At 38.5% G+C, this 576,716-nt stretch overlaps 20 protein-coding genes, 1 long non-coding RNA gene and 1 other non-coding gene across 39 annotated transcripts in view; 12 read left to right on the forward strand and 10 right to left on the reverse strand.

The window, feature by feature from the left end:
• LOC109034182 (lipase 3) overlaps window positions 1-35,966 on the reverse strand; it is a gene marked incomplete in the record, with an annotated part of 69,221 nt that extends 33,255 nt beyond the window's left edge. Inside the window, 3 exon segments of the mRNA XM_072304506.1 lie at window positions 11,916-12,027; window positions 14,388-14,580; window positions 35,517-35,966. Coding sequence (XP_072160607.1) covers window positions 11,916-12,027; window positions 14,388-14,580; window positions 35,517-35,699 — 488 coding nt within the window.
• A 20,414-nt stretch (window positions 35,967-56,380) lies between these two features.
• Window positions 56,381-61,030, forward strand: LOC109034190 (regucalcin-like). The gene is made up of 4 exons (XM_072304748.1): window positions 56,381-56,507; window positions 57,549-57,773; window positions 59,389-59,498; window positions 60,785-61,030. Exons 1-4 carry the CDS (start codon window positions 56,381-56,383, stop codon window positions 61,028-61,030), a joined length of 708 nt encoding a protein of 235 aa, XP_072160849.1.
• Window positions 61,031-69,395: 8,365 nt separating this feature from the next.
• On the forward strand, window positions 69,396-78,631 carry LOC109034181 (regucalcin). The gene is made up of 5 exons (XM_072304031.1): window positions 69,396-69,592; window positions 71,327-71,533; window positions 72,893-73,117; window positions 73,914-74,023; window positions 77,579-78,631. Exons 2-5 carry the CDS (start codon window positions 71,407-71,409, stop codon window positions 77,972-77,974), a joined length of 858 nt encoding a protein of 285 aa, XP_072160132.1. The 5' UTR covers window positions 69,396-69,592; window positions 71,327-71,406; the 3' UTR covers window positions 77,975-78,631.
• A 133-nt stretch (window positions 78,632-78,764) lies between these two features.
• LOC109034191 (uncharacterized) lies at window positions 78,765-84,612 on the reverse strand. The gene is made up of 3 exons (XM_072304437.1): window positions 83,839-84,612; window positions 80,550-80,632; window positions 78,765-78,994 (listed from the first exon to the last, which is right to left on the reverse strand). The coding sequence occupies exons 1-3, from the start codon at window positions 83,891-83,893 to the stop codon at window positions 78,803-78,805; spliced, it is 330 nt and encodes a 109-aa protein (XP_072160538.1). The 5' UTR covers window positions 83,894-84,612; the 3' UTR covers window positions 78,765-78,802.
• A 3,714-nt stretch (window positions 84,613-88,326) lies between these two features.
• Mlc-c (Myosin light chain cytoplasmic) lies at window positions 88,327-93,116 on the forward strand. Of its 2 annotated transcripts, XM_019047331.2 has the most exons (5): window positions 88,327-88,469; window positions 88,568-88,595; window positions 90,378-90,518; window positions 91,549-91,713; window positions 92,733-93,116. In XM_019047331.2, exons 1-5 carry the CDS (start codon window positions 88,467-88,469, stop codon window positions 92,837-92,839), a joined length of 444 nt encoding a protein of 147 aa, XP_018902876.1. In that variant the 5' UTR covers window positions 88,327-88,466; the 3' UTR covers window positions 92,840-93,116. The 2 variants fall into 2 exon arrangements, with proteins under 2 accessions (XP_018902876.1, XP_018902875.1); XM_019047330.2 differs by lacking the exons at window positions 88,327-88,469; window positions 88,568-88,595 and adding an exon at window positions 88,697-88,880.
• A 2,092-nt stretch (window positions 93,117-95,208) lies between these two features.
• LOC109034232 (Pumilio and CPL domain-containing protein penguin) lies at window positions 95,209-97,988 on the reverse strand. The gene has a single exon (XM_019047259.2). The coding sequence runs from the start codon at window positions 97,789-97,791 to the stop codon at window positions 95,986-95,988; it is 1,806 nt and encodes a 601-aa protein (XP_018902804.2). The 5' UTR covers window positions 97,792-97,988; the 3' UTR covers window positions 95,209-95,985.
• Window positions 97,989-98,191: 203 nt separating this feature from the next.
• Window positions 98,192-107,740, reverse strand: L2HGDH (L-2-hydroxyglutarate dehydrogenase). Its single transcript, XM_019047261.2, has 8 exons — window positions 107,590-107,740; window positions 106,873-107,049; window positions 104,177-104,418; window positions 103,475-103,669; window positions 102,346-102,507; window positions 100,281-100,390; window positions 99,672-99,851; window positions 98,192-98,720 (listed from the first exon to the last, which is right to left on the reverse strand). Exons 1-8 carry the CDS (start codon window positions 107,606-107,608, stop codon window positions 98,474-98,476), a joined length of 1,332 nt encoding a protein of 443 aa, XP_018902806.2. The 5' UTR covers window positions 107,609-107,740; the 3' UTR covers window positions 98,192-98,473.
• A 114-nt stretch (window positions 107,741-107,854) lies between these two features.
• Window positions 107,855-110,946, forward strand: Ak3 (Adenylate kinase 3). Its single transcript, XM_019047262.2, has one exon. The coding sequence runs from the start codon at window positions 108,304-108,306 to the stop codon at window positions 108,973-108,975; it is 672 nt and encodes a 223-aa protein (XP_018902807.1). The 5' UTR covers window positions 107,855-108,303; the 3' UTR covers window positions 108,976-110,946.
• Window positions 110,947-113,150: 2,204 nt separating this feature from the next.
• Usp12-46 (Ubiquitin-specific protease 12/46) lies at window positions 113,151-126,261 on the forward strand. Its single transcript, XM_019047313.2, has 9 exons — window positions 113,151-113,357; window positions 114,177-114,257; window positions 115,052-115,268; window positions 116,537-116,617; window positions 118,010-118,140; window positions 119,385-119,540; window positions 120,193-120,330; window positions 121,231-121,374; window positions 121,943-126,261. The coding sequence occupies exons 1-9, from the start codon at window positions 113,355-113,357 to the stop codon at window positions 122,090-122,092; spliced, it is 1,101 nt and encodes a 366-aa protein (XP_018902858.1). The 5' UTR covers window positions 113,151-113,354; the 3' UTR covers window positions 122,093-126,261.
• A 1,229-nt stretch (window positions 126,262-127,490) lies between these two features.
• LOC109034211 (bridge-like lipid transfer protein family member 3B) lies at window positions 127,491-163,898 on the forward strand. Of its 2 annotated transcripts, XM_072303988.1 has the most exons (21): window positions 127,491-127,734; window positions 128,835-129,036; window positions 129,874-130,065; window positions 131,229-131,454; window positions 132,323-132,489; window positions 133,515-133,668; window positions 135,040-135,296; window positions 139,098-139,281; window positions 140,076-140,108; window positions 142,439-142,531; window positions 143,294-143,481; window positions 143,962-144,202; window positions 144,824-144,935; window positions 145,526-145,793; window positions 146,438-146,689; window positions 147,513-147,826; window positions 148,853-149,057; window positions 149,564-149,698; window positions 152,510-152,770; window positions 154,303-154,643; window positions 155,270-163,898. In XM_072303988.1, the coding sequence occupies exons 1-21, from the start codon at window positions 127,691-127,693 to the stop codon at window positions 155,391-155,393; spliced, it is 3,993 nt and encodes a 1,330-aa protein (XP_072160089.1). In that variant the 5' UTR covers window positions 127,491-127,690; the 3' UTR covers window positions 155,394-163,898. The 2 variants fall into 2 exon arrangements, with proteins under 2 accessions (XP_072160089.1, XP_072160090.1); XM_072303989.1 differs by lacking the exon at window positions 140,076-140,108 and having other exon boundaries at window positions 127,492-127,734.
• A 671-nt stretch (window positions 163,899-164,569) lies between these two features.
• LOC109034212 (pyruvate kinase) lies at window positions 164,570-185,572 on the reverse strand. 4 transcript variants are annotated; one of them, XM_019047229.2, is made up of 10 exons: window positions 178,417-178,606; window positions 177,664-177,787; window positions 176,659-176,882; window positions 175,546-175,732; window positions 174,712-174,921; window positions 173,803-173,984; window positions 172,798-173,043; window positions 171,121-171,343; window positions 169,678-169,834; window positions 164,570-165,503 (listed from the first exon to the last, which is right to left on the reverse strand). In XM_019047229.2, the coding sequence occupies exons 1-10, from the start codon at window positions 178,576-178,578 to the stop codon at window positions 165,494-165,496; spliced, it is 1,725 nt and encodes a 574-aa protein (XP_018902774.2). In that variant the 5' UTR covers window positions 178,579-178,606; the 3' UTR covers window positions 164,570-165,493. The 4 variants fall into 4 exon arrangements, with proteins under 4 accessions (XP_018902774.2, XP_072160092.1, XP_072160093.1 ...); XM_072303991.1 differs by lacking the exons at window positions 164,570-165,503; window positions 178,417-178,606 and adding an exon at window positions 185,292-185,572 and having other exon boundaries at window positions 167,265-169,834; XM_072303992.1 differs by lacking the exons at window positions 164,570-165,503; window positions 178,417-178,606 and adding an exon at window positions 180,589-180,755 and having other exon boundaries at window positions 167,265-169,834.
• LOC140225367 (uncharacterized) lies at window positions 178,751-180,728 on the forward strand. Its single transcript, XR_011900484.1, has 2 exons — window positions 178,751-179,083; window positions 179,815-180,728. It is a non-coding gene; the product is annotated as an uncharacterized lncRNA (long non-coding RNA).
• Window positions 185,573-191,551: 5,979 nt separating the features above from the next.
• On the forward strand, window positions 191,552-191,624 carry TRNAV-AAC (transfer RNA valine (anticodon AAC)). The gene has a single exon. It is a non-coding gene; the product is annotated as a tRNA-Val (tRNA).
• A 1,325-nt stretch (window positions 191,625-192,949) lies between these two features.
• On the reverse strand, window positions 192,950-209,095 carry Rpn1 (regulatory particle non-ATPase 1). Its single transcript, XM_019047287.2, has 16 exons — window positions 208,874-209,095; window positions 207,624-207,680; window positions 206,856-207,148; window positions 206,042-206,260; window positions 205,204-205,362; window positions 203,490-203,634; window positions 203,064-203,283; window positions 202,406-202,512; window positions 201,543-201,669; window positions 200,434-200,688; window positions 199,843-200,012; window positions 198,940-199,179; window positions 198,113-198,297; window positions 197,012-197,217; window positions 194,228-194,346; window positions 192,950-193,690 (listed from the first exon to the last, which is right to left on the reverse strand). The coding sequence occupies exons 1-16, from the start codon at window positions 208,931-208,933 to the stop codon at window positions 193,508-193,510; spliced, it is 2,745 nt and encodes a 914-aa protein (XP_018902832.1). The 5' UTR covers window positions 208,934-209,095; the 3' UTR covers window positions 192,950-193,507.
• LOC109034240 (uncharacterized) lies at window positions 208,645-277,296 on the forward strand. 3 transcript variants are annotated; one of them, XM_072303995.1, is made up of 4 exons: window positions 208,645-208,655; window positions 257,817-257,875; window positions 258,439-258,571; window positions 276,308-277,296. In XM_072303995.1, exons 3-4 carry the CDS (start codon window positions 258,497-258,499, stop codon window positions 277,172-277,174), a joined length of 942 nt encoding a protein of 313 aa, XP_072160096.1. In that variant the 5' UTR covers window positions 208,645-208,655; window positions 257,817-257,875; window positions 258,439-258,496; the 3' UTR covers window positions 277,175-277,296. The 3 variants fall into 3 exon arrangements, with proteins under 3 accessions (XP_072160096.1, XP_072160097.1, XP_072160095.1); XM_072303996.1 differs by lacking the exons at window positions 208,645-208,655; window positions 257,817-257,875 and adding an exon at window positions 244,890-245,022; XM_072303994.1 differs by lacking the exon at window positions 208,645-208,655 and having other exon boundaries at window positions 257,738-257,875.
• On the reverse strand, window positions 210,564-225,104 carry ALiX (programmed cell death 6-interacting protein-like protein AliX). Its single transcript, XM_019047307.2, has 15 exons — window positions 224,791-225,104; window positions 223,760-223,878; window positions 222,460-222,587; window positions 221,352-221,505; window positions 220,587-220,885; window positions 219,682-219,823; window positions 218,731-218,854; window positions 217,987-218,164; window positions 217,316-217,477; window positions 216,808-216,954; window positions 213,998-214,213; window positions 213,222-213,377; window positions 212,719-212,857; window positions 211,735-211,938; window positions 210,564-210,940 (listed from the first exon to the last, which is right to left on the reverse strand). Exons 1-15 carry the CDS (start codon window positions 224,994-224,996, stop codon window positions 210,846-210,848), a joined length of 2,469 nt encoding a protein of 822 aa, XP_018902852.2. The 5' UTR covers window positions 224,997-225,104; the 3' UTR covers window positions 210,564-210,845.
• Window positions 277,297-277,303: 7 nt separating the features above from the next.
• LOC140225368 (uncharacterized) lies at window positions 277,304-286,605 on the forward strand. The gene is made up of 2 exons (XM_072303993.1): window positions 277,304-277,551; window positions 281,727-286,605. The coding sequence occupies exons 1-2, from the start codon at window positions 277,342-277,344 to the stop codon at window positions 285,519-285,521; spliced, it is 4,005 nt and encodes a 1,334-aa protein (XP_072160094.1). The 5' UTR covers window positions 277,304-277,341; the 3' UTR covers window positions 285,522-286,605.
• Window positions 286,606-304,130: 17,525 nt separating this feature from the next.
• On the forward strand, window positions 304,131-344,349 carry LOC109034242 (neuropeptide CCHamide 1). Its single transcript, XM_019047280.2, has 5 exons — window positions 304,131-304,261; window positions 317,228-317,263; window positions 329,244-329,487; window positions 335,603-335,741; window positions 344,083-344,349. The coding sequence occupies exons 1-5, from the start codon at window positions 304,198-304,200 to the stop codon at window positions 344,092-344,094; spliced, it is 495 nt and encodes a 164-aa protein (XP_018902825.2). The 5' UTR covers window positions 304,131-304,197; the 3' UTR covers window positions 344,095-344,349.
• Window positions 344,350-358,484: 14,135 nt separating this feature from the next.
• fusl (transmembrane protein fuseless) lies at window positions 358,485-422,437 on the forward strand. Of its 10 annotated transcripts, none has more exons than XM_019047298.2 (6): window positions 358,485-358,786; window positions 369,124-370,255; window positions 403,757-403,912; window positions 418,076-418,259; window positions 420,121-420,287; window positions 421,598-422,437. In XM_019047298.2, exons 2-6 carry the CDS (start codon window positions 369,425-369,427, stop codon window positions 421,742-421,744), a joined length of 1,485 nt encoding a protein of 494 aa, XP_018902843.2. In that variant the 5' UTR covers window positions 358,485-358,786; window positions 369,124-369,424; the 3' UTR covers window positions 421,745-422,437. The 10 variants fall into 10 exon arrangements, with proteins under 10 accessions (XP_018902843.2, XP_018902842.2, XP_072160761.1 ...); XM_019047297.2 differs by having other exon boundaries at window positions 358,485-358,779; XM_072304660.1 differs by having other exon boundaries at window positions 358,485-358,779; window positions 369,146-370,255.
• A 2,703-nt stretch (window positions 422,438-425,140) lies between these two features.
• LOC109034272 (acylphosphatase-2) lies at window positions 425,141-439,026 on the reverse strand. The gene is made up of 3 exons (XM_019047324.2): window positions 438,885-439,026; window positions 428,246-428,372; window positions 425,141-427,277 (listed from the first exon to the last, which is right to left on the reverse strand). The coding sequence occupies exons 1-3, from the start codon at window positions 438,949-438,951 to the stop codon at window positions 427,163-427,165; spliced, it is 309 nt and encodes a 102-aa protein (XP_018902869.1). The 5' UTR covers window positions 438,952-439,026; the 3' UTR covers window positions 425,141-427,162.
• Window positions 439,027-521,465: 82,439 nt separating this feature from the next.
• LOC109034192 (cathepsin L 2-like) lies at window positions 521,466-528,885 on the reverse strand. 2 transcript variants are annotated; one of them, XM_072304074.1, is made up of 6 exons: window positions 528,638-528,879; window positions 527,702-527,822; window positions 526,273-526,526; window positions 525,498-525,588; window positions 523,365-523,411; window positions 521,466-522,016 (listed from the first exon to the last, which is right to left on the reverse strand). In XM_072304074.1, the coding sequence occupies exons 2-6, from the start codon at window positions 527,778-527,780 to the stop codon at window positions 521,885-521,887; spliced, it is 603 nt and encodes a 200-aa protein (XP_072160175.1). In that variant the 5' UTR covers window positions 527,781-527,822; window positions 528,638-528,879; the 3' UTR covers window positions 521,466-521,884. The 2 variants fall into 2 exon arrangements, with proteins under 2 accessions (XP_072160175.1, XP_018902743.2); XM_019047198.2 differs by lacking the exon at window positions 527,702-527,822 and having other exon boundaries at window positions 528,638-528,885.
• A 1,663-nt stretch (window positions 528,886-530,548) lies between these two features.
• Window positions 530,549-539,299, reverse strand: LOC140225539 (uncharacterized). Its single transcript, XM_072304749.1, has 4 exons — window positions 539,132-539,299; window positions 536,931-537,175; window positions 535,284-535,479; window positions 530,549-530,877 (listed from the first exon to the last, which is right to left on the reverse strand). Exons 1-4 carry the CDS (start codon window positions 539,187-539,189, stop codon window positions 530,549-530,551), a joined length of 828 nt encoding a protein of 275 aa, XP_072160850.1. The 5' UTR covers window positions 539,190-539,299.
• Window positions 539,300-576,716: the final 37,417 nt, after the last annotated feature.

Genomic DNA, 576,716 nt, shown 5'->3' on the forward strand with positions numbered 1-576,716 from the left:
TATAGGACCACCTAACGGCAACCCACAAGAGACCCAATAGTTAGTCCATCATTAACCCCCTAATGGACCACTAGACAAGGTACAAATTCCAGCATTCTGATACATGCTTCTTAACCAAAATTTCACGTATAACACGATGCGCACAACAAAAATTACCAAAATCAACTTCTTACGAAGATATTCAATAATTCTTGATTCGTTAATTCAAACCACCCGCTCATGCGGCTTAAACTCAATGCTCTACTTCACATCGCGCGAAACGTTATCATGACAGTCTCTGCGATGTAAAAACCTGGCAACCTCGATCTTGAAGTTTTGGCTCAGCTATAACAAATTTCTTATAGTTTGAACAACACGTGGTGGGAAATGAACGTTGCTCGGTTGAGAAGCTTGCTGAAACCGTTGTAGTGCGCGATTTGACTTATGTAGAGCTTTGAGTTTCTTGTGAGCGGGTAGTTCAAATTCCTCGTAACCAGTGTGAAATAAAAACGTTAATATCTTCGTTAGGAGTTTGTTTCAGTAATTTTCGTTGCGCGAATCGTGTTCTACGTGACATTCTGGTTAAGAAACATGTATCAGAATGCTTAAATTCGTACCTTGTCTAGTGGTCCATTCTATCAGAACCACCCATTTCAGCGAATAGAATTACTCCATATTCCCTACGTCTTCTTTGTCTATAGCTCCGTCTATCAATTTCAAAGATCAGCCCTCTGCCTCATTCCTAAATGCGCCAATGCATTTCTCCACTGAGTTTGAGGAATACAGCTCTTCAGGCCGTAAACTAAGGATTAGCTGCCTGAGCTGTTTTCACCGGTTGAGCACCTCTTCCTCCTCGACAAGTGCGCTGCACTTTTCTCTGTGCGGGGGCGGAAGTGCCGGAAGTCGATGAACTGACCGCCGCAACGAGGAACGGCGCGCCGCCGGCCCTCTTTTCCGCTTCGGAGAATTTCCCTCGCAAATCGAGATTCGAGAGCCGATTCCGGGAAGTCCTCTTTCCCGTTACTTGGTCAGTGCTCGCCACACGGAAACGGTCATGTTCATCGCGAGAATTCACCCATTACACTTTAAGTTCAACGAGGAAAATTATCAGTTTGGCAACCATGCCCAAGTCCACGATGCCACGTTGTCTGGATAGTTTGTCAATTTGAACGAAGTTAAACAAAATAATTCCATTCGCAATGCTGCCGTGCAAAGGAAAAACGCATTGGAAAAGAAACACATTGGATCTAGAGTCCAGACTCTTGAAAATATTGACAAGAAAATGGACTCTTGATTCAATCAGATTTAAGCTTAAATCAAAAGGAAATCCGCTCAAATTAAGAGGCTTGGTTCTTGATTTAAGCTTAAATCTCGTTGAATCAAGAGTATATTTTCTTGTCGATGTTTTTAAGAGCCTGAACTCAAGATCCAATGTGTTTTTTTTCCCCGTGCGCCATATGAACCATCAGGCGTTGCCCTGTTTTCTTAAACAAAATACCAATTCACCGGCAACATTTTTTAATATTTCTCTTCAAAATTTGGAGATAATTCAATTCGCAAGCTACTCTAAAATGTCTGAAAATTTCACTGAAAAATATATGTAGCTTTTCTCAAAAATAGATGTTTTATCCTGGGAAATGGCAACTCTCGAATTTTCATACGGCGCGTTCTTTCTTATCACGGCAGAGTGAGAGTGTTTAATTTTTGTTAGGGATCAGAGGAAAATTCAGTGAAATTTTCAGTTAGAAATGCCCAAGAATGCCCTGATACAAATAAAATTTTTGAGGGAAAATTGGCAGCATTGAAATGTAGTTACGGTTTTTCAAGAGAGAAACTTAATTTGAATAAAACCTCTGAGTTTTCATGGAAGGACAACAAAAAGTCCCTGTTTTTACGGGATCTTCGACCTAGACCAGCAAAAAATTGTCAAGACTTGAGCAATCATTTTTAAGCAGGTTTTTCACCCTCTTCTAAAACAGGCGTTTCATAAATTTTCCAAAAATAGATCACCGAAAAAAAAAGTGAGGTCGATTTAACATTCTGAATGTAAAAAAAGTGTGCGAGAACTTATAAAATGCTGAGTTACCCACTACAGCAGTTACTTTAGCAATGCCAAGATGTAAAACTAACTGCTATGGCGAGTAATTCAGCATTTTTTAAGTTCTCGCACACTTTTTTTACATCCGAAATGTTAAATCAACTTCACTTTTTTGACGGTGTAGACGTCTTTTTCATATGTTTGTGCATCCGTTGTCTATATTTGAAAATGTGTTGAACCTGGAGGATATGTCAACAAGGCCAAGGCACACCCATTCAGACAGAATTACAGCCATCCCGTTGGGAGTCAAGGGAGCATAGCGAATGTTATGCTAATGCTAATCAGCTAGGGACTGACCATTATAAAATTAACATTGCGTATTTTTAATTGTACGGCCGGAGAATGGATGAATACCCATTGAGCTCAACTACCGCAAACCGTAATTCGGAAAATACTGCGTCCGGGAACAGATAGCATCCTAGACGTAAAGAGTTGACTGACATTATAACTGGTACCGCTGAATACCTAACTGTAGACGGATATTCATAGTAAATGTAATATTTCTGATTATTGTACTCGAAGTTTCATTTATGAAGTTTCGACTTGCAAGGATGCATGTCAGAAATACGTTAAGATTTTGCGGAAATCTTACAAAAAGACATTTTGTCAATTTTGATAAAATGCCATTCCGCGTCCGTAAGGCTTGCCCTCACTCAACATCTCTTGGATTCCAGTGGTGACCATCACTAAATTTTTAGTCATCGATAATTTCAATAATTTCTCTCTACCTCATATTTTCGTTAAAGCGTGTAAATATCATCTGTGGCCAGATCTGTGAAAAGGAACCTCATCTTATAGGATACATAACTTTTCGAGAGAGCTAAATTTAGGGGAAAATTCCGAAATTGGCAATTTCGAGCTCTATCTTCGAGCAAATCTTCGGGAAACGCTCTCTATAAACCTCTGAAACCAGCTACGGAAGGTTTAATGCTAGGCACTTTCTAACGCTTTCAGAAATATCGGGTCAAAATTCCAAGCCCCAAGCATTGATAAGGGTGTTGAAAACGTTTGAAATAAAGTGTTATTAATGGTTTTATCAGTGCCGTCAACAAAAAGGCTGGTTATAAGAACCAAGCGTTCGGTCCTCTATACTATCTCAACTACTCGATCTGATAAATGGAACTTTTGTTTCATGTAACCACATTTAGGGGGTCTGAGAGCTTATAGTAATGATTCTATCAAAGTTTGTTAACACCGCATATTACATCGCGAGAAAAATTCTCTGGAAAATTGGGCGGAAAATTTTCACAAGTTTTCTTGAAAATTCGTATTTTACCAAAATAAATTTGGCAACGCACGAAGGTTCATACGGCGTTCTTCCTTAGCACGGCAGGACTAAGCACACGCCATAATTCCTACCCGCACATAGTTCTGTTTGGTAGAAGTACATCCAATGACGAACAGATCCCCTGAAAAATCAAAAGAGAACTGCACAAATTTCCCCAAAATCTCATGATTTTTCGAAGGAAATTCGGCAACGCCTGATGGCTCATACGTTGTTCTTCCTTAGTACCGCAAGGCGCACAGTGGATCGAGTCAATCAAATAACTCGGACATGAAATTTTTGACTAAAACTGCAAATTTTAAGTTTATTTCGTCTTATTTTGAATTTTATATAGGGCGTTCCCAGAAGAAAATTTCACGAGAAAACCAAAAAAGCTACTTTTAGAACCTCAAAATTTTGTTAAGGCGGAGTTATGAGCCTTTAAAGTTTTAAAATTTTCGACCTCTCTTATTGTCTGGATCTACGAACTGTGCTGCGCGGCGGGACGGTGCAAGGAAGAAGAATGGAGGCGCGAGAACCCATAATTCGCATTGTGTTGACGTTTATGCTCTCATTACCGGGCGTGAGCCCATCTTCTCATCTTCCCGATCGCAACCGATCCCGTCCACCGCCAACGACAATTATCGATTTTTACGCTCGCCCAGTTTCACGCTCCCTTGCCAAATCTACCGATCTTGGTGCCCGATATGATTCCACAATCTTTGCCTCGTGTTCTCACGGAGGGTGGAAATGAAAGGGTCTCAGACAGTGCTCCAACTCCACGACCGTCAAACGTTCCAGGATTTCTTTTAGATTTTTTCAAAAGTTCCGAGAAAGTTCCGGAAAATGGAGAAGATCCAGTGCATTTCGGAAATTAATGTTCCGAGAAAAATCTCAAAAGTTCCGGAATGCAGAACTAGTTCCGGGAAATGGGAGCACTGGTCTCAGAGGTTCAAAATTCCCTTAGGTATTACGTAACGCACTTTTCCGATTTTTGAACCCCCTCCCAGTGCTCCAACTCCACGACCGTCAAACGTTCCAGGATTTCTTTTAGATTTTTTCAAAAGTTCCGAGAAAGTTCCGGAAAATGGAGAAGATCCAGTGCATTTCGGAAATTAATGTTCCGAGAAAAATCTCAAAAGTTCCGGAATGCAGAACTAGTTCCGGGAAATGGGAGCACTGGTCTCAGAGGTTCAAAATTCCCTTAGGTATTACGTAACGCACTTTTCCGATTTTTGAACCCCCTCCCAGTGCTCCAACTCCACGACCGTCAAACGTTCCAGGATTTCTTTTAGATTTTTTCAAAAGTTCCGAGAAAGTTCCGGAAAATGCAGAAGATCCAGTGCATTTCGGAAATTAATGTTCCGAGAAAAATCTCAAAAGTTCCGGAATGCAGAACTAGTTCCGGGAAATGGGAGCACTGGTCTCAGAGGTTCAAAATTCCCTTAGGTATTACGTAACGCACTTTTCCGATTTTTGAACCCCCTCCCAGTGCTCCAACTCCACGACCGTCAAACGTTCCAGGATTTCTTTTAGATTTTTTCAAAAGTTCCGAGAAAGTTCCGAAAAATGCAGAAGATCCAGTGCATTTCGGAAATTAATGTTCCGAGAAAAATCTCAAAAGTTCCGGAATGCAGAACTAGTTCCGGGAAATGGGAGCACTGGTCTCAGAGGTTCAAAATTCCCTTAGGTATTACGTAACGTATACTTTTCCGATTTTTGAACCCCCTCCCCCTGGAAGGAAATGAAAGAGTCTCAGACAGTGCTCCAACTCCACGACCGTCAAACGTTCCAGGATTCCTTTTAGATTTTTTTCAAAAGTTCCGAGAAAGTTCCGGAAAACGCAAAAGATCCAGAACATTTCGGAAATTTAAAAAGTTCCGGGATTCCTTAAAGATGTTTTCAAAAGTTCCGAGAAAGTTCCGGAAAATTCAGAAGATCCAGTACATTTCAGAAATGTAATAAGTTCCGAGAAAAATTCAGGAAAATCTCAAAGGTTCCGGAATTCAGAACTAGTTCCGGGAAAAAAACCCTTGTCTATATTTAGAAAGAAGTTTAAAGCCTCTAACAAGAAAAAAAAATGTTTCAAAAATCCATCCAGACGAATCGGAAAAAAGTGTATCGTAGCATTCGGAGCATCAGTAAATTTTACACGGTGAAGTCAGAGACTCGTAACTTCTCTCAAACGAAATTGCATTTTACAATAAATACCACGGAGGGTGAATCTAATTCACAAAATAATAAATGAATTGTACGAGTACTAGCGTCGCGACAAGGATATGTTTATGGGAGCCTGATTATTCTCACTCGATTCGGTTTTTTGGTCAAGATATGGCGGCGCAGTGAATCCACGATTACAATCGGCATCTCACGATTTCGATATCAACTGATCATCTGCCCTGGTCCAGATGGCGAGATGGTGATGATGAAACCTAACACCGACAAAGATAAACTTTATGGAAAGGGCAAGGAAATCGCCAGAGAGGGAGCGAAAATCAAATCTTGGCTCTCGCTGAGGCAACAAGAAGACCCTGACCTTATGGTATCTCTAAAATAAACAAATCTGACGGACTAGAAGTGATCAAATCTGTGAGAAGGGGCCTCATCTTCCAAAAATACAATTTGAGTTGTTGGTATTTCTGCATACAGAAACAATTCTGTAAAAGGCGCAAGTTTGACCCTAAAAGCTCAAGAGTAAATCACAAAATGTCAAAGCGCCTTCATATTTCAGAACGCAATACGAATAACCACCGAGCACGAATAGTTGCATCCAGCGTTTTGCTTTCTTATCCGATCGTTGAAGTCTCCGAACTCTTCGCAACCATTCTAACAGATTCATTTATGATACATAAAATTGGTATTATTCATTTTCATGTTAGGCTAGTAAGAGGCAATACAGCCGGTAAGTGCTATCTTCTGCATGCTTTTGTGGTTGCGTTTTGGACGTATACAATAAACAAATTTTCAGGTTGGAAATTGGCAGAGGAGGGCGACACTTTACTTGAAAGCACTGTTTTCATTGGCTCTCCAGACGAATAACGTCACGTACTGCTGTCTTGCCAAAAACTACGTCATTTTGTGCGCACGTATGTCTCTCCCATATGTCTCGTTTTCATGAAAATAATATGAATTTTGCTGTTTTTGATATTTTCAGTGATTTCATCTAAGAGAAATTAGACGAATTGAATCAGTGAGTTCGAAAACACACCAACTCGGAAAAATTTTTTTCAGGAAACACCTAAAACTGCGCAGCGGTCGAAGAAGTTAGTTTAAGAACAACCTTTTTGGTGCCAAAGGACAAGTACTTAGAGACTTTGTAAAGCACCAAGTTGAAATCGATACACCATGTTTGATGACAAAGAATTAAGCGTTTAAAAATTTCCGAGTTGGTGTGTTTTCGCTCTCATCGACTTTCAGATATTGATTTTTCATGATCTGCCCTGAAAGATTTATATTTTTCGACCTGAATAACGATTGAATATTTATATGCCTCGTTGGTACAATAGGTATACTGAACGTAAGATAGAAAACCGCAAAATCGGGTGGTCACCCGTTTCCCTTGAAATGGAAAAAAAATAGTATTTCCAATGAAATACCTCGATTCTGCCCTTTGCCCGTCACTGTTTCAAGCACTTCCGATTGCAATTTCGATTTTTTTTTTTTTTTTTGCGTGCAGATGCTTCTATTCATAAGTGTTACTAAACCGTAAAAAAGTGAACATCGAAAAAAACCCGATTTGGTGTGTTTTCGAACTCACTGATTCAATTTTGAAGGAAACTGGATTTCGAAAATTTGAAACTTACTGCTCTCCTCGCCAAGACAGCAGTATAGTGGACGGCGGATTCGGGGGCGAGGATCCGCAAGGCACAAAGCCTGAGATTTGTTCTGCTCGACGCCCGGGCAACAATTGCATAATGGGTTTTTATGTCTCTGGAAAATGGGATGGAGGAGAGGAGGACACGGAGACGAGACAGAAGTGCACTGTCATAAAGCGTGGCGACGCGAAGTTTGAGTCCGGTCGTCTCGTATCATATCGGAATCAGAGTGCGCTCCACGGCTGCCAACTTTTCGTCGTGAAACACCAGAAAAAATGTAATGGAAATGTTGCATGTGTGAGAGATTTGCGATTGGACCATTGATTCTTATGTAAAAATTCGCGAGAAACACGATGGTGCAACTGGTATTCTCTGAAATCATCTCCCAAGCTCAAAAAAAGCTCTCAAGTTGAGGCCAAAATGGAGGGGATATCCCACCCTACCCTGAGAGTCCACCTCTACATCAAAACGAACTCTCCATGCAAAGATAGGGAGCAAATACATTAGCAAGGTTGCCGTGTTTTCAGTTTTGGAGTCCCCAAATGAAGTGGCAACCCTGCTAATGTATTTGCTCCCTATCTATGTATGGAGAGTTTGTTTTGATGTAGAGGTGGACTTTCAGGGTAGGGTGGGATATCCCCTCCATTTTGGCCTCAACTTGAGAGCTTTTTTTGAGCTTGGGAGATGATTTCAGAAAAAACCAGTGGCAACATCGTGTTTCTCGCGAACTTTTACATAAGAATCAATGATCAAATTGCAAATCCCTCACACATGCAACATTTCCATTCTATATTTTATATTTTTTTCCAGTTTATTTAGCTTCTAATACTGTTTATTTAGTAACTTAGGAATCTACAGCCATCTATAAACATGAGTTTTAACATAGAGATTATTTTATTGTCAGTAGACACCAAGGGGATTTTGGCACAGCCTTGCTCCGGCTTTCAAATTTTCATGGATTAAGGTCGAGTAAAATCTGTTTCTGCAGATCCAGTCGTCAATTCCGTGAAAATTTGTCGCCACGACCGGGATTCGAACCCGGGACCTATTGGTCTAGTCACACTCGCTGACCGCTAGCCCAACCTGGCCCTTTTTTCATACTTCGAATTCCGGATTTTGCTGGAATATCGATGGCATAATGTACCGACCTACATTACAGATGCAATCCTCAAGATGCAAACTCCTCCTTTTTTCTCTGTAGTTCAAGCTTTTGAACTCAAGATCTAAAAACTCTGCTGCACCCACACTCTCCAAATGTTTCACGGTTTTCATGGACGGCCTCGGTCAGCGAATTTCCAGATGCGTGGCTGCACGGAGAAAAACTTTTCGTGCGTGGGACCCGAAGTTGAGGTTATATGGATCTCTGAAGTTTTTCGGATCACGTTTTTAAAAACTTGAAGTCCAGCTGCCGAAATTCTGGTCAGACATCTAAGTACTTCGATAATTCGATAAATACCGAAGGGTTCGGGTCACACATTTGAAGTACTCCAGTACATACCGAATTGCTTCAGATGTCTGACCCGAACTTCAGCTCCTCGACCTCAAGTTTTCGGGCGCTTGATTAGAAAACTTCAGAGATCCATATGACCTTAACTTCGGGTCTCATGCACGAAGTTTTTTTCTCCTTGTGCGTGGCTCGCTTTGCGATACATCGATTGATCTGCCATTGAAACCTATGGATAAGAATCCTTCTTTACCATAGCCTCAAATGGGGAATTATCGATTCACGCCTTGACACTGGCAGCGAATGGCACCGTCCTTCTGCTTTGAACTCCGAACCGAATATAAAATGACAACACAAATTCAATTTATATCCGTCCGTTACATGGCAACAATGAGGCACAAGCACGGATACGTCACGTAGGATATTACTACGGCGCAACGCAGCTCGGCGTGGCGCATCGAGTTTTGCTGCTGCGTCACAGCAGCTTGTCGATGCCCCAGGAAAAAGGAGTGACAGAGAAAGACAGTAGCCAGGAGGACCTGGTTGATGTAATGCACTCCTAGAAAAAGGACTCGCGGGTCAATCTCAGCGGCGTTGCCGTTTAAGGCATATTTCCAGTCCGATTTGATATCAGTCACGATGAGAAAGAGACGTAGCTAAGAGGGAAGGATCCGTCTATGAACGATTTTTATGGAACAACATGCAGGAAATAACCCGAGGGCAAGGTCGCATGATGGCACTACCTTCATATTGGGTAGACACTGCACTAGCTCTATCCTCATATAGTGCTTGTGACTTATCTGGGGTTTTGAAATAGTTTTGAAGAAAATTACAAAGTACTGTGAGAAATATTTAAAAAAAAAAAAAAAAAAAACTTGGAGGCTGTAGTTTTAAATTTTTTCAGTTTTAAGCTACAAGCGGATTCGGACACTTTCAAAATAGGACTGATCAGTCCTGTTTTTTGTTGGGGCTGATCACGCGATTTTTAGTGTAGTTGTGCCTTTAGGCTTATTTTTTAATTTTGTATTTATTTTAGCCTTTAATAATGGCTTGGGTCACCGAAACGTTCTGCGAATGTTTTGATGAATGTTTAGCCTTGTTTCCCCACTGTTTTTGTCGTGTTCTCGCTATTGTATTATTATAAATATAGAGGGCATACTTATATGTCTATAACATCCACACAATATTTTCTACATTTGAATGGAGACAAATATTCCTTGCCACTGCTCTAAGAGCACCAGTCTACCATCGAACGCATCAAGAAATCCAGACTTCTCGAAAAATGACAACTGTGACGAGTTCGGACCGACGGCTTGTCACGCATCAATTCGTGGCTCCGATTTCAAAAAGACCTGTTTATTTTGAGATGAGCCCTGCTGAGCACGTAGTTTCATGCTCTCGAGGGCTCACGTGAAAATCAGTTACGCTGTTTTTGTTCGTAGGATAAGACGAATTGAGACACTCCGGGGAAGAGGTGTTCCCGATGAACCCCCTGGGGTTCCCTCAGCTCTACGACTTGGGGAAAACCTCCAAATTAGCCGCGCTCTTTGGATGACTGATTTGAAAAAAATAAAAAATGAAAGAAAAACGAAGTAAAATACCGAAGGGAACTGTATACCGATCCCTCACCGTGCGGTGAATTGTAATTCCATGATGTATCAATGCATCATGTCCTCGCTGAGTCAACAGACAAATTATTTGCCACGTCTAAATTAGACCAATTTTCAGCGAAAAGAACCGATGCTGAGAAAAAAACGCCGTGTAAGCTCTTGAAAGTTGCCAGATCTCCTCTGATAAAGCATAAGTTTTCTTAAAAAACTGTTAACTTTTTTACCAGGAGGTATTCAAGAATTTATTCTCAATTGGCCGTATTAATGCTGGGAGGAAATATGCGTAAATGAATGTAATCCAAGGGAACTATGTATCGAGCTAATCCTATGCACAATTGCACATAATACCTTCGGCTTTAATTTATTTTCACATGTTCACTTGAAGCATGAATACGTCTCAATGAATGAAACATTCCCTAAAAATTTCAAGGAAAAATATTAAAAAACTAGGAAATATTTGATATAGATTCGATCGGAAACGATAAAAATATTAACTTTGGACGTATTTTAGAAATTATTTCAGGTGATATACGTTTAAACCATATGCACAGTTCTTCCGTTCCATTTGAAAACACCGTATGAACGTTGCATTGAAATAATGAATACTTTTCTATATGGTAAAATTAAATTTATTTCGAAAACTTGAGAAGTCACCTCTTGGAATGTTTTGGAAAATTTTCCTCGTCGTTCAATCTAGGATTTCTGAAAATTTCCAAGATGAATATACTGAGGAATACATTTTTTACTGGATGACTTTGGCAATATTTGAATGTTTTTATACTGTTACTTCTTACGAAGCACTGGAAAAAAAAACACTGGATATAGAGTCTAGACTCTTAAAAACATCGACAAGAAAAAATACTCTTGATTCAATCAGATCTAAGCTTAAATCAAGAACCAAGTCTCTTAATTTGAGCGGATTTCCTTTCGATAAAAGCTTAATCTGATTGTATCAAGAGTCTTTTTTCTTGTCAATGTTTTCAAGAGTCTGGACTCTAGATCCAATGTGTTTTTTTTCCAGTGAGGCAGGATAACCGACATAGCGCGATGCAAAAATCGAGGATTTTTCACACAAAAAAATTAAAGTTCAGAATTTATACATTTTATCAGTCAACCAGCAAGCAGTTATGAATAGTGCCACAAAAACACCTTAAATGCCTATTTCAGTTCCAGAGAAAGTCAACAAATGCCTCACTCAATATAATCCCGCTAATCCTATGGAATCCCCTAACAAAAGTAGAACGTGTTATTCTAACCAAGTCATCTGATGAGTGATGAATGCCTTGCGGTGCTGAGCGCCGAGAGAGGCAAAGTAAACAAAGGATTCTGGAAATTCGGCCTTGGATAAGACGAGAAACAAGAGCCCTTAAAATATTTCCGGGAAGAGCAATCGAGAGCCCGCAGATGGAAATAAGGGAATCCTTATTTCCGGCTTCCCTCGTAGTATAACAATAACTCCCAACAACGTAGCTCTAACAGTGTAGCCCTGCGGTGGTCTGATCTTCCTTACATTCGTAAATATTGGTAGCAAGATCTATTCATGTAGGTCAGTCCAGTACTCAAAAACTCCACGTAAGGTTCAGGTTATCATTCGCTGTGCGATTTTTTGATCATATAAAAATGTTACCTCTCAAAATGGAATCGAGATGGTTGTAAAACCCAAAAATAAATATTTCGGATATCACAATTAATTTTAGGAACTTACCTAAAATCCCAATATTCTTTTGGTTTGAGTTTTTTTACATGTTCCCGAGAGAGCATTGTCCCACGATAATTGACAAGCCACACATCAAATCCAGCGTCTGCGCAAATATATCCTGAAAAAAAAAAATGAAAATGAAAAATAAATATACGTATCGTTTGGAAAAATAGCAATTAATACAACCAGTGTGATAATATACATATGAACGAAGCTAGATTCCGTTACTTAAGGATACTTTTAAGATCAGAATATCTTGGCAGTATTTTAATGCCTTCATTACTCTGCAGAAAAAAAAATTCTTATCGTCATCACTAAACCTACTGTTAAGCTCTCCCGTAATACTTCAAAATCAAACGCGCAATTTGATCCGATGGATGAGTTGAAACGCCTGAGAGTATGCAACTTGCATGTGTGACACTTAAATTGCGGGCATACGTTTTGAAGGCGGAATAGGGCTTAATTCGTTCGACTAGCGTGTCCCGCGTCAGTACAAGAAGAAATCCAAGTTTTCCTCCGATGTGTCCATTCCAAATCAATTAAACACGTAAATATTCCTTTTTGTTGTGTTTAAATTATTTCCCCTAAGTATCTTACGTTGCACTCAAAGGGCTCACTGGTTAAGAGCTACAATTAGTGGAAATTACATGTACCGTAAATGAACGTGAAGTTTTTTTTATTGTTTATTTATTTATTTATTTTTTTTTTCAAATTATTGATTATTTTATCGAAGAAAGGAAATCTACACAGACTACTGGAGAACATTTGCGCAATCAAATCACTTACGGACCCTCGAGTCATACACCATCACTAGTCGTCAGGGGTGAGGCGTGAATGATCGATTATTGATATTTCCCCATCTGAGGCTATGGTAAAGAATCGATTATCAAGGTGCCCGTTGCGAACACCCTGTCTATCGATCTTTACCATGGGTTTAAATGACATATAAATCGAGATACTGCAAAGCACACCACGCCACTGCTGGTCGTATTGGATGTGCGGTTTACGGACAGGAGGTCTAGAAGAAAAAGGGCTACAAAAAAAAGGGCTACCTTCTTTGGTGTACAGTCAAAATGTCTACATGAAAATGCCTATTAAAATAGTGTCTATAGTAAAATATGTCTGCGGTATTAACATGTCTTCGGTTTGATTGCCTACTCCAAAAACGTCAAAGTGCGTATTTATGTCGTCTGATAAGAATCTCATTTGAAAGTGTATCCCCAAAGACAGGACGAGTCTGTGGATGTTGCAGAAACTGATGCTTAAAAATTGTGAGTCACACTTCGCGAATAATTCACCATATAAATATCAACATGTATATTTTATAAATATTTTATTTAATTTTTAATTTTATAAATATATTTTATATATTTTTAGTGGCCAACATAAATATTTTGACATTTTCTAAGTGGGCAAATAAACCGCAGACATTTTAATAGCGTAGACATATTTGACTGTAGACAAAATTTAAGTAGGCATTTTAATGTAGACGTTTTGACTGTAGACTAAAAAAGGTAGCCCTTTTTTGTAGCACTTTTTTCTGTAGACGTACTGTCTGCATACCGGAGGCTCATGATTCGTGAACCGGTTGTCTACAGGTGAAAAAGCGCCTTCAAAACAAAGAACTGCAATTTTCGCTACACTCCGATGCTATTTTTTGAAAATACTCAGCTGAGTAGACATCATATTGTAATAGAATTATTTCTTTTCTTCATTTTTTTGGGAGCACAGTGAATTGAAATCTGCACATTACTTGGACACTAATCATGTGAAAGAAAGCCTACCTAAGTTCATTCGCAAGTAGATAATGTACCAACTTTTTGTCCTTCTGTATAAATGGTTGTCTTTTTGTGTGTGAGTGTCGAATTAAATGTTAGCATTTTTTAAAGCAACTTGTCAGAATTTTTCATGGTGGAATAGATGGGAATGGAGGCTTCAGTGGCGGATCCAGAGTGAGTTGGAAGGGGGGGGGGGGATTCGCCGGTGTCGAAAGGGGGGGCCTCCTTTGGAACATTTTAAAAAAATAGCCCCTCCTAGATTGAATTTTAAGGATTTTTAGCATAAAATTTGTGCATTATTTGAAAGTTGAAAATTGACGAATAATACCTCCTTTGGAGTAATTTAATTTTAGTGTATGGACAATTTCTTTCTACGATACCGAGTGATCGTCGGCTTAGTAAACTTTGGTTATGTAGTGCTGTCTTGAGACATTTCAAAAAAAAAAATTAATAAATAAAATAGGTAACAAAATAAATTTTTAGGCGCTTTTTTTCTCCATATTTTTCTCCCTTTCCCTCTTTTTTCCTTCCTAGCCCCCCTTTTTTGGCCCGAGGGGGGAGGGGAGCATGCTACCATGACCCTTCCCCCTGAATCTGCCACTGTAAGGCTTAAGGCATGCTTATTCATTCGGAATTCTGTAATTTTAGAAATCTTTGGAGCATGTGTGAGCAACGTTAAAAAATATTAGATATTACTGACCTAATCCACTCCTAGGGCCTGCTATAAGGTACTGCATTGCATTGCCTACCATACCATGCAACAGAATCAACGGCATTCTATCACTGGTGGAGTTTTCTCTGTGAGGTATCCGATCCAGAGTAAGTATGTATCCATCTGGAGTGATAACTCTATGAGCTTCACCTGGGTAACCATGTTTTTTCATGTGCTGAGTCTGAAACCAAACGATATGTATTGAAGTTTTAATCCAACTGCTAATGAGAATCCTAACTCATCTACCCGTAGTAGTGGCTAGATGGTAGGGTATGGATTCGATCGGCATGAATCGAGTAACGCGAATCGATCGAAAAACCAAAACGTGAATCGAACGACAAACTCGTGAGTCGATCGAAAAAATCTGTGAGTCGATTGACAAACCCGTGAATCGATTGACAAAAGCCGTGATTCGATCGGCAAACCCGTGAGTCGATCGAATCACGTCGATCGGTTAGCGTTTCGGTTCTCGATCGATTCATGTCGATCGAGTTGACACCGGTTTTTTTAATAATTTGTCGATCGAACCGGTGTCGATCAATTCACGTTTTCATTTTTCGATCGATTCATGTCGATCGAATCCATACCCTCCGGCTAGAGCTAGTTTATATTTTCGCGTATTTACACTTTTAGCGGGTTTTCCTTCGTGATTAACAGTCTTTACATGTTTCGAGTTACTCAACACTCGACATGCCCAAAAAACCGTGCATCTCGATTCATCATTCTCCTTCACTTAAGGCTAATGGAATCAGCAGAGGGCGGCTTAAATGGACCAAATGTCAGACGTTAGCCATCGACGGATAAATGAATCAAAGAACGTAAAAAGATCAGCGGCAATAGTGAAAACATTAGACATCTTAGCATTGTTGTCCATCTGGAAGATTAATACGCATCTTTTCTAACTCATGTTACAAAGCTATCCATCTATTATCCATTAACTATGGAAGGCGACTCCCTAATCGAGGAAAATTTCATCCCTATGAAATTTCCCTCGATTTTTCCCCCTCCCTCCCTTCTTGAAGACACAATTCCGCTATTGTCTCTTCATTTTAATTGCGCACTAATTTTTCTGATTGAATAACATCGGCTGTCCTTCGATCTGTCATGCAGGTCTAGTGTCACAGTTTTCTGCCTTTCCTACATGTCGACGGTGCAAGTCCGCAACCACGTCATCGGCGGATCCAGCAAATTGGCAACATTGTTTTTCCCCATTTGAACCTATGGACATGTATCGATTCTTGGAGGGCCCAAGTGCTCCGACAAGAATCGATTATTCAACATAGGTTTAAATGGAGGAAATCCAATGTTGCCAAATCGCTGGATCCGCCTCTGAACCACGTACGTATCTCGTTTGCGGTGTTTGAAAATCTCCGCCCCTATTTCATTTTATTGAAAGAAGAACGATCTTGGTTATCTTTGGTTAAAATTTTCATAGAATTTTCCTCGCACGTAGAAGAAACGAGCAATAACTCCAGCGCACTGCCGCTGGAGAGCGGCTCTGGGCCGCTCATCCATAGTACGTACATTATAGACGCTCCCTGTTGTCTGGTGGTTTAATCCCGGGACACCCTGTATTTTGATCGCTGTGCCGCGCATTTGATCACAATATTAATTATAATAATAGTCAACAAACATCTTCAAACGGCGGTTTTTCGGCTGAAAGAATGCAGGCTCAGAAACTGGTTCTCATTATCTCTCTTCAATATCGTACAACCCATTACTTTTCATCTTTCGAAAATTGCATCTACCTTAAACAAAGAGAAACTCCTCGAAACCGACCGAATTGTTTTCCACTTTGCCATAAAATCTTCACCTCTAAATTGCGTCTTTGAGTTTCTTTCTATAATGGATTTTCCTCCTTTTCCACTATTGGAGGAAAATTTTGAGCATTTCTTCTTTTTCGGACTAATCATTTTCGGTGACGCAGCGAAAGAGGTGGAGTCAGTTTTAGTATAAGCAATTACTGCCTCTTTCACCTCGTTTGTCCAAGAGAAAAGGAGAACACTTCAGATCAAGGGCGAATTCCTTCGGGACTAGCAATAAAAATTAATCGAGAAATTTCGTTTAAAAATGTGCCGAATTTAGCAGAAGGTTCTCCCAGACAATAGAACTCGAAACAATTAATACTAATTATATCTCGATCTTCATCGTGAAATTAAAAGCTCTAGAATTCGTACTGCGAGGCTTGCATATCTTGAGGAATAATGTCGGCGCTTTATCTTGAGAGAAAACTAATTGAAATTAAATTGTTAAAAAACACGGTATTGCTACGGAAAACTTTGGGCTATCCAAAGAAATTGCGCCATATCCCTCTGCAACTATAAAAATTTGTTCAAGAAACTTACTTGTCTTTTCGTTATATATCTTGTTAATAATATGAAAAAATAAGGTGGGAATAAAAAAGAAGCCTAAAATACACACACGGAGACGTTTTACTAGCTCATCGGAAAGTGAAGTTCGCAGTATACCTAGGTATTTCATGATTTTTCTAGATGGGAAATTGTTTAAAAACTTTAAAAGTGAGGAAATCTGTCATCTTGTGCGTGACGTCATCTAGTGCACTGCTGGAAAAAAAAACACATTGAATCCATTGAGTCCAGACTCTTAAAAACGTCGACAAGAAAAAAATACTCTTGATTCAATCGGATTTTTGCTTAAATCAAGAACCAAGCCTCTTAATTTGAGCGGATTTCCTTTTGATTTAAGCTTAAATCTGATTAAGTCAAGAGTATTTTGTCTTGTCAATGTTTTCAAGAGTCTGGACTCAGATCCAATGTGTTTTTTTTTTTTTCCGGTGTGGCATTTTCCATTTAAACACATGTATTTTATAGCAGATTAGATTGTTTTGTCATATTTTCTCCCATAATTGTTCAATTTATGAGCCAAGGATATACATTTGCTCCAATTCTCTAAGCAATTCCATCATGAACATGAAATTTACAAAATTTCAGACACCTACATATTCTCGATTCTCCCTCGAGTCGCTCCACTGTAACTACAAGTGGCGTGGCGTGTTTTGCGATATATCGATTGGTCTGTCATTTGAATCTATAGGAGCGGATCGAAAAACAGGGTGTACGCAACGAACACCTTAATAATCGATTCTGAACCATACCTTCAAATGAGGAAATATCAATAATCGATCATTCAGGCTTCACCTCTGTATGAAATATGATCTCAAAATCCCTGCAGGGGCTATGCACAACGAAATCGTATGAATAAACCACTAGACAAGGTACGAATTTCAGCATGCTGATGCATGTTTCGTAACTAATATTTCACGTAGAACACGATGCGCACAACAAAAATTACCGCAATTAACTTCTTACGAAGATATTTAATGATTCTTGATGCGTGAATTCAAACCATCCGCTCATGAAAACTCAATGCTCTACGTGATTCACATATCGCGCGCTAAACGTTATCATGACAGTCTCTGCGATATAAAAATCTGGCAACCTCAATCTTGACGCTTTGGCTCAGGTATATGGCAAACTGCTAATAGTCTCAACAACAAATGGTGGGAAATGAACATTGCTCGATTGAGAAGCTTGCTGCTAGCTTGCTGAAGCTTGCTAGTGCGCGATTTGACTCACGTAGAGCTTCGAGTTTCTTGTGAGCGGGCAGTTCAAATTCCTCGTAACCAATGTGAAATAAAAACGTTAATATCTTCGTTAGGAGTTGGTTTCAGCAATTTTCGTTGTGTGAATCGTGTTCGACGTAAAATTTTGGTTAAGAAACATGTATCAGATCGCTTAAATTCGTACCTTCTCTAGTGGTCCATTGAATTAAAAGAGAAAGGATATAGGCTTGGAGACTTTAACGCAAAGGTAGGAAAGTAAGAGTAGGTTTCGATTCACGCAGTTACTGTCAGTGGTGTGGCATGCTTTGCAATGAATCGCTTGATCTGCCACTTACAACCATGGAAAAGTATCAATAGACAGGGTGTTCGCAACGAAAATTTTAGTAATCGATTCTTTACTATATAGCTTCAAATAAAGAATCGAGAATCGATCATTCGCAAGCCTCGCCACCAGTGACTACTGTGAGGCAGTTCACATTCCGCCTAAAACAAACAGCCAATACTTGCGGACAATCATCAACTGGACGTTTTTCTGCCAAACGGAACTATGTGCATTATGGCGTGAGCCCTCTTATGCGTGTATTCTTATAGGTCTCAGGGCTTATGTCTTAATGTACATAGTTCCGTTTGGCAGAAATACGTCCCACTGACAACTTTCAAACACGCGCGAGTGCAAGCCAAGTTATTTGCTCGTATCCGCCGATTTTTTGCTTGCTTTTTTTTGTTTGTCCCTCGGTTTACTCGTCCATAGATAATTGATGTAGTACAATCATCCTTGTTGAGAAGCGGTGTTGCTAATTTTACCGTAGAATTCGCCTATTTTACATTAGTGTCACGCAAAATCGATTGATGTTCCTAAAACTATTCAACAAATTGCTCAACTGCTTAACTTCGGTTATAATCAGTTGTGCCGAAGTCGTCACCTTCGGGTCAAAGTATCGCAAGCGCCATGCGACGTTGCAAAATTTCCGAAATTGTTCAAAGAAGCTGTCCGAAAATTTCACTGAATTTTCTTTGTGCTGCCGATAAAATTCGGTGAAATTTCCAAACAGTTTCAACCAACAATTTCTCTGTAAAAAAAATAAAATAGCGGCGGATATTTTCGAAAATCACATGGCGCTTGTAATACTTGGCCGAAAGGTAACGACGTGTCGGTGACGAAATCACCCATTTACACGGAATCCGATCGAAAAATTTTGAAATCAATAGGAAATCGATTTTTCAATCAATTTTCGAAAACGTCAAAATTCAACGTTTGTTTTGGGGGAGATTTTGAAAATATATTTCGTAAATTGATAATCTTATTACAGTCAACCAAAGCTTTTACGAACAGTCGCTTACTTCACATGGGTCTTCATCGGAAAATTGAAGATATCCTTGGAAAATTGATCGTGCCTTCTAATGTTAGGCTGTACCTAGTCTGAGGAGGAAGTTTCTGATTAATTTTTCGAGAACGAAAATCCGACAAATCTCGATCATTAAGTGTCGGACGTCTTTAAGAGGAAGCACTCTGGTAAAAATTGGCGATAAGAGCTGCGTTTCAAAATACCACAGGAATTCTTGTAGCCGGCTAAAGAAGGCTACAGAAAATCATACGGCCGGGCTATACGAAGCGATAAAAAATTATACAGCCGGGCTATAGTTCCTGTCGCCGGGCTTTACACTTTATCGCCTGGCTGTTGCTTTTTCGCCATCGATTATAAAAGGCTATAAGAAATTGTGTAGAAATTCGTGTGCTTTGGAAATCATTAAGTTTGATACGGAACCATCTTAGTACTAATTACAAAACACACGTTATATTTTCCTTTAATACATATTTTTTTTTTCATCAATTGAAACGAGAATAATCCATACAGGATGTGCAAACATTTCAAAATCATGAGTTGAATAACGCTGACTCCGCCAGATTAAATATTAGAGCCTAACACAAAGCGGAGCGGCGACGCACTGGCGCCTACAAACCTAATAGGGATACTTCACGCATTGCGCAACGTGTGAAGTATCCTTGTTAGGTTTGTAGGCGCCAATGCGCGTTTTGCGCTGGCTGCCCGCCTGCCGCACCACAGTTTGCCACGGTGCGGCGCTTGAGGCAACTATTTCACACCAGAGGTATTGCACAGTATCATATGGACCGCGTTAAACAGAAAGGAACCAAGCCACATCAGCTATTGCCAAATTTAATTTGTCAATTCAATTTCTTACATGGAAACGGTTGTGCGGATTTTCGTGCAAATTTCAGCGAATTTTCTCCACAGTACGAAGCAAATTCCTTAAAATTTTCAAAGGAATCCATAGAAACGTTCTCTTGTAAAAAATTAAATTGCCCAGTAAAATTTGGCAATAGCTGATGTGGCTTGGTTCCTTTCTGTTAAACGCGGTCCATATAAAACTGAAGGCGCTTTAATATATTAGGAATTGTTAGGAAAATGTTAAGAAATAAAATTGAGAACTAAATTATATGAAAAATTGGTAGGAAAATATTCATAAAACCAGGAAATTCGCGTTTTATGAAAGGAAATTTGGCAACGTCTGAAGGCTCATACGACGTTTTTCCTCAGCACAGCAGTGTAATAAAGAATCCTCACTTGTACGATACAGGAAACACCGTTGATGATAGAATATTGAATTCTCGTGGTAAACAATCAATTGGTGCGGTGTGAAAGATTAACATAGAGGAAGTACTATTGATCTTCTATTTTCAGACCGTCCATTTTCGATTTTTTTTCTTATTCATTTGAATTCTATTACGTTCAAGTGGATCTAAAGTACACGGAAAAAATGAAATTGCTGATTTAACAATTTTGAAAAAAGGGACACATGTTTAATGTGGATTTTACAATAAAAAATGCTAATTTAACCAGGCCCGTGGTTGAATTAGTTTTCCACTATTGTAATACGTACATTTGAAACATGCCTGCCACTTTTTTCAAAATTGTTAATTCAGCAATTTCATTTTTTCCGTGTACTTTAGATCCACTTGAACGTAATAGAATTCAAATGAATAAGAAAAAAAATAAACGAAAATGGACGGTCTGAAACTAGAAGATCAATAGTACTTCCTCTGTGTTAGCCTTTTAAACAATTTAATTATTTAATCAGCGATCAATTTTTCCCGTGTAACACAAATAGGGCTGCGTCTAGAAGCGTGCTCTGAACAAACAGAAAATCAAGCTTTAAAAACCAATCGCATCGGCAACTCTGATAATCGCTATCTTAATTAGTGCTCATGAAGTTTGACCATTTACGACCGGCAAATTTAGAGCTTTTGTGACTGCCTTGTATCAATTTAACGGCTGTAGGGAAAAAGGAAACGCGTGGTTTGTCTAGCGTTTTCTAGCCGACCGAGCAGGACCAAAGAGCTCTCGATCATAAATTTATAGCGGTCACTTAACAACTGAATCTAACTTTCAAGGTCACTCCGCAAGTTCAGGTTCATGATCACTTAATAAAACTGTAAAAAAAATTGCACGAGAAATTGAAACGTCTACGAAATTCAACCTCGCTAGCACTCACAGTCAACATCAGCGATGAGTTGTAACATCAAACCCAGATAAGACATAATATTTTTACAATATTGGACAAATATTGTTAGTATTGTCACAATATTTACACAATACTGACAATATTTTGATAATATTTTAATCAAAATTATTTTTTTAAAAAATATTTAAAGAATCTTTATTTAGTATTTTTAAAAGTAATATGTTTACCGAAAATATTATAAAAATATTTTCACAGTATTGGCACAGTATTAATGCCAAAAGAAAATATGGTGTACACTTTTAACATTGGCTCAATATTTAACCAATATTGGCCCAATGTTTGCAGAAATATCAAAACAATATTGTTTAAGTATTGGCTAAATATTTCTGTCTTATCTGGGAAGACCCGTGTGGTCACGATCCCTTATGATACAGACTGGTCCATTTATCAATGGCTAAAGTCGAAAATATAGAGGCATCTTCCATGAAATATTTCATATCTTTTGTGGAAGAAAACTACTCAAAACATCTCATTGAAATTCTCTGTGAGTATTTTTGAATGAAGAAGACAATTCGCAGGAAATTTCAAGTAAAACCTTAGTTAACCGATATTAAAGTTGAAAAAAAAAACTGCAATTTTCAAAGTCGCAATTGAAGATGCAATTTTAATTACAAGAGTCGTCGATGTGACGTCATCATTGAGATTCACCATTGAAACTAATTTCGAGTACCTACTGTTGCTCGCTCAGCAACATACCGAGCTTTGGAAGTTTTGGATACAAACTTAAATTAAGTACATCGAAATTTCTATCCCTGGGAATGGGTATGTTGATACTGCAGGCTGATTATTGTGGTCGATAGACAAAGCAATATACATACAAGACGAAGAAAATGGTGCGATCCTATTGGTGGAAGCGGGTGGTTGCAATGGACAAAGGAGGTAGGTAATAATATGTAAACTAACTAACGGCAACCCATGAGCGACCCTATAGTTAGTCCATTATTTTTTCCCTTAGTCGAAAAAATCACCCGTTTCAGCCAATAGGATCGCTATATACTCCTTATGTCTTCTTTGTCTATCGCTTTGTCTAACAATTTCAATAATCAGTCAGCTGCGGGCCGATTTTTGAAATTAATAGACAAAGCTATAGACAAAGAAGACAAAAGGGATATGGATGGATCCTATTGGTGGAAGCGGGTGGTTACAATGGGCATAGAACGTAGGTAATAGACTAACCAACGGCAACCCACGAGAAACCCGACAGTTAGTCTATCATTTTCTCCTTTGGTCTATAGGAACCGCACATTTCAACCATTAGGATAGCTCCATACTCCTTACATCCTTTTTGTCTATAGCTTTGTCTATCAATGTCAATAATCAGTCATTGTTGCGGTTTCGGCATAACCCATTAGTTCCGAGTTTCCGCAATTTCCTGTTGTCATATCCGCATCTCATCTAAGTGAGTTGAGGCTCTTGCGGAAGCTATTATTGTATTTCGGGGACATATCAATCGCAAGTTCAATTTGAAGTAATCCTGAGTAATAACCAACGAAATTATGTTAATTGAATGATAGCCCTTCATACAAGGACCACCTAAAATGCAGATTACAGAACGATCAGTGACTCCTCACATACACCACTCTTATCGCTCGTATAGGCTGAATCGACAAAGTTGCATATCATCAGATCGAAGAGACTAACATCAAATGTATGTTCTGTTCAGGAACGAGAGTATTTTTCTCCACAAAAAATCTCGACTACATAAAAAGACGCTTAATGCACTGAACTTGAAGTCTCGGGGAAAATGTAATGACTTCTAAAAGACAAATTACAGCAGTAACCAAATCTCATAAACAAATGAATAAACGGGAATATTTAAGGGACTTGGAGGATAAGGCGCACAGGTGCTGTTTTTGCTGTTTCGAGAAATACGTGTTTGAAGTATCAAAATTACATGGATCCTTGTGGCAGAAGGAAAGTTCAAACTTAATTTAAACCCCGCATCCCCTCTCAGCAGCCTTCATAATTTTGAACGACCCCTCATGTGCCTCGGTCCTATTTCCTCATGTCAACCTTTTCTCCCTAACTTTGAACTTTCACAAAAAATTCTATTTTCCCTTGGAAAGCTGAGACCCTCTCCCTCCCACCAATAGCTTACGTATTATACTTGAACAGTCCCTTGGATTTCACAGTCCTATTTTCTGTCCCCCCTCCCCCTTTCTTCCAAACCAGTGGCGAGGCGTGAATGATCGATTATCGATTTTTCCCCATTTGAAGTTATGGTAAAGTATCGATTATTAAGGTGTTGCGAACACCTTGTTTATCGATTCTTTTCCACGGGTTTAAACGGCAGATCAATCGATATATCGCAAAGCACGCCATGTCACCGTTCCAAAATTTCACGTTTCAAAAAAAATTCGAGTTCTTCTTGGAGAGCTTCCACCTCTCCCCCTTCCCCTCCCAGCAAGTTACGGAATTTTGAACGGCCTCTCATGTGTCTGGGCCCTGTTTCCTCATTTCCCTCTTTTCTTCCTAACTTTGAACTTTCACAATAAACCGGATTTTTCCTGCCCAATGTGACAACCCTGCCGGACACCGGATGCGTGCGGAGCGGCACGCGTCGCCTGGAATTCGTAGCGTGCGTCATGCAGACACCGGATAACCTGCAAAACCGGAGCTGGACCTGAGGAGCATCCCGTGGAACGTTGCCAAACCTCCTGCAACGGCATTAACGTTTCCAACTCGCTATCGGGGAAAGTCTCGGGAATCCCCAACGATCTGGCAACTCTGGCGCTGTTGTCCGAATTCCGTTTATTCTGTGCATAGTTCAGTTTCCGAGACGAGGGAACGGTCAGTAAAGAATCAAGTAAAAGCGTTACACGTCTATGTGCTTTTTTTTTGCATGTGGGGCGGTGCGACAGATAAAGTGATCAGGAATCGAGACATCTTTTCGTAGATTGTTCATATTACACTGGAAAAAAAACACAAGACAAAGTACTCTTGATTCAATCAGAATCTAGCTTAAATCAAGAACCAAGCCTCTTAATTTAAGCGGATTTTGTATTGATTCAAGCAAAAATCCGATTGAATCAAGAGTATTTTTTCTTGTCAATGTTTTCAAGAGTCTGGACTCTAGATCCAATGTGTTTTTTTTCAGTGTATACTAGAAAAAAAAGAGCGAAAAAAAAAACGAAAAAAACCTGCGAATATTTTTCTTTTGAAATTCTGCCTCAGTAAACGAAAACACAAAGAAAAGTGAAGTATTTAACGTTTTGACTAGGTAACTATAATAATTAAACTTTATTGCTAAGATGAACAATTTGAATTCTCAAAACTCTTAAAATAGAAGATGGTATTTGACTGAATCATTATGGAGGGAGAAGGATTCGCGATGGACTCTCCCGAAAAATCTTGTGTGAAAAACCCAGGTCGGATCAAATTTCAAGTAGGAATTTACCACTTTTAATGTGATTTTTTAAATTTGTATACCATTCATTTTAGAGGTGTAGAGCATCTGCTGAGAATAAAAGGGCTAGAACGTTTAACCAAATATATTTTATGGATATCAAACGAACAACTTGGGACCCTCTCTAAAAAAGATTAAAGAGCCACGAGTTTATATTTGTCTGCTCTGAAACCTATCGTAATAGATATGTAGGTGTGCTGTTATATCATTTATCCTTATTTCCCTTTTTTTATTCTTGGTCCCCGGCGAAAGCCTCCAAGTCACAGCTTTTATCCTAGAATCCGTTACTACCCTGTATCCTGGACCACTAATGGATAGATAAATAATTTTTTGATGGAGTGCAATGGATATCGATAAAACGACGTTTGACACATAACGACCCGTCGGGCATAACGCCCCGATTCGACCGGTCCCGGCTGAACTCCGATTTAACCAATGTATTTACGTACTTTTTATGACGACATCGCATATAGCGACATATCGTCCTTAAAGACGGACTTTCCTCAAAATTTGGGCTAGGCCATCGGCTACAACGACCGGAGCATTGCCCAGCGAGGCAATGCACTTGTAATGCTCTCTGTTTAAGACTATCGCTACATATGTAAATCGAGAGAAGAAAATTAGTTAGATTTTATATAACACGTTTTAAATGAGAAAAATCGATTCATTTTGCGCAAAGACTCCACCTTACTATCTAGTTATTTTCATTTTTTTATTTCTTATTTCCCGCCTTGTGACAGGTCTTCGACCGTCGTGCGTCGGCACAAACAACCAAGAAAGATGAGAACTGCTCAACTCCGACCGTTTGAATAATAGCGCCCAACACAGTGCGGTCGGCGTGTCACCTGTAACGCACATTATTGCCTACAAGACTGCGGTAATACTACACGCATTGCGCAAAACAGCCAGCCGGCTCGGTCGGCGTAGAGTGCACATTAGTTGGCGCCTACGAGACCGTGTGAATACTTTACGCATTGCACCAAACGGCCGGTCACACCAAGTTGCGCGCTTTATCGTTGAATATTCGTAACTTATCGATTTTAGACCTATCGCTCGCGATGCGTGCAATTTCTGACGAGTGCATACCGCATGTGACAAACAGTGCACACACCAATAAAATAAATAAATAAATAAAAAATGAAAATGTGATGTGAAAATAGTGGTGTTTCTTCTCCTGCAAATAAGGAAACCTCGTCTTTAGACAAACTAATTGCGGTGGACGCACGGGTCGTAAGTATGTTGGAGTTTGTTTTTTTTTTTTTAACTTAATGCTGAATTTTCAACGCACGTTGGAAAGAAAACTCCAACATACTCATCTTTAGACCCTAACGTTAGCACAGCTTTACTCTCTGCTATTCAGTGTGAGGAGAGTGCCTAAAAATCTAACTATCTGTAATAACAACTATCGGCTATAACGACGGAAAAGGCTGGTCCTTTCAAGGTCATTATTATTCGATTTCCACCGTACATAATTTTAGCAATCTTCGGCTAGACTAAAAAAAGATGGGCCTAGCCTTTGTACCCACTTATGAACTGACTTTTTCTGGATTTTGCCGCTTTTTTCGAGTACACTTACAAATCATTGGACGATTCATCGCCTACCTGACATAAGGGCATAACTACACCCTGCAATGAACCCTGTCTTCCCTACATTTCAATGCTTTTCCGGGCTCATCTCAATGTGTGGTTACGCCCTTATGTCAGCCAAGCGACGGATTGATGCCTTCGACTGAATGAATCATAAAAAAAGGTACGATCATTTCCGGTAACATATCTTTAACCGCGAAAACATGAATTCACGGAACAGTGAGTAGAGATTGAAACAATGGCGAAGCGTCAATGATCGATTATCGATATTTTCCCATTTGAAGCAATGGTAAAGAATCGATTATTCAGGTGTTCGTTGCGAACATCCTGTTTATCGATCCTTTGCCATAGGTTTAAATGGCAAATCAATCGATATATTGCAAAGCACGCCACGCCACTGGATTGAAAAAAGTCGTCGCCCTCCCGAGCTGGACGAAAGGACGAAAGGGCGTAGCTATACCTCGATATGAACCCTCTCGTCCATATAACTCAATGGTTTCCCGGGCTCTTCCCAAAATATAGTTAGGTCTTTTTGTCATCCAAGCACCTACCTCGTTCCGCCGTGCTGAGGAAGAACACCGTAACAGCACTCGAATGTCAAATTTTTCGGATAAAATGTATAATCTCACGGAAGGTTTAGATCATTCAGGAAAATTTTCAGAGATACTAGTTTGAAGTACAGATAAACTTCCGGGGGAAAAATTCAGGGAGAAAAATTCTGAAGTTTACCGGAAAATCGTATTCCCGGATAAGAAACTTGGCAACGTTTGGACGTACTTAAGTCGGTTTTCCTTAACGCGGGAGCGTCGTCGAGCGTGGGCGAGCTTGCGGTTCGGAGGAATTTCAAAAATGTTCCCGAGTTCCCCCGAGTCTGGGGCCGCGGTATACGTCAGAATTCCCACGAGCCGTTATTATAATGATCAAAATGAGCCTTGGCCGTCATCAGGGGAAAAGTATTCTCAGGACTCGTAGAGAAAAAGTTCGACAGTATTATTCAGTGTCAAACATCGACCGTCCTGCTCGGTCCATGTACACGGAGAAAAAAACTTCGTGCGTGGGGCCCGAAGTTTAGGTCATATGGATCTCCGAAGTTTTCGGATTGAGCATCCGAACACTTAAGGTCCAGCTGCTGAGGTTTGGATCACACATCTGAAACTTCAGTTCTTACATCTGAAGTACTTCGGTTCTCACATCCGAAAAACTTCGGTTCTCACAACTGAAGTACTTCAGATGTAAGAACTGAAGTTCCAGATATGTGATTCGAACCTCGACAGCTAGACCTTAGGTGTTCAGATGCTCAATCTGAAAGCTTCAGAGATCCATATGACCTAAACTTCGGGTCCCACGCACGAGGTTTTTTTCTCCGTGTAACTATATTTTGGCAGTATTTATCCATCAAGAGCCTCTGAAAATTTAAAATTTGACAAGAGACCTCTGAAAATTTAAAATTTGACAAAATACACACCTAAATTTGCAGTTTTACTAGAAAAATTAATGTCTGACCACTATCATTGACTCGAATCGTTGTGCGGCATGAAACGGTCCGGGAAACCGAGGAGCGGAAAATTCCGGGATTAAAAATAGGACTTGATTTGAACAAGCGTACTTTAATTATTCAATTTTTCGGGATTGTTCGTTGATTCTTGCACGAGGATTTCCACGGGGAAATATGGTGATTCACTTTCATTCGCGAAAAACAATCCGAAATTTTTCACCCGCCGTCCACATTCCAAAGGGAAAGACACAAACATGATTTTAGGGAATACCCTATCTGCGCCTCATGTTGAAATATTGTGCGTCTCGTACGCAAGTCATACAGGGTGATCCAAAGTCTCGCAAGACCTTAATAGCCCATAACTTCCACGGTATTGAAGGGAGCTTTTTGACAGTTTAAACCCATACATGTTGACTGAAAATGAACAAGTAGAAAGTTATGCCAAAATGAAATGCCTCAATTTCCCAAACTATACCTCTTTATAATGAAAACGGACCCTCAAACCTTGCTGCTAATCGACGGAGTTTTTGTTACTGAGCTGAGCTCTTTCCAGAAGCAAATTATTTTCATTCCTCAGGACCGCATAAGGCTTCGGTAGCTCAAAACGCTGATTAAGTTGTCAATATTAGCATTTTGTTTTGGCGTTTCAAAAAAGAATTCACATTCTTCTCCTCACTAAAGATTGATGACATTTCAATACTCAATAACTATCATGTTTTTTTTTATTGGAAATGATTCAGTGAAACATGAAGCATTTTCGTGATATCCGGAAAAGTCATTGCCAATTTGCGTAGTATGTAACAATTTATATTTTTTAAAATGTGTAAAGAAGCTATTTCTCTCCTTAGATGCTTCAGAGTATGATAGTAAAACAGCATATGGCGAAAAGAGCAGGTTCCAGGAAATCGCATTTAAAGTTTTCATTCATACTTGGGTAGAAAATGATGCCTTGGAGACTTTAACGCAAGGGTAGAAAAGAAAGAAAAAGTTTTGATTCACGCGCCTCATGGCTAGGTTGGCTAACAACTGGGCGTATTTATGCTAAAAGGAACTATGTGCATAGGGTTTGTATGCAACAAGGTTCTTTTCAAGGGGTTCTTCTCCCCTTCCATTCTTCTAAACAAGGTTCAAGGGGGTCGCCATTTGAAAAAAAGAGTCCACACCCCCCCCCCCTTTCCGTGAGTCGCCTCTGAAAATTTTAGGGGGTCTCAAAAGCAATTCACATTGATGCATAAACCAAAATTCTGGTGTCAAAATATGAATGTGGTAAAAATTTTGAGGGAGTACACCGGTTTTTTGGGACACCCTGTTTTATTAGAATGTATTAGACATATATACCCTTTATGAAAGTGCTTTCTAGAAGTTTCCAACAGAAAATAAGAATCACAGCGCAACTTTTCACGACTGCCAACGAAATGCGTCTTGAGGTCGAGATGGGCCGATCGCAAGGAGGAAAAGAGTCAATGGCGAGGCGTGAATGATCGATTATCGATATTTCCCCATTTGAAGCTATGGAAAAGTATCGATTTTTAAGGTGTCCGCTGCGATCACCCTAAATATCGATCCTTATCCATAGGTTTAAATGACGGATCAATCGATACATCGTAAAACACGCCACGCCACTGAGAGGAGTCTGCCGAATGGTTCAACGGACAAGGAACGAGAGAGAAACATCCGAGAAAACAGAACCAAAACTGAAAACTGGTTGGAACCTACTGATTCATTTGATCAGTTTTTTCCGTCTTTCTCCTTCGTAATCGCTGACTTAATCAGTTTGTTGACCGAGCCTTTACCTGTGCTCCACTCATGTGATCACGTGTGGGATCGGCCGATGAACTTAATTTTTTGTTTACAGTATTCTTTTTTTTATAAATGGGAGAAAAGACGTTCCAAAGTCGATGTGAAAATAATTTGACTGTATCTCATACAAATGATGTTGCATTAAAGCGGAGAAAAAGGATAGTAATTCATTTACCAATTCTGCCGTGCCGAGGAGGAACGCCGTATGAACCTTCAGGCATTACCAAATCTCCTTCGATAAAACTCAAATTTCTTAATCTTCTTTTCAGAATTTTAGATGCTTTTTTGCGCAATTTTACCTAAAATTCGCGAAAATTTCAAAGAAAAATATGTACAACTTTTCCCGAAAATAATAATTTTATCTGAGGAAATTTGGCAACTTTCGAATGTTCATACGGCGTTTTTCCTTAGCACGGTAGAATCGGACCTCATCTTGCAATAAGGAGTCACTAATTCTGGCTCATCCATGAAAGCACCTATCTTTACATGAAAATAAATGGTAAATACATTGTTCTTAAAATGAGCTGGGAATAGTAGTTCCTTGTTGCAAAATGTGGTCCATTTATTCAACGCTGAAAATCTGGAGCCCCTTTCAAGATGGTAGATGCCATAAACTTTTGAAAATCAACGACAGGAATTTCCTTGGAAAATATTCCGAACAGGAGAGCATCAAGAATATCAAGCCACAAATTAATTTCAAGTTGACAGTGGGTGCGATGCACATGGTGCCGCAGTAAACGAGGCGTGAATGATCGATTATTGATTTCTCCCCTTTAAAATTGTGTTAAAGAATCGATTTTTAAGGTGTTCGTTGCAAATACCGTGTTTATCGATCCTTTTCCATAGGTTTAAATGGCAGATAAATCGATAAATCGCAAAGTATGCCACGCCACATCCAGTAAGCGCGTGAATCGAAACCTACTCTTACTTTCCTACCTTTGCATTAAAGTCCCCAAGCCTATCCTTCTTGTAACCAATCGTACTTTCTCAGGTTCTTCAAATTTTACTGAACACACCAGAATAACTTATAAGTGACTGAAAGATGCTCTTTTAGAGTTCAGTATAAAGCAAAAAAAATTGTCGAAAACTTGTTTGTTGTTGTAGGATTGCCGAGGGAGACATTTTGCAATTCGGACCTACAATATCTGGCTCATCTGTAAAAACACTAATGTGCATAGGGAAACTAATGGTACCTACGTTGTTTCTAAACTGAGCCAGAAATTATAGTTCCGAATTGCGAAATGCAGTGCATTTAGTCTCTTAACCATGAACCCGCGAAACACAATTGCTCTATAAAAACACACTCTGGCTTTTCACAAACTTGTTTGCACCTCTCAAATCCGTCACATTTTAACGAATCCTCATAAAAACTTCAGACTTCATATAAAAAAAATCCGTGGTTTTGATTGAGCTGGCATATAGAATAGACAAACCGCCCTGTATCATAACTTTCTAAAATCATAATGGATTCGCTTGGTCGGACATAACCATAAAAACTACTAGGAAAACGCATAATTGTGAAGCCTTAAGCAAAATTCACTCAGACGATCTGTAATTTTTAAATGTTTCCTGTTAATTTATACCCAAATTTGAAGGTAGTGATGAGAGAAAAGGGCGTGGAGAGACGAAAAACTGGTCTCTGATACGAAAATAGCCTGCAAGAAAAGAGCTTACACAGAGTATGCCCGTTCATTCAAATGAGTCATCATCCAAGTCTACTTTTGCTCATATTCTACAATTTCATAAGCCCGACAAAGCTAGTTTCCGCGAAATGCGGCATATTTTTGTGCTTAAATTTTCACAAGAGTAAGAGCAATGAAGCAAAGTGTTTTAGGAGCTAATTATGCCTCCTACATAAAAAAAAAAATGTTATTCGGACCATTTTTGTGAATTTCAAAAGTTGAACCCATCCCATGCTGACTTTCAAAAGGACCTATTTTTTAGAACCTGATTACCTAATCAGTTGACACCATTTTTGCAGTGTCAAGAGAAGTTTTCAACTATAAACGTGTCCATATTTTCCTTATTTCACAACGGTAATAATGCCGTTAAACATATCGCAGTGCGTCAAAATTTCACAAAAAAATTCATATTGAAAAATTCCATCTTTCGTTGAATCTTATGCAGATTAACTAACCCCATTGGGAACTATATTCTTCATCAGTGCACTCCGAAGCTTATGATTGTGGTCTCTAGGAACCAATATAAGGAATTAATTTAGGGCTGGCAAAGCTCCATAACCACTTGGTCAAGTGCGCTTGTGGTAAAAACACTTGTACTTTGAGATCAAACTTGTGAAAGCACTTCATTGGGTCAGAAACAGGATTAAGGACACTTTCTAGTCGAGAGTCAAGGAGAAAGCAAGAACAAAAGAGGCAGAAAATGCGATTTTTAAAACATGTTTAAAAACACAAATGTATAGCATGTACTCCTGGGTGCAGAAACACTAGGATATTGAAATGAGACTTGTGAAAGCACTGTATTGGGTTAGAAACGGGATTGAGGGCACGGTTTCTGGTCGAAGTGAGGGTAAGAGCGAAAGTGAGCTTTTCAAATAAGAGAATTTAAAGAAGAAAAAACATATGAAAGGCACACATGTAGCATGTATTTCTTGGGGTAGAAACACCAGGATATTTAATTAAGACATATGATAGCACTTTTTAAGTTAGTGGCGGAGTTTCGAGAATTCTTTTTAGAAAAATATAAGAAGCACACGTAGCATGTACTCCTGAGGGAAGAAGCACTAGGATATTGAAACAAGCAGTTCCAACGCCCAAGCGTTGAAGGGCGCTTCTTTGTCAAAGCATATTACTACCAACTTATGTACCCGAAGACTGACGAAGCTGGAATTTAAAGTGGGATTCTTTTACCGCAAAACCCTTCAAAACTTCAGATCGACCGCGAAGTCCTGAAACTTTCCACAAGCATTTTGTGATGAATTTAGTCAGTGGTGAATGGAAACATAAAGGATTCACTGTAAATCAGACGACGGGAAAGAGCGGCGGAACCTCTAAAGCTGGTGCGTCAACGCGATCTAGCGGACAGCGGCGTCGCGACGCCGCGAGGTAGGGCGCGCAGGTCGCGGGGGAGCGGGGCCGCGTGAAGAGGAGTTCAGCAATGGGGAGGGGAAGCGCGGGTCGCGGGGAAGAGAGGGACCGGCCGGCCGGCGGTGACATCGGCGCTGGCTGGACCCATATTCACGGCGTGAACGCAGGCAGCGCTAATGTCTCCGCTAACTGGAGTTGGGGGTCCTTATTCATTCTCTTGGTCCATGACATAACCTTAAACCTTCCGCTCAATGCCGCAAACAGCTGACGTGTCGATGCTGCGCCAAGAAAATGAACCAATCACAAAGTAGCACAGTAATACGTCACTAAAATGAAGAGATCACGTGACTGTTCGTAATATTTTCAAATCGATCTGAAAGTACTGCCTCGGATATAAGTATTTAAAGCATAAGGAGGCCCTAAAATACTTTAACCAGGTAAAACGTCCGTGCGAGATTGTTATGCTTAAAAGCAAAACATTTCACGAAAACTTTTACGAATACCAGATGCAGAAAAAAATCCAATTTTTCCCGGGTGTACCAGAATGGCGTCATTACCCATAAGGCAAAAGGGCATGTAGTATAGTACATGTTACATCGGGGGAGTCGAACGGTTGGAAAGGGCGCATCTGGTACCCAGAAGCGCCCAATAAAGACTTGTGAAAGCACTTTATTGGGTTAGAAACGTGGTTGAGGGCACTATTTTTGGTCAAGGTGAGGGCAGGAGCGAAAGTGAGCTCTTCAAATGCGAGAATTTAAAAAGTATATGGAAGACACACACGTAGCATGTATTTCTAGGGGTAGGAGCACGAGGATATTGAAATAAGACATGTGAAAGCACTTAATTAGGTTAGTAACGGAGTTGGGAGAAATTTTTTGAAAAAAATATAAAACACACACACGGAGCATGTTGCTCTCAGGATAAAAGCACTAGGATATTGAAATGCGACTTTTGAAAGCACTTTATTGGGTTGGAGACGGAATTGAGGACACTCTTTGGTGGAGGTAAAGGCAGGGGCGGAAGTGACCTCTTCAATTGCAAGAATTTTAAAAATAATTATATGGAAGACACACACGTAGCATGTAATTATAGGGGTTGAAACACGAGGATATTGAAATAAGACATGTGGAAGCACTTTATTAGGTTAGGAACGGAGTTGGGAAAATTTTTTCGAAAAAGTATTAAAAACACACACGCAGCATGTACCTCTGAGGGTAAAGGCACTAGGATATTGAAATGCGGTGAAAGTACTCTATTGGATTAGAAACGGGATTGAGGGCACTACTTTTGGTCAAAGTGAGGGCAAGATCAAAAATGACCTGTTCAAAAGCGAGAATAAAAAAAAAAAACACACACGTAACATGTATTTCTAGGGGTAGGAACACCAAGATATTGAAATAAAACATGTGAAAGCACTTTATTAGGTTAGTAACGGAGTTGCGAGAATTTCATCGAAAAAAAATGAAAACACACACACGGAGCAATGTAGCTCTGAGGGTAGAAGTACGAGGATATTGAAATGGAAGTTGTGAAAGCACTTTCTTGGGTTAGGAACGGAATTGAGGGCACTATTTTTGGTCCAGGTGAGGGCTGGAGCGAAAGTGAGCTCTTCAAATGCGAGGATTAAAAAAAGAAAAACGCATGTAAGACTCACACACGTAGCATGTATTTCTAGGGGTAGAAGCACCAATATATTTAAATAAGACACGAGTAAGCACTTTATTAGGTTAGTAACGGAGTTGCGAGAATTTTTTTTAGAAAAAATATAAAAAAACACACACGTAGCATGTACTTGCGAGGGCAGAGGCACTTGGATATTGAAATGGGAATTGTGAAAGCACTTTATTGGGTTAGAAACGGGATTGAGGGCACTCTTTGGTAGATGTGATGGTAGGAACGAAGGTGAGCTCTTCATATGCGAGGAGCAATGTAAAAATGCAAAAAAGCAATGTTCTCAAAAAGTATGTAAGACACACACACATAGCATGTATTTCTAGGGGTAGGAACACCAAGATATTGAAATAAAACATGTGAAAGCACTTTATTAGGTTAGTAACGGAGTAGGGAGAAATTTTTTGAAAAAAATATAAAACACACACACGGAGCATGTAGCTCTGAGGGTAGGAGCACTAGGATATTGAAACGGGAGTTGTGAAAGCACTTTATTGGGTTGGGAAGGGGATTGAGGGCACTCATTGGTTGAGGTGAAGGTAGGAACGAAGGTGAGCTCTTCAATTGCAAGATTTTAAAAATAATTATATGGAGGGCACACACGTAGCATGTAATTCTAGGGGTTGAAACGCGAGGATATTGAAAAAAGACATGTGAAAGCACTTTATTAGGTTAGTAACGGAGTTGCGAGAATTTTTCGGAAAAAATGAAAAATACACACGGAGCATGTAGCTCTGAGGGTAAAGGCACCAGGATATTGAAATAAGACAAGTGAAAGCACTTTATTAGGTTAGTAACGGAGTAGGGAGAAATTTTTTTGAAAAAAATATAAAACACAAACACGGATCATGTAGCTCTGAGGGTAGAAGCACTAGGATATCGAAACGGGAGTTGTGAAAGCACTTTATTGGGTTGGGAAGGGGATTGAGGGCACTCTCTTTGGTCGGAGGCGGAAGAGGCAGAAAGTGAGTAAACTTGGACATACGCTCATGTCGTCTGGAGCCGGTAGCGGGGCCTTGGCCCGGGTCGGGTCCGGGGCGCGGAAGTCGAGTCCGAGGCCGGTTGCGGGGCCGCTGGGGCCGGAGACGGAGTTAGGGCCGGCGGCCGTGCAGATCCGGAGGAGCAGAGCGAGGAGGCCGAGGCAGCGTTGCCGGGGGGTGGGGGCCATGGCCGAAGAGCATCGGGATCGGGATGAGGGCACGCGGACGCGGACGCGGACGGAGGGTCCCGCCGGGCGGACGCTAGAGCGAGACCGGCGCGGGGGAGCGACAGCGTGGCATGAGTGCGACTGACAAACCAAAAGCCGGGAACAATCGAAAAGCCCCGGCCCCCGAGCCGCCGCCGAGCCGACCCGCCAGCCCGCCAGGCCGCCGAGAGCAGCGGGCAACGCGCGTCGAGCCAGCTACGCCCTCGGCGTCCCACCGCCGAGACGCTAATAACCCGCCCGGGCGCGAGCCACGTCGATGACGTCACCAAGCGCCGTCCACCTGGACCACTGCCCGGGGTGAGCATCCCGGAGTTACCTACTCCAGCGGGAAGATTATTGAAATTGGACGTATTTATGCTAAAAGGAGATATGTGGAAATGGAAAGATGGGGTGTGCTCGTTAGTTGGGTCATAAGAAACAATGTAAAAGTGGATATAGCTCCTTTTGAGAAAATTGAGAAGCGGGATTTGACATTAAATCAAAAGGAGCTAAACGCCAAAATATGCTAACTCATGAGCCGCGGGCATGGCAAGAGAGCGTTGTGGACAGGGCTCATGAGTTACAGCGCCCCGACGATGATCCCCGGCTCGTGCGTGGTCTCCTTCATTGCCGCTGACGTCACTGGCGCTTTATATTCCCCATTCATTCTTATGGCCCGACCACTAACGAGCACACCCCATCTTTCCACTTCCACATATCTCCTTTTCGCATAAATACGTCCAATTGATAGACAAAGCGATGGACATAGAAGACATAGGAAACATGGAAGCGGTCCGATTATTGAAACTGATAGACAAAGCTATGGACAAAGGAGACATAGGGAGTACGGAGCGATTCTATTGGTTAAAATGGGTGGTTCCTACAGTCTAAGAGGGTAAATGATGAACTAACTAAAGGGTCTCTCGTGGGTTGCCGTTAGTTAGTCTACTCCTTTCCTCCTTGGTCCATTGCAACCACCCACTTCCTTCAATAGGATCCCTCCAAATCCCTTTTGTCTTCTTTGTCTATAGCTTTGTCTATCAATTTCCATAATCGGCCCGCTGGTTGGAACGGGTGGTTGTTATAGACTAAGAGGGAATGTGATGGACTAGCTACAAGGTACCTCTTGGGTTGCCGTTGACTAAGCTATAATTACCTCATTTGGAAGTATTTCTGTCAAACGGAACTAAGCGCCAATTTGAGTTCCTTTTGAGGAATTAGAATCCCGGATAGCGCGTTCTGTCAAACGGAACTTAGCGCCATGGAAAATCATTGCGAGTATAAGAACGAATGAGCCCGACGCCCGGTTCCGCCGCCAATCCAAGCCCCCTCTACCTTCCTACCCCGATGGCGCTTAGTTCCGTTTGACAGACATACGTCCAATTGATAGACAAAGCGATTGACATAGAAGACATAGGAAGCATGGAGCGATCCTACTGGTTGGAACGGGTGGTTGTTATAGACCAAGGGGGAAAATGATGGACTAACAACAAGGTACCTCTTGGGTTGCCGTTGACTAAGCTATTAATTACCTCATTTGTCCATTACAATCACCCATTTCCACCAATAGGATCGCTTCGTTTACAGTTTGTCTTCTTTGTCTATCGCTTTGTCTATCAGTTTCAATAATTAGACGCAAAATTGAAACAGAGCAAATGACTTCAAAGTTACTAAATTGCCTCCTCTCCGGCAGCTCATTATGACTCACCGTATAACTCGACTCTCTACACTCCTAAATTGGCGTTAAAGTCTCCAAGCATATTTGCAATATAAAAATAATTTGTCCTCTTTTGTCTATTGCATCCTCCCGTTTCCAAAAACAGCAGGTTGTTATTGAAATTGATAGACAAAGCTATAGACAAACAAGACATAAGGAGTATAGAACGATCCGATTGGTTGAAATGGGTGGTTCTTAAAGACTAAGGGTGTAAATGATGTATACTCTCCCTATATAGGAACTCTAACATAAATATGTCCACTTTCCTGCAGAATTATAGTATCATTGCTATTTTAAGTAAGTGCCATTATAGGAAGAGTATGGACACTGAAAGATGCATTTTCAGCGGGCTGATTATTGAAATTTATAGACAAAGCTATAGACAAAGAAGACGTAAGGAGTATAGAGCCACCCTATTGGTTAAATGGGTGGTTCTTATAGACTAAGGGGGTGAATGATGGACTAACTATGGGACTATGGGGTGTCTCGTGGGTTGCCGTTAGTTAGTCTATTACGTGCGTCCTTTGTCCATTGCAACCACTCGCTTCCACCAATAGGATCCCTCCATATCCTTTTTGTCTTCTTTGTCTATTGCTTTGTCTATCATTTTAAATTAATCAGCCCACAGGAGAGGTTTCGAAAAATTGGAACAAAAGCTGTTTTGGCGAAAATTCAATCAATATAAGCGATTCCAAACACTTCCGAGCTTAGGGAGGAGGAGCTGGGAGAGGGGGTCTAAGGGCTTTCCCCCCAAAAAAATTCGAAATTTTAGAGTATCCAGTATAATGCTTGAGTCCATTTCGTCATGGACAATTACCGAATATGAACGTATTTCTGCCAAACGGAACTATAGACTTATAGAAAAGGTGGGGTGTGGTCTAAAAAGCTGGACAAGAAACAGTTGCAAAAAAGTGGGCGTGATTACCTTCGGAGAAATGGAAAAGCGGGATTTTACATTCCGGCAAACGGAACTATGTGCCAGCTGGTTGCGGCACTTATGAGCCGTGGACATGGCAAAAGAGCGTTGTGGGCAGGGCTCATGAGTTGATGACTCTGAGACAGAGCCGTGGCGGCTGTTTCGAGTTTCGAGTCGCCGCTGACGTCACTGGCGCTTTATGATTCCCATTCATCCTTACGGCCCTCGACTGACGGACACGCCCCTTCTTCTCCACATATCTTTGGTTCCTCTGAAAACGCACGAGCAAACTCGAAACATCGAAACAGAGAAATTGGAATTTTTCTTTAATGACTTGTTGGGGAAGAAAAATGCTGCGTTTTCCTTTCGATCTACTCTAAAAACAATACATTAATTATCCGGAAAATGTGCCGTGACTCTCTCTCTGTCTCTCTCACGTCATTGCGTAATATTCCTTTTTCATTTTCTGATATTTTCCCTGCTTCTTTCCTCTATCAAATTGAAAGAGGAAAAACGAAAATGGTCGCATTTTGGATGCGTGTTGTATCTCTCCGTCGCAGTCTTTAAAATAAAATAGGGAGTCCTTGAAATACCCCTGGAACAAAAAACACTGATACCGTCCAATGAGAGAACAGACTTGATTCTCGGACATTTTACGACTTCCAACTTGATAACTTTGCGAAGATGCTCGGAAAAATATTCTTCATCTCTGTTCGAACATTTAACTAAATATCGTGAAGGTCACCATCAATTGATGGCTTTACCATCATCTTCACCACCAGTGGGACCAAAACTGCCGTGCTAAGGAAAAACGCCGTATGAACATTTGAGAATTGCCAAATTCCCTTCGATCAAATGCAAATTTTTGGGGTAAGTTATAAATATTTTTCCTTGAAATTTTCAGGAACTTTAGCTGAAATTACGAACAAAATTATCTAAAAAGTTGGAAGCAAAATATTCATAAATTTACCAGGAGATACTTTTTTTATCCAAGGAAATTTGGCAACGCCTGAAGGTTCATACGGCGTTTTTCCTTAGTACGGCAGAAAAGTTTTCCCCGTAACTCAGCCACTAAGCGCGTATTCATTTACCACCGTAATGCTAATGAAAAAATATGATTTCATCACGTTTTTTTCATAATTCAATCAAAAGGAAACGGAACGCAGTACATCTGAAATCTCGGCGCACGGTAGATCGAGTTAATAGGAGTGGTTGCACAAAATTTGGAAACATTAAAAGCTCATAACTCCGTTTATACAAAACGTTGAGATTCTGAAAGTGGTACCATTGGTTTCCTTGACAAATTTTCTAATAAGAGCACCCCTTCAAATTTAAAATGTGACGGAATATACATCAAAATTTGCAGTTTTAGTCAAAAATTTCAAGTCCGCTCTCTCAGATTAACTCGATCTACTGTGCGGCGATTATACTGCCACGCTAAGGAAAAACTCCGCACTTATAAGTTTTCGGAGGTTGCAAAGTTTCGCTTGCTAAAATTATTAAATTATTATACTAATTATTAAATTATAAATTATTTTTTAGAAGAGTTATGATTCTTTTTCTCTGACATTTCCAGATCCTTCTTTTTAAATTAGGAGTTAAATTTTCTGAGACGATGGGTGAAAAGCAATCACAGGTTTCCCAGAAAATCCGTGTTTTATCAAACAAAACTTGGCAACGACCGAAGGCTCATACGGCGTTATTCCTTCGAACGGGCAGAATACCGGACAAGTGAGAAAAATATATAACGTAAAGTATATTATAATTATAGAAAACATAACCGCGGTTAGATTAAGTTTGATCATATTTAACATCATTCTACAGTAATCTAACATACTCTGATGGAAACTTTCGAGCTCTTAGAATGCGAAGAGCTCTGAATAAGATAGCAGACAATAATGTCGCTGGCCAAAATGTGAAACCACCCATCTATATTGTGATGTTTAAATTTCAGCAATTATTTTATTTTTTCCGAGAGAAGCAAAGCCAACTTGAATTTTTTACGGAATAATTCTGTAAACAGAGAAGAAAAATCAAAGAATATCTCAAGAAATTACAAATAGCTTTCGAAATAACAAATAAAGCACAAAAGAAATTTTATAACGTTACAAGCAAAGATACGTGGTTTTGCACATCGGTCGTCGACATTCTATCTGTGACTATAAATAAGCAATACTGGCACATTTTGAGATTAAGAAAGAAGTCTAACATTATTATTTGTATTTAAAGCCACAAGTGACTCTTTTTTATGAGAGAGATTTTTCTCACGAGATATATCTCTTTGAACTAGATATTTCCTGTCGCTCTTAATCCGTTTATGAAACAATAACGCGAGTTTGATTAAATTAAAGTACGAGGAAAATCGTTTGTTACTGACCGCTCGATTTTTTCTTCGATTCTTTCCGCACTAAAAAGCATTAAAGATTCATTACTTAGCGGATTCATTATCTTCCTCTCGCCTCACATGCAAATGAATGACATTGAAATTTTAGACCAGGCTGGAGATATGCTTTTTTGGTTTTTTTTTTTTTTTTTCAATTTCCTTTCCTAGGAGAAAATAATGTGAGCCATCTTTTTCTCTCAAACCATGTCGTTTCATCTACCGCTGAACGCCGGATCTCAGAAGGTCAATTTTATTCTTATTCTTCATAATCGAAATAGTTTTTCAAGTTTCCTGAGTAGCTTTTTACACGCATCGCGCATGCGACGAGGACTTTTTATTAATAGAGACTTACCTTACGACCTGACCTGTATAAACATATTTTTTTTGTGATTGAGAGGATAAAATTGACTGATTCTACTTGAAACTGCAAATGAGGGGCTCCGAGGACAAAACGCATAAGTGCAGTTTTTGCCATGTAGAGAACTACGTGTTTAAAGTTTCGAAATTACACGGATCTTTATGGCGGAAAGAAAGTGCAAACTGACTTTTCGATGCTTAAAAATTGTAATTTGGGAGCAAATTTTTCGCAAAATATGCATGAAGACTAGTTTTACTTAAAATCAATAATACTTTCATTTTTCAAAACTGCACTTATACGCTTTGTCCTCCAAGCCCCTCAAATGCTGATTTCCCATTTCTATGGGAAAACGCCGTATGAACATTCGAGAGTTGCCAGATTTCCCCGATGAAAACGTGTATTTTTGCGGAAGCTGGTGCATATTTTTCATTGATATTTTTATATATTTTAGATAAAATTGAGAAAAAGATTGCCTGATAAATTGGAAGAGAATTATTAACAAACTTTCCCGAAAATAGAGAATTTGCAGGTGTCCGAAATTTGATGAATTTCTTGTTTCTGTGGAAACTACCGGGCGAACTGAACACGAGGATACCCTTGGTTCATGAACTGAACAATTATTGAAGAAGATATGACAAAATGATCTAATCTGCTAAAATACATGTGTTTCAATGGGAAATGCCGCCAGATGACGTCACAAGGCGGTGCATTTTCTCACTTTTAAATCTATTTTTATACTATTTCCCATATCAGAAAAAAATTATAAAAAATACTGCGAAATCAGCTCTTGAAGCACTTTCAGATGAAGCGATAAAAAATTATTCTTCATTCGTGATTTACGAAGGTAAATTTGGCAACGCCTGAGTGTTCATACGGCGTTTTTCCTTAGCACAGCAGCACTCTGCCGTGCTAAGGAAGAACGCCGTATGAACATTCGAGAGTTGCCAAATTTCCCTTGATAAAACACGTCTTTCTGACAACATTCCTGCATATTTTTCCTGGAAATTTTCAGATATTATAGATTGAATTGCGTACAAAATTGTCTGAGAATTTTGGAAAATAATATTCGCAAATTTCCCAATAAATTCGGTTTTTATCGGAGGAAACTTGGCAACGCCTGAGTGTTCATACGACGTTCTTCCTTAGCGCAGCGGCCCTCGTCTCTGGTCCCGATGCGTGAAACCGAGCTCATTCCGTTTGATCTGTAACACTGGAGCGAGTGAGCGAGGGGGGAGGGGGGTGGCGGAGGGTTCGGCCGGAGGAGAAGTGAACTTGAAACTTGAAGTTGAAACCGGTGGTCTTCTCCATCCTTCACGTTGGCCGTCGTCTTCGGCGCGGCGTCCGTCCGGCGACCGGTGGCGGTGTCCGCGGTCGAGTCTCGAGAGCGACTAATAAGTGGCCAACTGGCCGAGTGGTCTAGTGGTCCAGTCTCCAGTTTCCGCCACCGCCAGCCTTGCCGCGTCGTCTCCGAAATCCCGTCCACCGGCCTCCGGCGCATTCGCTGGAAAGAAACTCCGGCCGAGGAAGCCGTACTTACGGGCTTTCTTCCGTGATAGCGAAGACAGCCGTAAGTGCAAAAATGTAGGTTTGAGAAAATGGCAGAGTGGAACATTTTATTAAAAGAAGCCTCCATTCTTTGTCAAATCGCAACCAATCATTTGATAGACTCTTAGAAATCATTTGGGCACTGAAAAAAAATTCTCGGCGTTTTTACCAAGGTCTGTTGGTACCTTTACCATCTCACTTTTTTTACCAATTATTGGTAATTTTACCCAGACAGACTAGAGCTTACCTAAAAACCGGTATTTTTACTGTTTTTTCCAGGTAAGAATACCACTTTTATTAGTAATCAATTCCCGGTAACTTTGCCATTTTATCTCGGTAATTCTACCACAGTCGATAAAAAATATTGGCGTTTTTACCAAGGTCCAGTAAATTTAACGAGAGAGTTCAATAATTTTACCGAGATTTCTCTGTAAAATTACCAATTCCATAAAATAATTGTGATTTTACCAAGAAAAATTCGGGATCAAATAGAACCCTGAATTCTTGGTAATTTTACCCTTTCCTTAGTAAATACACCGAGTTTTTTTTCAGTAAAGAAACTCCGGCCGAGAAAGCCGTACTTACGGGCTTTCTGCCGTGATAGCGAAGAGAGCCGTAAGTGCAAAAATGAAGTATTGAGAAAATGGGCCTAGAAGCTTCTGACATTTTATTAAAAGATGCCTCCGTTCCTTGTCAAATCGCAACCAATCATTCGATAGACTCTTAGAAATCATTTGAGGGATTAAAACTCGACCGATTTTATTTTAAAGTACACGAAAAAGGTAAAATTCAGTTTCATGTTAGGTTAGCATTTGGCAAGACAGCCGTGAGTGATATCTTCTGCGTGTTTTTGTGTTAGCGTGTTGGACACACAGCAAACACATTTTCAGGTTAAAAATCGGCAGATGAGGGCGGCATTCCTCTTGAACGCACGGTTTTCATTGGCTCTCATGCACCTATGGCTGTCTTGAAAAAAACTATGTCTTTTCAGTGCACTTGCGGCTTTTTCATACGTCTCGTTTTCATTAAATTAGGACGAATTTTGCTGTTTTAGCTGTCTCAGTAATTTCATCTAAAAGAGTTCAGACGAATTTGGAAGAAAACTCGATTTTGAAAATTTTGCACTAACGGCTCTCTTCGTTATCACGGCAGTACGCCGACCGAGCCGACCAGCCGTTTGGTGCAATGCGTGAAGTATTCACACGGTCTCGTAGGCGCTAGCTAATGTGCACTCTACGCCGACCGAGCCGACAAAAAGAAGCGCCTTCAAGAAGGCGTGGATACCACCAATCGTACACCTAGCATACATTTCGATATACTTTGCTGTATTTAGTGCAGAAGCATTGAATTGAAGGCGTTCTTAAGGCCGTTTAGAGGGACTTGAACCGCAAGTTTGGTCCGGGCCTAGCTTGGACGTCTCGTTAGCTTCGACCGGAAATGAGGGGCTAACGTACCAAAAGCCGACCAAACCTCTTAGAGCCGACCGGAAATGAAGGAGCAACGTACCGAAAGGTAGCTTTCAGATAAATGAAATTTATTTGAAAGCTTATTTATGAAACGGCTTATTTGGGCTTGAACGGCTTGAAGCTTATTTAAAAGGGCTTTATATGGAAAGCGCTTGGATGAGAAGTTGGGCGAATCAAGGGACGGTGATACCGAACAGCAGTATCAGTTCCTGAAGGATTGCATTCACTCGGCAGCAATGGAAGCTCTTGGTGTCGCTGATGATAGGAAAGTTAGCGAAAAACCTTACTGGTGGGACGAAGAAATTGAGAAGGAGATTCAGGAGAAACGGAAAAAATATCATCAGTTCCTTTCCTCTAAAAAAACAGAAGACAAAGAGGCGTATAAAAAAGCTCAGACGCAGGTACGAAGGCTCATAACCAAGAAAAAGAACGAATCTTGGGAGAGGAGCTGTAACAAAATAGACACGTACATAGGAGGAAGGAAAAGCACTGAGAGCTGGAAGTTGCTGAAAGGGCTGCGAAGGGACATGAAGCGTGACTTAATATCTCCGATATCCATTGATAAACTGGAGGGGTATTTTAAAAATTTACTGACAGAAAGGCGACCTGAATTTCAAGATGGAGGCGTAAGCTTGGAGTATACTAACGATAATCATAACTTGGAGATCCATATGGAGGACGTGGTAAAGGCCGTACGAGAGCTGAAGAACGATAAAGCTCCAGGTCCGGGAAATATCCCTGCTGAGTTGATCAAGTGTGGAACCTGCAAGCTGTTTCAACGGTTGAGATACCTGATGCAAGATTGCTTGGACGGTGGAAAGGTACCGACAGAATGGAAAGAGTCTTGGGTGTCACCTATATACAAGAAGAAGGGTAGAAAAGATGAGTGTGATAACTATAGAGGACTGTCGGTTGCAGGTACCCTGAGCAAAGTGTATGGAAAAATCTTGAAAGCAAAAATTGAAGAGGAGTGGAAAGAACATGAAGCGGAAGAGCAAGCAGGTTTCAGAGCCGGTCGGTCAACGATTGATCACTTATTTACCATCATCCACGTCATAGAGAAAAAGAAGGGAGTTGGCCAGGAATTACATCTAGTGTTTGTGGATCTCCAGAAAGCTTACGATAGTGTGCCATTGATGAAACTTTGGGAAGCCTTGAACAAAAGGGGTTTTAGTGGGGGACTAATTAGTGCTATTAAGGAATTTTATGGTGGGGCTTTCTCTAGGGTTAAATCGCATGGGGAGTTATCGTTGGGGTTTTTAATTACTAAAGGACTGAAACAAGGGTGTTGTTTGTCGCCAACCTTATTTAAAGTGTACCTGGAAGAAGTTTTAAAGGAATGGAAAAGATGCTGTTCGGGAATGGGCGTCCCGCTACGTGAAGATGGCACCCTTTATACTCTGTGCTTTGCTGATGATCAGGTGGTAATAGCTCAGGACGAAGAAGATGCGAATTACATGACGCGGAAGCTAGTGGAAGTATACCGAAAGTGGGGAATGGAAGTAAATGTGGTTAAGACGGAGAAGTTGGTTATCGGTGGTGATCAGCAAAGCATTGAACTGGAGGATGGCCGGAAGATCCTGGACTGTGAAGAGTATAAATATCTCGGAGTTTGGTTAACTAAGGACGGAAATTTGGATCGGGCCATTAAAGATCGGAATGTGCAAGGCAGGAAAGCTATCGCGATGCTAAATGGGGTTCTCTGGGACCAGAGTATCTCCAAGGAGACCAAAAGGAAAATTTACAACGTCATCGTGAAGAGTATCGTAACTTACGGGAGTGAGGTCTGGCAACTTAAGAAAAGAACTGAAGACATGCTTAGGGCAACCGAGATGGACTTTTGGCGAAGGTCTGCTGGGATATCGAGAAGAGAGCGTATCCGCAATGAAAGGGTACGCGAGATAATGGGTGTGGAAAAGGACATCGTGCACGATATCAGGTCCAAGCAGTTGGTCTGGTATGGACATGTGCGAAGGATGGCAGATGATCGGTTGCCCAAGCAGGTCTTCGATTGGGTTCCTCCCGGAAGGCGACGGCGTGGACGTCCTGTGAAAGGTTGGCGACAAGGGGTGGAGGAGGAGATCAGAAGGTGCCAATTGCCTGATGATCTCTGGGAGGATAGGGGGCAATGGCGATTGGGCGTCGCAGAGCGCGAGGCGGCGCTATAATCGCGACTTTATGTATGTATGTATTTATGAAACAATTGCACGTTGTTCACCTCACACCGGTCGGACGCGTTTCGGCCTCCTCGTAAGACCATCATCAGCGACACCGTGTCTCATCTTGATGTTTCGTAGTTTTCTTCAGTGCTTGGACGCAATTTTTTGTTCTCTTTGAATGTACGTGTTGCAGTTTTTCTTTGAATGTGCGTGTTGCATACCTAAGTGGTTAAAGGCGTTTTGGTTTGTTTCCTTAATAAACAAATCCACCTCTGTCTTGAATCCTACATATTACGTACCTTTGAGAGTAAAGTTATAATTTATTTTTCATTTGAGGGGCTAGAAGGACACTAGTAATCACTATGTTGCAACATAACGCATTATTTTTTAAACTTCATCGTGACTATATTAGCACTTGACTAGATGGAAATTTAAATTTTTTCCAAAACCGCAATTTTAAAAACCGATTTATAATCGGTTTTTGCTGTATCTCTCGCGTGCAATAGACCTATTAATCACTATGTTATGACATAACGCACTATTTTTCAAACTTCATCGTGAACATGAACACATGACTTGATGGAATTTGAAATTTTTTCCAAAACCAATTTATAATCGGTTTTTGCTGTATCTCTTGCGTGCAATAGACATAATAATCACTTTGTTTTGACATAGCCGTTTGCCGCATTAGGCGTTTTGAGCTCCTCTGCGTTCATCGCGATGCGTACTTTGTTAAACCTCCAAGGAGATATTATGTACTGATAAAAATGCCTTGATACAACTATTTGAGCCTGGTGGATGTCCGTGTTGCATACGTAGAAATTGAAGGCATTTTGAGCTTCTCCGCCTTCATTTCTATGCGTACTTGCTAAACCTCGAAGGAGATATTACATTCTGATTAAAACGCCTTGATACAACTATTCCAGCTTGGTGGATGTCCGTGTTGAATACGCAAAAATTGAAGGCGTTTTGAGCTCCTCTGCGTTCATTGCGATGCGTACTTGTTAAACCTAGAAGGCGATATTATGTTCTGATGAAAACGCCTTGATACAACTATTCGAGCATGGTGGATGTCCGTGTTGTATACACCAGAATTGAAGGCGTTTTTCACCTCCTCCAAGCTCGTTAAAATGCACTTGTGCTAAACCGCTCGGCTTATTTTTACACTAAGACGGTATGGCTTGGGCGTTTTTCATCACCTGGCATTTTTTGGCTTAGCCATTGATTTATTCTCTCAGAGCGGTAGAAGTTACAGCATTAACTGAAATGTATGGGTCAAAGTGTACAAGTAAAATTACACCTAGTTTTGGCTTAAAAAATCCAATATAAGTTCACACGCATCGGTTTAAACTAAAACAGAGGTATACCCTTTTGTTACAATAGTACTGGGTCCACACTTCAGTCTTCACATCCTTTAATGATTTCTTCTTCTTCTTCTATTTCATCTCCTTCTTCTCCTTCGTGTTTGGGTATTTTTTTGTAAGAAATTGAACTGAACAATCCTCTAGCCTAAAGTTCCAAATTTAATAAAGTGATTGAATTTTGAAGTATGGATATTTTTTTAAAGAGAAAATTGAATGATTTAAAAGTTTTTACAACAATATGATTAGCTGAAATAAAAAAACGTAAAGTTCACCATGAGATTTTTTTTTGTTTATTGTCGCTTGAGTATATAAAACAGATACATTTTTTTACCTACAATGGAAGTGACGATTGAAATTAAAGACAAGAATTATCGGGACTATAAGAAACAAAGATTAGCAAAGGTTGAGATGAAAAACAAGTACAGAAGGTTACTTAATTCACCTCTGGTTGAAAATGTGCGATATCGGAATCCGCCTTTTGGCATTCATCGGCAAAAATCAATGCGTCTATTACAGTTTTTTCATTGACTAGGACGGTTTTGATGTAATGTAAGACCACACTTTAATCCAGCTGTCTTTTGAATCTTGTAGACAAGCTTGGAAACTTGCGAAAGAGTCTTTCCGATGTGTTAACATCACCATTGTCACCATGAGATAAATGTGAAGTATGGGTACTATCTAAAAGCTCCATTAATTAAATCGGATTTAAAGTGGAAGATTTGACGCCAATTTCGGCATCACCGGGCGAGAACGTGGCTTGCCACCCCCGCATAAGATGATGCGGCGTAAGAGGTCACAATTCTGGGCCCGATGCTCCAATGCGGATGGATTGTCAACATCCATCAAACAGAGAGCTCTCAGAGCGGCCGCGGAGGTCAGAGGTCACCCGCGAACATAGGTTGTCACATCTCATGAGTTAAAGCTCATTTTCAATAATCTATCCTACAACGTCCGACACTTTCTTTGGATTTTAGACCTCTATGAGACACAAATAAAAAATAATCGTTGATTTCACAATGCTCATGAGGATTCTAGGTCCAACCTAATTTTCTATTTGTAAATATTCAAGGCGGATACATCTTGACATTGCTAAAGTAACTGCTATAGCGGTTAATTCAGCGTTTTGTGAATTGTCGTACACTTTTTTACATCTAGACTGTTAAATCAGCATCCTCCTCTCTCGGTGCAGTGCTTATTTAATTTGACCAAGGATTACGGGTTTCCCGGAATTAGTTCCGATTTCCAAAAGTTAAGATTTTTTCAAATTCCAGGAGAAAATTCCGAAATTTGAAGATTGTCAAATTTGATACAAATTCATAAAATTTGATCTAATAATCGGTCAAATTGATGGAAAACCCCAAAATTCCGAGTAAGTTCAGAAAATGGCTGAAAATTCCGAAGATTCCGAGTAAAGTTTGGAGAAATTGCAAAAGTTCCGAGAGGAACTAATTTCGGAAAATGGCGGAACTGAAATACTTGTGGTCTACACTTTCCGGTGTAGTTTTGAAAGAGGTTCTTTCAGTCTAATTTCGTCCAAAAGAGGAATTCTAGCCTTCAACGTGCAGCAGTTACTTTAGCAATATCATGTTGTAAAACTAATTGCTGAGGCGGTTAACTCAGCGTTTTGTGAGATGTCGCACATGTGCGTGTAAAAAAGTGCGCACTTTTTTACATCCAGAATGTTAAATCAGCATCTTTTTTTTTTCGGTGTCGTTTTGAAAGAGGTTCTTTGAGTTCAATTTTGTCCAAAAGAGGAATTCTCGCATTCGAGGCAGGCTATTTGTCAAAGGTGGATGGTCGGAGCTTACCGGGTGATTTAACATGATCTCGGCACAATTTGACAGGACTGGTCGAGCGGCAGGCGCAGGGCGCACCCAGGAAGATGAATATTCTAGCTTCAGCTCCAAGTTCGAACTCGAAATTGGTTTACAACATTTCGATCGTCTTATCCCGATTCCCGGACCGATACTCAACGGTACTTGAATGTGCCCCCGCATTCAGCCTCGTTGCCAAACCTCATCTCAAGACGCATTCAGAAATCCCGAGCGGTTTTGAAAATCAAGATGCGTCATATCGACTCAACTTGGACAGAATAATAAAAACACACTAAAATACAAGAAATAAATGGGTATACAAGGCTAAAGGAGACATAAAAAAACTAGGACGTTTCGGGCCAATTACATGCCCATTCTCAACTCGAACAGAAGCTAAAAAATGTAAAAATTAAAACAAGGAAATGAGCATGCAACTGACCGAGGTAGGAATCAGTGCAAACTCAACAACTCAACTCAGTTTGCACTGGTTCCTACCTCGGTCAGTTGCATGCTCATTTTCTCGTTTTAATTTGCGTAGAGGTGTAATCACAGTTAATTTTGCCTTAAAAATTAAGGCAAAAGTCTTTACACAAATTTGTTAGACCAGAGCAGTATATCTTTTTTTTAAAACTTAAATTGAACAATATTCTTGCGTAAATTTTCGACTGAAACATATTAATTGAAGCAAGAATATTTGTTGAAAACAAATTTTAATTTTTCAAAGATTTTACAAAAAATTGGCGGAAGTAAAAAATTAAATATGTTTTTCATGAGATAAATGAGAAAAAAGTCATTTATTTATAATGTATTCTGTATCTATGGACAATCTATCTTTACTTTTACTCATATTTTTCTCTAAGATATAATGCGCACCGTGTCAGGTATAAATCAATGGTGAAACTGCAAAAATGCGTATGTCTGTTGTGGTTTATCAAAATCCTCGCTTCAATTTTATTTTTTGGAAGGAGATTGAACTAACATATTGGCTTGAATTTTTCATGGAACATCCTGTTAAAAGAGAGGGAATTTTCAAAAAGAAAATAAAAACTAAATTTTTTAAAAAATGACTTGGAGTAGTTTTCTAAGTACGAGTAGAAAATAAAGTGTGGCAGGAAGTTGCATTGCCGGAAACGGAGATACGCATTTCTGCAGTTTCACCATCGATATATGCCTGACAAGGTGTGCATTATGTATCCTGAAAAAATGTGACGTAAAGAAAAATATGAGTAAAATAAGAAGATAGATTACTCATAGATACAGAGTATATTATAAATAAATGAAAAATTTCTCATTTATTTCATGTAAAACATTTGTATTTTTTTATTTTTAAATTCAGCTAATCATATGCTCGTAAAATTGTTGAAAAATTAAAATTTATTTTTAAAAAATATTCATATTTCAATTAATATCTTTCAGTCAAAAATTTACGCTGGAATATTGTTCAATTTAACTTTTAAAGAAAATATACTGCTCTGATTTTAATAAATTTGTGTAAAGACAAAGGTTTAGCAAGTGCGCATCGCAATGAACGCGGAGGCCAAAACGCCTTCAATTTTGGCGTATGCAACAAGGACATCCATTAAGCGCGAATAGTTGCATCCAGGCGTTGGCATCAGAGTGTAACATGTTCTTCAAGGTTTAATAAGTGCGCATCGCAATGAACGCGGAGGTTAAAACGCCTTCAATTTTGGCGTATGCAACAAGGATATCCATCAAGCTTGAATAGTTGCATCCAGGCGTTGGCATCAGAGCGTAACATGTCCATCAAGAGGAAAATTTACAACGCTATAGTTAAAAGTATATTAACGTACGAATGTGAAGTTTTGTAGCTGAAGAAACGGACACAGGACATGCCAAGAGCAACGGAGATGGATTTCTGGAGGAGGTCGGCAAAAATTTTTAAGAGAGATCGGGTCCGTAATGACAGAGTGCGTCAGATGATGGAAGTCGAAAATGATATCGTGTCCGACGTCATGACCAAACAGCTTGTCTTGTACGGTCATGTCAATAGGGCGACGGAAGAGTGGCTACCAAAAAAGATGCTTGATTGGGTTCCTCCTGGGAGGAGACGAAGGGGACGGATGCTTGATTGGGTTCCTCCTGGGAGGAGACGAAGGGGACGCCCGGTGAAAGAGTGACGACAGGGGGTTATGGATGAGATGAGGGAGTGCCAACTCCCTGATGACCTGTGGGAAGACCGAGTTTTGTGACGGTTAGGCGTCGCAGAGCGCCAGAGAGCGCTGTGAGAGCGACTCTTATGTATTTATGTTTTCCTGACCATAGAAGTGCGCTGTGTTTAAATGAAATCTAGACTTAATGTAATAACTGAAATGAGAGAATGATTAAAGTTAGTGCTTCCTCTTTTTAAAATCGTAACAAATGAATGAACGACCTTGTCTGTGTGCTCAATGGCATCTCTTATCGGAAAGTGAGCAAAAAATGAGAACAATAAGGGAAAACATGGAAATATATCGTATCCGCTACATAATGTTATCAAGTTGTTGTACACAGGCGACCAGTTTTTCTCACTCGAGGCTATTCAAATGTAAGGTGACAAATAAGTTTATTTACCTACTCCGCTCAACTGAGTTTTCTGATATATTCGTCTCATTGTCGTCATTGTCTATTTTAATCTAAGAACTTTAAGCCCAGCTTAATATGTGGATTATAGGCGCACAAAAACTGAGCTAGTTTTGATTCAGACGTCAAATTTTTCCGAGGGCTAGAATGGTCAGTGTTTTTCTCAGGACTATTGAAATTTCCAGCCGTACTCATCCTCCAGCGTCAAACTCTAAGGCCTGGATCATTCTTGCTTTTTTGTAAGTTTTCATGTTATGATTATTTTTATAAATAAAATAAAAATAATACAATAAAACTATTTTTATTCGAGGATTACTTTTAGTCCCCTCGTGAAAGTACTTGAATAGAACATAATATATTTTTTAAATAAATTACAATTTAGATGTACAAACTCGAAGGATTAACTGTAAATCAGTCAAGTTCACTGAATCGAAGTACACCTTTTTACTTACGTGAATCATGCCTTTTTTAGCATCGCTCTCTAAGCCGCAAAAGGTAGTTGTTCCCATATCTCCTCCCCTTACATCAGAATCTTAAGATTTTCGGAGGAAATTTTGGTAGTTTGACGGCGTTTTGAGGAACTCTTTAAAATTGACCCCCTCTAAATGCGATCTGCACTCTAAAAATTCACACATCAGGCTTCCACGTATGATTTTAAAACCCTTCTCAATGTACCTAGAGTCAGTTCATATGCTAAATGATTATAAATCTAATCTATAGATTTTTAAAGGAAATAAATACTAGTACGAAAGTAAAAGAATTTTTTGAAACATGTTAAGAATATGGGATAGTCACTTGAAAAGTATGAAAATATCAATCCACACCACTAAATCTCTAGTTGTCAGCCGACTGCGGCACATGTGGTCGGTGGGAAGTTGGCAACACTGTTTTCTTCCATTCAAATCCATTAAATATATCGAATTTCGGAGAGGCAAGCTGCCTCACCAAGAATCGATTGTTTTACATACATTTAAATGCAGGGAAAACGGTGTTGCCAACTTTTAAGAATCGCCACAGCATCGGAACTTACTCTTACTTTTCTACCTTTGCGTTAAAGTCTCCAAGGCTATTCTCTGTACCCATTGATGTGTCGATAGATAGACACAAGTTTGTATCATTGAGTGTTTTGATCGTATACTGATTGAGCGATCCCGTTCAATCAATTTTAGTAGAAATTGGTAGTAGAGGGTATATTTTGGTGGGAAACTCGAATTGTTGGTCAACTTTTCAAAATTCCAAAATCCTAGATGGCAGACGTGGCCCAAAATCAGAGACAACCCAAAATGCTATCTCGGCTCCGGTCCAATCGATTTTCGTGAAACTCTGTATCACGAGTATTTCTTGACGAGAAACGCGAATATCAAGTCAAAATTTCGAATTTGCCGAAATCGAAGATGGCGGAAGTGGCCTAAAGTGCTACATTGGCTTTTCCAAAAGTATCAATCCTTGCAATCAAAATATCTATTTATTTTCTGTTATTTTTAAAATCGATTTCCCCTCAGCTTATATACGTACCTTAACATGGGCACGTTTTTTAACACAAATTTGATGAATTTCGTTCATATGTCATTTAATTTTTTGTGAAAAATTTAAACAGCGAATTTGTAAGCCGTGTCGACCCAGGTCACAACTTGAGGAGATACATTAAAAATGATAATTTTTACCATTTTCAGAGGAGCGACTTGGCCTCTGTCTCTTCTGTCACTTTCTGTCGCGCAAGAGGGAAATGTAAACATCGAAGCTGTAACTTACCCGGTCTGTCACGCAGAGACCCCACATTACGACAGCTCCACCGATAACCTCATTTTCATAGATTTATGTGGAAAGAAATTTTGCATTCATAACCTCCTGAATGAAGAAACTCACTGCACATGTTGTCTAGGTACTTTTCATCAATGTCTCAATGTTACACTGGGAAAAAAACACCTTGGATATTGAGTCCAGACTCTTGAAAACATTGGCAAGAAAAAAGTACTCTTGATTCAATCAGATTTAAGCTTAAATCAAAAGGAAATCCACTTAAATTAATAGGCTTGGTTCTTGATTAAAGCAAAAATCCGATTGAATGAAGAGTATTTTTTCTTGTCAGTTGTTAAGAGTCTGGATTTCTTGTTAAGAGTCTGGATTCTAGATCCAATGTGTTTTTTTCCAGTGTTCTTTTTGAAATAAAGAAATATTTATGGGTGCCAGGCATGTTGCTGAAATACCGGTTCCTCTTCATGTTTCGCAAAATGTAAAAATTGTAACTTTCTTCTATTTTGTGTGTTTAAGTGTGGGTTGCATACTATAGTACCTGTAAAATGTGAAATAGTTCTCAGCCTCGAGTAATTTCAAAAAATATTTTACTAATATTTTCAATTTTTCATTTCTCTCTTACGTTTCATGCCAACCTGGCTAAATGTCAGACAGTGCATCAATAATCCGAAAGAACATTTTATCAAGTTACACTGGTAAAAAAACACATTGGATCTAGAGTCCAGACTCTTGAAAACATTGATAAGAAAAAGGACTCTTGATTCAATCAGATTTAAGCTTAAATCAAGAACCAATCCTCTTAATTTGAGCGGATTTTCCTTTGATTTATAAACTTAAATCTGATTGAATCAAGAGTCCTTTTTCTTATCAATGTTTTCAAGAGTCTGGACTCTAGATCCAATGTGTTTTTTTTTTTTCCCCAGTGTAACGTGACATGAAGGGTTTAAACTTAGGTAACTGTGGGTTTCAAGAAATCGGAGGACTTTTTCTCTCGAAATATTTTTAAATTTTTCGATTCAACTTGGAATAAATCGCACCACCTACTCTGCTGTGCAAAGAAAAAACGCAATATGAGCCTTCAAACGTTGCCATAATTATGTCCTACATTAAGAAAATAATTTACTAGACAAATTGTGAATATTCCTTTTTAATTCATTCAGACAAATTTATTCGTAATTTTATCTAAAATGTCAGAAATATTTCAAGAGAAAATACGCATATTTTTCCTTCAGAATATATGCTTTATCCTGGGTGATATGTTAACCTCGGATGTTTATACGACGTTCCTCCTCATCACGGCTTCACCGAAAGCATTGCCTCTGTGGACACTAAAGTAGCTTCCTCTTATCTACACTTCTTAAATCGACCTCCATGACCATTTACCAATAACATTGAGGCAATGATCTTGTGGGCCGCATTTAGCAGAAAGGAACCAAGCCACGTCAGCTATCATAAACTGGGCAATTTAATTTTTTACAAGAGGACGTTTGTGCAAATCTATTTGAAAATTTAATGAATTTGCTTCGTGCTATGTAGAAAATTCACTGAAATTTGCACGAAAATCCGCACAACCGTTTTCATGTAAAACATTAAATTTGGCAGTAGCTGATGTGGCTTGGTTCCTTTCTGCTTAACGCGGTCCATATAAGCAACGCTTATTTTCTCAGAATCAGTGTCAGGTCCGATATTTCCCATCCAAAATACAAGAAATGAGTACTTAGCCGCGGTAGGGCCGTACCTGACAAGGATGCATTGGGATGGTCGCAATAACTCCCGGCCAGACTTCGTTATCATCGGCCGCTTCGATTCGGATGCTGCCCCTGGAACCGAACTGAGCGACGGGAAAGTCGACTGCAAAGGACAATTATTCGTGAGTGAGTCCTTTTTGAAACCTATACTGGAGATGTTGCATGTGTGTGGAATTTGCGATTTGACTGTTGATTCTTACGTAAAAGTTCGCGAGAAACACGATGGTGCCACGGTTATCTCTGAAATCAACTCCCAAGCTCAAAAAAGCTCTCAAGTTGAGGCCAAAATGGAAGGGGATATCCCACCCCACCCTGAAAGTCCACGTCTACACCAAGACAAACTTTCCATGCAAAGATAGGGAGCAAATACATTAGCAGGATTGCCGTGTTTTCAGTTTTGGAGTCCCCAAATAAAGTGGCAACCCTGTCAATGTATTTGCTCCCTATCTTTGCATGGGGAGTTTGTTTTGATGTAGAGGTAGACTCTTAGGGTAGAGTGGGATATCCCCTTCATTTGGCCTCAACTTGAGAGCTTTTTTTGAGTTTGGAGTTGATTTCAGAGAAAACCAGTGGCACCATCGTTTTTCTCGTGAACGTTTACACTAGAATCATCAGTCAAATCGCAAATTCCTTACACATGCAACATCTTCATTCACTGAAATTTGCACAAAAATCCGCACAACCGTTTTCATGTAAAAAATTAAATTTGACAATAGCTGATGTGGCTTGGTTCCTTACTGCATAACGCGGTCCATATAAGCAACGCTTATTTTCTCAGAATCAGTATCAGGTCCGATATTTCCTATCCAAAATACAACAAATGAGTACTTAGCCGCGGTGGGGCCGTATCTCACGAGGATGTATTGGGATGGTCGCAATAACTCCCGGCCAGACTTCGTTATCATCGGCCGCTTCGATTCGGATGCTGCACCTGGAACCGAACTAAGCGACGGGAAAGTTGACTGCAAAGGACAATTATTCGTGAGTGAGTCCTTTTTGAAACGTATAATGCTCCTAATGAAAATAACATTCTGCTTCTAAAACATGAATACTGGGTAACTGTGTTTAAAAAGCAGTTCAAGTGAATCTACCTTGGTCGGTGGAAAGACAAGGTACGAATATGGACCACTGGACAAGGTACGAATTTCAGCATTCTGATACGTGTTGCTGAGCCAAAATTTCACGTAAAAAAACGATGCGCACAGCAAAAATGATCGGAATTCACTCCTTACGAAGATATTTAATGATTCCTGATGCGTGAATTCAAACCATCCGCTCATGAAAACTCATGCTCTACGTGATTCACATCGCGCGCTAAACGTTATCATGGCAGTCTCTGTGATATAAAAATCTGGCAAGCTCGATTTTGACGCTTTGGCTCAGCTATAGCAATGGCTCATAGTTTAAACAGCTTATGGTGGGAAATGAACATTGCTCGATAGAGAGGCTTGCTGAAACTGTTGTAGTGCGTGATTGGACTCACGTAGAGCTTTGAGTTTCTTGTGAGCGGGCAGTTCAAATTCCTCGTAACCAGTGTGATATAATAACGTTAATATCTTCGTTAGGAGTTGGTTTCAATAATTTTCGTTGCGCGAATCGTGTTCTACGTGAAATTCTGATCAGAAATCATGTATCAGAATGCTTAAATTCGTACCTTCTCTAGTGGTCCATTTTGATACATGTTTCTTACCCCGTCCACTGCCAAGTTTTCAGAGGACCTCAAAAATTTTTCTAAGTGCCAATTCTAACTAAGCTAATTTTTTTAAAAAAATTTAAGTCCTCTGCAATGAAAAACGGGCCAGTGGATAGCCCAATATATGAAATGTTCATTGTAATGGACAATAGCAGCCAATGAAATTGCCTTTGACTTCATGAATGACAGGGCCGTGCCAAAGAATCGAATCACCGTCATGAAGAGTGATCGCATCCATGTATCAGTATTGTATTTTATGCCTATTATCATTTTACTCAAATCAAGATAGTAACCAAAATTACCTTTGCTTTTGTTTTTTTATCGGTTTGCCAGACACTCGTGGGAAGTTAAAAGCCGGCGGCATACCGGTGATAAGAGACCAAGCTAGCTTGTTTCGCTACTCAAAACGAACCTGCTCTTTGGAGAAAATCCTGGACAAGGATAAATCATTTTACAATGGCCTTGCATGGAACACAGCCTATACTCGGTTCTTCATGGTGGAAACTGATGAAAAGAGAGTGTACAGTTTTGACTATGATGCTAACTTAGGAAGTATTAGTGAGTGAACTCTACTGTGACAAGTATGTTGAATGACCGGTTTTCCCAAAAGAAAAGTTTTTAATGAAATTTCACCTCCTCCTTTTGATTCATATTTTCAAATTGTCATCGGTGGATAATTGGTTTTTTACCCATCCTTAAAATTTTCGATATGAAGTAAACTTTATATACACTTTTTTTGTTTTGTTTTATTTTTTTATGAAAATATTACTTCATTTTAAAAACATATAAATTTTTAAAACGTGGCAAGTTCTTTCTAAGAGATGGCATCGATATTAATATCATTTAGCCGTTGTGGTGTTGAAAGCAACTGTACAAAAATTAATAAAAGAGGGGAAAAAACCAAGAAGCACGCGATCATTGGTATTTTTACATCGACCTTTTAGAGTCAAATGCGTCCAATTTTAAGCGTTTGGTTGCACGTGCACCACGCTGCAGCACAGTAAACGCACAAAATATAAAAGAAAAAATTAAAGTGCTTTGGAAGTCATTAAATTTCACACGGAGCCACCTTAATATTTACAACACGCACATTATATTTTCCTTTACATATTTCTTCCATCGATTTAAATGAGAATAATCCACGCAGAGTGTGCAAAAATTTCAAAATCACGAGTTGAAAAATGCTGACTCCGCGAGTTTAAATATTAAAGCCAAACACAGAGCGAAGCGGCCTACAAACCTAAGTGGATACTTCACGCATTGCGCAATGCTTGAAGTATCCACTTAGGTTTGTAGGCGCCAATGCACATTGCGCGTCGACCGCTCTCTCACCGCAGCGAGCCACGGCGCCATAAGCAACTATTTCACAACAGAGGTGTTGCACAGTATCATACGAAATTGAAGGCGCTCCAGCATGTTAAGGATGACAGGCATCCCTTAAGAGTACGGAGCTTTCCTCGCAAAATAAAGCAAGACATCCCGGCACAAAAAGAGAGCGGTAATCCAAAAACTCAGTAAGTGATAGCATCGTATTTAATGACGTTTAGCATAATTTTTTAATGTCATTAGAGGAGAAAGTGACTCAATTTAGGCAGAAACATTCTTGAGGATGCAGTCAAGAAGATTTGATTTTAAATCAAGAAGAAAGAAGTTGAATGAAAGCGGGTTTCTGTTTAATGTAAGGGACTTTTCTTTTTATGTAAGCATCTTTTCTTCTCTAAACAAGCATTATTTTCTTTATTGATTCATGAGAAAATTCTCTCGGAGGTAAATTCGAGCTTATTTCTGCTTGAATCAAGTCATTTTGTCCTCTAATGAAGTTCAAAGTCATTCTAAACGTTATTGAATACAGATACTAGGACTTACATGTATTCACATTTGGACTTATTAACTTTGGGTCTGGTAAGTGGACCAAAACTCCCCTGCCGAAAAAACGCGTGGACGTAAAATACTAGAAAAAACAGTTAAGTGGACAAAAAATCGTTGTCGAAATGTCCTACAACCCCTCGTGGGGACGAAAGTTTATGCTGGCATGAAATGTGGATGATCTCACTAATTTTGGGTAATCTCACTTAACAAAAAGACACAATTTGGAAATTTAACCTCATTATTTCTTATCAAAAGAATCCGGATTTCCATCCAAAATTCCTGACTGCTTGTTTTGCTTTTTCAGGCAACAGGGAAGTTTTGGTCGATTTCAAAGCAAGCAATAGTTGTCAACCGGATGGAATGACCATAGACTGTAGTAACAACTTATGGATAGCCTGTTTTTCGTTTGGTTCTGTAAGTAGAATTTATTTTTGATCGTTGGTGACACGATAGTTGTAAAAATCTATACCTGTGCGTCTCACAACTGAAAAATGTCTCTTGTTGATTTTGCTGAGCTTTAATCCATAATATGAATAGGACAAGTAACTGAAGACTTGTTGGTAGCATTTACGATACTAGGATCCAATTAACCGTACTTCATTTAAGACTTCCTAGGAGTTTGATTACCTTCAGACGCCAGTATCACTTTCTCAAAAATAGTATACGTCTATACTGAGGAATCTACTGTACTTTTTTTTAATGTTAGTTTACGTCTAAAAAACCTCTCTTAAATGGCAAACAAAAGAATGTTAGCGGTTACTATTTTGCTGAAGTGCGAAACCACGTACCTCAGTTTGCGACTTCGCAGACTTCCTGGCATACTTCATTTTTTCTTCAGAAAACTAATCAACATAATTTCTTGAGAACTACCGTGATTTCTCTGCTAGGAAAGCCCTGAAAATGTGTTCTCTTGAGATATTATTTTGACTTTAAGCGTCGTTTTTTGTCGACGAAAATTGGTTTTTTGTGTTGAATCTATATAGATTTAACTGAAAGTCAAATTTTTTGGGTTAGAAAAACGTTGGTTGGTTATCGTTTTTTTAACTTAACCTTAACGACAGCAAAACGACGCTTTTTTAACTATAAAATCTGCTAATGGTGAGTTGAATCTGCACGGATTTTCTTTGATAAAACTTTAATTTTCTGGAAAACTTATGAATATTTTCACTCCAATCTTTCCGATAATTTAGTTCTAAATTTAATCTAAATAGTCTGAAATGTTCAAGGCTAAATATTCATAACTTTCTTCTGAAATAAACAAACAAAACAAATCTCGAAGAATTCTCGGGAATTTGACAAATCTCGAATGTTCATACGGCGTTCTTTCTTAGCACGGCAGTAGTAACCACTACACTGGAAAAAAACCACATTGGATCTAGAGTCCGGATTCTTGAAAACATTGACAAGAAAATATACTCTTGATTCAATCAGATTTTTGCTTCAATCAAAAGGAATTCCGCTCAAATTAAGAGGCTTGGTTCTTGATTTAAGCTTAAATCCGATTGAATCAAGAGTATTTTTTCTTGTCGATGTTTTTAAGAGTGTGGACTCTAGATGTGTTTTTACTTTCTCGCTCCCCTAGGGTAGAGAGGAAGTATTGTCATCCTCCAAGAAGAAAAAAAAAAGTTGAAATATTTTTTCCAGTGTGACCACTAGCAATCTTTTCTTCGATTCATTCTGAAAGTTCACCTGGTTTGCAGGTAGTACAAGTGAGCACCGAGTCGGGCTCCATACTCCAGACCCTGCATATGCCAGTGACAGACATAACATCCGTCACATGGGGTGACAAGGACTTGACAACCCTCTTCGTCACGACATCCAAGTGCGGGCTCTCGGAGAAAGAGCGACGAGAACAGCCATTGGCTGGTTCGGTCTTCGCTGTCACAGGGCTGGATACAAAGGTGTTCCGGCGAACAGCGCCGATATCTGCACCGTCGGATGTCTAGGGGATGAATTATCATGCCCTGATTGCGGCGATAACGCAACTGAAATCCCCAATACCCCACCGGACGAGTTTGATACTGGAACTTGCCCCGCAAATGTTTTAACCTCCACGGAAAATTACTGCCGGGATTAAGGTCAATGTAGATGTTGCATGTGTGCGGAATTTGCGATTTGACTCTCGATTCTTATATTAAAGTTCGCGAGAAACACGATGGTGCCACTGGTTTTCTCTGAAATCAACTCCCAAGCTCAAAAAAAGCTCTCAAGTTGAGGCCAAAATGGAGGGGATATCCCACGCTATCCTAAGAGTCCACCTCTACATCAAGACAAACTCTCCGTGCAAAGATAGGGAGCAATTACATTAGCAGGGTTGCCGTGTTTTCAGTTGTGGAGTCCCCGAATAAAGTGGCAGCCCCGTCAATGTATTTGCTCCATATCTTTGCATAGAAAGTTGTCTTGATGTAGAGGTGGACTCTCAGGATAGCGTGGGATATCCCCTCCATTATGTCCTTAACTTGAGAGCTTTTTTTGAGCTTGGGAGTTAATTTCAGAGAAAACCAGTGGCACCATCGTGTTTCTTGCGAACTTTTACATAAGAATCAATGGTCAAATCGCAAATCCCTCACACATGCAACATCTTCATTAACGGTTAAGGTGATTCGATGGACACCATATTTTGTTTCAGAACGACATGCGATAAATCGCATCGATTGGTTCAATTTTTTCAGTTACTCGTCGCTTTTTTCGAATTTTGGGGTCGCAATTCCGTTGTCAGGAGACTAAAGAATTCATTTACCGAATTTGACAAACTAATTCAACGTCATGAAGGCGTGGTTTTTTTAGAGGAAAAATACGGCATTCGATGCTGATATCGAAACTGCACTCGAATGCGATAATTTTCCTTTGAAAAAACCACACCTTTACTACGTTGAATTTGTTTATCGAAATTGGTAAGTGAATTCTTTGGTCTCCTGAGAACAGAATTGCGATCTCAAAATTCGAGAAAAATTACGAGAAGCCCAAAAATGGAACCAATCGATGCGATACATCGCATGTCGTTCTGACAAGAAATATGGCGTCCATCGAATCACCTTAACATTGAGTCTTCTGCACGTAGAAAACTTCAAACTTCTCTACAGAGTGATTCAGAATTAAACGTCTGGACTGCAGGAGCGTGGTATATTGGTCAAAATAAGACTTTTAAGGTGTATAAGGTTGTTTTCAAAAGTGCCCCCAGCCGCAGCTACGGTCATCCCAAAATTTTGAAAAGAAAATAGTTTTTCCTGAATTTTGGCGACGGTTTTGAGCCAAATCTCATGAAAATGTGTACTTCCCTGTACTTTTATGCCCTAAATTCATTAATAATCTGAAAAAATCGAAATCTTAATTTAAAGAGAGAGTTCGGGGGTGTTTTGGCTCGTCTGGCAGTCTGGCCGTTAAACCCTGGATCATCCTGTATAGCAGTTTCAACTTGGTGCAAAATTTTGTGTGTTTCCGTCAAACTTGGTCTATATCAAATGCAAACTTTCAAAGTGTCACACAACCAAAATGATACAATGTAATTGTAAATTAATAGATATAGGCCGTCAATGAAGTTTACATAAAAAATTATGGACAGTTTATGCTTGCAATTTTTATTATTAAAAAGCCAAAAACTGTGCACACTCCTAGAATCAGGAATGATTACGGATGTGGCCTAGGGTGCGTCAAAAAAAATGAAAGTCTGAAATGTTCCGCTCCCCAGGCGGCAATCGATGACGTTTGGTAAAAAAACATGTTTGCCAAAATTTGGGCCAATTTCAACCATTTTAAATGGTGCCAAAGGTCAATTTTGTGATGAAATTATGATATTTTGGTTTAGACCTCGATTTCGTACAAAAAACTCGATTTTACGCTGAAATCGTGCGTTTACGAGAAAAATGCCAAAGAACTCGACTTGTAGAGGATGAAATTTTACACTAGGGGACGTCTTTGTAACCGATAAAAATCAAATTGAACTAGAAAAACTCAACTCGGTATTTATTTTTTTGGTCCTCAGAATTTCCGAGGTCTTACAAAGTAGAGGTTTAAAAGACTAATTTTTCACGAAAATAAGTCGAAAGAGGGTATAAATGAACTGTAGGCAAGTGTTGAGGATGCAAATGTCATCAGAACTTCCTCAGTTTCAAAAAAAGTTCCAACTATTTTGCACAATCCTCCAAAAAGTGTACGGCTCGAGAAGCAGGATCGTGCTATAATAGTAAGGGGAAAGTGCGGTTTGACCGGGAAAAATTGCGTAACAAACTTTCCCTATGTAATCGTCATCAGTAGGTCCCCCTGAACAACTTCCTAAAAGTTAAAAATGGCCCGACCCCGGAACACCCCTCAGAAAAGTTAAAATTGAAAATGGCGGCCGTAATAAGAGGGTCCGGGAAATCGGTATTTTAAAATGCTCATTCTGTCTCATCATGTTAGGTATCATTTCCTATGTAATTTTGGTCGTAAATTTCATAAAGGAATTCCACAAGGTCCTCCGGCCAAAGAAGGCGCTCCAAATCAAAGATGGCGGCCAAATGTGAAAGGCAGGAGGTTGCATTTTTTTAAATATTCACCGAAGGAACAAGGAAAGTGAAGTGTCTTTATTTTCATGTATTTATGGCCAAGAAACTTAAATTTGATGTTATAAACGTATTTAATAAAGGAAATTAAAGGAAACATACGACTACCGAGAGAAACGTAAGCTCAGAAGGGGCCTTGCGGAATTCATTTATGAAATCTACGACCAAAATTACATAGGAAATGATACCTAACATGATGAGACAGAATGAGCATTTTAAAATACCGATTTCCCGGACCCTCTTATTACGGCCGCCATTTTCAATTTTAACTTTTCTGAGGGGTGTTCCGGGGTCGGGCCATTTTTAACTTTTAGGAAGTTGTTCAGGGGGACCTACTGATGACGATTACATAGGGAAAGTTTGTTACGCAATTTTTCCCGGTCAAACCGCACTTTCCCCTTACTATTATAGCACGATCCTGCTTCTCGAGCCGTACACTTTTTGGAGGATTGTGCAAAATTAGTTGGAACTTTTTTTGAAACTGAGGAAGTTCTGATGACATTTGCATCCTCAACACTTGCCTACAGTTCATTTATACCCTCTTTCGACTTATTTTCGTGAAAAATTAGTCTTTTAAACCTCTACTTTGTAAGACCTCGGAAATTCTGAGGACCAAAAAAATAAATACCGAGTTGAGTTTTTCTAGTTCAATTTGATTTTTATCGGTTACAAAGACGTCCCCTAGTGTAAAATTTCATCCTCTACAAGTCGAGTTCTTTGGCATTTTTCTCGTAAACGCACGATTTCAGCGTAAAATCGAGTTTTTTGTACGAAATCGAGGTCTAAACCAAAATATCATAATTTCATCACAAAATTGACCTTTGGCACCATTTAAAATGGTTGAAATTGGCCCAAATTTTGGCAAACATGTTTTTTTACCAAACGTCATCGATTGCCGCCTGGGGAGCGGAACATTTCAGACTTTCATTTTTTTTGACGCACCCTAATGTGGCCTTGTAAAAAGTACCTGACAACAATTCTGCCGTGTTACGGAAAAACGCCGTATGAGCCTCCGAAAGTTGTCAAATGTCCTTTGACAAATCGCACATTTTCAGGACAGATTATGAATATTTATCTTACAATTTTACGGAGAATTCCGTTCTCAATTTGATCTAAAAAGTCTGAAAATTTCAAGGAAAAATAATTATAACTTTCCTCAAAAATAAATATTTTGTCGGGAGAAATTTGACAACAGCAGAATGCTCATACAGCGTTTTCCATAGCACGACAGAATTGGTAATGACACCTACCTACTGATCAGTCTTTCTTCGATTTAAAGTCCATGCAATTGGCTGTAGCTGTACTGCTCGAGAAAATTTATTTGGATCCTCATTCATTATCGTTTAAAAACGCCTTCAAATTCACATGATGCAATTTATCTCTCATGTAAACGATTGGGTTATAGGACTTTTGGTCCAATTTTTTTTTGTCCACAAATTTTTTCGTCCAATTTATTTTGTCCACGACTTTTTGTCCTTGAAATCTGGTCCAAGTTAAATTCGTCCTGGTAAATAGTTAGTCCTACGCATTTGTTCGTCCAGTGGTATTAGGTCACATTTCTGTGGTCCAGTAAGGTAAAAAGTTATGTCCAAAACTCACGTCCAATGAGGCCGTTTCAGCTACTTCCTTTCAGCTTTCAGCTACTTTCAGTCATCGTCTGAGTCTTCTTCGTCCGAGTCCGGTGGATCTGCGCGTGGCGTGTGAATCAATCTGCCGTTCATCCCTCCTGCAGATTTGGTGGAAACTTTCATTTTTCTCTATGAGGAAATAGACGACGCTTTAACCGAATTTGCGACGTACGTTGACCACACGTACGTGCGTGGCAAACCAGCTCGGGGAAGAAGACGTGCGGTACCTCCCCTGTTCCCTCCCGAAACATGGAACGTCTACAACTTAGTTTTGGCAGATCGTATTAGAACAAACAACGCAGTTGAGGGCTTTCACTCAAAATTCAACCAAATCGTCGGCACGCATCATGCTAACATTTGGAAGCTCATTGACGCTTTTAAAAAGGTTCAACAGGACACAGAGCGTACGTTAACACAGGCTCGGGGGGGGTCATCGCCGCTTTAAACCACCGGTGAGCAAGAAGTACACTACCAATCAGGCAATGATTGCCAACATCGTCCGAAATTACCAACATTACAAGGACACGAACTCACTTAAGAAGTACCTCCGAGCATGTGCGTACCACCTCAAGTTGCACACGCCACGCGCAGATCCACCGGACTCGGACGAAGAAGACTCAGACGATGACTGAAAGTAGCTGAAAGCTGAAAGGAAATAGCTGAAACGGCCTCATTGGACGTGAGTTTTGGACATAACTTTTTTACCTTACTGGACCACAGAAATGTGACCTAATACCACTGGACGAACAAATGCGTAGGACTAACTATTTACCAGGACGAATTTAACTTGGACCAGATTTCAAGGACAAAAAGTCGTGGACAAAATAAATTGGACGAAAAAATTTATGGACAAAAAAAATTGGACCAAAAGTCCTGTAACCAACGATTGTTGGTGTCGTCTGGATGAGGGGCATTTGTCTGTTTATGGGATGATGGAGTCCCGCACCGATGATCGTTTCAAATTTTCAATTGCTTTTTTAGTTACCTCAAAAATGTTTAAAAATCTGCGAATCCTGTTATTGTTATAAAAGGCTTACACTGCACTTGGTTATCTACCAATATAATACAAGAACAAAGATTTAATTAGATGGATTGGCAGGGATCAAAAACATAATAAAAAAATGAAACAAAAAAAAATTAAGAAATAAAATGGAAGAAATAAAAAGATTCTGAATCGGACAAGACTGGAGAAGTCAATCGGATTTTTTTTTATTATTTTTATTTTTTTTAAAAAAAAGACTTTTATGCCGATACATTATAAAGTTCAGCTTAGAGTGAAATATGTTGAAAATATTAAAAAAAAATTATGGTCGCGTTGCCAGAAAAGAAATGTAAAAAGTTTAAAAACTGCATCGTGTAACCGAACCTGGTTCGTAACTAAACTATCACTCCGACAAAACGACATTGTACATTGTGTTGCACCTGAATTTTTTGAGTGATAATAGCTAATGTTATAACAATTCAGTTTAGACCTTGGCTACTTGTTAGACAGAGCCTCTTATCAGAAAGTGGGTCAGATATGAAAATATTAAGTCAAAAACAGGGAAAACTTGAAAATAATTTGCATAGTGACATAATGTTCTCCGGATGTTTTACTGAAGCAACCAATTTCTCCTATTCTACATCAAGAGACGCTATTCTAATTGTAGGCAAAAAATAAGTTTGGTCACTTGATCCTTGCCACCAAGTCCTTCAATACATTCATCCTATTCTAAAAGTGACACTGTATTAATTTTTCAGTGCAATGAGCCCAGCCAAAGAGGCTGAACTTTAGTTATCAATTTGGACGTGGACGTTAATTTTTCAGAGGGGCTGGGTGATTGGCGTTTTCCGGGAAACTAATATATTTTGTGTCAGTGCCCTTCTCCCTGCGTCGAACTTAATGACTCTGATCATGCGTGCTATTCTGTGAGTTTTAGTAAAATGATATTTTTTCTAAGGAATCCTCTCCCGGGAGTACTGTAGTATCATACAGGGTGGGCCAGAAGTTCCAGGACGGTCGGCTAACTTTTGAACGGTTCGAGATAGAAAAATGAAACTTTGGGAATGTTCCTATCTCAAAGGGGACCATCTTATGGGGGAGTCAAAATTTTGGTCCCCCCTAAGGGAGGGGGCGGGGGGCCCCCAACTTTTTTTTTTCAAATGGCAACCCCTATCTTGCGATACCTCATTCGAAAGACCATAAAAAACTAAGAATTTTGGCGCAAACCGCAGATCAATATCTTAATTTTTGACCGAGTTATGATAGGTCAAAGGTCAAATTTGACCTATTTTCAAAAAATCACAACTCCGGTTCAAATTATCGTAAAGAAAAAAATAAAACGGGAAAATTTACTAAATTGTGTTCGCTTTTTTGTAAAAATTGCAGAAATCACTTCGAACTAATTTTAAGGGGGGGTTCGGACCCCCAAATACGTCAATTCAAAGGTCATTCAATTTTCTCGCGAAATAAGCCAATTTCCCCTAGATTTGCCTCCACATTATCTCAGTAAGGTCAAAATCAGTTCAACATTACGTTGGGCAAGTCCCCAAATTTCGGGAAAAGTTAAAATAACGCAATTTAAGGTAATTAAATTTGACCGTTTAAATTGCGTTTTTTTTAACTTTTCCTGAAATTTGGGGACTTGCCCAACGTAATGTTGAACTGATTTTGACCTTACTGAGATAATGTGGAGGCAAATCTAGGGGAAATTGGCTTATTTCGCGGGAAAATTGAATGACCTTTGAATTGACGTATTTGGGGGTCCGAACCCCCCCTTAAAATTAGTTCGAAGTGATTTCTGCAATTTTTACAAAAAAGCGAACACAATTTAGTAAATTTTCCCGTTTTATTTTTTTCTTTACGATAATTTGAACCGGAGTTGTGATTTTTTGAAAATAGGTCAAATTTGACCTTTGATCATATCATAACTCGGTCAAAAATTAAGATATTGATCTGCGGTTTGCGCCAAAATTCTTAGTTTTTTATGGTCTTTCGAATGAGGTATCGCAAGATAGGGGTTGCCATTTGAAAAAAAAAAGTTGGGGGCCCCCCGCCCCCTCCCTTAGGGGGGACCAAAATTTTGACTCCCCATAAGATGGTCCCCTTTGAGATAGGAACATTCCCAAAGTTTCATTTTTCTATCTCGAACCGTTCAAAAGTTAGCCGACCGTCCTGGAACTTCTGGCCCACCCTGTATAAATTTCAAAGGGAGAGTGTGATGCATTCACGCCTCTGCGAATGCCTGTAAACCCCTTTCCTATACTATCACGCTAAGGAGGAACACTGTATGAACCTTCAGACGTTGTCAAATTTCCTTTGCTACATCACGAATTTTCGGAAAAATTTGTAAACATTCCTCTTCCAATTTTTCGGGTAATTTTGTTTGCAATTTGACTGGAAGTTCTTGAAAATTTATCAGAAAAATATTCATATAACTTTCCTCAAAAATAAACATTTTATCGCAGGAAATTTGGCAACTCTCTAATGTTCATACGGCGTTTTTCTTTAGCACGGCAGTATACAGGGTGATCCAGGGATAAACGACCAGACCGCGGGAGCCAAAAAACCCCCCAAACCCCCTCTTCAAATTGAGATTTCAATTTTTTTCTTTTTTAGATCATGTGTGAATTCAGGGCATAAAAGTACAAGGGAGTACACATTTTCATGAGATTTGGTTTACAACCGTTGTAAAAATTTAGGAAAAACGATTAACTTTCCGAAAGTTTTATATCTTTTTTTGGAGGGGGGGGGGGGAGTCCGTAGCTTCGACTGGGGGCATTTTTGGAAAAATCTTGATACAACAAAAAAGCCTTAATGTAACCCATAGAACACGCTCCTGCAGTCTGGCCGTTTGACCCTGGATCACCCTGTATTTTTATTCGTGTTCGCTGAAGCTCGTCTTCGGTAATTTCATTTGGATATTTTTCAAAATTTTGTCCCTTTTGCAATCAGAATCCCCCCCCCCCCCCCGAAGGAAGTCCATAATCATAACCTCGCTCTTGGCTCTCAACTTTCGCTGAATTTGGCATGCTCGTTCTTCTTTCACTGAATTTTCACGTCAAAAATTCACCGCAAACCGATATTGTGAACCTTTTCAGCTCCCACCGAAACTTGCGAGAAGTTACATGATTATTTTTGCCATTTTCAGAGCCAGGGCTTGGCTACTACCCCTCCTGTCTCTATCAGTCGCATCAGAGGGGGATGTAAAAATCGAGGCTGTAACAGGGCAGGTCTGTCACGCGGAGTCTCCCCATTACGACAGCTACAGCCAAAACCTCATTTTCATCGACTTGTTTGGGAATAAATTTTGCATCTATAACCTCCCTAGTAAAGAGACCCACTGTACATGTTGCCTAGGTAATTTTTAGCAATTTTTAATCTTTATATTTGAAATTCAGCACGGAGAAAAAAACCGCGTGCGTGAGACCCAAAGTTTAGGTCATATGGATCTCTGAAGTTTTCAGATTGAGCATCTGAACACTTAAGGTTTAGCTGTCGAGGTCACCCATCTGAAACTTCAGTTCTTACATCGGAAATACTTCAGATGTGAGAACCAAAGTTTTTCGGATGTGAGAACCGACGTTCTTCGGATGTGAAAACCGAGGTACTTCAGACGTAAGAACTGAAGTTTCAGATGTGTGATCCAAACCTCAGCAGCTGGACCTTAAGTGTTCGAATGCTCAATCCGAAAACTTCAGAGATCCATATGACCTAAACTTCAGGTCCCACGCACGAAGTTTTTTTCTCCGTGATTAATATGTGTATTGAGGAATATTACGGTTTATTAAGTTTGTTACCGGATTGAAGGCGGTGCATAAGGAAAACCTGAAGCAAGAGTCATCACAACAAGGGTGCTACAACACTGTTAAAAATTGAGGAGTGACATTCTGTGGCAGAGTCTATATAGCGCCCAAAACCCCAGTGTGATATGAATGCGAAGTGAAATTAGCACCATAAAAGCGTAAGACTCTCCGCAAAAAGAGTAGTTTCCACCCCGTAATAGTGTAAGTTACGCCGTAAGGAGAATAGATTCCGCTCCGCATTGGCGGATCCAACGAATTGGCAACATTGTCATTCCTCCATTTAAACCTATGGTAATGTATCGATTCTTGGAGGGGCCAGGTGCGCCAACAAGAATCGATTATTTAGCATAGGTCTAAATGTAGAAAATCCGATGTTGCTAAATTGCTGGATCCGCCTCTGTCGCTCCGCATTCATGTCACTTGGGGTTATTGGGCGCTATTTACACTCCGGCACAGAATATCACCCCGAAATTTATAACAGTGAATGAGAGGAGAAAGAAAAATTAGGGAGAGGGAGAGAAAAATAAATGGAAGAAAAAGGAAAATAAGATTGAAATGAGAGAAAATCTAATGCCACGAAGTTTACGAGTTGCCTCTTGAGATGGCGAGGAGAAAAATTTGGGTGAGTAAAGACTTTGTAGACAACTCTGGAAATTGGAGGATTTCATCTTTGAGTCAGGTCAAAAAACGTGGAGGAAAATGGAGCCCACAGATTTCCGGAACGCCTTTCAGTGGTGAGCAGTCTCTAATTAAAAACCTCAATATCGACGGTGAATCTACCAGCCGACGCAGCTCGGTTTGCGACGTTGAAAACTTCCCGTCATATTTTATTTTTTAAATGGTAAACTACTCAAAGTCATCTCCTAAATAGTACCGAGATTTTCTTCCCTGTGCGAAGAAAACTCTGTGAAAACTTCAAGAAATGATATATGTTGAAATGTAGTTCCGTACTTTTGTCCGGGCGACATTGGCGGATCCAGCAAATTGGCAACATCTCCATTCTTCCTTACTGAAGCAACGAATTATTTTGTTTAAAATTAGGGTAAAAAATCAAAATTTCAATCTAAGTAAGAATATTTGACTGTCTGCTTAGGCATTTCACAAAATGCCTCATTAGACTACTTGTCTTCGACAGAGACATATTTTTTGGAATTCGAAGATTGTCAACAAAGTGAATAAAACGGGTTTTCTTGTTTTTCTCGCCTTCGCAATTTTGGTGCTTACGTTATTTGGGAAATAATCGGTTCAATTGAGATGCTAATCTTGTACGGTGCGCACTTGTTTCCAGAATTAGTGGCAGGTCCGATAGTGCCCATTAAAAATGCCACAAATCAGTACCTAGCCGCGTTAGGACCATACCTGACGAAGATGTATTGGGATGGTCGTAATAACACCCGGCCTGACTTCACCATCCTCGGCCGCTTCGACTCAAATGCTGCTCCGGGCACCGAAATAAGTGACGGAAAAGCCGACTGCAAGGGACAGATTTTTTTTGGTGAGTGGTTTTTAGAAGTATGACGCAATAATATACGCAATGATAAGAATATTCAGTCTTCAAAGCTCGTGAACTGTCCTTCTACGCATTTTTTTTCAAAACGAATCTCCAGGAGGGTATAGATTCGATCGACATGAATCAATCGAAAAACCAAAATGTGAACCGAACGATGTGAATGATGTGATTCGATCGACACTGATTCGATCGAGAACCGTGAATTGATCGACAAATCCTAACTCATCTACCCGTACTAGCGGCTAGATGGTATGGTATGGATTCGATCGACATGAATCGAGTGACGTGAATAGGTTGATATGAATCGATCGAAAAACCAAAACGTGAATCAATCGACAAACCCGTGAGTCTATCGAAAAAATCTGTGAGTCGATCGACAGACCCGTGAATCGATCGACAAACCTATGAGTCGATCGACAAACCCGTGAATCGAGCGAATTTTGTCGGTAGAATCGGTGTCGAGTCACGTCGATCGGTTTTCGTTTTTCCATCGGTTCACGTTTTCTTTCTTCGATCGACCCGTGTCGATCGAATTGATACCGGGTTTTTTTTTTTTTTTTTTTTTTTTTTTTTTTTTTTTTTAAATTAATTGTCGACTGAATCACGTTGATTGGTTCGCGTTTTTATTTTTCGATCGATTCATGTCTATCGAATCGACAGCGGTTTTTTTTTTAAATAATTTCGAATCTGCTTCAATCGATTCACGTCGATCGATTCACATTTTCACTTTTCAATCGATCTATGTCGATCGAATCCATACCCTCCGAATCTCCCGTGGTTGGTAGCAAGACGTTTTGATGGCTCCCTTACGATGAGGTCTTTGAGGTTCGTCAGAGTTTGCACCTGATATTGTAACCTTGAAATCACAAGAAAATAATCTTTGAAGGTCTTTGAATAATCTTGATACGTCTTTGGTTTATTTCTTTCTTGTTCTTTAATTTTGTCATCGTTTTTAAGGTGTAAACGGTGAACATGACGGCGACGTCGAACATCCCGCGAAGACAGACAGATCAGAGGTGGATCCAGCAATTTGGCAACACCGGATTTCCTCCATTCAAATCTATACTAAATAATCGATTCTTGTCGGAGCACCTGGCCCCTCCAAGGATCGATATATTTCCATAGGCCTAAATGGAGAAAATACACTGTTGTCAATTTGCTGGATCCGCCAATGGACAAGATTCACGAACACGCAAATGTATCAGGTAGCAATACTTCATGACTAAAAATTATTCTTTCGAACCTTTAAATAAATTACATTTTTTGATTCGTACTGGCAGGAAAACGATTTTATTCCGGAAAGGATTGAGCACTTTCATTTTGTATTCTTCATTGGTTTTTTAGATACTCGTGGGAAGCTGGGACCCGGTGGCGTAGCAGTGATACAGAACCAAGCTAGTTTGTTTCACTACTCAAAACAAACTTGTACTTTGGAGTTAAATCTGGACAAGGATAAATCATTTTACAATGGTCTGGCGTGGAACACCGACTATTCCCGGTTCTTCATAGTAGAGTCGGATGATAAAACAGTGTATGGTTTTGACTATGATGTTAACTCAGGGAATATTAGTGAGTACCAAAAGCATGCTGCTATCAGTTATTCTATCCATCAACAGCTCGAAAGTACTTGCAACACTTTTTTATGAGATCAACAATTTTGCCAGAATGACATTTGGATTACATTTTGCTTCTATTCTTTGCAAAACATTACCGCAATCATGCAAAAAAATTGATTTACAAAAGTTATTTTTGTCTTTAGTCCCTAGTTTATTGGGGGTGAAGGTAAAACTTGTTTAGAAGACCAGTTTACATTTGCAAGGTAAAAAAGGTTGCAAAATCTGAGCGACGTTGGAATGCTGTTGGTTCCTTTTTGCAAAAAGTAATCCACTTCATGGTTTATGCGTTACAATCTGGGTCATACCTACTTTTTGAGTGTGCAAAATAGGGCTTAAAAATGGGGAGGGGGGTAGCAGAGCGTCCAAGTGCAGAACAATTATTGGGATTGTTCTAAAAAATCAGAGATTACATTCAAAACTTGCAGGATCTAAAACAATTGGATTTCATTTCAATGTTATTTTCATTGTAAATTTCTTTAATAATTTTTTTGCAACAACAAATAGTCTCAGAAATCCCCATATCCCTCAGGAATCCCACTTTTAGGGTGTAATTGGGCTAAACTTAAATCTCTATAGCGCATTAGAGAGCTGACAATATTGAAATTTTGGAAATTTTTACAAATGTTCTCTATCTATTCTAAGAGATGGGTAAACTTACTCTCTGGACGGCCCTCATACAATACCCTCTAAATCGCTATTTCTATAAGAATGCCATCATTCTCAGTGGACGGGATGTATTATTTTTTCAGGCAATAGGAAAGTTTTGATCGACTTCAAAGCAACCAACAGTTGTGCACCGGATGGTATGACCATTGACTGTAGTGACAACCTGTGGATAGCCTGTTTTACATTTGGTTACGTAAGTGAAAATAATATGATCGACGTATAATAGGTTTGTTTTTCATCCTCTGCTGACTCCGCGAGTTTAAATCTGAGAGCCTAACACAGAGCGGAGTGGCATGCTGCCAGCGCGAAACGCGCACTGGCGTCTACAAACCTAAAGGGATACTTCACGCATTGCGCAATGCTTGAAGTATCCACTTAGGTTTGTAGGCGCTGGCCAACCGGCCACAGCGCCGCAGCATGCCACGGCGGCGCCTCAAGCAACTATTTCACAATAGAGGTGTTGCAGAGTATCATACGAGATTAAAGGCGCTCCAACATATGAAGAATGACAGGCATCTTTTAAGAGTTTAGAGCTTTCCTCGCCAAATAAATCAAGATGCTACGGCACAAAAAGAGAGTGGTAGTCCGGAAACTCCCTAAATCCTAGCATCCACATTTAATAATATTTAGCATAATTTTTGAAGTTCACTAGAAAGTAATCAATTAGCGACTCAATTTAGGCATAAACATTCTTGAGTATGCCGATTTTAGTGGTTTTTACGGATTTCAAACTATAATTGTGGAAACCTTTTTTAAAACATTCCCACATTTCCTCTGACTGGATGAGACCCAATGAAAAGTTGTGGAAAGATGATGCAAAATAAGGAAGGACCCAGGAAATTTTATTTAATTTCTTTTATCATCCCTCCACAACTCATGCTTTTTTCACGTCTCCTCCATGATTTTAGTGGTTTTTACGGATTTCAACCTGAAATTGTCGAATCCTTTCCAAATTTCCTCTAACATAGATGAAAGTCAATTGAAAGTTGTGGAAAGATAATGAAAAAATTTGGTAGGACCCAAAAATTGCCCTATGTTTCTCATCCTCACACAAATTTTGTCGTTTTTTTTTGCGTGTATTTTCCACACTTTTACAGATTTCAGCCTGAAACCTTTCCATACTTTTCTCACTGACTAAGAAACATCGATAGTTGATGGAAGAGGCTACTTTCATGTTGAAAGATGTCGTAGAAAATTATGACATTTTCAACATATTTTTACGATTTGCGCTTCCACATTTTGAGACCTTTCCACGTCTACAAGACTTCAAAAAATTTCAATTTGTCTCTCACGTACTTCATGCAACTTTCAAGTGATAATCTGTGAGATCTTTGAATGAATGCAACTGATAAGATGAAATTAGCTCAAGGCAGCATTGTAATGTTAGGAAAGATACAGCATTTCAAGAGCCATATCCGCTCTTAATACACCCGTGCAACGCAAGTTTTATTTGCTCTTGGATCATATCAATACAATACGCACTAAAATGCGTAAAACCCGTTATTTCAGGCATTAATTTTTTTTGGCAAGACATTTCCTGATAATTTGGGAAGTAGAATGCAAAGTTAGACAAATGTGCGGTTAATATTTTTCAGCTAGTTTTCTTTGGATTACATACACCAAATGTTTGGTCAAAAATGCGCAACCTTGTCAAAAACCAGCCGATGGCTGGTTTGAACCTGCATTGCATTGATGGCTATCCAAAGCGCTAGCCACCCACAAGTCACAACCTCTTAAGTAACATCGAGAGGAACAAGAGAATATTTTAGTTCAGCAGGACACTTATTCCATCCCCAGATGTCTCAGAGTATAACCTATGGCTCCTTTCGATTTAACCAAAGATGGTCGATCAACCGAGTCCCTTGGGTTAATCTGACCGTAAACAAGTAACTCCAAGTGATCAGAAACACAACAGTGGCGTGGCATTAATTGCGATGTATCGATTGTTATGCCATTAAACAGATGGTAAAGAATTGATTATTAAGGCGTTCGCTGCGAACACCCTGTTTATCGATCCTTCTCCATAGGTTTAAATGGCATAACGATCGATAAATTGCAATTCACTCCTCGCCACTGAAACACAAATATGTTTAACTGTGTGCATAAACGAAGATCCTTGCACTACTCTACCGTGCTAAGGAAGAACGTCTTATGAACACTCGAGAGTTGCCAAATTTCCGTTGATAAAACATGTATTTTTGACGATATTTAATGCATATTCTTCCTTTGAAATTCTCAGACGTTTTCGATTAAATTGCGAACAAAATTGTCTGAAAATTTGGGAAATTTTTTTTCACAATTTTCCCAGTGAATCCAGATTTATTGAGGGAAGCTTGGCAACACCTGAAGGCTCATACGGCGTTTTCCCTTAGCACGGAAATACTGCGCCACCGCGCCACACCGCGGACGTAGCGGTGCGGAGCCTGCACAGTCAAAACGCCTGCTTCTCTTTCGTGTGTATGCAATATGCACATCCGTAGAGCGCGAATAGTTGTATCCAGCATCCAGGCGTTATAATGAAACTCGTTTAGTATCCGTCGCATACAAGAATAACTGAGGTCGATTTGCTTGTTTCTATTTTATTTTAACTTAATTCCAACTTCGATTATGTAAGCTTTCACTAATTTTGATCGTGACACTATCAGTATTTCGAGAAATTTTTTGAGTATTTAAATGGACTGCATTCTGCAAAAAGGAACCAAGAACATTCCAATATTGCTAGGATTGTGCAACTTGCATTCTTTGCAATAAAATCACTGATGTCAAGCCAAAAAATTTTACAAAGGTAATTTCCATCTTGAATCTATAGTTTATTGGGAGTAAAGATAAAACTTATTTAGATGATCAGTTTACATTTGTAAGGTAAAAAAGTTGCACCATTTTAGCGACATTGGATGACTCTTGGTTCCTTTTTGCAAAACTCGATCCAAACATATTACACTTTTGCCCTCCTAATATTCAAAGTTGGACGGCATTTTTCAAAAAGGAACCAAGAGAATTCCGGTGTTGCTAGGATTGTGCAACTTACATTCCTCGCCAAAAATTACTGAAATCGCAAAAAATTAAATTCACAAAGGTAATCATCGTCTTGAATTCATAATTTATCGGGGGTAGAGATAAGACCTGTTTAGATGGTCACTTTTCATTTGCAACATGAAACAAGTTCCACAATCTTAACGACATTGTAATGCTCTTGGCTCCTTTTCGAAAATGCAATCCAGTTGTTTTCGCCGGATTCCCTAGTAGCAGAACAAATTTTTGTTTTTCTAAAAAAAAGTATAAAAAAATATATCTGTTATCTAAATGGTAGTTTTATATAAAAATGTGTAACGCTTATATAAACAAAGCAAAGTTTTGACCTGACCATAATATATGAAAAATGATAAAAGCTGGATACGGTAATTTTTTTTTTTAGACAATTTTTTTATTTTTTTATATAACGCATGCATGCGAAAGTGTTAAAAGTGAACATTTTTATGTAACTATTATATAAAAAAGGTTATAATTTGCTTGAGCTTTTTGCGAATTAGAGGACTTTTTAGTATGTTTGCGAAAAGCTCACGAAAATTATGACTTTTTTTTATAATTGTGACATAAAAATGTTCACTTTTAATACTTTCCTTTGCATGCATTATATTTTTAAAAAAATAAATTTCGTACATAATCTTTATCTTTTCCTTCTATGGTTCTGCTACTAGGGTTACTCCCTTCCATCGTTCTTTGACTAAAAAATTAACATTTTTCTCAGGTGCTACAAGTGGACACTAACAACGGCTCAATACTGCAGACCCTACACATTCCAGTTACGGACGTGACGTCAGTAGCATGGGGCGGTGATTACTTTTCGACCCTTTTCGTGACGACATCCAGGTACATGCTCTCAGAGGAGGAGCGGCGGAAGCAGCCATTGGCTGGTTCGGTCTTCGCCGTCACAGGGCTGAAATTCAAGGGGGTCCAATCGAACAGCGCCGAAATCTGCACCGTCGGATGTCGAGGGGACGGGTCTTGTCCGCCGTGCGACGGGAACCCTTTGGCAATCCCGAACGCCCCAGTGGAAAAGTTCGACACCGCGTCTTGTCCCGCAAACGGTGCAATCTACGGGGGGAATTACTGCCAAATTGGTTGGGCCCAAGTAGCAAAATGAAAATATTTTATGGAAAAAAAAATTAATGAAAAAAATTTAGAAAATAAAGAAAAAGTAGCTAGCATTATGGAAAGTAGACAGAAAATTTAAAGTGAGTGTCACTATTTACCCACGAAAATAGGTCTATTTCCTGTCTACAAAATGGATCTATTTTCCGTCTAGAAAACTGATAGGGCTATTTCCTTAGGGAAACATATTCAAAAACCTGATGGAAAATAGAGAAAAATTGAATATTTTCTTTATCTATTTCTTAGAAATTTAAAATTCAGAAAACAGATAGAAAAAACACAGGATGTATACGAAAAATCGTCTGTTTTCCTTGTATATACTGTCCGGAACATAGGCAGAAAATAGAAGTTTTTTAATCATTTTCTTACTTCTATTTGATGCATCTATTTTCTTTCCATTCTCTTTCTATTTTATTTTTCTGTCTAGAAAATAGACAATTTCTAAATAAGTGCTAGACAGAAAATAGAACCTCATGCTACTTTGGGAAACTGATAAGTTGAAAATATTACCAATCTTGTCGGCATATTGCCATGGAAATATTTTTCATTTGTAAATATTTTCCTTAAAAATAAAATAAAGAAGTAAAAAAAAAAACATCAATAGAAAAAATTTGGAAAACCTAACCTAATCTAACTTAACCTAGCCTAATCTAACTGGATTGAATCAATCTAGTTGTACAAGCGGGATCAAAGTTCCTGCGTCAAATGGTCCTCCGCAACCGGGCATACACAGCTAAGGCAATCCGAGGAATGCGCTAAAATTAAAATCACTGAGAACTTGATAGTTATTTACTTTTGTCCGTTTTTTATTTATCTTTTTTTAGTCCGGATATTGCTGAAAATCGTCTCTCGCCGATCGCTCATCCAGATCATTAAGATCATCACCATAAGTCACGTCTTCATCAATCATAGGCTTGGAGGGCCTGAAATAGGGTTTATGCTTTCTGTGGCTCCGCCGCCATTCCCTATATTCTGAGGGTCGACCGAATCTGATCCCATGGTTAAACCCACTCTGCAACATAAGAAAAGTTCAGCACTTAAGCACTTGTGCAAATTTCAATTTAAAGTTACAGATGTGGGGATACAAACATATCCTCGTGCGAACAGCGAATAACTTAAGCATCAAGAAAGAGTTTTATGAAACAGAAAATAGTCGTAAAAGTTATAATATTTGAACAGTTAATATTGTTAGTTGGTCAAATCGAACCAGAGTAAAACTATGACTGCGTTTTATATTATCGAATTTTCTCTCGTATTTTAATTTTTCCACCAAAAGTCAAGTACTACTAAGATGATCTTACCGAGTAACTTCAAAAATATTGGCATCTTAAATGGTAAAAAATGCAAACTCAAACCCTTTGCTGCCGGAACGAGCTGTGAACTCAATCTAAACTTTTTACGAGAGGTTTGTCATCTCAAGGTTTTGCTTGGGATACATTTGAGGGACATCTCTTTTTATTAAAGAAAAGGTCGGTTTTGATAGGCTTTTAGAAGCTTCGTAATATGCGGTCAGATCCGAGAGACACTCCTGAAAAAATAAAGCGCTGCAGCCCTGGTAAAAATTGGCGATAGGAGCTGCGTTTCAAAATACCATAGGAGTTCTTATAGCCGACCAAAGAAGGCGATAGAAAATCATATAGCTGGCTGTAGAAAGTGGAAAAAATTATACGGCTGGGCTACACGAAGCGATAAAAACTTATACAGCCGGGCTATGGTTCGCATCGCCGGGCTTTACACTTTGTCGCCTGGCTGTTGCTTTTTCGCCATCGGCCATAAAAGGCCATAAGAAATTGTGTAGAAATTCGTGTGCTTTGTAAACCCTTAAGTTTGTACGGAATCACCTTAATATTTACAAAACGCACATTATATTTTCCTTTACTACATATTTTTTTTTTCATCAAATAAAAATGAGAATAATCCGTAAAGAGTGTGCAAACATTTCAAAGTCATGAGTTGAAAAACGCTGACTCAACGAGATTAAATATTAGAGCCTAACACAAAGCGGAGCGGCGGCGCACTGGCGCCTTCAAACCTAACAGGGATACTTCACGCATTGCGCAATGCGTGAAGTATTCCTGTTAGGTTTGAAGGCGCCACAATGCGCGTTTCCCGCTGGCTGCCAGCCTGCCGCGCCGCGCCGCAGCGTACCATGGCGCTTGAAGCAACTATTTCACACTAGAGGTATTGCACAGTATCATACGAAATTGAAGGCGCTCCAACATATTAGGAATGGCAGGCATCCTTCAAAAGTACGGAGCTTTCCTCGCAAAATAAATCAAGATACTACGGCCCAAAAAGAGAGCGATAGTCCAAAAACTCACTAAGTCTTAGCATCCGTAATTAGTAACGTTTAGCATACACTTTATCGCCCGGCTGTTGCTTAGTCGTCATCGCGCGGCTATTAAAGGCTATAAGAAATTGTGTTGCCGGCTATAGAAGCTATTGGAAATCTTACAGCCGGCTGTAGGTCTATGGTATTTTGGAAGACAGCGATTCTACTGCCAATTTTTACCAGGGAGGTTTTATATTTCTATCATTTCTACTGGCTCACCAGTTCGAGGACTTACCCTTGCAACATCCCACCATGCATTGACAGGTTGTCTGATGAAGTCCAGCCATCGGTACTCAGCCGCCATCGTGGGTGTAAAGCCTGCGAAGTAAGGAACAGGTTATGCGGGGGCCGATTTTTGAAATTGATAGATAAAGCTATAGACAAAGCAGACAAAAGGTATATAGAGGGATCATATTGGTGGAAACGAGTGGCTGCAATGGACAAAGGAGGTAGGTAACGGCAACTCACGAGAGACCCTACAGTTAGTCCATAATTTTCTCCCTTAGTCTATAGGAGCCATGCATTTCAACCAATAGGAGAGCTCCACACTCCCCATGTCTTCTTTGTCTATCGCTTTGTCCATCAATTTCAATAACCAGCCCGCTGTTCAGGTACACTGGAAAAAAACACATTGTATCTAGAGTCCAGACTCTTAAAAACATCGACAAGAAAAAGTACTCTTGATTCAATCAGAATCTAGCTTAAATCAAGGACCAAGCCTCTTAATTTAAGCGGATTTTGTTTTGATTCAAGAAAAAATCCGATTGAATCAAGAGTATTTTTTCTTGTCGATGTTTTCAAGAGTCTGGACTCTAGATCAAATGTGGTTTTTTTTTCCAGTGTATGTCGTTGCCCCACTGACAGAAGGGCGCTCAGAGGGACGACAACGTATACAGGCTTTCCTCGATCAGCGCGGTTTAATCATGGAGTCTGAATCAGCAAGAACCGGGATCTAGCCCCGATCAGTATTTGAACAGTATTTTCACCACCGTGATAATCATATTTAGTAAATATGGTTTATTTACAATGGTCCATTAAAATGTTGATGGCTAAAAATGCATTTATTGTCCTTACCTGGTCTAAACGGGCGTATCTATTTCTGGCAAACGGAACTATGTACATTATGACGTGAGCTCTAATATGGATACATTTGTATGGGTCTCAGGGCTCAAGTTTTAATGCACAGAGTTCCGTTTGGCAAAAGTACGTCCAAAAAAGGTTAATTATTGATGATCCTAAAATGCGACTGATTTCATTCTCGCAATAATATGAGTGAATAAAAATTTGGTGGTAGTTAATTTTAATTTGTATGACAAAGTCGATTCAACCAAAGTTTCCCCACAATATCATGAAACTTTGACCCAAAGCTACAGACAGTTAATGTGTGTAATTTTCACGTATCTCAAGGCCGAAAATTCTCGACGCTTCTGATTGTACATATGATCAGGAATGAGTATGCATACGGCTCTTTAAGATTACGACAGTTAGTATAATGGTGCTGAACTAACCTATGGGTCGATTTCTCATTGATTTTAAGCCGAATGTATGCAGCGGTAGTGTGCTTTAGATATTGCTCAAAGACAGACATAATTTGGAGCCTTATCTCTTGTCTTTTAAAAACGCCTTCAGTTTCACACGCTGCAATATATCTTCCGTTTAGAGCAAATCTTCATGTCTCGTCGGTCAGGCACACTCGGCTACTATTGAGATAGAATCGCGCTGACACAAAATGAGGGGCTTGGAGGACAAGGCGCATAAGTGGAGTTTTTGCTTTATTTCGAAAAATACGTGTTAGAAGTTTCGAAATCACGCAGATTCGTATGGCGGAAAGAAAATTAAAGCTGACTTTCGGATGCTTAAAAATTGGAATTTGGAAGCTAATTTTTCACAGAATATGCATTAAAACTAGTTTTACTAGAAATCATTGATATCTCAATTTTTTTTAAAAAAAAAAAAAAAAAAAAACTGCACTTATGCGCCTTGCTCTTTACGCCCTTCAAATGTCTAATCGATTCACCATTGCCTTGGGTTATTGATTCATTTTTGCTTGTCGATTTAAGAAAAAAATGGATCATTTGACTCAATACATCGGCAACAATTGAATAGGTATATTAAAAAATCTGCGTATAGAGACTATGTGAAAGAAAAATCAACAAAAAATCCTTTTGACGTTCACATGGAGGAGGTAAATAACAGAGAGAAAATTTGGATTTCAACATTGAAAATAGGGAGATCTCTCTGAGTTTCTGAACGCGAGTGAAAGGGATTTTTTTTTTTATTTATTTATTTTTTTTAAAAATATTATTCATGACAAATAATTTAAGGAAACCGAAATGAAGCATATGACGGAAAGACAATAATATTTTCAACCTTTAAAGAAATCGCTTAATTATATTGAAAATGCATAAATTCTGCAACAATACTTTATAAAGCCCATTCCACAGTAAAATATATTGAAAAATTTAGATATATTAAGGCTTGATTCCTAGAAGAGAAATGTAAACAGTTTAAAAATTATTCAATTCATAGGTGGCTAATTTATCAAATCAAGAATCCAATTCAAATTTCAATCATCACAACTGCATTGAGATTTCTTCAATTTTTTTTCTTTATCCTTGATTTCAAAAGGGAAGGGGGTAGTAGGTAATTACTATCCAATTTGGACTGTATTTTGCAATTTGGAACTATAAAGTCTGGTTCTTCTGGAAAAACACTTATGTGCACAGGGAAACTAATGGCACATACGTTGTTTTTAAACCGGGCTAGAATTGGACCGAGTTTAACAGAAAGGAACCAAGCCACATTAGCGATTGCCAAGTTTAACTGGGCAATTAAATTTTTGACGAGAGAACGGTTGTTCGGATTGCTTTGAAAATTTTAAGGAATTTACTTCGCACCACGGAGAATTTTCACTGAAATTTGCACGAAAATCCACACAACCGTTTTCATGTAAAAAATTAAATTGCCCAATTAAATTTGGCAATAGCTGATGTGGCTTGGTTCCTTTCTGTTAAACGCGGTCCAATTTATAGTTCCAAATTGCAAAATGTGGTCCATTTTCTCGTCTTCATTCAGCACGTAAATCTCGTCTCAGGAGAGTCAAACATTGCTCACGAAACACGGAATCCACGAGTTACGTCGATCGTTTCTTGCCAATGCTGCCGTGGTAAGGAAAAACGCTGTATGAACTTTTAGACGTTGCCAGGTTTCCTCCGATAAAAACCGAAATTACTCGGAAAATTGTGAATATTATTGTGCAAAATTTTCAGACGATTTTGTACGCAATTTAATCAAAAAATGTCCGAAAATTTCAAGGAAAAATATGCACGAATGTTGTCAAAAATACATGTTTTATCAAGGGAAATTTGGCAACTCTCGAAAGTTCATACGGCGTTCTTCCTTAACACCACGGCAGAATGCGCCGTGCTTATTCAATGTTTTGCACGAACTCTAAAGTTGATAACAAGTCACCAAGACCCGCGGATAACTAGAGGAAACAATAAGAAAACAAAAAACCAACTTACTCAGCATAAAGATTGAAAGCACAAAGCACATCAGCATGGTCACGTTCTTTGACATTTTGCGAAATTCTCTTTTTTAAATCGATTACCCGGCAAATTTTCTCTTCATTGAAAATTTAAAAACAAAACGATGCACCACATATTCAAAGGAATTATTCCGCTTCAATACGTGCGCAACATTTCCTCTGCCAACCACGACGCTTTCATTTTCACTTCCTATCGGTTTAATTTATTTTTCCAGGCATTGTTTCAGAATTATCTATCTGTGGCACAAATATTTTATCTGTAGAATTACACGATTGAATATTCATACGTGGAAAAAGCAGCGAGAAGGGAAGTTGATAACATGCACGTACAATTTCCAATAGTTACGGTCAGCAGTTTAATAGTTTTCGTACATTCGAGGTGTTGTGAATAAATTTATATGTACATATACGCTCATAACAAGGTGGTAAAATCGTGCTGGATCCATACATTATTTTGAGGGGAAAGCAAGACCAAAAAATGCTCTCCAAAAAATAGAGTGGACCCAGCACTACTTTACCACTTTTTTACCTACATATCTTTCAGACCACATTTTCAGTTTTTCGATTTCGAAAAAAAGCTATTTAAAGTTCCAATCAACCATCCTCAGGACACAATAATCCCTTTTACGTTTTAAATTTTCCGGACGTTTTTAGAGAGATCTTCTTGGGAATCTCAAACTTTGAATCTTTGACCTCACTTGACAAAAATAACTCTATTAAACATGTTACCTCCGTGAATTGAAATCCCCATGCCCTTGCTGCCTTGCTGAGGTGCATAAACATGTGGACCCAGATAAGACATAATATTTTTACAATATTGGGCAAATATTTTAATCAACATTTTTTTTTAAAAAAATATTTAAAGAATCTTTATTTAGTATTTTTAACTATGATATGTTTACCCGAAATATTATAAAAATATTTTCACAGTATTGGCACAGTATTTCACAGTATTTTAAAGTATTGGCACAGTATTTATGCCAAACGGAAATATGGTGTACACTTTTAACATTGGCTCAATATTTAACCAATATTGGCCCTATGCTTGCATAAATATCAAAACAATATTTTTTAAATATTGGCTAAATATTTCTGTCTTATCTGGGGATGTTGCCAAATTTCCCCCAATAAAAAGTTTATTTTATCACATTTTTTATTGAAATTCTCAAAGAGTTTAGATTAAATTGCAAACTAAGTAAGTTGTCCGAGAGAGCGGAAGTAAAATACTTACTTCCAAGAAATTTGTATTTTATCGAAAGAAACTAGGCAACGCCTAAAGTCTCATACGGCGTTCTTCCTCAGTCCGACAGCGTAGGCTGTTACAAACGATAAACAACTCGGTATAGCAAAAATGGCAATACCAGAATCTCCGCAACATCCGAACAGTCTCAAGTTCAATAACTGTTGCCGAGATGTAAAACAATGAGTACATTTACCACAGAGTAGCCTTCATGTCGACAAAATATTCCACGAACGATCTTGCAATCTCTCGTTTGACGTTTCGAGAGCGCTCGAGTGTCCGTTTCGGAAGTCAAGGCGAGAATCAAGGCGGATCTCCTCTATCTGAAAACGACGACGAAGAGAGAACCTCGGAGCAAGACTGCCATAATCGGAGACGCAAATTCATAGTAATTGATGTGGAAAACTTCAGAATTGTTTTTTCGAACTGGCAAACGACAATTTGGACGTATTTATGCTGAAAGGAACTATATCTTACGCAAACTCTATGCACATAGTTCCTTTTAGCATAAATACGTCCATTTAGTGGTGCGGCAGAGAATGGAGATGTTGCATGTGTGAGGGATTTGCGATTGGACTACTGATTTTTATGTGGAAGTTCGCGAGAAACACGATGGTGCCTCTGGTTTTCTCTAAAATTAACTCCCAAGCTCGAAAAAAAGCTCTCAAAGTGAGGCCAAAATAGAGGGGATATCCCAATCCCACCCTACCCTGAGAGTCCACCTCTACATCAAGACGAACTCTCCATGCACAGATAGGGAACAAATCGACGGTGAAACTACCAAACTACGTTTCTCGGTTTGCGACGTCGCAGACTTCCTGCCATACTTTATTTTTTAAATGGAAAACTACTTAACGTCCAGTCTTGAAAATTTCTGTGATTTTTCCTCTTCGCGCGGAGAAAATTCTGTAAAAATTTCAAGGAATGATATTGATTTGGTCAACTTCAAAAAAATAAAATGTGAGCGTAAATTTTTAAACACCGCAAACGAGATACGTGGTTTGGTAGTTTCACCATCGAAATACATTAGCAGGGTTGCCGTGTTTTCAGTTTTGGAGTCCCCAAATAAAGTGGCAACCCTGCTAATGTATTTGCTCCCTATCTTTGCATGGAGAGTTTGTCTTGATGTAGAGGTGGACTCTCAGGGTAGCGTGGGATATCCCCTCCATTTTGGCCTCAACTTTGAGAGCTTTTTTGAGCTTGGGAGTTGATTTCAGAGAAAACCAGTGGCACCATCGTGTTTCTCGCCAACTTTTGGATGAGATTCAACAGTCAAATTGCAAATTCCTCACACATGCAACATCTCCATTACTGGAAGGAAGGCACTCGGACTCGAGTTAGAGCGCAGAGCCGGATCCAGCAATTTGGCAACACCGGATTCTCTCAATTTAAACCTATGTTAAATAATCGATTCTTGTCGGAGCACCTGGCCCCTCCAAGAATCGATATACATTTCCATAGGTTGAAATTGAGAAAAGCAATGTTGCCAATTTGCTGGATCCGCCAATGCGAGAGCGGTGATCCAGGGTTAGACGTTCAGACTGCAGGAGCGTGTTATATGGGTCAAACTAAGGCTTTTTGTTGTAAAAAGTTTTTCTTTCCAAAAATGCCCCCCAGTTGGAGCTACGACCTCCCAAAATTTCGGAAAGTAAATCGTTTTCCCTGAATTTTGGCAACGGTTTTGAACCAAATCTCATAAAAATTTGTACTCCCTTGTACTTTTATGCCCTGAATTCATAGATGATCGAAATAAAATCGAAATCTCAATTTAAAGAAGGAGTTTGGGGGTGTTTCGGCTCCTGCAGTCTGGCCGTTTAACCCTGGATTACCCTGTATAAGGGATTGGAAATTTCCTTGAGATATTTCATGAAATTTTGTGGCTGTGAAATTCATGAAAAATATTGAATATACATTCCAGGGGCTGAGGATGCTTCTCCATTCAAAGACACCAAAAATAACCATCATCTTTGTTTAAATTTCACACCGAAAAAAAAGTGAAATTGATTTAACATTCTGGATGTAAAAAAAGTGTGCGAGAACTCAAAAAATGCTGAATTACCCGCTTTGGCAGTTAGTTTTACACCTTGACATTGCTAAAGTAACTGCTGTAGCAGTTTATTCAGCATTTTGTAAGTTCTCGCACACTTTTTTTACATCCAGAATGTTAAATTAACTTAACTTTTTTCTCGATGCAGTTTCTACCTCCCGCCACCTAATGTAAATAAAACATGCTTAACAGAGAATTAAATGATACTTCCATAGAAAAATATTAATATTTCTATTCATTTTTTCAAGATTTTAAATTCTCGACGACAGCTAAAACGGAAATAACACGAAATTTTGTGCAAAATTGTGACCATTCTGCTCTCTTTAAAACAATGTATTGTGACAACTTGACAAGAGATTTGCAACGTGGAAAACCGCGATACGCGGTAAGTCAGTAGTTTTAGCATTATTTTGACCATTACAGCCTACTTCCGAGAAAACTCTCAGTAGCATGGCGTGCTTTGTGATAAATCGATTGATCTTCCATTTAAACCTATGGAATAGGATCGAAGAAAAGGGTTACCATAGCTAATAATGGCGAAATATCGATGATCGATCATTCATGCCACGCCGCTGAAAACTTTAAAGAGTCGTCTAATTTTCCCAGCTTTTTCGGTAAGTCGCTCACGAAAGTTATAGAATCATGAATCATTTGTCTTAGCAAAAATACCGACTGAAGTTGCATTATGGATCAATCGTTGATTTTCTTACTGAGGAGGGCTCTTATTTTAAATTTTTGATTTTAAAAAAATTAGTAATAGGTAACCTCTCAATAACTTCCGTATTATTTTGCTTTTAAATTGAAATTGAAATTGCTGTCACCGCATGCATCACTGCAAGTCGAAAAGAACTGAAATGTTAGACTGCTCTCTGAGGATGAAACATTTTGCCGCCCACTCCTCTCTCTCAATTTATTTCCCCATATATCAGTATGTTCTCTTTTCATTACAGAAAAAACCACCTCTAAATCACCAAATCAGTCTGCAGTCCATTTAGTCCTTAATCCCGTTCCAAATTAACAGTTAGTTTAACGAAACGCCACTACTCTTCGTGTAGAGGGAAATCGTCGCTCCCTCTAAAAAAGCCCGACGATTTATATTTCCCGCCACAAATAACGATAAGTGGATAGCCAATCAGCGACCAGCAGGTAAATCGAGCGGGAGCCAATGAACGGCCTTGGTCTTGCTCGAAGGCGTATAGGTTATGTTGACGTCTATTCGCGAGACAAAAAAGAAAAAACTTTATCCGTATTTGGAATTCGGTGATTCATCCTGATCAGTTTCTTCGCTCCAGTCTCTAACCGTCAAATCTCAAAGAAAATGGTAAGTTTCCTGCAAATTTCCAATTTCATCCGCATGTTTAGCTATCCCATTCGCCAAAATTTCAGTCCAACTGATCGCATCTTCCCTTTCTGTTACAGGTTTCCTACACAGAAGACCAGCTGGCTGGTAAGTTGGAGTTTTATTTGAGCCTTATAAGAGATTGAGGTCAGAGCTTTGTGTAATGACACACCCAATCAGCTAAACTTTTCCTTATAAGGACATGGATTGTAAGTTTACTTTTACAATTATGTTATCCCCTTTCAGACATTTAGTCCTCTCATATATGGTGAAGAATCTCCAGCCTCTAAAATTTTCGAGCCTCTTCATCTTCCTTTGTCCCAGTCTGTGATTACCTCTTCATCAAAATGTATGGATATGAAGCTGAGAAAAAAGTCATGACTTCTGTGGAAGGTCCGTGTTTTAGTTTGATTGATTTTTAATACTCTATAAGTTTTCATCTTGGTGCTCCAATTTTGCCGTGACTTCCTGCTACGATACCCAACGTCATTGTTTAATACCGCGGTGTTTGTTGTGTGCTTGTTTATTATTCTGGATTCTCTTTGTTTCTGTGCAATGCGGTTGTGCCAACTACAGTCTTACACCCCCCATTTTAAACTAGACGGTCTTAGTGAATGTATCACCAATACTGACAACGAAATTCTAAGAAATCGAGTGACAACTTTCTGTGCAGATCGTTTGTGACTGTTTCCCTGTTCTTTTGGATCAATCTCTTATTCATGTGTAAAACAAAATCGGCAATTCGTCTTGAATGGTCAATGTGGGTGGTATCTATTCCCTTTTTTCCCTGCTCCAAAAGGCGGGAAGCTCGTTTCAGTGTATATTTGTTGAACAAGTGAGAAATTTTTACCCGCCAATGCTCGTAAATATTCAGTGAAATACTTAGCTGTTCAAATTGTTCAGATTTTTCACGAGAGATATACTTTTAATTGGTCACAGAAATAATTACAAACCCTGTCTGCTGGTATGAATTGGCAACCCTAATCGTAGTTTAAATTTCTTATACCAGCTTACAGTACCTAATGTTTCTCAGGTTGCTAATTTAATACCTCTCTTTAGCGTCACTGAAATTTTTGTTCTGCTTATCATCACTCTTTGTTTTACTCGGAGCTCGATCCAAAGTTGAATGAGGTACTTTTATCACTAAATGTAAGAAATTATTCAGACTGATGTTTTTCCCTAATCGATTATTTAATTCTTAAGACTTAAAGATTAAGCGCAAGCAGCAGAAAATGAATCTGCACTTTCAATTAGATGAAGGTACCATGTCACAAAAAGGACAATTTTAAACTGTGAAAAGAATCAGAAGCGACTACAGGTTTCCACTCATTTGACACCTAATATCTTCTTAACTTAATTCTCAAGATTTTCAAATACTTTCATACAACTTTCTCTAACCAGATTTTGTCAGCTAAAACTAAATATTTCATCCAATAAATCTCCTTCAAAACAAATGGCTGGTTTCTGACACCGCCATGAAAAATTTTACTAGGATTATCGATGACCCATGGATTGGTTACAGATACAAACAGGGTTTCAATACGTAGGTAGTACCAATTTCATTCTGACATAGGTGAAGAAATCAGTGGCCTGACTGTTGAAATTTATGTCGGCACAACAAGAATTGAAAATCGATAGATTACATGGCGCAGATAGGACTACGTTTTGTTTTATGTTGCCGAACTAGCTAGTGACAGTTTCAACAATCTGGCTGCAGAAAATTTAAAATAGTTTGTTTCTTGATCCAAGGGTACCTTATTGTTAATCTTCGGTCGTTTATCTCGTAGTAGAGCTGAATTAGTTAGAATTTGCTGTCAAATTGGTAGAACCTGTCATAAAATTTGTTTGTGCGTTCCACTGACTCTTAAGCTTCTGTTTTATCTGTTCTAGAATTCCAAGAAGCCTTCCAGCTATTCGACAGTCGAGGTGACAACAAGATCCATGTCTCTCAGATAGGAGATGCTTTGAGAGCTCTTGGACAGAACCCCACCGAGAGTGACGTCAAAAAATTCACTCATCAACACAAACCAGGTAAACCCTCGCCCTTTCTGTTTAAACCTTTGTCTCCTCCTAAAATAGACAACGTATTTTTTTTTTAACTTGTCAGGTCCATTAAACAGTTGTGCAAGTTCTTATTCTTTCACAATCAAAGGTTTATGCAGACATTTAAGTCGTGTTTTTCCACTCACTCGAACTTGAAGTGCTCCATAAACAAATATCGTAGTTCCACACTTTGATACACATTCAGGGGCGTGTTTTGAGGGGGGCCCTGCGCTTTTGAGTGGAGCCGGAGAAAATGCTCAGCCGCTGCCATTTCCAAAGTAAGAAGTTGAGCAGGGAAAAAAAAAAACAAAACTTGCTCGGCCCTGCATAAATCAGAGATAACACCCCTGTGTGAATTCAAAATGCTTAGCTGATCAGATTCATGTGAAAAAAGTGTACTTTTTCGACTAGAGATACGCGAAACAGATGCGAGTAAAATAGATAGGTGGGGTTTATTACATATCCATATGCATTTTGGCCCTAGGGGTAATTATCAGTATAATAAAGAGGAGTACAATTTACAGACCTGCATCTGCTTGGTACATCTTTAGACGAAAAAGTACAATAATATGTGCAATATGCGACCCTTCAAAACTTAACCGAAAGAAGTAAATGGGAATGGTAAATAACCATGAAGTGGGAAAGCTATAAACTTTCTGCTCCCCTGGGTAACCTAGTAACAGATTGGTGGAAAACATGAGACCTGGAAAACAGGACTGATTTGAAAGTTTTTATTTTTTTCCTGTGAAAATGATTGGACGGTCTCTTTTAAATTTTTTTTTTTTTATGTTCCGCACTCATTGTATTAAAAATCTATCAAAGTTGCAAAGAAACTTTTTAATTAGTTTTTGCAAAGAAACTTAAACATCCCTAACCGAAGATTTTTACACTTTGCAACTGAGATACACATTTGCGGCATTTAACCATTGATGTGTTGATTGATTCTGATATTGTCATGAAGATAGTAGTAATATAATTTTTCTCACTGCACCATCAAATTAATTCCATATTTTTTCAGATGAGCGTATCAGCTTTGAAGTGTTCCTCCCAATTTACCAAGCTATTTCCAAAAACCGATCTGCAGACACAGCTGATGATTTCATTGAAGGTCTGAGACATTTTGACAAGGACGGTAATGGCTTCATCTTATCCGCAGAATTACGTCATCTCCTGACCACTCTTGGTAAGAACCCATGAAACATTAACATCCTTTTTAATCTAAGGAGGAATGATTTTTAAATCAAAAATGTGAAAAAATATCAAACCATTAAAAAAAAAGAGGCTAACGTTATTCTTAAATCAGGAAAAATGAGTTTCCTATCAAGTAGTTCTTAGAGAGTAGAAGAGAGTATATAGAGAGTAGTAGTTCTCATAGAGAGTAGTTTATCTTTTATGGCAGGGACCATATCTCCTCCCTGCCCCCTAACCTTGGCAGATCGATTGCCTGACTTGAAAGTATGAGTCAGATCTTTGAGAGATTTTTGTGAAAATCAGGGTGACAATGCAATCTAGATAATATATCTTTTTCCCTGAATTTTCTAAGTTTCCTAAGCTCAAGGTTCCCCTTCAGTTTCTAATCTACAAACAAAGGTTTGGGTCTTAGCCTTGAAAATTTGGGGGGAAAAGAGGGTATTACTTAAAATGGAAGGCAAATAACATTCTGCACCCCTGATGAAATCATTGCGCATAAAACTGTATTTTCTGCAGTGAATTTGTTAAAGACATTACATTTTATGAGCCGGAAGGAGAAAATTAATACCTGTCTCAGACATTTTTTAGTTATATTATGTCAGAAAAAAGTTAGGACTTTTCAAAACTTAAAACGCATTATCCTTTTTCAAGAGTCGAGCCATTTATTTTGCGTTGATTAAAAAATAAGAATTCCAGTTTTCGATTATACTTCTTTTACACTTAAAATGCTGGATTCCAAGTTTACAATGCTTTTCTGCAGAACTGCTTCTTCAAAACCGCTGATCTCAAACCGTCAAAAATTCTGTTTGGTTTCATATTTCTGAGCCTGTTTACCTGAAATATTTGTAAAACTCTCCTTAATCTGGTGGTATCAGTATCTTAAGTTTGAGTTTTCTCAGTACTAAGGTTCCTATCTAGTGAACAGTCACATTTTAATTTTTGACATCATCCATTTTCTGTAATTCTCATACTTAACAGAGAGTAAAACCTGGTTCTTTCTCTTGTGTACAGGTGAAAAATTAACCGATGAAGAAGTCGAACAGTTACTGCAAGGTCAAGAAGATTCCCAAGGAAACGTCAACTACGAAGAATTCGTACGCATGGTCATGTGCGGCTAAAAATACTATGACCTCACAGTATTATTTTCTTTCTCTTCATTTGATACTTCCACATATCATTCGTCCTTTCACTTCTTCCCTTCTTTTTTCCATTACTTATAATGCTCTTCCCTTTTCCTCCCCGTTTGTATTTGTAACTTATTTTATCTTGATTTTGGCACTTCTACGCAACAATATGAGTTTTAAGAAGGCTCCTAAATTATTTTAGTGTTTATTTATATTTAATTGTTGCATTTAGTATTATTATTTTTTATATATTAATAAATATTTAATTTTAGTCAAGAAGTTGCCTTTTCTCACAGAACATCCTCTCATCTCTTACATGAAATTCAATGTGAGCCTGACCCAAGGAAGTTTTTTCATGACTGGCTCCACCGTGCTAAGCAAGAACACCGTAAATTCATCAAGTTTTTCCCTCGGTTTTTTTGGAACTTACCACTTCATGATAAAAACTGTTTTACCCGTGCCCCTCAAATTTTCAGGATGAGTTCTTGACAGTATTTGCGGAAGAATTCTATAAAAACATTGTTCCAAGCCATAAAAGTTTTTCTGCTATGATACATTGTTTCCTTAAAATGTGAAACGGCGTTTACGGTGTTTTTGCATTGCACAGTAGAGCTATCCTGGGTGCTAAATTATTTTAAAGTCCTACCCATACGGTGAACCTGTACTAGCTCAACTAGCTGTCAAGCCAATGTCGCTTTATAATACTGATTTCTCTCTTAATTTTTGGCTGAAACCAGAACAGGTTTACACATAGTATGCATTGGCTAATTATTTGGACATTTTTTTACAGCTCCTGATTAAAGATTTAAGTTCTAAAGTTAAGACATTGGCAGCGAAAAACAAGACAATGAATTTTTCTTGCTTAGATACCTATTCTGGTTTTACCAATCATGGAGTTTCACATGAAATGTTTTGGAATAACCAGTTGTTATGTGCTTCTGGATTTAATGGCTCCGATTGTATTCTTATAATTCAAAGTGAAACTAGCCTTTTTTTCAAATTAATTTAATAATCTCCACATTCACTTTTTTCCTAAGGTAATTCGTCAAGCTCAAAAGAAGTGGTCAAACTGGCATGCGATACATCGCATCTTTTAGGTCAGAAATCTTGGTAGATTTTGAATTTTTAGCAAAACAAAGGACGATAGCCCCTGAAGCATGAGCATGAGCTTAAAGAATCATTCGAAACCCCAAAATCAGTGAAACTCAGAGGAATGAAAGCAGAATAGTGCTAAGAAAAAACCTCACATTCGGTTCAGCTATCGATTTCTGTATCGAATGCAAGGGTTTTTTCCTAACACTATCCTGCTTTAATTTCTCTGAATTTTGCCGATTTTTGGGTTTAGAATTATTCTTTAGACTTATGTGCAGGGTCCATTGTCCTTTTTTTTTTGCTAAAAATTCAAAATCTGCCGTGATTTCTGACTTAATCGATGTGATATATCGCATGCCAGTTCGACCTTGTCACTTGAGCTTGACAAATCACCTTAACATAGCTTTACCTTAGAAAAAATTAGATTCACCTTAGATCAAAAATACTCTAGTAGAATGGACAGAGTTTGACAGATGCGCGCCAAGTCACATTCTGGAAAAAGTGAGTTTGCAATACCATTTTGAATCAATCGTGTAAATTTTCTAGAAAATTCAAAGTCGAGAAAAAATATTTGTTCAACTTTGTTCTTGACGTTGAGTCTTACGGAGGAATAAAATTCAAGACCTCTGATAATTCTGTTCAAACTTGATGCGTTTCTGTAAAAACTGTCCGGTTAGACTTATATTTAAAAGCGCATCTAACCAATCATTTTGAAATCATTTATGCAGAGTTATTAGTGCCAAATGATGATGTAAAAAAAAATTGTTCGTCTCAAGGTCATTAGGAAGGAGAGAAGTCCTCTCACCTACAATTTTATGCACTTCGCATCAGAAATCTTAACCTTGCTCTGAACATGTAACATTAATAAAGCCATATGTTAAGAGAACGAAATTACTCAACAAGTCCTGGTCAAATTTTCTTATTCACTGGTTTATTTTATTTACTTGTGGCATAATTTTTTTTTTTTTTTTTTTTTTAAATCAGAAATGGAAAATGTCATAGTGAAAATATAATCGCCCGAAGTAAGGTCAACTATAGTGATTCCTCATTTTTGAGAAAAATGACATGGTTCTCATTTAGGGGGCAAGCATAGATTAATAACTTGAATACCTGATACTTAAATCAAAAATTTCAAAACATGATTTAATTTTCTGCTGCCAAAAACAGTTAATATTGTTGTAAAGTTGCCATAAGTAATGATTTATAGTTCTGAGAATTCCCAACATAGGTAGGTACATAACGATTTAAAAATATAGTAAAAAGAAAACGAATTGTAAGAATAAAACTTGTATTCGTTGATAGAAATGAACATCAACAGTAAATGATACAGAAAATAAAAACTTTGCAAATTTTTCTTGGAAAGTTTTACTCATAACTGCAAACTGCAATCTTATGAGCGTTCTGCAAAACCTATGCATGTCAAGTCACTGACTGTTATTAGTCATTTAAAATCAAGTTTACATGATTTTTGAAACATTATTGCGAGGGGAAGTGTCGGCATTAAACTTACAGCCATTCTAAACACTTTCAACAAATAATGTTTAATCCAAATCTAGAAAAGACTTTTTAACTACTCCATAGTTCAAATTATTCAATTCCAAATTTCATTTATTTTGGTGAAAAATTGATATTCCCCGACAATTTCAAGATGGAAACATTACCTAATTAAAAATGGGCTTTAGGTTCATAGTATAAAATAGGTAGGTAAATTTCTTTTAAAAATTATTAATACCGTCCATGATCAAGTTTCCGAAGGCTTCCATAAACTGCAAAACACTTCTATGCTTACTAAAAGTTTCCAAAAAACTACAATCTGTTCGCAAGCTAGACGGTGAATTTTTCATACTTTTGAGGTATGGATGATTTACGTTCACACTCATTTTCCTCACCAAAATTCAACGGGTAGTCTTCCAGTCATCTAAAGAGTCATGAAAGGCTTAGTTACTTCACATGAAAGAATTTGATTAATCATACTGGGCATTTCAAAAATAAAGAATAGAGACACTTCAGAAGAACAGGCTTGTTGATTACGCCTAAAATGAAAAATATTAAAGTTCTTTCAATTTCTTCTTCAGAATTTCTGCCCCTTTAGATTTATTTTTTGATATTTTGGTGGAAACGGAGGAATTTTTAAGTTTTTCAGAGAGCGATTTTATTGCTTCAGGAATCTTAGATTCTAAAATACATACAAAAAGGAAGCAACCCCTATTCGATTCAGTCCATCTCTTCAGTGTTTGTGCAGACAGACGATTTACTAAAACACTACAGAATGTATTGGAGCTAACGGTCACCTGTTTCGTGTCATGTTGAATAAGTTTCTTTAGCATGAGATGGACACCTAGATCTTCAACTACGGGGACTTCCTTCCCTGTCTCATCAGTCAATTTACTCTCTTCATTAACTAAGTAATCGGAGACCGCTTCGAATGCAGCCGTTACCTCAGGATGAGCACCGGACTTTAGAATCGCAAGCGTGACCATGGTGATAGAATGATTGGACACCCAGAACTGAACATCTTTTTGCACCAACTCCAACAACGGCTTACTGATACTCTGAAGAAGCTCCTTCTCTCGAACTTCCTTGTCTTTCTTGATATCAGCGATTTCGTCACCTTTCTCCATCATTTTCACTAGTTCCGGCGTAAAGTAGGCAGGATCACGATGAGCAACCAAATACAAAATAACTTTTCTTCCGTATTCGTTCACGACGATGTCAGCTACAGCTTCAATGAGTTCTTTGATGAGCACCTTCGACAGAAGCACTGTGTCGTCGACGTAATCAAATAATGCTAACAAGACCAAATGTCCAAATTCAGAGATGGCAACTTCTTTGACATTACCTTTCAGCTGTTTGACGATAGCTTTCTTCGTTTTTTTCGAGGCATGCCACAAGACCATCATCCAAACTTTGGCGCCGTCTTTCAGGTGGATTGTGTTCATGATAGGACTGCTTGAGATGCTTTCGAGAAGTTCTTCTTTGCTTTGCTTGCCTGCGGTTTCGAGGTATTCAAGCAGAACTTTTTGCACTAAGGAAGATTTGAGAACCTTTTCTTTCTTTAAGAACTTGTTCAGGTTTGCTTGAACTTTCCGCAGAATGGCATCTTTCATTTCAGGAATCACAGTAATGGCCTCAGAGAGCGTTTTCACTTTATTAAGTTGCGGTAGAGTACCGTACATTTCTGCTTTCATTTGAATCTTCTGCCTCGGGTTTGCCCAAGTTGTGTAGACTAACTCGATAATTGGCGAAGAGATCACATTACTCAGAAATTTGACTGTTGAGCCACTCAAGGCATCGATGAGGGACTCTTTCATTTTGTCATTACCATACTTCAACATCCGCTTCACGCAAGTACTGGAGTACTTGGAAGTTATCATTGGTTTGACATCTCCTATCAATTCATCAAATATTGCTTGACGAATTTCCTCGGAGCCGAGTTTGAGGAGCCACTGCACGATGCGAGCCATATCATGGGAAAATATAACACTTTTCATTTTGCCTGCCAACAGCTTGTGAAGCTCCTTAATTAAAGTAGAGCGCTCGTCTTTCGGACAGTCTGTTCTTCGCACTTTCTCCCAAATCTTTTTAGCACTCACAGATAATTCGTAATTAGAACTATCATGCGCTTTTCTAATTTTAAGAAGTTCTTTCTTATCTTTTTTAACAGAAGACCAATTGGGCTTACCATCTTCTGATTCGATTTCACCGCTGATAAAAGGCGTTCCATCTTTCTTAAATTTCTTCACTGGTTTCTTCTTGGCTGGTCCTTTTTTACTACCCTTATCACTGAACTTTCTCTTCTTTTTGACGAGGAACATCATCACTGACAAGGTCGGGTTTTTCATCATTGGATTCATCTTCGGATTTCACTTCCATTTCCTCAGGATCGTCCTTCTTCAACATGGCAAGAACTTAATACTCACAACCGACTGAAAAACCGAATTGACGAATTTTAACTTTAAAGAACTGTTTCAAGGACTTTAAACTAGCATGTAATTTAAATATTGTCATAAAAGTAACAAGACTTCATCGCCGCACGCGAAAAAACTGGCGAAATAGTACGACAACAACAATCTAACCTCAAAAACACGTGCTCCCAAAAAGCCGAATATCCAACAACAAGCAAACCCCAACATCGATGCCTCGCACATTTGGCGGTAGATTTGAATTTTCGGAGAGATGAACCGATAATATTTTAACGAAAAATTATTTTCTCAGGTCAGCGTAGCATTCCACACACATTTAGTGAACAAAACTAACAATTAAATGCCTCATTCTTGGAATTTCATCAGAATATTCTGACACATTTGCATCTCCTGTTTGCTTAATGAGAAATTCAATAGATGCCACACAGTGATGGAGTGTGGGTGGGAGGGGTACAGGGCACACTAATTTTTAAAATATTTCCGGTCATCTGTATCAAAATGCGACAAGCTGTGTACGGCTAGGATGAATAATATTAATCTTCCTCATAGTAAATATTGTTTCAACGAGTTTCTCCGCATTGAAATCCGCATGATCTCCAAGAATTTATTTCAGTCAAGTAGATTTCTTTGAAACTTTCTTCTCATTATTGGAAACTATGCGTTTGAGACGAAAGCGGGTTTCTAATTCTACTGCTAGATGCTCTGCAATTGCTAGAGATGAGGTAGCTGCAGGGGAAGGTGCGTTTCGACAGTGCATCACTCTCTCTGCAAGTACTCCAGTTTTGGCTGTGTCGAAGTAGAAGTCGTCTAAAAATTCTCCATTGATATCCAGAGCTTGAGCTCGAACACCTGTTGGCCCTCTGAAAATTAAACAAAAAAACATCATGTGAGGGACCTCGGTTGCATGGACCGACACATGGCATTCTCGTTCTTTGCGATAAATTGATTGATCTGCCATTTAAACCTATGGAAAGGGATCGATAAACAGGGTGTTCGCAACAAACCCCTTAATAATCAATATTTTACCATAGCTGCAAATAGGAAAATATCGATAATAATCGATCATTCATACTTCGCCACTGCTTGACTACCATGAAATTGTTCAAGCCATCCCACCTCGCAAGTAATTCTCAAAAAGCATGCAAAAAAATAACACTGCCGAAACGTTTCCGCTATTCAGTGCTATTAACCTATCCAATGGCATATCTGTGTCTTGTTCCAAAACTAGGAGCAATTGCAATACTGAGCTGGAGTAAACAGCATTGCTAGCCACTCAAACAGGGTTGGCTTTATTTTTTTGCCACCAAGGGCGACAATTTTCTATGCTCATCATTCAAACTTTTTTTCTTTTCTTGATTGAGCTTGTTTAATTCTGTGTGATTTTACTTGGCAGCATGTTTGATTGAAGAAAAAAAAGAGGCCATCACTTGCGAGGTTTGCCATTTGGCTTTCATAATTTGCCATCCGAAGCTCCATCCCCCAAAGCATCCCTCTAAATCTGTGTCTCAACTGATACCTTGTACATAATCATGCATGAGTGAGAGCTTGTATTTTTACCTGCTTTTTGGAGGGTTTCCAATTTTGTTCCCATTATATTTCAATCTACAGCAGATTCGTCCACAGCCCTAAAATTTTATTATCCATTTCAGTTATATCTATCTTTTGATTTTTTATATTATTTTTAAAGACATTGATAAGTACTTGCTTATGTCATGCCACACTAACGTCAGGACTTTAATTTGTTGATGATACACAAGTATGACATCTATATCCATCAGGAATAAATGAAAAATGTAGGGAGAGAAACAAACCTTGAAATATCTTTGGCGGTAATATCTGGAATAAATTTTTGGAGCTCTTTGACTTGCAACCCAATCACTATTGATTTAAGCATCTCCGAAGTCCCAAAGGCAAAATACTTGAATGCAAGCTTCTGGAAACTACGACTGAACAATGTTTCTTTTAATTCAGAAAATTTGATGTCCCACCATCTGTAAAAAAGGGAAAAATAATCAATTTATTGACAACTGTATCAGTCATGGATAGCAGCCAAACACAATCTTGCTAATGCGTAGCCAAAAAACAAGTCAATAAGCGTTTACCATATATCACCAGGTTTAAAAGTTGTTCTAATTGCATAGTGACCAGTGCTTTATCACCTGAGAGACAAAAAAAGAAGTATTTCAGGGAAAAATTGTTTTGTCTGCGAGAACTCAAAATCCAGCGATGAAAGAATTTATAAACATTTTATGACTCGACCCTTGAGAGGAGCTCTCATTTACTCACGTGTAACCCCTGTGAAAAGCAAGAACAGCATTGGGACCAAACCAAATTGACTGATCTATGCTCAAAATTCAGTGATGAAACAATGTATGAACATTTTTTAACTTGGCCTTTGAAAGCAGCTCTCATTTGCTCACCTGTAACCTTCCCTGCGGAAAGCGAGAACAGCATTAGGACCAACCCAAATTGACCCATCCATGCGTGGGGTGAAGTGTACTCCAAGAAATGGTAATCTAGGATCTGGTACCTGCGCATCAAAAATCAAGAAAATGTACTACAACATAGGAAAATACTAACACCTAAAAATTAGTGTAACATACAAAGATGCTACTTTGGATTAGTAATTAGTAATTCTCCACATGTTCAGCAACTCGCCATGCACATTCGAATATCTGAGACTCTGACTGTGTGAACGAAATATTGAGTGGGTCGGAACTGCACATTTGCATATTACACTGAGAAATCACTGCGCTCATGCACCGCAAGCTGAAATTGCAGAGGTGTTTGAATGTCATGGTCAAGTTCATAATCTTGAGTAAGAATGTCCTCATGAGTGAAGATGCTCGCGAATTCAATGATGCCGCATTTTTACGTTAATAAAAAAATTGTATTACTTTTAATTATTAGCGATTGTAAATAATAAAAAAAAAACTTATTGTACTCACATTCAATACATTAATTTTCTTAATTTTTCCAACGACCACTGCCTTCTCAATCTATGGATTTTGACTTCGCACTTTCTTAATTTTATGTACTCATGCCAATATACTTTCATAACAACGCCTTTTAATGATAGTTTAACGCAAACGTCTTTATGGATCAAACAAATTTTTTTTTTCTAGAGAAAAAAAAAAATGATTATACATTAGAATAAAATTGAAGAAAAAAAATTACCATAATTTATATTTTTTCAAAAATTTGACTTGGACACTACTTTATATTTTAATTGATGTGCATAAATGATTATTTTATAGAAAAAGGAAAACAAAGTATTTCATAACAAAATACTTCCTACACTTCCAATCGGAACACCTGCGGGAGATAAATTATATATCATCCTACACATAAGGATTAATTTTATAGCTTACATTTATTTAATAAAAACATTTATTTCCTAACAAGATGTTTGGGTGACACTATGGGTATTATCGAGGTGTATACTTTCTGTTTGCAAATGTATATTTTTGAACACTTTCAGAATATTGGTTATTATATTTAATATATCCATTATTATCGGAGATTTTAATGAATTTACAGAGGCAAAAAATTGAAAAAAAAAATGTATAGATTATGTCTAGTTAATTTAATATATAATCATATATAATCTAATTGTGTGTGTGTGCGCAATTGTTTTTTAAAAAGTTTGAATATTCGGAGGCCGGTTGTGGTACTATTACTTCTACATAGTTAAGTCCACTTGACGAAGTTTAAAACAGTAAAACCGGCTTCTCAATATAATGATAAAGTAGTAGTAGTTTTTCTACCACAAAAAACACTCAGTTGCAGTTATGTGTATTGCAATTGTTATCCTTCTCATATAGACAGTTAGAGTATGAGACATTCAAATGTGTATAGATGTTGAGCACAAGGAGAATTACTAACTAATGAATTTCAGATGTTGCAATGAGTATTGTAAGTTGTTCAGCAACTGTTCGCCTTCTCATCCAGGCAGTCAGAGTCTCAGATATTCGAATGTGTATGGCGAGTTGCTGAACATGTGGAGAATTACTAACAACTTGGATTCTTAGGGTTACGAGCAGCCTCACATACCTACTTATTTATTTGTCTGCTTGAATAAGTTAAAGTCAAATACAACAGAGATCGCATGGGTAAAATTATTGGAAATTTTCTAGATTTTCGGAATTTTCCGAGAAAAATTATGAAAACAAACCAAGTATCTAAAATACTACTTTTTTATACCAGAGAACTTTTGGCAATTTTTTATCTTATTCTTTTTGAACCTTAGTGGAAAAATTGGTTTACTTCTTTCAAAATCGTACATGGAACCTTTTTTGGGAAGATGTTAAGATAATTTTTGCTCTGAATTTCTACTACATTTTGCATGAACCTTTTTCATCCATATGAATTCTCAACAAGAGGTGAAGTTTTGAACATATGAGATGCAAGCAAGCTGCTCTGCCATGGTTACATGGAAAAGGGATACCATATTAGAGATACTATTTCACATTAGTATTGACTTACTGGATAAATATTACCGTTGACCAAATGCTGCTTCTTATAAGAGAGCTTCAGGTACTCTCCCCGAACAGGGACTATAACAGGATTTGGGGAACAACCAGTCATCATCGCAAGCTTATCAGCGTACAGACCGCCACAAGTGCAAACATACTTTGCATAAATATTCTGCAAACATGAGAAGATTTATTTAATTAACGCTCATTGCCACCTTAAAACAGAGAATCAACACTACAGAAAAATTATCGTAAATTCTTCAGAAACTAGATGTAAAGAATTTTGGAGTTGTGGTACGGAAAAAAATATGCGTACACTTGCTCACCTCCTAAATGCTCCTGAACATAGAGACAAAATCATAGTCGACATCATAGAGAAAATAGTCGCAATATCTAATGACTTGCTGCCACAATATAAGGGTCGGCTTTACCATGAGCTGCAGGCCCCCCTGGAGCAGATTTTAAAGAGACGGAAAATAACAGACAGGAGCAGAAGCTCTAAAAATGTTGACTAGTTTTTTCCTTCATTTTTTAAAATTTTAATCTTAGTACCCATGATTCTGGTATACCTAGTTTAACATCCAACAGCAACACTTATAGATTCCTAGCGGCAAAATGGTAAATTTGGCCCTGAAAAATATTACTAGACTCTGCAGAAAACAAAAACTAGAGCGACAATCAAGGGAGCCTACATTAAAAATTGGCCTCAATATGAATAAAGAACTTGCTGCAAGTGCAATCCATCAAAAAATTGTTTCACACCATAGCATAAAACTATTGATGGAATGTCTCAAAAATACAATATTCCCAAATATTGCACATTCATTATTCACACAACAAGAAGGTTTGTAAATCTGCTCCTCAACAAGATATTAAAAAAGACATATTTTGTATTTTTTTTCCATTTAACCACTGTTAATTGGTAACATTTATATTTTTCTTGTAAAGGAGTTGATTTCCAGAAAACCTGTTGTGTGATTCGTTTTCCGGGAAAAACTTTCAAAGAGGAAACATGTTGCATAGCAATGATTGATACCTTGTTTAGAAGCCTATAATTATGAAAAATCTGCCTGAAATTATCATTACCACTCTGTAAATTAGTGATTATGAGGGCAGAGTGTACTACTTGCCTTACTTACCGAATTAGTTCTGCCTACGATTCGTACTGGAAAATTGTATGACTTTTTTGGAGTGTCATTGTTTTCTATTATTCCGATAACATCAAAATAAGGGATTATTGTTCCACCTGCTGACTCAAAATCTCGGCTGTAAGATTCTGCGACCATACCCCAGTCTACAATTCCTGTCTCTGGGGAGTGGAGAGCTTTCAAACCCTGGAAGAAAAACATTCCAATAAAATAATTTTTACATGATTTATGATATCAGGACCTCATCACATTTTTTATTGGTTACCTCTATTTTCTTTTTTGCCCTAGGGCCCTCTGCGACTCTCAATCAGCATCGAAACTAATCTTCTCACAGATCATAGGCTTATGGCACCTTCTGATAAGTAACTTAAAAGTACGACCAGGGTGGCAAAATTTCATGAAAAATAACATCTTGAAATTTCACGGGAAATATTTCATCAAAGTTCAGAAATTTATGAAAGATACTGAAATATACCGGTTCCTTTTCATGTTTCGCAAAATTGAAAAATTGTGACTTTCTTCTAATTTTGTGTGTTTGAGTTCGGGTTGCATATTCTAGCCCCTGAAAAATATGAAATACTTCACAGCATCGTGAAATTTCATGAAATATTTCACTGAAATTTCCATGCTTTCATTTCTTTCTTACGTTTCATGCCACCCTGGGTGCAACTACTTATTAAATAGATACCTTACCTTACAATATGGCTCTACTTCCTTGATTTCATTTCCATGTAACATTCTCACACTTGTTAAACCATTCTGCAAGCTGTTACTGTGGAGTGTGTCTAATTTTTCGATTTGTTTCTCTTCTGTGGCCACGATCAGTTTACCACACTTCTTATACGGAATGCCCTTTTCATCAAAATACTTGTATGATTTCTTCATTCCACTCACACACAAGCGAGCTTTCAATGAGCCAGGCTTGTAATAGATACCTGTGGAGAAAAGAGTGAAAAAATAATTTTTAGTGAGCCATATTTTCATTGAGTTTTAGATGTGGATAGGTTCTGAATTTTGCGAAAGGTCCTTATAAATTCGAATGAGGGTGAATTTATCAAGCTTTTTAAAAAAAAAAGCCTTCCTTATATCATTTTATTTTTTTTTTGACAACCATGAACGAAGAGAGAGGACCAAGTTTTAGAGTTTGCTGAATAATCTACCTATCCTAAGGGGGATCATATGTTCAACTATCTGACTACTTACGAATAAAAACTGCTGCGAGAAGTCTAGGATCCATTCTGACTTTCTCAAAAATTGATATCCATGACTATCAGCCCAAGGGGCAACTCTTCGGTAATTTGTCAGTTTTGTTCTATTTCTTATTCAGGATGCTGATATGAAACTGGTCAACGTAATGTTTTGGAACTTCAATTACTAAATGAGGGGCTTGGAGGGCAAGGCGAGTATGCGCAGCTTTTGAAGAAATTGAGATATTCATGATTTCAAGTAAAACTAGTCTTGACGCATATTCCGTGAAAAATTTGCTCTCAAATTCCAATTTTCAAGCATTGAAAAGTCAGTTTAAACTTTCTCTCCGTCATAAGGATCCATGTAATTTCAAATCTTCGAACAGAAATTTCTCGAAATAGCAAAAACTGCACTTATGCATCTTGTCCTCCACACCCCTGAAATGAGTTTTTGATTTTACCGGGTATATTTTCAATTTTTAAAGTCTGATCGACTTAAGAGAGAGTGAAACAAGGTAAAAGTTTTCATTACCTAACTCATCAAATCGAAATCTTGGTAGTTTTGCTTGAATTTAAATAAGAGTAGGTATCTACTATTGCACCAAAAGAACTTTGTCAAAATGCATCAATCGGCTCCTGAAGACGTCTCAAGGAGACAAGATCTTCAATGTATCTTTTGGAAACCAGAGGAGCATTTCCAAGTATCCTAATACCTATCAAAAATTCTTTCTTCTTCTTATTTCTTCAGTACTTAAGGTGATTTGTCAAGCTCAAATGACGTGGTCGAAGTGGAGTGCGATATATTGCATCGAATAGGTCAAAAATCTCGGCAGATTTTGAATTTTTAGCAAAAAAAAGGACGATAGCCCCTGCGCATGAGCCTAAAGAATCATTCTAAACCCAAAAGTCAGCAAAATTCAGAGAAATGAAAGCAGAATAGTGTTTGGAAAAAAACCTCACATTCGATACAGAAATCGATGGCTGAATCGAATGCGATGTTTTTTTCCAAACACTAGGGTAGGTGGGGGTAAAAGTACGCATTTTTTCGTTTTTTCCGTATTTCCGTGACCGAATCGACTTTTAAGGCGGGAAAAGTGGCCAGGCATCTACTACAAGCCCTCGCGCACAAATTCCCTGCGTTGTCCGAATTTAGAAATAAAATCCATGGCCGTGACGAATTTTTTAAAAAAATTTGAAAATGCGTACTTTTGCCCCATTTCATGGGGTAAAAGTACGCAGGTGAAATTTTTTTTCAAGAAACGTCTCCGGGCTCAAAATCGCTGATAAATAACGGAAAACGACTGAAACTGGTCGCAAAGGGCTTTAATAGTGCCTAACCACTTTTACTATGAAAAAAAAAAATAATTCAGTTTCCAAAAGCTCCCAAAAAATTTTCGAAGTAAATTTTTTAAAATAGGAAAATAAAAAAGTTTAACTGCCCAAACTAAACAAAGGAACATAAAAATTTATTATGATACTTATTAAGTTGCCTACATCTTCTATTTTGAAGTTCCTATACCCCCCTCCCCCACTACGCCCCACTTTTGGGCGCGTACTTTTGCCCCATTCTGGCTGCGTACTCTTGCCCCATTTGTAAACATTGGACAACATAACCTAAAACTTCGAGCCCAAGGCCCGAGGTGTGAAAACAACCACGGCTTATTAAAGCCAACACTATAACACTTTGATATGGTGCTTGTCGATTTTTTCCATCAACTATTCTACTCACAACAGACAATTCAATTTCAAAAAAAATCGATCTTTTTTTCATGAAAAGTGAACTTTCCTCATAATTCCGTGGAAACAGGTCCGATCTGCACAAAACTTCGTCAACAAGTGAAACTCAACGTTGCCAACAACGAACACCCGGTGTCATCACAAATTCAAACAAAGCGAGCGAAAAAAGTGCGGTGCGTACTTTTGCCCCGTGCGTACTCTTACCCCCACCTACCCTATTCTGCTTTCATTTCTCGAAATTTTGTTGATTTTTGGGTTTTGAATGATTCTTTAGGCTCATTCACAGAGGCTATCGTCTTTTTTTTTTTCGCTAAAAATTCAAAATCGACTGAGATTTTTGACCTAATCGATGCGATATATCGCATGTCAGTTTGACCACGTCACTTGAGCTTGACGAATCACCAAACAAAAGAGGAAGAGAGAAGAGTGCATTAGCTAAGCAATTTAGGAAGAGGATCTACCTACCAGCATGAACAACACCGCTGTTGTGGCCTGTTTGATGGGTGCCAACAGAGTGTTCCTTCTCTAAAATGGCCATAGTCAATGAAGGAAAACGCAGTTTCATCTCCCTTGCGAGAGCTGTGCCAACAATGCCACCTCCTATGATGACAAGATCAAAATATTTCTGCATTTTTCCGGTTCCTAAAAGTACACATTAGGCAAAAACATATGGTAAGTAATGAGAAATGAAAATTCTGTGGATCAATCAGTAATTAAACTAGAAAGAAATGCCTGTGAAAGTCACGTTCGCTTTGAAAATATAATAATATTGATTACCTGGTTTTCCTTCTCAAAAATAAATGAGGATAAAAAATTTACAAAGCTCCAAATCAAAATTCAAGTTTTCTTCACTCTCACCATTGATGATTCATATAAAAAACCATTTAGATAAGAGCAAATGGACCTCTGATAATTAAGAACATTGTGCACTTCACTTCCGTTAAAGTACTCACCTGGGTGCGCACTAATGACCGCTATACTCTGAAGTTTTCTGCTGTTTGCATTTATAGAGGGACATTGGGAATGGTTTGTACCATCATTTGAGATTTTACATTTCTCTTATAGAAGGAAATAATTCAGAGCTGTGACAATTGCCTAAATCCTTACATGAAAGTTTCAAGAGTTCAATCGATCAAGAAGAAAACATGTGAAAATACAATGCGAATGTGAAAAAAATGCCACCTTTGACTGCTTGTTGCATCTGGCCGTTGCTACTCAAGTTGAACAGCTTGATTTTGTTGTCAACTACTTGAAACTGCGAAAAAAACTAGCATTCTTGGAGAGTCCTTCCTTTCCGAACTTCAATGATAACTGATAAGAGCAGGCTCCATGCGGTGATAAGAAAATATAAACACTGATGGTTGGACTCAATCAACGGTGAGTTTCGTAAGCCCCGAATTTCATCAATGTCAAGTTCAAAATAACACGCTCGTCTTATCATTATCAACGAGTGATACAGTGATAATGCCAGTTTCCACACACGCCTTGCCGATAATTCACAAGATTTGAACTATTATATTCGCTAATAACTATTGTAATTTATAGACAACTGCTTTATTAAGTTTTCTCAAGCAGCGTTGAGTTCTATACGCAATAATTGTTCGTGTTTAGGGTCGGTGAACGTTCCGTACCCGCAGCAGAACACGTTGGTGCAATTTGTGTTTCTTAATCTCTACATACACTGTTTACCGACTGTGAGGCAACGCGTATTTTCCGAGGCAACTGCACTTTTATTCTCTGGACTTCGCCCGACCTAAGTACACATCAATTTCTCAATCGTGTCCAAGTTTACTGTACAATAATCCTCAGTGACAAATCAAGTCTTCATCTCTCAAATTGGTCAGTGTAAGTTTTGATAAAGTATTCAGACTACTGTCAGGACTTCAAAATCCCACAATGATTCGACAGTTTCGCTCTTTAGTTCTTGGGGCGCCTGGTTCAGGTAAAGGCACAATTTCATCCCGAATTGTAAAGAGTTTCGATTTGACTCATATCTCAAGCGGTGACATCTTCAGGCACCATATCGCAAACAAAACCGAAGTGGGGAAACAAATTGAGTCAATCCTCAAATCTGGATCCCTCGTTCCAGACGATCTCACCCTCAAAGTAATCACACAGGAGCTGCAGAAACATTCTCAGAAGAACTGGCTTCTTGACGGTTTCCCGAGGACAAAAGTTCAAGCTATCGAACTCAACAAAACCACTCCAATTGATCTGGTGATAAATCTAGTCGTTCCATTTGATATCATCATCGATCGATTGAGCAAAAGATGGATTCATGCGCCGAGCGGGCGCGTCTACAATCTTGACTTCAACCCACCCAAGGAACCTGGTTTGGATGATGTAACAGGAGAAAAACTTACGCAACGGTCAGACGACACACCAGAGTCAGTACGGAAAAGGTTAGAAATCTACACTGATAAAACTAAACCTGTCAGTGACTATTATAGAGAATTAGGAGTTCTAATGGATTTTGAAGGCAATACCTCTGATGAAATTTGGCCTCATGTCCACGATGCTCTTAGTGGTAAATTGCCAAAAAAAGAAGCCTCAAGATCCACTGCCTAAGTATTTTTGCACTCAGTGTAATTTTCAAAGAAACCATTGTGAAAAATAGGGTATATCTAAAGAAAGTCACATTTTTTACTTTCTAACTTCTTTATTCAAGATATTCTGTGGATATCAGTCTAGTCCCTACAATGTCCCTGCACAAATTTACTACTTACTTATTTATTTTGAAATAGCTATTACCTAACATTTTTTATTATTGTTTTTTGTCACCGGCACAAAGGAACATGTCTTGTTCACGCTGTCTTAGTCTTTCTAAAAAAATTTTATTTTTTCATGCAAAAACTGTTGCATGAAATACTTCAGTAGTCTGAAAATTTCAGAGTCTTTTCTCTTGAAGATGAAGATAATCACAAGAAATTTCACAAATATTCATGCAACTGTTCTTCCATAAACAAATAAAAGTAAGTAAGAAATACCGCAACAGCGCAGTTGAGATACTTACGTATCTTCTATGGGAGACAACAAATTGCTAATGGTGATTTTTAGACTCATGCTACCCATTAATCTCATATAAAGTCTGTTAGAACTTTCAGTGACAAGTGAATCTTATTTTTTGAGGACACCCTAGCTGAACAAACTATACTAGGATTTTATGAAAAATAATCACCTCCCTGAAGAGGTAAGGTCGAATTTTTATCATTTCCTTATTAAAGTGAGATTTTAATTAGACGTAGATTAAATAAAAACAACTTTCTCTGCTTTTAGAGAAACATTTGAATTTTAGTCATCTTCAACCATATTGATCATCTATGATTTTTAATGAATTAGAAAATTACAAATTAAGTACTTAGGTTCTTATGTTAATTAAGTGGAATGAATCTCTTTCAATGTTCAGCTCATAGCCAACCTTTCTCATGTTAAGAAGTTGACTCAAATAACAGCAGTTATTTCATCCACATTATACCAAAAAATCTTATAGTGTAATCTTGAAGTCCGAATATGTCTTCAGTTTTATCTAATTGATATTCTGTTAAATATCTCTGCTATTGCAAAAAACCCACCAGCTCTGCAAGTTTGGGTCACATCCTGCAATTTTTTCCAGATCTGGATGTCATTGATATGCTGTAGACTGCTGAAACCATGAAAATTGTATGGCCTACTCGATTTTCAAGATTATTGACGACTTTCAGATATGTCAGTCATCAGTTTTTACAAAGCGATCTGAATAACTTTGGTACAAATTTGATGAGGGAGGAATAAGACCGTTGACTACTGAAAGATTCGAATCCAGTTTCAGCAAAAATTACAGTGTGAGACCCATGCTTAACAGTTACACTCACTCAATATTAAACCGGTTTTTCTCTCAGAAATTTTCTGAATTTGCCCTAAGCACACAAAAAGTAAAATCCTGTCAGCTCTGAAAAAGTGTACTTACTTAATGCAACTGTAAAACATTTTAGAAACCAAATTGGAAAATTTACCACAGAATTAAAATGATGTTTTTTTTTTTCCAAGTAACAAGATGCTCGATTAAATGAAAATAGGTGCCAACTTTTTTCAAAACTGAAACCTCAAATTTTTGTGCCTTGATTTTTCGCGAGTCCAGAGAAGTTCAAATGAATATTTATTTTGTGGTCGGAAATTTTAAATTGATCCACACCACATTATAGAATCATTTAAATTGATGTTAATGAAGTCTCATCCAATTTTTTTGTCGCTTTAGAAAAGGTGAAGAAGGATGATAGGTGGGATATTAACTCCTTTGAGTTTGGAATTAATTATGAACTTTTAAATATTTATTGTAATTGAAAAGAAATTGATCCGCTAAAGTTTTGTAATTTCTTAAGTTCTTTTTTCTCAAAGGATTATTTTTAAGTCATTCTTGTGTTACCAAATTTTTAATACTCTTGGGTGAAATCAATGCAGAATTTCCTTCTTCCTTCCATTTCAAAATTCAAACAAACCGTAGAATTATTACATCACCAAGTTGCAACAATAACGTTACCAATTTTTTAGAAAAATTTTGTCTTGCAAAAAAAATTACGATACAATTACTTTTACCCATGGTGATCAGCTTTAAAAGTGTTCGGTGCAAGGAGGGCACTTCTCGGTTGCAAAGTCTCAGAATCTCTGTCAATAATTTTTATCCTAGCAAGGAATCTAATGAATGAATCACCAAGAATTTTATCCATATAACATTGTAAAATTTCAAAGAATGTGTTTTAAAAGCATGAGTTCACTTTCCTTAGTATGAATGAAATATTAACAGAGATTTCGAAACACTGCAACCAACAAGTGTCCTTTTCACACACAGAGCCTCAATTTGATGTATTAAATAAAAAGGAACTGTGTACATTGTGACCTGAGCCCTACCATGCATGTATTAATTAATTTATTTATTCCAAAAACAATACAAAATACAATAATTGAACTAGCAAGACCCCCAGTGAGCGTTTTATGACTTTCCTTTAAGGTCTAGCCAATGGTGATAAGATGGTAGAGCCTGCGCTGCCAGATATACACTTAATCCATAAGAGAAAACTGTTTGAAAGAGGGAAATGTACACCTTACCAAGGTTGTCAAGTTTAAGATAATTTTTTAGTTCTATTATAGAAGTGACCTTTCCTAGTCCTCTCAACTACTGCATTAACATGATCTCTCTAAGAAAGGGAAGAATCTAGTAGAATGCCTAGATATTTGGCTTCCAATGAAAGTTTTATTTTGGGGCAGGAACATATACATTTGCCTTACAACTTTACATATCGACGGTGAAACTACCAAACCACGTATCTCGGTTTGCGACGTCGCAGACTTCCTGTCATGCTTTATTTTTTAAATGAAAAACTACTTGACGTCCAGTCTTGAAAATTTCTGTGATTTTTCCTCTTCGTGCGGAGAAAATTCTGTGAAAATTTCAAGGAATGATATTGATTTTGTCTACTTCAAAAAAATAAAATGCGAGCATAGATTTTTAAACACCGCAAACGAGATACATGGTTTGGTAGTTTCACCGTCGATATGCAGTTTTATCTCCACTTATGTATTTTTGTGGAGCTGAGGGCTCTTTTCAGAATGGATCTAGTACCTGTTCATTTAATACGTCCAATTCAGATCAGAAATTATTTTTTTCATATGAGCACCACCGTTGAATTTATAGGAATGAACTTGCAGTTACGGACGTACCTATATTTTTACTCATATACTTGTTTTCATGGAATTTTCTGTTAATTTTTATAGCAAACAATTTTTGAGAAACCTGTGAGTTCTATGTTTTGCTTATTTGTGATTCATCAAGTTAATGTATACCTCTGTTTTGATAATTAGTTAAATAAATTCATTTTCTTGGTTAAAAATTGGTTTTGTTTTTTCATACTCTGGTTCATGTAAAAACCAGTTTGCTTTTTCTTTCCTTCCCTCCATTTGATTAAATGCATAATGTGAAAACACACTTCGTGCAACTTGTAGCTCACTCGTTTAACATGACATACTTACAGCTTGTCTCATCTGCTCATATTTTTGAGAAGTCATTACCTACAATAGCACCTTTCAGTACCTACATATAATCTTGCAAAACTGAAACAGGGGCCAAGTACTCATTGTATAAATTGTGTTCATTTTCCAAAACCCAAGAGGAGTGGGACAGGAAGAAACTATCTTTTCTCTCTTTTTAAGCACTTTGAAAGCACATGGTGAAAATCTGTAAGCTTTATTTGATGGTGCAAACATTATCAAATTGTCCCACTCAAGTGGAAAGGACAGTGTTTTTCTTGAGTCGGAGACGTCCTTCCTTTTATAGTGAATTAATGATACCGAATTAAATTTTTTCTAAATTTCTCACAGTATTCTTATAGATTTCAAGCATATATACAGTCTAATAAAACACTGTACAGAAAAATTGAGTGCTTTTGTGGCATTAAGTTAACAGAATGCTTTTTACTTACTTAGCAAGTATTAATAGTTTCCTTATCTTCTGTAATATTTAATGCAAGTGATATCTTAAATCAACCCAAAAGGCTCATCAATTGTTATCCCTCAAACGTTTAAAAAGTACCAATGTCAACAAGGGTTGAATCGACAGAAAAAGTTGACAAGGAATCGAAACTTAACAGGTTGATGCTCGATCAAAAAAAGAGCGTCATTTTAAATTCAGGCATAACTCCCGCCAAAAATTTTAGTTTCCATCTAGGGTGATAGAGCGCGTTGACTTTCACTTCCTGGAGAAACGAAGAAGAAGAAGCAGCCAAAACAACCGACAACTTGAGAAGTGAAGTGAAACTGATTAGAGTCGGGCTATTTTCCAAAGCTGTTTGTATTAATTAATAATATTGTGTTGTGAAGTTTCAAAGTTTCTCTCTTTTTTTAATAACTGATGGCTCGCTTTTTCGTATCTATGATGTAACTTCGTCGGCGTCTTGCCCTCTAGCTCCTCCTCAAACATGGTAGGTTCCAGAATCAATGTACATTGCTCCAACGATCTACTTTTAAATTCTATTGGCCATTAATGATGATCATCCTTTCCCACATCTCTCCACCCTTAACTACCTTCTCAAAACTTCATCCCCATCTCGTTCTTGTGCGAGGAAGCTCCGAAAATTGTGAAAGTTTCAACCTAACCTCCAAAACCACCCTACGAGGCACTAATAACCAGTATCCTTTGCCTCTGGCTGAAAATCTATCGCAAAAGTTGTTTCCAACTGCCAGTCACTCTTCTCTAAGAATTATCGTTCCTCAGTTCATGTGATGGTTTTCTTATCTGAGCGAAAGCAGAAGGTCCACTCACTTTATGTCTAGAGGCGTTGCTACTCAAAGTAGATCAGGGTTGCTCAGTTTTTATCGGTGCAAATGGTGAACGCCTCTGAATAGTCAGATGTTACTGCGTTTGGCAGCTTTTTTTTCAGAGAGGGTGGAAATCAGGACATTGGAAGGGTATCTTACAGATATGTTGAGCTCTTATTTTTTAAGCGTCTGATGCCTGTAGCACCCAAGTACCAATTTTCTAGACTTGTTGTGGAGATTAGTCCAGGAATTGAATCTCCTCCTATCACTGAGGAGGGATATAGAAATTCGTAATCTTTGGATAACTATGTAGAATGTTCAAGTCAACCAGAGGCTACCTACGTGAAAGCAAAGTTTAAACAGTTATATTTTTCTAATTTAGTAGAGGTCTGTATGAATGGGTCATACTATGTTGATACTTATCATGCACCCTTAGTCGGTAAGGTGTCGATCCTTTACTAATATTTCCTCCTTTTTTTCAGGGAGCCAATGTTTCTCAGTTAGAAAGAGATATTGGTGCGGAGCAGTTTCCCCCCAACGAGCACTACTTTGGACTAATAAATGTAAGTTTTTTTTACCTCAGTTTTTTCAGAATTGCAGCTCTTTCAAGTGGAAAGTGAGGAAAGTCAAAAACAATCACAAGAAAATGAAAGAGTTTCATCCTGGGCTCTTCTAGATATCGGTTAAATCATTATGCAATGTATCATGTTGATACTGTTCCTGCGAACCAAGCTTGCACAAAAATTATAGAAAGTTTTTGGTATGATTTTTTTATTTTGGAGGGGGAGGGAGGATGGACGTCCGGCATAGAAATGGTAAAATGAGCGTTGATTACACCCTTCTTGAGTAGGTACTACCATTTCAAAAAATATTCCTCGCAACGTTTAACCAAAAAGAAAAAAAAAAAAAGTAGTCTCTTTTTGTGAAAGCACTTTTTGGACTCGCTCTAAATCGTGGAAAGCAAGGAACTGATTGACCCCTGAAATGTATTTCATTTAATGAGTCATAAAGATTAAAGAAACTTTGAGTCTTAAGCCAAATTAGTAGCGATATCCACCATGAACACATGCCTAAAACATAGTTTGCAACATGAGACTATTTCAAACGTATAAACTGTAAAATGGAACTTGGCTACTTATAAAAATAAATATTGCATCTATTTGGGTGATTTATTCCCTTATTCTCTTGGGCTATTTGGACGGAAGGTAAAGTTGAAAAATTGGTCTGTACCTCTTTCTTTAAGTTTGGAGTGGACAATTAGCACAGCCAAGTTCACAAATAAATTTATTTTCCTGCCTTCTCATGCCTTTTTACTTACAAAAACAACCTCTCATTAATGTGATATTATTGTTTTCAGTATGGCAACACCTGCTATAGCAACTCAGTACTTCAAGCACTGTACTTCTGCAAGCCGTTTCGCGAGAAAGTCCTCGAGTACAAATCAAAAAACAAGCGAACCAAAGAAACTTTATTATCTTGTTTGGCTGATTTGTTCCACAGTATTGCGACCCAGAAGAAGAAAGTTGGAACGATAGCACCAAAAAAATTCATCGCTCGGTTGAGGAAAGAAAAAGGTATGTTCAATGTCCATAGTTGTTTACTTTTAGTTCACATCGCTTTGATTTTCAAATTTAAAATGAAGAAAGAATTTAGGTGTTAACTTATTCTTCCTCCTCTGAGTGGATGGAGTTTGACTAGATACAGGGTTGCTGTCAGGGAGCACCGAGAAATGCCAGGGACTCTTAAAAAGCTAGGGAAAATTACAAGAGTGTTAGGGAACAATTGTTTAGTCACCTTTATTTGCTCTCTAGAGGGCTTTTTTTTTTATCGCGGATCAGGGTGATCAGTGGAACGCTCTGGATCGGAATCCTGAGCGATCCGGACCGATCCAAGTGTTCCAAGTGATAAAAAAATCCGAACTTGGAATTTGGTTCGATTTGTTATTGTTTTGATTCTTTGGGGACGGCAACTTCCTCGCATTAGGTTAGGATCACAGTGGATCAGAGCTCTGGAAGAGCGATCCAGCGTTCCTGATCCACCTGGAACGCTTGGATCACGCTGAGGAACGGAATAAAAAAATACCGTGTTCACCGCGATCCAATCACTGCGATCCGCATAAAAAAAGCCCTTAGAATGGGTTTGATTTTTCAAACAACAAATGCATGAAAATGATTTAAAATAATGTTTTTTTAACTGTCAGGCATATTTTTAAATGCCAGAGAGTTTTTCCGGAATGTGTCAGGAAGAAGTCTTAGAAACACCTTGTCTAAATTATTTTGCAATCCTACCCATAAGTGGGGTGTTCAAACGAATTCTTGCCGGAACACTATCGACATCGTCTCTTATTAAAACTGGCGGCAGTACCGACAGTGGCGATGATATCAACAACAGCCGGCCTTATCGGAGTTTTGAGAGCTCGCACTCAATGCATTGTTGCCCCGTGTGTCGGTTTATCAGATTGCCTGCGCAAAATAGATGTACAAATGGCAACATCTTATTTTGCCAGCTCCGAAAACTCTGATCGCTATCGGCAAGAGCGCTCTTATCGTAACTTTTTCTTAACGGAACTGTTTCGGTGCTTACCGACAACCGATAGAACAGCCCTACCCATAAGTTTGTTGCAGAGAAAACTAGTGGCTCTATAGTGTTCCCTGCAAAATTTCAATCAGAAAATGTTCCTGGCACATGTAATAGGTGCACTGTCCACTAATTATATGTATATACCAAATTAATTTTTCATTTGGCATGATCAAACAATGAACGGTGTGTTCATTGTGACAAAAAATTGTTACAGCCAAATTACAGTATTGACACAGTATTTTGGTCTTCTTTCTAATTTCAGAGGAGTTTGACAATTATCTACAACAAGATGCCCATGAGTTTCTCAACTTTCTCATCAACCATATTAATGAAGTCATTCTATGTGAGTATTTTCCCTTTTTTGCATCTTTCATACAAGTGTTTATCTACTTGCATTTATAGAGTTGATTCTTTTCTCAAAGCATGGTCAGTCAGTTTATTTTCTGTTCATTATGAGGAATTTTCTCAAATTATGAAGGATTTGCTTGAGAATAACCTCTCACACACTCTGATTTAATTGAGCTCTTTGTTTATCATTATGTGAAATAAATATTTGACTAATTTCCTAAATTCTTTAGAATTGAATGCTCCTCACTCTTGCTGGAGGTTACTGGTTATCCCATGATTTCCCCATTGGAATTAAAATCTATGGGGAAAGAGAAAAAAATCTCAAACATCCATGAAATTGAACTATTTGTTCGAATATCTGAAATAATGTGGTTTTCAGATGATCAAGAAATGTGAGCATTTGACCCATCAAGCCAGGATTTCCTACAAATGCTTATCGGCGCGGGTCGGTAGCGCCCAACGCCAATTGTCATAAGAGCCCATGTTAAAAGTTACTGGCATCAGGCATCTACATCGCCTGACGCAAGTAACTTTTAACATGGGCTCTTATGACAGTTGGCGTTGGGCGCTACTGACCCGCGCCGATAAGCATTTAGAGGAAATCCCGGCTTTCTTTATTTATTTTATTTATATACATTAGTATATATAAATGCCACATGGTTTGGCTCTCAATACTTGTCAAAAAAAAACCCCCTTAAATTTACACATTAACATACCTTACAACATACTTTACCTAGCATGCTTGAGTGTACGTGTGGTGGAGAAACCAGTTCTGAGAGATGTGCAAGTCTAATGTAGTATTAGTGATTTGGTTTAAGTTTCTTGCTCTTGCTATTTTTTGAACTTGAGTCTTGTCAAAATGTAAAAATATAAATTGATAAACATCTGCCATACATCTCGATTTGACGATACTGCTTTTACATGGTCTGCCTGCCTGAAAAAAAGAATGAATGTTCGTAGGCACATAAGAGAACAGTCAAAGAGTCCAGGGTTTTCAACTGTCTGGAAAACAAGGAAAGTCAGAGACTCCATGACAAAAATGTGAGAATTTTGCGACCAGTGTTCAGCAGCAACCAGCGTAATTAAAATGAAAAATATCCAAGTGGAAATTTTTCAATGGTCCAAAAAAGTTGGGGAATTCGAAACTTTTGGAGTCAGGAAAAGCTAAGGATCAGGAAATTTTTTATTCGGAAGCTACGAAGAACTCTGGAGTAAATTTCATTGAATTTTTATCACCGAGAGCCGTTCATCCTTTACTCTGTTGCCTTGCGCTTTTTTTCGTATTTCAAGAAAGCTTTTTGCATCTCTCAAGCTCATCATCTGTTTCCATTGTATGTTTAAAAATTGAATTGCAATCAATGTTGATGATCTCTCTGTTTTTTCTCAGCGGAACGGCCTCAAAATAATTCCAAATCAAAAATGAACGACTCATCAAGTTCGCAACAAGAACCAACGTGGGTCCACGAAATATTCCAAGGTGTCCTTACCAGTGAGACAAAGTGTCTGAATTGTGAAACCGTAAGTTGACTCTTTAATTTTCACTCAAAGGACTACGTGCAAAATGGGCTGCTTGGGGCTCGGGCGGATACCTTTGAGACTTACCCTATTCATTCACCAAACAATGCCCCATCTTTTCCCAAAGTTTCAAGCCCTCCAAAAATTTTGGGGAAGATGCGGCAGGGCCTAGTGGGACAAAATGGGTAAAACCTGGGACATGGGGTGTTCTCTTGTTTTGCATAATGATGTGTGGGAATGTGTTCCTAAGGATCCATATTATGTGAATTCAGTGTTGGTCTAATGATTTTGTCCAACGATTTTGCCCCCTGGACTCCTGAAGTTGACATTTTCTGTAATGGCCGATTTTGCTCTGTTTTCTAAGGTCAGTTCCCATACCTGCCTCTTTGAGTGGCAATAATTGACACGAATATGAATGCTTGAACCTTATTTTAGAGTGTATGAAGAACATATTTCACTATTAAAATGTTAAATTTACTAAATTCTATATGTTGTAAAATGTCTGATCAAAGATGATCCTTCCGTAAATAAGAAAATAAAAGTTTGAATAGACTTTTCAAAACGTCGCCGTCTAATCATGCATAAGGCGAGCTCCAGTGATCCCTCAGGATGAAGAATTTGTCGTTTTCACGAATATTTTGGTGATTTTTAACTTTAATTCCCTGCTGCTCTTCCCAAATTTTTGGGGAGCTTGAAACTTTGGGAAAAGATGGGGTATTGTTTGGTGAATGTAAAGTGTAAGTCTCAAAGGTATCCGCCCTGCGCCCCAAATAGCCGGTTCTGAACGTAGTCCTTGTAACAATATACTTTTTTTAAGCCGTATCTTCTCATTCAAGAGAGGATCTGTGAGAGTCAGACCAGCAATCATTGGAGAATTGTGTGAAGCACGGTTACTATTGGGGGAAAAATCACAAATTCCTCCATTTCAGTCATGAAAACAAAAATATGTACAAGACATCAATGCAACAGTGGTAGCTCTAAAATTCCACATCAGCCACAGAAAAAATACAAAGGTGATGACGAGGCAGCCACCTTTAGATTCGATCGTGATGTAAAAACTTACTTAGTCCTATCAGCCGACAAGAATTGAGTTATAACAAGTTGAAGACTTGGTGCATGATCTTATTTCTCTATGACTCTAATTAAAGACCTGCGGTTACCTACCGAAAGTAAATGCAGATTAGGTAAGACTAGATGTTCGGAAAAATGATTTGCTCTTTTAACTTGAATTTTTTTTCTAATTTCAGAAAAGCAGCAAGGATGAAGATTTCTTTGATCTTCAAGTAGATATAGATCAGAATACCAGTATAACTCATTGTCTAAAGTGTTTCAGCAACACAGAAACACTATGTAGTGATAACAAATTTAAGTGTGATAATTGTTGCAGCTACCAAGAAGCGCAGGTAAGAGAGTTTTCTTCTGTTTTTTTTCTTCTTATTTTTTTAACTCATACTGTGTTATCTCAAAATTAGTTGGAACTAAAAAAAAAGTCACTGTTGACTATTTAAAATTTTGCATAGGAAATAGGTCACACCAGATGGGACATTAATTCTTTCACAAGATGTTAACAAGTATGTACTCCTAATACAGTTTACTTTAAATTGAAGTTAGATGATATAAATAATTTTTTCAGTATTATTGCCATTTAACGTATGTTAATCGTAAACGCTGACATCTTGTTTAGATTTTTATTTTCAAACTTCTTCTTATGCGGTTCGTTTTTTTGTGAAATTTCAAACAGAAAACATATTATGTAGTGGTTTAATTGATCCCTTAGCCTTAGGCCCATTTTGGATTTCATTTGCGTCCATCTCGCTTCTTGTGGGTGTTCTTTTTTCCCCCTGAATTTCAAGCCATTTTGTGTCCCCTCTCTTCTGTAAGACCCCCATGGCATGAATATTGGTTAAATCGATTATAATAAGAAATATAGTGCCTTCAATGCCTGAGAGAGGTCGTAGCTTTAATTTTTTCTTCAGTAAACCCCATTTTTTGTCGAAATTTTTGAGTTTAGAAGTGTTCTGAATTTCCAGTTGTGTTTTTCTTTTTTATTTTCAGAAACGAATGAGGGTTAAAAAACAGCCTATGATCCTAGCGCTGCATCTAAAACGATTCAAGTATATGGAGCAATATAATAGACATATCAAAGTTTCACACAGAGTCGTCTTTCCTCTAGAACTTCGACTTTTCAACTGTGTAAGTTATTGTTCTCTAATAGCTTTTTGATAATTTGTCCAACCATCTATTTTTTTTCCCCTCTTTTTTCTTTGGCCTTTATATTGAATATAGTCGAACCCAAACTCTTACGAGTATAAAATAAGCTTGACATTCTTACGCGAAGATCATGCAATGAAATTGTATTCCATAAGTAGCCTCAAGTCTGGTTTTGCTACCATTAACGATAAATTAGATACAAACAAAGCGTTAACAAGAAATCCTGTGTCATGAGTTTTGCTTTGTAAGAGGAAAAAGCTTCAATAAGGCCAAGATTTTTTTCCCCCACAGACATCTACATATTGATGGCCTAAGTGCACATCGCGTATTTTCATTGCGGTGTTTCAAAATTTCCGCTCCTATTTTTTTTTTTTTTCGAATGAAAAAAAGACATTTTTATAGCTTGAAATTTATACAGAATATTCTATCTACAGAGAAGAAAAATCAAGGAAGTTTTCAGTGAATTTCGTTGTCTAGTTTTCTAAAGAAAAAAATAAAATATGACAGGAAGACTGCAATATCGCAAATGGAGATGCGTGGTTTCACACCTTGCCCACCAATATGTCCTAAGTTCACCTTTTCATTTTTGATAACTTTCTTATATTTACAACGTTAAGATATCAGTTTAAAGTTTTAAGTAGTATTAGTAAGTAGTAGTAGCACTAGTAATATTATCATCATAGTGTAAATTATACCTGGACTACCAAAGACTTCAAGCTTTCCAGCTTCACCACTAATTGAATGAGACACAATGCCAAAGCCTAGCAAAATATGAACATAAACTCTTCTTATGACCCTGAGGAATTTAATGCAAAGAAAAGCTTTTCACGAAAGCCTCTAAACTTTTCATAATTTCAACATTGCGGAATTTTTTTGTTTCAGTCGGATGATGCTGTTAATCCGGATAGAATGTACAATTTAGTAGCAGTTGTAATCCACTGTGGAAGTGGGCCAAACAGAGGTCACTATATTAGCATAGTTAAAAGTCACGATTTTTGGCTTTTATTTGATGATGAAGTTGTAGATGTAAGTATTCATTTTGTTTTGAAGATGATTCAAAATTTCCTTTCAAATTCCGAGTTAGCTCGGTTTTTAAAAAATCCCTGACCAAATGACCATAATGGATTGAAAACATTTAATAGCCGCAAAAAGGGGCCTTATAATTAAGAAGCCCAGTTTGTGTCAGCAGAAAAATTGCAATTTTTATTAAAGTATTATCAACTTGAGAGCAAAAAACAAAACAAAACAGTGTTCATCACCCCCAAAATTTTTGGGAAAAAGGGTATTTCAACCGCTGAGGTAGGTGAGCCAACAATTTTCTGCATCCATGAAAATCAGTTTATTACAAAGTAATAAAAGTATGTGTCATTTAAGCAGATTTTTTTTGCCTAATTTTCCCTCACGTTTCATTTTTTTAAACAGAGAATTAAACAACTTAAAGCCTTTAAACACTCTGTGAAATTACCCTAGATTGTGAAGAATATTCTCTCCTAGTTTCAAGTCTCAGAGTTGTTTAGTTTAAGCTAAATTTCTCCATTATAGCCCTTCCTTTAAGCTCTTGACTTTAACTAACTTTTCCTTATTTTTTCCGCAGAAAATCGACCAGTCAGCAATCGAAGATTTCTATGGTCTAACGTCAGACATCCAAAAATCATCAGAAACTGGTTATATTTTATTTTATCAATGCCGAGATGTAGCTGATAGTAAACTTTCCAATTCCGAACCCAAAGTAAACGGTAAATAACACCGAATTTCAGCTTTTTGTTTTTAATGAATTTCCATTGTAATTTTATGTATATTTGCCACGTATTACAAAAATCTCTACTGTAAAAATGCCTTGGCTGATCAGATAAGAGTGCATGATGCATTGCAATTGGTTGCAGTTGGTGCAATGAGTCAGTAAAGTCATTTGTTTTATTGCATCATTTGAAAGTATTAAGTGACCTGAGAGCACAGGTATTTTCTCATGACTTTTTTTATGACAGCGAGAGACATGTTAGAAAATTGTAAGAAACAACTTTTTGCTAATGGAACCTTCCTCAGCCTAACTGACTCATTGATCCATGCTTCCTAAAATTTGTCGAGAATAAATTATTAAGATCTCTCTTTACTTCTCTTTCTATCAAATTTCATTAGATTTATAAAATCTTTAAAACAAAATTACTCAATTAGTGAATTTATATGTATATTACATGTTTTTCCAATCTGGAACATTTGGACTGAACAATCGGAGAAAGAACCAACACGTCTAGCTTATTTATGAAAGCACTTAACAGCTCAGAGAAATCAACCGTTGGCATGTTGTTTCTCAAAAATAAGCCTAAAAATTTGGTTCCGTTTGGTGCAGAATGCCATCCATTCAACTAATGTTGATTAGGGACACGGAATTTTTCAAAATTCTCTTTTATCTTGCAAAGCAACAAAGTTCTGACCTGGAGGAGTAAACGTTTGATTGCTGTGAAACATGAGTAATCCAGCATTAAATTTTCTTCGAAGTTAGTATATGATCTTTGTCAGCCAATACAGCCGATTTTTTTTATGAAGTGTGAAAACAATCATTCGATGCTTAACGAGGCCCACCAAATTTTTTAGCAACTGAATAAAATCAAGAAATTTCAGTTTTGTAAAATTTTGAGAAGAGGCATGTCATTTATATTAATTACGTCTAGATTTAGATCAATAAATATTTTTGGAACGGAAGGCTTTATTGCTTCAAGTCATTCTGAAAGTAAGCTATGATGTTATGATGTTTGGCTTGCAGGTCCAAGTTTGTCAGCAAACCCTGATGAACCACAAGAGAGGGTACAAAATTAAGCACCAAAATTAACGTCAACGATTGAAAAATTTCGATTCAAGAAAGAATTAAAATTTCCAAATTCAAATCACAAATGAGGAAAAAATGGTTCCTGTCAACGTTAACACACACTTCCCACTTACAAAAGAATCAAAGTCTTCTCGAGTCGAATTGAGCACCAAATTAATTTCAGTATGTTTTACGATAGAAAAATTTTCCTGTGCACTCACTTTTTTTTTGACAAGGTAAAAGGTTCCTTGTATCAGAGGAGGAAAAAAAATATGTGTGAAATGAAGCTTTAGTTATTTGGTTAACGTTTCAGTTGATCTCAATACCTGAATGCGCCCTGCTTTGGCCTACGTTAAGTAAAATTTTTTCGAAAGGAAGAAATTTGAATTTACTATTTTTCACGTGAACTGGAATCGTTCATTACTCACTCTTGAATTGATTTTGGAAGTTTTTGATACTTTTAACTTATTCTGCATGAAATTTTGCTGAGGAAATATTTACGGTAGTGCTTAACTTCCAACCCTGACCTGTGGTCTGTTAAATTGGGTCATTTACTGTGCACCTCCCAGCAAGAAATGTATGTTTAAATGTAATTTGTATGTATGCAGCACTAATACTGGATTTTAATTTATTAGTTGTATCTAAAAGAATTTCGAAACTTTTAAAGTCATGTAATTATTCAAGTGTATAAAGTATCCCATAATCCAGTTCTAAGACTGTTAATTTATTTCTAATTTCATTGTTTTAAGTATTTTGTTTTTCTTTTTAATTATGATGTTTAATTATTTTTCCTAAAAGAAGTTAATTGTACTTGGATTCGAATGTTTTTATTGTTATGAATTTTCTTGTTGAAATTGTTTGATTTTAAAATCAACAAGCAGTTTTGATCTCCAATTAATAAAATTGGAATTCATTCATGCATGTATTACCATTTTAATAATGTTTTTAATATTTGCAAAAGGTTCAGAATCTGCAGTATTTAAAACTGTCCTGCCAAGAGGAAACTCTGTACGAGTCTTCAGATGTTGTAAATTTTCTTAGATAAAGTATGAATTTTCAAGGAAATCTGTGAATATTTTCCAGAGAATTTTATCAGAGCTAAATTATCTGAAAATCCTAGAAAATATCCGTAAATCTCCCAAAAAATAAACGTTGCATCGGAGGAAATTTGGTAACTTGCAAATGTTCATACGGCGCTCCTTAGCTTGGCGGTACAGACCTTAAGATTAGCATGAACAAGAAATGTTTTTGTGAATGTTTTTGCTTCTCAGTGTGCAGTTGGGTCCAGCAAGATGAGTTCAGTGGAAGTTAAAAACTGCAGTCAAACAGATTAAGAATGATAAGAAAAATGTATGTGGAACTATATTTTAAATGAATCTTTTGTTTTAATCTACACAATTTTTATGTCTAATCCATTTCTGCAAATGAACAACAAATATTGATGGTTTCAGTCGACAAATGGTAGTCTTCTCTGTGATGGTTAACAATCTCTGATATTGTTTTACTTTTTTTAAAAGAGAAGAACCAATATGTTCTTTGAATTTTCTGGGTATATCATTTTTGAATGAAGGAAGAGAGACGCGCAGAGTGTTCATCGATAGACTATTTATTTTTCTTTTTAAAAAAGGTGGAACTCTTTCAATGCCATTTTTAAAGATGTTAATTTTTTAGCTATCAATTGTTTTGTCTTGCATTAAACAGTGCAACTTTTTCACAAATCGTAATTTTATATTGATACTTTTACAGTGCAGAATGGAGAATTCATTTCAAAACTTTTGGCACTTTAAATCTAATTTTTAGTACCAATTTCCTCAAGCCCTTTTTTCTCATATTGCCTTGCACTGCTATAAGATTATGCAAAAACCTTTTAAAATCTTGTATCTGTGTTAGTAAATGATGTCCTTTTGAATAACTACTTTACTTTGCATGTACTACCTCATAAAGTGAAAGAAGGAAAATTTGTATTTTAAAATGTATTGTAGACGGACATATGATACTCGAACGGTTGAAGAAAAACCTTTATCAGCAACTGAATAAAATTTAGGCCAAAAGTTCGTTTTTAGTATCTTTCAGTATATATTAGCTTAGCGGTTACACAGTTTTTCATTGTTTGAACGCCTAGTTCAAATAGGAGTTTACAACTGAGTGAAAATTTTTTTCAGTCAAGATTTGAATCTTGATTAAAGTTGCACTTTTTAAAATTGATTCCATTATTTTTCCTCTTGGAAGTGAGTTATTGTAAAGTTTTGCTTAAAATTTTGGAAGAAGCAATAAAATTTTCTTCGGCATTTACTACCGTTGAAATTTCTTCAGTAGCTGTTCACATTCTGTTGGAGAACTGTTCTTTGGATCTAAAAGCCTTTAAGGTATGTTATTAATCAACAAATAATATTAAACATTGTAGAATTTTAAAACTCTGGATTAATATCTCTCCTTCATTGTCCAATGTTTAAATTTGATCTTCATTTTGTGACAGTTGGAAAATGATTTGACAGTGTCACATGCAGAAAATAACTCCAATGTGTGAACGCAGGTGTGCTCAAGAGCAGGTCAAGATATTCCTCTTTTTTACTTGCTGGAACGTATATCTATAGCCAAAGTGCATAACCATGTATCTCTATTGCGTTGTTTCAAAATTTCCACTCCTATTTTATTTTTTAAATAAAAATCAGCCAATTTTAGAGCTTGAAATTTGCATAGAATGAAAGAAAAATCAAGGAAGATTTCAAGAACAAACGAAGGTATGTGGTTTTGCACTTATGCCATTCATAATTCAATTTTTTGTGAAGAAAGGACCCTAAAATCAAGTGGTTCTACGAGACCTCGTTCAGCATACATACATAATATGTATTTTTTTTTTAAATATTATGTTCTGTTTCTCTTTCTATGTTATGCTTCAGTTTCCATCAATATATTTATGAATTGAACATGCTGCATTCTTGCAGCCAGTTTATCTTGTGCGATTTTCCTCTCAGTCATTCAACTGTCATCAGACTGATAGGAAAAATATCCTAGCTGAATGCTTTATTGATGATGTATTATTTTTATCTTAATTATTTATTGCTGTAGAAAATTGTTGATTTTAAAATAAAATAAAATTTGTTACTGTACTTCTCCTTTTTTATCTTTATTGAGAATGCATTCTCCGCACTACTTTTCTTGGCTAAGAAGTGTCTCAATGATGAATTTTTCCTGAAGTTCAGACCGTATAACTCCAAAAAATCCTCTAGTTTTAAATTAAAAAGACAAGTTAATGAAAATGTTTCATAGAACTTTTCATGATAGGAACTTTCAAGCATCTCTGTTTCAGAAACGTCTCTGTAGTGTGCAAATTTTGTATGTGGGCCTTGAGTGAAGGGGGAGGGACACTTTCAAAAATAATGTCTTTCATTCAACTTTTTTTGTAGGTAATACTTCATTGCAAATATTCTTACACAGTACTTGAGTGGTCCTATCAGCAGTGACCGCTGAAAAGCACTGTTTAAAAACTCTTAAGAAAATTGTTAAAAATAATTTTGCAGGAAATCCTTTCGGTAATTTTTCTAAGTGAGAAAAATAATTTAGGTCTCATAAAATTTATGCATTAAGGTCTTCAGAAAATAGTGACTAACATAAGTAGATCTTTCAAGAGTTTTGTACTCAACGCTTTTTTACTTAAATTTTAGAGCAATAAATCATCCCTAAAGAGGGTTTCCTGGAACAACTTTTCACAATAGTTCTTGAGTTTTTACCCCCATTTTTAGATTAGTTGCCACACCAAGGCACCCCAAGTGCACAACTGCACAATCTGAATTCTGAAATTCTGATCATTGCTTGATCACTTTTCACAGAGAGCATGCAGAGATGTGGGCGGGGTGGCAGAATTTCATGAAAAAATAAAATCTTGAAATTTCACTTGAAATATTTCATGAAATTTCAGAAATTTATGAAAGATATTGAAATATACCGGTTCCTTTTCATGTTTCGCAAAATGTAAAAATTGTGACTTTCTTCTAATTTAGTGTGTTCGAGTTCGGGTTGCATTCTCTAGCCCCTGAAAAACATGAAATATTTCACAGCATCGTGAAATTTCATGCAATATTTCACTGAAATTTCCATGCTTTCGTTTCTTTCTTACGTTTCATGCCACCCTGATGTGGCATAAAAATCTAATGTAGTCCATTTTTTTGTGCAACATGACAACACCGTGACATTCTTGAGGGAAAGCGGCAACGGGTGGGGAAAATTCAATTGGAAAATTGGGAAGTCATAAGTGGAATTTGTGGAAAGCAGGAAAAACTGTGCGAAGGGAGGGGTTGGAGGGGAACAGCTGAGCGAGTGATAAGTCAGGTGGTGGGAGAGCATGGGGTCATGGCATGGTGTTTGTGTATTATCACGAAATACGTGTTGCTGTTGTGTGTGTTATCCACATCCATGTTATGTTTTTCAACTGCAGTAGTGTTATCATTTCGAAGAATGTGCGCTGTTATTTGGTGTTCCCATCGATAATTTTCGGAGAGGAATTTTTCTATAGCATTTCGTCTTGCAGGAGATCGCAAAATGGCATCGATTATCAAAAATCAAATCCTGAAACATCTATCCAGGTGAGGCCAGGTCTAGGCTGGTGATAACCTCAAATAAGCCATTTGTTGATCACTACTTTTAAGGGTTTTTGGGGCACAAACTCCATGGAATCGTCATATCTTCGATTGTTTGATTCCAGATTTTAAGTTGTAATGTAAAGCCCTCGTTACTAAGCATATAAACTTTCCATGTTTAATTTTGTCATTTTGAGAAACAGCTCCAGTCTAAAACTTTCACAGTCCTGGTCATGGAGCGACTGCCACAAAACAGAATCTGTCTACCGCCCAATTACTCTGATTCTACCTAGAGAAGCTGTAGTCCGTATTTTTTCAGCAAAATCTCCAGCTCCTCATCTTTCTGTCGAGAGTAATTGTGCGAGAAATTCAGATAACTGATATGACCTGATAACAGCGGTGTCGACACAAACAGCCCACCTAACACCAAGCGAAAGTTACGTAACTTTTAGTCGAAAAAACTGAAATACTATGATACATATTGCTCAGCCCTTTTCTAAATAAATATATCTATTAATTTGTACTCAGTTTGGGAAGCATTCATCGCACTTATTCGTAGGTTCAGTGAACCTTAGCCAGTTTATTTTTTTCCACCCACGACCAAAAAAGGGTAGTCAAAACTTGATGCGCAGCCTAAACAGTGCTGTTTTGTTACATCATCACCTTCCAGGCAAAGTATCACAAGCGCCACGCGACGTTTAAAAATTTCCGCCGCCATTCTATTTTTTTACAGAGAAATTGTTCAACGAAGCTGTCCGAAAATTTCACTGAATTTTCTTTGTGCTGCCGATAAAATTTAGTGAAATTTCCAAACAGATTCAACCAACAATTTCTCAGTAAAGAAATAAAATGGTGGCGGAAACTTTTAAACGTCGCATGGCGCTTGTGATACTTTGCCTGGAAGGTGACGACATGTTGTCAACTGGTTTTGGCAGGGAAATGGAAGTCTGTTTACCATCGCATCTAATCATGTCATAGTTTAGATTTCTGTTAAAGCTATTGAAGCCGCAACAGGACAACGAATGCGATCACCACTTAAGGGATTATAAGGATGTACATTAGTAAACCAGAAATAATAACTTGCGCTCCCGTTTTTCCTTCCTCAGGTTCACCAAAAACTTGTCGGCCAACAATATTCACTTGGACACGTTTAAAGGCGAGGGTACGTTGAAATGTTTGGAGTTGGATGAGAATGTGTTGACAGAACTTCTAGAATTACCAGTTTGGATGAAGCTAACCAATGCGTGGTGTAATTCAGTAGCTTTCTCAGTTCAATGGACGAAACTCAAGAGTGTTCCCATTCATTTGGTAAGTCTCCTTCTCAGTTTTTGCCAATGTCAAGTTTCATTACTTATTCTCAAAGTAAAAGTGCATTACTGATGAGAAACCTGCATCCTTTTCGCAGTACGTCATTTAAAGTTTCTACTGATGTTAATTTTCTCCTCCCAGAAAAATTAACGTTGGAGAAAACTCAGAATTTTTAGAGAAAACTCTCAATCATAATGGGTAATAATAAGTCACTGTTCTAGGGTTCCCAGTCAGTAAACAGTTTGATTTTTTCTTCATGATGACTGCAAAATGTAACAGTAAATTTAAAATGTTGCAAATTGCAAAATCTACCTGTTTCTCTTTTCTAGTTTCACAATAAAAAAATTACGGTTCAATCATTCTTAATGCTGAGGAAGAATCGTCTCTTCTGGAATCGTCACTTTTGAGAATAATTATCAACATGGTTCAGGCAGATACTTGAGTGTGCTTTAATTATGCAGAATCTGACAAATCTTACTCCAATATGCTTGAAATTCCTTCTGGGATAAACAAAACCTTATTGGAAGATGTCATCAAAGTCTGTAAGCTGGCTGAATAATTGCATTCTAAAAGCTGAATGTAGATGGTGAAAAGAAAATTTTAAATCCATAAAAAACCAACAAAAGTGCGTAATTCGTGATTATACGCACTGAATAGTTTACATTTATCAGGAGCACCAGCAAAATTTTTGTTTTTGAGCCTGCATGAACCACCAGTTCTCTTTTTTTGAAGGATGTCTATTAGGTACTTCTAAATTAAAGGCTGTAGTGATTATCTTTTTAACTGTTGGCTATCAATTATTATTTTACTGAGCTCTCATTTTCCCTTATTTTTCAGACGCTCGATCAGGTTACAATAGAAATCGAAACCTGCGAAGAACTACGCTCAGCCTCTGTGCAAGGCCTCTCCAGTTACATGCAGGCCCCTGGCAAATATAGTTTCATTCACAAAGTCATCGATGGCATATCTATTGCTGTCAATACCACGGAAATTATTTTTCGTAGTCCCGCCTTTGTTGCTTCTGTCACTGTGAGTATATTTTACCGATTTCCATTGCTTTTGCTTTAGGTGGCCACAGTTTTTTAAAGACTTCTTTTTTTCGTTTCAAAATAACGAATGCAAGCGAATTTTTGACAGGGAATTCCTGACTTGGTGTCAGAAAATGGTTTCCATCTAATCGGAGATCTTTATAATGAGGTGCAATATTTTTTTAGATGCTGATTTTTGGGATGTGGGAAGAAGTTGTAGGCATGCAGACTCAAAGTCATTGCATCTTTTTATTTTGTGTGTAGTTTTCAAGGTAACTTTGTAAAGTGATAAAAGCCAAAGTGTATTGACACTTATTCTGCCCTGCGGGCCGATTATTGAAACTGATCGACAAAGCGATAGACAAAGAAGACATAGGGAGTGTAGAGCAATCCTATTGGTTAATATGATTGGTTCTTATAGACTAAGGAAGAAAATGATGGACTAACTGTCAGGTTTCTTGTCGGTTGCCGTTAGTTAGTCCATAACCTACCTCTATGTCCATTGCCACCACCCGCTTCCACCAATAGGATCCCTCCAAATCCCTTTTTTCGTCTTTGTCTATAGCTTTGTCTCTCAATTTCAATAATCGGCTCGCTGGACCGATAACAGCTTGTCATCCCTAAATGCCAAAGGCAAGTAATGGCCTTTGAAGACTTGAAAAAGGGAAAAATTTTTTATAATTTTCGAAATCTGCAGCTGTTTTTCTGAAATTTGCCTCCCTCCAACTTGTGGAATCAAAAAATATAGGGAACAAGTCAAAATTTATTTTGGTTGGGATCTCCATGATCAAGTCTGACCGGCAGTTTGATCAGTTTCTGGATTAGTTCTGAACCCTTTGACTCCTGAGTTAGATTTTCACACCCTGCTCCCCCCAACTTAGGTTAGGAATGGGAAACCATGCAAAAATAACTTCTTTTAGTTTCTTTTTTACCTTTATTTGCTTTTTTCACAACTATTCAGCTTGAAATTTTGTGTGCCTTAGCCTTTAGTATGTTGGAGTAAAGACCAGTCTCCAAAAGTTATTAGATTTTTGAAGTTTAAAGACGAGAATTCTTGTCCGCAGGGTCTCAGTGTGGTTTCACAGTCGAATCCCAACGACTACCCCTAAGAATACCTATAAAAATATTCGTGAAAACTATGGTGTTTGTCATTTTTATTTTCAGATGTTGAAAATTTTAGTTGAATCGAAGACACCAGAATGGAAAAAAGATGACCTGCAAAAAACAAGACTGAAAGATGTGGATAGAGGGCAAATACTAATATTCAAAGAGCTTCAATGGCAAAATGTCCGAATTGAAGCAAAATCCATCACAGAAAAAGACCTCCCTCCACTAAGACTGATCACTGACAAAGCCTCCTGTAGAATAACAATCAAGAAAAGATTGGCCGGTAAGTCTTGATCTCCATACTTCTTTTTAACAGATATCGCAGTGCGTGCCGTAGTGTAAAGCCACTTAATCGTCGAATGTTGGAATGGAATAAATGTCAAGATTAAGATGTTAAGTTGGTAAAGAAGAAAGAATCAAACGTAATTTAAGAAAGCACCGTAGATCTTTTCAGAAAAGTGCGCTATTTTGAGGTAAAGTTAGGAAATTCATAGTTTATAAGATATACTGTTAAAAATTGACCTCGTTTGGACAGCATTAAATAGGAAGGAACCAAGCCACATCAGCTATTGCAAAATTTAACTGGGCAATTTTATTTTTTACATGAAAATGGTTGTGCGGTTTTTTGTGCAAATTTCAGTGAATTTTCTGCATTGCACAAAGCAAAATCCTTAAAATTTTCAAAGAAATTCTCACAAATGTTCTCTCATAAAAAATTAAATTGTCCAGCTAAATCTGGCATTAGCAGATGCGGCTTGGGTCCTTTTTGATAAACGCGGTCCAATTGTCAAAGGAAAAAAAAAGAGGAAGAAAAGAATCAGATTTGACTTTGACCTAACAAGTGAAACTGCACGTTCGTTTCATAGTCATTTTTCAGCTTGAATGGGAAGAATTATTTTTTAAATAATTTTATGTATAGTGCTTAAGATTAAACAGCGGGAAGGATGAAAAAAGAAAGTATCCGTGTTTCTTTCCTGCGTAAGCTTTTCTCTCCTGTTTTGAAGTTTTTTAAAAAACTTCTCTTACTTGCTAGATGAATTTTAGTGCGAGTTTTGGTTTGTAAAAATATCGAAGTAGATCGACCAAATTTTCTGTAATCATCATACAGATTGCCTTTAAGTACGTTTTTAATCTGTCACTTTCTTTTTCAGATTGTTTTGTAGTGGGCTCTAGGCTAGTTTTAAATTTAGACACTGCTCTCTGGGTATTGACAGACTCTCAACTGAAAGCTGCGCTCCACTTTTTAGATTCTCTGTCAGGATTAATACAGAAATCATCTGAAGTGACAAGGAAAAAAACAGCCGCTCGTAAACTTGAAGTAAGCTTGTCAATATACAATTTTATGTCTCCTTATGCCATTTTTATCTTAAAATTCTCATAAGCATTATTTTGATGGCATCATCTGATATTTTCAAGCCTGTTCTAATTTTCACCCAGTAACCTTGATGTCCTTTTGTGCATTGCAAGAAAGATATAAACTTCACCCCAGAATTAAAGCCTTTTTTTTAGTTCAAAAATTACTTTCAAAGAAGGAAAGAACTTAAGAAAGTTACTTTTTCAGATATATTGTATGAAAAAAAAAAAGTTAGTACACGGAAAGTGTGACATAAAAAGGTGCAGGTTCAATTTCTTGGTAAATTAAAACCGCAGCCAAGAAAAAGCGGGGAAGATCAAACGTTGTGTGGCTTCACAACTCTCTATCTTAGTAAGGTAGAAACAATATGGGAAGTTGTATTAAATTGAATTTTTTAGCTTATTTGAAAACCTACTTTACAATTTTTTTTTTTTATAAAAATTTTATTTAAAAGTAATGTAACTACTACAAGAATATGTCTTGTGTCTACCTCCATGAATGAAATCAACTTAAATTAAAATAATTAAAATTAAAAATTAAATTTCAGATTATATGAGGGGCTTGGAGGACAAGGCGCTTAAGTGCAGTTTTTGAAAAAATTAAGATGTTGATGATATCAAGTGGAACTAGTCGTAATGCACATTCTGTGAAAAATTTGCTCCCAAATTCCAATTTTTGAGCATGAAAAAGTTAGTTTTTTCTCTCCGCCATAAGGTTTCATGTAATTTCGGAACTTCAAATGCGTATTTCTTGAAGTAGCAAAAACTGCACTCATGCTCCTTGTCCTCCAAGCCCCTCACATGTAATATGTATAATCATCCAAAAAATAGTATTTACAAAATTCTCTCTCTTTTTTTAAAAGAAAAATTCCAACCAACATTTCTTGACAATATTTTGTATATTGTCAAGTAATAACACGCAATGAAACCTTTGATACTCATATTCCTTAATTCTACCATTAATCTGTTTTTTACCATCTTTCAATCTAGGAGTTACCAGAATACCGGGCCCAACTTGCTCAACAGGCAAGAGTGGACACTACCTCTAACACCAAGTCGATGTATTTCGCCAGGCATGATGTGATCGAAACCTCCTACCATTTTCTGTCAAACAATATTGACTTCCATCTGAGTGACGATCCAGGTTTGCATTTATTTATTCTGTGCTCCAAATGTGCATTGCAAAGAACTTCGACATTTTCATCTCCAACAAGATTTTCATCTCCAACACTTTGGGAATTTCAAATTTTCAGCAATTGCGTTTCAGTCTCATCTCTATCTTTGCCTTCTTTTTTTAACAGAGCCAGAATTTCTGTTTTATAAAATTTTGCTTGAAATCTGGTACATTTGTGTGTTTCTTTTATCAAACATACTATGTTCATTCATTAGCAGGGTGTCTACAAGTCTGGAATTTCTGGAAAGTTCGGAAATAGCACTGACTTTTTAAGGACGGTCCGGAAGTACTGAAAAAGCGCGGAAATTCCGTTAGAGGGTCCGAAATGTTTCATTTTTGTTGAGAGAGAATTCAAATTGTTGAAATTTTTCGAATTTCATCAAATGGAGGTACTGAAAAAGTACTGAATTTTTCCGTTGAGGAGGTACTGAATTTCTCGGAAATGTACTGAAAAAGTACTGTAAAAGTACTAATTTTTAAGCCGCCTGTTTTAGTAGACACCCTGATTAGCTATGCATTAAGAAACTAAAAAAATGAGGGTTTGAATAGTAACATACCCCTCGTTAAACAAGTCAAAAGATTGCAACAGACGATCAGCTTTCTTCATTTCAGCTCTGAAATCCAAGATTGAAGATAGCAGAGCTTCTGTCTTATCCTAAAAATGTTTGAATTTATTTGGTGGACACTTGTAGATTAAAAACGGGTAATTTATTTGGTCGACACTCTAAGGAGTTAAAACGGGGAAAATCATTTTCTCACTGTCATTTTTAGCTCTGAATTCCAAAAGCAGTGCATAGTGTTAAAAAACAGTAATTTATTGTTCAAATTACTTGCATCATAACCGATATCGGCTGTTTTAATGGCAAAACTCTAAAAATATTTACGTAAGAAATCTCAATTTTTCAAAAAAATTTTAAAATATGATAATAGATCTCTACATATGGTATGAACTTGAGCATTTTGATATCGTCACCTGCCGGCCAAAGTATCACAAGCGCCATTCGGTCTTTTCAAAATTTCCGCCGCCATTTTATTTTTTTACAGAGATTTTGTTGGTTGAATCTGTCTGAAAATTTCACTGAATTTTATCGGTAACACAAAGAAAATTCAGTGAAATTTTCCGACAGCGTCTATGAACAATGTCTCTGTATAAAAGCAAAATGGCGGTGGAAATTTTGAAACGTCGCATGGCGCTTGTGATACTTTGGCTGAAAGGTGACGATATGTGTTACCCCTTCAAAATGTCATCTAGAACACAATTTAGCGACGAAAATTGCTGAGATTGACTACTAACCAAGATATCAATGTCTCTAATGAAATGATGGTAATCGCTTTTTTCAGATGGCCTTAGTCATCCAGATCTGAAAGGAGGAGGCTCGCTGCAAGTCAACCTCATTGGTTTCAAGGTGGATTTTTATCCGTACCATTTGGCTGTCGGTGACCGGAAACATTGGCCAAAATACAATGAAGGGGACTCGCCTCATACTCAGTGGCTCAACTCAGCTTTGACTGGTTTCAAATCCGCTTTGTTAGACATCATCGAATCGCCCAAAAATCATCATTCCCCGTTAGAGAGAACATCAAATAACATCCCGCCGGTTTGTAACTGTCTCTTTGCATGAACTTCGATCAAGCACTCCCTTTGCTGTTGAATAATTTTTTTTTTTTTTTTTTATGATTTTCTTCTGTACTTGAAGGTATTACGGCTGATGAGAGTTGTACAGCATTGATTTATTAATCTTATTGAGAAAAGCGTATCTCAAGATACAATTTGCCAAAAATTGAATGCTAGATCTTTTTTATTCATCATAATGTCAGTATTCAAGTCAAAAAGTCATTGTTTCTTGTTTTTTATCTTCAAAATAACTAAAACACACTAAGTATTGGCTCAGTTACACATGTGCAATATAAAAATTCAGTTTTTGATCATCTGAAAAATGAAAACTTCTTAAATGTAGTCTGTAGAACCTTGATTTTTTTGCCTCAATTGGACTATATTTTGCTATCAGGAACTACAATTTTTGGCTCACAAGGGGAACTTCCCAAGCTGCCGCCTCCGATCGGGCTGAAAAAATTCGTACGAACTCTTTGGATGAATTTATTTGACCCGTATTTTTTTGTTTTTTCCAATGCCCCCCAGAAACACCCCAAAAAAATTCCGGAAAGTTTTGCTTTGAGCACTTGAGTCTATATACGCAGTATAGCAGCATGCACGTCTCGTTAAGTGGTGGTTCTGCGGTAGCGCGCTCGCCCAGTGACCCGGCGGGCCCGGGTTCGATTCCCGGGTACCGCGCCAAATTTTTACGACCGAATTTTATATTCTCACACATTTTCACATCGATTCCCATTTGATACATTAGAACTTAAAACATCAATTAATATACAACCATCAACGATCAATAACTTCTTCAATTTGAAGTGTAGATTTTTTTTTTGTGAGGGGGGGAGGAGTCACGCGCGCGATATTCTCGCCAATCACTGTACTTTCACATTAGCAGACGACCCGCTCCGCCCCCTCACATCGACATATTTCTCCCGATCACCCGTATGCGTCATGATTTTTCCCATCATTATCCAGAAAATGATAATGAAAAATTGTAGCATTTTTAATCTGAATGTTCGAAGTAATTTTTCATTATCATTTTCTGGATAATGATGGGAAAAATCATGACGCATACGGGTGATCGGGAGAAATATGTCGATGTGAGGGGGCGGAGCGGGTCGTCTGCTAATGTGAAAGTACAGTGATTGGCGAGAATATCGTGCGCCCCTCGTGACCCCTCCCCCCCTCCCAAAAAAAAATCTACACTTCAAATTGAAGAAGTTATTGATCGTTGATGGTTGTAAATTAATTGATGTTTTAAGTTCTAATGTATCAAATGGGAATCGATGTGAAAATGTGTGAGAATATAAAATTCGGTCGTAAAAATTCGGTCGTAAAAATTTGGCGCGGCACCCGGGAATCGAACCCGGGCCCGCCGAGTCACTGGGCGAGCGCGCTACCGCAAAACCACCACTTAATGATAAGAGGTTGCTGCTATACTGCGTATATAGACTCAAGCGCTCAAAGCAAAACTTTCCGGAATTTTTTTGGGGTGTTTCTGGGGGGCATTGGAAAAAACAAAAAAATACGGGTCAAATAAATTCATCCAAAGAGTTCGTACGAATTTTTTCAGCCCGATCGGAGGCGGCAGCTTGGGAAGTTCCCCTTGTCAGTCTAGAAATAACGTTCGTACCTGTAGTTTCCCTCTGCATGTAGGTATTTTTACAGATGAGCCAGAAATTATAGCTCCTAATTACAAAGTGAAGTACAATTATCTAGTTTAATTTTCATAGAGTTTTTTGCAAAAATTTAGAGCTTAAAGCTGCGATTTCAGTCAATCCATTCTGATTTCCAAGCCATACTCTGAAAAATAAATACGCTGTACTATACATGTCTTCATAGGTTTGTCAAAAATATGTTGAATCGGATTATGTGGTGGAATACTTTTAAGTTTACTAATCCTTTGTTTCTTAATCGGGAACTAACGTGATTGACACTTACTTTTCTTTTTCGCCCGATGAATTTTTTCCTCGGTTGTCACTCTTACACAATGGCCATTTCGACTCCAGTAGGAGTCATCATCAGGTGCTTAAAACTAAGAACAAAAATAAAATAAAAACCGAAGCTAAAAAATTGTTGACGTTAGATTCACGTATTATCTCCGGCGACGCGTCGCGATACTAGTCAGTGGGATATCTCGCCGGTGATCAGCTGACTGTGTTGCGTCACGAAGGCTAATTAAAACCTTTAGGAGACATGTCACATGGAAACCCCAATACGCAGTCAAAAACTCAGGGGAACTGGCTGAAAAACTTGAGAACATAGAGATTCCCCTAAATGCTAAATTGATCTCACTTGATGTGGATAACTTATACACAAATGTAGATGTAGAGGAAACCAATATGAGGATGAAAACCATTCTGAAGGACCACTCATCCCTCTCAAAAGGTGAAATCATGGAATTCACAACGCTTTTAGAGTTCACCACTTTGAATAATTACTTCAAGTACAATGGGAAATCCTATAAGATGAATAAAGGGTTACCAATGGGAGGGCCTATATCCCCCATTATGGCCGACATTTTCATGGATAAATATGACCACAGAATATGTACATCCAATAAATGGGCCTCGAAAATTCTATGTTATTTCAGATATATGGATGATATTTTTGCAGTTTGGCTGGGCACAGATCGAGAACTGTCCATTTTTCATAATGAGATAAATGATTTACACCCCAACCTCAGATTCAAATTGGAAGTGGGTGGGAAAACTCTGAATTTCCTGGACCTTACCATACGAGTAGAAAACAGAAAGATAAAGTTTGGAATTTATAGGAAACAATGCTTCACAGATGCAATAATACCTAATAACTCGTACCACCCCTGGCCCCAGAAAATGGCAGGGTTCCATAGCATGCTTAACAGACTAACAACTATACCACTTGAAAAGGAGGAATATGAGAGGGAGCTAACAACTATCTTGAACATTGCCACTAACAACGGATATCAGAAACGTGACATTTTTCATCTACTACATCGCAAACAACAAGAGAAAAGAGACAGGATGATATATGGGAAAATAAAAACAAAAGGGACCGAAAAATGGATCTCAATACCATATATCGAGAAAATATCAGAGAGAGTGAAGGGAATAATAGAGAAGGACAAAAGCGTAAAAGTAACCTACGGCAACCAGAGAAATTTGGGCAGAATTTTGATCAATACAAAAGAGAAATGTGGAAAATTGGAAGCAAGCGGAGTGTACAAAATAGAATGTAACTGTGGGAAAATATATGTAGGCCAAACAGGAAGGAGTGTGGCAACAAGGCTGAAGGAACACGTTGACTGTGCCATACTAAAAAGGAGAGGTCAGTCATCGTTCGGGGATCATATAATCGACACTGACCATAAACTGGAAAATTGTTATGCGAAACTAGAAAAAGTATGTCAGAAAGGCCGGAAATTAAATGTATTAGAACAAATCGAAATAATGAAAACACCTAAGGAACAGCTACTTAATTCACAAATCGAGCAACAGGTGGCACCAGTGATCGTCCCCCCCGCCCTCCTTCGTGACGCAACACAGTCAGCTGATCACCGGCGAGATATCCCACTGACTAGTATCGCGACGCGTCGCCGGAGATAATACGTGAATCTAACGTCAACAATTTTTTAGCTTCGGTTTTTATTTTATTTTCGTTCTTAGTTTTAAGCACCTGATGATGACTCCTACTGGAGTCGAAATGGCCATTGTGTAAGAGTGACAACCGAGGAAAAAATTCATCGGGCGAAAAAGAAAAGTAAGTGTCAATCACTTTTAAGTTTTTTAAAGCCAATGTTGTCATTGTTTTACAGGGCCTCATAAGTGGTGACATCAACAAAGTTCCAACTTCAAGCAATAGTAAAATTAAGGCTTACCTCAAAGACCAGTTTGCCAAATTGATGACAACATGCATCATCCTTCGAATCGCAGATTTTAATGTTCACAAAGTTCCGTTCAAACGAAGATCCAATTCCGTTTCCCAGGCTTTCATTAAAGGTTGGTGAATCATAACTGATTTTACAGTGTCTAATCCAATCACTCCAATATAATTTTTGAGCCAATCAATACCTATTACATTAAATTATTTTTTACCATTACACTTTACACTTTTAACTAATAAAATTTTCCTCGGTGTAGATGTAATTCAAATCATAAGTTGAAGGTAAGTTTCTTGGTTAGGATTGTGCTATTTTAGAAGGTTGTTCCTTGACACTGTTCAATTTTAGTGCCTAAGAGAAATCGTAATTTTTTATCCTAATCGAGTATCAATCTTTGGAAAACTTATATCAGTAGCAATAGACCAGCCACATTTACGTACAAAAATTTGGGCCAATGTCTGTTGTTTTTGTTTTGGTAATGTTACACCATTTACTATATCAATGTAATTGTCGGCAGTATCTTAGAAGAAAATGATCCATCCATAATTTTCTCTCAGTTTTTGGGTGAAAAATAAGTATTGAATTCAAGATAATTCGTGGTCCATTTATTTTTTTATCACAAAAAACCAATTATATTTATTCCTGCACTGGGGTTCTCATAGATATTCTTATAGTAACTCCTTCTACCAAATTGTATTCATTACCTTCCTTGGTTTGATTGGACAAAAAAGGTAACTCTCATGGTAAGTCCCTCAGTTTTCCAAGGGTCCCACAAATTTACGTCTTTATTTTTATTTTTTTATCCCCCAAGTCAAGTTAGCATTTTCTTTTCTTGTGCCCCTCCAATCTAAATAATTTTTACAATTAGTTGGGTGCAATGTAAAATGATGATTTTCTTTCTCATTTTCTAAGGTCACCGTAGAAGGACTTCAAAAGGGATACCAGGTATTGCCCTTGAGCGTTGATTATGAAGTTTGCTAGAATAGTTTCCCTTTTATTGTTTCAAGCATGAACCCTCTACATTCTTGCTTTTAGATCCAGAGCAAAGCTGAATTTTAACATTTAGTTTTCATCACGAAGAAATTAGAAATGTATCCTTCTTTCAACGAATAAAAAGACATTTTATAGATTCAGTATCCACGAGTTCTAGGTTTTTCTTTCTCATTCTATCAACTTCTAAGGCTCATTTTTTTTACTCCTCCTCGGATTCTATCAGCGGTAGTTTGCTTTAAACAGCATTAGGTTGGTTGTATTCTCATGTTTCCTCTCCATGAGGGGCGATCTATTCATTACGTAAAACACAGGAAGAAGTGTTTCCATATATATCGCAGTCGCAGTTGTGATAAGTTAGCTGTGTCAGATGTGCGTCGGGGATAAAGATTAATGACGCATATTGAAAAAACAAGTGAGTGTTTCAAATCAAAGTGAAAGCTTTTTTCTTTTTTTTTCTTTTTTTCTTTTTTTTCTTTTTTTTCTTTTTTTCTTCTTTTTTTCTTTTTTTCTTTTTTTTCTTTTTTTCTTTTTTTCTTTTTTTTCTTTTTTTTCTTTTTTTTCTTTTTTTTCTTTTTTTTCTTTTTTCTCTTTTTTTTCTTTTTTTTCTTTTTTTTCTTCTCTTTTTCTTCTCTTTTTTTCTTTTTTTTTCTTTTTTTTCTTTTTTTTTCTTTTTTTCTTTTTTTTCTTTTTTTTCTTCTTTTTTTCTTCTCTTTTTCTTCTTTTTTTTCTTTTTTTTCTTTTTCTTTCTTTTTTTCTTTTTTTTCTTCTTTTTCTTCTTTTTTTTTCTGTTTTTTTTTCTTTTTTTCTTTTTTTTGGAGAAAATTTGAGGGTTCTCTGAATGAGCTATTACCAGCAGCTGCAGGATCGTTCTTCTTATTTTTGTGATTGTTATGAATTTTATGCATAGCAACATTCTGTTGAACCAAGCTCAGTTTTTTTAATAAGTGCCTTTAACCACGAAGAAAATTTGAATACACTCTCGAGTTTCTAGTTTGTTTCACTTTAATCCCTAAATTTATTTAAAACAAGTGAGTGTTTCAAATCGAAGCGAAAGCTTTCATCGTTGTCCAGCTGTGTCGAGACACATCCATGTGTGATTGCGCCTGCGAGGAGGAGGAAGTGGAAAATTTGAAACAGTATCTTACGTAATTTATAGACAGCTCTCGACATCTCTCGTATTTTGTTTTCTCATACATTTTTCTCTCTCATATAGCGTACGGATCATCCTCAGTGTCACTGGAATGTCTTTTTTCCCTTCTTAGTGTTAACTGGAGACATTATATTTGCATTTTTTAACATGTATTTCAGCTTCTTTTTTTTTCATTTTGCATTGATTTTGCTATCAAATATGGATCAATTATCTGTTGCTTGACAACAACTTTCATCTCTTTAAAAAAGTTACCTTGTTCTTCTGTGATTTCCCAAAAACACAAGGTATTTTAGGCTTTAATAAGGGGAATTATAACAAGAGGGATCGGATGTTTGAATGAAAGTTGCTCTTTACTGTATCTTGAATGAAACATAATACGCTCTAGGTATATAAATGTTTTATACTGCTATTTTTTATGAAATCCTCAGTGAAAGTTACTTACATATTGCTTTTTTTTTTTTTTTTTTTTTTTCTTCTTACAAATTTGAGCATTCTCTGAACGAGCTATTACCAGCAGCTGCAGAATCGTTCTTCTTATTTTTGTAATTGTTATGAATTTTATGCATAGCAACATTCTGTTGAACCAAGCTCAGTTTTTAATAAGTACCTTTAACCACAAAGAAAATCTGAATACACTCTCGAGTTTCTAGTTTGTTTCACTTTAATCCCTAAATTTATTCCTGAGTAGTGCATTTTCACTTTTTTACGCGTCCGAATAATTTCCCATGTAGAAAATTATTTCACCAAAGGAGGCTGTTTTGGAGGTAATGAACAATTTTATTTGCTTCAGTTATCCCAGAAATAGTTTAAAATATTTGTTCCCTTTCGAGTTTACAAGAAGCGTTGCACAATTATCCAAAAGTGGCATAGTAGAATATTGAAGGACATCTGTTCGAAAAAAGTGCAATTAGAATGGCAGGTATCTCTGCTAAAATTGTGCATGAATATCTGTTTAAATTAATTTGTCCCTCCGATTGAAATTTTTGCTGTCTTCCTGCACAGAATGTGTGTTAGATGCCTTAATTCCCTCAGGTTTATAGCATTTATTTTCTTCTGTGTGTTTGAGTTTTGAGTTTTTTCATTTCTGCTCTCACGATTACAATTATTGACACATTATTTCATTTCTTTTTAGGTGACAAAGAGTTTCACAAGTTCCCTGCTGAGATGGCGACTGTACATGTAGAATTCACGTACTTCTACTATCCTGGTGATATTGCATTTCCTTGTAAGTTTTATTTTACTTCCCTCTTTTATTGGTGTAGAGGGGGTTGAAGTATCTCCTTATATTTTTTTAACGGAGTCGTGACAAGCAATTTTAGTAGGGTTGTGGTATCGTTTTTCTCTTGTAAAATTTTGTCAAAAAACTAAATGGTTTATTTTTAAGTCCAAAAAATCAATTCTAAAGGAAGACTAAGCTTATCGAAATCCGACCAATCAAAAGTCAGCGGAGTTGATGTAGCAAGGCTATACTTGATGAGTTGATGCTCATTTCAGCCAATCAACAAACGCCGTCCCTCCCCACCTGGCTATGTCATCAGAGCCAGCCAAAAATATCATTACAAAAGGTTTCAACTTTTAGCGTATTACAAAACAGAGTTTCTTTGCCACATTGTGTAAAAAAAAATCGGGGAAAATTCCCAGACGCTTATACCACTTTGTACTTTTATAAGTGAATAAAAAAAAATGGTTGCCACCGATCCATTGTCAGTTGTATTTCTTTGGCTCTTAATCACAGAAAAAATCTTTCAGCAAGTGTACCTATTTATTTTCTCCTAGAATTTTGTATTCATAATCTATCAGAAATGCATTTTAAACAGCATTTCCTCAAAATCAGGAGAAACTAAATTGAACAGGCCAAAAAATATCAATCAGAATCGTGATCAATTAATTTAAATTCTTTAATTTTTATTTTTTTACACCACCTAATAATTTTAAACTGTCATTAAAACTCAGTACAGTAATACGTCGTTATCTTAACAATTTACAGTACCATCTCCAAAGTTTTATGTCCACGCCAACCCGATCTGCGTATATTTTGATGTACTAACAGTCATTTGGCTCAACACATTTTTCTTGAATCTGCATCAGTCCTTACTGACGACTGAAACCGCAAATCAAGAAAGCGCAGCTGCCTTAATATATTTTGATGTCATCGTTGAAGCCATCATGGCAAGGGTAAGTTGGATCTTTTCTTGGTTTAGTGTAAGGGTAAATTTAACGAAGTGATCTATTATACTTTCTATCTCTTTGTTAACAAATTTTTAAAACCGTTAAAGATTTTAGCAAGTATTTGAGTTGATTTCAGATGCTAGTGGAGTCATGTTACAAAAATTTCAGCAAAACAGGCCTTTTTGATAGAGGACTGCCTTTCTCTATTTGTGGGAGAGGGGCTCTTTAAATTTTTGAATCAACAGAATACAGCCATCAATAACAGCTCTTAATGACGTCATTTCAAGGTTCTATTTATGATGACATTCAGGTATATCTGGATGTAGAAAGTTTTCGCAATTTTTGACCATTTGATGATGTCATCAAATGTTTTTTTTTTTTTTTTGTTCTTTTAAGTAGGAAGAAAAGAACTTGATAAGTCTCATCATACTTTTCAAAAATTTGCATATCTTTAGTCAATCTTTTATCAATCTTTTTTGCTTTCAGATGGTGTTCGAAAGTTCGCAAGAAACGTCCGGCCAACGAGATCGACCCAAATCACTGCATTTCCATGTTAGTCGGCTTTCGCTGACTAACAACCGCTCGCCAGACTACGGCAGTGCTCGAGCTGATCTTGCCAAGTGTATTCACACGTACCAGTTAGGCTCTTTGTTCTATGGTGTAGATTTTCCGTCCTCGGCCACAGACTTTCACATAATAACTGAAAAGTTCTTGGACCATGTAGAATGTGAGTTTATTAAAATTTCTTTACCCTAATATTTCTTTAATCAGTCTTTTGAAAAGCAGTGCAACCTCTTAATGTACTGAAAATAAAATAATTTACACAAGCTCGTGCGCAGTTAGGGTTGAGCAATCTTGCGTTTTGCTAAAAACACAAGTAGATTATACTTTTAGGCGTGTTGATGGTTAAAATATGTAATTGTATAACTCCATTATGACTTTTCAAAACCTTCGATTATGTTTCTATTTTATTAAGTACACTAACCAGTACGAGTACATTTCCTTGACATTTTTGTGAATATTTTTAAATAAATAAATAATACTCGAAGCAAAATTTCAAGGCCATCCAAATGAAATCATCATCATCAAATTGTGACGAATGACAATTTGGTACAAATGAATGTAAGTATAGAACTTGAATCGTGACATCAGTGACTTCAGTAAGCCAGGGAGCATTGGGAATAAAATGAATAGTCCTTACAAATTCTTGACTTCTTTGTTTTTTTGTACAGAAGGTTCAAAAATCGTTGGAAACTTATTCTCAGCAAGGATGAATGAGAACAAGAATTTGTATTTTAAGTTAAAAACATCAGAATTTTCTTCAATTGCATTGTTTATTTTTTTTCAGGTAAAGACAATGTTAGAGAGCCACCCCAATTAGCTACCAAAAGTGATTCAATTGAGGATATCCTCCAAGTTTTAAAGCAAGATTTGTTGTGGACTGAAGCGAAAGATGTGTGGTAATTACCTTAATTATTTGTGAGGTCAATTGAATTTTATTCGATACAAAGGCTCTCAAACTTCAGTTTGGTAGCCTTGCAATTTCGATACATTGTCAAGACATTTCCGTTAAAAAGTAGTAATGATAAGGGTAACCAAATCAAAATATTAATCAAATATCAAAATTATCAAACATTTTTTCTGTCGCGGAATTCAGATTAAAGAAGCTGACATTTTTATATCCTGATATCGTCACCTTCCAGCCAAAGTATTACAAACGCCATGCAACGTTTCAGCATCTCTGCTGCTATTTTATTTTTTTACCAAGAAATTGTCAGTTGAATATGTTTGAAAATTTCACTGAATTTTACTGGCAGCACAAAAAAACTCAGTAAAATTTTCAGACATTCTCGTTGAACAATTTCTCTGGAAAAAAATAAAGACAGACAGTGACAGAAATTTTGAAACATCCTATAGTGCTTGTATTCTTTGGCCAGAAGGTGCAGATATGTTGACACATGGATGAATTAAATAGAGTACAAATTTTTGATTTCATAGATTTTGAGTCCATTAAACAGATTCCTGAACGAATGCAAAATATTTGTTTCAGGTGTGTGAGGTTAGACCCTGTTTGGGGCGACTTCTACGGTGTTCGAGCAATTGGAGTGAACAAACCTGTGCCTTTCCTAGATGCTGTACCGGTAACTTTATGGGTGCATACCAAATCTCTTCTTCCTCAAAATGGTCCGGTCAGCAGTAGTTCTGAAGACCGGATAGCTGATATTCATGCAATGGCGTGCGTATCTAGTTTGGTTAGCGTTCAAATTAACCACTATCAACTTTTGTTCCTCATGAGATTAGCCGAAGATTTTGGAGAGGTAAGATTTAATTTTGTCTTTAAGTGCACTTGAATATTTTGAAAGAGGTGAAACAGGGTTTTAATCTGTACTTTTCATATTTGTCACAAAAAATTTGGTTGGAAGTATAAATGCGGGTACTACATTCTTTAAGTTTATCAGATGCTTTTTCACACCCTCTTCACACTCACTTCAGATGCTGTTTGAAGGGGGTGGGGGGTTGTCTAATCAGTAATTTCTCTCTATTCTTAGTAATTATTTTCGCATTATTATGTCAATATCTATGAAGCTAACATTTTTAGTCAGCATGAGCACTTGATGAAATACTATTATATTGGGATGGAGATAATCTTGGCCTGAAAAAAGCACAAGTAAAGTAAAAAATCTTACCCTCAAAACTTTTAAAAAGGCAGCAGCAGTCTGTCTAATTTTAAATTTTTCCTTCCTAAATTTTACATTTTAACATCGCTGGAATATAGAATCATATCAAGTTTGCAAATTTTAACACTCTGCCAAGATACAGTGAAAACAAGTAAACAACGGTGTAAAGTGGGGAAAGTCTCACTGTACTCTTTTCTTTTCTTTTTTTTTTTTTTTTTTTTTTTTTTTTAAATTTAATTTTTTTGATTTAATTCATTATTTTCTACCCTTTCTATTATTTCCAGTTAACAACTTTTCTAGCTATAGATACTAAAAGAATCACCAATGAGGCAGGATCAATTATTATGGGTGCAATTCTGCCGCAACTGGAAGTAACGTTTGTTATGCAGTCGCAGCAACCTGGTAAAGAATCCACCTCTGGCGGTGATCTAGAATCGTCAGTTGTTCCAGACTCGTCAAGTCTTGTTGATGATGGAACAGCGGTCTCTAGTAGCACCGCTAATGTCCATTGGAACAGTTTTCATAACAATACTCAGGTATCAGTTTTTTTCACTGTATGTTTTTAGAGTTTTAACAAAGTGTGTACCTCCTCTAGTTTATCATGATCAGTTTCACAGGATGTTCGGAAACTTTAGGGATTGATTCTTTAGACGCACACATGTCCGAATGCAGATTCTGGAAATTATAATTTGATGCAGAAGAGTGAGAACTTGGACGTTGATTTTTAAGTTAATAGCAAGGTTAGTTGCTTCATTTTGTCCAATAGTAGATCATCGATCGAAAATATATCGAAAACTTTTTATTTTAGTGAGAGAAAAACTTGAAAAATTCCACTAATATTCTTTCCCTAACAGGCTGTTTTCAGAGAAAGACGTTGTTGCCTATTTCCTTTATTTTATTGCTTTGTTCAGCTACGTTAGCTGATCAAGTAGATGGAGTGTAAATGTGCTAAATTTGTGAAATGTCTCATGAATTAAAACAGGGTGTCTAGCATCAGGATTTTCCCAACATTCCCGATTGTATCAGGATTTGAGGTTAATCAGGATTTAATATAGATTTCATCAGGATTTGGGGAAAAATGGGTCGTAAAATCAGGATTTGAGAAAAGTCGGCTGTCCGATCGGTTTTTTTATGCTTTCGTATACCTTTATGCAGAGATTTTAATTTTTCTCCGCAAAAAATCAGGATTTGATCAGGATTTGGAAAAATTTTGAAAACAGGAAAAATCAGGATTTCCCAAAATGAAAAAAAAACTAGACACCCTGTAAAATAATACCTTTTACTTCCGTCGTAAAAATATACTCTACTTTGTCCCTTCATTTTAATCCTTCATAGATTAAAAATATTTCATAATTTTAGGTAAACGGATTCTCAAGAGACTTCGACCTGAAGCTAGGTTACTCCAAAGACAAAGTCAGTTCTGACTTCCAGCCGTCCAGATTAGAAGAAATATCGAATTTAGTAAAGGAAGTAACGTCTTCGAGGGAACCGACCAAGAATATTTTGAAGAAGCAAGGGAGCTCATTTTTCTCAACGCCCGTGAAAAGCGGAGATTCGCCAGGCACCAAGAAGAACCTGATGAGCGACAACAACATTTCCAAAAAATGGAGTAATCTCATGGAAAGTTTCAAACAAACGCCAATTGAGGATTTGAGTGACTCAGTGTCAATCAGGTTTGTGCTTTGTGAATTCATGAAATGCTCATACAAATAGACCAAATAACATAGTTATGAGTGAAACAAGTCCGATGGACCTTTGGACATGGTCTGAATTAAAGCATTCTGATACATGTTTCTTAACCAAAATTTCACGTAGAACACAATTTTTGCATCAAAAATTAATGAAATCAACTTCTAACTGAGCTATTAACGTTCTAATTTCACATTGGTTGCGGGAAATTTGAATTGCCTGGTCACAATCAACACAATACTCTACGTAAGTCAAATCGCGTCTTACAACAGTTTTGGCAGGCCTCTCAATCAAACTTTGTTCATTTCCCACCCTTCATTGTTCCAACTGAAAACAATTCGCTGTAGCTGAGCCAAAACGTCATGATTAAGATTGCCATATTTTCGTATCGCAGAGACTGCTACGGTAACGTTTAGTTTGTGAACTGACGTAAGTAGACCATTGTGTTTACATGAGAAGGAGGTTTGAATTTACGCATCAACATTTATTATTCATCTTGGTTAGGAGTCAATTTCAGTAATTTTCAATCAATCAACAAATTTCAACAAATCGTTTTCTACATTTTATTTTGGTTAAGAAACATGTATCAGAATGCTTAACTTTGTACCTTTTCTAGTGGTCCATTGATTGAATTTCTCTTCTAACGTTTAGTATCATACTCATTGGACCCACAGCAAGATTTAAGATTTTCATCGATTTTTCAGGGTTTTCTGGCAGTCTGGAAATCCTGGAAGGTCAGGAAATTCACAGGAAAAATCAGGGAATTTTGCGAGTGGCATGCCGGCTCAAGAACTTCAGCCAGTGCAATCCAAGAGAGCACAAACAACTTTAAAGTGCCTCTCCCCTTAATTTAAATCTGTAGAAAGATTTTGTTCATACTTTAGCAAGAGTTAGCGTAAACAGGAATCATTATTGATTTTGGTGTTTCAATTTATGGCCTGCTACTTACTTCTTTTCAAGGATTTAAAATGATATTCCTCTCAAATAACCAAATATTTGTCTTTTTTCAGGTCCGATAGTGATAATTCAGACAGTTACATTTTCTTGAAAGCGAATGACAAAGATGGTTTTGCTGATGACCAGTTCAACTTCGGAGCTGACTGTAAAGTAGAAGTGGCTTGTGAAGCCCTGGATGACGATGATGACATCACGCCTCTCACAACGCCGCCTAGTGAAAGAGATTCGTTAGCAAGCTCGTACAAACGCAAAGATTTGGTATGACGTTTACAAATCAGTGTTCCAATAAGTTTCTCTTTTACTTTTGACAGACACTGTAATATAGCAAAATAACCACAAATAATGAATTTTCTTGGTCTCTGAGAATCTCCATTTACAAAGAGAAATTAAATGTTATCTTTTCAAGTCAGTGAACCCATGTTTTATAGAAGACAAAATTTTTGTGTGAAAATATGTATATCAATGGTTACAGAGGTTTTTCAGTTGTATTACAATTTTTCCATGTAATAACGTATTTGCCCTTGAGTGGAATTTCAACCGAAACTACCTCAATCAATCAGATAGCGATTTAACAGATTCAACCTTCAGTCTCATGAAATCAAATAAACCAAGGCCTCACTGTGATCATTCTCATATCACAAATGTTTTTTTTTGGAATAGTAACACCATTTTGAAGCATTTAGTTAATTTATTTTTGCACGAGATCATTCCCTTCTCTTCAATTATAAGATTTTTAATTTTCGACCTGATGCCTATCGTTTCAGATTTCTGTCGCAACGTTTAAATTAGGTGAAGTCGAATTTCTCCAGCAATCTGAAGGCTTCCATTCAGCAATAAAAATTCAAGTCACAAACATAGCAGTCGACGAGTGCCCGTCTATTCCTTGGGATGAATTTCAGGTATTTACCATGGTTTTTTGTTTTTAAAGTGAAGTGATAAGTTGTTTCACAGGGATTACAACTCTCAGGGAATATCAAAACCATTTTTAATCATCTTGCGGACGAAACAGGTAGACTTTTCTCCCGTTTTTTCATTTGTCCTAGCTTTGCTAGACGAATGATCTTACAGCTATTTCCTGAAAAGGGTTCGGAAAAACAAATCCATCTGATTAGAGCTGATTGGTCAGAAATGAACAGGATTACTGGAGAAGAGTTTCATCAATAACTAAGAGGCCTCCGTTGAAAGAACTAAAGAAGTATTTCACCATAAAAGTCAAAATTTGGCTACTTGGATATTGAATGTGCATTACACATCAGGTAAAAAGTAGAGTGTCATTCTACTGTCAGGAGAATCATTCGTCGTTTTGTTACCCAATGAATTTTTTCGTAAAGACATTATCTCAGATTTTTCTTTCAGAATGGAGTTTTTAGAAAATAAATCCATAGACATGTAGGGAAAAATTCGAGATGGCACCTTTTAAAAATAAACTGATCATTTAAGTTGGCCTTTGCCCACGCAACAGTAATAAAATGCGAAAAAAAACCTGACAGCATGGGAAAGAAAATAGCAAACTGTTTAATGCTGAAGAAGCATTACTGAAATAAGTATCCTTTGAACTGACTGTTTGTGTCTAGATTACTAATGACCTTTTTATTTTGAATTTTGCCGTAAATTTAAGAGTTTCTCTTTAATGCCACCGTCAAAAGAAGCTTGGATTTAAACTGATAAAAATTGGAAAGTGATAAAAAGATATGCATCATGATCGCAAGAAATCTTCCAGTGAAATTTTATTTTAAAATTTTAATGGGCGGATTTTGTAATTCTAACGCACTGTTCATGTTTCAAATGATACCCTGTACCCTTTTTCCCTTTCGAACATGTTTAACTGAGACTTTCTTTCTCTGCATTAAACGCTCTCACACTTCTATGTCTGACTTGTTTTGCATGCTCACCTTCTCTGTTTTCTCTCTACTTCCTCTATGACTTTGGTGTCTGCATTCATGCATCGTTGAATGATTGTTAAAGGTCAAATTCAAGGTATCTATCTCAACCAATTTCCATTACTACACAATTTATACTTTCTCACAATTGGACTGCATTTTACAACTAGGAACTACAATTTCTGACTTATTTTAGAAACAGCATTTGTGACATAAGTCTCTTCATGAAAACAGGTGCTTTTATAAATGAACCTGAAATTGTACCTGGTTCCTAATGTCAAAATGTGGTCCATTCTAGGGTTAACGTATTGACTGCAATATCACAGGATGTAATTGTGGACAGAAAATACTATAGCAGTCAGTGTGTTAGCAAGTAAAGATCAAGTAGAGTAGATCTATTTGACTAAATGGTGCTGTTGAGCATTAGTCGATTAACATTTTAATGATCTATAAAATTGCTGCATGTATCAGTTTACTATCTAAAAAAACATCAAAAAATGAAATAAAGAAAGCCGAAACGAAAACAAAAAACTCAAACTCACAAAAAATAATTAAAATTGCCTACGCATTTCAGGGCTCCGCAGCTTCTTCTTCAAGGCTAAATTTTGTCTGAGTCCGAAAAGCGTCGGCAATTTTAAGTATTTTTTGTGTGTTTGAGTTTTTTAGTTTCTGCTTTCTTTATTTCATTATTTAGCTCACAGTTTGTCACCTCGTTTTCCCGTTTGTTTTGTTTCGTTTAGTTTTTGTTACTTTCGGTTTATTACGATCAAAGAATATTTAAATCAGTTTTGGGAGAGTTGCACCAAGGAAGACTGTGTTTTTTTTTAAAATGACGTCAATAATGATAATAATTAGATTCAAAATTTCAAAACTGTTTGGGCTGTAAAAGTACATTTAATTGGTGTTTCCTGCATGACGTCTTGACTAAGTAGCAAATCTGTCATCTATTCTTTTGCATGTCGGATCGATCGCATTCGCTAATAAATCGATGATTCTTACATCAGTAAAATTTTTTCTCACCCACTCATTCAACTCTGATAACTTAATGGTGCTCTAATACGTATGGAGTCCCTAAACCCACATCATAACTGGGAATATTGTCAAGCCAATCGTAGAATTTGCAATACGTTCAACTTTTTTCAATTTTCAACGAAAAAAAAAAAAAAAAAAAAATTGAGATACTGTCACTTTAGAGCTACCGAGTAACCATCGTTTTATCTTTAGCACTTGTCCCTGTCTATGTATATGTGCAAATGTATGCTAATGAATAACGTTTAAATTTTAATTTTCTCCGATCGTAATTGCGCAAGATCTATGTAGTTAGATATTCGCCAGAAGTTATTCATCTGTCTTTCTTTTTTGTTTCCCAGCACTGTTCTCTAGTCATTAATGTTGATGAATCTTGTAAGTAATAAATATAAATGTTAGGAAACAGCCTGACAATATAAGAAATGAAGCCTGTCCTCTTTTAAAAATTGAATAAGAAACTATAGGCAACAAGATATTAATAAAAATTGAAATGAAAAAAAATAATTGTCATCAGGGTGTTGTTAAAAGCTTTGGTTTCTAGAAATTTTCATTGGGAAATTTTCTTTACATTTTTCAACAATAATTATTATAATTTTAAGATGTAAATTTTTATTCACCATCAAACTAGAGATGCAGTCGTACAATCTTATCAATATCTCATGGCGCTTAAGCTGTTTTGAATTTCCATTCGACTGATGAGAGTTGATTCTTTTTTATCAAATTGACACATGACAGAAGAAATTGTTGATCAAATTGAAAATCCAGAGAGTTTTTGATGGAATGGTTTTTCTTTCCTTGCAGAATAAATTCACTACCAGATCGCGAGATTGGATTGAAATTGAGCGGCAGCCTGGTGGACAACCGTGTGTCAAGCTCCGATTGAATCATGAGATTAAAAGACATAATATCGAAAAGTGGTCAAAAAGCTTGGCGCATCAGTGGGCCAGTGACTACCTCATTCTCAGACTGACGAATATCAATCTCACCATTTCAGCTTCAACGTTGGCTGGCATTAGTGATGTCGTCGAAGATGAAGTCGTTCCTCAACCTCTTCCTCTGGAAGTAAGTGTCCATTTATTTCAATACCAAGGAAATATATTTTATATCTGTATTTTACAAAAAATGAGAAAGCATTTCAAATGCATGCGGCTTCTCTACAATCAATCCGTAGATCATCCTGAGTGAAAAACGTAGAGGACGTTCCCCCTATATTTTACTTTTTATTGTATTATCTTCACCCTAACCATACTATTTTAGAAAAAGTATAAACTTAAGCCCTGCGATACATGTTTCCACATCAATATCTGCATTGCATATAGCATAAAGGAACCAGCAAAATTACAGTGTTCTCAAATCGTGCAATTCCTCCTTCTCTATTAAAAATACTTTATATTTGTACAGTATTAAAATTTACACAATTATTTTCCTTTAAAATTAACAATTTTTTTGGTGAGAGGCCGAAAGCTGTTTGGATTAAATTTTGCAATAAGGAACCACTATTTCTGGCCCATTACAGAAACAACATACATGCCATTGGTTTCCCAATGGAGATATGTGCTTTTGTGGGAGAGCCAGAGATAGTGGTTCCTTATTGCAAAATGTAATCCATTTGCTATTTCAGGAGATTTTTTTAGATAATCATGAAGAAGCAAAATTTTTACAACACTGTCATGGCGCTGGTTCTTCTTTGCTAAATGCAATCCATCTCACTCGTAATATTTTGACTAAATTTTGCAATTAGAAACCACAATTTCTGGCTCATCTGTAAAAACACCAATGTGCAGAGGGACTTCGATGGCTAGCACGTTGTTTCTGAATAAAGCCAGAAATTGATGTTCCTAATTGCATAAGGTAGTCCATCTAGACACTTAGAACATTTTCAAATGGCTACGAAAGGAATAACATTAAATTAAGTGCTAGCTAAATTTCGATATTATTTGGTATAATGGTCTATACGTTCCTGCGCACGATGAGCTTTTAAAATCAAACTTTTTCCGTGCTATCATAGAGAGGAACAGGGCTGAAAAGTGAATTATTCAACCTTCTTTCAAGCATTTCCTGTTAGAGTTGTGGAATTTGCCGTGTCTGTGTGGACGTGTTGCACCGAATGCAGTTATTATTTAGAGGACTTTACTTCTTTTCATCTGTCTTTTCTTCGGCCTGGGAGGTAACAGAATTTTTCTCGTTCACCCATCAGATGTTGCAACATCTGTTCTAAATATTGCGTGTAAAAATACTGGAAATTTACTTTTCAGCCCTGCTTTTCTCCAACTTGGCATACAGAGAGTTTCTCACCTGACCCTGCCTCTCAGCCACCTTTTTTGTGTAGTAGAACTTAGTATGTTTATTGTATTTTGCGAAAAAACCTGATGACATTACTATTTCATAACTCTTTAATTACTTCCTTATTTAACAGTTCATTTCACAGTGTTTGAATCTTGGTCGTTATCAAACTCCATGTCTTTACCTTTATATTTCCAACTCTAAAACACTTCAATATTTTCTAATTTGTTCTATCTATCGAATGCATTTCAACAACTAAAGTACTTTCAACTTTCACCTCACGAACGTTCTTGTTTTCTCCTTCTAATCAGTTGGACATTGAGAATATCAAACTTCACCTCATAGAAGAAAGGGCACTCAGCAATATTTCGTCCCCAGAGCCTGTCCCTGTGGACCTATTAGTTTGTCGCTTGAGGATTCGCAGAGGAGCTGACGGCATGTTTTGCATCGAACCGTTTGATGCAAAGAACTGCACCAAGATTTTGAACAGTGCATCAACGCTATCGAACAGTCTGAGCGATGAAAACATGGCTAAAATGTCTGAAATGAAACGCGAGATGGAACAACTAAGGCGACGGCTAGCTGCAATGGAATCGCTGAATGAGGAAAATCATCAGTTGAGAAAGTATCAGGAAGAAAATCACACCTTGAGGTAAGTTTTAATTTGTTCCATTTTTATATTTGTCATTTTTTCCTGCATTTAAGTTCCCAAGCTTTGTTGGCGAAACATTCCTGGAAGTAGATTACTAGCGGAAGTGGAATACTATTTATGAAATTAATGAGTACTGACAAAATCCTTGTCTGAAAAATCAAAAATTTGTTGCTATCCCAGAAACAACAGTTTTTTTAATTGCTATTTTAACAAGGCTAATATAACTAGCCCAGGTCTCAAATTTAAATCTTCATTTTTCCACCAAAAAAAAAGCTGCGACTTTAGAATCATGAATTCAGTATGTTGGATTTGTTTGCCAACGTGCGTTAAAAATGCAGCATAAAGCTGAAAATCTCAATACAAAGGGAAAAAGCTCATATGAGCACAGTTTTCCCTCAAAGAAATATGCTGTTCAGTGCAACACTAATCACCACAATCAGTTCGTGTAATCATGAATTATCGCTCTGAAGGTTTGACTTAAAATATAAACTCGCAAATTTTCAAAATATATTTTCATAAAATCGATAATTTTTATCGTTACCTGTACAAAGAAAGTTTTATAGTGCTGCCTTTTAATTTTAACTTCATTTATACTCTCATATTGTTTTTTTTTCCCCTTTGTTCAGAGCTCAGTTGAACTGCACACAGCAAGAAGTAATGACACTTCTGGAGGATAAGCGGAAACTGCTGGAAAGATTAGAGAGTTACCAAGTAGGGAATGGAACCGAAAGCAGCTTTAGCAAAAGATAGCAGGAGTGTTGCTGCTTTACTTGTAGCTGTACGCACAGTAAAACGCATCGATAGAATTTGCTTTCGCTCCTCAGCCTACCGAGTGCCATCGGTAAACGCTGCTTTGTTTCTTGTTATGAATCCACGTTTTGTTAAGTTTTACCTAGATCTAATGACTTTGCCTTCCAGCAGGGTTTTCTATTCGTTTCAATTTTCACTTTTTTTGTCCGATAATCTGGGTTTTTTTCGTCAAATCTCTGTCTATCAGGGTGTCTACCGTACGGATGCGCTGAAAAAGCACTGACGGTACGAAAGTACGAAAACTGTAAGATTTCTCCATGAAAAGATATGGATGTACAGGTATGAGATTAAATTTAAAAATAGCCTTATTAATATGGTATACAATTTCTCTCTGGTTTATATCTCATGTAATTTCTCTTCAAAATCTCAGTTTGATTCTGTATGTTTCGGTACATTTCGTTCAGCATTCCTAGAATTCATTCTATGAATCCAAATTTGTGAACTATTCACCCTAAATGTCAAACTAATTATCAATTTGTGCCTGAAAAGAAAATGCTCTCCCTCTCAGAATAAAAGGGAGAGACGTGTAAATGAACAGAGGGAAAAAATTAATGAAAAAGTAAGAATTCTAGGAAACCCCTGAGTAAAGAAATTTTTAGGAAAGCGAAGAAAAATAAAGAAAAACTAAAAATTAACCAAGGATTTTTATGATGAGGTTCTGGTAGACACCTTGTTTACGAAGTAAGCAAATTTTGTCTGTTTTGTCCTATCCAGAAAGGAACTGCTTTAAAGGGCCCAAATTTTGTTGGCTACATCAACCGCAAGTTTTGAAACCTCACCTTCTAAATTCGACTTTAAGTTGGGAAAATTATATTCTAAACTCAAGCTGTATGCAAGTTAAGATTTTTTTACAGCAGACTCGAGCCATCCGTAGTTCCTCGACTGTGCAAACCATCAATCAGTGCTTGAATAACATAATTGACTTTCTTATCGCAACTTGCGGCTGACTCCAATACCTGCCAACAAAATTCAGGCTCAGTAATGTAAGCTTTTATACGTGCAAGTTGAGGAGTCCAACTTGAAAGATTGAGGATCCTTCTTTTCCAGTTGCGTCAAAATGTTGATGTAAAATATTTCTTTGATTGTCGTTTTGATGCAATTAATGCTGAAACATTTCAAATTTCAAAGCATCACTGTTGCAGGTGACCAATTTATTCTTTAATTGTCCCTCTAGTTTCCCTCTGCATTTTTGTTATTTTTGGAATTAAATTGTTTCAGTCAACGGTTTTTCTTACATCACCTTTATTGATTTGCATGAAAATCTTCTCCTATAAATCATTTAAAGGTTATTGGACAAAAAACAAGCCGCTAGTACGGTGCCTTCTGGTGCTCCGTAGCATTGTTTCTGAGATTGTATGATTTACAAGTAGAAACTTTAATATTGTATACCCTTAGGAAACTTTGGGTGGTTCAGCATGAGCTGCATACGATTCACCCACTGTTTGAAGACAAGTTGAAAGTATGTAGTGCAACAATAAATAGGATTAAACATTTTTTGGGAGATTTTTCTATTTTTATTATCATTATCTTTTTATGAGTCTTACCTTTTAGAGTTTGGAAGTAACCACTGTTTCTTTTGTCGTGGTGAAAGTTGTGTGGTGATGCAATGAACGCTTCTATTTTAGCACTTGAACTGATGTGTATAAGTACTTATTTTACCACTGTGTGTATTTTACTCAGAAATCTAGAGGAAAAGAGGGGAAAAAATTTAGAAATAGTGCCACGACTTTGTGATATGTAGGCTCTATAACTTTCAGATTTTCGTTTAGGTTGAATTTGAAAGTGGGCTTATCCTAGGTAATTTTGCATTTTTATTTTTTCGATATTTCTTTTTGATAGCTTGCATTTCTGGATGATGAAGTCTTGTATATATTAGCTTTTTTTGTTTGTTCTCGATGATAGGAGGGACATTTTGCGAATATGTAGTTACAGTTAGACTTGAGGGTCATCAAGATTCTGACTGACTGAACGGGTCAGTTTCACTTGTCACAGAATCGTATTTTGATGGTTTAAGGTTGAAAATTGGAAAAATTAATAATATTTGTCCGAATGTTAAGTTTCTACATTCAATTATAACGGATATATTGCCCTTCCAAATGAAAGGAAAAAAAAGGTCATCATGTTTTAAAATCGTCTCATGTTTGCTGTGATTGTAGGATTGCAAGATCGGGCATTTTCTGCCTCTCGGTGACAAATGTCTTCAGCCTCTTCACTTTTCTTACAGACTTTGTTTTAATTAAGGAATTATTTTCTTGTATTAATATTGCACTCGAGAGCAGGATGTACTTAGATTATTTTCCCCCTCATTCAGGGAAGCTACAAGACTGTGAAGGAATTTTGATCGTATTTAAGTTTTTTTATGTTTTCTGAGAAATAATTTTTTCTTGACTTGCCGGAAAATCTATGAAAGTATTGTTTGTCATGTGAACTAAATCGCTTTCATCAATTTTAAGTGAAAAAATTTTAAGAATGTATTTGAAAGTTCTATTTTCCTCCTGGAACTCTTCCTTTTTTGGCGTTTTTATTCATTTGTTTCTCTTGAAGTATTTTTAAAAAGACGTCTCCAGTTTCGATCCCCTATATCTTCTACCTTTTAATTTTTTCTTGGTCATTCCATTCATCATCGATTTAAGTTTTTTTTTCTCTCATTCTTTTTTCAATTGTAGACAGAATCTCTGTGGGGTACTTTTAGACAAACAATACTTCTCATCAATGTCTGATTAAGTTCCGTCTTCTTTTTTCAATTTTTATTTTGACGTATTATTAAATCTTAATTTTGTGATGACAATGGGAGTGTGGCTTACAAATTTTATGCACCCCTATAATTTCTATATTTTTTCTATCTAACTCTTTTTCTAGTTTGAGATTTGTTTTTAACCTCTCAAAATTCCTATTGTAAACGATCATATTTCTATCAAAGTATTACCTAGTTTCCGTCAAATTAGCTTAGTCTGTCAAGTTAGGTGCCTGTATTATAGAAATGGACTGCATTCTGCAGTAAAGAACAATATTTTTCGCTCATCCATGAAGGCGTCTATCGACATAGGGGAACTAATAGCACATATGCTGTTTCCAAAATGAGCCAGAGATTATGGTTTCATCTTGCAAAATGTAGTCCAAATGTGAACATTCCCAATAGCACACTATAGCACATTTTGAAAGAGGATGATTCCTCAAGATTCCAAATTAGAAATACCCCGGAAAAGGATGCATGGTTGATGATTTGTCTTTTCCTCATGAATCATTTTTTACAAAAGTGGACTTTAACTTGAGGCAGGTGCAGAATTCTCCTGAGTTTCTGTGTCTGTCACATTGAACGAGTTATTTTTTAAATTCATTATTGACGCAGATTTGTTTGAAAACCTTTAAGAAGTCACTGCATGAAAATACGCTGCGAATATGCCTCTAAGTTTACCGCTGATGAAAGTTCTGAGCGAATCATTCATGATTGAAGTCATGATCTCGCTCCTGAGTCCGTTTTCATTTTTTTATTTTTTAACAACTTTTGTAAGATAAGTCAGGTAAATAGGTACATAGTGTAAATTAATCGCATATTCCTCCTCTTTTTATGATGTTTCTGATTCATGTATCGAATCAGTTTTAAAGTTTTACAAATCAGTATAAGAGTCTCTGAATATCTTGTTTTCTTGAGAATTCAGTGATTCCTGCTCGTCACTAACGAGAATTTCTATGTTGTTGCCTTTTGGTGTTGTTATAATGTAAGTTGTTTCTCAAGTTACTTGCTCGCAACCGAGCGAAGTCCTCATCTGAGCTCAAGATTTTGAGACATTGGTCCTGGGCCTGCCAGCCAAGTAAATGGATTTTAATCATAAATAATTTTCTTCACAGTCCTTCAACGAATTGAAATTTCAGTCATAATCAATTTTTGAATTTCAAGTGATGGAATCTCAATTTTTCTGCTAACGAGAAAGATTATCGTCGGATAATTGCTTTAAAATTTTTTGTAATGCTAGTGGAATTTGTTTGTAAGTTCTGAAGGCTATTTAGACGGATCTATCCAGAATGAGCCGAACTTTATTAAGCATTGCCTAATTCCTCGCACGTATCGATGGCTTAAGTGCAAAACATGTATCTTCATCGCAGTGTTTCAAAATCTCCACTCCCATTTTATTTTTTCAAGGAGAAACAAGTCAAATATACAGCTTGAAATTTCTACTGTATATTCTGCTAATAGAAAAGGAAAACAAAGGAAGTTTTCAAGAAATTTTTTCTCCTGTATTAAAGAAGGTGACTGTTTTTCGTCCGTTCTACAAGATCTTGTGGGCAATGGAGAGACTTTCGCTAGTTTTTCAAATACCTAACATTGCGGATTGCACTAAATCTGTCCAAATCTTGTGCTACCTAAATTAAAATTTTACCAACATCACAGCTCTGGCCTTTATAATTTGAAAGCCTCAATTTATGGCCTCCTGCCCTCTATTTTAATTGTATTGCGTGAAGAAAATTTTCAAGAGGCAATAATGGAGCAAAATTTATATCCACTGACAGGGTCTAGGTACGTAATTTTAGGGCGAAACTTGTGTGATTGTAGATCGATCAGAAGAGGTAAAATTAAGATGCACATGTGATATACTTTCAGTTAGATCAGATTTTTACCTGAGTGTGTTTGTAATTAGTTTTTTGTATGTATGTATATTTTTTCTTGTTGATATTTCATCAGGTGCTTCAAACTTTCTTATTCCTCTCTGGACGTCAGTTTTGTGCCAGCATTTTCAAGCTGACTTCACGGTTTGCTTGTATTTCCTACTTTATGAGTGGTTGTATGCATGTTCATCTTTTCTATTTAAGCATTCTTCAGTTTATTGTTCGAAGCGTTGTTCATATGTAGTAGCAATTTTTATGATTTTGAGCACTGAAGAAATCGAAGCATGAACTTTAAATGCTTCACTAGAACTCACATAAAATTGGTTGGCCAACTTGTAGATCTGCTGCTCTCACTCCTGAATTAAAAATTATTAGAGCTCTCGTCAAATAAGTTTTCGCACTTATAGGCTGCGACAGAAGATTTACCATCTTGATTCTTCCATTTACTTTACATGTAAGAAAGACATCAGAAGAGCTTCTGTCGCAGTGTAAAAGTGCGTAAACTTATTTGGCGTGGACTTCAGTTAAAATATGCAAAATGGCTGTTTATTGATTGCCTCAAAGAGTTGGTGAACCAATTTGGTATGTGTTCCGCGAAAGCGCCAGTTCTGCCGATTTTATCCAAATCCTTAGTGTTGCACTTGTGTTCTTCTCTAGTATCCTCTTCATTATTGAAGAATGTATGCCCTACAACTATTGGGATTGTTTTTTGATCATGTTCTCACTAAAATTTAGGATGACTTCGTACCTAGTCGGTACTGATCCATAACTCAATTTCAAGATTAAGTTACTCGTGTCTTGGACAATTGTTCTTAAAAATCAATTCCTTCAATAAATCTCCCTTGAATGATCTTGTTATCATATTAATCTGTTTCACAGAAATAAAAATTAGTGAATATTCCTTGTTAATTCCCCGATGACAGTTAACTAACATTTAATCATTTTTATAAGAACTTTGGAATCTCGTTTGTTGATTACCTGACACAATGCTTGAAGTAATCGTAAAATTGATACAGCGTTTGAAACAAAAATTAGACTCTACAGATGTAGATGCACTTTTATGTAATAGTTGATTTTCTTGTTACCGATTTCATTTGCCGGCACAGACTTCGTTTTTTTTCTCGATCCTAGATGTCCAAGTCGCACTTTTTCTACGTTAAGTATCCTGTTGACTTTTTTATTTCTGCTCCAATTAGTCGTACAAATGAGTCTTTTTATCTGTTTTCCGATTGTATTTCATATTTTACTCTGAATTCATGTATCCAACCTGAATTTTTTCTATTTTTAAGACGAAATTGTTAGATGCGTGAATCCTTGTTGAAAATGTCATGCTTGTTTTGGAATTCTTTTGCTCTGTTCTGCAAGTCATGGCGTTTACATTTAAAGGAATTACATTCCTTCAGAACTATACACATTTACTTTCAGACATACTAGCTGAAGGATTTTAAGGACGAAGCATTTTTTTTTTCTTTTCAATTAGACGGATTCAATAGGGATTAGCCTAACCACATCAGATGTTGCCTAATTGTCACTCATATTTTATTTTTCAAACTGGGAAGGAATTTGAAATTTTTTTAGTATGTTTTTCATAATCTTGGGTAAATTCACAGAGAATCTTAAGGCGTTTAATTAGTTTAGTTCTCTGTTGGAAAAGATAAAATATGAGAGAAAATAAGGTAGCGGGAAATGCAATTCCAGTTTAATCCGTCCAATACTCTGTTTTCATCATATTTTTTGTCTTATCTCATCGTAAGGTATGAAAAGCCCCGGTTGTTATTAATCAAGCAAATTTCTCCTGAATTCTGGCTGAACAGTCTTGCACAAATTTGCACAGGTTTCAGAGGTACAGTTTTATAGGAGCCATATTAAGAGAATGCCTGTAGGAAGGCGTCTTTGAAAAATATTTACTGTGAGCAAAACTCATTTGTTGCTTTAAGAGAGTAGCCTCGCGAATTTTAGCCTTTAATTCCAAATAAAAGGGTCGGATGAACATAAAATGATGAAGGTGTGTTTCCAAAGATGTGCTCATACTGTATAATTAATTTTTTAAACAAAGATCAATTTCACGAACACCCTCCTACCAGCAAACTTTTCAATTGCTCCTTTAAACAGACTTGATGGAAGTCGCATTGGGATTTTTCATACCGACAAAGCATCTCTCCAGGTTTACCATGTAGTTCTGAGACAAGGAATCTACATTTGTAACTGTTGTTGTTCCTTTAAAATATTCCAACTGAAATTGCTATTATCTACAATTGCAGTTACATAAGTAGATGATCAGTTTTGTAAGTACTGTTTTTACCTCGGTTCTATTTGATTCTGTGTTGACATTAATACTTCTTGGGTAGTTTTCATAGCCAATGGACATGCAGTGAAATTCCTAACTCTTTGCATTAATTGAAAAATTGTAAGGATGAAATTTGTTTATCAGTGTAGGGTCTGAAAAGAACGAGGTTTTGTTTTGCTCATTTTTAGCAATTTTATGCTTTTCATGCACTGAATTTTCAATTTTAAATTAATCATTCATCATATATTTTTGTGCAATTTTCAGTCGAACAATTCTCCTGAGAATTTACTATGTTTCACATTAGAAGTGGTGCAACCAGTTTCTAAGATTTACGTCAAAAGTGAGGTACATAGGAAGTTTCATTTTCACTTATGAGGTTTTTGCCTTCCAAAAAAGGGTTTTGTTTGCCTTCAGTTTGGAAAATTGAAAGGTCTGCGATTTCTCTATAATTTCACACTTGTTTGTACCTTACTGCTTCCTTGCTTATCTTGCCTCACTGCACACATAAGTGATCATTATAAAACTATTATACAAGTTCTGGAAGTCTTTAACAGTGTCACTACATATATTGTCATTTATAATGTTTGTTGTTTTATCTTTTTTATCTAATTCTTTTTCTTTTTGGCTCTCAAAATATTTCTTGTTATGATTTTTACTTGGCGTCTCTAAATAGGAACAAAGTGCTCTTGAAAAGTTAAAATCTTTGACACACCAGAAAAAAACTCTTGAATTGAGAAACTTTAAAATCAAATTCACATCAGTTTCGTGTAAAATGCCAGAGATGTACAAAGATCTGAAAGGCCGAGTTTAGTATTCTATTCCTTGAACATACATGTACTTGCCCTAGTTTTTTAAACTTCAGCTACAGTCTATGTAAGTGGTTGGCTGACGAAGCTCTTGGAAGTGCGAAATGCCAAGAGACGTACAGATGTTCACAGAATTAAATGCTGTAGGTTGTGAAAACTAGATACATCTCTGGTGTTCATAATAAGACCTTCAGAGTACACTTTAAAGCTTCCTCTAGAACCATAGAACTGGGAAGAAAATTAGAGTCATTTTGCCCTAAGTCTTCAGACAAATGTAAGAAAGTTTCATTAGCATCGTCAATGTTTAAGATCTTTTTGAAACTACAACAGAACACTGAAACTTGAGATAACTTTTTTAGCGTGTCTACTGTATGGGTGCGTAACTTACAACCTTCCTCTACAGGTTTTAGTGTCTTGTACTAACTGGTTTTTGCAATTATTTCTTATTCTGCAAAGCTCCATCTTTTATCTCGGTAAAATTCTAAATTAGTCTGTTTTTTGTATACTTCATGCTCCAAAAATTTTGCATCCGAACATATCTTTTGAGTGCTTCTTAATCTTAATTTCTTCCATTCAGTTTTTGCCAAAATGTATTTTTTCTTTCATTTTTCAGGGGTAATTGTTATTTCTTGTACCTAGATTTTGTACAGTATCAAGCGCGACTCTTCTAAGTATCTTATTTTGTTTGTTTAGAACTTACAATCATGAAAATAAAGATTTGTTAAAAAGTTATGGTTCAAAATTTAAGTTTTTTATTGCTTGTTCTTTATTTCCAGTTTCCTCTTTGTACCTTGCCAAAATTTTAATCAAAGCCACAGGGCTCAGGGTAACTTCTAGCGATCTGGTGGGCTGGAAAATTTCATCCGTTTTGCTCTACGACCAACAGTTAACAAGATATTCGCATTTTTCTGTTTCGTAAATTGGTCCATACTTCATCATCATTAAAAATCGACCAGCACCAAAATGTTGAAAAAGAAAAATTGACCTTTGGAGGCCCTCGACCTCATAGGCCCATGCGGGGTCTAAAAGTACTTCTAGGAGCAATGGAAGGCTGGAAAATTTCGTCCGTTTTGCCCTACGACCAACGGTTTAGGTGCTATTCTTACTTTAACGTAGCAAAAGTTGAGCCATTGTCATTGCATGGAAAAATAGAGTAGCACTGAAATTCCAAAAATTCGAATTGAGACCGCAGGGTTTCAAACTCCTAATCGTAGAAGGCATGTAATAGTAAATTTAGAAGTATCCATATTTTTTCACAAATAACAGTAAAGAGGTTATTCTTAATTTTCAGGGACAAAAATTGGAAATGGAAATGGAGTAAAGCTTTTTACTTTTACTTCGGCTTTTCTTGTATTTTTAAACAACATCAAGTCATTCAATCATGAGAGTATAGAAATTTCCAGAGAAAAGAAAAATCGTTTTACATTTTGAAGTTAAAGCTATATTTAATTGCAATATCACTATCATTTTCAGAGGTACAATAATTTTAATATCACACATTAACTTTACATCCTTCCATTAAAAATACAACTCAAAAATTGGAATCTCATAGTCATAATTTAAAGATTCCAGTAGTGTTGGTGATGCGAATTATTTTATTTCTTAACCTTTGCGGTTCTGGAGATTCCGATTTAGACTGATTTGATCGTTGAAAGAGAGGGGAGGCATACTGTCATAAATATTTAAAAACTGAACAACAAAATAATGAGAGAAATTACTTTGTGAAGTCTTCTACCGAAGGCAGAAAATGCTTTAAAACAGGTGATGAAAATATTATGCAAAGATTGGGCGATGAGTAATAAAAGGATTCTAAAAAATATTAACCAATAAAAGCTTTGGACTTTTCAAAAAAAAAAAAAGAATTTGCACGTTTGATACCGATTTTAAATGAAAAAGAAAACAGATTACAAACTTTCTTCAAAAACATACTAAAATAAATATTGAAAAATGTAACGCTAAATATCTTTAAGATAGGTATAAATTTTGGATTCTTTGAGAATCCAATCAGGGAACAGGAATAAATTAACAAATAAACATTTGAAATTGGAAAAATTAGGTTCAGAGCCTTATAAAAACCTAAAAAGAGGTAATCAAATGTACAAAAATTTTGATCACCCGATCAACAAAGATACAGGAGTGTACGAGTCTCAAATGAAGCGACTACCTGTGCAATTGCAATAGATACGGATAGGTTCGCTTGGATTGAATAGCTCTTTGACGACATGATGACACGTGTGTAAACAATCTGTAATACTGATAACTAATCCTTTTAACAACTACTTTGAACCTCAAAATCTTTTTTTCTTTTTTCTTCTCTTGCTGTGGCTAAAGGACAAGCAGCCTTAGGCACTCCTGCAAAAAATACAAAAATAACGAAATAAATTCGCAAGATCACATAATCAAAAAATGATAAAATGAAGTCAGATTTCAATTTATAAAGCAGAAGTGCTTTGCAAAATACAGCTCAATAGACCTCCTGACAAGTTACGAATTAAAGCACTTTTTAACATATTTTCTAGTCAAAATTTCACGAGGAAAGCAAATCACACAGCCGGAAGTTTTGAAATCAAGCTCTGAGCAAGATTTGCTTAAAATTAACACTGGTTAAATGGTAAAAATACAAATAAAATCATTTGTATAATCAAACTTTTATTTGATCCGTGTTAAAAATACTTGTTAATGTTTCCTTCAGGAATGAATTTCCGGACTTCCACTTGTGTGAATCGTTTCACATGTAAGATTTAGAAGAGAAAACATGGGACTTTTTTTCTTGGTCACATCTTGTCTAATGGCCCATTATTCTAGTTTAGTATACAAATATCCATGGCCAAAGTGCAAACCACGTATTGCGGTGTTTCAAATATTCCGATCCTATTTTAATTTTCCTAGGAGGAACAAGCCAACGATGTACCTTGAAATTTATACAGAATATTCTACTTACGGAGACAAAAAATCAAGAAATTAGCGATAAAATCAAGAAATTACGTTAACTGGTTTTCCAAAGAAAAAATAAAGTAAGTATGACAGAAAGTCTGTAGCACGGCATCAGCCGATTGAGACAAGCAGGGGGTTTCGCACTTTGACCACCGATAAAATTCATCTGATGGGCCTGATCCACTTGATGCAACTTCGTGCAATTCTGTTGACTCCATTCAATTAAAAACTCAAAAATTTACCATATACACTCAGTTTCAGAGCTAATTTTTGGCTTTCTACATCCTAATAACATTCTTGGATCAGGTGAAGCAAATTTCGCATTAATGCTGCTTAAGATAAAATCAATTTTTTAGTCAAAATGGAAGGAGCGCTCAAGTAGGTACTTACAGTCGTTTTAAAATAAGCAAAGTATTGTTGCGTGACAAGCTTGTTAGTTCATTGAACATGCAGTTAATCACCCAGAAGAAAACTTTCAAACAAGACCACAAGAAAAATTACACGGCACAAGCAATCCAATTTCAAAGAAAAACATCACTTCACAAGTCCTCCCGGAAATAATTTAAAATTTAGAAGCAGAGGATTTTGCACCTCCTCTCAGAGTACATGCCATGATTTTTTTTTGTTTTTAAAGCATTCTTTTAAAGTTTAGTACGGACAGGTTAAGCGAAAAACAAAAGAGAGGAAAGTTCACATTCTGGATGTCATATAAGTAGAAACCAAATTGCTGAGGAAAATATTATGACAAATAAAATATGCTTAAATTGATGATTGATCTAGAGTCAGTGATACCATTTATGTTATACTTTTCTTTCTCTCTAAGATTAATTTTTGTGTTACGGTTATCTTACTTTTCCTTTTCCCTATGCATTACACAAATTTTCTAGAGCTATTCCGCTCATTTTTTGAGTAAAAACAGCATCGCATTACGTATCAGCATAACAGATGGTAAGAACACCTACAAAATCTTGGTGAAAAATGACACATGAAGCATTTTTCCCTTTCATCAGGGTGAACAGTCAGTGCAATCAATTAACTGTGACATTGTCCTTTCTAAAAATGCTCAGCGTCAATTTTTCACGTTCTAATGAATTCTTAAAATTATAAACGACCAAAACTTTGATAAGAACTTGATACATGATGCTAAACGACTAGGGAAGCGAAGAAAAACTGCCGGAATCACCAAACTAAAGTTGCGAGTCTTTATTTGGTATTTAATCAACTATTGATCAATACAATTAACAGATTTGGCTCAACAAATAACGGCTTTAAAAGATTGAACAGGTGATGTAAACACTGAAATTATGCTGACCGAATAAACTGGTCAGCGCAGGGGAAAAGTTCTTATAGAGTTAAATTTATGGTTGTGAATCACAGGACGGGAGGGAAAATGGTAGTAAAATAAAAAGGAACTTCTCACGCTGACTTGAAAACTTAAGAAATAAACTACGTCTTTCAGAAGAAAAAAAGCTCACTGATACACCACACATTTGGTTACACAATTAAATAATAGTGAAAGCATGTAAATGATACTCATTGGTGAATGACTTGAAGATTAAACTAGGTATACATTTTCAGTATAATGTGAATCTTGAATTTGAGGTTGACTTTTGAACAACAAGCAAATTTGGAAGAATAATTTGGAACTGAGTTCATTAATGCAAACCGCATTGAGAAAAGAATGATAAATACAATATGTTGCTGACTCAAGTCGAAAACAGCAATTCTTACATTACGGCATTGTAAATCTCCGCTCTTGTATTATTTTTTTTTTTAAGGAAAATTAACAAACAATTTCAATTAAAATTTTTTGTGAATTTTCCTCAACTATTCTTATTTATATCACACAAGATCGTAGGGGAGAATTTTGATTTACTTTCCTTATGGAAACAAAATCGAAGATTTTGAAACATTGTAATTGAGATGCACATTTTTTTCTACTTAGATATCCATGTTCACTAAAGCATCCTTTTAAATGATACTAATCAATTGTTCCAGCCCAAAAAAAGAGAAGGGGAAAATTAGTTGATCCAAAAGTAAAACTAAGGATAGAAAAGAACTTGGGGGTTTGAATTACTTGCAACCTGACATATGGTCGTTCCTGCACAAAGGAACGTTCCTCATTGGCGCTGTTTCAGTATTTCTTACCTACATTCAATTTTTTTTACAGCAGAATCATTAGACGAAAATGATTTCTCTTTACGACTATGGTAAAAGACTCTGACATTATCAGAATAATTCGTGCAATGGTGTCCAATAAAAAATAAATTATTCGAAGAAATACTGAAACAGCGCAGAAAAGATTTGTTCCTTTATTAGGGAGACAAAGATATAAAACAGGAAATGAAAGGTGCTTCTACAGTTCGGAGATTTGAAGGATTCAACTGCGATTCAATTCTTACGAGGAAGAAACTTTGGAAACTTAATCAAATGTCATCTTAACTGAATAAAAAAAAAGGGTTAGTAATCAACTAACTATTCTTATAAAATAGAAAAGAAAGCCTGACCATGTTCTACATTTGGAATGATATTCGACGCTACTTACACTTTGTTGTAAATATTTAAGTACTTTCTGATACTTAATCATAAACATAAAGAATAGATAAAAATACAACTAAATTGCTTACTGTCAGATAGAGGAAAAATAATTCAAAAAAAAGAGAAGGAAAAAAAAACAATATCACACTGGTTTGTTATTAAAAAATTATTTCACCGGAGACTGACATCTTCATCAACTTCATAAGCTGATCAAAATAATCTTATAAATAATAAAAGCTGAAATGTGTCTAAAAAAGATAAGTTCTTAGCGCGTTAAGCGCAATTTAGTTTTTTAAATTGGAATTCAGATCTAGGAGGAATAGGTAGTACCCTGAAATAAAAGTTAAAAAGCAGGGCAGGTGCCGGTGAACAGTGTTAGAAGACTAGAGGAAAATAGGACTGAAGGAAAAAGGCTGCAATCATTGGATAAAATGATTGCGGATCACTTCTCACAGAGTGGGAATCAAAATTTTCTGACTTTCCTTATACACGTTTGGAATTCTTGTTCCTGATTGTAATTGTGGTATGCTTAGCTCATGTCATGCTTTTGGTTAAGTTGAAAAGTCCTTTATTTCCTTTAACGAAAAGTAAATGTTAGATTTCTTGAATTAAATTGTTGCCAAGTTCATGACTGTTATTACTTTGGACTTTGCGAAAGTCAATTATTTGATGTCTTTCAAGACAAGTTTTTTAGCATTTTGCCAGTGAAAAATATTTGGACACAACAAGAGATCAAACAAAATTGATAGGAACTAAAAATCACGAGCAAGCCGAAGATCCGATTAAATGCTGCAAAACAAGAAAGTTGAGTGTTAACTTTAACGCAGCAGACTGCGCATGAATTTGAAAGTGCAGTTCTGCGCATTCTTCCAATGAGGACACTGTACTGATGAAAAAAAAGTGCTATTATCGGAAAAATTGGGAGGTAACTTATAAGATTAGGAAAAATGGGGAAAAGATGAGCCAGGCAAAACCCATGCATGGATGCCCATTAACGAGGTTAGTACAAACTTATGCGTTAAACCCGATCAACTTCAAATCATCAGATACGTACACAATACGGAGCGTGTTGGTGTAGCCGGCGCCAGACTTCCAGCCGGTGACCAGAACGACAGGGTCGCCTGCCTTGATGAAACCGCGCATCTGTCCGAACTTCAGACCGTGCTGTACACGCAGATCCATATCTTTGATCCAGTCGGAGTCTTGCGGAGCTAGACAGACATGATGAATCAAATTATTAGACAAACCTTTTTCTGGGGCACTTAAACTTCAAAATTTGTCCATAATTTTATCATTTACGGTATTAGAAATTGAGGCATGAGCCTTGTAATGCTGCTAAGATTGTGCAACGCAGTTCTCCAGTTGTAAGTATCTTATCCAACAGTTCTCCTATGAATTTTTCCCTGAATCTACTCAGAGTTTTCCTCACTATTGTAAGGAAGTAAGTCGACTCTGAATGAATTTCATCTGCTGGAAACACTGTAAAAGTTGCACAATCTTAGCAGCATTGCAAACTTCATACGCCCTTTTACCGAAAAAGTTCTTAATTACACAAGATTAACATTCAGATATAATCATGTGCAAACTGATTTTAAGTGATGTGCGAAAACATTCAGAATCTGCTATATATAGCTTTAGCACACAGTGAGAGGTGAGACCTCAATTTATTGGATCGCGATTTGACTAATCAGAATTTAATGGATTCCACACTTAAAAGGATCGATTTTCTGATCCTTTCAAGGGCTTCTGGCTAATTTGAATTAATGGATTTCACGATTCAACCTGAAATCTGATAAAACGAGGTCTTACTGTAGTTACAATGCACTTCCAAAGAGTTGCATATAAATCTTATTTGGTTGATGACTCCACTTTTACTTTTGAGCCACTGCTATGAGAGCTCAAGGAAAGAGGAGGTTTAAACTGCAAACTTATCATGAGCACATTAATTTATTTGCAAATACTTCTTTTAGGAACCTGGAAGAAAACTTCAACAATTTAATGAAAAACAAAATCACAAATTCTTTGGCTAGACCGCCAGTATTTTGCACAAGATCTACACTAAGCCCCTGAAAATAAGGGGCAGGGAAGAGTGTTCTAATTACAAGGTTGCCACAGAATTTGGAAAATGAAATTCCCTGACATTTCCCGGACACATTTTGGTGAAATTCCCTGACAATTGCAGATATGGCAAATGGTTAAGAAGACATAATTGAAAATAATTTTCAGGCAAAATTTGTAGTTTGAAACATCAAACCCATTTTAGAGCGCAAATACAGAAGATTTAACAAAGTTTCTCTGACATTTTCGACATTATCGTCCTTTTCCCTGACATTTCCCTGACTGTGACAACCCTGTAATTACCCCTATCTTTCCTGATGACGACTGATTCCACATTTCCTTTTCCTGACACATATAACATAATTAAATTTGAAATAAAACAGCATATTTTTCCCATAGAGTATAATTTGATATGAAAAATATCACAGAGTTAACATACCTTCGTAGATGACAGGTAGGATACCACGGAAAACGTGGCACTGTCTGGCTGTTTGTGGGAATCTGGTGACGGCAATGATGGGACACCTTGGCCGGTACTTTGAGACGAGATGAGCTGATCGCCCAGTTGTTGTGATGACAACGATTGCAGCAGCTAGACATTTGGCTGACGCTTCAACGGCAGCAATCGCAACAGTGTGAGTTGCATCAATTGGAGGTTCCGTCTGAAATAGTGGTCGATAATTATCATCAGTCTCAACTGGTGGATATGTCAAAGGCAATCAGTCAAATCAGGCATTTTATCAAATGCCTAGGCTGGTTGTCAAATTTTAATAGTTTACAGAATTTTGTAAATTTATGGCAAGGAGTTCACAAGTTTTCAATATTTTGGGAAAAGTAACTCTTCAAATCCGCGAACTCTCCGTGCTCCTTCTTTTCGAATGCCTCTCTTACATTAGAATGTTGAAATTTTAAAAATTATACGTTTTATGACATGCTGAAAATTTTAAGATAAATGTGCGTTGAGGAACTAAAAATCGTTTAAAATACTATTGTCCTTTGCATATGCTTACAGAGAATTCTTTCTTGCAGGAGCAACAAATTGTTTTTTCTAAAATTAGGAAAAAAATCAAAATTTCAATATAAGTAAGAATGTTTGACTATTTGCCTAGGCATTTGACAAAATGCCTGATTTTACTATTTGCCTGCGATACATACGATTGAAAATACTATGGATGTTTCATCACATTTCACAATTTCAAAGAGTTTTTACATTTTAGATCATTACAGTAAAATAGTCAACCAAATTCAACGTCGGTTTCTTCATAAGTCACCTTAAAAAATACTTGAGCGTCAGTCCTGGTTTGAAGGTAGATTAAGACCTTCATTTATTGGAGTGATAAATCCTTAATGGATTAATCTTCCGGTCTCTCTTGTCAATCCAATTAATCCGATAAATCGAGGATTTACTGTACAACAAATTCATTTTTGCCATCAATTATTACTGACTCTCAATGGTGATCTTTAGTGATAATTTCAACTTCCATCTTTTCACAAAGAAATATACTTACAGATTCAGAAACTGGTTTGACAGGACCTCACTGTGTCAGGATGACAAGTGTTCTTAGTTTTCAAAATTCCTGATTTTTTTCTTTACTTTTCAATGTTTTTTTGTTGGCATGGCGACTGACAAAAGTTCTTTTCACAAAAAATTTCAAAAGCAGAGTTTGTTAAAATTAAAAAATGCAATTGTTGTCCTTTTTTGGCAATTTTTCAACGGTTGGCAGAAAAATTCTGTAACTCTGTCATGACTTTCCAAGGTTGGACAGAATTCCCTGACTTTTAAAGAATTTTTTACCCTGTACGTTGCTTGCGCTTAGTTGCCTTCAAAAATAATTAAAAAGTTGAGATTTTAAGGCCTTTAAGGGTGAAATTATTCTTACTTCCAGGGTTCAAAGAAGTTGAGACCATTAAATCTCTCGATACAAAAATCAAATAGAAAAAATTAAGCAACGTGTCCTTTTGCTGCTTTTCAGATTTACACGAACAATAGCAAATATGAATGCTCTATCAATGCCCTCAGTTTATCTACCGTTGAAGGGATACCAGTAATAAACTACACATTCTCATTGGCTTATTCTCACTCGAAAATAAAATATTATGAAAGGTTGTCGCTTACCTTACTAACAAGATCTACAAAGAGTTGTCTTTGCCAAACAGCGGCCTCAGCTTCTTTACAGATGGTGGCCATTGTACGAACACATTCGAGTGGGTAGTCACCCTTTGCCGTTTCCCCGGATAACATAACACAGTCAGCACCATCGAGAATGGCGTTGGCTACATCTGAAGTTTCAGCTCGAGTTGGGCGAGGTTTCTTCACCATGGACTCTAACATTTGAGTGGCGCAAATGACAGGCTTTCCAACCTAAGGAAAACATGGAGGTATAAATGGAGTTTCGATAATAAAGTTTGTTTCTGCGTACCTGAACGTCCGCTAAAAAAATGATCTTTGTCCACTGAAGAAAAACTTTCCGCAGTGCGCATTTTATCGAGCTGGGTAAAAAAATTGGATTTAGAGGTTAGATACGAGGGAAAACTTTCTTTAGAGCTCTAAAGATTATATTGGTAGCAGTTAAGCTCAGATTTGTATCCACAAACGTCTTAAAAATGTAATATAATCCGGTAATTTTGTGCCTAGAATATGGAAGATTATAAATTGATTGATATGGATACCTGAGCGTATTTTTCTTTGGCAGCAATGATTATTGCAGTTTCCATAGGAATCACAATTTTTAGACAATTAGCAACATAGAATGAAATAAAATCTAAAGTAAGACCTTGAATTATAGGATCACGATTTAACAGATTCGGCCTCTGGTCCCGTGAAATCCGATAAATCGAGGTCTTAATGTAATTAATTTTGGCCTCTTGTATTCTGATTTACAGGATTTTCGTTTCTTTTCACCATAATGGTTTGACAGGAATTATTTTAAGTCATTCTTCCGTTTTCTAGCGTTCTCTTCTCTACGTTGCTGAGACTGCAAAATTAAAAAGGCCATAAATATGGTCCGGTTAGATATTTCGGAACATTGATTGTTTCACGCATATTGTCAACTTGTGAGAATACTGTGCATTGATCAAGATAAACCTAGAGAACGTAAAAAAATTAAAAAATAAAACTTACCTTATTACAGCGTGCAATCATTGCTTTCTGTGCGAGGAAGACCTTCTCTGGGGGAATTTCAATACCTAAATCTCCTCGAGCGACCATGATACCATCAGCAGCTTCAATGATTTCGTCTAAGTTCTGGACTCCCTGATGATTTTCAATTTTGGCAATGATCAGAATGTTCTTACCTTTCTCACCTGCAGAGATGAACAGTCAGTCAAAAAAAATTAACAAAAATCGATAAGTACCTAACCGTGGAATAAACAAGTGTGGTCACACATTGAATGGTCATTTGAAGATAAACATGCTTCATGGTAGCATTTGTATTAGTGCATGTACAGCAAGTCTTGACTAAAAAAAATAACAATTATAAAAATAAAATCAGATATCATATTTAACGCCCTTACCCCCGATGACATTAGAAATGTCAGCACTCCATTTACTACAACCATCAATACACTGCTCTCAATTGTATGCAGTGTTGAACCAGTGAAACTTTTCTACTGATCAAAATGTTTCAATTAATATTTCTTTTTTTAAAATATTATTTTGATGATGAAAAATGTTGGGCATCAATTTCTTCTAAGGTATTTGTCCCGTTCCAATACAGATAGTAAGTTGTGAAATGCAGGTGAAACTTTAGCACTTCAATTTCTAGGCAATGACAAGAAAATCCTGATAATAATAACACTTTTTTGGTGGACTGTAAGAAAATTTCTCCATTCAGCGAAGTATCATCCACTTCTTGCCGATATCAGATAAAATCTGAATACAAAACTGACAATACTGACTAATTTTGTTATATATTTCGATGGTAGTTTGGAGCGAGACAACGAATTCAACTTGAAGCTGTTGATTTAATTTTTTTTATCTTTGTAGGACAAAATAAGTATTAATAATAAAGAATGGGGGAAAAAACCTTACCTAAGATTGATCGAATTTCGTGAATAGCAGCAGCATTTCTAATAAAACTGGCGAAGATAAAGTCAACGCCTTGTTCAACTCCAAAACCGAAGTCAGATTTGTCTTTTTCTGAAACCGCTGGCAGGTCAACAGGGACACCTGGTAAGTTGACACCCTTCCGGCTTCCAAGAGCTCCTCCATTTTCAATCGTACACTCCAACTCAGTTGCAGCTGAAATTAAAATTCATATTCTTATCATCAACTGAACTTTGTCTGTGTGGGGTTTCAAGAAACTAAAGGAAGGTTGCAGACAAGAGAGAACTTAAGCCGTAATGAGGTGATTTAAAACAGGAACAAAAAATATTTTTTAGCTATATTTTGCATTGATGAAAAAAGACACCCGATGCATTAGAGTATTTGAGAAGAGACCAAGTGCAAAGAGGCAAATTTTTGTCAGGATGGGCCGAGGGACCGGAATTAAAGTTCTCAAAAATTTGTTTGAAAAAAAAAACAAAAAAAAACCACTAGTATTTTAAATAATGTAGAACCAGTGGTTCAGATCAATCCTATGCCAACAGAGAGTGTTGAATTTTATTATGATCCAACAATATTGAACACAAAGTAAGGCAGATTGTAACTTACAACACTTTGATAATTTTTTATAAACAGTAGCATACATTTCCTTTCGATTGAAGATTAAAGGATGTTGTCAAAAGCAGTTTACTTTTCCACTGAAGCTTGGCGTAACAGTTCTGCTTTGTTTCCGAATCTTCACGATGTTTCCCATCAATGAAGTTTGAAATCAGTACGTAAAAAGAAAAATATTACTTGGCTAAAATGAACTATTGTACTTACAAACTTTGTTAACAATTAAAGAAATCAATCCATCGTCAACGAAAACACGATTTCCTTGCTTAACAACTTTGGTTATGTTTGAATAGTCAACAAACACGATGTCAGCACTTCCTTTTTCTGAGTATGCTGGGTCTGTGGTGAGGATTATTTTGCCCCCTCTCTTCAGCTCAACTTCAGCAGAGCCACCCTATAAAAAGTTTAACACATTGTTAAATTAGACGTAATCTTCTAATATGAAAAAAACTTGATCGCCTCAATAAGAGACAAAAAACCAAATTTACTAACCCAGTATTTCTGTCAGAGGAAGGAAAGATCTATTTAGAATTTGATAAAGTCTCAGAAGTTTAGATAAAATAAAATTAACTGGATGTGACAGTATTAAAAAGAAAAAACAAATAAATACATAAGGAAAACAAGGCTAAAATATCATACATCATAATGTTAAGATGGTATTTTTAGCTTTGTTTCTTGGGGATATTTTTTCATATCATTCCGTTTTTCTTTATTTCATCTACATAGGTAGTTTTTCAGGGTGTCTACTAAAATTTCATATCGGATTTTCTAGGTATTTTAAAAAGATTTTTACAGGAATTTTTGGGAGGAAAAAAATTGACATTTGTTTAATTTTACAAACCAACATACTTAATACACTGAATCAAATGTTTCTTTTTTGCATGTGCTAAACTGCATGTAGTTGAGAAATCTGATCCATGACCGTTTTTTCTGATGACATCAAATTTCCTGATATTTTCCGATTTGTACCCCCCTGTAGACACTTGATAGTTCTTATCTTGGGTGATTTTATTAGTCCTTATCTTTGTTTTGATAGTCCTTATCTTGGGTGACTGTATTAAATGTTGCTTTACACGCCTCAGATAAGAAATTAAAAAAAAAAATACAAGGTCATTAAATTGTCGACTGAGATTTGAAGTTTTTATATTCTTGACATCATCTGTGGTAAATTCAAAGAAAGCTTAAAGTTGTTCAAAGTTTAATTTCTGGTAAAGAAATAAAACACAAGAGAAAACTGAGGAAGATGAATAGCAGTTTGGCTGATTTCACATAAAGCTGTCCAAATATTACAAAATGCTGATGAAATGCCTGAATGCTTACCCCTGCTAACAGACCAGTCCTGATTTCTGGGCCTTTGGTATCCAATGCAATCGCAATCGGAACAGGGAAACCAGTTTTCTTACTGTACATCTCCACCGCTGTACGAACATTTTTGATCGTAGTAGCATGGTACTCATGAGAACCGTGAGAGAAGTTCAAACGGGCAACATTCATTCCAGTGTCGATCATCTGGACTAAGGTTTCAGGAGCAACTGATGCTGGCCCTATAGAGAAAAAAGAAAAAAATCGTGATGAAAATCGCAAGTTGAATGACTGATCAGCCAGTTGAATATAGGACTGTGAAAAAGTAATTGTTTGGTCCAAAAATTGTGTTAAAATGTCTCAAAGCTTCACAGAAAATCATGGAAACTTATTTTCTAGTACTAGTTTAAATTTTCTTGTGATTTCTGACTTAGTTAAAAAATTAGTGCGATTGCAATTTGGGGCAAGTAAGGTGCCAAACCTGGACAGTGCATCTGTCTCCTGATTAGGTTTGCTAAAAAGCAGCTCCTTTGCCGACAAACTAGGATGTAGTATTCACAAATCTTGTCTGACATAGAAGTCCACAAGAGAAAAAAAGTGGAAAATTTGCATAATTTGTTGTCTCCTGCAGAAAGGAATGTATCTTAATTGGACTGTATCAGTATTTCTCCTCAAAATTGTATCTTCTTAAAGGAAAACCATCGCTTGAATCCGTCTAAAATTTTTTGTGATTCTTCCTTCCTTTTGTGAGAAAAAATACTAATATTTATGAGCAAACCTGTGCAACGGTTCTCCTGTGAAAAAAGTGCTTGTGGAAATACTAAAACAGCACAATCAAGATATATTTCTTCATGAGGAATTCAATGAATTTTCATACTTTAAAAATACTTTAGACATTTCATGGAAATTTCCAGTTTTTTCTGACTTCACTGACTTTCCAGACCTGTAGACTTTCTGTGCAGGTTTTGAATTGACGTTATTTAAATTAAATTTCAAAAATAAAAAACAGGTAAGCGAATTTACCGATGGTGCAAATGATTCCAGATAACCGCACATAGAATGGAATGGAGTCAATATCAAGAGCGCTAACATGGTCCAAATTTGAAACTGCATCTTGGTGCTGGTGCTTTTGTGGTTTCCCGGCCATCTGAAAAAGAAAAGAGTGAAACGTCAAAACATTAAATTTACGCAATTATTTGAAACTATCGAGTTGTGTGAATGTCTGCACACAATTTTTCAAACTGCGGGTAAATTCCAATGATAGGCTACCTTCAACCGAACTCTTTCACAATAGTGAAAGATGTAAAGGAAAGAAGTGGTGCACAATACTATCCAACACTGCAAGAAGCAAAGCAAAATAATTCCTCAACAAGTAATACAGAGTTCCTCATGACGAGTACTGAAGGACTTTCATCAAGCATGGCAGTGTTCTACCGAGCATAATTAAATTGTTGGCTAATCATCATTCAAAAAGTAAAAAAATTAGATAATTAGAATCGACGATGAGAAGATAAGGAAAGGCCTCCTATACCTTTGTATCTGAAGCTGAGAATTTGGCAAGCAGTAATGTCACTCAGGAGGTATTGCATTAAAAAATAGACAAAAAAAAATTAGTGAGTCAGTGAGAGAATACGGGGCATGATAAGGCCAGACAACAGTAACAATTATTCCCGATTCAGTGAGGAAATATCAATGGAGCGAGGGTTTTCATGCAAATGAAAACTCTCAGAGCAAGCCTGTGGTAAACACGCAATGTGAATTACAAGAAAATTTTACCTGAGGGTCAACGGCACCGTCGTAAATAGTGGGCAAGGTCATTTTTAATTTTGGGCTAGCAGAGAATGATCGAAGCAGTAATGAGGAAAAAGGGGCAGATTCAAAACGAAAAGAGCTACAAAATATGACCTTTACGCACTTAAAGGCATGTTTGGGGATCATTCAAAAACAATCTCAGCTTACGTCTTCCTGATGTGAGCGAGGAGGAGGGGGAGGGGAGCCTGTTGGCAGGAAATTGGCAAGCCATCAAAACCAAAATTGATTGCCAGAAATAGTTCTGGGGTTTAAACTCCTATTCCTCTCACTTTGTTCGTTTCTTTCTCTCAAAATAGCTCTTCTGTTGAGAACATCAATGTGTATAAGTGATTTGAAAAAATTCCTTTGGCTACTACTGTGGTTATTCCTCCTTGATTGAAGTTAAAATTATTGACATTGTGTCTTAATAAAGAAGATTTTTTTAGTAAAATCAATGTGCTGATTGGAATTAAGTTTTTAATGTGAGCCCTCCTCATAAGAAATAATTAAAATTTCAGACTCGCCCATCATTTGTTCATTAGCATTCATCATTTTTTTCAACAAATGAGAGTTAAAAAAAGATCCAAAAACAACAGTATTGTATGATTTGATACATTTCAGTGCTGCGAAAGGAAAGGTTATTAGACTATAGGTAAGTCATGGGTGGATAAATTTAATAAATGCTGCTTGAGTCCTTGTGAGTTTGATTTCGTAATAAACTTGGTTCTCAGTAAAGGCTTTGGTGTATCAAATTGTAAATAAAGTAACTTCCATTCACGGATATAAAGCTGTTACCAACGTCCATTCCTTGCAAACGAGTTGCTGAAGTATGAGTGTTTTAGAGACCTAATTGATAAATATACAGGTCAGTGAAAAAACATTTTTTTTTTCAGAAAGAACGAGAACTTTAGCGCATGATTTTGATGAGACCAAGCAAGAGGAAGCAAGAAATTATTAACGTGACTTGTCATGGGCTTCTAAAATCTGATGGAAAAACTAGAAAACATGTATTTTACATTATAAAATTTTAGCTCAAATTTGGTTTTTTTTAGAAAGAAAAATTAATTGGTGATGGCTTCAAACTTCTAGAGAATTTTTTTGAAGATACAAAGAAAAAGTACTCCAAATTTTGGGCAGATAATCATTGTAATCATTTACCCACTTAAGTAAAAAGTAAAACAAGCTACTTGGGGGGCTTGCAAAATTACAAATTCACAAAATGTAATTCCCTCGTTTGGTCATCAAAATTATGTGAGCTAGAAGTGCCAAAATTACTCACAGAAGGAAATCCACAATCTTCTTCAGAAACAGCACTAACTTAGTATTAGTGACATTCTAAAAAAAAAAAAAGCTTGACTAAACTCTATTTCATCTATTTTTCAGGTCTGCGACTGCTAAGAGAGACTTCTTACTTCTGGCAAAAAAGTGCAACAACAATAAGTTATAGAGACTGATTACTTAAAGGCAAAATTCAAGAGTTTCAGAGGAAGAAGAGGTCTGAAGTACACCCAGTACACCCTACTACTGGGATTATGCAATTTTATATACTACTTGCAGCAGATCAAAAAGGTTCCAGACATCCAACATAATTCTTGAGAAAGTTCAGAAAATGATTGGAGACGATAGAATTTTGGGGTTGTCCTAGTTTGATCGAAAATTAAGAAGGACTTGTACAGTTTTAGAAAAATTTGCAAGGCAGAAAAGTCTTCGTACAGTGGCACTCAATGCACATTGTCATGCATGTACAACACCAACGTAAACATTCCGGCGCTGAAACTTGTGTGCTGCAGAGTATTTAAAAGCATTTGATGGCATTGAAGTCAGTGATACAGAGAACTCTTAAGTAGGCTAATGGTTCTGAAAATTCCATGCAACACAAGCATGGGAACGGTGCTTCATGTCCGTAATAATTACGAGAGGACACCTCCTCGCTGCCAAAATCATTGAAATCTAAGTAGCTTCAAAGCACCTATGCAGTTGGCTTGACCACTCATCGTGTGAATGAATGCTTGGTAAAAGTAGATAAGTAGTCAAGAACGAAAATAACAAAGTAAGATAAAGTAATGATAATCGTATGAAGGTCAAGTCAAAGTCAGGTGTGAGGTTAATATCGCAAAATTGGAATAAAAATAAGAAAAATTGGAATGCTTATAATACCTTGAGTACTCTTGTTAACTGTACGGTTAAACAAAGATTATTGCGAGGATTTCAGATAATAAATAAATTCGATTAAAACAAATCGAGTACTTCACTAGCCGGCACAATTGATGACAACACTCACACTCCGAACTTGAAAAGTTTCAACTTTAACTTTCGAAAGTTGTCCAGACCACAGACAACTATCTTGTAGACGGAGACATCAGGATGGCCCAATGTGAGCCAAGGACGTCAAGGTCATACGTAAGGAGGGGGCTGCTGATAGGAGACTGGAGATGGCCTTCGACCAATGGCGTTGGCAAAAGCAGATACCCAGATTACAAAGCGCGCATTTTGAATTTTTGCAGAAAATTTAAAAACACGTGTTCTGATTTGCGACGTCGCTGTGTTTCGATCTTTTTTGATGGGCCGATTCGAAAAAACAAAATTTTTGTGCCCTGCCAAATTAGGGTAAAATTAACGAACCATTACAAATGCGCGCGATATAATCAAAATTTCGAGTAAACATGCACAATTCTAATTAAGTAAATAATAAATAAATTTATTAAGTAACTTTTAAGCGCATTTAGGAACACATTACTCCTCATGTTTTAGTTCAAGAATAGGATCGTTCGATTACACTTGAAAAGTTAATATTTCTGTTCTTTTCTTTTTTTTTCTTTAAAGGAAAAAACGCGGTAAGTAAAACGTTCCAGATGATTTTCCTAGGATTAATAAATTCCAGCAAGTACTTGCAAACTTTATTTAATACAATACGGCAACTGCTTTGAGAGGCCTGTTGTGATTATGCAAAGTGGTCGGAGTGCATAAAATATACACCATTCTTAATTAATAGTTGATAGAATGTCAAGAGGTCATATTAGGGTCATGGTGGGATGGGGTCAGTAACGTCAATCGGGAAGGCCGCTAAAAACTGTGTCTATTTTCACCGTCTTCCTGAAATGTAGATATACCTACCTATTACTCCTATACTTTAGGTTTTGATCAAATTACATAAATTAAAAGACTTGTGCAACTTTGAGGATACCATCATTTTTTTTTTTCATGCGGGAGCTTATTGTGAAAGGGAGGGGGGTGGCACAAAAGTGCCCCCCCCCCCCACCTCTCCCACAGTCCATCACCTCGAAATTGGTCAGGATCAAGGGTGATTCAGAATATTTTTGCCTATAATTCCTATTTTCAATAGAACTACAAAAATTTCCTCGTAAAATTTTAAAAGCATATATTTGGATGGTATAGAGCAAAAGGTGCTCCAAGTCTGGGGTAGATAACATTGATCGGTCATCTTTCGAGGAAATAAACAAGTAGGAAATTAATTAACTTTTAGATTAAGATAAAAATGTAGCAAAGGGTAAAACATCTAAACTAGCTTTAAACATTTTTCAAAGAAGCTGCAACGTCGACAGAACTCGTGTACGCAGCGCATACAAGATTACCATTACCTACGGTACAAGTAAGTATTTACTGAGGCATTATCGTTTCGCTTTCTCAATGAAATGGTAAAAGAGGACATTCAAGCTACGAAGTTTTGAATGGGCGATAATGTTAGGTAATAAGTAAGTAATTAAGTTTGAATTGAGCGAGTCACGTTACCTAGTTCCTGCTCATGTTCTATTTTTCGATATAAAACTACGTATCACGTCTCCTTGAAACTTGTGGATTTTCTCTGAGTTGTAAAAAAAAAAAAAACTCACCAATTTAAAGTCAGAATATTGCTTCGTTTTCTATCACAAAAATAAAACATACGAGAAAAAAATCGGCAACGTCTGATATTGCTAAGCTAATTCCGATTGATATGAATGCATCTAATCGGTGTGCGATATTAATATATTGATCACGGCGCTTGGATGCGACTATTCGTGCTTGATGGATGTCCGTATTGCCTACTCCAAAAATGAAGGCGCGCCGAAGGCGATATTTCTGTACGATCTAAGTTTTGATGCGCGGCATGCGCCGAACCGCTAACAAAACGTTAGCTCCCGAGAAACTTGAATTGTTTCCGGAAAATGTTTACTTATTGTTGTTCGAAAAAAGAGCTTTTTTCGGAAAAACGGAGGAGCTGTAACGTAATTTAGCGGAGGACGGATGATCAATAATCAGACTGCTGGCTGTGTGCTCAAAGAATGTAAACATTGTGCGCCTTCATTTTATTCGCACACAATTTGCAAGATCGACATTTGTAAAGTCAGGAAATAACTAATAAGTTTTATTCATCGTGTGTCGTCTATAGGTAATCTATGAAATGTTCCTTCTAGAGAGTGAAAATCCGGAAAATGTTCATCAGAGAAATGCTGGTAAGGTCACTAGGATGTTGGAGCGAGTAAATCAGATGACTCTGAATCATAAAGTCGAGAAACTTTTAAATTGTGATTGTGGGCTCACGACTTCATCACGATAAATGTCTACCAGACACTGAATTCGGAAGGTAACTTCCCAGAGACCATTAGGAGGACACTCACTCTTGGTTTTCAAGAATCTCTGACTAAAACTCGTTTTAAAACTTGGGATGGAGCGGCTGTCAGCTTCAATCTCGCATTTATTCCTCATAATAATAGGAAAATCAAGCCGTGTAAAAGCAATCATTGAGAGGCGCATGTGGGTGTAAAATTAACGGAGGTCACACTAGACTAACAAAGGATCCATAAACCACCATTAATGAGGAAAACCAAGCACAATCTTTGCTGCCGTACAGACACCTATAACTCAGATTGCAATGTTCATAGTAAAATTATCGCTGCCGCACCAGAGTGTAGGATATGTTGCCTATTTACGAACTGAAGGGGCTCCTCTTACGATTAATGTTTATCGGGATATTTTAAAAGATTTGCGATTTATTTTTGCATCGAAAATTGCCCATCTTCCTGATAACTACATAGAACTCAGTTCCTTAATCGTTTAAAATTGGCATTTATTGCTCAACCAATAAAAATATTGTATTTTAAGGTGTTTTTTTTTCTTTCTTTTTCTTCTTTTTTTCACAAAGCGTTCAATTTTATCTTTACTTCAATATTTTTCCCGAATGTGCTCTTGTGACATTTTGACGGCCTGGGGGCTAACGAGTAAGAGAAGCGTCTGTAAATACGTATTCATAATAACTAAAGGTAATTTGATGGAGGCTTCATTACATGCAAGAACAGTACTAGGTATCAAACATTGAACCTAATGTTCGATTCAGCGATCGCGTGTTTCCAGGTCCGTTCCATGGAAGGTACGAAATCAGTAAGTAACATATTGAAATATTATGAAAAAATGCATCGTTTCAAAAGCTGATAAGGAAATAATGAAAAAAGAGGGAGCACTAATTTGGTGGTGCACATATACCTGCCTGTTATGATGGGGCATTTAAAGGTCACCTTGCAAGGATCTGTGCCCCCTAAAATTTTCCTCTAGACTTGAGTGGGGGTATAAAAGCAGATATCGACAGAGGCGGATCTTGCAGTTTGGCAACGCCGGATTTCCTCCATTTAAACCTAAGTTAAATAATCGATTCTTGTCGGAGCACCTGACCCCTACAAGAATCGATACATTTCCATAGGTTTAAATGGGAAAAAACAATGTTGCCAATTTGCTGGATCCGCATAATTGATATCGACGGCGAAACTCCCAAACCATGTACCTCGTTTGCGGTGTTTCAAAATTTACGCTCTCATTCTACTTTTTTGAAGAACAAGCCAACATCATCCCTCCAAATTTACACAGAATTTTCTTCGCATACAGAGAAAGAAATGACGGAAAATTCAAAGAATTGAGGGGCTTGGATGAAAAGGCGCATTAGTGCGGTTTTTGCTATTTCGAGAAATCCGTGTTTGAAGTTCCGAAATTACATGGCTCCTTATGGCGGAAAGAAAGTTCAAACTGACTTTTTGATGTTTAAAATTTGAAATTTGGGAGCGAATTTTTCACAGAACATGCATGAAGACTTGTTCTACTCGAAATCATTACTTAATATCTCAAATTTTTCAAAAACTGCACTTATTCGTCTTGCCGTTGAAGCCGCTTAATTGACGTTGAATGGTTTTTCATTTGAAACATTAAGTACTTATAACAGGAAGTCTGCAACGTCGCAAATCGAGATACGAGGTTTGGTAGTCACCGTCGATATGTCGTCACCTCCCGGCCAAAGTGTCACAAGCGCCATGCGACGTTTCAAAATTTCCGCGGCCATTTTATTTTTTTACAGGGAAATTGTTCAACGAAGCTGTCCAAAAATTTTGATAAATTTTCTTCATGCTGCCGATAATATTCAGTAAAATTTTTATATAGATTTAACCAACAATTTCTCTGTAAAGAAATTAAATGGCGGCAGAAATTTTGAAACGACGCACGGCGCACGGTGGATCGAGTCAATAAAAGAGGTCGGACAAAATTTGGAAACTTTAACGCTTATAACTCCGTTTATACAAAAATTTGAGGTTCTAAAAGTGGTTTCATTGGTCTCTACGTAAAATTGTCTTATAATAACACACCTTGAAATTGAAAATGTGACGAAATAAACATCAAAATTTGCAGTTTCAGTCAAATATTTCATGTCCGACCTCTCTAATTGACACGATCCACTGTGCGGCGCTTATGATAATTTGGCTGAAGGTGACGATGTAGGTAACAAAAAAAAGTGAGACGAAAAACACGCAGATGCAGTGTCGCCGAAAAACAAAAAAAGCACGTAAAAAAGTCCACAGCAATAAAAATGAAATGACACGAACCATGTAGTTTGGGGTATTCCTGCGATCAACCGCCTTCATACTGACTAGAGGGGATATTCACGCTCACGAGACGAAACACTAATTAGCGATTATGCACTGTCTCTTTTTTCGCGGGCGTCCTTTTTTTCCTCTGAAAATCGAAAAACGAGAGAAAAAAAGGCGAGAAACTGCCGACGAAGCTTCGCGAGGGCTTAAAAGGACGGAACTGAAGCGACTTGCACAACGTGGTTAGCGATTTTGAAAGGCGGGGCAGGACAAACGCCACCGGTCACCTCTTGAGATATTTGTTCGAAGGACTGAACCGTGATAACCTACTACGTCGCTGATAAGAGGCGATAAGTCATTTATAGCAACCGCCGAACAATAAAAATCCGAAACACTTAATGTTTGCGATGCGACTGCAGTGCGCACTGATAACTTTTATCACCTGTGGGCAAACGGGAGACAGGGAGGCTCCACAATTTTGGGGAAAATTATGTAGGTTTATTTGCGCAATTGATTTTGCAAAAAAAAAAAAAAAATTGGCCTCCGGCCAATTTATGCGCGGCGCTTCGCGCCGCGTACCGGCGCTACGCGCCGGCATTTGGGGGGCTTCGCCCCCCCATCCGCTTAGCGGATTGGTGCGGGGACCGCACGGGACTTTCTCGCTCGAGCCGGCGCTTCGCGCCGGCATGACACTTTTACTGGAATATTTAGAAAAATACTGCCAATTTTACAAAATCATAAAGTTTGATTGGAATTTTGATCACAGGATAATAGTTATGAAATTTTATTCAAACCACTGAACTTTATTGTAAATGTCTTCGCGATATGTGATGAATTCATATATTCGGCCCTCGACTTGTTGATTTTATGAGGCATCTTCAATTAAATATGTAATTGATTAACAAAGTCTCCTGTCAAAGATGGCGATCCGTAAAAATCTTAGCTTTTCTAACGATTCATTAGGATCCATTAGATTCATTGACATCATACTTCAGATACGATTTTATATTATAATCTCTCCTTAAGCACGGTCAAAAGCCATCAAATATCTACTTGAATGGGTAAATGACTATTCGATATGTTCAAATAGTCTTAAATCTAAACGGTTTTCGCTTAGCATCTCCCAAATTTTAAATTTGGCGGGCGAATCTACCTGCTGGAAGGTTCACCACACGCCCGCCAGGAGCGCCATCTCCTTACCGCGTATCCCTGTAATTCAAAGCGAAAACAATAGAGAGCGCTGAGAGCGCCATCTCCTTCAACCAAACCTCGGTTCTAACAATTATAACCTCCTTTATTAAGTAACAAGCATTAAATCAGTCATATTTGTGCCGTATTATTATATTATATTTGTGCTTAGTACCTCGTAAAAAGGAACCGCGAAAGATGGAATCTGCCGGGATTTTAAATTCATTAACAACAAACATATTAGTATTTAATAAAGATGTAAGTGTCAGTTCTTGCGTCAGCTTGATGACTAATAGTAACTATATATTGTAAGTACTTACCTACCTAATTAGTTGTCTAATTTTGCTTGGTGTATACCTACGGAGTAATTTTGGAAATAGTATATGATGCATTATATAATGCATTTGAATTCCTAGGTTTCACCTGACTCAAAGCGTTTGCTGCTATTATCTAGAAGCGTTCCGACTCATTTATCAGAGAATTGAGCGTTTCCTATCGGCCCTCTGCAATTATGAGATTAGTCCAAGAATCCTTTAGGAACTTAAATTAATGACTCAGATGGTGCTTTTGAGCCAACTTTCAAAGAATTAAAGGCATTTTTTCAAAATCTACAGTCCATGAGCTCTCCGTGTGACCGAAGTGCTCTCCTCGCTATATGACGCGTAACCCTTCAATTTTTAGTTTAGTCCAAAGACCTCATAGGAACTTACATTATTGAACTAGGTGGTGCTCTTATGCCAACTTTCGAAGAAATGAAAGGCATTTTTTTTCAAATTTACAGTCTTTGAAAATGAGTTGTTTGTGTGATGTCGCGGAGCAAAGTGCCCTACTTTTGGGCCTCGTAATCCCTTGAATTTTGAGATTAGTCCAAAGATCTTTTAGGAACTTAAATTAATGACCCAGGTGATGTGCTTGATGCCCATTTTTAAAGAATTAAAGGCATTTTTCAAAATTTACGGTCCCTCAAAATGAGCTTTCCGTGTGATTTTGCTGAAAATGGACCTTTAACCCAATTTGACCCTAGCCCCCCCAAATTTTAGCGTACCCCAAAAATCGTTGGACGTGCATAAGGAGACCATAAATATGGTGTTCTGTGAGAATTTTGAATGAAATCGAACAGATAGATTCTGAGATATCGCTGTAGACAGATTTGGGGGACGCCGGACGGACGGACACACATTTTTTCAAGTATGGTTATTTTGACTCCTGGGACCTTAAAACGTCTAGAAATGATGAAATTTCAACTTTTTTTTTTTTTTTTTTCTTGGAGGATGACAATACTTCCTCTCTACCCTAGGGGAGCGAGAAAGTAAAAAAAAAAAAAAAAAAACCCCAGAAATTTCATTTTTGTTTAACCCACGGTCGTTTGTTTTTTCCTCTCTTCAAAAGAGAAAATTTTCATTTTAAGGTGAGGTTGGGTAACTGGGCAGGAGTTCGGAGAAAAATGTCAAAATTTCAACTTCATGATTTTTTTCCCATCATTGTATTGACAGTGGAGGCTACTTTTAAATTTTTTTTAGTAAGTACAACACCTTGTCTAAATGTAGGAAGAGTCAAAAGTCGAATTTCATCTTTCAATTTTTTCCCACAAATTTTCAAAAATTTCCCGTTTTTTTTCACCCAGTTACCCAACGTCGTGGGGTAACTGGACTACCCCCCCTTAATTTTTGAGGGGGGCATTATTTTTAATTCTCATTGGCCAGAAAGTGATGTCCTGCTCATGAAGGTTTAAGAAAATGTCATTTGAATGTATATAAACATGTTTAAGTGGTTAAGAATGATGTCGTAACAGTTAGCGGCAAAAAAACCCTCAAATCCGAGAATTGAATAACGGTAAAAAAAAATTGTTTCCTTGTAGATAAATGCTTAGAACTTTCTGTATTACTACTTATAAAGTAGTATTGTATACCAGGACACTGTTTGGCCACTTTTAGTGAGATTAAGCATGATACATTTTTAAAAAATGAAAAAAAATTAAGCCGCAAGGCTGATCTGGGATAGAGTCAGGCGCCAAAAAGTTCCTTAATTTTTAAGGGGGGCATTATTTGTAATTCTCATTGGCCAGAAAAGAATGTCCTTCTCATGAGGGTTTCAGAGAATTTCATTTGAATTTATATAACCATGTTTAAGTCGTTAAAAGTGATGTCATAACAGTTAGCGGCAAAAATGTAATTAAGTAATGCTTAAGTTATGCTATAATTGGCTGAAGTTAGAAGTTTAGTGTGCTGGAAACCCTGATTATTGGTCTTTGTCACTTAAAAGTCCACAATAGTCAATTAGTTTTGACATTTTCAGAAGTAAACAAACACCGAAGCACAGCAACCTTGCAATGGGTAACTGGGCAGGTGCCACCACTGCCACCTGCCCAGTTAGGTACCTTGGGGTGGGTGCCCAGTTACCCCACAAAGGGAAAATTTTCAAGGTAACTGGGCATCAACCCTTTGCAGCCAGTATTTTCATCCAATTACGTTGTAATTACTCACGCATTAACACAAATACATCATACATGAAGAAGAATTGTCAAAGTTGAATAAAAAACTTGCTGGGAGTGAGATATGAGGCTCTTTTCGGGACCACCTCCGGCGTTGTTTTGAAAAAAAAGCTGTCCAATTTTCGGCACTTCACCATTCACCATAAATTTTTTTTTGAAGTTATGTTTACATGTTCTAGATGGTTTACGTCATAATGAAGGTATGCCAACAGTGAAAACAATTTTTACACTAATCTGGTAGAAATACAGAGGGTACTGCCCAGTTACCCCACCGCCCAGTTACCCAACCTCACCTTATAGACAATTTTTTGTTAAAGACATGATGCGCGAAAGAATGCACGCCCAGAAATCATTTCGTCAGTAAACGTGGCAACGCAACATATCGATGGCTGAAATGCGGAACCACAACCACGTATATCTCCATGGCGGTGTTTCAAAATTTTTGCTCCTATTTAATTTTTCGAAGAGAAACGAATCAATTATACAATTTAAAATTTCTACGGAATATTCTTGAAAAGAAAAAAAATTATTGAAGTTCTCAAAGCCCGTATCAGACGATCAAAGTTGAGGCTTCAAAGAGACTCATTGATTGCCCCGACTTACAGACCCGGATTCACCGACTTGCCGCTCATGGGCCGCTTGTATTTTGCCGCCCCCTTCTCATTCGTTTTGAAACATCAATGAAAACCATCAAGTGAACGTGCCGGAGGGGAGAGGTGCATATAAGACGCGTTTACTCGTGTTGGACACATTTTTTGCGAAAGCCCTGTCAACACTACTAGCAAAAGTTCACGGAACTCGGCGCGTAAGTTAAGTTCCGTAAACCTACCACTGTGTGGACAAGGCCTTCCATATATGAGAAATTAACAGAAAAATCATGGAAGAACAAACATAAATGTGGTTTAATAATTTTAACTTCCGCCGCCGCGCCGTGCCGAGCTGACCGCACTGTGTTTGACGCAATGCGTGAAGTATTCATGTAGTCTTGTAGGCGCTATGCATGTCACGTCGACCGCTGCTGACCGCACTGTGTTTGACGCAATGCGTGAAGTATTCATGTAGTCTTGTAGGCGCTATGCATGTCACGTCGACCGCTGCTGACCGCACTGTGTTTGACGCAATGCGTGAAGTATCCATGCAGTCCTGTAGGCGCTAATATGTTTTACATGCGACCGCCGCGCCGCGAGGGCTTCTCCTTTTCATCTCAAGTCCTCGTCATCATTGTTCTCTACGCCGCGCTGCTCCAGGCCAAATTACGGGGTTTGGTTTCTCTCTTAACTCGATTTATTGAAGGTGCTGTCTCTTATCACCGAAAGACGACACAATTATAAATTACTATACTTTCAGGAAATAAGAGATTTTGTCGCTTTTCTCGTTTGTAATTTTTTTTCGGAATCCGATTTTTTTATACGTACCTTCATTTAAAAAAAGTGCAAAATTTGCCGCCATGGGCCGCGGCCCGTATGGCCACCCCCTAAATTCGCCCTGCCGACTTAAACCGCTGGCCAATGAGAGGGCCAAGAAAGGCATAGATGAACCCCTTTGAAGCATCTACTTTGATCGTCTGATACGGGCTCAAGAAACTAAATTGACTATAGTGTTTTCCGAAGAAAAATTAAGTATGACCGGAAGTCTACATCGTCGCAAACGGAGATGCGTTATCTTCGTACCGAAACCGGTTTCGCAGTTTAGACATCGATGTATTTTCTGCACTGTACACATAATAAAAAAAATACATTACATTACATATGTTTTACAATCATGATTTATTATTTTTTACCGCACATTCTAAAAGGAGGCATGGAGTGCTGTGATTGCATTTTAATCAAATCATTTGGTAAGGAAAATGATCTCTCTTTGAAGCGAAATTCTGTGTTCCATCCCGCGAGAATAATTTCGATGCCACTATATTTTGGGGTATTAAACATTAATTTCTGAGACGAGGAACATAAAAATAATTGCAGGAAATATAACTGATGCAAAAAATATGTCTTCAAACATGCATTCTGTCCGTATTTTCTGGTCAAATTAGGGTGGAAACTTGCGATTTTTAAGTTTCCTGCAATCCTCTGCATTTCTCGAAAAAAAAAGGAAAAGAGATTTGTGATTCAAATTAACTCGTAAAACCTCTTAAGCTTATTTCATTTGAGGATAGTTTATGAGAAAAAAAAATTGAGGAATGGAGGAAATACTATCGAAAGCATAGTCATTCCGATTGTTGCGGCATTAATAAGTGACGCGCGGCTGGTTGCAGACCCGCAAATTTGAATTCTGGAGTTTTTCGCGCTTCTTAATGTGCCGCTCTCTAGTGGTTGAATACGCAGACATCCGTCCTCTCGATTCGTCGAGGGCAGCGGTTGGAGGATGGGTGGGAGGGGGAAGGGGAGTATGACTGTCCAATGACATCTACTAGTTTCGTGCTCGTTCTTCATCTCGAAAGTAAGAGAGCTTTGACATCACTTAGAAAAGTTGGAGAAAAAGTTTAGGAGCATCTTGCGGAATATTTCAAAATTACTGACTGATTTTTTTTTAATAAAATTGTTACATGAGAAACTATACTTTTATTTTTCATTTTTTTGACCCATCCTACAACTGCGTTTCCGTGGTGTAGTGGTTATCACATCCGCCTAACACGCGGAAGGTCCCCGGTTCGATCCCGGGCGGAAACACTAGTTTTTTGCACAATCCGAAGTAAATGCTCAGCATAAGTAATCTCGTTCACTGTTAAAACGGCAGCTGCTCCGAACTTGGAAAATAACAGGAGACTTTCTTGGAGCAAAAAAAAAATTGGAAAACGCTACTAGATACCAACAAAAAAGAAAATTCAGAATTTAGAAGCTCATATTTTTCACAGAAAATACTTTCAGATGGGTAAACTTGGATGGCTGATTCATATAATATCGTCACCTTCTAGCCAAAGTATCACAAGCGCCATACGACGTTTAAAAATTTCCGCCGCCATTTTATTTTTTACACAGAAATTGTTCAACGAAGCTGTCAGAAGATTTTCCTGAATTCTCTTTGTGCTGCTGATATTCAATGAAATTTTCAATTCAACAATCAACAGATTCAACCAACAATTTCTCTGTAAAAAAATAAAATGGCGGCGGAAATTTTGAATCGTCCCATGGCGCTTGTGATACTTTGACCAGAAGGTGACGATATATTCCTCAATTTTTTAAAGACTTCTGCAGGGTGATTCAACAGTCCCTCACACCTTTTCAGGTTGGTCCCTTTAATAATTAAGAGCAGGTTTCCAAAAGTCGTTTCCTTGGACCTTTACAAATTAAAGTCTATAATTCAATTTCTTAAAAAGTTACAGGGGTGATGTCTGGTTCTGGTGTTGCAGGACTTTTGGATCACTCTGCAAGTGATTAACTTTTCGAAAAGCGGACTGTGCAGTGAAAAAAGTAAAAATTGAGAACTATATTTTTACATGAAGGGGTTAATTCTGACGGGTTTGGCGAACAGTAATTAATAACATATTATTACTTCACACTAAAACACGAAAAAGCTCCTTCTCTATACAAAGATTCAAAATCATCCTTTGAATTAGATATTGAATAGTCAAAAGCGTTTTTTGAATTTCAAACTGAGTGAAATAAGGACCTATTATCTTCCTGGAATATGTAGTAGTTCATACCTAACTTCGACTACTATTTCATATTCCTTGACTTGAATCTCATACTGCTCATTTCCGACATATTTATTGGCAAGATTTTGTAAACTGAACTGACAGATATAGAGGGGAAAAAATTTAGTCTGTAAGACTTTGATTTAAAAGAAATCATTGTGTACTTTATCAGTAATCCTTTTTTTAAATCGATTTCAAAAGGAGATGTTGGAGATGATTTTGAGGAGCCTTGCTTTGAAATGAAGGGGGGAGCTTGAAAAACATCACGGCTGACATTTACATAATTGCACATCAGATTTTGAAGCAGCGATTGAAAGTAATTAACTGAGTCTAGGAGGACCAGGAAGAGAAGGTGTGGCATCTTTTTGAAGATATATATTTACAAACGGAAAAAAAAAATATGAAAACATATCACGCAATAAATCTACAAAGTAATAACTAATTTTTTTTTTTTTATTTCATAATCTTTTTCTAAAAAAACTGATTAATCCTAAAGGGCAAAATATAAAAAAATAGTTAGTACAGTTAGAAAATGCATTAAAACATTCTACGCACATCTTCGAGCCAAGAAGAAAGTGCGCGTTGAGATACAATTGTCGTAATCCCAAAACACAGGATCCCGAAAATCCTATGAGGTCAAAGCCAGTTAAGCTCTGTTGAACAAAAACATAAATTTATATTCTTCGTTAATTTACATACAATTTGCAAAATAATTACAAAACAAATCTGCTTTCGAATTAAAACCAGACTTTGAGGAGAGTCTAAATCACAGAAAATTTTTTCTTCCATTTCCTGATCCATAAATAAAATTCCACATTGCAGCTACCTCTCGACAACTTGGTTATGTAAATTACAAGAAAATGATGGATGGAGTTGAAGCAGTTTGGTTTAATGTTCGGTCTCTACAGTTGAAACTGATTACTCGGCATCTTGTGGTTTTTTCTTCAAAATGACAAAACCTTCCATGACAGGTGTAAGAGGTATGTATTCGTCTGTGGCCAGCTCAGCCCTCTCGCCAACAGCAAGCAAAACGGGTGTTGTGTGAGTGTGCACACCGGCAATTGTTTTGGGTGTTCCAGCTTTTCCAATGACATCCACAGCCTAAAGTATACAAAAAGAATTCATCATTAACTAAAAATGAAAGAGAAAAGAAAACAAAGGACAAGTTTGCGGCAGAATTTTAAAAAGCACCTTGAGGATTCGTATTAAGATACACACGACGTACAAATTAAAGCATTTCTTTACAAACTTAAAATTTTCTACTAGTACCTACTTAAAGTAATATCAATGAAAAATTCAAATGATTGACTCTTTAGATAGATGTTGGCAAATTGAAAAAAAAGGCGCATCTGCAGGGTTGCTGCAGAATTTAAAAAAAAAAATTTCCTGGAATTTTCTGATTAGTGATTTCCCGTTACATTTTGATAAAATTCCCTGACAAGAAAAGATATGCCAAACGGTTAAAAAGACATAATTTAAAACAGTTTTCATGCAAAAAATTTGTTCGACATCGTCACCCATTCTACAAATATATAGCAACTAAAGGTGACTTGACAATTTTTTCCTGACACTGTTGTCATTTTCCCTGATATTTCCTGACTGAGGCAACCTTGCTTAAAGTATTAAGTAGATCATTACCTGGCCTACTCGGACAGAAACTGGAAGTTGCTCTAAGTCTTCATCGAGAGTTACAAGCCATCTAGGATACATGGCAGTTGCTAAAGTGTACAGTAAGTAATGAGACTTTCCTAGAATAACTGAAACAGATACAATATTGTAAATTAGCAGAGATATTGGCTATGGTACAGACAGCTCACATTAATTTTAATTAATTGCGATCTTTAATGATTTTTTCAGGGTGTTATGTAACAGGCTTAGCAGGCAAAAATTCCCTGATTTTTCCAGATTTTCCCTGACAAAATTACCAAAGTTCTCTGACTTTTCACATCCACAAGATGAGCGAATTAAAGTGAAAATGAGAAATTTTTGGCGATAATTTCACTACAGATGACAGAAACATGTGAACCTTTTTTCATCAGGTCTTAATTATACAATTAATTTAAATTTAAATGCATCATTGAAATTATTCCTCTATTCATTATTCAGAGTGCATCTCAGGGCATTGAACCTCGAACTGGACTGAGTTTCAGTTCGTTTGTGGAGATAGTACCTCAATCTTTTCAGATTTCAAGTTGCAAGTTTTTTAAAATTCCCAGTCTTTTACATAAAATTCCCCTACTTTTCTCTGATCTGATGAAATTCCACAACAATTACTTGTTTGCCAGACCTGTAGACACCCTGTTTTTTCTTCATTTTACCCCCTGTAACTTCTTCCAACAAGCCATCCTTTTCATTTTTAGATCATTCGAGAACAGACAGTCAGATAATGAGATGGCATCAGGAACTCAGTCCCGAAAGATGGTAAAATATTTAGTATCATCATTGTCTACGGAGAAAAAGATGGTTGTGCTTATTCGTCGTGAACAATTGATCACACAATTATTGTCACCAGAATTTCGGAACTCGCCAAAGGTAAAACAATTAAAATAATTAAGGAATCATAAAAAGAGATTTGTGAATCATCAAATTTCTATTTTAAAAGAGCATCTCAATTTATAGCTTGTTGTCAGATAATAGATTGGCATCAGGAAGCTCAGCCCCGAAAGATGGTAAAAAATATAGTATCATCATAGTTCAACAAGAAAAATATGTCATTTTTTGACTCTGATTTATTCCAGTATGTTTACAGATAACGAATGACTTCTGGAAACTCAGTCCTTGAAATTAACGACTTATTATTTGCCACCATTAATGCACAAAAAAATGTGATTAATTTTGTCCACTTCATATGATTGACAACCGATGTTTTAAAGACATGATATCAGATGAAGAGGGATCATCAGAAATCCGAGGAAACGACGATATATTTAGTATCAACATTTAACAAGAACAGAAATCATGCTGATATGAATTTACATGTTTTATTTAGTTGTCATTTAAAGGTTTTGGAATTAAATTAGACGAAAAAATGGCATCATGAGGCTTGGACCCAAAGATGGTAAAAAATTCAGTATCATCGTTCAATGAAAACAGAAATAATGCTGGTGAATTCACATGTTTAATTTGGTCGAGATTTGATGTTTTTTGAACAGGATCAGATAAAAGATGACATCAGGGAGCTCAGTCCCGAAAGATGGTAAAATATTTAGTATCATCATTCATAAAAAATAAAAATAGTGCTGTCAGCTGTGAATCTGTTATTTTTTCTCTTCTTTCCTTTTTTTCTTTTGATTACATTCAATACTTTCATGTAATTTTATCAGATAAAGGTGTGGCATCAGGAAGCTCAGTCCCGAAAGATGGTAAAATATTTAGTATCATCATTCATTCAATGTAAACATTACACCTGGTGAATCGATAATTTCTTTTCCACAATTGTTATTTCATTCAATTATTATCAGACAAAAAATTGCATTACTTCATTCAATTATTATCAGACAAAAAAATTGCATCAGGAAGCTCAGCCCCGAAAGATGGTAAAAAATTTAGTATCATCATTAAATTAAAACAGAAATAATGCTGGTGAATTCACATGTTTAATTTGGTTGACATTTGATGTTCTTTGAGCAAGCTCAGATAAAAAGATGACATCAGGAAGCTCAGTCCCGAAAGATGGTAAAATATTTAGTATCATCATTTATTAAAAATATTATTTGCAGCTGGTGAGTCTGTTTTTTTTTTTTTTTCTTCCCATTGCATTCAATTCTTTTTGGTAATGTAAAGTAATGTTATCAGACGAAGGAGTGGCATCAGGCAGCTCAGCCCCGAAAGATGGTAAAAAATTTAGTATCATCATTTAACAAAACTAGGAAATAAGATGGTGGAATTTATGTGTTTAATTTGGTCGGCATTTGATATTCTTTGAACAGAATCAGATAAAATTATGACATCAGGAAGCTCAGTCCCGAAAGATGGTAAAATATTTAGTATCATCATTCATTCAATGTAAAAATATCAGCTGGTGGATCAATAATATTTTCCTTTCTGCAATTGTTATTTTATTCAATTAATATCAGACAAAAAAATTGCATCAGGAAGCTCAGCCCCGAAAGATGGTAAAATATTAAGTATCATCATTTATTGAAAATAAGAATAATTTTGAAAACTACTTAAAAATGAAGGTTTGTACGACACAGCCAAGCCATTCTATTCTGGTGGAAAACAGCAAGAATCAATGAAATGAAAAACCATTGCTTTAGTAAAAACTTCGTTCGACATTTTTAATTCTCTGCACCAGTTTGGTTCGAATTTGATGTTCCATGGACGTGAGAATTACTTATAACTCATACACTTTATCCTAGGAAATCCTCGGAGAAACCAAATGCAAATCACAAAATATGAAAACGTTTCAAAAGTACTTACTATTTTTCGTATCCAGAAAACTAAACAATGTGATTAATAATCCAGCTACGGCTACAGGGTTCATGATCTGCCTATCTGTGTGGTATGGACAGAGAGATAGCGTTCCTTTTCCTAAATGTGTAAGACCTTGCGCAATTCGTACCATGAATAGGTGACCAGTATTTTTGGCGTGGTACTGGGCTAATTGTCTTAACATAGTAGCTAACCTAAAAAACAAACGCAATAATTTTACGAATAAATAATCAAAATGCTGGGCTGAAAAGATAGAACACACACCATATAGCAAATAAAATTCCGTTTTTTTTAAACTTAGATTTTGGAGCTTGAGCCCTTAAAAAAATATCAGTTTAATTGCATTGAGTATTTTCTTTGTAATACTCGCCAGCACAGTTTGCTTCCGCCTGTTGAAATCTATTTTTAGATCTACCTTATGGCGGTTGAAAATAAAACTGTTTGATGTATCCAGAAACATAGATTAGTCATTACGATAAATGAATCAGTGAGTTCGAAAACACACCAACTCGGAAAAAAAAAATTGTTCAGGAAACACCTAAAACTGAGCAGCGGAAGAAGAAAATAGTTTAAGAAAAACCTTTTTAGGGCCAAAGGACAAGTACTTAGAGCCTTTGTAAAGCACCAAGTTGAAATCGATACACCATGTTTGATGACAGAGAATTAAGCGTTTAAAAATTTCCGAGTTGATGTATTTTCGTTCTCACCGACTTTCAGATACTGATTTTTCATGGTCTGCCCTGAAAAATGTATATTTTTCGACCTGAATAACGCTTGAATATTTATATAACTTATTGGTACAAGGTATACTGAACAGAAAAAAGAAAACCGCAAAATCAGATGGTCACCCATTTCCCTTGAAATGGCAAAAAATTGGTATTTCCAATGAAATACTTCGATTTTTCCCTTTTCCCGTCGCTGTTTTGAGCACTTCCGATTGCAATTTCGAAATATCCTTTTGCGTGCAGATGCTTCTATCTATAAGTGTTAATAAACCGTAAAAAAGTGAAAATCGAAAAAAACCCAAGTTGGTGTGTTTTCCAACTCACTGATTCAAATATCAAAACCTAAATTATGAGAGACACTGACCTAGCATTGTTGGTTCCAGCACCTACAAGACCCATTGAAAAGATAGCATTGTGAGCTACTTCTTCATCTAAATCGTGAGAATACTTATTCAAGACATCTATTACACTTAGTTGCGGGTTTGATATTGAGGAGAGCGCAATTGCTAGAGGGACCGCTCGACGGACAGTTGGTTCTCCATACCGACCCTGGAAAAAAAAATAGAAAAAGTTCAGTCTTGAGTTAATGCAATTTTTACATTATTACGTCAAACACAGAGCAAATATGTTCTGAATGATTCATAAAATAACTCAGGCTATTCAGAATAAAAGAGATGCAACAAAACTTTCGAGAGATAAATGCTTGAAAAAGGTATAAAGCTGTCCAGTTTCAAAGGTTCAAACTGCACCAGAAGAATTTTATTTGTACATAATTTGTTTTACCTTAACGTTAATATTACACCTAACTCACGACAAAAATAGAAATTTATACCTTGATTTTAAACATGAGGAAATAAAAAAAAAGAAACTGATGTTGACACTGCGTCTGCTATTTGATGAGGACAAATTCATTGTTCTAGTTTTTTGAGAGAGAAATAAAAGAAAAAAATTTTCCCCCATTACTTTTACATTCCAAATAATTTTAAGTAAGTACAAGGCTGAAAATTTAGATAGAGTTTATGATCTAGCAAACATTGATGAAACTAACTATATTGGCCTCTCAGTGAAATGGACGGACAGTGCACGACAGGTGAAATAGATTAGAATGTTTTGGTCAGGCATTATAAAAAAAAAGTAACAGAGAAAGCTTCAAAAATTATTGAGAAATGCATAGAAAAATGTGGAGCTTACGAGCTGGCCGAAGATTCTTGTCGTCATTTCTTCGGCTACTTGCTCACCCATGGCGACAACCGCTACTGCTAATGTAGCCACAGCTTGCTTCGATGACAAGTCCTTGCTCTTATCTTTGCTTTTGTCATCTTTATCCTTGTCCTTATCTTTATCTTTGGAATCTTTCTTGTCCTTATCACTGCTTGAGCTGGAACCCCCGCTTGTGCTCGGAGAATCCTTCTTGTCCTTGCTGTCCTCTTTCTGAAAATCAAACGATAAAATTTCTCACGTAAATATAGAACACAATAATTTTGATATTGCTGGTTTAAAAAATAAGTGTTACTGAACACCCTGATGATTATCTTACAAAAAGTTTTGGAGACCAATAATTTCTCTTTTATCTGTGATGCAGAAGTGTTTACTCCTTATTCGCAGAGGTGCAATCTTCCACGTTTCTATATTTCACATACCCGCCCGCCGGCTTTTCACATTTTTCATATCAGTCGATCACAAAATTTCCCAACAATTTAAAAGAAGATGATTTTTCTTCATTTCTCTTTTAACTTTTCCTACTAAATTTTTAGTACCTTCCCACATTAACATGCGTCTGCCTGAGAGCAAGACCCAGCATTTTCAAACTCCTACTTTATCGTTGAAACATTATTATTTCTTACATACGGTTCCTTCCTGTGTAAAGCAAGGATCGTCAGATTTAATTCAAAGGATCAAATATATATGTATTATTATTAAATATTACAAAAATGTTAATCAAAATGATGATAAAAAATTAGACATTGCACCCAAAATGGCACAAGAACACCATTCAAATAAAAATTTGTAATTAAAAAAATCCATTACATACAACAGAAAAACACTGAAGGCATATCAGTGCTGAATAAAATAAAACATTAGAGAAAATCTAACCTTGTCGGCAGAATAATGCTCACTACAAATATGCAGGAAATCTTGAACTACTAAAACATCACCAGTGCCTGCGAAGGCGCACATTTTCAATGTAACTAATGCCATCGATTTGAATGGATCTGGAAAGACTTCTAGAACAGCGGCTGCAGCTTCCGTTGCTGATTTTTTACCTGTAGAGAAAGTAAAATGCATGAGTTGACATTAAAATCATCATTAAAGCAAAGCTATCACAATGTCACAAAAAACCAAGCATCAGTGGCAAATTGAAAATCTAAGCAAAACATGAAAATAATTTTCCACAGGAAGTACAGCTGTCGGCAATCTAATAGTTTAGTGAAAATTTCAAAATGCATAAAATTGAATTATCAAAGAATTTTTGAACACAAAAGATAGGTGTTAATTAAATTAACTGATAGCAGAATTTTACATGAAAGAAATCCTTCATGGTAGATCATTTTTTAAGTTGAACTTCGCAGATTTTTCCTATCAAAGGACTCGTAAGCGGTGATAATTACGGTCTGCTGGTGGAGGAGGAGCAGAAACTCATACAACACTGAAATTACATTGAATATAATCGGTTTATTTACTCACCTAAGCAACAAATACCAAGAGCCAAAGGTAAAAACCTTGTGTACGGCCCTTGAAGGAGCTCAGTATTGGGCATATCTTGCAGAACTTGAAGAATGGTCGAGACAACCTCTGAATCTCCTGTGCTGACGGTGATTAAACTGCAAGCTAGAGCGGTCATGGCAACCACTTCTGATGTTGACTTCTTGTCTGTCATTACGGGTAAAAGAAGGGATACAACGTCGGACCTCTTTGTACCAGCATACGCGAGTCCGAGACCTGAGAAAAAAAGAAACACATAAGTTTAGCGAAAGGAAAATCGCATTCTTTGAGAGAGTGTTCATCTATCTTTTAAACAGTTTTGTACTTCCAGTTACGACTGCTTTTTTGCTTACTCAACTTCAATCGGTGTTTAATTCAAGGAATTCAAATGCAAAATGATCAGGGTACTACAAAACCAGGTATCTTCTTAAGCAGAGAGAAAAGTTTCATTGAATTTCAAATTTTCCAAATTTTCCTTGACTTTTAAGGATTTTTGTACATGAAATTCTCAGACCTTTATAATGGTTTTTTAGGAGGGGGACGGCAATATCTCTCATGAAAATTCGCCTCACAAAAATTTAAGCAGATATTTCCTTGAAATTGAAAATTGTGATGTTTCGGGTGGGAGAAAAAAAGTCAAGGTTTCGCAGAAAAATTCCCTAACTTTTAAAATACTTTTTATCCTGATTTGCAAAAATGCAAATTTTAATTTTTATATTTTCGACTGATCATCTAAAGGTATTGTGCAAAATTTGTGCAACTTCATTTTTGAAGAACATTTTCCGGCGATTCTGCACTCAGATGTTTTATAATACTCTATTAAAAGATTTAGGAGACGCAGACACTTTAGGACACAGATATTACACTATGCAATCTTAAAAAATAAAATTATACGACACATAATAAAATTGTTTAGCAAACACAGGTAGTAGATCTAACAGAATGAAACTTAGAGGTCACAGAATATATCTACAGACTTGTAGAAAGATCTTATTCGGAGATAATTTAATTGAAGCTACTAGCTACTCATCTAATTAAGATTCTTTATGCATCATTTTCCTTTAGCATACAGAATGATTGTAGATACTAACCTAGTACAGCTCCAATTCTCAAAGTAACGCTTTCATGCAAAACATAATCGGACAGGAGGGCCAAAGCAGGATCGCACTCATTCCTTACTCCACAGTTGACGATACCAAGGGCAAGCAGAGCACCCGACTACAAATAAAAAAATCAAAATCACGTATCAGTCATTGAAAAAGAGAATTCCTCTATGATAGTCAAAGGTTTTTCAGTAATATTTCATCACAGAATCTTAGATTCAGTATCATAGGCACTATTCAACGATTAATTAAATGAATTTAGGATAAAAGCCTTAGTAGATACATTAAAAGGATCGATTGACTGAATAGCACTGAAAGTGCAAACTTAAAATGGGATCATCGCAAATGTTCATTGATGTTTCTTTTTTAATTAGTTTTTTCATAATTTCAGTCTTAGTATTTTACATTCCAAATTATTCTGACAAATTTTTTTTTGTGTGTACTTAAGAATACTATTCTACAGGAGGGCTAGGGGTTTGAAGATGTAATGGTTCTCCAAAATACACAGTATCCTTTCAAAGAGGAAGAGTGATGGATTTTTAGGAAGAAGAATGATTGAAAGAAAATGCAACAATGATCCTCACATTTGAATCGGTCAGTTACTAAAGGGCTCAAGCGCCAGAAATAAAAATACGAGAGAAGCAGTAGAAACTGTATGAACCAACCCAATTTAAATTACAGATTAAGTAATAATGAGATTAATTAATTCATCGCTATAGTATTTTAAAGCTCTGAGATTTACTTATGAGGGGTCAATTAAAACAATTATAACCATTTTTCTCGAATTCTCATTTTTGGCACTTGAGCCCTTTTGTAATTGGCCGATTCAATTGGAAAATGCATTGATTTACCTTGATGTATTCTTCGGCTGTGTAGAGGTACTTATCAATAGGAGTCAGACCGCCGTCAACATCCCACAAGTGAATGAGACCTAGGGATGCACAAGCACTCAACATTCCTGAAAAAAAAGAAAGAAAAAAAATTAGGGGGGAAAAAACGGAAGTATTTTACAGTTAAGTACGGAAGTAACCAGACTGGGCCCACCAGAGCAAGAGGTAAAATAATTAATGCAAAAGAACTGTCATCACTAAGAGAGAAAAAGACTACATGCATCACTTTTCTAGAAAATTATAATATTCTTTCCTCTTCTATATCGGCTGGTTACAAAGAAAGTATGCACAGTTGTAAGAGAGACCTGCGTAGACAATCAATACAGGCCATATTAGCTGGGCTTAGTGGGCCAATAAGGCTAATACCTACCAGGAAAACTAAAGTTCATGATAGGCCTAGAGGGATAGATCAATAAAAAGTTAACGAAACATTCTCAAAATTTAGTTCTAAAAATATTGAATGTCTTGAAGCACTGTCTTTAAAGTAGCTCAGATTTCAACAAATTCATTATTCTACAGAAAAAGGGTTATTTTTGTCTAAGAATAAGTACAGGTTATATTTTAAAATTTATTATTCCTTGTCTTTGGGAGGTGATTATAACTGGCTTTGGGTTAGTACCATGTTGTTTGTTCTTGAACATCCATTTGTTTCCATCTTCGACCGATACAAGCTTATCCCGAGAGAAACCAGCATTCACAAAAGCATTGACGAACGTGGACGCTAGATTGTGTCGTGCTGAATCAACAGGAACATCCAAGTTGTAAGTCGGACGCAGCACGAGTCCTTCTAACCATGTTTTGTAGACTTCATCCGGAGTTTTTGGCTCCATGATGTCGAGCTAAATACAGAGAGAGAAATGACAGGTTATTTAGGTTCTTTGGAGTATTTGGATACACATTTTTCAAACCAGATTTGTTCACATAGGTAATTACGTAATGCCTGAAAATGGTAAATTGAGTGCTTCATAACCTAATATCAGAGGTGTAAAAATGAAAAATTCATTCATTTGGATTTTTTTTTTAAAAAAAATGAAGTAGAACTTACCTCACGGGCCAAAGTGTGAAAATTGTCATTGACGTGCGTGTTTGACATTATCGTTATCAAGTCTTGACTGTCTGCAAGGTCATCACTCAAATTTAAAGTGATCTGCTGGCGACCAACCATGTACGCTAACTGCTTCCTCATGATGCTGTATGAAAATAAATATGAAGAGAAAAACAAAGTTAATTAATCTGGCATGAATATACGGTGGGGATGAGAAAATGTTTAGCCTTCTCATTTTCAATTGGTTCCTCTGTTTGAGACTTCTAATTTTTTTTCATTTTTTTAACTTCAAAGTGATGAATTATTTTCTTTTTTCCCCTTGCAATTAAGCACAAGTTTGCAGCGTACATTATTCACCATTCCAACGTTCTCATTTTTAAAACCCCTGATGGCCTGCCTATTTCCATCACATTTTTATCTCATTTTTTCCCCCCCACGTTTTAGTACCCCTGATTTACCATCAAGAAAGAGGTTCACAACATTCTGCCAAGAATATTTACACCCAAAATCGGCAGCATAGCTGCTGAGATATGCTTATGAGTTGAATTGATGATGACTTTAAAGACATTCCACTAAACAGACATTGTTGAAGAAAATAAGTAAAATTTCACAAACAAATTGGAATGTGGAAAGTACAAAAAGTAACAAGTACAGTACAAGTAAAGCACAGTTTTGGAAAGTACAGAATATTTATCACACACCTGATAATCTACATTGAAATTTCGCTTTCTACTGCAAATGTTCAAGTAGTTCGTTATAATTTTGATTTTTTTTAAAGCATCTTTTGGACGCTGTGAACTAATTGCTCATATTCTATGTGAAGGAATCTAACTAGTAGTACTAAGGAAATACCAAATTTTAAGGGTAAGTTTCTGGTATAAAATGTTTATTTACATTTGAAGCAATGCACAGAATTTAAAATATGCTAGTGATAGTTCAATTTTGATACAAAAGTATTGCAAGTCAAAATTTAAAAATAAAGTGAGATGAGATGCTTAACCCATTCCCTTAATATGACGAGCCTGACTCGTCATGGCCGCGCCGGGACAAACGTGAAATGACGAGTCCCACTCGTCATGCAACTTGGCTACGCGTATTGCCGTGTTTTGATGTTTTCACGATAGATAGCGCCACGTAAATCGACAGATGTTGTAACTAGAAGTAGTGTGACCAACCTGTATTGGTTTTGTACGGTAATTTCCCCGAATATAGGGAATTTTGTTAGTTTGAAAATGTGGAAGATTGGAATAACCTCGAAACTTGCTCTCTGTTTATTTTCTTGTTATCAATGAATCACAACAACGAGATGTAAGCTTATTTTCGCTCTTTTTTCTTATTTTGGTGCTAATTGGTGCTTAGATCTTATTTGAGCATATGTTTTAAGAGTTATGTGGCTCATTGCATGTACTTTTTCTTACAATAAATAAGATTTTTCTCCTAAATTTAACATTTTTTTTTTTTCTCAGGAAATTCCCCTAACATAAGCTGACTTACTGCAGAAAAAGTGCAACATCCAGGCAAATTTATTCATATAAACATCCTTCTAGTTATAACTAATAAGAATTAGGCCAAAAACTTGCTCCTAATTATCAGGAAAAGCAGAAAACTAAGAAGAAACCAAATACAGCTTTTTACAGCAAAATTAAATAGTAGCTCTGTGCGCGGGCATGCAAAATTAATTGTTAAGGGAATGGGTTAACATGGAGACACTTACGGATCTGAGCAATGATTGAAGATATCAGTCATGACATCAATTTGATTAAGCTGCATTGCAAGGCACAGTGCGCGAGGATACTCCTGGAAACGCATGTAATAGTCCATTATCAGCTTCAAAATGTTACCACGATCACTTTCGTCCACGTACCACGCACAACTGAAAAGAAGAAATAAATTGAGGCAAATTGTAAAAGTGACGACACAGCATGTATTGATTTTTCCTTCATTGATTGAATTAGCAACTACACAGAGGGTGGTATACTTAATAATAATACTTAATAATAATGCTAGTATGGAGAGATATCAAACCATATGAAGGAAGAAAAAAAAACAGCAATAAAAAGATCTTTAAAAAATAACTCTGGCGAAAGTAGTGATGAGGCAAGAAAAGGGAAAATTTTGGAGGCAGCCATGCAGAAAATTGCAGAATGACAGCCCCTTCCTGCAATCTCCTATTTTTACTTACATGATTCAGGGTTTATTATTTCGTATTCGTATCCAATTCTCTGGCTTCCCCCGACTCCAAAATTTGACTTTTTAAAACAAACTTTGTCAAAACACCACTTTTCCAAGTTGCTGTAAATTCCTTAACTTTTCAGATTTTCCAGACAGAAAACCCTCTCAGTGTTGAAACTTTTGAGTATCTTCACATATTTGCTGAAATTTTCAGATTTTTTCAAATATTCGGTTAAAATTTTCCAAATTATTGAAAATGTAGCATTATTTTAGGAAAAAATTTTATCAATCAACGAGCCTTACTTTTGTAAGATCTAGCATTTATTACATAATGGCTCATTTTGAAATTAAGAAGACCGAAAAAAAAAAACAAGACTTACTTCAAAAAGTATAAGCAAACACGCTGATAGTTAGATTTATCCACATATTTGTCCAACAAGTTCAGCTGATCTATTTCCATTACAAGATCACAAGCTTGGATCTCTGCATTGTGCTTCATGTCGAATTGGATGATATTCTCGATCAGAGGCAGCAACTTCATTTTGTCTGCTTCCGTCTCTTGGAGATCCCATTCTTCAGCCAGCTCACCTTCCAACTGCCTAAAAATTGAGGATAAAGGAAAAATTAGTATAATCAAGTTGAGAGGCAAAAAAGAAATATTAGGGATGTAAGTACAAGTTTTTACCAATTTACTTTCACATCAAATTTGGGCAGAAGAGCCAAAACATGATTTTCAAAGGCAGAGGTTTCATTCATTTTTTGACCAATAGGAGACAAAAAGTTAAATGGAGGTTTAGTTCTTTAATCCAGCAGATTGTAATTTTGTGCTTCAAACATGGCAGGTTAGAATTTTAAATTTTTGTTTTTAAAAACTACATTACTTGAACTACAAACTTCAAAGGGCCGAAACGCAGGATGAGTTTGACTTCTGTGGTTATTTTCAGTCTCAAAATGTTAGAGGAGCCTTTCATCATGCACCAGTACAAGTGACCACGTTTTAATTTTCAATAGGTTCAGGTCTATCATTCGTGATGAACTGTCGACTAACCTGTTCGGAGCTAAAAATTGGTCAGATTGCACAGAAAAACTTTTATCGATCTTTTTTAGATCTGAAAAAATGTTTTGGCTCTTGTGCAGATAATGTGTGTTAAGCAGATTACATGGTTAACTGAATGACAAGACTGTAAAACTTACCTAACATATTCGTGACCCCAGTCTCCGACATCTGTCTGATTAGCCTTCAGACAATACTTGAGCGACTCCCGAGAGTCGCGAAGATCTTGACCCATGGCAAGCACACTGACAATACTGCAGCAGAGGTCTTGTGCTTTCTTGTCTTTCATGTTTTCTGCAGCCTCTTTCAAAGTTCCATAGTGATCACGCAGGAATTTCAGGGGCATTGGAACGCTAGTCATTGAAGTTGTTGATGAGCGAATTAGCGTTCGTAGTGATTCTAATGCTGGAAGGTACAAGGCAGCATCTGGGCCCTGAGAACAGTTAGAGAATATTTAACATGCTATGGGTAAAATTCTGATGTTATGGTCAGGTTATATATTTAGACAATAGAAAGTTTTTATGCTAGAAGCAATGATACGCATACCGTTTACGCGCACAAATACGCCCAACAGTGATGTGAAGCTTCCAAATGAGTCTTCATCCTTCCTAACCCCCCATCGTTATATACATCAAGACAAAATGAGCATTGCAGCGTAAAAACTATGGATACAGCTTGAGGTTTCTAAATAACTGCAAACAATAATTAATTATTACTTTCAATATGATACAAGTCTTAGTAAGCTAGGGCTGAGGCAACCTGAAATTTTCATTTTGAGAAGTAGGTGAATTGTTCTGTAGGTATCTATGGAGTTTTAGGTTTGTTAAAAGAAATTTGGTAAAGGAGAAAATAGAGACTGTAGACACATAATAAAAAGTCTGGAGACATATACAAGAGGTTGACTTTACCTTTACTTTTTCCACTAGCATATTCAATTCTTCTTGTAAGCGCTTGTCTTCCTCGGACTGAAAACAGAAAAAAAAATAATATCACATTAAAGTTAAGAGGAGAATTTACACTGCTTATAAGATTTGCGTTGGTAGCAGATTTTTCAGAGTGTCAAACTGATTCCGGCACTTTCATCAGTTTCAATGTAACTAAATTATCCAAGTTTAGATAAATAATGAAATCGACCGACCGATGCATAACACTCAGACCTACATCAGACTGTTCAAATGATGAGAGAGCTGCCACATTTCAATATCTAGAGCTCGCGCATCGTATGTTGAGACAAACGTCAAATTATTGTTTATGTAACATTCACCAGTGGTGCCACCTGACTGCATGTATAACCTGTTGGGTGGTGCAAATTCAGAGCTAATCGGAGATTGATGTTTGTCTTAACATACAATGCATAAGTTCTAGTACTTAAGAACACGACAAAAAGATGCTTAATTCTGTAGCCATATTAAATCCCTTGGTCTGAATTTTCCCTCTTCTCAGACTTAGAAACAATACCTACAGGTAGTCCAGAAGGTCTAGAAATTATGCTGACCGCAATCTGTTTTAAGCCCTTGACTGCAACTTTACGTAGGGGAAGCGGTAAGTACTAAACGCCACCATATATTTTGTCCCTGAATTTTTGCATTACGGGCAAAGTTCCGCTTCGCCTTTTAAAAAATTACTGTTTCCTCAGCTAATGGTGCTATGGCCCCATTTCAGTGCATGGTAAAGAAGGGGCCTGGATATAAGTCGGGAAAAATAGGAGGGAAGAAAAAGTTACTGCTACCCAGATTGATCTAGACTATTATGTACTCCAAATTTTTTCAGCTTTAATTCGTCGTATGACAGCAATGCATTCATTGTCAGATGTAACGATCTGTCCGAGTCATTAATCTAGCTTCGGGAGTGTCGCAGTTTCACAGTTTACATTGAAAACTATTAGGAGTGAAACTTCAACCATTTCACTTACATTTCTCGTGATTAAAGCGGTTCTTCATTATAAACGACGTTTAGATTGTGTATGATAGTCTTTATCACATTCAATTCCTAACCTCAAAACATGAATGACTCAGCAGGCACATTAGAAAATGTACCGTGATTGAGGGCAAAATCAAGGCAAAAAATTGAGCAAAAGGTGCGTAATTAAGAAGGAAATAGCGAAAATATTCTTAACGAACGTAAGAATTGATAAAACTCGGAGAAATTAGAGACTTACCAGCTCTTCTTTCTCGACTTTGGTAGCCTTCTTCTCGGCGACTTCTTTGTCTTTCAGCATCTTGATGCGATTATTAACAAAACTAATGAAAAAATACTAAACACAGAATCACTGCAGCTGTATAAAATTTAGTTCCGACTGAAAATAACAGAAAAAGTACCCAAAAAATGGTACTTCTGCGGATACAAAAAGGCTTCGGCTTTAGCTTGTATTCGAAATTGACTTGTTGATGTAGTAAACAAAGATGACGCAGTGTTAAGGCGGATTCCATCTTGAAACGTCATCGTTGACGTCAACATGATCATGAACTGATCTGAGCTTTCTGATTGGATGCTCACGACGGCGCTGAAATACGAACTTGACAACTTTCTTTATAATAAAAAAAATTTAGAAGTTCTCTGTTTTTAGATTACTTCAGTACTTATTGGCAGCTATCTACTTTCAAAATTTAAAAAAAAAGACTCGCTTGCACGTCAAATTAATTTAAATTAGTTTAATTTAATTAATTTGACATGCAAGTGAGTCTTTTTTAGATTTCGATCATTTCCTTGTGCGGCCTCCAAGGCAAAAAGTTTTTCGATTTTTCGTTTTATTTTAGCTATCTACTTTCTAGTGGTTAAAAAAAGGTATCTTTTTTCCATGATTTTCAGAGATAATGAGAGAAGGGGGACTGGCCATTTCCTATAAAACTTCCGGGGACTGAAGTTTGTTGGAAGGAGATATGTCGACGGTGTAAGTCGGCAATCACATGACTCGGTTTGCGACGTCGCAGACTTCCTGTCATATTTCATTGTTTAAACGGAAAAGCACTCAACGACACTTCTTAAAAAATGCCGTGAGTTTTCTTCTCTGTGCGAAGAAAATTCTGCAAAAACTTCAAGGAATGATGTCAATTTATTCTCCTTTAAAAAAATAACATAGGTAGAGGCGGAGATTTTCAGACACCGCAAACGAGTTATGTGATTGCCGATTTACACCGTCGATGTGTAATTATACTTGGGGGAGGGGGTTAATTGCAAAAATTTGAACAGAATTTCCTTTAAAACAAGTCAAATCTCTAATTAAGGGGAAAATACTGAACTCCTTACATTCCCAATCAGAACTTCTTGTAAAGTAGATTTTTTGTTTTGTTTTTTTTGTTCTCGGCTGATACCTTTTTTAAATCCTAATTAGTAATATGAATGTTACTGACTACATGTTACATTCATCTCTTGACATTGGCTTCCCCAAGAAGCAATGACCTGTGGAAAGTAATTTTCAAAAACTCTAATAATTATACAAAAATCCCACTTAGGTTCTTTTTTTAGTGTTTAAGTCTGGTGAAGTTTAAGTACATAAAAGTCTTTGAAAAAAACCTTTCTACCGTTTGAAAAGCTGTTTGTTTCAAGCTTTTAACACTTCTTTTTCTGAAATTTTACCGCTCATAAATTTTACTTTGAAAAAAAAAAAACAAAAAACAAACAAAAATCGTTTCCTAAATCAAACACATTAATACTGTTTTTAAAAGAGTTGTCTTTTTGAAATCAAAAAGTTTTTTGAAGTTCTTTTGACAGTGCTTGCTACTAAAGATAATAGTATTTACTTGACCTAGGAATCCTAGATTAACAAACTGCTGACCAGCGTAGTGTCGATTAAGGTCTAAAATTACAGATTAACTTAGGATATTGAGGAAAACGTAAAACAAAAGACATCATAAAAATAAAATATTTTTTACTCAGCTGAAGATTGTATCTTACACAATAGCAGGAAGCTTAAGAATGATTGATAAAACCTAACAATTGTGTTAAAAAAAAACAACTGGTACAACAATATGATTCAGAATATCGGTGATTAAAGTCTGCGCTTGATTCACTCATACAACAGTGTTTTGATTTGATCGCAAGCGGATGCAAAAATACGATTAAATTAAATTAAATAAATAAAATTCCTAGAAAAACATATAAAAGATATAAAATTAAGATTCAGTCCACAACTACCACTGCGGAGGTGGCTGTTGTGGGGGATATTGAGGGTATTGTTGTTGCATTGGGTAGCCAGGCTGCGGTGGATAGCCTTGTGGAGCATAACCTGTAACAAAGATTGGGGAAAAAATTTTATTAGTTTTATTAAAAAAAGAAAAGAAAATCACAGCCATGAAGAAAAAAGCTGCCTATTTTTTCTCTCTTATAATTTCACATTAAAGGAAACGGATGCTGAAAAAAAAAATATGTATATGATTAGTCTTTGAGGACGTTTAAACTAAAAAGTAAATAATTTTTTCGGGAATAATAGTCAGAATTTTTCATATTTGGATGTATTTCTGCCAAACAGAACTACTTCCATGAAGACATGAGCCCTGAGACCCATAAGTTTTTATGCATGACAGGGCTTAAGTCATTATGCACATAGTTTCGTTTGGCAGAAATATGTCAATTTAAAGGAAATACACACCTAGGATGCTAGCATACTTGTCCAGCATGAGACAAGGAAAAAGAAGCTAGCTCCTTGATCACTTAAGTTTTTTCACTGAATACTGCATTTTAAACTGCAGAAAGAGGCACTTTTCTGACCTGATTTTCTCAAAATTAGGACAGAAAAAGTTTAATTTTAAAAGCTCATCATGTTTGAAAGGTCGCGAGGAACATCATCATATCAAATAATATAAAAATTTGGCCTGTACTGAGTTTCTTAGTGTTCTGTACGTAATCCTTTTGTATAAACCTAGATTGTACATCCTAGATTTGTATAAACCTCTTAGGATTTTTTTCCTCCCAAAGGAATAGCATAGACTCAGCAGAATCCTAATATCCTATTCCTCGGCGCTTGGACTACATCATAAATAAGAACAATGACTGGATCAAACCAACAATGAGTTCAATTACCTGGTGGAGGTTGCCGTGGGTATGGCAAAGTGGCGTAAGGATTGTACGATTGGGGCATTTGCGGAACGGCATAGGTTGGGTATGGCGCAGCACCCACAGGTGCATAAGGCTGAGGCATCCCTTGAGGCATCGTTGGGTACGGCAATGTATTGCTATTTGAACTAGGAACAGCAGGGGGCATGGGTTGAGTCTGTTTTGCTGCTTCTGTAATTTTAATTTGTTGAAAATATTAATAAGGTGAAGAAGTGGATGAAAAAATGAATAAATTCGAAAAAAAAAAAAATGTGAATTTTTTTCCTTGGAACTTTGCAGCCAATGGATCAGGTTTTAGGTTGTTGGTTAAATCGTTGGCGGTTGTTGATTCACAATTTTCACTCACAGAAAAAATTTAGTCAATGTGTCAAATTGAGCATTTAACTAATTTTGGTGCATTTTGCGATGGAATAATTTTCCAGATGGCTAACTTTTTTATGAAAAGATTCAAGATACCTTCATTAGAAGAGGTGTGTGTAAACGTGTGCGTAACAAAGCTCTAGTCATTTTTTTAATGCATGGATAGAATTTAATGTCTACTTTGGCCTACGTTAATTGTGATTTTCCGAATATACTGTTTATCATGCATACCACTAACATTTATTTCTCACCTATGAGTTAATTCTGGAAGTGTTCAAAATCTTCAATGTATTCCAATTAAAATTTTGATGAGAAAACAAATTCTTTATGTGTTATCTTGTCTAGTGGTTCATTGGAGAGAGGACTGCTTAGGATGAACATTATGAAAAGTGACAAAATTACAGATTTGACATCAAACCCCAGTTTTTCTTCGGTATAAAGTTACAATGTTTTATGATAAAAAAAAACGGATTTTTTCCTTTTTTTTAAATTTTGTGATATTCCCCTTTATTCATATTTGTGGGAAACATATCTTCCACTTGCCTATCCATCTACACTCGAAAAAGTGTTGATAGAAAATAGAGAACATACCATGATGAGCAGGAGCCTCTGGTGCGCTACTGGGTGCATCCCTGCCGAGCGATTTAGTTAAGTCTTTCAGAAGCTCTTCTTTTTCTGTTTTTCGTGCGAAACAGAAGTCTGATACTTTGTTCTGGAATGTGACCAATACCTGAAAGAAAACAAAAATGTCTTTGAGTATGAACGTCACCACATACCCAGATTTTCCCCTGGATTGTTGGTTGTGGTGGATGCACTGTTCTGTTTTCTGTTCATTATGAGAGGTGAGATAGCCTGGAATCGGAATATACAAGATTTCAAACAATTAAGAACCAGCCACAGTCCACTTTTAGCCATGCATCGAACCCATTATTGGTCAAGATTACTTTAATGAGGGATACTATAATAAAATGCAATCAAAGTTTCAATTCTAAAGGTTTAAATTCATCAAGATTAGTGAAATTAGTGTCTGTCTAGAAATTAAGGAGACCAGACACACGATAAAGATTTCTTCTTGAAAAAAGTGTTCAACTTACTGCTGTCAAATCATTGTAGAACTTGGTTCCTTCTTCTAGATTCCTTTGAAGTTCATAGAATGTGTCGTAGGCTGCAGCTATATCCTTCAGCATATTCTCTCTTTGAGTCGCTGCCTGAGCACAATTCTTCTCCTTGGAAAATTCTGTGTTGGCTTTCTAAAAATCAAAGGAATAGATAAATTACTACACGATAAAAATTTAAGGACAAAATGGAAACAAAAAGAGTTTGAATGGCTAAGCTAATTGTTGATATAGGTTGGATTTGAGAATAAATTGCACGAAACCCAACTTTTAAATTTATTTTTGAAATTATAATGTTGCAAAAGATAGGATTGCCACAGAATTTAGAAAATGAAATTCCCTGATATTTCTCTGACACATTTAGAAAAAATTCTATGACCATTGAAGATATGCCAGATTGATAAAAACACACAATTTGTAGTTTGAAACGTCAAAATTATTCTGGGAAGCAAATAAAGGTGACTCAATTATTCTTCCCGGACACTTTCGTCAAATTCCCTGACAATTACCGGCATTTCCTGCTGTGGCAACCCTGTAAAAATGTTATCTGAAATCATACTGACTATAAGAGAAATTTAGGAGAGATGCAACTAAGCTCTGGGCAGTGAAAGCCAGTTTGTTATTATTAATAAGTTTTCCTTGTTGATGTTTTAGGAGGAAGATTAAAATGAACCAAAAACATGCACAGGGTGGATAAAATAACTTCTTGGGAGTCGGGATAAGGAAAAAAAATGGAAATGAAAATAAAACGCAACCTGTATTTGTGCCAAAAGAGACTCCTGCGTTGACAGAGTTTCTTGGACTTGGCGTTTAAGTGGCCCATAGGACTGCGACAGAATTTCTTCTGACATTGAGGCCTCATTGATTGAACCATCTTCGGAGAGTGCATTTAGGAACTGCGCTTTCATGTCTGTTGAAGCGGATTTCAGCTCCATTTCTATTACATCACGTGTAGCTTTCATTGTTTCTACCTGTGAATGAACGACAAATTGTAAATTAAGTACATTATAAAATTTTGGGTTGTGCCTGGCACAGATTTCAAATCCGATGTAGGTACCCAAATCTGATTCGGTTAGATTTCACCGTCAAATTATAGATCCACCATTATTCTGATGAGCAAAAAGGTCACTCGGCAATCTAAAACATTCAAAAGATTTATGGCTAATTCCAGTTACAGTTGTGATTCATTTTTTAAAAGAAAATTTGTCTCCTTTACAATTCAATCTCTCAGTTTGAAAATGACCCAACTTAGGGTTTTTACAAAGGTTGGTTAGGTTTTTTATGCTCATTTTGCTTAAACACACTCCTTTTCTGACAGTTAATCAATTTTCATCGTCTCCTGAAAAATTTTATTTATCCAAGATGGGTCACATTTGAACTGAGGTATTCAATTTTCTTCTGAGATAAATTGAATTAGATTGAGAAAAATTAAGTCGCAACTGGTGGAGTTCTTCATGAGTTTTGAGGTCCAGATAATTTAAGCTGTTGTAGCCGCAACGCGAGGATGATTGAGGGCAGTCGATGATATACCACGGTTCGTTTTAAAAAAAAATTAATTTTTCTGAAGACCACCCGCGATTTTTTTTTATAAAAGTGTCAAGGAAGGTCTCTAGATTGAGGGATTGAAAACCGCAAAATCGTAAGTGGGACCGTTTTTTTATTTTCGACTTTTTCTATTTTTAAGGGTAAAATGGCGGCATAAGCCAATGTGTGACCACTAAAACCCCCAGCCATCGAGTCAAATTAAGTCGAAATTGTATGTATGTTAGTCCTTGACTTGTAAATGGGTGCCCTCAAAAGTTTCAAACCCTCCCTGAAAGAACTTCACCCCCTCATGCGGTGTTGCCAAGTTATGTACCCGATAATGACGCGACTGACGGGGCAATGTAGATTTTGAGTTGCGATTATCACCAAAACTTATGAAAACCCTTACCATCATACAATGTGAGGATACTTTTAAATCTTATTCGATAAAAGCATGCGCGGTTGCCATATTTTCGTTTTTGAAATTGCAAAATTTGGCCAGAAAATGTCAATTAGTTTTATTTGATTAAAACCAGTCGATGCTTATTTTTCAGCAGCATTATCATAATACGGAGCTCTAATTACCTTTAAAGGAAATTCAAGATTCATCAATGAAGAAAGTGATTTTTATCTTGTAAGCAGGTTTGCCATAAACTGTTAGGCAGCAATGAAAATGCCCTCCGCGCGGGAGGTGAATCTTGGACGGTCTAGATTTAATATGGGTGTACTCTTCTTACTAGCGAGCAAAATGGGAGTCCTCTTCTCTTCTCTTCGCAAAATTTAAGTGAAAAATTGTTCAAATTTGACTTTTTGATTCCGAGGAAAATTCTGAAAACCTCAAAAAATCGCTCGCACAGTTATTATACAGGAATAAACAAGGAAGCGTATCTCGGTCATCAACCTCGAAAGTTCATTTCCCACATTCCGATATTTTTGCTATTATTTCCAATGTTTAGAAATCTGAAATAATTAGATAAAACACACTTATATCATTTGTGAACCTTGAAGTTTTTTCTCTTTAATTGGACTTCGAGCGGTCAGGGTTTCTATTCTTTGCGAACACCAGTAAAATGTCTAGACGGTTCTTGTTTACTACTTATTTGTGAATTAAAAAATATTTTTTCTTAATTTTTTTCTTGGATATTAAGGGGGGGGGAGGTCCAAATTTTACTCTTTGAGTCAGGAACAATAACCGCGGGAATTTTTTTCGAACCAAATCCGCTCATCCATTTGTGTGTACTTATTTTCATAGATCAGCTGCATTCCCTGATTGAAGTCAAGTGACTTTGACATAGTGCCCCATTGTATGTAAAAATTCTTCAATTACAAGTCTATCAATTGGTAATGTCGGTGAAAAATAAGCATTGACTGGTTTTAATCAAATAAAACAAATTGACATTTTCTGGCCAAATTTTGCAATTTCAAAAAACGAAAATATGGCAACCGCGCATGCTTTTATCGAATAAGATTTAAAAGTATCCTCACATTGTATGATGGTAAGGGTTTTCATAAGTTTTGGTGATAATCGCAACTCAAAATCTACATTGCCCCGTCAGTCGCGTCATTATCGGGTACGTAACTTGGCAACACCGCATGAGGGGGTGAAGTTCTTTCAGGGAGGGTTTGAAACTTTTGAGGGCACCCATTTACAAGTCAAGGACTAACATACATACAATTTCGACTTAATTTGACTCGATGGCTGGGGGTTTTAATGGTCACACATTGGCTTATGCCGCCATTTTACCCTTAAAAATAGAAAAAGTCGAAAATAAAAAAAACGGCCCCACTTACGATTTTGCGGTTTTCAATCCTTCAATCTAGAGACCTTCCTTGACACTTTTATAAAAAAAAATCGCGGGTGGTCTTCAGAAAAATTAATTTTTTTTAAAATGAACCGTGATACGTCAGGATTATTCAGGTAATAATTAGGGCCTATTCAGATCCTTGATCAGTTAATCAGACATTGATGGAGTCAGTTAAAGTTTTCCTCTGATAAATCTTCATTTGGAAGATATTATCATACTGAAAGAGGGGTGCTTACTTCTTCCATGAGAGCTCTGAGTTGACTTGCAGCTGAGGAGTTACATGAGCCGGACGCACTGGCAGGTAAGACAGCCTCTATACTTGCAGGGCCTTGACTCAACAAAGTCATTCCATTTCGATTCTTTTCATACTTATCACGAACTATCTGAAAACAGTACACATGAAACAAAGTTTAAAAAAAATTAATTAAATTATTTACAGGATGAACTGTTTACTTCGTAATTAGTCTCATTCTCGGAATGACAGCAAAGTGATGACTCTATTTTTCCTTGTTTTCCCGTTGTGAATGATATTGTAATTGTTCCAAAGCATCCCAGATTTCATCAATCTGATGTATTTTATTGCAGCCTTTCGCCAGATTAAGTTGCTATTTAGTAATTTTTTTGGCTGATAAAGTTTTTTTTCATACAAATTTTTGTTAGCCTTTCATTCTTCAGCAGAAATGCACAGAAATTACCAAATGATAAATTGTTAGGTTGAATTTACATGATGTAGAGAAAGTATACCTTGTCGGCTGAAATAGCGTTATCAATGATCTGTCGATATTTAGCAGCATTACTTCTGAGCACCGTTGTGAGTTTATCCGAGTCAATTCGTGTCCATCTTTCTCCGAACTGGCTCCGCAGCTGGTTGTCTGCATCTCTCTCTTCATTTAGCATTCTATCAGTCTAAAACAAAGAATTAAAAATAATCAATTAATAAGAAAAAAATCGAAAAAAATAGTGGCATGTAACTTTTTTCAAGACTTGAGCAATAAGCCTGGAAAATAGCTTATCAATTTTCAAGCGTGCACAATAACTTCCTAATTTTGTCAGGAATTTATTTGCAGATGTGAAATATTTTTTTATAGAAATTAAATTTAAAGCCAAGGAAAAACTAAAAAAAACATTTGATAATCAATAATTTGAAATGAATGGAGGACAAATTTAAAACTCGTTTTCCACTTAGGTAACAGAAAAAATAAAATAAATTTAAATGAAAAAAATGGAGCAAGATGGCCGCAAATTATGAGATAACCACTTCCAAATGATAAATAATTTTAGTTTCCAAACCTTTGCAGAACTAAAAGATCAAGGGAGAATCTCAGAGTACAGATAAGCGTTTGTTCACGGTTTTAATAAAAGAAATCAATGGGAGAAAAAAGTGACTTAGATGCGGTTAAGGGACATGAGCGCACCTCATCTAAAATTTCCTTGTTCCGCTGAAGCAGGTCTGGAAGTTCACGCATCATTCGGTCAAGTTTTTCAATACCCCCGGAGGCTTGGACGGCCTGTGATTTCTCAATTACTGAAGGTGGGACTGCGACACCTGTTGTGTCTTCTAACGCAGCTGGAAGGTTGAGTGAAGCCAGGACACTGTAACCAACAACAAGATTAATTAGTGTATGTGTACTGAATTCATGATTTCCCCTAATAAAATTAATCTGTCGCTTTTTTTCACGGTTGATAGGAGAAAGGTAATACTAAACATCAGCAACTTGAAGAAACTATCACTTGAACTGGGATTGAGGAGAAATACAATCCATTCAATCAAATTACATTGCAATGTCCATTCGTTTATCATTAAAAATTTTTACATTGATTTTATGGGCCCCCTTGAAATAAAACAGGGAGAAAATTGAAGAATTTGGTACATTGTGATCCAGTAAATCGAGGTTGTACTGTAATCAGTTGTGCAGCACTATAGCTAGTGACTTCAAACATAATAAGAGGATTGCAAAAAATTTTCACTGAAAGGAACTATACCTTGTTGCAAAACTATGGTTGACGAAAATTCTTGGTTAATTAAGTAGAAATCCTAAAATTGTTAAAATCTGTGATATTAAAAAAAAATGTGAAGTATGTTGAATACAATTCAGAAAATTTCATCTTCAAACATTCTTAACCATAAATAATTTGGAAAAAGGGTAAAAATACATTACCTGTTGAGAAACTGTGTGTTCTCTCTCAACTTTGAAATCTCGGTATTTACAAGTTCACTTTTCCTGACATCATACGCAGCAAGGGCTTGATGCACGGACATGGGTACTAGGTTTTCAAATATATCTGAAAGAAAAATCAAAATATAGGATCAAATGTAATATAATACATGATAATATGTACTTGTTAATGTAGGTATTATGTAATTATTACTTAAGAAGATATTAACGGCTAAAGAACAACACCATCTAACTGCAAACTGAAGATTTTGCAGGACAAAGAGGAAACTTTGCCATTTTTGTAATTTTAAGGTTGGCTTTGCAATTTTTTTATACATTACAGCGTCTTTACAGTGCTCTCGAACGGAATTGGAAAAAACTAAAGCTATCAGCTTTCGTGTTTAATACTGAAGAATGCAGCAAAGTCGCTAACTAATTTTTGCCCAAACTATCTGTTAGGCAGTAGCTGTTGATATGATCTAATCATTACCTGTCAACAGTGTAGAACAGAATGAAAACTGAAATTAACACATCTAACCTATAAGTATTAGCATCAGCTGTTTTGACATGACATCCTCACCTCTTGAGCTGTGCTCAAAAAAGTTGTTCTTTGTAACAAAAACTTCGAAATATTTTGATTTCACTTTGATTACTTACATTGAACTAATCAGTTGCATGTAAGAAGTATATTTGTTTCTTGTGTATGGTGCAATTTAATCTTTCGACAGAAGAATTGGACATATTTTTAACACTGAACTCACAATGTTCTCATTTACTACAATGAGCCTCTTGATAAATGTGAACTCGAGTACTGCTCAACATGTTTTCTCTTCAAAATTTCACAATAAAAGCGAGTCACCAATCTAATTTTTAGTCGACCATTCCAAAGAAATTTCTATTCCATGCCCTTAACTTTTTTTATCAAGATACAGGGTAGCATCAAGGAATGTTTACCTTTGAATTTGGCTGAAAGTTTTGATGGTAATGGCTGAATCTTGGCTATGGCTGCTTTCGGGATAGGTTCCAAATTTGACGGGATCCTCTCATGATATATGAAATTATTGTCCTTTTCTGCCTCTGCCAGATTTCGCTGAACCTGTTCAAGAAAAAAAAATGGAATTAGATTGGTAAGGTACCTACACAATTTTTTTTCTACTAAATCTGCAATGATTTTTAGGTACTTTTCAAAAGCTGACCTACCTTAATCTGATTCGCCCACATAAATCTGGATAAATACTTGGCTACAGAAAACAATCATTTTTAACTTTCATTTCGCAGTACATATAATATCTATACAATATAATACGATATAATATCTATTTCTGTTGAACACTGTTCAAAGAGGGTGCTGACATGGGAGGTTTATCCTAAACCGATGCATTTAAGGTGACAAGAAAAATATTTTAAAATCACTCGTCTTGACAATGGTATAACTTGCAACTCTTAACATTCCCTAAGCTTTAGTTGATGTGCTTTTTGATGAATTTTATCAATTCTATAAGAATTTAGAGGGTTCATGGCCATCATATTTTCCAATTTGCCTTTCTTCTTGGAAGCCTCTCGTTTTCCAAAATGACGCCAACCCCCCGACCCCCCTTTTCTATTCTCACTTCAAATAATGCATAGATGTGCTGATAACACATGATTTTTACCTTGATACAAATCAGCATTATCATTTTTGTGCTCAAACATGCTCATCTCGTAAATTATTCAACTGAAAATTTTTTGCATCCCTGTATTGTTGCAAAATTACCGACTAATTTATTTGTAAATGAATAGTTGAATCTCCTCTTCTCAGTCCTCCGAAAAATATAATACAACAATTGATCATCGAATTTAGAAAGCATGATTTGACAGACCTTGCCGATAAAATCTTGAAACAGTGGTTTGCCAGAGCGTGACTGAGCCGCCTTGAACAGCTCCATGGATTTTTGAAGACGTGCAATTTCTTCGCCTATTGATTTGTTTTGCTTGCAAACAAGCGACTGGAAATACTCAGCAAGGCCATGGAATGCTGCCTGTTTCCCAGAGATGAGAGGAAGCCATGTTGAATCCCAGATGTTGCGACACGCTTCCTTCTGGATGTGTTTCATTACTTCCGCATAGTACTCATCAGCTTGAGCACACAGCTTTGCCGCAATAGCATCCTTCATGTTGTCTGAAAAACAAAAAAGATTCATTATATTCAAGGAGGCAAAAAGTTCTTTGGAGCAGGAAGAAATTAGTCCCAATTTCAGCTTAAAACTTTCTTCTTCCGAAGAAGTCGAAAGAAAGATTCAAGTGAAAATGGTTCATGAATCAGTGTCCGTGTCTTGTTCTCTGATTTTGCTGCAGAAAGTCTTCGTAAAAAATTTCTCACACAAACTCACGGATTTCCTCTAAAGTACAGAATCTTACCTAGAAAGTTTGAGAATTATTTTTTTTTACAGTGCAGGGAAAATTCTCAGAACGTATCAAAAGGGGTGGTAGCTTGGTTTTAGTTATAAAAGTAAGACACGATAGATAATCAGACAATAAGAAAGGCTGTTACAAAAGGTTCTGGTTTTAAAGCCTTTTAATTTCATGAGCTGAAAATGAAAAATCCTGTAAATTTAATGTTTTGAAGATCAAGATCTGAGTCTTACCATGAAGTGCTTTGTGAACAAAGATTTCTTGCGCCTGGGCTAACATTAAACTAGATAGTGTCTGCAAAACATCTGGATGCAAATCAATCGAAGGGAATGGTTGTGTCTGAAGAGAGGATAGGTGCTTCAACGCGCTGAAAATACCGGCTGATAGCTGAAAGATAGGATAAAAAAGACAATGAGCTACAAATGTGTAACTCAGAAATATTTAAAGAAAAAGCAGCAAATTTCTCATGTGATCTTCTCTCTTCAGATCTCAACAAGAGAATTTTGACCTTGTTGTCTTTAAAAAGCCAGGGTGCTCTGAATTTGAAATTAAGTTTTAACAGGAGTGCGATTGCACAACAGTTTCTCTTGGATAGTCAAAGAATGATAAATTTCAACTGTCATATTTGCGACTGAATTCTGATTTCTTAGTGGACTTTTCTGGAAATTGGAACTATTCTTGAAGTCATTTCTAGGAGCCGTGGTAGCTCAAAAAATTTGTGAACCACTGACTCACAAATCAAAATTTGCAAAATTTAAATGTTTTACATTTTCAATCATATTTTAGTCTATGAAATGAAAAGTGGCCGCTGGGGAGGGGATTTAGTGAATGGCTTAAGGGATTGTAAAAGGGTTGAAATGCAGGTCGATTGGAACGTTCAAAGGACCCAAGCTTGTCAAAGCCAATCAACTCTTTAACAACAGATTCAGTTGCTCACCGAACTCTGCCCCTCAATCGCCACTTTTTGTATCACGGACTATGGTTTCAGTTGCATTATAAAGACTAAACAATTTTCCATGTGCACTTTTTTTTAAAGAAATGAAATCTTGGTTTCCTTTTGCACTTTTTGCTCTTTGGCGCTAAATTTTATCAAGAACAGTAAAAACTCCATAGCATACATTTCTCCTATTTTGGAATTCTGCGTGAGTGAACTTATTTTGCAACCTTCTTAGTTCACTTAAATATTTTACTCCACAGTTGCCTGATATTTTCTCCACAAGTTTTAAATTCTCGGTCTATAAAAATTTGGCTAACATTAAAGTTTAATTGAGCAGTAAGATGATGTATTTACTCAAGAGTGATTTATAGGTTCCAGCACTCTACAGTCAGTGCAGTACTTACTTGCAATAATTTTGCCGCCAATTTTAGACCATCATCATTTTCCAGACTCTGGCTGGCAGCAACATGGCTTTGCAGAGCTGCAATATTGAACATGACACATGCTTTCTCAAAGATAAGAGAATTCACCGCTAAAACAGAGAAAAAAAGAACGTAGTTAGGAAGGGCACTAAAAAGAACAGAATACTTTACTTAAAGCTCAATTCAAAATTCAGCGCGGAGAAATTTATGCACATTAAGATAAGGGAATTAAGTATGTTCTCGAAATGAATGAGAAGTCATAAAGAGAAAGTAGAGCAATAAAATGCTACATCCCTTGATAAGCATTGGAGGTTCAATTTCATTACATAACTGTCGAGAAGAGCATCCGAGTCCACAGTTATTATGCTACTCAAAAATGTGCTGAGATGGAGTACTTTACCTAGGGTAATACCTCATGTTTTATGATGAGGTTTGACTATCTAATTCCTATAGTACAGTTACAGACATGAAAATTCATGCTAGTAGAGACGCTTAAGCAAAAATGTTGATTGTCTTGCTTTGATTGAAAGATTAAATTATGTGGTGGAGTAGGGAAAAATAGCCCTTAAATTGAGGGGTAAGGGATGATATAACTATACCGCAGCTAAGATGGGTGACTTCTACATCATTTTATGCGCAAGAAATTCTCTGAACTCTCTAAATTCCAGAAATTGGCCCTTCAGGAGCGTTTCAAAGTTAAAAAAGTAAAAACGTTGAGAATTTACAAAAAAAGACACATGGAAGTTTTCTGATGCTGGCAAAACGAAAAAAAACTTCAAAGCTTTTATCATCACGTAACTAAAGGTAATCATAATTAAACATGACTTGAAATTTTGACTTGATCAATGATTGATCAATATTTTTTGCTGTGCTGAAGAATTCACAGATTCCGCTATCACAGACTTACTGACTATTTACTGCATATCACATGTTTTCAAACTTTTAAATTCTCATTATGAGTTAAAAACCTTCCAGGACCCCTACCCTGAGAATCATTGGATGGTTCTATTTAATACTTGTCTGAACTGGCCATCCCTCTTTCAAGATTCTTTGCTGTGGCATCATGTTTTCGGCTGTCAAGAAGTTTCTACAATCCTACTATAATGATTTGAATTTGATATTAAGTAAGTTAGGAGATGATTGCAATCTTGAACATTTGAAGGCAGAACCAGAGTATTTTTCATGACAAGCTTTAGAATTAAAGAATGTCATCATCTTTTACCATAAAAATACTGTAGGACATGAGAAGAGAACGATGGTGAGAATTTTAAGACTGACTTACTGTGACTAATACGGCCGCCAAAAAGCGAGCCTTTGTTGAAGGCATCTTTCCATTTGAATGGGATTTGTACTTCTGTTGCAGGAATTCTTTCTTGAAGGGCACAGAGCTGATCATAGTATCTATCAAGACAAAAGAAAATTTATGCAATGAACTGTGTCCAAAGAAAAGCAGGAATTTACTAGAGAAGGAGAACACGGGATACATTATTAAAAAGACAACTATCTGATTTAGTACTCCTACAGTATCAGGTAATCAAACGTTCTGTAGGGTTTTCTTGGTTCGGTTTCCATTTACAAGAGGACTTAATCTCATGCGTAAGACCAGGTTAACAATATACGTTCCGCTACACCTCGTAAGATGGAATTATGATAATAAATTTTTAGATTCAATGCAATGTCAAGCGTTGCATTGGATGCTATCAAATCACTAGCTGGAGTTGTTTGCAGCGACATGTGGATACTTTTGTAAACAACCCGATGTAATATCTCTAAGTAATGCAATCTTCAGTTCTCAGGTTTGATTCCGTGTAGGTACCATCATTAGACAATAGAGACAGGCTGAATTATGAACTGATACTGCTACCATTCTGTTTTCAAGATGGAAATAATTAATAAATCACTTGATTAGTGCAGAAGCTACAATGTTACAAAGGGGAGGATTCACATTGAAGCATCGCTACATAGCGAGAAAGAACAAAAACTGGTGTGCGAGTTAAAATCAGTGTATTTGGCCAGAGCGTGACTTTATATCCATAAGGGATTGTATGAATGCAGGCAATATAGAGGGACTTTAACAGATACAAAGGATACAAGATTCCTTGGAGATGGGAGTGACCGAATGACAGGCCTGTGTGATACCACTGAAGATAAGGGACGACAGTGAGGGATTACGCCTCATGACGACTTACGATAGGAATATTTAAATAAATGTGGCTTCGTTGGTATAACGAAACGAATACCGGCGGAAAGGGAGAACGATAAGTAAAATTAAATTTGGAAAATTGCTGAATTGACAGGGTTGTTATGACTCACCCGTAGATAACCTCCAAGGAGGCTTCGGTCTTTTCGATGGAACGCCAAACGGCATTGCTCCGAAGTTTGCTAAATTCGTTGATCTGATCGGTGTAGTCCTCAGGGTTGTCAGCAGAACTATAATTCGCCGCAAATAAATTTTTCAGGGGCCCGACAACGTCCACATCCGCGGGCTTCTTGTGAGGCACAGTGATAAGCTCCGCCATTGTTGAGCAACTGAATGAAAACACTGACTAAAGTCACGTCAGACAGCTAGGGAATTTCCGGGTTGTTGATGATAACGTCATTCGTTAACGGCCGATGACTCATGCTGAAGTTGTCTATTCTCGGGTATGTTGCTCAAGTAGCCTTTGCAAAGCGTTACTAAATATTCAACACAAATGGAAATGAAATAACACAATCACAATGCGAGGCAGGGAAAAAGAAGCGCTTTGATAACGGCGCAGAGATACAACTATTCGTACTCGATGGATGTCCGCGTTGCGTCTGTAAAATTGAAGGCGCGATGGCACGCGGGCGCGCACTCGCAATGCTCTGCTGCAGGTTGCTAGTGAGGTATTACTCCTATTTTGAAGAAAAGTTAAAAAATAAGGACAAATAGCCCCTCCTATCCTCGGCTGTGTGTGTAGCTCAAGTAGTCCTGGAGGCAGTAGCGTAAATAGAAAAAACATAATATAGAAACAAAGCATGAGAAAGAAAGCGTGTTGACAACGGCGCAGAGATACAACTATTCGTACTTGATGGATGTCCGTGTTGCATGTGGAGAATTGAAGGCGCGATGGCATGTGAGCGCGCACTCGCAATGCTCTGCTTCAGGTTGCTAGTGAGGTATTGCTCATATTTTGAGGAAAAGTTAAAAAATAAGGGCAAATAGCCCCTCCTATCCTCGGCTGTGTAGCTCAAGTAGTCCTGGAAGCAGTGGCGTAAATATAAAAACATAATATGGAAACAGAGCATGAGAAAGAAAGCGTGTTGATAACGGCGCAGAGATACAACTATTCGTACTTGATGGATGTCCGTGTTGCATGTGGAAAATTGAAGGCGCGATGGCATGTGAGCGCGCACTCGCAATGCTCTGCTTCAGGTTGCTAGTGAGGTATTGCTCATATTTTGAGGAAAAGTTAAAAAATAAGGGCAAATAGCCCCTCCTATCCTCGGCTGTGTAGCTCAAGTAGTCCTGGAAGCAGTGGCGTAAATATAAAAACATAATATGGAAACAGAGCATGAGAAAGAAAGCGTGTTGATAACGGCGCAGAGATACAACTATTCGTGCTCGATGGATGTCTGTGTTGCATGTGCAAAATTGAAGGCGCTATGGCGCTAAGCAAGAAGTCAAAGAGTTGAATTGAGGGGCTTGGCGCATAAGTGTATTTTTTGATATTTCGAAAAAAAACGAGTTTGAAGTTCTGGATGTTACTCGGACCTATACGGTGTTCCAAATACCCTCAAAATAATTTACAAGTGTTTGTCTACCACCTCCATGAATAAGTTGCTGCGGAAGAATTCACAGTTCCGAAAAAGTTGCTGTGATAACCTCCCAAGAAATGCCTGTTATTTCTCCGGCGGAAAAGGTTATAGCACGTGAACGGCAATAAATCGGCTACGTTCCAGACAGGTTGCGACGACCCTTCCCCGGCATGGACCATTGCCGTAGTAAGGGCTCATGTTCGGAAAGCACTCCGGTGTTTTTTCGGAGCAACCGGATTCGGGATCGGCACTACCACCGCGGACCAAATTACGAGGCCCAGCCTGTATTTTTGCGAGTGTGTGTGTGTCTCTTTGACGAGGCGCGGGTTGCCGCATCTGATCAATGAGTGGGAGAAAGATAGACGACAATTGGGGCGGCGTTTCAAAGCCGAGTGTGCTCCTTTGACGTGCCGCATCTGAGCAATGAGTGCGAGAGAGAGAACGGACAAAACAGCGTATGGACCGATCCAAGTTGAGCCATAGTCCCCGTTTACGGCCGTTCTTTCCAGGGCTCATGGTCGGAAAGCACTCCGGTGTTTTTTCGGGGCAACCGGATTCGGGATCGGCACTACCACCGCGGACCAAATTACGAGGCCCAGCCTGTATTTTTGCGAGTGTGTGTGTGTCCCTTTGACGAGGCGCGGGTTGCCGCATCTGATCAATGAGTGGGAGAGAGATAGACGACAATTGGGGCGGCGTTTCAAAGCCGAGTGTGCTCCTTTGACGTGCCGCATCTGAGCAATGAGTGCGAGAGAGAGAACGGACAAAACAGCGTATGGACCGATCCAAGTTGAGCCTTAGTCCCCGTTTACGGCCGTTCTTTCCAGGGCTCATGGTCGGAAAGCACTCCGGTGTTTTTTCGGGGCAACCGGATTCGGGATCGGCACTACCACCGCGGACCAAATTACGAGGCCCAGCCTGTATTTTTGCGAGTGTGTGTGTGTCCCTTTGACGAGGCGCGGGTTGCCGCATCTGATCAATGAGTGGGAGAGAGATAGACGACAATTGGGGCGGCGTTTCAAAGCCGAGTGTGCTCCTTTGACGTGCCGCATCTGAGCAATGAGTGCGAGAGAGAGAACGGACAAAACAGCGTATGGACCGATCCAAGTTGAGCCTTAGTCCCCGTTTACGGCCGTTCTTTCCAGGGCTCATGGTCGGAAAGCACTCCGGTGTTTTTTCGGGGCAACCGGATTCGGGATCGGCACTACCACCGCGGACCAAATTACGAGGCCCAGCCTGTATTTTTGCGAGTGTGTGTGTGTCCCTTTGACGAGGCGCGGGTTGCCGCATCTGATCAATGAGTGGGAGAGAGATAGACGACAATTGGGGCGGCGTTTCAAAGCCGAGTGTGCTCCTTTGACGTGCCGCATCTGAGCAATGAGTGCGAGAGAGAGAACGGACAAAACAGCGTATGGACCGATCCAAGTTGAGCCTTAGTCCCCGTTTACGGCCGTTCTTTCCAGGGCTCATGGTCGGAAAGCACTCCGGTGTTTTTTCGGGGCAACCGGATTCGGGATCGGCACTACCACCGCGGACCAAATTACGAGGCCCAGCCTGTATTTTTGCGAGTGTGTGTGTGTGTCCCTTTGACGAGGCGCGGGTTGCCGCATCTGATCAATGAGTGGGAGAGAGATAGACGACAATTGGGGCGGCGTTTCAAAGCCGAGTGTGCTCCTTTGACGTGCCGCATCTGAGCAATGAGTGCGAGAGAGAGAACGGACAAAACAGCGTATGGACCGATCCAAGTTGAGCCTTAGTCCCCGTTTACGGCCGTTCTTTCCAGGGCTCATGGTCGGAAAGCACTCCGGTGTTTTTTCGGGGCAACCGGATTCGGGATCGGCACTACCACCGCGGACCAAATTACGAGGCCCAGCCTGTATTTTTGCGAGTGTGTGTGTGTGTCCCTTTGACGAGGCGCGGGTTGCCGCATCTGATCAATGAGTGGGAGAGAGATAGACGACAATTGGGGCGGCGTTTCAAAGCCGAGTGTGCTCCTTTGACGTGCCGCATCTGAGCAATGAGTGCGAGAGAGAGAACGGACAAAACAGCGTATGGACCGATCCAAGTTGAGCCTTAGTCCCCGTTTACGGCCGTTCTTTCCAGGGCTCATGGTCGGAAAGCACTCCGGTGTTTTTTCGGGGCAACCGGATTCGGGATCGGCACTACCACCGCGGACCAAATTACGAGGCCCAGCCTGTATTTTTGCGAGTGTGTGTGTGTCCCTTTGACGAGGCGCGGGTTGCCGCATCTGATCAATGAGTGGGAGAGAGATAGACGACAATTGGGGCGGCGTTTCAAAGCCGAGTGTGCTCCTTTGACGTGCCGCATCTGAGCAATGAGTGCGAGAGAGAGAACGGACAAAACAGCGTATGGACCGATCCAAGTTGAGCCTTAGTCCCCGTTTACGGCCGTTCTTTCCAGGGCTCATGGTCGGAAAGCACTCCGTCGTTTTTTCGGGGCAACCGGATTCGGGATCGGCACTACCACCGCGGACCAAATTACGAGGCCCAGCCTGTATTTTTGCGAGTGTGTGTGTGTCCCTTTGACGAGGCGCGGGTTGCCGCATCTGATCAATGAGTGGGAGAGAGATAGACGACAATTGGGGCGGCGTTTCAAAGCCGAGTGTGCTCCTTTGACGTGCCGCATCTGAGCAATGAGTGCGAGAGAGAGAACGGACAAAACAGCGTATGGACCGATCCAAGATGAGCCTTAGTCCCCGTTCACGGCCGTTCTTTCCAGGGCTCATGGTCGGAAAGCACTCCGTCGTTTTTTCGGGGCAACCGGATTCGGGATCGGCACTACCACCGCGGACCAAATTACGAGGCCCAGCCTGTATTTTTGCGAGTGTGTGTGTGACCCTTTGACGAGGCGCGGGTTGCCGCATCTGATCAATGAGTGGGAGAGAGATAGACGACAATTGGGGCGGCGTTTCAAAGCCGAGTGTGCTCCTTTGACGTGCCGCATCTGAGCAATGAGTGCGAGAGAGAGAACGGACAAAACAGCGTATGGACCGATCCAAGTTGAGCCTTAGTCCCCGTTTACGGCCGTTCTTTCCAGGGCTCATGGTCGGAAAGCACTCCGGTGTTTTTTCGGGGCAACCGGATTCGGGATCGGCACTACCACCGCGGACCAAATTACGAGGCCCAGCCTGTATTTTTGCGAGTGTGTGTGTGTCCCTTTGACGAGGCGCGGGTTGCCGCATCTGATCAATGAGTGGGAGAGAGATAGACGACAATTGGGGCGGCGTTTCAAAGCCGAGTGTGCTCCTTTGACGTGCCGCATCTGAGCAATGAGTGCGAGAGAGAGAACGGACAAAACAGCGTATGGACCGATCCAAGTTGAGCCTTAGTCCCCGTTTACGGCCGTTCTTTCCAGGGCTCATGGTCGGAAAGCACTCCGGTGTTTTTTCGGGGCAACCGGATTCGGGATCGGCACTACCACCGCGGACCAAATTACGAGGCCCAGCCTGTATTTTTGCGAGTGTGTGTGTGTCCCTTTGACGAGGCGCGGGTTGCCGCATCTGATCAATGAGTGGGAGAGAGATAGACGACAATTGGGGCGGCGTTTCAAAGCCGAGTGTGCTCCTTTGACGTGCCGCATCTGAGCAATGAGTGCGAGAGAGAGAACGGACAAAACAGCGTATGGACCGATCCAAGTTGAGCCTTAGTCCCCGTTTACGGCCGTTCTTTCCAGGGCTCATGGTCGGAAAGCACTCCGGTGTTTTTTCGGGGCAACCGGATTCGGGATCGGCACTACCACCGCGGACCAAATTACGAGGCCCAGCCTGTATTTTTGCGAGTGTGTGTGTGTCCCTTTGACGAGGCGCGGGTTGCCGCATCTGATCAATGAGTGGGAGAGAGATAGACGACAATTGGGGCGGCGTTTCAAAGCCGAGTGTGCTCCTTTGACGTGCCGCATCTGAGCAATGAGTGCGAGAGAGAGAACGGACAAAACAGCGTATGGACCGATCCAAGTTGAGCCTTAGTCCCCGTTTACGGCCGTTCTTTCCAGGGCTCATGGTCGGAAAGCACTCCGGTGTTTTTTCGGGGCAACCGGATTCGGGATCGGCACTACCACCGCGGACCAAATTACGAGGCCCAGCCTGTATTTTTGCGAGTGTGTGTGTGTCCCTTTGACGAGGCGCGGGTTGCCGCATCTGATCAATGAGTGGGAGAGAGATAGACGACAATTGGGGCGGCGTTTCAAAGCCGAGTGTGCTCCTTTGACGTGCCGCATCTGAGCAATGAGTGCGAGAGAGAGAACGGACAAAACAGCGTATGGACCGATCCAAGTTGAGCCTTAGTCCCCGTTTACGGCCGTTCTTTCCAGGGCTCATGGTCGGAAAGCACTCCGGTGTTTTTTCGGGGCAACCGGATTCGGGATCGGCACTACCACCGCGGACCAAATTACGAGGCCCAGCCTGTATTTTTGCGAGTGTGTGTGTGTCCCTTTGACGAGGCGCGGGTTGCCGCATCTGATCAATGAGTGGGAGAGAGATAGACGACAATTGGGGCGGCGTTTCAAAGCCGAGTGTGCTCCTTTGACGTGCCGCATCTGAGCAATGAGTGCGAGAGAGAGAACGGACAAAACAGCGTATGGACCGATCCAAGTTGAGCCTTAGTCCCCGTTTACGGCCGTTCTTTCCAGGGCTCATGGTCGGAAAGCACTCCGTGTTTTTTCGGGGCAACCGGATTCGGGATCGGCACTACCACCGCGGACCAAATTACGAGGCCCAGCCTGTATTTTTGCGAGTGTGTGTGTGTCCCTTTGACGAGGCGCGGGTTGCCGCATCTGATCAATGAGTGGGAGAGAGATAGACGACAATTGGGGCGGCGTTTCAAAGCCGAGTGTGCTCCTTTGACGTGCCGCATCTGAGCAATGAGTGCGAGAGAGAGAACGGACAAAACAGCGTATGGACCGATCCAAGTTGAGCCTTAGTCCCCGTTTACGGCCGTTCTTTCCAGGGCTCATGGTCGGAAAGCACTCCGGTGTTTTTTCGGGGCAACCGGATTCGGGATCGGCACTACCACCGCGGACCAAATTACGAGGCCCAGCCTGTATTTTTGCGAGTGTGTGTGTGTCCCTTTGACGAGGCGCGGGTTGCCGCATCTGATCAATGAGTGGGAGAGAGATAGACGACAATTGGGGCGGCGTTTCAAAGCCGAGTGTGCTCCTTTGACGTGCCGCATCTGAGCAATGAGTGCGAGAGAGAGAACGGACAAAACAGCGTATGGACCGATCCAAGTTGAGCCATAGTCCCCGTTTACGGCCGTTCTTTCCAGGGCTCATGGTCGGAAAGCACTCCGGTGTTTTTTCGGGGCAACCGGATTCGGGATCGGCACTACCACCGCGGACCAAATTACGAGGCCCAGCCTGTATTTTTGCGAGTGTGTGTGTGTCCCTTTGACGAGGCGCGGGTTGCCGCATCTGATCAATGAGTGGGAGAGAGATAGACGACAATTGGGGCGGCGTTTCAAAGCCGAGTGTGCTCCTTTGACGTGCCGCATCTGAGCAATGAGTGCGAGAGAGAGAACGGACAAAACAGCGTATGGACCGATCCAAGTTGAGCCTTAGTCCCCGTTTACGGCCGTTCTTTCCAGGGCTCATGGTCGGAAAGCACTCCGGTGTTTTTTCGGGGCAACCGGATTCGGGATCGGCACTACCACCGCGGACCAAATTACGAGGCCCAGCCTGTATTTTTGCGAGTGTGTGTGTGTCCCTTTGACGAGGCGCGGGTTGCCGCATCTGATCAATGAGTGGGAGAGAGATAGACGACAATTGGGGCGGCGTTTCAAAGCCGAGTGTGCTCCTTTGACGTGCCGCATCTGAGCAATGAGTGCGAGAGAGAGAACGGACAAAACAGCGTATGGACCGATCCAAGTTGAGCCTTAGTCCCCGTTTACGGCCGTTCTTTCCAGGGCTCATGGTCGGAAAGCACTCCGTGTTTTTTCGGGGCAACCGGATTCGGGATCGGCACTACCACCGCGGACCAAATTACGAGGCCCAGCCTGTATTTTTGCGAGTGTGTGTGTGTCCCTTTGACGAGGCGCGGGTTGCCGCATCTGATCAATGAGTGGGAGAGAGATAGACGACAATTGGGGCGGCGTTTCAAAGCCGAGTGTGCTCCTTTGACGTGCCGCATCTGAGCAATGAGTGCGAGAGAGAGAACGGACAAAACAGCGTATGGACCGATCCAAGTTGAGCCTTAGTCCCCGTTTACGGCCGTTCTTTCCAGGGCTCATGGTCGGAAAGCACTCCGGTGTTTTTTCGGGGCAACCGGATTCGGGATCGGCACTACCACCGCGGACCAAATTACGAGGCCCAGCCTGTATTTTTGCGAGTGTGTGTGTGTCCCTTTGACGAGGCGCGGGTTGCCGCATCTGATCAATGAGTGGGAGAGAGATAGACGACAATTGGGGCGGCGTTTCAAAGCCGAGTGTGCTCCTTTGACGTGCCGCATCTGAGCAATGAGTGCGAGAGAGAGAACGGACAAAACAGCGTATGGACCGATCCAAGTTGAGCCCTAGTCCCCGTTTACGGCCGTTCTTTCCAGGGCTCATGGTCGGAAAGCACTCCGGTGTTTTTTTCGGGGCAAACGGATTCGGGATCGGCACTTCCACCGCGGACCAAATTACAAGGCCCAGCCTGTATTTTTGCGAGTGTGTGTGTGTCCCTTTGACGAAGCGCGGGTTGCCGCATCTGATCAATGAGTGGGAGAGAGATAGACGACAATTGGGGCGGCGTTTCAAAGCCGAGTGTGCTCCTTTGACGTGCCGCATCTGAGCAATGAGTGCGAGAGAGAGAACGGACAAAACAGCGTATGGACCGATCCAAGTTGAGCCTTAGTCCCCGTTTACGGCCGTTCTTTCCAGGGCTCATGGTCGGAAAGCACTCCGTCGTTTTTTCGGGGCAACCGGATTCGGGATCGGCACTACCACCGCGGACCAAATTACGAGGCCCAGCCTGTATTTTTGCGAGTGTGTGTGTGTCCCTTTGACGAGGCGCGGGTTGCCGCATCTGATCAATGAGTGGGAGAGAGATAGACGACAATTGGGGCGGCGTTTCAAAGCCGAGTGTGCTCCTTTGACGTGCCGCATCTGAGCAATGAGTGCGAGAGAGAGAACGGACAAAACAGCGTATGGACCGATCCAAGTTAGCCTTAGTCCCCGTTTACGGCCGTTCTTTCCAGGGCTCATGGTCGGAAAGCACTCCGTCGTTTTTTCGGGGCAACCGGATTCGGGATCGGCACTACCACCGCGGACCAAATTACGAGGCCCAGCCTGTATTTTTGCGAGTGTGTGTGTGTCCCTTTGACGAGGCGCGGGTTGCCGCATCTGATCAATGAGTGGGAGAGAGATAGACGACAATTGGGGCGGCGTTTCAAAGCCGAGTGTGCTCCTTTGACGTGCCGCATCTGAGCAATGAGTGCGAGAGAGAGAACGGACAAAACAGCGTATGGACCGATCCAAGTTGAGCCTTAGTCCCCGTTTACGGCCGTTCTTTCCAGGGCTCATGGTCGGAAAGCACTCCGGTGTTTTTTCGGGGCAACCGGATTCGGGATCGGCACTACCACCGCGGACCAAATTACGAGGCCCAGCCTGTATTTTTGCGAGTGTGTGTGTGTCCCCTTGACGAGGCGCGGGTTGCCGCATCTGATCAATGAGTGGGAGAGAGATAGACGACAATTGGGGCGGCGTTTCAAAGCCGACTCTGCTCTTTTGACGTGCCGCATCTGAGCAATGAGTGCGAGAGAGAGAACGGACAAAACAGCGTATGGACCGATCCAAGTTGAGCCTTAGTCCCCGTTTACGGCCGTTCTTTCCAGGGCTCATGGTCGGAAAGCACTCCGGTGTTTTTTTCGGGGCAAACGGATTCGGGATCGGCACTTCCACCGCGGACCAAATTACAAGGCCCAGCCTGTATTTTTGCGAGTGTGTGTGTGACCCTTTGACGAGGCGCGGGTTGCCGCATCTGATCAATGAGTGGGAGAGAGATAGACGACAATTGGGGCGGCGTTTCAAAGCCGAGTGTGCTCCTTTGACGTGCCGCATCTGAGCAATGAGTGCGAGAGAGAGAACGGACAAAACAGCGTATGGACCGATCCAAGTTGAGCCTTAGTCCCCGTTTACGGCCGTTCTTTCCAGGGCTCATGGTCGGAAAGCACTCCGGTGTTTTTTCGGGGCAACCGGATTCGGGATCGGCACTACCACCGCGGACCAAATTACGAGGCCCAGCCTGTATTTTTGCGAGTGTGTGTGTGTCCCCTTGACGAGGCGCGGGTTGCCGCATCTGATCAATGAGTGGGAGAGAGATAGACGACAATTGGGGCGGCGTTTCAAAGCCGAGTGTGCTCCTTTGACGTGCCGCATCTGAGCAATGAGTGCGAGAGAGAGAACGGACAAAACAGCGTATGGACCGATCCAAGTGAGCCTTAGTCCCCGTTTACGGCCGTTCTTTCCAGGGCTCATGGTCGGAAAGCACTCCGTCGTTTTTTCGGGGCAACCGGATTCGGGATCGGCACTACCACCGCGGACCAAATTACGAGGCCCAGCCTGTATTTTTGCGAGTGTGTGTGTGTCCCTTTGACGAGGCGCGGGTTGCCGCATCTGATCAATGAGTGGGAGAGAGATAGACGACAATTGGGGCGGCGTTTCAAAGCCGAGTGTGCTCCTTTGACGTGCCGCATCTGAGCAATGAGTGCGAGAGAGAGAACGGACAAAACAGCGTATGGACCGATCCAAGTTGAGCCTTAGTCCCCGTTTACGGCCGTTCTTTCCAGGGCTCATGGTCGGAAAGCACTCCGGTGTTTTTTCGGGGCAACCGGATTCGGGATCGGCACTACCACCGCGGACCAAATTACGAGGCCCAGCCTGTATTTTTGCGAGTGTGTGTGTGTCCCTTTGACGAGGCGCGGGTTGCCGCATCTGATCAATGAGTGGGAGAGAGATAGACGACAATTGGGGCGGCGTTTCAAAGCCGAGTGTGCTCCTTTGACGTGCCGCATCTGAGCAATGAGTGCGAGAGAGAGAACGGACAAAACAGCGTATGGACCGATCCAAGTTGAGCCTTAGTCCCCGTTTACGGCCGTTCTTTCCAGGGCTCATGGTCGGAAAGCACTCCGGTGTTTTTTCGGGGCAACCGGATTCGGGATCGGCACTACCACCGCGGACCAAATTACGAGGCCCAGCCTGTATTTTTGCGAGTGTGTGTGTGTCCCTTGACGAGGCGCGGGTTGCCGCATCTGATCAATGAGTGGGAGAGAGATAGACGACAATTGGGGCGGCGTTTCAAAGCCGAGTGTGCTCCTTTGACGTGCCGCATCTGAGCAATGAGTGCGAGAGAGAGAACGGACAAAACAGCGTATGGACCGATCCAAGTTGAGCCTTAGTCCCCGTTTACGGCCGTTCTTTCCAGGGCTCATGGTCGGAAAGCACTCCGGTGTTTTTTCGGGGCAACCGGATTCGGGATCGGCACTACCACCGCGGACCAAATTACGAGGCCCAGCCTGTATTTTTGCGAGTGTGTGTGTGTCCCTTTGACGAGGCGCGGGTTGCCGCATCTGATCAATGAGTGGGAGAGAGATAGACGACAATTGGGGCGGCGTTTCAAAGCCGAGTGTGCTCCTTTGACGTGCCGCATCTGAGCAATGAGTGCGAGAGAGAGAACGGACAAAACAGCGTATGGACCGATCCAAGTTGAGCCTTAGTCCCCGTTTACGGCCGTTCTTTCCAGGGCTCATGGTCGGAAAGCACTCCGGTGTTTTTTCGGGGCAACCGGATTCGGGATCGGCACTACCACCGCGGACCAAATTACGAGGCCCAGCCTGTATTTTTGCGAGTGTGTGTGTGTCCCTTTGACGAGGCGCGGGTTGCCGCATCTGATCAATGAGTGGGAGAGAGATAGACGACAATTGGGGCGGCGTTTCAAAGCCGAGTGTGCTCCTTTGACGTGTCCGCATCTGAGCAATGAGTGCGAGAGAGAGAACGGACAAAACAGCGTATGGACCGATCCAAGTTAGGCCATAGTCCCCGTTTACGGCCGTTCTTTCCAGGGCTCATGGTCGGAAAGCACTCCGGTGTTTTTTCGGGGCAACCGGATTCGGGATCGGCACTACCACCGCGGACCAAATTACGAGGCCCAGCCTGTATTTTTGCGAGTGTGTGTGTGTCCCCTTGACGAGGCGCGGGTTGCCGCATCTGATCAATGAGTGGGAGAGAGATAGACGACAATTGGGGCGGCGTTTCAAAGCCGAGTGTGCTCCTTTGACGTGCCGCATCTGAGCAATGAGTGCGAGAGAGAGAACGGACAAAACAACGTATGGACCGATCCAAGTTAGGCCATAGTCCCCGTTTACGGCCGTTCTTTCCAGGGCTCATGGTCGGAAAGCACTCCGTCGTTTTTTCGGGGCAACCGGATTCGGGATCGGCACTACCACCGCGGACCAAATTACGAGGCCCAGCCTGTATTTTTGCGAGTGTGTGTGTGTCCCCTTGATGAGGCGCGGGTTGCCGCATCTGACCAATGAGTGGGAGAGAGATAGACGACAATGGGCCTGTTGCAAACTTTTGCTAGAGCAAAAATAAGAGTTGTTTCTCATAGATAATGCCTCAAAAATCACGATGAGCGCATCGGCAAAGTCTGAAATGCACTCATAACTTCACAATCTGCGTAAGAAATTTGCGTTTTTTTAAGCTTCCCGCTTCAAAAACGATACTACGGCGTAGGTGAACATTTTGTTAGAGGAGTCGCTCCATCGTCGGCGATATTCATCATGGCCGACGCTTGCACGCAGTTCCGCGCGTTATTCAAGGAGAGTTCAAGGTCAATCCATTCGGGCTTGGAAAATATGAACGTTAACACACCGATTGTTATCTGGTCTATCCAGTTCAGGTGTTATCTCGTCCCATCAAACGTGTTTTGGCGGATTGGCGTCGGCTATGATGATTATTGCCGACGATGGAACGACTCCTCTTACAAAATGTTCACCTGTGCCGTAGTATCGTTTTTGAAGCGGGAAGCTCAAAAAAACCGCAAATTTTTTCGCAGATTGTGAAGTTATGAGTGCATCTCAGAGTTTGCCGATGCGCTCATCGTGATTTTTGAGGCATTATCTATAAGAAACAACTCTTAGTTTTGCTCTAGCAAAAGTTTGCAACAGGCCCATTGGGGCGGCGTTTCAAAGCCGAGTGTGCTCCTTTGACGTGCCGCATCTGAGCAGTGAGTGCGAGAGAGAGAACGGACAAAACAGCGTATGGACCGATCCAAGTTGAGCCTTAGTCCCCGTTTACGGCCGTTCTTTCCAGGGCTCATGGTCGGAAAGCACTCCGGTGTTTATTCGGGGCAACCGGATTCGGTATCGGCACTACCACCGCGGACCAAATTACGAGGCCCAGCCTGTATTTTTGCGATTGTGTGTGTGTACCTTTGACGAGGAGCGGGTTGCCGCATCTGATCAATGAGTGGGAGAGAGATAGACGACAATTGGGGCGGCGTTTCAAAGCCGAGTGTGCTCCTTTGACGTGCCGCATCTGAGCAATGAGTGCGAGAGAGAACGGACAAAACAGCGTATGGACCGATCCAAGTTGAGCCTTAGTCCCCGTTTACGGCCGTTCTTTCCAAGGCTCATGGTTGGAAAGCACTCCGGTGTTTTTTCGGGGCAACCGGATTCACGATCGGCACTACCACCGCGGACCAAATTACGAGGCCCAGCCTGTAATTTTGCGAGTGTGTGTGTGTCCCTTTGAAGGGCGCTGGTTGCCGCATCTGATCAATGAGTGGGAGAGAGATAGACGACATTTGGGGCGGCGTTTCAAAGCCGAGTGTGCTCCTTTGACGTGCCGCATCTGAGCAATGAGTGCGAGAGAGAGAACGGACAAAACAGCGTATGGACCGATCCAAGTTGAGCCTTAGTCCCCGTTTACGGCCGTTCTTTCCAGGGCTCATGTTCGGAAAGCACTCCGGTGTTTTTTCGGGGCAACCGGATTCGGGATCGGCACTACCACCGCGGACCAAATTACGAGGCCCAGCCTGTATTTTTGCGAGTGTGTGTGTGTCCCCTTGACGAGGCGCGGGTTGCCGCATCTGATCAATGAGTGGGAGAGAGATAGACGACAATTGGGGCGGCCTTTCAAAGCCGAGTGTGCTCCTTTGACGTGCCGCAACTGAGCAGTGAGTGCGAGAGAGAGAACGGACAAAACAGCGTATGGACCGATCCAAGTTGAGCCTTAGTCCCCGTTTACGGCCGTTCTTTCCAGGGCTCATGGTCGGAAAGCACTCCGGTGTTTATTCGGGCAACCGGATTCGGGATCGGCACTACCACCGCGGACCAAATTACGAGGCCCAGCCTGTATTTATGCGAGTGTGTGTGTGTCCCTTTGACGAGGCGCGGGTTGCCGCATCTGATCAATGAGTGGGAGAGAGATAGACGACAATTGGGGCGGCGTTTCAAAGCCGAGTGTGCTCCTTTGACGTGCCGCATCTGAGCAATGAGTGCGAGAGAGAGAACGGACAAAACAGCGTATGGACCGATCCAAGTTGAGCCTTAGTCCCCGTTTACGGCCGTTCTTTCCAGGGCTCATGGTCGGAAAGCACTCCGGTGTTTTTTCGAGGCAACCGGATTCACGATCGGCACTACCACCGCGGACCAAATTACGAGGCCCAGCCTGTATTTTTGCGAGTGTGTGTGTGTCCCTTTGACGAGGCGCGGGTTGCCGCATCTGATCAATGAGTGGGAGAGAGATAGACGACAATTGGGGCGGCGTTTCAAAGCCGAGTGTGCTCCTTTGACGTGCCGCATCTGAGCAATGAGTGCGAGAGAGAGAACGGACAAAACAGCGTATGGACCGATCCAAGTTGAGCCTTAGTCCCCGTTTACGGCCGTTCTTTCCAGGGCTCATGGTCGGAAAGCACTCCGGTGTTTTTTCGGGGCAACCGGATTCGGGATCGGCACTACCACCGCGGACCAAATTACGAGGCCCAGCCTGTATTTTTGCGAGTGTTTGTGTGTGTCCCTTTGACGAGGCGCGGGTTGCCGCATCTGATCAATGAGTGGGGGAGAGATAGACGACAATTGGGGCGGCGTTTCAAAGCCGAGTGTGCTCCTTTGACGTGCCGCATCTGAGCAATGAGTGCGAGGGAGATTACGGACAAAACAGCGTATGGACCGATCCAAGTTGAGCCATAGTCCCAGTTTACGGCCATTCTTTCCAGGGCTCATGGTCGGAAAGCACTCCGGTGTTTTTTCGGGGCAACCGGATTCGGGATCGGCACTACCACCGCGGACCAAATAACGAGGCCCAGCCTGTATTTTTGCGAGTGTGTGTGTGACCCTTTGACGAGGCGCGGGTTGCCGCATCTGATCAATGAGTGGGAGAGAGATAGACGACAATTGGGGCGGCGTTTCAAAGCCGAGTGTACTCCTTTGACGTGCCGCATCTGAGCAATGAGTGCGAGAGAGAGAACGGACAAAACAGCGTATGGACCGATCCAAGTTGAGCCTTAGTCCCCGTTTACGGCCGTTCTTTCCAGGGCTCATGGTCGGAAAGCACTCCGGTGTTTTTTCGGGGCAACCGGATTCGGGATCGGCACTACCACCGCGGACCAAATTACGAGGCCCAGCCTGTATTTTTGCGAGTGTGTGTGTGTCCCTTCGACGAGGCGCGGGTTGCCGCATCTGATCAATGAGTGGGAGAGAGATAGACGACAATTGGGGCGGCGTTTCAAAGCCGAGTGTGCTCCTTTGACGTGCCGCATCTGAGCAATGAGTGCGAGAGAGAGAACGGACAAAACAGCGTATGGACCGATCCAAGTTGAGCCTTAGTCCCCGTTCACGGCCATTCTTTCCAGGGCTCATGGTCGGAAAGCACTCCGGTGTTTTTTCGGGGCAACCGGATTCGGGATCGGCACTACCACCGCGGACCAAATTACGAGGCCCAGTCTGTATTTTCTGAGTGTGTGTGTGCGCCAGGTGTCCCTGGTGATGCTCTTCAAGCTTGAGACCTGGAAAGAACGGCCGGGAACGGAGACTAAGGCATAACTTGGGTCGTTCGATTCGCTGTTTTTTCCTTTATTTCTCTCGCACTCATTTCTCAGATACGGCACGTCAAAGGAGCACCGTCGACTTTGAAACCCCGCCGTTTTATCGTCTTTCTCTCTCCCACTTTTTGATTAGTCGGTATTTGGGCAAAGTTACCGGGATATTATCAATAAAAGTGGTATTTTTACCCGAAAAATACAGTATAAATACCGGTTTGTAGGTTATTTTACCAGTCTGTTTTGGTAAAATTACCAATAATTCGTAAAAAAGTGAGATTTTAAAGGTACCAACGGACCTTGGTAAAAACGCCGAGAATTTATTTTCAGTGTGCGTGTGGCTTTCATGTTCGGTTGTAGCCTCTGGTCCTGAATGCTGGGTTGAATTTTTTTCTTATTCCTTTTTTCAGGAGCAAAATTATTTTTACTGTTGCAACGACATCTTTTGAGGATGCGGAATAATAAATTTCCCGTCCAGAGAACGAGCCGCAATATTTCTAAGATTTCATATCATGGATATGTCCGGTAATGCGCCATTCAACAAGCATGTAGAGACATGGAGGGTGTTGTGGGTGTGAGGAGGGGGGGTATATTTCAAGGGTACAAAGGAATTTTAGAGGAGATTGTAAGCTGTTAGCCCCTCTGCACAAATAAGCAAAAACTATGCTTTTAATGTGTCTCCAATGCAGCAGGCGGGATGCACCCGGTTGACTCCCCTCCCCCGCCCCTCCACCTCACACCCGGGGTTACTGGGGGAGGGATGTGTTTATATTTCCCGCCTAAATACCACCTGAAAAGATTCATTACATTACATTACATTACATAATGGACTCTTCGTTATTACGAGAAAATAAATATGAAATTCAAAAATCAGAAATTTGCACGGATTTGCTTATGAGCATATGCACCCCAAAATTGCGTGTTCCCCCAAGTGTGTCCCCAATATAGAATCAGGGCGACTTAGTTCCAATTGGACGTATTTCTATCAAACGGAACTAAGCGCCAATTTGAGTTCCTTTTGAGGAATTTAGCATGCCGGATAGCGCGTTCTGTCAAACAGACCTAAGCGCCATGGAAAAGCATTGCGAGTATAGAACGGAATGATCCCGACGCCCGGTTCCGCCGCCAATCCAAGCCTTCCTCTACCTTCCTCACCCTATGGCGCTTAGGTCCGTTTGATAGAAATACGTCCAATTGGATGAGGGTAAGTGAAGCATTTTAACCGAAGAATCGCGCCCAAAAAAGTCTAATATGAAAATAGACAGCTTGAGAAAAAAATCCTCAAAATCAGCTAGCCCATTATTCGGGAAATAGGGGAGCTTGGGGTCGACGTAGAAATGTGCGAGACGACAATTTGACCCATATTCATGTTACTGAGGCCCGATAGCATCAAAAGTGTCGAGTGTAGCAATGGTTTCCAAAAAAAGTTTTTTTTTTAAACACCCTAACGGACATCTATCGAGCACGAATAAGTTGTATCTCTTCGCCGTCATTGACACGTTTCCTACCTCTTGCTACATTTTCTATTTTGCGTTTGTAACCACTTGTTTTCTTTGTCGTGGTGCTTTAAGGACTACGCGAGCAATATATTCGGAGATAGGAGCGATATAATCCGGCGTCGTTTTTAAACGTTTCTCCTGAGCAGGAGCGGTATCTCACTGGCAATTAATAGAGCGGAGCATTGCGAGTCTACGCTTCGCGCCATCGCGCCTTCAATTTTGCACATGCAACACGGACATCCATCAAGTTCGAATAGTTGTATCTCTGCGCCGTCATCAAAGCGCTCCCTTTCCAATGCTCTATTTCCATCCGTCTTATTTGTAGTGGTGCCTCAAAGGCTACGTGAGCAACGCAGCCGAAGATTAGAGAGAAGTAATCCGTTCCTTTCTTAAATGTAGGAATATGTAGAGAGAATCACCGCTGACCGAACTGAACGAGAGAACTTGTGAATATTTTCCTCTCTTTTTGCGATACGGGAGACAACCAATTTTTTAATAATTTTCGGAGTTCTTCCACTTGATTTTTTTTTTTTTTTTTTTTTTTTTTTAGCTTGGAGTGTCTTCGAGGCCTGTCCTCTTCCATTCCCTTCTCGGGTGCCTTTATCAATCTCATACCAGTTAAAAATTCATAGGACCGGCACTGGGCGATGAAGTAAGTGTGTTCCTACAAATAAAGCGAGCTTAAATTGGATCGCGTTTAGTAGAACGAAACCAAGCCACATCAGCTGCTTCTTAAAGTTACTTGGGCAACTTAATTTTTTTCACAAGAGTAATTTTTTGCGGATTGCTTTGAAATATTTGAGCAATTTGCTTCGCACTCTGCAGATAAATTCACTGTTTGCACAAAAATCTGCACAACCGCTTTCATGTAAAAAACTAAATTTCCCTGTTAAATTTGGCGATAGCTGATAAGGCTTGGTTCCTTTCTGCTTAGCTCGGTCCAATTGACAGTAACTGTTCCCACTTCCCAGTTTGTTAGCTGCCTTTGCGGCGTAACCGGCGTGTTGAAGAACACGAAAATGCGAATTTGAATGTATATTCATTCATGGCTGTCGTAACAAGCAAGAAAAACTGCTTGAAGGCCCACATTTTGAGGGACCATAAATCTAAAGGGGGAAATTTTGGAGAAGATTGAAAAGAACAAAAAAAATCCCATTTCGATCCCAATTTTTTATTCTGAAAATATTCGCGTTTAGCTTTGGTACACTTTATATCTGCCGTGCTAAGGAAGAACGCTGTGTGAGCTATCGGGTGTTGCCATATTTTCTTCAACGAAGCACTTTTCAGGAAAAAATATTTCTCCTCCAGTTTTTCAGAGGATTCGTTCATGGTTTGATCCAAACATGTCTAAAAATTTCAAGGAAAAATATTAATTTCTTCAAAAATAAATAGTTTCTAAGAGGCAATTAAGCAACATTCAAATGCTATATGGCGTGCGTACTCAGCACGGCAGATATAGGCAGGTGCTTCAGTAGTTCCGCTATTAACTCGTCGTCCCCTCGCAAAGGAACTTAACTCCATTTCAATGTTGCCCGATTTTCTCCCTCAAATTGCATTTCTACCACCCAAGTAGCAGTGATCGCGTTATAAATAGTGATTTTATCGATTGGTTATCGCGATTAAATCGGTGGCAATATATCGAGATATTATCGCATGAAAAATTGCTATCTATGGCGATCAAATTGCTCCACATCGCAATTTTTGGTTCGATAAAATCGCGATCAATTTTTGTCGATAAAATCGACATTATATCGTCATTTATCGAGATTTTTATTTCGAAAATATCGCAATAAATTGCCGGGCGATAAAATCGCGATTTTATCCCAATAAAATCGAGGATAATCTCTCAGATATTGATGCTCCTAGCGATTTTATCGCCGATAAAATTGCAATATATCCCGATTTTTCCGTTGAAAAATGCTACTTGGAGGGGAGTCTTCGGAATTTCTAATTGAAAATTGCACTGATTTCCCTTCCGATCTCATGCAAAAATCAGACATTTAAAAACTGCCAAGGTACATTCCTGGAAAACATGAATTTTTTAGTCCATTTTGCAACGTTGGAATGGAGTTACGCTCTTCGGAAACGGCACACTTATGTCCCCGCGGACGGCCGATCAAACGGAGCTTTCGCAGAGCACTGAACTTTACAGTGTAAACTATAATTCGACACCAGAGGCGCAGCGCAAACTTTCCGAACCGCACGGGGGGGGGGGGGGGGGCGTTCTCTGGGTCCTGATTTTGGACCGGGGCGCATCACGAGGAAGGGGGGGCAGGGCGACCGGGAGGGGCCTTGAGACACGGTATAAATAGCGCCTCCCGACGACGTGCGGCGTTGCCACTTCTGAGCTTTTTCGAAAGCTCTTTGTTCCCTCGGGAGACCGACACTCGAGGAGAGAGTTGTGACAACACGATTGAAAAAGAGGAGGTGCCTGTGCTTTGGGCTCGATGTAAACAAAGAGGGGTACCGATTCTCTTAATGACCGCTATTTCTGCGCTGCAGTTTTGAGTTCGAGGGGCTGATTTTTGAAAATCCCCCGATGCGCTTTGCGTATCAGGCTCTGTACATTACCCGTTGGTCTTGCGATTTTGTATTATAAAATTAGATATGATTGGGTCTGTAAAAAGTGACCTCACCTTCCGGGGGGAATATTTTCTTAAATTCTTTTAAAATTAAAGTGGATATAAATCATGGAATTCCAAGACATAAATTCTTGGGTTATATATAGAAAAACGTGGATTTTGTGTTTGCATAGAGCTAAGGACATTTTCCGCCGGGAGATAAGGCCTCTTTTTACAGATTCAGTCATAAATTCAGATCTTTCGATTTTGCCGAATTCCCCTCCGCAAATTGCAGCTTTACCAGGAGAATTTCGGGCATTTCTAAACGATATTTTCCCTGATTTTCCCTCCGATCGCGCGCAAAAATGAGACAAAGTCTGTGAAAAAAATGGCAGAAGTACATTTTTTTAAAAAAATCGAATTGTTCGACTCAATTCTACAATCTGGGAATGAAGTTACGTTCCTTGAACCGGGGAAAGAAGCAAAGAGGCCTAATAAAGCCACCCTGTTACTGTAAACACACCATACATTACAAAATCTCAAATTCAGCGCAATTTGGCAACAGAGGACCCCCCTTCCTGCAGCGCCCCCCGGGCTCCGTAGCCACAGGGCACGGGCGCACGGCCGTCAGTAGACCAGACGTTTTGCTGCCTCGCGCACAATCTTCAAAAAAGGTAAGCCTCATTCAGACTGCATAAAGAACTTTGTTTTCGTGCCGGGTATTTACATATAAGTGCGATTTTGACGCGGATACTATAATTCGTTACAGGTACAAAATATAATCAGGATGGACTTATTCGTGTCGTGAGCTATGAAATGTGTCGGTTATGTTTTGTGTTGTTAACCTCTCGCTCCTTTCCCATGTCCTCCGGTCGAAACAGGTGTTTTAGACGTAAGTGATAGCAGTATCACGCACGTGTCGTTTTGAATAGAGAGTTGGCGATTTCGCTAACGTACGGTAAAAATTTAGTCTAATATTGAAGGCTTATCAATTACCATAGAGAGAAAAAGTTCATTCGAGTACAAATTTTCTCTCAAGAAAGTTAGTTACCCAAAACGCTTATTTTTCTTTTTTATTTTTTTTAACAACTTTTATTTAAATCTAACGTAAATACTACAAACATATGTCTTGTGTCTCGTTACATGATTTAAATTAAATTAGATTAATTAAAAATATAAATTATTGATAATAATACAATAGAGAATTTGCAGGTGTCTGAAATTTGATGAATGTCGTGGTTAAGTGGAATCTGCGTAGTGAACTGAACACGAGAATACCCGTGGTTCATGAATTGAACAATTATTGGAGAAGATATGACAAAATGATCCGATCTGCTAAAATGCATGTGTTTAAATAAGAATTACTGCTAGATGGCGTCACTAGGCAGTGCATTTTCTCGCTTTTAAATATATTTTTATACTATTTCCCACATCAGAAAAAAATTATAAAAAAAACTGTGAAATCAGCTCTTTAAGCACTTTCAGGTGAAGCAATAAAAAAATTGCATGGAAATCCTGCATTATCTAAGAAACGGAAATCATAAAATTCTCCGTTTTTTTGTAAAAAATTAAAAGTATAAATTACCAGTTTACTAATCATTCTTCCTTTCGCACCTCCTCACTCTCTTTTTCATACATTACAGATGTATACTTCCAAACTAAATCCATAGGAGTTTAGAGGTCTCCCACCTTTTAAACCTTTTCACCGAAATTACACGTTCTAATAGGAGAAACGCGTCTTTAGTTGCCTAGAACAAGGGTGGCAACTAGTGTTATGAGATTTCAGTTTTGGACTGAATTTTGATCGCACGTCGGCAAAATCACTGAGATCATTCGGTTGTTTTTGAAGTTACGGCAAATGTAAGGGCGGTACGAGAGGGCGCAGTACCTATACGTCAAAGTGAACCTCTTTCTTATATATAAAAAAAAAAATACCCTTTAATCAGTGGCGTGGCGTGATTTGCGACTTATCGTTTGATCTACAATTTAAACGTATGGAAAGGGATGAAAACAGCGTGATCGCAACGCATACCTTAATAATCGATTATTTACCATAGCTTCAAATGGGAAAATATCGATAGTCGATCATTCACGCTTCGCCATTGCTCTTAATAATCGAGCGGAAACTATTTGGAGTGAATCCTCGGCAAAGAATGTATCAATTCAATTCGAAAAAAATTAATTGTTTTAATATTTTCTATCTTCAATTACGAGCAGTTAAACTTTTGAGAATGGGTAAATCTAAACGTGAAGCGCGAAGTTAAAAGCGCTAAAGCATGGGCAAAATTAAAGCAGGACGCTACATGTTCACTCTTTAAATTTCAAGCCGAAAACGATCACACGACGTGAAGTCTGGGAATCAACTCCTTATACTGCCGTGCCAAGCAAGAACGCCGTATGAACCATCCGGCGTCGCCAAATTTTCTTAGATAAAATGCAAATTTCCTGGGTGACTTGTGAATGATTTTCTACCAATTTTTAAAATAATTTTGTCCGCAACTTCACCGAAAGCCCCTGAACATTTTCAGGAAAAATGTGCACATTCCTCAATAATCGACATTTTATCGAAGGAAATTTGGCAACTTTCGAATGTTCATACGGCGTTCTTCCTTAGCACGGCAGTATAAAGATGTGGGCGGTGAAAATTAAAGTTGGTTAAATTACAAAAATATACATGAGTAGCTTGGAGGATTAGGCGCGTAAGTGCACTGAGAAAAAAGATTCGTAGATTTTACCATTCCTTCACGCTGTATATTCACACATCGTGAAGGAATGGTAAATTCTACCAATCTTCAAGTCGATTCTGTCAGAGGAATGGTTACCTGTGCCAGTATATAGTAACGTTTACCTTTCTTCTGGCAGAATTGAATTTGAATTAACGCTGTGTGAAATACAGCGTGGAGGAATGGTAAATTCTACCAATCTTTTTCTTCAGTGTGTAGTTTTTGAAAAAAATGAGATATCAATGATTTCGAGTGAAAAACGTTTTAATGCATAGGTATTCCTTGAAGAATTCACACCCAAATTCCAATTTTTAAGCATCAAAAAGTCGGTTTGAACTTTCTTTCCGCCATAGGGATCCATGTAATTTCGGAGTTTCAAACAAGTATTTCTCGAAACATTAAAAACTGCACTTATGCGCCTTGTCCTCCAAGCCCCGCATATGACGTTGTTTGTATAGTCTGAGCTCTATTTGATCTGGGTCAAAAATACTAGGTAACTTGCTAGTATCTCATTCATGCGTTGAACGCCGAAATTTCCGTGTCGTTCTCCACGTATAAGAATTTCGGTTTTTTTTTCTAATTTAAACCTTATGTATGGCCTAGTCACCCATTAATAGAATAATTAATGGATATTTATCAAATAATTCATTTTTAATTAGAAAAACACGGGATTTACTTACATCCTGTTATGCAAGACAATGATGTATGGAACCTACTATACTGCATGTGCGGTTACGTCCCGTAAAAATAACAAACAAATCTGACTGTTACAAGCTGGCAGAAAGAAGTGCCAATTTTCACGAGACAGCCATATTTATTACCTGCTCACTGGGTTACGTGTATTCACTGCTGTTTGTTTGAATGATGGCAATTTGTTCGCTCTTAAAGCTCTGCAATACCTCAAGTTTATCGTAAAAGGACGCAAACCACTATTCAAGCGGGTTTAACTTAATTGGCCACTACACACGCTCTGAACTAGGAAAAAAGTCAAATATTCCCTCTTCAAAATCTCACGTAAATAAATAAAAAACGATTCACCCAACGTTAAAAGGTGATTCGATTGACTCCATATTTTGTGTCAAAACGACGTGCGATATATCGCATCGATTGGTTCCATTTATTCAGCTACCCGTCACTTTTCTCAAATTGAGATCGCAATTCTGTTGTCAGGAGACTAAAAAATGCATTTACAAATTTTTACAAACAAATCCAACTTAATAAAGGCGTGTTTTTTTTTAGAGGAAAAATATAGCATTCGATACTGATATCGAAACTGTGCTCAAAGTGCAAGTCAAATAGTGCAGTGGGCGTAAAGCCCATATAAGCGCCTACAAGACTGCATGAATACTTCTCGCATTGCGCCAAACGCATCAAAGCAGGTGGAATGATACCACTATTCGAACTCGTAGGAGCGCGTGTGGTATACCTCGTCAACTGAAGGCGAAAAATTCGTGCATAAAGCTACTAATGCTCGCTACACGTGGATTGAACTGACATGTGGTAGATTAACATCTAGACTGCTTCTTTTAAATTGGACTACGAAGTGAGTATCACTTAATCACAATTCTTTATACGTATGTTATTTCTTTAAAATCCTTCTACCCATCACCATCGCACAATGGGTCGAGTCAATTAGAGAGGTTGGACTTGCAAGTTTTGACTAAAACTGCGAATTTCGATATTAATCTCGTCAAATTTTAAATTTTAATAAGTGCTAAAAGAAGAGAATTCCACGAGGAAACCAATGGAACCACTTTTAGAACGTCAACTTTTCGTATAAACGGAGTTATAAGTGTTCAAAGTTTCCAAATTTTGTCCGACCTCTCCTATTGACTCGATCCACCGTGCATTGTCTGTAATTCCACATGTCTTTTCCATGTCTGTAAAGCCACATCAGTTATTGCCAAATTTAACTGGCCAATTTAACTTTTTACGAGAGGACGTTTGTGCGGATTCCTTTGAAAATGTAAAGGAATTTGTTTCGTACTAGGGAGAAAATTTATTGGAATATGCACGAAATTCCGCACAACCGTTGTCACGTAAAACATTACATTGCCTAATTAAATTCGGCGATAGCTGATATGGCTCGGTTCTTTTCTGCTTGATGCGATCTAAATAATCTCCTCAAAATTTTACAAGAAAAACGAATCGCCGAACGGGAAGTCCGCAACAGCATCTATGCAATATAGGTATGAGCTTTTACAGTTAGCATTGATTAAATGGCAAAAATACAAATGACTTCATTTTAGTGGTGATTCGACGGATCCCATATTTATAACTCATGGATTTTAAAGAAATAACATACGTACATAGGGTGGCCCAAAACAACTGAGACCAAGTCTGTAATTCGGAAAGTATGATAGATATCGAAATGCGGTTTGTGAGGGGTTGTAGTCCATACTATTAGCTATCGAACCTCAAAATTTGAGCTTATTCGGTTGAAAACTCACCGAGTTATAACATTTTTTCGGGGGCGAGTTGAACAGAACCCTCCACTATTTTCGAGTAATATTTTTCATTTCGCGAACTGTTCGTGAGTGGCGCCGCAGATCGCGACGCTGTGGATCAGATGGAGGGATGAAGTGATCACTGTTCTGGATGCAGGTTTTATCCTTTTAACATGTGTTTTCATCGCAATCGTCCGCGGGAAAGCTCAGTGCAGCCGAAACCGTCAAGCGTAACCGAGTGTTTTCTCGCGAAGAGCAGTGAGTTTGCCCGCTGAGTTGAAACAAACTACCGACTCTCGACCCTCGGAAAATCATTTATGCCCATGAAGAATGGTTCTTTTCCCAAGTCGATTTAGTCCATAGGCAACTGTCATCTCATTTAAAGTATCGAAGTCAGAAAGTCCATGGCGAACGCAATAGCGAATGGCATAACGTTGTTCTTGTTTCAACTCAGCGGGCGAACTCATTGCGCTTCGCGAGGAAACACTCGGTCACACCTGACGGTTTCGGCTGCACTGAGCTTTCCCTCGGACGATTGCGATGAAAACACATGTTAAAAGGATAAAACCTGCATCCAGAACAGTGACCACTTCATCCCTCCATCTGATCCACAGCGTCGCGATCTGCGGCGCCACTCACGAACAGTTCGCGAAATGAAAAATATTACTCGAAAATAGTGGAGGGTTCTGTTCAACTCGTCCCCGAAAAAATGTTATAACTCGGCGAGTTTTCAACCGAATAAGCTCAAATTTTGAGGTTCGATAGCTAATAGTATGGACTACAACCCCTCATAAACCGCATTTCGATATCTATCATACTTTCCGAATTACAGACTTGGTCTCAGTTGTTTTGGGACACCCTATGTATAAAGAATTGTGATTAAGGTGATTCGATGGAACATTCATGCAGTCTTGTAGGCGCTTACATGGGCTTTACGCCGACTACAATATTGAGCGCGATGCGTGAAGTATTCCTAGAGTCTTACAGGCGCTAACATACGTTTAACGCCGGTCGCAGAAGGCGCGATTTTTCGAAGAATCACCGTTTCAAGGAGCGTCTGTTGGTGTCCAGTCATGGAGCCCTTGGGAGCATGATTAATCCGTGCTCCACGTGAAATAAATTAAATTCAAATCCACGTTGTTGACAAACGCCTGTAACAGCACAACATTAATCAAGACCATCTTCAGCCTATTGAAGTATTGCCAAACTTAGCAACATCTCTCGTGCTTCGCCAAAAAGTATAGTGAGGTTCGAAATGGCAACACATTTCGGGGGATTGAATCACCCTTCTCTCTCAAGAAAAGATTTTGCGTTAAAGGAACAAGACGGGCAGATGGAAAAGCGTTACCTAAACTTTTTTGCGTCCCGTACAGCAGTATAGGACTGGAACACAAACTAAGGTAGATTTTCCGGCCAGAAAATATTAAAAATTATTTCGATGTGTTAAACCGTTTGTTCTTTGCACAGATGAGGGGTGAGGGAAAATCAGATTCAATATTAAATAATAAAATTAAAAAATGCCTTTACAGAGACAAGCTCTACATGCAAAGATAGGGAGCAAATACACTGACAGGGTTGCCGTGATTTCAGTTTTGGAGTCCCCAAATAAGGTGGCAGTCTTGTCAATGTATTTGCTCCCTATCTTTGCATGGAGAGTTTGTCTTGATGTAGAGGTGGACTCTCAGGATAGCGTGGGATATCCCCTCCATTTTGGCCTCAACTTGAGAGCTTTTTTCAAGCTTGGGAGCTAATTTCAGAGAAAACCAGTGGAACCACCCTGTTTCTCGTGAACTTTTATATAAGAATCAATAGTCAAATCACAAAGTCCTCACACATGCAACATCTCCATTGTCCACAAGGAATTGTTGAATCCCCAAAAGTAAAAGCTCCCACCAGTTGCCAAACGATTCAATGAGCAGCGCAAACCGGGATTATATGTCCCACGTGCTTTCTGTGCAACCTCACCCATTCAAAGTAAACTCAGTTGACTGTATCTGTTGTATGTTGCACGGAAAAAAATTAAATTGCTGATTCAACAATTCAATCGCTAAAAACAGTGAGTGCAATGTTTCAATGTAGATTTTACAACAAAAATATGCTACTTTAACCGCCCCCGTGGTTAAATCAGTTTACAATGTGGTTAAAGTTGCATTTATTTTGTTGTAAAATCTGCGTTGAAACATTGCACTCACTGTTTTTAGCAATTGAATTGTTGAATCAGCAATTTTTTTCCGTGTAAGTGTTGTGTGTTGTGTGGAGGAGACCCATTTCTGCCTCGAGTGTGGGAGTGGGCCGCGGTGTGATTCAGTGATGATGAATCCGGGAGACGGGAGGACCGGCCGCGGCGTAGCGGGTCGGCGGATGAAAATGTTGGTAATTTATAAAAATCGCCAGGCGCCCGTTCAATGCGGACGACTGGCAAGAAGCCAAAGGGGGTGCCGCCCCGCCCGCCGCGGCCCCCAAATCCCCCGCGGGACCATCGGGGCTCCGCTTCGAGCCGGCAATCTCGCTGGCCACGCATCGCACCGGAGACGGACAACCGTAAACTGTGCCGGATCGGGCTGGAAAAAACATCATTGCGGGCTGATTATTGGAATTGATAGATAGAGCTATAGACAAAGGAGAGGAATGGCAATGTTGGCGCACTCAAAAAACAAGTATGGGAAGAGTGACTTACCGGCCGAGTTATGGATCATGGAGCCATAAAATATAGTTCGTGAGGCCATGCTTATAGGTTCACGACCAATAAAGTATGGCTCAGAAAGCCATACTGTAGACGGTAAGTCACTTTGGTTAGAAATTATGGATCTCCGAGCCATTTTTTATGGGCAGAGTCATACCTTTTTTTGAGTGTAGCCAGGCCACGCATCACTTCGGAGACGGACAGGCGTAAACTGCACTGGAAAAAAAACGCATTGGATCTAGAGTCCAGACTCTTGAAAACATTGACAAGAAAAAATACTCTCGATTCAATCAGATTTAAGCTTAAATCTAAAGGAAATCCTCTCAAACAAAGAGGCTTGGTTCTTGATCTAAGCTTAAATCTGATTGAATCAAGAGTATTTTTTCTTGTCGATGTTTTTAAGAGTCTGGACTCTAGATCCAATGTGTTTTTTCCCAAAGTGTGCCGGATCGGGATAGAAAAAACATCATTGCGGGCTGATCATTGAAATTGATAGATAAAGCTATAGACAAAGGAGAGAAATGGCAATGTTGGTGGCCACGCATCACACCGAAGACGGATAACCGTAAACTGTGCCGGATCGGGCTGGAAAAAACATCATTGCGGGCTGATTATTGAAATTGATAGATAAAGCTATAGACAAAGGAGAGAAATGGCAATGTTGGTGGCCACGCATCACACCGGAGACGGACAACTGTAAACTATGCCGGATCGAGCTAGAAAGCACCCAGAAAGAAATGGATTGCTAAATTAACAATTAAATTGTTAAAAAATATGAACACAGCAGAAAGCTAATTAACCACGGGGGTGGCTAAATTAGCATTTTTTCATTGTAAAATCTACATTGAAACATGTTGGACACTTTTCTTAACTACAAAATTGTTAAAACAGCAATTTTATTTTTCTATGCATCACCGCGGGTGTTGCATCAGGGCATTTTGTCAACGATTTTTTGTCCGCGCACCTTTTTTGTCCAGTAGTTTACGCCCACACGTAAAATAAGCAATAGTGACTTGGTCCCAGCGTTATCTTTTAGTCGGTATGTAAAATTATATTGACAATATGGATCGAGATGAGAAATTGAGAGAGAAGGAGGTGTTGTTATAGTTGCTCATTTTCTAAATGAAATATTATTACTTTCTCCTTCTGAACCATCTTTTTAAAATGTCATTGGTAAATTTTTGGTTTTATTTCTATCCTTAAAATATTCGATGTACAATATACCTTATATATGTATTGGTACTTTTTTTATTTTTTTAATTTTTTCTTTACGAAATAATTACTTCATTTTGAAAACATTTATATTTTTAAAACGTGACAAATATTTGTAAAACCTTTTCCAAGCGACATTAATCTCAATATGCCGCGGTTGTGCCGACAGAAACTGCAAAAATGAATAAAAGAGGGAAAAAACCAAGAAGCACGCAATCTTTAGTTTTAACCCATTTGTACATCGATCTTTTAGAGTCAAATACGTCAAATTTTGAGCGTTTGGTTGCGCGTGCACCTCGCTGCAGCACAATAAAAGCACAAAATGTAAAAGAAAAAATTAAAGTGCTTTGGAAATCATTAAATTTGTCACGGAACCAACAATATTTAAAAAACACACATTATATTATTATTCTCCTTTGATAAATTGATAAATATTTTTTTCCCATCAATTTAAATGAGAATAATCAATGCAGAGTGTGCAAACATTTCAAAATCCTGAGTTAAAAAACGCTGACTATGCGAGTGTAAATATTAAAGCCTAAGAGAGCGGAGCGGCTGCGGCGTGCTGCCAGCGCGAGAGGCTCACTAGCGCCTACAAACCTAAGTGGATACTTCACGCATCGCACAATGCTTGAAATATCCACTTAGGTTTGTAGGCGCCAATGCGCGTCGCGCTGGCCGCCCGCCCGCCCGCCGCGCTGTGCTATTTCACTATTTCACAACAGAGGTGTTGCACAGTATTATACGAAATTGAACGTATTAAGAATGGCAGGCATCCTTTAAAAGTACAGATCTTTCCTCGCAAAATAAATCAAGATACTTATCGTACACTGGAAAAATCTAAGAGCCTTTAGCTGAGGCAAATATAGAGGTTTATCCGATTCAGGTATAACAAGGTGGGAAAATCTTGAAAGATAATTAAGTCCTGTTACACCGCAGAGGTGTAGAAAGTTTTAGTGAATTTTGTCTCATGAAATTGACGCTCCCCCATTTTTACCAAAACTCTCAACTATGTATTATTCTCCGTTGGACCAAACAGATAAAACAAAAAAACAAGCAAACCCTCATTCTTCCAAGACATTTCACATTTTCATCCAAAAACGTCGTGAGCAATTATTGTCGTTTGTATTCACATATGGGCCAATTAACTTTGGGTCTCAACTGGCACGTGGACCAAAACTCCCGTGCCGAAAAAACGCGTGGACGTAAATTACTGGAAAAAACAGGTGCGCGGACAAAAAATCGTTGACGAAATGTCCTATAACCACCTTGAATTTTCTAACCAAACTGAAAACCCTTGATTTAGAACCACTTCATCCATAATAGGTATAAATCCATGATTAACTCCGCAAATTTCTGAACATTGTCCAAAATAAACCACCAAACGGGGGTATTTTAATCCCATTTATAATCTGAATCACCACTTGATCCTATGACTGGGGTACTGATCTATCGGCGAGACAAGTCTCAAAATTGTTAGGTTTCCGCATCGTAAAAGAGAGAAACAGACAGTTCCGTTTCGCACCGACCAGATTCCGCCGCTCCTCTCAAATAAAAGCGCGCATCTAAATTTTCACGTGAGCTCTCTTCTCCGCATCACCCTATGTTTTCCAGGGCTCATGTGGATATGAATAGATACGTCTTAACGTCAGACGACGATTTGACGCATGAGGATCCCCGCGACGCAAGAGTTAACTTGCTTTCGCTCAATTCTTGATCTCGTTTAAGTTGTTTCCGTCTGACTGTAATCCCGTTTAACGATTCGGGAATTCGGCCAAATCTCCCGCTCAACAATAGTCGTGTGACGACAAAGCACCAGCTCCGTAATAAACATGAAATAAACTCACCTATTTTCGGAGAAATTGAATTCGACTGCGGGTCAAACGAATTACTCCAAGACGCAGACTTCCCACTAAATAAGACTTTACTGTCGGTCCACGTTTCACCACTTAAACCATCAAGGCGTCTTAATAAGTTATTGTAGACACCACTAGTGTCCGTGCCTTGCGATGTATCGATTGATCTACCATTTAAACCTATGGAAAAGGATCGATGAACTCCAAGTAGCACAGATTGCAATAAGTAGCAATTACATAGTAAAAATATTGCAATATTCAACTGAGTGTTGTGCATGTTGCCTAACTCCTATTTGAAGGGTCCCCATTTATTGAAACGTATTGCAATACAATTGAAATAAATTGCAATTTATCATTACATTGCATAGTGCCTATCTTTCTAACACATGGAACTCATTTTTTGATTGTTTAAAATCGGCATAAATAGACTAAATTTTGTAAATATATTGCAATTTAATGGCAAAAAAAGTACAATTTTATTGAAATCAAATTGCAATTTAATTTCAATATTTTCTTTGCACTGTGCTACTTGAGACATGTTGCTCACAACGAACATCATAATAATCGATTCATTGTGACGTAAGGAGCGTGCAACACCCCTCCCCCTCCTCATCCAAAAAAAGGAAGAAGAAGAAAAAGAGGAAAGAAAGAAAGAAGGTGGGATCGGAGGTAAGGATAAGGATCCTACTAGCATTTTACTACGGAAAAATTGCGATATTTTGAATTTAAGTTCCGATAATTTTACGATTTTATGGCGATAATATCTCAAGGATCATCAACATAAAAGTATCTTCGATTTGTCGGAATTTTATCTCTCAAAAACATTTTTGATAAAATCGAAATTTTATCTCAATTTACCACAATTTTTTGTTCGAGAAATGGCGACTGTTGATGGAATCGCAATTTCATTGCAAATTCATGTGATTAAATTGCAATTTATCGTAATTTTTTATCCGATAATATTGCAATAAGTTAATCTCGATGAAAGCGCGTCACATTCTCCGATCAAATCGCAAATAATCGCGATCACTGCCACGTGGGGAAGGACGCTTGCTCACATTTGGTAGTAATCACTCATGACAAAATTGACTCAAACTGCACTTCAGACACTTTAAAATTTCGAAATTATCTGGGGGGCCCCTCAGACCTTTACTTTCGCCCCCCCCCCCCCGTTCAAAGTGTCTGGATCCGCCTATGGTTAAAATCTACAATACATCGAATGGGTGACAATGGATCGTATTCGATAGTGGTTCGATGTATCGTTTGGTTTAAAATAATAGAACATAACCTCAAACCAAAATTTAAGAATATTTGTCAAAAAAGCTGGGAATGAGAATTATCATAGCCATCCACTTCTCTTGGCCAATTAGTGCCCATACGAATCACAAATCTATCACAAAAACCCGTCCCGTCACACTGGGGAAAAAAAAAACATTAGATCTAGAGTCCAGACTCTTAAAAACATCGACAAGAAAAAGTACTCTTGATTCAATCAGAATCTAGCTTAAATCAAGAACAAAGCCTCTTAATTTAAGCGGATTACGTTTTGATTCAAGCTAAAATCCGGAGTTAATCAAGAGTATTTTTTCTTGTCAATATTTTCAAGAGCCTGGACTCTAGATCCAATTTTTTTTTTTTTTTCCAGTGCAGATTACTCAATTGACTTATGAGGCTATGTTTATGTTTTGAACCAATCGACATCGATACAATCTCACCCGTTTGATGTATTTGGACGTATTTCTATCAAACAGAACTGTGTGCAGGTGAGAAATATGAGGTGTGCTCTAGAAAGCTGCATAAGAAGCAATGTAAAAGTGGGCGTGATTCCTTTTGAAGAATTGGAAAAGCGGGATTTTACATTCTACCAAAAGGAACTAAGCGCCAACTGAATGCGGCACTCTTGAGCCGCGGGCATGGCACGAGAGCGTTGTGCACAGGGCTCATGACTTAAAGCAGACCACGAGCAACAACGGCGACGGTTTCTTCGCCGCTGACGTCACTGGCGTCTCATTATTCTCATTCACTCTTACGGCCAGAGAACTGATGAGCACACCCCATATTTCTCTCCTGCACATAGGTCTGTTTCGTAGAAATACGTCCATTTAATACGATCTATAAGCGGAACCAATAGTCAAAGATCCACCTTAAGATCCAATAAGTTGTGACTGGCCCATGAGTAAATCGATTGCATAATCGGATACAAATATAGCGCATTGTCACGAGAGGATGGATATAGACGGAACAATAAGAAAGGGCGAGTGAATCACGTAGATCGAGGGTAAAAGCGAAATAAACCTGACGCGATCAAACGTCGACGCGAGAGCAACTGCCCACCACTGCCAATTCGATTGAAGTTCCGCAAGATTTTCCACAAATAACAATTAATGGGAGTTTAACGAATTTTGCAGGAAAAGTGGCAACCCGGCGATTGTTGGCAGGGGCCGCCTTGCGCATATTGCGCCGATGCAAAAATCATAATGGTAATCTTGAACGTCTTTAATGCGCTCATAATACAAGTGTGTTTTCTTCGAACGTAACGGTTGTTCATTTTCTTGTCTTTTGTGGAGTTCCGCAATTCACATTTTGTGCAATACTTCCAAAGTGAGGTCAGTGCTGGTATCCACTATTTTATGATCGATCGAGATTTGTTGATTCTGGTGTTGTCAACAGGGACCTTTCATATAAGAATTAAAGTTCCTGTGAAAAGTTAGAGTAGCCTCCCATAAGCATTGACCAGGGTTGCACATGTGAAATCATAAATATGGAAGATTTCATGGAATTGCTTAAAGTTGTGAAAAACATGAATCATATTTTCAGGGACTGGAACTCGCACTGAAAAATACCAAAACGCAAAAACTTTTTGCTTTTCGTTTACATGGCATTAAATTTCGAAAAATATTTTTCAATAACTTTCATATTTTTCTAAAATTTCATGAGATATTTCTTATGAAATTTCAAAATTTTATTTTCCATTGAAAATTGTAGTGCTACTTTTGACCCTTGATGCAAAATTTGGAAAAGCCGGTCATTTTGCACCGCAGTAATTTCTCATTTGGTGCCTACCTGGTTTTCTCCACAATTGAAACGCCGGAGAAAATACTTGCTATAACGTTATTTAACGTATTTTATAACGTATATTATAAAAACGATTCCCACTTTTATGTTGCAGAGCTGAATTCCTGACGAAGGCCCTTTGTAGTACCCTCTGATGAGAAGGGGTTTTTTAGATGGGAGCCGTCACTTGGAGTTCACCTGCTCAGGCTGAACCAGGCCCAGAACTAGATTCCAGCACCGACCCAAAAGTGAGTGAAGCAGAAAAAATCTCTAATAAATAATTTCTCACCTGATTTAAAATTGTTAAATTGAAAGTAAATTGTCAAATGTAAATGTAAATTGTAATTGTTGTGATTGTAAATTGTTGTTGTATTTGTCTTTAAATTGTTAATTACTATACAACAACTTGCTTAATCCCCGTTAAAAGCCTCCTATTAAAAAAGTAAAATATGAGCGGGATAAGGCATCGTTCGACGGTTGGCTGGCCGATCGGGTTAAAACCACCCGACTATTGTGATAGCGCCGAAAAAAGGAGACTTATATCAACAACATAAAAAAAAACCGTAAAACGAAGCTAGCGCCGAAGAGAGATCAAAGAGCCTTCATCGGCCAGTCGCAACACAAATCGCCCAGAGGGCTATTTTCGCCTTCAAATTGCCGTGATATCACAAACAGCGCAAAGTACGAATAGTTGTATCCTAGCGCCGTCGATGTTGCACTTTGCTAGCAGTATCTAGAAATCACGCGAGACAGAGGTGAGTGAAACGGAGCTGTGCTGAGGGCAAGTCAATTGAACTGTGACTGTTAGAGTCTGCACACTAGATTTTGTCTTTATTCCGCTAAAATTGAACCGAAATATACGGACATCGCAAATCTATTCATCGCGAGACAGTTAATGAGGTGCGTTGTTAAACAAAAATGAACCAAATGAGCTTTACTGCGAATTTCTTGGTTTATGGTGAGCGAACGAAAATCTTGTAGTTTATTCATAAAACATTTTAAAATAAGGAGATGGCCTTGTGAATGAGCCCTGTTGCCAAAAATGCTTTAAATCAGCACTTTTCGACGATCAGATTTCGAAAATGTATTTTTTATCGCACAGCCTAGGAACCGTGTGATAAAAGGGGCATTCCTCAACGGGCAGAACCTTTCCTTTCGAAAACAAATGGTTCCGTGCCTCGAAACTCTATGCAACTGGTCACTGTTTTCAGATAAATTTCGGGTGATTTTTTGTTTTTTGATTTCTCAAGATCATTCTCCGAAAATTTCGTGTCAAGTAGGTTTCTCTGAGAAAAAGAAGGAAGAATCAAAATTTTGAAACACCGTAACTGAATAAGTTCGTGGTTTCGTAGTTTTACCGTTCATATTTTGAAGAAGAAAAAAAACAGTCGTAAAATTAATGAAATTTGCTCTTGCTCGCTTATTCTGCTGTGCTACGGAAGAACGCCATATGAGAATTCGAGAGTCGCGGAATTTCTCTCGATTCAACATGTATTTTTGACGAAATCTAAGCATATTTTTCCTTGAAATTTTTAGACATTTTAGATTAAATTGCGTACAAAATTGTCTGAAAAGTTTGGAAAAAAATTACAATTTTCCCAGTAAATTCTGCTCTTATCGAAGGAAATTTGGCAAAATCTGATGACTCATGTGGCTTTCTTCCTTGCTCGGCAGTATTCTGCCGTGCTAAGGAAGAACGCCGTATGAACATTAGAGAGTTACCAAATTTCCCTTGATAAAACATGTATTATTGACGACATCCGTGCATATTTTTCATTGAAATTCTCAGATAATTTATATTAAATTGTGTGTAAAATTGTCCGAAAATTTTGGAAAAAAATATTCACAATTTTCCCAGTAAATTCGATCTTTATCGAAGGAAATGTAGCAACATCTTATGGCTCATGCGGCTTTCTTCCTTAGCACGACGGTATTCTCCTGGCAACGGTATAAACTCGTGCATTTAAGGCGCTTGGATGCAACTATTCGTGCGCGGGAGTTGTTTTTGGTATCACGGCAGATTGAAGGCGAAAATATCTCTCCAGGCGGTTGCGCATATGCCGGTAGTGACCGTGCGGGTTCTTTGATCTTTTTTATGCGGGTGAGGGGTCTGTCTCGTGTCTTTCCGTGCCATAGCTCCGCGATGTCAGTAGAAAGGACTTTTTTCGAAGCTATTAGATTAATTTGGATCTTAAAATACCTTTCTAAACAGGCTTCAGACACGGGGGAGAATGAGCTATTTGCGAGATCGGACAAAGAACTGTCGCGATTTAGGGATACATTAATCAGTCGCAACTTTCGGTGTAATTATTCGCAGCAAACAGAGGGCTAATTTCCTGCCCCTACGGTCAAGGTCTGTTTAACTGCCTTCCGTTTAGGCATGTTCGGTTTCAACGTTTTAGTCCATTGAGACCAAATGTTTATTGTAAAAAGCATCAAAATTATTAGGCTGCTATATTCTAAGTCGTTAATCATGTATTTTCATACAAAAAAAAAATCGAGCTCAACACGGTAAATAGATTTAAAGCTATTAAAATAAACTCTTGAGATTACGTATAAAAAACGTAACCGCATCCCAATGTTGCCAAATTTCTGTTCACGATTTTTATTTTTATTCAGAGACTATTGGACATTTTTCATTACAAATGCTACGCATTTTTCCGTGGATTCTCGTAAAGAATTAGCTTTGCCCGAAAAATGACGCTTCGTGTTTTCCATGTTCGTCCAATTAAACCAAAATAAAAAAACCGGGGTTCTCTAGAGCCAAATCGCGAAATGCACATCAAATTTCAGCATGATTGATGATGAAGCGTATTCCTAGGTATAGTGATTTTCTCTCGACCAGATTCTTTGCACGGCTGAATTGAAACAAAATAAATGTAGCCAATTCTATAATATGATATCCAAAGATAACTAACACGAAGACATCAAACCAACGCCAGTATTTACTCATATTAAACCACAGGTCACTAATATGGATATCTATGAGCAAGTGTTCTTTTCGTAGTCTAATCGAATTTACATACTTTAATTCAACCCTCAAATATGAAAAAAATTTGAATTAGAGGAAGTCCACTGTATAACGAAATTTGATTGAAGCCAAAAAGGGTTAAGGTCTTAGTCGATTCAAGGCATGCACACGGAAAAAATTATATTGCTGATTTAACACTTTTGTAGTTAGAAAAAAAGTGTCCGACATGTTTCAGTGTAGATTTTATGATGAAATATGCTAATTTAATTCTCCCTCCTCCCGGTGTTTAAATTAGCTTTCCACTTTTGTAAAAGTACATTTGGAACATGTCGGACTTGTTGTCAACAATAGGGAATTTGCAGGTGTCTAAAATTTGATGAATTACATGTTTAAGTGGAAGCTATCGAGTGAACTGAACACGAGGATACCCTTGGTTCATGAATTGAACAATTATTGGAGAAGATATGACAGCATGATCTAACCCGCTAAAATACATGTATTTAAATGCGAAATGCCGCCAGATGACGTCACTAGGCGGTGAATTTTCTCACTTTTAGATTTATTTTTATACCATTTCCCATATCAGACAAAAATTATAAAAAATACGGTGAAATCAGCTCTTCAAGCACTTTCAAATGAAGCAATGAAACATGTGCGTGCAAATTCTCCATTCATCAAATTTCAGACACCTCACTGGAAAAAAACACATTGGATCTAGAGTCGAGACTCTTAAAAACATCGACAAGAAAAAGGACTCTCGATTCAATCAGATTCAAGCTTAAATCTAGAACCAAGCCTCTTAATTTGAGCGGATTTCCTTTTGATTTAAGCTTAAATCTGATTGAATCAAGAGTCCTTTTTCTCGTCAATGTTTTCAAGAGTCTGGACTCAAGATCCAATGTGTTTTTTTTTTCCAGTGCTGCAGATTCTCCATTCATCAAAGATCGGATACCTGCCAATTCTCCATTCAATTGTTATAACAGCCATTCATTTTTCTTCCGTACAATATGGCAAGGAGGCAGTGAAAAATTTCACACTTTGACGTAAAGAGTGAAAAAGAGGGGTTCGGGGTGGTTGTCAGCATGGCTGAAGGTCGCGTCGAATTTCTCGCGAACTTTGACCGAGCTCCGACGGCGGCGTCGCGGCGGTGACCAACCGAAATTTGGAACGTTGACAAGATCTCTACAAACCCACCCAACTCTCTTTGACTCCACTCTATAAGACGATGAACTATAATCGCGGATGGATCGAAAGAACCTGTCGTCTTCGACACAAACCGCCCGGCTCATTCACTAATCTTCGATTCATGCTTATTGGCGGCCTCTGTCAATGTGTAGTATCGTAGGATATGAGATAATAAGTACGGCTCTCCGTGCTAAGGAAGAACGCCGTATGAGCCTTGAGACGACGCAAAATTTTCTTTGACAAATAACGAATTTAGGGGGGAAATTTGTAGGTATTTCCCTCCGATTTTCAGAGCATTTTGTTCATAATTTGATCTCATGAACCAAAACTGCGATGTTCAATATCGGCCGTAGTGTTCGGTTCATGTAACCACTCTCTCAGTGCTGAGAACCGTGTTCTCGGTTTTTATAACCGAGTTTTCAAACCGAGCCGAACCATGGAAAAAATTCGGTTGCACGAGCTGAGGATATGGCGCACAGTGGATCGCGTCAATAGGGGAGGTCGGACAAAATTTGGAAACTTTAAACGCTTATAATTCCGTTTTTACTAAAATTTGAGGTTCTAAAAATTATTTCATTGGTTTCCTCGTAGAATTCTCTTCTATTAGCACTCCTTGAAATTTAAAATGTGACGAAATAAACATCAAAATTTGCTGTTTTAGTCAAATATTTCATGTTCAACCTCTCTAATTGACTCGATCCATTGTGCGGTGGTGATGGGTGGTAGGATTTTAAAGGAATAACATACGTATAACAAATTGTGATTAAGTGATACTCACTTTGTAGTCCAACTTAAAAGAAGCAGTCCACATGGTAATCTACCTCATGTCAGTTCAATCCACGTGTAGCAAGCATTAGTGGCTTTATGCACGGATGTTTCGCCTTCAGTTGACGAGGTATACCACACGCGCTCCTACGAGTTCGAATAGTGGTATCACTCCACCTTTGATGCAATGCGAGCAGTATTCATGCAGTCTTGTAGGCGCTTATATGGGCTTTACCCCGACTGCACTATTTGGCGCAATGCATGAAGACTCCTAGAGTCTTACACGACCTCTCTCTTCGACTCGATCCACTGTGCGGCGCGCCTAGAACCGAGAGAGCGGGTTCCGGCACATTAGCCGAGCACTACGGTGGATATTGAACACCGTGCATTCGGTTCATATGACCGCACTTTTTTTTCAGTTTAATACTAGCCTAATATGAAAATAAATATAACCTTTTTTACATAGTTGAAATGAAATCGGTCGATTTTTAACCGTCCAAACTATTTCTAAGTCTCTCGGATGATTAGTGGGAATTTAACAGAGAACGGAGGCGTCTTTCAATAACATTTGGATTACATTTTGCTGTAAGGAACCACTATTTCTGGCCCATTTCAGAAGCAACATACATGCCGTTGGTTTCCCTATGCAGATATGTGCTTTTATGGGATAGCCGGAGAGAGTGGTTCTTTACTGCAAAATGTAATCCATTTACTGCTCAGACGCCAGTGACTCAGTGAGCCCATTTTCTCAAAACTTCATTTTTACACGCACGGCTGCCTTCGCTATCACGGCAGTACCGATCATGTCGTGCTGATATCTTACGATAGCTTACGATACGCTTACGAGAGCTTACGATATCATCCTCATTCTGGGATGGTGTTACATTATTTTCCGAGATAGGACAACATTAAACATAAAATTTTAGTGTGCCCAACGAAATACTTTGTCTGTGTGGACTACTCTGTTGCAATAAGGGAGAACGCCGTAGGTGCCTTCAGGCGTTGTTAAATTTTCCTCGATAAAATACGAGTTTTCAGGGACATTTGAATAATTTTCTTCGGATTTTTCGGAGAATTTTATTCGCACTTCAATCTGAAGTATCCGAAAATTTTAAAGTAAGATACCTATAAATCTCCTCGATGTCAAAGAAATTATCTTGATGACTACGCGTTCTAAGGAATATCCATTTTATCCTATATCCATTCTAAGGAAGAACGCCGTATGGACATTCGAAAGGTGCCAAATTCCCATGGATAAAACAAGTATTTCAGAGGATAGTTAAGCATATTTTATCTTGAAATTTTCAAATGTCATATATTAAAGTGCAGAAAAAATTGTAAGAAAAATATTCGCAATTTTCCCTGTAAATTCGGTTTTTATTGAAGGAAATGTGGCAACGTCTAAAAGCTCATACGGCGTTCTTCTTCAGCACGGCAGTATGGTTCCTTTTACACAAACTGATTGCGGTGGACGCACGGGTCGTTGGTATGTTGGAATATTTTTTTTTTTTTTTTTTTTTTTTTTTTTTTTTTTTTTTCTGCCAACGTACGTTAAAACTCAGCATTAAGCTGACAATTCTCACAACAAGGAATAACTCTTTGGAGTAACGGTTTCCCTCATAGAGATATGCTGTTTGGTGCAACACTAGTTACGTCCATATTCAGGAAGGCAACTGCAGACGCGTTTCGGCCTTGTTGGGCCAATCATCAGTGCAGTGCAGCCTCCTGAATTTCCTGCTACCAAGCTCGAGAGGTCGTGAAAACCAGCCCGAGACTTGGGCAAGCGGACGCTGGCGGCAAGTAAACTTGCGCCATCTAGTGAGCGATTATCCAAACAGCTCCGCATAAGCCTTGCCAGGCGATTTTTACACAAACTGATTGCGGTGGACGCACGGGTCGTTGGTATGTTGGAATATTTTTTTTTTTTTTTTTTTTCTTTTTTTTTTTTTTTCAGTCTAATGCTGAGTTTTTAACGTACGTTGGCAAAAAAAAAAAATAAAAAAATAAAAAAAAAAAAAAAAAATATTCCAACATACCATGGTTCCTTTTACCGTGGATGCGGTGACTTGTTTTTTCGCTACTATCGAGAAACATCTCTCCTTACATTGAAAAAAATAATATGCTGTTTTAGCACTCAGGATATCAAAAATGTGGTTGGTGATCCCCAGATGCTGCCTTTACTGCCCTAGCAGTTAACTTTACATCCTATGAATGCAAATTCAACTGCGTGGGCAATCAAGGTAGCATCTTAGGAGTACCAGACATATTTATTTTTGATATCCTAGGTGCTAAAATAGCATATCATATTTTTCAGTTTACGCCATGTGTCATCATCATTTGTCAATATTCCTCAAAACTTCGAGTTTATTCACCGAAGTTACGTCAAAGTCAAGTTTTATGACCCCGCGTCGCGACATTTTCGTCAGGGCAATACGATTCGCTGAGACGGAAGCGACGGTAGATTAAATGAGTGGGAAGTTTTCGGAGTTTGAGTCATTAATTTGAAGGCGAGCCATTGCGGTGGAGGATCTGAATATCCCTCAGGGATCGGAGGTGTTCAACCAGGACAATCGAAGAAAGGGATCCTCATCCAGGAACAGCTTGGCGTGGCACCAGAAAAAGGCGGTTGAGTCAACCGGATCAGTGATAAACAAGAATGCATTTCGTGTGGTTAGTTAACTTAGATCAAGTGGATGCATTTAGCAAAAAGGAACCAGCGCGGTTACGGTGTTGTTAAAATGTTGCTTTTTTATAATTTTTTAAAAATCTCTCATAATAGCAAATAGTTTTGGCTCCTCGCCATAAAATTGTCAATTTTAAAGGAAAATTATCGGGTAAATTTTATTACTGTACATAAATCAAGTATTTTTAAAACCAAAGGAGAAGTTGCACGATTTTGAAATCACTGTCATCGCGCTGGTTCCTTCTTGCTAAACGCGATCCAAGTGATGCGACCATGATATGGATTGCATTTTGCAAAAAGGAACCACTAGCATTGCAATGATGCTATGATTGTGCAACTTCATCCTTTGCAATAAAATTGCGGAAATCGTGAAAAACTATGAAATTTAGATAGTAATTTTTGTCTTAAATTCACAGTTTTTAGCGAGTAAAATAGAAACTATCAATGGATAGTCGGGTTTTTCCTACAAGACAAAAGAGGTTTCACAATCTTAGCAACATCGCAATGCTAGTGGTTCCTTTTTGCAAAATGCAATCCATATGGTTAAATGGATTGCATTTTGCAAAAAGGAACCAGAAGCACTGCAATGGTGCTCAGATTGTGCAACTTCGTCCTTTGCGATAAAATTACTGTAACTATGAAAGAATATCAAATTCACATGATCATTTTTGTCTCAAATTTACAGATCTTAGCGAGTAAAATAGAAACTGTTAATAGATAATCAGGTTTTTCTTCCAAGACAAAAGAAGTTGCACAATTTTAGCGACATTGCAATACTTCTGGTTCCCTTTTTGCAAAATGCAATCCAAGTGATCCTAATGGGTCTTTGCGTTTAACGAGAGAAGATACTATCTAACGTGTTCCTAGTGGCCGAATGGTTGCATCCTTTCAAAACCCCATAAAGAGAATAAACGAGGGAAGAACACGGTTGATCCATTTTCTAGATGAAGAATGTTGACGCATGAAAAACTCCTTCAAGGAGAAAAGATACTTCCTTGCGTGGTCTCAGAGGCCGAATAGTTACATTCTTTAAGAACCTAATCAACAGAGTATGTATCTGGGTAAATTAGTGAGTAATTCTGTTCCTTCGTTTGCTAGATGAAGATGCTAGATGCTAGATGACGAAGCATAAAAACGCCTTCAACGGGAAAAGATACTTCCTAGCGTGGTCTCAGAGGCCGAATAGTTGCATTCTTTAAGAGCCCATTCAACAGAGTAGCAGGGTAGGTATAGCGGCAATGCAGTTGCTTCATTTTGCTAGATGAGGAGCGTCGACGAATAAAAAACGCCTTTAACGAGAAAAGATACTTTCTAGCATGGTCTTGAGACTTACAACTAAGTTAAGGTTGCGTCGTGAAGGATACTAAAGAAGAACCAGGAAAAATTAGTGCAAAAAACTTGAACGGCCGATAACACAGCCCCGCGTTTTTTCGGTCATGTCGTGTTGCATGGCATGTCTTGATTAACTCTACCGTATTTTTTAGCGCTAAATTCGGAAAAAATATCCAAAAAATTTCGTCACGTCAGGATTTTCCGCAAATTCAAAATTTTGGTTGGGGAGGGGATTCCAAAAACTTGAATTTTTATTCGCCCCCCCCCTCAAAAAAAACCAAAATTTTGAATTTTCGGAAAATCCTGACGCGATGGAATTTTTGGATATTTTCCCCGAATTTAGCACTAAAAAATGCCATGCAACACGACATGACCAAAAAAACGCAGGGCTGTGTAATAGCCGTTGAGGCTTTGATGTGAAAAAATAGTCAACAATTACTGTTGTCTATTTCTTTAAATTTTTTTTTTTTATTTATTTGGTTCGCTATTATAGCTAGTATTTTAGCTTGTAAGCTGATTTCAAGCTGGAACTTTGAGACGTGCATCGAGCCAGGATGAGGATAGTGGACACGTGCGGCAGGGGAGAAAGGGTGATGGGAGGTACACATGATGTAGTTAGGGGTGAAGACTGAGAAGATGATACCTTGTGGCTGGAGGTGTGGGGAGAGATAATGTGTCTAATGAGCCTTTGGGGGCTCGAGCAATGTCAAGTCGAAATACACAGGAACAGAGGAGCCCCGGTGCTTGGAACTTATAAATTCGTTAAATGCGCTCGCAAAACCCACGTTGCCACGTCGTGCTGCGCTATGAGCATTCCATATCAACTAGAGTACCTGTATTCCGTAGAGTACCTGTATAGCGAGAGTATGGACAGATCTCTTCATGGAGGTCTTAGGGCCCAAAAGTGCAGTCATCCTTCTAACCAATTTCTAACACACGAAATTTCACTGCCAGTCTGCAGAGTCTGCAGATCCCAATTCTGACCAAGAATGTACAGAAATCAGAGTTCTTCCGCAAAAATGAGTAAATTTATGCAAAAACTGAGTCAAATACGTGCTTTATAAACGACGGTTCGCTACAATAGTGCTAGTAAATCGTTCTGAAAAATTGAAATTTTTAGGTTGGCTGCATTTCTGGGCCCTAACTTTATTCGCAGAAGCATCAGTGAAGGCCTGATGGATTTTCGGAGTTTCACATCTGTCCATACTCTCCCTATACAGGTACTCTAGTATACCGGAGAGTATTGCCATCTCAATCCTTTTAATACAGAAAAATTGTGCCGCTCGCTGATTGGTCGGCTATCATGGAGCTTCAAAGTTGGACCAATGTAAACAAACCCCAGCCCCTCCGCTCCTTCTTTGGTCCAATGTAAACGAACAAGATGGCGAAAAAGTTCTGCAAAGTTCTGGAAAGGATTTTGGGTGTGATAGAATTTTTTTTATACCCAACTTCGGAATTGAGTTTGAATCGAACTGTGATGCATATTTTTGCCGAAAATTAAGCTTCGAGTGTGATTATCATTCATTTCTCAGCCGATAATACGTGTTCCTCTGGGTCGTGTTTGTTTACATTGGTCCAACTGTGGAGTTCCATGATAGCCTGAAACTGATGAACCAATCAGAGAGCGGCACAGAGATGGCAATACTCTCCCGTATACAGGTCCTCTAATATTAACGGTGCAACTGGAAAAACATATGCATGGATCTTGATAACGGTACTTTAAAATTTCCGCCCCCTCTTTATTGTTTCATCACCTGCCGGCCGAAGTATCACAAGCGCCATGCGAAATTTCAAAATTTCTGCGGTCCTTTTTTCTAGAGAGAAATTGTTGGTTGAATCTGTCTGAAAATTTCACTAAATTTTATCGACAGCTCGAAGAAAATTCAGTGAAATTTTTGGACAGCTTTGTTGAACAATTTCTCTGTAAAAAAATAAAATGAAGGTGGCAATTTTTAAACGTCACATGGTGATACTGATACTTTGGCCAGAGGGTGGCAACGTGACGATTTTATGGGATATTAATAATTACAGAAGAGTATTACACGAAATTGTTATAGGTAGGTATGTAGGCAAAGTGCTAGAAAATGTGCAAGTGTTTCCTTGCGTAAAATAGTTGTATTGATAAATTTGTTAGTCAAACTTTTCGGCATAATTGCTATCGTCAGGACCTTTTTATTAAGAAAACAAACTCTAAATTCATTTTTTTCAATTAACAATAAATAACTTTGGTAGGCACTTTTTGGCCAGGTAGGAATGTCCTTTTATGCAATTATGCCGAAAAGCTTTGACCAAAAACTTTCTCAATAAAACCATTTCATGTAAGTAAGCACTTACGCATTTTTTTAGCACTTTGGCTACATACCTACTAACAAGTTCAATTAAGTGATACTACCAATTTGTTACCGATTAACAAGTTAAAGAATACATGATGAGGAAAGTAAAATAATTGATTCAATCACGACGTTCGGTGTTTCTTCATAAAATATTGAATTATAGGAAACCTGCAACGGAACTGAACCACGAGACCAACTCCATTTTTCTGTGAATCATCATAAGTATAAATATAATATTCTGAAGCTTACATGCACTTTTCTTGTTTATTCACCTACGTGATTCAACAGCTCAGAGCGGACCATCGACCTGAAGGATAATGAGGGGGGGGGGGGATATAACTCGATTTGCGTCGGCGTTATTAGATAAGGAAAGTGCAAGTGAGTCAGAATAATTTTTCATTTCTTCGTATAAATCATTGATTAAATACCAGTGGAAGATACATGGCACGCATTAACCTGGTGCAATGACTGTGCGCAACTCGTTTTCCGAGGAAAGATCTTTGCATAAATAGACTTATTTCTGCCAAACGGAACTCAGTGCATTGAGACATGAGCCCTGAAACCCATAAGAATGTACGCCTAACAGGGCTCACGTCATAATGCACGCAATAAGCGGCACATTTTCTCACTTTTAACTCAATTTTTCTCCGATTTCCCATGTCAAAAAAATTATGAAAATTACTGCGAATTCAGCTCATTATGCACTCTCAGATGAAGCAGTAACATTTTTGTGTGAAAAATTCTCCATTACTTAGTGTCTCAATCTAACTTTTGTCAGAATTTATGAGTTATTGCAAGTTCGTGTTGCACACGGAGAAAGAAACTTCGTGCGTGGGACCCGAAGTTTAGGTCATATGGATCTCTGAAGTTTTCGGATTGAGCATTCGAAAACTTAAGGTCCAGCTGCTGAGGTTTGGATCACACATCTGAAATTTCAGTTCTTACGTCTGAAGTACTTCGGTTTTCACATCCGAAGAACTTCGGTTCTCACATCTGAAGTACTTCAGATGTTAGAACTGAAGTTTCAGATGTGTGATCCGAACCTCGACAGCTAGACCTTAAGTGTTCAGATGCTCAATCTGGAAACTTCAGAGATCCATATGACCTAAGCTTCGGGTCCCACGCACGAGGTTTTTTTCTCCGTGCATGCTAAGAGCAACCGTCCTCTTCTTCTTCTCGTTCCTCATTTCGTTGATTTCGTTGATTTCACTGATTTCGTTGATTTCGTTGATTTCGCTAATTTCGTTGATTCCGCTGATTTCGAAAATCCGTGCCCAAAGCCGGCAGCAGCGCGGGTAAATGAGTAATCCCTAATCCTCTCCACCCACGACGGAATCATACGCGAACCGCGCGCGATGAGTGGCGGCCGAAACCGCGAGGAGGAAACGTCCAGTGTACTTGACCTTAAAATATTATTAAGTTACCCATGTTTGTTTCTTTGTCTCCGCCGCGCTACTCTCCCGCTCCCTGGCTCCGCATTTCCGCATCTCGACGCATCCGCAGTGGCGTGGCGTGCTTTGCGATGTATCGATTGTCATACCCTTTAAACTTATGGAAAAGGATCGATAAACAGGGTGTTCGCAGCGAACACCTTAATAATCGATTCTTCACTATAGGTTTAAATGGCAGAACAATCGATACATCGCAATTGACGCCACGCCACTGGACGCACCCTCGTCCCCCCATCCCCCTACCCCCCGGAAGGGGGGTGGGGGTTCGACGTGGTCGACGTCTTTTGAGGAGATGCCTCGAAAACCTGACGATGAAATTCGGAGCGAGTCGGTGGCGGAACGAACTGGACTTTTACGTGCCGAAAGGCACGTATTAATCAGTGGCGTGGCGTGCTTTGATACATATCGATATTTCCCCATTTGAAGCTATGGTCTAGAATCGATTATTAGGGTGTTCGTTGCAAACACCCTCATAATCGATCATTTTCCACGGGTTTAAATGGCAGATCAATCGATACATCGCAAAGCACGCCACGCCACCGGTATTAATACCATCGTGGGGGGTTTTCTTGTTGGACGTCACGGTTTAGGGTGGTGCTGTATCCACACTGAGGAGAACCCAATGTGTTATTATTATAAAGTCAGAGTAAATATAGAATACGCCTCCGGGCCGCTGTGAGGCCCGGCCTCAGAGGTCGCTTCGCGCTCCAAAAGGCGGCTTCCTGTCATTTTTCAAGAATTCGAAGGAGGAGGACTCATCAACAGTAGAGTGGCGTGAATGATCCATTATCGATATTTCTCCATTTGAAGCTATGGTAAAGAATCGATTATTAAGGTGTTCGCTGCGAACACCCTCTTTATCGATCCTTTTCCATAGGTATGAATGACAGATCTATCGATATATTGCAAAACACGCCACGCCACTGCTCATCAAGAGGTTGGAATATCTACTGATAGTCGCAAAACTCCCAAGAATCGACCCAGTAGGTCTCCAGAACAAACACATTGTCACTTTCCGGCCAAAGTATCGCAAGCGCCAGGCAACGACTCGTGATTGCATTTAGCAAAAAGGAACTAGCGCGGTTACAGTGTTTTCAAAATCGTGCAAATTCTTATTTTCTTCTAAAAATACTTAATGCAAAAGCAGAATTAAAATGTACACAATTATATATTTTCCCTTTAAAATTAACCATTTTTTGATGATAAGCTAAAACTATTTGCTATTCTGGTAAATTTTTTTGATAATTTTGAAGAAGCAACATTTTTACAACACTTTAATAGCACTGGTTCCTTTTTGCTAAATGTAATCCACTTGATTTCAAACACACCCATTTTAATTGGATTACATTCTGCAATACGAACCACTATCTCTGATTCTCCCTTAAAAGCACATATCTACATTAGGAAACCAATAGCATGGATGTTGTTTTTAAAATGGGCCAGAAATAGTGGTTCCTTTTTGTAAAATATAATCCATTCATCCCTTAAACTCAGTGCAAAATATTCGGCTATGAACTCTAATTCGCTCATGTTCCTTTGCGGGTATTTCGCGTTGGTCGGTCGCGAGTATTTTTAGCTTCACCCGCTGGAGAACAATGCTCGTTTCTCGCCATTTTCAATCAACATTGTTGCCGAATACGGATTAAATGGTCGCGAATATCTCAGTATTATATGTACAAAAATTGGGGTGGCTCCGACTATTCGACAAGTGGATAACTTTCTGACGCTTTCAGTTTCGCGTTCGACTTCGGATCGTCTTTCACTGAGGAAGAATTCCAGCCTCTCCAGTACGTGGGAACATAGCATCCACATAGGAACACGCTTTTATCGCAGATCACCCAGCCCGAAAGGAAAATTTTCGGTGAAAATCGCACATTAGGAAGAGTATATGAAACGCATGTCTCTTATGAACGGCACGATATAAAACTCCTCCGTATATGATCAAATTTGATGCTTAAGGAGCAAATCTACAACATGATTTGGATTACATTTTGTAACAAGGAACCACTATTTCCGGCTCATTTTAGAAACAACATATCGATGGTGTAAGTCGGAAATCACATAACTCAGTGTCTGGAAATCTCCGCCTCTAAAGTTCTTTTTTTAAAGGAGAACAAATTGACATCATTTCTTGAAGTTTTTGCAGAATTTTCTACGCACAGAGAAGAAAAATCACCGGCAGTTTTAAAGAATTTCCGGTTAGTAGTTTTCCGTTTAAAAAATAAAGTATGATAGGAAGTCTGCGACACTGTCGATATATGCCATTAATGTCTCCATGCAGATGCGCAATTTTATGGAAGAGCCAGAGATAGTGGTTCCTTATTGCAAAATGTAATAATCCATTTGGTGTGCTATTCCTTGATATCTAGCGCTTTTCGAGTCAAGACCTCCGAAACTTGCAGAGAAAAAATACTTTTTTCTTTTTCGAGAAAATGGTGCTGTTATTCAACAGCTTCAACAATGCACTCATAACTTTGAACCTTATTTTGAATCTGTTTTTCGTCTAGTTTTATTTGATATACAAAAAGGGCCGGAGGGGGAGGGGTGCATAAGACGCGTTTACTCGTGTTGGACGCATTTTTTGCGAAAGTCCTGTCAATACTACTAGCAAAAGTTCACGGAACTTGGCGCGAAAGTTAAGTTTTGTAAACCTATCTCTGTCTGGACAAGGCCTTCCATTTATATGAAATGAACGAAAATATTATGAAAGAACAAACATAAATGTGGTTTAATAAAATTTTAACTTTCGCCGCCGCGCTGCGCTGACCGCACTGTGTTTTGGCGCAATGCATGAAGTATTATGCCAACCGCTGCTGCACGCACTATGTTTAACGTAATTCGTGAAGTATTCATGCAGTCTTGTAGGCACTACGCGTTTCACGCCGACCGCTGCTGACCGCAGCGACCGCACTGTCTTTGACGCAATGCGTGAAGTATTCATGCAGTTTTGTAGGCGCTAATATGTGCTACATGCCGACCGCCGCGACGCGACGAGGGTTCCTCCTTTTCATCTCAAGTTCTAGTCATCATTGCTCTCTGCGCCGCACCGTTCTAGGCCAAATTCCGTGTTCGGTTTCTCTCTTAGTCTTAACTCGACTCATTAAAGGTGCTGTCTATTGTATCACGACAGAAAGACGGCAAAATTAGAGATATACTCTCAGTAAACGAGAGATTTTGTCACCTTTTCTCGTTTGTAATTTTTTTCTGATTACAATTTTTCTTCATAGCTACATTTAAAAAATCTGCAAAATTTGCCGCCCCCTAAATTTGTCGCCACGGGCCGCGGCCCATGTGGATAAAACCATTTTGATAATCCTGGGAGGCTAAGCCTTCTGAGCGCTGTGTCGTCCGGACTCCCCCCCCCCCCATCCCACTTCAGGAGTCATGCGTTACGCGTTTCTAATAGTTTTATATTGTAGAGTATGATTTGGCAAGATCAAGGCAGTTTTGAGAATAAGTCTTGAATTCTGTGAAAACATTACGGTAGAACAACTTACCTGATTTTCTTCGCGGGAAAACATTGCTGTGCTCTCCAGGAAGAGCGGGATGAAGTTTCCTCGTTTCGGAGAATGAAGGCACTCGCGGAAGCCTTTCAACAATGAATATCTCCTTTTAGGAGGCGCAAGAAAATTGAATATTGACAAAGAGGAGTTTTGCACGAGTAACATACATTGTGACCAAAAGCAAGTTGTATTACCGTGAAGGAAAATGGGTGGAAAGTATCATTACCTATGTTAGGTGAATGACCGGAGCTCCCCCCCCCTTCGAAGCTGAAACTAAGTTTCACCTGTATTCCGGCATAAACCGGGAATTTCTATGAAAAAATAGAATTTTATGCACTATATTTTAAACCCCTCATTTACGATGAATTTTATTGTGAGCTTTTCTTAAGAAAAACCTACTCGTGTTTTATCAAATCATGTGTGTATTGGATTGTGATAATGGATTAAACCACGTGGTTTAATTGTTTCGACCTCAATAAGTCAAGTTGCAAATTATTGAAAAATTAAAAATTAAAATTTTAAACTTTCTGACAAAATTGTTTTAACTAAATTTGTAGTATCGTCGACTTTAGGAAGTGTAATTAGTTCCCAAATTGGTATATCACGTAATGTAAACAAGGAATTTTTTATTTTTAAAGCAATTATTGACAAATAATTTCAAGAAAGGCAAACGTATTTGAAGGAAAATTTAACAACATAATGATAGTTATTCCGATTCTTCACAGATTTTGTTTACGTAAAATGAAATGCCGTGAATATTGCTTGAAGAAATTTTGTTTGCAGTGCAGATCCTTGCATTTAATTTTCCTTCATTTGAGAGGGTAGGCAATGTGCACTCTCAAGAGTTTGAATAGTGGTATTAGAATCTTTGGTCTTGTTTAAACGTGTTACCAGCGCGTTTATCCTTTCTACTACGATAAATAAACAGAAAAAAGAATAACTTATGTTATTTTTTAACCAATTGTTTTGTCAAATGTCCTAATTTTATTGGATGAGGACTTTTATTGAAACAATTTAAGCTTTATGGTGAGTTTATTTTCCTTGGCAGTGATAAACTGACATGCGCACCACTTACTATGATCATATTCTCAAACTGCATACAGGGAACGCATTCCTTCTGAGCTCATTCAATTTATGGCACCATAATTATTATCCGCAATGGGACTTGAAAAAAGGAGCTTGCATGAATTTTGAATGCCACACTCTCCGCTTTGAATGGGGCAGTTACGCTGGTCACAGAAATCGTTTTTTGATGCTTGACTCCTGTAGATTACCAAAATTCAATAAGATCTGTCTGAACAGCAACTTTCTACGTTCAATATTAGCCGAGCTACATTCCTTTGAAATGTCGGATTTTTGACGTCATCCACCTCGGTAATGACACCCTTGATTTCTTCCACCTTGCTTTCCTCCAAGTTTCTCGTTGAACAACCAGTGCAAACGTACGTCACACCGACTGATGAAAGCAAGGCGAAAGAAACCAAGGGTGTCACTGCCGCGGTGGATGACGTCAAAAACCCGACTTCTCAAGGGGCGATATGTCGGTTAATATTGAACGTGGTAAATTGCTTTTTGGACAGATCTCATTATTTTTAGCTGATCTACAAGAAACAAGCATCAAAACACGCATTTGTGACTAGCGCAACTGATCCGTTGCTGCCTTTTGTTCGTGGGCCGATCGGGTACATTACAGCTGCACTTACAGAAAACTTAAATCATATTTCAGCGTCTTAATTTTTTCATTTTTCTTTTCATCCACAGGTGTGCAATGATTCGGGTGTCGAAGAGTTAAGCAAAGAAGATGCAAATGAACTCAAAACAAATCAAAAAGACACGAAGAAGCAACACCCTATTTCTAGCCATCTACATGAACGTGAAAATTCGGAAGAGGCGGATTTGGAAAAAGAATATGACATCGTCAAATTCTCGCCAGAGCCAGAAATACGACAAAATCTTGAGCCTATTATGAACCACCCAACTGGAGGCAGGATACCAGAAAAGATCGATAAAACTGAGGAAACCCGCGAAGTTGAAGATGTTATAAATGGTGACACATCCAATACTCAAAAGACACGCATTTTAAGCCTTTACGACTCATTTATTCCTAATCCTAGCGATGGAGCAACTGCAATATTTACAACAACATTGACATCTACGGTGGACAAAACCAAATCAGAAACAACGAACAAAGGTGAAATACGCGATAATAAAGAACATGAAACATTTGTTGACGGCTTCCCCAGTGACGGAGAATCTAGTCGGCTCAGAGTCAGAGGAACAGAACCAAACGAAATACAACCTAAGACGAAGGAAAATAACTGTGATGTAACAGTAAAAAGTGTAAATGACTTAGCCACTCCAGAAGAATCAAATTCTACGCACAAATTCAAATTTGATCAGTTGATGTCGAAGATACTAACGGAAGTCGAGGTTGGGTTAGAGACAGAAGAAAAATTTGGCAACCAGCTAAAAATCAGAGCAGTGGAACCAAGCGGAATCCAACCTGAAACGGAAGAAAATAACTGTGATGCAACTTTAAAAAGTGTAAATGACTCAGATCAAGCCACTCCAAAGAATCAAATTTTACGCAGGGTTTCAAATTTGATGAGTTGGTGTCGAAGATACTAACGGAGGACGATGTAGAGCTAGAGGTAGGCGGAGAATTGAACAGTGTCACCGAAGAAGAGCCGGAGCTGTGTGGAGTAGAAGGAGAGGAGGTACGGAGTGAAGGGTCTAACGGAGAAGAAGAGGAGGACGAGGAGACAAAGGAGAGACGCGAGAGGAAACGAAAGGAGATGGAGGAATTCAAACTGGCGTTGGCGGCGAAGCGGAGTGAGCGACAAAAGGCGATAGCGAGCATCGCCGAGGAGATGCGAACCCTCCGGAAAACCAGCGAGGAGCTCGAGAGCGAACGGGAGGAAAAGAAACGACTCGAGGCTCACGTCACCGCGCTCAAGGATGTCGCCGCCATCAGCAGACAGATGCTCAAGATCAGAGAAATCCAGGTTGGTTCTGCTTGATCGGATCTATGCTGGTGATTTTGGTTCCTGTTAACAATGGAGATGTTGCATGTGTGAGGGATTTGCGATTTGACTGTTGATACTGAAGTAAAAGTTCGCGAGAAACACGATGGTGCCACTGGTTTTCTCTGAAATCATCAACCAAGCTCAAAAAAAGCTCTCAAGTTGAGGCCAAGATGGAGGGGATATCCCGCCCTACCCTGAGAGTCCACCTCTACATCCAAATAAACTCTCCATGCAAAGTTAGGGAGCAAATACATTAGCAGGGTTGCCGTGTTTTCAGTTTTGGAGTTCCCAAATAAAGTGGCAGCCCTGTCAATGTATTTGCTCCCTATCTTTGCATGGAGAGTTTGTTTTGATGTAGAGGTGGACTCTCAGGGTAGGGCGGGATATCCCCTCCATCTTGGCCTCAACTTGAGAGCTTTTTTTGAACTTGGTTGATGATTTCAGAGAAAACCAGTGGCACCATCGTGTTTCTCGCGAACTTTTACATAAGAAACAACAGATAAATCGCAAATCCCTCACACATGCAACATCTCCATTTCCAGTGAAATTCTGTGCCGGAGTCTACATAGCGCCCAAAAACCCTGAATGCAAGGTGAAATTAGCATACCATAAAACCGTATGGAACTCAGCAAAAAAAGTGGATTCCGCCACGATTAGTGTTAGCCACTCCGTAAGGAGAGTAGATTCCGCTCTGCATTCATATCACTCGGGAATTTTGGGCGCTATGTAGACTCGCGTACCGTAGGTAAGTTGAACGCAAGAATTCACCTAAATAAATACACGCGATGCGACGTTTCAAAATTTTCGCTGTCTTTCGATTTTTTACGGAAAAATTGTTGGTTGAATCTGTTTGCGAAATTTACTGAATTTGATCGGCAACACAAAGAAAATTCAGTGAAATTTCCGGACAGCTCCGTTGAACAATCTCTCTGTAAAAAAATGAAATGGCGGTGGAAATTTCGAAGCGTCTCATGGCGCAAATGATACTTTGCTAGAAAGATGACGATATTCAACTTGAATCACAATGAGAAAAAATTAAACTGAAGACGTCGTTTAAAATGTAATGACTAAAAGTGAAAGAAGAATAAAAAGATGAAATGATCACAGAAATTGATAAAAAATACATCGTATTACTTACCACTCCAACAGGAGTGCCCATAGTTCAAGCAGGACCCTGCAAAACAGAAGAAAGATATTCATCAGAAACTGGGAACTTATATAACCTCCAGAATTTCACCGATGCAAAGAAAAACTTCATGACTTCTGCGCCTTACACGAAATCCTCGAACAATCTGTAAAGGGCTACTAAATTATGAAAGAATTTTGACTCGCAAATCCATTTTTCTGAGGGTAAAGTTATAAGACCTTTCGTCAAGATTATTTGTCACCGCACCTGTTTTTCCAGTGGTTTACGTCCACCCGTTTTTTCGACAGGGAAGTTTTGGTCCACGTACCAATTATTGATACTCAAAATTAAATATTCTTGACAGCATACTGAGGAATTTTTCTGCCTAAATCGAGTCACTTTTTTCTCTAATGAAATTTGAAAGTTATGCTAAACTTTATTAAATACGGATGCTAGGACTTGATGAATTTAGGACTACCGCTCTCTTTTAGTGCCGTAGCATCTTGATTTATTTTGCGGAGAACGCTGCGTATTCTTAAAGGATGTCCGTCATTCTCAATATGTTGGGGTGCCTTCAATTTCGAATGATACTATGCAAAACTTCTGTTGTGAAATAGTTGCTTGAGGTGCCGCGCCGCGGCGCGGCGAGCGGGCGGCCAGCGCGGAGCGCGCATTGGCGCCTACAAACCCAAGTGGATACTTCAAACATTGCGTATTGCGTGAAGTATCCACTTAGGTTTGTAGGCACCAATGAGCATCTCGCGCTGGTTGCACGCCGCTCCGCTCTGATTTGCTCTTATATTTAAACTCGCAGAGTCAGCGTTTTTCAACGCATGATATTGGGATGCTTGCATATACTGTATGGACTATCCTCATTTAAATTGATGAAAAAAGATATGCATGAAAGGGAAATATATTGTGAATTTTTTAAATATTAATGTGGTTCCGCGTACAATTCAATGCTTTTGAAAACCCTTTAATTTTTTTATTTTATATTTCGTGCTTTTACTGTGCTGCAGCGCGGTGTACGCGCAACCAAACACTTAAAATTGGACGTATTTGATTCTAAAAGATCGATGTTCAGGATTTTGGCAGTAAATGACACAAGGTTTAGTGACCCAATAAACTTAATACTCAAAACTAAAGAACCATCAAAAGAGCGGCAAGAATTTTTGTTGCGTGCAGTCACTAGGGCTTGAATGAGCAAAATTGATCTGGATTTCAAGAGAGTTACCTGGAAGTGTAGAGTAGCAAAACCCTCGCCCACTTCAATAGTTGTTACCCTACTTTCCCGAAAAAAAAGGCTGAAGTTTCTCTCAACACGCGTATACTTTATTATCGTCCAGGGTGGCTAGCAGAAAACCTTTCCTCCCGCTGAAAGCCGAATTGTTTACTTCCCTTCCGTTTGGGACCAATTTTTACACCAGAGTTTCCCAGTTATTTAGGGTTCATTTACTCTGTTTGGTCCTGGAAAACCACCGTGTTAAACTCCTGAATTTGCCCCCAAAATCAACAACCATCTTATACTTTGAAATGTGCGCTTATTTATGACGATTTCTTCCGAACTTTAGAGGCGTGTAAGTATTCATGGAAAAGGAAAGATTAAAAATGAGGGGCTTGGAGGACAAGGCGCATAAGTTCAGTTTTTGCCAATGCCAGAAATACGTTTTTGAATTTTTGAAATTACATAGATCCTTAAATGGCGGAAAGAAAGTACAAACTGACTTTTGGATGCTTAAAAATCGGCATTTGGCAGCGAATTTCTCACAAAATATACACTAGGATTAGTTTTACTGGAAATCATGAATACCTCAATTTTTTTCACAAACTGCACTAATGTGTCCATCCTCCAAACCCCTTAAATGAGCTTTGAAAATTCAAGGATAAACCTCGAAATTAACTCTAATCGAATTTCCTCGTTCGAAAGTACGGTCCAACTCCGAAACAAAAATAGTGAGAACGAGAGAAACATGAATTCAACTGAAATTCAGTTGACAAAACGTGTTTTGCGGGCATGTCATTTTGTTTCTAAAAGGAGCCTATGCAACGCCTCTGTTATGAAATAGTTGCTTGAGGTGCCGCGCCGCGGCACAGCGAGCTGGCGGTCAGCACAAAACGCGCATTGGCGCCTACAAACCTAAGTGGATACTTCAAACATTGCGCAATGCGTGAAGTATCCACTTAGGTTTGTAGGCGCCAGTGAGCCTCTCCAGCTGGCAGCACGCCGCTCCGCTCTGTTTGACTCCAATATTTAAAGAGTCAGCATTTTTCAACTCATGATTTTGAAATGCTTGGACTCCCTGCATGAACTAGTCTGATTTAAATTGTTAAAAAAAGATATGCATTAAAGGAAAATATGTATACTCTTAAAGGGTCAAATCATACAATATTTTCGTTGATTCATACAAAAAAGTCGGAAATGCCCTCCTTAACGCGCAGATTTATTGCAATAAAATTCAAGTAAGTTGAAAGGTTTCGCTGCATCGGCAATTGCCTGCCTCTCTGATACATGGAGCGCATCTTATTGATAGTTTAAAATTTGCATTTCGGTGGCTAAAGTGCAAAACCGCACATCTGCTGCACTGCGGCGTTTCAATTCTACATCCTACTTTAATTTTTCGAATAGAAACGAGTACATTTCATACCTTGAAATTTATACAGGTTGTGTTTTACCGATAGAGAAGAGAAAACATGGAAGTTTTCAAGATATTCAGTTAACCAGCTTCCCAAAGAGAAAATAAAGTATGATGGGAAGTCTGCGATGTTGCAAACAGTGCTAAGAGGTTTCGCAGTTTGGCCGTCGATTTTTTGACGAAATGAGGTAAAAACATCGACATTTCTTTAAAAAAAATCACACTTTTACTACCTCAAATCACACTTTTATTTCAATATTTTCATTCCACTGTTCTACTCGAGCATGAAGATATACCTACCCAACACTAATTATTTTGTAGTGGAATTTTTTCTGAAAATAATTTCATGCTTGTAATTTTAAGTAACATCGATCTCGTTTACTTTTTTGTCGTAGGTGACGGACCTCAAATCCAAACTCGAGAGTCTTGAAACCACCAGCTTAAACGATTTCAACGAGCTTCGTGTCGAGTACGAAAAACAGATGGAGAACATCCGCTCTTTACGGCAGTTATACGACGAGCGCGCCGCCGCCATGTCCCTCGAACACCAACGCCAGATGGAGCGAGAGCGGGCCAAAGTCGAGGTCCTCGAGCTCAAACTCCGCGATCAGGAAACCGCTTTCCGCGAGCACAACGACGAAGTAGCAGAGCTTCGGAAAGCAGTCGAGCGAGCTGAAGCAGAGCGCGAGAAAGTCACCGCCGACTACAACGAGCTCAAAGAGCGCACATCATCCCTCTCATGCGAGAACAAAGCGCTCTCCTCCCAGATGACGCTGATCAACAACCTCTTCTCACATATGCTCACTGAGCCGGACTTAGATTTGGACAAACTCACCTCTTTACTCAAAGATAATCACAACCTCATCAACGACCTTACCATCAAAGGCGATATCAACGAGACTGCAGCTCTGCTCGTGCACATAACCCGTCAGGCCGAGGCGAACGATGAATCCCGCGTTGAGACGACAAAAGAGCGAGACAGCGTACAGCAAGAGATAGCCGAGAACCTTCCCAAAGTCTGGCGTGTTCTGCTCGAGCTGCTGTCACATTACTCAGCGCCGATCGCAGTTCCTGACGCCGACAAGACCAACGGATGTTACAAGGATATCGAAACGCCGTACGGCACGAGGAGCGTGATCAGCGTGAGCCAGACTTTCCTCAGACTCAAAGATCTCATCCTCGAGAAGAACAGTCTGGTGAAAGAGGTGGGGCGATTGAAGACGCTGAACACGACGTTGGAGACGAGGCTCGATAACCAGGAGAAGAGACTGTCTGTCGTTTCGAGCGAGCTGCACAAGACTTGGGGGGTGGTGAGCAAGCTCCGGATGCAGCACAAGCAACTGCACACGTCGGAGCAGATCCTGCGGTACGAGCTCCAGCACAAGCGGCTCATGCTCAACGAGTTGAAAGAAGAGCTGGAGTACTGTCGCGTCAAGTGGGAGGAGGCTCGGAAGAAGAACGATCAGTCGGAGGAGGATTGGCTGGAGCTGAGGAAGGAGTTCTCGGAGAGGAAGATTCGTCAGACCAGCAACTCGGCTGAGAGCGGGTATGACGAGGATGACAGTGGGCAGATAGGGTCGTCGGATAGCCCGTCTGAAGATGCAGATGAGATTGATCTACCGGAGGATGATTGTCCGAGCTCGGAGTCTGTGTCTCCGGAGCCGAGTTTTATTGGAAATACAGGTGAGAAGGGTGAATTGTCAAAGGCACCAACCTTAGCAAAGGATGAACATTCACAAATGATGACCATCTCGTCCATGCGGAGTCCTGACAGAATCTCTGCCGAAGTACCAAAAGATGGAGAACCAGTGGGGTCTCATCAAAGCCCGGGTTTAAGAACAACCTCTCCGGAAGATAGCAGCATTGAAGATGAAGTTGTCATCAACAGAAGTGGGTCTCAAGAGAGTCAAACAATGAATGAGGAGAGGCAGGCCGTAATGTGCAAATCGCCAGAGCCAACAATAAGCGTTAGTGATAATATCAGTCTACATGATGTGAATCAGATAGAGGCAGAAAAAAAGGAAAAAGAAACTGAAAGAAGTACGGACAATGTCACACCTGAAGTGACTTCTGCATTCAGTGAGGACGTACCAAATGTGGCAGAGGAGAAACACGTATTGGAAAATACGGGTGAGAAAAGGTTCGGAAATTCTAATGTTAGTTCAAGTGTTGAAGTCGACCTGCTCTCGCAAGAAGAAATGCGTGATTTAAAGCACGAGGTGGTTGCTCAGAGAGAAGATAATGACGGTCTGATTTTATCAGAATCAGAACCAAGGCATGTCACTGATCCTACTAATTTACATAGCTTAGAAGATAATGAATTACTGCATAAGAAATCAGAGGTCATTAGCCAACCTGAATATCTAAAATTACAGCCACTTTCTACTTGTGTGCCAAATGAGACAGTTGGGTCATGTGCACTACAGAACTCTGAAAAAGAGATGGAAGGGAATGAAGATAAACAATGCATAGAAGCTGCTGAAAATAGTGATGGTTTATTGGACACGCGTGCTCTTAGACTGAAGCGACTGGAAGAGCAATGCACTTCTGTGCTGAGCAAGATGTCCAAAACTTCTCAAAGAAGTGATTCGATGTCTTCTAGATTGGAAGAACTGCATAAGAAGCATGGTTCTTTAGATGTAGTGGATTGTACCTCTGAGCAAAGAACCAGTCCATCGGCTGAAAATTCCAAAACAAACTCCAATTTTTCAGGGAAAGAAAGTTCAATGACCTGTGATGAAATTTTAGATGCTCGCGCTCTTAGACTTACGCGTTTAGAGGAGCAGTGCTCCTCTTTGTTGCACAAAATGGTCAAGACTTCTGAAAGAGGTGATTCAATTTCTGACAAACTAGATCAACTTCACGAACAGTATGGATCTACAGATGCAGAGTCGAGTGAATGTCGTTTGGAACCAAAAAGTGAGTCAAAGGTAAACCAAGAACCAATAATTCCAACCTTAACAAACCCAGAAACAGGGATGGTTCCTAAATTAGATGACGAAAAAAACAAAGTGGAAGAATGCAAGGGCAGTGAAGCTGTGCTAGACGCAAGAGCTCTCCGTTTGAAAAGGCTGGAAGAACAATGTTCCTCGCTTTTGACTAAAATGTCAAGGACTTCGCAAAGAGGTGATAGTATATCCGAAAAATTAGAGGAACTTCACTCTCAGTACGGGTCTACGGAGACTGGGGCAAGTAGCAGCGATAGAGAGAGGGTAGGAAGTAGGCCTAGATTGCAGCGGATGAGGCGGCAATCAACTTCAAGTTCGGAGGGGTCTACGGAAGTGAAGGATATCGACAAAACACAAGTAGTTCAGAGTAGTTCAGATCCACTCCCTACTGATGGAGGGAGCGGTGCCCCTATGCAAGAAAGTACGGGTACCACTGAAACTTCTGAGCGACTGGGATGTGAATCTGAGAGCAATCTAACTTTGCATAATGAAACCTCTGCATTTGAAACTGAATCTAAAGGCTCTGAAAGAGATGTAGAATCAAAGTGTAGTTCGATTACTGCGACCTCTCTAGACACACCAGGTGACTCTAAGGAAATTCCAGGAGACTTAACTGCAGGAATCTGCAACGCAGAGGTTGAAAAAACATCTCTCTATCTGGAAGAACAACTTTCTCCCGGTGATCTTTCCGATTCCATATCAGCGGTTGACTCGACAGACTTGCTTGTAGAAAACAATGAGCCGACTCCTTCCCAAAGGAAGGAAACCACACAAGAACACACTTCGCGGCCTGACGAGGTTTTCAAAAGCGACATGGAGAGTCAAAATGAGACATTCAAAAATACAAGTGACCGACTTGAAAACCGATCTTTGAGGCTGACCATGCTGGAAAATCAATCCCAAAATTTGTTCAAGAGATTGACAATAACTTCCAATAAGCGAGAGGCTCTGTCGAACAGACTAGAGAGTTTGCATGAGCACTACGGATCCACGGAAAACATTACTTCTTTGGAGATGGTCTCAACTTCTGGCGGAAATGAAGACAGAGTAAAAGCAGACGATCCAGTAGAAACTAACTCCTCCGAATCTTCTTTGGCTGATTTGAAACGAACAGGAGAGGAACCGTCAGATCCTTCAGTGGAACTACCCTCGAATAATAATGCAGAATTCTCAACACCACCTCATGAGGTTTCCTCTACATCTGTGTCTCCAGAACAAGATCAAAATTTAAACGAAAAATGAGTCTCAAAAACTAAAAACATATGCTCGACCCGCGGGGCCCCAGCCATTGCACGCTGGTCGTGATTAACGCAAAGCTCCTTCGGATGAACTCAAGTAGCATTTTTCAACGGAAAAATCGCGATTTGTTGCGATTTTGTCGGCGATAAAATCGCTAAGATCATCAAAAACTGAACGATTATCCTCGATCTTGTTGCAATAAAATAGCGATTTCATCGCCTGGCACTTTTTTGCAATATTATAGCAACAAAAATCGCGATATATGGCGATTTAATCTCGATTTTATCGACGAAAATTGATCGTGATTTCATTGAACAAAAAATTGCAATGCATAGCAATTTACCGCCTGCATAAATCGCAATTTTTTATTCGATAATATTGCGATAAATTGCCACCGGTATAATCGCGATAATCAACTGATAAAATTGCTATTTATCGCGATCACTGCTACTTGGGAACGTAGTCTAAAATCAGGAAAATCTACCACGGAATAGTTACGTAACAATACTATGTTGGTATACTGTACCCTTTGCGCCTGAAAATATTAGGGACAGTTTTCATCTAGATCATGATATTTTTGCAAAACAATTTGCAAGCGCGATTCAAGACCAATGAAGAAAGATATCGGTTCCGTAAAATTTTGTGGTTGAATTTAAACTTCAAATGCACGTACATTGTGGTACTGTAGACACGAATATTACCCTTATTATTTGTAGATAAAATATTTGGAATCGGAAAAATCCGAAATTAGGTCATTTCACGTATTTTCGTACGGTTTTTTATTTTTTCTCCGGCTTGTTTATGTTTTTAATCAAAAAACAAAATAATTTCAATACAATAAATTAAAATATTTCGTTAGAAGTACCACAAAACCTACAGCGTATAGCTGATGAACTCCACCGTCCGTTTATTGTAAAATGTCACGTGCTACGTCATAATACAGAACGAAGTGAAAGCTCTTCCTTGTATACTAATAGGCATGTGAATTTATAATAATTTTAGAAAATTGAAATTTATTCATTATTTGTTTTTTTGCGTGGATCTCTTTTAGTAAAGCTTGATATCATTGAAATATTTTTATACCCAACATTCACACTTGTTTTCATTTCACTCCTCATCTGAACAAACATTGAATCGGTGAGAACGAAAACACACTAACTCGGTAACTTCAAAATGCTCACTTTTCATTATAAGGACAGACTATTTTCATAAAGGTCATTGAAGTTACCGTATCTGTTCCAACTTGGACATTTAAAATGTCCTTAAGTACTTGCTTTTAGGCACCAAAAATATTTTTCCGAGGCTAACTTCTTCACCTACCATGCAGTTTTGTGTGTGTCTTGATTCTTTTCATTTTTTCGAGTTGGTGCGTTTCCGTTCTCACTGATTCAATTAGATTATTAGCAGTACGGGACTCATTACATTTCAGTTGCCAAAATTAAGCTACTCGCATCACCATAATAGCGATTCTGGGCCATGAAACATTTTCAATAGGTAACGGATACATTTAAAGAAAAAACCGGCCGGCAGATCACACTCCGGTCAGCATTGTAATACTGCCATGCTAAGGAAGAACGCCGTATGAACATTCGAGCGTTGTTAAATTTCCTTCTATAAAATGGTCATTTTCGAGGAAAGTTATGAATGTTTTTCCTTGAAATTTTCAGAAACTTAAGGAGAAATTGCGAACAAAATTATCTGAAAAATTGGAGGAAATTGATTTATTATTTTCCCCGAAAACTCGTGATTTACTAAAGGAAATTTGGCAACGCCTGAAGTCTCATACGGCGTTTTTCCTTAGCCCGGCAGAATAATTGTCCCACCACACGGTGGATCGAGTCAATAGAAGAGGTCGGACAAAATTTGGAAATTTTAAACGCTTGTAACTCTGTCTATACAAAATTTTGAAGTTCTTAAAGTGGTTTCATTGGTTTCCTCATGAAATTTTCTTCTGAAGGCACCCCTTGAAATTGAATATGTGACATAATAAACATCAAAATTTGCTGTTTTAGCCAAAAATTTCATGTCCAACCTCTCCCATTGACTCGATCCACTGTGCGCCAGTACGAAAAATTGTTATGCATCCATTAAAATTGTCAAAAAGAGAATTTCAGTTATGAAGGATTGATACCTGACGCATAGACAGGTTAGTGGAATATGTCAGACTCCGTGAGATGGTGAACGTGGGTTCACCGTTTACAACTGCATTCGCCGGGGGAAGGTTCGGCAATTTACACGTCAGAACTTATGCGTAATGGTGTAACATATGAAGTATGCCTACGATGCTAAAGGCGCTGTGAGTTGCGTAATTGCAGTTGCGCTATTTGTTGCCCATGATAACTCGATTTGAATTGGTTATTCTCAAAAATGATTAAGCAACAAAATATCGAACACTGACTTTTTGGCGATTCGGTATAGCTGCATATTGCTACAAAGTGACTAGCAGAGAAATGGATGTTTAGGGCCTAAAAACATAATAAAAGTCCGGTCATTCTCAGAAAGACTCGAGCGCGAAAGCACCTTATCGATGACTAACGAACAATACTGACGATTTTGAAAGACGAAGAGAAAACTTCGCTATTTTTGTAAATTTAACTTAGCTTAACTTTTCAATTTTTTCATACATTACATAATCATTGAAGCAATCCCCTATAGAATTGGAAAAAAAAGGAAATCAACGGCTTGCGTATTTTATGCTGTAAAATGCGGCCAAGTTGCTAACTCATTTTTGCCAAAATTGTCAGTTAAGAGTTATTGTTTGTTAGCATTCGATATCATACTTGCTTATCTTTATTTGATGGGATTTGAATCCATCACGCAGTCATCTCGAATTTTCAAGAATAAGGAGGTAAATATTTGTTGTTTCAGTATTCAAATGTGTCTCTGTTTTTCAGATTTTAGTAAGTTTTTGCTTTTAGAAATTATCAGTAACGTAAGCAGTAGTCTTTAAGTTATGATCATATTTTATACAGAGAAACAAAAAATTAAAGTTTTCAAGCACATTACGGCTTGAAATACTAAAACTTTGACTTATTTCAATGGAGGAAATATGTTAGAATAAGTCCGTTCACTCTCAAAAAAACCTGAGCGCCGATCAATTTTTTTCTTCTGTTTCCACTAAAATTGCGGGAAACGTCTTAAACAACCAGAGTTCAATTTTAAATTGCAATCTTCTTACACATTCATTTTTCTAAGCTCCGAGATTAACAAAGAGATCGACTAAAACAATTCTCACCCTGTTTTTTTAATTCTCATTTCTGACACTCAAGTCTTTTATATGACATTGTGACGTTGGTTCTCGGAATAGGATTAAGCGTGTTGCGGGGTTTGTAGGTCTCAAATTGGGGAAGCGAAAAGTTTTTCTTCTAATATATAACCAGAAATTCCTTGCAGAACCAGGCTTATCAGAACTCATAACTATTTAAATACTTGCCATGCACTGGAAAAAAAACACATTGGATTTACAGTCCAAACTCTTAAAAACATCGACAAGAAAAAATACTCTTGATTCAATCGGATTTTTGCTTAAATCAAGAACCAAGCCTCTTAATTTGAGCGGATTTCCTTTTGATTTAAGCTTAAATCTGATTGAATCAAGAGCATTTTTTCTTATCAATGTTTTCAAGAGTCTAGACTCTAGATACAATGTGTTTTTTTCCCCAGTGTGGGTGCCTCAATAACAGACACATCATCGTAACTTTCAGAAATAATAAGAATGTAAATTACTATAAAAACCCATTATTTCAGCTCATTTTTTGCTGAAAATTTACCTTAATTATATTAATTTATTGATCAATGAATTATTTGTTCAACATCGAATGTCGCATAAAAAAATTAAAAGAGAGTGGAAATAACAAACAACAATGTGTCAAGAAACTACTTTTAAGAGCAGATGGGTAGACATTCAAGTTTCTCGTCAAACAGTGCCACCTGGTTCCAAGTTTCACAAAAATCGATCAACAGAAGCCACGTATCGTAGGATCAATAGGAATCGTACGTGATGGTAAACGATACCTGTCGATCTGCGTACGTGAGAGCGCCTTCATTTACGTCTGATACTGTGCAATACCTCTGTGGCGGAATAGTTGCTCAGAGCGCCTTCGAAAGTATCGCTTCGACTTAATAACAGAAGATCACGATTTCAGCTAAAATTACATTTTGACGCGTGCGCAGTGAAACATTTGCTCATCACCGACGATGTGGTTAAAAACATTCATACCTCAATTTGCGCCGTTGCAAGTTTTTCACTGTATCTCTTAATATGGATAAACTAAAATGAGCAGGGTTGCACAGGTGAAATATTGAAAATTTCCGTGAAATATTTCATGAAATTTCACAGAGTTGTGAAAAATATGAAAAATGTGAAACACATTTTCAGGGGCTGGTTATGCAACACGCAGTTGTAAACACCAAAAAACAAAAACTAGTTGCCTTCCATTTAATTTTGCATTGAATTTCGAAAACTATTTTTCAATATTTTTCATATCCTTCTGAAATTTCAAGATTTTATTTTTCATATAAAATTACAACCATGAATGTGATCACTCTGATATCTGCCATCTGCCGATATTTTTCCGAGGAATGAATGACGTTCAGCGATCGACTTGGATGACGTCAAAGTTACCACCCCACGTAAGCCCCCTTCCGCCATTCATTTTAATCGCCTTGGCCCGTTGCTAATCTTTCTCTCAAGACACGAATGGGAAATTAGATTCTTTGCTGAATTTCCGTTCACCTCTCCTCACTGTCCAATTTTGAATTTTAAACCCCGTCCGTGACGCAGCGTGGATGATCGATTATCGATAATGGGCCTGTTGCATGCAAGAGATACAGCCGTGCGAATAGACTTTTTAGAGGTTAAATGACACGCAAATTACGATGGTCACATTAAAAAAGTCTGAAATACACTCTTTACTGCGTAATTTGCGTTGTTATGAACGCGCTTTTTCAAATTTCCCGCGTCTGGGGGCAGTTTTCTAACGGAAACAATTAACGGCAACTCGCGGCTATTTCCGGTCAACTAAAACTGACAACATAACCTGAAAATCGGAGCTCGTGATATCGTGAAATGAAATGTAGAAGGATTGCTTTGGATATTTAAAAGTTGATCGATTTGGTTACCGCATAAAGCGTATATGGACCACTATAAGAGATCACGTTGGATTTGTAAACAAACTGAAGGAAAAATAACAACAAAAACGACTCGGCATCTTCCGGAAATCACCGGGCCCGCCGTTTGCTCGTTTCCGGTGATAGAAAACTGCCCCCAGACGCGGGAAATTTGAAAAAACGCGTTTCTAACAACGCAAATTGCGCAGTAAGGAGTGTATTTCAGACTTTTTTAATGTGACCATCGTAATTTTTGTGTCATTTAACCTCTAAAAAGTCTATTCGCGCGGCTATATCTCTTGCATGCAACAGGCCCATTCCCCTTTTGAAGCTATGGCAAAGAATCGATTATTAGGGTGTTCGTTGCGAAGAACCAGTTTGTCGATACTTTTCCATGGGTTTAAATAGCAGATCAATCGATAGATCGCAAAGCACGCCATGCCACTGAACCCCGTATTGGTTGTGCCACCCCCTCTTGCGTCGTAAACCTCTACTGCCGTGCTAAGGAAAAACGCCGTATGTGCTTTCGGAATTTGCCAGATTTTCTCTCAGAAAACATTTTTTTTTGAAGAAAGTTATTAATATTTTTCCTTGAAATTTGCGGACACTTCAGATCAAATTACGAACAAATTTTTTGTGAAAAATTTGAAAAAAACTATGCACAAATTTTCCCCAGAATTCGTTACTTTTCAACGAAAATTTGACAATGTCTGGAGGCACATACGGAGTTCTTATTTAGCGTGGTAGACTAGGTATTGCACACATTTGATCGCAAAAAAAGATTTCAGTATTTTGCTTTCCTGGTCAATAGTAAAAAACTCCATGGAAATTTTTCGTTGATAAAGGTTATGTTGAAGAGTAGCAGAGATTTGACATTGCAAAAGTGTGTAAATTAGGTCGAAGTAATTTTGATTTACCCAAAGTTTTTATCAACGGTGATTTATCGCAATATTATTGATCAAAATTCGTGATTAATTGAAATCAAATTTCGATATTATCGAACTCTATTTTATGGAGATAAAATTGCGACAAGATCGAGGATAACCGTTCAGATGTTGATGATCCTGGTGCAGTGATTTGATCGCCAAAAAATCGTACAGAAATCGTAACCGAATTTTCAAAATATTCCGATTCCTCCGTTGCATATTGCTACTTTTATCGCATTCAGCAAAAAGGAACCAGCGTGATTACAGTGTTGTAAAAATGATGATTCTTCAGAATCATCCACAAAATCTCTCAGAACAGCAACTATTCTTTGCTTTCCACCAAAAAATTGTTAATTTGAAAAGTACAATTGTTTAATTTTAATACTGTACGTATACTGAATATTTTTAGAAGGAAAGAAGAATTTGCAAGGTTTTGAAAACACTATAATCGCGCTTGTTCCTTTTGGTGAGTGCGATCCACTTGTGAACTATGAAAAATCCCATAGTAGTTTTATTCCTGCGGTTCAAACTTGGGAACAATCCCATGAAAACTCCAACAGAGACAAGGCCCAAGTGCGGGTCTCTGAAATGTATTGTTTCTGCATCCAACTAGAGTAATCACTGCAATTTTCCCATCGAAACCTTTGATCGCTCATGACTCAATATTACGAGTCGATGACGGGATTTCAGCAGGATTCCGGCGCACGGTGGGTCGAGTCGATAGGAGAAGTCGGAGAAGATTTGGAAACTTTCAAAGCTTTTATTTTCGAAAATATGAAACAAATATTTTCAAGAGTGCTTCCGTTGGCTTTTTTTAAAATTTCCTCGCAGAATGGAGTATTTACACACACAAATTTTAGTGCTTCATCTGAGAGTGCGTTATGAGCCGAGTTCGCTGTATTTTTCATAATTTTTTTCTGACATGGAAAATTTTAGAAAAATAGATTTAAAAGTGAGAAAATTCGCCGCCTAGTGACGTCATCTGGAGACATTTTCCATTCAAACACATGTATTTTAGTAGATTAGGTTATTTTGTCATATCCTCTTCAATAATTGTTCAATGGAGATGTTGCACGTGCGAGGAATTTGCGATTTGACTGCTGATTTTTATGTAAAAGTTCGCGATGGTGCCACTGGTTTTCTCTGAAATCAACTCCCAAACTCAAAAAAAGCTCTTAAGTTGAGGTCAAAATGGAGGGGATATCCCACGCTATCCTGAGAGTCCACCTACATCAAGGCGAACTCTCCATGCAAAGATAGGAAGCAAATACATTAGCAGGGTTGCCGTGTTTTCAGTTTTAGAGTCCCCAAATAAAGTGGCAGCCCTGTCAATGTATTTGCTCCCTATCCTTGCATATAGAGTTTGTCTTGAAGTAGAGGTGGATTCTCGGGATAGTGTGGGACATCCCCTCAATTTTGGCCTCAACTTGAGAGATTTTTTTGAGCTTGGGAGTTGATTTCAGGGTCATTCCACGCCTAGGTAGTCCGGGGGGTATTTTTTTTACCCCTCCAAATGACCCAACGATATTTATTATTGGACTCCTTAATACCCCTAGTTTTTGGAAATATATGTGGTTTACCTCCGTTTTGTTTTTTTCTCGCAATTTTTACGTGTTTTGTAACCCCGTTGCTTAGCTTTATCCTACTGTAAAAAGAGTGACAGTTTGGTAGCAATATTTTCTGGTATTCCCACCAAAACCAAGTTTCAGTTTATGTTTGCAGTTGTCAAGAAACTGATTCAATGTGCTCCTGCAAAGTTTCAATTTTTAAAAGTAATTACTGTGTATTATACGTAACTTTTAAAACTTAGTGTACTGACTGTCACACCCGTTACACAAAACATGGGTTTTTTAATGTAACTATTTTTTTTCATGTCCTTTTGAGATGCCAATTTTTTCCGTACGTCTTCAAGTCAAGCACAGCTTTGGAGTATTTTTTCCAAATTTTTATCTCAACAATTGATGGGCAAAAATGCGTAACGGGTGTGACCAATGAGAAGAGGCTTCAATTATGCAGATGCCTCACATCTCACCATTTTTTCTATGGTTATCACAAGAAATACACTCATATGCATAATTAGAGGTTATGTATACATGTAATAAGAGAGAGATAGCCAACTTTTTTGCCATATTTCAGTATTTAAAGTGAATACACCTTATCTCAAAAGGACTTCAAATAGAACTCGTTGAACTCTCTCCGATTTGATTGCAATATTTTCACTTTACTATAGGCCCAGACCTACCGTGCCAGGGTTTTTGTTTTTGGTTAATTTGGGCCATGCGAGGTCCAAGACCGCGGGGACGAAAGGGCAATCCTGAGTTACCCGAAGAAAAGCCCTGGGACGGTAGGTCTGGGCCACCCTGTAGAAAAATGTAGTTTTGGCATGTTCTACATTAAAATGCGTCATATTGCAGATTGATTTACTGCTTAGGACTGCCTACAATAAGAGTATGAGAAGAAAAGTAAGTTTTTTAACTTTTAAACTCTCTCAAAAATGATGGACCTCAGAGAGACAATCTGTCACACCCGTTACGTCACACCCGTTACGCAAACTTTCCCATTTTTCAAGGAAAGAAAAACAGATAATTGAAAACGGATCATCGGCGGTTGAAGCAAAAACCCTTGGCTTCATCATATAATTTAATCAGATTTTTACATTCATAAAATTCGCTGAGTTTCCACTTTACACTCACTGAGGAAAAACTCACTTCCAAAATCGGTCACACCCGTTACGCATGCCTTTTAATTTTTTCTGAGGAATGGAACGAAGTAAAGCAATTTCTGATAAACTGAAATGATCTATAAAAAAAGTTATTTCTGCTGCTGCAGATCATTTTTTTTATTAAACCCCAAGTAAGAGTTCAAAATCTTGTTTAAAGTTAAACTAGGGGCTTATTGGGCTGCTTCGCAGCCCCTTATTTTTCATGTACACCTTTCCCTTTCACATGTCTTTTTTTTTTTTTTTTTTATTTACTTTCATTTAATTTTCTGGTTTGTCTTTGAATTGGTCCTAATTTTTTCTTTGAAGTAATAAATATAACACTTTTTTTCAAAAATTGTAAGTTTATTTTGTAAACTTTAAATTAAAATTATTTTTAAACCTTCATGCAAACTTCTTTTTAAGCTTTTACCTTTGTTTTCAAACTAAGTTTTAAGTATCGGTTTTTTTTATCTTCTAAATACCTTACTTTGTTTTCCTTTTAATTGTTGCTTCTTCTTTTTCGATTTCTGCCCTGCTATTTTCCAATTTTTCCTTCAACTCTTCTCTTTTTCGTTCCTCCTTTTTTTCTTTTCTTTTTTTTCTTCTTTTTCTTCTTCATTGTCTGCTCCCTTTTTTTCTTCTTTATTTTCTGTTCTATCTTTATCTTCATCCAATTCTTCCGCTTTTTATTCTTCTTCTCTTTGTTCCTGTTCTTTCTTCTTTCCGTTTTCCGTATTTTCTGTTTCAGAAGTTTTTTTACTTTTTCCAGTTTAAAATTAGACGTTTAAAAATTATTATTCTTTTAAAAAAATCATAACTGACGAAGTTCATATACTAATTTAAAGAAAAAAAAAAATCAGAAGAAAAAGGATGAAAAGAAAATGGAAATTAGTTATAAACATATTAATACACATTGAAAAGAAAATAACTAATAGCGTGAAACAATAAACATATTAATACACATTGAAAAGGAAATATAACTAACAGCGTGAAACGTTCTGATTGGAAATGAGAAAAAAAAATTGGAGGTTATTGAGATAATATGACAAAGAGTAAAAAAAACGCGGGAAAAGAAACATGTAAGTTGATGGCAGTTGAGTGTTGGAGGTAACATCATTTAATGATGATTGTTGAATGAAAACAGCTGATAAAAAGACAGCAAATAGTAAAGTAAGATGCGTAGCAACAAAACTTTTCCGAAAAACAGAAAACAAAAAACCCCTACTTCCCCTCATCCAATTTATGAGTTTTTAGGGATTTAAAAATCGGGGACAAACCCCAGAAAATAATTTATAGTTTTCCCGAAGCATTGAGAACAACACCTTTCAAATGAACCAACGCCCCTCGCAACCAGTACAGTGGTTAATTCACAATTTCATTCTATTTTTCAATTTAGATATTAAGATTGTTGTCACACCCGTTACAATGGAATGACCCTTCAGAGAAAACCAGTGGCACCATCGTGTTTCTCGCGAACTTTTTCGGAAGAATCAACAGTCCAATCGCAAATTCCTTACACATGCAACATCTTCATTAGGATCAGAAGCGGACTGGCTCCTCGAAGCGGCCGGGGAGAATTATATTTTCACCGAAAACATACAAGATTGCAAAATCTCTACAATCTTGTGCTGCCGTGCTAGGGAAAAACGGCAGTGTGCTCCTAGGATTGCAAGCTTTCGGTATGCTCTGTTCGGAAATTGTGTAAACCGGCGTATGTTCGACACCAAGAAAATACGATTTTCAACGACTTGAAGTATGTATGAAGAATTGCATGAAGTATCCTGCAGACTTGTAAGGCGCTATACTATCCGCCGCGCACATCGTGCTGTACGCGCAATGCATGAGGTATCCTGCGCTCTTGGAAGGCGCCACTATGCGCGCCAGCCGGCAGCCGCGAGCCGGCCGCACTGTGTTTGATATGATTATTCAAACTTGGGGTATCAGAGATTTTAAACCTATGATAATGAAGTTTTTCTACTGTTTGTTGGAAATATCGTCATTTCAAATGATAAAACATTACTCGCAACTAATTTTCTTCTTTTTTTTACCAAGTTATAAATAATTTTAACCACCATCGTGTTCCTCGCGAACTATCGCGTCAGAATATATTGTCAAATCGCAAATTCTTCACATTTGCAACATCTCTATTTAGAAGCAAGGATATCCATGTTTACTCAGTTTTTCTAGCAGTATCATTTTAAAGATGAAATTCAAAAAAATTGAGATACCTGCAAATTCTCTATTACCCCTTGAAATTAAATTTTTAACGAAATTAACATCCAAATTTGAAATCTTAAAAATTAGAAATAAAACTCAGTTTTCCCAGCAGTACCATTTTAAATATGAAATTCACAAATTTTGCACTGGACAAAAACACATTGGATGTAGAGTCCAGACTCTTAAAAACATCGACAAGAAAAAATACTCTTGATTCAATCAGATTTAAGCTTAAATCAAGAATCAAGCCTCTTAATTTGAACGGATTTCCTTTTGATTTAAGCTTCAATCTGATTGAATCAGGAGTCTTTTTTCTTGTCAATGTTTTCAAGAGTCTGGACTCCAGATCCAACGTGTTTTTTCCCCCCAGTGTGAGACCCGTGCCAATTCTGTATTACCCTTTGAAATTAAATTTTCAACGAAATTATCATAAAAATTTGAAATTTCAGCAACAAATTTCAGGTGTCAGCTCTTCTTTTATCTCGTTCCGTTGTGCGACGTCTCCCTGAAAGGCCTGATCACCACCCACGTGAGGCGCGTTAATCCGGTGGGCGGCGAAGGACTTGCTCCGGGGACAAAGCGGGGGAATGAGTCTCGATTCGTTTCATCCCTTTCATTTGTGACTCCCTTTCCAATCACAACTCTTTTTAATTAGCCTCTCGTTTTGATTTGCTCACATTGTGACCGCGCGCCGATGGACCATCATCCGCTAATTCTGACCTCGCCGCAAATTGAAAGACTATCACAATGCTTTTTTTTTGTCCTCCGCTTCTTTCAGAGATAATTGAGGTCGCCCCGAGGGCAAACCCACAGAAGTGCGTGCTGCTGCCCACCAGCTGACCTGCGATCAACCCGACCTGATATGACAAAAAATCTGCCGTTCGAAGTAAGAACGCTGTATTTCCATTTAACACCTTTTCAATTTGTTTCCGATACAATGCTGTTTTTCGAAAAACCTAACAAATATTCATCCTTCGTTCTTTCAATACAACTCCGCCACAATATTAGAAACTAAAAATTAAAAAATGAAGCCTTGTGGCAATTGTATTTACTTGTAATAGAGCAGTACGTGCTGGAGAAAAGGGAACGAATTTGAGTGGAGTCACAAAGTTTTTGCTATGGACGGCAGAAATGGTCCCCGATTTGAGACGTACCTGGATTGGTTTAAATAGAGATGTTGCATGTGTGAGGAATTTGCGCTTTGACTGTTGATTCTTATGTAAAAGTTCGCGAGAAACACGATGGCGCCACTGGTTTTCTCTGAAATCAACTTCCAAACTCAAAAAAAGCTCTCAAAGTGAGGCCAAAATGGAGGGGATATCCCACGCTATCCTGAGAGTCCACCTATACATCAAGACAAAGTCTCCATGCAAAGATAGGGAGCAAATACATTAGCAGGGTTGCCGTGTTTTCAGTTTTGGAGTCCCCGAATGAAGTGGCAACCCTGCTAATGTATTTGCTCCCTATCTTTGCATGGAGACTTTGTCTTGATGTATAGGTGGACTCTCAGGATAGCGTGGGATATCCCCTCCATTTTGGCCTCACTTTGAGAGCTTTTTTTTGAGCTTGGGAGTTAATTTCAGAGAGAACCAGTGGCACTATCGTATTTGTCGCGAACTTTTACATGAAAATCAGTAGTCAAATCGCAAATTTCTCACACATGCAACATCTCCATTCTTCTGTCATGCTAAGTGAGAACGTCGTATGAGCCATGAGGCGTTGCAAAATTTCCTTGGACAAAAGACCAATTTCCGAAAAATCGGTGGATATTCCTCTCTCAATTTTTCAGAGAATTTGCTGCGTAATTTAATCTACAGTATCTGGAAATTTCAAAGAAAAATATTCACAATTTTCCTCAAAAATGAATATTTTCTGATATGAAATTTGGCAGCGCTCGAATGTTCATACGCCGTTCTTCATTAGTACTGCAGTCTTCCAGATGTTACAAGCAAATTGATGGCCAAAGTGCAAAACCACGTATCTTCGTTTTTGATGTTGCAGACTTCTTGTTATACTTCATGGTTTCCTTGAAAAACTAGTCAACGCAATTCATTGGAAACTTCCTTAGTTTTTCTTCTCCATCAGCAGAATATTCCGTACAAATTTCAAGCATTAAAGTTGGCTTGTTCCTTCTCGAAAAACTATATTAGGAGCGGAAATTTTAAAACACCGCAATGAAGATACGTGGTTTCGTACTTAAACCATCGGAATTCAGCATCGGAATAAAATTGGACAGGATCTGCAATGAGGGATTACTATTTTTGGCTTAGTCTAGAAAAAAATCTAGTTACTCACCGAACGCACAAACAACGTCGCTGAGTCGTTCCACCATTAATGCAGAGAGGAACTCAGCGACAGTAGCTATTGCCAAATTTAACCTGGTAATTTAATTTTTTTTACCAGAGAACGTTTATGTGGATTTTTTTTATTTTTAGGGAATTTGCTTCTTGTGACGCAGAAAATTCACTGAAATTTGCACACAAATTCTTACAACCGTTTTCATAAAAAAAAAATCGAATTGCTCAATTAAATGGCGATAGCTGGTGTGGCTTGGCTCCTTTCTGCTTAACGCTGTCCAAATTGGACGTATTTTTGTCAAACGGAACTATGCGCATTAAGATATGAGCTCTGAGACCCATAAGAATACATGCATAACAAGGCTCACGTCATAATGCACATAGTTCCGTTTCACAGAAATACGTCCAATTACCAGACGTTCTTGCTCTTCTTCTTTGATTTCAATCTCAGATTCCAAGTTTCAAAAATTCGTCCAATTTTTCAATTCCTTCAATGAAACAAGAGGCGTCGACTAAAAATAAGAACGAACTCAACAAAAACAGTAACGGCATTGATTGCACTAGGAAGGAGAAACCTCTCTTAAATCGAAGTGCAAATTTCCGCCGGGTTATTTCCGGATTGGAGATGAAGCTGGCTGAATAACGCCGACGGAAAATTGACGGAGGAGCGCGCACGCTTATTAACGCGAAACTGCGTCTGAGGAGTAAAATATTCAGATTTAATCTTTTTCTCTCACCGCTACGTCGTAAAAAGATTACGGTCAGCTGCAGAGGGCTCCTGGGGACGAATATAGACAGAGGAAGCCGTCGGAGGCATGTTGACGAAGGAATCAAGTATGCGAGGGAGTATGCTATTTGGGCGACTCGAGACTTTGCAGGTGTCTGAAATTTTGTGAATTTCATGTTCAAAATGAAAAAATGTAGCTAATGGACCACTAGACAAGGTACGAATTTCAGCATTCTGATACATGTTTCTTGATCAAAATTTCACGTAAAACACGATCCGCACAACAAAAATTGCCGAAATCAACTCCTTACAAAGATATTTAATGATTCCTGATGCGTGAATTCAAACCACCCGCTCATTAAAACTCAATGCTCTAAGTGATTCAAATGGCGCGCTAAACATTATCATGATAGTCTCTGCGATATAAAAATCTGGCAACCTCAGTCTTAACGCTTTGGCTCAGCTATAGCATTTTCGTTGTGCGGATCATGTTTTACGTGAAATTCTGGTTAAGAAACTTGTATCAGATTGCTTAAATTCGTACTTTGTCTAGTGGTCCATACTGAGCACGAGAATATCCTTAGTTTCTAAATTGAACAATTTGACGTACTTCTGCCAAACGGAACCAGACGCAGGTGAGAAATAAGGAGTGTGCTCGTTAGTTGAGGACCGTAAGGATGAATGAGAATTAAAAAACTTCAGTGACGTCAGCGGCGACGAAGCCGTCTCCGTTGTCGCTCTCCCTCGGCTTTAACTCATGAGCCCTCTCCACGACGCTCTTTTACCGTTTCCACGGCTCATTAGTGCCGCATTCAGTTGGCACATCTCCGTTTGATAGAATGTAAAATCCCGCTTTTACCTCTGGGCTTCCCAGGGTCGCAGGAAAGCCGTTCCCTAGCAGTGCAGTGCGACGAAAATATTGAAACCATTTTGCAACTTAATGAACTAAATTAGTGCAAGTTTACAAACTTGCACTAATTTCACAATGCAATTATTTTTACATCATTCGGTAAGAAATTCCGATTGTGAACAATCAATCAAATGTGTTCCATTTGTGAGAAAGTTAGGCACTTTGCAATGTAAAGAAAAATTGCAAATAATTTTAAATTTCATCGCAATAAATGTCTGTAAGAGGCGCCCCTTCAATCAGTGAATAGACAACATGCACAACAATCCGGCACTTCAGCAATACTTTTACCGCACGTAATTGGAATGGACCGATGGACAAGGTACGAATTGAAGTACGAATTCCAAGACCAGTGAAAGAGAATAAGGTGAATATGAGTAATCAATAAGCTGGACAACATGCCACTCAAATTATGCTCTTCCACTCCAGAAGGAGGAGAAAATAGAGGAAGGTGGAAGGACGTGCCAAGCAACTCGTTAAGCAAACTAGCTGAAGTTTGGAAAACTTGTTTAGGGCATTTCGTCACCCGAAGTTCATCAGCAATTTAGAGGCATGGTCAACAGCTAATTAAGAGAGACTCAGCAGTCAACGAAAAGGTGACGACTATTGCTGCATGTCATATAATTGTCCATCAACAAAATTTGAATCTTTGAAAGTGAAAACTTCCGCTTGTTACCAAGGAGGTAGGGGAGGGATTCAGGTATCTCTTTGTCTTTAATCAAGAAATGCGTCCAGGTTTGCGCGCAAGATGCTCCTGAGTCTGACTAGAAAAAGGAAATACATCGTATGTGCCATTAGTTTCCCCATGCATATAAGAGTTTTTGCGGATGAGCGAGAATTTGCAGTTCCTGATTCATTTAAAAATGCAATTCAGTTTATGAGAGTAAGACAATAGAGAAGTTACGCACATTCCTGATTCGCCTTCAGTTTTTGAGGTAGGCCTTAAGTCCGAATGGATGGTGGCGCATAAGGAACGGCTGCACTAAAGTAACGTAACAACTTGTGCACTGAAATAAGAGAGGAGAAAAATGAGAGCAAAATTTTAAGAGTAACGGTAGGTATCGAATTAAGCACGAGTGACACTCTATTCAAAAATAACTTATTAACACATAGTCAAAATCTATTATAGTCATCTCGCTGCGTGTTTTATCTGAAGCAATAAGCGATGTTTAATTTTTGGTAGATATCGTTCATTTAAGTTGCACCTTCAACTTCATCGCGTAGGCAATAACATATACATATACATAACAATAACCATAAGAGTGAATAGTTATCCGTCCGAGAAACAAACATTTCACAAACTAATTGCGGTAGAATTGTCGGAACCAAATAGTCAAATCAGGCATTTTATCAAATGCCAAGGCAGATACTCAAATTTTCAATGTTTACGAGGTTTTTTATGTTTTCACAAATACCCCTCTAATTTTCAACATTTTGAGACCAAAAATCCGTCAAAGTTTACCTTTTAAAGTCATTTTATTTTCCGTTCAGAAATGCTCCTCATAATTCTTCAACCGCCCTTTATTTTACAAAATGCAGCATGTTTTGAGATAAATTTGCATTCAAGGACTAGAAAAAACGTATTTATAATCGCATGGAATAACAAGCTTTTGAGGGGAATTAATTTCCACATGGTCAGAGAATTATTTTGTCCGCAATCAGCAAAATAATCAGAATAGGAATAATATAGTATAGCGCTGTACAAGTCTGCAGGATACCTCATGCATTGCGCGTATAGCACGGTGCGCGCGGCGGATAGTATAGCAACTTACAAGTCTGCAGGATACTTCATGCATTGCGCGTATACCTCGGGGCGCGCTCAAGTCATTTAAAAGTCGTATTTTCTTGGTGTCGGCCATCATACCCCGGTTTACACAATTTCCGAACAGAGCACACCGCATCCAAGAAATGGCCTTTCTGCACCAAACGCCTTAATTTTGGAAACCTCCTCAGTTTGGAGATTTTAAATGTGTCAATCAAGTTCCACAATTCCACATTGATAAAGAAACATTATCCTTTGATGAAGCATATCATCGTGGCGTTTCATTTCTTACGCTGACCGATGGTCCATTCAATGACGTCATCCTTCACCTACGTGGACAAACATCATTGTACATTGTAGCGGGCGGCGAGGCGAGGGTAAGCAGGGGCAACTTTTGCTTTTGGTTATGACGTCATGGATGACGGATAACCAGTCAACGTAATTTCTTGAAAACCTCGTCGGCTCTTAATCTCTCTTAGCTAAATATTCTGTATAAATCTCAAGCTATAGAGTTGACTTGTTATATCAAAGAATTATACTGCCATGCTAAGGAAGAAAGTCGTATGAAAATTCGAGAGTTGCCAAATTTCCCTCGATAAAATATGTATTTTTGATGACATTCATTCACATTTTTCCTCGAAATTTTCAGATATTTTAGATTGAATTGCGAACAAAATTGTCTGAACATTTTTGGAGAAAATATTCATAAATTTCCCAGTTATTTTGGGCTTTATCGAAGGAAACTTGGCACCGTTTGATGGCTCATACGGCTTTTTTTCAGCACGGCAGTATATAGCAACTAAAATTTTGAAACACTGCAATGGAGATACACAAAAAAAATTGGAGTGCTGAATTAATAATTAAATTATTAAAAAAATATATCCCACATGTTTCAAATGTACATTTCACAGTACAGGAAAGCTAATGTAGCGATGAGGGTGGTTAAATCAGCATTTTTCATTATAAAACCTACATTGAAACACGTTGGATACTTTTTTAACTACAAAATTGTTTGATCAACAATTTCATTTTTTCACATGGTTTCGCACTTTGGCCATGAATATCGTCTTGCTGTCTCGTTTCCTACTCTGACCAATGCTTCCCTACTGAGGAATAACGTTGTAAGAGCCCCAGGCGTTGCCAAATCTCCTTCGACAAATCATGAATTTTCCGGAAAATTTTTAAATATTGCTCCTCCAATTTTACAGAGGATTTTGTTCGTAATTTGATCTAAAAAATCTAAAAATTGCAGGAAAAAATACTCAAAACTTTCTCCTAAATTAAATATTTTCTGAGAGGAAATTTGACAACGTTTGAATGTTCATACGGCGATCCTCCGTAGCACGGCAGAATGGTCCATCCAATGACGTCACCCGTTACCGACGTCGACAAACACTCATTGTACATTGTAAAGGGCACAACGGCGATGGTTATATTCAACATTTTCTCCTAAATTAAATACTTTCTGAGAGGAAATTTGGCAAGGTTCGAATGTTCATACGACGTTCTTCCGTACTGCCGTGCTAAGGAAGGACGCCGTATGAACATTCGAGAGTTGCCAAATTTCCTCCGATAAAATGTTTATTTTTGAGGAGAGTTATCAGCATTTTTCCTTGAAATTTTTGGACTAGTCGGATCAAATTGCGAACGAAATTCTCTGAAAAATTAGAGGAAAGACGTTTACAAATATTCCCGAAAATTCTTGATTTACCAAAAGAAATTTGGCAACGCCTGAAGGTTCATACGTCGGTTTTCCGTAGCACGGCAGAATGGTCCATTCAATGACGTCACCCTATACCGACGTGGACAAACACTCATAGTACATTGTAGCGGGCACAACGGCGAGGGTGAGTAGGGGCAACTGTTGCTCTCGGTTATGACGTCACGGATGACGGCGCCGCGGGGCGGGGGGCGGGGGTGGGGGTGCGTGGGGCCGCTTTGAGCCCCGTCCCGCGTGTGCGTTGGGAGTTATAGTCATAACGCGCTGCGGAGCCCGACACGGCACTTTTCCCGGCGACTCCGGACGGCGCATCATGTCCCTGCTCCAAGTGCTCTACCTCCTCGTCCTCGCATCCGCCTGCATTGCCGCCGTTTCAGGTAAACTTAATTACATTTAATTAATGTAAAATACACACAAAATTAATCAAATCATCATTTAAAGACCGTAAATTATTCTAGTCATAAGGTGGATACTTAGAGATCGAGATAGCGTCAAGACTCTGATAGTTGACTCAGACCCCATGAGTTACTTAATTACATTTAAATCATGTAAAATCCACAAAAAATTAATAACTTTATCAATAAATTATGTAATTATAAGGTGGATACTTAGAGATCGAGATCGCATCAGGACTTAATTAACCTTTAATTAATTTAATTAACTTAAGAAACCACACGAGTTAATTAATTACATGTAAATCATAATCATGTAAAATCCACAAACAATTAATAAACTTATCAATAAACGCTCAGAAATTATATTAGTTATAAGATGGATACTTAGAGATCGAGATAGTTCCAAGACTCTGATAGTTAACTTTCTACCCCACGAGTTAATTAATTACATTTAATCATGGAAAATCCACAAAAAATTAATAAACTTATCAATAAAGGCTCGGACATTATATTAGTTATAAGGTAGGTACTTAGAGATCGAGATCGCATCAGGACTCAGATCGTTACTCTCTACCCCATGAGTTAATTAATTAAATTTAAATCATGGAAAATCCACAAAAAATTAATACCTTTATAATAAAGGCTCGAAAATTACATTAGTTATAAGGTAGATACATAGAGATCGAGATAGCATCAGCTCTGATAGTTAACTCTCCACCCCATGAGTAATTAATTACATTTAAATCATGGAAAATCCACAAAATATTAAATAAACTTATCAATAAAGGCTCAGAGACTATGTTAGTTATTGGGCGGATACATAGAGATCGAGATCGCATCAAGACTCTGATAGTTAACTCTCTACCGTTCGAGTTAATTGTGAGTTTCGAATTCTGAGAGACACAAATCCATGTTTTAGTGTTTGTGAAAGCATAGAGTCTCTAATTTCTCCCGTAACAAGTCAAAATTTTGGTAATCACAACTTAAAAAAAAAAAAAAAAAAAAAAAAAAAAAAAAAAAATGATACTAATTTCCAACGTTATGCCGCAGAAAGATAGGTCAATAAATGATTACTAAGTAGAAAGTAAAAAAAAAAATCATTTAAATTATATACAATCCCCAAAAATCAATCAACTCATCAATTAAAGATCAGAAATTATAATAGTTTAAGGCGAATATTTAGAGATGGAGATCGCACCAGACTCTGATAGTTCACTCTCTACACCGTGAATTGAGTTCTGAATTCTGCATGAGGAACACAAATCTATGTTGTAGTATTCGTAAAAATATAGTGTCTCAAATTTCTCTCTGAAAATGTCAAAATGTTGGTAACGACTCTTTCATAAAAAAAAATAAAAAAATATTGATAAAACTTTAGAGCATTATGCCGTGAGCTGTAAAGGGATAGGTCAATTCTAGATCACGAAGTAGTAGTAGACTACTACTTACAGATCAAGATTGAATCAAGCCTTTGACAGTTGATTCTTTTCTCCATTAATTGGATCGCATTTAGCAAAAAGGAACCAGCGCAATTACAGCGTTTTCAAAATCGTACAACTTATTCTTTTCTTTTAAAGATACTTCATATGTGTACGGTATCAAAATTTACACAATTATTCTCCTTTCAAATTAACAATTTTTCGATGGGAATAAAGAACTTTTTGCGATTCTGGGATATTTTTTTACATAATTATGAAGAAGCAACATTTTTACAACACTGTAATCACGCTGGTTCCTTTTTGCTAAATGCGATCCAATTAATCTTGGGTTCCTGATTCTAAATAAAGAAACTAATCTGCAAATAATTAGGAATTACTTTGATTTCGATGAGGATACTTAGAGATCGAGATGGGATCAAGTTTTTGATAGTTGACTCTCTACTTCATGATTTAATTTTAGGTTTCGGATCTAAGAGACATATTAAAAATTTTGGAGTGAAATTATGGAGTCCATAAAGCGCCCAAAACCCCGAGTGATATGAATGCAGAACTGAATTTTTCTCCTTATGGAGTGACTTACACTATTAAGGAGCGAAATCTACTTCTTATGCGGAGTGTTATACGCTTTTATGGTGCTCATTTCATTTCGAATTCATATCACTCAGGGTTGTAGGGCGCTAATATAGACTTCGGCACCGGATTCCACTCCTCGATTTTTAAAAGGGTATGATTTAGTTTTTGTAAAAACTTTGAGTCCTAAATTTCTCCCTTTTTTAAAAAGCACTCTTTCAAAAAGGAGAACTTTGATCAAAATTTGCAACATGATGCCACAGAGTAACAGTGTAATTTTTAAAAAATTAAAAAATGTCTCGTTACGAATAAATAACACTATGCTGTGTTAATCATTAAGGTGTTAGGATGAAAACGCATAAATCTAAATGGGAATAATGATAGTGAAAAAAGTTACAATCAAAAATACAAAAATCAACCCCTCTAAGAATTTAACTAATGATATTGACTTTGACTTTTGAAATTTTTGGTTCAACCACACAGTTCCTAAACTGTAATTTCAACTTTAGCTAAAATGTCCTTCATGCCTGAAAATAGCTAAAGTTTTTTTGCGTTACGTAACTTTGTGCCTGAAAAAAAGTAACTTTGTGTCTTTTTAATCCTTCATTTGAATCTTTTGATGTCAGAACCTAACACGTCCACAAAAAAAGGGGTTTTTAATGAAAAACTTATCTTCGAGAGGTATTGTATTGTCTATATGAATAATACAGAGTAGTCCAAAAGGGCCACAAATTTCAGTTTTTTCAGTGCACTTAATGTTGTTATTAAAGTCGGTATTTGCAACAGGCTTTTCCCTTAACCACCAATTAACATTCAAATCTAGGGTTCATTTCTAACTTACTTTTTCAGACGACCGTCATTAGTAAACACCCTGGGAAGTTAAAGAGACCATTTCCATCACGAAAAATTAAACAATTATTTTACCAAACATTTCCTTCCCTTTACCTTTACCCCATTTTTCTTCCTTTTTCTCTCTTTTTACCTTTTCTCCCCTAGTCTCCCTTTCCAAGTAGCATTTTTCAACGGAAAATCGCGATTTGTTGCGATTTTGTCGGCGATGAAATCGCTAAGATCATCAACATCTGAGCGATTATCCTAGATCTTGTTGCAATAAAATTGTGATTTTATCGCCCGGCAATTTATCGCGATAATATCGCAACAAAAATCGCGATATATGGCGATTTAATCTCGATTTTATCGACGAAAATTGATCGCGATTTTATCGAACCAAAAATTGCGATGCATAGCGATTTAATCGCGATAATCAACCGATAAAATCGCTATTAATCGCGATCACTGCTACTTGGGTTTTTCTTCTTTTTATTCTGCTTTTCTTCCTTTTGTTCCCTCCTTTTTGTTTTAATACAAATTTCGCCCAATGTTTTTCTTAACCGACTCAAAATATAATGGTTGGAGTATTCATCTCATCAGCCAAAATATGAAATTATCCCTTCAGCGATAGGTTCCGGACGAAGTTATCCAAATTCGCAACGCCTTAGTATCGAATCAAGGCTTCAAAAACCTTAATCCGATTTGTGTAATCCGCGATCCCGCACAGCGGAATGGTGTACCGAAAAAGATACCTATTAAGTCCACGGGCCAATTTAGGTTCTCCCGTCAACATCTTGTGGACGAAAAGGGTGCGAAACGAGGGGGAAAACTGTGGGAAGCTGGCGTGGCCGATTATCTGCGACCCGCTGCGAACACCCTGAGAGAAATGGCATTCGACCGAGCTAATTTTACCCGGGCGTTGAAATGATCGCGGGGACAGCTGGAAAAAAGGTAGTCGCTGGCTCCGTGAAACTGCGTTCTTCCTTGTTGGCTTTTTTAAAAGAGAAAAATGTCCCATTAGTGACGCAGCGGGCTTTTTAAAAGTTTCATTAGTGATTTCTCGGACGCCGCACGGAAATATTTTCATAAACCTCAAAGTTTTATTTTTTAATGGGAGACGTTTCTAGTCCCAATTTTTCCCGCACTGGAAAAAATTTGTCATAAGACATTATTTTGACCTAAGGCGTCTTCTCTTGTCGACAATTTTTTTTCTTTCTTTTCTTGAAAGTTTAAATCCGTGCGGGGTTAATTTGAATCAGTGAGAACGAAAACACACCAACTCGAAAAAATGAAAATAATCAAGACACACACAAAACTCCACAGTAGTTGAAGAAGTTAGTCCAAGAAAAAGATTTTTGGTGCAGAATGACAAGTACTTGAGGACATAGGTCCAAGTTGGAACAGATGCGCTAACTTCTATGGTCTTAATGAAAATTGAGCATTTTTTAGTTACCGATTAGGTGTACTTTCGTTCTCACTAAGTCATTTAAAGTCAATTTCTTTAAGTTAAAGAAACGGTTGTTTTGTTATCGTTAGGTTCAAATTAAATAAATAATAACAAAACAACGTTTCTTCAACTCAAAAACACCAAATTTTGCTAACAAGAAACGACGTTTTAAGTCAAAATAATATCTAAAGGAAATTTTTTTCAGTGCAAGAAGCTCGATCAGTGAGCGCCATAATTAGTTATATCATGGAGACTTTTTTAGAGGTTTCTGGCGGATTTTTTTACAAGCTATTACTTACTCTCAGAAAAATAGGATGATCGAAAGGACATGAATCCTATAAAATTCCCGTTAAAACTATTAGGAAGTCAAACTCGTTTAAACTCACAAAAATTCCACTTTATGTGATCAAAGTATTATATTTTCATCTGTACTTCTTTAACTCATTTTCCTGAATTGCCTCCGAGCAGGTCGAGTTAGGTCGAGTATAATTTTGCAGAACGATTTTGTGAAGTTTAAAATAATCCCGATTTGTATCTTAAGTTTTGTTGATGTAGTCGTTGATTTTTGAGGTATCACACAACTCAGATTCGAAGTCTTTCCTGAAATCATCGGCTGGATCTCTCCTTTTTTTGGGGTGACCAAGAAGGAGTACCAAAATTCTACTGTTGTTATTACGCTTCTCATTCACACAATGAAATGAATTTGAAATTTTGTGAGTGCTCGTAGGTCAATAAAAGAACTTTTTGGACCACTTAAGAGATGGGCAAGAACCTCTGGAATAAAGAGATGGTGCGAGACTTTTGAATCAACCTGCAGAGCCCAAATTTCCAATTTCTTTTTGGAAAACGCCAGTTTATCATGCAGCATTAACAGTATCGGCTAAAATTTTAACCCAGCCTCATTTGGAATGCGTTCAGCAGAAAGGAACAAAGCCACATCAGCTATTACCGAGTTTAACTGGGTAATTAAATTTTTTACGAGAGAGCGTTTGTTCGGATTTCTTTGAAAATTTTAAGGAATTTGCTTCGTACCATGGAGAATTTTCTTTATAATTTGCATGAAAATCCGCACAACCGTTTTCATGTAAAAAATTAAATTGCCCAATTAAATTTGGCAATAGCTGATGTGGCTTGGTTCCTTTCTGTTTAACGCGGTCCAAATGTAACTAGGCAATTAATTTTCTACAACAGAACGTTTGTGCGGATTCTTTCGGAAATTTTAAGGAATTTGCTTTGTACTATGCAGAAAAGTCACTAAAATTTGCACAAAAATCCGCACAACCGTTTCACGTAAGAAATTAAATTGTCCAATTAAATCTGGCAATAGCTGATGTGACTTGGCTCCTTTCTGCTTAACGCGGTCCATTTCTATAAGAACATAACACAAGAGCCGAAGAATTTCAAAACAGCGCGATCGAGATTAATCAATCCCAGCGCCGCACACTAGATCGAGTCAATCGGAGAAGTCGGACAAAATCCTAAAAATCTGAAAGCTTACACAAGCCCACAAACAAAACAAGACATACTTCTATTAGGTATCAAATTATTAATCAATTATTTAAAGTCCAACCCATAATCCTAAACCACCTAATCAGGTAAATTAATATAACCTTTATATACTTCAATAGATAAGAGATTTAAAATTATCTATAGTTGAAATATGAATCCAATAGCTTTAATTAGCTTACATATCTCTAGAAGTAATTCTTACAATTAATAAGTAAATCTAAGTAGTTCTTAGTACTTCTTAGAAGTAATTTTTTTCGGAAATAAGAAGCAAAAAAGTTAAAGAGTGGTTTCATTGGTTTTCTTGTGAAATTTCCTTTCGGAGACACTCCTTGAAATTGAATTCGTGACAAAATAAACATCTGAAGCTTAAATTTTAGCCACAAATTTGATGTCCGACCTCTTCTATCAGCTCGTCCCACTGTGCGCCGGCGATCGGAAACCAAACTCCTTCCGCGCCTCAACTCGGGAAACGATGCGGGCAATTTGGACGTACTTCTGCCAAACGGAACTAAGTGCACTAAGACATGATCCCTGAGACTCATAAGACTCTATGCAAAATAAGGCTCACGTCATGATGTACATAGTTCCGTTTGGCAGGAATACGTTCATTTGAGAAAGTTACGGGGCTTTAAGTATGTTGAGCCCGAAAAATAAACATGAAAAAGTTCAGGGAAGCAATTACTTACTGCCGGGGTTTATTTTATTGATTGAGACCCCTTTGTAAATCGAGCGGCCGCCTCGCGCGTTATCTCGCGGGGCAGAGACTCACAGACTTCGCACCCAGTGCAACAATAAGCGCGACACCCACGCTCCACCCCCCACCCACCCCCGCGAACTAGGCCCAAAAGTTCGAGGAGGTGGCTCAAGTTTTTTCGCGTTCCGATTTACATATTGTCGCTCCCCTTTGACGTAAGAGCGTGTTTCTATTCGAACGTGAGCCCTGGTTTACGTTTGAATCCATGCTATCGGAGGCTCATGTGGAAATCAAGATACGTTCTTACGCCGCACAGTGGATTGAGTCAATCAGAGAGATCGGACAGACATTTTTTTACTAAAACTGCAACTTTTGATGTTTACATTGTCACATTTTAAAGAAGGGGTGCTTTCAGAAGAAAATGTTAAGAGAAAACCGATGAAACCACTTTTTGAACCTGAAAAATTTGTATAAACGGAGTTATAAGCTCTTCAAGTTTCAGAATTTTGTCCGATCTTTCCTATTGACTGGATCCACTGTGCGCCGAAGGAGTGACGATATTCACGGCGTCTTCGCGCACCTCGCGCCAATATCTGGAAATACCCGCCGACTCTATTATTTGGCGGGTTTTTATTGTAGTGCGGAGTGATATTTATTTTACAACGCCTACACTCGGTGGAAAATATTTTGAAGCCTCGCACTTCCTACCAGAGTAATGTGAATTAGACTTTAGGATGTATTACAGTCTAAACAGCTCGTAAGGGTTGACTCGAGGAGTGGTAGGTAAGACCGGCTAGAGCACGGACGTGTCGGTAATTTTGAGGTTAGCCGGCCAGGTTGGCCTAGTGGTTAGCGCGTCTGACTCTAGGTCAATAGGTCCCGGGTTCGAATCCCGGTGGTGGCGACAAATTTTCATGGAACTGACGAGTGGATCTGTAAGCAGAATTCGCTCGGCCTTAATCCGTGAAAATTTGTAAGCCCGAGCATGGATGTCTACCAAACTCCCTGATGTCTTCGGACAATAAATAGTGCCTATAGATGGCTGTAGATTCCTAAAGGAATAAAGCCACTAAACTCTCAATAAAAAAAAAAAAAAAAAAAAAAAAAAAAAAAAAAAAAAAAAAATTGAGGTTAGGTCATGGAGCTTTCAGGGCTAAAAAGGGCAGCCAACTTAAGAAATTATACTATATAAAATAATTTGTCATTGAAATTATGACGACCCGTCGTTTGTACACACTACCAAAAATAGAGTGAAAAATTAAGAGGCCAGCTCTTGATCATTGTTTTAAAAAATTGTGTTTAATTTGTTTTCTAATTTGGCAGAAAGTGCACTAAATGTAAGATGTGGAGAATTTAAGGTTTCAAAATAGTGTTTGATTTATTATAGAACGAATAAAATTTTTTATGATTTTTCGTTTCTTGTTATATTATTGATTTTGGTATTTTTCACCTCGTCGTTGACTTAGTTTTCGCATGAATTTACTCATTTTTGCGGAAGACACTTATTTATTTATACTTTTACTTATTGCATTCGTGGCCATTTTGGTTTGATATTGAAATCTGAAAATTGACAACGGAATTTTTTTAGTGTTTTTCGTGTTTGAGGGTTGGCTGTCTCTTCGGCCCGAGGAGCTCCATATATTTCAACAAAGAGATTTCATTGATCACGCCTTACTCTAATGTATAATCATAAGAGTGAGGTGAAATGCATTTAAAATGCCTGAGGCGCGAAGCGCAATGAAGGGTCGGACCGCAGAGAGGCAGGGGGTGTACTCCCCAGTTAGTTTTGAATTCATACATTGAGGGAACCAAATTAACACAAAATTGTGTGTAAAATCTTGGTCTCCGCAAATAAAAACCAACTTAGGTATCAAAACAATTGTGTGAATTCTGACAGCTTATCGAAATTCTAAGAGGTGTAAACAATCAACAATAATGAGTAGGTATCGAAAGTTATCACCTTTTCGTAGTCAACGTTGAGACAATGTTGCGTCTATTGGCTGTAGGTGTAGGTGGGATTCGATCCATTAGAGTTTCCATTTTAATCGCGGAAAAGCAAGTTAAACGTCTCGTTAGCTAAATTTTCTCAACGCGTCTCTCATCAGTACACATGCACAAGGCGAAAATATCGATGGTTCCCAGATTTGAATTTCACACTTCGGAAAACTAATCGTGGGAGTGTCTCAAATGCTCCTATGCCTCGTTAGGAAAAGTTAGACTACTTAGTGTCAACGTTACTTCAGGTAAATGGATAATACAATAGAGTGGGTAGCTGTAACAGGGGATCAGCAACTCAACCAAATAATCTTCTCTCAGCGAGATGCACCATAAATGTCTTAAATCAACTTCAAAGACTGTCTTAAATAATGTCTTAAGTGAACGTCAAAGCATCCCTCAAAGCCAGCAGCGCAATAATAGTGATACACATTGAAAATACTGAGTGGAGCAATGGAACATTGCAGCTCAACGGATACGATTATTTTAACTCAGCTGTTGATGAGTGGTATAACCATTTATTTCAAGGCGATTTTTTACGTGTGATGAATTTTTTCGGGATTACAGCTGAAAATTCACCTTATAAAGAGTTTTTTTCACACTATGGAAGTCTTCAATATTCTAAGTGTACATGGCATACTTTCTATCCTAATTTTTCTCACCATCTGTATTCTAATTAAACGAAACTAGCTTAGGATCCTAAAAAGTTAAACTCTATAGTCTCATCAATGATTTGAAGCTGACAAAAACCTATCAAGTGAATAATTTGTGAGAGTTATGTGGATTCCTTCCAGGAACTAAGTATTGATATGATAGAAATGAGGACTACGTTTTGACAGAAATCAGTGCACCTCTTTCAACGTCCACCAAATTCCGTGCAGATTATTTTAATTAGAACATTCTCTCAAAGCAAATTTCTTATAGCTTCACTCAATTCAAGTGATGTGTATAGACCCACTTGCAGATTTTGCACTAAATTCCCTAATTCATTGTATACCAATCCTCCTCCTTCCAACCTTCCCCCTCCTCCCTACCCCTCCTCCTCCTTCCTACACCTCCTCCTCCTTTCTACACCTCCTCCTCCTTTCTATCTCTCCTCTTCCTTCCTAATCTCTCATCCTATTTCCTCTTTTCTTCCTCTTAAATCTGTGATGAGAGGACGGTTCATGCTTCCCCTCAAACTTTATCAAAATCAAAATAAATGTTCCTTTTGATTGTAAGCCACGGCCGCCTTTTTTTCACATTTAAAATGTAAAAGATAGGTTTCTTCGATTAAACTTCTTTCGAAAAACGCCCGACTCTAACTTTCAAGAGCTACCATATGGCACCACTAAAGGACCAAAAAGTTTCATATTTTTGGGTAAGAGGCTCCTTTTAGAAACTTAATGACATGCCGGAAAAACACGTTTTTTCAACTGAATTTCAGCTGAATTCATGTTTCTCTCGTTCTCACTATTTTTGTTTCGAAGTTTGACCGTACTTCCGAACGAGGAAATTCGATTAGAGTTAATTTCGAGGATTATCCTTGAATTTTCAAAGCTCATTTAAGGGGTTTGGAGGATGGACGCATTAGTGCAGTTTTTGAAAAGAATTGAAGTATTCATGATTTCCAGTAAAACTAATCCTAGTGCATAGTCTGTGAGAAATTCGCTACCAAATGCCAATTTGTAAGCATCAAAAAGTCAGTTTGTAATTTCTTTCCGCCATTAAAGGATCCATGTAATTTCAAAAATTCAAACACGTATTTCTCGCATTGGCAAAAACTGCACTTATGCGCCTTGTCCTCCAAGCCCCTCATTTTTAATCCTTCCTATTCTAGGAATACCTACATGCCTCTGAAGTTTGGGAAAAAGCATCATAAATAAGCGTACACTTCAAAATATAAGATGATTGTTGATTTTGGGGTCAAATTCAGGAGTTTTACACGGTGGTTTTCCTGGACCAAACAGAGTAAAGGAACCCTAAATAACTGGGAAAACTCTGCTGCAAAAATTGGTCCCAAACGGAAGAGAAGTAAACAATTCGGCTTCCAGCGGGAGGGAAGGTTTTCCGCTTGCCACCCTGGACGATAATAAAGTATACACGTGTTGAGAGAAACTTCAGCCTCTTTTTTTCGGGAAAGTAGAGTAATAACTGTTGATAAGGGCGAGGGTTTTGCTACTCTACACTTCCAGGTAACTCTCTTGAAATCCAGATCAATTTCGCTCATTCAAGCCCTAGTGACTGCATGCAACAAAAATTCTTGCCGCTCTTTTAATGGTTCTTTAGTTTTGAGTATTAAGTGTATTTGGTCACTAAACCGTGTGTCATTTACTTAAAATTCTGAAAGTACCAGGTGAGCAGATTATGTGATGATGAATTGTGTATTTTTGGAGCCAAAATCCTGGAGATCGATCTATCAGAATCAAATCCGTCCAATTTTGAGCGTTTGGTTGTGCGTACACCGCGCTGCAGCACAGTAAAATCACAAAATTTTAAAAAAAATTAAAGGTCTTTGAAAATCATTCAATTTGACATGGAATCACCTTAATATTAACAAAATACACAATATATTTCCCTTTAATACATATCATATTTTTTTTTTTATCAATTTAAATGAGAATAGTTCATGCAGGGAGTGCAAGCATTTCAAAATCATGAGTTGAAAAACGCTGACTCTGCGAGTTTAAATATTATTAGAGTCAAACAGAGTGGAGCGGCATGCTGCCAGCGCGAGAGGCTCACTGGCGCCTACAAACCTAAGTGGATACTTCACGCATTGCGCAATGTTTGAAGTATCCACTTAGGTTTGTAGGCGCCAATGCGCGTTTTGCGCTGACCGCCCGCTCGCCGTGGCGCAGCGCGGCAGTTCAAGCAACTATTTCACAACAGAGGTGTTGCACAGTATAATTCGATATTGAAGGCGTCCCAACACATTAAGAATGACGGGCATCCTTCAAGAAAAACGGAGCTTTCTTCGCAAAAAAAAAAATCAAGATGCTGCGACACAAAAAGAGAGCAAAAAGGACTTTTTAAAAGACGTCTTTTAGAAAAGACGTTTTATCTTTATCTTCTTAGTGCTAAAACTCACCAAGTCCTAGCATCCGTATTCAATAAAGTTTAGCATAAGTTTCAAATTTCATTAGAGAAAAAAGTGACTCGATTTTGGCAGAAATTTTTTGATCATGCCGTCAAGAATATTTTATTTTGAATCGAGAATAATATCGCTGAACGAAAGTGGGTGTCCACTTGATGTAAATGACTTTTCTTTTTATTTGAGAGGAAAATCAAGGGAATCTTTTTTGGAAATTTGAGCATATTTATGCTTGAACTAAGTCATTTTTTCCTCTAATGAAATTCAAAAATCGTGCTAACGTTATTGAGTTCGGATAGTAGGACTTCGTAAGTTTTTCGACTACTGCTTTCTTTTTGTCGTCGTCACTTGATTTAATTTGCAAGGGACCTTTGTGCTTTTGAAAGATGCCATCAATCATGACACGTTAGGGTGCCTTCAATCTTGTATGATACTGTGTAACACCTCCGTGGCAAAATGGCGGCTCGAAGCGCCGCGGCACGCCGGCGCCGTCGTGGAGCTATCGTACACAGGAAAAATCTTGGAGCCTATAGCTGAGGCAAATCAAAAGGTTTATCCGGTTCAGGTATAACGGGATGGGATTTTCTCGAAAGATAATTAAGTCCTGTTGCAACAAAGACGTTTATAGATTTTTAGTGAATATTCCATCACGGAATTGACGCTCCTCAATTTTTACCAAAAACTTCAATTATATATTTTTCTCCGTTGACAAGAAAAAAAAACCAGACCAACAAAAAAAAAAAAAAAAGAAAGAAAAAAAAACAAGCAAACCCTCTTAAAAAAAATTAATTATAAATGAAAATTATTAATTTAAATAATTAAATAATTAATAATTAATTAATAATTAATAATTATAATTATATTATTATTATAGTATAATATTATTAATATTATTATTTTATTATTATTATTATATTATAATTATTATTATTAATTAATAATTATTAATTTTATTTAATTTATTTTTAATTTTTATTTTAATTATTAATTTATTATTTATTTTTTTATTATTTATTATTTATTAATTAATTATAAATTTTCATCCAAAAATGTCGCGAGCAATTGTTGTTTGTATTTACATGTGGACCAGTTAACTTTGAGTCTCAATAATTGGTGTGTGACGGACCAAAACTGCCGAAAAAACGCGTGGACGTAAACTATAGAATAAAACAGGATGGCAAAAAATACTTGGCAAAGTGACAAGATAACCTTACCCTCAGAAAAATGAATTTACGAGTCAAAATTCGTTCATGAGCTAGTAACCCTTTACAGATTGTTTGAGGATTTGATGTAAAGCTCAGAAGTTATGAAGTTTTTCTTCGCATCGGTGAAATTCTGTAGATTATGTAAGTTCCCAGTTTCTGATGAATATCTTTCTTCTGTTTTGCAGGGTCCTGCTTGAACTATGGGCACTCCTGTTGGGGTGGTAAGTAATACGATGTATTTTTTATCAATGTCTGTGATCATTTCATCATTTTATTCTTCTTTTATTTTTAGTCATTACATTTCAAACGACGTCTTCAGTTTAATTTTTTCTCATTGTGATTCAAGTTGAATATCGTCGTCTTCCTAGCAAAGCATCATAAGTGTCATGAGACGCTTCGAAATTTCCACCGCCATTTCATTTTTTTACAGAGAAATTTTTCAACGGAGCTGTCCGGAAATTTCACTGAATTTTCTGTTTGTTGCCGATAAAATTCAGTGAATTTTACAAACCGATTCAACCAACAATTTTAATCTTCTGTAAAAAATAGAAGGCCGGGAAAACTTTTGAAATGTCGCATGGCGCTTGTGATACTTTGGCCGGATGGTGGCGACATGAGAAAGGAGACTAAAAGGCTAATACGGCGACGCAGCGTGGCGCGCGGTGAGACTGATAAAACTCCCTTCAATTTCCTAGCACACCTTCCGCATGTCCTAAGTGCTGGAATAGTTGCTATTTGGCGCCTGTCATAGGGAATTTTGTTTTACTGCTTCCTTTCACATTCTTACAGTTGTAGTAGCACTACCCTATTACGGAAGAGGGTAGTAAATCTATTCTGAGCTGAGCCTCCAACCGTATGAGAGAACGTACTAACCGTCGTCGGGTGGAGGCACTGCCTTCTTTCACGACAAGGTAGAGCGGGCAGTGCTTTGCGATATCGATGATCCGCAATTTAAACCTATGGAAAAGAATCGATAAACATGGTGTTCGCAACGAACACCATAATAATCGATTCTTTAACATAGTTTCAAATGGGGGATATCGATAATCGACCGATCACACCTCGGCACTGCGAGCGGGGTGTGAGAAAGATGCGTGACTAATGGGCCGCCGGAGTTATTCTTACTCAGCACTCTCCCGCGGGGGTGATTTTGATTTGTCACCACTATTTTGCTTCGGTTTTTAGTCAATGATGCGAAAAGGATCACCTGGACATTTCATCCCACGACGAAATCGATAGAGTTTAGCAGGGAGGAACCAACTTTTTGGAAAAAAACCGATGGATAGAGAGTTTCAATTGGACCGTGTTTGGCAGGAAAGAACCAAGTCTTAGGAACTTTTATACGAGGACGAACTATATCAGGAGCACCAATGGAGATGTTGCATGTGTGCGGAATTTGCGATTTGACTGTTGAGTCTCATGTAAAATTTCGCGAGAAACACGATGGTGCTACGGGTTTTCTCTAAAATCAACTCCCAAGCTCAAAAAAAGCTCTCAAGTTGAGGCCAAAATGGAGGAGATATCCCTCGCTATCCCAAGAATCGACCTCTATATCAGGACAAACTCTCCATGCAAAGATAGGGAGCAAATACATTTGCATGGTTGCCGTGTTTTCAGTTTTAGAGTCCCCAAATAAAGTGGTAGCAGTGTCAATGTACTTGCTCCCTATCTTGGTACTAAGGGGCTACGCCCCCTGGCCGCTACGCGGCCCAACCCCCTGAAGGCGCTCCGCGCCATCAATGGGCCGCTTCGCGGCCCTATTTTTACCCTCCTATCAGTGTTAGTTTTATTTTTCCCCTAAAAAATTACGATATGAGATATACTTTAATTTTAAACTTTATACTTAAAATTACTTTAAAATTAAAAGGACGCGTTTTGAAATGACTGATTGATGAAATATTGCAGTAAAACAATGAACAATGATAGTCAGGTAATAATTAAAATTTCATGAGCTGGGGATCGAACCCACACCGAGTTAACAGTGGACGTATTCGACTTCTTAGACGACTCGGCCACCGCTCAACATGAGAGTTAGGTGCGAATCTTGTGTAGATAAGTGTAGAGCTGATGCGCAGGCTACACAGCTACTGCGCAACCTCCTTGACCACTGCGCATCCTCCCGCGCATAGCGGTAGCAGCACCGGAGCATTCAGTAAACTCACTCACTTTTATAACGTGATTTTAAAAAAACCTGGGTCCTTTTTCCAAAATCTGATTAGAGCGGGCTCATCTAGGGTCTATTACCTGTCGATTTACGCAAGAATCATGGAAATCGGCCCGGTAGAACGCTCAAACGAACTATGACAAAAAGTATAAATTTACATTGTTTAAATGGGAGAATTCGCAACTTTACCACGTAATATAAAAAAACCTGGGCCACATTTTGAAAATCTGAAAAGAGTTGGCTTATCTAGACACAATTGCCCGTCGATAGCCGCAAAAATCATGAAAATCGGCCCGGTAGAACGCTGGAACTAAGCGTCACCAGTTTCGCAAAATTAGGAGGTCTTGGAGCTTATAGTATAGATAGAGAGTTTGTCTTGATGTAGAGGTGGACTCTCAGGATAGCGTCGGATATCCCCTCCATTTCGGCATCAACTTGAGAGCTTTTTTTGAGCTTGGGAGTTAATTTCCGAGAACACCAGTGGCACCATCGTGTTTCTCGCAAACTTTTACATAAGAATCAACAGTCAAATCGCAAATTCCTCACACATGCAACATCTCCATTGGACAGTGTTTAGTAGAAAGGAACCAAGCCTTAGGAACTTATGGGTGGGTTCACGAAAACTGGAATAGTTTTGTCGCCGTGACAGACAGCACATTTTTCGGTCATATTCTTAGTAGAAATGATAATCACTCGAATTTTTTCGCATTCATCTTCAAAGGGTTACGTATTATAACGCTTTCTAATGATTTATTGCTCTACTTCTGAATTAATATTATGTAAATTCCGAAAATTTGCTGTCTGTTACGGGGGAAAAGTCAGCGTAACAGACAGCACATTTTCGGTCATTTATATATTGAAATTGAAAAGTAGAGCGATAAATCTTCGAAAATCGTTATGACACGTAACCCTGCGCAGTTTAATGTAAAAAAATTCGAGTGGTTATCATTACTACTAAAAAAATATGAAAAATGTGTTGTCTGTTACGGCGACGAAACTATTCCAGTTATCATGTATTTTTATGGGTCTCAGGGCTCATGTCTTAATGCACATAGTTCCGCTTGATAGAAATAGTCCAATTGGACCGTTTTTAACAGAAATGAACCACGCCTTATCGCACCTATTGCCAAATTCAAGCGGATTTTATTTAGAGGTTCACTACTACTTTTGTATCCGAACCTCCGAGCTGCCATTTTATTTGAGTTCGGAACTTTCGATTCGATGACTAACGAATTGCAACGTTAGTGCAAGATTTTGGTACCACCTCGACCTATCGAAGACCAACGGATCTGATTGGCCGAATCTGGTAACAACACAAGCTAGAGTGACGCTCAAGTGACGTGGTCGAACTGGCATGCAATACATCGCATCGATAAGTTAAAAAATCTCGGCAAATTTTGAATTTTTAGCAAAAAAAAAGGGCGATAGCCCCTGCGCATAAGTCTAAGGAATCATTCTATGCCCAAAAATTGGCAATATCTAGAGGAATGAAAGTATAATTGTGTTAGGAAAAAACTTCGCATTCGATTTCTGTATCCAATGAGAGGTCTTTTCCTGACTTTATTGTGCTATCATTTCTCTGAATTTCGCCAATTTTTTGGTACAGAATGATTCGTTATGCTCATGCGCAGGGGTTGTTGTCCTTTTTTCTGCTAAAAATTCTAAATCTGCCGAGATTTTTTACCTAATCGATGGGATATATGGACGTATTTCTACCAAACAGACCTATGTGGAGGTGAGAAATATGGGGTGTGCTCGTTAGTTCTCTGGCCGTAAGAGTGAATGAGAATAATAAAGTGCCAGTGACGTCAGCGGCAACGAACGAGGGTGGCCGCGAGGGCGCGGCGGCGGGGACATCGTCGTCGGGGCACTTTAACTCATGAGCCCTGTCCACAACGTTCTCTTGCCATGCCCGGGGCTCATGAGTTCCGCATTCAGTTGGCACATAGGTCTGTTTGATAGAATGTAAAATACCGCTTTTCCAATTTTTCAAAAGGAATCACGCCCACTTTTACATTGCTTCTTATGCAGCTTTCTAGAGCACACCCCATATTTCTCATCTCCACATAGGTCTGTTTGGTAGAAATCCGTCCATATCGCATGCCACTTGAGCTTGACGATTCACCGTAAGTGATACTCACTTCGTAGTCTAACTTAAAAGAAGCAGTTCAGATGTTAATCTATCTCATGTCAGTTCAATCCACGTGTAGCGAGCATTAGTGGCTTTATGCACGAATGTTTCGCCTTCAGTTGACGAGGTATACCACACGCGCTCCTACGAGTTCGAATAGTGGTATCACTCCACCTTTGATGCATTTGGCGCAATACGAGAAGTATTCACGCAGTCTTGTAGGCGCTTATACGGGCTCTACGCCGACTACACTGTTGCTACACTGTTGCGCAACTGCTTCTGTTGTGCAACACTATTAGCACTGCCGTGCTAAGGAAGAACGCCGTATGAACATCCGAGAGTTGCCAAATTTTCCTTGATAAAACATATATTTTTGACGAAAATCGTGCACATTTTTCTTTGAAATTTTCAAATATGTTAGATTAAATTGCTATAAAAATTTATGAAAATTTTGAAAAAAAATATCCACAAATTTCTCAGTAAATTCGGTTCTTATTGAAGGAAACTTGGCAACGCCTGAAGGCTCATACGGCGTTCTTACTTAGCACGGCAGCACCTCGTTCAGCATTGCTTGGCAGTATTTGAAGAGTAGAAATTCAAAACCTGGTTAGCGCAATAAAGTGTTGATTAGATTTCGCAACTGTTCCTTTCAAATAGCGGGAATCTTGTGGCCTTAGAATATGAAGTGTGTGTTAAAAATAAGGCAATAATTCAGAGTAAGTCTCTGAATAAACATTTTCATGCCACATTTGGCTGGCTAAGCCACATAGAACATGGTGATTGATCACAAAACAAATCGAGCTACAAACCAAAAATAATTAATAATTATTTTTTTGCGAAAACAGAGTAATTTTTAAAACATAAAATTTTTTGGCTTGGTAGCTCAATTTTTTTGTAATTAATCACCATGTTTTTTGAATAAATTGCCCATTGAAGGGAAGCGTTCAGGTTTCTTTATACTGAGAAACACGATGCTCCATTTAGACTACATTTTGCAATTAGGAACTATAAATTCTAGCCCGGTTTAAAAACAACGCATGTGCCATTGGTTTCCCTATGCACATAGGTGTTTTTTCCAGAAGAGCCAGAATTTATAGTTCCAAATTGCAAAATGTAGTCCATTTGGACTGCATTTTGCAATTGGGTACTACCATTTCCAGCTCATTTTAGAAACAAAGTATGTGTCATTAATTTCTGTAAGCAGATAAGTGCTTTTACATACGAGTCGGACATTGTAGTTCCTAATTGCAAAATGAAGTCCATCTTAGCAACATTTGATGGCGCTTAACAGGTTTTGAAGTTCTGCCCTTTAAAATAAAAGAGCGCGTCTTTGAAGTCCTTCCACCTCAAGCACAGCCCAGATCTGAAGCCTGGCGACCTTTGGCTCTTCCCAAAGCTCAGAACTCAACTGGATTGTACAAGATTTAACACGACTGAGGGCATCAAAGAAAATTCGACGAAGAAACAGATTGGTATCCTAAACGAGGACTTTTTCACGTGCACTCGGAAAGTTGAAGAACCATGGGCTAAGTGTATCATGTACCATGGAGATCACTTTGAAACAGATTAAACCCTTAACCTCGAAGATTAGCTTTCATCATAAAGGAATACAGAATTCGGCTTCTTTCCGACGAGACCTCTTAGAACTTTAAAAAATCTTGGATTGATAAATGCGTTCTGCCGAGTTTCAAAACGAAGAAACGTGTATCCCGATTTTCAACACTGCAGACACCTTGTCATAATTTCTTTTTAAATCAGGAAAATACTCGATATTATTTCTCGTGAACTAGGTACTCTGATTCTTCCCCTCTTTTTGAGGAATGTGAAAATTTTAAGCTCAGTATTGATTTCTACACTGAAAAAAAATCTCGGTGTATTTAGTAAGAAAAGGGAAAATTTTTGATTTGATCCCAGTTTCCTCTTGGTAAAATTACCATTTATGGAATTGGTAATTTTACCGAGAAATCTTGGTAAAATTATTAAACTCTCTCGGTAATTTTACCGGACCTCGGTAAAAACGCCAATATTTTTTATCGACTGTGGTAGAATTACCGAGATAAAATGGCAAAGTTACCGGGAATTGATTACCAATAAAAGTGATATTCTTACCTGAAAAAAACAGTAAAAATACCGGTTGTTAGGTAAGCTTACCAGTCTGTCTTGGTAAAATTATCAATAATTGGTAAAGGTATACCAACGGATCAAGGTAGTGAGATGGTAAAGGTACCAACGGACCGTGGTAAAAACGCCGAGAATTATTTTTGGGGGTACGTTCAAAAGATAAAACGGGTGCGAGGATTTCAAAACACCGCAAAGCAGGGGATACGCGTTTTTACAATTTCACCGCCGATAAGTCTGAGCAGGCAAGATGGGCAGCTTTCTCGAGCCCAAGGTTGCCAGATCGTGCGAAAAAGTTTGGATTTTTTATATGGGCTTTAATGGGGGTTAGTGGTAATTTCTCAGCGCTATCCGGCAATAATTCTCAAGTCGTATCGAGATGAGGGATGGGGAGGAGTCATTGAGCAGGTACAATGGAGTGGATTGTTGCCGCTTGCACGCAACAATTTTTATCGGTAAAACAAAGAATCCACCATCGCCACAGAGCTATACGCCAGAATCGTGGCGTGCTTTGCGATATATCGATGGATCTGCCATTGAAACCTATGTTAAAGGATCGATAAAAAGGGTGTTTGCAACGAGCACCTTAATAATCGATTCTTTATAATGTCTTTAAATGGGGAAATATCGATAATCGATCATTCACGCCTCGCGCAACAGCGAGAAATGGGATGCGCCACTTCCGCCCGCTAATTCTTTTAATCCCACAAGGAAATGAAGTACTTCAGATGCGCCTTTTGTTTATTTTTTCCGGCCTCAACGCTTTGCGAAGGGCGCCCTCTCTTGTCACCTGTCGTTAAGACTCAGTTGCCAAACGATCGATGTCATTTTCCCCGATTCTTTTTTTTTTTAATTACTACGTAACGCACAACGCACCTCCTTCACGCCGTTTTTACGCGGTGGCGGCGCGAGAGTAATCGATTATCGATATTTTATTTGGTACTCTCACTACAATTGGACGTATTTATGCTAAAAAGAACTATGTGGAAGTGGAAAGATGGGGTGTGCTCGTGCAAGCTGGATAAGAGACAATGTTAAAGTGGATGTAGTTCCTTTTGAGAAAATGGAAAAGCGGGACTTTCAATTAAATCAAAAGGAACTGAGCGCTAACTCGTGAGCCGTGGGCATGTGACAAGAGCCTTGTGGACAGGGCTCTGGCTCATGAGTTAAAGACTGCGTCGTCGATCGTCGTCGCTGCCGACGCTGCCGCTGACGTCACTGGTGCTTTGAAAGGTCCAGTCATTTTTATGGCCCGACCACTAACAAGCACACCCCATCTTTCCACTTGCATATAGTTCCATTTAGCATAAATGAATCAGTGAGTTCGAAAACGCACCAACTCGGGTTTTTTTTTCGATTTTCACTTTTTTACAGTTTAGTAACACTTATGGATAGAAGCATTTGCAAAATTTCGAAATTGCAATCAGAAGTGCTTGAAAAAACGATGGGAAAAGGGAAGAATCGAAGTATTTCATTGGAAATACCAATTTTTGGCCATTTCAAGGGAACGGGTGACCATCCGATTTTGCGGTTTTCTTATTTCGGTTCAGTATACCTTGTACCAAAAAGTTATATAAATATTCAAGCGATATTCAGGTCGAAAAATATAAATTTTTCTGGGCAGACAATGAACAATCGGTATCTGAAAGTCGTTGAGAACGAAAACACACCAACTCGGAAAGTTCTAAACGCTTAATTCTCAGTCATCAAACATGGTGTATCGATTTCAACTTGGTGCTTTACAAAGTCTCTAAGTACTTGTCCTTTGGCACCAAAAAGGTTTTTCTTAAACTAACTTCTTCGCCCGCTGCGCAGTTTTAGGTGTTTCCTGAACAATTTTTTTTTCCGAGTTGGTGTCTTTTCGAACTCACTGATTCAAATACGTTCAATTGAAAAGCTTAGGAGCTTACCATTGCATGAATTTTTCGAAAGCGGAATCTTAAAACTGGCAACTGGAATCTTGAACCTCCTCCGCCTGAGTATAAGACAAACGCATCGTCACGACGCACAATGGATCGATTCAATTAGAGAGGTCGGACATAACATTTCCGACGAAAACTGTAAATTTCGGTGTTTGTTTCGTCACATTTTAAACGAGGGGTAGATCCAGAAGATTATTTCACGAGGAAACCAATGAAACCAATTTTAGAGCCTTAATGTTTTGTATAAAAGGAGTTATAAGCGTTTAAAGTTTAAAAATTTTGTCCGACCTCTCCTATTGACTCGCTCCACTGTGCGACGGTCAACAGTAAACAGTTAACGAAGTTTCCACCATAACAGGGAGGAACTTCCGTACAAAAAATCGATTCTGTGACTTCGTAATTTCGATATCTACGAATTTGTGATGCCACCTCCTCCCGAAAATTTATAAAAAAGAGTGAGGAGAAAGTGGTGGGAGGTTTGAGGAACTTTAAACACTCCATCGGTCGAAGCGATGCTGACCTAGAGACGAAATTAGAAACTCTTCAAAAGCCGCGTGCCTGTTATTGAACTGTCTGCTTCAAATTTTAAATTGTTTTAAAATTATTTATTTTTTCGTCGGATGAGCATCTTTGGCAGCCAGATCTAGGTAAAATAAAACAGAATATTAAAGATTGTATTTTATTTATTTTTGATGATCCATCGCATGACGCAACGTCAGTTGCGCTGGTCGCAGAATCGTGTTTTGATACTTGATTATTGTATAATCGGTAAAAATAAGAAGATCTGTCCAAACAACGACGTTCCTACGTTCAATACTAACCGAAATATCGCGCTTTGAAATTGTTTTTGTAATGACGTCATACACCGCGGTGGCGACAGTCTCGGCTTCTTCCGCCTTGCTTTCGTTCGAATTTCACGTTGAGAAACCAGTGAAAATGTGTGCGTGTGCCTCCGTAACTGATGAAAGCAAGGTGGAAGAAACTAAGGGTGTCACTACCGCGGTGGATAACGTCATGAACCGAATTTTACAAAGCCCGATATTTCGATTGATACTGCAAACGTAGAAAGTTGCTGTTTGGACAAATCTTATTAATTTTTGCTAATCTACAAGAAGCAAGCACCAAAACACGATTTTGAGACCAGTGCACCTGACCTATTACTGTAGCATCCTATAACATTCGGTCGGTCAAGTCATAAAAGGTTGATTTAGAGTGCCTTTACAGGGAGAGTATGGACGACTCGAAAATTTGGAGGTTAGATTTGATCAGGTCATGTAGCTCTTAGGGCCCAAAAGGGGAGCCAATCTATGAACTCAAATTATTCAGTGGTACAAATTTTCACATGTCAATTATTTACACTGATCAAAAATTATATAAAAGCGCGTATAAGACTTTGATTTCACTTACATTTTCTCACTTTCAAAGTTTTGATCCTTAAAGACGCTTGTTTGTAATGCGCTGTCGGCATATAGAATAATCTTCCAAATGCCTAGGTTGGCAACGATAATTCTCTAGTTATTCTCGTTTTTCACGTTGTCACCCTTTTGGACCCAAATAGCTACATAAATCGAGTTGTTCATACTCTCCAGGCACGTAGCCAGGATTTTGTTTCGAGGGGGGCTTGGTCGGGTGAGCAGGGTTCCCATCCCTCCCTCCGCGGCTAAGGGGGGAATTCGGGGGGCCTCCCCCGGCAAATTTTTGAAATTTTAATTATATTTGGACTTATTCTGAAGCTACCGTGACGCAGATTTTTCATCAATTTCTGCGGGAGAGTTATGTATCTTTCTTTAGACTTTCAGCCTACGATACCCTCAAATTGTTGTATTTAACAAATCTGGAAAATTTGTGAAATTTTAAATCTACTTTTACGCATTTTGAGAGTTCAAACTTCCTCTTTTCTGGCCTTTTTGTATACTCTGTCTCCCCTTTTCTTCATTTTTCCCCTCCTATTTTAGCGGCTCTGGTGCTTGCACTAGAGCTGCTATTCCGGACGGTCCCAGCTGGGGAGTATCATTGGACCATGTTACATTGGAGAGACCGCGCGTTGGTTAATGGGAATCGGCGCCATTTTCGGCTATGTTCCTTGTCATGACTTTATTTTATTGCATATTGTTTTATTGTTAGCCAATGCTATGTTGTGTAGTGTATTTTTGGAATCATGGTAATACAGTCAATAATTCAAAACTTGTCTGTGCTTTAATCTCGTGATGGAAAAAATGTACTTTACGTTCAAAATTTGAAAATTTGAATTTTAAAGTTTTCGCGGTTAAGGAAGCTCCAACCACTGGGTTGGAGCTCCCTAGTCATATTACTCGATATCAGCTGATAGCAAACAAAGGTTACCAAGGAAACCGTAAACGTCTAATGCCGTCTGCCCACGTAGCAAATGGGAGGCGAAAATGGAAGTCATCAGTGCATCGTTGAGTGTTGACGCCCGATCCCATTTTCAGACATGTTCACACGTTTTGCTTGCAAAGAAAAAAGGCGGCAAATCAATTTTTATTATTGGACCAATGAGTGTTCTCCAATTTGAGTTTGTAAACATCGTGGTTTCTAGGTTAGGTTTTTGGCTGTGTGATAAATGATATTATGCCGTCTTTGATTTTGTTAAAATGACTCGATATATGCTATTTGATAAACGATTGGAGTTTTGATAAAGTAAGTTGATTTGAATTAAACATTGTGTCCTTAAAAAATGGATGATGAGGTGATTTGGTTAACATGGGCATTTGTGGTACTTGCGGCGTATTGGGAGTTTGTATGGAAACGACGTGGCAGTAGTCCACACTTTTTACAAGAAACTATTTTGTACAAAGTTCTGTACAAATTTTACACTATTTATACAGTAATATAATACAAAAAAAGTATGTACTTTATCACAACTCACATAGCTTCAAAACAAGATAGAAAATGATGGATGCTCAGCCCCGACACATCGATGATCGCGAAATTTGCGCGGCCCGCGCAATTTTCACGTTCAACACTCACCGATGCACTGATGACTTCCATTTTCGCCTCCCATTTGCTACGTGGGCAGACGGCACACAACTACCGTGGCCATCGGGGCGATTATTGAAATGACATCGACTCTATGTCGCCGCTTACGACAAGACATATAGCCCTATCTTAACCGTGTAATATATCGCAATTCGATATTCAAAACCATTACCTACAATTTCAGATATAAAAATGCAAATTTTTTGCAGCCTCGCTAAACGACTTATCAACCATGCATTCCAAAGTTTCTTATCACAGGGCTGTGAAAATATACAATCTAATAAATAAAAAATAACCAAATATCTAAAAAGACAAAATTTCAGTTACAGTCAGTTTCAGTCTTATTGTTGCACAAACTAGTTATTTGACAAAAAAAGAAGATGATCACTCAATTGAAAGAAATTGGCGCCCAATCACAACGACAAGTTAAAAAAAATACTGTGGGAGAAATTTTTTAGGATGCGGACCTCCAAAGAGCCTTCAAAATTAAAAGTATACAACAAGTGATAGTGCCATGCATTCTGCATATCAAGGGCTAATACACATTTATACACCGGCTACGTAAATCTGCTAAGTTACAAAACATGAATCGACAGTTGTCGGATTGTACATCAGTGACAAAATGTGTCTAGGCCCTCATTCTTGACTACAACTACTGTCGCCAGAGCCGCTCTCCGACGCGAATGCGTTGGAGCTTCCTGCTTGTTTTCTTTTGGAGGGGGCTGGAGCCCCCCAAGCCCCCCCCCCTCTGGCTACGTGCCTGATACTCTTCCTATAAAGATCCTCTAGGTTGGTTTGAAGGGGTAAAAAATGTGAATTTTCCCCCTTTTATAGCCTGATTACTGATTCTGGAACTAATTGTTTTGCAGCCCATGGAAAACGGAGCGGGAGCGGAAGTGGGAGCGAAGACGTGAGTCTGGACAACTGGCTCATCTCGCGGTTGCTCGCGGAGGGCAGCAGGAGAGGGGTGCCCTCCTCGACGATGACCCGGCAAACGCCCGAGCGGAACTGGGCCGCGGCCCCCGCGCTACCCCATAAAGTCAACCTCCAGGCCATCCGGTGGCTCACCAGAGGCCGCTTCCCTTTTAGGTTATTAGAAGAAAACCTCACCAGGTAAGAGTCCAACCGGCACAGTGTTATCTCCACAGAAAAATATTTCACATCAAAGCTCCCAATTTTGATTTTTTCCCAGTCTCCTAGTTATATAAAATATTTTTTTGTGCCAACGCACGGTGGATCGAGTCAATAGGAGAGGTCGGACAAAATTTGGAAACTTTAAACGTTCATAACTCCGTTTATCGACGGTGTAAGTCGGCAATCGCATATCGACGGTGAAACTACCAAACCACGTATCTCGTTTGCGGTGTTTAAAAATCTACGCTTACATTTTATTTTTTTGAAGTAGACCAAATCAATATCATTCCTTGAAATTTTCACGGAATTTTCTCCGCACAAAGAGGAAAAATCACAGAAATTTTCAAGACTGGATGTTAAGTAGTTTTTCATTTAAAAAATAAAGTATGACAGGAAGTCTGCGACGTCGCAAACCGAGATACGTGGTTTGGAAGTTTCACCGTCGATATCTCGTTTGGGGTGTCTGAAAATCTCCGCCTCTGTCACTTTTTTGGAGGAGAACAAATATTGACATCATTCCTCAAAGTTTTTGCAGAATTTTCTTCGCACGGAGAAGAAAAATCACGACAGTTTTAGAGAAGTGCCGTTGAGTAGTTTTCCGTTTAAAAATTAAAGTATGACAGGAAGTCCGCGGCGTCGCAAACCGAGTTATGTGATTCCTGACTTACACCGTCGTTATTCAAAAAATGCAGGTTCTAAAAGTGGTTTCATTGGTTTCCTCGTAAAATTTTCTTCCAAAATCACCCCTTAAAATTTGAAATGTGACGAAAGAAACATCAAAATTTGCAGTTACAGTAAAAAATGGCCTGTCCGACCAGACCTCTCTAATTGACTCGAACCACTTGATTTGACTACCTTTGGTCGAAATTCTCAATTTCAACATATTCTCCAGAATATCGGGTAGAATCTCAAAACATTAGTCTTAGAAAGGAAAGTACCTGGAGGGGAGGAATAAAAATCACATTTAGGTCGGTAGAATTACACGGAGGGATGTGGTATCCACCGCTCAAACTTGACCATTCAATTTTAACTTAGTGTCTTTACTTCGTCACTATTTTCAATTTTTTCCTCCCCTTGAATGATCGATTATTGTATCATGTGCATCTTGAAAAAGTATCGTTCGTGGTCCAACTGCCAAAATCGAAGATGCGCAGTCCAAGACGTTCCCCCTAAGTTGCGTTTCATCGGTTGCGCCTTCATTTTTGTTGCGCTAATGTGCATGCAACTATTTCGACTCGAGGGATGGTTATTGGCCTAATCGCCGAAATTGAAGGCGCACAGTCATTGGCATTCTTTTTGATTTTCACTTTCAACACTTGTATCTTCATTTCTTCATGTCATACAGCATGAAACTATTTCGAAACATAGGATGGTTACTTTCCTAACGTAGAAATATAAAGACGTATGTGTCTTCGCGTTTCGCCTTGGTTTTTGAAGTACTGATAGTTCTAAAAACTTGAATTTTCTCACGTAAAGACAAAAGAGTGTCAATCCGCGAGCATTTCAAAGAATATAGGGTCGAGTTTACAATTTTTGTTTTTATTTTAGGAGACTAACGAGAAGACACATTTTTAAAACATTTTCCTTGGTTTTTTAACATGGGTACCAATATCTCGAAACCAAAATATTATTGCAAGAAAGAAGTATCGGAACTATTGAGCTTGTAAGTATTTCTGTGCGGGTCCTCAAAACTTCCGAAATGAGGTTTATCACACAGAATCTGGAACAAAACAACCGGATGTAAAAATGTTGACAATCCAGTCAATTTCAAAATGATCACTTTACGGGCGCTTAAAAACAATTCGTAAGCCATATGAAGAATATTACGATCAATATCACTACCACTGACGAGTCGTTTAAGTTGTGTATGCTAGGGGTAGGACCGTTGTTAGTATTCAAACACCCATCGAAACGGCATAAAATTCCTCTCTTTTGGGTCAATGGATGAGAGAAGCCAGGCGTTCAAGGCTGCCAAATTGTAGGGCATGCCCCTCTCTGTTGTAGAATTCTGACTTCAAAAGGCAGAGATTTTTCATTTTATCATATTTAGTGAATTATTTTTTTTTTTTAAATGTAACCGCCCACTAAATACACTTTTCCGTAAATCAAATATCACCAACTGAGAATTTGTTATGGCATTCGAGAGTTGATGCATTTCATTCATAAATGAAAATTACTGAACGAGATATCCTTGATTATTTAATTGGAAGGGAACCTAGGAACGGAATGGATAAATACTTTGAAAGACGACACTTTAAATGGGAAGCATTCAGTGGCGAGGCGTAAATGATCGATTATCGATATTCCTCCATCTGGAGCTGTGGTTAAGAATCGATTTTTAAGGTGTTTGTTGAGATGTGTTTATCGATCCTTTTTTTAAGGTTCGAATGGCAGATTAATCGATATATTGCAAAGCACGCCACGCCACTAGAAGCATTGAACAATGTTGTCACATTCACAGCAAATGTAACACTTTTAAATCAATATTTCTCTGAGGCTCTTCTTTTAAAAATATTAAAAACATATTAATTATTACAAGGATTACAAGGAATTATTATAACAATAATCAATGTAAAAATTGTAGGAATTTCGCATGTCAAGTTTTATATGTATGAGTCAACATTGGTCCGTTGTTCCTATCGATACAACTTTCCAGCTTTCATTGCATTTTAATTAAATTAAACCGCTGAATACGCGTGCCTTAGGATAATAATGTCGTGATAAGGAAAAATGCCGTATGAACAACCAAGAGTTGCCACAACTCCCAGAAAAAATTTTTATTTTCGAGGAATTTAACCACAAATTACCTTAAAGTTTCCAGTTATTTTAAATTAAATTTTAAATAAGATATTCAGAAAAAATTGAAGAAAAACATTCACGAATTATTTTCCATTAAATTCGTGTTTTATCAAAAAAGATTTGGCAATGTCTTCCGTGCGACGTTTTTCCTTAGCACGAAAGAATAAGATTGTGCACGCTGTTGAAACATCGACTTTCCACACAAATTAAAAAATAATTCCCCGCAAATTAAAGTTCGCTTTCTCCTGGACCGCGACAACTCTCATTCACATCTAAGCTACAAAAACATCTCTTCTTATATGGCCACTCAAAAAATTTAGGTAACACCTTTCTCGGGACGGAGAGTTTAGGGTTCACCTTCTCAGCATGACATAAGATATGACACTTTTAATTATGAGGCGCTCTGTTCAATTATTTAGCTCGTATGACATCCACCCTGCTGCTTCACGACAAAGTTACACCGAAAGTAAATCCCACCCCTAAACTTCCTTCCGCAGCCTCTTGTTGAGTCCAACGCTGGAGCGATCGCGTGGAGAAGTATAACAAATAACAAAACTAAATAAAAACTAAATAAAACAACAGGAACCAGGATAAAAAAACAACAGGAACCAATGAAAAGTATGAACATATTTGGTCCAAAAATATAAATAAATAAAAAATAAAATAACACTGTTTCGGAACCAAAATCCTGTTCAAACCTTGTCAAAAACAGACCCTTCAAAAGAGTCTCGATTGATATTTGAACCGCGTTAAGAATATAAGAACCAGGCCATAGCTATAGCCAAATTAAATTGGGCTATTTAATTTTTTTTTATAAAAACGGTTCTACAAATTATTGTGAAAATTTCAGTGAATTTTCTCCATTACACGAAGCAAAGTCCTTAAAATTTTCAAAGGAATCTGCCCAAAGTTCTCTTGTAAAAAAATTGAATTACCTAGTTTTTGGCAATAGCTTATGTGCCTTGGTTCCTTTCTGCTATAAAGACGGTCCAATTAATAGTAATTTATACCCATATATAATAACCATTATCATCGCTTTCTATTGCTCTGGCACTCTATTACACTATTTTTTTATTTGAATCCTTTCAAAACTCCGCGAAATATGAAGATTGAAAACATAAAAAATAACAGTGAATGAAAAATCTGGTGCCAAAATCCGCAAGTATCGGCAAAAAAAAATATGTCATAAATACTTCTTCGATTTGGATTTTTATATCAGGACAAATCTGAAATAAAAAAGAAAGGTTAACGACCGATCAATTTTATGTTCACCTGCCTTCACTCCCGATTTTCATTTTGGAGTATAAAAAAATACTTAGGTTTGATAAAAGTTTCTTTATTTCATTTGAGGACCTTGTAAGACAAGGCACATAAATGCAGTTTTTGTTACTTCAAGAAATATTTCTTCAAAGTTTCAAAATTACATGGAGTTTTATGGCAGGAAGGAAATTAAAACTCGCTTATTGATGCTCTAAAGTTGGATTTTAATTGTGAATTTTTCACAGAGTATACCTTCAAACTAGTTTTAGCTGAGTTGATGAATACTTCAATTTTTTCAAAAACTGCACTTATGTGCTTTGTCTTCCAAGCCTTTAACCTTGGATTTCATGAGAGACACAAAGTAAAAACTTACGCCTGGACAAAAAGTCACAGGATCTGAAATCCACGCTGAAAAGGCATTGTAAGAGCAACGATACACTCTTCCCCGTGGTCATTGAAGAACTTCAAAACTTCAGCACCGTAATTTTATGAAGAGGAGAAATCATTTTCACCTACACTTTACGAAACCTTGCTGATGCAAGGCTTCTTCTTCATGCATCCAACGTGCAAATAAGAGATTTTTTCCTCGTTCCCGGAGAGTGCATTTACAATCTCAGAGAAACGCTGCTTGATTCTGAGAATTATTTTTAGATATTCTCCTCTAAACAAGACGCTAGCCTTTGAGACACTCATCAACTGAAGGCTTCTGAGTATGAAGTAGCGACTAAAATTAGTCTGTGGGAATAAGGCGGGATGAAAGCCGTGGGTGGTGCGGTCAGCTCAACATTCGTTTGTATCTTGTGTGATATCGCGAGACTTCACAAAAGAAAACATTAGACCGCGTTACCTCACGCCTTCATGAAACCATTAGCATAAAATCCTCACATGAAACTTTAATCCTTTTTGAAAGTGGCTGTTGACTGAATTTTTCGCTGGAAAATTTGCAGGTCTCTGAGATTTGGCGAATTTTATGTGTATCGTTGATTTTGGAGAGCAAATCTACACTGTACAGTATTTTTTTTCGACAATAGAGTCAGTTGGGGTCGAATTTTTTATTTTTTTAAAAAAATAAGGAGATCATGCTTACAATGCTCCCCAAAAACCATTTCTTGGTTTGATCAAATTTAATACTCCAGCATGGAAATAAAGCCGAAAACGATTTTTTGCTTTCATGCAACAGTATGCAATAAAGGGTTAAGATGAAACTACTAAGAGAACTGGACATAAGAATATCCTCGCTTATTGAATCGAACAAATATTGAAGGTAGTACGACAAAAAAACTGAATCTGCTGGAATACATTCGCTTAAATGGGAAATGCCGCCAAATGACGTCATGAAGCGGTAATTTTTCTTATGTTTAAATCTAGGTCTGTACTTCTCTACAATTTCTCATATCAGAAAAAATAATGAAACACACCGTGAACTTAGCTCATTACACTCTTAGATGAAGTAATAAATTCTTTTCGTGCAAATTCTCCAGAATTGTTTGGACATTAATTTGATTTTATTTGATTTTATTTCCTATTTCGATTTACTATGATGCATGTATTTCCGTGTCTTGATTTATTAATATGTCACTATGGAGAAGTTCCATCACCAGAGGTTTTAATTTTTGGATCATTGATTTATATTAATACCTACAATAATGTACTGATTTATATAAAATGAATTGTTTAATGTACGTGGAACTCATAAAGAATGCAGATTAGGGTTATGTAAAAGTGGAATTGGCTAATTTCGTGATATTTTTCATGAAATATCACAAAGTTGTGAAAAATACGAGACACATTTTCAGGGGCTGGGTATATGCAACATGCAAAAATAAAATAAAATAAATAAATGAAAAAAAAAACCAAAACGCGAGAACCATCTGCCTTTCATTTGATTTTTCATTCATAATTTTGAAGTACATTTTACAATATCGTTCATACTTCACTGAAATTTAATGGAATATTTCACATAAGGTTTTAAGATGTTTATATTTTTTGGTAAAATTAAAACCCTAAATTCAGTTGTTTTACTTTTCCTGCTCAGGGGTGAAGGTGAGCCTATACTAGGAACGAGTGAGCAGGAGATGAATGAAATAGCCACGGGAAGTGACTCAAGTACCGGCCATTCCAAGGATCAAGAATTAGTGCTCCTGGAACAACCGCCCAAGCTAATCAAAATATTGGTAAGACTCTTTCGAAATCCAGTTCACATCGCCTACGTCCAACCACCATTTCCGCACGGAATTTCCTCAGAAAATATATCGACGGAAAGAATAGTTGGACGTATCTCTGCTGAGCAGAACTACAGGCGAGTAGGAAAGATGGGATGTGCTCTAGAAAGCTGGAAAAGAAACAATATAAAAGCGGGCGTGATTCCCTTTGGAGATTTGAAAACGCGGGATTTTACATTGTACCAGATGGAACCAAGCGCCAACTGTATGCTGCACTCATGAGCCGTGGGTATTTGAAAAGAGGGTTGTGGTAATGGCTCATGAGTTTCACGGGTAATTTATACGTTTTCAGCTAATTTTCACCTAAGGACACCGGCTTTACTAGAAATGTCCATACTCTGCTGAAACGTAGGTGATTCAAAATGAATTTCCTCTATGCTACAATTTGGTTGGTTATTAACTCATTTTACATATAAAACGGATAGGAATCTGAAATTCTCCTAATAATTTTTTTACATAATATTGTATTTCCATCGGATCAAATTGGGTAAAACGTCAATTTATGCGTGGTTTCCTGTGAGATTTTCCATCTTCTTCGAGGAAAAAAGGTTTTTAGATTGCTCCAGGAATTTTGTTTGCTAGTGAAGTGTTGCTGCTACTCGGGAGAAAAGTTTTTTTTTCTTTCTTTCTTTTTTCTTTCTCTGCTGGTTTTATAGCGAGAAAAGTTTAAAACGAGGCAACATTACGTCCCGCCTATTTTCGGCCATGTTGCTTACGTAGTCCTTGAATCATCGCTACAAACGAAACAAACGACGAGAAACACAATACAAAAATATAGCAAGTAGCATGAGAAAGGAAGCGCGCTGATAACGGCGCAGAGATACAACTATTCGTACTTGATGGATGTCCGTGTTGCATTCTGAAAAATTGAAGGCGCTACGGCGGAAAGCGTGAACTCGCAATGCTCCGCTGCGCTCTAGCGCTCAAGGGGAGCCAGACACTTGAAAATTGGAAAAAAATGTTTTTTTTTTTTTATTTTCTGGCTAATCTTAATCTTCAACTCCTCGCGTTTCATTTCAGACCAAGTTTTACTTGATCTGATGAGTAGTTATGAAGTTACGCTCGTTTTAGTGAGGGAAGGTTTGCAGTTTTTGAAGTCAAAATTACACTAAAACTCACGTTGCTCGGCCCTCCCTCGATTTAATCTCTCCTGTTTTAATTCCTCATTTCCCGAAAACTACATTTTTCAGCACTCATGTACCTTTTTCTCAGGATCTACTGAACCGATTTTCAAAAACTTTGTTTTGTTCTAATCCTTGCACTCTCCTGCAGATTTTAACACGGGCTTTTTCGAAATTTCGAGCTGGATTTTTTTAAATTTGATTTCAAATGTCCAAATTCTATGATTTGTAACAAAAAAAAATTCTAGAATTCACCAAAATTTCAAATTTTCAAATTTTAAAAATAGCCCGCGTTAAAATGTTCAGGAGGGTTCAAAGTTCAAAACAAAAAAAAGAGAAGTAATTTTTGTTCCGTAGATCCTGAGAAAAAGGTACAAACGTTAACATTGGGAAGATAGGGTGTCTGGCCCCCCTCAATGCTGCCAATGAGATGAGATGTCACTCATATTCGGGAGAAAAGTTAAAAGACGAGGCCCCATTACAACTCTCTTTGCTCACATAGCCCATGAAAAACCACTACATAACATCAAGACAAACGAACCAACATGACAGGGAAATAGAGAGAGGGATCGGGCGCGCCTTGATGACGGCGCAGAGATACAACTATTCGTACTTGATGGATATCCGTGTTGTAGTCTGCAAAATTGAAGGCGCTTCGGCGGAAAGCGTGAACTCGTAATACTCCGTTGCGCTCTAGCGCTCAATGCTGCCAATGAGATGAGATGTCACTCATATTCGGGAGAAAAGTTAAACAACGAGGGCCCATTACATCTCTCTTTACTCACATAGCCCTTGAAGAACCACTAAAAAACATCAAGACGAACGAAACCAACATGACATGGAAATAGAGAGAGGGAACGGGCGCGCCTTGATGACGGCGCAGAGATACAACTATTCGTCTTTGACGGATGTCCGTGTTGCATTTTGCAAAATTGAAGGCGCTACGGCGGAAAGCGTGAACTCGCAATGATCACCTAACAAATGCTCAGCGTTTCTTCAGACCCTTATCAAATTGGTCACAGCGCTAAGATGGGGCTGATTATTAAAATTGATAGACAAAACGATAGATAAAGGAGATACAGAGAAAATTGAGCGATTTTATTGGTGGAAGCGCGCAGTTGCATTGGACAAAGGAACTATGTAATAGAACAACTAACGGCATTCCGCAAGATACCCTATGGTTAGCTCCGAAATTGTGACGTTCGTTTTGACCTAGAGGATAGCTTCACTGAAAAAAAAAGACATTGGGTCTAGAGTCCAGACTCTTGAAAACATTGACAAGAAAATGGACTCTTGATTCAATCAGATTTAAGCTTAAATCAAAAGGAAATCCGCTCAAATTAAGAGGCTTGGTTCTTGATTTAAGCTTAAATCTGATTGAATCAAGAGTATTTTTTCTTGTCGATATTTTTAAGAGTCTGGACTCTAGATCCAATGTGTTTCTTTATTCTGTGTAGCTTCATTAATGGTTTGTATTATTTGTCTATTGCTTTGTCGATCGATTCCAATAATCAGCCTACAAGGCCTGAAATCCATGATGATCCTTGGAAGAGCAACGGTTCCCTCATCTCCGTCAGTGGCGCGGCGTGCTTTGCGATATATCGATTGCTATGCCATTTAAACCTATGGAAAAGGATCGATAGACAAGGTGTTTGCAACGAACACCTTAATAATCGATTCTTTACCATAGGTTTAAATGGCATGATGATCGATGTATTGCAATTCACGCCGCGCCACTGATCTCCGTGTACACGAGGGAGCCGAAACAACTTTCTACCGCTGCGGAGTTTTCAAGACACCCTGAGCCCGAGCTAAGCCTGAAATCCAGACCGTTAAGAAAGTCACGCAACCGGGATCGGGCGCCCGGGCGGTGAATCGGTCTAAGAGAACCGGGCGCTGAAATTCCATAAATCCGGCACACTTCACACCTCGTCATCCACACCACGCAAAGCTCGAAGAATACAGCGCCCGGAGAAGCTGAACCCCTCAAGGGGAGGGGGTGCTTAATGCGTCGACGGTAGTGGTGGCTAATTGACTTTTCGACCACCGCCGATCCACCTTCTACCCCATCAAGCAGCATCCAGCCCTTCATTGCGGTGGAGCCAAATCTCAAAAAGTTATAGTCTCTCCAATAGTCCAGTTAAGGCAATGTGAATCCATTTGTGATTGGTCCAGTATTTTAGGCCTCCAAAGTGTCACAAACGGGAATAAAAATTACATTTTGACCAATTACAAAGATTACAATCTGGAATGGACCGGAAAATCACGGGTTCGGCAAGGAACATACGGAATGAGAGAAGGAACGGAGAAAGGAATATGCATTGGAAAATAAAGCACATTGGATCTAGAGTCCAGACTCTTAAAAACATCGACAAGAAAAAATACTCTTGATTCAATCGGATTTTAGCTTAAATAAAAAAACCAAGCCTCTTGATTTAAGCGGATTTCCTTTTGATTTACGGTTAAATCTGATTGAATCAGGAGTCCTTTTTCTTGTCAATGTTTTCAAGAGTCTGGATTCTAGATCCAATGCGTTTTTTTTCCAGTATGAGAATGAGCTGAGCAAAGATTACAAAAAACTTTCAACTTGTGTAATCTTTATTCCCGTTTGTGACTCCATGAGGGGGGTTGTCTTAACTCTCAGTATAAAGGGACTCTAGCCATAGGGTGTTAGGTCAGAATGGGCTTAATACAAACTTTAGTTCGAGCAAGAAGAAGGGTTGCTCCTTGCAAAAATGGCTCAAAAATTACGATGAGCGCATCGGAAAGGTCTGAATCACACTCTTAACTTCACAATTCGTAAGGAACATGCGTTATTTTAAGCATCCCTCTTCTGTGGCAGATTCACCTGCGAGCTAGAAGCGCGTCTTGAGCGCCGAGTAGGCCTTCGGCAGTGTTCGGCAATCTCAGTAGCCAATTAAGTTGTAACTCGACGCCAGGAAATCCCTCAAAGTAGGATCGGATCCTACTTTTCACTCCTAGACGCGCGTTTAGCAAACAGGTGTATTTGGCGATTTCAGAAACGATACTACGGCACAGGTGAACATTCCGTAAGAAGAATTTTCCCATCCAACCCTTGCTCTAAATAATATTTAACATTGGCCTGTGCCACACTATCAAAACTTGCCATCAAAGTATCAAGGTCAGGTGTTGTGATTGGCTTATTTGACGACTTGGACCAATCACAGCACTTGACCGCGGATTCTTGGCTTGATCGAAACAACATACGATTTATCGGAATTAGATAAAAAATCTCGGCAGACTTTGACTTTTTAGGCAAAAGAGGACGAAAGGTGCTGCTCCTAAGCTTTAAGAGTATTTTCGACCAACAAATTTGAAAATTTCAGAAAAACGGAGACTGGATTCCTCTTGGAACAAAAGGTTGCATGACGGTAACCGACCTTTACATTGAATAAGATATTTTGCCGCGTAGAGCCTGGCATCAATTTCTTTGAATTTTTCATTTTTTGGGGTCGTTGAGAAATATTTTTTAGGTTATAATGAGCAGGATATTCTTTTTTCGCCAAAGAGTCAGAAACCGGTTGAGATTTTTTTACTGAATCGGTGCAATAAAGTGCACGCTAGTTCGATCAAGCCAAAAATTAACTTAAATACTTTTCAAGAAACTAAGTAGAATTGGCCAAACCTGGCAAGTGAGCGCACAAGTTTATTTGTACACGTGTTAAAGAGACGCGTTACACGTTGAGAGGGATCCATCCAGACGCCGCTTCCATATTTTCCCGAATTTTTCCTCCATTATTCTCCTCACTTTTCACCATTGGAGCCAGAGATGCCGTCTCGGAGCAGCGTCCCTGATATTTTCCATAATTAAATACTCTCCAACACTTTTCGAAGGAAAAGTACATCATCGCGAACGAATGTATACTCTCGTTCCGTATAAACAGAGTCCATTGGTCATATCCGTGTCTGTAAGTCTACTTTATTTTGCAGTGAGGAACTGTTATTTCTAGCTCATCCATAAAAGCACCTATCTGCACAAAGAAACTACTGGCCAGTGATCCGGTATTAAATCCCTAGTGGGGAAGAAGAAGAATCTCTAAATCCCCAGATTTGCTCGAATATCTCAAAAAAATCCCTAGATTTGGCAAAAAACCGCCATTTTTAACGTAGAACCACGACGTCATTCAATGTATCGATCTGCAACATTTAAATCCGATTGGCTTGTTTGCATTTTGCCGCTCTCCGAAAGCAGTGCTAAGTGGTGTAAAACAGACCAATAAAATGAAAGAATATTAGTTAAGTTTATATTATTTTTTTTTTTCCTGTTGAATGTCATGTTTTTCGAGTGATGCAATCGTTTTAAGTTCCGGCTTATTTACGGAGATAATAGTGTTGCCAATAAGGTCTACAAAATATAGATGAAAAAATATTTTCCATGGTCGAAGCTAAAATTGAGGGAAAAAAGTTGATTTTTGCATACTTTTCCCTCCTCAAAAAAATCCCTAGATTGTCTGAAAAATCCCAAGATCCCTAGAAATTTTGGAAAATCCCCAGACTTCGGACCATCGGACACACTGGGAAAAAAACACATTGGATCTAGAGTCCAGACTCTTAAAAACTTATCGACAAGAAAAAATACTCTTGATTCAATCAGATTTAAGCTTAAATCAGAACCAAGCCTCTTAATTTAAGTGGATTTCCTTTTGATTTAAGCTTAAATCTGATTGAATCAAGAGTCCTTTTTCTTCTCAATGTTTTCAAGAGTCTGGACTCTAGATCCAATGTGTTTTTTTACCAGTGCATTGGATATGTCGTTTCTAAAATGAAGCAGGAATGGAAGTCCCTCATTGTAAAATGTAGTGTAAATGACCCATCGTGTCTATAGGCTTTAGGATCAAATTTACAATACGCTGAAAGGGATCTTCGATAAACCAGTCAATTATTTTTTCCTATATGGCAGCCGTCACTGCTAGACACATACATTAATTGGAGAGAAAATATTCTCAAACCACTCGAGTCGCGTATTTGCACTGACCATGTTTGCTTCGCCGCTTCCTCCACGAACTTGAAATCTGAAGGGGCAAGTCTTGCGGGTTATCCGTTCGGAAGCCATAGGTCATCCACTCTGAACTTTTCCTTCCATCGTCGCCCCACCGACTTCACGTCATATCTCCGTTTCCGCATGGGCCCTGAAAAGCATGGAGCTATATGGAAACCAGGGCTCACGTAGAAACCGAGATAAACGATTTTGTCAAAGGAAGGACGCTATGTGTGATTTAATTAGCGCTTAGCACGCTAGAGATATAAAGTCTAAGGTTTAGGATATTACAGACTGCAACGGCAAAGTGTTAATGATCGATTATCGATATTTCCGCAATTGAAGCTGCGGTAAAGAATCGATTATTAAAGTGTTCATTGCGAGCACCCTGTTTATCGATCCTTTTCCATAGGTTTAAATGACAGATCAATCTATATATTGCAAGGCACGCCACGTCACTGGCAGACTGTAAAGCTACGCTTCCTTTTTTCTTTGTTTACTTATTTATTGCTCAGGTGAATCTATACCGGAAGTAAGCGAATATTATTGTATCGAACGATTGAATCATCAGTTGATGTTAATAACTGGTATACCCGAAAATACAGATCTTGTACAGTGTGATCCAAAAATCTCACACTACCTATGAACACTGGAAAAAAAACACATTGGATCTAAAGTCCAGACTCTTAAAAACATCGACAAGAAAAAATACTCTTGATTCAATCAGATTTAAGCTTAAATCAACAACCAAGCCTCTTAATTTGAGCGGATTTCCTTTTGATTAAAGCTTAAATCTGATTGAATCACGAGTCCGTTTTCTTGTCAATGTTTTCAAGAGTCTGGATTCTAGATCCAATGTGTTTTTTTTTCCAGTGTAACTTTTTTCCAGATTAGCATGGTGAAGTCAAAAGAACGTCCAGCACATCCATATATTTAAGTGCTATTTAATTAGTTAGTTAATTTTATTTAACGACGATCAGCATCTAGGCTATTTACGTCGGGGACTAGGCAATTTTAAATTTTTAAATTTAGTTTCTTGAAGAGTTTTAAAATTTCTGTTACTACCATTGGACTATCTGAACACAAAGGGTGCATATTAAGAGGGAGGGAACTTCGAATTTTGATACGTGTGGCATAGGTTTTGGGGCAAGAAAGTAAAATATGGTCGATTGTAAGGGGGGAGTGTTGACAAAGAGAGCATAAAGGAACTGGAGATTTTGAAATTAAATGAGAATGAGAGAAAAAAGTATGGCCGATTCGCAGTCTCGCAATTTGGACTTCGCAGGTGCGGTGATTGTTGAAGGAGGTGTTATCATATGGCTTAGGTCTTCTTTGAAGTAAGTTTTTGTCGTTGTTCATCCAGTAGTCTTCCCAGGAATCATTGATGTGAGACTGGAGCGCTTTTTTCAAATCTTGTGGAGGAACGAAATGTGTGTGTAGAGGGGGGCTATTTGGATGTTCAGCACTTAAAAATGATTAAATACATGTTTACATCCCTCTTCTTTGCTAATGTTTATCAAATACATTTTTATATTTATTTTTTTAAATATATTTAACTGCTGTTTTTTTATACAGTACTTAAATATTATGAAACATATTCTTTGCTAATCGTATGTTAAAGAACGCTTTTAATTGAAAATTTCAATGATTTTTCCTCTGATCTCACTCAAAAATCAGAAAAGTTGTAGACACAAATTGTGAAAGTACGTCCTTGTAAAAAATTAAATTCTTTGAGTCAATATTTCACCGCTGGAATGGAATTACGCCCCTTCGTTAGGAAAACGACGGATTAGGCCCAGTGGAAATTCTTGAAAGTTGGCCGACCTGCAGTTTTTCTTCCATTTAAATATATTTAAAATAATCGATTCTTGTTGAGGCAACTTGCCTTTACTAAAATCGATATTTTTATTGTATTTAAATGGAGGAAAACACAGTTTTGCCAACTCTCAAGATCGCCACTGATTATGCCCTCGGGTTCAAACTATGAGAATGTTTCTAGGTCAAAATGAACTACTTTTTGCCACACGCAGTAGTAGCAGTAGTTCATTTTGACCTAGGAACATTCTCAAAGTTTAAACCCAATATAGAACTGCTAGTTCTAGCTCAACCATGAAAACACCTATCTGCCCAGGAAAACTACTAGGACTTAATAGGTTTTTTGTATGATTTGCAGGATCAGCCATGACGGTGAACCGGGTTGAGAGCGAAGTCGTTTGTCTCGTCCGCCAAAGCAGCCCGACCTGTGGATGGTCGGCTCCGTCATCTACCAGCAATCTGTCGATCACGTCGGCAAAAATTTGTTCTCTTCCTTTGTTTTATTTCTAGTTCCTCTCTTTAGTTATTCTATTTTCTATCCTTTGTTGACTCCCGTTTTATATTCAGAAGACTGTGAATAGGTTGCATTTGACCTTGGTCGCAAATAAATTATAACTAACCACCATTCAAGTTTTCGCCATCTTTTTTTCTTATCGACGATACTGCCCTGCCAAGGAAGAACGCCGCAGAGTGGATCGAATCAATAGGAGAGGTCGGACAAAATTTGGAAACTTTGAACACTTATAACTCCGTTTATACAAAAAGTTGACGTTCTAAAAGTGGTTCCATTGGTTTCATCGTGGAATTCTCTTCGAAAAGCACTCCATTAAATATAAAATGTGACGAGATTAAAATCGAAATTTGCAGTTTTAGTCAAAACTTGCAAGTCCAACCTCTCTAATTGACTGGATCCATTGTGCGATGGTGATGGGTGGCAGGATTTTAAAGAAATAACATAGTATAAAGAATTGTGATTAAGTGATACTCACTTCGTAGTGCAACTTAAAAAAAGCAGTTCAGATGTTAATCCATCTCATGTCAGTTCAATCCACGTGTAGCGAGCATTAGTGGCTTTATGCACGAATGTTTCGCCTTCAATTGACGAGGTATACCACACGCGCTCCTACGAGTTCGAATAGTGGTATCACTCCACCTTTGATGCAATGCAAGAAGTATTCATGCAGTCTTGTAGGCGCTGATATGGGCCTTACGCCGACTACACTATTTGGCATGATTTGGAAACTTTAAATGCTTATAATTCCGTTTACACAAAACTTTGAGGTTCTAAAAGTGGTCTCATCGGTTTTCTTCGTGAAATTTCCTTTCAGACACACCCCTTAAAATTTAAAATCTGACGGAATAAACATCAAAATTTGCAGTTTTAGTCGAAAATTGTAAGTCCGACCGCTCAGATTGACTCGATCCACTGTGCGCCGTACAAACATTCGAGAGTTGCCAAATTTTCCTAAGTAATACATGTATTTTTGATGCAATTTCAGCCTTTTTTTTAAATTTTCGAATATTTCAGATTTAATTGCGTACAAAATTGTCTGAAAATGTTGAGGAAAAAATATTTAAAATTCCCCCAGTAAATTCGATTTTTGTCGAAGGGAATTCGGCAACATCTAGAGGCTCATACGGCGTTCTTGCTTAGCACGGCAAAATAGTATTATGTGGAGGAAATCGCAATCCTGAAGAAAATGTACCTTTTGGTTCTGGACGTCTCTGGGGTACTGACTGATATAGATTTTATAAAGTTGATTTTGTAAAGTTCACTTATTGCTCCTCTTCCGCAAAATTAAATAGGAGCGAAAACTTTGAAACATTGTAATTGAGATACGCGGTTTTGCACTTTGGATATCGATATTTTTCACTGGACGGTCTCTATCATGCTCCGACAATCCTCCGAGACAAAGGATTAGATAGTAAGCCTCCCATATCTCATAATAATGTATTTGCAGGTAAAATGGTATCCAAACTATTTGAAGGCGCTTTATCGTTCCGGAGTTGTGTCGTTCAATGATGAGGCACGATGATAACTGCCGTGCTATGGAAAAACGCTGTAAGAACATTCAAGAGCTGCCAAATTTCCCCGGATAAAACATGTATTTTTGAAAAAAGTTATGCATACTCTTCCTTGAAAATTTTAGATATTTTAGATGAAACAGCGAACAAAATTGTCTGAAAAATTTGAAGAAAAATATTCACGTTTTTAATGAAAGAACATTTGGCAGCATTAGAAGGTTCATACGACGTTATTCCTTAGCGTGGCAGTTAAGGTGCAAAGAATACTCCTAAGGAAAAACTTACGGTAAGGTGGAACGATAATGTACAGAAGAACTTTGATTAAATTCTTTTCGTGGAGTGAGGCGGAAGAGAATCGATACTTTCACGATTTGATACTTCCTTTTTTGTCCATCGTAGAAATGTCCACACATCGTCGTGAAATGTGTCTGTTTGGTTTATTTCAGAAATGACACATCTGTTATGGGTTCCTCCATGCAGAAAGACGCCTTGGGTGGATATAAATGCTATTGGTTCCTCTCTCTCGAGCATCATCTAAAAGAACTGCGGTTTATCAGCGATGGCGAGGCGTGAATGATCGATTATCGCTTTATTCCCATTTGAAGATACGGCAAAGAATCGATTACTAAGGTGTTCGTTGCAAACACCCACTTTATCGATCCTTTTCCATAGGTATAAATGACAGATGAATCGATACATCGCAAAGCACGCCACGCGCACTGTTTATCAGTGGTTTCAATGAGGATTGGCAACATCGGGATACGACGCTATCAAACGCCGCGCTGTAACAGCAACTGACGGTGTATTTGAAGTCGAGTGCTCGATCCATAGTTGTCTTTACTCTGCACTGAAAAAAAAAATCTCGGTGTATTTACTAAGAAAAGGGCAAAATTACCAAGAATTCAGGGTTCTATTTGATCCCAGTTTTTTCTTGGTAAAATTACCATTTATGAAATTGGTAATTTTACCGAGAAATCTCCGTAAAATTATTGACCTTTCTTGGTAATTTTACTGGACCTTGGTAAAAACGCCAATATTTTTTATCGACTGTGGTAGAATTACCGAGATAAAATGGCAAAGTTACCGGGAATCGATTACCAATAAAAGTGGTATTCTTACCTGAAAAAAACAGTAAAAATACCGGTTTTTAGGTAAGCTTACCAGTCTGTCTTGGTAAAATTACCAATCATTGGTAAAAAAAGTGCTATGGTAAAGGTACCAACGGACCTTGGTAAAAACGCCGAGAATTTTTTTTCAGTGTGAAGCTGAGGCCGCTGTCTTATCACCGGTTGTTAGAGTCATGCCTCTGATTTTAACTGGAAAAAAAGTAAAAAGGAAAAAAGGAAGGAAAAGAAGATGAATGAGAAGAAAAATAGACAAAAATAAGGAAGATATGAAGAAGGAAAATGAAAAATTAGGATGGAAAGAAGAATAATAAAAGAAAAATAAAAAAAACAGTAAAAGAAGACGACGTGCGGAACAAGAGGAGGGAGGGGAAGGATAGGAAAAGAAAGAAGAAAAGGGGAAGGATGAAGAAGATGAGAATCGGAGAATAAAAATGAAAATTTTAAGGGTTCCGGGAGGATCCAGGAGGCCTCCCGTACGGATTTGTAAATATCGATGGGAGAAGGCACAAATCACGTTCCTTGATTTGATGATGTCTTGGCACATTTTATTTCTTTGAAGCAAAACCAATAGAATCTATTCACTGGATTTTTAGTGATTTTTCTTTACCTTGTAGGAAGTATCCTGTTAAAATTTTGGAAAATTTAGTTAATAAATGTTTATTCACAAATATTGAACAACTGAGAGGTTTTGAAACATTGCAATAGAGGTACGCATTTCTGAATTTCATCGTAAATATGTGGTCTGCAACGTAATACAAATTAAATTGACTGAATTTGAAAGTAAACATCGCAATCGATTCTCACGGACTGTATTCATTTTTATTTTTATACGTGTAACGGAATAGATGCGTTACTTTTCTGATTGGTTGAAAAAACACTCGTTTTTTGAATAATTAGATAACAGGAATTTTACTTGAACCTTACTGCTGATTCAAATGGAAAATTAGGAATTGAACCCTTTTGTTGAACCGCCGATTTGTGCTCCCTTCTTTTTTGCGCGATACCTCTCGCATGACAGCAAAATCGGTAGGAAACGCCTTTATCTCTGTATGATACATTATGCGTTGCCGCAACGTTAGTTTAGTTGCTAAACAAAATGAATCCCGCAACTACCGACATTTTTGATCGACACTTGTCGAAGCAGAGTGTTTCTTTTGCTTGAAACAGATGTAGCAAATATTTTATGTGACAAGTTTAAAGTATATAATTCCGAATAAACAAAGATATGATTGACACATATTATTTACATATTTACATGGAAAAAAGTGTGAATCACTCGTGCCGTAGGTCATAATATAAATGTTCAAGGTGTATCCTGCGGAACGCAATGCTCTCACAGAAACAACAGAATGAAAAAATGTTGCTTTCAATTTATTTTGAAAAATCAATATTGCATTGATGATTTTCTCGGAATTCCCTGTTTGCTTCCATATGTTCTCTTCCATGAAAACAGCGTTACAGAAAGTTCCGTTGAACAAGGAAACTGAGGTTTATGAAATATTTATCGTTTGGACGAAAGAACTTAACTCCATTCTGAGGTTTCAAAATTGGTTCAAACTATTTAATGTTTTACAAGAATGTACCTCTGCACTCTTCGTTCAAAATTTCTGATTTTTGCATTAGATCAACAGTAAAATCAGTGATATTTTTAATTAAAAATGCCCAAGCTTTTCCTAGTGTGAATGCAGTTTGCGAGGGGAAATTCTGCAACATTGAAATATAGTTAGGTCCTTTCGATACGGAAATGACGAAATATTGATAATAATACATTCGACGTGTAAATAGCTACATTTAACCTTCCACAGTAGGCTCATCCGTGAAGCCGTTGGCAGCTTGGAAAAAGTTGATCCATTTAAATTTTTACCGGTATTTTTGGAGGTATCCTCACCCTAGAGTCCCTTTATATAGAGAGAGGGAGTTAAGACAACGCGGCTCGTAGATGTCCCAAACGGGAATAAAGATTACACAAATTGGACGTTTTTTGTAATCTTTGATGAACCCATTCCTGAATTTCTATCTCTGCGTCTGCTCCCTCTCTCATTCCATTTGTTCTTTGCCGTACCCCCAATGTCCCGATCCATTCCAGTTTGCAATCTTTGCAATTGGTGAAACAAGCTTTATTCCCGTTTGTGACAATGTGAAGGCCTAAAATACGGGAACCAATCAGAAATGGATTCGCATTGTCCTTACTCTCAATATAAAGGGACTCTACCTCACCCTTGAATTTTTTGATCACCCACACAGTGAAAGCACTCTATCTAGGACAAGTGCCCTCTGAAATGTCACCTTTTAAAGCAAAGTTTGGCATCTGGCACAGGTCCTCAAGTTAATATTGATTGGATTTAAACGTCTCCGCTTGTGATCTACAAACGCGGGCACCGTGCTCCTTGCACCGTTAGTAATATAAGTCACCGGGCCTTGCATTCTGGGGGGCACATATATTTTTCTCATAACTTCATAACATCTTCGAAAATCCTCCTTCCGTGCCTATTTGGACGTATTTATGCTGAAAGGAACTATGTGGAAGTGGAAAGATGGGGTGTGCTCGTGCAAGCTGCTTAAGAAACAATGTAAAAGTGGATATAGTTCCTGTTGAGAAAATGGAAAAGCGGAATTTTACATTAAATCAAAAGGAACTGAGCGCTAACTCGTGAGCCGTGGGCATGTGACAAGAGCCTTGTGGACGGGGCTCATGAGTTAACGAGTCCCGCCACAGATCTTCACGCATTGAAAAAACAATTCTCCGTGTTTTTACCAAGGTCCACTGGTACCTTTATCATCTCACTTTTTTTTATCAATTATTTGTAATTTTAGTATGTCAGACTGGTAAGCTTGCCTAAAAACCGGTATTTTTACTGTTTTTTCAGGTAAGTATACTACTTTTATTGGTAATCAATTCCCGGTAACTTTGCCATTTAATCTCGTTTATTCTACACAGTCAATAAAAAATATTGGCGTTTTTACCAAGGTCCAGTAAAATTACCGAGAAAGTTCAATTATTTTACCGAGATTTCTCGGTAAAATTACCAATTCCATAAATGGTAATTTTACCAAGAAAAAACTGGGATCAAATAGAACCCTGAATTTTGGTAATTTTACCCGAGAATTTTACCCCAGTGCGTCCTGCCCGGTCTCGGTCGTTGCTGCTGACGTCACTGGCGCTTTTACAATAAATTCCCATTCATTCTTACGGCCCTCAGCTAACGAGCACAAGCACACCCCCATCTTTCTACTCGCACATAGTTCCATTTAGCATAAATACGTCCAATTTTGTATCAATGTAAAGGCAACAACGAGGAAATAATCCATGTTGGAAAATCCCATATTCCCTCGAAAAATGTTGTGCCATAGAGTGGATCCAAATACTTTCAGAGCTCAATTTCAGTTTCAAAAAATTTAAACGGTAACATGATAATCTGTCAAGCTCTAGGCCTTTAGTGTGTTTTGTAGCTAGTTTGTGCCAAAACTCTGCATCACGAACCTACCGACTGACATTTTTTAAAAGTGGGTCAATAAGGATTGGTTCAGATGTTGCTCCCAATCCTAATTGCTGCTTAAATAAGATGTGGCAGTGCACTCTGAAACCTTTTGATGGTACATTTTGGCAAGCATGGTCTATAAAGTTAAAAAATGATACAAAAGTCACGCATGTTGTGTAATACCTCTTAACGATAGGAAATACACTTTGAACCCAGAAAAATCTACAATAGGGTCATAAGATGGCAAATATTTACATATTTATTTGTTTTTGGTTGATTATTTTTGAATTTTATCTGCGAGCAATGTGAGCCCAGCACTTTTTTAACATTTTATTTGGATTTGTGTTTATACATACTTGCCAAATTTTCTAAAACATACCCCCCAAAATGCAGATTAAATCATATTGTACTTCTTAAAAGATTTTTTAAAAATTCATTTAAAATAGAATGACTGCAAAGAATCCAGAAACAAGCGATCGGTGCAATGAGGTTCCTTTTTCTAAAATATATTCCTCTTTAATTTCGTGTCAAAGCGAGGTAGTCTCAAGGTATTTGCTCAATAAGGCGCTGTTACCAGTTAGGGCAGGAATCAAATAAAATGGAATAAATATTCACCTTTTTGTGAATATAATATATTATGTATTATTATAAGATTAGGTTACACAAGAAACATTGCTAAAGAGCCTCGCTATTGTTACTATGACTGCTTCAATTGTCAACAGGTATCTCTCAGGATTTCTATTCCACCCTTCTTTGGTTTTTAGTTGATCATAGAACAGAGGACTGGACAATGCGTTTTGCGCCGAATATTATATTATATCAATGAACCACTAGACAAGGCAGGGAAGTAAGCACTCTGATACATGTTCCTTAACCAAAATTCCCCTCAAAATACGAATCGCGCAACGAAAATGACTGATACTAACTCCTAACCAAGATAATTAATGTTTCTTGATGCGTGGACTCAAGCCTCCCGGTCATGATGGTCTAGCTGAGTCAAATCGCACACGAAACTTTACCATGGCAATTACTGCAATATGGACTGAGTTAAGCAGAAAGGAACCAACCCACATTTTGGAAAAAATTGAGTTATGAGTGGTTTTGAACTCAACCACTGCTCTACTATCTATCGCCAAAAATTCAAAGTTTTTGTTGGAGCAAATTTTGCAGAAATTGAACTTGAAGTTTAACTTTTACATTGAGTCTTATGCAGGAGCTAAACTTTAAGCCTCTTTTTCTCGGTTCGATCCCGATGTGGCTTGGTTCCTTTCTGTTTAACTCCGTCCATATGTAAATCTAGCAACCTCAATCTTGACTCCTCAGCTCGGCTTAACAAATTGTTTACACTTTAAACAATACCTAAAGGGTCGGAGATGAACAATGTTTGATTGAGAAGCCTGCCAAAATCGTTGTAGTGCACGAATTGACTCACGTAGAGTGGTGTGTTTCTTGTGACAAGGCAATTCAAATTTCCCGCAACCAATGTGAAATTAAAACTTTATTATCTTAGTTAGGAGTTGATTTGGTAATTTTTGATGCAAGAATCGTGTTCTACGTAGGTTTGTAGTTAAGAAACATGTATTAGAATGCTTAAATTTGCATCTCGTCTAGTGCGGTCCATTATAATCAGTCATAATAATATAAATTTCAAAGTTTATAATAAAAAAAAAATCCATCGAAATAATGAAGCAAAATAAACACCGAAAAAAAAGTGAAGTTGATTTAACATTCTGGATGTAGAAAAAGTTTGCAAGAACTTATAAAATGCTAAATTACCCGCCACAGCAGTTAGTTTCACATCCTGGCATTGCTAAAGTAACTGCTACAGCGGGCAATTCGGCATTTTATAAGTTCTCGCACACTTTCTTCACATTCAGAATGTTAAATCAACAATTTTTCTTTCCGGTGAAGCTGATTGTGAGTGGAAACTGTCAATCATCCGTATTAAAAAATGATCTTGATAAATTATGATTACTCTCCGTTAGAGAGAAACAGTCGTAATCTGGAGAATATCGACGGTGAAACTACCAAACCACGTATCTCGTTTGCGGTGTTTAAAAATCTACGCTCGCATTTTATTTTTTTAAAGTAGACCAAATCAATATCATTCCTTGAAATTTTCACAGAATTTTCTCCACAAAAAGAGGAAAAATCACAGAAATTTTCAAGACTGGACGATAAGTAGTTTTTCATTTAAAAAATAAAGTATGACAGGAAGTCTGTGACGTCGCAAACCGAGATACGTGGTTTGGTAGTTTCACCGTCGATATTCTTATCTTGTGATGTTTTCCGAAGGTTGATCAATGTTTAACAATCGTGGCACGAGTGGGTTGCAGTTTTGCAGTTTTTTAACGGCCCGAAATGGGCTCCATCATTAAGCTATGTCGTTCTCACGATAAAACACTTATCAAGTCTGGAACACGTCCGTGATGTCATCTCTCTCATAATCACTCTGTTGATGAAAATATTTGTCTTAGCGATGGACCTTTGCTCGACTATTTAGAGATTCCCTCGGATTTATTTGCTCCGTGCAAGTATTGAATTCATCAAAAACTAAGTCCGTGTGCTCGAGCGAAGTTGCCAGCTCTTAAAAATATTGAGCGAAAGTTAACCTTCTATGGCATGAGCAAAGTTCCGGTGTCGCATTCTGGAGGACACATATCCATGCGGTAGCTTTCGTAAAACTTGTAGAGTCCCTAAGCTTTTTCACAAAGTTTCAACATTTTGGTGATACATTTTGCAGATAACGGAAACAATCTTATACACTGAAAAAAAAAGATTGGTAGATTTACCATTCCTTCACGCTGTATTTCACACATCGCGAAGGAATGGTAAATTCTACCAATCTTCAAGTCGATTCTGCCAGAGGATTGGTTACCTGTACCAGTATATAGTAACGTTTACCTTTCATCTGGCAGAATTGGATATGAATTAATGCTGTGTGAAATACGGCGTGAAGGAATGGTAAAATCTACCAATCTTTTTCTCCAGTGAATTTGCGACATTTTGCCACAATTAATTACATTTCGGAATTAATTTAGAACATTTGGGGCTTTCGCTCTACTCCAAAGAGAGGGCTCGGTTGGTATTTAAGCGTTGTCTAACTCCGATTCAATCGATTTGAAAACAAAAGAAACCATCTCTAGATCCAGTTACACGATCAAATTGAGCCATCAAATTGGGCCTCTCATTGGTCGCATCCTCACCTCAGGTCTTTTTTCACCAATCAGAGCTTCAGTTTGATGGCTCAATTTGATCGTGTAACTGAACCTTCAGTCCGAGTCTCTACAGGAATCCGAAGATTTCGTCCCGAATATTTTACTCAAAATTACAAATGACAACGGAGCACTGCTCTCCTGTTCGTTTTGGAGAAAATTCTGGAAGTAATTAGTGCCGATAATCTGTTGACAGGTCGGTGGGGACTGGAGAACGGGCAAAGTAAGTAAAGGTGAACTTTGATAATCTATTTCCTCTCGGGGGTAGGTCAATCATATATAAACACCCAAAATATTATCACGGGATTTTTTCATCTCTTTTTTTATCTGTTAGACGTACCATCTTTACATCGGAATTATGATTTAGATTTTTTCATTCTTTGATTGCCATTATTTTCATTCCTCTGAACGCTGCTCTGCCTGGCTGAGGAAAAGCGCCGTATGAACATTCGAGAGTTGCCAAATTCCCTCCGATAAAATGTTAATTTTTGAGGAAGGCTACGAATATTGTTCTTTAAAATTTTCAGGAACTTTAGTTGATATTGCGATCAAAATTATCTGAAATAGTGGAGGAAATATTTTTACAAATTTTCCAATAGCAAGTGACTTACCGATGGAAATTTGGCAACGCCTGAAGGTTTATACGGTGTTTTTCCTTAGCACTTCCCACGACTGACTGACATGAACTGTGAGTGGGGCACGCGGAGTAAAAAAGTTCGGTTCATATTTAACACCAGAGCCATTCGGCTTGCAAAACCGGAGTATACGGTCACAGAAATCGATTTTTTTCAGCTCACCGAAATTCGGTTTTTGTGACTGTACACTTTCGTTTACCCAAGCCTGAAAATTTTGGTATTCTTGAATGGAATAAGGAAACGACCAATGGGGCTCTCAAAAAAAAAAAAAAAAAAAAAAAAAAAAAAAAAAAAAAAAAAAAAAAAAACAGAAAAAAATAGATTCAACGAATTTTTCTCTTAGTGTAAAATAGCGAATTCTGCATTTCTTCGTTTCCAGTGGCGGGGCATGAATGATCGATTTTCGATATTTTCTCAGTTGAAACTATGGTGGAGAATCTAGCATTAAGGTTTTCGATGCGAACACCCTGTTTATCGATCTTTTTCCATAGGTCTAAATGGCCGATCAATCGATGAATCGCAAAGCACGCCACGTCAATGGTTGTTTCCCGCACAAAGAAACGTAACTCCATTCCAAGGTTGCAAAATTTACTAGGACATTTCAATTTTTTACAAAAATGAACCGATGCGCTTCAAGTCGAAATTTTTTTTGATTTTCGTATGGGATCAGAGGAAAAATCAGCGAAATTTCCAGTTAGAAAATAACGAGATTCTCCTGGTATAGATGCAATTTGCGAGAGAAATTTGACAATATCGAAATGCAGTTTTTTTTCATTTTCGCATGAGATCAGAGGAAAAATCGGTGAAATTTCCAGTTAGATAAGACCGAGATTCTACTGATATAAATGAAATTCGCGGGGGAAATTTGGCACTATGAAATGTAGTTATATGTATTCTTTTGTGAGGGGAACGACAATGTATGCAAAAAAAGCCTTTGAAAGTGCGTGGCACCTTTCTGTTGTGCTAAGGAAAAACCCCGTATGAGCCCTCAGGCGTTGCCAAATTTCCTTCGGTAATTCACAAATTGGGGAAATTCGAAAATATGTTTCATCCAATATTTCAGATAATTTTGATGCAATTTCAACTAAAGCTCCTGAAAATTTCAAGGAAAAATATCCATAGCTTCACTGCAAAAAAACACATTTGATCTAGAGTCCAGACTCTTAAAAACATCGACAAGAAAAAAAAATCTTGATTCAATCAGATTTAAGCTTAAATCAAGAACCAGGTCTCTTAATTTGAGCGGATTTCCTTTTGATATAAGCTTAAATCTGATTGAATCAAGAGTCCTGTTTCTTGTCAATGTTTTCAAGAGTCTGGACTCTAGATCCAATGTGTTTTTTTTTCCAATGTTTCCTCAAAAATAAACATTTCATCGGAGGAAATTCGGCAACTCTCGAACGCTCATACGGCGTTTTTTCTTAGCACGGCAGCATAGTAAACGCTTCATCCAACGCACCAAGCACCGATTTCTGCAGCATTTCGCGTGAGTATTCTCTTATCATCGCGCACTCATCAATGGACGCTTATCTCTGCCGAAAACGGCCTCAAAGGCAGCCGCCGAAAAACGGGACTACAAGAAAAGAAATGAAAAAGCGCCGAAGCGGTAGGGCGGGGGGTGGCGGTGGAGCACGGGTGGGAGGCAAAGGTCGCTCGAATCGCGGCGTGCCTTTGCGCGGAGAGCGTGAGACCCGCAAATGCCGCGGAGAGGCGGGCTTCAGGGCTCAAAGGCCCGCCCGCGGACTCCAAGAGCCCGATTGCATAATAACTCTTTGGATTCTAATACTCTACCAGCGTGTTAAAGAAATGATTGCTCGTGCCGCACAGGCAGCTTCACGCTTCGAATATGAGATAAGGGCTCGGAGATTGTCGTGTCAAAGGGGTAAATGGACTGCATTTTGCAATTTGGAACTATAAATTCTGGCCCGGTTTATACACAACGTATGTGCCATTTGATTCCCCATGCACATAAGTGTTTTTTCAGATAAGCCAGAATTTATAGGTCCAAATTGCAAAATGCAGTTCAAATGGGCCACACGACAAGGTCAAAGGCGTAATTTTCACAAAATTTTGGGGAGGAAGGGTGAAAGTTAAGGTGATTCGATGGACGCCATATTTTGTGTCAGAACGGCATGCGATATATCGCATCAATTGGTTCCATTTTTTCAGCTACTCGTCATTTTTCTCCAATTTTGAGATCGCAATTCTGTTGTCATGAGACTAAATCACTAATCAGGTGAATCTAAACCGGGAGTAAGCGAATATTATTGTATCGAACGGTTGGATCAGTTGATGTTAAAAACTAGTGTACCCGAAAATGCAGATCTTGTACAGTGTGATTCGAAAATCTCGCACTACCTCTTTAACTTTTTTCCAGATTAGTATGGTGAAGTCGAAAGAACGTTCAGCACATCCGTATATATAAGGTGATTCGATGTACGCCATATTTTGTGTCAGAACGGCATGCGATATATCGCTTCAATTGGTTCCATTCTTTTCAGCTACTCGTCATTTTTCTCCGATTTTGAGATCGCAATTCTTTTGTCAGGAGACTAAAGCACTCACTTACCAATTTTAACAAAGAAATTCAAGTTAATAAAGGCATGGTTTTTTTAGAGAGAAAATATCGCATTCGAGTGCAGTTCCGATATCAGTATCGAATGCGATGTTTTCTCTCTCTAAAAAAAAACCCACGCTTTTATTACGTTGAATTTCTTTGTTAAAATTGGTAAGTGAGTGCTTTAGTCTCCTGACAACAGAATCGCGATCTCAAAATTGGAGAAAAATGACGAGTAGCCGACAAAATGCAACCAATTGATGCGATATATTGCATGCCGTTCTGACACAAAATATGGCGTCCATCGAATCACCTTAAGTGATACTCACTTCGTAGTCCAACTTAAAAGAAGCAGTTCACATGTTAATCTACCTCATGTCAGCTCAATCCACGTGTAGCGGGCATTAGTGGCTTTATGCACGAATGTTTCGCCTTCAGTTGACGAGGTATACCACACGCGCTCCTACGAGTTCGAATAGTGGTATCACTCCACCTTTGATGCATTTGGCGCAATGCGAGAAGTATTCATGCAGTCTTGTAGGCGCTTATATGGGCTTTACGCCGACTACACCATTTGGCGCAATGCGTGAAGTATTGCGTGAAGTATCCAATCCCTGCTAAAAATGGTGAGTACAAATGAGTAGAAAATCAAAGTCGTATGAATAGGATTTCAAATCAAATGAATAGAATTTCAACTCATATGAATAGAATTTCAACTTATATGAATAGAATTTAACCCATATGAGCAGAATTTCTCTATTCAGTTTTCGCCAACTCATATGAATAGAGATTTTAACTCACATGACCAGAGATTTCAACTCTTATGAGTTCAGAATTGAATCTACCATGTCCGATATCTCAGAAACTAGTCACCGCATCAAAAAAATTATAAGTACAAAATGCCTTTATTTTTCAAATTTACTCACTGTGTCGGTGTCTCCTGGTCAGAAACAACACTTCTGAAAAATGAAAAAAATTAAATTTATTTGAATTGAACTTATCTACTGTTATAAGTAGAATATTCTAGTGATATGAGTAGGATTTCTACTCATATGAGCCATGTGAGTCGGCGAATTCTGAAAAGCCTACTCATCATTTTTAGCAGAGATGAGCAAAAAAAGAAAATATACATATATTATTTTGATGTCAATTGAATCAAATTGAATGTGGATGAGCTCAAAATGAAGAAATTTTACTGGACTTTAGCTTATCACCGTGATTCTGATTAATGGCGTTCTCATCAGGTTATTTTGGTTCCTAAGTCACCGACCCAGTATCATACTACCGTGTTAAGGAAGAACGCCGTAAGAACATTTGAGAGTTTCCAAATTTCCCTTGATAAAACATGCATTTTTGACAACATTCATGCATATTTTTCCTTGAACTTTTCAGATAGTTTAGATTAAGCTACCCACACAATTGTCTGAAAATTTTGGATAATCATAATTATACGAAATTTCGCAAGAAAATTAGATTTTTATCGGAGGAAACTTGGCAACGTTGAAGGCTCATACGGCGTTCTTCCCCAGCATGGCAGGATACCACTTCGGTATGAATGTAATCTACACGACTCATTGTCAGTATGAATCACTTTTCTTGCGTTTATTTATTTTTCCGCCGTGAATGCTATCGCCAGCTCTACCGTTATACCTGATTACTTGATTACCTGATTGTGACCCACCGAGCGGCGCGGAGAAGGCGAGAGAATCAGCGTTTGAACGATCTCGCGCGTCAGTCAGCCGCTCGCCGTCTTGTCTGATCTCCTGATCGGCCTTTAGTCCTGGCCCCGGTTTGTCGACGGATTCCTTTGGTCCCCGTTTCGTCTGGATTTCCGCGGATTCCCCACGAGATCGCCCCAGTTTTCGCGATTTAAAGCCTGGATTTTCGCGATTTCAAGCCTGGATTTTCGTGATTTCAAGCCTGGATTTTTGTGATTCCCACGTGCGTGTCGTCATCGAATGATCTTGAGCAGGGGACGGTGTTTTAAATATCCAAGTGGAAAAAGGTTTCCGGATAGGTATGTGGTAGAAAATCGGTTTTGTGATTTGTCAAGTGAACCTTGTGATATGCCATGTTATTCAAAATAGAGAATTTGCAGGTGTCTGGAAAATTGATGAATTTCGTGTGTAAGGGGAAACTACTGAGTGAGCTGAACACGAGGATACCCTTGGTTTATGAATTGAACGGTTATTCTGACTGACTGATACTCTTTGTGAATTTCTTATATTTCTACTCTACCGTGTTAATATTAATACTATTAATAATTAATATCACGGTTGAGGAGGCGTCTTTTTCCTCGTTGGGATGATAGTCGTCAGCCAAAATAAAAAATTTACCTGGGTACAATTGAACTTTACTTACTCGAAAACAATCTACTTATCTTACAATAGTGGTAATATCTTCGGGTGTTTGAAATATGACGAATTTCGTGTTTTTGGGGAAACTACTGAGTGAACTGAACACGAGGATACCCTTGGTTCATGAATTGAACGGTTATTGGAGAAGATATGACAAAATGATCTAAGCTGCTAAAATGCGTGTGTTTAAATGGGAAATGCCGCCAGATGACGTCACTAGACGGTGCATTTTCTTATTTTTAAATCTATTTTTATACTATTTCTCATATCAGAAGAAAGTATTAAAAATACTGTGAAATCAGCTTTTTAAGCACTTTCAGATGAAGCAATAATAAATTCGCATGCGAATTCTCCATTGGTGGGATAAACATTGCATATGAAATTTCGATTAATTTTGCAGAAAGATGCGACTTTGCCAATTTTTTTACCTTTATTTGTCTCAGATTTCGGTGAAGCAAATTTAAAATCATTAATTCTCACAAGACACTAATTGAATTTTGATGTGTGAAGATTTTTGTGAGATGAAACAAATGCTTCTATTTTGTGTAATATTGGATGGCTCCGTTTTTTGAATTTGAAGAGACATGCACTGAATCCGATTTTTACTTCCCTAAGATTTCAAATGACATTCTGTTCCAATTTAAGAATGCAATCTGTGTTTGAATTCCAAAGGTGTGAAAGACCGAAAGTGCAAAGGCACCCTCACAAGATAAATATCGATGGCCAAAGTGCAAAACCACGTATTTCCAGTGGGGTGTTTCAAAATCTCTGATCTTATTTTTCTTTTTCGAAGAAAAAAAGTCGACTATATAACTTGAAATTTTTATGGAATATTCTGCTTGCAGAGAAAGAAAAACCAAGGAAGTTTTCAAGAAATTAAGTTGCCTAGTGTTTGTAATAAAAAATAAAGTATGACCAGAAATCTGCAACATCAAAAAAGGAGTTACGTGGTTTCACACTTTAGCCATGACTATGTTCTACTGCTATTTCTCCCACACTAGAGTTATTTAAACGTGGCTCTTTAATAGCTTTCTCTAATTAACGATGGTCAACATGATGGTTACTTTAATTTGTTGGAGCAAAATGTTAATCACTGATAATAATACAGACACGTAAGAAAGCAAAAGAGACTCAAAAAAATACCGTGCCTTAATTTAATAGTTTAATAGTGTTTTGTGAGGAAAAGGTAATTCAAAATTCAGAGCGAAACATCAAACCTTTTTTTTTTTTTTTTTTGCAAGTTCTAATTTAATTTTATTTCAAATATTAATCTAAATGCATCCGTTTCTTTACATGATGAGTCGTGGTGCGCTTTTCTGCTAATTTCTAATTTGTTTCGTCGAATGCTATTGTACTTATCTCTTCTTGGATACGTTACAATGTTAAAAAGTTATCATCCACTTCCACCATCGCCTCATTTTTCCAGAAGGCTGATAATGAGATTTTTTTGCTTGGACCCATGATGATTAGCTTTTGCGTCGAATTCATTCAACAACTCTCACTTACATTTTTAGGCATTATGATTTGGCACTAAAGTCACTGTGATTCGATGGACGTCATATTTTGTGCCAAAAGACATGTGATATATCGCATCGATTGGTTCCATTTTTTCAGTCACTCGTCATCTTTCTCGAACTTTGAGATCGCAATTCTATTGTCAAGAGACTAAAGAATTCACTTACTAATTTTGACAACAGATTTCACGTAATACGGTCGTGGCGTATTTTTGTAAAGGAGAACAAATCGACATCATTCCTAGAAGTTTTCGCAGGATTTCGTTTGCACATAGCAGAAAAATCACGGGAGTTTTTAAGAATTGCCGTTGAGTAATTTTCCATTTAAAACATGAAGTAAGACAAAAAGTCTGCTACGTCGCAAACCAAGATACGTGGTTGCAAACTTGCACTGTCGATATATAATCCAGTAGAATTGTAGTAACAAGCAGTATGTTCTTATTTACACCCACTGAACATCTGATCAACTCTGACAGGAATTTGGAACTGGCCACTAAAATTCTTTGAGATCAACTAGTATAATACCCTTTGCACCCCTATTATTTTTTCCTCCTTTTTTATTCGCTGTAGAACGTTTTGGAAAGGCTCTAGTAATTGTGTCTGGACACTCTGTTGTGAGAAAATCCATTCAGAGGAAAATTTGTAGGCATATTAACTGAAGTGTTTGATCTCATCAGTACTGGTGACCTGTGATGAGCTCATTTTCAGAATGATAATAAGAATATTTAACAAACGGAAATTTTACAATGACCTCACACTGAGATGACAATGTCCGATTCCACTGTCTTTAGTGCAACCTTGTCCTTCTTCATATCAGAACTGCAGCAGATCTTGTGGAGAGTTTTGTGATAAACAAAATTACGCACAATTCACTCGCCAAAACAATCCTTCACATTCTTTGATGTATTTTCGATTGAAAAACATTTCATCACCAAAGGTTCAGTTTCAAAATATCTACACGTGTTTTGACTGTAAAAAGTAGTTTAATGACTGATCTATACCTACAATTCGCTGAAATTTGAATAGTGCTTCTGATACAGATAGGTAAGCTCCAATAATTACTTATTCAGTCAATCTTGAAGCAAAAAAAATATATATATTTTTCTTATATACATCGACAAATAAGGCCTCTAATAATGCTGCCTAGCGCTTATTTATAAAGTCATTTTCCTGAATAAAATAAATAAAGAAAAAAATTAGGATCTTGACAACATTCAAAAAGGGCACGGACCTATCTTTAAATTTTCGAAACACGTCAATTTTCTCACCGGTATTCCTTATTATTTAAAGCGCCGAATCACGGCAGCCTCTCGCAAGGATGTACATTGTACTTTCAAAGTTATTAAACTGTTGAATTTCACTTGGAATGGTTTGTGAAATTTGTTCTTTTTATGAGGCAATATGAAAAGTATCATTGAGCCTAGACTAAATTTACCACAATGTAGACCATTCAGTGGCGTGGCGTTTTTTGCGATTTTTTCGATTGATCTCCTGCCATTTGAACCTATGGAAAAGGATCGATAAACAGGGTGCTCGTCACGAACACCCTAATAATCGATCTTTTACCATAGCTTCAAATGGGGAAATATCGATAATAATCGATCATTCACGCTCTGCCACTGAGACCATTCTATTGTCCACGAGAAGGATGCCGCAACTCAATCACGAATTTTCCTAACAAGATACTCTTTTGCTATGGAAGTTGATCTTTTTAGTGCTATAATTAAGTTAGAACGAGTTTCTACAAATGCAATTTGTAACAGTATGAGATATAAGACAGTCATTCTGAAAATATATGGAGTTCATATCAACAAGTGTATACTTGAAAAAAAAAAAAAAAAAAACATATCGCGCGAGGATGAATGGAAAAAAATTTGGAATCAAATTGCGGCGTTTTGACATTGGACGATAGGTATGAAACATATCGACGGTGAAACTACCAAACCACGTATCTCGGTTTGCGACGTCGCAGACTTCCTGTCATACTTTATTTTTTAAATGAAAAACTACTTAACGTCCGGTCTTGAAAGTTTTTGTGATTTTTCCTCATCGTGCGGAGAGAATTCTGTGAAAATTTCAAGGAATGATATTGATTTGGTCTACTTCAAAAAAATAAAATGCGAGCGTAGATTTTTAAACACCGCAAACGAGATACGTGGTTTGGTAGTTTCACCGTCGATATTTAAAGGAAAAATCTACTTTAGGAACGGCTATGGATATGGCCCGAACACCATCCGAAATGAATGGTGCATGTCTCAAAAATAATTTGCCTTCGGTTCGATTTCCTGTAACAATTCAAATAATCCATTTGGAGAGAATCAATCCGACTGATATTATCGCGTGAGCCATCGGAATGAAACATCCGAATAAACGTGGGAGTTTTCTTCTCTCTTTTCCGATTCTTTAGTGGTTTCGTAACATGGGAGTTCCAACTCGCAAAAAACGCATGTTTATCATCCCGGCGCGGCGCCGCGACGCCCCCAAGAGGAAGAAGGAAAAGAAGAAGAGGGAGAAGAAGAAGAGAAGAATCTGACGGACAAATGAACGAGTCTTTAACTAGGAACGCGGCCCAAGGACCGGACTCCTCGGACATCGTCGTGTCACTCTCCCAGGTCAATTGGACGTGTTTCTATCAAAAGGAGCTATGTGCATTAAGACATGAGCCCTGATACCCATAAGAATACATGCATAACAGGGCTCACGTCATTATGCACATAGTTCCGTTCGGCGGAAATGAGTCCAATTTATTCTCGACACCACCTACGACGCAATTGCAACCGGAAAGGGCCACCCTCCAGTATCTTAAAAAAGATAAAAACGAGGAGGAGACTTTAAAAAAATATGTTGATACTTCCCAATTAGAACCGAAACCAGATTTGAATCATCCGATGTTCAATCCTAACATCGATGAGCCTACAAAGCGTTGCTCTTCGGTCGTAACAGCGTAAATCAATTATCTCGTGAGTCCTGTGTATCCTAAAATTCTATGGACAGTAGGATGAATCCCAACATAGAGTTACGTCATTGTGTCACAGGAACGACGAGACATAGAAATTCGATCGATTGTCGGATCGGATCGAAGAAATCCCATCTTAGCAATGTTATTAATCGATTGATTTTATATTTATCGATTTATCGATAGGCGTTCGATTAAGATTCATCAATCGAAGGTATGGGTTTGTCAGCATACAGACATGATTGGTTCCAATGTAGACTGATCAATATGATGCCAGATTTGAGTCATTCGATGTCCGAACTAAATCATACAAATTCTCTACCAAGCTCTCTCATTTAGGCAATCTTTAGGACTTTACTGTTGTACTAAGGAGGAACAGTATGAACCTTCAGGCGTTGCCAAATTTCCCTCGATGAAACACAAATTTCCTGGTTAACTTATGAATGTTTTCCCTCCGATTTTTTAGATAATTTTTCTCACAATTCAACCGGGAGGTCCTGAAAATTTTAAGGCAGAATATTCATGAGTTTCCTCCAAGATGAACATTTTATCGAGGGAAATGTGGCAACTCTCGAATGTTCATACGGCGTTCTTCCTTAGTACGGCCGTTTAGAGCTCATGAGAAAATAGAAATGCTCGGCTTTTAAAATGAATCGACTGATTCTATCAAGCGTGTCTCTCAAGACACGAGATCGGTTTCGAGATATCGACTTAGACAAGAGGATCCATCTCGAACCCACTCTCCGGCGGGACTCACTGGCCTGGCTGCGAAAGCGATGCTCGAAATAGGTGATTTTGACCAGTGGCGTGGCGTGGATTGCGATATATCGATTGTTATGCCATTTAAACCTATGGTAAAGAATCGAATATTATGGTGTTCGTTGCGAGCGTCCTGACGATCGATCCTTTCCCATAGGTTTAAATGGCTGATAAATCGATATATCGCAAAGCACGCCACGCCACTGATTTCGATCAGAACCGGTGGCCTGTGATTTAGGCCTCCAACTGGCACGGGAAGGAACAAGATCCTCGATACAAATGAACATGAACACTTCCGTCGGGAATGTTCAAACGTCTGATTACATGCCGTGTTGACAGCAGAATGCTGCCGTGTTAAGGATAAACGTCGTATAAACCCTCGAATTTAGCCAAATTTACGCTGGTAAAATACACATTTTCTTGTGGATCCTAGTAGCAATGCCTTTTAACAGGTAGTTTATTCAAAGTCCTTAAGAAACATGTCAAAATGCTCGTTTCAGGAAACCTTTTTTGGCTTTTTATGCGAATGAAATTTAACTCTTTGTAAATTATTCACGTAAAGACTCTTAAAAAATAAATTGCTTCTAATTTTAGAATATTTTTAGTGTTGAAGAACCACAGCCGATACTTTAAAGTTTGTAATCAATTTCTACCTAATTTTTACGCCGCGTTTATTTTTTTTTCAAAAACCCCCATAAAAGGACAATCTAAAACGAATATTTTAAAGAGTTTTCTAAGAGTGTTTTTCCTTAACTTGCAGGTGTTTTAAAAGTTTTTATTACAGTCAATCCAATTTTTTGTGGAATATTTTGCCGCTCATCTTTGTTGACCATTAATATAAGTTATCTCTGGAATTAAAAAAAAATCTTTATGCCAATTGTTTTCCAAAACTTTTGTTGAACGTAAACTACACACGCATTTTACTTTAAAGGAAAAATGAATAAAAAACTCAAAAGGTTTCCTAATGCGTCATATTTAACCAATATTTTCATTTCTTAAGTCAAAATTTAACAATCAACTACAGGGTCACCTTAATAATAAAAATTCGATGATAGAAAATTAGGCAACTTTCAAATGCTTTTAAGTCGTTCTTGCTTAGGTTGGCAGAATGAACGAGAGTGCCTCATTACGAGGATGCGAGGCCGTTCTGTTCCGACAACAAAAAACACTCATCGGGAATTATCCTCTCCAACTTTCTTCGACACGTTCGATTTCTAGTGAACAAAGTTTTGCTTTAAAAAATCAACCTCCATCTTTTAGTGACACTCAGACGTCACCGGGTGAAAAGGATCAGCCGGGAAATTAGTATAGAACAACGTATAATACATAATGGTTCCCCTGTAAATACGCGTTTTTTCTTGGTTGGATCTCTCCTATAGTGGTCTAAAATTATGTCCACTTTGTAGGCACTTTTTTAAGTCAGAACTTGCCCGACTGTTTGAATATTAAATTGAATATTAAATATATTTCTAAATGAATTTTGAGCGATTTGGCTCAAAAATGGACATATTTTTGCTTCAAAAAATTGCGAGAGAGTGAAGTTAATAAAAAAAAAAAAAACGATGCATTCACTCATATTCTGTGTACAGAGTCACTTTTTATTTAATCCATTTTTATCATAGCAAAAGTACGTCGAATTGAGAGCCAGCAAGACGATTTCTGAGGGATTTGAAAGAACTAAACTTTGAATAAATCAAATTGAAAACAGTTGTATCAGAAAGTTTAAGCTCTAAATATGGGGAATTATGTTAAAAACAAAACAAAAAAATTTAAAATTAATAACCAGGTACATTTTTAATATGCAAAGAACTACCATCTGAAACTTCCTGTGACAAATTAGGTACAAAGTAGGTCTAAACTAGGTGCAATTTTCTCTAAAATCTTTCTCAATTTTATTATTAAACTCTAGAAGTATAGACATTGATGTAATTTAATTCATGAAGTTTTTAACATTGGCCAGGACAAAGTGAACAATTGATTTTGGACGATTAAGTGATTGGTTGATGGATCATCGATTGAGCCCATTGAATTTATTTTCCTCAGGTTGATCAATTCGCATTAATACTAATCTACTTAATGCATGCAAAAATAGATAAATAAATAGATAGATAAATAAATAAATAAAAAATGAAAAATGAGAATTCATTCACTCAACGGATTAATCCTTAAAACATAAAAAGTGAAACGGGCTCGTGTATAGAACGAACTAAAATTTTACTGCGTTCATTTTAGTCAGCAAAATATTATCTTTCAACCACAAAAGGCTAAAAAGGTCAGTTTCATCTCGATTATAGTGTTTTCCTCGTAAAATCTAGAACGCTGATCTCTCATTTGTCGAGAAAAAGAACATGTGAAACAAAATAGTGGGCAAAATTTGTGAGTCATTCGTTGAGAAAATGCCATGAATGCTAAATTGATCATTTGTGTGCCCACTATTACCTTCAAGTGAGCTATTTCATACGGTGAACACCCATAGAATAATTTTTGTTTAAAAATATATTGGATTTGCAATTACGTTACGTACTTGAACGGTTGGTGACTTGACTCACCTATACTTACGTGCTAAGGAAAAACGCCTTATGAACCTCCAGGCGTTGCCAAATTTACTTTGATAAAACACGAATTTCGTGGTAATATATGACTATTTTTTTCCAATTTTTCAGATGCTTTTGCTCGCAATTTCATGGCAAAATATTCACAACTTTCCTCAAAAATGAAAATTTTATCGAAGGAAATTTGGGAACTCTCAAAGGTTCTTACAGCATTCTTCATTAGCACGACAGTGTAGGCGGCACTAGACACTTTGGGGGCAGAGAGGCACTTCCAAAGGGGGTCGAAAGGACCCTCACTTGCTCCAAAAGGGGTTGAAGCACTTTCCTAAGTCCAAAGGGGAGGTCCAGGAGGCATATTTCTTAGATCTATGGAAAGCCTCTCGCAGGCCCCCCGGAAAAATCGTGAAAACTTGAGTCACCTCTAGAAAAATGTAAAGCCGTTCTAACCGGTTTGATCGAATCACAATTTCAAAGATGAAAAATAAGTCATGCACTTATTTCACAAAATCCCTCGCAAAAGTCATCTCTAAACGACATTTGGACGCATTTCTGCCAAACGGAACTTAAGACGAGTGGGAAAGATGGGGTGCACTCCATAGAGCGCTGCTTAAGAAACAATGTTAAAGTGGGCGTGACTCCCTTTGGATAGAAATGGAAAAGCGGGATTTTCCATTCTGTCAAACAGAACTAAGCGCCAACTGTATGATAATTCATGAGCCATGGGCATTTGACAAGAGCCTTGTGAACATGACTCAGATCGTCTTCTCCGTCGCCGCCGCTGACGTCACTGGCGCTTTATGATTTCCATTCATACTTACAGCCCTCAACTAACGAGCACACCCCTCCTTTCCCACCTGTCTCTGGCTCCGTTTGGTAGAAATAGTCCATTTTAAAATATCGTCACCTTCCGGCCAAAGTATCAAAAGCGCTATGCGACGTCCAAAAATTTTCGCCTCCATTTTATTTTTTTACAGAGAAATTTTTCAATGAAGCTGTCCAAAAATTTCACTGATTTTTCTTCGAGCTTCAATAAAATTTTCAAAAGATTCAACGAAAAATGTCTCTGTAAAAGAATAAAATGGCAGCGGAAATCTTTAAACTTCGCACGGCGCTTGTGATACTTCGGCCGGAGGGTGACGATATTTTGGTGTAAAATTTGTGTATTTTATATAAGAATATTGTGAAGAGCTGGTAAATTTGGCAATGCCTCAGACTGGTAAAATTTTTATCACCGGCGGGAGCGGGAGAAAATTAACCCAATCGATTCATCCGGGCTCAACTGAAGTGGTTTCGGCTTCTGAAGATAGATAACTATTAATAAACGCCTTAAACTCTTTTCGTTGTTTTCCGTTTTGATCCGAGGGTTTCCACAGCCTCTTGAAATTGTCATTGTTACTTTTTTTATATCCGTGCAATAATCGTATCGATCTTTTTCAATTCCCCCGCTTATCTATTTACGAGCCCATCGTATCCCAGATACCTCGAGCTTGTTGTCTTTTAGCCAGACCGGTACTTCAACGGCAGTAGTGAGTTTCCATAAAATGATTTGCGTGATTTGCCAGTGCTTTTTGTGATCGCGTCGCGAATGTTTAATACTTTTTGTTACTATTCTAATAATGTGCGGAGTTTTCCATATATTGCACATAAAATAACCTAAGGGACATTTGATCGCGTCGCGCGTGTTTCATACTGTTCTTTGCTATTTATTATGTTCTGAGCTTTTCATAAATATTACACATAAAACAACATAAGGGACATTTGATCCCGTCGTGCATGTTTAATACTGCTTGTTGCTATTTTATGAATGTGTGGAGCTTTACATATATATTGCTCATAAACATCGTAAAGGGACATTTTTTTAAAGTCACTTGGTTAACGTACAAAGATCTAGGTGTCGGAATCTCAAGAGATGAAAATATGTTTATTCAGTGAGTCTATCGAGCATTCGTTTGCCTTTGTTGCAAAAACGAAGATCCATCCCTAAAATTCTTGTCTTCATTTCATTTAGTTATTCTCTGGAGTATGTGCTCTTTTATAATCCGGGCAAGGAAGTCGGATAATAGGGAAATATAACTTTCCAAACTTCTTAAAACACCCTTCAAAATTTTTAAGGTGCATATACGGCCGAAATTTTTTTATCATTTAAAAAGAGGCATGTTCGACCATTTTCCTTGTATTTAAAAGGGTTCATTAACTCATCCAAAACCGATTTTCTTTTATCAGGCCACCAACTTGCTCCGATCAGTGCCTTCTCAGTTGCAAAAGTGAAAAGCTCGCTTAGTGAAGAATGCAGTCTATTACTACCACAAAGTGCAAGAACTTGAACAGTGTATAAAACCATCCCTCCAACACCCAATCACGTGCCGTTCTCAACCGCGCTCTGCTATTTCTAGCATGTCCATCTTGCTGCCATACAGTCAACGCACCATCCTCCTTCGGTTCCAAACCTACAGACCCTCCTTCAACCTAGGCCGCAAAAGATAACAATTAATCCACAAAGCGAAGAAACATCCAAAGCACCAAAATGTCCGTTCGAGACCTGGAGCAAGGCGAACACCTCCTTGACGAAAAAACCAACGGCCAAAACGGAGTCATCGTGACCTCGACGGACACCCCTCGGAGGGGTAGCTACTGGTCCAACAACCCCAACGAAGACGCGAATTACTACCAAAACCTCCTGGACAACAAGGACGATAACCAGGAGACCGAAAAAAACGCCTACACTACCAGTAAACTCAGCCTACAGGAGAAACCTGTGTATAATGAAAAAAGCGAAGCCCCCGGTTACAACGACACACCCGCTTACAGTGCCAAACCCGCGTATAGTGAAAGTGAGAAACCCGGCTACGATGATAAGTACAGCCCTCTATTTAAAGTAACTTTGGTGTGTCTGGACTATCTACTGTCCTCCTTCGTAGTGGCCCCTCTCGTGGTGGGCTGCTGGCTGTCCCTTTGGATGATCATCGACGCCTACCCCATGATCTTCCTGGAGGTCAACTCCTATTTGTTCGGGTCCGCGTTGATCTTCGTGCTGACCCTGGTGCGGGAGGATGTGGTTGCCGTGACGATGAAACTCGGCGAGAAGAGGTGTCAGTCGTGGTGCTACGCGGTTCTGGCGCGCGTGTATGTGTACGTTTTCTTCTTCTGCGGGATCCTCCAATGGCGGTCCCTCTGGTGCCTCCTAGATTTCTACTTCGACAAGGACGTGAGAGCGGTGACGGGCGTGACTTTGGTGAGCTTGGCCGTCGTCGTGGTGCTCAAGATGCCCGAGTCTCTCCTAGCGCCACCGTATTTCGTCGGCAAGGATACCAACCCTGTTGATGTGTTCGTCTTTCCCACCTGGTTCAGTCTTAGCGTAAGTCTCTTCATCATTTTCTCATTCTACATCAGAGGCGGACCCAGCAATTTAGCAATACTGGGTTTCCTCCGTTTAAACCTATGCTAAGTAATCGATTCGTGTTGGAGCACCTGGCCCCTCCGAGAATCGATACATTTCCATAGGAGTAAATGGGGAAAAACAATGTTGCCAATTTGCTGGATCCGCCGATGTTTTATATAGAATTAAAAACAACTTCGGTTTCAAGGTGCCAAGCTGTGGCAAGGAGTCGATTACGTAGGTGTTCGTTGCGAACACCCTGTTTCTCGATGCTTTCCCATGAGTTTAAATGGCAGATCAATCGATAGATCGCAAAGCACGCTACGCCACTGGACATTTTCTTCAGGATGGCGATTTCCTTCACATAATACTATTTTGCCGTGCTAAGCAAGAACGCCGCATGAGCCTCCAGTCGTTGCCGAATTTCCTTCGAGAAAAACCGAATTTACTAGGGAAATTTTAAATATTTTTTCCTCAACATTTTCAGTCAATTTTGTACGCAATTAAATCTGAAGTATCCGAAAATAACAAAAAAAAATAATATGCTGAAATTGCACCAGAAATAAATGAATTATCTAGGGAAATTTGGCAACTCTCGAATATTCATACGACGCACAGTGGATCGAGTCAATCTGAGAGGTCGGAAATATAATTTTCGACTAAATCTGCAAATTTCGATGTTTATTCCGTCAGATTTTAAATTTTAAGGGGTATATCTCAAAGGAAATTTCTTCAGGAAACCAATGAGATCACTTTTAGAACCTCAAAGTTTGTGTAAACGGAGTTATAAGCTTTTAAAGTTTCCAAATTTTGCCAAATAGTGTAGTCGGCGTAAAGCTCATATTAGCGCCTAAAAGACTGCATGAATACTTCTCGCATTGCGCCAAATGCATCAAAGGTGGAGTGATACCACTATTCGAACTAGTAGGAGCGCGTGTGGTATACCTCGTCAACTGAAGGCGAAACATTCGTGCATAAAGCTACTAATGCTAGCTACACGTGGATTGAACTGACATGAGATAGATTAACATCTAAACTGCTTCTGAAGAGAGTATCACTTAATCACAATTCTTCATACGTATGTTATTTCTTGATATTAAAATACGGCCATCCTGCCTTAGCAATCGATACATCGCAATGCACGCTACGCCATTAAATGGAGATGTTGCATGTGTGAGGAATTTGCGGTTTGACTGTTGATTCTTATGTAAAAGTTCGCGAGAAACACGATGGTCCCACTGGTTTTCTCTGAAATCAACTCCCAAGCTCAAACAAAGCTCTCAAGTTGAGGCCAAAATGGAGGGGATATCCCACGCTATCCTGAGAGTCCACCTCTACATCGAGACAAACTCTCCATGCAAAGATAGGGAGCAAATACATTATCAGTGCTGCCACCTTATTTGGGGACTCTAAAACTGAAATCACGGCAACCTCTCTCAACCAAATCTCAGGATAGCGTGGGATATCCCCTCCATTTTGGCCTCAACTTGAGAGCTTTTTTTGAGCTTGGGAGTTATTTTCAGAGAAAACCAGTGGCACCATCGTGTTTCTCGCGAACTTTTACATAAGAATCAACAGTCAAATCGCAAATTCCTCACACATGCAACATCTCCATTAAGGACAACGGAAGGCACAAGCCCTTGGAATGATGATTATTGTTGCACGCACATCTTATGGTCTACCTTGAAAATTGAAGGCGATTGAATTGTAGCGATGAGTTGGACGCCTCCCTACATGCATAACACAGATATCACTGCTTTTTTCGAGTTAAGTCATCTCTCATATTTTTAACAGGGCGAAACAATCTTACATGGAAATGTTTCTGATGAGATTTTATGTTCACAAAGTTATTTAAATTCCTACGTCAACATTACGTCGTAACTGTTTAAAACATAACACTCTAAGTGCACCCGGAGAATCCACCGTTAATTTGCAGATGAGGAAGGAACAGCAAACCCCCTTATTTTGCTGCAGGTTAATTGATTTATTGGCACCGTTCCATTATGCACTTATTTACGTTCAGTTTTTATAACATCACTTCAAACTTTGATTAGATGGTAGGCTATCTCATATACGAGGGTGTCGCGGTGAAGGATTTGTTAAGCTTTAGACGGACTGAAACATCTAAAATAATCCTAACCGTGGCGGTAAAGTTACTTGTGGGAGAGCAAGAAAAATAGACGAAAGAGTTTCTGAGTGACGTAGGAATTCGCGTATATTTAAGAAATGGAATCGTTACAAAAGACTGACTATCGGAGCACTAAATGGATGGCTGTGCTAGTTGGTAAGAAATCCGAAGTGCAGGACTTCGAGGTGGAAGACGAAGACGAAGTGGCCCGGCTCCTTTTGTTAAAAGAGGAGCTCGGTCCTTAGAGAGTCTTATCTTTCAATCCATCTCGTGACGCTGGTAATAAAAAAATATAATAAAGATAGATGCGTACGACTTGATCACAGCAACGAGTAAGTGAAGCTTGCTCGATGCTAGGTTTTGAAAATTCATAGAGAGAGACCGAAAATATGGGATAAAGGGAGATAGAGAACCTCTATGAACAAACGCGTTGCGGTATACGCGACAGAGGGCTTCATCGACGGACATTGAAAAAAGAATGTTGTGTTAAAAGGAAATTAAATTTGGGGAGGTTGTGATTCTAAGCATGTGTTCATATGCAATCAACTGAGAATTAACAAATTCTGATTTTAAAAATTATCAAGTCGAGAATAATTTTAAAAAATTCAGAGCGTTTAGGGTTCGTTAATTAAATGAAGGAATAACAAAAATTTTGAATGCGAAATTCAAGGGAAGTCTCACTCTGTCTGAATTTATTATATTTCTATTCAACCGTGTTAATATTGGACGTATTTCAGCCAAACATAACTAAGTGCATTAAGACGTGAGCCCTGAGACCCATAATACTATATGCGTAACAGGGATCACGTTATAATGCACATAGTTCCATTTGGTAGAAATACGTCCCATAAATACTATTGAAAATTACCACGGTCGAGAAGACGTCTTTTTCTTCATTGGGATGACAGCCTTCCGCCAAAAATAAAAAATCCACTTAAGTTGAAATTGCACTTATCTTACAGTTAAGGTACATTAGTTTCACTGGAAACAAAAACACATTGGATCTAGAGTCCAGACTCTTGAAAACATTGACAAGAAAAAATACTCTTGATTCAATCAGATTTTTGCTTAAAACAAAAGGAAATCCGCTCAAATTAAGTAGCTTGGTTCTTGATTTAAGCAAAAATCCGATTGAATCCAGATTATTTTTTCTTGTCGATGATGTTTTTAAGAGTCTGGACTCTAGATCCAATGTGTTTTTTTCCAGTGTTTGCAAAGGATCGACGCCTTGAAGAGACTCTTGTAAAAACTCATTTACACGCCAAGATGCTGCCCTTTGTGGAATTGGAAGTGCGCTGGACCTTCTCTCTCTGATTTTATAAGTCGTATGCTTACTAATTTTCGACAGATGTGTGTAAAATTTCCTGTTAAATATAATCTCAAGTAATCAAAGACGCGAAATTGCCTTCAGATCGCAAAATAGTGCCAAGTAGGAATACACCGAGGAAAAATCTTAAAATGATAGAGAAATTATTAATTTGAACTACCGTAAAATAGATTGAAAATTGTCATCGTGGCAAGTAGAAAGGTTCCGTCTCCGAGCCAAAAGTGCATTTTGCCTTCTCTTGCTACTTTTATGAGTCGAAAAAACGGGACTCATCCGTGGATATAATATGTGTGTTTTTTCAAATTTACCGGAAAATTTATGGTTTTTCCCAATTTTCCCACTTCTTGAAATTAAAAGAGAAGACGAACAATTTACAAAGCATACATGCCCCTGGCCCCTCTCCAGGTATGTGGATCCCATACCCACCAATAACTTCATTTCGCTTCCAGGACTTTATGTACACCTACCTTTCGTCCATTAAATAAATGTCCACCGCTATTTATGTCCACTAAACAATAAGTCCAGTCTATATTAAGTCCACACGATTTAATGTCCAACCATGAATACGTCCAAAGTTGTCCAAATTGTGGACATGTTATGTCCACATTTTTTTCTTCTCATTTAAATGACAGGAACCACCTCAAAAATAAATGCATACTGCTACTATCTCCATTCTTAAAAACATTTCATTCATGAATCAAGTCATGAAAGAGAACATACTCTAAGAGCAGATAAAAACATATCGACGGTGTATGTCGGCAACGGCAATCGCATAACTCGTTTGCGGTGTCTGAAAATCTCCGCCTCTATGTTATTTTTTAAAGGATGAGAAATTGACTTCATTCCTTGAAGTTTTTGCAGAATTTTCTTCGCACCGAGAAGAAAAATCACGGCAGTTTTGAAGAGTTGCCGTTGAGTAGTTTCCTGTTTAAAAAATAAACTATGACAGGAAGTCTGCGACGTCGCAAACCGAGTTATGTGATTGCCGACTTACACCGTCCATATGTTCATGTGTACACTGCACGGATACGATAAGATGAAATCCAAAGCGGGAGCCTAGGAAACGCTCCAATGCCAAATTAAACATTTGGACTACATTTTGCAATTCGGAACTATAAATTCTAGCCCGGTTAAAAAACAACGTATGTGCCATTAGTTTCCCTATGCACACAAGTGTTTTTTCAGAAGAGCCAGAATTTATAGTTCCAAATTGCAAAATGCAGTCTATTTGTCAGTAGCAGATGCAGTCAAAATTGAAAGTCCTCTTTAACTAGTTATTTCGTGCGCCTTCAATCTTGTAGGATACTGTTCAACGCCTCTGACGCGAAATAGTTGCTTAAAGCGTTGCGGCGCGGCAGGCAACCAGCGTAACACGCGCATAGGTGCCTACAAACCTAACGGGATACTTCACGCGTTGCGCAATGATTGAAGTATCCCGTTAGGTTTGTAGGCGCCAGTGCGCGTTCTGCGCTGCTAACACGCCGCTCCGCTCTGTGTTAGGTTAAGCTCTAATATTTAAACTCGCGGAGTCAGCGTTTTTCAACTCATGATTTTGAAGTGTTTGCACTCTTTGCATTGATTGTTCCCTTTTAAACTGATGAAAAAGAAATATGTACTACTGGAAAATATAATGTGTTTTTTGTAAATATAAGAGTAGTTCCGTGTCAAATTTAATGATTTCCAAAGCATTCAAATTTATTCTTTTATGTTTTGGGCTTTTACTGTGCTGCAGCGTGGTGTAAGCGCAACCAAACGCTCAAAATTGGACGTATTTGACTCAAGAAGGTCGATGTACAAATAAGTTAAAAACAAAAAATTGCGTTCTTCTTAGTTTTTTTCCTCTTGTATTGATTTTTGTATAGTTTCTTTCATCACAACTATGGCTCATTGAGATTCTTATCGATGTAATTGCTTGGAAAAGGTTTTACAAATATCTACTACGTTTTAAAAATTTAAATGTTTTTAAAATGAAGGAATCAATTTCATTTAAAAAAAAAAGAATGTACATTTAAGGCATATTTTATATCGGAAATTCAAAGGATAAAAATGGAACCAAGTATTTACCAAAGACAATTTGAAAAGGTTAATCAAAACAAGAAATTAACATTTCATTTAAAATATGAGTTACGATGACAACACCTTATTCTCTCCTAATTTTCTCATTTCGATATTGTCAATATAATTTTACACACGGACTAAAATATAACGCTTGAATTTGATTTTAGTGGACTTTACATTTGTGGACTTAACTTAGTGGACGTTTAAGTAATGGACTTAACAATAGTGTGGGCTTTAGAACTGTGGACGTAAAAATTTTGGACGAAAAGTCTGTAGACGTAAAAAAAGTGGACAGAAAGTCCGTGTACCAAAAAAGTATAAGTGTCGCAAAAAAGTGGCGAACCTGCCCTTTTTCATATCAGTCATTTAAATGTACTGAATACCTGGAACTCAGCACTTGGGAACGAATAATTTAATAACAGCCTATCTCAAGTACCTCGAATGCGTTAACATCTGTCTTATTTGAAGTGGGTTAATTGTAAACAAGCAGTCTGGCTTAGCACTTTACAAGTCGGTGGTCGCCTGTCACTCATCCTATAATTACTCCAAATCGAAAATTCATTTAAGGGGCTCTTAGTGCAAAACCTGTCGAAAATCAAGGTCATTATAAAGTTATGATCCATGCATACATGACCACATCGAGAAAAATATTATTTGCCAGAAATCACAAATATAGAAATTTCCATTTTATATTTTTTCCATTATTTAATTCACTAAAAGAACTTTCGATGGAGGTTCTGATAAAAAATCAAGCTGAAATCTCCGGCCCTTGGCTGCCGGATGAGGAAGCGATTCAATGTTCCCTCGAATAATTTATCCATTAAATTTAATCGACCGGAGGCGAGTTGAAATATGGCAACGCCGCGAGAGCAAAAATTAATACGTCTTAAATCAGCTGAGTTCTTTTTAGATTTTCCATAATAACATCACAATCGAGTAATCGAATAATCGACGTATAAAACTTTGAACGCGTATAAAAACTGTTTCTTCATTTTCATTCATTTCATCATTTTACCCAAAAGCTAAATGAGATGCGCTTGAAATAAGCTCGGATTTTGGAAAAGTTCTCATTTGAATTGTTCTTTCGTCCAGAAGTATTTCAACAGAAACGGACCATTTGAAGTATGCGATGATAGATCGCGATATTTTTGCTTCGATCAAACGGGTGAACCATAGATCTTTAGAGTAGTGAATAAATTGATCGGAAGAACCATTGAATCGCTTAATAACAAAGGATATTATTATTGATTCTTTGGCTCCGGACTCTCAACAATATGACAGTCGTATTTATGTTAATACACTTTTTCTCATAGTACTATATAACTACGCCTATTCAATTAATTACGATCACGTCATAGTCATCGGCGTTTCCACAGATTTTGTGACGCCCACTGATGAAGTCTACGAGCACTCCCTAATAGGTGCTTGCCGGCAAGTGCATTCCTTACATTGTTATGAAACAAATATTAGTGATTCCAAGGTTTACGGACGCTTAGTTTAATATAATTAAAGCGTCCAGCGCAATACGCGATACTATGGGCCAGGGTTGTCATTGGAGCTGAAAATTCCGATTATCGGATATGTGAATGCGGAGTTTGAGAGTGATACATTTATCAGTTTGGCAACTCTGTACTAGTAGAAATAGCGTAGTAGTAGCGTTCTGGGTGAGATTGCCAAATACCCCAGAGCGATTCTTTCAGCTCCGTGAGATATCCTGAAGCTCAGCGTGATGTGAAGTGGGATTGTTGTAATGCCTTCTATGAGCAAGTGAATTCCAATCCCTGCACTGAAAAAAAATATTGTAGGTTTTACCATAATCTGACAAAGTAATAAAATTCCAATCCCTGCACTGAAAAAAAAATGTTGTAGATTTTACCATAAACTGACATAGTAATACGAGTATGGTAATAAACACCAGACTCTATGGTAGCATTCACCGTATTATGTTAAGAATCACTTGATTTCTGGTGAGTAATACTATAATTGGACGTATTTCTGGCAAACGGTACTATGTGCGTTGAAACATGAGCCCTGAGATTCATAAGCATACACGCAGACAGGGCTCACGTTGTAATGCTCATAGTTCCGTTTGGCAGAAATACGTCCAATTCTGGTTATTTTCGCTAATTAGTATCACTTTGTAAAAAATCAAGTAGACTCGTAGTAAATGGTACCATACTTTTTTTCAGTGTGAGAGAGGCAGTGGTAATCTAGGAAGTTGGCAACATTGTATTTCCTCATTTTAATCCATTAAAATTATCTGTATTGAAGAGTCAATTGTTTTGCATACATTTAAATGGAGCAAAAGTGTGTTGTCAATTTTCGATACTTGCCACTGGATACAGGTAGCTTTAAAGATCCAGAGGTGCAAGAGGTTTTTCAGTTTGATGGGTATGCGGTGGCTCAAGAGGCAGTAATGCTCACAAAAATGAATTGAAAAAACAAGAGAAAGGAAAATCTTCACTGAGTATATTTACAAAAGAAATGTCTAACTTTAAATTGTGTATTTGAACTTTTTTTGTAAACTGGAGTAGAGTGATCACTGTTTTTCTTCTTTCTTTCTTTTTTGACAGCTTAGAAGTTACAGTGACATTTTGTTTATACATACATACAAATTAGTTCACTCATAGATACGCTAAATGCACTGATTTCGAATCTTATTCATCAAGCCAATACAAGAGCATTAAAGGAAGGACTTTAATTGATCATTAAAATGATTTTGCAATAGTTGTATCTCCGCGTAAATTCAAATAGGCATTTTGCCAAAACTATGATAGGATTACCCTTCTTACAACCACATTTCACAAAAGTTTTTAAGCTTTAGAAGACTTGCAAAGTCATTAAATATGTAGTTTTGTTGTTTCCGGCCCGCAAAAATTTAGGTATCGCATTAACAGTTATGAATTGGAGATCTCAGGCACATCACAAGTTGGATCAGGATTAACAAAATATCAGTGACCCTCTAAAAAATTGGTTCAAAGCATTTTCAACATGTTTGTAATGTTGAAAATGTTTGGTGTGAAATGATATAAATCTGTTAATTAGTCAAGTATGTTAGTTAGAGTTGAATACTAATCATAATATGATGCGACCGCGACGTTCGACTTAATGTCCGAGTCGATGGGATGCAGAACATGTTGCCACCTCTAGTTATTGAAGGCGTTTTATAAGTCCCGCCAATTTTCAAGCTATGCTGCTATGCATGGAGGATGGCGAGATCGCGATCATGTTACATTTGGACTCATCTCTGCCAGACGGAAGCATAGCACTAATAACATATGAACCCTGAGACCCATAATAATGTATGCATAACAGGATTCGCGTCATAATGCACTTAGTTCCGTTTGGCAGAAATACGTCCAGTCCAATCCTCCAACGTTTCAAAACGACTCCGTGATGATTTTGTGTGCCGCTAAATTGCACGGGTACAGCCGAAAAATGCCACAGTATATTCAGATAATTACTTTCCACGGCGAATTTTTTTACTTTTAAGTACTATTATCCCTCATAAAACCCTTCGAAAAAAAGGAAAAATGAATGAAAATTCTGTGATCGAAGCTCATAAATTCAATATTATGAATATGAAGGGATTAGTAAGAGTAATTCTTTTTTTTTACTTCAAATATCCCACGAGAAATAATCCTGCGCTTTACCATCCTTAAAACCCCATCCCCCTAGAAAATAATTCTACAGGATAAAGGAATCATATATTGTCTTGTCCATAGTCTCTAATTACCATGCGTTTTTTTAAAAAACCGTTAAGGCTAGAAGGAACAAGATTTTGAGATCTAGAATGTAGAAACAAGTAAGTTGGGTTTTACTGAACATTTTTTATGTCTATCTATAATGAAAGCTTTGTCGGCATGATCATGATAATAATTGTCAAGAGGAGAGAATCAATATGTGTTGACGGCCTCCATGGGAATATTGACTGTTCGTCGGTGACGAAATCAAACTAAACAGTTTCGATGCGTGAAAAATTCTATGAGCTTTCTAAGAATATAATCTAAATTTTTAATAAAAATCTATTGGCATCGCAATTTTTTAGTCTACCATGTAACTTCTCCGATATTGTCACTCTACCTTATTCATGTCTTTCACGCTATAAACCTTTTCGTGAACATATACTTGTCCTCACTTTTTACAAGAGAAAGGCTCGAATCGTGTTTTTCCCTGTCAACTTATGAGTTCATCGAGTCAAATCTAGATCTGACCAGGGAAGTAGTCAGGCCCAAGTTCGACTCTAGTTTGGCTAAATGCAACTTTCTTTAAATGGCTCTTTCCCGGTCTAACTCAACTCTTCAACCAAAACTTCGACCAAACCTAGGTCTAACTGAAAAACGGGGTTTACCCCATAACCACATCTCTTCTCTGCTATGAACGCAATTCCCGCAAAGGATTTCATGGTTAAATATATTTCTCTTCAGTTTTTTATTGATCAGAAGAAATAACAAGAACAAGACAAAGAACGAAAAAATCTTTTTTCACCCAATTTCTTCTCTAATCAGCTTCAAATCCAAGCTAAAACTTTTGCCAGAGGTTGACTCTATCGAAACATTTTAGCCACATGTCGGTGAAACTCTCTCATTCTTCTAAGTGTGACCCAGTAACCATTTCTTGTCTTGAAATCGTCTTGACTCGTTCAAGAGGCTTAAATCATCTAGAAGATGACTTTGAGGTGTCTCACAAACGAAAAATATCTTGAAGAGAGTTTGAAGATATCATAAAAACCGAGAATGTTCCTGTAAAATCTTAGAGATGTCGCAAAAAATTGGCCCTCTTTCAGACGTATATTGAGGAGAATAAAATCACTTAGTTTGAATGCATCATCGACGAGACGTCTAGAAGATTGTTCAAAATCTCAGAACAGTACTACATATCTCTAAGTCGGCTCCAAAATTTTATGTATAAGTCATCTTTTAATTAAACATGATTGGAATAGCATCTATGAATAATAAAATAAGGATTAAAACAGGAACCTTGATGCTCATAATTTTTTTACTTACATAATTTAGTACATGCAGAGGTGGGAGCCGAAGCTTTTCAAACGTCTGGCGTTCATCATCAGGGCATACATAGTGATAACAGCGAAAAGGGTAATTAGCAACAAGCACTAATAATCTACATCATGCACAACAATTAATTACATAGCTCAAATAATAAATAGCAAAAGCTGTACAGGTAAGAGAGGAGAGGAGCGAGTTGTCAAGTGATAAGAGCTGTTTACATACTGCATCAAACTAAAAAACTCTGCATGTACTAAATTATGTAAGTAAAAAAATTATGAGCAGCAAGGTTCCTGTTTTAATCCTTATTTTATTATATAGCCATCTTTTGTCAAATGTTCCAACAGACGTCTTGAAGAAATTCTGGTGAACACTTAACGTAGAGTACCTATATTGAGAGACTATGGCCACTGGCGTTACCACCTCTGATTGGCTCAGCCATCTTAGGCTGAATGGAGCCCTTTAGGACCCAAAAATGGCGGACGCCTTAAATTGATGCAATGTAAAATGACTCAAAATGTAGTTTTCTTTGCTTATAGTGACGAGAAATTTACTCAAATACACTATTGCGACTTCTTTACATATTTTTAAGGCTAATCGTGTGCAACTTTTGAGAAAAGATATCTTAGATGTAGTAAGGTTGGCAGCAAGTACGGTTGGTGGTAACCGTCAAAAGTTGGCAATGACCCCCCTCCCATCCACAAAAACCAAAACAAAGCACCGCCATTTTTGAGTCCTAAGCCTCTCCATGAGGCCCAGTGGCCATACTCTCTCAATGTAGGTACTCTAACTTAACGCAACGGGTCGAATTCCGATAGAGTCGCCACGAACAAACAGAAGAAAAACATGAACAACTTGACAACACCGGATAGGATCAAATTTATCAAGAGCGTGCTCTGTGGGCGTGTGTGTCAAACGGACCTAAATACGGATATGTGAAAACAAATGTCAAGTCCAATTCAAAGTATGTTGACTTATATCCTTTGCCGCCGCAGTATTTAAATTGGACCTCTTCCTCTTTCCTATGTTGCTCTCAAACCCCCTGTCATCACTCATCCATCCTCAACCTTCGCTCTCCTCTCTGAATCTTAACTAGGACTGGACGAAAGCTCCGGCTCTTTGACAGTAGAGTCCTTTTATACTGGGAGTTAAGACAATGTGAATCCATTTCTGATTGTTTCACGTATTTTCGGCCTCCACGGTGTCACAAACGGGAATAAAGATTACATTTTCACCAATTGCAAAGATCATAATCTGGAATGGACCGGGAATCACGGGTTCGGCAGGGAACAAACGGAATGAGAGAAGAAACGGAGAAAGGAATTGGAGAATGAGCTGATCAAAGATTACAAAAAACTTTCAATTTGTTTAATTTTTATTCCCGTTTGTGACTCCATGAGGGGGGTTGTCCTAACTCTCAGTAATTCAGTATAAAGGGACTCAACTTAACAGCCTCGTCTCGTAAATCGCACATTGATGGTGAAAATCCCGGAAGCCAGATTGCGTCGTTGTAACTCTTCGCTCATGATTGGTTTTTTTAAAGAAACTTTTTTTTATTTTTTATATTGTTTGAATTTTTATTTTTATTTGTGAATTTCAATTGTGATTCCTCAGGGACTCAAATCTCAAATTAGTGAGCCCTGCATCATTTGCGGCATTTGTGGGTTGATACTCCTCTTATATTGTTTCTCAGTCGCTCCCATCAGTTCGCCTTCAATATCTCGATAGACAATGTGAGCGGCTTGGGAGCAGTAATAGTTGCTCCCCATATTTCAGCCACGATCATCCGGTTTATTCATAGTTGTGGCGGTTTAGTAATGTTACTCCCCGTTCTTACCTGTCGTTTATTAGTTCTATTACAATTTTTCCACATTACTTGCCACCCAAGAAGCACAGCCCTGGTAAAAATTGGCAGTAGAATCTGTGTTCCAAAATACCATAGACCTACGGCCGGCTGTAAGATTTCCAATAGCTTCTATAGCCGGCTACACAATCATATGTATAAGCTCCGAGACCTCCTAAATTTGCGTACCTGGTAACGCTTAGTTACAGCGTTCTACCGACAATGGGCCTGTTGCAAACTTTTGCTAGAGCAAAAATAAGAGTTGTTTCTTGTAGATAATGCCTCAAAAATCACGATGAGCGCATCGGCAAAGTCTGAAATGCTTTCATAACTTCAAAATCTGCGTAAGAAATTTGCGTTTTTTTAAGCTTCCCGCTTCAAAAACGATACTACGGCGTAGGTGAACATTTTGTTAGAGGAGTCGCTCCATCGTCGGCGATATTCATCATGGCCGACGCTTGCACGCAGTTCCGCGCGTAATTCAAGGAGAGTTCAAGGTCAATCCATTCGGGCGTGGAAAATATGAACGTTAACACACCGATTGTTATCTGGTCTAATCCAGTTCAGGTGTTATCTCGTCCCATCAAACGTGTTTTGGCGGATTGGCGTCGGCTATGATGATTATTGCCGACGATGGAACGACTCCTCTTACAAAATGTTCACCTGTGCCGTAGTATCGTTTTTGAAGCGGGAAGCTCAAAAAACCGCAAATTTCTTACGCAGATTGTGAAGTTATGAGTGCATTTCAGTTTGCCGATGCGCTCATCGTGATTTTTGAGGCATTATCTATGAGAAACAACTCTTAGTTTTGCTCTAGCAAAAGTTTGCAACAGGCCCATTGTCTCTAGATAAGCCCGCTTTATTTAGATTTTGAAAATATGACCCAGGTTTTTTTTACCTACATTGCATGGTAAAGTTGCGAATTCTCCCATTTAAACAATGTAATTTTTTATTTTTTGTCATAGTTCGTTTGAGCGTTCTACGAGGCCGATTTCCATCATTTTTGCGGTTATCGAAAGGTGATAGTCCCTAGATAAACCCGCTGTGATCAGAATTTGAAAACAGGACCCAAGTTTTTACTTTCTCGTTCCCCTAGGGTAGAGAGGATGTATTGTCATTTTTTATATTAGAGGAGAACAGGAAGCTTAGAGAGAAGGGCAAAATTTGAAATTCCCGAATTTCAAATTTAGGGAAAAATTGAGGAAAGCGGGACATGTTGAATATTGGTCTGTTAGTAGGGTAAGTGAATTGGAGGTATGCTCCTTTGCTACAGACTATCCAAAAGCGACGAAACACTCCGCTCCGTTTCGTTTCAGTCTTGGCGTGAAGTTTGAAATAAATGCCGATTTTTTCATTCGATTCTTATTGGTACAATTGCTCCCGGCCAGAGGAAGATTGGATAAATAGAGTCGGGTATGAAAATCTTTTCATTTTTTTGGGCCTTTTTTTGTCGACGCGGGCCTAAGAGAACGCGGAGCGTCCTCTGGGGGTTGGGCCGCGTAGCGGCCAGGGGGCGTAGCCCCCTAGTTTCTTATAGCCTTTTATAGCGGATGGCGATTGAGCAGCTCACAGCCAGGCGATAAAGTGTATGCTAAACGCCACTAATTACGGATGCTAGGACTTAGTGAGTTTTTGGACCACTGCTCTCTTTTTGGGCCGTAGTATCTTGATTTATTTTGCGAGGGAAGCTCCGTACTTTTGATGGATGCCTGCCATTCCTAATATATTAGAGCGCCCTCAGTTTCGTATGATACTGTGCAATATCTCTGGTGTGAGATAGTTGCTTCAAGCGCCGCGCCGTGGCACGCTGCGGTGCGGCAGGCAGGCAGCCAGCGCGAAACGCGCATTGGCGCCTACAAACCTAACAGGAATACTTCACGCGTTGCGCAATGCGTGAAGTATCCCTGTTAGGTTTGTAGGCGCCAGTGCGTCGCCGCTCCGCTTTGTGTTAGGCTCGAATATTTAATCCGGCGGAGTTAGCGTTATTCAACTCATGATGTTGAAATGTTTGCACACCCTGTATGGATTATTCTCGTTTTAATTGATGGAAAAAATATTTATTAAAGGAAAATATAACGTGTGTTTTGTAAATATTAAGGTGGTTCCGTATCAAACTTAATGATTTCCAAAGGACACGAATTTCCACACAATTTCTTATAGCCTTTTATAATCGATGGCGAAAACGCAACAGCCAGGCGATAAAGTGTAAAGCCCGGCTATAGGAACTATAACCCGGCTGCATATTTTTTTATCGCTTCGTATGATTTTCTCCGCATTCTACAGCCAGCTATATGATTTTTTGAAGCCTTCTGTAGCCGACTATAAGAATTCCTATGGTATTTTGAAACGAAGCTCTTATCGCCAATTTTTACCAGGGAGATCAATATTAATTTGCCACTATATTCAAAACCATGTGGAATACCATTTATCTCTTTTAATGTCTCGCAGCTCAGACGATACTTACGAATAAAGGAGTTTTGATTCCTGCGGAGGGCCCTCCGTCAATTTGGAGAATTTAAGGGCTACACGTTGAAATTTTAACCGAATATTCAACTTACGAATATGGCAAATTAGCGAGAGTTCTGAGACACACTTTTCTTACGTTTGAATTACGAAAAAGCGTGTTTGTAATTCAAAGCAGTATCGCTCTGCACTGGTAAAAAACACATTGGATCTAAATTCCAGACTCTTGAAAACATCGATAAGAAAAAATACTCTTGATTCAATCAGATTTAAGCTTAAATCAATAACCAAGCCTCTTAATTTGAGCGGATTTCCTTTTGATTTAAGCTTGAATCTGATTGAATCAAGAGTCCTTTTTCTTGTCAAAGTTTTCAAGAGTCTGGACTATAGATCCAATGTGTTTTTTTTTTTTTTCCAGTGTGTAATTGAGGGACTTGGACGGCAAGGCACGTTAATGCAGCTTTTTTTTTTTTTTTTTTTTTTTTTTTTTTTTAAATTGAGTCATTAATGATTTCAATTAAAACAAGTCTCAATGCATATACTGTGAATAACTCGCTCCCAAATTCACATTTTTAACCATGAAAAAATAAGTTTGAACTTTCTTTCTGTCATAATGATTCATGTATAATTGTGCGCCTTAACCTCCAAGCCCCTCAATTACTATTTTCTATTTTGCCCTTAAAAAAAGGATTTGTGACAAAAAATCTTCCTTGTCGCATCCAAATACGAATTTGGAGCTTATGCACACAATATGCGATGCAAGGGAATCATCATAATTGGTGTTGTCGAGTAAGAGTTTGAGTGACTGGGTGCATTACGTATTTCCGCCACCATTTGCAATCAAGAAATTACTGTTTGCAAACTTCCACCCATTATCACCATGCAAAGTGGTAAAGGTGGGGTCGCCAAACAGTAAACATCGATTAGCCGGTACGCTAATTCTCGACCTGTTTTGAGCCTTAGATGAGAGGTAAATGAATCAAGTACAACGCGCCCTGACCAGATGTGCTTCATAAAACCATGAAGAGTTAGAGGTGGTAAAATAGACATGCGGGGTATGAAGATATCGCAGTTCGCCTTCAATATTCAAAATAGGCAACTTGGGCATCCTACGTGCAGCTTTAGTTATCTCTCCGATGATTTGACCACGTTCAGCAGAAAGGAATAATATTACAATACTAAGGGGCCCTGGCCCCCTGGCCGCTACGCGGCCCAACTTTAGGGGCGCTGTGCGCCCCCAAAGTGCCGCTTCGAGGCCAGCGACTTTGTCGAAATCGCCCACTGGCGGCTAATGAGCAAACAATTTTAATTGATTAACAACACGATGTTTCTCCGAAAAATTTCCCGCCAAACAATATTCTTAATTACTTTTTCCTTACTCTGAATTGGACGTATTTATGCCAAAGGGAACTAGATGCAAGTGGAGAGATGGAGTGTGCTCATGGTGAGCTGGATAAAAAACAATGTGGTCAGTGGATAAAGTTCCTTTTGAGACGATGGAAACGCGGGATTTTCAATTAAATCAAAAGGAACTGAGCGCTAACTCGTGAGCCGTGGACATGTGACAAGATCGTTGTGGACAGGGCTCATGAGTTAAAGCACCCCGACGAACGCGTCGAGCCCGGTCGTCGTCGCTGACGTCACTGGCGCTTTAAAATTTCCATTGATTCTTATGGCCCGACCTCTAACGAGAACACGCCATCTTTCCGCTTGCACATAGTTCCATTTGGACGTATTTCTATCAAACAGAACTATGTGCAGGCGGGAAAGATTGGGTCTGCTCGTTAGTTCCCGGCCATAAGAATGAATGGGAAATATAAAGCCCCAGTGACGAAGCCGTCGTTGCGGCTCCTCGTGGTGGTCATTAACTCATGAGCTCAGGCCACAACGCTCTAGACACATGCCCATGGGTCATACACTTAGCACATAGTTCCGTTTGACAGGATGTAAAATCCCGCTTTTCCCATTCAGCAAACAGGAATTGTGAGCCAACTGAATGCGGCACCCATGAGCCATGAGCATGTGTCTAGAGCGTTGTGGCCAAGGCTAATGAGTTAATGTCCAATGAACCAGTCGACAAGGTACGATTTTAAGCAATCTGATACATGTTTCTTTACCAGAATTTCACGTAGAACACGATTCGTGCAACGAAAATTACTGAAATCAACTCCTAACGAAGATATTAACGTTTTTATTTCACATTGTTCACGAGGAATTTGCACTGCCCGCTCACAAGAAACTCAAAGCTCTACTTAAGTCAAATCGCGCACTACAACAGTTTCAGCAAGCTTCTCAATCGAGCAATCTTCATTTCCCATCATGTGTTGTTCAAACCACAAGAAATGTGCTATAGCTGAGCCAAACCGTCAAGATTGAGGTTTTCAGATTTTTATATCGCAGAGACTATCATGATAAACGTGTAGCGCGCGATGTGAATCACGTAGAGCATTGAGTTTTCATGAGCGGGTGGTTTGAATTCACACATCAAAAATCATTAGATATCTTCGTAAGGAGTTGATTTAGGTAATTTTCGTTGCGCCTATCGTGCTTTACGTGAAATTTTGGTTCAGAAACATGTATCAGAATGATGAAATTCGTACCTTGTCTAGTGGTCCATTACGAGGAGCCGCGATGAGGCGACGGCTTCGTCACTGGCGCTTTATATTTCCCATTCATTCTTAAGGCCCGAGCACTAACGAGCAGACCCAATCTTTCCCACCTGAACATAGTTTTGTTTGAAAGAAATACGTCCATTTAGCATGAATAAGTCCAATTTTGATCCCCTCTTTGAAATTCGACCTTTGTACCGTCTTACTCTTCTTTCTTACCCCGCCCATCGAGCGTCTCAAAAATGATTTTGGTGGAATAGAGGAGATCAAAAATTGGTCGAATCAAACATCGAAGCGAGGCAAAACCGCATACCTGCGCGTCGGAATACCGCTAACCTTACGCGCTTCTTGGTCTGCGTGCGAATTCAGTCCGGCGGTCCCTTCACCGCTTAATCGTCCTCCTTCAGACTTCGTCTCTCATGGCGGTGGCCGCGGCGGCGGAGCGGGGGGCGGGGGAGGGGGGGCGATGGAGCGGGGTCCTGAATTGGACTCCGCGGATGTCCCGCTCGTCCGAAAGCTCGGGCTAGCCTGGATTAAGCTCCTGATTCACGGGACGACGCGACGAGACGCGCCGCGACGCGGGAGCGAAAGGCGACCTTTGTCGGGCCGGAGCCAGTGGCAGTAGCTCGCCAGTCAGTCAGTCAGTTTCGCCGTTCGCGTCCCGAGTAGTGATCAGTGTGCCGCTGTGTCGCGCCCGGCCGGTGAACTTGAGCGCACGCGCCCCCAACGTACACAAACGGCTTCCACGGTAGATCCGCGAGCGTTGCACTGTCGGGTTCCCAGGTGAAGTGAGTGGTCCGTGTGTGCATTGAAAATGTAATCATACTGTATTTTCCCCGGGAAATATACTAAAAATGGGGCTAGGAATCAGATTGATCGATAAAATACTCGAAATTGATGGTTTAGCTGTAAAAACTTATTGTTTTGGGCTTAACTGCGTGCCGTGGATGTAATAAATGGGATTTTTTCAGGAATAATGTACGTGCCATGGATCGGAAATACAATTCATGGCATTAGAAATCAGAAGGATCGATCAAATACTCGAAATTGATGGTTTAGCTGTAAAAACCAACTTTTAAGGGCATATTTCAGGAATGACATACGAGTGGTGTGTGTGATGATTGAAAAAGTAATAAGTAGGATTTGATATAATAATGTTCAATTAAAATACCGAAATTAACAGTTATGCTGTATAAACCGATTGTTTTGAACTAATTTTAAGAATCACATACGTGCCATCGATTCCCTCGCATTTATAAATGCGTTTTGTTCCCATCAGCTAACTTTGAGCTAAATCAAAAGCTGCATTTTGAGTGTGTGAGTTTTTTTTTTTTATTTTTTTTTTTTTTATGAATGAAGATGCGTTTTCGTAGAAGGATCATATTGCACACCTAAAATTTATTGATCATAAGTTTGTTTACAAAACGGAAGTTCTGTTTCATTGAATTCTCGTTGTATTTCGCTATTATTTACTCAATTTAAAAGCAGAATGTTTGAGTGCGCGTGAGGTTCTGCCTGTAAATGAAGAGGAATCATGAGGAAATATCATCTTATCCACTTACTTTACATTAACGACCTATCATTTAATAGCGGGGAGGAGGGAATGAAATAAATGAAATAATAAAAGTCGAAGTTGACCGGGTGCAGCAGAAAAAGCCGACTGTTTGGCTTATTAGAAATAACATAAATGATTTCCAATAATCAAATCGGCATTTTTACAAATTTGTTAATATACGTCGCGTTTTGCTAGTTACATTCAAGTGAAAAGCATTTTTTAATAAATACAATGCCCGAGTCGTAAAATTCCTAGCTAATGCCGCCAAAAATATAGTTAATGTCATAATCTTCCTTCATTAGCATCTATATCGGCCGGCAAATCAATGGCATTATTAATACGACGGGCAAAGTCAGTTCAACGTACTATTTTTTGTGTGTCTTTTTTGAAAAGGTGGAGCAATCATTCTCCGAATTTCATGGTTACATGCGAGTCACATACTCATGTTAAATGAAACCCCCTAAACTATGTTTTAATCTCGCCGGCTCTATAAAATTTGAGGCCCATTAACAACATTATATCTCTGTTTAATCAAATTTTGAAAAGCCTTTTTAATGGTGCAGGTCGATGTTAATCGAGGAGAAAATTTTAAAAATAGCATCGTGACCATTTACCGCTAATCACCTCGGAGTTCAGTCATGTAACACGTCTTGAGTCGTAAAAATTTGGCCGTAATATTATGAAACAATGAAAATGTACGGTTTTTAGTCGAAAATTTTAGAGAACGCCAAACCATAGTTCAATGTTTTTGAAATCACCTCTTAAACCCTATTGCAGAAGTGACGATAATTTTCTATCCTTCCTGCAAAATCCCTCTCTTCAGCTTTTTATTCCCAAACGCGCAATTCATCGTTTTTTGGACATAACCATATAGTCACAGGATCTCAACTTGTGACACTAATTTCTCAAAATTCCATGATTTCACGATCCTCAAGTTTCTATCTTCTTTGAACAGATCGCACAGTGATAAAAATGCTGTTCGTAGCATTTTTTCCGTTTAAGTCAACTCCTTTGCATCATTTTTCTATCCATTTTCGAATTTCGAATTGACTCATTTTATCCTCAGAGTTTAAAAAAAAAATGGTGCATTTCAAAGTTAACCTTCTTTTAGTTCCCATATTTCTCTTAAAGAAAAATAGAAGTTTTTTGACCTAATTCTCTCTGTTCTGAGCACGTTCATCTTCATACAAGAGGTCTAGTTGGACTTCATTTTGCAATTAGGAACAACAATTTCTGGCTCAGATTAGGAACAACGTATATACCATTAGTTTCTCTATGCACATAATTGATTTCGCGGATGAGCAGGAAATTGTAGTTTCAATTGCGAGATGTAGCCCAGTTCATACGAGGGGGGACCCAAAAAAAACCGGAATTTTGTTGTAACTTGGCAAGGATGGAAAACATTCGGGTTCCACCGCTAGGAGGTGTAACTAGGAGCTATGAAGAGTCACTAGGCCAAATTTCAACATCGTAGCACATTTTCTTTCCATGTTGGCAAGACTTGGCTTCAGGGGTGTTTGGCGACTTCGTAGTTTTTTAAGATAGGTGATTTTCATAGGCTATGTGCGGCTAAACTCCGTCAATTTTTGGAGTGAATGTTGCAGGGAGCATGATTTACTTATAACATAAGTGAACAAATGTTTTTCTTCGTTTTAAAGTGTGATTTATTGTTCCAACGTAGGCTGAACGCCAGGCGGCCGTCACCGGCTAGAGCGCAAAATAGGGGCTCAATTCGGCAACAACGTGTTTTATGCCAAAATTTTTCACAGCGATGTTCTGAATATTTCTGTATTACATCCAAGTGATATCTGCTAGTAAACGAAACAATATTCAACCATGTTCATTCACAAAAACGAGATTTATTTCATGTTTTCATCGGTTCTAGCCGATGGCGATAGCGGTCTAGAGCCGTACAGGGGTTTCGGGTGATACAGACCATTTTGAAACTGAAAAACCGTACTTACACTGAACTTTTTGATGAAGCTTGTCCTTCAGAAGCAGCACTTCAAAAGGTCAACAGAGAAAGCTGTATTTTTATCGAGCAAGAGAGAAAAATTTGAGCTCTAAGTGTTGTTACTGAAATTGACACATCTTAAAAAACTACGAGGTCGCCAAACACCCCTGAAGCCAAGTCTCGCAAAAATGGAAAGAAAATGTGCTACGATGTTGAAATTTGGCCTGGTGACTCTTCATAGCTCCTAGTTTGACCTCCTAGCGGTGGAATCCGAATATTTTCCATTGTTGCCAAGTTACAGCAAAATTCCGGTTTTTTTTGGGTCCCCCCTCGTACATTTGAGTCAGATATATATTCTTTGATCATTTAGCAATTGAAATATTTCTAAATCTACAGTTTTTGTGAGATACTTAAAAGCTGCCGCGTGGATTTTTAGGAACTGGCTTCAAAGGTATAGCTGTCGTCGTCAATCTAGAGATTCGAGCATTTAATCCAAGTTTTTCCTAAAAAAATGAAAAGGCGGTCTCTCCGAGGCATTTTTCATTTGTGGTGTGTAACGCAACAGATTTGGAAATTTTGGCATTTCGAAGCCACACTCATGCTCATTATGTTAAGACATTATTAGTTTTATCCCGCTTGAATTTTTACACGAGTTTTTCCTAAAGAAATGAAAAGGCGGCCTCTCTGAGGAATTTTTCATTTGTGGTGTGTAGGTAGTGCAACAAATTTGAAAATTTTGGCATTTCGAAGCCACACTCATGTTCATTATGTTAAGACATCATTAGTTTTACCCCGCTTGAATTTTTATACAAGTTATTCCTAAAGAAATGAAAAGGCAGTCTCTCTGAGGAATTTTTCATTCATGGTGTGTAGGTAACGCAACAGATTTTGAAATTTTGGCATTTCGAAGCAACACTCATGTTCATTATGTTAAGACATCATTAGTTTTACCCCGCTTGAATTTTTATACAAGTTATTCCTAAAGAAATGAAAAGGCGGTCTCTCTGAGGAATTTTTTATTTGTAGTGTGTGGGTAACGAAACAGATTTGGAAATTTTGGCATTTCGAAGCCACACTCATGTTCATTATGTTAAGACATTATTAGTTTTATCCAGCTTGATAATTTTTACACAAGTTTTTCCTAAAGAAATGAAAAGGCGGTCTCTCTGAGAAATTTTTCATTTGTGGTGTGTAGGTAATGCAACAAATTTGAAAATTTTGGCATTTCGAAGCCACACTCATGTTCATTATGTTAAGACATTATTATTTTTATCCCGCTTGAATTTTTACATAAATTTTTCCTAAAGAAATGAAAAAGCGGGCTCTGAGGAATTTTTCATTTATGGTGTGTAGGTAACGCAGCAGATTTTGAAATTTTGGCATTTCGAAGCCAAACTCACGATCATTATAACAGGAAATCATTAGTTGTATCCCAATTGAATTTTAATCAAAGTTTTTCCCAAGGAAATGAAAAGGCGGTCTCTGAGGAATTTTTCATTTGTGGTGTGTAGGTAACGCAGCAGATTTTGAAATTTTAGCATTTCAAAGCCCCACTCACGTTCGCGATTTTTTTGCGCGAGTTGTTGGGTCAAAACTTGCTCGACCAGGTAGATCTAACATGCCTCTAGTCCTGCAATCAAGAATGCGAATTTTTGCTGGCAGCTTGACGTTCGCACAATTGCAAAATATCAGATAAGAGGGCGAGAGTGGATTCGGAGCGGACGTACGGACGTCCACGTCCAGTGACAAGCCTCGCACAATGGATCAAGTCAATTAGAGAGGTCGGACATGAAAATTTTGACTAAAACCGGAAATTTTGATGTATATTTAGTCACATTTTAAATTTTAAGGGGTGGTCTTGGAAGGAAATTTTACGAGGAAACCAATTAAACCACTTTTAGAATCTCAAAGATTTTTATAAACGGAGTTATAAGCGTTTAAAGTTTCCAAAACTTGTCCGACCTCGCCTATTGACTCGATCCACTGTGCCTCGGTTCCTAATGGTCATTCAGGACTTCCGAGGTCATTAATCACCGCTAGGCACAGGATTTCGCATATCTAGTCGAGGATTCCAATGCAACTGTCCTCAGGATGTTTTGACATAGAGATGCTTGATAGGCAGGTCAATGACTGGTTCACACTTTGTAGTTTAGACCTCAAGCCGAACAGTTTAAGAGAAATTACACATGATGTGTTTGGATGAATACCTATGGGTTGACTTATGTGTTTCGTTTGGTTTCGTTAGCTAAGTTTGATTATTTTGTGCATTACTGGCAATTACTTTTTATAAAAAGGAAATTGGTTTTTGCTCCGTAAAATATGATGAGAAGAACGAAGAAAATTACTTACTAAAATAGCCCTGTTGATAAATTTTACCGGGATTTTTTTGTAATTTCGAAGTACTTTTTTCTTAAAATGTTTATCAAAATAGTAAAACTGCATTTCTAGTGCAATTTTTCAAAATATCTGTTTTTTTTTTAAAAAAATGTTAGAATCTTGTAAATTTCCTTTCTAAAATTAATTTACCAAAACCCGATCAAATGACCAGAAAAATAGTAATATTTTCGAAATTTCTCGGTGGTCATTAACTATTAGAAAAATTATCAATTTTTTTTTTTACTTTTTATGTTTGTGAAAAGGAGCGAAAGTAAATTTTGCATTGTCATAAAGGTGCATTGTGCACATGTGTGCATTTCACCCTTTGATCTCATGAAAATAAGAAGAAGGAAAACCTGATGCTATACATATATCTCATCACTACATTTTCTTTGATTTCACTGCAATTTTTATCAGCACAATGCGACAGCGCTTGTTGCTTGCCTCTCATGGAGTAGTGTAAAAAGAGCCAGCTTTTTAAAAACCGCAATTGAATTTTGCGATCCTTGTTTAAAGCAGGAAAAGGAATAACGATTAGTCTAAAAACATTTTTTTGGCTTTTATTGTAACCATCTGTCATTAAAAAATGCTTTTAGTTAGGCAGGAGACAAAAGAAGAGAACAAAAGAGGGATGCACATACACCCGTTTTGAAGTGGTATAATTAATCAAAAAAACTCTTCTATCTCCACTAAATATCTGAGATCAAAATTGGAATGAAAATAAGAAAGGAAGGAACAAAATTGAACTCGGAAACTTGGATCCACATTCTTGATAGGTCTCACAAGTTTAGGCTTTGAACAGACCAGTAGTTTCAATGTATAATTCAAAAACCTTGAGTTTTTATTTAATTTTAATGCTCTAGAGAGTCGGTGACTCTCTTATCTTCCGATAGGAAGTAAATTGTCGTAGATCTGTAAATAAAATGTTTTATTGATCTATGATTGTGTTGCGTCTGTTGATTCAGTTTCGATGTAAAATCAGGTATTCTCTTAGCGTTTAGTATTGAATGTGGTTGTTTTCAGAGAAATGATAGTATTGCATTATTGAAGATACATAGTGCTGACACAGTGCCTAAGTAATATGACAATGTAAACTTATACTTTCTCCCATTTTACTTCGAATGTATGCATTAAAATAGGAAGTAGAAATAAACTCGATAGCTATAAAAATCAAGCGACTCCCTCTGCCAAGTTTTTCTTTTCGATGAAATCACCAAGTGGATGTTTTCTCTCGGCGTGGGTACGTACCTTATACAGTTGAAATATACAACTGGAAATAAAATTTGAGAAATGAGGGGCTTGGAGGACTAGGCGCATAGTGCATAGTTTTTGCTTAAGAAATACGCGTTTAAACTAAATTACATGGAGCTTTGTGGTAGAAAGGAAGTTTAAACTCACTTTTTGATGCTTTAAAGTTGGATTTCAGTCGTGAGTTTTTCACAGACTATACTTTCTGATACTAGTTGAGTTCATGAATATCCCATTTTTTTTCAAAAACTACGTATGCGTATGATAAAGCGAGTCAAAATTAATTTTTTTTCCTCCCTAAATCATGGATTGAAATACGTCAATCTTTTCTACGAGATTATCAGACTTCATTTTTTCAGTTGAGCTGTGACAGAATAATGTGATACTGTATCATCGGAATTAAACCCATAATAAATTCATCATGAGATATTAGAACAAAAGATCTTAAAAAATGAATTACAACAAAAAATTAAGATACTTTTTTCAAGCACAAAAAATGAATAATGCCTGAAAAGTTCACCCACCAAAAATGTATTGCGTCATTAAATCTTTATCATTTTAAATTAGGAATCATTGATACGTTTTTAGAGTCGTCATACAGAAAAAAAATAAGGAAAATAATTCTCAAAAAATACGTCGGAGTCATAAGATAAAAATCGCCTTGAAAAATGGCAACACTATAGAGTTAGTGTATTCTGTCTTAGCGGCACATTTTATCTTCTCTTTTTCGGGGAACCTACTGCAGGACGCGAACAGTCGATATTCTTAGATGTTTGATGAAGTGGTATATTGAGACGGTTGTTAGGGAAGTAAACACCGACGGAAATAAACGGTAAAATTCGCCTACAGCTTCTACCGTTCTTCATTGCGAACTTAATAAGTTTACGTGCGGTATCAAGACCGCAATGATTCGGGGGAGAGAGTCAAGGCAACCAGGTTTCATACAGTTTTTGGTAAATCGATCGCCTCAAATTCGATGTCATTTAAACAAGAGTCGTAGTGAGGAACCCATGTAGAATTGATGTCTTTCGTTGTGTGATGTGTCCTCGTGTGGTCTAGTTGTCGTTCTTGGAGCAGAAATATTCAATTTGAAGGAATTGTGTTAGGCTTGATGTTTAAAAGTTTACTCGTTTTTTTTTTTTTCAATTCATATTTTACATTTTCCTCCTATAGGTCTTTTTACCATCCATCCTCATTCCTTCAAGTCATATAAACTTATTGCGACTTTAATCCGCGCCAGTAGTGTTAAAATCGTGTCGTGTGTTTACAGCTACTTCGGAAATTACTGAATGCTTTTTCATCGTGGATTCATATAGGAAACCTCAAGTGATGTGGCGTCCATTTTCGGAACTCTGTGTCGGTCGTAAAAATGCAGCTGTCAATCCAACAGCACCTCTTACCAATGAACTTTAACTTTTTTGAGATCACACCCATGGTGAGACAAGCCACGAAAAGGAAGGATTCTAGTTCGAGCAGCGCAATCATTCAATTTTTTATAAAAAAAGCTCTGGAATCAGTGAGCTTTTTAGTGCGAGGTACCGTCAAAACTCAGTTGTTCCTTATTTGGGCTCTGGATGAAGTATTTTAAGAAAATTCCACCACAGAAAGCTCCATCGCGCCCTAATTTATTTGATGTCGTCGAAGTCTTCGAAAAAACAACAACAGCATGCAATTCTACTCTGAAAAAGTAGAATATTGAAGTGATATGCTGCATCTGAGAGAGCGTGGCACATATTTCGAGCATACCTCTATTACTTCATAAACAGAAATCAAAGAGTGATAATAGTGTAGAACTTTGTCACGTGTTGACTTTTATCGTGATTTCACAATCTACAAGAGCCAACTTAAATGCACACACGCATATGGAACTTGATTTAACTCAAAAGCTCAACATGCAGAAAGCTCAAAACCGAAAGAACAAATACACAGCATAAATTCAATCAAATATATCAACAAGTCACCAAACTTTTGCCCGAGAACAAAGGTCTGATGAATTAATACTCGAGTCTTCGTATTAAGAAGACACAAACCTTAAAATACTCATTACGTAATTTTTTATAGATGGCACAAGTTGGTTACTCACCAAAACCTGTTTCTTTCGCCTTATTGGTCTCTGAATAAAGTAAGGTGAGAAAAAAATCAAATATTTGAGCGAAATCTGACGCAAAGTTTGCGAAAAATCTGACGCAAAGTCTGACGAAAAGCTGACGCAAAGTCTGACGCAAAATCTAACGCAAAGTCTGACGCAAAGTTTGAGAGCGGCCTCTCTTGACGCATTGGACACCCACAAAGAGCTTTTCTTGACGTGATACCCAAAACCCAGAAACCGCCAAGATGCGTGGAAGCACAGCGGGCATCACAGACGGCCTAAAGAGCACCTCCAGGTCATACTTCCTCCTCCTAAGCTTCCTGGACATCCTGATGACGACCCTCGTGATCTCTCCGCTGGTGATCAGCTACTGGCGCGGAACATGGTTCCTCATGGACATTTACCTCTTTCCGGAGAGCCCAATGCGAACAGCCCTCGCTTCCATCGCCATCGGGTTCCTCCCTATCTTCGTGTTCACCCTCCTGCAGGGTGCGTTCGCCGATTGGCTCCACCCGAGTAAACACCGGTTGCTCTGGTACGGCGCGTCGCGGCTCTACACGGCGGCATTCGGGGTCGCCTGTGTCAACTCGTGGCGCGGAGTGTGGAAGACTCTTGATCTCTACACAGGACTCGAGACTTTTGAGGTGTCCGCCACGACGCTCTTCGGGGTCCTCTTTCTGCTGTGTATCAAGTGTCTGCGGAATATATCGGCTGTGCCGTTTGCGATCGTCACCGACCGCCCGGAAGGATATTTCGCCGTGCCAACTATGTTTAAGACTTCCGTGAGTTTTGATGATTTCTTATGTGATGTCGCATGCTGAATAACGCACGCTTTACAACAGGCCCTTCAGCTTGAGTAACAAGAAGAGCTGCTTCTAATGGAAAATGCTAAACAAATTACGTTGAGCGCACCGGGATGCACTGAAAAAAAAAACACATTGGATCTAGAGTCCAGACTCTTGAAAACATTGACAAGAAAAAGGACTCTTGATTCAAGCAGATTTAAGCTTAAATCAAAAGGAAATCCGCTCAAATTAAGAGGCTTGGTTCTTGATTTAAGCTTAAATCTGATTGAATCAAGAGTATTTTGTCTTGTCGATGTTTTTAAGAGCCTGGACTCTAGATCCAATGTGTTTTTTTTTCCAGTGTGGTCTAAAATAGGTCTGAAATTCTCTTTTAACTTAGAATCTGCGTAAGAAAAATGCGTTTTTCAAGCTTTCTGCTTCAGAAATGATACTACGGCACAGGTGAGAATTTTTTAAGAGGAGTGGTTTCATTCAACCCTCACGCACTACACTGGAAAAAAAACACATTGGATCTAGAGTCCAGGCTCTTAAAAACATCGACAAGACAAAATACTCTTGATTCAATCAGATTTAAGCTTAAATCAAGAACCAAGCCTCTTAATTTGAGCGGATTTCCTTTTGATTTAAGCTTAAATCTGCTTGAATCAAGAGTCCTTTTTCTTGTCAATGTTTTCAAGAGTCTAGACTCAGGATCCAATGTGTTTTTTTTCCAGTGTAGGATGCTACACAATATTCAACCCATCTGACGCTTCAGCGCGCAAGCACCGCATGGAGTCTTTATCAACGCGAGGAAAATATAAATATTCACACGCCGGTTGGTAAAATTCCTTCCGTCTTGTCACGTAAGATTTGCCGGGTTGACGTCAGCAATGTTGAATGTTGCGTAGCATCTGGTGCGCAAGGGTTGGATGGAACGACTTCTCTTTCGAAATTTTTGAGCCATTTTCTATAAGAAACAACTCTTCTTTTAGGTCGAGCTGAAGTTTTTAAAAGGCCCATTAATATACTTTAAATGGGGCACCATATCATAGAATGATACCCAACCAGAAAGCTAACTGGACGTTCCTCTGCCAAACGGAACTGTGTGCATCATGGCGCGAGCCCATGCTATGTATATATTCTTATGGGTCTCAGGGCTCATGTCTGAATGCACATAGTTTTGTCTGGCAGAAATAGTCCAACTGCAGGTTTCTCCAGTAAGATCGTTACATTTCGGAGACAAACTCGGGACCACTCCCGCGCGGAATTTGAACCTGCACTGGAAAAAAAAACACATTGGATCTAGAGTCCAGACTCGTGAAAACATTGACAAGAAAAAATACTCTGGATTCAATCAGATTTTTGCTTAAACCAAAAGAAAATCCGCTCAAATAAAGAGGCTTTGGTTCTTGATTTAAGCAACAATCCGATTGAATCAAGAGTATTTTTTCTTGTCGATTTTTTTAAGAGTCTGGACTCTAGATCCAATGTGTTTTTCTTCCAGTGTGCGGTTAGAGTGAGGACTGCTGGTAAAGGCAGATGACACCATAGAACCGTCTTTGCGGGAAAATAGCTCAAAAAGGACGGCGAGGATTTCAAAAATTTGAAAGAAGATAGCCGACCGCTGTCTTCTGGTAGTTTTGATTTTCTGCATTAGAAAAATCGCGTACTAACTACTGAGGCACGCTACGGAGACAAAAGAATCGTTGCTATTGCAATTCTCATTGTGGATTCCTAGTCAAAGATACTTTTCTACTCGTGGATTTAATGTTACTGTTGAGTTAACAATATTTTGATCTCGGAAACAACTTTGCATGTTTCTGACACCAAAATAATCATAATGACAAAATGTAACATCGTTGTAACAACTAGAAAACTGCAAGGGAAGGGGAACAGAAATCTATTATTAGCACAATGATTCTGTTTTCCCTGTGTCCTTCCTATATTTTCTCTTTCAGTGTAAACTTAGAAAATTATCTTCACTGCTTTTTCAAAAAATGTATGTGATATTCCACGGGGAATGGGACTTTTTAACTAGTTATTTCGTGCGCCTTCAATCTTGTAGGATACTGTGCAACGCCTCTGACGCGAAATAGTTGCTTAAAGCGTTGCGGCGCGGCAGGCAACCAGCGTGACACGTGCATAGGCGCCTACAAACCTAACGGGATACTTCACGCATTGCGCAATGCGTGAAGTATCCAGTTAGGTTTGTAGGCGCCAGTGCGCGTTCTGCGCTGCTAACACGCCGCTCCGCTCTGTATTACGCTCTAATATTTAAACTCGCGGAGTCAGCGTTTTTCAACTCATGATTATGAAATGTTTGCACTCTCTGCATTGATTATTCCCTTTTAAACTGATGAAAAAGAAATATGTACCACTGGAATATATAATGTGTTTTTTGTAAATATATTGGTGGTTTCGTGTCAAATTTAATGATTTCCAAAGCATTCAAATGTATTCTTTTATGTTTTTGGCTTTTACTGTGCTGCAGCGTGCGGTGTAAGCGTAACCAAACGCTCAAAATTGGACGTATTTGACTCAAAGAGGTCGATGTACAAATAAGTTAAAAACAAAAAAATTGAAAAGATTAATCAAAAGGAGAAATTAACATTTCATTTAAAATATGAGTTACGATAACAACACCTCATTCTCTCTTAATTTCCTCATTTCGATATTGTCAATATAATTTTACACACGGACTAAAATATGACGCTTGAATTTGATTTTAGTGGACTTTACATTTGTGGACTTAACTTAGTAGACTTAACAATAGTGTGGGCTTTAGAACTGTGGACGTAAAAATTGTGGACGAAAAGTCTGTGGACGAAAAAAAAGTGGACATGAAGTCCGTGTACCGGTTAAGAAAAAGCGTATCACAGAACGGGCAGATTGCGAGCTAACGAGTAGATTACAGACTTTTTTGACGTTTCCAACGTGATTTTCGAGCGAACTTTCCCTTGTTAAATGTGTTTAGTTAGTTGCATATCTTGCATGCAACAAACTCAATCGGGACCTGGAAAATGCTTAAAAGTGGTGCCAGCTCTCCCACTCATTTTACGACTCTATGTACTCTATGACCTAACCTAACGCGAATAACATCCTTGTGCGTGAAGGAACATAATTGCATTTTCTAAATTAGACTGTGATATTGTGATCGGAAATTGAAACATCATTACAAAAAAGCAGGCACTTGATCGCACGTGCCTAATACGTGAATTTTCGATGTTTAAGCCCATGGTGACGATATTTTGGGTTGGAAGTTGAACAATCACACCGCCAGGCCACTGCTGATTGCGCACGGCGCATTCCAATTGACAGCGGGCGATTTTTGTGAAATCAAGGGAAGAATTGCTTAACTACGCTGCAAACACTATTTCGATGAGCCTGTTCTCGTATGAATGTCAATCCTCGTATATCGGTTAACAATACGTTTTGATGTACGAAGAGTAAAGGATCAGTCGTTCTACACGGAAAAAATGGATTGCTGATTTAACAATTCAATTGTTGAAACATATCGACGGTGTAAGTCGGCAATCACATAACTCGGTTTGCGATGCCGCAGACTTCCTGTCATACTTTATTTTTTAAACGAAAAACTACTCAACGACAATTTTTTAAAACTGCCATGATTTTTCTTCTCTGTGCGTAGGAAATTCTGCAAAAACTTCATGGAATTACGTCAATTTGTTCTCCTTTAAAGAAATAACATAGAGGCGGAGATTTTCAGACACCGCAAACGAGTTATGTGATTGCCGACTTACACCGTCGATATGTCCGACATGTTTCAGGCGTATATTTTACAGTAGTGGGAAGCTAATTTAACCACAGGGGTGGTTATTTTAGCATTTTTTTTTAAATTGTAAAATGTACATTGAAACATGTCGAACACTTGTTTTAACTACAAAATTGTTAAATCAGCAATCTATTTTTCCGTGTTTGTAAAGAATTGTCCTTCATAGATTCTAGGCATGAATATGTTTAATAGCTTTCATCACCGCTTTTCCTCAAGTAGTGCAGGAAAATTTAAAAACAAGTACGTCTAGCTTGTCGTTTCCCGCAAGAGGGGACGTATTCGTATCTTGTTTGCGATCGGTGACGATTCCAGCAAATTGACAACTCTATCAATACTTCATTTAAATTCATTGAATTTGTCGATTCTCCTTGACACAGGCTGCTTCACCTAGAACCGATTGTTCAACATTTATTTAAATGCACACAAGCAGTTTATTTTCACAAGCAGTTCCGGAAACTTTCAAGTATTGTCAATGAGTGCGCTTCAGTATTCATTCGAACATGTTTACTTTTTTCACGGGAGAATCGTTGCACGAATTTTTCTCAAAATTCTCTGAAAACTTGGAGAAAGCATACTCAAAAGTTCTTCCGAAAATCTGTATTTTATCAAAGGAAATGGCAATGACTAAAGATTCATGCGGTGACCAGTAGAAAGAGTCAGTGGAAAAAATCAGAACATTTCTCTTGGGGGGGGGGGGGGGGGTCGTGTCTTCCACATGGCTGTATCAAAAATGAGTTCACTCATAATTCAATCCTTTGAATGTTTGAATTTTCGTTCATATGAAACACATAACGTTTAGAATGGTCACATTGATTATTTCATAAGATTGTTCCAAGAAGCACCACTTTACAGATGTAAGGTGAGAAAACAAATGTAAAAACATGCACCTTTAGTAAAAAAATGCCATGTCCGACCTTTCCCAAAAGCTCGAACCACTCATTGGTGTTCATTCTTAGTAAGGCAGCACTCAAAAAATTTAACCCTCTGATTGGCTGTTATAATTTCACCACGCTTCCGAAGCACGACAAAACTAATTTAAATTCAAGGACGACAACGATTATACGAATAATTTGACGTATTTATGCTAAAAGGAGCTATGTGCATAGGCTTCACGTGCAAAATAGCTCCTTTTAGCATAAATACGTCCAATTTGATTTCGATTATTTTATCGCATTGTATCGAATGACGTAGTACTAAACAGTGGTCCCAAGCGTGCGGCTACATCCGTGCCAGGCGGATCTCCCCTATACCGGCACGAACTGCGCGAGGACAAAAATCTTATGGGGAAACCCTTCCCTATCTTAAAATGGACGTATTTTTGCCAAACGGAACTATGTGCAATGTGCATTAGAACCTGAGCCCTAACCGGAAAAAAACACGTTGGATCTGGAGTCCAGACTCTTGAAAACATCGACAAGCAAAAATACTCTTGATTCAATCAGATTTAAGCTTAAATCAAAAGGAAATCCGCTTAAATTAAGAGGCTTGGTTCTTGATTTTAAATCTGATTGAATCAAGAGTTTTTTTCTTGTCGATGTTTTTAAGAGTCTGAACTCCAGATCTAATGTGTGTATGTCCAGTGCTGAGACCCATAAGAATATTCGCATGACAGGGCTCACGGTATAATGCACATAGTAACATAGTTCCGTTTGATAGAAATACTTCCAAATATCAGTACACCTGACGTCACAGAATGACGAAGTATAGCCACTAGCAGCACGAAGAGCGTAGAAAGTAAACTGCCGTGCTAAGGCAGAATGCCGTATGAGCCATCAGACGTTGCCATAAATCCATCAATAAATATCGAATTTTTTGGAAAATTGTCAACATTTTTCTTCAAATTTTGCAGATGATTTTGCCCGTAATTTTATCTAAAATATCTGAAAATTTCGAGAAAAAATAAGCATAACATTCCTCAAAATACGTGTTTTATCCGGAGGAGAAATGTGTCAACTCTCGAATGTTTATACGGCGTTCTTCCTTAGCACGGCAGTACAGATCTCGCACACTGAACGGGAAACTCTGCTACAAAATCAGTCTATGGGAACATATCTTTCCATGTGCGGATGAACCTCTCTCTGTGCTCATGACAAGGTTAGAAGAGTTCCCACAGGTACACTTTTCCTGCCACGACAGATTGTTGCCACTCTAAAGCACATGCGCGTGCACTCACTGCATGATGCAAGTGTCAAAATGACTTTAATCGGCACAATTAACAATGTTGTCTATTTTCTCTCTGTCCGCAGCCGAAGGACAACAACATTGTGCTGTACTCTCTCGACTGCTTCTTCAGCGTCTTCATCATCGGATCGTTGCTCGTCTTCGTCTGGAGGGGCGCATGGACGCTTATCGACATCTTCCTCTTCCCTGGGGATCCTGTCTTCAGCGCCTGGTACTCATTAGTAAGTTATGTTTGTTGTATTTAAAACGAACGCATTTGAGCCGGACTAACGGGCCGTCCATAAATTACGTCTCGGTAGTGTAGTTTTCTCAAAATTGATAAGAGAAATTTTGGTGAGGTGAGTTCTTCCACTCAACGTTGCTCGTCTGGGTGACAAAATTGGACTGCATTTTACAATTTGGAACAATGAATTCTGGCTCTTCAGGAAAAACACTTGAGTGCATAGGGAAACTAATGGGATATACGTTGTTTTTAAACCGGGCTAGAATTTACAGGTCCAAATTGCAAAATGTAGTTCAATTTATGGACGGCTCCTAACGATGTAACGAAGGAAAAAAACCGCGGGTCAAACTGAGACTCTCCGCTGGCATAGACGGATAAGAGAAAGGACAAGTGTCCGTTGGGACTTTTTTTTCCTCATAATTTAGAATGTTCAAAAAATAATTCCTCGTGGAATGAGAAGTACAATTTGTCACGCAGGAACTTTTTTTTAGAACTTTTGATTCTTGACCAATTCTCAGGCCAAAAAGCCCTCATGGACACCTGTCCTTCTGGCTTTCTAGCCTTCATCACTATAGTGACAAGGCGCAAAAGATAGATTATGAGTATTTTCCCATTTAAAGTTGTGGAAAAGAATCGATTATTAAGGTGTTAGTTTCAAACACCCTGTTTGTCGATCCTTTTCCATTGATATAAATGTCAGATCAATCGATGTATCGCAAATCATGCTACGCCACTGCTCATCACTCGAAACTTAAAAATGAGGCCTTTTTAAGAAACTTAAACAGTTGTGGTAAAGAATCGATTATTAAGGTGTTAGTTTCAAACACCCTGATCATCGATCCTTTTCCATAGTTTTAAATGACAGATCAATCGATATATCGCAAAGCATGCTACGCCACTGCTCATTACTTGAAACTTAAAATGAGGCCACCACCAGGAAACGGGTCTTGTAATTACATTAAAATCCCACAGGAGAATCAAGCACCTTTTAATATGAAAATTTTTCTTAAAAATATTTTTTTATCCACCTCACCAAGAAAAGCAATTTAATCCCAGAAATACTTCCTCTGAGTTCTTTTAATGTAGGCTCCGATAATCTTACGTCTGTAAAAATAAAACTCTCAAACGTTTCTTCAGAAAATTATTGACAGGAACATGTATCAAGAACATAAACAGCCACCAGTATCCACTTTCTCAATTGGGCTTAAAATGGAAATTTCTCGTCAAATCTTGTGCACTCACTGCAAAACTCTTGATACAACTATTTCGACTCTCTTGTCGCTCCCATTGCATAAGCTTTAAATTGAAGGAGAACTCAATTCCACGTCATGATAAATATATACAGTAGTGAAATCAAGAATGCCATGGGTAATTGTACATATCATATTTGCATATGACGATGGGCTTTATTAGACTTTAAACAGTCAATAACTTAATGAGTAATTGAAGCAAAGTAACCGCACTAAAATGGAATTTTTGCAGTTCTTTCCTCACAGGTTGAACTTAAATTATCATTACCACAACTTTATCCAAAGAGTTGAATGTAATACTCCTTTTTAAGCCAGCATACCTACCCTCTTCCATTCGCGAAAAGAAAACCAACAATTAAAATAATAAAGCAGATTTCGATTACGTATTCCCCGAAAGCGATTTTTTTAGGTCCACCATTAGACCCTCAAAATATTCCTGCCTTGAAAGAGGAAAATTGTACTGAAACCGGTTGAATTCTTTTTGAAGGGATTGTCACATCGAACGCAAGCCTCTCAGTTACTACTCATTCTGTAGATATTTCAGTTTTTGACAGGCTAAATCGTCTCAGAGTTTGAGCGATTTTTTTATGGCAATCTGGAACTTCGCAATCCCACTTACAATTGAAAGTATTCATGCTAAAAAGAACTATGACCCACGCAAAACCAATGTACATAGTTCTTTTTAGCGTAAATACGTCCATTTTAATGAGCTCATCGGTCGATTCAATGCAATCGCGTGGAGACTCATCAAATGCTTTATGACCATTCCTTCTTGGAGTCGAAGCGGCTCAAAAAATGAAAGCAAAGTTTAATGCTCTTAAATTACTTCATCACCACTTAATGGCGGACAATGCAGCGAGCAAATAGCAACATCGCACGTGACCTAGCCGATAATTGAATCCTTCGTGTTTTTTTTTGAGTCAAAAAGAATCTGATTCATGTAAATTATGTCAAATCTCCACAATCCGGCCAAAGTATCACAAGTGCCATGCAACGTTTCAACATTTCCACTGCCATTTTATTTCTTTACAAAGAAATTGTTGGTTGAATCTGCTTAAGAATTTCACTGAATTTTATCGGCAGCGCAAAGAAATTCAGTTGAATTTTCAAACAGCCTCGTTAAACAATATCTCTGTAAGAAAATAAAATGGTAGCGGAAATTTTGAAACGTCACATTACTTAGACCGGAGGGTAACGATATCAAGAAGTATTTAAACGCTTGGGCAGATACTAATATATTGATATCTTCTCTGATGTGCTGGTTACACGCTCAAATTTCCATCAATGTCTGATCAAATGGTGACTGGTGCGCACCATTTACCATCAAATTTCTGCGACCTGCAAAAATTTGATGGTAGTTGATGGAGCTGTGGGGCTTATCCTTCATCTGATTTCCACACAACCGTGCTTATTTCATGCTTATTTCAATCAACACGCTGTTTTAATTAATTTTACTCATCAATCTAGATAACTCGCGACCGCCGCGCCACCTTGGTCATCATTTTGATCGGAATTTGACGGAAATTTGAGCGTATAACCATGCCATTAGACTGAAATTCTAAAGGTGTTTATTTTTTACAACACGAAAATAAACTGAGAAAAACAGTGATCCACGCCTGATTGTTGAATAAAATGGTTATACCCGATTGATTTTGGCTGAGTCGTTGGAGATTGGGATTCAGTCACAATAAGTCTCGGTCAAGCCACAAAAAGTTGCTCCTCCCGCCACAATTTAAGTCGAATGTCAGTGTCGCATACGGCGGATACTGAACAGTAGCGTGCGTGGCGTGCTTTGGGATGCATCGATTGATCTGGCATTTAAACCTATGAAAAAGAATCGATAAACAGGGTGTTCGTAACAAACACCTTAATAATCGAGTCATTACTATATAGCTTCAAATGGGGAAATATCGATAATCGTTCATTATAGCTCCTGGATGCAACTATTCCAGCTCCATGGATGCCCTTGTTGCATATGCACGGACGTGAAGGCATTTTGACTGATCGAGTAATCACCATTTCACTAGTTCACTTGCGGCCCGCAATATGGTGCCAACGGCAGGCTTTACTGCGAGGATCCAAAATGGCAGAGCGCTCTCAATTCTTCGTTTTAACTACAAAGGTGTCTCTTGGCGTGGGCAGTTGCATACAGGCTTGGGAAGTGAATCTATTGTACTGCAGTTTTGATAGCGCGATGTGCTGAGCATGATTTGCAAAGCAACTATTCATGTGTAAGAAAAGTCTTAAAAGTATGAATGCGGACTTAAAGTAGTCTGTCATTTTAGGTCCTTGTAGTGAAGCCCGCCGCAAAATGAAATGAGCCTATCAAAGAGGTATAAAATGAAAATTCCAACTAAAACTGCCAATTTTGATGTAAATTTTTCCACAATATAAATTGTATGGGGTGTATCATGAAGGAAATTTTACGAGAAAACCATTCAAACCATTCCTGAAATCTCTACGTTTTGTATTAACATCGATATAAGTTTTCAATGTTTACATGAGTTTCGGACCGATTAAGTTTATTTATTTATTTATTACCGATATGTTCCTACTCCTCCCCCCAAATAGACTCTCCCTTTATTGCAATGTAAAATATATATATCGACGGTGTAAATCGGCAATCACATAACTCATTTGCGGTGTCTGAAAATCTTCGTCTCTATGTTAATTGTTTAAAGGATAACAAATTGACATCATTCCTTGAGGTTTTTGCAGAATTGTTTTCGCACAAAGAAGGAAAATCACGGCAGTTTTAAAGAATTACCGTTGAGTAGTTTTCCGTTTAAAAAATAAAGTACGACAGGAAGTCTGCGACGTCGCAAACCGAGTTATGTGATTGCCGACTTACACCGCACCGTCGATATGCATTTCAAGCAAACCGACCGACTGCACTGCGTTTGGCGCAATGCGAGAAGTATTAACGCAGTCTTGTAGGCGCTAATATGGGCTGCCGACCGCAGTGTTTGGTGCAATGCGTGAAGTGTTCCGAAGGTCTCGCAGGCGCTAACATACGCTTAACTCTGGCCGCACTGTGTTTGGCGCGATCATTCGTACTCGCAAACAAACAAGTCGCAACACACGCATCTCGATTTGCGACGTTGCCAATGCTTTGTCACAAACAATCGCATTCAAAGGAAGACGGACGAACATTCTTCTTTAGAAATTGTATCTGATTTTATTATAGATGACTTGCGAATTACAACAAGAACGTCGTGGGGCTCCCCTAAAGAAATCCTTTGTAAAGAGATGTCTATGAATACGGTCCTTATGAGCTTACCGCACTTAGCAAACTACTGTTGTCGGACGATTTGGACGTCATGAACAACGTCCACGCGTGACGTCACAGAGAGCTGCGACGCGCCGCACAGTGGATCGAGACAATCAGAGAGGTCGGACATGTAATTTTTGACTAAAACTGCAAATTTTGATGATTATTTCGTCACATTTTAAATTTAAGGGGTGATTTTGGAGGGAAATTTTACGACGAAACCAATGAAACTACTTTTAGAACCTCAAAATTTTGCATAATCGGAGTTATAGGCGTTTAATGTTTCCAAAATTTGTCCAAACTCTCCTATTGACTCGATCCTTTGTGCGGCGGGAGCTAAGCCTGCGCCTCCGCTGTCGCTTCATCTGCCACGTCCACCCCCCTTTTCTGCCGCACCAAGGAAAAACGCTGTATAAACATTCGAATGTTGCCAAATTTCCCCTGGTAAAAAATTTATTCTAAAAGAAAGATAGGCATATTTTTATTATAAATTTTAAGAATTTCAAATTGAATTAGGAACAAAATTACGCATAAAATCGGAAGAAAAATGTTTAAAAATGTCTCGATGAGTTCGTGTTTTATCGAGGGAAATTTGGCAACGCCCGATGGTTCATACGGCGTTTGTCCTTAGGGCGGGAGTCTTCCTGTCTAACTCAATTATTTCCATGAGTTCCATCTCCCGGCGACAAGCATCAATCATTGCCCCAGACCGGGCACGCGCCTCGCTTCAGCCCGTATTAGACTCGTTTCGTCGCCCCTCCGACGTAAGGGCGTATCTCTTATTCGGGATGAGCCCCAGAAAGCATGGACTCATACGTGAAACAGGGCTCACGCGAAAATTGAGATTCGCCTTTACGTTAGAAGACCGACGATTTAGTGGCTGCTTCATTTGATATGTCGATATAAAATCGTTCCACCCTTAAAAAGCACACCGAGGTGATCGAAATTAAAACAGTAATAGGGGAGTTACACCCCCTGAACGTTACGTGGCTCAACCCTCCCCCCTCCCCACAAATCTATGCGTCCTCTGAAGCCAATTTTGCAGACCTTTGGTGGGTTAATCTATAATAAAATGGACCACTAGACAAGGCACGAATTTCAGCATTCTGATACATGTTTCTTAACCAAAATTTCACGTAAAACACAATGCGCACAACAAAAATTGGTTTTTGGAGGTTTGCAACGGGCCCATTGTACAGTTGTTTTCAATTTGCCTTCAGTTGTGTCTGCAGCAATTGTTGTTGCGAGTGTGTTGTGCGTGCCGCTTTCAGCGCATTACATACTTGACTCTCTGAAGGCGTTTTATGTGCGCAAGTAGCGAAATCTATTGGGAAACGAACAAATTAGCACACATAAAACGCCTTCAGAGAGTCAAGTATGTAATTAGCTGAAATCGGCACGCACAACACGTCCGTAACAACAATTGCTGCAGACGCAACGGAAGGCAGATTTAAAACAACTGTTCATTAGACCTAGGTTGCAAACTTCATCTAGAGCTAGAAGAAGCGTTAATAGACCACTAGACAAGGTACGAATTTCAGCATTCTGCAACATGTTTCTCAATCAAAATTTCACTTAAAACACGATGCGCACAACAAAAATTATCGAAATTAACTACTTACGAATATACTTAATGGTTCTTGATGCGTGAATTGAAACCACCTGCTCATGAAAACTCAATGCTCTACGTGATTCACATCGCGCGCTAAACGTTGTCATGACAGTCTCTGCGATATAAAAATCTGGCAACCTCAATCTTGACGCTTTGGCTCAGTTATAGCAAATTGCATATATAGTTTGAACAACACATGGTTGGAAATGAACGTTTGCTCGATTGAGAGGCTCGCTGGAACCGTTGTGGTGCGCGATTTGACTCACGTAGAGCTTTGAGTTTCTTGTGAGCGGGCAGTTCAAATTCCTCGTAACCAGTGTGAGATAAAAACGTTAATATCTTCGTTTGGAGTTCGTTTCATTAGTTTTCGTTGCGCTAATCGTGCTCTACGTGAAATTCTGGTTAGGAAACGTTTGTTAGAATGCTTTAATTGGACGTATTTATGCGAAAAGGCGCTAAACGCCATTTCCAAACTTCTCAGTAAAGCAAGTTTGACTAAAACAATTGGCGTTTCCGTACTAATGGACCGATTTTGGTTTACTTTAGCTTGTTTGAAAGCTGAAGAGTTCCTCTAATTACGTACGTTGCCAAAATTAGGAAAAAATGCATATTAAGCGAGATATAGGGGGTTTTTGCACGTAGGTCCATTTGATTTAATGCGCTAACCCGGATTCCGAATTAAATCAAAAGGCGCTATCTCCACTTGAATCACTTGATTGACGCGCGCGCGGCGAAGCTTGGTGGAAACTTGGTGAAACTTGGTATCAGGGGGTATTTTCGGACGGGAAATTCGAATTTCGGGTCAAATTTTGAAAATTCAGAAATCCAAGATGGCGGACATGGCCTAAAATGCTATCTTGGCCCCTGTCCAGCCGATCTTGGTGAAACTTGGTATCCGGGGATATTTTCGGACGGGAAATTCGAATTTCGGGTCAAATTTTGAAAATTCAGAAATCCAAGATGGCGGACATGGCCTAAAATGCTATCTCGGCCCCTGTCCAGCCGATCTTGGTGAAACTTGGTATCAGGGGGTATTTTCGGACGGGAAATTCGAATTTTGGGTCAAATTTTGAAAATTCAGAAATCCAAGATGGCGGATGTGGCTTAAAATGATATCTATTTCTTAAACAAACGCACTACACGTCTAGAATGGCCGCCAATGAACCTGCGTAAAGCGCACGGGCCGGGTTGTGAAGGCCGGAGGTGGTGGGAGCCCAAACATACCTACCTAACCTCAATCTGCTTTCCCGCTGCATCTTGCCAATGTGGATGAGATGTGGAAATTTCCACGTTTGTAAACTTTAAATATATGGCACTCTACACGAAGAAAAAAACTCGTGCGTGGGACCCGAAGTTTGGGTCATATGGATCTCTGAAGTTTTCGGATTGAGCATCTGAACCTTTAGGTCTAGCTGTCGAGGTTCGGATCACACATCTGAAACTTCAGTTCTTATGTCTGAAGTCTTCAGGTGTGAGAACCGAAGTTTTTCGGATGTGAGAACCGAAATTTTCGGATGTGAAGACCGAAGTACTTTAGATGTAAGAACTGAAGTTTCAGATGTGTGATCAAAACCTCAGCAGCTGGACCGAAAGTGTTCAGATGCTCAATCCGAAAACTTCACAGATCCATATGACCTAAACTTCGGGTCCCGCGCACGAAGTTTTTTCCTCCGTGTATGAGTGCAAGTTGACTTGTCGTTGTCGTGTACGTTCACAATACAGCGCCTCGTCGAGGTGCGTGGTTTACCTAGCAGCGTCGGATTGTGAATTCCCTTCATGTGCTGATTACCTATGTTAAAATTTTCGTATCTAAATAAAACAGTTTCTGTTGTCATTTTGAGCCCCTAATACCGAACTTCACACAAACGATTTAGGCATTGAGCTATTGTTGTAGGCCACAACCGCCATATCGGAGTTTAAAATTTTAACAATGAGGTTATTCAGTAATTTTTAATTTTTGCATTTTTTTGGAGGATTGAGTACGCACAGTTCGCTGGAATTTTCTGCGATTTTTTGAAACATTATTAACCCACGGAAAACAAGTTCGAAGTTGCGTATTCTGAGCTCCCATTTAAACTCGCGTCTCCGAGGAAGTCAAGATGGGGCCTGACGAACCCCTAGGTGACGGTCACGCTTTTGACCACGTAATCCTTCCAGCGCGCTCTTAATACTCATGAATTTCTAAATACTGTTCCGATTCCAATAAAGTACCTAACATTGATTTTAATGAAAATTAAGTGATTCCGATGGGTTCGTTAATTTGTTCGCTCATTAAAAGCCCCTTGTCCATGTCAGTGCACACTGACATCGATCGAGCCAGAGGGAACGCACGGTCGATATGCGACCGTCACTCAGGGGACGACGTCTGGGATTTTTTGGCGATGCGCGTTTAAATAGGAGATAACATTTTAGGCCACATAGTTTAAATAGGAGATAACATTTTAGGCCACATCCGCCATCTTGAATTTATGAAATTTTAAAATTTGACCCGAAATTCGAGTTTCCCGTCCGAAAATACCCCCTGATACCTAGTTTCACCAAGATCAGCTGGATAGGGGCCGAGATAGCATTTTAGGCCATGTCCGCCATCTTGGATTTCTGAATTTTCAAAATTTGACCCGAAATTCGAGTTTCCCGTCCGAAAATACCCCCTGATACCTAGTTTCACCAAGATCAGCTGGATAGGGGCCGAGATAGCATTTTAGGCCATGTCCGCCATCTTGGATTTCTGAATTTTCAAAATTTGACCCGAAATTCGAGTTTCCCGTCCGAAAATACCCCTGATACCTAGTTTCACCAAGATCAGCTGGATAGGGGCCGAGATAGCATTTTAGGCCATGTCCGCCATCTTGGATTTCTGAATTTTCAAAATTTGATCCGAAATTCGAATTTCCCGTCCGAAAATACCCCCTGATACCAAGTTTCAATAAGATCGGCTGGATAGGGGCCGAGATAGCATTTTAGGCCATGTCCGCCATCTTGGATTTCTGAATTTTCAAAATTTGACCGGAAATTCGAGTTTCCCGTCCAAAAATACCCCCCCCCCCCCCCGATACTAAATTTCAGCAAGTTTCTACCAAGCTTCGCCGCGCGCGCGTCAATCAAGTGGAGATAGCGCCTTTTGATTTAATTCGGAATCCGGGTTAGCGCATTAAATCAAAGGGAATTACATATAGTTCCTTTTGATTTTATTCGTAATCGCTGATTCCCTGTTTTGCGATTTTTCAGGGGCTGATTCCAGGGGATGAAATTAGTATTTTGGGGGCATATTTACGTGTGAGAGCAGCCTATTACATGGAGAATCCAGATCCGTTAAAAACTGAAATTTGGAAATTTGGCGCTTAGTTCCCTTTCGTATAAATACGTCCAATTCGTACCTTGTCTAGTGGTCCATTGACGTATTTCTGCTAAGCGGACTCAGAGACAGGTAGGGGTGTGCTTGTTAGTCGAGCGCCGTAAGAATGAATGGGAATTATAAAGCGCCAGTGACGTCAGTGGCAGCGAAGCCGCCTCCGCGATTTCCCGCGTCTTCATTATAACTCATGAGCCTTGTCCACAACGCTCTTGTCACATACCCATGGCTCATGAGTGCCGCATTCAGTTGATACAAAGTTCCGTTTGGCAGACATGAAATCCCGCTTTTCCATTTTCCCAAAGGGAATCATGCCCACTTGTACGTTGTTTTTTATGCAGCGTTATAGGGCACACCCTATCTTACCCACTCGTCTATGTAGTTCCGATTAGCAGAAATGCATCAAAATAAGACATAGCACTAAAAAAACAATTCATCGGTGACCATATGAATAATTATGGGGCAGAGCGGTTCATTCATTTTCGGTATTCCCTATGAAAAGAGAAGAAGAGAATGTATCTGCAAAGAGAAATCAATGGGGCATACGTTACTTCCAAAACGTGCCAAACATAGTAGTTCACTGAAAAAAAAAAAAAAAAAAAAAAAAAAAACTTAAATTTGCCGCGAAGAAACTTTTTTTCTTGAATCAAGAATGGTGCTGCTCAGTTTTAGATATTTATTTGCTGAACCCAAGAATTTATAAATTTTTTTCCAAGAGTCTTTTAGATCGAATCAAGATTTTAAAAAAAAATTCTGCGGCAAACTGAAGAAACACTTTTTTTGTCGCTCCCCTGACGTAAGGGCGTACCTCAATCGGACGTATTTATGCTAAAAGGAACTATGTCACACGCAATCCCTTTGCGCATAGTTCCTTTCAGCAAAAATACGTCCAATTTCTGTATGAGCAGCAGAAAGCATAGATTTATATAGATGTATTTATGCCTAATAAAGGAACTATGTCTCACGGAAACCCTATGCACATAGTTCCTTTTAGCATAAATGCGTCCATATATGAAACAGGGCTCACATGGAAATTCAGTTACGGCCTTACGTCCGTACGTAACGACTTGAGCCAAGCGCTTTTTTAGTGCTCCTTATTGCAAAATTAGTCTAAATAATGTTCAATTAATGCTCAGATGAAGTCATGTCTTATAACTTAACCTCAAGACCTTTCCAAGAGCAACCCAAAACCCGAAAATCTTCCAACGAATCTCGATTGCCCGCGTAAAATGCGCATGTCAACCCTTTACTGCTATCCTGAGCAAGAACGCCGTATGAGCCCTCAGACGTTGCCACATTTCCTCGAATAAAAACCGAATTTACTGGGGAAATTTTAAAATCGTTCTTGGAATTTTGCAAACAATTTTGTCCGCAATTTGATTTAACACAAATGAAAATTTCAAGGAAAAGTATTAATTACTTTCCTTGAAAAAAGAAACAACTTAATTGGCCCGAAAGACTGACAAAAAAACAACTTAAAGCGGGACTAAGGCCGCAAATAATAATAATACAAAAATTATTATTTGCGGCCTTAGTCCCGATTTAAGCTGTTTTTTTCCCTTGAAAATACATCCGGGGAAATTTGGCTACACCCTAATGTTCATACGGCGTTTTTCCGTAGCACGCGGTAGTATGGAGATTGCCCGAAATCAGTCTAATTAAATACCCGATTATGAAACGCAAGATTTGTCGGGGAAATTAACCAATCATTAGATGGATCGTCCCCGAGGAGAGAGTTCAAGTAGGTTAACTTAATCAAGATCGGCGGCGGAGTTGAGATGAAGGGCCCGCCCCCCGGCCCCTAGGAGGGACCCCCTCCTGCCCCTAAACGAGCCCCCCGCGGCGCCAGCCCGGATAGTCTATAAAAGTGCTTGTATACAACTCGGCCAACCCGGCAAGACTTCATGTAAAATAGTTTAGCCAATTACTCCTGCTCTGGCTGGGATGATTTAACGTTGTTAAAGATCGGTCAAAACACAATAGAATTAATATCCGGAAATGTTTCCTGCTCCTTCTTTCTCGCTCGCTGTCTCTCTCCTTTTCCTGTCTCTCTCCTCTCACTTCCCTCTTTTCCTCTCTGGCTTTTCTCTCTCCCACTCACTGGAATCATACGTCGCGGGTTTCGTTCAGTGGCGTGGTGTGCTTTGCGATACGTCGATTGATTTGCCATTTAAACCTATGGGGAAGGATCGATATGCAGGGTGTCCGCAGCGAACACCTTAAAATCGATTTTTCACTTTAGCTTTAAATGGGGAAATATCGATAATCGTTCATTATAACGTCTGGATGCAACTATTCGAGCAGTCTCTCTCCTCTCACTCCCTTCTTTTCCTCTCTGACTTTTCTCTCTCCCACTCACTGGAATCATACGTCGCGGGTTTCGTTCAGTAGCGTGGCGTGCTTTGCGATACATCGATTGATTTGCCATTTAAACCCATGAGGAAGGATCGATATGTAGGGTGTCCGCAGCGAACACCTTAATAATCGATTCTTTACTGTGACTTCAAATGGGGACATATCGATAATCGATCATTCACGCCACTGCGGGGCGATTATTGAAACTGATAGACAAAGCGATAGACAAAGATGACATAGGAAGTATAAAGCAATTCTATTGGTTGAAATGGGTGGTTCTCATCGACTAAGGGGGAAAATGATAGACTAACTGTCGGGTTTCTCGTGGGTTGCCGTTACTTAGTCGATTACCTACCTCCTTTGTTCATTGCAACAACCCGTTTCCACCAATAGGATCCCTCCAAATCCCTTTTGTCGTCTTTGTCTATCGCTTTATCTATCAGTTTCAATAATCGGTCCACTTGTCTCGTTCCCTCCTCATGAATATGGTTATAGTGAGTGGCACGAGAGCCCAAAGACATAAAGACGGAGGGCTAAAAGCAAAAAATGAAGCTTCTTTTCAACCACCTCTACTATTGGCTAGAGGATTGGCGGCGAAATCGGGACAAGTTTGAATTCAAATATAGGGCGGGAACTGAATTAAATAATTGCGGAAACAAAGTATTCTAGGTTGATTTTTGCCCAAATTCACTTACCCACTCATATTTCTTTAACTTTATGTTAGCTTTGGTCCGTCGTCGACCGATTAATTTCATTTAGGAGTGACGGTCATCTAGAACTGTAACGACCTGTTTGAACCTGCAGAACCACCATGAGCAGAAGAAAAACTAACTTTATCTGAGATTACTGCCTATTACCAAGCAAGAGTAGGTGTAATACAATAGGACGCAGTCCCAACTTTCTTAATATATTCGTTTTAGGCATTTAAAATACGTTTCGAAGAAGAAATATGGAAAAATTAAGAGGACAAGTTCAAATCAAATTTCCGTTTGCCGCCATGGATTCCCGCGCTCATTTACACACTCACACAAGCACCCAGCGCCAAACCAGGCTTCACTTTTTCCCCGTGCTTTTAGATACGAGCACTCCGTCTTTATGTCTTTGCGAGAGCCTCAGTATAGAATCGTTCGTTCCCCAAACGAAAAAACGTAACTACATTTCAATGTTGCGAGATTTCCCCTTGTAAGTTTTATTTTACGAGGAAATTGTAGTACATATTTTACAGAGATTTTACTGAATTTTCATTCGATTATGGGCGGAAATGAGCTATATTTTAAGCAGAAATCTCAGTCAGATTTCTGTAAAAAATTGAATTTTTTTAGTCTATTTTGCAACGTTTGAATGGCGTTACTTTTCTTCGTTCAAAAAACGACGAATTTTAAGGGATAGAGTTCCTTTCCAATTTTTTGTGGGTTTATCGGTTTTTTCCATTGCTTGCAAGCGAAATTTTTCTGAGAAATAGGATGTATTTGCTTTCCTTTTAAAAGTTGTGTGAGCCAAAGTTGGAGGTCACCGTTTTACTGCGCTTGACTTCTTACAACGCCAATTATTTTTTTCGTTTATTGGTTTTTTCTTCTTCCTTACTACATGTAGAAAATCCTTTCCCGGGAGAGGATGGATCTAGTTTTATAAACAGTAGTCGTTCCGCCTCTTGAGTAATTTTTAAAATTGTATAGGTTGAAGTTGAAAAATAGCTCTTTATTGCTTGCATTTTAGTATGAAACACCTCCTATCTAATATTTTTTTCTTCGCACTATGAACTCGACACCTCGGTCCTCGGTGTCTATATGGATTGCTTTAGCAAAAAAGGAACCAGTGCCGTCGCAGTGTTTTCAAAATCGTGAAACTTCTTCTTTTCAATTGAAAATATACTGAGCATATACTCAGTATTGAAACCCACACAATCATATTTCCTTTAAAATCAAACATTTTTATGCGGGAGGCAAAAAAAATTTGCTATTCTGAGAGATTTTTTAGATAATTATGAAGAAACAACATTCTCACAACACCGTAATCGCGCAGGCTCCTTTTTGCTAAATGCGATCCATATCATGTGGAGACCTTTTTTTATTTAAATCATAAGTTAATGCTCTAAGATATTTTAAGAAGTTGATCGGATGTTATAATTTTATCTTCCTAAGGTAGAAAACTCTATCATTTAAGATGCTCCTATTTCGTATCACAATCAGAGGATCCCAATTTCTGATTTGTACGAAAATTGTTCCATTTAACCGGAAAATGCGTTTCAAGCGATAACACAAAAACTTGCATCGTTCTGTTCCTTCTTTCTTTTCATAATCAATATTTTTTTCTTTTCCCAGGTTATAGGTTACATAGTAGTTTTTACGACGTTTGCACTTCAACCTGTCGTCAAAAAGTTAGTGAAAAAACTTGAAGGGTTTTGGAGGTTATGCATAGTCGATGCTTATCTTATATTCTCCTTCACGGGAACGATCAACGTGTGGCGGGGCATATGGAACCTGCTCAGCGCTTATTTTATACCAAGTAAGTCAAGGATATATGACTAGTAAAATCAACAATATACACTTATTTTTTGATGATCAAACACCGCCGTGCTGCCGTGATAGCGAAGAGAGCCGTAAGTGCAAAATTTTCAAAATCGAGTTTTCTTCAAAATTCGTCTAAACTCTTTTGAATGAAATTACCGAGACAGCTAAAACAGCAAAATTCATCCTAATTTAATGACAACGAGACGTATGTAAAAGCCGTAAGTGCACAAAAAATGACACAGTTTTTTTTCAAGACAGCCGCAGATGCATGAGAGCCAATGAAAAAAGTGCTTTCCAGTAAAGTGCCGCCCTCTTCTGCCAATTTCTAACCTGAAAATGTGTTTTTTGTGCGTCCAAAACGCAACCACGAAAGCATGCAGAAGCTAACACTTAGGGCTGTCTTGTCAATAACCTAGCATGAAAATGAAAAATACCCTTTTTATGTAATGGAAATAAAATCAGTCGATTTTTAATCATCCATACGATTTCTAGGGGTCTTCCGGACGATTAGTGGCAATTTGACAAAGAACGGAGGCTTCTCTCAATAAAATGTTCTTGTCAGAAGCTTCTGAGCCCGTTTTCTCAAAACTTCATTTTTGCACTTACGGCTCTCTTCGCTATCACGACAGAATGGAGAAATGAACTGCGTTAAATAGAAAGGAACTAAGCCACATCAGTTATTGCCAACATTAATCGGGCAATGTAATTGTTTACATGAGCACGGTTGTGCGGATTTTCGTGCAAATTTCAGTGAAAATTCTCCATAGTTTGAAGCAAATTCCTTAAAAATTTCAAAGGAATCCGCACAAACGTTCTCTCGTAAAAAATTTAATTGCCCTGTTAAATTTGGCAATAGCTGATGTGATTTGGTTCCTTTCTGTTAAACTCGGTCCAATTAGTACACAACAAATTAATTGCTTCATCTGAGAGTGCTCCATGAGCTGAGCTCGCAGTATTTTTCATAATTTTTTTCTGACATGGGAAATTGGAGAAAAACCGATTTAAAAGTGAGAAAATGTGCCGCCTCATGACGTCATTTGGCGGTATTTTTCATTTGAACACATGTATTTGAGCAGATTATGTTATTTTATCATATTTCCTCCAATAATTGTCCAATTTAGAAACCAGAGATATCTGCGTTCTCAGTTTTCCTAGCAGTACTATTTTAAAGATGAAATTTATAAAATTTCAAACATCTGCAAATTCTCCATTTTTTAATAAATATGATTCGAAATTGCAAAACTTTCGATATGATAACGATACGAGTCTTAGTTGCCCATTATTTTAAGCGAGAACAAGGCTTGTTCACTGGCAGAAAAGTTGCGTCCGTTAAAATTGAAGGCGCTTCTACCTGACATACATATTCGAAATCAAACTTGCTTTAATGCAGAACCTCACGGGAAATGATACGGTGGGTCAGGTATTATCAAAAAAACTGTCGTCTTTAATGTTTTTGAGAAACAAAAGTTTGAGCCTTTTTATATTTATTGTTTTACGGTCTGCCTCAAACATAATGTGTCTTATCATCTCTACAAATAGTTTGTCAGTGATTCAACGCTCTCGTGCAATTTTAAAAACAAGTCTTTAAATCATCCTTTTTTAAAAAATTAATAATGAAACGAACGAAATTCTACAAAATTTAATCAAGAGCAGTTCAAAAAGTGAACCATTGTTGCTGATTTAAAAAAAAAAAAAAAAAAAAAAAAAAAAAAAAAAAAAAGTTATCCTACTGCTACAATAAGAACGAAAAAATGTTGTAAAATTAAAATTTTTCTCATCAATAAAAAGTCAGGATACAGTTCAAGATATTTTCCCAGTTTTCTACTTCATAAAATGTATGAAATTTATTTTCGCAGGTTCTCCAACAACGGCAGCTTGGGTTTGTCACGTTGGATGTTTCATTCTTTTAATTTTAATAAATTCCTCTAACTCTGTGCTGGTGCGAGGTGTCTACGTAGATGCCGAAGAGGAGGGATCAAAATGCGTCGACTTCCCGTGTTATTACCTCCGGCTTTTCTTTTTGGTAAGTAAATACACACAAATATTCAGTGAATAGAACCCTAATAAAAATAAATTATCATTTTAATGATCAAATGATCTTTAAAGGTGCGAGAATATCGTCAATGATTATCACGACAGTGTTGCCGGGCTCTGCTCGAGAGCCAAAGTGGAAAGCCACGTACCTCCAACATTTCAGACTTCCTGTCACACTCCATGATTTCCTTGAAAAACTAGTCAATATAATGGGCCTGTTGCAGACTTCAGCTTGATCAAAAAAAGAGTTGATTCTTATTGAAAATGGCTAAAAAATCACGATAAGCGTACCAAAGAAGTTTAAACACTCTTCTAATTTCACAATCTGCGTAAGAAGTATGATGGCTATGAACATTTCCCAACAGGAGTCGTTCCATCTAATCCGTGCGCACTAGGATGATACAAAATATTCAATATAACCAATGCTTCCGCGCGCAAATCTTGAGGACGCAGCTGAGAGTCTACGTCTACATCAAGACAAACTCTCCGTGCAAAGATAGGGAGCAAATACAGTAGCAGTGATGCCGTGTTCTCAGTTTTAGAGTCCCCAAATAAAGTGGCAGCCCTGTCAATTTATTTGCTCCTATCTTTGCATGGAGAGTTTGTCTTGATGTAGAGGTGGACTCTCAGGATAGCGTGGGATATCCCCTCCGCATTTTGTCCTCAACTTAGGAGCTTTTTTTGAGCTTGGGAGTTGATTTCAGAGAAAACCAGTGTATGTATTTTTCACGAACTTTAACTTGAGAATCAACAATCAAAACGTACAATGCAACGTCTCCGTTGTCTCCTGTATCGCAAAAAGAGAGGAGATATTCACAAGTTCTTTCGTTCAGTTCGGTCAGCGGTGATTCACTCTACATATTCCTACATTTAAGAAAGGAACGGATTACGTCTCTCCTATCTTCGACTGCGTTGCTCACGTAGCCTTTGAGGCACCACTACGAAAAAGATGGATGGAAATAGAGCATTGGAAAGGGAGCGGTTTTATGACGGCGGAGAGATACAACTATTCGTACTTGATGGATGTCCGTGTTGCATGTGAAAAATTGAAGGCGCGATGGCGCGAAGTGTGAACTCGCAATTCTCTGCTCTATTAATTGCTAGTGAGATGCCGCTCCTACTCAGGAGGCTTTTTTTTGTATGTTGTTTTAAGCTTTATATCCGGGGGATACTGCGGCCTTGGAAGGGATCTGAAATTGGATAGAAATTTAGGCTCATACGGAGTTGTTTCTTGGCACGGCAGTGCTGTCTTCAGATCAATTATTATGATTTTAAATTTGATTTCTTTTTTTATTTCAGGCCAGGAGGAAAAAGCACCTATTGCGTCAGTTCCAGAAGAAACAAATCCACAGCTTAAAAAGGCGGAAGAGCGAGGTTGACGGTTACTCGGGGGCCACGGAGTCGTCAGCGCCTCAAAAAAGCAAAGTCGAGGAGCCACCAGTCTAGTCAATCTACATAGATATAACACCAAAAAATGTGCCTGCAACACTCAGCGCCTGCGCTGTGTATGCGAGAGAATCATTGGTTTCTGAATTTGTGTATATTTGTGAACAAATTGGGGTTAGATTCTGTGAGCCCTCGAACTCTGAGGTATTGTTACTGGTGGAGAATTTCTCAACCAGTACCCTATAGAAACATCGATTGGTGATTATTGACATTGATAGATAAAGCGATGGCAAAAGGAAGAATGGACCAATCCTATTGGTGAAAACAGGTGGTCGTTATAAACTAGCGGGAAATGATGGACTAGCCATACGGTCTTTTCGTCGTCTCCCGGACGAATGGACGTAACTCCATTCCAGGGTTGCCAAATTGACTTAAACAATTTATTTATATATTTTAATGAAATGCACTTTTCAAATTTTCATCCAAAATTCCTCAGATTTTTGCATGAAATCCTAGGAGAAATTAGTGAAATTTTCAGTTAGAAATGTCCAAGAGCCTACTGGTTAATATGCAATTTGCAAGGTAAAATTATTCTATTCTACCGTGTTAAGGAAAAACGCCATATGAGCTTTCAGACGTTGCCAAATTTCCTTAGACAAATCACTAATTTTCAGGAAAATTAGTGAATATTTTTCTTCCAATTTCTCAGATAATTTTTTTTGTCATATAATCGAAAGTGTCTGAAAATTTCAAGGAAAATATTCAAAGTTTCCAAAACATTGGATTTTCCTAATTTTATCGGAGGAAATTTGGCAACTCTCGAATATTAATACGGCGTTCTTCCTTAGCTAGCACGGCAGAATGTCTAACCTCCTTCCTCGATTACAACCACCTGCTTCCACTTATAGGATCACTCCATTTTCTCTTCGGCTATCAATTTCAAAAATCAACCTGCTAGCTTTACGCTTCCGACTGACCACAAGACCAGATAAGAGTGGGTTATTTGTGCTGCTCTACAATCGCGTTTTGGTGGTGTAAGCTTACAAGTTGAGCAACCGGTGCCAATATGTTATCACTAATATCACTAATTGATAGATCCGGGGTTGAAGATATCATGGTGTTTACTATCACAGTGAATGACGCCATAAATCGTGTTTTTCGATGCGCGAAATATCCGAAAACAGTGAATTTAGAAACCAAGCGTTTGAACGGATTTTATTATTTTTTGCAGTCTGTAAGTTTTAACCGTACAGACGCAATTCTAGAACTAGGCTAACTGACCAATTTAACCACCACACATGTTTCCTCGCCTGAATTCATTACCTTCCTTACATTAAACACATTAATTTCATGAATTTCGAAAATTTACTAAGAAATGAAAGAAAGAAATTTTTGACCTAAGTAATAGTCAATTTATACAAATTTCCCACTCACGGAAAAACAAAAATCGACGAAGGTCAAAATGACCAGAGAAAAAAATTTTATCATTCCGTATTTAACTAGATTCAAAAGTTACCCACAGACATTCCTCCTCCTCTGATGAGCAGTGCTTGTAAAGTTCTTAAGAAAAATCCAGTAGGACGGAATAATTATTTTATAGTAAGGAACCATAAAGGTACCTTAGGGACTGCAACCTGATTTGAATGTGCTTGGGTTTTTTTCGTAAGTTAAGAAGTTAAATTTACGAAATCCAAAATCTCTAATTCTGCGCTCGTACATCAAATTTGTTAATTTTACATGTTCTAACAATGTTTTACGAGAAACTCTGTCGAGGAAACATGTATTAAGATGCTTGGTTTTGACCTTGCTCGGTGGTTTATTTCTCGGGGTTTGAGGCATGACCCTCCTCCACTAAACGGAAAAAAGTTATTCAGAAGTATCTACACCCCGAAACATTTTGCACCTGGAGGAAACTTGAATGTATAGCTGCTAAACGGAACTATGTGCATTATGACGTGAGCCCGGTTATGCATATATTCTTATAGGTCTCAGGGCTCATATCTTAATGCACATAGTTCCGTTTGGCAGAAATACGTCCAATTCTCGGTGCCGGTCATCGCAATTTGGCGAAAATCCCGTAAATTGGACAAAGTGCGAATCCTGCTGAAAATTGGCTTGCCGTCTTAAGTTTCCAAGGAGTGAGAATTGAACTGCATTTTGCAATTTGGAACTATAAATTCTGGCTCATCTGAAAAAAACGCTTATGTGCATAGGGAAACTAATGGCACATACGTTGTTTTTAAACCGGGCCAGAACTTATGGGTCCAAATTGCAAAATGCAGTCCAATTTTCGTTCCTTGATTTCAATTAATATGAGAGTAACTGGGCGTTTTTAAGTATTCACGACAACTCCCGTAGAATTTTTGAACAAGAAAAGAAAAGAAATGACCATTTGCTTAGAGGCGTAGAGATGTCAATTGATTTGTATTCGGCAGAATTGATTTCGCTGAACTGCAGCTCAAACTGATCTTGAATTTTGAAAATTTAATTTAACTCTAAGAATAATCCTCTGGAACCATGATCTTGAATCGTGAAAAAAACATACTGTATATTTATTGAGCTCTGTAAAGATGAAATAATGTCTCAAAGAAGAGTCTACGCAAATACAATAGTTTTAGTCTATTGCTTTTTTTATTCTAATTTTAATTCTCTAAATTAATAAGACTGTGATTTTCTAAAATGGCTTCGTAAAGTTTGAATCGTCGGAATTTTCTCGTTTTTTTAAAAAAAATTTGCAGCCATCCTTCTTTCCACAAAATTTTAAGGATATATTTCGTTGAGTAAATTCGATAGTTTGAAAAGCTTTGCCTTATAACCAAATAAAAAAGATAAGACTTAAGAACGTGGGAGCACCCACGGACAATCGAAAATATGTGTAAATAAGTAATATACAATGAATTTAAGTAAGGAGCTTGCTAATTGTGATAATATTTTGTAAAGAAAGTGCCTTTTGACTCAATTCATTCTCGAATCCCTTAATTGATTAAGTGAATACCTCTATAGTGATCGAATTCCTTCCCTTTTCAAAAGTTAAGAATTCATATTTTTCATCTGATTTCATTCTGAAGGAAAAGGAGAGTAGAATTGTGCCATTTCCATTTAACTACATATCATGTGGCACCATTCTTTGGAAATGTCTCCAAGTAATTAAACGGCAAAATAGCATGTAAGGGTGACTCTGTGATTGAAATGTATCTCGAAACGCTCTCCGCATTGTAAATTTTCATTCCATATTTATAAATAATTTTACACGGATGAAAAGAGAAGTAACATTTTTGCGTACGTAATTACGGAAAAACTATCACATTTTGTTAATATGTTTGTCGATTTCTCTGAATGTTTTGAATTTAGACTCTTATATTTTTCTGTAAATACCTTAATATATTATTAAATTGAGACATTCAAGGAATGCAAGTAAAATTTCCATCGTTTACAAGGTGTCGTTGAAAATTTAAGTAATAGACACAATGTACATTCTTTTATTTTTGTAGGTGGTAATAATTTATTTACAAAAATTATTGTAACATATTTTGTTTTACAGTTGACATCATGAGGATAAATCTTCAAATTGTAAAAAGTAGTAATAAGTAGAATTAGTCATCAATTAGGAAATTTGTAAAGATACTAAAAACTAAATTTGTAAGAAAAATAAAGTAAACTGAAATAAAGACATGAGAAAAGGACAGTTAAAACTTAATTTTCATATAGAACCTTGAACCTCCTATCACGATAATGTCACATTTCAAAGTGAACATGATGGAAATCATTGTTTTTATGCATGTCTAGAGCAGGTGAGTGTAGGTTCTGGGGGAGGGAATATCCTTAAAAAGAAACTCACGGAAATGAGAATTTGCGAATACAATTTTAAAATAATTCCATTTATCTTTATTAGACGGTGAAATCATGTTATTGGGATACTTCCTTCGTCCTATAGTAGCATCATCGAGAATTGGAAGAGTTAGATGAACTGGACGAATTGAATGTTTTATGCCAGTGAATAAATCATTCTTGTAGATCTGGTTTATGGATTTTTTTTCCAAAAAAATGGAAATTTTAATGATAGTATGTGCAAAATGTCCGACAGAAGGTAAAACTAATTTAAAGTTAATAAGAAGAGCATTGGATAAATTTGTTTTGTATGTTTTTGTTTTTGCAACTTTGTTTAGCTTGAGAGGGTGATACATGTTTCAATGTTAAAAACAAAAAGGACAGGCTCCTATTTCAGAAACTTAATATTTTAGAAAATCGGTTTCAATACTGGGAATAGCTATCATGATAGTTACAATGCATTTCAATTTCCATAAATGCTATTTTAATATGACAGCGGTTATGGAAATTAGATTTTGTTCATATGCTTGCAATCATCATTAATTGAACATAAGTCTTTTATGAACGAGTACAGACAGTAAAACCTAAAAAAAATCGATGAACATTCATTTGCGGCCCTATGATTGCTTATTCTCAACATAAATATCAGCTCATGAATATTGATTAGAACATCTATGAAGAGAAACGTAAGTACAATATAATTAAAAAATGGTAGAAAACTAAAAGAACAAAAAACAATAAATAGTCCATGGGATATAAAAACTTATGAGAATAGATTTGCCATAAGTTATAATTTTAGTGCATTGGAGGACGTAGGTGGAAACATGGTGTAAGCATCATCACGCCATTTTTTCGGAGAGTTATTCTTTTGCAGTGGCGTGGCGTGAATTGCGATGTATCGATTGTTATGCCATTTAACCCTATGGTAAAGAATCGATTGTTTAGGTGTTCGCTGAGGACACCCTGTTTATCGATCCTTTTCCATAGGTTTAAATGACAGAACAATCGATATATCGCAAAGCACGCCACGCTACTTTTTTCCAAGCATGTCGATGGCCGAAGTGCGGACCCATATAGCTCTGTTTGCGACGTTGCAAATTTCCAGTCACACTTCATTTTCCTCCGGAAAATCAGTCGGTGTAATTCCTTGAAAACTTCCTTCATTTTTATTTTCTGTCAGCAGAATATTCTGCATGAATTTCAAGCCTTGGAGTTGGCTTGTCTCTTTGGAAAAATAAAATAAAAGCAGAAATTTTGGAATACCAAAATGGAGATACATGGTGTTGCACTTTAACCATCGATGTACTCGTAAGGTATCACAAAAAATCATGTCCACGTATCAATTTTTGAGCGAGGTATGGGATTCTTTTTTTCAGGAAGGTAGGTTCTTCATAAGAGCACTTGAACGCAATCTCATTGAGGAGTCGTATTGCTCCTTATGCTGTTTTCCTACCTACGTCCTTATTTATATTCATAGTTCACAAGAAAGACACGCACACAATTTCATCACCAGGCAAATTAAAGCCTCGAGTGAACACGGAACGTGCGTTCAAACCTTGACACTTAGTGAAGGTTTCCATGAGAGAGATAGAGTAAAAGAAACAGAGGAAATATTACAATGATTTTTACAGCACATGGTTCACTGTGAGGTCAGAAGCGGATACTGAACCCTCTGAATTCTTGTCGGGCAATGTATTCGAAGTTCATGAGGTCACATCTTTCTATTTGACTTCCGGGACTCCCTGTTTTTGACAGCCAGGAAACCCTGAAAAATAAATGATTACGTTAGAATAAATCTGTGGATGATTGATTACATTGACGGATCCAGCAATTTGGCAACACCGGATTTCCTCCATTTAAACCTATGGAAATGTATCGATTCTTGGGAGCCAGGTGCTCCGACAAGAATCAATTATTTAGCATAGGTTTAAATGGAGGAAATTCGGTGTTGCCAAATTGCTGGATCCGCCTCTGATTGATTATCACATTAATAGAAGTGGCGAGGTGGTTGAAGTAGTCTCCGCAAGTTTTATATCTGAGAGACTATACATAGACTTGAACAGAAAAAACGCCTTCAAATTTTGCAGGTATGCAATATGTCACTCAGCCGTTTTTCAGATCTCTGTTTGCATCCAGCGTCCAGCGTGTACTTTCTATCAGAAAAACATGCTATCACCACGCTATAGATCAATTAAAACTTTTACTATATATAGGGACGGTAATATTGAATTTTGTATTTTCATACGCCATTGAATAATGATTAAATCATTACACTAGTGAAAGTTCTCCGTCACTCCCTGTGCCATTAGACTAAAATTAAGACTTAGAAGAATAAAAGATCCGCATTAGCTCAGTAAGATTATTGCAAAATTTCAGGGAAAAATTCGATTTAAGAAGTGATTGACCTATGAAAACCATAAAAGTCATGAGTGATTCAAAATTTTGACTTATGTTGTTGTATCAAAAGCGAATTCCAACTTGTTGAAATGCTTTTTAATGTGGCAATTTTTTCTTTCGGAATAACAGTTGTAACCTTACTATATTTTTGGTTTTTTGTATTATTCTGTTTTCAGGACTTTTTTTCAAAACATCTCAGAGTTTAATTTAAGAAAATTGTTTAAATGATATTAAAAAAGCAGTTTCCAAGAATTTCTCCAAGAGTTTGGAAATCTGAAATTTTAGCTCTTCACATTTATGAATATAGTGAATCGGATTATCAATAACGAAACTTACATTTCTTCGACTTTTGATTTCTCTCCTTGCATCTTGCCTACTATAGTTCCTCGTTTACTATTCTTAATCCAGCCTGCCAATCCAAGCTCTAGACATCTATCTCTGGCGTATTTTGTGAAATAAACTCCTGAAAATAAGAAAAAAGTAAAATGTTAACACTAATACGGCTTACTTGGGCTTTGTAGACCTACGCAAAACTACTCAATAAAAGCAGGTAGAATTTGGACAAAAGCAAGAAAACAGCTATCGTACTCATTTTGACGGTGAAACTCTCAAACCATATATAGTTCTCGGTTTGCGACATTGCAGAGTTCCTGTTAGGAATACTTTATTTTTAAATGGAGAGCCTATTCAACGTAAGTTCGTAAAAACCTCCGTGAATTTTTCCCCCTTGCGGAACAAATTCTAAAAATCGCAGGGAATGATTTCAATTTCTTCCAAAAAAAAAAAAAAAATTAAAAAATAAATAAAAAATAAAAAATAACAACACACTAAAATGTGGTCCAAACAGTATATAACGTTGTGGTAAAAATAGTACTGAACACAATATTTTGCGGGGACAGCAAAGCCAAAAAAAAAAATCAAGACTTTCAATTTCACTCAAAAGCCAATTACTGTCTGAGCTGAATACTTTCCTCCCCTCAATTATTTGCTGATACTCAATGGAGCTAAATTTTTTTACTGCCATTGAAATTTTTATATTTTTTGGCCTTGCTTTCCCCACAAAATGGCGTGGGTCCAGTTTTATTTTGACACCTCGTTTCTACTCCAAAATCAACCAGTTGATAGATACCACGGAATATGGAGGTTAGAAACGCAAACAATTTGCAGAAGTATTTTGCCCATTTTCTTTGACGTAAAGTGATACGTAGATGGACTATACGTCATAAGAGACAATAAGAAGTGACTCAAGAGAATATGTCAGCCCGTGCCCATGGCAATGTATGAAGGCACTGTTGGCAAGCGAGATTGATTCGGCTCTAATTCCTCCGTGTCCACACATCTGAATTCTCAGTCACCGAGTCGTTTCAGCCAAGATGTCACTCCTAGATAGGCTTATGAATGGCACATCAGAGGGTGCCACCGTCAAAATGATACGCTTTCATTCACAACACTCCGAATAATGGAGATGTTGCATGTGTGAGGAATTTGCGGTTTGACTGTTGATTCTTATGTAAAAGTTTACGAGAAACACGATGGTGTCACTGGTTTTCTCTGAAATTAACTCCCAAGCTCAAAAAGCTCTCAAGTTGAAGCCAAAATGGAAGGGATATTCCACGCTATCCTGAGAGTCCACCTCTACATCAAGACAAACTCTCCATGCAAAGATAGGGAGGAAATACATTGACATGGTTGCCACTTTATTTGGGGACTCTAAAACTGAAAACACGGCAACACGGCTAAAGTATTTGCTCCCTATCTTTGCATGGAGAGTTTGTCTTAATGTAGAGTCGGACTCCCAGAATAGCGTGGGATATCCCCTCCATTTTGGCTTCAACTCGAGAGCTTTTTTTGAGCTTGGGAGTTGATGGAAATGATTGCGCTAGGAATGTGGTGGATTGAAAACTCTGTAGCTGAAGGCATTTACTCTAGGAGTTTCCTTGCCAAAATGTCTTAAATACTAAATGGTGAAACGGAATAAATCAACTTATCGATAAATTATAATTATGTGTCCACGACATTAATTGGCGTGACTAACGAGGCCACCTCATTATGATCGATGATCGATAATCGATAATCCCCCATTTGAAGCCGTGGTAAAAAATCGATAATTAAGTCGTTAGTTACGAACACCCTGTTCATCGATCCTTTTTCATAGGTTTTAATAGCAGGTCAATCGATATATCGCAGAGCAAAGCATGCCATGCCACTAGTTTGAACGTATTTTGCCCAAAATAAACCGAAGTGGGCAATAGAAGCCCGCCGCACGTTCGAAACCGCAAACCTAGGATCTTAAAATCCAGATCCATTCCCCCACCTAATTACTATTCGTCGAGACCTAATTACCAACGGATCTCTTCTATGAAGCAAAGATTTCCGGTTCGAATCGAAACTAGGAAATGAGCAAAAATGCAGCAAAAATTGTGTTAATAGTGGGGAAAAATGTGAATTTGGAGTGCGGCCAAGATGTCTTTCACCTAGTTAAACTCGGCGTTGTCATGTCTCAGGAAAATTAGCAGGGTCTATATTTTTTTGTTGCAGCTAATTAATAGCGCCTAGATTCCCTTTATATTGAGAGTTAAGACAACACCCCCTCATGGAGTCACAAACGGGAGTGAAGATTACACAAATTGAACGTTTTTCGTAATCTTTGATCGGCTCATTCCCTTCTCTCATTCCGTTTGCTCCTTGTCGAACCTGTAATCCCTCAGTCCATTCTAGATTATATTCTTTGCAATTGGTGGAAATGTAATATTTATTCCCGTTTGAGGCACTGTGGAGGCCTAAAACACGGCGAAAGAAATAAATTTACATTGTCTTTACTCTCATCAGTATAAAGGGACTCTATTTGCGCTCATGAGGGAATTCATGACTAGCGGGTTTTTTGTGTAAAAGGGAAGGATTTTGCTAATAAATGCGTAGAAAATCGGCGTAGAGAATAGATATTTCGAAGAAAAATATTTGATAATTTTGGTAAAATTATCAAAAAAAGTTACCAAATTTTTACGTGAAAGGAAGGTCGAACTATACGCATGACGTTATTTTTAGGAAGGAAAGGTTTAAAACTGTAAGATGGGTACGTCAGCATGGCACCCCAAAATGACTCAATTCGTGAACAGCCCCAACCGTAAATGGTTCGTTTCGTTCACTGGCAACTAAAAGTATTGTGACATAGCAGGTATTTCAATACTCCAAGTGAGACAATGAATGTTAAAAGAGAAGATTGTAAAGCTGATTTTCAAACTATATTGATAAGTCTGCTTGATGATTTCAACGGGCATGTTTTGCCTTCATTTTGCACTGCATACAATACGCGCACCTCCATGTTAAAATAGTGGTATCACCTGAAGATCAACATCTTAAAGAGGACGTTTGAAAATTTGTTCCGTAGGACTGATGCAGTCAATGTCGTACAAAGAGCTGATTTTGCACTGTAAGAGCAAAGTTCTTATCGCAAAATTAGTATATTCTGTTCCGTATTAATATCACTCGGGTTGCTTGGAGGTAAATCAGTGACAATAATTTTTCGAAGACCTGACCTCTTGCTTTGTAAAAGTTATAATTGGAAGTTAAATAATGATTGACAATCGAAGTGTTGAGTGATTGGACTCAACTTTACAATTAGAAACTACAAATTCCGGCTCATTCGTAAAAACACTGATGTGCTTAGGAAAACGAATGATATGTACGTTGTCTCTAAACTGAGCCACAAATTGTAGTTACTAATTGCAAAATGGAGTTTGCCAAAACTCGCTAAGAAAAATATTCACACCGATAACAATTAGTCATCACTTGGCAAATTGTTTGCTAACAAATTACTCATCACTCATCACTAGACGAGGAACAGTGTTGACCTTTGACCTTCAACTTTGTCTCATCAAACTAAATTGCTTACGATTAGATTTTCAATTTTGGGTCTCTATAATATTGAGAGCTGGGATGCGAAACCACGTAACTCTATCACGGCGATTTAAAATGTTTACTCCTAGTTCATTTAGTTTAAAGAGAAAAAATCCAGCTTTAAAGCGTGAAATTTATGCAGAAAAGTCTTTTAACAGCGAGGAAAAAACAAGGAAGTTTCCAAAGAATTACGTTGAATACAGTTTTTCTGAAAAAAATAAAGGGTATCAGGAAGTCTGCAACGCCGCAAAACGGATAAACGTACCATTAACCTCAAATTTTTTAAATAAAAATAATTTCTTTTATTTCTAAAAATGTTTCGACTCTGCCTGAAATTTTCCACTTTTTTGGCCTTGTCATTCCCTGCAAAATAGTATAGACCCAGCACAATTTTACCACATTTCTATATGCGATTCGAGCCACGTTTCTTCGTGATTTTTCCTCTTTTAATCGGACGTATTTATGCCAAATGGAACTGTGTGAATTAAGACATGAGCCCTGAGACCCATAAGAATATATCGACGGCGTGCGTCTGCAATCACATATCTCATTTGCGGTGTCTGAAAGTCTCCGCCTCTACGTTATCTTTTTAAAAGAGAACGAATTGACATGACTCCTTGAAGTTTATGCAGAATTTTTTTCCCATAGAGAAGAAAAATCATAGCAGTTTTAAAAAATTGCCGTTGAGTAGTTTCCCGTTTAAAAAATAAAGCATGACAGGAAGTCTGCGACGTCGCAAAGCGAGTTATGTGACTGCCGACTTACACTGGGAAAAAAAAACATATCGACGGTGAAACTACCAAATCACGTATCTCGTTTGCGGTGTTTAAAAATCTACGCTCACATTTTATTTTTTTGAAGTAGACCAAATCAATATCATTCCTTGAAATTTTCACGGAATTTTTTCCGCACAAAGAGGAAAAATCACAGAAATTTTCAAGACTGGATGTTACGTAGTTTTTCATTTAAAAAATAAAGTATGACAGGAAGTCTGCGACGTCGCAAACCGAGATACGTGGTTTGGTAGTTTCACCGTCGATATTGGATCTAGAGTCCAGACTCTTGAAAACATTGACAAGAAAAGGGACTCTTGATTCAATCAGACTTAAGCTTAAATCAAAAGGAAATCCGCTCAAATTAGGAGGCTTGGTTCTTGATTTAAGCTTAAATCTGATTGAATCAAGAGTATTTTTTCTTGTCGATGTTTTTAAGAGTCTGGACTCTACAACCAATGTGTTTTTTTTCCAGTGCACACCTTCGATATGCATAACAGGGTTCACGTCATAACGCACATTGTTCTATTTAGTAGAAATACGTCCGATTAAATGGACTGCATTTTGCAATTTGGAACTATAAATTCTGGCCCGGTTTAAAAACAACGTTTGTGCCATTGGATTCTTTATGCACATAAGCGTTTTTTTCAGATGAGCCAGAATTTCTAGCTCCAAATTGCAAAATGCAGTCCAAATGTTAAATCGAGGATTTAGCACACAATTTGGGAGCAGGGCTTTTTTTCTCTGTCTCCCTCTTCCGCGCTCTGTTGTTATGTTTTCCCTCTCATTCGCACTTTGACGCTTCGGGCGGCTGCTAGTCGTCTGAAGCGTCGGAAAAATTGACACACTGGCCGAGAGTAACGCGCTCTAAATTAGAAACCGTTGTCTCGGCTCACGTGCGTGAGAAACGCCGTGCCAAATTATGTTTTGATTTTTCACCGCTCCATCTCCACCGCCGCGCCAGGGAGGACTGAACTCCACAGCTTCAGGCTCCTCTGCACTGCTTAGGATTTGAAGTCACCCTAAGGGAATTATCCAATCTCTATCGACTAGAGTACCTGTACAGCGAGAGTATGGACAGATCGCTTCATGGAGGTCTTAGGGCCCAAAAGTGCAGCCATCCTTCTAACAAACTTCTGACACACAAAATTTCACTGCCAGTCTGCAGCGTCTGCAGATTCCAATTCTAACCAAGATGGCCAAGAATGTACAGAAATGAGCGTTCTTCCGCAAAAATGAGTAAATTTATGCAAAAACTGAGTCAAATACGTGCTTTATAAACGACGGTTCTTAACAATAGTATTAGTAAATCGTTCTGGGTAATTGAAATTCATAGGTTGGCTGCAAATCTGAGCCCTAACTTTATTCGCAGAAGCATCGGTGAAAGCCTGATGGATTTTCGGAGTTTCACATCTGTCCATACTCTCGCTATACAGGTACTCTACTATCGACTAGTCAAAATGCTGATCAAGAATTTGCATCAGGCTGATTCTTGAGGAGGATTGACATATTGACGGTGTAAGTCGGGGTTTCAGGACATTTTGTCAACGATTTTTTGTCCGCGCACCTTTTCTGTCCAGTAGTTTACGCCCACATGTAAAATAAGCAACAGTGACTTGGTCACTGGTTATATTTTAGTCGGTATGTAAAATTATATTGACAATATGGAAATGAGAAATTGAGAGAGAAGGAGGTGTTCTTATGGTTGCTCATTTTTTAAACGAATTGTTAATTTCTTCTTTTGATTCATCTTTTTAAATCGTCATTGGTGAATATTTGGTTTCATTTCTATCCTTAAAATATCGAATGTACAATATACCTTATATATGCATAGGTACTTTTTTTTATATTTTTTTCATTTTTTCTTTACGAAATTATTACTTCATTTTGAAAAAAATTATATTTTTAAAACGTGACAAATATTTGTAAAACCTTTTCTAAGCGACATTAATCTCAATGAGCCGCAGTTGTGCCGACAGAAACTGCAAAAATGAATAAAAGAGGGGAAAAAACCAAGAAGCACGCAATCTTTAGTTTTAACCCATTTGTACATCGATCTTTTAGAGTCAAATACGTCAAATTTTGAGCGTTTCGTTGCGCGCACACCTCGCTGCAACACAATAAAAGCACAAAATGTAAAAGGAAGAATTAAAGTGCTTTGGAAATCATTAAATTTGACACGGAACCACCAATATTTAAAAAACGCACATTATATTATTATTCTCCTTTGATAAATTGATACATATTTTTTCCCCATCAATTTAAAGGAGAATAATCAATGCAGAGTGTGCTAACATTTCAAAATCATGAGTTCAATAACGCTGACTATGCGAGTATAAATATTAAAGCCCAACAGAGCGGAGCGGCGTGCTGCCAGCGTGAGAGGCTCACTGGCGCCTACAAACCTAAGTGGATACTTCACGCATTGCACAATGCTTGAAGTATCCACTTAGGTTTGTAGGCGCCTAAAATTGAAAAATATTGAAAATCATTAAATTTGATACGGAACCACCTTAATATATACAAAATACACAATGTATTTTCCTTTAATACATATCTTTTTTATCAATTTAAATGAGAATTGTTCATGCAGGGAGTACAATCATTTCAAAATCATGAGTAGAAAAACGCTGACTCTGCGAGTTTAAATATTAGAGCCAACCAGAGCGGAGCGGTGCGGTGTACTGCCAGCGCGACAGGCTCACTGGCGCCTACAAACCTAAGTGAATACTTTACGCATTGCACAATGCTTGAAGTATCCACTTAGGTTTGTAGGCGCCAATGCGCGTTTCGCCTGGCCACCCGCCATTTTAGTTGAACTTTTCTACTCTTATGAGTAGAATATTATAATGATATGAGTAGGATTTCTATTCATATAAGTAGGAAATTCTACTCATGTGAGTCGGCGAATTCTGAATAGCCTACTCATCATTTTTAGCAGGGATTGGATGGACACAATGCTGTATTTTAGGAGACACTAAATCATGAGATGGAGTTGGAAGCTGGGAATGTTGAGGGGAGGGATTTTTAAGCATAATTTGGCAACAGCACAAACGATATCCTCACACTCTGTGTGCGCAGTTGTTTGACGTGACAAGGACCGGAACCCAAGTGGCCATAAGAATGAGAAATTCTAAGAGTCAAACTCCGAACCATTTGAATGTGAGCCAAATCGCAATTTTGGCAATTTTGCCACGCATACGATTATGTGTATTGTGTAAAGCAAGTGACAGACGCGACGGATGCAGTTGACTTCTGTCTAGACGTCACGGAGATGTGTGAGCCAAAATATGGTGAGTAAATTGATGGCGGACCTCACGTCAATTTCCCACGAGAAAACATGAATTAATGGTAAGTCCTAAAATGTCAACAAATGAGTAAGACAACTGGTTCATCTAGAGATAGCCGTTGGAAGCCAAACAGTCATAAATATTTGACTGTTAGATCTGTACAGACGCAACTATGCCAAGAACCTAACATCTGAGGAGTCAAAGGGCTTATACTGTTATGATGCGAGAATGCAATATTTTAAAAGTGTGATCGGCGCACAAAAGACGGAATATGCACACAAAAAATAGTCATCATGCGACTAGGCGATAGGACTTCTAGAGAGCTAAAAACTATACTGTTGTGATGCGAAAATGCAATATTTTAGAAGTATGATCGGTGCACAAAAGACGGAATATGCACACAAAAAATGGTCATCATGCGACCAGGCGATAGGACTTCTAGAGAGCAGAAAGCTCGAATTGTTTAGTACAGTGAGAACCCAGCGTGGGACAAAAAAAAATCGATCGTCAGGTGTAAACTCAAAATGCTTTCTAATATTCCTGAGGAAGTTGGATACTACTTTCACTGAAGTCATTAAAATTTGGAATCAATCGTTTTTGAGGCTGGCATCCTCGTCAACAAATTTGAATCTAGTTTTTGTGACTCACTGTTCTCTAACTTTCCAGTGCTCTTCAAATGGTTAATTTTTGGGTGTTCATAGCGCCAAATGTAGCAGAACAAGGTTTCTAGGTTGTAGTATGTCTGTTTCATTTTATACTTTGTCACGTCTTAAAAGCCTCTTTTCCTGTGCCCATTTCAAATCGTAACACGTAAGTTCATTTAGAGGGTAAACAAGTTATTTTTAGATGTTTTTGAGAAACGTAAAATTGAAATCAATGAAATCAGTAATAGCCCGCAAAGTTTCAAAGTTTATCTACACGTGTATATCCATAGTTATTTTTGTGTTTTTGCAATGAACACACATTTAGAATGATTTTCAAACGAGGAATATATCTAGTTTATCCCGGACAGTTAGTAAAAACTGCAAGTTGAAGTCGAGGCACTTCTACAGTGTTATTTGCATGGATCGTTGAAGGTATTCGAAAATGAACATTGAACTGGCATTTGAAATCGAAATGTCAAGGCTTCTCTACGTAGCGTCACCGTCTCGTCTTAATGTAGAGCAAGGATTAGTTTTCTCCAACCATTATAAATGGCAAATCACGAAACTCTACTTTTAACATACTTGAATCTTCGAAATTACTTTTACGAATTGACCGATGGAGGGTTTTCAAAACACATTTACTACGTGAAATAATTTTCCAAGTTGCATGTTTCTCTGTTTATGTTTTGTTATTTTTCCTTAAAGTATGCTAATGGTTTTCAAAAAGTTTTTTTTTTCGAATCAATGCCACAGACTATGTTTTAAAAAAATGTCCATGCTGACCATGTCACTACTTTGTATGATCGACTGTTGTTTTGACAAGAAATTATGTTTTCAAAAGTCGCTTAGGTCGGAGACAGATTGAAAAGTCCGCAACTTTAGAAATTTCCATTTTGATATCACAAAGTTTTATCGGCAAATACTTTCATTCATAAATCTTTAGCATGTGTACCTTTAGCATGTGCCTCTTAGAGTTCAAGACTGTTGAGTGATTTTGAGATGGTTCCCAGGAATTTTGAACGTGTATTTGAAGGAAAAAATTTCAACGAAACAAATTCCGAGATTTTTTCAATTTTGCGTTTTTTCTTCACGATTTCGTAGAATAATTTAAACTATATTTTGAAAGGATATATTTGTTTACAAACACGGAGTCTTGCGTTTATTCGGCCCAATGCCTACATTGAGCACAATTTTTTTTTTCAAATATATTTCATTTCATTTTAGCCTGAATGGTTAATCTTCCTATTAAATTAAGTACCTAACCATAACTTTATTAATCTTTGTCGGTTTGAAGCAGTTGAGGAGTTTAAAGATTGCAATAAAGAGGGAGTTTCCTCGATAAAATTTGAGAGAAATAAACGTAAAAAGCAATTTCGTGAAGAGCAAAGAAGAGTGCTCCGGGCAATTACGATTGTGATAATCTCGTCAAAGAATTTTCCATCATCAAATGGACCACAAGACACGGTGCGAATTGCAACATTCTGATACATGTTTCGTAACCAAAATTTCACGTACTACACAATGCGCACAACGAAAATTACCGAAATCAACTCCTTACAAGGATAACTAATGATTCATGATGCGTGAATTTAAACCACCCGCTCATGAAAACTCAATGCTCTACGTAATTCATATCGCGCGCTATACGCTATCATGACGCAGTCTCTGCGATATGAAAATCTGGCAGCCTAAATCTTGACGCTTTGGCTCAGCTATAGCAAATTGCTTATAGTTTGAACAACACACGGTGGGAAATGAACATTGCTCGTTTGAGAAGCTTGCTGAAACCGTTGTAGTGCTCGATTTGACTCACATAGAGCTTTGAGTTTTTTGTGAGCGGGCAGTTCAAATTCTTCGTAACCAATGGGAAATAAAATCGTTTTTATCTTTGTAGGGAGTTAATTTCAGTAATTTTCGTTGCGCGAATCTGGTTAAGACAATAGTATCAGATTGCTTAAATTCGTACCTTGTCTAGTGGTCCATTACGATGGTGATAATCTCGTCAAAGAATTTTCCATCTTTAAACTATACAAACAGCTAAAATTATTATTTATCAATTCCAGTTTATAATTCAATTACGCTTTTAAACGACATTCCATTGCATTATTTTATCCTATTCCATTCAAAACATAACAAATATACATGTCGCATGTCTCCAAACCATTACGCGAGAGCGATTTTAATCCGAGAAATTCCACCGACCGTTTAGAGACGCCGTTTGGAGACAAATCAATTGTCTCCATTAAGTCGAGGGAGTAGGGGGGGGGGGGGCACGAACATCCGTATTCCCGGAGGCGGGGAAGGGGGGGCACTTCCGGTTGCGGCTCCCGGAGGCCATCCGCAGCGCCCGGGTGTAAAGCAGGTGGCCTACCTTGTACGTGGCCGAACACCTCGAACTCCACGGAGACCAGTGTTGAAAGCTCCTCTCCTGCCCCCATTTCAACGGGCGAACTTTTCGACGGGCGACACTTTTACTCGGACACTCGATGCGAAAGCCCGCTCTCGACTGCCGTCCGAAATGTCTATCTATTTTGATCGCCGGCGCGCGCGGTCATCGTTGCTAGATTGTGCTGAGAAATCATAATTTTTCACATTTTATCCTCATGGAGAGTATACTCATTTTATCGCACGACGAGGCAACCCTGCGCGTTGACGATGTTGCCGGATCGAACCTGGGGGCACCCAGCCCCGTGGAAAAGTCCGGGGGGTTTTCCCGGAGATCCGGCGACCGTGCCCCACGACCCCCCCTCCCCCCTCCCCCGAGCCTCGGCGCCGCGGTGGGCCCGAATGGCCGGCATGTCGAGCCCGTGGAGGTGTTTGTAGGTCACGTGACGGACCACGCGACTCCGTTGTTCCCGGAAATTCGACGGGGAACTTTGTATTTGGAAATAATGGAATTTGAGTCGGAATTGCGAATATTCTGCATTTAAAGTTGGACCGTGCTAAGCGGAAAGGAACTGGGCCGCATCGGCTATTGTCAAATTTCAGTGGGCAGTTTAATTTTTTACATGAAAATGGTGGTGCGGATTTTTTTGCTAATTCAAGTGAATTTCCTGCTTACTACGAAGCAAATTCCTTAAAAATTAAAAAAAAAACTGCTTTAACGCTCTCCTGTGAGAAATTAAATTGCTCTCTTAATTTTGGCAACAGCTGATGGGGTTTGGTTCCTTTCTGTTAAACGCGTTCCAGTTAAACTATATTTTGCAATGGAGAATTTGCAGGTACTTGAAATTGTGTAAATTCCATGTTTAAAATGAATTTGACAAAAGAACCGAGCACGAGGAGATCTTTAGTTTCTAATTTGACCAAGTATTCCAGGAAATTTGACCTGGTAACTTTAATCTGCTAAAATACATGTGTTTAAATATAGGGAATGCTGTCACATGACGTCACAAAGGTGGCACTTTCTCTCACTTTTAATTACCTTTTTCTACAAATTATTCCCTCTTCAAAAATAAATTATGATAAACTAGCGGACGCCAGCCACTGAGAAAAACTACATGTAAAAAATAGTAGAACAACCACGTTCCAGTTATTTAAGAGATTGATGCACATTGAACGCAAATTGCGCAGTAAGGAGTGTGTTTCAGACTTTTTTAATGTGACCATCGTAATTATCGTGTCATTTAACCTCTCAAAAGTCTATTCGCACGGCTGTATCTCTTGCATGCAACAGGCCCATTGGGTCCTACGAGCTGCATGACCGTGCCTCCAAAGTACCGACATGTCCGATGTCCATACTCTTTCCATATATGAACTATATTTGATGTATATCTGTCAAACGGAACCATGTGCATTATGACGGGAGCCCTGCAGCCTGATCGTTGAAATTTTGTGTATGTCGGGTAGACATAGATAACATAGGTTGAAAGGCGGAGCGTGATTGGTCGGCTATGTCTTATCGCTGCTATATCGTGCCTTTGTCAGGTGGAATGGACGACATCGCAAACTTGAGAGGTGCCTTTAGCTTGTCGTGAGTTATATTCGACATGGGCACGACAAAGCAGCGATAAGACAGGGTCAACCAATTAAGCACCGCCTTTGAGCCTATGTCATCTATGTCTACCTGATAAACACAATACTTCAACAATCAGGCTGCTGATGTTAATCTATCTCATGTCAGTTCAATCACGTGTAGCAGCCATTAGTGGCTTTAAGCACGAATGTTTCGCCTTCAGTTGACGAGGTATACCACACGCGTTCCTACGAGTTCGAATAGTGGTATCACTCCACCTCTGATGCATTTGGCGCAATGCGAGAAGTATTCATGCAGTCTTGTCGGCGCTTATATGGGCTTTACGCCAACTACACTGTTTGGAAAAATTTGGAAACTTTAAAAGCTTATAGCTCCGTTTACACAAGACTTTGAGGTTCTAAAAGTGGTCTAATTGGTTTCCTCGTGAAATTTCCTTTCGACATAGGTCATTTACAGCAGCGATGAGACACAGCCGACCAATCACACTCCGCCTTTCAACCTATGTCATCCATATCCACCCGAAAAATACAAAATTTCAACAATCAGGCTGCTGTTATGCATATGTTCTCATGGGTCTCAGGGCTCACAATTTAATGCACATAGTTCCGTTTGGCAGAAATACGTCCTATTTTAATGTCAGAGTGGAAAAACTCCCTTAGTTTACTTTAAATTTCATTTTTTCCGTGTGCTCTAACCCAAATGGAGATGTTGCATGTGTGAGGAATTTGCGATTTGACTATCAATACTTATGTAAAAGTTTGTGAGAAACACGATGGTGCCACTGGTTTTCTCTGAAATCGACTCCCAAGCTCAAAAAAAGCTCTCAAGTTGAGGCCAAAATGGAGGGGATATCCCACGCTATCCTGAGAGTCCACCTCTACATCAAAACAAACTCTCCATACAAAGATAGGGAGCAAATACATTAGCAGGGTTGCAACTTTATTTGAGGACTCCAAAACTGAAAACACGGCATCACTGCTAATGTATTTGCTCCCTATCTTGGCATGGAGAGTTTGTCTTGATGTAGAGGTGGACTCTCAGGATAGCGTAGGATATCCCCTCCATTTTGGCTTCGACTTGAGAGCATTTTTTGAGCTTGGGAGTTGATTTCAGAGAAAACCAGTGACACCATCGTGTCTCTTGCGAACTTTTAAATAAGAATCAACAGTCAAATCGCAAATTCCTCACACATGCAGCATTTCCATTTTGGGTCTTTGAGCACCAAGTTTTTTCTTGGTTTTTTTTTTTTCTCTCTTGGGATGACTGGTGGCGACGGCGTCGGAGGTGTTCGCGTGGGTACGCGGTTGCGGAAGCCGGGTCTGCCGGCGGGAGATGGAACTGGCTCATCAAGCCGGAGTGGGGAATAATGCGAGGAGTAATTAAGTGCATTTATGATTGAGCCCCCGTTTTGTTCTGTGGAGTTCTGCCCCGTCCCTGCGGCCCCGTCCCTGCGGCTGCGCCGGTCCCCGCGAGCGCTGGGCACAGGACGCGACATCCTGTTTCAATCTGGCCTTCTCTCCCGCTCGGCCTCCACCCCGCTGGGCAGCCCGCCGACCCACCCCGAGCTCCCACTTCCTTTAAGGTGATTCGTCGAGCTCAAGTGACGTGGTCAAAATGCCTTGCGATTTATTGCATCGATCAGATCAAAAATCGCAAACGGAGATACGTGGTATCACACTTTGGCCATTGTGATGCCGCACAGTGGATCGAGTCAATTAGAGAGGCCGGGCATGAAATTTTTGACTAAAACTGAAAATTTTGATGTATATTTCGTCACATTTTAAACTTCGAGGGGAGCATGTAGAAGAAATTTTCATGAAGAAACCAATAAAACCACTGTTAGTACCTCACAGATCTGCATAAACGGAGTTATAAGCGTTTAAGGTTTCCTAATTTTGTCCGACCTCTCCTATATTGACTCGATCCACTGGGTGCCGGTTGATTTTCGGAAGCAAAACATTTTGCGGGTAAGGCCTTGTCCACACGAACGCGGTTCGCGGAACTCAGTTCGAGGAACTTGTTCCCGGAACAAGTTTTTTGCTGAGCTGAAACTTATTCCTCCAAAACCTGGAATTTCCCCGTGCTCCGGGCTTCTAAATATGTTTCTTTTGATGTGAATTTGCTTGTTTTTGTTTTTCACGTCCTTTACATATGATCTTGACATTTATTTTTGTTACTTTGGCGGTCATAATAATCTATTATTTTGCAATAATTGTATAGTTTTATTGAAGTTCCGGTTCCAGTTCGGACGAACCCGTGTGGACAGCATGCCTCGTTTCAAGGAATAAGTTCCGGGAACTGAGCAAGTTCGAGGAATAAGTTCCGCGAACTGCGCTCGTGTGGACAAGGCCTAAAAAATTGGAATATTTAGATTGGGGTTCTTTGCTGTGGACGGAGCATAAGGACCTCAAGGGCCTCCTGAAGGTGTTTCGTCAGGCTCATGTCACTTGAGCTTGTCAAATCACCGTAGGGAGGCCCTCATGCACCCGTCCGCAGCAGGAACGCCGCAACTCCAATCTAAAGATTTACATTTTTGGCCCACAACATGTTTTGCTCCTGAAAATCAGCCAACATTTTAATGGCCAAAGTGCGAAATCACGTATCTCCGTTTCCGACGTCACAGACTTCCTGTCATTTTTATTTTCTCTTTAGAAAACGATTCAGTGTAATTAATTAAAATAAACCACCATGATAATTCCTCTCTGTTTGCGGAATATTCTCTGTGAGCTCGAAGCCGTGAAGTTGACTATTACTTTTTGGAAACCAGAATACTATCGGAAATTTTGCAACATTGCGATGGAGATACGTGGTTTCTCACTTTGGCCATCGATTAGGGTGTCCCAAAAAGTCGACCCTCGAAAAGTTACGTTTTCTGGTTTAAAAAAGGGCTCCATTTGGTTGCGAGAGACTTTTGGTTAAGTTTTAGATTATTTTTAGGTGCAGTTTTACGGGGTCTGTTAGATTAGAAACCGGATTTTTGTCATAACTAGCCTACAATGCGTCCAAATTACGTTTTCTTGAGCTTTTTTGATAGCTGAAAATATACTTAAGAACGCTACGTTCACAAGTTTGAAAAATCCTAATGAGCCTCGTTGGTATGTGGCTTGAAGTAAGGCAACCTCAAGGGTGTTTTGCGATTTTTATGTTTCACCGAACTTGTCTCTCTTTTTCGGTCTTGCACTACATTTTTCAACCCACAAGGACGATTGGAGTTTTGTCTCCATATCGTAGCTGTACACTAAAATATTGTCACCGAAAATTATCCTATCCAAAAATGTAGGATCACTGTTAGAACCTTCAAGCAGCTAAAGGGAAATTGACATTTGGTTGGATTTTCGTTCAATGGACAACAATCAAGGGGCAGTGTACCTGAAACTCGATGCGTGTCTACATATTCTATCAAAATTGTATGTACAGAGCCTTCAGAAATATTACTCTGTTCAACAAGCTCGAAACGACCGTTTTCGAGCACTTTTGCCCGCATTTCTTCCACGTGACAAATGTCAGTTGCCGCTGAGGGTCGATTCCCATGCTCCTCATCTTTGACGAACTCCTGACCAGTTTTGAATCGTGTAACTCATTCAAAACAGTGAGAACATCTCATACAATGATCATGGTAAACTTTACTTAGCGTATACCAAAAGTTTTGGTACAAGGTATACCGAGTTTCAAACAAAATTTAATGTTGAATCTTTATTCTATCAGTGATCGCATGATGAAAATCGCAAAACGCACCTGACTTACTCGTATTCAAGATGACACAGAATAAACACTGACCAAAATAAACAAAATCTGTGAACGTAGCGTTCTTAAGTATATTTCCAGCTATCAGAAAAGCTCAAGAAAACGTAATTTGGACGCATTGTGGGCTAGTTTTGACCAAAATCCGGTTTCTAATCTAACAGACCTCGTAGAGCTGCCGCATCGCACATTTGCGAAATTAGCTATCCCGATAATTGAGATTTTTGACGATTTGATGATTTTTTTAGGGACGAAGTAGTCACGCTAGAGCACCGAAAATTTGAGATAGTAGACTCCTAACACACTACTTTGGATATGAATTAAACATTTTGCCGTACAAGACGCGCAAGTACTTTTTAAAAATTCGGAAACTTTAAATAGTCAGTCAACTCACTGAAATGTCTTCCGTTTGCGCCTAAACAGCGTTTTCGGCCAAATTTTTAAAAAATACTTGCGTTCCTTGTACGGCAAAATGTTTAATTTATATCCAAAGTAGTGTGTTAGGAGTCTACTATCTCAAAATTTCGGGGCTCTAGCGTGACTACTCCGTCCCTAAAAAAATCATCAAATCGTCAAAAATCTCAATTATCGGGATAGCTAATTTCATAGGTAATTAATGTGCGATGCGGCAGCACTAAAACTTCACCTAAAAATCTAAAACTTGGCCAAAAGTCTTTCTCAACCAAATGGAACACTTTTTTTAAACCAGAAAACGTAACTTTTCGAGGGTAGAATTTCTTTTGAGACACCCTACTATCGATTCATTCTTCTTAATGCTTCTATAATCGTGGCATATTATTGAAAACGAATGAAGATCCAGCACGTGACGTCTTGTGAGACTACACGGAGAAAAAAACCTCGTGCGTGGGACCCGAAGTTTAGGTCATATGGATCTCTGAAGTTTTCGGATTGAGCATCTGAACACTTAAGGTCTAGCTGTTGAGGTTAGGATCACACATCTGAAACTTCAGTTTTTACATCTGAAGTACTCCAGATGTGCGAACCGAAGTTTTTCGGATGTGAAAACCGAAGTACTTCAGATGTAATAAGAACTGAAGTTTCAGATGTGTGATCCAAACCTCAGCTGTGTTCAGATGCTCAATCCGAAAAATTCGGAGATCCATATGACCTAAACTTCAGGTCCCAAGCACGAAGTTTTTTTCTGTGTATGAGTGCAAGTTGACTTGTCGAGGAAATTAACTACAAGATGATTTTGGATGAAATTTCAGGTTGTAATTATATTCTTTGTGCATAATTGGACGTATTTCTGTCAAACGGAACTAAATTCATCACGACGTAAGCCCTGTTATGCATATATTCGTATGGGTCTCAGGGCTCATGTCTTAATGCACACAGTTCCGTTTGGCAGAAATATGTTCAATTTTGATAACCTCGGTGACAAGGAATGGAAGAGGAACGATGGAAGATCGAACTAACCACGGGGTATTTATTATTCTGCGGAAAGCGGCCCGTATAATAAAATAATTGTTGTTTCCCTTTTTGTTACTCATGCAGCGCTCTACTGACTAAAGGGCGAAGCTTGAGTTCAAGGCAATGCCATTAGATGGCGTCCAATGATCGCTTTCCTCGGCTACATATTTCCGTCGGTAAGCGCGACGAATTCGAAACTTCAACATCGGTCTATACTCTATACTGCCGTGCTAAGGAAAAACGCCGTATGATTCTTCAGGCGTTTCCAAATATCTATTTATAAAGATGACTTTCCTAGTAAACGAATGAATATTTTTCTCCCAATTTTTCAGATATTATCGTTTGCAATTTTACCAATAGTTCCTGACAATTTCAAGGAAAAATATTAACAAATTTTCTAAAAAATAAAAATTTTATTGAGGGAATTTTTGGAAACTCTTAAATCCTCCTACGGCGTTCATCCTTAGAATGGCAGTATATTCCTATACTGTTAGAAAATTAGTAGTTGATCCGCTTCATTGGTTATTGGACAAGAAGGAGAGGAAAAAGAATGGTCTTCTACAACTTCATCGCTCCATTTTAAATTATTATGCCAATTTATTTTTTCTGTATGCCTTTGAAAAAGTGAAAACAAGGTCTTATACTCGCATATAAACCTGATCACTGTGTACGAAAAGGTTAGAACCCATCGGTTACCTTCACACAGCTTCCAATAGATCCACATGAATTGAAAATAGCACGATCAAATTCTGAGACGTAAGATTGATGTAAGATGCTCTCCTTATAATGAATGTTGAAGTACAAATTGAGGGTACATCATGAATCAGGGCTTCCTTCACATGGCTAATCAATCGGAGTGCGCTGATGCGTGCAAAAGCTCTCTGCATTTGAAATTTCGAAGAAAAGACGTAAGCGCAAAGGCTCACAGCTGGTAGCCTATGGATGACTAAAGTCGAAAAATCCAATTAAAATTATCTGTGAATATTTATTAATGAGTAAAGAAAATCTACGAACAGTTTCAAGAAAAAGTGTTCGTTAATTTTGTGGAAAAACAGAAAAACGCGAGCAAAGAGTTGCAACAGTAGAGCTGAGCTGAGAAAATCTTGAAAGTCACTGGAGATATGTGAAGTGTAGGAAATATTTTTTGAATAACCACGTCAGTTGGTGACACGAATGCTATCTTAAGGAAATGATATTGAGATTTTAATTCAAACTCTCAAAGCATTGTTACTCTAAGCATTTGACTGGCCATTAGCGTAAAGAAAATAAAATATGAGTTGAGGTCCTGCGGCTCATGCGTTTGCCTCAGTAAACGATTACAATAACAGTGCCCCTTCAAAAGAAATGATACAACTATTTCAACTTCGAGATAGTGCAAATTGCATACCTGCCAAAATGAAGGAAATTTTAATTTTGTTGTATAGTGGTTCATTTTAGATGAAAAGCTATTTGAAAGTGTTCTGGTGAGCAGTGCGCTGGTGATACAATAGAGTCACAAGTTGAAATGAAGTTCCCGTCATTTCGGTGGGAATGCATTTGTAATCAAATAAAATCACTCAAATACTGAAGTTTGTCATGCTTATTCAACACGCACGTCCTTTATGCACGATAGCAGCTTCTCAGGCCTTATACACAAACATTGAGTGCCCGCAATTTTTTGTGTATGCAACCGGGGCATCCTTAAAGTACGAATAGTTGCACCAAGGAGTTGCTACTAAAAAGTTCCCTAATACGATTGCATAATGTATCGTTTTTTTTTTTAATTGGCTCAGTGGGAAGCACACGAGAACAAATAGAATTTGGAAGTGTCTGTTCTTTTTTTTTTCTCTTAAAAATTTCAAAATTGGAATTTGACGTTATCAATGCACATGACGGCTGCATCACTGCTCTTTTTGCGATATTTCGAAATTATATCGCGGTTTTTCCCACAACTTCTTGGCGAATAAAATCGCCAAGATCACCAACATTAGAGCCATTATCCTCAATCTTGTCGCAATTTTATCTCCACAGAATCACGTTTGATAAAATCGAAATTTTATCTCAATTTATCACGATGTTCACGATGATATTTCAAAAAATCGCCGTCGATAAAATCCCCATCAACACCTGAGCAATTATCCTGCTCAACCTTGTCGCAATTTTATCTCAGTAGAATTGCGTTCGATAAAATCGAAATTTCATCTCAATTTATCACGAATTTTGTCCGATGATATTGCAATAAATCGTCATGGATAAAATTGCAAAGATCATCAAAATCTGAGCGATTATCCATCTTGTTGCAATTTTATCTCTATAGAATCGCGTTTGAAACAATAATCGAAATTTTATCTCAATTTATCTTGATTTTAAGCTCGATTATATTGCGATAAATCGCCGTCAGTAAATCCCTAAGATCATCAAATTTGAGCAAGTATCCTTTATCTCGTTGCAGTTTTATCTCTTTATGTAGAATCGCGTTCGATAAAATCGAAATTCCATCTTAAATTATCACGATTTCTTGTTCGATGATATTGCAATAAATCGCTATCGATGAAATCGCTAAGATCATCAACATCTGAGCAATTATCCTCAATCTTGTCGGAATTTTATTTCTGTAGAATCGTGTTAGGCAAAATCATACTTTTATCTCAAATCACGATTTTTTTTCTGATTTTATTGCGATAATAGCTATACGAGTGTGGTAATAAACACCAGGTTCTATGGTAGCATTGACCATATTATGGCAAGAATCACTTGATTTCTGGTGAATAATACTATAATTCTGGGTATTTTCACTAAATAGTATCACTGTGTAAAAAATCAAGTACTCTCATAGTAAATGGTACCATACTTTTTTTCAGGGATAAGGTCATCAACATCTGCGCGATTATCCTCAATCTTATCGCAAGTCCATCCCTATAGAATCGCGCAGCGATCTTTCCTTCGCGGAGAAGAACACGGAAAAAACAAGAAAACAGCCGTAAGGACGAGAGAGAGCGAGCCCGTAACTCCAGAGACAAAACGGAAAGCGGGACGAGGCGAGAGAGGGGGGGGGCTCGGTTTTGGAGTGTGGGCGGCGGAGGGGTCGGTGGGAGGTGGTAGGGGGTGGCTGAAATTTCAGTGGAAACGTAGGAATGCGTTTTCGGATTCGGATTTTAACTGCGGACTTTGCGCCGACTCCACGGCTGAGTCTGGGTGTGGTCAATACTGGGACCTGGACTCGGAAACGTCCCGGATCCTTTCACTCCTCGCTGTACCCCGATCCCGGTGCCTGCGCTCTGCTCTTTGTTTTTCCGGTCCCTTTGAGCATCCCTCAGATTCGCAATGAGAATCCATGTATGAGCCTTGTAGATATACATTTTTATGAAGCAGCCCGAGACAATGCGGTAACAAGGGGAGAAAAACGGGACACTGGGGGAAAAAAAAACAAGCAGTGAACTCCAACACAATGTGTTGATAAGGCGCGTCATTAACTCGCACACATCAACCCCTTTAGTTTTCATTTACAGAGATTTCAAAAAAGGCAAGCAGCACAACAAGAGAATTCACGATCCAACAGACCAAGGTCAACGACGCACCTTGACGAGACCGTGTATTGTGAATCTAGAAAGCTATTCGAAAAAAGTTAAGTTTTTTTATCTGCCTCAAGCAAAATCTTATCAGATTCTTGAAGAAAAGTGCTACGGAAAAATTTAAGCGAAGAAAGGAAAAATTCTGTCGAACTCCTAGAAGATAAAGTCGATTTAAAGGTATTTTGGGGCTAAAATACCCAAATCACCGGTATTATAAATCCCGTTATATTATTGAAAACAGATTTACTCGATATAAATGCAATTGTATTAAATATGTCTTGATTTTTTTTATTTTAAACGTCTTTTCATGCAAAGAAGCTTAACCATGTCCATGCTTTATTCATTCATGAATTGAAAGTAAGCAATCCACATCCCGAAAATCTACCGATTTGCCGTGAAAAATTGCAGAAACTTGATATACCAGGTCGATGTACCCACTCTTTGAATTTACCAATCGATTTAGTGAGTGCACGTATGTGAAAGTCAAAATGCTATAGTCATTTTGGGTGCATTCATTTTTCATGAAACAATTGTAAGTAATTTCAATCCCGAAAAACCATACATTTTCCGTATAAAATCGAAAAAATCAAAATATGTCGACTCCCTGACGTGAAAATTAAATTCTACGTGTGAAAATACTTATGTATCGATATGCTGAACCGAATGCCCGCCTCTCCTCGTAATTTACAAACCGTTCCTATACTCATCTCAAAATTTTTCTCAGAGCTTTGTGTTATTATCAGCTTCCATTTAAACCCCGGTTTGATGGCCGAATCGGCTGCCCAAAAAGCAAGCCATTTTTGAAGGGCTCTATGAGAAATTCGTGATATTATCAGCTCTCAGGAAATCACTCCATGGGTAAAATTGCTGGTATAAATTTTCGAGAGCTTAAAATAATCGTATTCAAGAAACTAAGGCATTAAACTATGGAGTCAATTTCGTTTTAATAATGTAACGGGATTTACTTGTCTTCAGGTCAAAACTCATACAAGGAAGTCCCTTGCAAGAGGCTAATTTTTTGTAATTTCACTCAATTTTTTCTCCTTTTTATAATTGAATTGCTTGTCACATTCTGAGGTCAATCATATTAAATTGTAAGTTATACATTTCTTTTTTCCCCCTTCATTTTATTTTTTGTTTGAAGAAGTTTTGTTGATTTCTTTGGATTTCGAATACTGTAACTTCTCTTCTATTTGGCCGATTTTTATGAATGAGACCTCTTTTAATTCGTGTTTCAACGGAGAGTAAGGAAAAAATTGCTAAAAACTCGCGAAACAATTTTTTTTGAAAATTGGGTGAATCCTAGCGTGACGGTGAAATGGTTAATGAAGCGTAAGTAATTGGGCGAGGGGCTGAGGATCTCGGCCTAGCTTGGCGACCGTCATTAGCTATTGTTCGTCGAGACGCCGACGCAGTGATCAGGAGCGTGGGGAAGAGAGGGGTAAGTGGATTCCTGTATGAGCCACGTTTAGCTAATGGTCTAATGAGTCTCGAGGCTCATCACAGATTGCACTTACACAGATTTCACTTACACAGATTGCACTGTATTTCTTAGTTTTAATAAGAAATAAAATATAATTCTGTAAAATTAGTAAATAAATACCAAGACAATTATTCAGGATGTCAAAGACTGACTGAAAACTTTTTATTAACCTCATATGATAAAAATATTATTATCAGCTGACACTGACATTGTTGTCAGATGAACAGCACTATCAGAGCACGGGTACCAACTTTTGAAAAGTATTACAGAGGTGTGGAGATCTGTCAAAGCAACGTTTTGAACAAAACGGAGGAGTTAAATTCTCATTCCGAGAGTGCCGACCTGCTCAGCCATCCTCGAATCAGTTCGCTTGATTCTGCTTATATATGCATATTTTAAATCAGCGCGTCGTACTCTTAGGCTTTTTTTAAGAAAACCAAGTAACGTAGACTCTTGGTATTCACTGCACATAAACTAGAGAGCCCCAGAATGAGAAACAACTTTAAATCATAATTATTGACGGATAAATAAACTTTTTACACGCTTTGGAAAATCTCAGAAGTTCGCGGTAGTCACTTTTCGGTAAGGAACTAAGGGACTCGGTTATTGTATCGAGCGGGGTTCGAAACGATCGCAAAGGCGGTATACTACGTATACGCGCCAAAAAAAAAAAAAAAAAAAAAAAAAAAAAAAACATTGGATCTAGAGTCCAGACTCTTGAAAACATTGACAAGAAAAATGACTCTTGATTCAAGCAGATTTAAGCTTAAATCAAAGGGAAATCCGCTCAAATTAAGAGGCTTGGTTCTTGATTTAAGCTTAAATCTGATTGTATCAAGAGTATATTTTTTCTTGTCGATGTTTTTAAGATTATGCACTCTAGATCCAATGTAGTTTTTTTTTCTAGTGGAACGCGGATTAAAATACAACACATCGTGTACCATATGTACTAAATTTTACAGTACACAAAAATTGCTATGTCTGGCTCAATTTAGGAACAATGTATGTGCACTGGAAAAAAAACACATTGGATCTAGAGTCCGGACTCTTAAAAACATCATCGACAAGAAAAAATAATCTGGATTCAATCGGATTTTGCTTAAATCAAGAACCAAGCCTCTTATTTTGAGCGGATTTCCTTTTGATCTAAGCAAAAATCTGATTGAATCAAGAGTATTTTTTCTTTTCAATGTTTTTAAGAGTCTGGACTTTAGATCCAATGTGTTTTTTTTCCAGTGTGTGCCATGAGCCTCACGTTTCAAATGAGTGATTTTAAAGATGAGTCAGAAATGATACTTCCACAAAGAGCTCGACGGCTAAACTGAGAAACCACGTATCTCCATTGCTGTGTTTCAAAATCTCCGATTCTATTTTGTTTTTTGGAGAAGGAACAAGCTGAATCAATTGGGTTGAATGGATTTTCAAGGAAACCATGAAGTATGACAGGAAGTCTGCGATGTCACAGACGGAGGTACGGGCTTTCTCTCTTTGGCCATCCATATGGACTACATTTTGCAATAAAGAACTAATAGTTCTGGTTCATTTTGGAGACAATGTTTCGTCATATCCCTCACTAAAGAACGTAACTTCATTGGTTTAGCTTTGTTTAGCCATGTTTTAAATCCCTCCTACTTACATGGTTATGTAAGTTTATGTATAGGACCTTCCAATGTGTAAGAAGCCTCCATCCAAAAAACCCGCAATATTAATTTGCCCAGCCCCACCCACAATACGAAAGCAGCCAATAAAACGACGCATCCGAAACTGGATCATTGAGCAATTAGCTCTGAGCGAATAGTAAAAGCGAGGGAACATAGAATCTACGAACCCACAACCTAAAGGAGCGAATCAGAAGCAGCAGTCGTTTCGTGGAAGGACGGAAAAATCCACCCGGCGGCGGGCGGGGGTGGAGGGGGGCATGGAATACACGAAAATACATTGGAAATACACTCGAAACGGAGTCGGAATCGGCGCAGAGCACATTCGAAACGGATCGAACATAGGAATGACAATTCTGGGCGCGGGGGGCCGGCGCCCAATGAGAACCCGCGCCCGTATCCTAGCAACCAATGACAGCGCAATAATTCGCCCGGGAAAGAGACGGACCCGCGTATTTGTCGAGGGTCCGATTGCGGGGAGCGAAGCGGGTGAGAAAACGGGGGAACCGAGGAACGGACGGGAAGAAGGAGGGAGCGATAGAGGGGGGCTTGGATTTTCGGACGAGAAAAAGAACTCGTTGAGATAATCAATCTACTATTTTATAGCCGAGGAGGAAAAAGTTCTCCGCCGTCTTGAGGAAAAACGCCGTATGAGTAGTTGAATGTTATCAAATCTCCTCTCCATGGAAAAAAAAAAAAACATTGGATCTAAAGTCCAGATTCTTAAAAACATCGACAAGAAAAAGTACTCTTGATTTAATCAGAATCTAGCTTAAACAAAAAACCAAGCCTCTTAATTTGAGCGGATTTCGTTTTGATTCAAGCAAAAATCCGATTGAATCAAGAGTATTTTTCCTTGTCAATGTTTTTAAGAGTCTGGACTCTAGAGCCAATGTGTTTTTTTTCCAGTGCTTAAAAATTATTTATTTTAGAAAAAAAGTTATGAATATTTGGATAGCGTTTAGCAGAAAGGAACTAAGCCATGTCACATACTGCCAAAAACCGGGCAATCTAATTTTTTACAAAGGAAAAGTTCGAGCTGATTCTTTTGAGAATTTAAAGGAATTTGCTTTGTGCTATGCAGAAAATTCACTTAAATGTTTACAAAAATTCGCACGACTGTTTTCATGTAAAAAGTTAAATTGCCCGATTGAATTTGGCAATGGCTGATGTGGCTTGGTTCCTTTCTGTTTAATGCGGTTCATTTTTTTTGGAATTTTCAGGCTATCTACATCAAATTACAGGAAAAAAACATTGAAAAATATTTATAATTTTTCCAAAAATTCGTGATTTGTCAAGGGAAATTTGGCAACGTCTGAGGGATTCTATAGCGTTTTTCCTCAGCACGACAGTTCGCCTCGGTTGTGACCGGCTACAGGAAAATACCCTAGTTAGTGTACCGAGCGGTAATTGTATCGCTCATATCGATAACAATGATTCAACTCTAAGGGGGAAAAAGTACAAAAAATAGAAAAAATTAATGGGAGCCCATATACCGAAGAGAAAGAGAGTAACAGGCTGTAGCATCAAAGTTTTCCCTATGGTTGCCAAAAGTAATTACGTGTTTATGAATTCAGCGGGCTAATTATCGAAATTGATAGACAAAGCAATACACATGAGCGACAAACATTTCCCAACGGAGAGATCGCGTTTTTTGAAATGGGTGATTTGAACAGTCATGCTACATACAATACAAGCATCTTGAGAATTCTGAAGTCGTTCTGAACATGCAACACGGACATTCTCATCCGTGAACGAAAAGCTGCAGTTCAACGTCGCAATTCAGAAACTCGGGTCGCCTGCAATTCTTTGAAAATGCAACACGGGCATTCCTAGAGTACGAATAGTTGCATTTTTCCATTTTCGAAGTGAAAAGAATGAAATTCGGAATTATCTGTCATTATTTCTTTTGCGTAAAATTGCTCGTATGTATTAGGAAATGTTTACCGCAGAAAATGAATCCAAATTTAGATATATGGAGGCAGGCATGAAATAATAGAAAAAAAACTACACATATTGTTGGTTATTTTGTCTCTAAGTTCATAAAGGGTTGAGACCACTCCAGAATGCACTAGCCATATTGCAGTTTATTTTAGCCTTGCTAACGTTTCACGTGGAGGGTCACGTATCTGCCAAATACAAAGTGACGAACGATCCAAAATTGAAAATTTCATGAGATTTTATAATAAAAAAAAACCTCACAATGAAACACTTCCATGAATTTCTCAATGAAATGAAAATCGACGAAAATCTCATCATGGGATTTCGAAAAAATTTGATTACGAAAATTATCACATTTTTTAAAAATTCTGTAATGAACCCGTCATAACAATTTTTATTTCGAAATTCGAGGGGAAGGGGGATCTGTGAGTCAAATTTCGACGTTTCTCATCCAATTCTGTTGTTTCGATATTGCTGCGGGTTACATACGCAGCACCCAGAGGACGTTAGAATTTCATGGAAAATGAAATTACAATCCCAAAAAAACTAATTACTATACGAAATCGTACGAAAATTCATTCCGCAGAACTTGATTTTGCCCCTCTGCTGACGATGAACATTACGAGAGGTGCAGCATCGCCACACGTTTACTTTCAGACCCTCATATTTCGGACGCGAAAAGTGCATCAGAAAATATCCGCTTGATACAATTCCCCCACTGTTTTTTCAGCTCAGGAGACATAATGCACAGTGAGGCAGAGAGGAGAACGCTCGTTCGTGTACAAAGAACCACCGAAGCTTTCGTTTCCCGCGATTTCCAGGAGAAGGAAAAGAGGAAAGAAACAGACGGACCGAAAACGAAAACCGAGCAGAGTCAAGAAGAGCGATGGGAGAGAGACCAAAGTTGGGGGGGGGGGGGTTGGGAGTTGGCGCAAAAGAGGAGAAATTCGTCAGAGAAGGGGGCGGTGCGGGAGGAGAGAAATCCAAATCGATTAAGAACAGTTCCTGATGTGCAGCAGTCGTGCTCGGGGGGGGGGGGGGGGGGGAGGGGAGTCGGGGGCGCGCAAGAGATACGGAAAGGAATCCGGGGGTCGATGTATCACTGGAGGTGCGCGCCGGGGGACGAGGGGGGGCTGCGGTCTGGGGGCTCGCGCGGAGCAGGGGGGCGAGGGGCTGGAGCCGGGGACAAATCGATTCAGCTCGACTCACTGAGATGTCAGACGTCACCCCCTCGCGCCGCCCCGCCGCCCGGGGGTGGTGGGGGGAATCGTACCCTCAAAGACACGCAAGTCATGACGATTTCCTTTTCGCGCCCCCTACTTCGCCCCCCACCGCCCCGTCGCCGCGCTTTTGTTCGTTCGGCGACGAGATTGGCCCCCATGACGGCGACGTCCGCTGCCGTGTTCGGCGTCGTGGATTTGGATCGTTTATTGCAGGGACAGAAATGGGGGGTGGGGGGGGGGGGGGTTGAGAGGGTGAAAGATTGAAAGAGTGAGAGATTGTGTGTGTAAAACGATAAACTTTTTTTGAAGGATATCTAACTGAAATTGGACTGAGTTAAGCAGAAAGGAACCAACCCACATTTCGGAAAAAATTGAGTTACGAGTGGTTTTGAACTCAACCTCTGCTCTACTATCCATCGCCAAAAATTCAAAGTTTTTGTTGGAGCAAATTTTGCAGAAATTGAACTTGAAGTTCATCTTTTACATTGAGTCTAATGCAGGAGTTAAACTTTAAACCTCTTTTTCTCGGTTCGATCCCGATGTGACTTGGTTCCTTTCTGTTTAACTCCGTCCAATTGGTTGTTCACATCTTAGGATTAGTATAGCCAATTTCAGAAACTTGGATTTTCACACAAGTTGGTGATGGAACACTCGGAGCCAAAGATGACGTCATGGCGTCTGCATTACGCTGAGTATGGACTGATTTAGTGACTACGTCATTCGATGTAATATGGAACTCGGTAGTTCAAACCAAACCAAATGAATAACCTCGTTTGCAAATGAATCAGTGAGAACGAAAACACACCAACTCGGTAACTCAGAAATACCCAATTTCCATTAAATACAGTTAATTTACATAAAATCCATTGCAGTTAGCGCATCTGTTCCATCTTGAACCTTTATAGTGTCCATAAGTACACGTTTTTTAGCAGCAAAAATCTTTTTCTTAGACTTACTTCTCCACCTACTGGGAAGTTTTGCGTGTGTCTTGATTTTTTAATTTTTCCGAGTTGGTGTGTTTTCGTTCTCGATATGATTCAAATTCTGTGTGAGTCGATTGTATGGACTCATCACAACCTGGTCATCGACAGGTCATAAATCAATGGAGGGCTCATTAAAACGGATAAATTTTGATTACAGGAAACACTTAGACACATTTTACTACCATGGCGCGCGAATCAGAGACATGATTATGAGTTTGTTTATATTTTAACCTTGACATAGCCGCTAAATTAGTCTAATCTCACTATCAAGAAAAAAAAACTCACTTGAAGCATAATTCTCCTATTGAAGTTATGCTGTTTCGAGGAACTCTTTCGTCTAATTAGGAAGCAACTGTAGACTGTGGTGAGTATACTCTGCGTCTTGCAAAGTGACGTCACCTTGGCTCTGATCGATGATTACCAATTTATGTCTATAGACTTGTGCGTCTATTCAATTGGACGTGTTTATGCTAAAAGGAACTATGTTACACGCAAACTCTATGCATAAATTTTGAGTTTGCGTAATTTTATGAAGATATATACAGGGTGTTTCAGACCACCCGTACCAGGCCTTTTTCTCGGTTGGTTTAGGTCGTACGAAGTCGGAGACCGCGGGGTTGAATAGGGAATTGACCCCAAGGAATCCGAATTTCGTGGTCCCGAAACCCCCCCACCCCCCTTGGGGGGTAAAGGGGGGGGTCACGATGCTAAAAGTCACGGTTTCCGACCGAATTGCGGATAGATCGCATCAGAATTGAAAAGCACGGAAAATTTCACGTGGAATTGACCCCTAAAAATCCAAAATCGGACCATCCTAGGCCCAAAAGTGACTCCCTAAAGAGGGGGACACTGTCCCCCTCCATAATTTCTCTTTGGTCTTAAAATTGACGTAAATTCTCCAGAAAAAGACGGTTTCCCAGGTAATCGACCTCGAGAAATCCAAATTTCATGGTCCCGAAGCTTCTCTAGCCCCCTTGGGGGGTAAACGGGGGGGCCCAATTTTAAAAATCGGGGCTCCTTTCCGAATCGCAAATTCATTGCATTCAAATTGAGGAGCAGAACACATTTACCACTTAAGTGACTCCTAAGAGTTCTAACAGACCCCTGAACGGCAGAAAGTAACTCCCTGAGGAGGGGGCTTCGCCCCCGCCAAAAATTTCTCAAGATTCCTCTTTGGTCATAAAATTTACGTCGATTCTCCAGAGAAAGATGGTTTACCATGTAATCGACCCCGAGGACTCTAAATTTCATGTTCCCTGAGCTCCTCGGGGTCGATTACATGGTAAACCATCTTTTTCTGGAGAATCGACGTAAATTTTATGACCAAAGAGGAATCTTGAGAAATTTTTGGCGGGGGCGAAGCCCCCCTCCTCAGGGAGTTACTTTCTGCCGTTCAGGGGTCTGTTAGAACTCTTAGGAGTCACTTAAGTGGTAAATGTGTTCTGCTCCTCAATTTGAATGCAATGAATTTGCGATTCGGAAAGGAGCCCCGATTTTTAAAATTGGGCCCCCCGTTTACCCCCCAAGGGGGGCTAGAGAAGCTTCGGGACCATGAAAATTTGGATTTCTCGAGGTCGATTACCTGGGAAACCGTCTTTTTCTGGAGAATTTACGTCAATTTTGAGACCAAAGAGAAATTATGGAGGGGGACAGTGTCCCCCTCTTTAGGGAGTCATTTTTGGGCCTAGGATGGTCCGATTTTGGATTTTTAGGGGTCAATTCCACGTGAAATTTTCCGTGCTTTTCAATTCTGATGCGATCTATCCGCAATTCGGCCGGGAACCGTGACTTTTAGCATCGTGACCCCCCTTTACCCCCAAGGGGGGGTGGGGGGGTTTCGGGACCACGAAATTCGGATTCCTTGGGGTCAATTCCCTATTCAACCCCGCGGTCTCCGACTTCGTACGACCTAAACCAACCGAGAAAAAGGCCTGGTACGGGTGGTCTGAAACACCCTGTATGGTCACCTTCAGCCAAAGTATCACAAGCATCATGCGACGTTTAAAAATTTCCGCAAACATAAGCAGAAGCAGAACAAGTGCGCGCCTCATTCGACCGCGCCTTCAATTATGCAGACGCAACACTGGCATCCGTCAAGTACGAATAGTTGTATCTCTGCGCCGTCATCAACGCGCTTCTTTTCCTTCTTCTAATTCCAATTTGAGTTCGTTTCAGTTTGTCTTCTTGTAGTGGCTGGCCCGCGGCTCTGGTTCCTTATTGTTCAGGGGGCTGGCCCCCGACTTTAGCGTCTTAGGGTTCAGGGGGCTGCCCCCGGCTTTGGCGTCTTGGGGTTCAGGGGGCTGCCCCCAGCTTTCGCTCCTTAGGGTTCAGGGGGCTGGCCCCCGGTTCGGCTCCTTAGTGTTCAGGGGGCTGGCCCCCGGCTTTGGCTTCTTAGGGTTCACGGGGCTGCCCCCAGCTTTGGCTCCTTAGGGTTCAGGGGGCTGGCCCCCTGCTTTGGCTCCTTAGGGTTCAGAGGGCTGGCCCCGACTCTGGCTTCGTAGTTGCCTTAAGTCAATGATTCGCCTTCAAATGGCCGGGTATGCAATATGGCTGCCCTGACGCACGAATAGTGGTATCAAAATTTTGCATTAAGTGTACGGGTTGATTTGAAGGCGCTCTTCTGTTTGCATTTTTAGTGGCCTTGTACAATGATGTTGACCGAAAAGTTCATAATTTTGGGGTTTTAAATCGAGCCGCATGTTCTTAAAATGCCGAGGAATATTAAATTGAATAAATATTAAGATGGTTTTTGTCTCTCCTTCTGATTTCAAAGAAGAAAGCGCAGGTGGCTGGATCAGATTGTGTAATTTTTTGTCGCTTGGTTCCGTCATCGCATCCTGAGGCGAAAGTGAAAGAGTCGCCGTTTACAAGATCGCAACTTACTCCAAAGCGGTTGTGAATTCAATAAGTTTCGCACGGATAAAATGAGCTTTCTTTGGTTAACTGTGAATAATCAAAATTGAAGAAAAGGTACTTTGTCCACTGGTCCATTAGAATAACGTAAAGCATGGATGGATGGAGCATTGATGACCAATTAAATTTTATCTTATAAGAAATATTAAGTGTGAAACCCTTTTACAGTCTTTAAAGGATCCAAACCACCAACAAGTTTAAACACTTATTGCAAAATGCGTATCTCCTGACGAAGTGTAGATTCTTAGTGACAAAAACGCGAACCTCGGCATTTCTGCCGTATTTTCTAAAAGGTCGAAAAATTATTGAACTTGCTGATGGAGTTTGAAAAATCATCTTATCCTTGCTATCCTAAAGAATTATTACCCCTCTATTGACAATAAAGAGGAATTTAGACAGTTTTTTTACCCTCCTGGAAAATCGTTTTTTTCGAGATTCGCACTTCTGCACTTTCACCATCGATAAAGTGCTTTAGTATTGTTTAATGAACACTTGGACAGGCAGTGATTGTGATTGTTCAGTCAGTTATTTTTTTTCTCATGAATTTCTTCACAAACTTCCCATCTATATATGTTGCACGCAATCACATTTCAAATGTACATTTTAGAAAAGTGGAAAGCTAATAATTTAACTACAGGGTTGGTTAAATTAGCATTATTTTATTTTAAACTCTACATTTATGCATAAATTGACAATCTTTTTCACAATTTAATTGTTAAATCGGCAAGACCATTTTCCCCGTGATGTTTTAGACTTCTTAAACATTTCAACATATTCAAAGATCTTAACGAACATTTTCAACATTTTAAACTTTACGAATAAAAGCAACGTTTGTTGCAAGGTGTAGGTTCCCGATTCCTTGTTTCCAGGCGGCATTTTAAGTTCCGATGTAGCTTGATTCTGAAGTGCACGGTTGTTAGGTTGTGCCATTAAAATGAGACATTCTACATAGGTTTAAGTGGGAAAAAGTGGTGATTTTTCAGCACAATCTGGCAACAATGCTGAGGAGCGTTTTCGAGATCTCCCGTGTCGGAATAAGTAGAGGGATCTGCTCTTCCAGAGCACCCCCTCTTTTTAACCCGTTGTCCCTGCATCTCTCATTTTCCTCGCTTTGCTCCTCATTGAAACGGGTAAATGGCTCAAGATGGAGGAAACATGAAGGGATAATTTTAGCCTCTATCTCGAATAAGTTCCGTCTCTGAAACCGGAAACCTTTCCAACTACAACTGCAGCGTCATTCTATATTGCACCTTTGATCTTTTGAATTTCAATGAGTAAAGGAAAGAATTAGAGTAATGTGCGGACATAGATTTTTAGGACATCACAAATGAAACGAACTAAAAACATGAATCAACGTATAAAAATATCGAAGAGCTCTATAATTGCGTAACAACACATGCAATGGCAAAGCAACCATTCGATTTATAAATTATTTTGTTTCGTTTTTGCAGCGAAAAATATACCTTTTACGCGACAGTTTGACACTTCGTTACTTTAAAATTGTCAAAATGCGGTTATCCTTACTGAAAAATCTGCGCTGCAGTCTGGACTCTTTTCGATCAAATGATGTCTCAAATAAGTATTAGGAAAGCATTGCATCGTTACTTTGACTAACTGCTTGTCAAATTGGAGAGAAAGGAAACAATATTTTTTAAATCATACAACATTCTTGTTTGAAATTCATGAAACAACTTTCAAAAAATGGAATACGTAAATGAAATGAAAAAACACGTGTAAATATTCCAAGTGTATATTATGGGAGTTCCAAGTGAATATTCCAAGTACTTCAAAGGTTCCAAGTTATTCAGAAACAAAAATATGGTCTTCAATAATTATCGTCATTACGTCATCACGGTCTTTTTCGGAACAATTTGTCATGTTGTTGCAGAGGATAGTTTGAACATAGGTTCACAAACTTAGATGAGTTCAGAGGAACATCTTGTTATTTCGTGGAAAGCTTAAGAAAAACCTCTGTGTGAAAGTAGTGTAAAGGCAGAATTCTTAAGGCGTCCTTGATATTGAGGAAAATACCAATCGAGATTCTCTAAAGTTTAAATAAATCGGTTATTCGTTACAAATAATGGATATTCCAGAAAATGCCTAATTAAAATGCAGCATTATCCTTTAGATACTGTTTTCCTGGAAGAACAAATACTTCATCTTGAGTGGGAGAATGTCACCCAATGTTGATGAGCTTACATCAAAATTATATGATTTAATCAAAATCGTCGCGTGAATTGCGATGTATCGATCTCTCTGCCATTAAGATCCATGAAAAATGATCAATAAACAGGATGTTCGCAGCGAATACCTTAGTAATCGACTCTTTACCATGGGTTCCAATGGCATAACAATCGATACATCGCAATTCACGCCACGCCACTGTTGCGATATCAATACACTGAAATCCAGCGTATCCAAGTTAGTTCGTGCAAGGCGTTAAGTATCCCGATTCTCAAAATTCAATTAATTTTCTCTCTTGGAAGGTATGCCCTCGCAATAATTGGCGCGTATACGTAGTATACCGCCTTTGCGATCGTTTCGAACCCTGCTCGATACAATAACCGAGTCCTTAGTTCCTTACCGAAAAGTGACTACCGCGAACTTCTGAGATTTTCCAAAGCGTGTAAAAAGTTTATTTGTCCATCAATAATTATGATTTAAAGTTGTTTCTCATTCTGGGGGTCGCTAGTTTATGTGCAGTGAATACCAAGAGTCTACGTTACTTGGTTTTTTTTAAAAAAGCTTAAGAATGCGACGCGCTGATTTAAAATATGCATATATAAGCAGAATCAAGCGAACTGATTCGAGGATGGCTGAGCAGGTCGGCACTCTCGGAATGAGAATTTAACTCCTCCGTTTTGTTCAAAACGTTGCTTTGACAGATCTGTAACCTCGGTTATACTTTTCAAAAGTTGGTACCTGTTGAAGCATATGCTATGCTAAATGGTCTCCGTGGCGACCATTTTTTCTCTTCATCTTAACCTAACATATATGAAAAAAGAAGTCCTGCTTGTATGATTCTTCCAGTCATAATTTATCCTTAAAAAGGTATTATTAATAAAAATGTGTTGATTTATCTATAATATTGTTGACCTTTTTTCTGAGCTCAACAAAGTGGTGACCCCGACGTGATTCTTTTCTCAAAATCTTACGCCCAATTACTTACGCTTCATTAACCATTTCACCGTCACGCTAGGATTCGTCCAATTTTCAAAAAAAATTGTTTCGCGAGTTTTTAGCAATTTTTTCCTTACTCTCCGATAAAACACGAATTAAAAGAGGTCTCATTCATAAAAATCGGCCAAATAGAAGAGAAGTTACAGTATTCGAAATCCGAAGAAATCAACAAAACTTCTCCAAACAAAAAATAAAATGAAGGGGGAAAAAAGAAATGTATAAATTACAATTTAATATGATTGACCTCAGAAAGTGACAAGCAATTCAATTATAAAAAGGAGAAAAAATTGAGTGAAATTACAAAAAATTAGCCTCTTGCAAGGGGCTTTCTTGTATGAGTTTTGACCTGAAGACAAGTAAATCCCGTTACATTATTAAAACGAAATTGACTCCATAGTTTAATGCCTTAGTTTCTTGAATACGATTATTTTAAGCTCTCGAAAATTTATACCAGCAATTTTACCCATTGGGTGATTTCCTGAGAGCTCATAATATCACGAATTTCTCATAGAGCCCTTCAAAAATGGCTTGCTTTTTGGGCAGCCGATTCGGCCATCAAACGGGGTCTAAATGGAAGCTGATAATAACACAAAGCTCTGAGAAAAATGTTGAGATGAGTATAGGAACGGTTTGTAAATTACGAGGAGAGGCGGGCATTCTGTTCAGCATATATCGATACATAAGTATTTCCACACGTAGAATTTAATTTTCACGTCAGGGAGTCGACATATTTTGATTTTTTCGATTTTATACGGAAAATTTATGGTTTTTCGGGATTGAAATTACTTACAATTGTTTCATGAAAAATGAATGTACCCAAAATGACTATAGCATTTTGACTTTCACATACGTGCACTCACTAAATTGATTGGTAAATTCAAAGAGTGGGTACATCGACCTGGTATATCAAGTTTCTGCGATTTTTTACGGCAAATCGGTAGATTTTCGGGATGTGGATTGCTTACTTTCAATTCATGAATGAATAAAGCATGGACATGGTTGAGCTTCTTTGCATGAAAAGACGTTTAAAATAACAAAATCAAGACATATTAATACAATTGCATTTATATCGAGTCAATTTCTTTTCAATAATATAACGGTATTTATAAAACCGGTAATTTGGGTATTTTAGCCCCAAAATACCTTAAATCGACTTTATCTTCTAGGAGTTCGACAGAATTTTTCCTTTCTTCGCTTAAATTTTTCCGTAGCACTTTTCTTCAAGAATCTGATAAGATTTTGCTTGAGGCAGATCAAAAAACTTAAATTTGTTCGAATAGCTTTCTAGATTCACAATACACGGTCTCGTGAAGGTGCGTCGTTGACCTTGCAGTGTTGGATCGTGAATTCTCTTGTTGTGCTGCTTGCCTTTTTTGAAATCTCTGTAAATGAAAACTAAGGGGTTGATATGTGCGAGTTAATGACGCGCCTTATCAACACATTGTGTTGGAGTTCACAGCTTGTTAAGAGCTCCAATTATCTGGCGACCGAGCGTGGCAACCACAGATGATTTTTGATATGCGCAATATCTATGAATCAGGAACAAAAATAGGTATAGTCGGTGAATTTACACTGATTGTCAAAGTTCCATATAAATTATTTATTATTTTATAACATCCATGCAATGATACCTTGTATTTTGTTAATGTAAGTGGTTTGATGTATATGTTACGGGTAATCTAGTCAAACCGGGTAATGTCGACACTACCCGGGTAATGTCGGCAATAATTGACATTACCCAGGCCGTTTTGGTTAGGTTAGGTTAGGTTAGGTTAGGTTAGGTCCAGCTGGTCCCGTCTGCGGCCCTCCCTGACGAGTGAGGGGTGGAATGGCGGGTATTATAACCTAACCTAACCTAACCTAACCTAACCTAACCTAACCAAAACGGCCTGGGTAATGTCAATTATTGCCGCCATTACCCGGGTAATGTCGACATTACCCGGTTTGACAAGATTACCCGTAACATATACAATGATGGCTGTCGAGCCGCAAAGCTTTAGTGATTGAAATACATATATTTATTCATACTACGTCTTGGTTTACTTCGTTCTCAAAAATCTTTTAATGGCGTCGTATGACATAAAATGTTTAAATCAATATAAGTATTCATTCATTTGATTAGGAGTTCATTTTGTTTACTACTTGAGACTCGTGACTTCGTGAGTTACATTTTTGAATAATACTGTGGTCACGTAAATTGAAAAGCCTTCAATTTCTAGATAGGCAACTTGTCATGCACGGCTATGGTTTACAGTTCGTATCTGTGGCAAGATGCAACATTTTGTGTTGCATTTTGCCACGTGGCTAAATAAGCTGTGGCTAATTGAAACTTAATCGTAAATGATGATAAACCTGTCTTGAACTCCGGGGAGCGATTGGACTACATTTTGCAAAAAATTATCAAATGAAATACAAGAATGCATGATGCAAGATGCTAAAAGAAATTAGGAAAAAAACTCTTTTTGCATTTACAAGGATAAGAATTCAGAAATTGTATGAATTGATTCTTCTGGCACATCTCTATCTCCTATGATTCCCGAATAGACGACGTTTCCAAAAAATGGTTTTGGAAAACCAGCTTATTTTAGTCTTAGTCACGAGTGGACTTCATTTTGCAATTGGGATCTACCATTTCTAGCTCATCCGAACAAACACTTATGTGCTTCAGGAAAGTAATGGTGCATACGTTGTTTCTAAACTGAGCTAAAAATTATAGTTCCCACTTACAAAATGTAGCCCAAGTACTCGTTTTATTTCGAGTCATCTCTTGAACTCTTCGACTGGGATTGAAAGTCAAAACAACAAACGTGCACGACATGTCGCCTTGCTTTAATTGCCTATTTTACAGGGGAACAATTAGACTATATTTTGCAATTAGAACAACGATATCTGACTCAGTTTAGAAACAACATATGTACCATTAGTTTCCCAACGCACATAAGAGTTCTTACAGAGGAGTCAGAAATTTTAGTTCTTAGTTGCAAAATTTAGCCCATGGGCTGCATTTTGCAATTTGGAATTATAAATTCTGCCTCCTCTGGAAAAACACTTATGTACGTAGGGGAACTAATGACACATACGTTGTTTTTAAACCGAGCTAGAATTTATAGTTCTACATTGCAAAATGTAGTCCAATTAATCCATGAAATTGCAGATATACTTGACTGTCTCTCAATTCTTCTTCAGTTATGATGATATTATTTAGGTAATATTTGTATCTTAATTAACTATGCGCACTGGAAAAAAAAAACACATTGGGTGTGGAGTCCAGACTCTTAAAAACATCGACCTGAAAAAATAATCTTGATTCAATCAGATTTAAGCTTAAATCAAGAACCAAGCCTCTTAATATGGGTGGATTTCCTTTTGATTTAAGCTTAAAGCTGCTTGAAGCAAGAAACCTTTTTCTTGTCAATGTTTTCAAGAGTCTGGACTCTGGATCCAATGTGTTTTTTTCCAGTGCGTGTGTAAAAAATCTACCGATTTTTTGGTTGATTTTTTCAGCATTGCATTTTTATATGAACATCATGAGGAGAAATTGCAATAGTTTCATTGCAATGGTGGTTATAAGAACGTCAACGAGAGAGAGGGTGGAATAACTGGATACGGAGGGTGGGGCGGGGGGGGGGGGGGGGTTGCGGGAGCGCGGGGTAAAAACCGAGCGGAAATAGTTATTACGTTGAATATGCGGCGGATCGGGCTAGACAATGGCAGCGGGCGAGAAATGCGAGCAACGTCAAATTGGCACTGGTGACAACAATGCGATATTCATCAAAAGGAGAAAAAAGGGAAATCACGGTGTTTACGGTGATAAAAACGGAAGGCGGGTGCGAATCAGCGGCCTCCGATGCGATGCTTGGCAGCTTTGATGCAGCGTTGCCTGGCTTCGCGGAAAAAATCATGGTTGGATTTACTGCGTTCGTAGTTAGATGCTCAAAAACTACTTTAATAGTATAAATTCTAATGATGTTTAATGTACCTGGTGCATTTTTAAGAAATGCAGATTTTTCTGGGGTGTCAGTCGAGGAGCAATACCTCACTAGAAACATAAAGCGGAGCGTGAGAGTGCACGCCTCCCATCATCGCGCCTTCAATTTTACAGATACAGCACGGACATCCATCAAGCACGAATAGTTGTACATCTGCGCCGTCATCAAAGCACTTCCTTTCCCCTGTACAAATTCCATATTGTGTTTTTTTCTATTTGTTTTATATTTGTAGTACTGTTTCGAGGACTACTTGAGCAACACAACGAAGATAAAAGAAGCTTATTACATAAAAACCAGTAGTTCCTGCTATGAGGTGTCAGCCATGGATTTTTATATTTGAATTTTCCCGTGCGAGAGAGTGACAATCTTGGTATAGCGTGCTACATGCAGTGCCTACAAAAGTTATGTTTGGTTGTTCAAATATACAATCTATTACATGAAAACCGAGAGTTCCGTAAACTTTTGAATTGATTACGACTTCGGTCGAAATAATTTCTCAAAGAACACAACCAAAGATAGGAGACACATAATCTAGATTTTTTTTAAAACTTATTCCATATTATGTTTGTTCCATTTGTTTTATATTTGTAGTACTGTTTCGAGGACTACTTGAGCAACACAGCGAAGATAAAATAAGCTTATTACATAAAAACCAGGAGTTCCGTCCACTTTTGAATTTATTCCGACTTTGGTCGAAATAATTTTTCAAAACGTGCGAGAATAACTATCGATTTAACATGATAAATCCCCAAAGAACTCTCTGCCTGCGAATTTTCCATTGGCGAACAAAAGACTGAATGTTTCGAATGCAAATAGTCAAATCAGGCATTTTGTCAAATGCCTAGGCCGGTAGTCAAATTTTGACAGTTTACGGGATTTTGTAAATTTGTGGCAAAGAGTTCACGGATTTTCAATATTTTGGGAAGAATAACTCTTCAAATTCGCGAATTCTCCTTGCTCCTTCCTGTTTACACTCTTTTAGTACATTTAAATAATGTTAAAATTTTAAAAATTCTCAGTTTTATTGCCAAAATGCCTGATTTAACTATTTGCCTTCGACAAATGCGCCGTTCAACGCTGGAAAAAACACATTGGATCTGAAGTCCAGACCCTTAAAAACATCGACGAGAAAAAGTACCCTTGATTCAATCAGAAGGTATCTTAAATCAAGAACCAAGCCTCTTAATTTCAGCGGATTTCGTTTTGATTCAAGCAAAAATCCGCTTGAATCGAGGGCATTTTTTCTTGTCATAGTGTTTTCAAGAGTCCGGACTCTAGATCCAATGTTTCTTTTTCCAGTGAAGGGTTAACTGTAAGGCGTTCCGCAGTGTATAATGACGTTGATGCACTCCACGTTCGCAACCGCGGATTCGTGTTTTCGCTTTCAGTTGACCTTATGTTCTGTCTGTAGAAAGAAAAGAACCCTTGAGAAACTTAGTCAACCGTGCCAGATAGAATACTTTTAACGTTAGAGGTCCCCCGAAACTGAGCGTCTCGAAACGGGTTTCACACGATAATCACGCAGGATCGCATATTCGCCAATTCAACGGAAAGCGGATCTTCAGCAGCGATGTGGCGAACTTTGCGATTTATCTGTCGCAGGCAATTAGTGATCGCCGGCAATTGACTAGCTAGTAGTGAATAAATATAGAAAGTCGTAAAATCCAAAAATTGAAAAAACAAGATTAGAGTGCTGATTATGTTGCCTATAATGTGAATAGGCACTTTTCCATCTTTAAAAACATGGCAGGAATTTGCACACTCTGAAGAGCGCGTAGTGAACTCCGTGACATTGGTTGAGTTGAGATCGGATAGGCAACTAAACTAACATCGTGACAAAGCGTAAAGTATCACAAAACATGAAGGCGCTTCAAGCCGAGCAATACTTTTGAAGACGATAACCCTGAAAAATTTCATCATGCCGATGCACACTATTGCGATTTATTGAATTAATGTGTGAACCGCTTGCAAATTGCCGGCGATCTCTAATTGCCTGCTACATAAAGATTCATCTGCCATTAAAAACTATTGAAAAGGATCGATGAACAAGTTTCTTATAACGAAAATCTTAATGATCGATTCTTAACCTCAGCTTCAAATGGGGAAATATCGATAATTGATCATTCGTGCATCGCCACTGATCTTCAGCTTTTGCGCAATGGAACCTGAATACGATCGGCATTTTTGAAATATTGACCACTTCGCACTGAAAAAAAAATTCTCAGCGTTTTTACCAAGGTCCGTTAGTACCTTTACCATCTCACTTTTTTTTACCAATTATTGGTAATTTTACCAAGACAGACTGGTAAGCTTACCCAAAAACCGGTATTTTTACTGCTTTTTTTTCAGGTAAGAATACCACTTTCATTGATAATCAATTCCCGGTAACTTTGCAATTTTATCTCCGTAATTCTACCACAGTCGATATAAATTATTGGCGTTTTTACCAAGGTCCAGTAAAATTACCGAGAAAGTTCAATAATTTTACCGAGATTTCTCGGTAAAATTACCAATTTCATAAATGGCAATTTTACCAAGAATAAACTAGGATCAAACAGAACCCTGAATTCTTGGTAATTTTACCCTTTTCTTAGTAAATACACCGAGATTTTTATTTTCAGTGCGGTGGATTACGTGCGGCAAATCGAAACTTCAGTCTGTAGATCAATCATCAAGGAATGTCCATGCCAAAAATCGTACTTTATACTCTTGAAATAAAGTCTAAAGTACTCTTTCAATTGTTTAACCAATTTCAATGCATCGATACTGATAATTAATTGGAAATAGTACTTTTGGCTTTGTCTGAGGACTTTGGAAGATGAATTCCGGCAAGAAAATTCCTGAGTGATATATCTACAAACGGAAATTTTTCCTCCCCCAAAATAATGCACCTAAAGGTAAAATTTGGTGTATATCTGTCGTAGTGAAATCTCGAATTCCAATACGTCCAATCGCGAAGTGAAAAATTCCTTTTTCGCCAAATCTATATTTATTTAAGAAATTCGACTTTTGTCTAGTCAAATCGCGATGTGGCCAGCCACATGCCGATTTAACCACAAACCCGTTGGTCAAAACGTAAATTAAACATTACGGTTTAGTAGCATAAAATTATAAGGATGAAGCAAGGAGAACCAAAATGCCGTACGTTTTACCATGTTTATTTAAGTTATCAATCCATGCCGAAACTTTTCAAACCGCCAGGGCTCATCTTCAGAGCGAAAATTTATGAACAAAAACCAAACAAACACAAGACAAATTAACTACTAAGCACTACATTGCAGAAGTTTGGTGAAAATACCAAAAAGACCCCCTCCCCCCTTGAAGATGAGCCCTGGTGGTTTGAAAAGCTTCGGCATGAATTGATAACTTAAATAAACATGGTAAAACGTATAGCACGTTGGTTCTCTTTGCTTAATCCTTAATACATAAATTGTTTTAAAAAATGCACTGGAAAAAAAAAAAAACACATTGGATCTAGAGTCCAGACTCTTGAAAACTTTGCCAAGAAAAAGGACTCTTGATTCGATCATAGATTTAAGCTTAAATCAAAAGGAAATCCGCTTAAATTAAGAAGCTTGGTTCTTGATTTAAGCTAGATTGATTGAATCAAGAGTACTTTTTCCTGTCGATGTTTTTAAGAGTCTGGACTCTAGATCCAATGTGTTTTTTTGCCCCAGTGTGACCGTTTTAACCAGACAAATCACGGAATGGCAAATTAAGGAAAAACTCGAGTCTTTCGATCGAATTCAAATTGTTGACTACTTCTCCAGTCATCAACGGCCTCATCTGTGGGGGTACAACCCCAAAAGAAAACCGACGCTAGTTGGTTTTCCACAATGGCGAAAAATGTGAGCATTTCCAGTGATTTGGCAGCGTGTAAATGCTGTTGAGTCTAAGAGTGTGGATTACCCGTCAGTGAGTGATTAATCGTACAGAGATGTCACTCATAATCATGGCGCCATGACAATGCGTTATTTCCTCCGCGCGGTCTGCTTTTTCACTGATTTTTTACCACCACTTAACAACCCTTCCTACCGCTTCGCTCTCGTCCCGCGTTTAACACAATCTGTTTTGATGGTCATTCAAGAGTGCTACTATTATTTGTGTTTTAATATCCGCATCTTCTATCCCGACGCTCCGAATTCCCCCTCTAAACGCAAAAAAGTTCGTACGTAGAAAGCGGTCCACTATACTGCCGTGATCGCGGAGAGAGCAGTAAGTGTAAAAATGAAGTTTTAAAGAAACGGGCTCAGAAGCGTCTGAACGGAAAATTATATGGAAAAAAGCCTCCATTCTTCATCGGATTGCCACTAATCATCCGAAAGACTCTTAGGAATCGTTTGGATGATTTAAAATTGACCGATTTTATTTCAAAAACTTAAATAGGGTATTATTCATTTTCATGTTAGGTGAGACAGCCGTGAGTGATATCTTCTGCATGTTTTCGTAGTTGCGTTTTGGATACACAACAAACACATTCTCAGGTTAGAAACGGCCATAGAAACGGTCACGTACGACCAATGGAAAATTCGCAGGCAGAGAGATCTTTGGGGATTTATCATGTTAAATCGATAGTTATTCTCTCGCATTTTGAAAAATCATTTCGACCAAAGTCGGAATATATTCAAAAGTGTACGGAACTCCTGGTTTTTATGTAACAAGCTTCTTTTATCTTCGCTGTGTTGCTCAAGTAGTCCTCGAACCAGTACTACAAATATAAAACAAATGGGAACAAACACAATATGGAATTTGTTCAAGGGAAAGGAAGTGCTTTGATGACGGCGCAGAGATACAACTATTCGTACTTGATGGATGTCCGTGCTGTATCTGTAAGATTGAAGGCGCGATGATAAGAGGCGTGCTTTCTAACGCTCCGCTTTATGTTTCTAGTGAGGTATCGCTCCTGTTCGGGAGAAATACTAAAAACCAAGGCCAGACTACGTCTCTCCTGGCTTTGGTTGTGTTGCTCACGCAGCTTTTGAGGCTTCATTACAAATAAAACAAACGGAAACAAGCATATATGTAAATAGAGCGAGGGAAAAGAAGCACTTTGATGACGGCACAGAGGTACAACTATTCGTGCTTGATGGATGTCCGTGTTGCATATGTAAAATTGAAGGCGCGATTATGCGAGATGTGCTTTTTTAATGCTCCGCTCTATGACGATGATTTGATAATGACCATTGATCTTTTTTTAGATCTCCGACGGCTAAAAATTTGAACGATCCTTGAAAGAGTCATAAAATGAAAGTACGTTGCAGAGTTTTAAAACGTAAAGATATTAATTTCTCAAAGACAAGCCTACAGGCATTACAATAAGTGGAAAAAATAGGAGAAAAAATGTAGAAATGGTACATAAAAAAAATTGAGAAAACGGGTATTACTTCCCGCCATAAAAAATGGCGCCGATTCCCATGGAGCAGTGCGGGCCTTTACCAATGGATACATTACTGCCGTGATAGCGAAGAGAGCCGTAAGTGCAAAAATGAAGTTTTGAGAAAACAGGCTCTGAAGCTTCTGACCGGAAAATTTTATTGAAAGGAGCCTCCGTGCTTCGTCAAATCTCAACCAATCGTCCGAAAGATTCCTAGAAATCGTTTGGATGATTAAAAATCGACCGATTTTATTTCAATTGCGTAAACAGGGTATTTTTCATTTTCATGCTAGGTTATTGTTAGGCAAGACAGCCGTAAGTGCTATCTTCTGCGTGCTTTTGTGGTAGCGTGTTGGACACACAACAAACACATTTTCAAGGTAGAAATCCGCAAATGAGGGTGGCATTCCTCTTGAAAGCACTGTTTTCATTGGTTCTCATGCACCTACGGCTGTCTTGAAGAAAACTATGTCATTTTTTGTGCACTTACGGCTTTTCCATACGTCTCGTTTTCATTAAATTAGGATGAATTTTGCTGTTTTACCTGTCTCAGTAATTTCATCTGAAAGAGTTTGGACGAATTTTGAAGAAAACTCCATTTTGAAAATTTTGCACTTACGGCTCTCTCCGCTATTACGGCAGATTAGTAACATACCCGATGCAAAACGACGGGAAAGAGCGAACACATCTAACGTGGTGAACGCTCAAAATCCGGACATAGTTGCGTAAACTCGGAAGCCCCGCGAAGAGATGGAAAGGAAAGCGACCGAAATAAACTCAAACGGATTTACTGTGGCGTCACGCGACTCGGAGAGTTAATCCCTCTGACGATTGCCCGCTTATCTCCCCTCCGCCCGTCATAAACGTCGCCGCTTTTTTCGGGGGCGGCTCAATTATCGCGCCGTTTTTTTGGCGCCTTTCATCGTTTTTGAAAAATGACCCTACGCGACGCACCCGATAAGGATTCCGAAGATGATGTTCTCCTTAAGAGAATGACTCCGCAAAGTGAATGTAGTGTAAATAAACGCGGATTCGGAAACCGAGTATCTGGAGCTTTCAATCAGTGGCGTGGCGTGCTTCGATATGTATCGATATTTCCCCATTTGAAGCTTTGGTAAAGGATCGATTATTACGGTGCTCGTTGCGAACACCCTGTTAATCGATCCTTTTCCATAGGTTTGAATGGGAGACGAATCGATATATCACAAAGCACGCCACGCCACTGCTTTCAATCTACTCGCGGATGATCGATTATCGATAATTCCCGATTTGAAGCTATGCTAAAGAATCGATTATTAAGGAATACCCATTTTATCGATCCTTTCCTATAGGTTTAAATGGAACACAAATCGATATATCGCAAGGCACGCCACTGCAATCTGCCGTTTTTCCGCCAGTCATAACGCCGCGCCGACATACGCACCGTATCCGATCTAATTTACTCCGACATCCCCGAAAACTTTATCTTCGCCGGGAGTTTCGGGTGTGTTTTCGCTTTCCTCTTGGGAGTTATTTTTTATTATGCTGAGTCAATACGCACCATATTTTATGGTTCGGATTTAACTTGACGATACTTTTTGATTGGGAGGGAGCCAAAACGAGGCAGGTGCGCATATCTGAGCATGGCGCTCATTGGCGGATACAACAAATTGGCAATATTGTTTTCCTCCATTTAAACCTACGGAAATGTATCGATTCTTGGATGGGCCGGATGCTCCGACAAGAAGCGATTATTTAACCTAGGTTAAAATTGAGGGAATCCGGTGTTGCCAAATTCCTGGTTCCGCCTCTGATGGAGCTATTGTGTCAGGAATTTGCAATTTAAGTACTGATTCCTATGTGAAATGCTGCGAGAAACACGATGGTACCAGTGATTTTCCCGGAAATGAACTTCAAAGCCTAAAAATGCTCTCAAAGTTAAGGTAGTAATGGAGGGGATATACCCGGCCACCCTGAGAGTCCACCTCTACACCAAGACAAAGTCTCTTTTCAAAGATAGGAAGGCGGGACATTAACAGGGTAATTGCCGCTTTGTTCTGGGACTCAAAAACTGAAAACACGGTAACCCTGGTGATTAAAAGCGTCAATTATAATTTTGAAGATTTTTCTATTTTCAAAAATCAAATATCAGTTATATCATCCGTTTTTTTATATTGTAAAATTTTTATCTTCATCTTTTGATTTTTTTTCATTTTCTTCATTTTTTACTTCATCCAATAATCTATTTGATTATTCTTCATAAAATTTTAAATGATGTAGGCGACCACTTCGAATAAAAATCTAATTTTATGTTGCTTTCTTTCGTGAAAATTCATTTGGAGCCTCTTCCTACATGCCATCACTATAGCATGACAATCTAATATTTTAAAAAGATTTTTCTCAAAATTACACCGGAAAAAAAAGCTGCTGAAGTAACATCCCGAATGTTAAAAATCTGCGCGACAACTCTTAAATGTTGTTATGAATACTCTGGCTGTTAAAGTAACATCCTGGCTTTGTTGAATTAACAATCGTACACTGGAAAAAAACACATTGGATCTAGAGTCCAGACTCTTAAAAACATCGACAAGAAATAGGACTCTTTATTCAATCTGCAGAATCTAGCTTAAATCAAGAAACATGCGTCTTAATTTGAACGGATTTCCTTTTGATTTAAGCTTAAATCTGATTGAATCAAGAGTCCACTATCTTGTCAATGTTATCAAGAGTCTGGACTCTACATCCAATGTATTTTTTTCCCAGTGTAGCGTTCATATCAACATTCAAGAGTTGTCGCGCAGATTTTTGAATCCGGGATGTTACTTCAGCAACTTTTCTTTTTCGGTGTCTGTTTTCCCGTAATTTTCCCCAGTGTCTTTCAAACCTCACCAAATCTGCAAAGCGGTTGTGGGAGGAAATCAAACCGCAAAGATCGTTGTCTCCCGACAACGAAGGGAGAAAAAGGAGAGGAACTCATCAAACGACAGAGCCGAGAATACGTGATTAATTATCGATGCCGGAGACAAAAAGAGCACCCCCCCCCCCGGGGCGAGGGGGAGGGGGTTGTAAAAAAAGGGGGTGAGCAAATAGTCAAGCCTATCCTCTTGACACATCACTCGTGAATTTCCTTCTTTTCCCCGGGCCGTTTTCACTGGAATATAAATAAAAACTATTGTCATCCTCCAAGAAAAAAAAAAAAAAAAAGTTGAAATTTCATCATTTCTAGACGTTTTAAGGTCCCAGGAGTCAAAATAACCATACTTGAAAAAATGTGTGTCCGTCCGTCCGGCGTCCCCCAAATCTGTCTACAGCGATATCTCAGAATCTATCTGTTCGATTTCATTCAAAATTCTCACAGAACACCATATTTATGGTCTCCTTATGCACGTCCAACGATTTTGGGGTACGCTAAAATTTGGGGGGGCTAGGGTCAAATTGGGTTAAAGGTCCATTTTCAGCAAAATCACACGGAAAGCTCATTTTGAGGGACCGTAAATTTTGAAAAATGCCTTTAATTCTTTAAAAGTGGGCATCAAGCACATCACCTGGGTCATTAATTTAAGTTCCTAAAAGATCTTTGGACTAATCTCAAAATTCAAGGGATTACGAGGCCCAAAAGTAGGGCACTTTGCTCCGCGACATCACACAAACAACTCATTTTCAAAGACTGTAAATTTGAAAAAAAATGCCTTTCATTTCTTCGAAAGTTGGCATAAGAGCACCACCTGGTTCAATAATGTAAGTTCCTATGAGGTCTTTGGACTAAACTAAAAATTGAAGGGTTACGCGTCATATAGCGAGGAGAGCACTTCGGTCACACGGAGAGCTCATGGACTGTAGATTTTGAAAAAATGCCTTTAATTCTTTGAAAGTTGGCTCAAAAGCACCATCTGAGTCATTAATTTAAGTTCCTAAAGGATTCTTGGACTAATCTCATAATTGCAGAGGGGCCGATAGGAAACGCTCAATTCTCTGATAAATGAGTCGGAACGCTTCTAGATAATAGCAGCAAACGCTTTGAGTCAGGTGAAACCTAGGAATTCAAATGCATTATATAATGCATCATATACTATTTCCAAAATTACTCCGTAGGTATACACCAAGCAAAATTAGACAACTAATTAGGTAGGTAAGTACTTACAATATATAGTTACTATTAGTCATCAAGCTGACGCAAGAACTGACACTTACATCTTTATTAAATACTAATATGTTTGTTGTTAATGAATTTAGAATCCCGGCAGATTCCATCTTTCGCGGTTCCTTTTTACGAGGTACTAAGCACAAATATAATATAATAATACGGCACAAATATGACTGATTTAATGCTTGTTACTTAATGAAGGAGGTTATAAATTGTTAGAACCCGAGTGTCTTTGGTTTGGTTGAAGGAGATGGCGCTCTCAGCGCTCTCTATTGTTTTCGCTTTGAATTACAGGGATACGCGGTAAGGAGATGGCGCTCCTGGCGGGCGTGTGTGAACCTTCCAGCAGGTAGATTCGCCCGCCAAATTTAAAATTTGGGAGATGCTAAGCGAAAACCGTTTAGATTTAAGACTATTTGAACATCGAATAGTCATTCTACCCATTCAAGTAGATATTTGATGGCTTTTGACCGCTTAAGGAGAGATTATAATATAAAATCGTATCTGAAGTATGATGTCAATGAATCTAATGGATCCTAATGAATCGTAGAAAAGCTAAGATTTTTACGGATCGCCATCTTTGACAGGAGACTTTGTTAATCAATTACATATTTAATTGAAGATGCCTCATAAAATCAACAAGTCGAGGCCGAATATATGAATTCATCAATTTTTTGTTTATCGAGTGTTTCCGAGTAGCTCCCTCAGAGATGTACGGGTGCATTATCCGCTCTATCAGCACATCTCGAGTGTCGAAGCCTCCCCCTGGCGTGCATGATATCGACGAGATAAAAAAGACAACGAATGTGATTGGTCTCTTTCAGACTATCTCACTCTGTCTGCCGCTCTTGGAAAAGACCGTGGTTGCACATGCAAAGCTTCCATTATACTGCCGTGCTGAGGAAAAACGCCGTATGAACATTCGAGAGTTGACCGATTTCATTCAATAAAATGTGTATTTTTGAGCAAAGTTATGAATATTTCTCCTTGAAATTTTCAGGAACTTTAGGTGAAATTGCAAACATTATCAAAAAAATTGGAAGAAAAATGTTCATAAATTTACCAGGAAATTTGGCAACGCCCGAAGGTTCATACGGCGTTCTACCTTAGTACGGCAGTATAATTGGGTGACTCTTCATTAGCAAATCACATTTCTTGCTCTCTTTCATCGTCTGGGTGTCATTTCGCGTGATTTTTCATGCATTCTTAAGAATTTTTAAAAACATTAGTAAAATAATTAGTTTATCAAATTATATCTTGAAATGAGCCCAAAATCTCTGTGTAAGAGTGTGATTTCTCAACTGGGTCGCGTTAAGTAGAATAGAACCGAGCCACATCAGCTATTGCCATATTTAATTGAGCCATTTAATTTTTTACACGAAACGGTTGTGCGGATTTTTGTACACATTTTAGTGAATATTCCCCATAGTACGAGAAAAATTCCTCAAAACTTTTGAAGGAGTCCGAACAAACAATCTCCAGAAAAAAACAAATTGCCCGCTTAAGTTTGTTGAGTAGCTGATGCGGTTCGGTTCCTTTCTGCTTAGCGCGGTCCAACTGTGCAAGGAGATAACTGAAGCACCATTTGTATGTGTTTAAAGTCCCGTTAAACTTTCATGTAGAGCATGATAGAATATTCACAACCCATCAACTGGACTAAAGTGATAACAAAATAATACTTCTGGCTCATTCATAAAATCACCTAGCATGCATTGGGAAACAAACGACCGATATGTTGTTTCTAAAATGATCGAGAGATGGCAGCTCCTTGCTGAAAAATTTCGTTCAATTGTGTTCGATTGAACAAACTCCCGCACCTATTACATTCGGACATCATCACTCAGATGTCAATGCGCGAAAACTGTCTGTGCAATAAATAATAATTTGAAGAGCGGAAATCCAAAATCGGTATGCATCATCATTTCCAACAATGTGCAACGCCAGTCTCAGCATTGGCGACTTTCTAATTGAGGAATTTTCTTAATATGTTGGTCTCATTTTCATAAAATACGAGTACATTCCAACCACCCGCTTCCACCAATAGGAACGCTACATTTTCCCTTTGTTTTCTGCTCTCTCTATTATTTTGTCTATCAATTTATATAATCAGCCAGCTGACGGCGTTCATTCGGTTTTACTCATCATATAGAATCTGCTGCTTTGAAAAAGGAGCTGGTGAATTTTCAGATGGGTCCTAATTTACATGTTTTTAAAAGCAACCGACAGGTCATGTAAAAATACATTCGTTCCCTCTCCAAAACAACTGATCCGTATCCTTTCCTTTTTCCTTTTCTTCCTCCTATTTCATGCATTACACCACCAAAATCATACGATCGCATCCCTGACAAAAGAACGTAATAACATTTCAACGTTGCAAGAATGCAATTTAATAATTGTTTAGTCACTAAAAAACTGTCAGGCATATCCAACTGGGGGAATTGGTAAATTTCCTTGTGATTGAACGCAAAAATCGGCAAAATTTTGGACAAAATTCCAATGCCAAATTCTTGTAAATAATCGAATTCTTCAAGTCAACTTCGCAACGCTGGAATTGGTTTACGCTACTTTGTCCAGAATATATCTGTTCAACCACTGTGAAGAATCTGCCTGACCGTGAACTCTTGGTGGCGTTGAAAAGTCAAACCCTCCCCTCGATATTGGGACGAGGGTTCGAACCGCGATACGGACATATTTAATGATTTACCAATCGCACCGCATAGCTGTTGCAGATTTCAAAGGATGATTATGATTTGATACAGTCATACCCGTCCCCCTATTCTGAAGTGTGCCGTTCCTACTCGTCTGTCGCCAACACTTGCCGACCCCTCTTTTGGGGTAGTTTTAAAGTTCTCGTGCTCCACAAGAGTTGAATTTGAATTATTTTAATGATTCCCTCTTTTGATAAGTTATAACTGAGTGTTTTTGACTGGATTATTTTATATTGTTGGAAGTATCTGTGACTATTTGAGCCAAAATCGATCACATCTGATTGAAAAAAATCCAGAGTTCGTCTTTTTCTTCTCGAGAGATTATAGCTGTGTTTCAACGTTGCCAAATTTCTCCCTGCAAATGGCCTTTTAAGAGGAGAATCTTGAGAATTCACCGCATCAATTGCCCGCTTCCAGGAATAGGATGGTCTCATATCCCTTTTGTCCTCATTGTCTATAGCTTCGTCTATAAATTTCAATAATCAGCCTGCAGTAATTGTGACTATAGGTAAGATGAAAAATGATGAACATTAATGTGATAGGAATAGTCCAAGCTCAGCGATTGTGCTTCTTTTGCGGAAACGTTTCTTCCATATAATGGACGTATTTCTCCCAAATAGAACTATGCGCGAGTGGGAAAGATGAGGTGTGTTCTTGGTGAGCTGGATAAGAAACAATATAAAAGTGGGCTTGATTCCTTTTAAAGAATTGGAAAAGCGAGATTTTAAATTCACCAAATAGAACTATGTGGCAGCTGCATGTGGCACTCATGAACCGTGGGCAGGTGATAAGAGCGTTGTGGACAGGGCTCATGAGTTACAGACCTCGCAGCTCCTCGAATAGCTCCCGTCGTCACCGGCGCTTTATAATTCCCGTTCACTCTTACGGCCCGAGAACGAACGAGCACACCCCACATTTCCCACCCGGACATAGTTCTGTTTGGTAAAAATACGTCCAAATGAGGGTAGATTTGTTAAAGGCAATTAGTCAAATCAGGCATTTTGTCAATGCCTACGCCGATAGTCAAATTTTGACAGTTTATGGAATTCTGTAAATTAATGGCGAGGAGTTCACGGGTTTTCAATATTTTAGGAAGAATAGCTCTTCAAATCCGTGAACTCTCCTTGTTTTTTCCTTTTTACTCGCCTTCAGTGCATTTGAATGTTAAACATTTTAAAAATTCTATGTTTTATGACGTGCTGAATATTTTATGAGAAAAATGCATTCGGGATCTTGAAATCGTTGGAACTACTATTATGTGCTGCATATTTTTACAGAGAATTATTTCTTACAGGAGCAACGAATTATTTTGTTTTAGACAAAATAATTAGGGTAAGAAATCAAAATTTCAATATATGTAAAAATATTGATCATATATGCCTAGGCATTTGATAAAATGCCTGATTTGACTATTTGCCTTCGACAGATTCACTTTGAAAGAAAACCAAAGTACAGTCTACATTGAGGTAGTTGGACCTGAAACAAGGCTTTCCACGGACATTACATGAAAAAAATAACCGCACATGTCTGATAATGGCCCAAAGACCACTTTTCGTCGCTCGCTTTAAATGAAGAATGAGCGTTTTTATCGCGAAAGGGGATCGCGGTGGAAGGTCCCTTGAGAGTCATCCAGCTCTGATGGAGCCTTGCTTTCCTACAACAGTAAAAAATATCCGTAGACGACTTCAAGTGAGGGCTGTGCTCGGTAAAATAGGTCTACATCTATGGTATTTTCATCATCTACAAGACTTTTGTGAAGGCAGAAGAAAATTTCAAATAAAATATTTCTGCAGAGGTAAACGAGACATGATCCCTGTGATGTGATCCAAATATCTGTTCACTGATTAAAATATTTATGTTATTTTTGGTTGACATATGAAGTAAAACAACACAACGACAAAAGTGAAAATCAACTGTGAAATCAACACAAATTTTGAGTTCATTTTGGTACAATTTAGCGCAGAAGTCAATGGAGAGACTGGGAAAATGCATTTCTCCTATTGCGACGTTGATATTTACCACTAGTTTTTTTTTATTTTTCTTCAAGAAAATTAGCCAACATTTTTTCTTGAAATTTTCATCTGAAGGCTGGGGTTATTTTGTTTTTTACTTTCCGTATTAACCAAACATTTCTGTTGATTTTTCTCTCTGTGTAGTCAGTAACAAATTCTCAAAGTTGAGAATAAAAATCTTGAGAGAAAATTAGCTTTTACACTTGAGTCTATCTGTCATATTCATAGGGTCTGAAAATCCTTAAATAATTCGAAGAAGATTTTTTTAAATAAACCCTCACGTAGATTAATTTTTCTTTAATGTTTGGGGGGTTTTCTCGGTGTATGTTGATTTCAGCAGAATGTGAAAGTGAACTGAAGTTATTCCATTCACGAAGTATCAGTCGTTTTATGTTGACTAATTCTTTTCAAGTATCTGTATGTTTAGTGGTTCTCACAAGTGATCAAAACAAAAGTTTAAGGATCTTTAATGGCTCCATTCTCTCAATTAATTGGTAAACTTCAATAAACCTTGCATGAATACCCGTTTTTAAGTTTTAAGAGAGTATAGTCTATATGTAACATATAATAGGCTGAAGAAGTAAATATGAAAAGTAATCTGATCGGAGAAGTTACACTGCCGTATTTCACTATGGAAATGTTGTCAACAGACCGCAGCTGAGCTTAAGTCATTTTTGGTGGCAACAATGCGAATGCTATGAAAATATGACTGAAACAGAGTGGAAAAGGGTTGAAGATCAAAAGGTAATTTCAGTTATATAAATGCAAAGGTTTCGAGGACGTCAACGAGTGTTAATTCTTGCACCAAGGCAGGCGCCCTAAAGGTACCAGGGCTCTTTGCGCTGTTGGAAAATTTCGTCGTAAATGAGTTATTTTAGAACTAGTGAGTTTTAAAACATTTAAGAATGGTCATTGGAAACGGGCGAAAGCAGTATCACGCAGAGTGGTCAGTTTTTACTTAATAGATTGGAACGGCTTCTAGATCTCAGGAATTGACTGAAAACTTCGGGTTGAAAGTAGTTTAAATGCAGTAAGAGTACTTCTATTCAAGAAGCAGTATGATGAAGTGAGATCAGTCACTGGAAGATAATTACCATCACCCAATTTTTTTTCTTTTTCCAAATAACACCTAAAATGAAGATTTTTGAAGTTCCAAGATGATCTCAATGCGGTTACGCGAGGTCAAAATTTCTCGTCCGTAGGTTATTTGTTGTTAAATCATTAAATCAGCAAACAATTTGTATCCGTCCGAACTTGGAACATATCCTATGAAAACGTCCTGTAGAGACAGGGCCTTGGGTTTACTTGGCAACCGGTCTCAAAGGCAGTCAAAGGCGAGGTCCGAATGCGGATGAAGGCGCCCGGATCAAAGGCGCGAAGGTGGCGGGCCGAACGGCCGCGGCGGCGCACAGTGGATCGAGTCAATCGAAGAGGTCGGACATAAAATTGTTCACTAAAACTGCAAATTTCAACGTTTAATTCGCCATATTTTAAATCCTAATGGGTGTGTCTGAAAGAGAGTTTTACGAGGAAACCAATGAAACCACTTTCAGAACCTTAAAATTGAATCAGTGGGTTCGAAAACACACCAACTTGGGTTTTTTTTTCGATTTTCACTTTTTTACGGTTTAGTAACACTTATGGATAGAAGCATCTGCACGCAAAAGGACATTTCGAAATTGCAATCGGAAGTGCTTGAAACAGCGACGGGTAAAGGGAAAAATCGAAATATTTCATTGGAAATACCAATTTTTGGCCATTTCAAGGGAAACGGGTGACCATCCAATCTTGCGGTTTTCTTTTTTCGGTTCAGTATACCTTGTACCAACAAGTTATATAAATATTCAAGCGTTATTCAGGTCGAAAAATAAAAATTTATCTGGGACATTATCTTATCATTTATCTTATGAAAAGTAGACGTATGAAAGTATCTGAAAGTCGGAGAGAACGAAAACACAACAACTCGGAAATTTTTAAACGCTTAATTCTCTGTCATCAAACATGGTGTATCGATTTCTACTTGGTGCTCTACAAAGTCTCTGAGCACTTGTCATTTAGCACCAAAAAGGTTTTTCTTAAACTAACGTCTTCGCCCGCAGCGCAGTTTTAGGTGTTTCCTGAACAATTTTTTCCCCGAGTTGGAGTGTTTTCGAACTCACTGGTTCAATTGAGTTTAGCCCTAAAATAGAGAATCCGCAGGTGTCTGAAATTTGATGAATTTCGTGCTTAAGTGGAAACTACAAGGTGAACTGAACACGAGGATACCTTTGGTCCATGAATTGAACAATTATTGGAGGAGATATGACAAAATTATCTAAACTGCTAAAATACATGTATTTAAATGGGAAATGCCGCCGGATGACGTCCATGAGCGGTGCATTTTCTCACTTTTTAATTTATTTTTCTCCAATTTCCCATGTCAGAAACAAATTATAAAAAATACTGTGAAATCAACTCTGTAAGCACTTTCAAACGAAGCAATAAAAAATGAGCATGCACAGCAAGAAAAAAGATTTGCAGAATTTACCATTCCTTCATGCTGTATTATACACAGTGTGAATTCAAAGTTGATTCTGCCAGAGATATGGTTACCGCTACCAGTATATAGTAACGTGTATCTTTTTTCTGACAGAATTGACTTTGAATTAACGCTCTGTGAAATACAGCGTGAAGGAATGGTAAATTTTACCAGTCTTTTTTCTCGGTGCAAATTCTCCATTGAAGAGGTTGACATTTTTTACTAAAACTGCAAATTTTGATATTAATCTCGTCCCATTTTAAATTTCAAGGAGTGCTAATAGAAGAGAATCCCACGAGGAAACCAATGGTACCACTTTTAGAACGTCAACTTTTTGTATAAACGGAATTATAAGTAATAGAACAGCTTCATATTGGTATCATAAGAATAAATAAGAATTAGAAGAATAAATAGTAGCCTTAACACCTTGTTATACATCCTTTATTTTATGGTGCGAGGACCTTTCGAATGCAAAGATTCATCTTCAGACACATAAGTCACATCATAAAGTTAAACAACTTTAACACATTTTAGACATACAGGTTACATAACGAAATATAAAATTTGGAAAAATTCGACATTTTAGTCATAAGTTATAAGCTCGACGTTTTTAGTTATAAGTGTTCAAAGTTTTCAAATTTTGTCCGACCTCTGCTATCGAGTCGATCTACTAACTTTATTCATCTTCAGGCACATAAGTCACATCATAAAGTTAAACAACTTTAACACATTTTAGACATACAGGTTACATAACGAAATATAAAATTTGGAAAAATTCGACATTTTAGTCATAAGTTATAAGTTCGACATTTTTAGTTATAAGTGTTCAAAGTTTTCAAATTTTGTCCGACCTCTGCTATTGAGTCGATCTACTAACTTTATTCATCTTCAGGCACATAAGTCACATCATAAAGTTAAACAACTTTAACACATTTTAGACATACAGGTTACATAACGAAATATAAAATTTGGAAAAATTCGACATTTTAGTCATAAGTTATAAGTTCGACATTTTTAGTTATAAGTGTTCAAAGTTTTCAAATTTTGTCCGACCTCTGCTATTGAGTCGATCTACTGTGCGGCGCGTTGGTGCGGGTGTGTGGGTACGCAAATGGAAAGTGGGAAGTGGAAGTAGAACTGGGGCGTGGACTGCCATTTCCAATTAATGGTGGGGTGGCGTCCGGTCAATCAGAGCATTTAATAAACATTTGACATTTTCAAAAGCAGAGCCGGCGCTGGACCGGACTCGATCGCTCTCGCGCCTTTGTCCCGCCACCGTGTTTCTATTCCTCCACCACGATGCCGCTTCGACTTCCGCTCTTAGGGACAACTTTTCCCTAGAGAGTTGAATTTTTTTTACGGTTCACGGGAAAAAATGGATTGCTGATTTAAGGTGATTTGGACCGCGTTAAACAAAAAGGAACCAAGCCACATCAGCTTTTGCCAAATTTAACAGGAGAATTTGATTTTTTACGAGAGAACGTTTGTGCGGTCTCCTTTGAAAATTTTAAGGAATTTGCTTTGTATTATGGAGATCATTCATAGAAATTTGCACAAAAATCCGCAAAACTGTTTTCACGTGGAAAATTAAATTGCCCGATTAAATTTGGCAATAGCTGATGTGGCTTGGTTCCTTTCTGTTTAACGCGGTCCATTTGACGGTTGCCATTTTTGTGTCGGAGCGACGTGCGATATATCGCATCGATTGGTTCTATTTTTTCAGCTACTAATCGTTTTTCTCGAATTTTGAGATCGCAGTTCTGTTGTCAGGTGATTGAAGCACTCACTTACCAATTTTTATTAACGAATTCAACGTAATAAAGGCGTGGTTTTTCCATCCGCCCAAAGTATCACAAGCGCCATGCGACGGTTCAAACTTTCAGAGTTTTACAGAGAAATTGTTCAACAAAGCTCTCGGAAAATTATACAGAATTTTCTTAGTGCTTCCGATAAAATTGAGTGAAGTTTTCAAACAGATTTAACCAACAGTATTTCTGTAAAAAGCAAAATGGCGGCGGAAATTTTGAAACTTCGCATGGTGCTTGTGATACTTGTGGACAGCAGGTGACGACACTTTCTATTAACTACGAAATTTATTGTCGAATCAGCAATTTTATTTTTTCCGTGCAGGGTCTTACTCATAGGGTTATATCCATAGTCATTCGCCATAAACAGCTCCTTTCCAAAGAAGGCCCCATATAACATAGTGATTTAGGAGGGTCCATCGAGATCCTTGCCATGAGATAAAAAATGGACAAATTTGGAATTGTATACTGATATTGGACTGTATCAAGCAAAAAGGAACCAAGTCGGAACAACCATCGCCTGATTTCATCGGATTTTTTTTTCTTAACTGACGATTTTTTACAAGAGGTAATTCTTTCAAATCTCTAGTTCAATTGAACAGATGCATCTCAGAAACGGATAACTGCAGTTAATACAATTCTTTGCTACCAGAAAAAATGAGAAATATAGAAGAAACATTTTGACAAACGTAAAGTAGGTACGAGCGTACCTTAAAATTTCCGAAATCTGCAAAATTTTTCTCTTTGTGTCCTCGATTGCTTACAGAGACAAATTATTGTAATTAGTCTAAAGGATCTTTCTCAAAAGCTATACTGATGTTATACTTTTAATATTGTAAGTTTGGACCCTTAAGGTGGATTAGAATGATTTGCCTTTGCAAAAAGTGCAAAATAGAATAGAAAATGTTCTATGATTTTGACAAACATGGAGGTAGGTGGGAACCTACCTTAAAATATACAAAACTCGCAATATAATATTTTCCGATGTATTTTGTACTTATTGTAATGGCATATCATTGTAATCCCTCGTTAAAATCCAATTTCATAGTTTCACCCCTGAATTTTACTCGAGATCTGTAAAATCAGTCATAGAAAATTCGAGTGAATCCGTGCGAAGTTTGACCCCGGTGCTTCACCTCGGTCCAACTGCAGTGCGTAGGGTGGAAGGTGAGGAGGTATATGGCAATGTCATGGCTGTTTGGCGGGCATCGAATGGACAATCGGTAATAAAACAGTCCGACGCCTTTGAACCCACGAATCCAATTTGTTATTAAATGCATGTCCAAGAGCCCCCTCTCGCTCTCCAACCCCTGCGTTGGACCTTTTCCGGACAACCCTTTCACTTCCCTTTCATTGCGTTTGTGTTTCATTTTACACGGTCAATGGCAGAGAGCATTTCTGATACTATTTTATGTTCACAGGTTAGGAAGGACTTTTTTTTTTTGCGAGTGAGTGCAATTGAGAATGATGCAAACTGGACGAATCGTAATGTTCAAAACATCAAGAATAAAATTTACACGGAAAAACAAGGTCTTGCTGATTTAACAATCAAATTGTTAAAAAAGTGTCCGATACGTTTTAATGTATATTTTACAATAAAAAATACTAATTTAACCACGGGTGGTAAGATCTACAGTGAAAGATGTCGAACACATTTCTTAACAATGCAATTCAATCAGCAAGGCAATTTTTTTCCGTGTGCTTGTCCAATTTTTTGGTTTTGTAGCTGTTTGTCTTAGCACGTTAATTATGCAAACTGAGAATAATTTTTTTTGAAAAAGGGAGAAAAGGTTGATATCAACAAGCACAATATCTAAATTAAACTATGATTTTATTTACACAATAATGATATAGAACAAGAAGCAGGAAGCGTTTTGATGACGGCGCAGAGATACAACTATTCGTACTTAGTGGATGTCCGTGTTGCGTTTGCAAAATTGAAGGCGCGATGGCGCGAGGAGTAAACTCACAATGCTCCCACGCTGTGCTGCTACTTGATTGTCGCTCCTAATCAGGAGAAAAGCTAAATTACGAGGCCGTGGATAATGATTACGCCTCTCCTACCTTCTGCTGGGTTGCTCACACAGCCCTTGAACAGTTAGTTCTGTTCGCGAGAAAAGTCAAGAAACGAAGCCCCATTACGTCTGTCCTATCTTCGGTTGTGTTTTTCACGTGGCTTTTGGAGCACCACTCCAAATATGACAATTGGAAACAAAGACATGATGGATTTAGATCATGGGAAAGGACTATTAGTAACGAACAATTTGATTTTACCTCAGATTATTGTGGACTCAGCAATATTGTGCCATATTGACTTAGAGTTAAAAATATTTTTGAGCTGTGTTCAACACGAGAAGTGGGTTGCAACGCACTACAGACCATTGACTGAGACCAGGAGTGTCCTGTAGAAAATCAAACTGGTCTCTTATTCGAGGGGGTTTAAGACACAAGTAATTATAAAGAGTTAGAGGGTTGTATCGATTGAGCGCATCGGCTCCGCGAGGGGAGGGCGATGCTAGGGGAAGTATTCAAATAAAGATGAGTGATGACTGGCTTTGAAAAGGTGGCGGAACGAACGGAATAATATTATGTAAAGTAGACTCGATTCCTCCAAGTTTGCAAGATTTTCCTCCTTTTTAATAGTTCGCTTCATTCCCTGCTCGCCCCCGCGCCGGACCAGATGGAGACCTTCGCGGTCCCCGCCCGGGAAGTGACCATAAAAATGGATAACCTGTCACCCGCATCCTCTGTTTTGAGGTTATTTTTTTTAAAAATCCGATATTATTATCCTTTTTATTGGGCCAGCGGTCGTTTGGCGGGCTGTGGATTTTTAAGTTTTTGCTTCCGTAAGTGAGAAGTTGAGTAACTCGGGTGTCGTTTCCTGTGACTTCCCGGGTTTGAAATATTGGAGCTATATTTTTCCCCAGTAATGTTGGTCGCAGAGCGAATGCATCTTAATGGAGTTATGCGTGCGTGTTTCAGCCATTCTCGCTTTCTCGGGTGCCTTAATTCTCTTTCATTACTTCGGTATAACTAGACATCATAAAGAGGAAGACATTGAACCGATTATTATCCAAATCACGTGAGTGTAAAATATAATCAGGTAAAATAATTTAGTTGCTTCGTGTTTTACTTCCCGTATTAACAGAAAGGATCATAGGAGCGCAAATGATATTCTCAGTTCATATGTTTATTCTCCGGTAAAAATTGATTCGTATCGACAGATTTTTGCGTTTTCAGAACGGAGCTCCGTTCTTTCCTTTGAGAAAATAAAATTTCTAGCTTAGTTTAGAAACAACGTATGTATCATTAGTTTCCCTATGCACAGAGTCAGAAATTGTGGTTTCCAATTGCAAAATGTAGTCCAATTGAACCGATTATTTTCCAAATCACGCAAGCGTTAATCTCTATTTTGGTGGTAGAGGGGTTGTTTTATTCCTTTATTTTCTCTGATATAACCAATCATGTCTGATTTCAAAATATAGCCTTTTAAAAGGAAATACATGTTTTGGAATTTGAAGATTGTCAACATCACTTTCCTTGCACTTTCATCATGATGCGCCTTGAAGAGAAACTATTCGTTAAGCCTGGCCGGTTATAAAGTATCACTCGATATTGAAGGCGTTTTAAGAGTGCGCACTGTTCTATCTGACACAACTCAGTGGCATGAAGTTTCAAGATGGACATTACTAAACGCCGTTTTGCGCAGAATTTTGAAATTATAGTCAGAGTGTACGCATACACTACAGTTCATTCCATTCTATCTGTTTATTATTGTATTACATTGAAGAAAGCTCAGTAGATAAAATCTCTAGGTGTTCACATTTCTTTTTCTGTTTTTTCTGTTTTTTCAGTTCTTGTTTAAAGGCGAAAACATGTCTCTTGTTATAATATTTTCAAACCATTTAATATGATATTTTTATATCTTACTTAACCATAACTTCTCATTAAAATTGATGTTCTCGCCTGTTTGTCAAAAATTACTGATTGATAAATTCATGTTGGCACACATACTTGACGGGTCGGAAAAACCTCTTATCTTACGTAAAATTTGAAGAGGGACTTTTGGAGAAAATGTGGCAGTCAATTCATTCAAAAAACACAGAAAGAGGAAATATTCAGAAATTCATTAAAAGTCCAAATGCCGTATGGATATTTGTTCCTCTTTGTTTGTTTCTTTCTTTGTTTCGAGACGAGACTTAATTATACAGATTATTGAGTGTATCATTAAGTTGCTTAAAAAGAAGAAAGATAAAGAAAACCAGGTAGAAAAACTATTATTAAAATCAGGTAATAAGTAGTTTAAACTTAATTCATGTTTTACCGATAGTGTGAGAATCGCTACTCATCGACAAAATACAATGATGAAAACAATTGTATCAACTTAAATTACTTAGAGCATCAACACACGATTAATATTTTAGCAGCTGTTACTGTAAATGGAATGCTTAGCCCGAGTTTCAAGACCTAATTCCACTTCGACACAATCGCCTGAGCCCATATCCAATGGAACATCCATTCCAGTATACAATGTTGCCTACCGTCTTGTTTGAAGGAGCTTTATTGCTGTGAACATGAATGTATTAAGTTAACACAAATGAATAAATTATCTCAGACTTAATGTAGGTCTATATTGGCATCTCCGTTTTCCTTTAACAATTTTTGCATTTGAATTGTTTACCTTATTTTGCAATTAGGAACTACAATTTCTAGTTCATTATATAAAACTTATGCATGGATGCACTCCAATTTTAGCCTTTTTTCGATTGAAAATGCCTGATATTTTTGGCAAAATGTCTCGTTTTTTTATGCGTGACATTAGTTTCTTTAAGGAGGAGTTTTTGTTCATGAGCCAGAAATTGTAGCTCCGAATAAAAAAATGCAGTTCATTTGTGATCGGATTTGTAAAAGGGGACCTTATCCGCCTTGAAAAAAAAAAATTTCTTCACTATTTTTAGAAAAAAAAATCTGAAAATTTTGGCTGAAATCTGACCCTGGAAGTTGTAAAAGCGAAAGACTCCTAAAATTCCAAGACAAATGCTCTTACGATGTAAAAGTGGTTTAAGTTTTTGATGGAAGATAAGAAAAAGTTCCCTTTTCATAGATCCGGGCATATTAACCTTTTAGAAATATTCTTTATTTTGAATTTATAACTTGGGATCCTCACAAACAAAGTTGGGACCCGGAAGGCCTAGGATTACGTTCTAATTAAAGATTTCCTTTTCGAACTACATAAGTGAACAACGTTAAGCAGAAAGGAAACAAGTCATATCAACTGTTTTCAAATTTAGCTGGACGATTTGATTTTATACAAGAGAACACTTGTGCGGATTCCTTTGAGAATCTTAAGGAATTGCTCCTTGCTATGCAGAAAATTCACTGAAATTTGCACAAAAATCTACCCGAGAAAATTTGGCAATAGCTGATGTCGCTTAGTTCCTCTCTACTCAGCGCGGTCCGAATATCTGTATTCCAATAAAGTTTATCTTTATGTAGATCAAGACACCTCTTATAAATAATATAAACAGCATTTATCCATAAAAATAAGAATTGATAAGAAACACAGGAGAGATCCTTGAGAAAACAAGGATCAGGATAATAAATGAAACTAAAATTAAAGGATCAAACATTATAAAGACAATTTGGACGAAAGTCAAGAATTTTAATCAGTAAATAATTTAAAATAAAATAAACTAGGATAGGGTAGGAGTGGCATGCTGAGTGGAAATTCATCCCGATACTTCCTTTTAGGATTTAACGGTCACATTTACTAATTTAAACAAAAGTTCGGACTACACTGGAAAAAAAAACACATTGGATCTAGAGTCCAGACTCTTAAAAACATCGACAAGAAAAAATACTCTTGATTCGATCGGATTTGTGCTTAAATCAAGAACCAAGCTTCTTAATTTGAGCGGATTTCCTTTTGATTTAAGCTTAAATCTGATTGAATCAAGAGTCCTTTTTACTGTCAATGTTTTCAAGAGTCTGGACTCTAGATCCAATGTGTTTTTCTTTCCAGTGTGACCGTATACTCCGGTTTTCCAAGCCGAAAAACTTTGGTGCTAAATATGAACCGAACTTTTTTACTCCGCGTGCCCCACTGACTGTTCATGTCAGTCAGTCGTGAGAAGTGGTAAGGAAAAACACCGTATGAACCTTCAGGCGTTGCCAAATTTCCTTCAAATGTAAGTCACTTGCTATCGGGGAAATTTGTAAAAAAAATTTCCTCCACTATTTCAGATAATTTTGATCGCAATTTCAACTAAAGTTCCTGATAATTTCAAGGAAAAATATTCATAGCTTTCCTCAAAAATTAAAATTTTCGGTGTAAATATACCGTTGTGTTTGGAAAGGATTCAATAACCGTCCATGGACGGTTCCAAAATGTATTCTTACTCCTCGTCAGGCAGCGAATAGATGCATTGCTGCAATGGCGTCGGACGTTTCTGGAAATGCATGAGGCGGGGACATTGGTTTGAGCAGTGTAACACCTTCACCGACCATTACACAAGAGAACAAGCACCTTTCGTAGACATGAATGCTCCCTGTCATGAGAAATGGACATTAAACCCACCCGAGAGATATACACAACCGGCACCGACCGAGGCATGTATGAACTTTCAGCAATAAAAATTCATGATGCAACTCCTAGACTCCACGGCGTTCGACTCTCGCTAACTCCTTCGATGCCTATTTATCACACTTCGATACTAGAGTCCCTTCACACTGAGAGTCAAGACAATGTGAATCCATTTCTGAATGGTTCCCGTATTTTAGGCCTCCGCAGTGTCACAAACGGGAATAAAAAGCGAATTTTCGCGATCGAATGTCATTCATCAAACGAATTGATCAGTGCTGAGTGATGTCGATGATCGGTGATGTCAGGAGCCAATCAGAGCTCAGATTTTTTTTCTAAATGAAATTAAGAAGAAAATAAGAAAACACGAAACACTAAAACACAGAAATTGCAAAAACACCAGACTTTAATTGACAAACACACAACAGAAAGAGATGACAGAACAAAAATTTTGGTGAGAGATGAAGTTTCTGACATCGATTGCATCAATTCAAAAATCGAATTCAAGTCCCGAGGTGAATTCGAAATTTCAAATTGATGGATTTCAACGGTATCTGGTGAGACCAACGAAGAAGTCGAATATCATTGAAAAGAAATGCACAATCGTCGAATATCAACGGTGAATGGTATTCGATCGCGAAAATTCGCTTAAAGATTACACATCCCCCAATTGCAATGATTATAATCTGGAATGGACCGGGGAATCACGGGTTCGGCAAGAAACAAACGGAATCAGAGAAGGAACGGAGAAAGGAATTTGAGAATGAGCCGATCGAAGATTACGAAAAACTTTCAATTTGTGCAATCTATATTCCCGTTTGTGACTGCATGAGGGGGGGGGGGGGTGTCTTAACTCTCAGTAAAAAGGGACTCTATTCGATACTTGCTTCAGACACTGTCGTCCTTTTATACATTTTTTTACGCATTAACTGTAAAATTACCAAACCACGTATCTCGGTCTACTTGTAGACTCCTGTCCCACTTTATTTTCTAATGGTTACAACTCAACGTCAATTCTTGAAAGCTTCCGTGATTGTTCGTTACAGTATAAGAAAAACTCTGCGAAAACTTCAAGAAATATATGTAGTATCGATTCGTTTCAAATTAATGAAGAGGAAGTGAAGATTTTTAATCGCCGCAAACAAGATACGTGGTCTGGTGGTTTCACCGTCGAAATACACTCGAAGCCTCTTATGAATGAAGCGGATGAGAACATTTTCTTGATTAAAATGCACTCAATATTCAACAAACTTAAATTTTGCATTAATTATTTAATTGAACGTGCATTGTGGTCAAATATTTTAATGTTTACGTTTTTCACAGGGGATCTTCCACTATTTTAAAAACGTAGATGAAAATTAGAATTTCTTAAATATTCTCTGTGCTGTTGATATTTAATTTATTCGATCTCGTGTTAATTTCAATAAAATTATATATAGTTTACAAAAAAAAATAGTTTGCAGCTCGGTTTTATAGCAAATGAAACATATAAACTTGTGTTGCGAATTCACAGACTTTTTTAGGTAAATTTTTTGGAAGATTACTCCAGAGCAAGTTGTATTCAAAATTTAAAGGATGGATTTAACACTAAAAAATGAATCCAAGTAGGAAGTAGAGCAAATACGATAATAATGTTACTTACAATTCGATACGACCATTGATGTGTCGATATATCGATGTACCGTCATCAGTATCCCAAGATGGTTGTTACATCAAGTGCATTTATCTAGATTTCCGAGTGGGCAGAAAGCTTTCCGTCGTATTTGCTTTTTCTCATGAATTTCGTTCGAAAAGGAAATTAAGTATGAGAATAAATGAGTCTTAAGCAAATAGGAGCGCAGGAAAACTATTACAAGATAAAGTCTATTCGAGAAACTCATTTCAAGATGGTGACCACACTGCTAGACATACCTCTTCAGTGTCAATAAAAATAATTGAAGCGTTATTGACCTCACGCTGTAATTTGCAATGCATGAGAGTTGAAATTACAATCAGAATTACATGTGTTGAGAAAGAAAAGAAACATTCTCATTCGAAATCTTCGTAGTTTTAAGGGGGAGAGGAATCCTGACAAGTTAATCAGAGGATTCTCGGAAAAAAAAACCAAAAACCGTACTATTATTAATAATAAAAAACCATTGCTTCGACGGCATTTTTTGGATGACAATTCGATTATTTCAGTAAAATTTCGAGTCTTTCATAAATTTGGTTGCACCAACTACAGGGGCGCTTCTTGAAAGTTGGTAACACTAATTTTCCTCCATTTAAATGTATGCAAAACAATCGATTTTTGATGAGGCAGCTTGTCTCACCTAAAATCGAGTTTTTTAAGGGATTTAAATGGAGAAAACCATTATTGCCAACTTGCAGAATCGACACTGACCGAGGTATTAGGCTGGCTTACCCATCTCCGGCTGCTGCAATCACTTTTCACGCTTGCGCAAAAATCAGTCAAGAATGTATTTTAAATAATTGTACTCTTTCCCTATTCTTTGTCGGTTTAATGAGCAATTAGAGTATCAAGGTACGTATATATGTCGAAGGCAAATAGTAAAATCAGGCATTTTGTCAAATTGCCTGGACAAATAGCCAACTATTCGGACTTGGATAAAAAGTTCAGACATTTCTCCTAATAACAGATAAAAAATGCATTGCTCCCGAAAAGAATAATTTTCTGTAAAAATATGCATTGTACAAAATTATTTTGAACGATTTTTAGCTCCTGAACGAGAATTTATCTCGCAATCGTCAGCATGTCTTAAAATAAAAATGTTTTAAATTTTTAAAATTAAAATATATGTAAAGCGTTTGTAGAGGAAGAAAGAAGAAGGCTTCTTAGATTTGATGAATTATGTTTCCCAAAATATTGAAAATTCTAGAGTTCTTCGCCATAAATTTACATGATATCTTAATCCGTCAAAATTTGACTAATTGCCGGCGACATATAGAATCCTACAAAAACAGACATAGTTTAATATTTTCACTTTGGCTCAAAGAACAGAGTGTTAACGCAGCCTCTGACTGCGCAAGCAGGATCAATAAAATTCGAGCGAGCCAGTCGATATCGGTGGAAGAATCAAACCGTAATAAAATTACAACAAAAACCCGGCGGTCAAAGAAAACTTGCTTATTTCTTCTGAAGCCTGCTGCCCGCTCTTCGAGAGATGCCTTTCAAACGCGCTGCATCTCCATTACAGACGTGGCTCAATTTCCTCTGAATTAAATTTTATAATTAGTTCAAAGAAGGATTCAAGTCCGGGCAAATTTCATACCTTTGCCTCTCCCCGTGATGCCAGATTTAAGCAAAGTTGGGTTCCTCCTGGGAGAAGACGTAGGGGACGTCCAGCAAAATCGTGGATGGGTGGCATTCAAGATGAAATCACAAGATGCCATTTACCAGATGACCTCAGAGCCTGATTGTTGAAATTGTTTGTTTGTCGGGACGACATAGATGACATACGTTAAAAGACGGAGCGTGATTGGTCGGCTATGTCTTATCGCTACTTTGTCGTGCCTTTGTCAGGTGAAATGAACGACATACTTTCGGGAACTTAAGAGGTGCCGTTAGCTTGTCGTGTGTTCAACCCGACATAGGCATGACAAAGCAGCGATAAGACATAGCCAACCAATCACGCTCCGCCTTTTAACCTGTATCATCTATGTCGTCCCGACAAACAAACAATTTCAACAATCAGGCTGCTGGATCGATAGGCAAAGATGGCGATTAGGTGTCGCAGAGCGCCCGGGCGCGCTGTAAAGCTACTCGAATGTATGTATGTTTGCTGAATTTTGCGCTTCGCCCTCCAGATGGCACTGTTACAGCTTGTGTTTAAAAATATATTTAAACAAATTTAAAAAATTAATGATTTATTTATTGAAGGCAATTAGTCAAATCAGGCATTTTTTCAAATGCCCAGGCCGGTAGTCAGCATTTAGAAAGCGTACCCTAAGTTGGGAGAATTCAAATAATATTCATTTGATCATACCTACATTTTATTTAAAGAATGATTTAAAAATACTTACAATATAAGTCAAATAAGGAAAATGAATTATTTTTTTTTTATTTTTTTTTTAAGCGCACTTCATCTTAAGTTGAGAGGATTTAAATAACATTCATTTAACTCTCCTTTCAGGCTGATAGGGCTAAAATCACATCATGATTTTAAGTCGAATATTTTTGTTCGAAATAGAGGCAACCGCGGTATAGTCCCCGACAGAACCGAACGCGCGGGAGAAACAACAGAAATCCAAGGCATGAAGATTAAAAATTAAAAATGATTGAAGGGTGTTACTTTGAATGGACGAGTGATCGGGTCTGATTAAAACTATTTTATTTAATAGCAATAACCAATAACTATATAATGATAGCTCATGCTCGGGTAGCCGATAATTATAGTCGAGATTTCCTCCTTTCCCGCGGCGTTGCCAAATGAGGCGATAAATCCATAATTTCACCCAGGAATATCGGATTTTTCCATGAAGTTTGGTGGTTGGGCTCTCTTGCGGCTCTTTTTACCTTCGACCCAACTTTTCCCATTTTCTCTCCCGTATTCAATTCAGTTGATCGTCCGTTTATTGTCTTCCGAATCGCTTGATCGATGCTTTGATAATGAAAATCCTCGTCTTTACGTTATTTTCTTTGTTGTTAGCGCCGAGAAATCCATCTAAGTGACGAAAGTTCATATTGAGAGCGCTGGGTCCAGAGAGGGCATTTTTTGATTGCGGTATCTCAAGATCTCTGTTAACGTTCCATCCACTGTAATTAAAGCAAACGCATGGAGTAGGTTAGAACTTTTACTGAATTTTCTTTATGATTTTACAATTCCTAAAACGAAAAATTTCTGAAAATTCGCTAGATAGTTTCCTCACTAAAATGTAAATTAATAGTTGAGATTCTGATAAACCGCAACTGAGAAAATGCCGTTTCGGCACACAACGTCTTATTTTATCAAACATCTTTATTTGGTGAAAATAGCAAAAGCAGTCAGTAGTATTTTGTAAAATCTGCAACAAGTCTCATTTTAGATTCAATCAATTGTCAATAAAAATTGTCGTTCATAGATGAAGCGCTGGGTGTGGAGAGGGCATTTTTTGGTTGCGGTGTCTAAGGATCTCTGTTAACGTTCCACCCACTGTAATTAAAGCAAACGCATGGAATTAGTCAGAACTTTTACTGAATTTTCTTTATGATTTTACAATTCTGAAAACGAAAAATTTCTGAAAATTCGCTCAATAGTTTCCTCACTAAAATATAAATTAGCAGTAGAGATTCTAAAACACCACCATCAAGACATGTCCTTTCGGCACCCAACGCCTCATTTTAACTGGACGTATTTATACAAAAAGGAACTATGTGCATAAGGTGTGCGTGAGACATAATTCCTTTTAGCATAAATCCGTTCATTTTAACTGCAATATTGTCACTTTAGTATCCAATCAAATCGTGGCACCGCTAATTAAAGTGAATTTTAGCACGTTTGGAACGATTTGATTACCGAAACATCAATGAAAAGGGCTTAAACGACAAAGCATATGAGTAAGTGCAGTTTTAAAAACAAAAAAAATAATACATTAATGATTTCAAGGAAAACCAAGCTTGTCGTGTATTTCATTGTTCGACTTTTCCCAATTTGAAGTCATGGCAAAAAATCGATTATCAAGGTGTTTGTTGCAAACACCCTGTTCATCGATCATTTTCCACGCGTTTAAACGACAGATCAATCGATATATCGCAAAGTGCGCCACGCCATTGGCGCGAATCCGGAGTCCGGCCGCGGTAATCCTCGTCTGAAAGGCGGAAACGGGAGAAATCCAGGGAATAATAAAAGCAATATATTTGGGGCTGCTTTCTTTCGAGTCGGGAGTCTGAAGCGCGGTGGGGGGGGGGGGCAGAGTGAGGAATGGCGGCTTCTCACGAACCAATTTCGCCCGGCATCGATATCCCCGATCGGCCGCGGCGGCGGCGGCGGAGGAGCAAACGATTGGGAAAAAAATGATGCATTACAATATCCGCGCTGCTAATAGCGGAATCTTATTTTGTAAATAAATAGATGTATCCGATGCGGACGGACGCAGCCCCGGCCGCCGCGGCCGAGGGATGATCGAGCAGGGGGCGAGAAACGCCTGCCGAGTCTCGTGTACAGGGTGTTCCGACAGGGTTCCTAACGTTGCGAGTAGAGTCCCTTATACCCAGAGTTAAGACAACTCACTTTTGTTCGGGCTGAAAGTGGCCTAAAAAAAATCCAATTCTAATTGGTTCTCGCTCATGGAGGCCGAAACGAGTGCACCAAGATGGCGGTGCCTCGAATGTGAACAAGAATAATGGAATATTACCTGATTGTGGTTTATCAAGAGAAAATTGTATTTCCATCGGTCCAAAATGAAAATAGATTGAGAAATTATCACAAATCAATCTCATTTTCTTTTAATTGATCAATTTGTTGATGTTGTTGTTTTTAAGTGACAGACATCGCAGGATTCCTGATCCTTATCCCTCATATCGTTCGTTTGGGTGCACTCGTTTCGGCCTCCATGGCTAGCCAAGGCCGGCTGCCAGTCAGCTGATAATCGAGTTGTCTAACTCTGGGTATAAAGGGACTCTAGTTGCGAGAATGGGCCTGATACAAACTTTTGCTAGAGCGAAAATAAAAGTTGTTTCTATCAGTTAATCAAAGACGTAAAGACGGAGTGCTCGTATGTAAAAGCACGGGGAGGAAGTGAAGCCATTCTGGCGATGTGAATCCATGCGCGGGAAACGATTTGATTTGAACTTGTCCTCTTCATTTTTCCATAAAACTTCTTCGAATCTCATTTTAAATGCCTAAAACGAACCGATAAATAAAGTTGGGATTTTGAATTTTTATAATAAACCTATTTTGGCTTGGTAACAAGGAGGAATCTTACAGGAATCTCAGATTAAGTTGCTGTGAATCCATGCGCGGGAAACGAAACTTGATTTGAATTTGTCCTCGTGATTTTTCCACATTTCTTCTCCTAATCTCGTTTTATTTGCCTAAAACGAACAAATAAATAAAGTTGGGATTTTGAATTTTTATAATAAACCTATTTTGGCTTGGTAACAAGGAGGAATCTTACAGGAATCTCAGATAAAGTTAGTTTTTCTGCTGCTCTAACCAAAAGGAGAGGTGGCTTCATTTTCTTCTTCTATCGCTAATTCTTTATGTCTTTGCAGTTAATGTCTCAAAAATCACGATGAGCACATTAGCAAAGTTTGAAATGTACTCCTAACTTCACAATATGCGTGAGAAATTTGCGTTATTTTGAACTTCCCGTTTAAAAACGATACTACGGTGCAGGTGAACATTTCGTTAGAGGAGTCGTTCCATTCAACCCTTTCGCACTAGCAACACATATCATAGCCGACGCTTCCGCGCGCAAATCGCAATCAGGAACACAAGGTCAACCCAAGCGGATCTTTATCTTCATCAACGCGAAAAAATCGAGAATGTAGACACGCTGAATTGTTAACAAATGGTTAGAATCTCGTCCCGGCACATGTGTTTTGGTGGATTGGTGTCGGCCATGTTGAATATTGTGTAGTATCCTACTGCACAGGGGTTGGATAGAACGACTTCTCTAACGAAATGATCACCTGTGCCGTATTATCGTTTTTGAACCAGGGAAGCTTAAAAAAACGCATATTTCTTACGCAGATTGTGAGGTTGGGAGTGTATTATCCAGACTTTCCCAATGTACTCATCGGGATTTTTGAGCTATCCTCCAGAAGGAACAATTTTTCTTTCCGCTCTAGCTGAAGTTTGCAACAGGCTTTATTTTTTCATACCAGGTGAAGCTTAATTGTTGTGAAGTTTACTGACAATCGATCGGAGAAGCGCTGTGGATATTGAATGATCCTTCGAATTTGCATCTATGCAATTTGAGCTACTTGGAAGTTGATATAATTGTATCATACCAGGTAGATCGAGGTTGTTGTGAAGTTGATGAGAACACGATTGGAGGAGCATCGAGGGTACTGAGTGCTCCTTCGAATCGGTACCTATGCAATTTGAGCTACTTGGAAGTTGATATAATTGCATCACACCTGATGGATCGTGGTTGTTATAAGGTGTGCGCAGGACAAAACTCGCTCAAAAAAAAAAAAAAAAAAAAACCAGAACAATTTCTTACACAGATTGTGAAGTCAGGAGTGCAACTCTTATTTAAGCTCCAGTAAAAGTTTGCAACAGGTCCATTATGCGATTCAAAGACATCGTCTTACGACAAAAATAGTAAAAATAAAGACTTCATCAAAAACATAGGTAATTATTGAAACAGGCTGGTGCCAGTCGCTATTATTTGTCCCTGTTGTATGCGCACTCATTATCTGTTGCTTCAGAAAATAAAAAAAAAACCCCTACGTGTGAAGAGAAACGTATTCCGATGTCAAAAGAAAAAAAAATGTAAAAAATATTATAGAAATACGTCATCAAAAGCAACAGGTAAGTATTGAAAGAGGGCCGCTGCAAGTCACTGTTTTCTGTCGTTAGTTTCCGTTCACTAGAAAAAAAGTCGCTATTGTATCTAGAACCTAGACTCTCAATACATTGACAAGAAAAAATAATCTTGATTCAATCTGATTTTTCCTTGAATCGAAGAGCCGAGCCTCTGGATTTAGAATTGTTCTTTTAATTCAAGCAAAAAGTCCGATTGAATCAAGCGTTTTTTTTTCTTGTCGATGTTTTTAAGAGTCTGGACTCTAGATCCAAGCTACTTTTTTTTTTCGATGTTGCGAAGAATCCTGCCCATAGGAGTAGGATGGAAGGATTAACACCAAATCGGTCAGACTGTTTGTACATCAAACTAAGTCTAATTTTTTACGCCTTAGAGTTTTTTCAAAAGAAAACGAAGCAACTCTGAAATTTGAGAAGTGGCGAGTTTCGATCCGCATCCGAAGTACACAGAACACTCCATATTATTGCGGCCTTCGCCCGGAGTGTTCATGCGTCAGTTTTGAGTGAATGTTTTCACCCCTCTTTCAATTAAAGTCCGCAAAACATATTTTTCTTCCATCTTCATAGTGACGTCTGAGAAGGTGCGATGAAATCGAAGAAAAATGAGCCAAGTTAAACTCTATCCATACTCAGTGACGAGGAAGCGGTGCTCCGAAAGGGTTGAATCCCCAATTTTATCTCGGTAACTGCGACGTACACCTACTCTTACTGACCTTACAAAGAGGGCCAACGCGTGGAAGCTATGAATGTATGAGGGATGAGCTTGCAAATTCTCTGCACGAAGGGTAGCAGGTGAGCTCAACTAATTTTGTTTTCTTCTTTTTTAGCCATGCTGTTTGGCTCGGTCTCCTTTTAAAAAATAAAATAGTAGCGGAGATTTCAAAACGCCGCAACCAAGATACACATTTCTGCAGTTCCATCGTCGATATGTAATCGAAACTGTCCAACTGAGCTGTGCAGGACGTTTTTTTCAGGGGGTAATGATCACATATATTATGGCCCTTAACTAACGAGCACATCCCATCATTCTACTTGCACATACAGTTCCATTTAACATACGTACTTCCATATAATATCCGGAGAATGCTTCCATTTTCATGAGTGCAAGAGATGAGGGAGGGGGTCTAAGCCTGCGTTACAGTTCTGCGGGCCGATTATTAAAATCGATAGTTAAATCTATAGACAAAGAAGACAAAAGAGACATGGAGGGATCCTCTTGGTGGAAGCGGATGGTTACAATAGACAAAGAAAGTAGGTAATGGACTAATTAATGGCAACCCACAAGAGACCCTATAGATAGTCCATCATTTTCTATCTTTGTCGATAGGAATCACCCATTTCAATCAATTGGATCGCTCCATGCCTCATATACGTCTTCTTTGTCTATAGCTTTGTCTATTGGTTTCAATAATCAGGCCGCAGGTGCATTTTTGGAGGAGTGGGTGTCAAAAATCAAATTCTCGGCATTACGTCACGATATCCATCCACAACACGATATCCATTTCACAAAAAAATGAATGACTCACACTTATACATTTTGAATTTTTATTATACGGTCTTGCTACTAGAGTATCGCTTAATTTACCGCCCTCGCACCGCACTCGGGACACCCGACAGGTTTATTTTGTATAGGCAGAGCCGTGATTACACCGACGATTAATTCCTGCGTTGGTGGCGACAATTGCCCGTATCGAGGTGCGTTTATTAACGCCGCTTAATTACACGTTGACATTCTCCGTACTCCGCCCTCTAAGGGGGGGGGGGGGGGGACAAAACCGCCCCGATGCACAGTGGAGCGAATTAGCGGGATAAGTAGGACACGGCGCGCCAATTTTAAAAATCGAACAGTTAAAAACTGCTTTATTTAGTTGTTTATAACATGGTTATGATCGCGATAATAGTTAAAAACGTTTTAACTTTAATATCGTTGGTGATTTCAAAAAACAATGTCCATGTTTTCGAATTATGTTGATGTATATTAACAATCCAGTAATGTTGTTTGTTATCAGTAAAATTGTAGAATACGAAGTATTATGATTCTCTATATTTATTATTTTAGGGAAGAACAGTTTTAAAGTAATAAGTATTATATAAAGGTATTCAATAATAATTAAATTATTAATAATGTGAGTTTTAGAAATTAAAGTAACTATTAAAATTAAAATAATGGGCATAAAAGTTTCATAGTGATTCAAAAGTCTCAGCTCATCCCTATAACCCATAGAGCTCTTGCCCATTTTTAAAGTGGTTCCCTTAAAATTTCGGATGTTTCAAAAAATCGTTTCCTTTGGCTTTGGAGCACCCATCAAATAAGTCTTAACTCAGTTTGTGAAAAAGTTGCAGAAGTGATACCTAATGCTAGTGTTGCGGCACTTTTAGATCACCTTGTACAGTAGAGGCTTGATGATCCGCCATTCTAAATTTCTAAAAGCTTTGTGCACACCGTGCTGTAGGCGCAATGCGTGAAGTATTCCAACAGTCTTGTAGGCGCTAATATAGGCAGGTGCGTTTCCTGCTGATCGCACTATGTGTTTGGCGTAATGCATGAAGTATTTCTACAGTCTTGTAGGCGCTAACATGTCATCACCTTCCGGCTAAGCATCACAGGCACCATGCGTCGTTTAAAAATTTCCGCCGCCGTTTTATTTTTCTACAGAGAAATTTTTTGTTGAATCTGTTTGAAAATGTCACCGAATTTTATCGGCAGCACGGAGAAAATTCAGCGAAATTTTCGGACAGCTTCGTTGAACAATTTCTCGGTGAAAAAATAAAATGGTGGCGGAAATTTCGAAACGCCGCATGACATTTGTGATACTTTGGCCGTAGGGTGAAATGATCTTAAAAGTGTAGTTCCATATGCAAAAAATGCAATGCATTTCTGCCGTGCTAAGGAAAAACGCCGTATGAGCTTTTAGACGTTGCCAAAGTTCCTAAGATAAAACACGAATTTCCTGATATACTCATGGATATTTGGATCGCGTTTAACAGAAAGGAACCAAGCCACATCAGCTATTGCCAAATTTAACTGGGCAATTTAATTTTTTACGAGAGAACGTTTGTGCGGATTCCTTTAAAATCTTTAAGGAATTTCCTTTGTATTACGGAGAATATTCACTGAAATTTGCACTAAAATCCGCACGACCATTTTCATGTATAACAATAAATTGCCCAGCTAATGGCTGATGTGGCTTGGTTCCTTTCTGTTTAACGCAGTCCATTTTCTCTCCAATTTTCCAGATAATTTTCCTCGGATTTTCACCTAGAGTCATAATTTTCCTCAAAAATTAACATTTTATCGGAGGAAATTCGGTAACTCTCGGATGTTCATACGGCGTTCTTCCTTAGTACGGAATATTTCATGTCCAGCCTCTCGCATGGATTCGTTCCATTGTGCGCCGGGGTAGTTGCAAGCGATGAGGGGAGAGAGAGTGCAGTTGCATTCGCCGCGTCGCGCCGGGTGCAATCTTGCGATCTGCAATCGGGGAATCCGGATCGCGACTGCGTTTTCATTAGTTTTTCCCGCCGCCTCGTTTTTCATCCGCCGTTGACATTTTCATCGCGGGCACCCGATAATTACCGTCCGACGAGCAATTAACACGAGCCCGAGTTTGAGGTCCCAGTTACCCACGCGTGGAAATGTTGTTGAGGATTATTCCTGTTGAAAAAATGTGGCCCTGCGCAGTGGGAATAGGGGCTTCTAAATGGATTGCATTTTGCAAAAAGGAACCACTAGCATTGCAATGATGCTAAGATTGTGCAACTTCATCTTCTGCAATAAAATTGCGGAAATCGTGAAAAACTATGAAATTTAGATGGTAATTTTTGTTAAATTTACAGTTTTTAGCTAGTAAAATAGAAACTATTATTGGATAATCGGGTTTTTCCTCCTAGACAAAAGAAGTTGCACAAATTTAGCAACATTGCAATGCTAGTGGTTCCTTTTTGCAAAATGCAATCCAAAAAAAGCGGCCTCAATGGCACTTTCACTGAAAAAAATTGATGCCTCAAAGAAACCGTTCCTTTGAAGCCCTGGATAGACGATCAAATTCCGAACCAATTCCGATTAAAGTAGACATGCTGATGACTGCTGGTCACCATCTACCATCAAATCTTGACGGGCCGCACTTTTTTGTTCGAAGTAAGATCAGAGCGGAGTGCCACCATTCATCATTTCCTGCCTCAGGAAAAAATTTCTGCCAAGTTTCCATTTTAAAATGAAGCAAATTAATGACTTTAAGACTGATGACTCCCGACACTTTGATGCTACTTTGAGCGGAATTGGTTCGGGAATTTGATCGTCTATCCAGGGCTTGGCAAATTTTCGTCGTGTCGAGGTGACTTATTCGTCTAGGGCGCGGATAATGGACCACTAGACAAAGTGAAAATTTAAGCATCCTGATTCATGGACGGTAAACTGCAGAAATGCATGTATCGGGTTGTGGCGTTGCAGGTCTTGGTGAGCTTTTTAATTGATCACTGTTGGGTTGAACGAATATTTTGGGACAAAATCTACGAAATTTTGTATTTTTTGTGAATTTTTCATGTTTTTTTTGGTTCGTCCATAATGCCTCTTGCGAGCCCTCCGGTTTGTAGATATACGTCCCTCTACGCGTTACATATCAGTCCAGTCCTTGACAAAATTGCAGCTTTTTTTTCAAAATTTTCAATGTTGGTACGTTTTGTTTGCTTAATTTCAGGCAAATTCATATCATTACCCTTTCTACCCCTCTCACTTCACTCTATATCCTTTTTTCCAGTTGAAACTTGGATCTGTAACCAGAAGGACAGGGTCTAGATAGAGTACCTGTATAGCGAGAGTATAGACAGATGTGAAACTCCGAGAATCCATCAGGCTTTCACTGATGCCTCCGCGAATAAATTTAGGGCCCAGAAATGCAGCCAACCTATGAATTTCAAATACCCAGAGCGCTTTACTAATACAATTGTTACGAAACATCGTTTAAAAAGCACGTATTTGACTTAGTTTTTGCAAAAATTTACTCGTATTTGCAGAAGAACGCCCATTAATGTACATCCTTAGCCATCTTGGTTAGAATTGGAATCTGCAGACTGGCAGTGAAATTTTGTGCGTTACAAGTTGGTTAGAAGGGTGGCTGCATTTTTGGGCCCTAAGCCCTCCATGAAGCGATCTGTCCATACTCTCACTATACAGGTACTCTAGGTCTACATACAGACCACTCTCAAATCAGGCCGGTGGCAGGAGGAATTAAGTGATACGCTTAACGATCCTGTTATGATGGGCCATCACGTCGTAATCGAATCCCCGAAACCACCCACACAAAGTCCTCATACCGAATGTAAATACAAAATCTGACGCACCACCCCCTCCACCCCTACAACTCGTGCCAATAATAAACGCGTCGTAGACTTTGACGTGCGGATGGCTCATAATCCGCGCTCTCTGAGACATTCATCTCGGTTTCGGCATTTTCCACATCCCTCCCTTCCCCCATTCTCCTCTCTTTAGATCTTTTTGCTGAGAATTGCCAGATTTCCACCATTAATCCGAATAAAGATCACGTAAAATGCATCAGGCGGTGGAAAACCAAAGAATAATTAATAAATATGTACAAATTTCTTTTTTCCTAAAAATTTACCCAGAGGTCCTACATTGTCATTTGAAAGGTGATTCGATGGACGCCATATTTTGTGTCAGAACGACGTGCGATATATCGCTTCAACTGGTTCCGTTTTTTCAGCTACTCGTCATTTTCTCGAATTTTGAGATCGCATTTCTGTTGTCAAGAGACTAAAGCACGACTGAAGCACGAGAGATGTTGCAAAGTTTGGCAATACTTCAATAGAGAGGCTGAAAATGGTCTTGATTAATGTTGTGCTGTTACAGGCGTTTGTCAACAACGTGGATTTGAATTTAATTTATTTCACGTGGAACACGGATTAATCATGCTCCCAAGGGCTCCATGACTGGACACCAACAAACGCTCCTTGAAACGGTAATTCTTCGAAAAATCGCGCCTTCTGCGACCGGCGTTAAACGTATGCTAGCGCCTGTAGGACTCTAGGAATACTTCACGCATCGCGCCAAATAGTGTAGTCGGCGTAGAGTCCATATAAGCGCCTACAAGACTGCATGAATACTTCTCGCATTGCGCCAAACGCATCAAAGGTGGAGTGATACCACTATTCGAACTCGAAGGAGCGCGTGTGGTATACCTCGTCAACTGAAGGCGAAACATTCGTGCATAAAGGCACTAATGCTCGCTACACGTGGATTGAACTGACATGAAATAGATTAACGCCTGAACTGTTTCTTTTAAGTTGGACTACGAAGTGAGTATCACTTAAGGTGATTCGATGGACGCCATATTTTGTGTCAGAACGGCATGCGATATATCGCGTCAATTGGTTCCATTTTTTCAGCTACACGTCACTTTTCTCGAATTTTGAGATCGCAATTCTGTTGTCAAAAGACTAAAGCACTCATACTTACCAATTTTTACAAAGAAATTCAACGTAATAAAAGCGTAGTTTTTTTAGAGAGAAAACATATCATTCGATATTCATATCGAAACTGCACTCGAATGCGATATTTTCGCTCTAAGAAAAACCTCGCCTTATTAAGTTGAATTTATTTGTTAAAATTGGTAAGTGAGTGCTTCAGTCTCCTGACAACAGAATTGCGATCTCAAAATTCGAGAAAAATGACGAGTAGCTGAAAAAATGGAGCCAATTGATGCGATATATCGCATGCCGTTCTGACACAAAATATGGCGTCTATCGAATCACCTTAAGAATCTACAGTGTTTTCCGAAACAGAAATGATCGTTTAAAGCCATTAAATATGATTCGATAGACGCTGTATTTTGTGTCAGAACGACGTGCGATTTATCGCATCGATTAGCTACATGTTTTCAGCTACTATGGTCATTTTTCTCGAATATAGATTCTGTTGTCAAAAGACTGAAGCACTCACTTACCAATTTTTACAAACAAATTCAACATAATAAAGGCGTGGTTTTTTTTAGAGGAAAAATATCGCATTCGATACTTCTATCCTTTTAAAAAAAAACCCATGCCTTCATTACTTTAAAATCTGTGTTTAAAAATCGGTATGTGAGTTTTTTAGTCTCATGGCAACAGAGATGCGATCTCAAAATTCGAGAAAAATGACAAATAGCTAACAATATGCAGCTAATCGATGCGATATATCGCACATCGTTCTGACACAAAATATGGCGTCCATCGAATCACCTTAACATGCCCAGATCATGAATTTAGCGCCAATTGAGCAGGAGTGAAACGTAGAGTCCCTTTATACCCAGGGTTAAGCCATCTCGATTATCAGCTGGCCTGGGCTGGCCATAGTGTCATAAAAGTGTGCACCCAGATGAACGATATTGAGGGATAATGATAAGGAATCCTGTGATGTCTGTCATCCAAAAAAAACAACATTAACAGTACTGATCAAAACTACAACCAAAGAAATTACAATAAAATAAAAATAGATTGATTAGTGGATAATTTCATAATCCATTTTCATTTTAGTGCAATGAAAATGACAATTCACTCCTGACAACCACATTTAGTTATATTTTCATTACTTTTGTTCACATTCGAGGTATCGCCATCTTGGTGTTTTCATTTGTGACTCCATGAGCGAGAACCAATCAGAATTGGATTTTTTTTTAGGTCACTTTTAGCCCAATCAAAAGTGAGATGTCGTAACTCTGGGTATAGAGGGACTCTAGTGAAAGGGCACTGGAAAAAAATGAACACATTGGATCTAGAGTCCAGACTCTTGAAAACATTGACAAGAAAAAGGACTATTGATTCAATCAGATTTGAGCTGAAATCAAAAGGAAATCCGCTCAAATTAAGAGGCTTGGTTCTTGATTTAAGCTTAAATCTGATTGAATCAAGAGTATTTTCTCTTGTCGATGTTTTTAAGAGTCTTGTCTCTAAATCCAATGTGTTTTTTTTTTCCAGTAAGGGTGAAAGCGGTGAAAAATTATGGCGGTTTCTACGATGAAAGGGGAAAGAAAAAAATACCTTTGACTGCAAAAGAAATTCTAATTCTTAAAAGACAAAATTGGCTGGATCACCATTCATTCTCCACGCTGCATTTCAAACTCTCTCAAAGAGAATGTTTCATGGAGGACGAAATGTTTGTTTACATAGCCCCCCGGTCGTCTTATCTCAACTTCCCATCGATCAACAATACAAAAATCCGGCAACCCTTTCGAAACCCCCTCCCCGCCGCCCCGCGCGGGCTCTCGTGCTGCGAGGCGGGGGTTGAAAACTTCATATTTGTTTAAACGCTACCCTTGCTTCACCTTGAGGTCGCGCTCCGACTTCGCGAGGAACACACTGCACATCAGAAATTGGATTCGTATCTAATCTCGCCGGCTTGTAATTCAATTATCACTTTCAATCCTCCTCTCTTAGTAACCCGAGCTAAGTTTAATCGAAATCCTCTCTTCGCCTCCCGTTGAGATTTTGCCTAACCGCCCCCGCACCCCGTCCCCCACTCCCCCCTTCCCCCCGTCCGGGCCAATCACCATCCGAGCTGGATGTGTATGCTCCTGTGCTCATGCAAAACGGCGTATGGGCCTTTAGATGTTGCCAGATTTCTTTTAATAATATTTTTTGGTTTGCAGTGGAAAAAACAAGGGAGAAAAACGGGAAACAAGGCTAAAAATAAACAATTATAAAACCGGAGACGTTTCGACTCAAAACTGAGTCATTTTCAGTCGGAAACAATAAAAACTTTTAAATTTGAAATTTTTATTGTTTCCGACTGAAAATGACTGAGAAAATGTAATGTATGAAATGTTTTGAGTCGAAACGTCTCCCGTTTTGTTAGTTGTGTATTTTTAGCCTTGTTTCCCGTTTTTCCTCCTTGTTTTTTTACACTGTTATTGTTGACTTGGGCTGCTCTTCAAAATGTGTATCTATTTTTTGGTTTGTCGGGTAACCAGTGCTATGGGTTATTTAGTTTTTGAAGGATTGTCTTTGTTATTCCTATGTTTTTCAAGGTGAAAAATTACATTTTTTGCACACTTGAAACACCAGTACAATGAGACACACGGAACCAACACAACGTGGAAAAAGAAGTTTGGAAAGGAAACGCGTTGATGACGGGGCAGAGATACAACTATTCGTGCTTGATGGATGTGCGTGTTTTATGAAGGCGCTGTAGCGCGAAGATGTGAAATTGCAACTCTCCTCTATTTACTGACTCAGATTCGGGTGGAAAGTTGTGATAAAGTCTCTCCTATCTTCGATTGGGTTGCTATCGTCGTAAACGGAGGTACATGGTTTCGCACCTTAGCCATCGATTTAGAAGACCTATGAAAACATACGCAATATGGAAATAGAGCAAGGGAAGGGAAGCTTTGTTGATGACGGCGCAGAGATACAACTATTCGTACTTGATGAATGTCCGTGTTGCATTTTCAAAATTGAAGGCGCGATAATGCGAGGCGTGAACGGGTGATGCTCCGCTTTATGTTACTAGTGAGGCATCGCTCCTGTTCGGGAGAAGTACTAAAAAACAAGGCCAGATTACGTCTCTCCTGGCTCCGGCTGTATTGCTCACATAGCCTTTGAAGCTTCACTACAAATAAAACAAATGGAAACAAACACATGATGGAAATGGAGCAAGCAAAATGGAGCGTCTTGATGACGGCGCAGAGTTACAACTATTCGTGCTTGATGGATGTGCGTGTTGTATCTGTAAAATTGAAGGTGCTGTAGCGCGAAGATGTGAAATATCGTAGCTCTCCTCTCTTCGCTGACTCAGATTCGGGTGAAAAGTTGTGATGACGTCTTTCTTATCTTCGATTGTGTTGCTTAAGTAGCCTTTGAAGCACCACCACGCATAAAGCAAACGGAACCAACACAGCATGGAAATACACAAGAAAAATCACAATGTTCCGCTCTATGTATGTCGTCAATAAGAATTCGCTCAGGTTCGAGCGAAAAGTTAAAAAACGAGGCCTGAATATGTCTCTGCTATCTTCGACTTTAAACAATAAAAACACACTAAAATACAAAAAACAAATGGTCTCCTCTAGCCTTGTAAACCCATTTGTTTTTTGTATTTTAGTGTGTTTTTATTGTTGTCTGCATTCGGGCTATTGTGTTTCTCGCTCTCTTATCTTCGACTTTGTTACGACTCGATTTTCGTATTTTCTTCAATTTAGAGGCAGATTCTTTTTTTAGCATGTAATTTTAGATCTATATATTTGGAACTCGTTCAGTAGTAAGGAACCAAGCCACATCAGCTATGGTCAAAAACTGGTCAGTTTAATTGTTCACAAGCGAACATTTGTGCAAATTCCTTCAAAAATTTTAAAGAATTTGCTTCGCACTAAGCAGAAAATTCACTGTTTGCAAAAGAATCAACGCAACCGTTTTCATGTAAAAAATTACATTGCCAAATTAAATTTGGCAGTAGCTGACGTGGTTTGGTTCATTTCTGCTTAGCGCAGTCCGTTAATTACCTCGTAAGTATCGGCTCCATACAACGTGTGAGCACGTGTTTCCAGCAAGCCTTGGGTTAATTTGACCCTGCTTGAAAGATGAATGTTGAAATAGATAGACAAAGCTATATACACAGAAAACATAGAGGGTATGAAGCGATCCTATTCAGTGACGTGGCGTGCTTTGCGATTTATCGATCGATATGCCGTTTAAACCAATGGTACAGAATCGATTATTGAGGTGTTCGCTGCGAACACTCTGTTCATCGATCCTTCTTCATAGGTTTAAATGACAGGTCAATCGATATATCGCAAAGCACGCCACGCTACTGATCCTATTGGTTGAAATGTCTGGATCTTATAGACTAAGCGAGAAAATTATGCACTAACCGTCGGGTGTCTCGTGGGTTGCCGTTGGTTAGTCTATTACCTATTGCCTTTGTCCAATTGCAACCACCAGCTTCCACCAATAGGCTCCCACCACATACCTTTTGTCATCTTTGTCTATAGCTTTGTCTATCAATTTCAGTAATCGGCGCGCTGGACATCTAAAAGTCAAAAGAAATCTGGCAACGTTCGTATGCTCATATGGAGTTTTCCTTTAGCGTAGGAGTACGGATACCAGGATCTCGGTTGATTTTCGGCTTTCGGATCTCATCTCCGGACAAGATAGATAAGATCATTCTTTCGGCATCGACACCGTGGAATTTGAATTTTCCTCCTAATTTGGAGCCGCCTCGCAAATATTGACGATCGGCCGGGGTTAAATTGATTGGGCGGTGGTGTTGGAGCAGGCGTCTCATCCTCGTCCCGGTCAGGATTTAGGGTGTGAGGTCCCGATTTTAAGGGTTGAATGGAGCGTGCCTTAATTGGGAGAGTATGGACGATACCAGAGTAACTACTTCCATAGCTTGAATATTGGAATTGATGGACAAAGCTGTAGACAAACACTGGGGAAAAAAAACACATTGGATCTAGGGTCTAGACTCTTAAAAACATCGACAAGAAAAAATACTCTTGATTCAATCGGATTTTTGCTTAAATCAAGAACCAAGCCTCTTAATTTGAGCGAATTTCCTTCTGATTGAATCAAGATTATTTTTCCTTGTCAATGTTTTCAAGAGTAAGGACTCTAGATCCAATGTTTTTTTTTTTTTTTCAGTTAAGAAGAAAAAGAGGAAATGGAACGATATTATTCCTAGAATGGAGAATGAAGCAGAGAAGCACAATAAGAATTGCATGAAGCAATTTTGTATTGCTTCATCTCAAAGTTCTAAAAGAGCTGATTTCACAGTATTTCTTATAATTGTTTCTGCTATGGGAAATAGTATAAAAATGGATTTAAAAGCGAGAAAATGCACCACCTGGTGACGTCATCTGGCGGTATTTTCCATTGAAACACATGTTTTTTTGGTAGATTAGATAATTTTGTCATATCTTCTCCAATGATTGGACGTATTTCTGTGAAACGGAACTAAGCGCCATCGGAGGAGGAAAGTATAACGGGGGGTTGGATTGGCGGCGAAACCGGGCGTCGGGCTCATTCCGTCCTATACTCGCAATGCTTTTCCATGGCGCTTAGTTCCGTTTGACAGAACGCGCTATCCGGCATTCTAAATTCCTCAAAAGGAACTCAGATTGGCGCTTAGTTCCGTTTGATAGAAATACGCCCAATTGTTTCACTCATGAACCAAGGGTATCCTCTTGTTCAGTTCACTTCCAATTAAACACGAAATTCATCAAAACACAAAGTGACCTAAGCCTTTGATTGAAACCTATTAATGATACTCATTAAAGCTAAACATCTGCTCAAAATCGGGGTAGTGAGTTACGGAGATCTAAAAACTGAGATTAGAGACCCTTTACTCATAGCATCATCGTACAAGTAGTTTGACAAACTTTTACTGCAAACAGTTACACTCGCGATTCATCAGCCATCACTGGCAAAGAAAATCCTCAAAAACCATATACATTCATTTTGGAGAAAGTTAGCGTCCACTCTATTGATTCGTTTCAAACAACATATTTTCATTTTTACATTCATTTATTTTTTTTACTTTTTTTAAAAAAAAATGGTGGCCAAGCACGAATCTATAACTGCGGATCAACCTCAAACCCCGAATAAAAACATTCATATTCGCACCCCAGACCTCAAGACATCCTAGACGAGTGCCGAACCGCGCCGCAGCGCCTCACGCATTCAGCGAGGTGGGGGTGGCTGCGCAGCGAGAAAAATCGCGCACAGCTGCCAAATCTGGCAGAAAACCCCGGCCGACCGGGCGAAGCTCTCGGCGAAAAGGCAACGGGGGTTCTGCGTACCTGCATCGGACGCATTAAATATGCACGGGGAATATGCAGCGAAGATGGCGAACGGCGAACGGGTGCATTGAGCCGGGAGATTGCAGCCCCCACTCTCCGCCCCCCGCGACACCCCCACCAGAACCCCCCCCCCCCACTCCAACCCCCGGCCCGCACCAGTATTTATAATTCACGCCGTCTTAGCTCGCGCGCGTTCTCGCAGCTTCTGTCCTGGTATCGCTTCGAGTGCTCCCAATGCAGCTCATGCTGGTTTCAAAAAAGAAGCGCGTATATGCAATATGAAATCATGGGTAAATACGTGGTTTTTGCCCTGTGAGTGCTCCCAATGCAGCTCATGCTGGTTTCAAACGAGAAACACGTAAATGCAATTTGAAATCATGGGTGGATACGCTGTTTTTGCCTTGTGAGGTGGAGCTACGGACCGAGGTTGAAGTTAAATCTTGAAAACGATCACGGAAGGAATTAAATTACTGATTTAGCAATTAAATTGCTAAAAAAAAGTGGCTGCGATGTTTCAACGTAAATTTTACAACGAAAAAATGTTACTCTAACCACTCTTGTAAGCTAATAGAGAGTTTGAAGGTGTCTGAAATTTGATGTATTTTGTGCTTAAGTGGAAATTAATGAGTAATTTGAACACGAGGATACCCTTGGTTCATAATTGAACAATTATTGGAGGAGATCCGATAGAATGATCTAATCTGCTGAAATACAAGTGTTTAAATGGGAGATGCCGCCAGATGACGTCACTAGGCGGTGCATTTTCTCACTTTTCAATCTATTTTTACACTATTTCCCAGATCAGAAAAAAAATTATAAAAAATACTGTGAAATCAGCTCTTTAAGCGCTTTCAGATGATGCAATAAAAAATTTGCATGCAAAGTCTCCATTTAACCACGGGGGTGGTTAAAGTAGCATTTTTTTTTGTTGTAAAATCTATGAAACATTGCAGTCACTTTTTTTAGCAATTTAATTGTTAAATCAGCAATTTGATTTTTTCCGTGAATCAGCATAATTACATTTGGACCAAGTTTTTATCGGTAATACACCAAACTTATTTTGGATCATTGGACCATATTGCTCGATAAGAGACTACAATTTCTGGCTCATTTTAGAAACAACGGATGTGTCATTCGTTACCTTCTGCAGATAGGTGCTTTTATGGATGAACTGTGAGTTGTAGTTCCCGTTTAAAATATGTAGGCCAAAAATGGGTTGGGTGTAGTTTTACGCGTAGAAGGGCGTGCATTTTCTCTTATCAAAAATTCAGAGTTGAGTTTTAAAATAGTCGTTAAATTTTATCCTGAGCAATAAAGGATTATTTTTCTGCTCAGTGAAAACCATTTTTAGTGATGTGGACAAAATTAATGGAAGATTCAGAAAAAAACCTCGTTCCATCATGTACCAGAGAGTAAATAATGGACCATACCATGGGAGCTTCACTCGTATCGGTCAAGAAAATCGGAACAAGGAATTCTCCGCAAGAGGAATCAAAAATCTGTATTTGGTGAAAGCAGCAAAGTCAGTCAGTAGTATTTTGTAAAATCTGCAACAAGCCTCATTTTAGATTCAATCAAAAGTCAATAAAAACCCAGATAAGACATAATATTTTTACAATATTGGGCAAATATTGTCAGTACTGTCGCAATATTTACACAATACTGACAATATTTTGATAATATTATAATCAAAATTATTTTTTTAGAAAATATTTAAAGAATCATCATTTAGTATTTTTAAAAATAATATGTTTACCCAAAACATCATAAAAATATTTTCAAAATATTTGTATTTCAATACTGTAAAAATTTATATCGTGAGAGTATTTTTAAAATATCAGTACATATAATATTTATATTCAAAATATTTATTATATATTTTAAAAACATTTTAAAAGACAGTAATGCATTGGTATGTATTTTCAAAATATTTTGAAAATATTTTAAACAATAATACTGCTATTCAAAATATTTTTAAAATATTTTCAATATCCTAATCGGTATAAGTCATCATACTAAATGCCTGCCCATAACGAAAAGTATTAAACATAATAAGGCTTAGATTTAAGACGTAGCTCAAATGTGTTCTTTCTGAACAACTATCCATTATTTTCAACCTTATTATTCATAAAGGTTATTGCAGTTGTTGTCAAATTTAATATAATATAATATAATATATATATTTTTTTGCCTCCCAAGAAATTGTTGAATTTCCACCTCCTTGAGGTCATTTTCAATGTATTTGCGCGTGATCTCAGTTTATTTCTTTTTTTGTTTCGTTTGTAGTTCATGTACTGTTGTGAATATTATCATTGAATGAGAATGTTATCATTCATTCACATCTGGTTGTTTATTTTTTATTTTTCAAATTTCAAATGAAACATTTAAATTCAACTGAAGAAGAAATTCTTGATCTCGTGTGCTTATTGGTCTCCTGTAGAACTTGCACTTAGTAGCTGTGCAGCTGTGAGATTATGGCAATCGCACCTGCATAGTCTTTATGAGGAAGACATCAAACTGCGATCAAATGCAAAATGCATCTCAGAATGTCGATGAAAAATTTAAAGAGAAAAAAATAAATAAAATAATAGAATGGTGGAAATAATAGAATAACATAGACAAAAGAAGAGAAATAAAATGAAGTAAATCAAATTAATGATAAAATGAAGTCAAAGACTAAACTGAAGTAAAACATTAGAGGGAGCAAGGAGATGAAGTAAAAAAACTGAGATGAAGAAAAAAATAAAGTATAAGGGAAAAAACTAAATGAGGTTAAAGAATAGAATGAATTTAAAGAATTAACTGAAGTCAAAAAAATTATGATGAAGTATTAAAATAAATTACAGTAAAACAAAACAAAGTAAAGGAATAAGAAGTAAATAATTAAAGAAAAAAAATGAAGTGCTTGAAAAAAAAAAAAAAAAATAGAGTGAAGAAAAAAATAGAGTCAGCAAGGAAATAAAACAAAGTAAAACGATAAAATAAATTTAAAAAATATAGTAAAGTAAAAAGTAAAATAAATACACGGACAAATCCAGGCAGATGGAAAATATCCTAGTTGCCCGTCCAACTCGACGTTAAATACCGGTTTTAAGTCACTAAAATACATCGTCTGGTGAAGCTCAATCGGTAGGGTCGTCGGTTAGTGTTAGGTAGGTCCCGGGTTCAATCCCCAAGGTGGATGAAAAATTTCTAATCTGCAAAATCGATTCAATAACATCCCAGTGGTTTCATTATTTTTATTTTTCATGGTTTCTAAAATTATTTCCACAATTAACCCTTTTCCACCATCCCCTAGCTGCGAACCCCTAAATTGATTCAATATTGGTGTAGTATTGTCTCAATATTGATATCCAAATACTTTCCCTTTGAAGTACTGGCAAAGTATTCTCAGCCAAAGTATTGGCACAGTATTTATGCCAAAAGGAAAGATGGTGTACGATTTTAACATTGGCTCAATATTTAACCAATATTGGCCCAATGTTTGCATAAATACCAAAACAATATTGTTTAAATATTGGCTAAATATTCCTGTCTTATCTGGGAAGCGTCTTTCATAAATAAAGCGCTGGGTGTGTGAAGAGGACATTTCTTGGTTGCGTTGTCTCTACATCTCCGCCGACGTTTCATTTATAATAATTAAATCTAATGTAAGTGATTCTTTGTAACTTTTACTGAATATTCTTCATGATTTTACAATGCTGGAGACGTGAAATTTTAGAAAATCCACCCAAAAACCTCTCGAAAATATAAGTTAGTACTGGAAATTCGGAAGCACCGCAACCGAGAAATGTCCTCTCTATACCCATCACCTCAAATATTAATGACCTTTATCCGACTGTTCTTTTGAAATCTTACAACACTGGAGAAATATTTTAAGTCGAAACTCAAACCAACTTGATTATGATTTATGCAATGAAAGCTCTTCTGGCAAATATATTATTCCGAAGAACTTTCATCGCAATGGTTTAATAATGTTGCATTACTTACGTATTTTAAATTACTTTTCAACCCTTTCACCCCCTTCCGCTTCATCCAGCAAATGATTCAACCCTTTGATCATTGTTTCCTTTACTGTTATTTTGGACCTCGTTTCCTGTTAGAAGAAATCGACACGTTTCTCAGAAGCTGGCAAAATAACCTTTGAAGTTATTTTTAGTTTGAAATTAAAAATCAATGAGTATAAGAAAAAGGAACAATTTATTTGTAGAAACAGGCCATCAAGGCCTTAAGCTCTTTGATTACTCAATACTCGTTACTTGTCCTAGTTGCATGTCCTTGTTATTCTTAGGAATCTATTGGACAAATCCTCATGATATTTTAGCAAGTAGCAAGTAATACATTCTAGAGTAGGTCTATGCACTATGTCTTTGAAGTTTTGCATTTCATTTTCTTAAAAGTTTCATACGTCATTAAAATAATAGAATCTTAAGAGTTTCTCAATAGTATCTTTTAATTTATTCGGTGAAAAAGCATTGAAATGCTTTGCACGAATCCACTCACAGGATAACCCAAAAACATTTTTTTAAAATTTTATTAAAAGTGTACCTTATTTGATTCGATGTTAAAGACCTCCTGAAACTTGTTGTAATCGCAATTTTAAACTCCAAACAAAGTATACATCCCTAAGCTAAGGAGGTATTCAGGAGCTAGATATGATTACGGTCATTTGAATGATACTTTAAAAAGCAAATTTTTCAGAAAAGTCTAATAATTCACATCAGTTAACCAATTGGAGATGAAACATTCAATTAAAAAAAAAAAAATTATTCATCTTTGATTTATAGTGTTAAATATCGTCGCTCCTCTGACGTAACCCAATCGGAAATTTGACCTTGGGCAGATCGGAATAATATTGTGGCAACCTTAGCGAGATTGTGAGCATTCCTCGGCACTCCAATGTTACGTATACCTACCTTAGGCATTGCGACGCTATGAAATTTTTGCCGCGAGGACGGCAGGTAATACGGCGTTCTATCGCCTACCTTGCCTCAGAGGTAAAATAAATATCCTGCCAATACTAAGGCAATATTTTAACATCAAGTCTATGGCAACATCATGATCACAATGTCCGCTGAACAAGCTTGGAGCAATATTATTAAAATAACGTTGTCACAATATTGAATCTCCAAGTTTGTCTCGGAAGTAAAATAATGTCCCACCAATATTGTGGCAATATTGTCAGGATAGGCTTGGAGCAGTCTTACAAACCTAACCTTGGCACAATCTTTTCAAGCTTGTCCCAGAGGTAAAATAAATGTCCTGCTAACATTGTGGGAACATTAGCAAGATAAGCTTGGCAACTCTATTCAAATGTGAAAAAATGTCATACTAAGCTTGTACCAAGGTCAAATTTCCGATTGGGAAGGGCGTATCCCAATTTTACGTGAGCCCTGATTTACGTATAAACCCATGCTTTATGGGGATCATGCGGAAATTGAGATACGCCCTTACGTTAGAGGGGCGACGTTATAAGACGTTTAAAATCAGGTTACCATTAAATTGACGCATTTTTTTCTGAAATGAATATGTTATGCAATACTACCTAGACCCTTTTCTCAGATGAGCAATAGCATACTGATGAAAAAAAAAAATCCTCAGGCAAGAGATGTACCGTTTGTATAAAATATAATCGATCATTTTGGTCATGCCTGGGATTGGGACCATCCGATTTTTGGGAATATGTTTAATCTGATTTTTTAGACGTTGTGGTTTCGAGAGTCCCCGAGGCGACTAGGAGGATAAGGTCCCTCGTTGTTATCCAGTAGTTGAGGCCGTCTGAGTAGGTGTACCTAATCTCTCCCTCGTAACTCCCCCAAAGTTTTATTGCCTGGAATTAACTGTTATTAGAGGTTGAACCCATGCATTACGTTTGGCCGGAGAGTATACTTTTGGAAGTGAGCGATTCAATCAACACGCGTTCGTCCTTCTCATATTCACATCGTCTGTTCAGGTCTGTTCGAGACTAGATGGGTAGTATGATCAAATCAGATATTGCTCTTTCGGACATATCATTAAATTGTTTTCAAATACAGTATTGTTCCACACTGAAAAAAAATTCTCGGCGTTTTTACCAAGGTCCGTTTGTACCTTTGCCATCTCACTTTTTTTACCAATTATCGGTAATTTTACCGAGACAGACTGGTAAGCTTACCTAAAAACCGGTATTTTTACTGTTTTTTCAGGTAAGAATACCACTTTTATTGGGAATAAATTCCCGGTAACTTTGCCATTTTATCTCGGTAATTCTACCACAGTCGATAATAAATATTGGCGTTTTTACCGGGGTCCAGTAAAATTACCGAGAAAGTCAATAATTTTACCAAGATCTCTCGGTAAAATTACCAATTCCATAAATGGTAATTTTACCAAGAAAAAACTGGGATCAAATAGAACCCTGAATTCTTGGTAATTTTACCCTTTTCTTAGTAAATACACCGAGATTTTTTTTCAGTGCACGGTTTTTTTGGAGTGTCTTTCTTTTCTCTCTTTTCTTTTTTCTTCTAACGACCCAGTTTCAAAGACGGAAAATTCAGGGTATAAATGGACCGATGAACAGAAACGCACCCATCCTGCCGTGCTAAGGAAAAACGTCGTATGAACCTTTAGGTGTTGCCGAATTTCTTTTGGTAAATTACAAATTTTCGGAAAAATTTGTAAACAGTGTTCTTCCAATTTTTCAGATAATTTTGTTCGCAATTTCACCTAAAGTTCCTGAAAATTTCAAGGAAAAATATTCATAGTTTTTCTCAGAAATAAACATTTTATCAAAGGAAATTCAGCAACTCTCGAATACGGCGTTTTACCTTAGCACGGAAGCACTAGCATTGAAATGAAACTGAGTAAGGGATTAATGAAGTTATGCTCTTCCACGAGACTCGATGTCAAACACGAAGTCTAACGACTGTTGTTACTTATAAAATTTTTCTCTCGACTTCAAATTTTTTATAGGAGAAAATATACGACTAGTTGAATTCTAAACTACTCCTAATTATTTCCTTTCCAAAACGCTACTACGGTGCGTTTCAATCAATCTCGGTCCAAACGAAAGAAAAAAACCGGCAGTCACTTTTCCAGGAAGTCATGATGCACATGATAGGTCTAGGGACACATTCCAAAAAAAGCACGCCTCATTTAATTTAATTAAAGTTTTATTTGTTTACATAGTTAAAATTACAAGCTATGCTATCACTCAGAAATATTCACAGTTACATTGAGTTCTAATGATGCTATTTACAACAAACGACAGTATATTTTATTAGGTTTTAAAAAGAAAACAAAAGTTCAAGAGTATTAGATGTTTCGCTGAAGAGTCAACGAAATGTCTTAGTTTGGTTTGGCAAACCTTCACGGAAAAAATTAAAATGCTGGTTTAACTATTAAATAGCTAAAAAAAAAAGTGACTGCAATGTTTCAATGTAGATTTTACAACAAAAAAATGCTACTTTAACCACCCCCGTGGTTAAATTGTTAAAGTAGCATTTTTTTGTTGTAAAATCTACATTGAAACGTTGCAGTCACTTTTTTTAGCAATTGAATTGTTAAATCAGCAATTTAATTTTTTCCGTGTTGCATGGCCGATGTTCACCAAACCCAAATGTTTTCTAATATCGACTAGAAGCCTTGTATAACGACAGTAAAACTGCAAAAACATAGTGTATATCTGCCAGTGTATATCATTCGCATGACGTGTTTTAAAAATTTCAGCTCTCTTTTCATCTTACCGAAGGAGGACGAATCAGCGATATTGTCTGAAATTTTCCCGGAATATTCCATACGCAGAAAGGGAAATGGATCTGTTGTACACAAGAGATACAGGCAAGTGATAAGCCTTTTGTTGCATTACGATGAGCATTTCATAAAAGTCTGAAATCCATTTTTTACGCGCAATTTACGTAGTTTGTGACACGCAGTTTGAATTTTCTGTGCTCACGAGGAATTTTGCTTACCGCCGGCGATCAAGTTTGCCCAAAAAGAGACTTAAGAAAACTTTACCTACATTGAAAAATAGATTTAGTAGACCTTTCAATCGAGTATGATCTCAACCGTCTTTAAGCATTTTTTTTTGTTGAAAATGCTCACAAAAAAATTTCAAGTTAACAAAAATCGCAAGGAAGGTTTGTAACATTGTTATTTTGGATTTATTGGATTGGATTTATTGGATACAGGATTGTTTATTTGGGCTGGGGTTTTCGCGTCCTTCTGAGCAAACGCTATTGCTGGCTATTGAGAAAAACTACCTGAAAAATTTTGAGAAAAAGCTTGTTACGAATCACACAGCTCACACGCTGAGGAGTGAATTTTGTACTTTTTGGATTTGCAAATCGTAATTTTCGTGCAATTTTACCAAGAAAAAGTTTATTCACCTAGCTGTGTCTCTGCTTGCCTGCCACAAGCCCATTAGGGAGGCTTTTAAAAACATTGCGTTAAGTATTTTTCTATTTAAAATTAAATTAGGACAGGATTACAGGAAGTCTGTAGCGTCACTAACGGGGAAAAGTATGTATTTTCTTAGTTTCCTCGTTGATACGTGCAAACAATTCCGCATGTTTACCGAGCATTTCTCTGCGATGAATATCATTTGGACGTATTTTTGCCAAACCAAACTATGTGCATTATGACGTGAGCCCTGTTACGCACTATGGGTCTTAGGGCTCATGCCTTAATGCACATAGTTCCGTTTGGCAGGAATGCGTCCATTTATAGAGCATTGCGATGATGCATGAAATAAGCATTCCACTTCGTCACCAATTTTTGAACAAAGTGGCGGTTTTCGGGACTTGGCAACATTGTTATTTTTCTATGTAACTCCATCATGAATTATCGATTCTAAGAATCGATTGATATCGATTATTTTACATACCTTATGAAAGGAAAAGTGTGGAAGTGTGGGAAGGGTCTTTTGTTTTGCCAAATTGGGTCATTATCAGGATCCCTGGCTCTTCTCGCGCGAAAGAAGTCTGAATTTCTTTCTTGGAGGGGGTACCACATACGGACCTCTTAATTCATAGCTCGCCTCTCCTATGGCGCATATCCCTTTTTTCATCAGTAAGTGACCCTGCAAAAACAGAAGAAATTATTAAAAAAACTGAAGAAAAAAATTAGAGAGTGGAAATGCATGACCGCAACACGAGACAATACATGTAAAAAGTAATGTTCGATTTGTTGGAGGAGGTGCATAATCGTTCGCGCCATTTTGAGAGACATGTTAAGGTAGGCCCAGTACAATTTGAGAGTATCATTCAACAGGTTCCCATGCTCTCCGATTCATAGCATCCATGGAAAAAATTGTTAGGAGGTATCCCCTAAAATTGTGATGTTACGCTAATGTTGGATGATACGGATATTTCCAATCAAGCACCGCAACATTTGGACTAGTAACCTGACTTTTTGGGGCACTGCAAAAATTAATTGGGATATTGCCGCAATTAATTTGAAATGTCCGAGTGTGGGGTTCATCTCTACCTTTTTCACTGTGTCTACAAATTTTACAATCGGAGAAATGGAATCGTCAGACTCAATACTTCTTTTGAACTCTTAAATATCTTCTCAATGACGAATTTCAGAGGATGAATAGACCTTTCTTCGCTGGTCAACCTCCTTTCTCACCAGGCATGAGGTGAGCTTGCTTTGGTCGATCAACATTTGCTAATTTTTACTCCTTGAAGCCTGGTGTCATGTTCACACCGTATTTCATCGCCCCTCGGGCGTATCTTAACTGGATATATTTATGCTAAAAGGAACTATGCCACACGCAATCCCTATGCACATAGTTCCTTTTAGCATAAGTACGTCCAATTTCTGCGTGGTCCCTGGGCTCCGTGAAATTCTAAACTTTCTGGGGCTCATGTGGAATAGAGGGATACGCCCTTGCGTCGCACATTGGACCAAGTCAATAAGAGAAGTCGGAAAAAATATGGAAACTTTAAACGCTTACACTGGAAAAAAAACACATTGGATCTAGAGTCCGGACGATTGAAAACATTGACAAGAAAAAATGCTCTTGATTCAATCAGAGTTTTGCTTACATCAAAAGAATCCGCTCAAACTAAGAGACTTGGTTCTTGATTTAAGCAAAAATCCGATTGAATCAAAAGTATTTTTTCTCGTCGATGTTTTTAAGAGTCTGGACTCCCGATCCAATGTGTTTTTTTTTCCAGTGTATAACTCTGCGTACATAAAACATTGAGGTTCTAAAAGTGTCTTAATTGGTTTCCTCGTGGAATTTTCTTCTTAAAATACCCCTTAAAATTTAAATAGTTACGGAGTATAAGTATCAAAATTCGCAGCCTTAGTGAAAAATTCTATGTCCGACCTCTTTAATTGACTCGATCCACTGTGCACCGGGGCCGAAAAATGTGAGAAAAGCTGTACAATTCTATTTCAAGGATTGGAATGTTGTATACCTGTTGACCCCAAGCGCCAGGTTGACTATCTCGGAGAATCCAAGCGTCTAAAACCAGAAGATACATTATTTGGTCAATTTATGCCAATTTTGAACGATTACAAAAATGAGTCGCCATGGAGATTGGCAATAGACCAATTGGCTCCTTGAAACGGTGATTCTTCGAAAAATCGCGCCTTCTGCGACCGGCGTTAAACGTATGTTAGCGCCTGTAAGACTCTAGGAATACTTCACGCATTGCGCCAAATAGTATAGTCGGCGTAAAGTCCATATAAGCGCCTACAAGACTGCATGAATACTTCTCGCATTGCGCCAAATGCATCAAAAGTGGAGTGATACCACTATTCGAACTCGTAGGAGCGCCTGTGGTATACCTCGTCAACTGAAGGCGAAACATTCGTGCATACAGCCACTAATGCTCGCTACACATGGGTTGAACTGACATGAGACGGATTAACATCTGAACTGCTTCTTTTAAGTTGGACTACGAAGTGAGTATCACTTAATCACAATGAACCACGAAACAAGGTACGAATTTCAGCATTTTGATACATGTTTCTAATCCAAAATTTCACGTAAAACCCGATGCGTGCAACGAAAATTACCGAAATCAACTCCTTACGAAGATATTTAATGATTCTTGATGCGTGAATTTAAACAACCCGCTCATGAAAACTCAATGCTCTACGTGATTCACATGGCGCGCTAAACATTATTATGATAGCCTCTGCGATGTAAAAATCTAGTACCCTCAGTCTTGACGCTTTGGCTCAGCTATAGCAAATTGCTTTTAGTTTGAACGACACGATGGGAAATGAACATTGCTCGATCGAGGAGCTTGCTGAAACCGTTGTAGTGCGCGATTTGGCTTAAAATCGTACCTTGTCTAATGGTCCATTTGCAATGCAATTAACAGTTGCAACTAATTTCAATTGAATGGACCACTAGACAAGGTACGAATTTCAGCATTCTGATGTTTCCTGACCAAAATTTCAAGTAAAACACGATGCGCATAACAAAAATTACCGAAATCAACTCTTAACGAAGATATTTTTAATGATTCTTGATGCGTAAATTCAAACCACCCGCTTATGAAAACTCGATGCTCTACGTGATTCACATCCCGCGCTGAACGTTATCATGACAGTATCTGCGATTTAAAAATCTGGCAACCTCAATCTTGACGCTTTGAACAACATATGGTGGGAAATGAACATTGCTTGATTGAGAAGCTTGCTGAAACCGCTGTAGTGCGCGATTTGATTCACGTGGAGCTTTGGGTTTCTTGCGAGCGGGCAGTTGAAATTCCTCGTAACCAATGTAAATAAAAAACGTTGATATCTTCGTGAGGAGTTAGTTTCAGTAATGTTCGTTGCGCTAATCGTGTTTTACGTGAAATTCTGGTTAAGAAACATGTATCAGATTGCTTAAATTCGTACTTTGTCTAGTGGTCCATTGCAATAAATTTCGATAAGAGATGTTCCTTCAATCTATAGAAATGCAACACGCACAATACTCTGATGCAGTGGCAACATGGAGGGGTATCGATTAGGAGCATTTTTGAGCCCACCTTCGCTGTATTTTCTCATCTCTACCAATTCTGCTCATTGGAGTATATTTTACGAAATGCATCATAATTTGGTCATTCTCGGTCTCTTTTCGGATGTAATATTGGCCTAGACATAGTTGTGAAGGTAGGGTGCGTAAAAAAATGAGGATTTTTTGTTATGTGACCGCAAACTTACTAAATTTACATTTTTCCACCAAAATCTGTCCTCAGACCTACGTGTAGGCCAGTATAAAACCCGGAAACAGACCAAAAGTGACCAAATCCTGATGCCTATGTTAAAAAATATAGGTCTTTAAAGAGAAAAACATCGTAAAGTTGAGAAAATTCAAGCTGGGCTTAAAAATGGCCCTTACTGATACCCCTCCTTTACCGTGTAATTGCAATCTTTGCTGCTTAGATGCGGTGTTTGGAGGTATGATACAGCCAATAAAAAGATTGGAAAATGCAAATTACGAGGACTTTTTTTCTTTCAACGATAAAGTAAATCAATCCTCTGACCCCTTACAACCTTGCCCTAGAATTTCTGATAAAATTTAGAGGAGATAGAAATGAGGATGGAAATACCTGCGTAGTGGCCAACAATAACAACGCCGTGATTAACTTTATTCAAATCGTTGGGACAGTCATCTGAATCGTATACTCCTGAAACATAGTACTGCAAAAGAAAAAAGGACTGTTTCACGGCAGCCAAAAATAAAGGCGGGTTGATTTGAGTACTTGGTGACAAAATTGATAAAAAAATCCGCACGAACCTACCCCAATAAATATTTGCAGAGCAATGAGAATGTTGTTCCATACATGTTTTCGGTACTTTAACCAAACCTTAATTACCTGAATTACCAAACCAAAATTATCTGAAACACAAAATTATCTGAATGATTGCAGGAAGCTTCAAATCTTCTCAAAATATTTGAATTTTATCAAGAAAAATTCAGCAACGCCCTAATTTCCCCTAGCACAGCTAATTGGGTGGTCAATTTTGTATATCATAATTAGGACCGTAGCTCTCGATAAATGAGCTCAACGGCAAGAAAGAAATCCCTAACATAAAGGCAACCATACGTACCTAAATACATTTTCAGATTTATCATGTAAAATTGAAGGCGTTCCTTATTACTTGGACCTCCGGCGAGCATACATGAGCAAACATTCGTGCCTAAATCCACATTTAGATGTATCATGTAAAATTGAAGGCGTTCCTTACTTGGAGCTCTGGTGCATACATGTACGATAAACGCGCTTGACGGCAAGTAAGAAATCCCTAAAGCCACACAAATGCAAACATACGTGCCTAAATGTATTTTCAGATGTATCATGTAAAATTGAAGGCGCTCCTTACTTGGAGCTCCGGTCGCGCGTGCATGACAGTTGGGATTGGACTGACCAATAAATGCTCCTCGAGTCTTCTTTTATCTGCGAGAATGAAGTCGGTAATCGAGGCATGTGATCTTATGTTGCCCTTGCATGCACCTTTAGCTGCCACGTATGGGTAATCACTGGAGGTTGGAGTTCCATATTGCTGTATGTAAGCCAAGGCGTTATGAATGTACCCACCGTCGCAGCCATCATTATTTCTATCGCAGTCAATCAAGCCTAAAAACGTTTTCAGGCTTTTATAAATTTATACATAAAAATTTTACGAAGCAGACCACTAGAAAAAAAGTCTTCTTATTTTGATTTAGGGTCCAGACTCTTAAATAATTTCGCAAAAAAAAAAAAAAAAAAAAAAAAAAAAAAAAAAAAAAAAAAAAAAAAAAAAAAAAAAAAAAAATATACTTTTGATTCAATTGAAGTTTTCCTTAACCTGAAAAAACAAGGGGGGGGGGGGGGGGAGCGAGAAACAAGGCTAAAATGCAACAATAAAAAACCCAAGACGTATCAACTCAAAACTGAGTCATTTTCAATTGAAAAATAAATTGAAAATTAAAAAATTTCGATGAAGAAAACCGGTTTTATCTTGGCTCTCGGCCACCGACAAGTAGGTCTCGGGTATTTCTATAGATAATTTTTAATTTTAATTTATTTTCCGACTGAAGTTAACTCATTTTTAAGTCGGAACACCTCGAGTTTTTTATTGTTGTTTTATAGCCTCGTTTCCCGTTTTTTTCCCCTTGTTTTTCCTCTATAAATTTATCGGGGCTCATCTCTAACTTCCTTTGTACAGTGAGTTGATCGATCCTTTTTTATAGGTTTACATGACAGATCAATCGATACATCACAAAGCATGCCACTTCACAGCGGGCCGATTATTGAAACTTATAGTTAAAGCTATAGACAAAGACGACAAAAGGGATTTGGAGGGATCCTATTGGTGGAAGCAGGTGGTGGCAATGGACATAGGAGGTAGGTAATGGACTAACTAACGGCAACCTACTAAAGACCCGACAGTTAGTCGATCATTTTCTTTCTTAGTCTATGAAAACCAACCATGTCAACCAATAGGATCGCTCCATAATCCCTATGTCTTCTTTGTCTATCGCTTTGTCCATCAGTTTCAATAATCGGCCCGCTGGTGCAGCTTGAATCATCAGCCATCGATGCTTTCTCATTTGAGGCTACGAAGAAGAATCGATCATTAGCACATCCGTCGTGAACATCCCGATAATCGATGTTTTTCCAAAGATTATTTAAAAAGCTGATCAATCATGATTTGTCGCAAAGCAAGACGCTACCGATTCCGTGATAGGGAAAACTAGTAATACTGGTAGACGGTCATATTAATCCAGAGAACGTTGAAAGGTGTTTATTTGGGTTAAACATAGACTCACTTTGTCTGGAGAGCAAGGTGAGTTTATTTTCTGTGTGAGCCAGAAGGATCTCAAGAGCACCGACCGCTGCAAAAACCATACATGCTCCGCATTTTCTGTACGAACCGTTCACGTACTTGAACTGCATGCAGGATTTTCCAAAAACAAGGAACATAATTTAGCAGAGGAACCTCATTATCATAAAATAAAGCAGGCGTAAAAAAAAGGATGTTATATCATGTGAAAAAATAAGTCTCAACATAAATTGAACCGATCAGTCTCCAAGTCACGTAATTGCCAAAATTGCGAATGCGAGAAAAACAAGAAAAACCGTGGTTTACGCTTTGCTGACCACATGTTCGAATTCAAAAAAATGTATGATCTTTTAGATTATATCTTTTAGATATTTTGAAATCAGACTTGATTATACCAGAGAAAAAGAAGAAAAAACAACCCCTCTACCACCGAAATAGAGATTGGCGCTTACGTGATTTGGAAAATAATCGGTTCAATTGGACTACATTTTGCAATTAGAAAATACAATTTCTGGCTCATTCTTAAAAATACTCACGTGCATAGGGAAACTAATGATACATACGATGTTTCTATACTAAGCTAGAAATTTTAGTTTCTAATTGCTAAATGCAGTCCAATTTGTCGTTTCTAAGAAAGAACGGAGCTCCGTTTTGAGAACGAAAGGATCTCTCGAAGCTAATCAATTTTTACCGAAGATTAAACATGTATATACTGAGAAAATTATTTGCACTCCTATATTCCTCTCTGTTAGGTACTGTAGGAAGTAGAACACGAGCCATCAAATTATTTCATTCGATTTTGATCAAGTTTGCATTGAATTTAGTAGCACATACAACGTTGGAAACATCGAGAGATCCCAGAATAAACCGGAGGCTTTTTGGGGTACAAGCTCCATTTTTTTCCCATTTCAACCGAACTTACGTGTCATTTTTCTCTCAGTGTGAGTGTGCACGCGTGTTTCAGCTGATCCATCAACTTTGCGGAACATTTTTGCGGAAGTGACAGGTGGATATGCGGAAATAGATTTACTCGCAAAAAAAGGGGGGACAAGTTGAAAAGCCTATAGAGCTCGTAAGTGCGTATTCCTTGTCATCTAAAGCAATATAGCATATAAAGGTGACTGTAGGGATCCTGACAGAATCAAAGCCAAATAATGACAGAGCTACAGCAGAGAAAAGAAGAAAAAATGCTCATTTTTGCGTACAATTTCTTACTGCATGAATTTCCTAATTAGGAGCACGTATTCGGTTCCCTTGTAAAAGCAAAACATTTCCGAGTGGCATTTTTGCAACGTTGACACGTAGTTGAATTCTTTTGTCTGATTAAACAAGGCTTTCTGTATTTGAATCTTTTTTTGATAAAAAAAGTTCTATGTTTATCAGAAATATCCTGTTTTAGCTGGTTTTTAATTTCTCATAAGTTGTCGCTCCTCTGACGTGAGGGGCGTAATTCAATCTTCGGACGAGCCCTTGAAAGTATGGACTAATATGGATAATAGGGCTCATCCAAAAATAAATATACACCCTCGCGGCAGATGAGTGATTGTATGGGGTTTTCCGTGAAATTTCCTTTCAAAAGCACCCCTTGAAATTGAATTTGTGACGTAATGAACATAAACCTTTAAAATTTTAGCGAAAAATTTTATGTCCGACTTCTTTTATTAGCTTGTTTCACTGTGTAGCGGCAAACATTGCGATAAATATATTAACAGTTTTAAGAAAATAAGTTTGCTCTAAAAATGTTCAATTTTGCCAAATTTTTAGCGCTGAAAGTAAATTTCCGTCACACAACGTAATTTGACTCTGCTTATTTATTTATTTACTATCTTACCTACTTTCATTTGAATTTATTATTAATTACTGTCAGATGTAGTTTTTCTTTGTATTGTATGTATTGAATGTGTTATGCTGGCCACAAGGAAGATAGGACCAGTTGATCCTATTGCAGGGCCGGATTTACCTACTTGCCGCCCATGGGCCGCTAGTATTTCGCCGCCCCCTTCTCATTCGTTTTGAAACATCAATGAAAACCAACAAATGAACGTGCCAGCGGGGGAGGGGTGCATAAGACGCGTTTACTGGTGTTGAACACATTTTTTGAGAAAGCCCTATCAACACTACTAGCAAAAGTTCACGGACCTTTGCGCGAACGTCAAGTTTCGTAAACCTATCTCTGTGTGGACAAGGCCGTCCACTCATAAGAAATGAACAAAAAAATTATGAAAGAACAAACATAAATGTGGATTAATGATTTTAACTTCCGCCGCCGCGCCTCGCAGACCGCACTGTGTTTGACGCAATGCGTGATGTATTCACGCAGTCTTGTAGGCGCTATGCGTCTCCCGCTGATCGCACTGTGTTTGCAGCAATGCGTGAGGTATTCATGCATTCTTGTAGGCGCTATCCGTTTCACGCCGTCCGCAATGACCGCACCGTGTTTGATGCAATGCGTGAAGTATTCGTGCAGTCTTGTAGGCGCTAATATGTGTTACATGCCGATCGCCGCGCCGGGGGCTTCTCTTTTTCATCTCAAGTCCTCGTCATCATTTCTCTCTAGGTAAGCAGCGCCGCTCCACGCCAAATTGCGTGTTTGGTTTCTCTCTTAACTCGACTAATTAAAGGTGCTGCGGCTGCCTCTTGTATCACTGAAAGACGACAAAAGTAGAAATTACTATACTCTCAGAAAATTAGAGATTTTTTCGCATTTTTTCGTTAGTAATTTTTTTTTTCTAAATCCGAATTTTTTTTCATACCTACATTTAAAAAAAAATTGCAAAATTTGCCGCCCCCTATAGATTTGCTGCCATGGACCGCGGCCCATGTGGCCACCCCCTCAATCCGGCCCTGTTTTATTGTGGTCAGCCTTCATAAACATGTTTAAAACTAAATCTAAACGCACTTGAGACTGATATGGTGGATACAGATGGGCAGGAACGCGCCAATCCTTGATGACTGGTCCTTGCGGATCTCTCCCAAAGTAGTAATTGCTTTGGTAAGGGGGTTCCGAGCCCTCGCGCTTAGGTGTCCGAAAGGGTGGTTCAGATGACATCGATCGATTCCTTTTGTATCGGCCAGAGCTCAACATTCGCGGTTGCAGTCTTGCGGAAGAATCAGTTTTGCTCATCGGGTAATGGACACCAATCGATTTCATGTACTCTTCGCCTGGGGATCAAAGTTTCCAATAGAAGTTGGGTTAGAGAGGATTCCCCTGTGGAGAGCATGGAGTGCCTATAAAGCACTGGAAAAAAACCACATTGGATCTACAGTCCAGACTTTTATAAACATCGACAAGAAAAACACTCTTGATTCAATCAGATTAAGCTTAAATCAAGAGCCAAGCCTCTTAATTTGAGCGGATTTCCTTTCGATTTAAGCTTAAATCTGATCGAATCAAGAGTCCTTTTTCTTGTCAATGTTTTCAAGAGTTTGGACTCTAAATCAAATGTGTTTTTTTTTCCAGTGAGGCATGAAAAAATAAAAGGGGAAAAACGAGAAACAAGGCTGAAAATACGTAATAAAAAACCGATGAAATTTCGGCTTACGTTTATTATTTTCGACCACCATCATATGAATCTCAGGTTTTTCTAAAATTGTGTCTATATTTTGTAGTGTTTTTCTCCGGCTGATAATGCTCAATATTCTGAGCCGAAAAATCCCGGTTTTATTGTGTATTTTTAGCCTTGTTTCCCGTTCCCCCTAGTTTTTTTAATGTAACCATTGTCACAGACTACTCTGAAAAATTTTGAATCTACTTAAATAGGGATAGTACGAGCACGTCAGAAATTTTGAGGTTAGGTTATGGAGCTTTTAGGGTCCGAGAGGGACGTATGCGAATTCGAATCATACATAGTGATTTATTATTACAATAGTTATTACGATCTGTGGTTCGTAAATCACGTAGTTAACCTATTATTTGCATAAATTTACTTATTTTTGCGGAAGAACGCTCATTTTTGAACATTCTTCGCCATCTTGGTTTGGTATTGGAATCTGAAGATTGCCAATGACATTTTTTTGTGTTAGGAGGTTGGCTGGGCTGCTCCTTTGTGCCCTAACAGCTCCATCAATGGCGTGGCGTGCTTTGCGATATATCTATTGATCTGCCATTTAAACCTGTGGAAAAAGGATCGATTATCAGGATGTTCGCAACGAACAACTGAATAATCGATTCTTTATCATAGCTTCAAATGAGGAAATATCGATACATATCGAAGCACGCCACGCCACTGAGCTCCATCTGTTCGACATGTCTGTACTCTCCTTAGGTACTTTAAGTGAAGGCCTAGAGACAAAGAGATTCACTCCACTAGTCTTTAGTTGACAGGTGGAAACTTTACTAAAAAAGCTTCTTCAATGTTTTTCTAATCCAATATTGCGAGGAATAAGATGGTGCCACTGATTTTCACTCAAATGAATTCCCAGACCCTGAAAAAGCTCTGTGAATTGAAGGTAAGAGGTCTGTAAGAGGTCCCCGGTATTATGACAAGAGTTCACCCTCTATCCCTAGTCAAACTCTTTATGTGCCATTTGGGAGCGAATATATTATTAGGGTCACCGTTATGTTGTGGGACTTTCAGGGATACAGTGAGCTTGTTTAGTAATGTTCAAGGTGATTCGATGGACGCCATATTTTGTGTCAGAACGGTATGCAATATATCGCATCCATTGGTTCCATTTTTTCAGTTACTCGTTATTTTTCTCCAATTTTGAGATCGTAGTTCTGTTGTCAGGAGACTAAAGCACTCACTTGCCAATTTTAACAAAGTCATTCGACGTAATAAAGGCGAGGTTTTTTCAGAGAGAAAATATCGCAATTGTGTGCAGTTTCGATACATCAGTATCAATGGCGATGTTTTCTCTCTGAAAAAACCTCGCCTTTATTACGTTGGATTTCTTTGTTGAAATTGGTAAGTGAGTGCTTTAGTCTCCTGACAACAGAATTGCGATCTCAAAATTGGAGAAAAATGACGAGTAGCTGAAAAAATGGAACCAATGGATGCTATATATTGCATGCCGTTCTGACACAAAATATGGCGTCCATCGAATCGCCTTAATGCCTGAATTTCTAAAAACTATAGAGTGCACAAGAATTTTTCCAACATTTTTTTAAGAATATTTACGTACGAAAAACGAGCTTAAAGTTGCGGATTTTGCGCTCGATTTTCGTGGGTTGATATTGTTCAAAAAAAATCGGGAAAATTGCTGTGAACTCTCCGCACTCTCTAATTTTCAGAAATGCAGGCATTACATTTTACTAAACGAGCTCATTATAATTTTTTTGCCAAAAGCCACTATGTACATTCGTTCCGTATGTGCGCACTTTACTCCCACAGTCTAGGTTTTAAGAGCTTTTTTTGAACTCAGAGGTTCGTTTTGGAGGAGACCAAGTGGCGTAATATTGTGTTTTTCCTGATTTTGCACTTTGAAAATTATGCGTAAATCCCAAATTCACGTGGCAAGTACGAGCTCGAAAAGCAAAAAAATTCCCAGAGCGTACTTAATGGCTTTTCAGTGTGCGACTGATTATGACAGCTCCGCATTTTTTTGGTCATGTTAAGTTGCATGGCATTTCTGGATTGATTCTTATATAATTTTTAGCGAAAATTCGGGAAAAATATCCAAAAAAATCCGTCACGTCAGGATTTTCTGCAAATTCAAAATTTTGGTTTCTTTGGGGGAAAAATTTCCGAAACATGAATTTGTATTTCTTCAATTTGACCATTGATTTTGGCCTGGAGTACCTCTACTGAGTATGAAATAACCATTGCACGCCAAAAGGAAGCCGCTGAGAGTGATAATTGGACTTCATTTTTCAATTTGGAACTATAAATTCTAACCCGATTTAAAAACGACGTATGTGCCCTTAGTTTCCCTATGCACATAAGTGTTTTTTCAGAAGAACCAGAATTTATAGTTCCAAATTGCAAAATGCAGTCCAATTGGACGTATTTCTATCAAACGGAACTATGTGCATTATGACGTGAGCCCTGTTATGCGTGTATTCTTATGGGTCTCAAGGCTCATGTCTTAATGCACATAGTTCCGTTTGATAGAAATACGTCCAATTATCACTCATGAGCTCTCATGACATTTCGGCACCGTCCTCCTCTTCCCAATATTTTAAACACGCGTGGTTACTTTTTCTGGTGATTAGAGGGTACTAACGGAAGTAAATTATGGGGGAATTCATTTTTTTTCGAGTTGTGTTTTTAAAAACGTTGACCGAAAAACGATTTTTGGGGGATAAAAATCACCTTAAAATGCATAACTTTTGACGAAATTCGGACAGTAACCTTTCCTCGAGGCTTCCTTTTGACGTGCAATGGTTATTTCATACTTAGAAGAGATACTACAGACCAAAATCAATGGTCAAATTATAAAAAAAAAATAATTTTTCGGAGATTTTTCCCGTAAACAAACCAAAATTTTGAATTTGCGGAAAAGCCAGACGTGATGAAATTTTTTGAATATTTTTTCCGAATTAAGCGATAAAAAAATACATGAAAATCGATCAAAACATGTCATGCAACTCGACTAGACCAAAAAAACGCAGGGCTGTGTACCACATATTGATGCACGATTGTGTTTTTCTGTAGTGTTTCCTGGAAAGGAATAGCGAATCCGAGAATGCTCTCTTTGAAACCGACCGTGGGGTATGACTCTACCCCCCCCCCCCCCCAGAAAAAAGTACCGACGTAGATCCCGTTCCCAGAAACAAGTAAGTGTTCACGTGCGTCGTCAGCTATTGCGTAGAATTCGGGAGATCATGGATTGAAATTGACACGGAATGTTCACCACACAGAAATTAAAAATCACGTGGAGAGAAGAAATTAAAAATCATTTTCCACGTGGAGAATGAAGTACGACAGGAAGTCTACAACGCTGCAAACCGATATTCGCATTTTCGCAATTTCAGTATGGATGTGCGGAATTACTGCCGCTCTAAGGAAGTACGCCGTATGACTATTTGAGCCTTGCCAAATTGCCCTTGGTAAAACATGTATTTTTGACAACATGCGTGCATATTTTTCTTCGAACTTTTCAGATATTTTAGATCGAATTGCGCACAAAATTGTCTGAAAATTTTAGGAAATAACACCCGCAATTTTCACAGTAAATTCGGGTTTTATCGGAGGAAACTTGGCAGCGTCTGAAGGCTCATACGGCGTTCTTCACAGCAGAATAATCGATTGTAGGTAGGAGCACCTTGCCTCTCCGAAAATCGATTCCTTTCACTGGAAAAAAAACACATTGGATCTAGAGTCCAGACTCTTAAAAACATCGACAAGAAAAAGTACCCTTGATTCAATCAAACTCCAACTTAAATCAAGAACCAAGCCTCTTAATTTAAGCGGATTACGTTTTGATTCAAGCAAAAATCCGATTGAATCAAGAGTATTTTTTCTTGTCAATGTTTTCAAGAGTCTGAACTCTAGATCCAATGGGTTTTTTTTTCCTTTGTTCCATAGGAGTGAATGTAAAGAAAACAATTTTGCCGACTGCCTGGATCCACCATCGTCTCTCTGCGATTTCCTCCTTCGTAAAGTGCATAGACTATTACAACTCACTGGTCCAGTCCGTGTATGGGCCGACACCATAGACGACACTCCCTTTCCTTGTAGCCATGAGTTTTTCGATTTTGATCAAGTTCTCATTGAATATCGCAAAACGCCTCTGCTCTTCTATCTTTGAGCTATATTTTTTTCCGTAGGATTTCTTGAATACATCAAATCGTTGTCTTACGTCCATGCGAATAGTTTTCTCCTGCCATCCGGGGAAAAAGGAATGAAATCGTCAACATCAAACAAAAAAGAAAAAAGAGAACTTTACACGGAAAAAAATAGGGTATTCGACAAAACCAGCGGCTGGTTAAAAATGTGCCAGCTACCGTGCGGTAGTTACGATAACTACCGCGGTGGAGGTCACAACTAACCCGGTAGCTACATCAACATCCATGGTGTCGATTGTATTGAATTTACCCTATTTTTTTCCGTGTAGAGTTTTTTTAGGTTTGAGTTTCTCGTAAGTTAACTATTATTATTGTCTAACTGAACAGGATATGTAAGAGTCTTTTCAAGACAGTGGGAGTTAAAATTTGTCAATTCCTTATAATCTGAACAAATTCTTTGAGTCTTTAAACGGTTATTGACAATTCCAAGAAGAATGGACGGTTCACTCAATACAATTTTTCAATTAGAGATTGTTGGGTCCATTTTTTCGAGACTTAGTATTTACACTTACTCATCTTTTGTAACACCGTAGATCTACTTTCAACTATTATTGCTGTCGCACTGAACATGAGATGTAAAAGTCTTTTCAAGACAGTCGAAGCTAAAATTTGTCGATTTTTTATACGTAATCTGAACAATTTCTTTGAGTCTTTAAACAGTTACACACAATTTTAAGAAGAATGGAGGATTTGCTTAATACAATTTTTCAATTGGAGACTATAAGGTCCATTTTCTCAAGACTTAATTATTGTACTTACTGGTCTTCTGTGACACCGCAGATCTACTTTCAAAGCTCTAAAAAGCTTCTTATTACGAAGCTGTCAATGAGTTAGTTGCGCTGGTCACAAAATCTTGTTTTGATGCTTGATTCTTTTAAATGAGCTAAAAATGATAAGATGTGTCCAAACAGCAACTTTCTACGTTCAATATTAACCTAGATATCGCCCTTTGAAAAGTTGGGTTTTTGACGTCATCCACCGCGGTAGTGACACCCTCGATTTCCCCCACCTTGCTTTCATAAGTCGGTGTGACGCACATTTGAACTGGTTACTCAACGTAAAACTTGGATGAAGATATTAGCGCCTGTAAGACTGTGAAAACACTTCACGCATTGCGCCAAACAGTGCGGTCGGCGTCAGCCGTATATTAGCGCCTACAAGACTGCATGAATACTTCTCGCATTGTGCTAAAAACAGTGCGATCGGTCAGTTGGCGTGGATGCATATTAGCGCCTACAAGATTTCGAGTTCAGTCGATATTACGCACATTTGCACTGGTTATTCAACGTGAAACCCGAATGAAAGCAAGGTGGAGGAAATCAAGAGTGTTGCTACCGCGGGGGATGACGTCAAAACAAGACTTTTCAAAGGGCAATATCTGGGTTAATATTGAACGTAGAGAGTTGCTGTTTGGATAGATCTTATTATTTTCAGCTAATCTACAAGAATCAAGCATTGAGGGACTATTTTGTGCGCCATTTCATACCTTGATAGCTCGTTCGGCAAACTTTTTATTGCTGCCAACAGATCCCCAAACAGACCTGTGTGCACATTGATCTGCGTATGGTTGCAACTCGATTGTGTTGAATTTGCAGACGCAGTCGTTGTTGAAACAGGCTCCATGACTGTACGGCTTGTTGAGCAAGGGAGCCCTACCCCACACAGAGTTGCAGTAAGCTTGACAGGTCTGCACGTGATCCCGTGAATTATCACATCCCAATTCACAATAAACTAGGAGAGAAACATCATATTTAGTAGAGCCACAGCCAGAAACAAAAAATCCCAATGGACCACTAGACAAAATACGAATTCAAGCAATCTGATACATGTTTCTTGACTAGAATTTCACGTAGAGCACGATTCGTGCAACAAAAATTACTGAGACCAACTCCTAACGAAGATATTAACTTTTTTATTTCACATTCACGCACAATCACTGAAAACAATTTATGCACTGACGCCTCATAAAGTATGGGTCGGAGCCACATGCAGACTGTAAACAATTTGATGCCGACTTATGAATAGAGATATTATTTGTGTGATTTTGTGTGATTTGGTATGGACCAATAGTACATACGATGAGTATGAAATCTGAGTCCATACTGTATGGACCCAGCTTCCGTATCATAAGGACCCAGCGTCCACAACGTATGAACAGTAAGTTCAGACACCTGCTTTTCCATACAAGACATGCTTACGTCACATCTCTGCTCAAGTCGTGAAAGCCATGACCGTATGTAAGAGCACTTCATACCTTAGATTTTCCGAGCAGTACCAGTATGGACTCTCGCCACGTAACCATGTTTTTCAGTGAAGGATGCAAGAAATCGACAGTGTAAGTCGACAATCACATAACTCCTTTTGCGACGTCGTAGACTTCCTGTCATAATTTATTTTTTAAACGGAAAACTGCTCAACGACGATTCTTTAAAACTGCCATGATTATTCTTCTCCGTGCGAAGAAAATTCTGCAAAAATTTCAAGGAATGATGCCAATTTGTTCTCCCATAAAAAAACTAACAAAGAGGCGGAGACTTTCAGACACCGCAAACGAGTTTTGTGATTGCCGATTTACACCGTCGCTATATATAAATAAATTGTTGTTAATAACAATTGTCGATATTAATTTTTTGAAACTTGCAAACATTGAAATGGATCGCGATAAGCGGAAAAGAGCCGAACCGCATCAGCTATTACCAAATTGATCGTTACCAATTTTTACTTGAAAACGATTGTGCGGATTTGTGTGCAAATTTCAATGAAATTTCTGCATAGTAAGAGCAAATTCCTTAAAATTGTCAATGGAATCCGCACAAACGTTCTTTCGTTAAAAATTAAATTGCCCAGTTAAAGTTGACAATGACTGATGTGGCTTGGTTCCCTTATACTAAACGCGGTCCAAATAAGATTTACAAACCTGGGCAACTTTCAAATCAAAAACACAGCACGAACTCTTCATATCAATACAGTACATGAATACTTTTACAACACGATGTGTGGAAACATACGAGAGCGAATGAACGTTGACAGGTAACTTCGGATGGCAGTAAGGGTGAGAAGCCAAGTAATAAGGATGTAAATGAAGGAGGGGCTGTTGTTAACAGCCAAAGTCTACGTAGCAACGTAGCGTACGTACGGGCTGTAATATGACATGGAGAGGTTATTGTTGAGTAAGAGCTGAAGAGCGAGAAAGGAGAACATCGAGCATTTCTCTCCAAATTTTTCCTGATTTTTGCATGAGATCCGAAGATAAATCAGTGAAATTTGGTTACAAATGCCCGAAATTCTCCCGGTAGGAATGGAATTTGCGAAGGATTTTGGTAACATTGAAATTTAGTTACATTCTTTCGTGAAGGGAGCCAGTGGCGTGGCGTGCTTTGCGATATATCGATTAATCTATCATTTAAATCTATGGAAAAGAATCGATTAAAAGGGTGTTCGCGACGAGCACCATAATAATCGATTCTTTACCATGGCCTCAAATGAGGAAATATCGATAATTGATCATCCACGCCTCTTCACCGAAGGGAACGACGAAATGAGCCAATGTATAAAACGTTCCAATCGATGTTCCCTACGTTTAAACCGCTGATTCTCGACACAATCGACATATTTAGAAAAGAAAATGTTTATTCCTGCAGTTTTGAACAATGCGTAAATTCATTTAGAACACAATTATTTACTTACCATCGTTGGATATCGAACGGGTCACGACTAAGATGAAAATGTAAGTATAGAACCTCATTGCGTAAAGTAACCCTCCTCACACTGATAGCTTTCTACACCGGGCCGACGTCAATGATTCCTTTTTCACGCAGGCTCATATAATCGAAATACCACTCCGCCATGATATGGCATATCGTCGTATGAACTTTCAAATGTTGCCAAATTTCATCTAATACACAACGAATTTTTCTGCTCATTTCGCAAAGAAATAAAGAATTAATTGTCACTCTGCTCGGGTCGGTATGTTCTGTATTGCGTCACTCCAGAATTGTGAAGTAGGAAGTAAACATGTTGCTTTTGCTCATTTTAAACAGGAAGAAGATGGAAAAAATACACATAGCTGCAAGGTGATCCAAATGCAATTATATAACTGGACAAGTCAGAAGTCTATAATTTTTGCACCCTCCTTTTTTTCATCATTACAAATGTCATTGTCACGGTCCTGTACACGCTTTTTTTAAAAATGTGTCGTCGATGGCAGCTTCCACTCTGACAATTCTTGTCAGTTTTTTCAATGCCAATTTAAATACGTAAAAAAAAACAGTGTCGAAAGTCCCATTTTTCCTTCGAAATTTGTAAAAAAATCACTGCCAGCCATAATTTTTAACGATGTCTATTCAACGAACATCTATTCAATAGACCCATCGTTAAAGATTATAGCTAGATAATAGACTCTATTGCACGCACGAGATAAAACCGAGTGGATTGTCTTTTTTTTGGGGGTATAAAATTCCGTGGAAATCACAATAAGCTCAAAAAAGTCTAAAATTAAATCTGTAGAGCGCAATTTGCGTAGTTTGAAACATGCGTTCTCAAATAGATTTTCTTAGTCATCAGCGACCAATTTCTGCACACTTAATACGGTTGCAGTGCAAACTAGTAGCGGAAAAGAATAAATCCTTAAATTTAGACATTTTTTAAAGTTTTTAGTGACTTTTGTCAGCATTCTACTTTGGCTTGCCTTCCTTCTGGTACATCTTTAGAAAAGTAGGCGCTGTATGTTAGCGCAGCCTTAATTGTGTTCAGAGTCGAATTTTCATCGAGTGGGAACTGGTTTTCGTGATTGAACTTTGATTCCCTTGAGTACCATATGGCACTAAAAAGTGATTTTTTTAGGAATTTCCTCTTTGTCAGCTTTTCCAACTTAAATCCTAAAACTTTTGTTTGAAGTCATGTTCCACCGTTTTGAACCAAATGATACATCGAACTACTATCGAACACGATCCATTACTTTAAGTGTCATGGGCAGGGTGGCAGAAACGTAAGGAAGAAATGAAAGATTGGAAATTTCGGTGAAATATTTCACGAAATTTCACAAGGCTGTGAACTATTTCATATTTTTCAGGGGCCAGAGTACGCAAACCGCACTCAAACACCCAAAAATAGAAGAAAATCACGAATTTAAAACCTTCGAAACATAAAAGGGAACTCATATTTTTCAATATCTTTCATAAATTTCTGAAATTGCATGAAATATTTCACGTGAAATTTTGCCACCCTGGTCATGGGCCACTTAGAAACACCTATCGCGTTTCATTTTTTTTTCCAACCGGCATCATCAGACGCTTACGATTTTAGTCTGTCAAGGAAAAATACCTCTTGAAGTCATTAACATAGCCTAAATTTTTCTGCTTGACGTAGGAGCGGGGCTGAGAAATGTTATTTTTTTTTAAATCCTTTTTTTTTGCTGCAGTTTTTTTCACGTGTTTTTAGCATGGAATGTTCGTGACCGGCTTAGACGTCTTTTCACGCTAGGAGTATGCTGACGTGGTGAACAGAAACGCAGTGTACCCATCCAAACGACACCCCCTCCCTCCCGTTTATCTTCCATACGTTTGAATGGGCGCTACCAAGAGAGCTGAACACGAGGATATCTTTGGTTCATAGATTGAACAATTATCGGAGAAGATATGACAAAATGATCTAATCTGCTAAAATACATGCGTTTAAATGGGAAATGCCGCCAGATGACGTCACTAGGCGGTGCATTTTCTAACTTCTAAATCTACTTTTACACTATTTCGCATGGTCGGAAAAATTGTAGAAAATATTGCAAAGTCAGCTCTTTAGGCACTTTCAGATGGAGCATTAAAAAAAGTTGCGTGCAAATTCTCCATTCGTGTTTCTAATGAGCTACATTCTCCTGTCACAAAAATGTTGACAGCACGTGCGCGTTCAGAACTTTCATTAGCTGATTATTTAGAAGATTCTCAGAAAAATCCAGACCGAAAACTTCACACATTACTCAGAATTTTTTGCTCAAATAAAACATGGCAACATCCGGATGTTGACACAGCTTTGTACAACTGCGGGTCATCGCTCAAAAACTAAGTAAATATGGGAACTGGGTCGAACGTTTTCTAAACCTCGGAGCTCATATTAAATCGCAGTCGGATAGCTGAGTAAATTTACAAATATTAACGAAAAATCACACGAATATGATAAAAGTAAACACAGGTTGTCAATAAATCTGTCTCCTCTAATAAATCTGTGTGTAGCAAGAATAGCAGGAAAATTGTGACCGAGGAATTGAATGATAGGTAATGACGGGAAGTACCTATATTAAACCACCACAGCTATGAATTAACTGAGTCGCGCCGTGGCCAGAATGCTGCAAGCAACTATTACTGCTCCCGAGCCACTCACGTTGCTTATCGAGATGTTGAAGGCGATTTGATCGGAACGAGTGAGAAACAATGTGAACGAAGTTTTAACAATCACACAAGAAACATAAATCATGAGCAAAGAGTTACAACGGCACAATCTGTGATACGCATTTTACGATTTTCACCATTGATATGCGATTTACGGCACGAATCCCCCCGTGGGCCGATTATTGAAATTGATAGACAAAGAAGACATAAGGAGTATAGAGCGATCCTATTGGTTGAAATGAGTGGTTCTTACGGACTAAGGAGGTAAATGATGGACTAACTATCGGGTCTCTCGTGGGCTGCCGTCCTTCGTATTTTGTCCATCGGAACCACCCGCTTCCACCGTAGGATCCCTCCATATAATTTTTTTCTTCTTTGTCTATTGCTTTGTCTATCAGTTTCAATAATCAGCCTGCTGTTAAGGAACTCCCTGGACCCTCCCTAGAGAAGCCCCTTGGGTAGGTCAAAATTAATGAAAGTTTGAAATGTTATGCTCCCCAGGCGGAAAACGATGCCTCTACGTTAAGAAAACATTTTGCCAACATTTGGGCTACTTTCAACCATTTTAAAAGGTGGCAACGTTCAATTTTGTGATTAAATCTTGATTTTAAGGTTCAACCCTCGATTTCCTACAAAAACCCTCACGTAAACCCGCGATTTAGCATAAAATCGGGTTTTTTGCACGAAATCGAGGCCTAAACCTAAAAATCTAAAAATATTTCGATGCCAATAGTTATATAATCGAGCCAATAGGAGAGGTCGGACAAAATTTGGAAACTTTGAATGCTTTTAACTCCATTTATACAAAAAGTTGACGTTCTAGAAGTGGTTCCATTGGTTTCTTCGTGGAATTCTCTTCTATTAGCACTCCTTAAAATTTAAAATGTGACGAGATTAATATCGAAATTTGCAGTTTTAGTCAAAAATTGCAAGTCCAACCTCTCTAATTGACTCGACCCATTGTGTGATGGTGATGGATGGCAGGATTTTAAAGAAATAACATACGTATAAAGAATTGTGATTCAGTGATACTCACTCGTAGTCCAACTTAGAAGAAGCAGTTCAGATGTTTAATCTATCTCATGTCAGTTCAATCCACGTGTAGCGAGCATTAGTGGCTTTATGCACGAATATTTCGCCTTCAGCTGACGAGGTATACCACACGCGCTCCTACGAGTTCGAATAGTGGTATCACTCCACTTTTGATGCGTTTGGCGCAGAGAAGTATTCATGCAGTCTTGTAGGCGCTTATATGGGCTTTACGCCGACTACACTATTAGGCAAAATTTGGAAACTTCAAAAGCTTATAACTCCGTTTACACACACTTTGAGGTTCTAATAGTAGTTCCTGTGGTTTTCTCGTGAGATTCTCCTCTAGAGGCCCCCTTAAAATTTAAAATGTGACGAAATAAACATCAAAATTTGCAGTTTTAGTCCAAACTTTCATGTTCGACCCCTCTGATTAACTCGATTTACTGTGCCTTGCGGGCCGATAATTGAAATGGATAGACAAAGCTATAGACAAAGAAAAGAAAAATGATATGGTGGGATCCTATTGGTGGAAGCGGATGGCTTCAATAGACAAATGAGATAAGTAATAGACTAACTAACGGCAGCCGACAAGAGACCCGACAGTTAGTCCATCATTTTCCCACTCAGTCTGTCAGAACCACCAGTTGCAACCAATGGGATCAAAAGTTAAATTTGTCTTTATAAGTTATTCTTAATCCAACATCGAGGTCGCAATTTATTTTGTGAATGGGAATTTCTCAAAAATTTTGCGCTGTTATCCCTTAGGTAACTTGTTTTATTTCATACATACATAAAGTCGCTTTTATAGCGCCGCCTCGCGCTCTGCGACGCCCAATCGCCATTGCCCCCTATCCTCCCAGAGATCATCAGGCAATTGGCACCTTCTGATCTCCTCCTCCACCCCTTGTAGCCAACCTTTCACAGGACGTCCACGCCGTCGCCTTCCGGGAGGAACCCAATCGAAGACCTGCTTGGGCAACCGGTCGTCTGCCATCCTTCGCACATGTCCATACCAGACCAACTGCTTGGACCTGATATCGTGCACGATGTCCTTCTCTACACCCATGATCTCGCGTACTTTTACATTGCGGACACGCTCTCTTCTTGAGATGCCAGCAGACCTCCGCCAAAAGTCCATCTCAGTTGCCCTAAGCATGTCTTCAGTTCTTTTCTTGAGTTGCCAGACCTCACTCCCGTAAGTTACGATACTCTTCACGATGACGTTGTAAATTTTCCTTTTGGTCTCCTTGGAGATACTCTGGTCCCAGAGAACCCCATTTAGCATCGCGATAGCTTTCCTGCCTTACACATTCCTTTCATTTCCATTTGCTTTTTTGTTTTATTTCATACTTGGATAATTTAATTTGAGTTAGATCATTTTATTATATCTAAAGATTTATTTATTTAAAAATCTCCCGAATTTAACAAGTTAGCCATACTCCCTATGTCTTCTTTGTCTATCGCTTTGTCTATCAATTTAAATAATCAGCCCGCTGGTACGAAAAGTCAAAACGAGAGGGAGGGAGGGGGTGAGCCGAGGGACTTAAAACTCAAAAGTTTCGAGGCTCCGCGCGCGCGGAAAGAATGATAGGATCGTCGCCCGGGATCGGAACATCCGAGTGGCTGCGTGGAAGTGGCGAACGCAAGGACAATAGATCAAATTTCTCATTATTTCGTGTTCATATGAAACTTTTGAGGCGGCCTCGGCCTGAGCCCCGGCGAGTCGGCGTGATATTTATGCGGGGGCATTATAAATTTGTGAGCGGGAAACCTCAGACCTCTCCCGCGCCTCGTCGCGACCCGGAGACGAAGCGGAGACCGGGAGAGGTATCAAGTTTTCTTATAACGCGAGTCGGTGACTGGTGGATGCTCGATGGTGGATGGTGGATGCTCGTTGCTCGCCGCGCGCTCGTGTTGGATGGTGATTGCGCTTAATTAAATCCGCCAGGGGACCGGGTTTCGCGTGAGCCGCCACGGGGACGCGCGTACCCGTTGCCGATTTTAGGGGTCGCTTCGTCACCGTAGCGTAACCTAAAGTACCTAGTCAGGGAAATTTATATGTATACACTGTTAAAAATCAATGAATTACTCTGAGAGGATAGCCGGCGTGAAAAAAGAATCCAGCGCGAATTTCGCGCCGTACTCTGAGTGAATAGCCCTGAATAGACGATCAAATTCCGAACCAATTCCGATCAAAGTAGAAATGCTGATGACTCATGGTCACCATCTACCATCAAATTTTGACGGGCCGCATTTATTTGTTCAAAATAAGATCAGAATGGAGTGCCACCATTCTTCATTTCCTGTCACAGGAAACATTTCTGCCCAGTTTTCATTTTAAAATAAGCAAATTAATGAGTTTAAGACTGATGACTCCCGACACTTTGATGCTACTTTGATCGGAATTTGTTCGGGAATTTGATCGTCTATCCAGGGTGATATATACATACAAATGTTAAATAGTTAGTTAGTTATTATAATTTTAAGACATTCAGCGTCTCAGGCTATCGTCTTTACAGATAATTTTGAAAATGGCAAACAATGGGGAAACAATGATACATATACAAATGTATATATAAATTTACGCATCAAAATGCAAAATTCCCTCTCTCATAACATCCATCCTTTAAGCTCAGATGATCCAATAGTAGTCATCGAAATTTTAAAGCTCTTCAAACAATTAAATTTAAAAATTTAAAGTTTCCTGGCCCCCGACGTAAATAGCCTGGTTGCTGATCGTCGTTATGATAATCAAAATAACTAACTAACTAAATGTCAAAAAATACCTAGACAGATATATACAAATGTCTCTGTCTATAGTATATCATATACAAATGTCTCTGTCGTCATATACAAATGCTGTATGGTGCAAAAAGAATGACCGTGCTCTGTTTATGAGCTTTCGATACACGATCAAATTCCGATCAAAGTAGATCAGTTGATTACCGATGTTCACCATTCAACAGTTCTCTTTGATCAAAATTGAACGGGCCGTCAAATTTTGATCAAAATGGAGTGCCACCATTCATCATTTCTTGCCACATGTAACATTTCTGCCAGGTTTTCATTTGAAAATTAGGCGAAGTAGCGATTTTAAGATGATGACTCCCGACACTTTGATGGTAATTGGTTCGGGAATTTGATCGTGTATCGAGGCCTATACATGCAGGTGCTCTATCAGATCCGTTACCACAGCAAATGTTGGATTTTTCATCCAAATTTGGGTCACATTATGAACAAATTTGGATTTTGGAACAGGTTTTCAGGGCATTGTTGAAGTCGGATTTCAACCCTTTCTTTTTTCTCCTTTTTTTTAAATCCGTTACGTGAACGCGACAGGTGATTTGCGGCGTTCGTCCTATGTGACATTCAGGTGCATCGAAGAGACCATTTTTTTAGAAGGGGGGGGGTCTAATCTTCAAATTTCAGAAAAAATGGAATAAATAAAACAATCAAAGTAATGGAAAATGTATATTTTCCCTAAAATTCTTACAAATAATGCACACAGATTTTCTCTCTCCGAAATCGTGATCTCCCCTACTAGCATTTATATTGATATAAACTCCACTACAAAATTTATTACATGGAGCATACGTGCACAAAATAAAAAATAAATATAATGTCACAAAATGCACCAAAATAGAGAGATACAACGTTCCTCTTAGTGCGCAGTGGCATTTTCATTCCTTCCGGTCAAAGTATTACATGCGCCATGCGACATTTCAGAATTTCTACCTCCGTTTTATTCCTTACCCAGAGACATTGCTGGTTGAATCCGTTTGAAAAGTTCTCTAAATTTTACCGGCAAAGAGAATTTCAGTGACATGCATTTTTGGACATCGTTGTTAAACAATTTCTCTATAAGAAAATAAAATGGCGTCGGATATTTTGAAACGTCGCTTGGCACCTCTGATACTTTGGCCGGAAGGTAACGATATGTGAGAATCCAAACACAGATTTATTCTTGTGTGTTTCAAAGGCTTCATCATCAAGAGTTTTGTTTTTTCGATTGTCAGGGTTTTTTATTCGTTAAATCGTCAGTGCTACTGACGAAGCTCTAAAAACTCTAGAATCGAGACCAGTTCTGCCGTGATAGCGAAGAGAGCCGTAAGTGCAAAAATGAAGTTTTGAGAAAACGGACTCAGAAGCTTCTGACGAGAACATTTTATTGAAAGAAGCCTCCGTTCTTTGTCAAATTGCCACTGTTCGTCCGGAAGACTCCTAGAAATCATTTGGGGGATTAAAACTCGACCGATTTTATTTTAATGTACATGAAAAAGGTAAAATTCAGTTTCGTGTTAGGTTATTGTTAGGCAAGACAGCCGTAAGTGCTATCTTCTACATGCTTTCGTGGTTGCGTTTTGGACGCACAACAAACACATTTTCAGGTTAGAAATTGGCAGAAGAGGGCGGCACTTTACAGGAAAGCACTGTTTTCATTGGCTCTCGTGCACTTGCGGCTGTCTTGAAAAAAACTAAGTCATTTTTTGTGCACTTACGGCTTTCTCATACGTCTCGTTTTCATTAAAATAGGATGAATTTTGCTGTTTTAGCTGTCTCAGTAATTTCATCTATAAGAGTTAAGACGAATTTTGAAGAAAACTCGATTTCGAAAATTTTGCACTTACGGCTCTCTTCGCTATCACGGCAGAGTTGGGGATCGTATGGCTTTTCATACGCGAGACGATTAAGTTAACTGGAGAAAGAAAACGAGGTTTATCGTAATGCAAAAATCTGACCGCAAAACATGCTCAGTCGCCGATAAGGGACTTGAAAAATCACTGTCATTATTTCACTGGCCGCATTTTCTGTAATCTCCACCCCTGTATCCACCCTAGTTGCTAGACTGACGTAGAAACGTAGTATTTTACCTATAATTAAACACGATTTCTTGACCATTACTGTCAAGTTTAAAAAAAATGATCGTACGCACGGGAAAAATGATATTGCTGATTTAACAATTTTGTAGTTAAAAAGAGTGCTCGCATGTTTCAATGTAGATTTTACAATTAAAAAAATGACTAATTTAACCAACCCCATGGTTATTAGTTAGTTTATTCATATAAACCACGTGAACGCGGCCGAAATGCTGCGAGCAACTACTGATTTATTCTTGTGTGTTTCAAAGGCTTCAGGCCTAATTAAAACACAGGGGGACTTAATCAAAACATTTACCAATCAACAAAGCGTAGCTATGTATCTTACAAAATAAAGCAAAAACAAACTTAACCAAATCCTTGTACTATAAATAAATCAACAAATATTAACTATGGAACTATACCCCATTATTTTTTGAATCTTTCTATTGTTTAATCCCATTAAACTGCCAAAGATAGCCGAACTAAGAATAACAGACATTGCTGCAATGCTTAAATTCGTACCTTGTCTAGTGGTCCATTAAGTGTTGTGAATAGTTGCTTGGGAGGCCGTAATACAGCGGGCGGCCGACCTGCACGCAACCGGCGTAACGCGCACTGGCGCCTACAAACCTAAGGGGATACTTCAAGCATTGCGCAATGCGTGAAGTATCCCCTTAGGTTTGTAGGCGCCAGTGCGCGTTTCGTGCCGGTAGCACGCTGCTCTGCTCTGTGTTAGGCTCTAACATTTAAACTCGCCAAGTTAGCGTTTATCAACTCATGATTTTCAATTTTTTGCACACCCTGCATAGATTAGGCAGAATAATTATTGTTATAAATATATTTATAAATAATATTAGGAAATAATATTAGCAGCATAATAGGCAGAATTGCCGTTGAGTAGTTTTCCGTTTAAAAAATAAAGTATGACAGGAAGTCTGTGACGTCGCAAACCGAGTTATGTGATTGCCGACTTACACTGTCGATATGCAGAATTTGTTTAGAGCAAAAAAAACCGAAAAAATATACTTTTCAAAAAAAAAAATGACTGCCAACTCGCCTTATAGACTATAGAATTCTGCCGTCCACAGCAAAACGCCGTAATTCCACTCAAAATTGCTGCTTTTTCTCCAGCACGCACTGCTCTATTACAAAAAAATTCAATTGCCACAAGGCTTCATTTTTTCATTTTTAGTTTCCTAATGGTGTGGCAAAATGGAAAATTTGCACACAAAAATTTTATTGCTTCATCTGAGAGTGCCTAATAAGCTGAGTTCGCAGTATTTTTCATAATTTTTTTCTGATATGAGAAATTGTAGAAAAATTTATTTGAAAGTGAGATAGGTTGCCTGCTTGTGACGTCATCTGGCGGCATTTTTCATTTAAACACATGCATCATGTATTTTAGCAGTTCAGGTTATTTTGTCATATTTTCTCCAATAATTGTCCAATTTAGAAACCAAGGATATCCTTGTGCTCAGTTTTCCTCACATCATTTTAAACATGAAATTCACAAAATTTCACACTCCTGCAAATTCTCTACTGTACACTGAAAAAAAAATCTCCGTTTATTTACTAAGGAAAGGGTAAAATTACCAAGAATTCAGGGTTCTATTTGATCCCAGTTTTTTCTTGGTAAAATTACCATTTATGGAATTGGTAATTTTACCGAGAAATCTCGGTAAAATTATTGAACTTTCTCGATGATTTTACTGGACCTTGGTAAAAATGCCAATATTTTTTATCGACTGTGGTAGAATTACCGAGATAAAATGGCAAAGTTACTGGGAATTGATTACCAATAAAAGTGATATTCTTACCTGAAAAAAAACCAGTAAAAATACGGGATTTTAGGTAAGCTTACCAGTCGGTCTTGGTAAAATTACCAATAATTGGTAAAAAAAAGTGAGATGGTAAAGGTACCAACGGACCTTGGTAAAAACGCCGAGAATTTTTTTTCAGTGTATTAAAAATGAAGAATGAATATGCAATGGGTTTCCTGTAAAACAGCATTCTGTCAGAAACAAATTGAAAGAGTGTTGAATGCGTTGAAGCGTTTTTACTTTGGCGACAGAAATATAGGTAGGACGTGGAAGATTTCGCCAAGATCCGGCTATTATGCGGGAAGTTTTTTACCCGGTGAGGTCTCGCAACGTGGACCGTGCTGCGAGAGGGTGGATTTATTGGACTACCCACTGTCTTAACTCACTTAATCAATGGGCTCGATCGAGAAAACTCATTAATTGTTATTTTTCTCGGACCACTGTTCTCTTGCGTGGAGCGCTCACCCTCCGCGACCACTTTCACCGATTTCATTTTTCTCCTTTCTCCGCTCCCCGTTTTTAACAACCCCGCCGAGTTGATAACGGGAAAGTTATGTTACCACCGCCGAGCAACTGTTCTTTTTTATGGACTCGCCAAAGATTTGATTAAATTCACCCCGACGTGTGAGACGGGGAAGACAGGCTATCTCTCGAAAAATTGAGGGTTTCTTGAGGGATCCCTCGGAGAGGTGGGTTTGAAGGGCTCGGAGTACAAGGCACATAAGTTCGCACGGAAAAAATGGATTGCTGATTTAACAATTCAATTGTTGAAAAATATATCCGACGTGTGTCAAAAGGACATTTCACAATCGTGAAAAGCAAGGAGCAAATAGCTAAAACTGCCGTGCTGATCAAGAACGCCGTAAATCCATCAAGATTTTCCCTCTTTTTTTGAAACTTAACACTTTATAAAATAAAAACTGTTTTACCCACGCAGCAAGATTTGATTAAATTCACCCCGACATGTGAGACAGGGAAGACAGGCTATCTCTCGAAAAATTGAGGGTTTCTTGAGGGATCCCTCGGAGAGGTGCGGGTTTGAAGGGCTCGGAGTGCTAGGCACATAGGTTCACAAGGAAAAAATGGATTGCTGATTTAACAATTAAATTGTTAAAAAAATATATCCGACGTGTATCAAAAGGACATTTCACAATAGTGAAAAGCAAGGAGCAAATAGCTAAAACTGCCGTGCTGATCAAGAACGCCGTAAATCCATCAAGATTTTCCCTCTTTTTTGAAACTTAACACTTTATAAAATAAAAACTGTTTTACCCATGCAGCTCATATTTTCAGGTTAAGCTCTTGATAGTATTTGCGAAAGAATTCTGTAAAAACATTGTCCCAAGGTAAACAAGTTTTTCTGCTATGATACATTGTTTCCAAAAACATTAAAATGGTGTTTAACGGCGTTTTTACGTTGCACGGCAGAAAATGGCCTGGTTCCTTTCTGCTTAACGCGGTCCAGTTATCATTAGGCAAAGTAGATATTTTTGAGGCTCAGACCCCATGAGGATTAGACCTAAAATATGCTATGAAAATTGGACCCAGTAAATTTGTCACTCGCATGTGTTTCAAGCATCGCACTTGACGTAATTATACTGAGCAAGTTGTTCACTGAGATCTATTGTTGGCAACGAAACTGTACGGAACTTAATGGACGGAAAACTTCTCACACGTTTTTAACATTCTTAGATCGAAATTAAAAACATATTCTATGGATGGAAAAAATATCGTGGAAAAATTGAAAATTCCGCGCTTCAGATGATCAAAGTGAAAAATCAAATATCAGGTCTAATCTTTATGGGGTCTGCGCCTTAAAATATATATACTAGGCAACTCTGAGTATTGACCTCCGAAAGTAACTTCAACACCATAGGAAGGATGTCAGTGGCAGATCTCTAAAATATTTTATCTCTGGGTGGTCATTTTATTTGTGCATCTAACAAGTTCCGAGCGTAAAATGCAAATACTGCACATGGCAGCGACTCTAAATACATTAGCCCTGCATCGTTTTCAAAGCGTGTTTAGAGTAATCCTAAATTGGCGTGGATCTTGCGTGGTCTGGTCAGCTTGCGGGAAGCCACTAAGCATAACTGCCGTAATTAAGTGGAGCCGAGTACATTTTAATCGTTACGTTTACTGCTTAATGACTCCTTGGACAGTTGGACGGGGCGCGCTTAACCATCCCAACTGGCTACCGGGTTACGTTCTCAAGATCGGGTTCATGAAGATGTCTCGGCCTCCTCACTCGGCAGACGCAGTCTGTGAAAAAAAAAAAACGGACGTGAATTAAATATGCACTCGCACACCTTGTCAAAGAAGCTCTCTTTGAGACGCCTCGAGCGTGCGGGTATTTAAACGGGAAGCGAGGTAGTACTGTTTTAAACCTCTGTTAGATTGCACTGTAAAACGCTCCGAGTGTATTTCAATCTGCAGCTTGATTGCTGAAAATTTTTTCTGGTTTTGTCGGCAAGATAAAAAAAAAACCACACACACATTTCTATATAAATCAGTGAGTTCGAAAACACACCAACTCGGGTTTTTTTCGATTTTCACTCTTTTACGGTTTAGTAACACTTATGGATAGAAGCATCTGCTTGCAAGAGGAAATTTCAAAATTGCAATCGGAAGTGCTCGAAACAGCGACGAGAAAAGGGGAGAATCGAAGTATTTCATTGGAAATACCAATTTTTGGCCTTCTCAAGGGAAACGAGTGACCACCCGATTTTGCGGTTTCCTTTTTCCGTTCAGTATACCTTGTACCAACATCACAGTTATATAAACATCAAGCGTTATTCAGGTCAAAAAATATGAATTCTTCAGGGCAGACCATGAAAAGCCAGTATCTGGAAGTCAGTGAGAACGAAAACACACCAACTCGGATATTTTTAAACGCTTCATTCTCTGTCATCAAACACGGTGTATCGATTTCAACATGGTGCTTTACAAAGTCTCTAAGTACTTGTCCTTTGGCACCAAAAAGGTTTCTCTTAACTAACTACTTCGCCCGCTGCACAGTTTTAAGTGTTTCCTGAAAAAAAAAATTTCCAAGTTCGTGTGTTTTCGAACTCACTGATTCATGTCTGTATGTGCGCTGTTCAATATATCGGTTTTAAATGTCTGGACGTTCACATATTTTCAACAATGAGGCCGTAGAGGCGTGAAAAACTGTCGAGCAACCTGGAAGATGTGGACGTATTTCTGCCAAACGGAACTGTATACGAGTGGGAGAGATGTCGTGTGCTCTAGAAAGCTGCATAAGAAACAGTGTAACAGTAGGCGTGTTTGGAGGAATGGAAAAAATCGAATTAGAAGTTACTTTTCTGAATAACCGCACGGTCCTGGAGCCACGGCTCAGAATAAGGCCTGGCAAAGAAAAAATGGCCAGATGGCCAATTTTCTGTTTTTTCGGGTTCAGGAAGTTCCCCGGATGTCTCGAACGAGAGTTCCCGAGATTAACCAGCCATTTTAGTAAGGAAATATGATCTCAAATAAAATTACACAATTTGCTAATTTGGCAAAATTAAATTGTACAGATAACTTTTTCATCTGTTATATTCGCAAAAGAGACGCTGTTTTTGCAATGTATCTTGTAAAAACACACTGAAAAAAAACACATTGGATCCAGAGTTCAGACTCTTGAAAACATTGACAAGAAAAAGGACTCTTGATTCAATCAGATTTAAGCATAAATCAAAAGGAAATCCGCTCAAATTTTAGGCTTGGTTCTTGATTTAAGCTTAGATCTGATTGAATCAAGAGTCCTTTTTCTTGACAATGTTTTCAAGATTCTGGACTTATGTAGATCCAATGTTTTTTTTTTTCCAGTGCGGGCAGGGACCGTCAAAAGAAAGACGCTTGCTCCTAGTTTTGCGGCGATTTTAGTGTCGCACAAACCAGGAAAGGGAGCGCGGTCGAGTGGCGAGTCATCTCACGGTGTGATGCGCCTTAAATCTAGTTAGCGGCAATGTTCCTACACCCGTGGTCGAATAGTTATCGCAAGTGACTCTCGCATTGCGTTTGGTGCAATGCGGGAAGTATTCATGCAGTCTGGTAGGCGCTAATATGCGCTTGACGCCGACCGCATTGTTTGGCGCAATGCGTGAAGTATTCCAACAGTCTTGCAGGCGCTGATATGAGTTTGACACCGTGTTTGGCGCGATTTCTTGCCGATGTTTTTAAGAGTCTGGACTCTAGATCCAATGTGTTTTTTTCCAGTGCAGCAATTTATTACGTAGTGAAAATAATGCAATATTGAGAATACTAAAGTGGCGATTGATTTTCGTAAGTTTTGCAAAATAATAAGTGAAAATAGGAAAACCATGAGCTTAATTGGGAAACATTTTCAAATCTAGCAAAAATTTTAGCAATAAAACCATAAACTAGTAATACTATTTTCGCAAAATCATAATTTGCTATTTTCGCGAAATGAAACTATTACATTTGCAAATTGGTTTGTCATTCTCGCCACGAGGGTGGGCATTTTGGCAAAAAAAGTGAATTGCAGAAATCGCATTTCACCAGTTCAGCAATTTTTTTCCGTGCACCACTGACGGCCGCAACAGCGGTTTCGTAGCCGCTAACGTCACTGGCGCTTTATAATTCCGATTCATTCTTACAACCCTCGACTAACACTGGAAAAAAAAAAAAAAAAAAAAAAAAAAAAAAAAAAACATTGGATCTAGCGTCCAGACTCTTGAAAACATTGACAAGATAAAATACTCTTGATTCAGTCGGATTTTTGCTTGAATCAAAAGGAAATCCGCTTAAATTAAGAGGCTTGATTCTTGATTGAAGCTAGATTCTGATTGAACCAAGGGTACTTTTTCTTGTCGATGTTTTTAAGAGTCTGGACTCTAGATCCAAAGTGTGTGTTTTTTTTTTTTTTTTTTTTTTTTTTTTTTTTTTTTTCCCCAGTAAACGAGCACACTCCTTCTTTCCCACATGTATCTGGCTCCAATTGGCATAAATACGTCCATTTATTATCTCTCTCTCTCCCCTCCCCCTTTCCCTCCCTCTCTCTCAAACTATCTTTCTATGACATTTTTTTTCTGAAAAATTCAATGGAGGCTCCTCTCGACTCAAATAAAAAGTTTCGCAATCCACAGATAAACAAGTTTTTGCGCAGGCTGTGCTCAACTTCGTATACTATACGTATGATACAAAAATACGAAAATACAGCGGCCTGGGACTTTTAATTGGAAGTAATTGAAAAACTACTATCCGATGCAGTCTAATAACAGCGGAGGAGGTGTTCGCCAGCAATTAGTATAATTATGGCCTCCGCAGCCAGGACCAAACCGGCGAAGGAAGGGGGGGGGGGCGACGTGGAGATGCGGTCGGGGCGTGGGGGGGGGGGGGGGGGGCGCCGGCCAATCGCTGACCGGGCCATCGCAGAGTAACTGCGCTCAGTGCGAAAAAAAAAAACTGCGACCCTCAGCCGGGCAATGGCAAGCGGCAACTTATGTAAATTTTAATGACAAAATAAACACTAAAGACGACCGCTTGTTTGTCTTAAGGGGCTTCGAGGGTTTATGTATATATGTGCCGGCACTACTTAAGATTATACCTAGTAGTTCGCCGGGGCTTTCTTACGAGCCCCAAGAAACGTGTCTTATCTGGGAGCCCCCCTGCCCCTCCCCCCGCCCCGGGCTAGCTCCTCAAACACCCTTGACAAATTCTTCGCTCCGTTGCCGCGATCACGCTAATTAGGATTTTGTCTAGGGACGTCGATAGACAAAGCTCGGTTGCACTGCCATCGCATAAAGAAGAAAACAGAGCAAAAACACTTAGGGGTTACCAAATTATTTCCGATAAAACATGCGCATTATACAGGGATTTTTGAGTATTTTTTTATGCAATTTTCACAGAATTTTGTTGGCAATTTGATTAGACACCCTTAAAAATTCGAAGTGAACGTGTTCGTAATTTTCTCTAAATCGTTTTATTTTACAAAATCAAATTTGACAACATTTAATTCCTCTCACGAGGTTCTTTCCTTGGCTCGTTGGTGAGGTCCACGGGGGGGGGGGGGGTGTGTATTTCGCGGATGGAGAAACGGCACCCTCGCTTGGGCTATACAAACAACTGCGGGAGCGTATGTCTTAAGGCGCTGATTCTACGATTCCAAAGGAACTGGGCCTCCCCCTCGGTTTCAGACGGGATACCTGACCTCTGGTCTGGAATTAATGGGTGCCCAGATTTCCGCCTTCGCATTCGCGGCGTTGCCTCCCGGAAATTTGTCGCGCCGATGGAGTAGTCGAAATAGCAGGACCAGCATATGCATCTCTCAATAAATGTATTCAACATATCGATGGCGAAAGTGCGTAACCGCTAATCTCAGTGAAGATGTTGCATGTGTGAGGGATTTGCGATTTGACTGTTGATTCATTCTTCTGTAAAAGTTCGCGAGAAACGAGAGAGCCACAAAGGCTCTCTCCTTTCTTACCTGTGCAGCTACAAACTTTTGCTATTTACTATTTTAGCTAATTCAATTTTGTGCATGATGTAGTTTATTAGTGCTTGTTGTTTGTTATTTTGCTCTTTCGCTGTTACTATGTGTGCTAGCCCCTGATGATGAACACTATAGACGTTCGAAAAGCTTCGGCTCCTACCACCTCTGCATGTACTATATGCGAGTAAAATAAAACAAGTATGAGCATCAAGGTTCCTTTATTAGTCCTTACTATATTATTCATAGATGCTACTCCAATCATGTTTAATAACACTTTTTGTATGAAATTGGTGGCAGTTTGCTGCAAGAAGGATTATGCACGGAGGTCAAATATTCAATGGGAGATATCCTGTTGAAGGTTAGGTTAAAATATTGGATTTGGACCTTTCAGTGGAAAAAGCTCTTCCGTGACTTAAATGATACGATGCGAGTGGTTTAGGTTAAATCTGCGGGCTTGTAATTGAAATTTATAAAAAAAATTTATAAAAAATGTATTAAAAAATTCTATAGCGATAGAAAAGGAAGGAATACACATAGGGAAAATGGAGGTATCCTATTGGTGGAAGCAGGTGATTGTAGTGGCAACCTACGAGAAACCCATTAGGTAGTCCATCACATTCCTCTTAGTCTTCAACAATTATTCGTTTCAACCAATAGGCTTGCTCCATTTCCCCTATATCCTCTTTGTCAATTGCTTTGTGCATCAATGTCAATAATCAACCCACCGGGTCGTTTCCAAACTGAACGTTTCTCCTCTTCTCGAAAAATTTGAAACCCAGACCCTGCTGTAGAAAGTACTTTCAATATAATCTCACCATGAATCGTTTTTAAAATGCAAATCATTCTTTTAAGGGCGGAGAAAGAGCAGGGAACGACAAAATCACAACGGAAAAAGAGAAATTGATGTATTTAAATCAAAAGGAACAATAGCCAGTTTGGCATGATCCCGGGGACCCATAAAAATACACGCAATACAGGGTTCATGTTACAATGAATATAGTCCCTTTTCGTTTAAATGCGCTCAAGTACAGGAACCGTCACTTTATCGAAGGGGTGTTAAAAATGTGAAGAGCAAATATAATTTGTCCTTTTCCGTTGCCAACATCAATTGTCTCAGCGTATTTACTTCTTGACATCGCGACCCTCAATCATAACCTGAGCAAATCCCTGCGCGAGTATTTAAGGCCCGAAACAACCCCGGGACGCCCCCACCCCAACCCTCTTACTCTCTCTCATTTGAATATTATATCTATACGGGCGCGGCGCACAGTTGCATGAAATATAAATTTTTTTCGGGCTGAATTCAAATACTGTTAGTCTGGAAATAGAAAAAGAATAGTAAACTATTATGGGGTATAACTCCTGCCTGCCAATAAACGGAAAAAATTAAATTTTGCTTTAACATTTATAATTTTCAAAAAATGTACGACAAGTATAAATGATAATTTTAGCAAAATCCACAGAAATTGACATGGTGAATCAATAAAATGGATACTGTGAACGAAAATTAACATCTATATTGTTAAAGTGGGGGAATTAACCGTTTTATAAGTAATATAAAAAATTCTGGGTCAAATTTCCGGAATCTGAACAAAGCGGCCTCATTTGAGGACAGTCATCTATCGATAGCCGCAAAAATAATGAAAATCGGCGCAGATGAAGTAGAACAAATTGTGACAAAAAATGAAAATGTAAGCAGGCTCTAGAGCTCATAGTGATGGTGATGATCTGGAAATGTCACGGGTAAGCAATCAAGTATTCTCATTTTGCTTATAACAATTTTAACAAAAAATTACTTGTTAATGGAGGAAATTATTCTCTACAAAAATTTGCAGTGTTCAAGCGCTCTTGAGCGAATACTCATTTTGATATTCTCAGTATGTCACAAAAACACAATACAGAATTTATAAAAATATGCCAGTTAAAAATCAAAATAAACGAAGAGCATTTAAAAAAAATACACGAATAAAACTTCGAAAACTCGAGGCCACTTCACCAAAAATGCACTTAAACTTTAATGACTGTAAAATTTTGAATACCTGCCTCGTCATTTGATGAAGCACTTGACTTGACTAATGGCCTGCGACAAAAATACCGAAATGGGAAATTTAGGAGGAAAAAAATTGTACAAAAAATCTGCGTTAGAGTCTATCACGCAAAATCATTCCTGGCCGCTGCGTTGTCAAATTTTTTGCGGGTCTCCACGTTGTCTAATGACTGTTTCACGGCAAAATAACCATTACTTTCAGAACGGGAGACTCATATACAGAGTAATATCTTCTACTGACCTACAAATCATGAAACTTCCCCTAATGTATCTTTAGAAAAGATCGGATAACGTGTGTAAAAAAGAAGGAGAGAATTTAGATGGAAATTGGCTTCGACTCATCTTGCAGTGGAAGTGCCAATTAGATTGCACTTTCCAATGTGGAACTACAATTTCCGACTCACAATCAGTTGGATTGCATTTTGCAAAAAGGAGCCACTAGCATTGCAATGTTGCTGAGATTGTGCAACTTCTTTTGTCTTGGAGGGAAAACCCGATTATCCATTAATAGTTTCTATTTTACTCGCTAAAAACTGTAAATTTAAGACAAAAATTACCATCTAAATTTCATAGTTTTTCACGATTTCCGCAATTTTATTGCAAAAGATAAAGTTGCACAGTCTTAGCATCATTGCAATGCTAGTGGTTCCTTTTTGCAAAATGCAATCCAGTTTAGAAGCACCGTATGAATATTCAATTTCCCTCTGCACTTAAGTGTTTTTTTACAGATGAGCCAGATATTGTATGGTTCCAAATTGCAAAATTTAGTCCAATTAATTAAGAGCCCCTAATATACTGCCGTGCTAAGGAAAAACACCATATGAACCCTCAGGCTTTGCCAAATTTCCTTTGATAAAACACTAATTTCCTAGTAAACTTATGAATTTTTTCCTTCCAATTTTCCAGATGATTTTGTTCGTAATTTTACCCGAAGTTCCTGAAAATTTCAAGGGAAAATATTCATAACCTTCCGCAAAAATAAACATTTTATCGAAGGAAATTTGGTAACTCTCAAATACGGCGTTCTTTCTCAGCCAGCACGGCAGTATATTGTGCCATTTTTACTTTAGTTATTTTGCAAGAAATGAGATTCAATGGGAGGGTAGCGGTTGATTTTTTTGAATCCGTGTCCCTAGGCCAAATTTTTCAGAGCACCGTGCGGAGAGGCATGGCGCAGCGGGTAAGGAGGAAAAAAACGTTCCATGCAAATTTACCAGTGATCGACTTTTATCGCAAGTGAACGATGTGTTTGAACAGAAAGAAATCCGAGTGTCTAACTCTCCACCTCCTCTGCTCAAAGTCAGTTATGTCGATGAGCCATTTCTTTAATCGTATTTTTGCGCCTCTTTTGAATCCACGGATTATCATGCTTATAAAATGGGACTTCCGTTTTACATAAATGATTTTACTCGTTCTCAAAACAAAGGCGACCACCATGTCCCGAAATGTCGTTCCCAATTTCAATCGCCGATTTGAAAAGTTTTGAATCGTTGACTCATACGGCAGCTCGACTGTAGAACTTTATGTCGGCGCGAAAAGAATCGAAAATCCATGGATAATCTTGCCTATAAAATGGGACTTCCGTTTTGAAAAAATGATTTTACTCGTTCTCAAAACAAAGGCGACCACCATGTGCGGAAATATCATTCCCAATTCCAATCGCCGATTTAAGAAGTTTTGAATCGTTGACTCATCCAACAGCCCGATTGTAGAAATTTATGACGGCGCGAATAGAATCGAAAATCGATTCATTACATGGTGTATATAGGGCTATGTCTTTGTTCTATCTTGCTGACGTAAGCCAGTTAAAGTTTCAACAATCATGCTGCAGTGTGATTTTCTCGCTGAAAATGTATATACATGCATCATGAGTCAGTTGCGTGTCAGTTGCGCTAATCACAGAATCTTATTTAGGTGGTTCAAGCTCACAGATTGCAAAAATTAATAAAATCTGTGCTTACGTCAAGTTTCCACGTGCAATTTCAAAAGAGGTACCGTCTTTTGAAAAAAATGGCGTGCCACGCCATTTATTGCGGTCATGCACATCATGGTTTTTTCTATACCGTTGATTCATTAATGAGTAATAGCCGTATCTACTCATTTCCACTGGTTGCTCGAATGAAACACGAATGAAATCGAGGACAATCACGGTAGTTCTAAAAAAACTATTTTGAATAGTAATTCACTGAGAGAGCTGAGTTTAACAGCAACATCGCAAGTCGGGATGCGTACTTTGAAAAGTTCACTCTCCATTACGCAGCTAATGCCACTGATATGGTGCAAAAACGGTTGTTTTTTTCAGTCTCTCCGTTTTTTGTATAATTTTCCAGCGTAATTTCACTCTGTGGAGTCATGCATCACTGCAAATGGGTCGAGTTTAATAAGAACGCACCGGTTTGCAATTTGGAAAAAAAATGAGATGAAAAGTAGTTGAGAAAGTTCTTGTAATTTACATTATCAAATGGCAAAAGCACAAATGATACCATTTTCATAATCTAGCTTCCATTTCATCCGTGTTGAAAATTCGTGTCAACAACTCTTCAGGAGTTGATTTCCAAACTTTCCGTTGCGCGGTGCGTTTTTACGTAAAATTTTGAAAGGGAAACATGTGACGTTTTAATTTGGTGTACATTTTGTCTTTGGTGACCAATTGGATCGCATTTTGTAAAAAAGGAACCAGAGCAATTACAGTGCTGTAAAATCGCTGATTTTTCATAATTATCTAAGAAATCTCCCAGAATACCAAATAGTTTCGGCCTCCCACCAAAAAATTATACATTTAAGGGAAAATATGTGTTAGTTTTAACACTGTATAGGTACATCAAGTAATATTAAAAGAAAATGAGAAGTCGCACGATTTTGAAAACACTGTAATCGCGCTGGTTCCTTTTTGTTAAATGCCATCCAATTGCAATCAGCAATCATACTCCAGGACTACAAATATTCTCACAATTTTTCCTACTTGAGAAATTCTCTGAATATGGTGATTTTATTGATGAGCATAGCCAAGAGGCTGCATCGGGGAATGGTTTCATCACGCCAGAAGAAAAGAGAGAAAAGTTGGAAAGAAAAGGAAGACGATTATTAAATTATATTGGCACGAGTAGAGAAGCATGCAGGGTGATGGAAAGGAATCAAATAATAAATAACCGAAGAGAAAAATAGATTGATTGTTCGATATTATTACTTATATAATAACCATCGGGACGAGATGAAAAATATTAAAATCCGCAGCCTTAGAACTTATGCATTCGTAATGACGGAATAGTCCCGCGAGGGAGGGGGAGGGAGGGGGTGATGGTTGGTAATCACAGGTTGGACGAGGATTGAAAGTCCAGCCACTGATGTCAGACTGAAACCTTTAAATTTGAAGGGTTCGTATAATAGGAGGGTTTCAACCATCTGGGTGATTTAGGAAATGTCAGCCCAACAAATTTGGATTTTAATCAATTGAACACTCATTGTCCAACGCTACCTTTTGAAGTAATCCATCTAAACCCAATCGCAGACTTTTTTCCTGCTGATTATCCATATAAATTATTTTAGATCCTTCTGATGAGTTGTAACTATTTTACTAAATCTTGAAAATATAAGAGTAAACATTCCTCATGCTACTTCTCTTCTTTTTCCTACCTACGCCACGCAAAAAATATTTTTAAGGAACTAATGACCCTTCATTTCAATTAAAGCTTTTATTGAAGCTCTTTCTCCCCATAAAAATTATCGACGTAATTTATGTCCGTCAATAATCAACTGTTCAATTCTAATAATGAAATTAGTTTCATTGAATTATATATTGAGAAGATTTTAATATGTATTTTAACATATTAAAACTTTTTGTTTAACAAATGCAGAGAGTTGTACAGTTTTTTGGCTGGATTACGGTTGAAACATAATCATCTAAAACTATAAAGGAGAGGCCCCAATTTTGTACCCAATGTTTCAGCGACTTCCCGAAGGCGGATTTCCTTGAAACTTTGTACGCATGTGCGGTTCGTGCTGAAGGGGTGCAATTCGTCGTCCGATTTTCGAAATTTTGATTCTAAGGGTTGAAAACACGCTAAAATAGGGTGACCCGTGTGTTAGAGCGGTGTTGCGCGATCGATCGTCGTCGTCTGGTCGTCGTGGTTTCCCTTCTTTTATTGCGTCTCGATCAGCTGTTTTTTCTGTCTAATTTTGGAGATTCCGAACCGGAGCAGTGTTGCCAAAATCACGAAATCTGTAATTTCACGAAATTGTTCGTTCTCGGTCACCTGATGACTCGGCTGCCCGAGGCGTTCGTCGTCATGGATATTCGTCGTTTATGAAGAATTCCGATTTTTTCGTACAGTGCGCGTCGTCTTTTGAATTTTGTTAATATTTGTCGTGTATGAAGAATCTCGAATTTTTAGTAAAGTGCGCGTATTCGTTTTAATATTGAGAATGGATCGGAGTCGAAAACGTGGGCGTCCGGCGAAGCGTGGCAATGTTTCTCGCAATTTATCCGCGCGACGCAAAGTGCGGCATGATGGCTATCTCAGTGAGATAGATAATGTACGACGTAGGGGTGAACAAGGAAATGACCTCAATTCATTTCGGCAGAGCACTGATAATATTATCGACAATGATTATCCGGAAAATAATTTCGGACTTTTAAATGTGAAGTGCCAGTATTGTGATGGAAAAATTATTGAAATTTTAGTTTTCCATCGAGAAGCTGGTCATCATAAAACTTAAATTCTCAATGATTTTTCGTATTCGATAGCAGAAAATTTGGTTCAAAATTTAAAGTCGTAAATTTGGATTGTTTCTCATGGAAGAGATGATTTAAGAACGGAAATTTTGAAACACCGCAACGGAGATACGTGGTTTCGCACTTCAGTCGTGCGATACGGACATCCATCAAGTTTAAAAAAATGCATCAAGTCCCCGTCACCGCCGACCAACGCGTTTGTCGATCGAATCAACTACATAGGTAGTATGAGCAGGGGGTCTAAACGCCTTCAATTTTTTGAACGCAATACGGACATCCGTCGAGGTTGTATAGTTGTATCAAGGCGCCCGTAGCAAACGCGTCCCATTGTTTATCGTTACATACGAATATAAGTTGAGAGAGGCCAGTCATAATGCCTTCAATTTTATACATACATATTTTTGGGCAAAATGAGAGACGACGTTTCTTCTTTTGCGACGTTGCAGACGTCCTTAGAAATTTTATTTTTCTTTCGAGAAGCTGATCAACATAAAACTTAAATTCTCCATGATTTTTCGTATGCGATTGCAGAAGATTTGGTTCAAAATTTATTGTCGTAAATTTGGATTGTTTCTCATGGAAGGGATGAATTAGGAACGGGAAATTTTGAAACACCGCAATGGAGATACGTGGTTTCGCACTACAGTCGGTGCGATACGGACATCCATCAAGTTTAAAAAAATGCATCAAGTCCCCGTCACCGCCGACCAACGCGTTTGTCGATCGAATCAACTACAGGTAGTATGAGCAGGGGGTCAAAACGCCTTCAATTTTTTGAACGCAATACGGACATCCGTCGAGGTTATATAGTTGTATCAAGGCGCCGTAGCAAACGCGTCCCATTGTTTATCGTTACAGACGAATATAAGTTGAGAGAGGCCAGTCATGATGCCATCAATTTTATACATACATATTTTTGGGCAAAATGAGAGACGACGTTTCTCTCATTTGCGACGTTGCAGACTTCCTTTGAAATTTTATTTTTCTTTCGAGAAGCTGGTCAACATAAAACTTAAATTCTCCATGATTTTTCGTATGCGATTGCAGAAGATTTGGTTCAAAATTTATAGTCGTAAATTTGGATTGTTTCTCATGGAAGAGATGATTAGGAACGGAAATTTTGAAACACCGCAACGGAGATACGTGGTTTCGCACTACAGTCGGTGCGATACGGACATCCATCAAGTTTAAAAAAATGCATCAAGTCCCCGTCACCGCCGACCAACGCGTTTGTCGATCGAATCAACTACAGGTAGTATGAGCAGGGGGTCAAAACGCCTTCAATTTTTGAACGCAATACGGACATCCGTCGAGGTTATATAGTTGTATCAAGGCGCCGTAGCAAACGCGTCCCATTGTTTATCGTTACAGACGAATATAAGTTGAGAGAGGCCAGTCATGATGCCATCAATTTTATATATACATATTTTTGGGCAAAATGAGAGACGACGTTTCTCCATTTGCGACTTTGCAGACTTTCTTTGAAATTTTATTTTTCTTTCGAGAAGCTGGTTAACAAAAAAACTTAAATTCTCCATGATTTTTCGTATGCGATTGCAGAAGATTTGGTTCAAAATTTAAAGTCGTAAATTTGGATTGTTTCTCATGGAAGAGATGATTTAAGAACGGAAATTTTGAAACACCGCAACGGAGATACGTGGTTTCGCACTACAGTCGGTGCGATACGGACATCCATCAAGTTTAAAAAAATGCATCAAGTCCCCGTCACCGCCGACCAACGCGTTTGTCGATCGAATCAACTACAGGTAGTATGAGCAGGGGGTCAAAACGCCTTCAATTTTTTGAACGCAATACGGACATCCGTCGAGGTTATATAGTTGTATCAAGGCGCCGTAGCAAACGCGTCCCATTGTTTATCGTTACATACGAATATAAGTTGAGAGAGGCCAGTCATAATGCCTTCAATTTTATACATACATATTTTTGGGCAAAATGAGAGACGACGTTTCTTCTTTTGCGACGTTGCAGACGTCCTTAGAAATTTTATTTTTCTTTCGAGAAGCTGATCAACATAAAACTTAAATTCTCCATGATTTTTCGTATGCGATTGCAGAAGATTTGGTTCAAAATTTATAGTCGTAAATTTGGATTGTTTCTCATGGAAGGGATGAATTAGGAACGGGAAATTTTGAAACACCGCAATGGAGATACGTGGTTTCGCACTACAGTCGTGCGATACGGACATCCATCAAGTTTAAAAAAATGCATCAAGTCCCCGTCACCGCCGACCAACGCGTTTGTCGATCGAATCAACTACAGGTAGTATGAGCAGGGGGTCTAAACGCCTTCAATTTTTTGAACGCAATACGGACATCCGTCGAGGTTGTATAGTTGTATCAAGGCGCCGTAGCAAACGCGTCCCATTGTTTATCGTTACATACGAATATAAGTTGAGAGAGGCCAGTCATAATGCCTTCAATTTTATACATACATATTTTTGGGCAAAATGAGAGACGACGTTTCTTCTTTTGCGACGTTGCAGACGTCCTTAGAAATTTTATTTTTCTTTCGAGAAGCTGATCAACATAAAACTTAAATTCTCCATGATTTTTCGTATGCGATTGCAGAAGATTTGGTTCAAAATTTATTGTCGTAAATTTGGATTGTTTCTCATGGAAGGGATGAATTAGGAACGGGAAATTTTGAAACACCGCAATGGAGATACGTGGTTTCGCACTACAGTCGGTGCGATACGGACATCCATCAAGTTTAAAAAAATGCATCAAGTCCCCGTCACCGCCGACCAACGCGTTTGTCGATCGAATCAACTACAGGTAGTATGAGCAGGGGGTCAAAACGCCTTCAATTTTTTGAACGCAATACGGACATCCGTCGAGGTTATATAGTTGTATCAAGGCGCCGTAGCAAACGCGTCCCATTGTTTATCGTTACAGACGAATATAAGTTGAGAGAGGCCAGTCATGATGCCTTCAATTTTATACATACATATTTTTGGGCAAAATGAGAGACGACGTTTCTTCTTTTGCGACGTTGCAGACTTCCTTAGAAATTTTATTTTTCTTTCGAGAAGCTGATCTAACATAAAACTTAAATTCTCCATGATTTTTCGTATGCGATTGCAGAAGATTTGGTTCAAAATTTATAGTCGTAAATTTGGATTGTTTCTCATGGAAGGGATGAATTAGGAACGGGAAATTTTGAAACACCGCAACGGAGATACGTGGTTTCGCACTTCAGTCGTGCGATACGGACATCCATCAAGTTTAAAAAAATGCATCAAGTCCCCGTCACCGCCGACCAACGCGTTTGTCGATCGAATCAACTACAGGTAGTATGAGCAGGGGGTCAAAACGCCTTCAATTTTTTGAACGCAATACGGACATCCGTCGAGGTTATATAGTTGTATCAAGGCGCCGTAGCAAACGCGTCCCATTGTTTTTCGTTACAGACGAATATAAGTTGAGAGAGGCCAGTCATGATGCCATCAATTTTATATATACATATTTTTGGGCAAAATGAGAGACGACGTTTCTCCATTTGCGACGTTGCAGACTTCCTTAGAAATTTTATTTTTCTTTCGAGAAGCTGGTTAACAAAAAAACTTAAATTCTCCATGATTTTTCGTATGCGATTGCAGAAGATTTGGTTCAAAATTTATAGTCGTAAATTTGGATTGTTTCTCATGGAAGGGATGAATTAGGAACGGGAAATTTTGAAACACCGCAACGGAGATACGTGGTTTCGCACTTCAGTCGTGCGATACGGACATCCATCAAGTTTAAAAAAATGCATCAAGTCCCCGTCACCGCCGACCAACGCGTTTGTCGATCGAATCAACTACAGGTAGTATGAGCAGGGGGTCAAAACGCCTTCAATTTTTTGAACGCAATACGGACATCCGTCGAGGTTATATAGTTGTATCAAGGCGCCGTAGCAAACGCGTCCCATTGTTTATCGTTACATACGAATATAAGTTGAGAGAGGCCAGTCATAATGCGTATGACTGGATGCGTATCATAATTTCGTATTCAATAGCAGAAGATTTGGTTCAAAATTATTTGAGCTTCGGAAGCAGACAGAGATGCAAAAGCCATACAACTGTTGTACCTCAAAATGTTGGTCATGAAAATAGGTTTGGAGAAGAGGTCTCGAAGTTAGTCTTCGATTCCAGGCTCGGCAAGTCTGAGAAGACCATTATGACAGCATCTGTTAAAATGGCCGTTCACCTCCTCTTTTTTGAAATGCAAGGCATCACAATACTGGTACTTCACATTAAAAGTCCGAAATTATTTTCCGGAATAATTTAATTTTTCCAGATTATAAATTTAAATTCTTATTAAATGATGATAAATTCAAAATTCCAATTCCAATTTCCAAAATTTCAGAGCATGTTATATCTTCTTTCAAAATTTATTGTCAATTCAAGTTGCTATTCAATTAAAATAAATAACTTGACTACTTTTTTAGGTCTAGCGCAAGATCTCAAAATGTCTGTCACACTCAAGATTTTATATTTTTTAAGTTTATTCTTTTGTATGATTTTTCATTTAATGTTTTTAGTGTAGAGCAACATCTCAAAATTTGCCTTTTTTATTTATTGAAATTAATAAATACATCTTCTTACAACAGTTATTTATTTTTTAATTTCAAGACTGCTGGGTCTATAAATTACTACCATATTTACAAAATTGATACTCGCAAACATGTTTTTTGTTTTTGCTGATGGGTACAACAACAGCCCCCACATGTAAAAATATTTTGTAGCTTCTGAATAATTATATTAAAAAATATAAATATGGGCATAATAGGTATAGTAAAATATATTAATACAAAAGTTATTGTTATAACATGGTGTAATTTCATTAATGACGGTTTATCACCGTGCGAAGCACGGGCTGGTTGCTAGTTTCCTATAAGGATGGCAACATACAGTTCTGACTTTTCTTTATAATACTTTTACAGCTGTAGCTGCGGGCTTAGTCTTATCGTTCAGTATTTTCTCCTTTTTTCCATTCTCAGTTCAATTTTCAAAGAACGATGTCATACTGTATATAACTTCCAGGAAACAGCCCGTATAGGATAATTTTTTATGAAAAGTCGTTTCAAGGTCGGTATGAGTTCAATATGAGTCAAAAACGTTGAGTCCGTGGAATGTAAGATGAAAACATAAATTAAGTCGCTTAAAGATGATGCATTACACGGCAAATAGCGCAAAAGGATCAGTAGAGAAATATCGGCTTTGGACTTACACGTTGTTTTAATTTGCACTGAATCAGGCGTATCGATTACCAAAAAAGGGAAACCTCGTATCTTCGTTGTGGCGTTTCAAAATTCTTGCACTTACTTTATTTTTTCGAAAAAAAAGAGCCAACTTTATTGTTTGAAATATTCTACTAGCAGAAAATAAAAATCAAGGATTTTTTCAAGAAATTAAGTTGACTAGTTATTCAAAGAAATAATGAAACATGACAGGAAGGTTGTATCGTCGTAAATGGAGGTACATGGCTTCGCACCTTAGCCATCGATTACAAGACCTGTGAAAACATACATAATATGGAAATAGAACAAGAGATGGGAAGTTTTGTTGATGACGGCGCAGAGATACAACTATTCGTACTTGATGGATGTCCGTGTTGCATTTTCAAAATTGAAGGCGCGTGATGCGAGGTGGAACGGGTAATGATCGGCTTTATGTTGTCAGTGAGGCGTCGCTCCTGTTCGGGAGAAATGCTAAGAAACAAGGCCATATTACGTCTCTCCTGGCTTCGGCTGTGTAACTCATGTAGCCTTTGAGGCTTCAGTACAAATCAAACAAACGGAGACAAACACATGATGGAAGTAAAACAAGGAGAAGGAAGCGTATATGACGGCGCAGAGATACAACTATTCGTACTTGATGGATGTCCGTGTTGCGTTTGCAAAATTGAAGGCGCGATGGCGCGAGGCGTGTGCTCCGTTGTATGTTGTTATTCGGGAGAGAATTAATAAACGAGGCCGGATTACCTACGTTCTCTTATTTCCGGCTGTGTTTTTCACGTAGCCTTTGAAGCTCTACTACGAATTATGAACCAGGAGTAGTATACAGGTGTATAATGAGATGATCTTTCAAATGTTCAACAGCAAAGCTCTCCTGTTTGGATACATAATGTGGATTTTTTATGCTGACTATGTGCAAATTTAGTAAATAAAAGAGGAAACCTGAGAAAATCAATATCTGTGTATATAGCTCCTTTTGATGAGATTTATTAGTGCATGGACCGCGTTAAGCAGGAAGGACCCAAGCCACATCAGCTATAGCCAAGTTTAATTGGGCAATTTAATTTTTACACGGAGCGTTGTGCGGATTTTTGTGCGAATTTCAGTGAATTTTCTGCTTAGTGCGGAGCAAATCCCATAAATTTTCAAAAGAATCCGCACAAATGTTTTCTTGTAAAAAATTGAATCACCCAGTCAAATTTGGCAATAGCTGATGTAGCTTGGCTCCTTTCTGCTAAACGCGGTCCACATAGTTACTTGCGAACTAACTTTCGTGACCGATTTACACTGCAGCTTAAATGGATCGCATTTAGTAAAACCGAACCAGTGCGATTCCAGTGTTTCCAAAATTCACATTTCTTCTTTTCTTCTAACAATACTTAATATGTGTACAATGTTCAAACTTACACAATTATTTCTCTTTAAAATTATCAATTTTTTGATGAAGAGCAAAAACTATTTGCTATTCTGGGAGATTTTTTAGATCATTTTAAAGAAACAACATGTTCACAACAATGTAATCGCGCTAGTTCCTTTTCGCTAAATGCGATCCAAATGGACGTATTACTATCAAACGGACCTAAGCGCCATAGGGTGAGGAAGGTAGAGGGGGGGCTTGGATTGGTGGCGGAATCGGGCGTCCGGCTTATTCCGTCCTATACTCGCAATGCTTTTCCATGGCGCTTAGTTCCGTTTGAAAGAACGCGCTATCCGGCATTCTAATTTCCTCGAAATGAACTTAAATTGGCGTTTAGTTCCGTTTGACAGAAATACGTCCAAATATTCCCATGGAATGTTCACAACGGCAACAATCGCAAGACTTCAAATTTTCCAGCTTGGCGTCATATCCCACTACCGCGTTGCATCTGGTCGTCGCACTCCAATAAATTACCGATTCCCGGAGACCGGGGTCCGTACTTCGAGACCCGCCTCGGGCCTCGAAATTTATAGAATGCACGCGTTTTTATTATAATCGATCGTCAGCTCTTATTCCTCTGTAAATTCACATGTTCGAGCCATCCCATCAATCATCCCGGGCGATTAATTCCACTCCTCCGTGTCCGCCTTGCCCGGTCGCTCTCCGTTGTCGCGCTTTCGTCCCAGTGAACAATCGATTATCGATATTTCCCCATTTGAAACTATGGTAAAGAATCGATTATTCAGGTGTTTGTCGCGAACACACTGTTAATCGATCCTTTTCCATAGGTTTAAATAGCAAATCAATCGATAGATCGCGAAACACGCCACGCCACTATTTTGTTCGTGGATGGATGAGTGGTAGCCGAGTTTTAGGCAACGTCGTTCATCCGCCACCGGTGACGTTTACCGACAACGCAGCGATCAACAATCGCCGACTACCGTTCGCCTCTCGGTCCTCAACTGAAAGCTGTAATCACGGCGATGTGGCCTGCATTGAATCCAGAGACAATTTTTCTTAGAGACAATGTACTAACAATCTGCAAGCTTTGAACTTGAGTTAAGTGAAGTTTATGTTTGGAGGTCAACGCTACTATTTGTCTAACGGTGGTTGATGAGCAAGTTGTTGAGCAAGTTGTTGAGCAAAATTCCAAATAAAATTCGTCCAGTAATGACTGATGAATGTTGGGGTAGGTAATTTACCTACTACAGGTGAGTTTTTTGTCTCCACTCGTCAAAATGACGTCAAAATGGAAACTGGAAGTGGATCGATTTCAATGATAAGCGGCTCAAAGTTTGGACTTGACGCGATTAATGAGTGTTGCAACTCAAAATAGAGCGGCGTGACTTTTTTCATCAACAATCGCGAACAGATCGTATTTATCGATTCACTTCGAGCTTCCATGTAGACGCCCTTTTGACGAGTGGACACAGGGCTTAAGATGCTGAACCAATTCCAAAACCCTTTTCTCATCGATCATCCCAAAAAACCCTTTAGACTCCCATTTTGACGGTCAAACTTCCAAACCACGTATCTTGGTTTAAGACCGGACTCCTTATCATACTTCATTTTTTAAATAAGATACTACAAAACGGCAATTTTTAAAAACTGTCATGACTTTTCTTTTCGACGCGAGAAAAATTCAAGGAATGATTTTGATTTTTTCTCCTTTAGAAAGATAAATTAGGAGCGGAGATTTTGGAACACCGCAAAACGAGATACATGGTTTTAGATTTTTACCGTCAATTTCTGAAGACCAAAAAAAAATACATTTTCTTGGTTGAGGAGGGGGTTGAAACCACCCCAAATCGTCCTGGGCATTCTGTTCGTTTTTGACCCTTGGTTCCCCATTACTTGTGTTATTTTTTTTTTTTAATTATTTGGGCTAATTTTTGCGTATCGTTCTAAATGAGATAGCTTCATCGGGCTAATCACAACACTTTTTTATAACCTTCAGAAATATACATTTTTACGAAGCAGCCCGAGACAATGGTAACATGAAAAAACAAGAGTAAAAACGGAAATCAATGCTAAAAATACAACAATAATTACTCGGTATGTTTCAACCCAAAACTGAGTTATTTGGGAGAATATCTTTTCCGCACTAAGTACATTTGTGGTAATTTTTCCGATGATCGTTGCCACACAAAATCATTTTCGCACAAATCAGATCTCAAACATCTGGCAAAATCAAACATTTTTTCAACTTTTGTCCACTCATTTTTCTCAAAAATGCCTCATATTTTTCTCAACCGCCAATTCCTGAACAAGGAGGTGCGGACGGCAAAACAAGGTCTAAAAAAAAATTTTTCTCGACGTTGCTACATACCACAGATAATTATCTGCGCGAAAATGATTTTGTGCGGCAACGACAGTCGGAAAAATTACCACTTACTTATGTATACTTCGTGCGAAAAAGATAGTCAGCCAGTTATTTTACGATTTGAAAATGACTCAGTGTTGAGTCGGAACGTCTCGGTTTTGAAGTGTTGTATTCTTTAGCCTTTTTTCCCGTCTTCCCTCTTGATTTTTTCATGTTTGTATTGTAACCTTCATTGGTGGAATAAAATAAATTTCTATTCTATACTCTACTGTAATCAATGCAATTTGTTTGTGATAGCTCGGATTCAGCAGTGACGCACCTCTCGATTCACGATTCATTGATTTTCAGCTCGCCGAGTTCGTTTCGCTCGGAGCGATCTGGCACTACGGCCCCGGGCGCCAGCACCGTTAAATTACTCAATAGCTCTCAATTCAATGCTTCAACGATTCTCTATAATCTAATTTTAAATTCCACCCCCACCCCACCCCCTCTCTCGAGTCGCTTCGACTCTAGACGAAGCTCTCTGCAAGAGAGTTGTGCTGCTGCCCCGAGGAAAAAAGTCGTATGAGCATTTGAATATTGCCAAATTTTCTCCCTGGAAGTATTTATTTTCGAGGACGGTCATGAATATTTTTCCTTGAAATTTTCAGACACTTTAGATGAAATCATGAATAAAATTCTCCTTAAAAAAATGGGAGAAAAGTGTCAACTGTTTCTCCCGAAATTCGTGATTTGTCTGAGGAAATTTGGCAACGTATGAAGGCTCGTGCGGCGATCTTCTTTAGCACGATCCGTGCAATTTTAATACTCCGAACCTCGTTTCGCGAATTTCAAGATGAGGCCACGTACGCTCGTCTCCGGTGGCGTGGCGTGAATTGCGATATATCGATTGTTACCCCGTTTAAACCTATGGAAAATGATCGATAAACAGGGTTTCCTCAGCGAACACCTGAATAATCGATTCTTTACCATTGGTTTAAATGACATGACAATCGATACATCGCATTTCACGCCACGCCACTGGTCTCAACACTGCGCTGTGCAAAGGCGCCAATGCCCAGATTCAGGTGAAACATCTTATGAGCATTCGGAGGCTGCCAAATCTCCAATGATGCAATAATATCTCTCAAGAAAAATTATGAATATTTTTCCTTTCATTTTTTACACGCGATAGAGTGAAAAGCGAAAAAACTTCTGTGAGAAGAATTTTAAGAACGCAAATTCAATTTTTTTTTTAAAAAAAATCGTTTTGTGTTCAAAGACGAAGGGCAACGCCTGAATGTTCATACAATGTACTTCTTTGGATCTGTGGTCAACTCGATGACCTCAGCCCGGAGTTGCGTCTTGCGGAATAGCAACGGCGCGGCGTGAGCTCGGAATGGAAATAATTTGATTGGTCGAACCGGTCGTACGTGAGGAAAAGATGCCTCTCTGCATCGGGGTGTCCGTGGATTGTGGCTACGGGCAGTGGCAATTTTGCTAGTTGGCAACACTGTTTTCCCTCAATTTAAATCCATTGAAAATATCGAATCTAGGTGAGCTCCACCAAAAAGCGATTGTTCAACATACATTTAAATGGATGAAAAACAATTTTAACTTTCAAAATGGCCACTGACTACGTAACGTCACTGAAGTTGAAATGTGTATATGCGACGAACACTGTTGAAAATGGCGGAGCAAAGTCTGCCTGCTGGTTAGTGAAATTGATAGACAAAGCAATTTACTAAGAATATATATGAAAAATGGAGCGATCCTTTTGTTGAAGCGGGTTGACAGTGGACAGAGGGGATAAGTCATGTAGACTGACTATGGGCAACCCGTGAGAGATCAAAATTTAGTCCATCATTTTCTCCCTTCCTCTATAGCAACCACTTGTTTCAACCAAAAGAATTGCTTGTCAATAATCAGCCCGCTAGAGAGGGGAAGGGGAGAGGCTAGTTGCACATATATGTTCAGAAGAATCGGCCATTATCCAGCAAGCACTAAAGACTGCAAGTCAAAATCGCCTCCATTTCGAATTTTCTCGAAAATTTCGCGTGTAATTTTCATTGACCAGCCGTTAAATTCTTGCTGAAAATTCAAATTTGAATTAATTACAATGGAATCTCTCAGTTCAAAGTCGTCCCGACTCGGGTTTTTTAATGATGCTCATTTTTTTTAAGCCGAGACACTACTATTCTGGCTGCTATGCAGTTTTTTTTGTCTCCTGAAAAATTTCATTTTTCCGAATTTGGCCACTGGGAAAAAAAGTCTCTTGAATCCTGATTCCAGACTTTTCAAAAGTTCGACAAGAAAAAACACTCTTAAGTCAATCGAATTTTTGCTTGGACTGAAAGGAAATCTGCTTACGTGGAAGGGTCTTGGCTCTCGCTTCAAGCAAAAACCCGATTAAATCAAGAGTACTTCCTCTTGTCAAATTGTTTAAGAGTCTGGATTCTAAGTTCAAAGAGACTTTGTTACGGGTGGTTTTCAAATCAAGGGATTCAATTCGAAAATATGTTTTTCTCCCCAGAGTGCTTCCGCGATCATCGAATTTCCTCCATCACGATACAACTCCGAGGACCTTCCGGAAGGGGGGTGGAGGGATGCTCGGGGAAGGCGGCCATTATTCACTCAATTGTAACCCGACATGTCCGTTCGGAGTTTTAACAAGACGGAGTGAGTTTCCCGAGGGCGGGCGAGGGGGGCTACGACTATCACGAGTCAATTAGAAACCATTATTATACCACGCGATATCTCGAGGAAAGAGACCCGAACCCCGTGGGGGGGGGGGGGGGGGCATTCGGATAATTGGGCCGGGGGCGAGCGTAATGGCGTTGCTGCGCATTAATGAGACGGGAAAGCATCGGGAGTTGCATCTGCTCGGCGGAATCATCAGGGCACTCATTCAAATTATGAAATTGCAGTTGCAGAAGTCGTCGACGTGTTGCTGATCGTGCAAAAAAAAATGAGATATACACTGAAAACGAAAGTTCGATCGTATGTAACAAAGTTCCTGACACTGGAATAAAAATTCGCTTGGATGTGGAGTCCAAACTCTTGAAAACATTGACAACAAAAACAAGCGGGAAAGTTCTAATACTGTCGTATTCAGGCTCGGACTGGCCATAAGGCCAATCTGCCATTGGCAGATACGCCCTCTTAGCGCGCCAAAAACGCGCCCCTCTGACAGATAGCAAAATAAGTTGAGAAAAAAAATTACGACCGAGAATATATGCGAAAAAAATGTCTTAAATGAACGGAAAAAGAGAGAGTTAGGAGTGAAGAGAGGTGCTTTTACGCATAGTGGTGAACAGAGGTCCAAGAACTACTTTCTGGAGCGTAAAAACTTTTCTGTAAAATTGGCACCTTTTTTGTTGACATACAGGCGCTTTATCATCCCCCTCCTTCATTCTCTATTTGTAACTCCCGTAGAAGCGATATCCGGTCCGATTTTTAGACATACGCACACTTTTTAGACCTCTTGAAGAGACCTTTAAACATATTTCTTCCTTTTCAAAATGACTATTGATTTGGACATATCATAGCATATCTCGGGCAAACTTAACCTTAATTTATTTCGAAATTCAAAAGTAAGAGACATCTGAAGTGTAAAAGCGATACAACTATTCTCGCAAAATGGATGTCCACATTGCATATGAAAAATGTAAGACGCGATGGCGTGAGTCCTGAACTCGCAATGCCCTGCTCTAGTTTAAAGCAACATTACAAATAAGACAAATGGAAACAAACACAATATGGAAATAATGGGAGGGAAATGATGCACGTTAACGACGGCGGAGAGATACAACTATTCGTACTTGATGGACGTCCGTGCTGCATCTGAAAACTTGAAGGCGCAATGACGCGAAGCGTGAGTTCTCAATGCTCTGCTATTATATGCTGCCAATGAGGTGTCGCTCAGATTCGGGCGAAAAGTTAAAAAAGAGGCCCGAACACATCTCTCCTAACTTCGGCTGTGTTATTAACGTAGTGCTTGAAGCACCATTACGAATAAGACAAACGCAAACAAACACAATATGGAAATAAAGGGAGGGAAATTATGCACGTTAACGACGGCGCAGAGATACAACTATTCGTACTTGATGGACGTCCGTGCTGCATTTAAAAACTTGAAGGCGCAATGACGCGAAGTGTGAGTTCTCAATGCCCTGCTATATACTGCCAATGAGGTGTCTCTCAGATTCGGGAGAAAAGTTAAAAAAGAGGTCCGAATAAGTCTCTCTTGTCGTCGGCTGTGTTGATACTCGTTCTTTCTTCTTTTTTCAGGTTCTTGCTTGATTCTTTTTTGGGATGGATTTTTAGACCCCACGTCTTAAGCTCGTGTAAACCACAGCACTGACACGGTTCTTGTGGAAATAATGGTGCTTGGATGCATCCGGTGGTTTTAATTTTTTTTTGTTTTCTTTAATTTCAGAAGTCTGTAGGCAATACGTTCAAATTTACAATTTTTACTCTGTACGATTAATAAACTTTGAACCTGAAAATAGCGTAAACTTGTGCTGTTTTGCCAAAATTTTCTGAACCCCTCTCCACGAAGGGGATGCCCCATCAGGAAATATTACATTACGCCCCTTTAATCAGCCAAGGGTCTGCGCCCTCAGATGCGAGCCAGTCCGACCCTGGTCGTATTAGAAAAGCGCTCAGGTGTTAATAAATGTATTTAGTGAAGAAAGGACGTATAAACTCCGTCGACTTGGCTGGGAAATGAAAATAAAACATCAGCTGATAGCAAACAAAGGTTACCAAGGAAATCGTAAACGCGTATTTTTGTTTCCCGAAAATGAGCTCACCTTTGAGCTCATCAGGCGCGTTTTTTTAGGCTTCATTTGAGTTCAACGATCAATTTCGATAAGAATTACTCTACCGCTAAGAAATTTTCCTCTAGAAAAACGATCGAAACTACCTGCTCATGACGTTAAGAGCATAAAATACAGTTTTCACATTTTTATTTATTTTAAAAATGAACC

This window comes from Bemisia tabaci, chromosome 9 (assembly GCF_918797505.1).
Source record: "Bemisia tabaci chromosome 9, PGI_BMITA_v3".
NCBI lineage: Eukaryota > Metazoa > Arthropoda > Insecta > Hemiptera > Aleyrodidae > Bemisia > Bemisia tabaci.

Coding starts and splice junctions, on each gene's coding strand:
- LOC109034190 (XM_072304748.1), top strand. CDS start 56,381: ATGTATTGGGATGGTCGCAATAACTCCCGGCCAGACTTCGTTATCATC. Junction 56,508..57,548: donor CAAAGGACAATTATTCGTGA/GTGAGTCCTTTT, acceptor TCGGTTTGCCAG/ACACTCGTGGGAAGTTAAAA. Junction 57,774..59,388: donor TGCTAACTTAGGAAGTATTA/GTGAGTGAACTC, acceptor TTGCTTTTTCAG/GCAACAGGGAAGTTTTGGTC.
- LOC109034181 (XM_072304031.1), top strand. CDS start 71,407: ATGTATTGGGATGGTCGTAATAACACCCGGCCTGACTTCACCATCCTC. Junction 73,118..73,913: donor TGTTAACTCAGGGAATATTA/GTGAGTACCAAA, acceptor TTATTTTTTCAG/GCAATAGGAAAGTTTTGATC. Junction 74,024..77,578: donor CCTGTTTTACATTTGGTTAC/GTAAGTGAAAAT, acceptor CATTTTTCTCAG/GTGCTACAAGTGGACACTAA.
- LOC109034191 (XM_072304437.1), bottom strand. CDS start 83,893: ATGTCAAAGAACGTGACCATGCTGATGTGCTTTGTGCTTTCAATCTTT. Junction 80,633..83,838: donor GCTTTCAATCTTTATGCTGA/GTAAGTTGGTTT, acceptor CTTACTTCGCAG/GCTTTACACCCACGATGGCG. Junction 78,995..80,549: donor CATGGTGGGATGTTGCAAGG/GTAAGTCCTCGA, acceptor CTTATGTTGCAG/AGTGGGTTTAACCATGGGAT.
- Mlc-c (XM_019047330.2), top strand. CDS start 88,835: ATGTATGGATATGAAGCTGAGAAAAAAGTCATGACTTCTGTGGAAG. Junction 88,881..90,377: donor AGTCATGACTTCTGTGGAAG/GTCCGTGTTTTA, acceptor TATCTGTTCTAG/AATTCCAAGAAGCCTTCCAG. Junction 90,519..91,548: donor CACTCATCAACACAAACCAG/GTAAACCCTCGC, acceptor ATATTTTTTCAG/ATGAGCGTATCAGCTTTGAA.
- LOC109034232 (XM_019047259.2), bottom strand. CDS start 97,791: ATGAATCCAATGATGAAAAACCCGACCTTGTCAGTGATGATGTTCCTC.
- L2HGDH (XM_019047261.2), bottom strand. Junction 103,670..104,176: donor AAGTAGAGCCATATTGTAAG/GTAAGGTATCTA, acceptor TTTTTCTTCCAG/GGTTTGAAAGCTCTCCACTC. Junction 98,721..99,671: donor ACCGCCAAAGATATTTCAAG/GTTTGTTTCTCT, acceptor TTTAATTTTCAG/AGGGCCAACAGGTGTTCGAG.
- Ak3 (XM_019047262.2), top strand. CDS start 108,304: ATGATTCGACAGTTTCGCTCTTTAGTTCTTGGGGCGCCTGGTTCAGGT.
- Usp12-46 (XM_019047313.2), top strand. Junction 114,258..115,051: donor ACTACTTTGGACTAATAAAT/GTAAGTTTTTTT, acceptor TATTGTTTTCAG/TATGGCAACACCTGCTATAG. Junction 121,375..121,942: donor TTGATGATGAAGTTGTAGAT/GTAAGTATTCAT, acceptor TTTTTTCCGCAG/AAAATCGACCAGTCAGCAAT.
- LOC109034211 (XM_072303988.1), top strand. CDS start 127,691: ATGGCATCGATTATCAAAAATCAAATCCTGAAACATCTATCCAG. Junction 146,690..147,512: donor GTTTTCATAACAATACTCAG/GTATCAGTTTTT, acceptor TCATAATTTTAG/GTAAACGGATTCTCAAGAGA. Junction 149,699..152,509: donor TTCCTTGGGATGAATTTCAG/GTATTTACCATG, acceptor CTTTCCTTGCAG/AATAAATTCACTACCAGATC.
- LOC109034212 (XM_072303990.1), bottom strand. CDS start 178,578: ATGATCCCCAAACATGCCTTTAAGTGCGTAAAGGTCATATTTTGTAGC. Junction 175,733..176,658: donor GGACTGGTCTGTTAGCAGGG/GTAAGCATTCAG, acceptor AACTTTTTATAG/GGTGGCTCTGCTGAAGTTGA. Junction 174,922..175,545: donor TTTAATTGTTAACAAAGTTT/GTAAGTACAATA, acceptor TTTTAATTTCAG/CTGCAACTGAGTTGGAGTGT.
- Rpn1 (XM_019047287.2), bottom strand. CDS start 208,933: ATGCTGAAAGACAAAGAAGTCGCCGAGAAGAAGGCTACCAAAGTCGAG. Junction 202,513..203,063: donor GTTCAAGAACAAACAACATG/GTACTAACCCAA, acceptor CTTTTTTTTCAG/GAATGTTGAGTGCTTGTGCA. Junction 198,298..198,939: donor CAAGAATCTTCGGCCAGCTC/GTAAGCTCCACA, acceptor TTTTTTTTCCAG/GGTCGGTATGGAGAACCAAC.
- ALiX (XM_019047307.2), bottom strand. CDS start 224,996: ATGGCGGAGCTTATCACTGTGCCTCACAAGAAGCCCGCGGATGTGGAC. Junction 222,588..223,759: donor TGGCGGCCGTATTAGTCACA/GTAAGTCAGTCT, acceptor TCTCTGTTTTAG/CGGTGAATTCTCTTATCTTT. Junction 213,378..213,997: donor CTCTTTTGGCACAAATACAG/GTTGCGTTTTAT, acceptor TTTGATTTTTAG/AAAGCCAACACAGAATTTTC.
- LOC109034240 (XM_072303995.1), top strand. CDS start 258,497: ATGGGAGCCGTCACTTGGAGTTCACCTGCTCAGGCTGAACCAGGCCCA. Junction 258,572..276,307: donor ATTCCAGCACCGACCCAAAA/GTGAGTGAAGCA, acceptor TTTCATCCACAG/GTGTGCAATGATTCGGGTGT.
- LOC140225368 (XM_072303993.1), top strand. CDS start 277,342: ATGGAGGAATTCAAACTGGCGTTGGCGGCGAAGCGGAGTGAGCGACAA. Junction 277,552..281,726: donor TCAAGATCAGAGAAATCCAG/GTTGGTTCTGCT, acceptor TTTTTGTCGTAG/GTGACGGACCTCAAATCCAA.
- LOC109034242 (XM_019047280.2), top strand. CDS start 304,198: ATGTCCCTGCTCCAAGTGCTCTACCTCCTCGTCCTCGCATCCGCCTGC. Junction 304,262..317,227: donor CTGCATTGCCGCCGTTTCAG/GTAAACTTAATT, acceptor TCTGTTTTGCAG/GGTCCTGCTTGAACTATGGG. Junction 329,488..335,602: donor TTAGAAGAAAACCTCACCAG/GTAAGAGTCCAA, acceptor TTTCCTGCTCAG/GGGTGAAGGTGAGCCTATAC.
- fusl (XM_019047298.2), top strand. CDS start 369,425: ATGTCCGTTCGAGACCTGGAGCAAGGCGAACACCTCCTTGACGAAAAA. Junction 418,260..420,120: donor CAGCGCTTATTTTATACCAA/GTAAGTCAAGGA, acceptor TTATTTTCGCAG/GTTCTCCAACAACGGCAGCT. Junction 420,288..421,597: donor ACCTCCGGCTTTTCTTTTTG/GTAAGTAAATAC, acceptor TTTTTATTTCAG/GCCAGGAGGAAAAAGCACCT.
- LOC109034272 (XM_019047324.2), bottom strand. CDS start 438,951: ATGGGGGCAGGAGAGGAGCTTTCAACACTGGTCTCCGTGGAGTTCGAG. Junction 428,373..438,884: donor GGTGTTCGGCCACGTACAAG/GTAGGCCACCTG, acceptor TCTTATTTTCAG/GAGTTTATTTCACAAAATAC. Junction 427,278..428,245: donor AAATCAAAAGTCGAAGAAAT/GTAAGTTTCGTT, acceptor TTTATTTTTCAG/GGTTTCCTGGCTGTCAAAAA.
- LOC109034192 (XM_072304074.1), bottom strand. CDS start 527,780: ATGGTTTTTGCAGCGGTCGGTGCTCTTGAGATCCTTCTGGCTCACACA. Junction 525,589..526,272: donor ACGCGCGACCGGAGCTCCAA/GTAAGGAGCGCC, acceptor TTTCTTTTGCAG/TACTATGTTTCAGGAGTATA. Junction 522,017..523,364: donor CTGGCGCTTGGGGTCAACAG/GTATACAACATT, acceptor CTGTTTTTGCAG/GGTCACTTACTGATGAAAAA.
- LOC140225539 (XM_072304749.1), bottom strand. CDS start 539,189: ATGAGGTTCTATACTTACATTTTCATCTTAGTCGTGACCCGTTCGATA. Junction 535,480..536,930: donor TTGCCGAACGAGCTATCAAG/GTATGAAATGGC, acceptor CCCGGATGGCAG/GAGAAAACTATTCGCATGGA. Junction 530,878..535,283: donor CCCATACACGGACTGGACCA/GTGAGTTGTAAT, acceptor TTTGATCCCCAG/GCGAAGAGTACATGAAATCG.